At 39.5% G+C, this 550,694-nt stretch overlaps 71 protein-coding genes, 6 long non-coding RNA genes, 4 other non-coding genes and 1 pseudogene across 166 annotated transcripts; 44 read left to right on the top strand and 38 right to left on the bottom strand.

The window, feature by feature from the left end:
• Window positions 1–5,050: 5,050 nt before the first annotated feature.
• Window positions 5,051–6,632, bottom strand: LOC135582304 (inositol-tetrakisphosphate 1-kinase 5-like). 2 transcript variants are annotated; one of them, XM_065116433.1, is made up of 2 exons: window positions 6,493–6,632; window positions 5,051–6,407 (listed from the first exon to the last, which is right to left on the bottom strand). In XM_065116433.1, the coding sequence occupies exon 2, from the start codon at window positions 6,351–6,353 to the stop codon at window positions 5,334–5,336; it is 1,020 nt and encodes a 339-aa protein (XP_064972505.1). In that variant the 5' UTR covers window positions 6,354–6,407; window positions 6,493–6,632; the 3' UTR covers window positions 5,051–5,333. The 2 variants fall into 2 exon arrangements, with proteins under 2 accessions (XP_064972505.1, XP_064972504.1); XM_065116432.1 differs by having other exon boundaries at window positions 6,481–6,620.
• Window positions 6,633–10,225: 3,593 nt separating this feature from the next.
• On the top strand, window positions 10,226–14,230 carry LOC103990431 (uncharacterized). Its single transcript, XM_009409563.3, has 4 exons — window positions 10,226–10,516; window positions 10,606–11,004; window positions 12,855–13,269; window positions 13,830–14,230. Exons 1-4 carry the CDS (start codon window positions 10,264–10,266, stop codon window positions 14,026–14,028), a joined length of 1,266 nt encoding a protein of 421 aa, XP_009407838.2. The 5' UTR covers window positions 10,226–10,263; the 3' UTR covers window positions 14,029–14,230.
• Window positions 14,231–14,629: 399 nt separating this feature from the next.
• On the bottom strand, window positions 14,630–21,412 carry LOC135616805 (protein AE7-like). The gene is made up of 6 exons (XM_065116431.1): window positions 21,258–21,412; window positions 20,137–20,327; window positions 17,907–18,012; window positions 17,713–17,812; window positions 14,956–15,001; window positions 14,630–14,863 (listed from the first exon to the last, which is right to left on the bottom strand). Exons 2-6 carry the CDS (start codon window positions 20,258–20,260, stop codon window positions 14,763–14,765), a joined length of 477 nt encoding a protein of 158 aa, XP_064972503.1. The 5' UTR covers window positions 20,261–20,327; window positions 21,258–21,412; the 3' UTR covers window positions 14,630–14,762.
• A 325-nt stretch (window positions 21,413–21,737) lies between these two features.
• LOC135616804 (26S proteasome non-ATPase regulatory subunit 13 homolog B-like) lies at window positions 21,738–33,072 on the bottom strand. Of its 2 annotated transcripts, XM_065116430.1 has the most exons (7): window positions 32,756–33,072; window positions 30,798–31,244; window positions 27,605–27,685; window positions 24,051–24,247; window positions 23,805–23,904; window positions 21,980–22,185; window positions 21,738–21,901 (listed from the first exon to the last, which is right to left on the bottom strand). In XM_065116430.1, the coding sequence occupies exons 1-6, from the start codon at window positions 33,065–33,067 to the stop codon at window positions 21,997–21,999; spliced, it is 1,326 nt and encodes a 441-aa protein (XP_064972502.1). In that variant the 5' UTR covers window positions 33,068–33,072; the 3' UTR covers window positions 21,738–21,901; window positions 21,980–21,996. The 2 variants fall into 2 exon arrangements, with proteins under 2 accessions (XP_064972502.1, XP_064972501.1); XM_065116429.1 differs by having other exon boundaries at window positions 21,738–22,185.
• Window positions 32,318–32,401, top strand: TRNAS-GCU (transfer RNA serine (anticodon GCU)). Its single transcript has one exon. It is a non-coding gene; the product is annotated as a tRNA-Ser (tRNA).
• A 5,196-nt stretch (window positions 33,073–38,268) lies between the features above and the next one.
• Window positions 38,269–42,102, bottom strand: LOC103990434 (peroxisomal membrane protein PMP22-like). Its single transcript, XM_065116428.1, has 7 exons — window positions 41,932–42,102; window positions 41,742–41,840; window positions 41,469–41,570; window positions 41,271–41,346; window positions 40,139–40,209; window positions 39,963–40,048; window positions 38,269–38,673 (listed from the first exon to the last, which is right to left on the bottom strand). The coding sequence occupies exons 1-7, from the start codon at window positions 42,001–42,003 to the stop codon at window positions 38,622–38,624; spliced, it is 558 nt and encodes a 185-aa protein (XP_064972500.1). The 5' UTR covers window positions 42,004–42,102; the 3' UTR covers window positions 38,269–38,621.
• A 5,669-nt stretch (window positions 42,103–47,771) lies between these two features.
• Window positions 47,772–51,772, top strand: LOC135616803 (large ribosomal subunit protein eL20-like). Its single transcript, XM_065116427.1, has 4 exons — window positions 47,772–47,931; window positions 48,297–48,412; window positions 48,527–48,590; window positions 51,186–51,772. Exons 1-4 carry the CDS (start codon window positions 47,917–47,919, stop codon window positions 51,525–51,527), a joined length of 537 nt encoding a protein of 178 aa, XP_064972499.1. The 5' UTR covers window positions 47,772–47,916; the 3' UTR covers window positions 51,528–51,772.
• Window positions 51,773–52,318: 546 nt separating this feature from the next.
• On the top strand, window positions 52,319–62,228 carry LOC135616802 (carboxyl-terminal-processing peptidase 2, chloroplastic-like). 2 transcript variants are annotated; one of them, XM_065116423.1, is made up of 14 exons: window positions 52,319–52,651; window positions 52,871–52,954; window positions 53,395–53,752; window positions 53,832–53,981; window positions 54,529–54,611; window positions 54,715–54,923; window positions 55,379–55,447; window positions 55,625–55,743; window positions 57,555–57,630; window positions 57,702–57,743; window positions 59,594–59,702; window positions 60,384–60,481; window positions 60,549–60,642; window positions 61,974–62,228. In XM_065116423.1, the coding sequence occupies exons 1-14, from the start codon at window positions 52,493–52,495 to the stop codon at window positions 62,097–62,099; spliced, it is 1,776 nt and encodes a 591-aa protein (XP_064972495.1). In that variant the 5' UTR covers window positions 52,319–52,492; the 3' UTR covers window positions 62,100–62,228. The 2 variants fall into 2 exon arrangements, with proteins under 2 accessions (XP_064972495.1, XP_064972498.1); XM_065116426.1 differs by lacking the exon at window positions 52,871–52,954 and having other exon boundaries at window positions 52,321–52,651.
• Window positions 62,229–66,149: 3,921 nt separating this feature from the next.
• Window positions 66,150–68,127, top strand: LOC103990437 (uncharacterized). The gene is made up of 2 exons (XM_009409569.3): window positions 66,150–66,670; window positions 67,708–68,127. Exons 1-2 carry the CDS (start codon window positions 66,250–66,252, stop codon window positions 67,956–67,958), a joined length of 672 nt encoding a protein of 223 aa, XP_009407844.2. The 5' UTR covers window positions 66,150–66,249; the 3' UTR covers window positions 67,959–68,127.
• Window positions 68,128–68,875: 748 nt separating this feature from the next.
• Window positions 68,876–79,365, bottom strand: LOC135616801 (tetraspanin-20-like). The gene is made up of 6 exons (XM_065116422.1): window positions 79,052–79,365; window positions 78,872–78,971; window positions 77,660–77,740; window positions 77,462–77,566; window positions 76,767–76,964; window positions 68,876–69,197 (listed from the first exon to the last, which is right to left on the bottom strand). Exons 1-6 carry the CDS (start codon window positions 79,216–79,218, stop codon window positions 69,135–69,137), a joined length of 714 nt encoding a protein of 237 aa, XP_064972494.1. The 5' UTR covers window positions 79,219–79,365; the 3' UTR covers window positions 68,876–69,134.
• A 3,395-nt stretch (window positions 79,366–82,760) lies between these two features.
• Window positions 82,761–85,542, bottom strand: LOC135616799 (scarecrow-like protein 6). The gene has a single exon (XM_065116421.1). It carries the CDS (start codon window positions 85,120–85,122, stop codon window positions 82,966–82,968), a length of 2,157 nt encoding a protein of 718 aa, XP_064972493.1. The 5' UTR covers window positions 85,123–85,542; the 3' UTR covers window positions 82,761–82,965.
• A 3,321-nt stretch (window positions 85,543–88,863) lies between these two features.
• LOC135616798 (L-lactate dehydrogenase A-like) lies at window positions 88,864–90,504 on the bottom strand. The gene is made up of 2 exons (XM_065116418.1): window positions 89,508–90,504; window positions 88,864–89,402 (listed from the first exon to the last, which is right to left on the bottom strand). Exons 1-2 carry the CDS (start codon window positions 90,111–90,113, stop codon window positions 88,956–88,958), a joined length of 1,053 nt encoding a protein of 350 aa, XP_064972490.1. The 5' UTR covers window positions 90,114–90,504; the 3' UTR covers window positions 88,864–88,955.
• Window positions 90,505–91,253: 749 nt separating this feature from the next.
• Window positions 91,254–92,668, top strand: LOC135616797 (L-lactate dehydrogenase A-like). The gene is made up of 2 exons (XM_065116417.1): window positions 91,254–91,983; window positions 92,062–92,668. The coding sequence occupies exons 1-2, from the start codon at window positions 91,378–91,380 to the stop codon at window positions 92,506–92,508; spliced, it is 1,053 nt and encodes a 350-aa protein (XP_064972489.1). The 5' UTR covers window positions 91,254–91,377; the 3' UTR covers window positions 92,509–92,668.
• An 845-nt stretch (window positions 92,669–93,513) lies between these two features.
• Window positions 93,514–98,104, bottom strand: LOC103991071 (uncharacterized). Of its 6 annotated transcripts, XR_010488498.1 has the most exons (7): window positions 97,304–98,104; window positions 97,074–97,155; window positions 96,613–96,761; window positions 96,444–96,485; window positions 94,601–94,705; window positions 94,110–94,171; window positions 93,514–93,838 (listed from the first exon to the last, which is right to left on the bottom strand). XR_010488498.1 is itself a non-coding variant. In XM_065116420.1 (6 exons), the coding sequence occupies exons 2-6, from the start codon at window positions 97,315–97,317 to the stop codon at window positions 94,693–94,695; spliced, it is 300 nt and encodes a 99-aa protein (XP_064972492.1). In that variant the 5' UTR covers window positions 97,318–97,421; window positions 97,566–98,102; the 3' UTR covers window positions 93,514–94,692. The 6 variants fall into 6 exon arrangements, 2 of the variants coding, with proteins under 2 accessions (XP_064972492.1, XP_064972491.1); XR_010488496.1 differs by having other exon boundaries at window positions 93,514–94,171; XR_010488497.1 differs by having other exon boundaries at window positions 94,110–94,705; window positions 97,304–98,102.
• A 1,979-nt stretch (window positions 98,105–100,083) lies between these two features.
• Window positions 100,084–102,342, top strand: LOC108953424 (uncharacterized). Of its 3 annotated transcripts, XR_010488494.1 has the most exons (4): window positions 100,084–100,591; window positions 100,737–100,865; window positions 100,952–102,089; window positions 102,184–102,276. It is a non-coding gene; the product is annotated as an uncharacterized LOC108953424 (long non-coding RNA). The 3 variants fall into 3 exon arrangements; XR_010488493.1 differs by having other exon boundaries at window positions 100,737–102,155; window positions 102,221–102,342; XR_010488492.1 differs by having other exon boundaries at window positions 100,737–102,089.
• On the bottom strand, window positions 101,787–103,459 carry LOC135616796 (NAC domain-containing protein 7-like). The gene is made up of 3 exons (XM_065116415.1): window positions 103,300–103,459; window positions 102,949–103,224; window positions 101,787–102,355 (listed from the first exon to the last, which is right to left on the bottom strand). Exons 1-3 carry the CDS (start codon window positions 103,457–103,459, stop codon window positions 101,787–101,789), a joined length of 1,005 nt encoding a protein of 334 aa, XP_064972487.1.
• A 3,832-nt stretch (window positions 103,460–107,291) lies between these two features.
• LOC135616794 (uncharacterized) lies at window positions 107,292–140,542 on the top strand. Of its 8 annotated transcripts, none has more exons than XM_065116409.1 (29): window positions 107,292–107,550; window positions 107,631–107,723; window positions 108,840–109,015; window positions 110,890–111,069; window positions 111,234–111,507; window positions 111,581–111,648; window positions 111,735–111,804; window positions 111,889–112,245; window positions 113,514–113,593; window positions 113,683–113,734; window positions 115,514–115,667; window positions 118,228–118,315; window positions 119,557–119,659; window positions 119,733–119,823; window positions 123,284–123,381; window positions 124,722–124,916; window positions 127,789–128,034; window positions 128,718–128,813; window positions 128,929–129,023; window positions 129,115–129,182; window positions 129,291–129,374; window positions 129,455–129,528; window positions 134,382–134,464; window positions 134,551–134,644; window positions 134,834–134,907; window positions 137,498–137,604; window positions 138,503–138,621; window positions 138,703–138,780; window positions 139,747–140,542. In XM_065116409.1, the coding sequence occupies exons 1-29, from the start codon at window positions 107,347–107,349 to the stop codon at window positions 139,984–139,986; spliced, it is 3,741 nt and encodes a 1,246-aa protein (XP_064972481.1). In that variant the 5' UTR covers window positions 107,292–107,346; the 3' UTR covers window positions 139,987–140,542. The 8 variants fall into 8 exon arrangements, with proteins under 8 accessions (XP_064972481.1, XP_064972479.1, XP_064972480.1 ...); XM_065116407.1 differs by having other exon boundaries at window positions 107,293–107,550; window positions 129,449–129,528; XM_065116408.1 differs by having other exon boundaries at window positions 107,294–107,550; window positions 129,449–129,528; window positions 134,554–134,644.
• A 4,244-nt stretch (window positions 140,543–144,786) lies between these two features.
• LOC135616793 (salt tolerance receptor-like cytoplasmic kinase 1) lies at window positions 144,787–146,712 on the top strand. Its single transcript, XM_065116406.1, has 2 exons — window positions 144,787–145,632; window positions 145,895–146,712. Exons 1-2 carry the CDS (start codon window positions 145,179–145,181, stop codon window positions 146,593–146,595), a joined length of 1,155 nt encoding a protein of 384 aa, XP_064972478.1. The 5' UTR covers window positions 144,787–145,178; the 3' UTR covers window positions 146,596–146,712.
• Window positions 146,713–148,111: 1,399 nt separating this feature from the next.
• On the bottom strand, window positions 148,112–148,802 carry LOC135616293 (uncharacterized). The gene is made up of 2 exons (XR_010488312.1): window positions 148,582–148,802; window positions 148,112–148,442 (listed from the first exon to the last, which is right to left on the bottom strand). It is a non-coding gene; the product is annotated as an uncharacterized LOC135616293 (long non-coding RNA).
• A 6,951-nt stretch (window positions 148,803–155,753) lies between these two features.
• Window positions 155,754–157,402, bottom strand: LOC135616792 (cytochrome P450 89A2-like). The gene has a single exon (XM_065116405.1). The coding sequence runs from the start codon at window positions 157,339–157,341 to the stop codon at window positions 155,806–155,808; it is 1,536 nt and encodes a 511-aa protein (XP_064972477.1). The 5' UTR covers window positions 157,342–157,402; the 3' UTR covers window positions 155,754–155,805.
• A 535-nt stretch (window positions 157,403–157,937) lies between these two features.
• Window positions 157,938–161,866, top strand: LOC103991072 (uncharacterized). Its single transcript, XM_065116404.1, is given in 9 exon segments — window positions 157,938–158,365; window positions 158,458–158,794; window positions 158,877–159,025; window positions 159,027–159,431; window positions 160,552–160,613; window positions 160,616–160,740; window positions 160,840–160,904; window positions 161,003–161,213; window positions 161,444–161,866. Coding segments are annotated over 9 exon segments (1,692 nt in total). The 5' UTR covers window positions 157,938–158,294; the 3' UTR covers window positions 161,711–161,866.
• A 289-nt stretch (window positions 161,867–162,155) lies between these two features.
• On the bottom strand, window positions 162,156–167,046 carry LOC135582265 (GTP-binding protein YPTM2-like). Of its 2 annotated transcripts, none has more exons than XM_065116401.1 (8): window positions 166,899–167,046; window positions 165,637–165,709; window positions 165,068–165,115; window positions 164,946–164,993; window positions 164,249–164,320; window positions 163,808–163,963; window positions 162,484–162,587; window positions 162,156–162,396 (listed from the first exon to the last, which is right to left on the bottom strand). In XM_065116401.1, exons 1-8 carry the CDS (start codon window positions 166,910–166,912, stop codon window positions 162,300–162,302), a joined length of 612 nt encoding a protein of 203 aa, XP_064972473.1. In that variant the 5' UTR covers window positions 166,913–167,046; the 3' UTR covers window positions 162,156–162,299. The 2 variants fall into 2 exon arrangements, with proteins under 2 accessions (XP_064972473.1, XP_064972474.1); XM_065116402.1 differs by lacking the exon at window positions 166,899–167,046 and adding an exon at window positions 164,058–164,178.
• Window positions 167,047–167,565: 519 nt separating this feature from the next.
• Window positions 167,566–169,436, bottom strand: LOC103990448 (hexose carrier protein HEX6-like). Its single transcript, XM_009409584.3, has 3 exons — window positions 169,213–169,436; window positions 168,812–169,140; window positions 167,566–168,741 (listed from the first exon to the last, which is right to left on the bottom strand). The coding sequence occupies exons 1-3, from the start codon at window positions 169,340–169,342 to the stop codon at window positions 167,641–167,643; spliced, it is 1,560 nt and encodes a 519-aa protein (XP_009407859.2). The 5' UTR covers window positions 169,343–169,436; the 3' UTR covers window positions 167,566–167,640.
• Window positions 169,437–170,301: 865 nt separating this feature from the next.
• LOC103990449 (armadillo repeat-containing protein LFR) lies at window positions 170,302–174,582 on the top strand. Its single transcript, XM_009409585.3, has 8 exons — window positions 170,302–170,559; window positions 171,679–171,848; window positions 172,239–172,381; window positions 172,484–172,728; window positions 173,352–173,457; window positions 173,542–173,680; window positions 173,975–174,102; window positions 174,181–174,582. Exons 1-8 carry the CDS (start codon window positions 170,343–170,345, stop codon window positions 174,434–174,436), a joined length of 1,404 nt encoding a protein of 467 aa, XP_009407860.2. The 5' UTR covers window positions 170,302–170,342; the 3' UTR covers window positions 174,437–174,582.
• Window positions 174,583–174,833: 251 nt separating this feature from the next.
• Window positions 174,834–176,354, top strand: LOC103990450 (uncharacterized). The gene is made up of 4 exons (XM_009409586.3): window positions 174,834–175,129; window positions 175,219–175,330; window positions 175,445–175,508; window positions 175,818–176,354. The coding sequence occupies exons 1-4, from the start codon at window positions 175,096–175,098 to the stop codon at window positions 176,139–176,141; spliced, it is 534 nt and encodes a 177-aa protein (XP_009407861.2). The 5' UTR covers window positions 174,834–175,095; the 3' UTR covers window positions 176,142–176,354.
• Window positions 176,355–177,402: 1,048 nt separating this feature from the next.
• LOC103990451 (protein IQ-DOMAIN 32) lies at window positions 177,403–183,033 on the bottom strand. The gene is made up of 6 exons (XM_009409587.3): window positions 182,800–183,033; window positions 181,131–181,463; window positions 180,859–181,050; window positions 180,037–180,108; window positions 178,236–179,943; window positions 177,403–177,839 (listed from the first exon to the last, which is right to left on the bottom strand). The coding sequence occupies exons 1-6, from the start codon at window positions 182,890–182,892 to the stop codon at window positions 177,820–177,822; spliced, it is 2,418 nt and encodes an 805-aa protein (XP_009407862.2). The 5' UTR covers window positions 182,893–183,033; the 3' UTR covers window positions 177,403–177,819.
• A 665-nt stretch (window positions 183,034–183,698) lies between these two features.
• LOC135616079 (uncharacterized) lies at window positions 183,699–187,640 on the bottom strand. 2 transcript variants are annotated; one of them, XR_010488267.1, is made up of 6 exons: window positions 187,177–187,640; window positions 186,929–187,056; window positions 185,196–185,533; window positions 185,037–185,093; window positions 184,850–184,934; window positions 183,712–184,748 (listed from the first exon to the last, which is right to left on the bottom strand). It is a non-coding gene; the product is annotated as an uncharacterized LOC135616079 (long non-coding RNA). The 2 variants fall into 2 exon arrangements; XR_010488266.1 differs by having other exon boundaries at window positions 183,699–184,748; window positions 185,196–187,056.
• Window positions 187,641–192,751: 5,111 nt separating this feature from the next.
• LOC103990452 (ubiquitin-conjugating enzyme E2 variant 1C) lies at window positions 192,752–196,550 on the top strand. The gene is made up of 4 exons (XM_009409588.3): window positions 192,752–192,917; window positions 195,703–195,842; window positions 195,922–196,047; window positions 196,130–196,550. Exons 1-4 carry the CDS (start codon window positions 192,881–192,883, stop codon window positions 196,268–196,270), a joined length of 444 nt encoding a protein of 147 aa, XP_009407863.1. The 5' UTR covers window positions 192,752–192,880; the 3' UTR covers window positions 196,271–196,550.
• A 2,440-nt stretch (window positions 196,551–198,990) lies between these two features.
• LOC135616165 (indole-3-acetic acid-induced protein ARG7-like) lies at window positions 198,991–199,834 on the top strand. The gene has a single exon (XM_065115350.1). It carries the CDS (start codon window positions 199,047–199,049, stop codon window positions 199,506–199,508), a length of 462 nt encoding a protein of 153 aa, XP_064971422.1. The 5' UTR covers window positions 198,991–199,046; the 3' UTR covers window positions 199,509–199,834.
• A 14,613-nt stretch (window positions 199,835–214,447) lies between these two features.
• On the bottom strand, window positions 214,448–215,670 carry LOC103990453 (protein SMALL AUXIN UP-REGULATED RNA 51-like). The gene has a single exon (XM_018828905.2). The coding sequence runs from the start codon at window positions 214,859–214,861 to the stop codon at window positions 214,550–214,552; it is 312 nt and encodes a 103-aa protein (XP_018684450.1). The 5' UTR covers window positions 214,862–215,670; the 3' UTR covers window positions 214,448–214,549.
• Window positions 215,671–221,244: 5,574 nt separating this feature from the next.
• LOC103990454 (kinesin-like protein KIN-UB) lies at window positions 221,245–237,761 on the top strand. Of its 3 annotated transcripts, none has more exons than XM_009409592.3 (19): window positions 221,245–221,900; window positions 223,713–223,813; window positions 223,961–224,083; window positions 226,201–226,386; window positions 226,525–226,746; window positions 226,829–226,994; window positions 228,260–228,409; window positions 228,845–228,933; window positions 229,113–229,316; window positions 230,362–230,493; window positions 231,694–231,825; window positions 231,923–232,054; window positions 232,472–232,610; window positions 232,745–232,837; window positions 234,882–235,007; window positions 235,138–235,263; window positions 236,337–236,480; window positions 236,923–237,051; window positions 237,127–237,761. In XM_009409592.3, exons 1-19 carry the CDS (start codon window positions 221,705–221,707, stop codon window positions 237,282–237,284), a joined length of 2,748 nt encoding a protein of 915 aa, XP_009407867.1. In that variant the 5' UTR covers window positions 221,245–221,704; the 3' UTR covers window positions 237,285–237,761. The 3 variants fall into 3 exon arrangements, with proteins under 3 accessions (XP_009407867.1, XP_009407866.1, XP_064972472.1); XM_009409591.3 differs by having other exon boundaries at window positions 237,124–237,761; XM_065116400.1 differs by having other exon boundaries at window positions 221,791–221,900; window positions 223,693–223,813; window positions 237,124–237,423.
• Window positions 237,762–238,983: 1,222 nt separating this feature from the next.
• On the top strand, window positions 238,984–244,431 carry LOC103990455 (AT-hook motif nuclear-localized protein 1). Of its 3 annotated transcripts, XM_009409593.3 has the most exons (6): window positions 238,984–239,130; window positions 239,235–239,638; window positions 240,602–240,669; window positions 242,083–242,214; window positions 243,457–243,618; window positions 243,986–244,431. In XM_009409593.3, exons 2-6 carry the CDS (start codon window positions 239,317–239,319, stop codon window positions 244,256–244,258), a joined length of 957 nt encoding a protein of 318 aa, XP_009407868.2. In that variant the 5' UTR covers window positions 238,984–239,130; window positions 239,235–239,316; the 3' UTR covers window positions 244,259–244,431. The 3 variants fall into 3 exon arrangements, with proteins under 3 accessions (XP_009407868.2, XP_064972469.1, XP_064972471.1); XM_065116397.1 differs by having other exon boundaries at window positions 238,995–239,638; XM_065116399.1 differs by having other exon boundaries at window positions 238,997–239,638; window positions 240,605–240,669.
• Window positions 244,432–244,886: 455 nt separating this feature from the next.
• Window positions 244,887–247,761, top strand: LOC103990456 (small ribosomal subunit protein uS10z/uS10x). The gene is made up of 4 exons (XM_009409595.3): window positions 244,887–245,033; window positions 245,132–245,268; window positions 245,347–245,460; window positions 247,504–247,761. The coding sequence occupies exons 2-4, from the start codon at window positions 245,151–245,153 to the stop codon at window positions 247,644–247,646; spliced, it is 375 nt and encodes a 124-aa protein (XP_009407870.2). The 5' UTR covers window positions 244,887–245,033; window positions 245,132–245,150; the 3' UTR covers window positions 247,647–247,761.
• Window positions 246,797–246,883, top strand: LOC135618093 (small nucleolar RNA SNORD36). The gene has a single exon (XR_010488917.1). It is a non-coding gene; the product is annotated as a small nucleolar RNA SNORD36 (small nucleolar RNA).
• A 670-nt stretch (window positions 247,762–248,431) lies between the features above and the next one.
• Window positions 248,432–249,588, bottom strand: LOC135616078 (large ribosomal subunit protein P1-like). 2 transcript variants are annotated; one of them, XM_065115250.1, is made up of 4 exons: window positions 249,217–249,588; window positions 248,955–249,051; window positions 248,765–248,862; window positions 248,432–248,646 (listed from the first exon to the last, which is right to left on the bottom strand). In XM_065115250.1, the coding sequence occupies exons 1-4, from the start codon at window positions 249,292–249,294 to the stop codon at window positions 248,593–248,595; spliced, it is 327 nt and encodes a 108-aa protein (XP_064971322.1). In that variant the 5' UTR covers window positions 249,295–249,588; the 3' UTR covers window positions 248,432–248,592. The 2 variants fall into 2 exon arrangements, with proteins under 2 accessions (XP_064971322.1, XP_064971321.1); XM_065115249.1 differs by having other exon boundaries at window positions 248,952–249,051; window positions 249,217–249,576.
• A 5,621-nt stretch (window positions 249,589–255,209) lies between these two features.
• LOC103990458 (polyadenylate-binding protein-interacting protein 11) lies at window positions 255,210–260,878 on the top strand. 2 transcript variants are annotated; one of them, XM_009409599.3, is made up of 10 exons: window positions 255,210–255,792; window positions 255,880–255,990; window positions 257,209–257,253; window positions 257,332–257,404; window positions 257,498–257,610; window positions 257,727–257,786; window positions 258,286–258,333; window positions 258,426–258,494; window positions 260,377–260,438; window positions 260,552–260,878. In XM_009409599.3, the coding sequence occupies exons 1-10, from the start codon at window positions 255,292–255,294 to the stop codon at window positions 260,607–260,609; spliced, it is 1,140 nt and encodes a 379-aa protein (XP_009407874.3). In that variant the 5' UTR covers window positions 255,210–255,291; the 3' UTR covers window positions 260,610–260,878. The 2 variants fall into 2 exon arrangements, with proteins under 2 accessions (XP_009407874.3, XP_064972462.1); XM_065116390.1 differs by lacking the exons at window positions 258,286–258,333; window positions 258,426–258,494; window positions 260,377–260,438; window positions 260,552–260,878 and adding an exon at window positions 258,133–258,185 and having other exon boundaries at window positions 255,213–255,792.
• Window positions 260,879–262,113: 1,235 nt separating this feature from the next.
• Window positions 262,114–266,470, top strand: LOC135582242 (mediator of RNA polymerase II transcription subunit 18-like). 9 transcript variants are annotated; one of them, XM_065116393.1, is made up of 8 exons: window positions 262,114–262,261; window positions 262,385–262,619; window positions 262,732–262,831; window positions 262,918–262,972; window positions 263,047–263,403; window positions 263,481–263,569; window positions 264,863–264,955; window positions 266,183–266,470. In XM_065116393.1, exons 2-7 carry the CDS (start codon window positions 262,584–262,586, stop codon window positions 264,910–264,912), a joined length of 687 nt encoding a protein of 228 aa, XP_064972465.1. In that variant the 5' UTR covers window positions 262,114–262,261; window positions 262,385–262,583; the 3' UTR covers window positions 264,913–264,955; window positions 266,183–266,470. The 9 variants fall into 9 exon arrangements, 6 of the variants coding, with proteins under 6 accessions (XP_064972465.1, XP_064972463.1, XP_064972466.1 ...); XM_065116391.1 differs by having other exon boundaries at window positions 264,846–264,955; XM_065116395.1 differs by having other exon boundaries at window positions 262,115–262,261; window positions 264,896–264,955.
• Window positions 266,471–271,575: 5,105 nt separating this feature from the next.
• LOC135616077 (inactive protein RESTRICTED TEV MOVEMENT 1-like) lies at window positions 271,576–272,547 on the bottom strand. Its single transcript, XM_065115248.1, has 3 exons — window positions 272,469–272,547; window positions 272,161–272,376; window positions 271,576–272,079 (listed from the first exon to the last, which is right to left on the bottom strand). The coding sequence occupies exons 1-3, from the start codon at window positions 272,469–272,471 to the stop codon at window positions 271,735–271,737; spliced, it is 564 nt and encodes a 187-aa protein (XP_064971320.1). The 5' UTR covers window positions 272,472–272,547; the 3' UTR covers window positions 271,576–271,734.
• A 2,808-nt stretch (window positions 272,548–275,355) lies between these two features.
• LOC103990461 (uncharacterized) lies at window positions 275,356–275,721 on the top strand. Its single transcript, XM_009409608.3, has one exon. The coding sequence runs from the start codon at window positions 275,356–275,358 to the stop codon at window positions 275,719–275,721; it is 366 nt and encodes a 121-aa protein (XP_009407883.2).
• A 1,175-nt stretch (window positions 275,722–276,896) lies between these two features.
• Window positions 276,897–281,899, bottom strand: LOC135616789 (zinc finger CCCH domain-containing protein 31-like). Its single transcript, XM_065116389.1, has 3 exons — window positions 281,650–281,899; window positions 279,517–279,577; window positions 276,897–277,798 (listed from the first exon to the last, which is right to left on the bottom strand). Exons 1-3 carry the CDS (start codon window positions 281,720–281,722, stop codon window positions 277,033–277,035), a joined length of 900 nt encoding a protein of 299 aa, XP_064972461.1. The 5' UTR covers window positions 281,723–281,899; the 3' UTR covers window positions 276,897–277,032.
• Window positions 281,900–284,962: 3,063 nt separating this feature from the next.
• Window positions 284,963–288,542, top strand: LOC135616788 (uncharacterized). Its single transcript, XR_010488488.1, has 3 exons — window positions 284,963–285,146; window positions 285,523–285,576; window positions 287,244–288,542. It is a non-coding gene; the product is annotated as an uncharacterized LOC135616788 (long non-coding RNA).
• Window positions 287,348–293,770, bottom strand: LOC135616787 (protein EMSY-LIKE 3-like). 4 transcript variants are annotated; one of them, XM_065116384.1, is made up of 10 exons: window positions 293,424–293,770; window positions 292,491–292,693; window positions 292,276–292,385; window positions 291,939–292,188; window positions 291,605–291,829; window positions 291,449–291,517; window positions 288,532–288,765; window positions 288,331–288,399; window positions 288,180–288,243; window positions 287,348–287,769 (listed from the first exon to the last, which is right to left on the bottom strand). In XM_065116384.1, the coding sequence occupies exons 1-10, from the start codon at window positions 293,449–293,451 to the stop codon at window positions 287,594–287,596; spliced, it is 1,428 nt and encodes a 475-aa protein (XP_064972456.1). In that variant the 5' UTR covers window positions 293,452–293,770; the 3' UTR covers window positions 287,348–287,593. The 4 variants fall into 4 exon arrangements, with proteins under 4 accessions (XP_064972456.1, XP_064972457.1, XP_064972458.1 ...); XM_065116385.1 differs by having other exon boundaries at window positions 287,348–287,766; XM_065116386.1 differs by having other exon boundaries at window positions 288,189–288,243.
• Window positions 293,771–294,237: 467 nt separating this feature from the next.
• Window positions 294,238–298,696, top strand: LOC103990465 (uncharacterized). Its single transcript, XM_009409613.3, has 8 exons — window positions 294,238–294,653; window positions 294,948–295,057; window positions 295,576–295,632; window positions 295,718–296,017; window positions 296,607–296,854; window positions 296,982–297,288; window positions 297,398–297,671; window positions 298,332–298,696. Exons 1-8 carry the CDS (start codon window positions 294,282–294,284, stop codon window positions 298,584–298,586), a joined length of 1,923 nt encoding a protein of 640 aa, XP_009407888.2. The 5' UTR covers window positions 294,238–294,281; the 3' UTR covers window positions 298,587–298,696.
• Window positions 298,697–299,110: 414 nt separating this feature from the next.
• On the top strand, window positions 299,111–301,895 carry LOC103990466 (G-type lectin S-receptor-like serine/threonine-protein kinase LECRK1). The gene has a single exon (XM_009409616.3). The coding sequence runs from the start codon at window positions 299,125–299,127 to the stop codon at window positions 301,585–301,587; it is 2,463 nt and encodes an 820-aa protein (XP_009407891.2). The 5' UTR covers window positions 299,111–299,124; the 3' UTR covers window positions 301,588–301,895.
• A 1,476-nt stretch (window positions 301,896–303,371) lies between these two features.
• On the bottom strand, window positions 303,372–304,994 carry LOC108953389 (uncharacterized). Its single transcript, XR_001979054.2, has 4 exons — window positions 304,602–304,994; window positions 304,316–304,466; window positions 303,994–304,073; window positions 303,372–303,829 (listed from the first exon to the last, which is right to left on the bottom strand). It is a non-coding gene; the product is annotated as an uncharacterized LOC108953389 (long non-coding RNA).
• A 2,641-nt stretch (window positions 304,995–307,635) lies between these two features.
• LOC103990467 (myb family transcription factor RLI1) lies at window positions 307,636–309,844 on the top strand. Its single transcript, XM_009409617.3, has 7 exons — window positions 307,636–308,379; window positions 308,488–308,677; window positions 308,772–308,848; window positions 308,928–308,967; window positions 309,052–309,106; window positions 309,194–309,263; window positions 309,356–309,844. The coding sequence occupies exons 1-7, from the start codon at window positions 307,780–307,782 to the stop codon at window positions 309,566–309,568; spliced, it is 1,245 nt and encodes a 414-aa protein (XP_009407892.2). The 5' UTR covers window positions 307,636–307,779; the 3' UTR covers window positions 309,569–309,844.
• A 386-nt stretch (window positions 309,845–310,230) lies between these two features.
• LOC108953450 (uncharacterized) lies at window positions 310,231–312,302 on the top strand. 12 transcript variants are annotated; one of them, XR_010488483.1, is made up of 5 exons: window positions 310,231–310,427; window positions 310,562–310,648; window positions 311,498–311,550; window positions 311,661–311,806; window positions 311,896–312,302. XR_010488483.1 is itself a non-coding variant. In XM_065116382.1 (4 exons), exons 1-4 carry the CDS (start codon window positions 310,383–310,385, stop codon window positions 312,025–312,027), a joined length of 375 nt encoding a protein of 124 aa, XP_064972454.1. In that variant the 5' UTR covers window positions 310,231–310,382; the 3' UTR covers window positions 312,028–312,302. The 12 variants fall into 12 exon arrangements, 3 of the variants coding, with proteins under 3 accessions (XP_064972454.1, XP_064972452.1, XP_064972453.1); XR_010488486.1 differs by having other exon boundaries at window positions 310,562–310,712; XR_010488482.1 differs by having other exon boundaries at window positions 310,231–310,434.
• A 329-nt stretch (window positions 312,303–312,631) lies between these two features.
• LOC135616782 (glucan endo-1,3-beta-glucosidase 8-like) lies at window positions 312,632–315,138 on the bottom strand. Its single transcript, XM_065116370.1, has 2 exons — window positions 314,070–315,138; window positions 312,632–313,991 (listed from the first exon to the last, which is right to left on the bottom strand). Exons 1-2 carry the CDS (start codon window positions 314,399–314,401, stop codon window positions 312,854–312,856), a joined length of 1,470 nt encoding a protein of 489 aa, XP_064972442.1. The 5' UTR covers window positions 314,402–315,138; the 3' UTR covers window positions 312,632–312,853.
• A 2,434-nt stretch (window positions 315,139–317,572) lies between these two features.
• On the top strand, window positions 317,573–322,146 carry LOC135616783 (transcription factor bHLH48-like). The gene is made up of 7 exons (XM_065116372.1): window positions 317,573–318,382; window positions 318,472–318,594; window positions 318,681–318,746; window positions 319,437–319,505; window positions 319,615–319,689; window positions 319,946–320,141; window positions 321,832–322,146. The coding sequence occupies exons 1-7, from the start codon at window positions 317,900–317,902 to the stop codon at window positions 321,867–321,869; spliced, it is 1,050 nt and encodes a 349-aa protein (XP_064972444.1). The 5' UTR covers window positions 317,573–317,899; the 3' UTR covers window positions 321,870–322,146.
• A 224-nt stretch (window positions 322,147–322,370) lies between these two features.
• LOC135582220 (zinc finger A20 and AN1 domain-containing stress-associated protein 8-like) lies at window positions 322,371–323,948 on the bottom strand. 4 transcript variants are annotated; one of them, XM_065116376.1, is made up of 2 exons: window positions 323,817–323,948; window positions 322,371–323,096 (listed from the first exon to the last, which is right to left on the bottom strand). In XM_065116376.1, exon 2 carries the CDS (start codon window positions 323,083–323,085, stop codon window positions 322,570–322,572), a length of 516 nt encoding a protein of 171 aa, XP_064972448.1. In that variant the 5' UTR covers window positions 323,086–323,096; window positions 323,817–323,948; the 3' UTR covers window positions 322,371–322,569. The 4 variants fall into 4 exon arrangements, with proteins under 4 accessions (XP_064972448.1, XP_064972449.1, XP_064972450.1 ...); XM_065116377.1 differs by having other exon boundaries at window positions 323,736–323,841; XM_065116378.1 differs by having other exon boundaries at window positions 323,800–323,823.
• A 687-nt stretch (window positions 323,949–324,635) lies between these two features.
• On the top strand, window positions 324,636–327,884 carry LOC135616784 (chaperone protein dnaJ 6-like). 2 transcript variants are annotated; one of them, XM_065116373.1, is made up of 8 exons: window positions 324,636–324,954; window positions 326,104–326,202; window positions 326,299–326,400; window positions 326,504–326,563; window positions 326,671–326,777; window positions 326,990–327,072; window positions 327,389–327,479; window positions 327,558–327,884. In XM_065116373.1, exons 1-8 carry the CDS (start codon window positions 324,817–324,819, stop codon window positions 327,763–327,765), a joined length of 888 nt encoding a protein of 295 aa, XP_064972445.1. In that variant the 5' UTR covers window positions 324,636–324,816; the 3' UTR covers window positions 327,766–327,884. The 2 variants fall into 2 exon arrangements, with proteins under 2 accessions (XP_064972445.1, XP_064972446.1); XM_065116374.1 differs by having other exon boundaries at window positions 324,640–324,954; window positions 327,567–327,884.
• Window positions 327,885–329,928: 2,044 nt separating this feature from the next.
• On the top strand, window positions 329,929–340,162 carry LOC135616785 (zinc transporter ZTP29-like). Its single transcript, XM_065116375.1, has 12 exons — window positions 329,929–330,088; window positions 331,337–331,395; window positions 331,497–331,589; window positions 331,720–331,794; window positions 331,897–331,978; window positions 334,980–335,041; window positions 336,862–336,918; window positions 337,831–337,871; window positions 338,034–338,101; window positions 339,196–339,252; window positions 339,345–339,462; window positions 339,967–340,162. The coding sequence occupies exons 1-12, from the start codon at window positions 330,025–330,027 to the stop codon at window positions 340,010–340,012; spliced, it is 822 nt and encodes a 273-aa protein (XP_064972447.1). The 5' UTR covers window positions 329,929–330,024; the 3' UTR covers window positions 340,013–340,162.
• Window positions 340,163–346,214: 6,052 nt separating this feature from the next.
• LOC135616781 (E3 ubiquitin-protein ligase UPL5-like) lies at window positions 346,215–353,507 on the top strand. Of its 2 annotated transcripts, none has more exons than XM_065116369.1 (3): window positions 346,215–348,049; window positions 350,702–351,168; window positions 353,011–353,507. In XM_065116369.1, exons 1-3 carry the CDS (start codon window positions 346,333–346,335, stop codon window positions 353,272–353,274), a joined length of 2,448 nt encoding a protein of 815 aa, XP_064972441.1. In that variant the 5' UTR covers window positions 346,215–346,332; the 3' UTR covers window positions 353,275–353,507. The 2 variants fall into 2 exon arrangements, with proteins under 2 accessions (XP_064972441.1, XP_064972440.1); XM_065116368.1 differs by having other exon boundaries at window positions 350,579–351,168.
• A 6,065-nt stretch (window positions 353,508–359,572) lies between these two features.
• Window positions 359,573–363,599, bottom strand: LOC135587049 (uncharacterized; annotated as a pseudogene).
• On the top strand, window positions 363,454–372,082 carry LOC103990475 (DNA topoisomerase 1 beta). 2 transcript variants are annotated; one of them, XM_009409626.3, is made up of 16 exons: window positions 363,454–363,668; window positions 364,405–365,753; window positions 365,955–366,149; window positions 366,862–366,942; window positions 367,501–367,560; window positions 367,687–367,781; window positions 367,871–368,027; window positions 368,128–368,253; window positions 369,757–369,837; window positions 369,914–370,004; window positions 370,092–370,246; window positions 370,697–370,765; window positions 370,850–370,939; window positions 371,025–371,128; window positions 371,209–371,377; window positions 371,577–372,082. In XM_009409626.3, the coding sequence occupies exons 2-16, from the start codon at window positions 364,440–364,442 to the stop codon at window positions 371,643–371,645; spliced, it is 2,856 nt and encodes a 951-aa protein (XP_009407901.2). In that variant the 5' UTR covers window positions 363,454–363,668; window positions 364,405–364,439; the 3' UTR covers window positions 371,646–372,082. The 2 variants fall into 2 exon arrangements, with proteins under 2 accessions (XP_009407901.2, XP_064972437.1); XM_065116365.1 differs by lacking the exons at window positions 363,454–363,668; window positions 364,405–365,753; window positions 365,955–366,149; ... (4 more) ...; window positions 368,128–368,253; window positions 369,757–369,837 and having other exon boundaries at window positions 369,914–370,011.
• A 537-nt stretch (window positions 372,083–372,619) lies between these two features.
• On the top strand, window positions 372,620–378,566 carry LOC135616779 (cell division protein FtsZ homolog 1, chloroplastic-like). Its single transcript, XM_065116367.1, has 6 exons — window positions 372,620–372,958; window positions 375,176–375,275; window positions 375,951–376,180; window positions 377,465–377,632; window positions 377,730–377,963; window positions 378,108–378,566. The coding sequence occupies exons 1-6, from the start codon at window positions 372,689–372,691 to the stop codon at window positions 378,357–378,359; spliced, it is 1,254 nt and encodes a 417-aa protein (XP_064972439.1). The 5' UTR covers window positions 372,620–372,688; the 3' UTR covers window positions 378,360–378,566.
• A 385-nt stretch (window positions 378,567–378,951) lies between these two features.
• Window positions 378,952–385,472, bottom strand: LOC103990477 (transcription initiation factor TFIID subunit 6). The gene is made up of 12 exons (XM_065116366.1): window positions 385,262–385,472; window positions 385,056–385,142; window positions 384,366–384,467; window positions 384,178–384,286; window positions 383,025–383,131; window positions 382,777–382,914; window positions 382,607–382,702; window positions 382,284–382,408; window positions 380,943–381,075; window positions 380,742–380,867; window positions 380,528–380,639; window positions 378,952–379,482 (listed from the first exon to the last, which is right to left on the bottom strand). Exons 1-12 carry the CDS (start codon window positions 385,385–385,387, stop codon window positions 379,178–379,180), a joined length of 1,566 nt encoding a protein of 521 aa, XP_064972438.1. The 5' UTR covers window positions 385,388–385,472; the 3' UTR covers window positions 378,952–379,177.
• A 181-nt stretch (window positions 385,473–385,653) lies between these two features.
• On the top strand, window positions 385,654–391,083 carry LOC103990478 (serine/threonine-protein phosphatase PP-X isozyme 2). The gene is made up of 8 exons (XM_009409633.3): window positions 385,654–385,888; window positions 387,023–387,175; window positions 388,718–388,780; window positions 388,858–388,943; window positions 389,047–389,122; window positions 389,215–389,480; window positions 390,437–390,515; window positions 390,594–391,083. The coding sequence occupies exons 1-8, from the start codon at window positions 385,748–385,750 to the stop codon at window positions 390,642–390,644; spliced, it is 915 nt and encodes a 304-aa protein (XP_009407908.1). The 5' UTR covers window positions 385,654–385,747; the 3' UTR covers window positions 390,645–391,083.
• Window positions 391,084–392,831: 1,748 nt separating this feature from the next.
• Window positions 392,832–399,941, top strand: LOC135616778 (65-kDa microtubule-associated protein 1-like). Of its 2 annotated transcripts, XM_065116363.1 has the most exons (9): window positions 392,832–394,181; window positions 394,258–394,461; window positions 395,522–395,776; window positions 395,858–396,073; window positions 396,987–397,142; window positions 397,266–397,577; window positions 398,204–398,291; window positions 399,187–399,335; window positions 399,438–399,941. In XM_065116363.1, exons 1-9 carry the CDS (start codon window positions 394,110–394,112, stop codon window positions 399,750–399,752), a joined length of 1,767 nt encoding a protein of 588 aa, XP_064972435.1. In that variant the 5' UTR covers window positions 392,832–394,109; the 3' UTR covers window positions 399,753–399,941. The 2 variants fall into 2 exon arrangements, with proteins under 2 accessions (XP_064972435.1, XP_064972436.1); XM_065116364.1 differs by lacking the exon at window positions 394,258–394,461 and having other exon boundaries at window positions 392,837–392,978.
• A 522-nt stretch (window positions 399,942–400,463) lies between these two features.
• Window positions 400,464–401,378, bottom strand: LOC103991076 (zinc finger protein ZAT2). Its single transcript, XM_009410440.2, has one exon. It carries the CDS (start codon window positions 401,376–401,378, stop codon window positions 400,464–400,466), a length of 915 nt encoding a protein of 304 aa, XP_009408715.2.
• Window positions 401,379–402,404: 1,026 nt separating this feature from the next.
• Window positions 402,405–413,344, bottom strand: LOC135582197 (phosphatidylinositol/phosphatidylcholine transfer protein SFH13-like). Of its 10 annotated transcripts, none has more exons than XM_065116348.1 (17): window positions 412,998–413,344; window positions 412,640–412,884; window positions 411,633–412,327; window positions 409,976–410,093; window positions 409,582–409,885; window positions 409,222–409,321; window positions 407,683–407,949; window positions 407,440–407,517; window positions 407,256–407,357; window positions 407,122–407,171; window positions 406,933–407,032; window positions 406,348–406,437; window positions 406,140–406,241; window positions 405,174–405,339; window positions 404,691–405,079; window positions 404,017–404,091; window positions 402,405–402,844 (listed from the first exon to the last, which is right to left on the bottom strand). In XM_065116348.1, the coding sequence occupies exons 4-17, from the start codon at window positions 409,980–409,982 to the stop codon at window positions 402,827–402,829; spliced, it is 1,848 nt and encodes a 615-aa protein (XP_064972420.1). In that variant the 5' UTR covers window positions 409,983–410,093; window positions 411,633–412,327; window positions 412,640–412,884; window positions 412,998–413,344; the 3' UTR covers window positions 402,405–402,826. The 10 variants fall into 10 exon arrangements, with proteins under 10 accessions (XP_064972420.1, XP_064972421.1, XP_064972419.1 ...); XM_065116349.1 differs by having other exon boundaries at window positions 411,633–412,205; XM_065116347.1 differs by lacking the exons at window positions 411,633–412,327; window positions 412,640–412,884; window positions 412,998–413,344 and adding an exon at window positions 410,747–410,964.
• A 200-nt stretch (window positions 413,345–413,544) lies between these two features.
• LOC135582193 (myb family transcription factor PHL7-like) lies at window positions 413,545–423,507 on the bottom strand. 6 transcript variants are annotated; one of them, XM_065116358.1, is made up of 8 exons: window positions 423,377–423,507; window positions 423,140–423,238; window positions 421,315–421,541; window positions 420,465–420,541; window positions 420,339–420,381; window positions 420,131–420,188; window positions 418,268–418,337; window positions 413,545–414,344 (listed from the first exon to the last, which is right to left on the bottom strand). In XM_065116358.1, the coding sequence occupies exons 3-8, from the start codon at window positions 421,529–421,531 to the stop codon at window positions 413,871–413,873; spliced, it is 939 nt and encodes a 312-aa protein (XP_064972430.1). In that variant the 5' UTR covers window positions 421,532–421,541; window positions 423,140–423,238; window positions 423,377–423,507; the 3' UTR covers window positions 413,545–413,870. The 6 variants fall into 6 exon arrangements, with proteins under 6 accessions (XP_064972430.1, XP_064972429.1, XP_064972431.1 ...); XM_065116357.1 differs by having other exon boundaries at window positions 421,315–421,427; window positions 423,140–423,215; window positions 423,301–423,406; XM_065116359.1 differs by having other exon boundaries at window positions 423,140–423,215; window positions 423,377–423,395.
• Window positions 423,508–425,356: 1,849 nt separating this feature from the next.
• Window positions 425,357–425,465, bottom strand: LOC135618100 (small nucleolar RNA Z152/R70/R12). Its single transcript, XR_010488922.1, has one exon. It is a non-coding gene; the product is annotated as a small nucleolar RNA Z152/R70/R12 (small nucleolar RNA).
• Window positions 425,466–425,703: 238 nt separating this feature from the next.
• Window positions 425,704–425,794, bottom strand: LOC135618099 (small nucleolar RNA R11/Z151). Its single transcript, XR_010488921.1, has one exon. It is a non-coding gene; the product is annotated as a small nucleolar RNA R11/Z151 (small nucleolar RNA).
• A 2,052-nt stretch (window positions 425,795–427,846) lies between these two features.
• LOC135582189 (flowering time control protein FPA-like) lies at window positions 427,847–443,461 on the top strand. Of its 8 annotated transcripts, none has more exons than XM_065116344.1 (5): window positions 427,847–428,000; window positions 428,319–428,633; window positions 436,549–437,810; window positions 438,158–439,488; window positions 443,324–443,461. In XM_065116344.1, exons 1-4 carry the CDS (start codon window positions 427,998–428,000, stop codon window positions 439,476–439,478), a joined length of 2,901 nt encoding a protein of 966 aa, XP_064972416.1. In that variant the 5' UTR covers window positions 427,847–427,997; the 3' UTR covers window positions 439,479–439,488; window positions 443,324–443,461. The 8 variants fall into 8 exon arrangements, with proteins under 8 accessions (XP_064972416.1, XP_064972415.1, XP_064972413.1 ...); XM_065116343.1 differs by having other exon boundaries at window positions 443,291–443,451; XM_065116341.1 differs by having other exon boundaries at window positions 427,847–428,069; window positions 443,291–443,451.
• Window positions 443,397–446,085, top strand: LOC135618033 (pentatricopeptide repeat-containing protein At2g35030, mitochondrial-like). The gene is made up of 2 exons (XM_065118933.1): window positions 443,397–443,531; window positions 443,926–446,085. Exons 1-2 carry the CDS (start codon window positions 443,397–443,399, stop codon window positions 445,951–445,953), a joined length of 2,163 nt encoding a protein of 720 aa, XP_064975005.1. The 3' UTR covers window positions 445,954–446,085.
• A 471-nt stretch (window positions 446,086–446,556) lies between these two features.
• Window positions 446,557–451,549, bottom strand: LOC135616777 (THO complex subunit 3). The gene is made up of 11 exons (XM_065116346.1): window positions 451,399–451,549; window positions 451,007–451,102; window positions 450,201–450,330; window positions 449,763–449,854; window positions 448,955–449,023; window positions 448,486–448,543; window positions 448,247–448,346; window positions 447,645–447,731; window positions 447,380–447,458; window positions 447,140–447,272; window positions 446,557–446,885 (listed from the first exon to the last, which is right to left on the bottom strand). Exons 1-11 carry the CDS (start codon window positions 451,462–451,464, stop codon window positions 446,851–446,853), a joined length of 945 nt encoding a protein of 314 aa, XP_064972418.1. The 5' UTR covers window positions 451,465–451,549; the 3' UTR covers window positions 446,557–446,850.
• A 2,163-nt stretch (window positions 451,550–453,712) lies between these two features.
• LOC103990487 (KH domain-containing protein At5g56140) lies at window positions 453,713–460,820 on the top strand. The gene is made up of 7 exons (XM_009409650.3): window positions 453,713–453,974; window positions 454,541–454,626; window positions 456,688–456,836; window positions 457,802–457,921; window positions 458,003–458,119; window positions 459,956–460,099; window positions 460,232–460,820. The coding sequence occupies exons 1-7, from the start codon at window positions 453,868–453,870 to the stop codon at window positions 460,379–460,381; spliced, it is 873 nt and encodes a 290-aa protein (XP_009407925.2). The 5' UTR covers window positions 453,713–453,867; the 3' UTR covers window positions 460,382–460,820.
• A 1,351-nt stretch (window positions 460,821–462,171) lies between these two features.
• LOC135616775 (glucan endo-1,3-beta-glucosidase 5-like) lies at window positions 462,172–465,889 on the top strand. Its single transcript, XM_065116336.1, has 2 exons — window positions 462,172–463,022; window positions 464,689–465,889. Exons 1-2 carry the CDS (start codon window positions 462,679–462,681, stop codon window positions 465,800–465,802), a joined length of 1,458 nt encoding a protein of 485 aa, XP_064972408.1. The 5' UTR covers window positions 462,172–462,678; the 3' UTR covers window positions 465,803–465,889.
• A 1,006-nt stretch (window positions 465,890–466,895) lies between these two features.
• On the top strand, window positions 466,896–470,058 carry LOC135618032 (subtilisin-like protease SBT5.3). Its single transcript, XM_065118932.1, has 10 exons — window positions 466,896–466,976; window positions 467,055–467,164; window positions 467,235–467,332; window positions 467,407–467,773; window positions 467,857–468,373; window positions 468,447–468,544; window positions 468,622–468,870; window positions 468,934–469,048; window positions 469,121–469,334; window positions 469,413–470,058. Exons 1-10 carry the CDS (start codon window positions 466,896–466,898, stop codon window positions 469,952–469,954), a joined length of 2,391 nt encoding a protein of 796 aa, XP_064975004.1. The 3' UTR covers window positions 469,955–470,058.
• A 333-nt stretch (window positions 470,059–470,391) lies between these two features.
• On the bottom strand, window positions 470,392–474,865 carry LOC135616774 (probable galacturonosyltransferase 4). The gene is made up of 9 exons (XM_065116335.1): window positions 474,521–474,865; window positions 474,353–474,387; window positions 474,228–474,272; window positions 474,008–474,122; window positions 473,614–473,819; window positions 472,468–472,736; window positions 471,962–472,319; window positions 471,287–471,868; window positions 470,392–470,963 (listed from the first exon to the last, which is right to left on the bottom strand). The coding sequence occupies exons 1-9, from the start codon at window positions 474,618–474,620 to the stop codon at window positions 470,688–470,690; spliced, it is 1,986 nt and encodes a 661-aa protein (XP_064972407.1). The 5' UTR covers window positions 474,621–474,865; the 3' UTR covers window positions 470,392–470,687.
• A 969-nt stretch (window positions 474,866–475,834) lies between these two features.
• LOC135616773 (protein transport protein SFT2-like) lies at window positions 475,835–481,407 on the bottom strand. Its single transcript, XM_065116334.1, has 4 exons — window positions 481,079–481,407; window positions 480,022–480,289; window positions 477,152–477,256; window positions 475,835–476,294 (listed from the first exon to the last, which is right to left on the bottom strand). Exons 1-4 carry the CDS (start codon window positions 481,276–481,278, stop codon window positions 476,184–476,186), a joined length of 684 nt encoding a protein of 227 aa, XP_064972406.1. The 5' UTR covers window positions 481,279–481,407; the 3' UTR covers window positions 475,835–476,183.
• A 1,366-nt stretch (window positions 481,408–482,773) lies between these two features.
• LOC135616772 (GBF-interacting protein 1-like) lies at window positions 482,774–498,936 on the bottom strand. Its single transcript, XM_065116333.1, has 10 exons — window positions 498,628–498,936; window positions 497,519–497,562; window positions 495,229–495,328; window positions 494,555–494,684; window positions 493,378–493,976; window positions 490,774–491,164; window positions 489,693–489,999; window positions 489,216–489,377; window positions 488,332–488,832; window positions 482,774–483,611 (listed from the first exon to the last, which is right to left on the bottom strand). The coding sequence occupies exons 1-10, from the start codon at window positions 498,788–498,790 to the stop codon at window positions 483,318–483,320; spliced, it is 2,691 nt and encodes an 896-aa protein (XP_064972405.1). The 5' UTR covers window positions 498,791–498,936; the 3' UTR covers window positions 482,774–483,317.
• Window positions 498,937–501,612: 2,676 nt separating this feature from the next.
• Window positions 501,613–506,564, top strand: LOC103990492 (uncharacterized). Its single transcript, XM_009409656.3, has 9 exons — window positions 501,613–501,785; window positions 502,723–502,908; window positions 503,158–503,287; window positions 503,370–503,450; window positions 503,767–503,954; window positions 504,930–505,025; window positions 505,098–505,191; window positions 505,851–505,964; window positions 506,215–506,564. Exons 1-9 carry the CDS (start codon window positions 501,666–501,668, stop codon window positions 506,316–506,318), a joined length of 1,113 nt encoding a protein of 370 aa, XP_009407931.2. The 5' UTR covers window positions 501,613–501,665; the 3' UTR covers window positions 506,319–506,564.
• A 4,544-nt stretch (window positions 506,565–511,108) lies between these two features.
• On the top strand, window positions 511,109–516,353 carry LOC135616771 (SEC14 cytosolic factor-like). 2 transcript variants are annotated; one of them, XM_065116330.1, is made up of 11 exons: window positions 511,109–511,293; window positions 511,412–511,440; window positions 512,863–512,946; window positions 513,042–513,095; window positions 513,498–513,575; window positions 513,678–513,731; window positions 514,506–514,565; window positions 514,649–514,744; window positions 515,386–515,487; window positions 515,593–515,673; window positions 515,756–516,353. In XM_065116330.1, exons 1-11 carry the CDS (start codon window positions 511,239–511,241, stop codon window positions 516,062–516,064), a joined length of 1,002 nt encoding a protein of 333 aa, XP_064972402.1. In that variant the 5' UTR covers window positions 511,109–511,238; the 3' UTR covers window positions 516,065–516,353. The 2 variants fall into 2 exon arrangements, with proteins under 2 accessions (XP_064972402.1, XP_064972403.1); XM_065116331.1 differs by lacking the exons at window positions 512,863–512,946; window positions 513,042–513,095.
• A 366-nt stretch (window positions 516,354–516,719) lies between these two features.
• LOC135616769 (early nodulin-like protein 6) lies at window positions 516,720–518,768 on the top strand. Its single transcript, XM_065116329.1, has 2 exons — window positions 516,720–516,950; window positions 517,084–518,768. The coding sequence occupies exons 1-2, from the start codon at window positions 516,761–516,763 to the stop codon at window positions 517,503–517,505; spliced, it is 612 nt and encodes a 203-aa protein (XP_064972401.1). The 5' UTR covers window positions 516,720–516,760; the 3' UTR covers window positions 517,506–518,768.
• LOC103990494 (uncharacterized) lies at window positions 517,780–523,423 on the top strand. 6 transcript variants are annotated; one of them, XR_010488478.1, is made up of 5 exons: window positions 517,781–517,993; window positions 518,699–518,766; window positions 518,853–520,222; window positions 520,365–521,171; window positions 521,828–523,423. XR_010488478.1 is itself a non-coding variant. In XM_018828897.2 (4 exons), the coding sequence occupies exons 1-4, from the start codon at window positions 517,894–517,896 to the stop codon at window positions 520,405–520,407; spliced, it is 1,581 nt and encodes a 526-aa protein (XP_018684442.2). In that variant the 5' UTR covers window positions 517,781–517,893; the 3' UTR covers window positions 520,408–522,157. The 6 variants fall into 6 exon arrangements, 2 of the variants coding, with proteins under 2 accessions (XP_009407935.2, XP_018684442.2); XR_010488475.1 differs by having other exon boundaries at window positions 520,365–520,522; window positions 520,597–522,157; XR_010488476.1 differs by having other exon boundaries at window positions 520,365–520,676; window positions 520,748–522,157.
• A 2,910-nt stretch (window positions 523,424–526,333) lies between these two features.
• LOC135616770 (uncharacterized) lies at window positions 526,334–527,801 on the bottom strand. Its single transcript, XR_010488479.1, has 2 exons — window positions 527,674–527,801; window positions 526,334–527,572 (listed from the first exon to the last, which is right to left on the bottom strand). It is a non-coding gene; the product is annotated as an uncharacterized LOC135616770 (long non-coding RNA).
• A 1,389-nt stretch (window positions 527,802–529,190) lies between these two features.
• LOC135616767 (phosphatidylinositol 4-kinase gamma 5-like) lies at window positions 529,191–532,644 on the top strand. 2 transcript variants are annotated; one of them, XM_065116328.1, is made up of 2 exons: window positions 529,191–529,384; window positions 530,404–532,644. In XM_065116328.1, exon 2 carries the CDS (start codon window positions 530,420–530,422, stop codon window positions 532,337–532,339), a length of 1,920 nt encoding a protein of 639 aa, XP_064972400.1. In that variant the 5' UTR covers window positions 529,191–529,384; window positions 530,404–530,419; the 3' UTR covers window positions 532,340–532,644. The 2 variants fall into 2 exon arrangements, with proteins under 2 accessions (XP_064972400.1, XP_064972399.1); XM_065116327.1 differs by having other exon boundaries at window positions 530,135–532,644.
• On the bottom strand, window positions 532,427–540,087 carry LOC103991080 (WPP domain-interacting tail-anchored protein 1). Of its 3 annotated transcripts, none has more exons than XM_018828895.2 (5): window positions 539,929–540,087; window positions 536,874–537,407; window positions 535,595–536,793; window positions 534,234–534,398; window positions 532,427–533,845 (listed from the first exon to the last, which is right to left on the bottom strand). In XM_018828895.2, exons 2-5 carry the CDS (start codon window positions 537,373–537,375, stop codon window positions 533,573–533,575), a joined length of 2,139 nt encoding a protein of 712 aa, XP_018684440.2. In that variant the 5' UTR covers window positions 537,376–537,407; window positions 539,929–540,087; the 3' UTR covers window positions 532,427–533,572. The 3 variants fall into 3 exon arrangements, with proteins under 3 accessions (XP_018684440.2, XP_018684441.2, XP_064972398.1); XM_018828896.2 differs by having other exon boundaries at window positions 536,874–537,393; XM_065116326.1 differs by lacking the exon at window positions 532,427–533,845 and having other exon boundaries at window positions 533,976–534,398; window positions 539,929–540,085.
• A 255-nt stretch (window positions 540,088–540,342) lies between these two features.
• Window positions 540,343–540,825, bottom strand: LOC135618031 (protein SOB FIVE-LIKE 4-like). The gene has a single exon (XM_065118931.1). It carries the CDS (start codon window positions 540,823–540,825, stop codon window positions 540,343–540,345), a length of 483 nt encoding a protein of 160 aa, XP_064975003.1.
• A 4,571-nt stretch (window positions 540,826–545,396) lies between these two features.
• Window positions 545,397–550,465, bottom strand: LOC103990499 (protein NSP-INTERACTING KINASE 1-like). 2 transcript variants are annotated; one of them, XM_065116324.1, is made up of 12 exons: window positions 550,254–550,465; window positions 549,740–550,085; window positions 549,503–549,657; window positions 549,306–549,377; window positions 549,068–549,211; window positions 548,897–548,968; window positions 548,751–548,810; window positions 548,262–548,359; window positions 547,098–547,247; window positions 546,638–546,979; window positions 546,059–546,438; window positions 545,397–545,948 (listed from the first exon to the last, which is right to left on the bottom strand). In XM_065116324.1, exons 3-12 carry the CDS (start codon window positions 549,622–549,624, stop codon window positions 545,631–545,633), a joined length of 1,758 nt encoding a protein of 585 aa, XP_064972396.1. In that variant the 5' UTR covers window positions 549,625–549,657; window positions 549,740–550,085; window positions 550,254–550,465; the 3' UTR covers window positions 545,397–545,630. The 2 variants fall into 2 exon arrangements, with proteins under 2 accessions (XP_064972396.1, XP_009407942.2); XM_009409667.3 differs by having other exon boundaries at window positions 549,503–549,635.
• Between the last annotated feature and the right edge of the window lie 229 nt (window positions 550,466–550,694).

Raw genomic sequence — 550,694 nt, 5'->3', positions numbered from 1 at the left:
CCATCTGAATTGATTCTTGATCTGTAGACTAAGAAAACCTTTTCTTTCAATGCCTTACATCATTATAATTACAATTATTCCACATTCAAAATTAATATGCCTCCTGTTATCCTCCCCGATATAATGATGTAATCATATTTCACATTCATCTTCTATCATCAAGATCCAAAATTTTGTTTTCCATTATAACTAATATACATGTTTCTTCTTGACTTTGGTATTTGCTGCTACCGAATGAATTGAATAACATTTTTTTTCCTCAATTACCTTGCTACCAATATAGACGTCTATAAATTGAATGCAACTAGTGTAATCTACAAGAAGCTTCAATGCATGTAAAACAAAGGATTTCCTTACTCAAAATATTTGGCATAGAGGAAATATTTTTATCATAATGAGAGGATATGAGAAAAATATTTTAAAAAAATGATAATTTGTGATTCGGCTAATTGGAATGGACAAACAAAAGTCATACCGTTTACTGAATGGAAAGTCGGCTGAGGTACTCCAATTTGTCAGCGACTGATTGGAGCGTGTTTTCAAGTCTGGTATTCTCGCACCTAACTCCTTTAACAGGGCATGATTTTAACTACCACAAACTTCAAATTACTTTGTGTCTGATTCGCCAAATTTTTCTTAAGAAGAAAGATAGAAGCCTGTCGCTGCAATTTCATCCAGCGGATGAAGTATATAAGAATGGCATCTTAGTAAGCTGCTCACAGAAAAAGATGGGTAGAATATATCGAACCATCATCAATGACTGAAGAAATAACTACTGTTCAAAAATGACCTACATATTTTTTTTTGATAGAAAACCATGTCACTGATAAGATAACTAAAACTCTTACTATAGCCATCATTCACCAAAACACATTTCATGTAAACGTTATTGTGAACTTTGTCAGATTTCACATCCTATATATCAAAACATTGAAGGTCAAAAGTCAGAAAGGAAAAAGATTCAAAGATTCAACAGCAACGACAGTACTATCTCATGACAGGAATAACATCATGCCACTGATCAAGTAAGACTAATACTGGTCAGAAAGTGCTGGGAATAATACTCAAATTCTAATATGTTTGAAATTTTTAGTAACTATTTGCTCCACAACATACCCTAGGCACATTATTTGAGCAAGCTGTTGTAATAAAGCCTCTCTTCCCATCACTCCTACCCCATTCTCAGTATGTTGCTACAAAACGCTTATGTTATGAAATTCCGATTATGAACAAAAAAAAAATGCAATATCTACATCTTACTTCATGGAAAGATAAATAGACGAGAAAAATGACTAACATTCATGAAGACCACACCACAATATAAATCATAGTATAAACGAGAAAAAAATAAATAACACATGAACTTCAATCTTTTACCCTAGTTCATGTCGTGCAGAGTGCAGACAATGTTAACATAGTATCTCAAAGCCATACTGTTACTAAGTGAAAAAAACAACAGGCACCAAATTCTGCATCATATTCCAAACTCAGGGAGATCCCTTTTACTTTAATTGGTTTCAAGTAATTTCATACAAAGAAGACGATAGAGTACAACTATTATCAAAAGAAGTTTTAACAAGAAATGAAAAGTTTAACTTGTGCCAGAAGCTTATAGAAATCAGCCCCAATATCTGGGTAGTCATGAACATAAGCAAGTTTGTCTAATCACATATTGATCCACCCTTGACTAGAACCTAGAGATGGTTAAGATCATGGTCCGCCTTACCGGTCTGTACCGGTTTATCGATCGACCATTAGTATGTTATGTACCAAACCATACCGATGTATCGACACATGATACGATAAGATATACTGACAAACTGGTATATACCACTCATACCAGTCCCCTATTGGATCAATATATACCGCCTGTATCATATGGTACTCCATGGTACGACGACCCTTGGTTAAGATAGTAATAGTTAAGATAAATTCCAATCAGATAAGAGAGTAACAGGTCTAAATCTTGGTGGCAGGTTTCTGCTGTTATAAAATGAAAAGCAAGCTGTTATAACAAAGAAACGCCAGAAACTTTCTCTGATAATGCTGTAACGAAAAGAGAGAGGAAAGTAGAATGGAAGAAAATAAACTAGATACAAAAGAAAAGGGGAGGAAGATGACTCAGATAAAAAAGATAACCACATAAAAGGAAACGATGACAGGACTATAGACTGAGCAAGTTTCTGCTTTTGAACCAGGAAAGTAGAGAATATTTGATTTAGTAACAAAGAAACAACAGTAGTCTGATGTAATGGTGCCAATTCAAGTGGGAAGGAAAAAGTACTGAAGAATAGAGAAGAACACGGCAATGACCTTTCATAATACCATGATAGACAATCAAAGATGACAAAAAAGCTAAGAGGTCTTTAGTCCATTCTGAATGGCAAGTTTCTGTTGTTAGACCAACAAGGAACAAGATTATGTGATGTAACAACAATTAAACACTATGACTTACATTCTATCATGTACCCTTAGCTATAATATTCGGATGTGTATCCTTAACTATATTCATATTTGTTGGTGAACACTTAATGGTAGTCATTTGTACTACAATGAATTTTGTTTTGATATATCACTTTGACTATATTTATATATTTCTTATGAAAATGCATTCAAATATATGTTGCTTTGAAGAAATTTATTCAAAGTCTTATATGTTTATAATTTACAAAATATGTGAGGCTTATGATTTGCAAAACATCTGAACCTATGTCATGATTTACGTATAAGCACTAAGAAAGATCTGTGTTCTTATGAATTTTGAAAGAAAATGCTTACTGAAAAGTGATTTATAAGTTTAACAAAAAGTTTTGATTTGTATATCGACTCGACAGCCAACTCGAGGTGCCCAATCCATCATATCTCTAGTTTGGTCAAACTCAGATTTCGTGAGAACCAGTTTGTTTTGATTATATTATACACACAAGCCCTAACTCCTCTACCAAATGGCAAGCAATAGAAAGCTCCATCCAGTTATTTCTCTTTTCTTCTCTATTATTGATTGTCTTAGGATGCCTACATTCTTGCAAAACACCATCATATCTGGAAATGTAAGGTATTTTAAGATAAAGATTAACATATTATTTTTTCCAATTTCTATTTTACCATGAGAAATTCTTCTCAATCAGATATTCTAAGAATTTAATAGGTTTGACTAAGAATTATTCTCTTCATTTTAGATCTAACTTAAATATTATTTTGTTAATTAAGTGCTCTATAGATGGTTAGATATATGTAATTAATGATTTAGGTAACCATTTGCATATTCAATTATATAAAACTCATGTTTGATTTAAGTTTTTTTAATGATTATTTTTATCCTTAATTATATTTTTTATCTTTTATAACGTGGGCACCTTGCTTTAATCGAATGAGTGGCTAGGCAAGTGCTTGGCGCCTTGAGCAATTTAAAACATTGGCACCTTTTAGCACCTAACATCTGTAGTGCTTGGTGCCTTTGACAACATTGATATGAGCACATGACCCAAAACTTACCAAGAAAATCACATTCCAAGACTCATTTATTAAAACCCCAAACCCATTAACTCAGGTTCTAGTTCATCAAAAATGATTTAACTGGGCCATGTTTCACTTCTTTCATATAGGTTTTGAATGAGAAAGACCATAAATATCCATCTTAACCTCTCATTGCCTCAAGTCAACTTCTCAACATTGAAAAAGATCAGAGATTGAAGAAAAGCCTGCCGAACTAAAAGTATATGATCCTTTTTTTTCTTGTGTGATCTTTAGTTTGTGATAATCAGTTTATTTTTAGAATGGCACACACCGATTGATTAGACACGTAGGAAATTGTGGGTGTTGTCAGCAGCCTAGTACATTGGATAAAAATTTACATATAACCTATCATCAACACATTTTTATTCCTGCAAATTTCCAATGTCTGGCTTTAAGAACCTTCAATTAAGTATTATAAATAATTGTTTCGCTTATCAGACAAGTTGGTACTTGGGACCTCCAATCAAGGTTTGCAATACCGAATGACACCGCCCGTACCGAGCGGTACGTACCGGTCCGTCAACAGACCGGTACACAGACCACCCGCTATTGAGCGGTAGCGTCGATTGAGGCGTTATCGTCGACAATGACCAAGGGAGAAGAAAGAAGAGGGAGAAGGGGAAGAAAGAAATAGAAAAAAAAGGGAGAACCTGGAGATCGCCGTTCTCCTCCTCGTTTGTCGACGACTTCTCGTCCGCACGAGGGAGAAGAGGCATCGACGTCGCGGGGCAGAGAGAGACAAAGAATTTATTTTTTCTTCTATTCTCAGGCAACGTCACCTGCAATTTTTTTTTTTTTAATCCGAGGCGACGTCGCCACGCATAGAGGTAAACCAAGCAATTTACCTATATATATATATATATATATATATATATATATATCGAGCGGTATACCGAAATATACCGCTCAATATATAATACCGTACTGTACCGAATAAGTCTCGAAATTTCGGTACGATACAAAATTTCAATCCTTGCCTCCAAGAGGAAGTTAAATGATTAAAATAGACTATGTAATGCACAAGGAAATATTAATCAAGAAAAAACAAAGAAAATATAACAATATCCTATTATTAATGGATAGGACCAACAAGTGAAAAAAATGAGTATAACAACAACAAGAACAAGTCACAATGTCTTAATCATTTAGGGCCAACTATATGAATCTTTTCTCAATAACAAGCATAATAAAGCAAGGTAACATCCCAGGTTAAATCACATATAAGAGTATGATGAATAAAAAGCTATAGATATGGAATAAGAGTCATGCTTTGGGCTAATATATAATGCATTTAGAAGTGAATCAGCAAACTTACACAAAGCATGACATTTTGGTCTAAATAACTGCCAAAACAGTCATAACCAAAATTCTCATGCAAGTGAACACTCTTTAGACTCATATTCACAGAGCCAAAAAAAAGGAACAGCAAATCACAAATTTCAGGTAGTATAGATGCCTAATTGATTGGAATCAGAACATAGTCATTTTGAATGAAATACCAATCTTATTCCACTTCTAACTAGAGAATGCAATCTTAAAAGGAGAATACCTAATTATTGCCACAAAAGTAAGGATGTACATTGTCAATGTAAGAACCAAATGAACCCATCCCAAAGTTAGAAATGCCTAAAAGAGTGAACTACTGAACTACTTATTCAGCCAGATACGATAATCAGGCAGTGACTTTCATATATGCTCTGATCATCTTAGTTGGCAGAGAAGTGGAAATTGTAACTTTCAAGTACCAGATGAAAACCGGTTTCCAGAAGAATGAAAGCACTTCAAACCTCATCCGACATTATCATATCTTCTGCCATCTAGCGATGATTTCCGACCAAAACCTTGCTCTCTTTGTCATTATCGCCAACAGCTAAGCCTCCAGGATCTTGCTCTTTGTTCTCATAAACGATGTTCCAGAAGAAGTCAGTTAAAATTTTCTCATAAGATGGCATTTTTGCATAGCCAGGAAAGTAGTTAATGTCAATCACAAGATAACGGTTTCCAATCTTCACATCCCTTATAACATCAAAATTGAAAAGGCGCAATCCCATGGCCTGCCTCAAACCCCTTGCTATCTCCGTGAGAAAGCTCATCGGGGGCATCTCTGGCTCATTCAGATGCATGTAATACTCGACCTCTGTTGGGTCCTGCGTCGTCATATTGGACACCTGCGAGAAGGTGACAGATCCCTCAGAGCACTCCAATTTCTCTTCAGAGACATCCGGAAGGGACTTCCTCTTCACGCACTGCACATAATCTCCCACCACATACACCTTGAAGATGACCCCCCCATGGTTCACAAACTCCTGCAGTACGAGGGGCGGTTTGAGCTTAAGGAGGGCATCGCGGTGGAAAACAAGCGACATCTTATGCGACTTGGCACTTCCATCGGCCACCAGGGGCTTGGCAATGACCGGGAAGTGGAGGGCTCCGACGACCCCAGAATTGGATAGGGCGCCGGAATCATAGATCACCACCTGGCTCGGGATCCCAATGGTCTCCCTCAACTGGGGAATCTCAAGTTCAGACACGACCTGGAGCATGGAGATACGGTTGTGGAGGCGCTCGATGGCAAGGGGTGGATCAACGATAGGGACGCTAGGGTTCCTGGCTTCAAAATCCTCGAGCTGGGCCTTCCAATCCTCACCATAAAGCTTGTGGATCACGCAATCGAAGGGACCCTGATCCGCGAGGCGCCGTGATGCATCGATAGCGACAAGATCGATACCACGCTCGCGTGCGAGACCGACAAGCGAGGGCTGGATGAAGCTCTGCTGCTTCTTTGGGGCGAGTGCGTACCCTACCACGAATCTCCGAGGAGTTATAATTTCCGCCATAACAAGCTCCGTATCTTAAGAAACACCTCGAATTCCTCCTCGATCTCCGATCGCCTACGAAACAAACCACATTTTAGAGCACAGATCGATCCTAATCTAGAGTTCCTCAACCTAAATTATCGATTACCAAGGGCAATACATGAAGAGAAGCGCAGAAAAAATAGGGTTCTTCCCTTTTCTCGTTCTCCGAACACCCGCCGGGTGGGCGCGGAGGGCGAGAGACAGAGAGAAGCAGGAGACGAAGAGAAGATGGGGAAGGCTGGGGAGTTTTATAGCTCGAGGTCTGCAGGGTGAGATCACTTGCGGTGAGTTCATGCTCGAACGACTGTGACCCTCTGGAGGTCAATATATCTCACTAGGAAGGTGAGCAGAACCGGAGGATGATGGCCTACGCTTCGGCGTGATCATTGGCTGATACGCGTGGCGGCCTGACGACCGTCGGTTGGCGCTTTAACGGACCCGAGTGAATCATGTTTGTTCGAGGAGCCCGTGATCGAGAATCTTGGGGTCGTGGAAAGAGAGCAGCTTCCCCGGCGGTTCTCCGGTGGCTCTCACTGTTTCTTCAGCGTCAGCGTGAAGTGAATCATGTTTGTTCGCGGAGCCCGTGATCGAGAATCTTGGGGTCGTGGAAAGAGAGCAGCTTCTCCGGCGGTTCTCCGGTGGCTCGCACTATTTCTTTAGCGTCAGGGTGAAGAATCGTTAAGGAGATTCGCTCCAACGCTATCGCGGGGATTCGCTCCAACGCTATCGCGATAGCTAACAAGACACATTTGAAACCATATTTATATTTTTAATATATAATTAAAATTTTGAGTGAATATATAGTTATTAAATACTTTCAATGTCTGCTAATAATAAAAAAAATTATATTTTAAATATATATTGACATAAGTATTATTTGATAACATCAATATTTAACTATTTTTAAAGATATTTAAATATTAAAAATATTCAAACATTCGAAAGTAATGTTTGAAAATGATATTTCATTATTTGTGGGATGCTAATGATATTTTTTTTTTAATTTAAAAGTACCTTATAATTATATCTAAAGCTTTAAAATTATCAAAATATAATTTTTATCAAATAATACTTATGTCAATACATATTTAAAATATAATTTTTATTCATAATTAAGAGTTTGAATTCTTTTGAAGCATCATACATGGATGGAATAAAATTAAAGAAAAAATTGATGATTTTCCTTTAAAAAATATATTTTTTGATTGTTAGGATTAAAAGCGGCACTAAAAGAGGGTGAATTAATGTAACAGAAAACTTTCGTGATTTCAAAGTAACGTAAATTACACAAATGAAAAACGTCAGTTTCGTAAAATCTTCGTACAATTAAAAAATGATCTCGGAATGTGTTTACTTGAAAGCACATGTGAGACATAGGCGTAATAAAAGTACAGTAAAGAGGAGAGCCAGTTTGCTATAAAAGTAAATTGCTCAAAGTAAGTACAAACCAAGTTTTAGAGTGGTTCAATCAATGTAACATACATCTACTTTCGGATTCCTCCTCCAACGAGGTCACCGGCATCTATTAAAGGCCTTCCTTCAATAGGTACAGATCAACCACTCTTACATAGCACTTTTTTCTTTTCACGGGTTTACGAGAGAACCCTTACAAATCTCACATCTCTCTCAAATGATCTCAAAACTTAGAAATGAAGGAGAACTCTAGCACTTGTTTACAACACTTTTTCACCCCTAACAACTCAAGATTATCTCAATACTTTTGTGTCCTTTCATGCAGAAAATGGTGGGATTTTTATAGGCCCCAATGGGTTCAAAAATGGAGCCAAAAAGTATATAATCCCATATTTTCAGGGTCTTGGCAGTACCATCATCTACAGTTTGACACCGGACGATACCACCGCCTAATAGAGCTCGGAGATCGAACTCTGGCGGTACCATCGCCTGACAAGGGTGGTACGATCGCTGGCAGCAATAACTGTCGGTGGTACCACCTGCCAGTCTAGGCGGTACCACCACCTAGATTTCTTGGGGCACTACTTTTCAAACGGTGCCACCGTCGGCCAAGAATTCAAGGGGTAAATTGGGTGCTTAATTCGACCCAATTCAACCCTATTAAGGGTCCAATTGGCCCCTAGTTAAGTTAGTGGGATTACCTCTCAATCCTAATTTAATTTTTGTTATAACTATGACAATTAAGACATGTTTACTGTACTTCTTGTTCCGGTGCGTCAATTGCTCTTCCGACGAGATTCCGGTGTACTTCCGGCGAATATCTGACGAACTCTCGGTAATACTCCGATGGACTCCTGATAAGTTTCTAGACTTTATGACGATTTTCTTGGCAAGTTCCGACGAGCTTCTTTGGCAAGCTCCTAGACTTCTTGGTTGATTCCGGTAGAACTTTCGACGAACGTCCGGACTTCCGACGAACTCTCGAACTCCCAATGAGATCTTTTATGTCTCCGGCATAACACATGCTTTATGTCTTACTACTATTATAGTTAATCATACGTACTTTTCTCAACATATAGATTAGATCAAATAATTTATAATTAATTTTATCATCAAAATTCGAGATTCATGTATTTTACATGTGACCTAAGATGTCCTTGAAAAGTAATCTTAAATTTATTTAGCTGAAATAGTTAAACCGAATTAATCAAAGAGAGAGAAGGAATTTTGGTACATGCTTACACTTTTTTTATATTACATTATTTTGAATTACAAATTAAGATTATATAACTTTCACTTTAAAATACTGTCACCATTATGCATGATTTGACTTTAGATAACTTTAAGACTTCCTTGATAACTATGTAAACTTATTAATATATGATAATAAATAAAAAAAATAACCCATGGGCGGTATAAAATCAAGATTATTGCTCACTTTCAATTGCCATGAAAATCCATACAATTCACTAAAAATCATAAAAAAAAAACATAAAAACACTATATATATATATATATATATATATATATATATATATATATATATATATATATAGCCACCTTAACATGAAAAATAATCTCAGGATAGTTGATGTTATCAAATAAAATGCTTTGAACATTTTCAAGCATTACTCATTAGCATCCAGCAAATATTCAAATGTTGATATTATTTTCGATTTTCTTTTCCTTGAACTTTATTCCATTCGAGATGATGCTTTAAAAGGAATTCAAACTCTTAATTAGGAGTTAAATATTTAAGTTGTGTTAGAGTTTGATTTGAATAATTATGTGTAAGCAAATTAAATATATCTATACCTAAAAGCCACCAATATGTGAATCCAACGCATCTTTTATGTAAGAGAAAATAACACCTCTCTTCTAATCCAAATTAACCCAAATCGATTCGTGTCAACCGTTTGGACTTATTCATCAACAAAAGCATGTAGAAATTGATCATACAGATTGGTGCTATTATGGAAAAGAAGGGTTACTTATAATTTTTAAAGTAAAATAAATAATCTTATTTATCCTAACTTGTCAATTATTTGAACGACAACTATAGACAAAATGATAATTTCAATATCATTTTCGTTTTTAACATGTTAAATATTAAAATTATATTGCTATCGATAAAATTATTAAAAATTAAAGAAATATTAAAATTATCTTTTTTATTATACTTTCGTACTGATTAATTATCACGTGTTATGTTTTCTGTGAATGCAATAGAAGATATTAAGATAATGAGATTATTTATTTTATTTTTAAAATTATAAAAATCATAATAAAAATCTTAAGTACTAATTAGCTCCAAAAAGAATTACTGGGTCAGGCACCGCTTCGGCATTTGGGTCGATCTGAACCGGCCCATCCTTAACCCGGTTCGATATGAACCGGTGCGGGTTTTCGCTCGACGAAAAATGAATACCATCTGACCGGTCCGAGTTTTCTCGTTCTTCGTTCTGTTCGAAACCTAATGCTGAACATGAGAGTTCAGCTCCTCCGTCGTGCCCATCTCCTGGCCCGCCACCTCCGCCCTCCTCCGCCTCTCACAAAACTCTCTCCCTCCGCCGCCGTCCCCTTCCTCGGTGCCGCCCTCCGCCCCTTCTCCTCGCCCTCGGACTCCCAAACCCCACCTCCTCCCTCTGAATCCAGTTCCGCGGCGCCACCGGCCTCTATTTCCGAAGCCCGCGAGGCCGATCCCCCCATCGAGGACGTCAGCAACAAAGGTGGAAACCTTATTGCACTTCCTGTCAAATTTTTATTTCTTTGCTCACGAAAAGTTGGATTTTTGTTCCTTTTTTTTATGCTTGATTAGAGCTGAAGCGCCGGCTGGAGAAGTACTACGAGGCGGATGACGAGGAGCCTCTTGGGTCGGTCTTGGAAGCAATTTTGGCGCGGCGTTTGTCCAAGAAGCACGAGGAGACCGATGACGAGCTGATGGAAGAGCTGCGGATGGCACCGCTGTCGAATGTGAAGGACCGGGAGTTCGAGTCGGACTTTGAGGAGTTGCACGATACGGATGAGGAGATAGAAAATCTTTACGATACGAGGCAATATGTGGAGAAGAAGCTGATGAGCGATGAGTTCTTCAATATGGATGACCGCAAGTGGGATGATATGATCAGGGAGGCCACCGAGAAGGGGTTCTTGAAGGACACCAAGGAGTGCGAGGAGATCCTGGAGGATATGCTCAACTATGACAAACTCCTACCAGGTAAAGAAGCATAAAAGAACTGTAAGTAAAACTGCAGCTTTAGTTGATAACGACTTGCTACCATTTTTTTCTCAACCTAATGCAACTTAAATAGTCAGTTCCCAGTCTTGATGTTTATATCGTGATCAGTGGTCAAGCAAAGAAGAAATTAAGTGTTGATAACTTGATACAAGAAGATGAAACTATTAGGGAAATTTAAATGTGATAACCACTTGCCAACATCTATGTATACTTAATGCAAGTTGTATAGTAGTCCGAACAATGGATTTTTATATATCATGATTAGTCGAACCAGGATATTAGAGCTCCCGGTCTTGGATAACTATTTCAGGCGTCGAAACTGTAAGGAATTGTGTGTGTTCCAGTGAACTACCTGGAATAAATACAATGGATTTAGTTTCAATTACATGTACAACCAACAAAGTAATACTTATAAATATTTACTTGTATTAGACAATTATAGTTTGTGGGGATAATATTTTAAATACTCGCATGCCAACAAGCTGCTCATCTTCTATTCTCAATGCCGTCACAAAATAGTGTCTGTAAACTATTTAAAGTTGGTTATTGGGCTTGAGACTGAGCTCAGAGTTGTATGCACAGTTCCTCTAAAATTAGATGCTATGTGCATGACAGTTAACTGGCACACGGTTCATCAATGCTACTTCACTCATAGTGATGACTAGATTCTTATATTTGACCTAGGTTCAAATTTGATCATCCAATCAATTAAGGCCTAGGCGTGACCCAAGCATCACCTTCTTGTTGGTAGTGCCCACCAAATCAAGATACTAACCAATCCTTAGTTTAGCTATGATACTTCATCAGCCCTATTTGAGCCTAGTATGATCAGTTTGAAGAACCAGGGCACCACATCAGTAACCAAATCAGTGTGGAAAGTCTTTGCACATTTGTGGACCACTCCTGCAACAATTTGATAGTTTGGAGATACTTTACTTGGTTACTTTGAATTAGATTAGATTCATTACTTGTGTAGAATTTTGGCATGCTTAATTAAAAATAGGTTTTACTTGTGTAATATACATGCATATTTTGCCATTATCTGAAGAAAACAGCTAAAACAATAGTTGGCTCTTTAAGCTTCCACCTAGTCTCGGATTTCTCTCTCAGACCCACCTCCTTTTTGTTTTTCCTGTGAGACCTGCTTCGTTTTTGTTTGCTTTCTCAGACCCACTAATTTTGTTCTCTGTTTATCTTATTTTCTTAAGTTAGTTTTGTTTACAACACAGGTTGATCCTAGACAAAGCATGAAAAGAAACAAAATTATGTTCATGCTACGTGTTAGGTTTAAACACCAAAATTATGTTTTTTTTTTTTTTTCTAAATGTCTTACATCAGAAGCACAGGCATTTTGCCCTTGTTGCATACGAGTAATGGCATGTTAATTGGCATTACTTGCCAAAGATGTTCTAATTCTGTTTCCTGCCTGCATCAGTTTCTTTTATTGTGTTTTGAAAATTTTTCTTTTGATAGATTAAACTTTATCAGAAGATCTCTTCAGCTGCTGCTTTAATTTTAGAACTGTTCAAGAGTCAATTTGGTGGTGAGCATAGTTTATGATATACATAAATAGTGTCAAGCATATGTTTTGTGCATGTGAGCTTCTTGATGGGAAGTGGATATAAACTGTGTGCTTCCCGCTCTCTGCCTGCTTCCCAAAGTTTACCTTTCTTTGTTATACATAATGGGAGAAGGGAGAGGTTTCCTTCTATGGGCCATGGCCACTACCGTTTAAAGATTTGATTTGTGTTGAATTTCTATACCAGTTTCAAGATCCGACTTTGTTACTCTCTGTTGAAAATTATTTTTTTATTATGTCATTTTCTTAGATGAGATAAAACAGAAGGTGGAGACAAAGTTCGATGAATTGGGAGCCATGTGTGAGAGAGGAGAGCTTGAACCTGAACAGGCCTATCAGTTGTTTAAAGAGTTCGAGGATGAGATGGTTCTGGAATATGCCAAAATAATGGAAGCAGAACAACCTCCTGAAGAAGATGCAATTGCTGAAGTAGACAAGAATGCAGAATTAGATGACCCGCCTGGTGAAGGACCTATTTTAAGATGGGAGTCCCGTGTCGTATTTGCTCCTGGTGGTGATGCATGGCACCCACAGAATAGAAAAGTTAAACTTTCAGTGACTGTGAAAGAGCTGGGTCTTTCAAGGCACGCTTTTAAGAGATTAAGGGAAGTAGTTGGCAAAAGGTATAATGCGGGTAAAGATGAGCTCACTATAATCAGTGAAAGGTATGCTGATTTCATGCTTAGTAAATCATACTGTGTACTTATATGTGCTTGTCATCTTGCTCTGTAGTTTCTCATGAATATTTTGACAGTTAGCCTTCTTTTCTATGCTGGTACTTATACCTCATGCGACTTAGCATTGTTGGAAGTCTGCCTCTTCTCTGTATCTTCCATTTCGATAGATCATCCTTATGCGACAAACTTGTAGGTGGCCCTGCAAGTATACATAAGCTGCAGTGCTGCATATTTATTTGCATGCTTAAACTATATGTGGAAGCATGATTTCAAGATGTTATTATCTCCCTGAGCAGGAGTGGCCTGAAGCATTTAACTGCATGAGTTTGACGAGTTTTTACATAATGATAACACCATTCGGGCATGGTTTTAGATGATTAAGCATTCACAATAGCCTTTTTTTTTTTCACATTAATGACTCTGCAATTCTCAGTTCTACAAGGTTACAAATCTCTTGATCTTTGTGGTTGCTTCTATTTAACATGCTTGTCCTAACTCCAAGTAAACAAACCAGAATACCATGTGAAAACTTTCCTTGTCACTTTCAGGTTTGAACATCGGGAGGAGAACAGAAAGGATTGTCTTAGGACACTCTATGCGTTGATAGAAGATGCAGCAAAAGCTGATAAGCTGGTAGAAGAGACTCTAAACGCCTATGTCAAGGACCAACTCAAAGCTAATCCGTACTTCATGGAGAGGTTAAAGGCTAAAACTGCAAAGTCACAAGTGTGTCACTCAGCTGCATGACAAAATAATCCTTCTAAATATTAACAAATAAGCAATTGTGTTTTGACCGGAACATCGTCCTGTGGATTATGACATTAACTGTTTGGAGTTTGATTCTTTCTGCTCTGTTTGAACAAATTCATCTTTTAATCGGATTCTGTTATATTTAAATACTGTTGGATCCCTGGAAAATAATTAATTTATGCCTTGTTACAGTTAGACAGTTAGATTGTCCTTTTTACTTTCTCTCTTTTAGATTGTTCAGAACAATTGTATATTCTCAGAATGGTTGTGAAAATATAAGCTCGCTTATTTTAGTGGTATTACAGGAAACAAGTTGAGCTGCCAGGTGATGTGTCATTGTGCAAAAATTTTAGAGGAAGTATGCAGATTTTTTATTTTGTTTGACTTTCTATTTTATCCTTTTGTTTGAATCTATCCTTTCTTGACATAAGAGTAATATCTGTTTCACGCCAAGGTGATGAGCGAGCAACAATCTGATTCCTGTTAGGACAAGCCCACATGAAGCAACTTAGTCCCTTCTATTGTACCTGAGGGGATTCTCAAAGACATTATTCATTAATCTATACCGCAGGCATGTCACAGATAAAACAATGGAGTGTACACACAAGGGATTCATGCATTCTTCCAATGGACGTGAAAATGTCACTTCTCAAGTTCATCAAATTTGAACTCCTTTGACAGGCAAACACCAATAACAACAAAGAAAACGTGTATCCCATGTTTCTGATGGATCACGCATACGTCGACTCTAAGCATGAGTCAACCAATTCCAATAAGTTGGGATTCTCCAGAGCTGCCGCAACTCGTTCTTTGTCGTTTAACTGCTTATTCACTAAGAATGAGAAATGAAATGATTACAAAAGCTGGTACCAGCAACGAAAATAAAGGTGAGGTCAGCAGTTTAAATAGGAAGAATGCATTTACCTTCAGCTTCAGTTGCATGTCTTCCTGGAGCCACCCTGATATCCACCTACAAGAAAAAGTAGATATTCAAAGAGCAGATCAAGATTTAAATGCATGATCAACATTAACAATTGTCTCCCACATTCCGAATAGTGGGTTAGAACATTCTACTGTTGCAAATCTAGTAAATAGTACCAAACAATTTGTCTTCGACTTTACCTATAATATTCTAATTGTAAATAGTACCAAGGCTTACTCGTACAGTTCCAGTAGACTAGGCTGTGATATCTAATCCCCGATTCTTCTGAGTTTAATTGGGGCTTGCAGTAATGATCCGTACTGAACTACTTGAACTGTAGACAGGAGTTTATGTTCTTAAAGCACCTATAAGAAATTGCCCATAGATTCAACTCTTCAAATACAATGTAGCAAGTAACTAAGGCAATACAACTCCCGCATTATATGCCTAAACTACGTCTAGTGGCATGAAGGGGGGTAAGGAAAACACAAGTCTTGAAGTTGTAATCTTGCCTTATATGTTTCTGATATTGGTCTCATATCATGTGCTGTTAGTAGATCCATACATGAATAAAGTAGTTGAACAATGGGCAATATTTGATATCAGCATATCCTGAATAAAGTATAGACCTATGCCAACCTCCAGAGATTGGTTGACAAATATCCATAGAAATTTGAACCAATTTGGATCTAATTTGTATGTGATATACCACCAGTACAGTATTGTCCGTATATATCATTGGTCTGGTACTTGTGCTCCTATTTAGCAACTGTCTTGAGATCAGGATAACAATAAGGGTAGGCAATTAGTTCAGCTTAGGAATAGAAGCAGAGCTATAATAAATAATAATGGACAGCATTTCTGGTATTAGTTCCCTTGTTGAGGCCCATTCCATTCAATCTGCCACAGAAGCATCCAACTACAGCAAAACATAACTCATTAACCTAGCCTCCATCATCATATACTGGTCCGTCATAGCATTCATCTTTATGAAACCAAGCCACTCATTAAAAAACCAGCACCTGGAGAACCCTGTGCCAAAGTGCATTCCCTTTTCAGAGAAGTTTACTAGCTTCACAGGGATAACTGTATTCTCAAACAATCGACCAACAGAATTCCACAATCACCAGCTTGGTAAGCCAACTGGCACTCTGGCAAACACTCAAAAAGACTTGGAACCAAGGGAAGCAGCTTTAATCAAGCTTCTCAATAATAATATGTTTTTCCTTTTGAACCAATATATGTATCCTTTTCGTTGTGTCACTTATTCATCTTCCATCTTTTTTTCCTCTTAGTTCCTCTTCCAACTTAATCAAATAACAACATCTTCCTAGATTCATGATGTTCATATTCCCTTTCCAAACACTGCCTTTGTAGGATGTATTCCCAAAGGTATAAACAAACGATTTTAAGGTACCCTAAAACTGAAACAAGGACTAATTGGCAAAAAGGTTCTTTATAGCTATTTGGTAAAATTAGCTAGATATTTGCTCATACAATATAAACAAAATCATATTTTCATCAGAAAAACTATCAATTCAACTGTTAATGGACATCAATAAATTTAGTATATGTAATATGTCAGACCAACTTGGGTCTTATAGATGTACCATACTAATCTATAGTATCATCATCGAGGAACCCAAACCACCTGTCATGGAATCACGACATTCATTTTGGTGGTAGGAACATGTATATGATATTCTTTTATAACCAATTACCACGCACAATTATTTTAGATGAATCTTAACTTGTTTGTGTACCTAGATTCCATAGCTGACCCTTTTCATGAATATATTTCAACCCAACATATTATTTTCTAGACTTCACCCACTTATATTATATAAATATTGACTTTATTAGTTAGGAATCGTTCATGGATAAGTTCTTTTAGTGTTTCGGATGCCAAACCTTCAAAAAAAGGGTACCAGACACGTATCAGCATAAAATGTTTTGGTACACTGGTATGGGTCAGGTACTCGGTACAGCATACATACCTTGGTCAAAAGCATGGGTTTTGATTTCAATCATGCCAGTCAGTACAGAAAGATATTTAGCAACTAACCATGGATTTTAATTTTCGACATGTGTCAATACAGACCCATATGTACCAGTCTGATGGCAGATTGATATGCAGATCGAGTAATTACGCTTGATCCTTTCTGAAACCAAGTTTACCACCTGGAAAACTTACCGTACTAAGTCACTGGGTAGTAAGCTTGCTAGCTCTGTACTGTCCTGAATAATTAGCTTATAACACGGTAGTAAGCTTGCCAGTTCTGAACTGTACCAAATGATTAACTTATACCGTGGATTGATACTAATACCTAAAGGATCTGGCAACCGACTAGTATCAGTACCAAACTAAGTTTTCTAATGCTTAATTAGAAGAATGAGGACAAAAATGGGCACTATAAACTTCTACGTTTTGGTGGAGTATACACCTCTTAAGATGACAAATTTGATTGGGTTCACTTTGGTTGAGCCACTGTATCTTTTGATGATCATCAGATCATGTTCGATTTAGATTTAGGCCCAACTGTAGCCCAATCCATACTGGTAGCAGGTTGAAATTACAAAGTTCCAAAGGAAGCCCAACAAGTTGCTCAATTAATCTATCAGGTCAAGAGGGTTTGATTTGAATCCAAAACAAGCTTATGTTGTAGCTTATAAGCAGCAATGGTCATGACTCTTTTAAAGTCCTACATCTAAAAGGCACATCATCCTTCTTACTAAAAGATCTGGTCTGAGAAACAAACCTTGTAACGAGAAGGAAGACTGCGCATAAGCTTTACACGAAGGCAAAGTCCAATAAGCGTAGCCATACTACAATGCTCAATTGTTGGAGTAAAAGTGACCCTGCATGAAAAGTAAATAATTCTCAGGAAACAACTCTCATAACCATATGATTGACCAAATGACCATATCGAAGTGCAATAAAATGTTGACTTGCCTAACATAACTCTGCTTATCATTGGCTTCAATCGAGTCCTCTGTTACCACTTTCAACTCTTCCAACGAATATGGATGTTCTGGGTCCTTTATATCTCTTATATAGTCTCAAAGTGTCAAGAAAACAAAGTATTTTATACATTAGAATACATGCACTGAAACAAAAGCAAAGATACAACAACAATCCATAATGTTCCAACTATTTGAACACTGTACAAAACAATATTCTAATAAAGTCTTCTTAGATATCCCTCTACCTTTCCTTACACCACCGGTACAAATCATCTCACTCCTTTTGGTAACAAGATTCATAGATCTCCTAAGCACATGTATTTTCTCCAATTTTATCCTCTATCGGATGTCGGAACTATACCTAATTGTTCACGATATTTCTTTGTTATCAATCCTAATAAATCCACATATCCATCTCAACATTTTCAACAACACAGACACTTATTAATCATCCAACACACAGATCATAAAGCACAATTGACCCAACAACTTCATATGAAAATTTTCTTTTAATCTAAAAGGAATTCGATGATTACAAAAAAAACTCTTGATACACCTCTCTACATTAATTATCCATCATCAATCTCTCTATTTTTTGACACCTAAAATAATAGTATGATGGTCTACCTTGCTCACTTACCCTTAGATTGCAAACCTTATCTGACAAATTTTTTACACAAAATATTACTGATAGTGCACCTATTCACTCATCTTATGTTGAGGGGTTTGAAATTTCATCGATTTGTACCCAAAATATTAAGGGTTTACCTAACAAATACCTGACTCGTTCACCTAAGATGAAGCATTTAAAATCTCATTACACAAATTTTCAGTATAAGATATTAGTCTAATGATGAAATACCTGAGTCACTTGGTAGTGTACTATACTCACTCACTTGCCAACCTTAGACAAATGGTTCAAAACGTCATGCTATAGATTTGAAGATACTGGTCAATTTAGCTAGTAAAGACTTTAACCGCTAATAACAAGATCTCTTGATCAAATCTCATCTTCACCACTTAACTTTAACAAAAAGAAAATCTTCATCTTATTAAATAATTAATTCAAGATATCCACTAAAGTTTTCTGTCCATCTAAACTTAAAATATTTAGTTTTTCTTTTTAATATTACTAAAATCAAAATCACATCTCATACATTCAGCCTTAGTTCTATTTAATATAGAAACCTTAGCTTCCAAGATTTGTCTCTGTTCCTCACATTTAGAATTAATTCTATTTGAACTCTTATTAATTAAAATAATGTTATCAGCAAATGAATTATAATATGGAGGTCTATTCTATATATGACTAATAAGTTCATCGATTACCAATCTAAAAGGATAAGGACTTAAAATTGATCCTTAATGCAATCTTAGTTTTGAGCTGATCCACAGCCGAAACCATAATGGTGAAAAAAGGTTAGAAAAATGATGGCAATTGAAATGTTCTTTCTAAATGTTTGACTAGAGAATAAAAAATAACATCCAGAAAAGACTTTTGTTCACTTACATTAGTAGGTAAAAGCTAGGTTGAAATTCAAACCACCTAAACCTACACAACCTCAATTGAAACCCAGTGTTTTCAATTTGAAACTGTATATAATTACCATTGGTTTGCATTACCCATTTCATGAAGTTTTAAGTTTCAGTTAATAACTTCAGCATCTGCTTATATACCTCAAGATGTATATTTTAGCATTCAACCATACAAATAATCAAGATGACCACATTGTCGTCAGATGCATATGTTACAAGTCATATCATGAGCCAATTTCATGAGTGGTCTGCCAACAGAGCAGCCTAGAAGTGTCAAATCCTATAATGTTGAGGACAACAAAAAAATAACATCACAACTGATATTTATATTTCAAAATCATGTCATGAGAGACAGAGAAACCCTACACTGCTAATCAAATTAAAGGCTTAAATTAACTAAGATTTTAGGAAAAGATGGACCAAAATTAAAAATCAATTATCTTATTATGCTTTCCTCATGACACTTGGATCAACTTCATTTTCATATGTACATCTTAACAAGCTTCATTCTGTAATCCATATATATGTTTTTTATGTCACTGTTGTCACAAAACCAAGCCAGTTAAAATTATTAGGAAGAAGAAAAGCTGAAGAACCTGGATGACTATTCGTTTAACCTAGAAAGGACATCAGAATGGATCAAAAGATGGTATATAGTCAAACATGTTTCAGGAAAAGGATACCAAAAATTTCTTGTTCATCAATCGGCTCCACTGCATACTCATCTATGACGGTTGGCACATTGCGAGCCCGGCGTTCTTTCTTTTTATAAACTATGGGATTAGCATTGAGCAATCCAACCACCATTTCTTGTATTCTAGCCAGGATAAGCAAAGAGTAAAAGTGATGAAGCTCTGTCTTTGCCTTGTGCTTCCTGTAGAAAGAAAGTTCACTCAACCATCATCATAAGTTAACAACAATCAGAATTGAATAAACTGACAATATATAAAAACATAAAAAAGAAACACCCTCCACTTCTAGATTATACAGATTCTATTATGATGAGAAACAGAGGCGAAGTGTGAACCCTAAAGCTGAAAAAAAGGTTTACAGCTAGCAAAAAAGTCTGCATTCACTTTGCATATAGACTTTAATTAACTCAATTCCTTGCTGAGCCAGCAATATATCCATATTATTTCCAGAAGATTTGTTTAGATCTTAAATGTTGCAAATGTACGTAAAGCATCACAAACTATTTGAATTCAAAAGAGTATTTGAAAGGAAGTAGCAGTTATATCTCATGGTTAAGGCCAAAAAGTAGTCATCTCTTATTTGAATGAGCAATAATTTTATTGTTTTGTGTTTTATTCTTTTTAAACAATATCATGCAATGCAAGACGAATTAGTCGTATGGGAAAGGAAGGTCGGACAAAGTTGATGAAATAGGATCAATCAAATGAGCCAGGCTCTTTCAACTCCAGAGTTTTCCGTTGCTAGAACCATCTTCCGCTCTCGTTCGCTCGGTGTTTATTGTTTTATCATGATCTCACACCGATTTCCCCTCGGAATAAGATTCGATCACTTCAAATTGGAAGTAAGAACAAGAATAAACAAAATATCACTAGATCTCTCCTTTTGGTTCTTTAGGTGCCACCAACATGTATAATCTGTGGACATTGAATTAGAAGACAAAATCTGAAGAAAAAACAGAGAGAAATAAAGAAACATATTTTGAGAGTGAACAAAATAGCCTCACAACACAAGTCACGAGGTGTCGAATGATCGGGAGGGGAGAGAACGGGAGATAAGAGGAGAAAACAGGACAGGGGAGGAGAGAAGAGAACAGGATGAGGAAGAAGAGTACCAGAGGGGCGATGAAGCAGAAGCTCCGCTTCTAGCCGACGGCGAAGGTAGAGGAACCGAAAAGGCTAGGGCTCGTCGCCTCGTCGCGGGTGAGGTACGTATGTACTTTTATATTTCATTTTGTTCTGGTTTTTTTTTTTGTTTTACCTTTTATACAAGACTTGTGGAATCGACTCAGTAAACTCGAGAAGAGTGGTACCGACTTTATCGAGGCCAATCGCGAATCGAACCGAGCCGATCAGAAGTCCGGTTCGGCAAGCGGGCCTATCTGGACCGCGGGAATGTTATATCCTACGGTCAAAATCGAGACTTTGGTTACCAATGTTCCCAAAAGCAATGCGACGAAGCCCTTCGGTCTTATGAAGAATCGAGAAGATGACCAAGAAAAAAATGTCTTACAAAGACACATTCCTTACAAACAGCGCTAGCTGTCCTTAATAAATCAATGACTGTTCGTGCATAAATGTTCAACAGAGCAATATAGAGATGTAAAAACGAATGGCATTTTCTGCATAAATGTTCAACAGGGAACATTGTTCCTGAATCACAAGTAAAATTTATCATCTGGCTACGAGATGTCACCCGCCTAGGAACTTGGAACTCAAGTCATATCTTGTTTGTGCCCTCTTTAAGTTCAGAGAAATCCTGAAAACTTAGCAGAATACAGATTCAGCTGCGTACAAAAGTCATCAACAAAACCATGGCACAAGGCTACAGAAACACCTTTTCTCTCTTGCGCATCAGGCACAAGCCACCAGATCAGGTGTCTCGGCTTCGACCGACAACAAGGCTTGCCGCACCTTTCCCACCCAGGTATCCAGCCGATCACGCAGAGAACTTATTTGAGGAATTCCCAAAACCCTCGGCTGCACCCAGGAAACATGGACTGTGCCCTCCACTTGATCAATTATGCCTTCGATGAGGTGAACCTATAGACCATTGTGCCCATGATCAATATAAGGCAGAAACAATAAGAAGGTTTGACACTGCAAAAATGGAAATATATTCTTAGATATGCATCCAAGATGACAAAAAACCCTGAAACCACAATGCCTAATGATAATCTTAGTTGGGAGATCTTTCGACTTATCATGCCCAAATCAACATCAAGGCACCATTAGCAAATCCATTTTAATTGCAGTGGTAAGGGTCTATGAGGTCAAACCCTGCGACTAGAGCTTCAGCCCTGACTCCTCCAGCCTTCTTTTCCATCAGAAATATGCAAAAACATTATCTGAATGTGGCACTACAAACAAAATACAACAAGAACAACAACCCATAAAGCCCAACAATTAAGTCAGGCTACATCAATCTTTTCCTACCATGAAGATCAAATTTCCCCAACTAAATAATAGTCACACTACAAACAAAATACCAAACAGAAATTTTGTATCAAGAAAAAAAATGCCATCAGCTACATAATTTCCAGAGAAATAGCTATAATTAATTCACAGCCTGAATGAAATCATCCTGCTGATGTAACTAAAACAAAGCAGCCACTTCATTCACAATCATCATGCACAACAGGAGTCAGCAGGAACAAGAAAAATACAAACAAGAACTGAACTAGTTAACCCCCATAAAAAAGCATATAGAAAGAGGAGAAACAGGAAATACCCTCCCTAGGAGAGACAGATGCAGAAGTGAAGAGAAAAATGAACTAATTCCTGCGCTTACAGTTTGATTGGTCTGATGATGGAAAAATCAAGTAATTTGTACTAGGTATCCTGGTAATAACCATCAGAAACAATCAAGAGATCATCATCTATGGGGCCTACTGTCCTGCCAGCACTTTGATTAATTGGTAAGTATGAAGCAGGAAAAAAGAAGGTTAGGCATAGGAGTACTTTATTTTAAAAGCTGAAGAAAAAAAAAATTTATGCTTGTAAGATTACAAGCATTCAACCAACAGTCCATGTTGAGTTGGTTGGGCAAGCAATTATTACTTACTTCATATGAGGCTAGTCATGGGCTCAATCCATTGTAATAACAAAAATTTCTAACACGATGGTTGGCAGTGCTAGACTCAGTTGCCTGACAGATTTAGTCAGTATCGTGGCTTGATTCCCAATATGATGTTCACTCGGGGTGGTGATATTGCCCCGAATGACAATTATGTAACAGGTATAACCAGCAAAATGCCCACCATCTTTTAGGTTCCAGCTTCTTGGTCCTCGTAATTGACGGTGGAATGGTTGGACCTTCTATGGCCTGAGCTCTAACGGAAAAAAAAATGAAAGATTCATGAAACAAAAAAGTTCCAACAATCATGCTAATCAACCAAACAAGTACCGCATGCCTACAAAATATGATCTTACCAAATGTTATGGGCTAAAACACCAGAAATGAGATAAATATAGAACAAATAAATAGACATCCATAATGGTGTATTCCCTAGCATGAAAAACCAAATTATAAAAAACTGAAGGGAACAGGTCAAACACTAAGGTTGACATTTTGTGCTTCTAGCTTTCTTCCAGATAGCAAAATCTACCTCCTAATTTGTGTAATAGTTTATACGAGAATGCAGAATTAGGTAAAAACTTACGGAGAGGCTTTTCATAAGAAGATATTCCACATCCTCAATCGAAAGTTTAGTTCGTTCAGCAATGACACTCAATGGAATGGTTCGATCTTCAGATGGCCGACTACAAGGAAACAAAGTGCAAAAGCAAACAACTGTATATCTGTGGAGTCACTTTGAAAAGTAATAACTTCATAATTAAATAAGCACAATTAGCAACAAACATGAGCCACCTTTAGAACAGGATTAATCTTTTCTAGCAGAAATTACCTTGAGATGATTTCCATCAAACATAAAATATTAATTTTTTCAAGTAGTTTCTTCTCATTCTCCACTAATGCCGGCTGTGCACATAAAGCGATATTATGTACACGACAAAGTTCTTGATAGCGAAGTAGGTTTCCACTGTTAAAAGCATGAAGGATATGGTAAAGCCACTCCACATTGGTCCCAGTCAGACTATTGATCTGCAAAACATCAAAAAATTATCAATTAACTAGAATCAGCACTCACTTTAAAAAAAATGAGATAGGTAAGCAACATCATGCATGTTAGCTTTATGCATTCACATAACCAAGAAAAAATTAGAGTAAAAGCAAAAAAAGAATTAAGAATTGCACCATGCAAAATAAATTAAGCTCTTTATAGAAGTTTCCTTTGTTTTGCATTTTCTCCATAAGATATCTCCATCACTTTTGAATTTTATATATTTGTTATTTCATGTACTCCTGAAATCTTGAAGTTTCGTATAGAGTACTGATGCAAATTAAGCGAGAGGGTGCACAGGCGTATTGATTTTTTAAGGGTTTACACAAAAAAAAGGTATATGAAACTACCACTTTGTTCCAATCTACAGGCAGCTCACTCATGAGATTCTTTTCATATTTGTCTCTGAAGTTTAAAAGTCCAAGCAAATCCAAGTGTTGAGATGTATAAGTCGACTTTACAAGATGGATATGTATATGACTCCAATTACAAGGATATTATAAAATTCAAAAACTAAGTGATGCAAGAAAAGCTGAAAAGTAACCCTCATAAATGCAGGTGTCCCTTGCATCATATTATTGCACTGTTTGCTTTATTTGTTTGTGGAAGTAACAATCTTCCATGAGGCAGCAAGTAGAGCGAGAACCAAGTGGTAGATACAAGGTCATTGCAGGAATAAAGATATCAGAGGCAAGTGAGGCTGGAAGAAAAAACATAAAGGAGAAAGACACCAAAGAAAAACTACATAAGGTATAAGGATAACACTGTTTTGATTTAGAAAAATTCCATCATAGATTCACTCTAAAAATCCAGAAATGATCATTAGTATGGATAACTAAAAGACTTGAGAAGAGTTTCTCTTCCAAAAAGACTAAGGAGATAAATCAAATGAATGTAAAGTCTCCTAGCAGCCACTGATTAAATAAGACAATAACTGCCTCTTCTAGTACTCGTTAAAAGATTTTCATCCAAAAAGAAACCAAGCCATAAGCTTCATTCCCAGTGCCATTTAGATTGTTTTGGAGACATGCAGCGTTTCTTTTCTGCTAACCAATGTTTGAGTCCAAATAGAACTCTCAAAATGCATTAGGAGAAAGTACCGAAGGTCCTGTTGATGCCACACAAACATGAACAGTAATTGAACTCTAAAACAACCAAAGACTCCTAATTAGAATCAAATCTGAAGCTAAGTTATTCACATAATTGACTACTAATTTAATGTGAATATGAATTGACTTAACCTGAATTAAAAATTAACCTAACCTACCAAGTATTGATTTGTATAAAACTGCACCAATCGCTTCTATTGTGCAACATTATACCGTCGTGATTGCATTGTGTAGCTAAGATCCTTCATGTTCAAGATCTGGTGTAAAATGCCAATTTAAGCTTTATTCAACTGTATCATCTGGCAAATCAGCTGCAAACTTGTTAACACTAGTTAAGTCACCACCAATGCTTGTATCCATCAATCTAAAAACTATAAAAGTAGAATCCCACTTAGAACCAATTAACCAACTACAATATTGACTCTGGGTCTAACATGAACATGAAATGATGTAGCCATGAAACTAAAGACAACAGGTGTTCCCTTTTAGGATAGAAATTGTGTCATTATTTTTACAACTCCAGGAAAAAAATCAATAACCCAATACTGCATTGGTTTAAGTTGCTCATTTTTCTTTTCCCTTTCTGTAACTCTAACTATAGGTAAAACTTGATCATGTTTCATGTATAATTATCACTAGTAAATAATACAGAGTGATCATATAATCAATTGTCTAAAATGAAAAATCTGATTCTATAATTAATTGTCTACAATGAAAAATCTTTCTATGCCAGTTTCTATCCATTTCCTCTTAACTCTTATATGCTTCTCCTGCTGCTCACACCAATGTTTCATACCATAGCCTTCTACCGTGTCAGCCCTCTAAATGTCTTTCTTAATCTTCTGTTTTCTGCCTCAGTGTTGGAAAATTATTAGTATATTACTACCAGACAAGACCATGTCAGTCTTGAAAAACATTATCAGAAATAGATTGCAAACCAGGAGTTCCAAGGCTCACAAAATCTGGACCGGAACCAGCTAGGGGTGATAAGATCAGGATTGGCTAGAGACCTCAACAGCCAAATAGCATTTGTTACTTTATTCTGCAATAAGCCTGAATAACTTATTTGAAAATATCTCAGGAAAAAAATTAATGATAAAGTTAAGCATGCATAGACACCTACAAAAACTCTCCAACCTCAAAATCATGATCAGACTAACATAGCATAGTTCAACATTAGATACGAAAATGAGAGTATGAGACATTTATTTCTTAACTCAAAACCAAATAGCATTTCCTCTTCTGTGCATATATCATTTGCTAGTTTAAAGTAGTCTTCAACTATTCCCAACCTTCTTAAGAATAATAATTATTTTGGTAGTACACTATAAGCGGTACCACTAACTAAGAACTGCTACAGAAGATTTCAGAGTTACCCTAGAAAAGAAAAAATCATTTGCAAATATACAAACACCAACTTGTTTGACAAAATCTATAACTACAATTAAAAGTTCTCTAGAAACCCCTTCTTGAACCCTGTCAAAAATGTCCTAGCAAACTTTCACTTCGCAGAAGGTAACTCAAGAGATATTTTATTATTTAATGCTGAACATCAGGCTTACAATATAATAAAAGCGAGGCTCCCTTCTTTTGTTTTCCACATTGTGATAGCAAATTGCTGAAGCATCGATACATGTATGATAAAAACCTAAGGAGCCTTTGGAATAAACAGGCACTCAGCTCTAACATATATTAGTAAAATCCTTAATTAGGAAATTCTGGCAGGTACTACAGAACGGTAAAAACAGTTGGGACAAGGCTATTGAGTTGCCATGTCTTATAAAATGTCACACGTAGTAATACACTAATACCTATATTACATTTAAAAATTTCCAACGTCCAATGCAATATTTGACTATAAATACTCATTTATGTACTGATTTAAAAAATAAAATATTAGATTATGAAAATGGTTTATTAGTTACTTAATATACACGGCACATAAAAACAAAATAAAATCTGACAGTTTACACAAGTTGACCATGCAAAACTCTGTATTATGCATGAAAATATCAACATGATGACAAGTAATTAATACACAAAGAGCAGAAGATTTCAATTTGAATAAGCAAAAATAAGGGAGACAAAACAATGAGAAAGTGCTATAATGTAAATTAACAATTATAAGTGTCCTCTATATCCCGACACATTTTTTTTAAAAAAAAGGTCATCTACCATCATCGGCCAAAAGGAAAAAAAAACTCTTAATTATTAGTAAAACTCTCTTACAATTGGATGAGCAAGCAATTCCCCGAAATTGAATACGTTATCACCGAGCAAGGCAGAAAGGGACAGATCAAATGCCAAATCCTGAACAAAGGAAACAGGTAATAACTAAGATGAGATCAAGCTTCAACTGAAGGAGTTCCAGAACTAAGATGTGCAAGAACTCGAACACTTTTAATCATTAGACCAAACAATATTAACAAATTATGGCAACATAAAAATGGAAAATCATTTTTTTGTTCCATTTCTATCAAAAAAACAATAAATATAATCCTTTATTCCACTAGAGAACAAATTACCCGGGACTGACTACACACCATCGAACTTTCATAACTGATTAAATATTTAACAAAAATCACTTTAGTCAGGCCAATTTGTGACATCAGGCAAATTTGTGTCAAAGAATCAGAGAATACTGGAGGCATAAGTTGCTTTCCAACTTTATACAACACACCTGGTTTTATTTAGTCTAGGAACTCTGAGTAAGAAAAACAAGCTTGCTAAAACTTCTTATAGCTGAAAGCTTGATGTTCGTGTTATCTCGGTCAAGAAAATCGCATCTTTCCGTAAATGCTTTCTGGTAATTTGCCATAAATAATGTGATTATATGAATAGAATAATTCTCTTATAATTTGGTGGGAAAAGAAGTCACAAAACATCTTGTTCTATTAGTAGTAGCACGGCACTTCTTTCTTGTCGTTTGATATGGCTATCAAATTTGCTGGTGAATCACATGAAACCCACCTTCTTCTCATCTTTAAGATGTTATTTTGTGTTTCTCAGTCTCTTTCAATTTTCTGACAAGTAACAACAAAAAAACAGAATGCCCATGCTTCTTCCACTAATGTTTGATTTCTTCTTACAAAGTTAATAAACTAATAAAGAGAGAACTTGATTATCATCAGTCTATGTTTTGTGAAAAACAACAAATTATATCATGTTTTTCCTTCCCACACCCATAAAAAGCTTCAGTTAATTATGTGGGTCTCTCTTCTATTCATCACATTTTAACCTGATGACAGAAGCAATCAGACTGCATTTTAATTCAGGAAAAAAGTCCATATGACCGATGACACTAAACAAATTATATTAAGAAATTCAAACAAGAAGGTGGATCCATTTCCACTAAACTCCATCAAGAAGACTGAGACATGTGATGAGCCAATTAAAAGTTATTATATGACAAATTTACAAATAATGAATCCAAAGGTACACCAAGTTGTTGTCTGAGATACCAATAACTAGGCAAACCATAGGGACCCACATAGTGTCAGGAGCTAGTACATATCTCCAATTCTACTTCAATAATTTCCAACTGCCAAAGAATGTAATTGCAAGTAACAATACAAATCATGTGTCCATTATGTAAACAAGTTTACTAAGTGAGAAAAATCCATCCAAATATATCTCCTTTTAATTTTCAAACTTCAAATGAGTTGCTGGAGCTGTGTGTTGATATAGCCAAAATTACTTAGGTCCATAAGAGAATCTCATGCCCAAACTTTAGATTGAGGAGACTCAGATTTAATATGCATAACACCCACAGGCATACAAGTCTTTTCCTTAATTTAGCAATATTCGGTCTTCTTCCTATCTGAGTCAAACTTATTATTAAAGCATATGCGACAAATTTCATCATATTAAATACCATGATATGCCAAGCATCTTGCCAAATAAGGACCAATCCAACCAGGTAAACAAATATGCTGTTCAACTATATTTTAATTATTTTGTGCAAGCCAAACGGCACACTCCCTGCCAGGTTCTGATTTTGGTATCAAATATTTTAAAATATTTAGCCTTACTTCAAACTAATTTTATCCTCTTCTAATTAATTTCTTTCTTTTGAAATTCCCATTATTCTCACATTTATATCAAACTTCCTAATATTTTCATTTGCCAATGATTGCTGTTTTGACTTCATCTTACCACAACATCTTTCCTTTGGTGACACATCACTACCTTTAGACTTTCCATGATTTTCTTACGTTACTCTTTGATAAAGATCAATTAAAGCCCAAAACTCAAAGTTGAGTCTACTTCGGTTTAGGTGGAGTCTGTACATGTTAGGTTTTAGTTCTCCTTTTTTGTATTGTTGGAATTGATTTTATGGATATTTTATAGATTTAAATTGTCACAGGGATTTTTATATGTTCTAGGTATTTTCAAAGTTATTTTACTATCATATCGGGAAATGATACTTTATCAGATTTGAGTATTTTTTGTTTAGCTTTAGAAAGGATTCTTCTATTGAAAAACGATCTACTTTCAGGTTTGGATATATTTTAGTTAGCTTCAGGAATGAGTTAATATGATTTAATAGGATAGGATTAGATAGAGATTCCCTACCTTTTACTTTCGCTTGAGACTTAAGTATTTTATATTATAAATATGGGTTAAATCCTGAACCTTGTAACATGAAATATAAGAAATTTTTGTTTATGAAAACATTTGAGTTCTCTAGGCCATATGACATTCAACAACAACAAATCGCAATGTCCCAATTATGTAGGGTCAGCTGCATGGATCTTCTTCCACCATTGAGTTTTACCCAAATCAATATCCTTTATTGAGTTAAGAACTTTTAAATCAATTATCTATAATTTCTAGCAAAGTCTTTTAAATCTCGCTACCCTTTCTTGCATCATTGATATTGATTGTCTCATCATCTAACTGCAGCATCAAATAGGTCTCTTCGAACTTGCCCATAACAGCTTAGACAGTTCTCCCATATCATTTTTTTCCTCCTTATTGAGCATAAGCCATATCTACATCACACCTAACATTTTATATCCTAGTTCAAGCAAGACAGCAAGAAAAATACCTACTCCATCTATTATCAAAACGTCTTATAATGAAATTGTGGCTTCACCTGACAACCACTAGCTTCCTTGATAAAAAGGGAAGTCTGATGCCAGAAAAATTCTCATTCACGCAAGGCTGGCATATCCATTTTCATCTTCCAGCCAACATGCCAATGACCAAATAAAAGCACATAAAAATAAGGTTATAATAAAAAATGCAAGTAAATTGCAAGCGACGTTAAAGAATGGGTAGACACTTAAGCATGATTACTTGATAAAATTTTACTGAGTACGTAGAAAAAGCTAACTACACAAGAACAAAAATCTTCAATTAAGTTTGGCAAAACAAAATTTTGGTTTTGACATCTCCACAAAGAGAAGAAGTGATATACCAACTTGAATGATTCCGAAAGTGTCTCTACTGTAGTGTAGGCCAAATGAAGGAGAGTGCTCTTATAGAACTCAGCAAACTCTTGACGAGATTTATGATACTGAGAGGACATCCAATAATACTTAGCATGAACCGATGGATCAATGTCAGTCATGCTATCTAGTGTACTCTTCCCCTGTTCCAGAAGCCTTTTGCACTCCTTTTGATTTCCTATTTCCAGATTAATTTCAGCTATTTGCATATTTACATAAACGATAGTTTCCTCATTCTGCAAGTCCCTTGTGGCATGCAACTTCTCAATTATTCCATCTAGATAGCTGATTGCAGCTTCTTTTTCTGAATACTGATGTGATACTACAACAGCAAAGTGTGCAAACTTCAGGAGATTGATTTTTGTCTCAAATTCTGCAATGAAGTTATGATATAGTTGTATAAGGGAATCACCCGCCTGAAATCATGCAAAGAAAACGTAAAGGTGAAAAAGATAGAGTATGCATTCAGACATCATACATAAAAATGATTAACAAGATAAAATAAAATAAAATAATAAGGTTACCATCAATGAACATGAGAAATCAGTTTCCAAGGCATCTAAAACTAACAGATATTGAGCATTTAGGTAATTTTTGGGTGAGATTTGGAAGAGAATGAGAGTGACAAAGTGAAGGAATGCAAGAGATAAGAAGAAAAGAGAAAGTAGAGTGCATTTAATCAGTCCAAAGAGGCCCCAATGATTCTCTTTGATTGGGATATAACCGTACAGGGGCAATAACAACTTTATATCGGGCGACAAGCCCAGTACAAGAAGGCTACCGGGCCGTAACACCCATACAGGGCTTCAACTGCCTATTTTTAAGAGGATTACATCCCAATCGATGGTCAAACGGATAAATAACTATAGAACCATACCGAATTAAGCAAACCTTGCTTCTAGCCATATCAAAAATTGCTACAATGATAAAATAAAAGAATCTTATAAGAGAGTGCACAGCACAATTCAAGAATGAGTGTTAACAATGTAGAAAAGAAAACAATAGCACTGAGAAACATGACCAACTATACATAAATCTGATGGGGGAAGACATCAAGGAAAGTTGGGGGAGTTCTTAATTCAATTGTAATAAGACTAGTGGCTGGAATTTAAGTTCTCCTTGAGTCCACAGATTGGTGAACCATCAGGAACATATTATTATAAATAACATAGGACCCCTGGCATTGGTCAAAACCATACCAAAAATCAAGAACTTCACGTTATCTGATGCTAAATGGCAGTCTGGTCCTCTTTCAGGTTCTATTAAATAGAACTACAATCAGAATGCTTTAGTGCACATCTCCTCAATATTTAGCCAAAAGTGAGAAACAAAGTCAAATTTGGGGTGGCCGTATCAGATGGAAGAATTAAATAAAATTGGTTATTTATTAACAACTGTAGCTGATAACACACGTTCCCAACACTGATCAACGGGAATCACACGGATACAGGGTTACATATTTGTTGAAATTTCTATTTTATTTAAATTGGGAGAGATGGCTGAGTGGACAAAAGCGGCGGATTGCTAATCCGTTGTACGAGTTATTCGTAGGGTTCGAATCCCTCTCTCTCCCCGCTCGCTCTGATTACTTGATACTTCAGATTTCGAAGGAATTCCGATTCTTTTCTTATATATAGGTAAAGTGACTTGCAATCGAACTTTGTTTTAGAAAATAATTCATCAATTAGAGGTGCAAAAATTAAATTATTTTTCTTTATAATGCTCGATCTTTGGCTTTCAGTCTGACTTATACCCACATAAGTAACATCATCCGACAAATCTAATTGATGCATACTGAAAGCCCCAAGTTTGCTTCAAATCCCACGGAGCGCAAATATAGGAAAGAAGATCAAACGCACTCGAACCGAATCCACTAGGCCCTAGAACAAACAACGACGCGCAAATAGGAGTCGGGGAAGTGGCGGACCTGGACGACGGCCAAGCGAACGAACTGCTCGAGCTTGAGCGTCAGCTGGTGCCATAGCTTCCGCTGGTACAGATCCGCAAAGGCGCTGTACCAATCGGCCAGCTCCGGCTGCGCATGCCTCTGCGCTTCCAGGTATTGGAGTGCCCCCGTCAACGATGGATCTGCCATCACCCTCGGATAGAAGAGATTGAAGACGATTCTCGGCGAAGCATCAAACCCCGTGTGTTCCCTTTCCCCTTCCCCTATTCCGGCGTGGACGTCGAGATACGGATCCACCACCGCTGTCCTATTTCTTGCAGCCGGTTGGATCATACGCAATCAGCACAGCCCGTCCGATCTGAAGGATCTGATGAATCAGGAAGCCACGGGCTTTGGTGAGTTAATAACCGTCCGATCTAAAGGATCTGATGAATCAGGAAGCCACGGGCTTTGGTGAGTTAATAACCGTCCGATCTAAAGGATCTGATGAATGAGGAATCCATGGGCTTTGGTGAGTTATTAACCGTCCGATCTAAAGGATCTGATGAATCAGGAAGCCACGGGCTTTGGTGAGTTAATAACCGTCCGATCTAAAGGATCTGATGAATCAGGAATCCACGGGCTTTGGTGAGTTAATAACCGTCCGATCTGAAGAATCTGATGAATCAGGAATCCACGGGCTTTGGTGAGTTAATAACCGTCCGATCTAAAGGATCTGATGAATCAGGAATCCATGGGCTTTGGTGAGTTAATAATCGTCCGATCTAAAGGATCTGATGAATAAGGAATCCATGGGCTTTGGTGAGTTAATAACCGTCCGATCTAAAGGATATGATGAATCAGGAAGCCACGGGCTATGGTGAGTTAATAACCGTCCGATCTAAAGGATCTGATGAATAAGGAATCCATGGGCTTTGGTGAGTTAATAACCGTCCGATCTAAAGGATCTGATGAATCAGGAATCCACGGGCTTCGGTGAGTTAATAACCGTTCGATCTAAAGAATCTGATGAATCAGGAATCCACGGGCTTTGGTGAGTTAATCAACGTACAACCACTTAAGGGTTTGGTTGGAAGCATCTTTTATTATTTATGACGTAAAATGATTAAAAATAAGTAAATAATCAAATAAAACGATTTGAAGATAAAGAAAAATAAAATATTAAAATAGTTTGTAATAATATTTTAAATATTTTTACAACCGTCTGAAAGATTTCATATTATATGCATGTGATTGATAGTTGGGAAATTATATTTAGTAACATAATAAATTTTATTAGAAATAACATCAACTATAATATTTTTTAACAAAAAATAATAATTATATGACTTTCTTAATATGAAAATAATATTTTATATTTTAAAATTAACACGAGAAAAGTCATACAGAACATCAACCTTGAGAAACTTATTTCTGATTCTATGAGAAGCTTATTCCGGAGACAAGAAACAGATACAGAGGATGTTCTTTGCCGTCTTCTTGTTCATGGATGTCGAAGACTACTAGTAACTGGTCAACCCTGACAGCAACAGTAAAGGTACGTTGGCTGGGGCCCCGCTTGACAATACCCTCGTCGTCCACAGTAGACTGTGCACTTCTCATCGGTGCAATACGGCATGGGGCCGCAGGACACGATCGGTTTCGCAGCCACCTCCATATCTACGTACACAGCAGAAAAAGAGTTAAACAGATCATATTATATATATATATATAGAGAGAGAGAGAGAGAGAGAGAGAAGACAAAGCTTCTTCACCTGCGGAGATGATAAGAACGAGAGCAACGAGGAGGAGAGCTGAAGGGATCGGCTTGGCGGATTTAGTTACAGCCATTACTGAGATCGCCTTTGCTGGTGGCTTCAACTCATCCCATCTTAGCTCGTCTTTTATAGACCGGTCGATAAAAGTAGGGTAAAGGGAGCGAATCTTTTTTCTAATTTATTATTGCCAGCATATAAAACGGGTTATTCGCTAAAAAAAATTAATAATAAAATTTTATCTATCCTCATACTTAGTTTTTATCAAAAGAAATTCTTTTTTTTTCATTCTAGACTAAAATATCCTCTATAAAATAAAAAAAAGACAATAGATATCTGTTTAATCTAAATCAAACTAATTTTATTAAACTAGATTGATTTAATAAAACTCTAAATATTTAATTTATTATTATTATGGTCTAGATTGTTCTTCTTTTTTTTTTTCAACTCACCCCGCTACTCCATTATACCAGTGCAACAACAATTTTGAAAAAGGTCGGTATCGATATGCTTGTTGACGATGGCTAGCAACATTGTGGTCTTTGTCATCATCATCGTCTCCTTCATCGTTGTCAACAATAAGTAGGAACAGCGCGTGCACTAGTCGTCTAAAGCGGTAGTAGATGAGCGTCGTCGAACAGGAGAGGAACGTGGGTCTCGTTGATGGTGTTGGTGGTGGCACTGTCGTTGATGACTTCTTGCCAATAGGCCATCATCAAAGAGGAGAGGAAGGGGAGTCACAGTCATCATTGCCAAGGGGGCAAAAAGTGGACATTGAATTTATGCCAATAATAAGTCGGTTTTCTTGTTGTTTGTCGTTATCATGACCATCGGTTGAGCATTGAGCCTTGACGATCAATGAGACAATCGAGTTGTAGCCTAGTTGTTGTCATCCAACCTTCCCCCTAGTCGTAGTGATTATGGCCATGAGCCTCTGAGCAATTGCTAGCATCGTTATTCTTCTTCTTATTTATGTACGTGATCATCGTCATCAATAAAACCATTTGTTGAGCCTTAGTGATCAGTTGGCCAACCAAGGCATAGTGTAGTTATCGCTAATATCCCGAGGTGGCCATTGTTAACCTCCTTTTTCTCATGGGTCGCCATCACTTTCAATGAAGCCTTGTAGAGCCTCGATGATTGACGGTTCATCGTTATATCCTCATTTAACTGTATAGTCTCATTGAATTACTATATGACTTAACACAATATTAATAAAGCATGTGTAGTGTTATTGAAGTCTCGACATTGTCCTTTGCAATATCATTGAAGTGTTGATTGCATCAGCTTATCATTCGGTACATCGTGAATCATTCATTCATTGCGACAACAACAAATATATAGCATTAAATGAATACATGTTTATAGTTTAGTAGTATTAATTTTTAATGTTATTTAAGTATATGCTATTTATGAGTGGGATAGTATTTTTGGCAAATGTGCCATAATATTATAAGACATTATAAACTTGTGATAGTTTTGAATCTAAAGTTATCATTTTGTAATTGATGTTATAATCCTTATTGTATTTTTATTTTTGATAATATTTGTAAAGTGAATTTTAGGATAATTACTTGTTGAGATATGTTTTGCTCGGATCACTACATATCAAATTTTATTAATTACACTAAAATCATCAAAAAAAATTTAAAAAATGGTATTAATCAACTTAGAATCATGTCATAGTAGTTTTTAATAAGTTTTGATCTGTTATATTCACTATAACTCAAGTTATATTTTAAAATAAAAAAATGATACTAAACATATTAAAATTATGTTATGATTATTATAGAGAAGTTTTAATAGGTTTTAACAAATTACTAAAATTATACTCGCAATATACTCGATCATAAATTTAATCATGCACATCCTTTATTTAAACAATTTAACAATCTAAAATAACATCCTAAAATAAATATTTAGAGCCTCGTTCTTACTATTTATAACCCCCTTGTTATTCATAACCATTTAAAAATTATTCGCCATCAAAGAGGGGCAAAGGAGATGAGAGGAGTGCTGGCTACCGATTATTTTAGGGTTATACTCGTTTTGGTGCAACACTTGTGTAACATTCTTTACCTTTTGATTCAAACCCAACTCGATCCGGATCCGACCTAAATCCATTAGACTCGAACCGCAATCTCGACCAAACCGAACCAACTCTTGGATCTCTCTTCAACCCAATTTTAAGGATATTTTTGATATTTTAAATATAAGAGACTCACTTTTATAAAAATGAAAGATTATGACATCATCTCATAAAATCCTATTATTAAGGATTTTTTTAATATAAATTGCCCTATAACATCCATAAGATACATGAACCAAAAGAGTCGATACATGAATTAGCTTTCTTTCTTTGGCAGATTTTTTCGTTTGTGATGCGTGTTTGTAAATATATGATCAGCATTTATTAATGTAACTATAGTTATTTGACATAGCCTTTTAAAGTAAACATTAATTTTTTTCTTATAGAGCCTTTCACCTTTTTTGAGTGTCATTGTCTCACTTAGTGTTTGATTATCTTTGGATTCATTTTCTAAACTGTTTTTTATTTTCATTTTAAAATTGATTGTTCCTTTGTTTTATTATGTTCAATTCTCATTTAATCTATAGCGTTGAGTTGGAGCAATAACACTAAAATATATTCTAATTAAATTATAAATATGTTTAAAATATGTTAAAATTGAAATAAAAAGTTTAGAAAAAAACCCAAAGGCATATTATATCCACCGGTCTTCTAAAATACAATCAGGATAGTTCTTTTAAGAGAAAGAATCAAAGGATATTTTGATATCAATAAAATAGAAGAATGTGAACTAAAAAGCAAAACAAAAGAGACAAAAAGGAAAACTTCTCTTAATTTTCTACTGTTTTTTTTCTATTTTTTCTAATACAAAAATTGATATGGCGGCAAAAGAGGCTTGTTTATAGCTAAACGTTCCCAATGAGAGATTGCCATGTGGCGGCACTATAAAGATAATATAGCATCTATAGTGACAAGGGTAAAAGGGTAAATTTAATTACAAATATTTGAGAAAATAAAAGAAGAAGCTTGACTACTCTCGTTTTGCTATTGGTAATCTCCATAAAAAATAATAAAAATATAATTTTATTATTGATAACTCATCAATTTATCGATCATATTTTTATTTTCACAATCTCTTATTTTTCTCGATTGTCCAAACTCACTCCCCACTCATGATTAAGAAATGATTTACGCACATACCATAAAGGGATATAGTTCTCAAATTCATCATCCAACCATTCCCTGATTAGAAGAACATTTATGTTAGTATCACATAAAGATATCTTAGGAATATAAAAAGGAACTTACTATTTAGAGCCTCATTCTTACTATTTATAACCCCCCTTATTATTCATTATCATTTAAATATTATTAAAATAGTATTTTACTATTTATAATCTTTCTAATTTTATTTTTACTATTTTCTTTATCTTTATGATGATGATATCTCCTGAACTATTATAGAATATATATAATCCTAATAATGTTAAATAATGATAATAAATATCAAAAACTATTTCTCACCTCATTCGTGCATTTCTTCAACAAAAAAAGAAAAATACATTCACCAATAGTGTCACTCAGTATCAACTATCAATAAACTCTCTAACAACACTCAAAATCAGCAGCAGCTAAGAGTCCCATCCATATTACAGAAAGATGCATGGTGCATACATAATGTTCGTCTCTGCACATCAATGCAGCTTCTTATGCCTCCTGGAAAAATTACTAAATGATTAAAAGAACAGAAATTCATCCAAAAGAACAACCCCTTTTTTTGTTTTTGAACTTCTCAATACTTAGATTACAAGGAGTAGCGTATACATATCTCAAACTCTAAAACACCTCATCTACACACTGAAGTAGAATATCTTGCTGTAAACTTGGATCATCCTCTTTATTGTTTTTCATTTGTTTAAAGAAAAAGGACCTCAGTGTAATCTATTTAAGCTTCGCATAGCACGAGGCGACACTGGTTGCAAATGCAAGACTGGGATATCAAACGAACACATTATTTGTCATAGCTGACATAACACTACAACACGGTGCAACAAGGAACCCTAACAGCTCCTTTGCAGTATAAAGCAAAATACTAATCTTCATATTAAGCCTCCTTAGCAGCACCGGATTGTGCTTTTAGATTCAGAAACACAGCCCTGCATATTTAGATTAGATACAAAGTAGCCATTAGCATACGATACCTAATCATAAATGATTAGAATTAAACTAACACCGGGTACATGCACGAGATACATGTATATGCATGAAATTGGATCCTTTTAGAAAGATCTTTGATATTGTGCTTTACAGGATGATTCATTGGTGTGACCTAGAAAATGCCTGTCATAGATGCCAACTTGCAAACCATTTTGCAACATGTATGACCTGTGGGTTGTGAGTTTCTCTTGATATTTCTTCATCATGATCTTATCAACTGGCTTTAAGTATCTAAAAAAGAAATATTGAAAATTCGACTTCTCTTTTGGCATGATAAGATTGGCCTTCACCCTCTAACCACATTAAAGGCAACGAAACTGGAGATCATCTATTGTTCCTATATCTGTGGCCTTAAGAACCTATCAATTTATTTGAAAAGGTTTCTAAGATTTTAAGTTGCAATTCAACTTCATCAATTGGGAAGTTGTGATTTTGTGTTGACGATGGTTCAATCTGATTCATCTTATCAAAACCCTGATTGGTGACAGATTGTCATCTGTCACCAATATAATCTAATGACAGGTTGTTTATGTTCCATATTGAGTTGGAACACATTGTTTAGTGTTATATCCCTTTAGCATTGAGGAGGTGGATGATACTCATAAACAGCTACGAGATTTCTCTCCTACTTAACATTTCTTTTCCCTGCCTCCCATTTCAATAACAATTAAGATATTTATTACTTAAGTTATTTTTGTATGCCTTCCTGGTTAGAATATCATAGTGATAATTTAGGTAATTTAAATTACTAATCAAGTAATCTCAAAGTAAGTATGATTTAGGTCATTTAGATTACTCATTGAGGCTTCACGAAAAAGTAGGTATCACTTAGATCATTTAAATTATTGGCTGTCTTTATTTTCAGGTTTATGAATATATAAACCGAGAAATTATAACTCCACCAAACAGTATATCAGCAGAAATACAGTTTTGGACAATAAGCACTAAAACAACATTTTCATGTGCAACAAAGTCTTTAGTCGATCCAACAAAACTATTGCATACAAGTTCATTTATCAATACATCCTGCCTATGCATTCCTACATGTGCATGAGAGAGTGAATCAAATGAAATAATCATGCACAAATTTTAAGTGAAATACTAATTTATAGCCAACTGGGCAAATAAAAGGACTAAACGGTCTCATGAAAGAGAAAGTACATTATCAAATAACAAAAATGTTATCATCCTGTAATAACCAGAAATCAAATAAATGAGAAGCACATACCAGCATGAGGCAATAAAGCTGTGGAATAGAACACGCAGCTGCAGAGGCATATATTGGTAGTTTATCCAACCAACTATAGGCCAAAACTGCACATCAAACACCAATGAGAGCTTGCAGACAGGCAAGAAAGTTCCGACAAGAAAGTTCCAAATGTATCAGAAAACAGATGATAGTACCCTCCATGAAGTCATTTGAACAGATGGGTAATCTTTCCTTATTTTCCTTCTCACCAAACTAAATGATCTACCTGCACATACACAAAAGCAGTAAGATAAGCAAATGCATCCTTTCAATACTCATAGTCATTGTTCTTATAAGCTTCCACAATAAAGGATCAAACTGTATAAAACTTTGAAGCGAGAAAGCATTAAGTAAGCAAAGATTATCTTCAAGATAAACCAATAGTTTGTACATAGTTTTATACGTCTGTCATGGAGAGATATCAGTCCCTCATCACATTTGCTTTAATTATGGGCCTGAGATTTGGAAGTTGTTAACCAACTCAAACGTATCAATCCATTGTCACATTTGCACTACCTATCTTTCATAACTCATACTGAGTGACTCAGCATAAAATCCTGATCTAGCGAAGCATTGAGACATGCAAGAGAACAGTTATACAAATAACCCAGAGTATAGTTTGTGCTTTCTAATCCGTTTTTACCCTAGTTCTCGTCCGGTTGATTTTCCATTGAAGTTGGAAATCTCCAGAGATGCTGGAGATCTACCACTTCAAACCCTGGAGATGACAACAAAATTGGAAACATCCAAGCTTCTGGAAAAAATTTGACTTGCAAGATCACTAAGATACAAGCTATCAGATGTAAACTAAAATGTTGGGAAGTCAGTGATCAAATAATTTGAGAATCTCAGATGCTCATCGAAACAATCTTATAGAGATGCATAGTTATTACTAGAAAATAAACAACCAATCCTACAACTTCATAAGACATCATATCCGAACAGAATCAAATAGAGCTTATTCATTAAAAGTCAAAAGTTCTTTATGCAGCAGCAGATACATTGATCACCCCATTTTTGTGGGAGCTTTGTGCATTGGAAATAACAAATGACAAGAGAGAAAATTAAAAAGGCAGAAAATATAGTAAAAGGTCGGTGAAGTACAGAATACAAATTGCATAATTCAGACATCTTAGGAGAGATGGTAGATGTGTTTGATGCACAATAAAAAAGACACCTAAAAGGTTATGCCTCAACATATAACAAGCACCTGTACATAACACAGGAGTGAAACAAAATTCAGCAATAAGAATATTATATCATAGGAAAATGCATAATAATTCAGACCTTCAAGAACCAAACCATAGTACATCATAAAGAGCATATTGTTCCAAGGTGAGGCAGTAAGTTGTTCCAACAGCACCTGAAAAGATTAGGCATTCTATAATTAAAGATCATCAACATCAATATTTCCAGGAAGCAGAGAAGTATGGACCAGTGCATATCATAATGTCAGATACGAACAAAAAATAGCGACATAATTACCTTTTTGGCAACAGTGTCCTTTCCTTTCTTTCCCTTGAAAAGCCTTTCCATAAACTTGTGCAGAAAATGACCAAATGGTCCGGCATACACAAAGCCATAAAGCTGCAGAATGTTCACAAGACAAATTCTGTGTTAAAGAAATGCACAATTGAGGACCGTGACATGAATTTTGTTAATTAACCGCGGTATCGATCGGGTAAAGAGGCCACAAACGCACGCACCAAAAACAGAGACAAAGGGTTTAATCGACCAAAAGAATTGAAGGTATCGTACCATGAGCAGAAACATCCTTCTCAACTGGAGCCTCTTGACCCCGGAGATCTTCTGTGCGATCGCATCACTGCATCCAGCCAACACCCCTGAAGTAATAGCCTACCGAGAAGCAGCAGAAGATCGAACCCAAAGAGCGAAAGACAGAGAGGGCAAAAGAACAGGGAGAGAGAAAAGTGGGAAATGATCCAACCTTTGTTCTCAGGGGATGGGCTTGGAGTTGCTGAAGGTAGCGCTGCCACGCTACAGTCACGATCTCTGACATGTCTGCAAACACCAGGAAGAAGAAGAACAGCGCACCTTTGGCCTCAAAGAGAGTCGGTCAACGACGACGGCTGATCGAGGAGCATTCTAATAACATCAAGCCACTGGCCGTCGAACATTAGAAGCAATCCATAATGACATTTATTATTATTATTCTTATTGTTATTATTTCCATTCAAAGAGGGCCCAGGCAATCACATGGTAGGCTCCACATTGCGTGAAACACGAGGCGTTTATTTTGGTTCGCTTTCGGTTCGGCGTATGGTTCGGAGCTTGTAATGAAAGAAATGGGTCGGACACTACTCGACGGCGTGGAATGAGTGCAGTAGAAAACAAAAGGCGTTGACTTTTCTGATTCCAGACAAAATGATGCGGCCGTACTTTGCTAATAATAGTGAGGTCAGCCTTCATGTTGGTGTCGAGTGCAGTTGGACGCACCACCCCGATCCAGCCCAAACATTAAATATGACACCTACCCACTCGATTTGCCTCCCCGGGACAGGGATGCGTTCATTTTGGGTCAACGTTTCCTCCAGTTGGAGCCACAATATCTTGTAATTCTAATATATTTAGAGAAGTTTTTTGAGGAAAAAAAACTGGAGTGTGAATTCTTATTTTTATTTTCTTCTCGTAAAATGTCTCTACTTCTTAAAAATACAACATTATCATCTCTTGTTTTTACTCCTCTCTCTCTCTCTCCTCTCTTTCTACAGTGGTTCTTTTGGTTCAATTTAACATATTAAGAATCGATCCAACGAATTAAACCAAAATAAATTTATAATAAAAGTTAAGTAGTATTAAAATATATTAAAATTAAAATTAGAAAAATATTTTTAGAATGCGTAAAATTTAGGATGAATTCTCGAAAAAACCCTCTAGATTTTAAAATTTTTCACAGTGTATCCCAATTTTAAAAAATTCACGCAGAGTATATGATAATATTATTTTACCCATACCTTCGTCGGATCTACCATCGCTTTCATCGTGCACTGTCATCGTACCTCTCCTCTCCTCTGCCAAGAACAAAGATCAAATGGGGGGTTGCGAGCCCTTAGTCATACCTTCGCTCCACATAATTGCCTCGTCGCCCATGATGCATTAGGATGCCTCAAGCATGAGCCCACCCACCCTCCTTCCTCTTATACTATCGATGACTAGGGAGGCTTACAAGTAACAACAATGGTAAAATTAGCCAGGGAGGTGCCTAAGATTGACATCACTTGTTCATCGCCCAACGGAGATTCCAGCAAGGCAAACACATGAAGATGACTAATGATGGAGGTAACCAAGGGTAAAATTAGAATTTATGAAAAAAATTATGCTTTATGAGAAATTTTTAAACCTATGAGGTATTTTTGGGGATTCACCCTAAAATTTATAATCCATGCCTTTTTTAAATAATAATTAAATTTATATAAATATTCAAATTAAATTTAAATTATACTATATTTAAAAATATAAAAATATTATCAAATATTATTTAAAATTAGAACATATGAAATTTAATGTTCATATATATTATTAATTATTTAAAATTATTAATTTTTTTATTAAATTTTAAATTTTATTTCATAAGTTTATTTTAAAAATAAAGATATTAGTTAAAAAAATGATTCGGTTTAAATTTATTTGATCCATTTTGAATTTTTTTTAATTAAATCCATAGCTAAAAAAAATAGGAAAGGCAAAATTTAAAAGTTGAAAAAAGAATATCTAGGAGGTAATAACTAACATACAAGAGCTTTTAAAATGAATTGGTCACATAGAAAAAGAATTACGTTTATGTCTTAATATGGAATATATTAACGATCAATTATCATTCGATATATAAGCATCAAGTATAAGCTATCATAGAAGGAAAATATCTATATCACCCTTCGCTTGTTTGCCCGTGTGGACAAAAGTTCAAGACGAGTCGTTTGGAGCTTTCTTCCCCTTGTCGCCCACGTGGACAAAACATAAAGAGAAAAATGTTAAGAGTAATTACATGATATGTATAAAAGTGAATCTCTTATGCTATGTTGAGGGGTTCTCTTTTCAAGAAAAATCTATACCCACTAAAAGACATCGGTGACTAACTTGAGTATCAAAGGAACTATATCAAGAAATTGCCCCAATATCAATCTAAGCACAAGTGGTGCCTCGGAATCTCAACACTTCCACCTTAGAACCACCTTGATCATGATCTTGAACACTCTTATGCCCTTATATTTGAACCACGTTAAGTCAACTCAAATGTTGATAATGATTTCTCATAATATTTTTGGTGCTAGAGGAGAGCTTGGTGTCATAGAAACGTCCACCCATCACTCCTCCCAACGAATGCTCTAGTAAGGAGGCATTACTTTCAACCAATAGTACTTTTACTCAGAGGGGGTAGGTGTCATCCTTTCCACAAGTGGATGCATCCACTACAATGCAAACATCGATGTAGTACTGGCATCTATTCAATGAATTAAGCCTCTCGTCTCCAGAGATAACCTCGAGCCACCTACTTGTCTCTATCGAGGTGTTCATATATCTTACCCAATAGGTGAAGATGCTAATGGGCATGATACAAGCTATCGCTTATGTTGGAAAATCTTAAGGCGACATCACATATATAGCGAAAGAATAGAAAAGAAAATCTTATATTTCCAAAAAAAAAGTTTCATTATCATGTAAAGATTGGTGTGCAAAAGTTGTAAAATTAAAAACTACACGAGATACGTGTTATCTAGGGAGATCATATATCTATAAGATCCTACAAATTTATACGAGAGGATAAAGGAGGTCAACTATCCTCCTTTATAGTGGTAATCCACACGATAAGGGCTAAGAATACTCAAATCGTTACACGATTTCCTCGTTGTGTGCACCACGTAATCAAAAAGGGGCCAGCCCTTCTTACTGTCCACATGCCCCCAAATAGAGGGTTGTTGGTTGAGAGAGAAGGGGAGAGGAGAATAGGAGGTGGCGGCCAAAAAGGTTTAGCTTATGGTCCTTTAGTTCTCTCCTATTTATAGAGGTCCCCTATCAACTTAACCTTAATGGATCATGCCCTATTGGATATTAGATCTCCATCCAACTACCCAAGCCTCTTAGATTAGTAGATCTCTATCCAATAATCTTTTATTGACTCTTATTGGATCTTATCCATAGAATCCAATAATTTAGGGGCTTATTGAATGTCTAATAAGATAGGGGCTCCGACGGATAACTCATATCCGAACCTTTACTCATTGCAACACCTACCATATGTGTGTGACTCTCTAGGACCAATATCGATTTAGCTATAAGTCATACCTGTCACAACTCTTTCTAACTTAATGCATTATTATCTCTATAATAATTCGCTTGACTCATCGACTATGGACGTATTATGCCACTACGTTGCAGCCTCATACGATACAAAAAAAATCAATCTATTGGGTCAGTCTATCCTTAGTTACCGTGTATCTGTAGTCTCTTATTAATCTAATATCTCAAAAACTATATATCGGGCATGGTGCTGTTAGATCTATATAATTTCTACTTGAGTCTCGCTCTAATTGGATCTTCCGAAGAACTCTTTATTTCTCAGTCCAAATGACTCTAGCTAGAGATTTGCCTGAGTAAGAACACATAAGATATTCTTCTCATGACACTGAGAATGAATGATCATCTATTGACACTAAATAGCCCTCGTAAAATTGGTTACTACTCCCGATGATAGATTATGTTAGATTTGAAACTTTCAAATCTATAAGTTTGATATCAAAGAGTCGAGTACTCATGCAGGATATCCTTGGTGTCTCAAGTCTAATAAGCAAATATACCACAAGGACGGTGAAATCGCTATCTGACAATGAGATATCATCAACCATATAATATTTCATGAGTGGATTAATTAGTAAACTTATTCTCTAACGTGTATCTACATGGTATCCCTAGTATTCTCACATGAGTAGCTATGAGACTAATCGTCTCTATCATATAAACGGGTATACAATATACCAGTCTATCCAGTCATCTTGATATCCCTCTCGAGTGATCTATGATCAGAATTATTTAAGATCTCATTATCATAATCTCAATACAATCTAATTTTCATTTCACAGATGAATAAACATCATAACATGTGTAATAGGTAATATAAAATAAAAAAATATCAAATAAATAATAATAATAAATATGTATCATATCAATCATTCACGTGCTTTAATATATATATATATATATATATATATATATATATATATATATATATATATATATATATATATATATATATATATATATATAACGATATATCATTTGATATATAGTATCGTGTGATACCGAAAAGATCAAAACTTCGATACTATATAATATTTCAATAAATCAATATGTTGCTTGGTTTTTACAACCTTCAGACTCGGACAAACAACCCAAGGACTGAGAAGTTTTGTTTATTGCTGGTTGTTACTGTTATAGTTAGTGAGAAACCTCTGTGAGGTTTTGATCGCAGGCTGCTCCAAGGGGGTTAACGATGTTGCTTACTCACTTACCGAGGAAGAGGAGGAAGAGCCTCCCAGAGTTAGACCCGTCGAATGGTACTGAGGTGCTTTCTTCTAGAGCAACCTTGAGGTCAGACAACCAGGAGTTGTCAAAGGAAGAGTTGCGGAGACAGCACCAGGCAGAGCTTGCTCGACAAAAGAATGAAGAGACTGCCAGGTGGCTGGCTGGTGGTGCGTCTGCAGCTGCAGAAGGACGAGGTCCAGTGAGAACTTCAAGTGAGCTGATTGCTTCCAAGAATGTAAATGATTTCTCACTCCAAGGAACTAGCAATACAAGTAGATCGGAAGAATGAGCCTATTCTATTACCAATATATGGAAGCATGGTTCGCTTCCAGTTTCGACTGTGAAGAGTGTGACCTCCCATCCGGACAATGTCACATCCAGGGAGTCTCAGAGAGCTGAAAGGGCTGCTTTGGTTGCCCAGGAGAAATTGCAGCTGTCAGGAAACCAAATGAAACCAATGAAGTTGCCAGAAGGGTGATGAATCAGACAACAAAGAGGAGAAGCGTAGGATGAAGGCAACAACTCTTGGGAAGTCCCGCCTTCCAGATAGAAGGGACCCAAAACGATTACCTGCAAAGAGACCAAAGTTTAAGCGACACCAATAGCTTTTGACATTGCCTTTCCACTTAGAAGGGAGGGAAAGGGAGTACCTGCTGAGAGACCAAAATTGAAGTCCACCAACTGTGCATATCTATCTGACCATGTTCTTGCTTTATCAGTGCTATTTTTGTTTGGACTCTTAACGATGGATTAGCGTAAGTAGTAGCACAAGATTTTCAACTTGAATCATGTAAATGTGAAGAGTGGACGGAGCGTTTGATGGAAGTTTCATGTGATATCCATACATGCTTGAACGTATTATCAACATTATCTTAAGTGTGTTTTTGCTAGAGCTGTATTAGATCTCAAAGTGTTATCCCTTTCTCATATTGAATGATGTCAATACTATACACACAATAGTAAATCAAATTAAGGCTTCCAATCTGAGCATCGCTTGTGTCTTCCAACCTTTGTTCCCAGGAACTCTATTTTATATTATTATTTTATTCTTTATTTTCAGAAGGTTTTGCCGACCTGGCATTACATATCTTACGTGTGCGAAGTCGTGTGTTACTTCCGGTGGCGAGCAGCGTGTTATTGATTCGAATTCGGGTGCGGTAGTTAGATCCGACCCGGCGACAAAACGAACAGAGTCAAGCGTATGACGAACCATATCCAACTGGTTGCACCCAATCGCATTCTGTTCCATTCTCGGGTCAAAGTGGAAGCATAAAGAGGCAGTGCGAGTGGTATGCCCCGCCGCTAGGGTTTCCGACTACATCAATCGCGTCTCTGATCTCTGAGGGAGTTCTTGGCGTCACTCGGCGGCGCGGCGTTGGAAGTCTCAGGATCCATGGGCAACTTCAGGGTAATCCCATCTGTTCGGTCCAAATCCGAAAAATCGGAGCTCTTCTCTTGTTGGTTGAATTCCTTTCTACCCACAATAACTAAATTTAAGTGTGCGCTTTTACCGATCAGATGAGGCTGAATCAAAGGCTTCTTAGGTGTTTTGTCATAGTTCAATTTAGATTGTTTCATTTTATTTGTTGCATCTCATCATTATATTGTTCGATTTCCACAAAAGAAAAGAAACTGGTTAAATCGATCTATGCTTCGCTACGGACTCCTACTATTGCCCTATGTTGATGTTCCTTGTGTGTAGCTTTCTCTTTCTGGCTTCTTTTTTGTGGTTAATGGTGTATTTGATTTGTTTATGATGCCGGGTGGTGGCAGTTTCATCAGTATCAGGTGGTGGGTCGAGCTCTCCCGACTGCCACGGATGAGCACCCGAAGATTTACCGTATGAAGTTGTGGGCTACTAATGAAGTCAGAGCTAAATCCAAGTTCTGGTAATTTATGTTGGATCCTACCTTTTGGTTTTATGATTTGATTGTTGAATATATCAAATAGCATGTTTGGTCATTGTTGTTAATACGTTTGATCTTCTATCATGACAAATTCAGGTACTTCTTGAGGAAGCTGAAGAAAGTGAAGAAAAGTAATGGCCAAGTTCTTGCAATTAACGAGGTTTGTTTTGTCTTCTTTGTTCCCTTTGCTCAGACATGTTCTGTTTCTCCTCTGGACACGATGTGTGTCACTAACATATGAAGCTATCTTTTTTCCTTGTTAAATTGATGAAATGATTGATGGACTCACAATCACATTGATGAAATGATTGATGGACCTTCTTGGTGTGGGTACTTATAGAAAAACCTCAGTACATTCATTGAATAAACACAAAGGTGAAGGGTTATAGTTACTTGTAGTGAATGGTAAAGATAAATGAATACATGTATTTGTCAGATATTATATAGATAAATTATTCTGCTAAATAAATAGTTGAGATATGAGGGGCTAAATTTCTTCGATAGCATTGCAGTTTATGATGCTTCAAAAGCAAGCATGTAAGATGGAACAGTGACTTCTTACATTAAAACCCTGTTACACAGTCCTTATCCATGCCTAATTTTATAAAAAGTTTTAGGTATTTGCTTTTAGTTTCAAATTTTCAATTGGAAAACTTGGTTGGGACTCTAGAATATTGTTGAAAACTTCTGTAACTTAGTGAAATAGGGAGGAGAACCCCCCAACCTCCTCATTCCTCTTATTTTTCAATATTTGACAATCTCTTGAGCACCATTAGTTTCCACATCTGACCCTCTTCTATGACATGATATCTGGGTGAATATACTACATCTGTGGACAGCCACTTCTTCTCACATGAACTACGATCTTCTTTGGCATTATATCTGGGTTGATATGCTGCATCTCTGGACAACCACCTCTTCTCACTTGAATTAGGATTCAATTTTCTTCCCTTCTAAGGCGAGTAAGGCTATGAACTGAATCGATCAAAGGACAGCTTGGTTTACAGATCGGCGATCTGTTTGGTTGTAGGTGATAGGCAAGAATATCTTGGGAAGAGTCGCCAACTACGTCATCAATGAGATACCCATTGATGCCAGCAATCAACATCCTGATTGCTTTGTTTTTGAAGTCATTGTTTAGTTTTTGTGTTGATTTGTTTCATAAATTGGATGTTTGTTTTAAATTATAATTCTATTTTTTTATTTTGATATTGTTACTTTTAGATCTTTCTAATACTGTTTCTTTCTAGTATTAAAAATTTTATTTTATTTTTGTGTTCTTGTTGGGGAGAGTGGGAGGATTTATGCTTCTTAATGTGGTCAATGGGTCCCCTCATTTTTCTCATTTAATATGTTCCTTTGAAGCTATATTATGATCTTTCATTCAAACTCTCCTTTTGTATATCAATACACGGAAAGATGCTTTTGTGTGTCTCCAGAGTTTAGGCACCTCTTTAGTCTACTCTAACCAATCAAGAGGGATGCTTTATGTTAGACTATTATGCTGATATCAGGAATAATCTGTACATCATGATATAATCTCAATGGGTTTCTTTATTATCACAGAGGCTACTGCCTTTTCTCATTTGACTAGTAAGCACAATAAGTCACACATATGAATGATTCTTGGACATGGATTTAAAATATTGTGAGTTTGGTCAGTGAATGTTTCATGTCTTTGGTTATGGTAGGCATTAAATTGTGGTATTATTAAATTCTGAACTTTTTTAACTGAGTATTTGTGGCAGACGCTGATGTGTGTTTAAAGTGCGAGTTGTATTAGTTTTTATACTGTCTTAAGAAATTTTGGTTCAATGCACATGTCCATGGTAAGGTTTGCAGATGGCGAGGCTGGCATCTTCTCTGTCGAGCTCCTTGTCATGTGATTTTATCATGGGTTTTTAAAAGATTGAAACTTCCTCATTTCGGTGGGCTGTCAAATGATCTGGGCAGTCCTTGTGGGTGTGACAGCTCAAAAACAGCCTAAGTTGGGCTGTCAAATGATGCACTGAGGAATGACGTGCCAATTTAAATGGACTCATAGATTGAAATGTTTATGAAGTACATATTGGCTCCATGAGATTACAACCGTGAACTTCTGCATGACTTAACATAAATTTTCCAACTAATTTAAACAAATATAGACATTCTAATTGCTGAAGGCATGACATTTAGAAATATCTAGGATAGTTATTCACTTGATAACATATCATTAAACAATTTTGAATTCCATAAAATGTTAGGTTTACAGAGATATTTGACTCCATGAGATAAGTATTAAGACGGGAGACTCATGTGGACAAGGATTTATGTCAAATGATTTTGAAACTCATCGAGATTGATGCAGGTTTGATTCTATCTACAGAAATGTATGTCAGAGGTAGTACAAACAAACGACATGAGTTAGATGTGTAACAAAACAATTGTTTTGTGACCGAGATGGTTATATTTTAATGATTATGCAGAAGTAACTCATTTTCCACAAATGCATTTCACTGTGTGATCAATTATAATCAGCAGCAAGTTACATTGTGTGTATAACACTTTTTGTTAAGGATCCAAAATTATTTCGTCTCCACCATAGAATAATCTGTTGTGTCTGTATATATTAAGCGTTGTCTAAAGAATATAAAGATACCTCTAGTAATCGGGCAACCGCCTGCACTCATCCAAGCCCTTGAGTGGCAATTTGGTCTGAAATCATACAACCAAAGCAGTGCTTTTTATGATATGATCTTATGCTGTGTTTTAGCAGATATTTGAGAGGAAGCCAACAAAGATCAAGAACTATGGTATCTGGCTGCGGTATCAGAGCAGAACAGGTTACCACAACATGTACAAGGAGTACAGGGACACTACACTGAATGGCTCTGTGGAGCAGATGTACAATGAGATGGCATCACGCCACCGAGTCAGGTGCCACTGCATCCAGATTATTAAGACGGCAACCATTCCTTCCAAGCTCTGTAAGCGTGAGAGCACCAAGCAATTCCATGATTCTAAGATCAAATTCCCTCTTGTCTTCAAGAAGGTCAGGCCCCCTACCAGAAAGTTGAAGACTACTTACAAGGCCTCCCGTCCTAACCTATTCAAGTAGGGGAGAATAAGAGAACACATTTTCCTAAAATTTTTGCTATTGTCATATTTCCCATTCTGTTATACTTTGTTCATGCATCGTTGGATCACTTTTTACTAGTTCATGATACTCTTCGATCTGCAGCAAGTCTGAGAATTTGCTTGTCTAGGGTACTTTTTCTTGTTTAGAAGCATATGTGATGATATCTTATGAATTGGATTCTTTAGCTCAGTTAAAAATTTAATGCTTTGTTGTTCTTATATTAATTAATTAGTGTTGATGATAGAGATAGTCCTTTCTCGAATTGGCTTTCGAACAAGGCTGAAGGAATAGCTTGCCTTGTGCTTATATCAATTTTTCTCTGAGAAGCTTTGTTTTCTAGGCAAAACAGGAAAGCAGCCCGTCGATGTTTTGCTGAAGCATTTAAGCAATTTTCTTATGTAGAAGCTTTCGATGCTTCGAGCGAACTCCTCTTGGATAGCGTTACAGAGTTGTAAAGAGGACTACGGATCGACTCATGCTCGAGGAATTTGTTCCACTTCTCCGGTAGCATGGCACTAGATAGAGTGTCGTTCCATCAGACTTTGACTTCTTGCTTGCATCAATACTCGATTCATCGATCATATATGAGCCCTCAGGCACTAACTAACTAAAAGAGATATACTTGATCATAAAATTCTTAAACAATAAATGAAGTGCTTAAATCAGGAGGCCTCGGTTACACGATACTTGTCGAATGAGCCATGTGCTATTGCCTGAATGCCAGTCCCACAAAACGTAGTATATATATACACATGGATGAAGAAGAGGAAGAGAAAAAACACCGATAGCTTTATCATAATTGGTGGCTTCTTTCTACGCCTCGAGCGAGCGGGCGAGCGGCGAAGGGCTCAATTGGGGCCGCGAGTGAACCGATATCCCCATCATCCGAAACAAGAGATCCATAAACCAAGTCTCTTTTATCTTTTTCAATTTTATTTTCAGCTATGGAGTCCAACGTCGCTTCCTCCTCTTCTTCTACCTTCGCCTCTCGTTCGCTTCTTCTTGCGGTCTGCGGCGCTCGGATGAATATCAGCAAGAAGAACGCTAACCCCCATCACCACCGTCATTCTTTCCCCGTCCGAAATCCTCCCGGTTGTCCCCTTGTAAGCAAGGCAACTACATGTTTTCTTTTGTTACTTCTTCCGCTGCTTCCTTTCGTTAGGTCTTTGGTTTCCGAGTCTCTCTAGTTTCAATATTACAGAGAAGAAAGATCTCGTTGCGGTCTATAATGGACCGGAGAAAATTTTTATTAAAAACTTAGAATCTCCGCCTTTACAAGCACACGGCGTTCCTTTCTAACCAGATTCGGCTGCTTAAACTAGGATTTATCAGGAGATTTGATGAGGAAATCCATCAAATCCTACCAAGATCAACGGATGTACAATGATCGTGCAATAGGGTCAGAGGTAAATAGATTTGCTGGAGGACAATAGCATACTAGATTAAGTTTTCAAGAGTCAAGACTATCGCAAACCTTCCATTTTCTTTGCAATTTCTTGAATATTTTATAAAATATTTCTAAAACTGTCCAATTAATATTATTGTCATGCATATGAATAAGCTTACACACGCGCACACACACAACAAAAGAGAAAAGAAAGAAAAGAACAATAAATTTCTCAGTAGAAAAAAGCAATCAAGATTATCATAGACTGTAAAGTTTTCTTTTCAATCTTGTTTCTTAACTTTCCATATATGAAAAACGAGCTGCTAAGTTTTCGATTTGCCACACTATGTGTAAATCAACTTTAAATAGGACTATTCTTTTCTACATATGCAACTTAATGTCTCTTCTATCCTACATTACTCTATGGTGTTGCATTTTTTTTATATGCCTCTTTATCAGGTTCTGTGGAAACTTAAAGCCCATAGTGTCAATGTTGGCAATTTTGCTGTCCCACTTCAGTGTGCAGCCTTTGGCTCTAAGAGAAGAACAAAATTCTATAAAACCATAAGAGGTGCTGGTGAAACTTTGTTATCTAGCTCCATTCTACAGACATCATGGGGACTCAAGAAAATACATGCTTGGTATGTACCATCACCATTCAGCTTTGGCAATCTCGTGGGAGTCCATGCCAAGATTCAAACGCTAATAAGTCGGAAAAAGGAATTCAAGCACAATATCTGCATTTTTTTCACTCGCGTGCTCATCACTGCAATGCTTGTCATATCATTGTCGGTAACTATCAATAAGTCACCCACATGTGAGTCAATTTATCCCAACTTAGTGATGCATCACAAGTGTGAATTTGTTGATAATCCTTGTACATGACTTTATTGCAGGGGCGCTTACTGAAGAAAATCTCCTTTTTCTTGAGGCATGGAGGACAGTGGATCGTGCATACGTAGATAAAAGCTTCAACGGGCAAAGTTGGTTTCGTTATCGGGAAAATGCACTTCGCAATGAACCAATGAATACACGGGAGGAAACATGTAGTGTTATGTTGGTTCTTTTTTTGAATCATTCTAAACTGTCCTCACATTTTTAGACTTTATCATATTTACTCTAGAAACACAATAGCTGTCATAAACTGCACAAATTAATGATGTGTGGAACATGTTTTCTTGAAAGTTAACAAAATACTAACTGTTCACTGTCTTAATCGACATTGCTAGTCATATTATGTATCTAGATATGCATGAAATGCTATTTTAACTGCAGTATCAAGTCAATTTGTTCAAAAAGGAAAACAGAGGTTCACTTCACAAGGAAATACAAAGATAGTTGATGAGCTTTAGAAAATGCCAGCTGAAGCTTAAGCTTTCAATAAGACACTGATAGGAAAAAATATCTAGCATGGAGATCACTCCAAATTTAATGCACGCTTCTATCTGGTGACTATGCTCTTATTTAAACCAAGCTATTGGTTGATTATGAAATTCGTACTAGTTCGAATGTATAACAACAGATTTGTTGCTTCATTGGTGTGAGTTGATTTGGTTTGGTTTTTTGTGAAAGCCATTTCATACTCTTTTTCAGATAGGGCAATAAAGAAAATGCTTTCAACACTGAATGATCCTTTTACCCGCTTTCTGGAACCTGAGAAGTTCAAGAGCTTGCGGGTATGACTTTTTGTGCAGAAGTATACAAGCTATCAAAATTGTTATTGATATTGAAGTTCAAACATGTTCTTGGTCTAATTCTGAGATGTAAATATGAAGGCAGTCTGGCACACAAGGTGCTCTTACTGGTGTAGGACTGTCAATCGGCTATCCTTTAGTGCTCAATGGATCGCCTACAGGGCTTGTCGTTGTCTCATCAGCTCCAGGAGGTCCTGCTGACAAAGCTGGCATTGTATCTGGGGATATCATCTTGGCAATTGATGATGAAAGTACAGAAGACATGGATATATATGATGCTGCTGAGCGACTACAGTAAGTATCTTAGTTACAGTTATGTTAAGCTTGACAAGATCTTGTGGAATATGTTGTCACATTTTCGCAATAACAGTTTGCAATTTTTATTCTGTTGAGCTTCAAGTAAACTGTGCTGAGTTATTCAAATTTTTCGTAGAAACACTTTTTAAACTTTAATTGACATGGTTGAGTGCATTTTGCTTATTGTCAATTTCATGGCCATAAGAAATTTGAATTGTCGATTTACATTGTGAAGAGTTTGCATAGGTCTTTTAATGTTTTATCTCGTTAAATCCTTGTTTATACCATCTCCTTGGATTTTGTCATGTAACCTGTAAATCTGTTATTAAGTGGATTTATATTTCACTGGCTTCTAAACCATGATATGTTCTCCAGTTCATTGATTAGTTGTTAGTACATAGTACTCCAATTGTCTTATTTGGTTGATTTTCTAATGTACAAATATTATGCAGGGGAACTGAAGGAAGCTCAGTAAAATTAGTCATTCACAGTGGACCTGAGATTAAGGACGTGGTCCTGAGGTAATATATGCACATATCATAATTGATTATTTCATATTTAGGTCTGATGAATCTTATGAGCTGTACTATTCTTAGATTTGTGGTCCTTAGTTAATGCATACATATTTGTTTTATTTGGGCGTTCCAGAAGTCCCTATGTTTGTCTAGTTTTTGCTTATATTTAAGAATTATGGCTAGGCGTGAAAAAGTTACATTCAACCCGGTCAAGACAAGGCTGTGTGAGATTACAAGGTCAGGAGCAGAGAAATCCAGGATTGGGTACATAAAACTGACATCCTTTAATCAAAATGCCTCGGGTTAGTATTTATATCCTCATAATTACATATCTGAATGAACTGGTCCAGTCATTCCTTATCCGCAATAAGTTCAACATAAATTGTGTGCTTGAAAAAATTAGTACACTCTCTGAGGATAAGTACTATGTCAACTGTCAATATATACCTAAATGTGGCATCAATTTGGAAAAAAGGAAATCTAATGGTTTGAACACCACCTTATGCTTTATAGTAATTCAGGAAATTTCATTTTTACTGGAACATCATCTTGAGTTTGTCTCTGTCATTTATCTATTGCATTGTCTATATGTTGATGTTTTATCTGAGCTGGCTCTGATGTTGTTGTTGTTGCAAGGTGTTGCTTACCCAAAGAGTCTATTAAAGATACATTGACAACATGGTCAGTTAATTAGGGCCCTAAAAAAAGCCCTCCTATATTTGGGGCAATAATAACTTACCATATTGCTACCGATGTACTTGATGCTGTCTCACAACTAGATGAGGGTTTCACCATGATGCACATTAAATCCTGGCTTGAACCACATGCCTAAGCGGTGATGTTTTGATATCATTTGTCATGACCCAAACAGTTCATATGGTGTGCCTGCAACATGGCCCAAACAATTTAAATCCAAATTACCTAATGATAATTTGCTCAAGTTGCTAGATAAGTCCATTCTTTTGCCTTCACACATGTTGATTCTCGAGAGATTGTAGACTGTTTAATGCTGACAATATAATATATCAGATAGTACCAAACAATATGCAGTTGTGGTTCCAGCATATGATGATTTTACCAAATTACCAGAGTCAACTTTGATCAGCACCTTTTAATACCTTATGTGCCATAACAAATTTTCCAACAAGTGGAGAAGTTTGGCATGTCAAAAGTTTCACTGTGTATCTCGCAACCAAACTTTAGACATCCTAAAGTCTCTTTTGCCTTTTAAATATTCAGACATGATGCTATTTTTTTTTTCGCTGTACACAACAATCTGTATCTTAGGTCTCTCTATATGTATTTTGTTGTTTACATTGCATTTATTCTCATCTAATCATCTTCTGAAATAAAATTTTAAAATGAGACAGTGAGCTTCATTGATAAAATTTATCCAATTTGAGATATAATTTGTTTTTAGAATCCCCTTCCTAATTCTACACTACAATCTGCTGAAGGGTGATTGTGGTCAAAGCAACAATTAGCAAGAGAAAGAGCCACTCCCTTATTCACCTTAGTTTATGTACAAGGAACCCTTCCTTATCAGTGATATAAATCAGGCTCATGGATTGGGAGTTTGACCTCCATCATATCATGAAGACTGAAATTTCTTGTGAAAGAAAAAGGCAGCACTCGATGAGCAGAATCGCCCCAAGGGGATTTAGAGAAAACATTAACAAAACCATGATAAACAGGAGGAATTATCTGCCGTTTCCATGTTGTGGAGATTAATAGGTTTAAATTATCATCAATGTGTCCCTCAGTTTATCATAATTTTGTTAAGTTATTTAAAACAATGAAAAGATTCTCAACTTGAAGATATGCATTTTTATGTTTCCCTTATGTTTATGGTGGTTTCCATCATGTCTTCTTCTCTGGATACTGCCAATGATATTAACAGATGAAATATCCTTTAAGCAGCTAAGCCTAAATGATGCATCTGTATTTGTCCATATGCTAAACAATTGTCTTCATTCTTTTAAAATATTATATTAATTAATTATTTACTATTTGACAGATCATGTGTATTATTCTTGTACAATCTTCAAAACTTGAATTATTATGTGATATATATATATATGTGTGTGAGTGTCTGTGAACATTTTGTGTGCAGGAGCAGTCAAGGATGCCATAGAAACTTTAAGAAGCAATGGTGTGAAAGCCTTTGTGTTGGATCTCCGAAACAATAGGTAATCCTTTGTAGGGAATATTGATATTCTTTGGATAACTTCTGGATTTTGATACACCATCTTTTGTACAGTGGTGGCCTTTTCCCAGAAGGAATCGAGATTGCAAAAATTTGGTAATCTTCTTCAGATAGCTTATTCCTTAAAATATTAGGCTTTATTTTAAAAAAATCGCCAAACCATTTATGAACACGTATAGTCTTGTATCTGCAGCAGATGTAGATTTTTTGTTATAATAGTTCATTTCAGCTACAGAAAATACTGCTTAGTTGTATATATGTAAGGCCTCTTTTTCTAACTTTTTATTGTCTTACAAATTTTAAAATACAATACAAACAAAGAGTCCCAGATTGGGTTCATATCCTCCTAGAACAATGCAAAATACACACATTACAGACGTACATTGCAACTAACAAACAAAAAAACTGCCATTCAAGGCCCAACTACCAACCAGAAACAATTAAAATCAATAAATTTAAAGAAATAAAGCGAACCAACATCCACCAGCTCCATCCAGAAAAATGCTGCAAAGGACCAAAACATATTCACAAACTACTATGTTCCAGAATCTCTTGTAAATTACAGCAGAATAGTAGAAGCAAAACTCCATACTTCTAAAGAAAGAGACACTCATAATCCAATACACTGTAGTCTTCCAGACACAGCATTGACAGAAAGCTCTAAGTAGATTTCAACGTCTCATGATAGTTGCCTCAGAATGCAACAAAGGAAAATTAACCTACTGAATCAAGAATCTTAGAGATGATGTAATCAGAGGAAAAATAAATTACTTTAACAACCTTTTATTTCTCTTCATGCAATTAGCATATTAGCATATGCATCAGCTTCCTTAAGGCATTTTTTAATGCCAGCAATCAAGTTTTTACTCACATAATAGTGGATAACCATCTATATTCCCGGTTTATTGGTAGATTAGCTCTAGTGAAACTGCAGGACTTGCAAAATCTCTTCCCTGATTTTACTGGTAACAAATAGGTGAAGAAGAAGTGGTTTTCAAATTGGTTGTGAACTTGACATAAATATAATTGGTCTCATTATTCTTCTCCATTGTCTTGTTTATAGTTTTCCTTTAGCAGCCTATTAAAGGGAAAAAAAAGCCTTGTCATGAACTCTATTTTTATGCCAAACAAGGCTTTAGAAGCTGCAATTGGTAACAGGAAGTCATCCATGGGATCAGAAGAGTTGGATTGGATGATACAGATTCGAGGACTGGGTTTCATTCCTTGGTTCAACTTTTTAAATCAATACATTGAAATTGAAAATTTTAAGTTTGAAGCTAACATTCATATTTTTTTATCACCACTTTCAAAATTTTGATGATGTGGTACTCTTGTAAAATTTTAATTTCATATATGCACTATTTTATGGTTTGATAATATGCTACCATTTAGTTATTGTATATGCTATTTTATAATATTGTGCTTGCTGATTGAAAATAATAGACACCAAAATCTTTGGTGCTGTTTAGGGTCGGCTATGTCTGATCTTAGATCCAGTCTGATTAGCAATGACTGATTTTCAAAACTATGATGTTAATCTACCTTATACCACCAAGTAGGACTCTATTTGTCTTATATGATTCCAAGCAATGAAGATAATAAATGAATGATTCTGAGTAGGAATGGATATTACAATTCTTTTGTTCCATTTTTTTGTCTCATGAATTATATTTATCTAGAATATTTTAGCACATTTTGTGCATACTGGTTGCATGTGGACTTCCTAAGGCAGAGATAGAAAGTTATAATTATCTGTCATGTTATGCTGCATACTGGAGTCTGGACTCTATCTCTTCCTCTTATTGTTCTCTATTTAATTACTATTATTATTGATAAAGTAGATGAAAGATTGTTAAGATATGCACCTTTTTTTATGTGTGGATACCAAGTGCATTTAACCATCAAATGTTGCTAGCTTATGTTTTTTGGTACTTGTTGCTCTTTAGGTTGGACAAAGGCGTTATTGTGTATATACGTGATAACCGTGGTGTTCGAGATATTTATGAGGCTGATGGAAGCAATACTGTTGCAGCATCTGAACCGCTAACTGTGCTGGTATGATCTGATCTCTCTACACATCTAAATTTTAAATGATCTCATGTGATTCTCTCCTGAGATCTTTATTAATAGTTGGATAGTATTATACTGCACAATGAGAGGAAGTGTTGCAAAATTGATAGTGGACCATATAAACTGAGAATTTATGTAGTTAATATAATTATTTTGATATATCACCCTTGTCAAAAACTGAAATGCAATGGATATATTTGTCCCAGTCGTAGAGTTGTCATTATAGTGTGGTCAGACAGATCAAGAGTCAAAATTTTCACTATGATTACACACATCATATTTCCTAGAGATAACTGTCTGGATGCTTCAGGATCATGTTCAAATCAAATAAGCTGTCACCTGTATCTTTGTGATCACTTCAATGTAGAACTAGGAAACCACTTATACACTTTGTCTCCACAGATGTTTTCGTTTTTGTTAGTGAAACCCCATAACATTAAATTATAGTATTCTGCAGCACTACAGTTTGATTTTGCAGGATGTTATATGCTCCTATGTTTCCCTATTTTCTACCTACGTGTATATATTTTTGCCAGTCAGAGTGTTCTTCTTTGATTATATGTTAAAGCGTTGGTCTTTTTTTTTCAGCTTTATTGGAAATGGAGGATTTGTTAAAATTTTCTTTTCTGTCGATAAGTGTGCTGTCTTCTTTACTGAATATGTTAGGTGAACAAAGGAACTGCAAGCGCAAGTGAAATATTAGCTGGAGCACTAAAGGACAATAGAAGGGCAGTATTATATGGGGAACCTACTTTTGGAAAAGGGTAATTACTTGAATGAGAGCAAGAATTAAAAGTGATTCTTTCCAACTTATTTTATGTGCTTGTGCAGAAAAATACAGTCAGTTTTTGAGCTTTCTGATGGCTCTGGATTAGCTGTTACAGTGGCTCGGTATGAAACCCCTGCTCACACTAATATTGACAAGGTTGGTAATCTGCTGTATGCCCATCCACTGCCCATCCACCTCTTATTTTTTTTGTTTTTGTTTTCTTTTCAAGTGGGAGGGATGAAATACTTGATTGCTTGTCAGCCTTAAATATCAAATGGGTGTTCACCGAGTGATATAACTTAGAATTGTCTAAATTAGATCTAATTTGAGTTTAATTATACCTTTTTGGCATTTGCATGGATATTTGCCATAATTTCTAAGCGTTGAGTTACATTGGAATTAGAAAACCAAATAGAGTAGGAAAGTCTCTATCAAGCAGCCTTGTCTGTTGACAAAATTTTCTAAAAGGATCCAAATTTGTTAAAAATAAGGGATCAGCTGAGAGAAATAAGAATTATGTGGTTTATTTTGTTTTTGTATCCCATGATAAAACATATTCTTCAATTCACTTGTAGGAGTGCTCGTCTGGAAGATTAGCATCCATACTGCCTTGTAACTTGCATGTATCCTGATATTTGTCTTTAATGTACACTAATCTGCATTATAAAGCTTGGACTACACCCCATTCTGATTCCCCTACCTTGATTTTCTTACCAATCCACTCATGATTGCTTTTGCTTAGCACACTCATGATCAAGATATTGCTTTAGTGTACACTAATCCGCACTATGTTCAAGGAATTAGAACCGGATGGCAACCAGTGCAGGTTTTGGGCTTCTTATCAGGAGCGAACCTAGCCTGAACCAAACCTCGAAAGGCCTCATGTCTAGCATAGTTCTTAAGTAATTAATTTTCTTCGGAAAAACAATTTCTTGATGTGTTGCTTGTGTAAGTTTGATTCAAATTGACCTGATCTAACTCATACAGACTTAACAATATTGTAATGTACTGTAAACCTAGTAAACCAAGTAAACTGTGTTCTGAAGAGTAAGCAATAGAATGACAGTATTGTGACATACTGTTTATTGAATATTAGTGTAATCTGATGGTAGGAGAGCAAAGTTGATATTAGTTAATGATGTTATGTTTTCACTGGCTTTATAGAGTTATTCTTCTTTACCCGTCCACTAAATTTATTTCTTTCATGGGCGTCAGTTAATGTTGTACCGGACACACCCAGAGATAACTTGGCTTTCCAATTATGTATTTGCACAAGTGATTTTCAAATTTATGTAACTTTTACTATTATTCTTTTTTTTTTTTTAACTTCATTTCAAAAACTCCTATTTCATATGTTTGAAGATGTATGATGATAAGTACTTATTAGCAAGAAAGAAAGAAAAAGAAAAACGGTTTTTATCATTACTAAAAATTATGGTTGTTATGACTTGTTGCCTTTATATACTAATAACAAAAAGCTTGTTCAGGTTGGCATCAAGCCAGACCACCCCCTTCCAACACCTTTTCCGACAGATGAAGAAGAATTTTGCAGCTGCCTCAAGGATCCTTCCTCTCCTTGCAATCTTAGTAGTTCCCAGCTATTTTCGAGATGACGGAACCGAGCTGCTTTTTGCCCATTTTTTTCCTTTTTTTTTCCATTCATCATATTCAGTAAGATTTGCTTGCTGCTGTTGTGAAGATAATGTGATATTCATGATAATCAATTTATGTTTTCTTTTTCACATTGTCTTGCAATTACTGGTGCAGACTTCACCATGCGAAACCTGTATATTTCTTTCCAGCATTTATTTCTTATATGATGTTCACCCACTTGTACACTCCACTATTCAAATCCGAATTCAGTTTGTGTCTATATAATACTTTTCACGTGAATATTCAGTTTTGTGTTTTTTTCCTTTACCTTATTAACTGACGAGGAGATCCTTTTCGTTGCTCTTAATTCCACTTCGTTTTTCTGTAGGGTTACCATGCATTACTGAGAACTTGAATCGTACTTTCTTTTTTTTCTTCCTTTTGTGTTTACCATATTCGTGAAATTTGCTGCTTTGATGGGTGGCTTTTTAGCGAATTTTTGTTTTAAGCTATATTATATTTATCAAGAAATCTGCCCCCAATATTTCACCTTACGCTCTTTTTAATTTTTTTCTTATCCCTTTTTGGCAAGAAATTCATGTGAGGGAAAATAGTGAGATCTTATTCAGATGAGGCCTATGTGTAGACATATCTTAGTGTAACAAGGGGAGATAACCCTGAACGATCTTCCTTGGACTTTTAACCATGTGGGCAAACGGGCAAGGGTGACTTAGGTATTTTTTCTTCCATGATATTTCATGTGGTGCTTATGTATTAGATGATGATTGATTACTAATATATTCTCTATCATTTGTTTCCTCCCCCCCTCTCAAGGCATGCATGCTTCGAGGCTCTTGTTAGGGGGGGGCTCGAAATATGATATTTAGTTCATCCGACATGAGAGCATTTGAGATCTCCTCTCACGGGTCAGATTTTCTCGACTAATGCCTCATGCGACAGTGGAGATTGAGCTTCTTGACTTCTACGCCGCTAGTGAAGGCAAAGGTTGGGCGTCTTGACCTCCACGCCTCGGGCGGAGGTGGGGGTTGGGCGTCCCAACCTCCACGGCTCATGTGACGACAAAGGTTGGGTTTCTCAACCTCTGTGCCTCCAATGGAGGTAGAGGTCGAGCATCCCGATCTTCACGTTTTCAGCGGAGGTGGGTATCCCGACCTTCGTGCCTCGAGTAGAGGCAAGGAGGTTGGGCCTCCCGACCTCTGCCTCTGTCCTTACATAAGGCGCAGGTATTGGAAAGCCCAACTCCTGTAAGAGGTGTTGAGGTCGGGATGCCTAACCTCTGATAGAAGATAAGATTTCCCCGACTATTTAAGAAAATCTCTATTCTGTTGAGGAAAATCATCTCTCCTAATCTGTATAAATAGGAGAGGGATATGCTAATGTATTTAAGCTAAAGTTTCTTATCTTCAATAAAGCTTCTTTATTTCTTCAATAAAGTTTCTTCAATAATTATTCTTATCTTCTATTCTTTTAATCAACCTCCACCTTTGCTTGAGGCACGAAGGTCGAGATGCTCGACCCCCACCTCTGCTCAAATTATGGACACTCGACCTCCACTGTCACACAAGGTGTAAAGGTCAGGATGCTTGACCCCGCCTTTGCTAAAGGTATCATGGTCGAGAATCCTGACCTCCACCATTGAACGATGCGTGGAGATCGAGATGCCTAACCCCCACCTCCACTAAAGGCGTAGAGATCAGGAAATCTGGCCTCCACCATCACATGAAGAATGGAGGTCGAGACGCCCAACCTCTACCTTCACTTGAGGCATGGAGGTCAGAACGCCTAACCCCCACTTGTGCCAAAGGTGCGATGGTCAAGAAGTTCAACCTATGTCATCACACGAGCCATAGAGGTCAAGATGCATGAACCCCACCTTTGTCCGAGGTGTGGAGGTCAAGACATTCGACCCTCCTTTTGCTCAAGACATGGAAATCGAGACGCCCAACCTCCGCCTCCACCTTTTGCCTGAGGAGTGGAGGTCAGGACACCTGACCCTTGCCTTAACTTAAGGTGTTATTCAGGAAAACCCGACCTGTAAGAGGTGATCTCAAATGCTCTCATGTTGCATAAACTAACATTGCTTTTTGGGCCCATCTAGCAAGAGCCCTAAAGCACGCTAGGGGTGGAGGGGACAAATAATAAGGAATATATTAGCTGTGAATCATCATCCGATATATAAACATCATGTGGAAGCTATTATGGAAGGAAAATGGTCCAAGTCACTCTTGTCCGTCTGCCTATGTCGACAAAAGTCCAAGACAGATTATTCGAGGTTATCTCCCTCTCGCTGCCCATGTGGACAAAACACCAGAAGGGAGACGTTGGAATGATTACAAGCTATCCCTTCCAAGATTGTGTATAAAAGATAATCCCCATGCTATGTCGAGGGCTCTTTTTTCGAGCAAAAATCCATACCCAAAAGGGACCTTGGGTTAACTTAGTGTCGGAGGGACCAGGTTGAAAAATCTCTACTCATATCGATCTTAATATAAGTGATGCATCGAGAGCTCAATAGTGCCACCTTGAGCCACCTCAGGATCACCTCCAAATGCCTCGAAGCTACTTTCGACACTCATGTGCCCTCATGTTTGAATGATGACGGATTGGCTCGGGCATTGACGATGATTTTTCTTGAATGAATATGATATTTAAACTTATAATCTTACACCAAGATTTTCCCAACTAAACTCAAAATATTATACGAGACAACGAGCAATGTTGGTAGTTAATTCTATTGGTGGCGAGATGCATTTGTCAATTTAAACGTAAACGTCCTAACACGGAGGTCAGAAGCAGAAACCAGATAAATTGATTGACGTCACGGATGACGGCACCACCATGGGGGCCATGAATGCAGCAGCCATTACCATATGACAACTCAACAGCTCATCTGATGGACCAACGTGGAGTGCGTATGATTCAGCGTTCCATGCGACCAGTAACCCTCTTCTACAACTTAAAACACTCTTGGATGATCCTGCGGCGTGTGGTTGTCAGATGTACCAATCTGTTGCCGGCTGCAACATTTTTGGTCATTATTTGGTGTTTGGACGCCCCAAACCTACGCTGTACAACAGCTACATTAAGGCGAATAAGATCAACAAGGCATTATGGCAATGAAAACAACATGGAGCCTACTGCGTACATCCACTTGAATCGAACAATGACTGCTAAACCACGACATGGATGATCAACGTAGAGCTGTAAATTTGTGGACCAACTGATTTGTGTTCCACTCACTCTTATAGCTCTTTCCATTTTTAACGCTCATCTTAGTTGTTCAAAATAGAAAATAGAATATATATATATATATATATATATATATATATATATATGAAAATCCTTCTTTTGTATTTTTATTAGAACCATGCATCTTCTTTTATAGATGAAAATCACATGTTAAGCAAATCCAAGAAAAAGTATCAAAAACTGAAGTTAATTTCAAATCAAATCAAATTATTCTCTAACATTTCCAAAGAATTATCTTGATTGATATACCGATGTTTTAGGACTATAAGATCCGTCATATTTTTCGTAAGGTTAATCGTTGTGCTTATTGGTTAGCTAATCAAGTTAAGTTTTGTAATTCTGATCAGATCTGGAGATCTAGTTTTCCTCCTAATGTATTGTCTCTTTTGATTTCTGATGAGCAGAGCTTGGATTGTTAATATAGTTTTTTTCTCTTGAAAAAAGAAAGGAAGAATGATGAAAAAAAAAAAAAAAAGGAATATAGATAAACAGATAGATTCTGCTCTCTCTCTCTCTCTCTCTCTTTCTATCTATCTATCTATCTATCTACGATTCATTCAGTGAGTGAAGTATTCTGTATCTCATGAAGCGCGCGAAGCTTCACGCGCTTGTCACCTACATTTATCACCATCATGGTATTGTTAAGGCATGCACAAAGACCAGTACAGCGTGCAGGCTCTCTCTCTCTCTCTCTCTCTCTCCCCTCCACGAGATTCTCTCTCCATCGTATTTATGTCTCTCAGCCCATCACTATCGCCTCCATGCCCACCATCTCCATGTAACCACTCCTCCAGCACAAATTAAGAACAGCGCATATAGGAATCCAATGAGAGAAAGCCCCCTAAGCGGAAGAGAGAGAGAATGCGTGTGATATAGGCAAAACACAAGCCTCTGCAAGCAATGGGTGGCGTCATCAGCCGGTGCTGTAATAACAGCCATGAGTCGAACGAGGAACTGAGAGGTCGAGTTGTTGTGCTAGAAGAAGAGATCAGAGAGATGAAGCGCGCAAGGGAGCGTGACGCTTGGGCTTACGAGCAGCGCTTGGCGGACTTCGCCTCCAAGGAGGAGGAGTGGAAGCGAGAGATCAGGAAGAAGCAGGAGGAGGAGGAGGAGGAGGAGAAGAAGATGCTGAGCAAGATGTCGAAAGAGGATAGGAGAAGACCATGCTTGGAGATCTGCGAGGATGACAAGGAGCGGCATTTCCTCGTGGAGTGCATGGAGGAGGAGCAAGCGCGACGGGAGGAAGCGGTCGCCAAGTGGAAGCAGCTCTATCTCACCATAAAGACCGAGCTCGATGACCTCATCCAAAGGACTCGTGAAGGTGAGTGTCTCTGCCAATTCATTCCCCTACGCCATTTGTCTGCAAGATTAAGTCCTCTGAGATAACTATCTATACTTTTCATGGTAACCTTGTCATAGAACACACTACACACACACACAGAGAGAGAGAAGAGAGATTAGAGAGAGAACACACGCATAAACCGAGCGAACTCTTGCATACCTTCGTTCATGCGTTTCGACAGTGGATCAATGTGCTTGGAGTGGTTGGAGGAGCACCACCAAGTTGATGTCAGTACTTCTGATGTATCCATTTATTTAGGGCCTTCGTCAGAGCTGAAAGAAGACAAAACAAACATCAATAGTTCCCATGCAGCCTTGTGGATCAAAACTTGCAAAACAATAATCATTTCCAAAACTTTTTTTCCTATTTTCTTTTGCAATCAGTGATATGTTTGCTGAGTCTTCCTCTGCTAAGCCATGTATGACCCAATTATGAGAGTCCAACGTCCATGTACATGAACGTACGACCAACCTCCCCCTGTTCTTCACAATAACTACTCATTAACTTCTTTGTTACCATTGACTCGATTGTATCACTGACTACTATCTGGGAACAGCAACAGGAGCTATAGTGAATTGAGAGAATCAAAAAACATGTATCTTGTTACCATATCCGACAACTAATTCCAGGAACTCGTAGTTCTTTCTACCTTATACCTATGACAAATAAAGCAGATAATATGTTGTAGTTCCATTGTTCGTCTCACGAACTCGATACGCTCCTCTGCGTTCAACATGAATGAACGTGTCAACTAATTAATTATTGCTGTTGTCTTATCTGCACTTCTTTGGACCACACAACAGTAGTTTAAGATGCCATGTGACACTTTCACCATGCTGCCCTTTTTGCTTTGTCCATACCTTTCTCTCTGCTTCGAACATAGAAGTTGAAGGATAACATTCATTAAGTGAAAGGGCAGCGGCGTTCTTTCTCATACCTATATTATGTAGAGATGTCAGTTCAAAAAACAATGGGTTATAGAGCATAACATTCATTAAGTTTTGGTTCCTTTGCAGGTGAGAGATTTGGATGGGGAACTGAAGAAAGCATGATGGAACAGCTACAGAAGGATTTAAGAGACAGGGAGGAAGCAATGGAAACACTAAGATCGCACATAGCAGTAATGGCAAAAGAGGCGTCCAAAAAGGATAGAGAAATCGATATTCTGAGGCAGAGCCTGAGAATACTCAGCTACAGGCAAAAAGGTGTCAGTAGAATGAACCTGCCGAGAGGCTTTTGCTCATTGGCAGGCGGCAGAGATCAGTGAATTAAGGATATGACACGAATGGTAAGATTTATATCAGAAAATCTGGAAAGAGTGAGTGGTAAGACTCCACCAAAATCCGTAACAGTAACATGTAATGTAAAATTAAACCTCTAATGTTGTCCTATGAATATTAAAATCTTCATTATTACAGGATGGTGCTTTTCAAGGCTTCCTAATTTTGTAATCTTTCTGAATTTATAATGTTTGGTTATAAGATTCAGTTCATGATACTTACATCAAAATTCCTTTACGTTTTACTCCTCCAGACATGTTGCTGATCCTTCCCAAACTTTGTCACCTGAAAGATTACCAATAATAACTGACATGCAAAACAATCAATCAGTCTCCTGAAAAATGCATGCTCTATAGTGTTTCCTATTGTTTCTTTATTTGGGTTCAGATGACAGAAAGTTTTATGACCAAAAGCAGAGCATACATTTACAAGCTTTTTGTCTATTAGGACTAGAAGGCTACATTGCACAGCATTGCTATGGGAAATGAGAAACCATTAACATTGTGTGCCACAGTTCCAGGCTAAGGGGGAAAAAATATATTGCTCTATGTATATAAGCAGAAGAAGGGGAAAAAATAAACCAATTTCATATTTGGGAGCATTTGCGTTAAAAGATGAGATCAAACAATGGAGATACACTCCCTTAAGTGTAGAACAATGCACAGAGACCCCAACCTTTCCGCTGAAAGAGAGATATATCTCTTGATCCCCCTCCAGAAGCAAATTTGCTAGCAGGCAAAAAGAGGCAGTTGTTAAGCTATATAATCTCGATGGATTACAGTTCCATTGAGCACAACAAGAGTCAGCCACGAATATAGTGCTGCTGCTGCTGCTGCAGAAGTTAAATCCTTGACACCTAACCTTTAACGGTTGCCAGAGAAGCAACAACAGGCAGAGACACCCATAAAAGTGCAAAGGTCCCCAGAAGCCTGATTGTTGTTCAGAAAAAAAGTTATGCAACAAGATATCAAAGCACTCTCAAAGCACTGTGAGAGACAGCGACAAGATATTAACAGCATGATACCCAGGGCAACATAGAGAATGGATATGTTACAAGGGACTCCACAATTTTACCTACTAACAGATGGTTGGTTGCACACACATGCCGAGTTTCAAATCAAACTGCTTACAGGATGAACCACTATCTTCCAATGTTGATGTTCTTATGGCACTGGGGGCTTCAGGTCCACAGCATTGGGTGGCAGTTCATTTTGGTTCAACCCATACTACAATAAAGCAAATATTAAGTTGTAAGAGAAAAAGGTATGAAGCACGGAGGATTCAATTATTGCATATGCGGATACAGTATATCTTCAAGATATACAAAGATACCAAACATACACACAAATACCCACTCGGTGACACATAAAGAGGGGAACTAAAAAATACACATTTTTCTTTTTGTTGGAATGGTATCATGTACAAGAACATATAATGTACACAATCTATATGCATTAGAATACAACCATCACCGAGAAACTACTTCAAACACAAATATTCGCAGTTGACTTGAAAGTAGATACTTACCTGATGCATGTATGGGAGTTTTTCTACACGAGCTGATATATCCTATGTATTACACTCCACTACAAATAATTCACGAACAAATTGAGATGACACCTGTATGTCCTCATGTAGTCAAAGATGTTTAGGTTCATATCATGGTCTGCAGTACCGGACCGTACCGCCCGGTACGGGCGGTACGTACCGGTCCGACAGGCTTCTGGCACGCGGACCATCTGTTACCGTTCCGACACTGCTACAGTGCTCGGCACGCCTAAATATACCGAGCGGTACACCTGGGTGTACCGCTCGGTATACCGTACCATACTGGTACCGAGCCCAGGTCGAAACTCCGGTACAGTACTGTCACGACCTTAGCTGGTTTTGCCTAAGGCGTGCGGCACCCTCGCGCGTCCGTCCGCAAAGGTCAGCCTCCCCGAAGCCTCCCATTGTCCCTTAGGACCAACAAAAGAGAGAACGGGTTAAAGAGAACGCCTCAATCGGGATCCACAAGCAAACATGTCCGAAAAACACTTCATAGACAATGCAAAATACAAACAGACTTTACAAGCTCTGAACAGTGGCACAACAAAGGGTAAAATGGTCCATTACAGATCGAAAAGCTCTCGAACGTGTCCACACGACACAACCTTTATTTACAAACCTAAAGAGGCCACCAACCCAACTAAAATGGGACTATTAAGCCTTTGGCCGCCCCTTTACATTCTGTACAAGGCATGAACATGCCAAAAGACAACGGACAGACATAAGCATTACATCCAACATCTTGTTTAGAAGTTTGTCCGTTACATTCTCCCCCACTTATCCCTTCGACGTCCTCGTCGAAGCCTTTGTGAACACTGCAACTCTTCGCCTTTGCTGAGTCTTCAATCTTCCGCTCCAGCTGCAATGCGCCTCCTGGCTCCCAGCTGCTCTCCGCTGCTGTTTCTGAGTAGTCGAACCTTTGATCCGCTATGCTGCTTCAACTCGCCAATGACTCTGACTCCGGTGTGGGGTTGGCTGAGTTGTATTGATCCTCGTTGATTCCTGCGGATCCACCAAATGAAGGAAAAGACCATCCTTAGTGCGCCAGTCTCTCAAAATTTCCACATGCTGCTTGAACTGGGTGGATGCTTGTTGGAGCTTTAACGAGCATCGCCTCGCAAACTTCTGAAGTTTTGGGTCCTTCCTCCACAAAATCTGCTCATTGACTCTTCTTTCACTTAGTTGTCACATCCAAGTAGGTTCGCATCACTTCCGCTTTCGATTGGCATTTCGTTGGGAAATGAGGCGGACAATCTACTCTCAGTAGCACTGATCACCGTTGGTGAGGATTTGACAACTATTATCTTCCATTCTCTTCGAAGGGTCTTTGAACTTGTGCAGAGCTCCTCTGCTGGATAGATAAGAGAATTGGGGTACTCGGTTTCGCCCATTCTCTTAAGAGTTGAGAAGGCAAAGGTTACTTGACTTCGCCCGCCTCCTCGAGGTTGTACTTCATGCATCGAGCTGGTTACTGGCCTTCGCCTGCTCTTTGCTCACACTTCTGAAGCACTTGAAGTGTTTGCACTCCTTGCGTTGAGTTAGCTACTGTGATTCACCTTCTCAATGCCATTGAACTTCTGGAATGCAGGAAGTTTTCACCCCAACTTGGAGTAATTCTCTGATAGATGAGGTCGCCTCTGGGATTGTACCGTCTTCTCCATCAACCCTGCCGCCTACTCCACTGAGTAGCAAAGGTACAGCACCGCGTACTGCCTGCTTCGTTCCTTGGTCGTGCACTCTTGCATGACCCGAAGTCCTTCACTTACGGCTATCTTGATGAGAAACTTGTTGACACCGGTCTTACGAAGTTTCTTGGCCTCTGCCCTTCAGCCTTGTCTCGGTACTTGGAGATTGCCTCTGCATGCTCCACCTCCTCGGCCCCTTTCACGACCAAGCGCTCTCCCTCCGTGAGAGCAAGGGATCAATGACTTGCACGGAAGTCCCGCCTCTGCGGTACCATGGCGCTGCCATGCCCATGGCCCTACTATCCGTCGCCTCGCCTCTGTATCCCTTTCCTTCACAATCAGTAGAGATGTCTCCGTGGCACTCCTCTGAGTCCACCTCCATTCTAACTGATGCTTGATTTTGGGTAGCTAAGTCCCTCTGGACTCGTCGTCGCTTCCTCGCCCCTTTCGACCTCCTGCTTCAACACCTCTGTGTTCTCCAAGCAGTCTGTTTGGTCGATGGAAAGACAGACTGCAACTCCCATGCATGGCCTCTGCCATCACATTGTAGGGTTTGCACCGATTCTGTTCTCCTTAGCTTCCTTGGTAGCAACGTTCGCTTACTCGACCTTGTCCTCTGACTTGTCGGGCTCCCTTAAGCGAATATGAGCTCTGGAGCAGTCCAACTCTCCAGCTGCTTCGATCATACCTCTGCATGATCAAGTCCCTCTCATGGGACTCACTGGTACTTGCATTTGAACTTTTCCCTTGGTGGAACCCAGCCCCCATATGCTGATGACCAAGGTTTTCATCCGATGCAAAATTCGGTGCACGCCCGGAAGACCCGCCTCTGCGGTACCATGGCCTTCACTCCTTGAATCCATAGCCCTTCTTGCCGTCGTGTTGTTCACCAAAGCGAAGCTCCCAGTAGCTCCCGATCATACCTCCATATGATCTCATCCCTCACGGGACTATGTCGTGTGTGTCGCATTGCCACAAACTGTTCCACCACGATCCGCTGCACCATGTCGCCTCCTGGTGACATCTCCATTGCATTCTGATCCTTGTGGAATAAACTCGAATTGTGAACCCTCCATGTGTGGCCTCTGCCAATACATCGCAGGGTCTCCTCCACCTTCGATTTTGTTCGCTCCTTTGGCAATCGACCTTCATCCACCCACTCTTGGGTCACACCTAGATAAAGCACCGCTCTAGGACAGTCCGTCGCCTAGTAACTCCCGAAGTCCACCGACTTCGCTGTAATTTGTGCACCATTGCCTGGATCCTGGGCCTCTGCCCCTACCAGCACAATCTCCGCTGCGCACCGCTTCCTTCATAGCAATTCGAATGGCAACACTGTGGCATATTCTTCAAGAGTACCCGCCTCTGTGTCCTCTTGCCCCGTGCTAAGGCCTTCTGAACTCAACTTCGCCTCCGCAAATTGAGTCGCCTTAGTTCCTCCATCGAATGCTCCTCCGAGATAAGGTGCATGTGCCCCGAAGCTCCCTTCGTCTTTGGCACCATGCAAGATGAGTCCGCTCTGTCAGAATGAAGGACCCAGGGAACAGCATGATTCTACTCCTGCCTCTGCAAGAGTTCATGTCCTTGACCTCTGTCTAGGGAAAGCGCTGTGCCTCTGCTCCATGTTCCAACTTCTATGCTGGCTCCCTTCATGCGGCTTGGGTACTTCGCCAAGTTACACCCAAGTTGCTCCGCTCCTCGTTTTTGCATTGAGTCGATGGTAGCCCTCGCGCCCACCATTCCACGGGTCAGCCCTCCCTTGAGTCCGATCTCCATATCGACTCCAAGTGTGCCTCCATTTGAGTTGCTTTGGGTCGCTCCCCCACTTGATCTCGCAATGCATCCACCAATGCATTCTCTCAAGCGAGATCATGCGACGACTCCTCGCCGCTTGCTCAGTCCATCGAGCTTCGTGGAGTTGTTGTTTGTGAGGTACTCCTCCTCAACATGTGAAGTCCGTCTCACATGATTCTCCCTCTGGAGAGCTGAGACTTATCCCTCCTGGATAACTGTCCCGTTGGAGCAACATCTCTCTTCGTTTCGGAGACCACCATCCCCTTGGACTACTCCGATCTGCTGAACAAACTGTGCATTGTTCTGCCTCTTGCAAACGCACTTGCTAGATTGCGCCTCCACGTCAATACAGCCACCGCTGCACCCCTCAAGGCCTAGCAACATGCTGAACTCGTTGCACACTTCAGCCTCCTCTGGACGTATCCTTCGCATGTCGAAGAGAAAGTTTCAATGCTTCATGGCGCCGAGTCTCGACCGCCTTGGGATGGCCACGAACAATCCATCGTCCGCATACAAGCCCATGCATGAGTACCGAATTCTTCGAGTTAGCAATTCCCCTCACCTCTGTGAGCTTTGCACAACTCTTTCGGTCGCTGAGCAACTCATTCCACTTTGCATGGTCTCGTCCTTTGCCAAGCGCCTCGCTTGCCTTGAGCACCATCAAGTAAAGTTGTCAACGTTGAGCCGTAGCTCAAACTCAGCCATCCCAACCTTTGTGCGCTCCAAATTCTTCCAAGCTTGCCTGTTCTCGTGGTGCCTCTTGCGCGAAGGGTTGGCCATTCCTCTGAATGCCAATCTCAGATGCCCGCTCCTCTGAGCGACTCTTTTCCCTACATCTCCATGCCCGTTTTCCCTCAGACGGTCGCGCGTGTGCTGACTGCCCTCAACGCAGCCCCGCTAGGTCCCCCACGTTTGCATGTCAAGTGTTTCTATGAGTGCTTGTCCCGCTCTGATACCATAATGTCACGACCTTAGCTGGTTTTGCCTAAGGCGTGCGGCACCCTCGCGCGTCCGTCCGCAAAGGTCAGCCTCCCCGAAGCCTCCCATTGTCCCTTAGGACCAACAAAAGAGAGAACGGGTTAAAGAGAACGCCTCAATCGGGATCCACAAGCAAACATGTCCGAAAAACACTTCATAGACAATGCAAAATACAAACAGACTTTACAAGCTCTGAACAGTGGCACAACAAAGGGTAAAATGGTCCATTATAGACCGAAAAGCTCTCGAACGTGTCCACACGACACAACCTTTATTTACAAGCCTAAAGAGGCCACCAACCCAACTAAAATGGGACTATTAAGCCTTCGGCCGCCCCTTTACATTCTGTACAAGGCATGAACATGCCAAAAGACAACGGACAGACATAAGCATTACATCCAACATCTTGTTTAGAAGTTTGTCCGTTACAGTACGGTATTGCGAACCTTGGTTCATATTATGTTTCTTGTACAACCAGCAGATGTTTTCATAATAGTAAGATAGGTGGTGAAGGTGAGATTCGATCTAATCAAGATCTTTATCAACTAAGCTGGCTGAAAGTCTAGATTATAATAATCTGAACATAGTATATGAGAACCTAATAACTGTCATGTCCAAGTTAATACAGGAAAACAGCAGCCAATGGTGAAAACAAGAAACTTGGATTTGATATTCTTTCCTGTAGGCTGACCCAGACCCCAAACCATGTAGACTGACTTCAAACTATGCACATCCCTGCTCATATCACATGTTAGACTAATTGGAAGCATCATAATCAACTAATTCAATGCATGTCTCATGACCATCTCTGAGTTACACTTAATTGATTTCTACCTCTCCTTTGTAATATTTTCTTTTACTACTTCATGTCACTGACATGTTTGATGTTTAGAAGCACGTATCGGACAATATGTCAATGGAAACTAGTACGAGGACTTGACAAAAAATTGTGGTTAAGTGCGCAAAACTCCCACCAATGCAGTGTGACCAGGTTTGAGGTATGCTGACCTTGGTCACCTAGGTTGCCAAAAAAGAAAAAAGAAAAAAAACAACCTTACCATGGTGCTAAGGCTCATCCTCTAGTACAAGGACTTGATAAAGAAAGCATTCTTGATTGTTCCCATAAAATTCCTTCCTTAATAACATAATTCAGATGAGGATATCAACTTCGACCAGTTATATTTGATAGGAAACAAAGATCTTGTACACTGTTTGATTGAAATATATTTGTTAGTTGATCAATCAATAGCAATAACAGCAAGGATGTTGTTTTGCAATAGGCATTTCCAAATATCTGTTGCTTCAAGAACTCTCTTTTTCATTACAATGTGTTTTCAAATTTCTGCTGCATAATGCACTCGCTTTTTGCAATCCACTTAAGTTTACAGCCCCGCATGTATGCCTCCGACTATACACTACATTTTATCTCCAACAATCGATGCACTACTATACGATTTCCATTACTCCTAATGTATATTATATTGCTACGGTTCAACCTCTCATTACACTGAGGATGATCATCTTAAAAGGTATATTCACTTAACTTACACAAAATTTTCAGAAAAATTTAATCCTCTTGTTTCTTTCCATCCATTTCTCATGTAAACTTGAAACAAAACATGTACAATCACAAAAAGAACATCATTCATAAATCTACTAGAAGATAGATCTCTCAATTCTCTAGTGTTAAATGTTTTACAGAGTTATTGGCCGCACCATCAGTTTCACTATTTCATATATGTTGGAATCCAAAAGTTCTAGAGGGTTCTCCATGACTATAGATCACTTGTCCATTTTATGTCGTCTAATCAATATAGCTGCTGCTTATAAATTTCTTTTGACCCCCTTAATGAATCATTTCTGCGTATGCCTCCAGTACAACCTACATTAGGAAAAGAAAAAAGAGACAGTATGATAACAAAATATTTAAGGTCATTGGCCCTCCTGCACAACTATTAGATATTCAGGAACAATAGGAAGTTAGCCATTAGGTATGCTACTGACCATTTGAAGCTGCAGATCTGAATAGGTATATACCATCATGCCAGACGCTAGTATGCAATGAACTTCTATACTTAAATGATCAGTGGACTTGGAAAGAACCATTAAGTTTAACCTATGACCATAAGATATAAGTGGATTTTTCTCTCCTTTTGTCAAGGGCAAACAAGCATCTTGACAAAATTTATATGCAAGGTGGAACACCTTGATTTTACTGCTTCATGCTTCTTTACCCATTACCAGGTATTATTGTCCTACATGTCCCCTCTACGTTCCTTGCTGAATCAGAAGGAGAATATTGCTTTCCAAATCATCTTTGTATCTGTGTCCATGCATCATATATCAGGTGATTCAAGGCCTTACAGTGCGTTGAACTTGATATGGTTTATACAATTGTAGAAAGCCAAGCAATAGTCAACAACTAAATTTATCTATGATCAATCACCATAGAGATTCTCAGGACTCTTAATAGTTATCCATTTAAATGCATTACATATAATATACCACATGATATTAGTGTGATCATCTATCTTCTTATTAACATATAATATAATATAGGAAACCCATGCCTATCTTATTCATATAGAAGATATGTATTAAATTTTGTCTGTCTTAGACTGGCTACATAATTTGTTTACCTCTCAGACACTCTATTGAAGCTACCACTGCATAGTCAGTTCACTAGAACCAAACATTGTTATGGATTACTAAACATCTACATTAAATCCTGACATGGTCGACATCAATCTGGTGAGGACTAATACATCAAAACAAAAATTGACAAAGTACCTTATGTCTCATTCTAGAACTCCAAGTGTCAGAGTGAATTCCTTTGTTGTCAATGGAGGTTGTACCATAAGAGGGGCCACCACCCTGTGGGTGAAGAAGTGGTCGCCTTATTACAACAAAATCTTCATCACTGTCATATGCATCGTTTCTGGGTTGAACCAAGGCTCGCAAAACAAGTGTCAACAAAAGACAAAGTGCCTATACATAAAACAAAGAAGAAAATGTATCAATTGTGAAAAAAATGATCTGATGGAACATAAATATGCTTCTAAAAAAATTGAAGTCGATATCTTAATCAAATGATGTCAAGGTTTCATAAGAAATATACTGACACACAAACCTTTCCTCACGCAAGGTCAAGGTTAAACTCAAAAGCCACAAATATAGTGGATAATAGATGCATCTTGAAGTTGCAAGTATTATTTTTATGTAAACCTAAAAATAAAAAAGCAGACTAGAAATAATATGTTTTTCAACAGATATCAGTCCTTGTTCAAGTTTGAAATGACTGCTAGACAACTAACTTAACCTAAAACATAATAAGTGTCAATGTAACATCAACAATCAATCACGCAAAATAATAAATTGGCCCAGTTATTAAGTATGATAATTCGTGACTTAAAAATCACGTACAAACTGCCCATCATTCAAAATGGGATCTAACAATTAGAAACATATACTAATAAGAAACTTGCCTGGATAGCAATCACACTCACAGCAACCCATTTGAAAATATCCATGTTATCTTCTACAAATTCACGAAGATTTTTTAGTTCTCCAGTGGAGTCATATGGAAGATCCTGTGAACCATGACACATAGGACAGTCTTATAATGGAATATTCTTACTATATTAAAATATGACTATGACTAGATACAAAAACTAGAAAGTTACCTCTTCCCAGTGCTTGTTTAGCAAAATATCACCCATCAAAGCTGCTTCTAGTACAATGAGCATGGTGGATAAAACCGCATACTGTTGTTCATCTATGTTAAGGAAGTCATGCAAAATCATTCACATAAATGTACATATACTATTGTGCTCAATCATGAAACTTATAATGCAAAGAGAAAAAGTGACAGCCAGTGCCAGAACTGTGACTTCAGTTACACTTGTCTCCAAGAATGGCCACGACCGAGGTGCATCGTGAAATGAAAGCCAATCCTTTGTATATAGTTTTTCTAGTTACTTCTTATTAGTTCATACAATCAAAGTTATGAAATGAACAAGCAAGATTTACTTCAAACAGTATCTCAATGCAACTAACAGCAGTGGAATTATAAAATCAGGTGTTTGGTAGATTTCAGAAGTCAGAACAAAAGCTAACTAACAGCAGCAAGTGAAGGATGTCAAGTAACTAACTACACAAGGATGGAGTATGGCAAAATGCATTAGCTGCTCAATGCAACTAAGTCTGCTGGACTAAATTGTTTCAAAGGCATTTGCACAGGCAGGATTTTATTTTGTTGAATTTGAAGGTAGATTGTATTCAAATCCATGCTGTATTTTCCCCAAAAAGACATCAATATAGAATGAGCAAAGTTCAGTGTAAATATTGAAGGAGAAAATAAACTGCATGAAGTTGAGGAAATATTAAACCAGGAATTAAAAGCAGTCATGATGAAACTTATGAAGCATGGACACAGATACAATACGACTAAGACACACAACTAAACTGACAAGTTTATACGTTTTCCAATACAAATGAGATCAAGAAGAAAAGGTGACAATTACAAGTCTACACTGTCACCTTTCTCAGTGGTTCACTAATAATGTTGGTCTCATTGGGTATCCAATAAAATTCTGCAACGGTTTCAATTATTTAGCGTATCACCAGCTGATAGTTCATTTATTTTCCGAGAAATGAGAATAGAATAAAAAAAGGTCCACTAAGAAACAACTTTCACGGCATATAAAAAAGGGCTTCACAAATCATTACTTTGCAATTTACCTTAACAAGGAGCTCCATATATAAAAATGTTCGGCAATCAAGTAACCAAACCAAAAACTGTGGCTTACTGAATTCAAGTTATGTCCGATTGAAAATGCCACTGCAGAAGGAAATTGAGGAGAACTAAACATGAATACCCACCAATTGCAGGATACGAAACAGAGGCAACAGCCGTTGACTGCCTCAGCAGCGACATATCCGGTAAACGAAATCAGACACAGGGAGATCCCGACGCCCATCGACGCACACACGAACCTTTTGTGTTTGCCAACAAAAACAAACAATCAATAGAAGACGCTCAGTGAGTGTTCCAGAGAAGAGGGCATTCAGTTTACCAGGGGGCGGGAACGTCTCGGAGATCGAGGACAAGATGCCGGTGACGATGCCAACAATTGAGCACCCATATGGAGTAGATCAACACGGAGACGCCGACGAAGGTCTGTAGGAAGTTCAAGAACTTGAGGGCGAACGCCAGGCAGCTCCGGCAAAAGCTGGGACGCATCTCTCTCCCTATTGGTTATCTTCTTCTCAAGGGTAAGATCGCGAACCCTAAAATTCTCGGACGAGCGAGCTGGGAACCCCCACTTGGGTTTCTTGGAGGATGAGAAAGGTGAGAGGGAAGGCTTTGCTTGGCATATGATTGGAGAGAAGCGACGAGGAGGAGAGAGAAGCGACCGCCTTGTCTACCCTTTTGTTTCAATCCAAGCGAAGCGCGGGTCCCGGTGGTCCCCACACCGATCGTCCAACCGGGACATTTCCCGGTTAGGAAAGGAAATGAAAAGCGTAGAATAAGAAGGTGCCAAAATCCAGTCGTCGGGTCCGCTGCCAGCTGTCCTTTACGTGTTGTTTTTGTTACGATAATTGGACGAATTCCTTAAAAAAAAAACTTTTAAAATTTGCACAATTAAAAAAAAATCTTATAGAAATATTTTTTTTAAAAAAAAATCATTCTGTCACGTTGGCCACTGTCCTCCGACGAATCACCGGTCACTCCCTTTTATTCCGAATAGTCATTCATCGCTCGTAACATAAGCGTGATTTATGTGCAAAGACGATCAACATTCGTGTCGTCGATCACGAGCAAACAAGAAGAAGGGGCAACTCACACGTCCTTGGCATCAGTTTGTGTGCCTTCGTCATTGCTTACAGGCCCCTTGTCATCAATTGTGGGCAAGGAAGAGGAGGGGCATTCCATGTGTCATTATTGTCACCTGCAAGCCTCTCTCACTGTCGAATGTGAGTGAGGAAAGGGAGGAGGTAACTCATGCGCCTTCATTGTCGCTTGCAAGCCTCTTTTATCATCGATCGCTACCGAGGAAGGAGAGGGGGTGGCTCGCATACCCTCAACATTGATCATTAGGGAGAGGGGTGTGGTGATTCGCCCGATAGGCCTCTCTGGTGCCATCAACCACATGCAATAAAGGAGAGGAGGGTGGCCCGTGTATTTCATTGTTAGTGGTTGGGGGGGGGGGGGGAGGAAGAGGGGCACACCTTCGTCATCATCCACGGGCAAGGAAGGAGGAGGCATAACTCATGGAGGCAAGGGTGGTGCAAGGAGACATGGGTAGGGGTTTAGGATGATAATAACAAAGTTAAGATGGTTTGCAAAAATTTATTAAAGATAGAAGTTTTTTTTCGAGAATTCGCCCATAATAATATTTAGGATGTCAATACTAAACAATCTCAATGGGATGATTTTAAAAAATATATAAATATATATTTCAATTTTTTTATTTTTTTCTCAAATAATATTTCTACTTTAAAAAATCTAAAATACTCTTTAAAAAATTCTATTATTTTTTATTGCTTACCACTTTTAAACTATTATAGTGTTTTCGTTTAGCTCATTTACAATATTTTTCAATCTCATTTATAGTATTTTTATTGATGTACTAAAAACATTATAAACATAATTGAAAAACACTATAAGGGATATCATATTTTTCCTCTTTGATTGTCATTGCTCATTGGCTATTACAATGTAGATTTGGTTGAAGTTAAGAATATACTTAAATCATTTATAGTATTTTCGAGTAGATTTTATAATGTTTATATTATGATGATCGAAACATTGTAATAAGTTATTTTTTTTATTTTCATCTGGATATTACTGTTCCTAAACTATTATAATTTTTTATTTAAATCATAGTATTGGTCTATTAAATGGTTTATAATATGTTTTGATTTTATTTGTTTATTTATAATATTTTTAAGTACGCTTTATCACGTTTTTATTGTGATGACCAAAAACACTATAATAGTTCAAAATAATGTAACATATCAAAAAACTATAACAAATGAAAAAAAATTTAGGGATAATTTGATTTTTAATTAAAGATACTATTTGAAAAAAAAAATAAAAGAGTAATACCAATTGAAAATTTCTATAAAACATGAACATTTTCTAGAGAAATTATCCATCTTATTTCACTTTGGATATGAAAAAAAAAACACACACATCCAAAGGAAAATAAAATGATAATTTCAATAGGATGAAGATTTCTTTACAAACAACAGCAGCTCGGTTCAAATTATCATTTTATTTTGGAGTTGTATTCACAAAGTTCTTTTTGATGAGTCCTTTGTAAATGGATGAAGAGATCAAATCAGTTGATGATCCACTATTAACAGGCAAACATAGATTTAGGATTTCCTCTAGTCATCCTAACATTCCATACAACCATACAACAATTATGCAGCTGCATGCAAGTTTAGAAAGAACACATAATAAAGCAAAGTCCATTTTTTAGGCATGTTGATAATGATAGAAAGCATTACTGAAATCACAACAAAATTTGGTAACTCAGATCACATGGCAGATAAAAAATTTGCTTACTTCTTAATAGAATTTTCATCTCACTTGGTAAGATGAAGGTACTTCCATTGACAACCTAACAAGAAAACCTGAGTGTAATTGGTGAAAGAAAACATCCAACAGGAGCTAACGAATTATAAGATGTAGTCAAAATGTTTTCACTCCAGTAGGACAAGAAAAGCACCCCTTTACATACGAGTCATAGACGGACATAACAAATATTAATGTGATGCAGATGCAATTTATATATAGCCAAGAAAATTTCTTAGATAAAGATTAAAACTGTATACTGAGAAACCTTATTGTAAGTTTTTGTATCTAAAACCAGTTAAACATCACATACAACTTTAAGAATAATTTGTGACACTTAACAACCACATGAAGAAAAGAATTTGGCCCAGAAATTGACAGTGCCAACCTACACATTAAATTTTTTTCTGTAGTATTGATTTTGATAATACATTCTCAAAAGACTTGTGAAACTAGATATGCAGATGGAAGAGACCACAGACAACATCACATCATGTGAATATTCATTCGGAAATGCTCTGCAAAGGAATGAGAGATTAAAGTAACTAACGGGCGTTTGGAGAGTAAAGGAATTCATCTGCTACATTGATTTAGACACTGGTGTTAACTGTGTGCATTTCCAACTCTGGTTTCTCAAAGTGTGGTTGCACTCGAAGTATCACACACATAATTGACCATCACAGGCACATAGGGACATGACGTGTTCCTTCTTTAAGCTGGACAGAAAACTTACCACGGCTAGGTATTTGTAGTCTGATGTTACTCTGAAGAAACTAGCAAAATAAGCATGACACTTCTTGCAAAACCTACGAGCACTATGTTTGGCAAATACAAGTTCGTTCTTGTGCTATATACTGAAGCACCAACTATACTAGTTGCAGAAACATGTTCAGTAGCTGAGGTGCTATATATCCCAAAATCATGTGTGATCAACTGATTTGTAGTTCAGACAAATAAATGACTTGACATCGGCTTCACTCCATAACCTATCTATGTGAGATGAGTTAGAATGTATATGCACTTCGATGCATGGTAATTCCGAGGAATCTACACTATGCAAGTTGATCAAAGTTTGTGTTGCTGAAGTCAAAAACTAGTTTTGCATCATGATGACACATGGAGAGAACATTCGATCTATTGTACCACCAAGATACTGTAACATTACTATCCATGTCCACAATCATAAGATTAAGTAGAACTGTTAAACTGTAAAAGACATTCCAGTTTGTTAAATGCCTTCGTCAAATGGATACAATGCAAGGCACTGGCAAATAATGTCATATTTGACGATAGAGTAAGTTGCTGACCAGAACTAACATAGTTTTTGAATCAAAGCTAAATAGAGTTCAAGTTAGATGCATAAGAAAATTCCAAGATGACATGCCTGTGAGAAAAAGAGCTCCTTCAGCAATTCCATGCCGATACTGATATTAGTTCCCCATGCTGCCAACAGAGGGAAAGTGAAGATTGGCGCTTCTCCACATGGAAACCCCTAACCAGCACCCTCTTCAGAAGACACTCTGCTTGCATCTCTGTGAAGTTGCTGAATTGCATAGGCACAAATCCAGCAGACACAAATAGAGTTCTCCAAGGCAGCACTTTCTCTGACAAACAATGGTGGCCTAGAACAGCACTTTCGACCCTTGGTCGCACTAGGAACTGTTCGAACTTGTTAGCTGCATCCTGATTGGCACCTGCTGCATCAATTGAGTCGAGGAGCACTGTGCATGACTGGAATGCATGGAGGATGTGATGAGCAAAGGGCAGGTCACCGCGATCACATCCATGATCAACCGAGACCAAGATCTTCGGGGAGAGCTGCTTCACGAAATCTATGAGAGTTGGGATGGGTGGGCGAATTGCGCAACCTACGGGGAGGTTTATGGCAATGGCCTCATCAACAGCAGAACACCTTCCGATGAGAACTGATGGGTCGAAGGGGTCGAGACTAAGGAAATTGAATTCGAAGGGGATGTTGAGGCTGCCCGCAAAACGGCACAGGTTCTGGTGGATCAGATGGAGCTCCAAGGGGTGGTGGGTGCAGGGCGAGGTAAAAGCCGATATTTTCAGGCTTGGAGTGGCAGCCATTGTTGAGGACCACTGCTGGGCAAGCTCCTGCATGAAGACTGACCACTGCATGCCGACCCCAATGTCAAAGTCGATGATGTGGATGCATCTCGCGCCATCAAGCGCCTCCAAGAGGGGTTGGATGCAGGTGAAGATGGCGAATTGGACGATGGGGGAGACGTCGGAGAAAGTCTTGTAGGTTCCAAGCTTGAGCACAACGTCCAACGGCGTCAAGATTCGGTTCGGAAGAGGTGGAGGTGGGTGGGGGGAATGCCCGGCGAGGAGGTGGAGAGCCTCCTTGAAGTAGAAGGCGGACCGCAGGAGTGGCTTCCCTACGGGAAAGGGGAGCTGGTGATTGAGCCGCGCCAATATCCCTCGGGCACTGACGGTGTTCCCGACCTCGATCAACTCGGCCGCCTTGAAGAGCTGGTCGCTCAGTGCCTTCTGCTCCTGTGCCACGGCTGCCGCAGCTGCGGGTGCCTCATCTCCGCTTGCTAATTTGGGTTTTGCCGGTCCTGGTTGAAGCTGGCATGCAGATGCGTTGAACTGGTGAGAGAATCCCGGCTGCTGGGGCGGGTTGGGGCGGCGGAGTTCAGGGGCACGGGAGATGGGGAAGGGGTGGACGGCAGGGCGTCTACGGGGAGACGGGTCAAGATGCCGCGGTGGCTGACCCCCATGGTGGCCGGCGAACTGATGCAAAGGGAGGAAGAAGGAAGATTGATGCGGGAATCGGGCCTGCTGTTGCTGAGCTAAGAGGAGGCTCGGGCAGAGGAATGGCTTCCCCTCCGTGGATTCTTGGAAAAGGACTCTGGGCTGTGTGGGAGATAGACGCACGGGAAGGGTAGTCGCTGCGGGAGGAGGGAGGCAGGAATTGGGATTCACACTTCCACACCCAAAGGTGGCACCAGTGGCAGAGAGAACAGAGGAAGTCGGCGGAAGAGGATTAATGACTTCCGCCGACACCGAAGCACCTTCTAACACGAGAGCTGGATCGAAATGCGATCGGGTGCCACCATGGCCAACAGAAGAGGTGTTGTCGGCTTCGCTGGTGATCCACCGGAGAAAGGTCTGGTCTTGGCCGATAGAGGCGGCCTGTTCCAAAAGCAAGGCCTCCCAGACGCCACCGAGGGAGCACTCCTCATCAGCGGGGACGGGCAGGAGTTTCTCCTCCCTCCGGGCCTCTTCCGCCGCCGGTGGAGTGGCGGAGTCCGAGCCGTCGGAGGAGGCCGGCCCTCCGCCGCCACCGCCGCGGGTGGGGTACAGGGTGGAGGCGGAGCTTGGCGGGCTGGGGCTCCGCAGGCTTTCCAGAACCGACCGCGGCTCCAACACCAACCTTTCCTGGTCGTCTGCCCTCTCCTTCCACCTAGTATTACTATTGCTATTATCAGCAGCAGTAGCAGAAGAAGAAACACACCAAAAGAGGCCTTCTTCGCCTTCTAAGACCTGCAGAGGAGCCCCCTTCTCTTGGAGAGAAAGGGGCATCCCTCCTCCCATCGAACAATCAGCAACACAGCCGCCACTTCCACAGACTCCAACAAAAATCCCGCTACGATCTCCACCAACAAGCACCCGTACCCACCTGAACTTTGTCTGCAACCTGCTGCTACTCTCCTCTGATGACGGGTGCTGAAACTAGTGCAGCATTTTTAATCCCGACTGAGCAGAAGCTCTCCAAGATCTCTCTTTTCTTACCTCGTCTTCCCCTCCAAGATCAATTCTCCTCTCCTCTCCTCATCGGTACATGGAACGAGATGCGACGGGGTGGCGACGGAAGAGAGAACAAAGAGTGAGGTGGAACCGCGGAAAAATGATCCGCTATACCTCCCTCTCTCTCTGCGAAGAAGAATGCGTGCAACCTCGGAATCAAGGGAAAGGTCGTCGAATGCTTCTTCTCGCCCTCTATCTTGCCGTCATCCATAAAAATTAAAAGTATAAAAAATAATCTTGTCTAATTTATCTCAATCTTTTAATATATCGAAACTGAGATTTAAACCTTATCAAATCATATAATAATCTTTAAAGGTTTAGGAGGACATATTTGCCCTTTTGGTAGATTCTTTTCAACGCTTACGGATGAAAGCTAATTATCGATTATTATTTGAGTTAAGATCTATTTTAACCCAAATAATAATTTTAATTATGGATCTTAAGTTTATATAGACTCTTTAAGTTTTTATAATTTACTTGTATGTAAAATAATCTTTATATTTTTAAAAAATATAGTTTATAAGTTCCTCTCATCAAATTTAAGTTAACCCACGTTATAGTTTGATTACGTGTTATGCTAGTTCATAATAAATTATTAATATAATAATATATATCATTTAGAGTTAACATCTATTTTAACTCATGTAGTTTTGGTTATGGACCTTTTAAGTCTTTATGGTTTACTCATGTATAAAATAATCTTTATATTTTAAAAAATATAGTATATAAGTGCCTCCCATCATGTCTGAATTAACAGACGTTAGAATATATTTATGTGGCATGTTGATTCATAATAAACTATTAATATAATGATACGTATAACTTAAGTTAAAAAAAAAAACTAATATTTCCATCAATAGCAAGAGAAGGCATCATCGTGTAAGTGACCACCAGTAATAATATCGAGTCGTTATTACCTAATAGGGCATTGTACGTATGTAGCCTCTCTCGCACTGACGATAAGCTTAGGAGCTTCCAGTCCTGCCTCAGGTGGATGTGAGTTGATCAATCCGATGCCAGGTACATAGTGGTCTCCTAATCCCTCTTCCTCCTCTCGGGTGTCCTCATCCATATTGCTCCTCATTTCGTCCTCCTCTGCGCCCCCACCTGCCGCACCTACAACGTGACAGTTCAACTCTCCATCACCTCCACCTCTGACCTCTCCTACCTCTACTTCCCCACCTTCGTTCATCGCTATGACCTCCGCTACTTCCTCTTTATCAACAAGTTGATTAGGGAGAGTAAGCGGGTGCGGGAAGGCTACATGGACCAGCTCAATCACTCCTTCTGCATACTCTCCGTCATCGTGATGTTGTGCTTCACGAGGGAGATAGCTTACAAGGTATTGTGACATTCGTTGGGATCGAAGTGGGTGTCGTTCGCGGTTGCAAGTAACATCATGGTAGGTGATATGGTGGCATGCATTGTAGAGTTGGTGAGTGACATTCGAAAGCTCTTGAGCTTATCGTCTATGCGGGAGAGGCTCCATGCATACGATGCCCTGCTAAGTAATAGCGACTCGGTGCTGCCACTAGTAGTCGCTTCCACGATGATGACTCCTCTTGCCATTGATGGATGTCACCATTTAAAAAAAAAAATGATATATATCATTATATTAATAATTTATTATAAATCAACATATCACGTAAACAAATTCTAATGTCTGTTAACTCATACTTGACGAGATGAGCTTATATATTATATTTTAAAAAATATATAGGTTATTTTAGACACAAGTAAATCATAAGGGCTTAAGATGTTAATGATCAAAATCATAGTGGCTAAAATAAATCTTAATTCTAAATTATATGTATTATTATATTAATAATTTATTATGAGTCAACATATCATATTCTAACTTCTCTTAATTCAGACTTGACATAAGAAGCTAATATGTTATATTTTAAAAAATATAAAGATTATTTTAAACATGAATAAACCATAACAACTTAAAAGATACATGATCAAAATCATCACGCAACTTAACCGTTATTATTTCGAATAGATTATCTAATAAAAAAGTATTAATGCAGAAAATGAGTAAATTATCTTTGTACAAAGTTGCATCGATTGGACGGTCCTGATCTTTGATCTAGTTGGTGGGACCGGCTTATTTATTTATTTTGTTTGGCCATGCGCGCGAAGAGGATTTGCCCCAAATTGGGACCGGACAACACCGCACGCTCGCCAATCACGGAGGATCAATTCCCGGGGCCCGCCAACGTATGCCAGTTATGTTCGAGTAAGCAGAGGGAAACGGTTCATCAGAGCCGTCGGATGACGATCGAAGCGTCCCATCGACGGCGCAGGAGACAGGGGAACGCTGCCAGGCTGGTGCCTGTTCTTTCGATGGGCCCCTTACGGCGACGGGTCGCTCCGGGGACGGCTTTATCTGATCATTGTTATCTGACCAGAGTACCCCTCGGATCCAGCGATTGTTACTGCCTCTGCCCTCCTCTCTTCTTCCTCATGAATGTTTATTTTCGTTACTATGATTACAGAACTTAAACGTCAACAGCGTCAATGATTTAATAGTGTGAGTGGTTTGGTATCTACCATTTATTATCCGCCTATCAATCTGTGCAGTGAGTGTTGATGTTGGGATAAACAGTGACCGATACATCAGTGTTTCGTGATTGACATGTTAGTATTATATGATTTATATTGCAAGCCATCACAATAAACAGTTTGCACACTCCAAGCCTCCTAATTGCTCTCTCTCTCTCTCTCTCTCTCTCTCATAAGAAAAGGTCAAGGAAGGGGGACAACGGTGGTGGCCAAGAACTGTGGAGGGTGTTCCCTTGTCCATGCCAAAAAGAAAGGACCGAGTACTGTGTTTGCATGAGAATTGAGGAATCACTGGAGACATGAACAGGGCCAGTGCTTACTTTCTAGAGGAAACCATGATGTGATGGGTGGACAACACGTAAAGATATGCTTAGTTTAGATCAGACCCCATGCGATGGCTCACAAGCCTCTCCTACCTCCTTCCTCTTTTCCACTTGGAATCGGAAAGCAACACGCATCACCTTGCGTTTACAACGAAAACCTCTCCTCGAAGTGGAGTTCAAATGAACCCTCCCTCGTCTCCTCTCCTCGACACCTTTTTACATGGTACGATTCTTGCAGGCCAGGAAAACGGGGACGGAGACATGTTCTTTCCTCTCCTCCATGGACTTCCTTCGCTTCAAGCAATATCCCAAGTGACGCGTTCACCGGGATTAACACATTTAAGTTTGTGTTAGTTCATTCTATCATTACGAGACAACTTTAGCTCTTATTTTGACGTAAAATGCATTCAAAGAATGTACAAGTTGTAGTATGTCCGAGTTACTGTAATGTACATCAAAATGCTTGCCAAAGAAGGTGTTCCTTGCAATGTAGAACTGCTGTTGACTCCCAAAATAGTAGCTTCTTAATGATCCATCTGGTTCTCAATCATATACAGCGACCTGTATTTGTGGCATTTTCTAACAAGATTATGTGGTTCGATGAGATATATTAGCCAATTTACTTATCCTTCCGAGATAACAGGGAATTGGTTGACTTGCAAATGGTGAAAGGAGATACAATCTATGTGAATTGATTATCGATGAAGATAAGATGTCATCGATCGATAGTTACAGGTCGAGTTTCTGTTGAAGCTCCCACAGAGTGTTGGCGGATCGTCGAAGGCGGGCAGCCTCCTCGTCACTGAGATGGATATTGGCGACGCTGAGAACGCCGCTACGGCCGAGCTGGGCGGGGAGGCTGAGGAAGACCTCGCGGTCATCGGGGATGCCGTAGAATCCCTTGGCGAGCAGAGAGACGGGATGGATGCGGTGTTGATCGCGAAGCAGAGATCGGGCGAGGTTGGCCGCCGAGTAGCCAATGGCCCAGGATGTATAGCCCTTGAGGCGGATCACCTCGTACGCGCTCTCCACCACCGCCTTCCTTATCTTCTCCAGTACTCCTTGCTCTATGACTGCCTTGTCGTTGGTGAGTTGGCTCAGTATGGGCACTCCGCCCACGCTCATGCTTGACCACAGCGCCACCGAACTGTCACCGTGCTCCCCCACCATGTACGCCTGTCCATTTGCATCGATTACTTTCAGACATGTATGATCCAGCCGTTCGTGCGGTGGTAGCTAATGCTGATGGATGGATGGAATGATGATGAGTTCTACGCCTACCTGGACATCTTGAGCGTTGACTTCCAGGTGATCGGCGAGCAGGAACCGGAAACGCGAGGAGTCCAGGTTGGTCCCCGACCCGATCACCCTGTTGGGCGGAAACCCCGACAGCTTCCAGGCGATATACGTCAACACGTCCACCGGATTCGACACCACCAGCAGCAGCGTCCCCGGCGAGAACCTCGCCAGCGGCGGCACGATCTCCTTGAACAGCGCCAGATTGCGCTGCAGCAGGTTTAGTCGCGTCTCGCCCGGGATCTGCCGAGCGCCGGCCGTGATGATGCAGACATCCGAGTTCGCCGTCACCGCGTAGTCCGGAGACGCCAGGATCCGGGTGCGCGGGAGAAAGGCCGCGGCGTGCTGCAGATCCAGCATCTCCCCCTGCAGCTTGTCGGGCTTGGCGTCCACCAGCGCCAGCTCGTCCGTCAGGTCCTGCGTCAGGATCGTCTGGGCGATGGCCATGCCCACGTTCCCGGCACCGATCACGGATATCTTGGTGCGACGCTGAGTGGGAGACGGCGGCGCCGCCTGCTGGATGGGGCGGAACAGGGTCCTGTGTATGTCATCAGCGAAGCCGAGCTCCGAGAGTGATGACACCTTCTTCATCTTCTCAGGCCGAAGCTATGAACAGGATGGTAGCAGAATATAGCTAGGGATTGGTTATCAGTGTGGGTTTTCTTTATCTATGATCTGTCGCAGCTCCTCTTAGACGCACTTTATAGAGAGAGAATTGAATCACGCTCCTGGCGTTATTATAACTCGATGTGCAGATTGGCCAGGCTTATAGAAAGTGTCTTTCCACCATCTCCATCTGACGAACAGTGGCCCATATTCTTTAAGATAGCCTGTTTTCCGAGTTCACTGGTTTTGCAATGGCGGCACCTACGGTTTATGATCCGGGAAATTAGAAAGGAGGAAGACGACCCGAGATCTAAGCGGATGCTTCTCAAATGGACACAAGCTGTGCATATATGCTACTTTCCCCAAGTCCCACACACGCAGCAGTACCTATGAGACGCCCTACCAGCGCTGAAACCCAGCGAGGTTTTCACGTGGTCGCTCGTGATACGCTCTGTTTCATGCTTTCTGCGAACGCCGAGGAGAGACGATGACGCGTTGAAAGGGGAGAGAAATGACGTGGCCCTCAACTCAAAGTCTTGAGGCGGTCGTCCGACGCACCACCGACAGGCGTGAGAGCCGCCTTCGTCCAACTTGGTTGGCGGGTCAGTAACGCCAACTAAACGGAGCGCAATTGTGTGCCACACGAATCGAAGCGTGAAACGAAACCGCTAAAACTGGATTCCATTGGCTCCGTTGTTTGTTGCCGGTTGGTTACATGCCAATATGGTTTTTAGTTGATACATCGATTAGCTTATTGTTATGGCCTCGGCATACGTACATATATATGTACTACGTTAGCCCGGTCAACGTTCAAGGCCACGGGTCAATTTGTCGTAAACCGTCGGCGCTGCGCGTGATGGAATGCCCTCCATATGCTGACCGAAGGCTGTGCGTACGTGTTACGAGCATGTGCTAAACCTTCTACCAGACAAAAGTTCTCTGCGTTTCTCGGACGCAGAAGTGGAATGGAAGGTTCCACTGGTGTAGTCTCTTCAACATCTAGATGGTGTTGCTTGGGATCCAAGACACACTGCGTCTGCGGTAGCCACTAATGAACATTCAACGGTGACTAAGAATGGTGACTCTCTCTCTCTCTCGCTCTATAAAAGCAGCACGAAGGAGGCGAGAGATATCACAAACACAAGTTCCTGAGTGGTCGACTGCTTTCATTCACAACCATATAGTCTCCTGCTATTTGCGTAAGGATCAATTTCTCTCTCCGTGGTGGTTCTGCGTCTATCGATCTGAGATGAAGAAGGCGTCGTCCCTCTCCGAGCTCGGCTTCGCCAACGACGTCCACCATGCCTTATTCCGGCCGATCCAGGAAGCAGCACCACCCTCCCCGACGAAGCGCCACACCAAGATCTCCGTGGTGGGCGCAGGAAACGTGGGCATGGCCATCGCGCAGACCATCCTGACGCAACACCTCGCCGACGAGCTCGCGCTCGTCGACGCCAAGCCCGACATGCTCCGCGGGGAGATGCTGGACCTGCAGCACGCCGCGGCCTTCCTCCCCCACACCAAGATCCTCGCCTCGACCGACTACTCCGTCACCGCCGGCTCCGACATCTGCATCATCACCGCGGGAGCTCGCCAGCTCCCTGGGGAGACGCGGCTCAGCCTCCTCCAGAGAAACCTGGCGCTGTTCAAGCAGATCGTGCCGCCGATGGCAAAGCACTCGCCGGGAGCGCTGCTGCTGGTGGTGTCGAACCCGGTGGACGTGTTGACCTACATTGCTTGGAAGCTCTCAGGATTCCCGCCCAACCGGGTCATCGGATCCGGGACGAACCTCGATTCCTCCCGCTTCAAGTTCCTTCTGGCTGAGCATCTGGAAGTTAACGCTCAAGATGTACAGGTATACGATCGATTTGCATTCACTGCTGCTATCCCTACATGTCTCGTACTCATCTCGTGCGTGTAAATGATTTCCCAGGCGTACATGGTAGGGGAGCACGGTGACAGCTCCGTGGCACTGTGGTCCAGCATCAGCGTAGGGGGAGTGCCCATACTGAGCCAGCTCACGAAAGACAAAGCTGCAATGGAGCAAGGAGTGCTAGAGAGGATCAGGAAGGCCGTGGTGGAGAGCGCGTACGAGGTGATCCGCCTCAAAGGCTACACATCTTGGGCCATCGGTTACTCGGTGGCCAGCCTCGCCCGATCCCTTCTTCGCGATCAGCACCGCATCCATCCCGTCTCTCTGCTCGCCAAGGGATTCTACGGCATTCCGGAAGACCACGAGGTCTTCCTCAGCCTTCCTGCCCAGCTCGGTCGCAGCGGCGTCCTCAGCGTCGCCAATATCCAGCTCAGCGAGGAGGAGGCTGCCCGTCTCAGGCGTTCCGCCGACACCCTTTGGGAGCTGCAACGCCAACTCGAGATTTGAGTCTCGATTAAGATCTACGCTGGACGTCACCACCTAATTAATTAACATGTTAAACAATAACGGCGTTTGCCGACGCACTTTGTTTTGGTTCGTGGAACAGAAATCATTACTATGTATTTGCTTTTGAGAGAAATGAATATAACCCCTCTTTTTAGATTTACATGGCGGTATCAGAATAGGATACGTAAGCCATTGATCCACGTTTTGCCCTCGTTATGTCATTCATGGGGTTCACGTCACAAGCCCCATCTTCTTCTAGTGTTGGTTTGGTGAAGGTTAAGAGTCCATTTGGATCTTTTATAATATTTTCATTGTAATGATCAAAATAATATAATAAATTAATTTGTATTTCTATTTGGGTGATGTTATTCTTAAATTAGTATAAATACCTATTTGAATCATAATATTATATCTCAAATGATTGTCAGTGAATTTTAGTTTCGTTTGATTTATATACAGTATTTTTAAGTAAGCATCACGGCATCTTTATTGTGATGATCAAAATATTATAACAGGTAAAAATAATAATATAAAGAAAATTTTTGAGAAACAGTTTAGCTATTTTTTTAAATCAGGAGAAAAAAAAAGGGTATCGTTTTAAAAAATATCTAAAATATGAATATTTTCTAAAAAATCATCCTATTATTTATGTTCTCGCCAACAGAGGCCGACCTTTCCGAGTCCGTCCATTGGCTCCTTTAGGCTCGGTGGAGGAATCGGTTAAGGTATCGATGAAACTTGGGAGAGCTTATGGACAGTTTTCTACCGTTGCGAAACCAGTGAATGAGGAAGCAGTTTACGATCGAAATCGATGTTGACAGCCGTCGGAGTTGTCAAACGTTGTGTCCAAAGTCAATCCTGACGACTAAGAGAACTAGTGTTCTTCCACAAAGAAATTTGTCCTTCGCGTGCTTCCCGGAAAATACAGTCCAACGTTATTTTCAATAACACTGCTGTCCGGATAGCCATAGAGAGCAACGTGATAATTTAAGCACATTTTTCAACTAGTCACAAAGACTCTTCTTATTTCAAAGATACTGTTTTCTTGATGTCAGAAAATTCCAAGTATTTCACAAGAAATTAAATGATTAAGATCAAAAATACTTCGTGTCGTTTACAGGTTACCTTCAAAGTTTCATATATAGAAGAAAAGATAAGGCCGCAATCTAGAAAAAGAAGTTCAAGATCACATTCCAAAATCATCTTTCTTTACCTTCTGTGTTGTGACTTCATCCAGTTTGGTTTTGCATTCTGTGTTACAACTTCTTGATGATATACCCTATAAGAGCACCATCGACACCACCACGTTGCGTTTTTTCCTCAGCAGATCCTGCAATTGCCATTAGAGTGAGCCACAATATCATGATAATAACCAGGAATCTTTTGCAACATGTTCACAATCAAACTGGAGCTCCTGGCAAAACTAAATATCAGGCCTCTTTCATCGATATCATGGTCTGAGATATAAACCAATACATCAGTATTAGTGGATCAACCGAAGGGTATAAGAATCATCAAAATTGTTTGCATTGTAGTTTCATAATATAGGGAAAGAATCAAAATGAAATTCTAATTTGTTGTAAGCTATACAGAAGTGTCACCATGGTTCCTGTGCTGGCATTTTCGGAGTCTTTTGCGATGTATTCCTGGTTTCTTACAGCACCTTTTATATTGAAACAGAAACAAACGATAGACGAACAAGATATGATTTAGTGTTCAGATTAGAGAGATATCAAAATGAAGAACTAGATGCACGAGAATTGTACATTTCAAACTACAGCAGTCTTTTTCACCATATGCAATAAAAAAAATATATATATATCATATTCTGTACCTCAGGATGAAAAGACTGACGGAACTGGGTATTTCCATACTTTAATGAAAGTATATGATTTTACTCATTCATGAAGGCATTCGGCATTTTAATGAGTTCAGAATAAAAATTGGATACGAAAGGTACATAGACAATAAATAGAATTGAAACATCTAAGTTGCAATCACCAGCATAATCTACTAGATTTTCATTACAAACTATTTACCAGTTTATAAGCACTATGAATGGCAAAAATGCTAGCCTTTAGTTGTATCATACATTTGTATGTGATTTGAAATGTGCACCAGTTCCTGCCGAAGCTTTCTGGTTTTGTTGAATGGCAGTATGTTTCTCTTCAGTCAACTTTGAAATCATAGCCAATGCCTGTATATTGGAAAAGGTAATCAAATTACTAATATCATGAATAACCAGCAGTGTGTATAAGGCTCATTCTTGAGGCCTCATAATAAGAATTAAATGTCAGGCAACAATGTTAGGTATAATGTAGCAATCAGATAAAGAGTCAAGTAAATTTTAGCAAAACTAACGTGTCTAGTATTGGGAAAACAAGCCCTTCCTGAAGCCCAAGCTTACTGATCCCATTGTGGCTACGGTCCAATTCACAAATCAAGGTTCATACAAATAGATGGACAAAGTTCACCTAAACATATCAGAGCCCCTAAATTCAGCTTATTCCTTTTTTGCTCCATAATGCGTACATAATTCAAGAGGAGGAAGAAAATGTAATAAGCTAGGTCTTACAGTGGCAAGCAGCCACAAGTAACCATCATTGCCAAATATAGACAAATCACCCCACAAATTCAGTAATGATTTCATCCCTTAAGTCCATTTTCTGTAAATAGAACATTAACAAACAGGTTGAAAATATTCACCCAGTTCCTTAACCACAATTGTCCACTATGTGCTAATAAAGCTGTCGAAAAATGACATGGCAACATTTGCCTGGAGTTGAGTTTCACCGCTTAAGATCATTTGGTGTAAAAAGACTGTTAACAAAAAAGCTGACCACATTCATCTAGTTCCTAAACCACAATTGGTCAATAAGTGCTAATAAAGCTTTGTCATCTGCCCATAGTTCAGTTTCAGGGAGACTTTGAAAGCTTCAACGATGTTGGCATGCCAACCAGAGCTGCATAAATACGGAGTCCAACTACCATGCCAAAGCAATACTGACATGGATTCCCTGCCACATCAAGGAAAGTGTCAATGCACCCTTTGTGTTTTTTTTTTTTTCCCTTAGGGTGTGTGTTTGGTTTGCACCAAACAGTCATGGAAATCTGTTTTCTTTCGGAAGACTTTTATGAGGTTTGTTTATAGAAATGACAAAATTGTATAAGGTTAGCGAACCCCAAATAGTTGAGACTTAGGCTTTGATGTTGTTGTTGCCGTTATACAAATCTGGGAAATTGCTTTCAAGATTTTCAACAAAAATTTGGGCATATTTCTTTTCAGAAAAAGAATTTTCCAGTTTCATCTTCATTTTCATCTTTGTTTCTGACTTCATATCTTCGTGGAAAAATTGAAGAAACATGTTCCTTTATTCCTGAAACTATCTTTTATTCTTTTCTAATAATCAATTTGTTGTGTTGTCAAGCTAATAGTGTGGGTGCAGATGGTGATGGTCATGGTGGCAGTAGCAACGTAGTGTAAGCAGCATTGGTTATACTATTTCTGTGGTGGTGGTGATGAGATGGTGGTTACAAAAAAGTTATACTAGTGATGATGGTGGGATCTTAATTTCATTAGTTAATCAATAAAGTTTCAATGAACCAAAATGGTGCAATAAAAACACCATATATTACATATCTAAGTATTTCATTGTGACAGCTGACGGGGGTAATGATCTTCATTGGCAATATTACTTGCAGATATGATTAGATGATTAACCAAGTTAAGGATGATAAGATGGATGGTTGTCACAAACTTGTTCAGAATTAGTTCTTCCAGTGCTAATAATCTCCACATCTAAGTTTAAGAAAGCATTACTGATTTCCACATAAGGGGAGCAAAATATTAAACCAAAGAGGCTTTCAAGACAAAATTAACTTATAGGAATTTTGTGAAATTGTTAGACCAAGAACAGATAAAGGGAAGAAGTAACCTCTGAAGACTTCTCCTTTGACGGCTCGCTAGATCTTGATACCTGAAAGTTTGTTGAAGTCAATTGAACTAATCGAAGCAAGATAACTCCAGGTATACATAACATAAAAATAAGGACAAGGAAATGTGAATGACATATTAAGGGCCTCAATTAGTTGACAGCCACTTACAGAATCTTGTGTTTGTAAACTATGAAGCCCGTTTCCAATGTGGATGATCCTTCTTCTGGTTCCTCAGGAACAGGTGAGGGAGGACCAGCAGGAACATAAGTGACCCGCAACTTGAACTCATCAACAACCTTACCAGGTTCTTTATTGAACTGATGGTTAGTAGAACAAGTTATAATCACACATCCAAAATTGAACAGAAGAAATACTAAGGCATCCCAATGAACATAGCACAGGTTGGGACCATTTCGGAGGTTATGACTTAGGTCGTTGCACCATGCTCTGTTATGACACTCTGAAGTAGGAACTTGTCATTGCATTGCATGTCTGATGGAGCCTCCATTTGTGCTTGCATGGTGACAAAAGCATCAAACACAGGAAATAAAGACAAGCAGCAAGACCGAGTACTCTGAACTGGCCAATTATCTACATCTCCAACTAGATCGAGGGAAAACAGGGTTTACCAGTGACATCACATGTGGACCTAGGCAATACAATCCTGGTATTGGAGCGGACACAATATTTCTTCGAGTTCGTAGTTTTAACCTATATAATAACATCAGCAAATATACATATGTATGTCAACATAGATAATTTATTCCGATTACCACTAAACAAGAAGAAATGGCAGCTGAAAACAAAGAAAAGAATGAGAAAGCGACAATTATTTGATAAGAAAAACGAAAACAATTACCTTGAAAGCAACATATTGATCTGTCTTGTTGGTCAGCTGCATGGAACATGAGCTCTGCTTCTTCAACTCAACTTCTCGACGCATGACCAGCCGGCAAATCCCGTTAGCAAAATGACAACTTTATGTGTGTGTGTGCGCGCGCGCGCGCGCGCGAAAGGAAAAATATAGGACAAAACCGCGAAAGGAAAAGATAAACAAGCATTGATCAATCGGCGGAAAAATATTGGACAAGTACAATATCAGAGAAGTAAAGGTTGCTTACAAGGGACTTTGAGCTCCGTCGGCTGGATGCCGAGAAATCCTCCGTCACTCATGTCTGCTTGTGCCTTCAGATCGAGGCCGTCAAGAACTAATTCTGAGAAGATGAGACGAAAAACCAATGGATTCAGGATTTCTTTCCCCTTTCTCTGTTCTTTCCTTCGCCTCTTGGGATTGGGGCAGTGGATGAAGGCTAGGAAATGAGGAACGCCAAAGGAGTGGCAGAGATGTCTCGTCTCGCACGGGTGGGGGTAGGTGAAGGGCGAGGGCGCAGTTGGATGGGACACTGGCGGTCGTGCTCTCTCCTCTGCCCCTCCTCTCCGTCGATTAGTTATGTGATGATGCCATCGGTGTCGTGTGTACCGCACCTCCATGGCGCAGGGTACGGATGCTACAGGATCCCAAACTTGGAGAGGCCTAGAGCCCAGGGCCCGGGAACCAGGCCCGAAAAGTTTACATCGGAGGCCGCCGACATCTTTCATCTGGGTCAAGCTCTCTGTGACCATAACAACAAACGAAACACCCGGAAAGATCGTCCGTGTCCCTCGAAGAGGAATCAACTAGGGCAGAGAAGTTCCAATGAGAAATCAAGAAGAAGAAGGAGAAGGAGAAAAGTGTAGATAGGGTTCTAAGACCAGAATAGTAGTGAGTGCATCCGGAAGCGAGCTTGGCGTTCGTAGGCGGAGAGTTCGACGTCGAGTTCGCCCTCCGTCTTCCTCCCTTCCTCGAGGAGCTCCCCCCCCCACCCCGACCGGACCGTCTCCTAAGCCACCGATCGACGAGGACAACGGCATGGGCATAATTCTTATTCAAACACAATAATATTTCAGGGAATTTATTATCCAAGGAAATGCTATCTGCAACAGAGTGTTCTCTATAAAAAGCAAAAACAAAACAGAAACACGCACGAACGTGAAGAAAATAAGAGATGATGAGACGCAACATTTCTAATTTCTCGATCAATAATCGTTAATACATACAAAATCTTTTTGACGAAAAATAGTTTAGATTTATTGTTGTTGGGTGAGAGTATATGAAGGATGAAGAAAACCTTAACAATTAGGCTTTTATATATAGTTTTTGTGTTAACATAAAAATTTATTTATGCAAATTAAAAGAAATATTATTATTTTGTGAGATGATTGATATATTTTTGAAGTAAACAAAAATTATTATTCTTTCAAAGAAATACCTAAACATGCAAAGCAACTCAAGCAATAAGCTCAAAATTTTTGAGTGAATGTTTAGATTTCTCGAGACAAATCAATTTATTATCGTCTCTTTTTTTCTTTTTCTTTTTTTTATAATCAACTCTTATTATTATTATTTTATTATTTTTATAAAGGAGAAGACTCCTAATTAGAATAAGACTCTTAGTCGAAGTCTAACACGAGCTTCGAGCTTAGATTTGAGTAGATCATATTTAAGTTGAATTGAAGTATGATAACTCGAAATGAATTGAAGTAGGACTCGAACTAAGTTTGATCTTAACTATGACCTATATTTGAATAAAAATTTATTGAGACAGTATTTATTCATGCATTTCCCTCAAAGGAACATAACATTGTTTTTGGAACCATCGAGGTGACAAATGTTTTGTTCTCTCTTTTCCCAGAGGAAAAGAAGAATGCATTGGCTACGGGGAAGTCAATGTAGGGGGGGATAAGAGTCAAAAAGAACAAAGCTCAGAGCGAAATAAGTCCAAAAAAAAGCTTTGGATACATATAGGACATGAGGTGTCGGACCTTAAAAGCAACATCATGAGCTTTGCTTCCCATGCTGTCTGGCTCAGGGAGGGTAGACATCAATCACTGGAGCCAGAAGCATTGTCTCCTTAGTGGCCTCTGTTTCCAGTAGTTGTCATGTGTGGGGATGAACCAGTTATCATGGATCCTCTCTTCATCTCCATCATCCATCAGTGACATGTTTGTACCACGTAAAAGTACGTACCCATTTCCCTTTGTAGCGTATAATTATTGGGTTTTGCTTCCACAAGTATATCCCGGGTATACATGAACATGAGGATGCAGACAGATATCTATACGTATAGAGCCACAGCGATGGTACATGGACACTGTACATACTCATCGCATGAACCACCATAGATCATCTATTCTAATGGGTAGGTTATAGTGTTATATATATTCTCGATCTACTTTTAAATCTGAAGAACTCTCCTTTGTTTTTGTCACCTATCCTTTTGGCCGTGAGTAGTGCAACTAAATAAGTAGAGAAAAGGTCGGCGTGGATGATTAATGCAGTGTTTGGATTCTGTAATTACATAGATATATAGAGGATAGATGGAAGGAAGTGATGATTAGATAAGATTAGATAGAGAGGGTGTCAGGAGGGCTTAAGGTGGGTCTCAGGCCACTGGCGTGGAAGGAAAGGAGGGACGGGGATAGGTGGTGGTAGCATGATGAGTGGTCACATGAGAGCTTTCACGCAGGCATCATGTTATCTTCGTCTACAAACAACACTTACTAACATCACCTTAATAATTCTTCCACGTCCCGATGCCTTTACATTGCATGCATCTCATGTCCACTTAGTTCCCAACAGCCCACCTTTTTTGACCTTGGATCTCACACCTCTCTCTCTCTCTCTCTCTCTCTCTCTCTCAGTGTGATATATAGACAAATAGTTTGCTTTAAGGAAGAAGGGGATATAGCTTTGCTTGCCTGCATGGATTCCTGGTGGGTTCTTCTAGTCCACAAAATTGAAGGCCGAGTGGGTGGGAGGCATTTTTGTACTGCTGCTTCCTTTCTCTCTGTTGATCAAATCCAGTGTTCTGCTCCTTCTTCTCTTGTTGTAGCTCTCACGAGGAACGCAGCTTCACTTGGTTGTCGGACGTTCTCTGCATAGGTGACCTGAAAGGGTAAGCAAACATAGGAAGATGATCTGACGTGCTATATACTCTTATGGTTTCTTAGGGTTTCCAGCGGCTGATGCTTCTTCGGACTCGACTTTGATGTTACCAGCATTCTTTTTAGTGACAAAGGAAGCTGCCAAATTGTCGAGCTGAGATAAGTAAGATGTTCATCTGACGATATCCTTTACTTGTATTTTCCTGTGAGCATCAAATATTGCATTATGGTCAATCTTCTTCATAGCCGATTGCTTATTAACTCCCAGCTGTATCTTTCTTTGGCCAACGATTAATTCGTCCCCGTAGGGTTTGGATGATGCATGCTAGAATTCCGTAGGAACTGATCTGCTTCAAAGACCATCGAATGCTTTAGTTGTATGCTTGTGTCTAGCTTTGCCTTGATCCATACCCTGCACATCAGTAGATGCAGAACAGGTATGACATCCTACCATCATTACTACAACTTTAGTGTTACAGACAAAGCCTAGTTTTCCTGGAGTTCTTATGGATTCAGTACATAGAGCATCATCCACAGCTAGCCTTGAAGTCATGCTATCTATATAAACTGGACTATTCACTGGATGAACAAAAGCTTCATGGTACGTACCTGACAACATGGTTAGTATTGCTAATTCGTCCTTTTACCGTCACAAATTTATCTGTTTTATGTTCTAAATTATGATGATGATAGTTGTTCTGTAAGTGTTGGTGTTATGGTCTGTAACACTCTTTATCTGCAAAAAAGCTGTGTTGCTCTTATCGTCATCGATACGTACATAAACTGGAAAAAGGCAAACAAAACTATTCTGACTAGAATTCCTTTACGTGTAGCTTTTCATGTTTGTGTTTGTATTCGATGCAATGACATGCAGAACTGAAGCACGAAGCTTCCTCGTTCCATGAAACGATTAATGGATTGCTCTTTCAATAGCTTTAAAACCGGTTCATGTTCTTTCTCTTCACGTCTGACATTTGGTTTTAAGGTAACGGATGCTGTACGCAGAAGCTCCTAAGTTATATCGAAAGATGGCACTAAACATAAGAAAAATAGATGGAATGGATAGTGTGCGATTGATTTCATATTGGTTGTACATATTCTACAAAATGACTTTGATCGTTTGAGCCTCAGCAGGCGGCTTCCTGCGGTGCAAATGTCATGCATCGTAGTTAATTTTCTGATGAAGCAAATAACATCATGGCACACATTCATATTAGTAGTCTTTGCTTCATTCATAAGTAGGAATATCTAGAACAACAGCCGCATCGCAATCGTCTAGTACCTTATGTACACAACGATAATCATCACTCGCACATATATGATTCATATCGTGCTGGCTACATAGGAGAATTCATGTTTCATTTCCACGGATACATTTGGCAGCTCGATGTGGATGTCGACGGGAACTCCATGGCAACTTCTTGTTCATCGGCAACTTGAAGAAGGTCGTCTTCATCCGAGTAGATAGGTTTCTTTGAGCCATCATGGCTGAGCTGAGCTGCAACGAACTTGTCGAGAATCCTCCAATCCGTCACTTGGTCTGATGCTTGGCTTACGTTTTCATCGTTGTTGTCCGTCGTGGTTGCCTGAAGTTGGTGTCGAGGTTGCACTGCTTCATTCTCCGAGAAGATGAGTCGCTGTAGGGAGTCTCCGTGGTTCAGGTAGCTAAAAATCATGGGGGGCTCTACTGGTGGGAGCTCGTGATCAAGAGCTTCGTGCGGCGAGCGGTAATGCAGTTTTATCTCTCTCTTGTAGGAATAGAGTTGGTGGTGATGATGATACTCCATGGCAGGCTGCGGCATGGTCCTCTTTGGGGAGTCGATGTCTTGCATGAAGGAACCTTGCTCATCGTACCATGGCAACTCATCACTTGCCTTTCTTGCGGTTGGCACTCGTTTCTTGAACACCCTGCACACAACCCAACCCTCTTCCTGTAACATGAAGTTACAGGACACATATGATCATGATAAGATTGTAGAAACCATGTCATGCAGAATAATCATCACTTGCAAGAAGAGATCAATTTTGCAAGAATCTATCCAGAGATGGCACTTCAAGACTAAAAATATAAAGGAATTGCCGGGAATATGAACTTGGTTATTGTTTCAATCTGCAGTAAACGCTTTAGACTAAACGTAGCAGATGAAAGAGTCGAGTAAATCACAACATGAAGCTGCTTTTAATTCAGGCTAAACTAAGTCAAAAATGAAACCAACCAAAGCCACTTAGAATTTCTTGTATAATTAATTATATTGTATGTTGCAAGTGGTTTATCTAATTATAATCATTCTGGTATAAGATGTAAATGTTTTGTATAAGAAGAACAAAGTTCAGATCAGGACATGTATATATATGTGGCTATCGATTTTAAAGGAGTTTAGCTAAGACGGCAATGGTGGCGTTTTAGTTTGCAGACTTTAAAGAAGAATATTAGAGTAGATATGAATGCATGCTCTGCATGAGCCATCGTTGTTCTATCAGTCTTTGACATGAGAAGGTGAAGTTTAAATGAGAATAAACTTGCCTGTGGAGGTCCATTTTCACTTGTTTCAAGACGGTATTCATGCATGATCCAATCTGACTTTTGGCCATTTGGTGCTCGACCCTTGTAATAGACCAAAGTCTTCCTCATTCCGACCAATCTATGCTTGGAGTAAATCGGCTTGTCTCTTCCAGTGGCTTTCCAGAATCCAGCTGTGGTTGCTCGGTTAGTTCGAGTTCCGGTTGGATACTTCTTGTCCTTGTGGCTAAAGAAGTACCACTCGTTCTGCTCTTCTGCTCCTATCCTACAGATCTCTATGTGATGGTGTAAACATGATCAGTTCAAGTCTGAAAGGAGCAGAAGTACTTGAGGTTTTGTGTGAGATGTACCCTGAAGATCCCAAGGTTCGATTTTATACAAATCCACATCTTTTATTACGTCTAAGTCGATTTTTCTTGCAGCCACTTTCTTCCTCAGGTAGTAATCTACCAGTTCTTCATCGGTGGGGTGGAACCGAAAGCCCGGTGGAACGTGCGAGATGGTGTTCATACTCTTGTCGTGATGTTGCGCCAGGTCCTGCAAACCATGTCATGATAATAAGCATAGTTATCTTTGCTGTGATGGAGTATCACTGCACCAAAGATTTCTCTGCAGAAGTGTAATTATATGTCAGTTCTTTTCTCTGCACACTGGAATACATGCATGGCATAAAACCATCATATATCAGCACTACTCTTAAGGGAGATTATATGCGACTCTCGAGCTTTAGTAATGTCAAACATTTCTTCCATCATCATATGTGAATGACAGTTGTTGAACCCTATTACAGTTAGAAAACACCTTATTTCAGTTATAAAAGATGAGATTTCTTTTTATGCTAAGCATTGCCACAGTAAATCTTATTAGTTTTCCTATGGTATCAAATGAACTTGCAATTCTGAATGAAAGTATTTGAAAAGCATCAAAGCCTGAAGATAAGTTGCATGTTTAGTGAGATAAAATATGTTTTGACCTTCATTTTGTTCAACTATTTTCTTCATTTTGTTTTCCCAACACATCTGTTGTCTTCTACACGCTAGACATTCGTCACAACTTAGGTTTGAGGTCCATCGAAGACTCAAAGGAAGATAAAAAAGGCTCCTGACATATATTTGATCCGGTGGATATCCTCAAGGAATGTCTCGTAAAAATGTGGCCTACAAAAGAACGATGGTTCACTAGTGAGATTTCTCTTTGTTTCTGAACAAAGCAATATAGCAATGATTTCTATCACGCATGAAGGTCCTCAAGAGTAGCTCAAGAGAACTATGGAGTTGTCACGCTATATATGGACAAAGCTCATACGTAGTTCACTAATCCACCCATGAAATATCTCCTTCCATTTAAGTGTTTGTCGCAACATCTTGCGAGAAAAGAAGTGAAGCGGATCTCGTAACGATCATGTTCGCGCTTCTCTATGCCATGGATCTCTCATTCCGTTGATCGAGGACTGTAGATCGCATGAACAAGGTGCATTTCTAAGAAATGCTTTCATGCGGATGCTTAGGGCGTGCGGTGAGCGATGATTAACTTGACATGCAGATCTCCACCGAAGTGGACAAAAGAACGAGAAGAGGAAGAAAACCATGGAGATCTTTAGTTGCTTCTTAACTCGCTGACCTAATTTCCTTACAGGAGAAACGCAGATATCCATGATCGACGAAATTTAACATTCTCAGTATGGAAAGCTCACCTGTAGGTATTACCTGGAGAAAGACGGCGATGAAGGCACTGAGATCTAAGCAGGTAAGATCTGGATCTTTCGTTCTCCCGCACTTTTCTCTCAGAGGGGAGCACGAAGACGGATCAAACCTGTCTTGGAACTTGAACCACTCAACAACGTCAAATTTCTTCGGATTGGCCAGTACGTGAAGTGAAATGATCCGAGCCCAACAAGAAGACGCAGCAGAGATAGAGAAGAGAGGAAGAAAAGAGGCAGCTGGAGAACAGTGGTGGAGAAATAAATGGGAGATGGCAACTTTTCAAGTGTTGGTCATGGATAACATGTCTCTCAGGCTTTCTTCTGCCACCCAAAAAATTGTAGGGAGAAAGATCAAAAGCCTCCTCTGCAACCACCTCGCGTGCCGACGAGCGAGAAGGTGATGGAGAGGAGACGGGCGAGAGCGAGAGAGAGAGAGAGAGAGTTGCAGAGAACGGAAACGGGGGACAGCGGGTATAATAAGTAAAGCTTCGGTGAGGCTCATCCGCTTTCACCCACCTTCCCACTATGCAAATGCTAAAGAAATCAAAGATATATCCATATATATACATATATATATATATATATATATATATATATCATATTTTGGTATGTATGTATATATCTATTACATGTAAATATAATAATAATGGTCCAACAGCGTTCTATGGGTGTCACGGAAACCTATGAATGAGTTGTGTGGATCAAAAGATGACCTACTTGATGAGCTCATCAGAAATAACGCATCTCTCTCCCCTCTTCTCTGACTCGAAAAACATAAACAGTTTCTTCTGCTTTTGTTTCTGCGTTACATGATAAATAGAGTTGTTGTTGTCTGTGAGGGTTAGGAACAGTCTCCAGCCACAAACAAAGTGGGAGCTTAGAATGACAAGCTCGACAGAGGTAATGATATTGGTTTATCAGGTTATGCAAGCAAATAGGAGTCGGATTTGCAAAGTACTACACACACCTCCGATTAAAGAGGAGGACATTGCCGGAGACGTAATTGAACAGCCACCTCCACTGCCCACTCCAGCGTGTGTGGGACCGCCCGCACCTTCTATCCATCCATCCATCCATCCATCACCTTTTCCTTTTAGATTTCTTTTGGCGTCGTCCCCACCGCCCCTTTCCACCTTCTAACATCATGCTTCTACCCTAGCTCAGCTTTCAGCCATTGCAGAAACCCACAAAGCCATGACCACTTAAGTACATCTCCATTTGTCTGTCCTCCGCCATGGCCTTGTCCAAGTTTTGCCTAATTAGCAAGTAGCTTCAGCGAGTAACCTGTTCTCTCATGACTGGCATACGAAGATGGAGGGGTGAGTGGGGGACGGGCCCCACGAAGGAGCGACAATGATGTGGATAGGCGAGCCCGTGGGTCCCGGCGTGGACTGGCCCCCATCATTAGGCACGCCATATACATCTATATATATACTTGTCCTGTTCGGAAACACATGCACGGCAGGTTGGGTCGGCTTTTCCACGGTTAACACGTGCACAGCCCGTCTCTCTTTCTCTCTCCCTCTCTGACCTCCTCAAATTCTATTACCGAGAGTCAAGTCTTGTGCATATTTATCGCATCATCCGAGTTAGCACCGTATTATTTGGTAACTCAAGATTTTTTGACCACCCAAATTTCGGGCCCACCCAACATGGAGCCCGCGTCGAGCCAGCACAGAGCGCACCATGGTAATTCTAAGGCGGACCCCAGTCATGATTGTTTGGCGCACGACATTGAGGCCCATGAACCCGGTCCATAACTAATACTTTCTAATCGGAGCAAAAAGACCGCCCATTAAGCCGCTGGGGTCGAACCCGGTCCGGGCCATCCGATACAAATGGCACGTCACAATTCTTATTCATTAAAACCGATCCAATTTTATAAATTATAAATATAGCTAAAATTACTTAAATATTTTTTTTATTGAATATAAATATGTATGATAATTTTGAGATTAGGATGACGTGAGAAAGAAAGTGAGTTCACACTGTGTAATTGCTTCTCTATTTGGGCCACCCTCTGTGGTCGTCTATTTCAAATCTTCCTTCACTTTCTCATCATCCTTTACATCTTTACACCTTTTCCCTTTCATCACCAACATGATAAACTATAAATATATATTTGATCATAATAACTATTTCTTTTATATTATTGAACACTTTGTTTGGATTTAATTCATATTTTGGATATCATCATATATTATTTAATCTAGCTAAAAATTTATGTTTAAAATGATGGTTGATTTTTTAAAATTATTTACTGTATTATTGCTGTTATTAATTTTTTTATGCCTAATATTTTTTTATTATATTATTTAAATTTTTTAATAATTTATATTATATATATATATTAAAAAGTATTTTTAGATAAATATAATCAGTCGTTCGGACGGTCGAAGCAATAATATGATTACAGAATAATATGATACCCGATTACACCATCAAAATAATCATCACAATAGGGTTTATTTTTATTACACCATATAACTTAATTCAAATCATGCGTGTCAAGAGACTCGATTCCCAGCCTTTCATTGTTGCACGTTTCCCAAAATTACATGTATACCCTCAACAGACTCGAAGATTAAGGGCCCGATGTGTGGATCGTTCCACCAAAGAACTCGGGCTTGGAATTGGGCCCGGCGATGTCGTCGTCTTCATCCGGCATCCGCCTCGCTCGTTTAAAAACCCAGAAATGAAGTCCGGGTTGGAAACGGGTCCCGCTATGGCGCCGTCCTCATCCGGCGTCCGCTGCTGGCGGACGGCGTTCCTCACCCTCCGAGACGAAACCCTAGCCTCGCCCCCTCCCCCCGCCCTGCTCGCTCTCCTCCGCGATCTCATCCTCTCCCACCCCTCCGACGCCATGGTCGCCGCCGCAACCGATCTGCCCCCTCACGAGGTGACGCTGGAATCCCGTTCTCGAACCCTTCTTTTTGATCTTTGGGTTGTTCCCGAGGGAGCGAGATTTGATGGTTTCAGGTGACTTCGGATTTGGTTCTGCTCGCTGAGCTGTCGTCGGCGGCTTCGGTGTGCAAAGATGTGGATGATGTGTTGCTGTGGACTTGCCATTTGGTATTCTTTGTGCTTTCTTGCGTTCTCGATGCATCCAGTTGATCTTGATGCATCAAGTTGTTCCTTCAATGATCTAGCTATTCGAAACAGTGATCCAAGTCACTGGGGCTTGGGATAAAAGCACAACTTGCTGATTTTTCTTTGATTATATCTTCAGGATTCTAGTGTTCAGTATATCAAATTAGATGCTCTGATGCATACGGGTTGAGAATTTTAGACCATCGGTAGGATTTTTTTTTTGGATTCAGAAGGATGATGCACCCGATGAATTTTGTTTGTTCTTCCATAAACTTTTATTTTGGCTAAGTAGAGCTTGGCGCTTTGGTCAACAAGCATCCTCACACTGAGGAAACAAGTACTCTACCCCTCCCTAGTCAAAGAAACCAAAGGCAGCCACAATTTAAAATCTCTTTAGAAAGATAGACCAAGATTCTAACAAGAATAAAAAACAATAGGAGCAAAATAATTGTTTATTATCTTTGTAGATACATTCTTCTATGACCAAAATTTGGTGGATTGAAAATCCTCTGACGACAGAGATTAAGTTCCTGGAAGTGCCATCAATGACAGTAAGTAATGAATCTGAGCAGTTTCTTAAGATGTTCTTCTTCTCTGACTTATGTATAGAAAATTCTATGACCTCAGAAATTAAGTTTATATCATGGACTGTCCTGTGGCCATCATGTGTCATGCTTTATACCATGATCTTTGAACTGATGGTTTCGTACTAGAATGCATGAAGGTGAAATCTCTGGAATGATTAGTCCCTTTTGATCCATGAATTTTATTCAAAATTGCGTTATGTAAATGTGCTATCGATTTTAGGCTGATATCCTTTTTAACAAGGAAAAGATGATATCTTTGTCTGTTACTAGTCGTAGGCTTTTCTTGTCTTGTAATGTTATCATCAAGTGTGTTTGAGATTCTATATATTTTTCCTTTTTTTGTGTTTGAAATTCTATATTTTCTGTTCTTTTGTGATATTTGGTTTTCTAGTGGTATGACATTAATAATTATTGGTATGACATTGTGTCTTAGTATTTAATCAGAGATTGTTTTATTATACATGCTGCCATTACCATTTACCGCCCCTGATGCTGTTCATATCCAGTGCAGATACATGCTGTTAGTTGCAAAGTCTTCCTTGGCATTAGTTCTTCTTCTTGGACGGTTATACTGAACATTCTTAAAAGGGTTGTGGAGCACTTGCTTGGTAATACTGATAATAGTAGTGTTTGTATGGACAACACTTCTAGAATGAAAGCACTAGCCGAGGTTTTAGATATTCTCAGGTTAGTGAACTATAACAATTTTGTTAATAGTTCTTAGCCTTCTTTCTCAGTGCTTGTTCACTTGCTTGGTGTTTGTTCATTGATAATGAATCAACACGATCTTCATATGTTGTTTTCATCTGAAGCAAAAAGATAAATAAGAGAATTCTTGAAGTTGTACTACTATGCATTTATCTTTAGATTTCATCATAACAACCTGATGTCTAAGTCCATTTTTTTGTGTAATATGTGAAATTGGCAGTGATGAAAAGATTGCCTCGTCGAGGAGACCTCCTGTTTGCACGATCTAAGGTCATGTAGGCATTACCCAACATAATCCCAGTAGTTGCTCTTTGAAATTCTGTAGTTACTTATATATCATTTTGTTTCAACCACATTCATTATAGGATTATTTGAGCATCATAGCCAGGCCTGTTAAAAAAAAATAATTTGAAATAATAAATGCATGTACGAGCTTGGTTAATCGAACCTAGATGATATTTGAGCATAGCTAAATTTCAGATTGGTTGTCAGTCCAAAGGTAGTGTTTGGTCTGATCATGATTAAGCCAGCCTCAATCTTGGCACATTCATTTTAATGCTGGCATCATTGGCATCGATCATGCAGACAAGTTCTTGCTTGGTTCATGTGATGATCATGCATGTTATGTTTATTTGGGCTCATTACAAAGCATCTCTGTATTAAAAAGCCACGTACAGTCTGTCTGGGATCGTTGAGCTAAACTTGTAGCCCTAGTAACTGATTCACTCATTTATGTTCATGGATCTAAACACCTTAGTGTACTGACTGTATCGGGCCTGTAGATAATGTATCATATAATATTGAGTTATCTGATGCTTCAACTTATGCTTTATTTGTTTAGTGATATTACTGAGGACAATATAACAAGGTTCGTTGTTCTATGGTATACCGCTCAGTGCGGGCGGTATGTATCAGTCCGATAGGGGACCGGTATTGGCGGTACATCAGTATGCCCATGTACCATGTGTTGGTATGCTTGGTACAGCTACATATGTACAGTACCGATAGCTGGTCGGTACATTGGTACGGACTGGTAAGACGAACCATGCAATATATTCTGGTAGCTTGGTACCAACATACTTTATCAGTATCGGTACAGTGAATATGCAACAACCACCATTCTTAGTTTCGGCTATTTGGGGATGACTACGTGGATCCTTTTTCCTGCTATTATTGAGCTTTATTTAGGTTGATTTCCAACAAAGTATTTTTAGATATCCTCTAGCTTTTTTCCCACCAATAATTCTAATCAACTTGCATCATCTAATGTGGGCATCTATATCCTCTAGAATTTAAATGATATGGGTTCAATATCTCAGTTTTGATTTCTTGAGTTCTTGATGTCTTAACCAGGGCACATTGGATATCAAGAAACTGCAGGTGATGTCTTGAGCAGGGCACATTTAGTACTCACAAGTCTGTCACATGGATCCTTGGTGCCTTATTCCTTTCTTTGGACCATTAATTCAGTAAACTTGTGTGTGATTAATTTTTTTATATCAAGTTTGTCATGATCCCAAGTTTTCACAATTTGTGTGAGCGTCATTTAGCTAGCAGTTGCTGCTTTGTCAACAGAGTTCACCAAGGGGAAACCTTAGGATGGCTGATAAGCATTTGGGTCGATCAGACCACTTAATGTTAATTCAGTAATGCAGTTGGGCTGATTATTGGCTTCTGCACATGGGAGAAAATTAGTTGGTTTAAGCCAGTGCCAAAATCAATAAATCCAACAAGTGCTTTGGCTGGTTATTTTGTTTGGCTAAGTCAGCATAAAACATGCTGTCCAGCATGCGATCCAGCTGAGCTGCTACCTAGTTGTTGGTTCATCACCTAATCCTGCTTCTGTTTTTTAGGTATCTTGAGACAAATAAGTGTCTGGTGACTTTGGCCTTTTCTGATCAAGCTCACTATAGGAAACCGGTCAGAGAACACAGATTTGTTTTTTACTTCTGTACAAGTTTTCTGTCCAAATTTACCACGATAAGAAAGTCAGGTGCTACCTTGGCATCATTATATCAGAGGATGTCATTGAGGTATTTGTTTAGAAATGTCATGATTATACTATTACTAAATAAACCATTTTTTGGGTGCTTAGAAGTTATCATCTTTTGGTTTCTGCATTTGAAAAATCAAATACCTTTCACATTTTTGGATGCTGTAAGTTATATGACAAATAATTCTTTACCAAAATTTTCAGGCTTGCTGTCAAAGCATATAGAAGAAACAATTCATTATCTGAGATTATGGAGTTAGTCAGGCTTCTTGTTTGTCTTGTTTCATGCTTGCATGCTGAGTTATTTAGCTTACATCATCCACATGGAACCCACAGTCCTTTCAATGATTCTTTAAGTAGCAGTCCTCTATGCAACATTGTATGGGACATACAAACTCATGCACTTTCCATGATGTGTGATGCTTTAACTGGAATTGGAACTTCTATCCCGGCCAACTTATGGCAATCAACAATTGAGGTGAGCTTGTTTTCTTTGTGTTAACTAGTCTCTGTATCTATAGTTGCTGTGGCATATTTTATCTTATCACCAGGTATTGAGGAAAGTAATGGACTACTTGGTGTCGAAGAACTTGCTGCTTGAAAACTCTGTCATGTCAAGGTACTTTTTTCCTTTGTTTCTCTTGAGCATTTTTCCCATAATTGGACAAGCAGAAGTCTTGAATATAACCTCTTATCTTTTTGCAGGCTTTTGTTGAATCTTCTTAATTGTCTGCATTTGGTTCTTTTGGAGCCAAAAGGTTCTCTTTCAGGGCATGTATGTCTGTAGCTTCTGCTATGCCTTTATTTTGAATGAATTTTGTTAGTTAACCTTTGATAACTTTCTTTGTGAAAATCTAAGGTGCCAGGTTTGGTAGCAACATTACAATTATTTCTTGTGTATGGTCTCCCCAGTAGATCTTCATTACGACCTATGATCAGTGATTTGAAGGAAAAAGCATTTATTTCTTATGGCATAAAATCTGGGTTGGGGGAATCCATAAAAAGTGTTCCCGGCCCTTATAAACCGCCACACTTGCGCAAGAAGGATGGTCCTACTAATGACACACTGGATGCTCAGTGTTCTTCAGACCATGTGCCTTCAAAATATGGTTTCACATCATCAGATTCGGATCATAGTGATAGTGATGGCTCTTCTAAGCATATAGACCGTTTCAGAAGCTCAAAAGTTAGGTTGGCTGCACTTACTTGCATACAGGTACTTTCTTGTTTACATTAAATCCCTCAGGTTAACTTTTCTGCAAGTTCAGGTTTGTTGCACTCTTATCAACTAAAGAAAAGCTGTATTGTTGTAGGGTGCTTTGAGTCCCATGTCAGGACTTAAAGCTGCTGTTTTGCTCAAAAAGTAAGATGCTTAAGCTGAATTATTTTTCATAAGATCGAGATATTTGATGTCAGCTGTAGCTTGTAAAAACTAAGGTTTGCAATACCGAATGATACCACTTGTATTGGGCAGTATGTACTGGTCCGTCAGTAGACCAGTACGCGGACCGCTCGCTACTGAGCGGTACCGTCGATTGAGGCCGTTATCATCAATGGTGACCGAGGGAGAAGAAAGAGGGAGAAGGTGCAAGAAGAGGCAAAAGGGGAAGAAAGAAATAGGGAAAAAAAGGAGAACCTGAGATTGGCGCCACTCTCCTCGTCTGCGGCGACTTCTCATCCGCACGTGGGGAGAAGAGTATCGGCGTCGTGGGGTGAAGAGAGGCGACGCCTTAGCGATTTTTTTTTTTCTGTGACGTCGCCCGAGAAGAGATGCGACGTCGTAAATTTTTTTTTTTCTACGACGTCGCCTCGGCGATGTCGCCCTGCGTGGGGAGAAGAGAGGTATACCGAGCAGTTTACCTCTTATATATATATATATATATATATATATATATATATATATATATATTTATATGTATATATTTATATATATACTGAGCGGTATATCAAAATATACCACTCGGCATCTGTACCATACCGAGCAAATCTCGAAATTTTGATACGGTACGAAATTTCAATCCTTGGTAAAAACATTATTCTTCTAATAATGCCTTGGCTGTTAGACTGTTAGTAAGTTGATAGTAGTTGAGATCATCCAAATAAGCAGTGAGTGACAAGTAGATGCTCCACTTTCATATGCTCTTTAAAATTAATTTGAAGTAGTTGGAGAACTTTATGAAACAAAAATTTGAAAACGTTTTCTAGTGGGCCATAGAATAGAAGGTGGTTATTGATTATTTGATTTGAGATGTAGTCATCCTTTCTTTTAATGCAGACCTATTTAAAAATCTGTATAGATGCATGATGAGTTAAAACATAAAGCTATTAGATTTTTAGGTTGGAGGTCTTGCTTTTACTATGTTGATAGTTGATACTAGGTCCTGTAATTTTTGGTTCCATTCAGTTGTCAAAATTCTGAAATCTATTGCTATTTCAAAATAGTGTGCTGAGATCATTTTGTACTTGTTTTATTTCTATTCTAAGGATCTTTGCCATGCTGATCCAAAGTCACTTACTTCTCTCTGGATGCTACTTTTACCTGAGAATGATGTGCTACAATCAAGGTTCGGCTCAATTGACCTTTTGATGCTGTGAGCTTTTTTTTCTTTATCTTGTCTTTTTACCATCACTTTGTGCAATTGTTGTTCTGCAGAAAATTCGAGGCAAATCTGATGACATGTTTGCTCTTTGATCCCATAATAAAGGTAAGCTTTTTGCAAGTCTGTTGTGTGTTTTTTGTCTTCATATGGACTTCCTTTTGATGCCTTTTACCTGTGAAATATACTTAAGCTTTTTCAAAAGCCAGTTTTCTAGAAGCTCATCTTTATTGTTGAAGAACAAACTGCAAAACCAGATTAAGTGGCATACCCGTGTCTAACACGTGTCGGACACATATTCGTCATCGACACGTTCGGACACGTGTTGGACGTCTGTCCAGCCTTGTCTTTTTTTATAATTGTGTTGGATACGACTTAGAATGTCGAAGTCGGGATTCCGCACCACGACTGCGAAGGTGTCGTGAAACTGGGATTCCTCATTGCGAGTGGACTGCAAAGGCTCGGAATCCTTTTTCTCATGAATTGAGGAAGGATTTTCTTACCTATCGTTGGCGTTAAATACCTTAAGACTTGATTGAACCCTTCTTCCTCACCGGCGAAGCCTTTGCTTCGCCCCACCTGTGGAAGAGGCAGGTTCTGCCCTACCTGTCGCCTGCATCCGATCTAGCGAAGCCTGCTCCCCACTTGTGTCCTAGCATCATCCTTTGCCACCGCCCCTTGGCGATTGACCTGCATCCCTGCAAAGCCTCTGACAGAGTCGCGCTGCCAAGCCCTTCGCCCCTAGTGCCCCACCTGTGACTCAATGGCCGTCGTGCATTGTTGTGCTGTCGAGCCATCTAACTTGAGCCCCCTCTCTATCGTCACGTGCTGTCGCACTCTTGAGCCCTCCGCCCTGAGCTCGCCTCTCTGTCGTCATGTGTTGTCGTGATGGTTGAGCCCTTCACCCTGAGCCCCGCTCTATTGTTGCACGTTGTCGCGCTTTCATGCCCTTCGCCCCGAGCACCCCTCTATGGCCATCACATTGTCATTGTGTTGTTGGAGCCATCGCCCCGAACGACCCACCTGCGACCCAGTAGTCGTCGCACGCTCTCGGGCCCTTGGCGACCTCGTCGGCATCCAGCGAAGCTTCTTTCTCAGCGGTGTTCAGTGAAGGTAAATTAATTTTCCTATTTTGTTTTTTATTTTTTAATTTGGGTGGTGTCCAACGAAGGTAAATTAATTTACCTATTTTATTTTTTTAGTTTTTGAATTAGGGTTTTTAAAATATGGGGTTTTAATCTGAGTTTTTTACTGCTGATTATTCTAGTAGGTAAATTTATTCTTTTAGTAGTTAAATTGTTAACATATTATTCTAGTAGTTGATTGTAGGGACAAAGCGCATCTTGGAGTGTGTTCTTCATGACAAAAGATCCATTTGGTTTAAGACCAACCTGCAAGTTAGATGTTCATTAGTAACACAGAGATCGCAGCATCATGACTACAACATTAATAAGCTCCAACAATTGTTATGGAAATTGGACTTATTTTATTAATAAGCTACATTAGTAAGTGTCTGGATAGACTATAAAAGGTTATGGAATATTATATATATATATGTATATATATTAAATATAATTTTTGTCCTCGATGTGTTCGTGTCATGTCCATGTCTGTGCTTCATAGGATGACTCCATTATGGAGTTGATTACTTTTTCCTGCGGACTTTTCTAACACGTCAAATTCCCTGCTTTGCCACTGCATATATGATGTTTTCTTTCTTACCGAGTATCATACATGCACATTTGTCAAGGCAGATTATATCTTCTCTTGGTTTTGCGTTACTGTTTGTAATCTGTGGATTCTGTCATCCTCTTCTTTCAAGTGGTTGCGTTTTGTTTTCCTATTACCTATTTGTATGTTCAATCGATTCTTCCCTTTTATCTACAGGTACGGATCGAATCAACTTCTGTTTTGGCTAGTATGTTGGACGGACATTCTCTAACATTATCACAAGTAGCTGAATACAAAGAATCTTCAAAATGTGGATCATTTACTACATTGTCTAGCTCACTGGGACAAAAGCTAATGCAATTGCATACAGGTGCATAATATTAGTCCTTATTTTCAAACTTTTAGATTGATTGGTGGAATGCTTGGACCATGTTTGTATTCTTTTATAATCTTAATTAGTTTTCTATTACTACTTCCTTGTTTGGTCACTGGTGTATTTTTTTGGCTACATGTTTGATTAGAAATTTGTAACATAAATCCTTCCGAGTCTTCTCAGAGGCTTGTAGTTTGCTTTTGTTGAATACTTGAATTAACTTCATGTTTTTGTTGTTGAATACCTGAGTGTGGGGGATCCTAGCAAGTTGCGACAATGCCAATCATATTTTTTAATGTGGCTTATTGTTTAATTTACTTCGATCAAGTAACTCAAACTTCCTAGATATCTTCTGTTTTGCTCTTTGTGTCAATCATGTTCTGTAGATTTATCTACACCACAAAGCGTACCATGCTTTATGTTTCTTCTATTCTTCTTGTTTCCCAATGAGTCTCATTTTCTTAATTTGAGATGAGTTGGATAGTCTCTCACTAATACTTTGCCTTGTAAAACGATTTTTGAATTGTTGTTTTCATCCAAGGATTGCCTTTACAGTAACAACCTTTTGTTCGTTATGTACTAGCATGTTACAGTGTGGGCCACATACTAAGTCTCACATGCTCATCACATTGCAAAATTGGCAATGACACCTTTGAGACAGCACAATCTCCTAGGCTAGTACCTTATGGTGCTCTACCTCTGAATAAATATTCCATGGTTTGACAATCCTTTTCATTTCCTTCTTGTTGGTTAGTATTTTCTCATTTATGATATATAATTCTTGCATACTGGTTTATGACATGCAACTTTAGCTATACAAAGAGAAAAATTGAGGGAATATAGTCAAGAAATTTTCAAGAATTAGAGTTTCAGGTTTCTTAGATTGTTTAACAAGAAGAAACCATTACTGAAGATACATGAACTTAAAGACAGATTGTTAAACTGGAGAGGGTCATCAGGAAAAATATTAGATGGTTGTAACTTGTAAGATCAGATATTCTCATGGATCGGAATCTTGGGCGGTAAGGAATCATGGACCCAAACTATTGTCGTTAAGACAAGGATGTTATTATGGGTGTATGGGGTCAATAGCAAAGTTGCTAGATTCAATCAGAAATAAAATGGGAGTAAATGGCTTATAAGGTGGTATGGATGTACCCAAGAGTGTTTGAACCTAGCCAGTTGATTGGATTACTACAGAGCCAAAACCAACACAGGCTTTTGATGACTTTTTTTAATGAGCCAATCTGTCCCAACCCTGAAATGAGTTCCTGTAACTCAAGGCTAGCCAGCGGTCTGGTAAGGTTGGCCTGAGTTAGTTGGGTGATACATGAGGGGCTTGTCAACATCTCCAATCTCTTATCACCCAACTAAAACTAAACTTTAAACCATTAAAAGAGTCACCAAATCATAACAAGGGCAAACAAATCCACTAAAATAAATTCAAATGTAAAAGCAAGCACAAGAGATTTTAAATAGAAAAAAGATGCATAAGACATATTTTCAGTCAGAATAGGAATATAGAAGATTGTCAAAACTCAAACATTTAAAATTTTGGTCTCAGATGGTGATAGTGCCAGTAGGAGGGAAAGCATCATGAGCAAGGTCGGTGAGGTGGCCACTTGCACCAATGATGGAGAAGTGACCAACTTTGCTGGAGGTGGCACAGGCAATGGAGGACAATGCTTCCTGCACCATGAGAGAGAGTGGTTTGATGGATATGAAGTTGTGATGGTAATAAAGGATTTGAGAGATATGAGATAATGAAGGAGAGGAATGAAGGAACAACTGGTGTCAAACATTGTGGAAAAAGAAAGAAGATGAGTTACAACTTAGGTGTTAGGGGCAGCAGCTGGGTAACCAATAGGGGGCATTATGACAAGGGATTTCTCGTTTGTTACTTTGTAGAGAGGTTGAGTTGGGCTACCATTACCTAAACCCTCAGCCCAATCCTGACCCAATTTCTAGTTTGGACTGACACTTTTTAGCCCATTCCCAATGGTCCAAACTGAATCTTGCCAAACCCTGTGCTATATGTCAGTTTGGGCTTAGGTTAGCCTGCCCATCTTGTATACCTATATCCTTTAAATGCACCAAGTACACTGAAGATGTTTGTTGGAAAGAAAAAAAAGACAAGTAGCTGAGCTTATATTAACATAATAAGTTGAGTCAATTAGGAGTCCCTGGTGTGAACTACTTTCCAAGTAGGCAGGCGCCTCTTGTTCAAACTCGGTGATAGGAAAAATCCTGTAGCTTACCCAGACAGTTGGGTGATAGGTCCCTTATTATTGTCGTTCTCGTCTTCATATTATTATGCCAGTTATTCTTTCATGTGGCATCTTGGAAGAAATTTGTGTTCTATTAACCCATGAATGTGGAAATAAATTACTGTATTCATTTACAAACTTCTTTTTTCTGAAGATCCACTTGACAGTGGCAGTGATTCTACATACCATATCAAATGCAGATTTTGTCCATTAACTTATTCCTTTTTCAGCTATACGTCCTTGTTTAATTGCAGTGTCCTATGCATGATAAGTTGATCTTTGTGTTGCAGGTTTATTGTATCTTCTGCAACATGAAACTCATAATGGACTTATTTCATCACTGCTCAAAGTCATCTTGGTTTTGATATCTGCCTCCCCGTATGATTTCGATTCTCTCCTTAATGCTTATTCCTATATGTTTTTTCATCATATTCTGAAATCTAGAATTGTTAGTGCATATTACTTGATGCCCAACAGTTTTGAACCTTTCTTTCCACTATTGATAGTGTGGAGTCTTTCAAAATTTGCAGAAGGCTTTTAGTTTTCATTGTGGATTTAAGTACTGGTCCAATACTAATTTCGTTAACATATCATATCATATCATATCATATCGATATGACGTCAGTATACCGTTTGGTGTGTCGACTAATTCTGTTGGGTTGGGTATTAATAAAAAAAAGTGGTGTGTGGTTAGAGCACTATAAAACTATATGCACCATTACCAATACTCGGTTGGACAAATATTTTAAATTGTGGCGTTTTAATTTTGTTTCAGTTGTTTGAAAGTTTTGAGACTTGTTTCTTTTTTTTCCTTCAAAGGGTAAGTGGCGAAAGCAAATAATATACTGAATGAAGTTTCGAACCCTCAACCCTTGGTAAGTTAGTCTGGTACACTACCATTAGACTAATATTTAAGGTGTAAAAAATATTTTGGATGAGGTTTCAAACTCTCAATTTTTGGTAAGTGAGTTTGGTATACCATTATCAAACCAATGTTTAAAGTGTAAAAATATATTGGATGAGGTTTTGAACCCTCAACCTTTGGTAAGTCTGTACACCACCACCAGACCAACATTTAAGGTGTAAAAATATATTGGATGAGATTTCAAACCCTCAACCTTTGGTAAGTGGGTTTGGTACACCACTATCAGACCAATATTTTAGGAAATATGTCATATAAGGTTTCAAACCCTCAACCTTTGGCGAGTTTGGTACACCACTACTAGACCAATGTTTAAGATGCTATATATCAGATGAGGTCTCGAACCATCAACCTTTGGTAAGTGGATTTGGTACACCATAACTAGACCAATATTTAAGGTGTAAAATATGTGAGATGAGATTTCAAACCCTTTGGTAATTGCATCTGGTACACCAAACAATGTTTAAGGTATAAAAATATATCGGATAAGGTTTCAAACCCTCAATCTTTGGTAAGTGGGTTTGATAAATCACTACCAGGCCAATGTTTAAAATGTAAAAACCATTAATAGATGTCATATCAGACTTGCTTCTTTTTTATTGCGTATAAACCATTAAGGCATTAACAGTAGTCAATTTATCTTTTCTTTTGTCATATTATTTTGCATTATGTTTGTTTATAATTTACTATTTAACAGATATGGTCGCATGCCTGGGGATTTGCTACCAACTGCAATTACATCCTTGCATTCAAAAACGAAGGAAATCCTTGCCTCAAAAAATGAAAATATTGGTCTTCTGGTATGTTTTAATTTGCTTTTCCTCTGAAAATGATGATGTTTGACAACATTAAAATTTACAACTATTTTTACAGGTTAACACTCTTAGTTGCTTAGGTGCATCATTTTCCAGATCCCCACCTTTATTGCTCGTCTTAAAATTGCTTGAGGAAGATATTTTACATGGTTAGTTTATTTTTATAATTACAAGCTTTCCAGTTCAAATATTCAGTTTTAGTACCACAATTTTAGACAAATGAAGTTTATATCCAGTTTGGTTTTCTTATAAATGTTTCAGTCTTTCTTCCTATATTTGTTTCCTTTATTTCTTTCCTACATTGCTTTGGCACACTAGTTTTGCCTTTTAGGACTGAACATATTAGCCAGTCGGGTCTTAATGCTTGATATTGTATTTCATCAATTCTAAATAGTTGCTTGTTGTTTTTTTTTCTGTGCAAAGAAGTTTAGTGTGTCATGACATATTTCAATTTTTTTTAAATTTGAAGAAATTACCATTACATCAAATGATGTACATGACGCTCATACGTGGATTTAAAACTGAGACATGTCACTTGTGTAACAATGCACTAACCAATCCGAATGTCTCCATAGAGACTTTTGATCTGTAATTGTTCTTGTTTGGTAGACAAGATTTCACTTTTCCACCAACTTTGCACTATGCATGATGTAGTTTATCTTCTCATTCTACACAACATTTCTCCTCTTGCTTCTGATATATTGTTTTGTTGTATCATCTGTACTTAGTGCTAGTTGTTCTGTTGAAGAGGTAGGCAATAGCAGGAAAAGTATTCTGGGGAAATTGTTATAGCATTAATTTTCTGAGGAATTCAATTTGTGTTCATCAGAATTTGTTATGCAGCCAAAGATGACATTTACATCGAATGAGGCAAGGATATTTTGATAACTTTGTAAAGTTGTTGACTAAATGTCATAACTTACAGTTGTTACTATCCTAAGATGAATTGGAAGTTATTCTCATGAATATGTACTTGTATTTTTGTTCAAGCAGATACTTTCATGGATTGGGATGATATTTATGTCATGGATTTAAGTCTCAATTGTACTGGGAGGTATGGTTTGGTATTTACCAGTTCAATGGTTGACCAATATGCTGATCAGGCAATTTTACTTGGTCTGGTCCAAATTTGAGCTTATTTCTTGATAAGCTTACCATATCAGACCTGTCAGGTGATAAGCTAATTGATACTGAACTTTACTTACCATAAGCCTACCTCCCAGGACTGATTTGGGGATATTTTCTTCTTTTTTTTTTAATAAATCTAGACAGCTGTAATCCTTCTCTCTCTCCCCCTTTCCTTTTCCAACTCCAAGATGAGCAGCAAGAACAAGGCGGACCAATCCCAACGTGCCACTACCTCCATTGAGCCTCTCCTCTATTACCCCTACGTTCATAAGGAGGTCACCTTCGTTCTTGTCTATCAAATACTCTAAGTGTATGCCTCCATCCTCTCCTTCCCTCATGTTTCTTTTATCTGTTCTCTCTCTTTGCTTGTAGCTGTTTGACCCAAGGATTTTAATTTCGAATGATATCGCTTGTACCGAGCGGTCCGTTTCGGTTCGCCAGCAAACCGGTATGCGGACTGCCTGCTACCGGGCGGTACCGTTGATTGGGGATGTTTCCGCCCCGTTACCGCTCGAAATCGATCGGTAACGGTCGATTTCGATCGTCGCCGCCTGCTACCGGGCAGTATTAACCGAGGGAGAAGGAAGAAGAGGGAGAAGAAAAGGGAGAACCTGGAGATCCGACGTCGCTCTCCCTCGACGATCCTGATCTGTCGCCGCCCTCCCTCGTCGAACGCGTATATGACATGTTGCCTCCTCGTCTGAGGCGACGAGGCCTCGGCGTCGTCGACGACTTCTCCTCATCCGTGCGGGGAGAAGAAGCCTCAGTAACATCGCCGAGGCTTCGCGGGGAGAAGAAACGAGGCGACATCCTTTTATTTTTTTATTTTTTAACTTTTTTATTATATATAAAAATACCGAGCGGTACACCATAGCATACTGCTCGGTACACTCATACCGTACCATGCCGAGCTAAGCTCGAAACACCGGTATAGTACGAAATTACGAACGCATGTTTGACCAGTACCAACCTATACCAACACATGATATAACAGTGCATACCATTACCATACTGGTATGGCCAACCTGATTGACATTTTGATCCATGATTCACATATTCATCTTTTGCTTGCATCAATGCCATCTATAGAACAATTGCGGACATCAACTCATAAAGATGGAACAGGGTCTCTGTCAATGTGATGGTGTAATTCTTTAAGGCATTCAAGAGGGTTGTTATTTTAGATAATGTTATTGTTATCCAAGAATGTAAAGATGTGTAAATGACTTGACCATTCTATAGCATATCATAACCAATTAAAAAAGAGAAGTTAATAAACTCAAGATAGCTTGACAAATGGATGAAAAAGCAAACAACAAATATATGTGCTTTTCCAATAACAAAAAGCTATTAAGAAAACAAGGCATGAGGAATTGTGACATGGTACGGGAAGAAATGATTACCACAAAGATTGCTGTTTACCTATAATGAGATTGCTGATATCTCTGATTGAGACTGTGTGTACAAAACAGGATTGGAGTGGGAGGTAAAAGAACAACCTGCCATTAACCTTTAATTTAAATACATGTTTGATTTTCATGAAATAGGATAAAATTGGAAAAAACAATTTCCTTCAGTATTTTCATATATTAGACAAAAGTCTCCTATTATGCATGCAGACTTGGAACCAGTGATCTTTCATGTTTTGTGTTTCTGTTCAATTTAGATGATTAATTTGATCCCATGGATTTTGCAAAAATCAAGGGAAAGCATCGATCTCTTGTCACAGGTGTAAAAGGAATGTGAACCAAACCATTCTTTAGGAACATAATTTCTCTTTGTATAATGGAATTGTGCAAAGGCCTTTCTATATTGTCTATCTGAATCCTTCTTGATGACCCAGCCATGACAATTGTAGTTCCCCAAAAATCTCTTTATTGCTTAGTTTTTCTTCTTGCAAAAGCATGAAGAAAATAGGCAACAGCACTAATATGATCTAGTAATTTTTCCTTGGAAAAGCCTTCCCTTTCTCTCATCTCCAAATTTTGGTTTTGCTCCTGTGTTTGAATTAAGTGTGAGACTTTTTATTTTCAGAAAATTATCAAAATAAGGGATTTCAGCATCAGGCTCAAGTCATAAGGCTAGTGTTTGAGACACATTGATATAAAATGTATTCGCTGCACATGAGTAACATTGAGTTGCTTTAAAACTGACCCTCTTGGTTTGAAATAAAGTAGTAGTATTTTAATCATAAATGTTTTTCTGAATCTATTGCTGTATGTCCAATTATTTTCAAACTTTGTAGTTGGTTCATGAGGGAATTGAAGTTAACTTTTGGTTAGATTATGCAAGTCAATCATTTGCTGAATTGTTGTATGCTTATAGTATGTTTGTAATAATCAATAAGCTTGCCTTAGAAACTTTGGGTAGTTGTTGTTTTGTTTTCAGACTCCAACGTAAGGTTTAGTGATGCAAATCTATTTATGATTATTAGATGTTCTAAACAAGTGACAATGTAAACTGAAACTTTGATCTGTTCAGGTTTTTCTCATGACCAACTAGAGCCATCCATATTCTCTACTTTATTTCACTTATCGGAGAAGAGGAGACATCCAAGTGTTGTTTTTGAGGCCCTTCAGGTATAATATCTTAGTGCTTATTTTTTCTAGTTGTTAGTTGTATGTAAATTGTAAAGGTTCTTAAATTGCATTTTGATTGAATTTGCCAGTACTGAATTAATTTTCTCCTAGATGAATGTAATACAAATTACAAAATGCTGATGAAGACTTAGTATATTCTTCATGGCTTTTAGCATTTTGGGCCATCTTAGGAGGCTCACCTTGGTAGCAGTAGCTTCCTTTGATGGATCAAAGAGTTGATAAAGGCTTAAAGGGTATCCAATAATGATGACAATGAAAAAAAGCCCCAGTTCTTGAAATTTCCAAACAATGGAAACTTATAATGTGAATCATCTACAAAATAAAACTAAAGATTTTCTGGATAAGTGGTTAGAAAGCAAGCACTAGTATGATGATGGTGGTGTCAATATAAAGATGCAAATTATAATGCACCCTATACAATTCAGAGTTTATGATCTTCCCTATAGTTCTGGGCAAGCAAGCAACCAAGTTCATGAAAGTCACTTCTTATGATGTTCTTTCATATATCATGCATTGGAGATTACTGATTGCAAGCCTTTAATTCCCACCAGATTAGCCAATTTTTTTCTACTACCAAATCTTTGGACAAATTGAGTAGAAGATTTTCAGAAATAGAGCAACTGTTGAAATAACAGTTATTCTTCCTGTATGCAAGTCCATTATGCTCAAGTCCATTATGCTTAATTGCCATTGTGCTGTTTAGGCTACTAAGGGGTCACAGCCTCGTATCATCTAGGCAAACCTTGTCCACTGTCAACCTGGGGGCTGAGTATTCTTTTACAAAGCAAAGTGTTAACAGGACGATGGAGTGGAATGCTGATTTAAATGAACAGAATGCATTGCAATGAGAGAGAGAGAGAGAGAGAGAGAGAGAGAGAGAGTTTAGAACTGTTATGAACTTAAGCAGACAGGCTATTAACATATTGTTTTCACTAGACAAATTACTCGGTCTTTTGTCTTGCTTTATTGTAGCCGAGCAAAGACACAATTCCTAGATCTAGAGGAAGCTATTATTTTTTTCTGCTTGTTTTACTTAACCATGATTTATTTAATTAGTAGATTCTGATCACTCTTCTCTTAGTTGCTTTGGTAGCTCTGTAGATCTGTTTCGTTGTTTGAATGCTTTAGCCTGTTCCTCAGCTTGCTACTAAAATATACTGAGATAGGGGTTTTTTATTTAAAAAATTTCTCATGGATAGAGGTGTAATCGTAAATTGTGCATTCCTGATTAGCTGATTGGTATCTAATAAATTCTTCTTCATGTTTTATATACTATTCAATACAGGCATGCACTCTTGATTTTTGACATTATCTTTTAGGTCTTGAGAGCAGTGGCACACAACTATCCAAGTATGGTAACTAGATTTTGGAGACAAGTATCTGATAGTGTTCATGAACTTTTGCACGCAAGGAATCATGAATCTAGCTGTGAAGCAGTAGCTGGTTTTTGCAAGGAAGAATTTAGCAAAGCTGTTGGAGTAACCACAGAAAAATGCATTATGGCTGCTATTAAGGTAACTTTCTTTTATCATTTGATAATAACAGTTGAAAATCTTTATATGTAGACAATCCTTATAATTTACCATTTATTTGAATACTCATCACCCTTGTATCTACAATGCAGCTTATACATACGTATCTACTAAGATAAATGGTCCTACATGTCATAATGGAATTATGAAAGCATATGTCTATTTTTGAATTCCAACAGTTCCTGTTCATCTTTCAGTATAATGTCAAAAAATGAGTTCCAACTAATTTTTTTATTGTTGGCCATTTTAATAAGCTATAATGAGGAAATTCACAGCTTTAGCTAGTGGTAAGTTGTCCCTAATGGAATGGGATGCTGCTTGTTGATTTCAAATTTTAATGATTATGTTCAATAATCTTTCTATTTCTTTGGCCATTCGTTCCTCTCCTTATTCAACAATGGGTGGCTGGCAATGCCAGCGGTAACCAGTCGGGTTGGCAGCGTCAGGTGGCTTTAGGTAAGGATTGATCAAAAGGATTGATTGTCTTCGAGAGAGATCGGAAGATGACAATGACAACAACAACAAAGCCATAAGTCCCAACTATTTGAGGTCGGTTACATGAATGTTTTGCTACCATTGAAATCTTCGAGAGAGAAGGTTAGTAACAACAACCTTCTTCTAATCTCTCTCGGAGATCATAATAAGATTATTAAAATTTAAAAACCCTAAACATAAACTTAACAGAATAATATTTTCAAATTGAGGGGTAAGCTCAGTTTATGTGGGTTACTAGGCAGCCTGTGAACCAGACTGGACTAGGCAAAAAGCCCTGGTCCACGTGTCGGTTCAGCTGTAGACTGGTAAATACCATCCTGTACATACATACTGCCATACATACATACTGCCTGGTGTTTACCTGTTTAGGCGGTATTTCAAATCATTGCAGAAACGAATATTCTGTGCTACAATTTAATAAAATATGATCTTTGTTAGGATTGACCCAGCCAGATTCTGTTTCTAACTATTTTGGTAATACCAACCCACTTATATAAGAAACCATCTTCTTTCCACAAAATGTAAGGTCTTGCAATTTCTTTCCAAAAATCAAGGTTCACACCAATATCTCAAATCTCGTGCATGAACTTGTTCTATCTGATTCAGATAGGTGTGCTGTCCAAATAATTTGAGATGACGCAAAAAAAGCAAAGAACCCAAAACCTCAATACTGCTCTCAATAGTACCATGTTGCAAACAGAATGGTACGCCTCACCCTTTCCAGCTGGCCATTGGCACCATTCATAAACAGAGTCTTGAAATGCCATTCTTTTGGCAGGCTAGTGTATGGATTTGAGCTTAGCAATATGGATTTTCTCCATGATTCAGCTCTAAGAAGGGCACAGCTGTTCCTTAATTTGAGATCATGTACCATTCTCGTCCGTTGTCTTCCTTTTTCCATTGTGTCTCATCTAGTTTTAATTGATTGATTCTTTATTAGTTGAACATTTGGCTACTGAGCTCGCTGAATGATTCATTGCCGATAAACTCTTCTGTTCCATTTTCTGGTTTGCAAAAGACTAGACTCAATGGAAAAATTCCAAATTTGAAATGAGTTGGCATTTTAGTTTTCATCTCTTGGAATGGAAGGTGTATCTCAGTTGATGCCTCCATGTGTTTTCCTTCAAGGAGCCAAGGTTCAAATTAAAATTCAGTTTTGATTTCCAAGATTTATGTGGAATGTCTTTGAAAGTCTATGTTATGATGCTTCTTTGAAGAGAAATAAAAAAAGTTTCAGTTTCTGGTTGAGTATTACATTGAAGACCCAGACCTGTAGCAGACTGCAGTGTAGATGGATTTCCGAAAACTTACTACAGCCTGTCACTGTTTAAATCTATGGGCCTTAATAATGACAGGTGTTTTGTAGGGTTTTTGAAGATCTATTAAATTATTTTTTTTGCAAAAAGTTCAAATTATGAAAAGTCGATGCCTGAATTTAGGGTTAATTCACAAAATGATTGCTATTCATGGCACAGTGGGGTGTCAAAACTGTCCTGACACAACATACTGCCATGTATTTTGGCCTGCCCATGTGTCAGTACAGCATATGTGGCTTGGCATGGCAAGATAGTTCCTATTCAAGGTACATTGTTTTAAAGTATCATGCACTTCACTATATACAAACATTCCCCTTCTCACCATCATCCATTAACACTACCATGCCAGATCTTTAAAGAGAAATTAAAGAACATTTTTTTAATATTCTATTAGGCTCATTAAGACTCTAGTAATGCTGTTGCAGTTGGTCACCACTGAATCTTATAATTCCTTGGATTTAAAGGTTCAATATTTTCTAATGTTAGCTTTCACAGAAATCTTATAAAAACAAATTTAGAAAAAGATTGTGGACTTGACTCTTTGTAAATGTTGTCATTCTCTATAAATGACAAGGTTTTATATACCAATTGGAGCAGAATGTTCTGCTGGTATATACCCATTCATTCAAGGATTGATATCGGACCATATAGGTCATTACCGGTTGGTGTTCAGTTTGCTATCATATTTTCTTCTGGTGATAAGTTGCTATACCACTTGGTATATCAGCACAGTTGCAGTCCAAATGGTTCCTAGAGAAGGTATCAACTGAGGTCTAAATCCTTGCCATATGGAAAATAAGGAATCTTCATTGTTTCCCATTAGTATTCACAACCATACATACATGATGGTTTGCTTGTATGTTTACTCGCAAAATGCGATGGTTGAGCCCTGGCCCAATAAATTTATTTTACAAGTACAAGTTAGTTGTTTCAAGCATAGTTTGAAATCTCGTGATTTTCTAATGTAACAATTTAGGCATTGCTGCATTCAATCTTTCACTATCTTAACCACATGAGTTGATTATTTAAAGCTTGTGAATTAGGTTCTCGATGAGTGCCTTCGTGCAGTCTCTGGATTTAAAGGAGCCGATGACCTCCAAGATTTTAGATTACTTGATATCCAGCGTATTTCTGATTGTACCAGAATTAAGAAGATATCATCTGCTCCTTCATATGAACTTGATGGTCCAGTGGCCTTAAATGGAGATTGTGTCTCATGTGGGCTTGAGCAGTGGAATGAGGTTATCGTAAAGCATCTACCTGAGTCACTATCACATGCCTCTCCAATTGTAAGTTATAGTATTGCAAGGTCTAGTCTTTCAATTTGCACCACAATAGTTCACGGTCTGAACCTAATGTATCTTATGAGTCTGAATTTGCATATGCATGTTTCCTTATTTTATTGTTGTTTATCTTTATTAAGCTTAGATGATCAGCAGAAGAATATCTGAATGAGTTATAGATATGATCTCTTCCTGACTCATTATTGCTATTACTTTGTATTCTTTATACCTGCTAGTTTGGGCCTTCTATACAAATAGTGGATGAATATTAGATAACGACTTTAGCCTGGTTTGTGGAATTCTTCAACGTCTTGCCGTCTTGTTCTTCTTATATATTTTTTCTCAGCAAGAGGGTTCATCATCATATTTCTTATTGCTTTTGTATTCAAAATCACACAAAGGACTTTGAAATCTCAAAGCAATATCTATTTCATGGATTTATGTTTATCTGGCATTCAAAATTCAAATGTGAGACGGCGATCAATATATTTCAGAAGTATTAAACATAGGGGTTGAGTTCACTTGATTTCACGTGTTTGGAGGACAATCATCTAGGGTTTATGGTGCATAATGATGTAGAAATTTCATGTAAAAATGAGTTATTCATTTTTTTTCTACACGGATTGTAAACAAAATTTCTTGTAGTTCTTTTGGTAGATACTGATCAACTCATGCCTATGCTAATTCAGGTGAGGGCAGCATCAGTTACATGCTTTGCTGGGATGACATCAGGTGTTTTCTCCTCTTTGACTGAGGACAAACAAGAATTTGTTATTTCTTCAGCTGTATGTTGTGACAAATACTAACATAGATCATTGACGGTTTCTATTATTAAACAAAAAATTTAGGATTTTTTTTGGTAAGTAGTATATGGAAGTATTTACCATGTGCATTCCATAGGTTACTGCAGCATTCGGTGATGGAGTTCCTTCTGTCAGATCAGCTGCATGTCGAGCCATTGGTGTCATAACATGTTTCTCAGAAATTGTTTCTCGGTAATTCTATCTTGGATGTTCTTGCATCTCAAATTGCAGTGATTTAGAATCTGGAGTTACATTTCACTTTCATCGGAGTGCCATTTTTCAGATCAACAGTGATTGACAAATTTATACGTGCAGTTGATTATAATTCACATGGTCCCATAGCCTCGGTACCTACTTTTATGTTTTTAATATTGCTACCGTTACTAGAATTACAATTTTGTTTTCTTATCTTTAAAATGGCTAGTTTTATTACAATTATGTTTTTCTTCATCCAGGTACGGATTACCGCTTCATGGGCTCTAGCAAATATATGTGATGCCCTTCGCCACAGAGCAACTGAACTGGACCTGGATAGATCTGAAGGTTAGATTTGTTGCCATTTGTCTTATTTTACAGGCTTTTTACCTATATTTCATTTTAAGTTCAAAAATTCTCAGATGCAGGTGAAATAAGGCTTTCTGACTCTATCTCTCTTTTAGTTGAAAGTGCACTACGATTAACTAAGGATGGTGATAAGGTGAGGTGGTTACAACTTACAACTTACAACCAAATATGTTGCATCATATTTGTATCAACCATATTTACTTCTTACATTCTCTTTTCTGTTGGTATGATGTAAAAGATGTGTTGAACCTGTTGATGCTCTAATATATAGCAAATGCCTATTTGTTTACATATATGGATACACTGAATTGTGACAGTTATTTGGTTTGTGTTCCTGAAAAGGTCGACAATATTTTGTGAAAATACTAGCAAAATGGATTCTAAATTATAGTTATCAAGATTGAACTATTACTTGAACTGGCCATGCCTTGGGTCATTTGGATAATTGCCCAGACTGATAGGTCTGATGTTTCAATAAAATTTTAAAATATAAATGTGTACAATAATAAATTAATTTTATATGATAAAAATATAAAATATACAAAAGGAATATGTTTTCGTGTTCTTCTTGTTACTTTCTTTTTCATTGTCTTTTTCTTATCCTTCCTTTCTTTTTCTTCTTTCTCTTCTCCATCTTTGCTTCTCTGCTGATAACATCCCTCGATTCTCTTCCATGAGAGCCATGAGCAGCAACCTGAAGCAGGGTATAGGTGATGAGCAGTTCTTCCTTCTCCTCTCCTCTCTTTCTCCCCTACAGTTTTTCTTCCCTAGGCTGTTACATCTTTTCTGATTGTCCTATTTCTCCTTATTTTCTTCTGCTTCTTTTAGACTGGAATCAAGAGGGGCATTAGAACGTACTCAAATGTGGGTGTGGTGGCCAAGGAGTGGCGTCAGGAAGAAGCGCTTGATTGTGGCATAGGTTTGGGGGAATAGGATGTGGCAATTAAAGGAACTGGGGCCAAGGAAGACACAAGAAAATAACTCGACAATTTTAATAAACTCGTCATGTAGTACCACCCGAGGTGGCACGGTATGGGTGGCAAGAACTGGTATGACCAGTGACCGAGATGCAGATCGCCCGAGTCACTATCGGCATGCCCCAGTGTACCGTGTTGGTACACTAGTGCAGACTGATACGTACTGACCTGACAAATCTCCGAAACGGGTCTGGTACCCGAAATGGCGAACCCTGGTTTAATGAAAACCATCCTATTCACCTTGTTTTTTTCTCTAGGAGGAACCATATTTTCTCAAAAAGGTTGTACATCATATGACTTTGTTATCTAGAATGTAAACCATCTAAGTCAATGTACTGGTGTAGGTGCCAAAGTTCAAAATTTTTGGTCTAGTACAAGAACAGGAACTCATCAACTGATAGAAGCTAATTATTATGGTATTAATATGATCAGTACATACTTAAAAGTTCTAAAATTGTGGTTTATGTTTGGTATATAGGTGGCACAGTTCTTTGCCACCATTCTGTTATCTGGTTGGACTGGTATGACGCCATCAGTATACCATAATGTTTATTTCTGTGGTAGATAGAGACATACTAGATGCTTCTCTTGGTTCGTGGAGATGATCAGTTGGTTCATGTTGATCTCGAATCATGCTACATGCTGATTTCTTAATTTGCTATTATTAGGTAAGATATATTTATTTTACCAAGTAATTAACTGATCATCGAATTGGGTTGCTAGTAATGGAAGCAGAAAACTCAGAGAGATTCATTATTATTATTATTATTATTATTATTATTATTATTTTTGGTTTAGTTCTTTTATTGTCATAGCTTTTTGTCTATGATCCCAAGTTCTGAATCATGTTGCTGAGATGGAAAAGATTCATGAGTTGTAATCAGGAACCTGGATTTAGGTTTCATGGGAGTTAGAGATCATTACAACTTTAATATATGGAAAATTATGCATTAAAATAAGAAACATGTGCTCTTTTATCCAGTCCCCTTCATCATCTGATGCAACATGATGCTACGGAGTCCTAATGGTGACCTCTCTCTTGGTTGAAGCACTCGATTAATACATCACTGGTTTTAAGTCAAAATAGACTGTTCAGTTCATTTGTGATTATTCCAGCATAGTTAGGCGACAGATGAAGTCAAATATCGAATTCTACTGTATCCATTTTGGTTGAGATCCTGGTGTCTTGGTATAACGATGCCACAAGATGTTGCGACTGATATTAGCAAAACATTAAGCACTTGAACCCTTCTCTAAGAATACTACAATTTTCTGAGTAAAGATTTTAATTTCTAATATCTTAAGAATTTTAAAAATACTGTTGATTCTTTTAGGGACGAGAGAAATCACAGGCAAGGTATGAGCCAGAATTTATGAAGCTCAACAGACATTAAGATTTAAGATTGTGTAATTATTTCTTTATGGCTGTTGTGGTTGTTTGACCATGTGACAACATCTATTGTCTTCTTCTTGATATGTAGTAGTCAAGGTCTGCCATTTCGGGTACTGATGCTATATCGGTCACTGGGTGGACCAGTTAAAAAGATTGGTCCATACAAGTCTACTGAGTGTCAGTATACTGGTATGCACCAGATTTTGGTACATACATAAGACGTTCCCAAATAATCTATTTTAACCTAATATATCCCCTTTTCTGGTTATATATTATCAAATTAGATAGTTTGTTTTTGAAAAATAAGATATGGATTAATGAAAATGTCTCATCTAGAGAGGCAACACAAATTGAGACATTCTGATACAAAATTGAGTCTTGCTCTTGCTTTGTTAGCATAGTTGACTCGATATTACAAAAATCTTTGTGTTGAGCTCACAAGGGACCTTCCTAGCGAATCAAAATAGGTTTATAAACAATATATATGTTTATAAAATACTAAATGAAATGTAAACCAAAGACAAATACCTACTCGAACCCGGGCCAATACATCTAGGATCAATATGGGTCCAATATTGAGTGTCGTCTAGGATCCTCGATATGATGGACAGAATGTCGTCTGTAGGACCCATTGATGTAATAATGTGGTCATAGTCGTTGCTGCATCATCATTGATGACTCTGTGATAGGAGGCTCTTATGAGAAGCACGTTGATGCCGCATCATCATTGATGGCTTTATGGTAGGAGGCTCATATAACAAATAGGATCGCAACAGGTATGATAGGATTTGTCATCATATCATTGTTGCATATCTTACCTAGAGAAGAATGACCAACTTCCACCATGTATATGTTGGTTATTCCATCATAATGGTGGGAAGGCTGTGAATATGTTGAATTCCCATCAGTGTCACTATTGGGTAGGCTTTATGGCATCTGAGACGGATCATCCATTCCTTTCCCTTCCCCTGCCCCTTATCCTTGCAGCCATAAATGAGCTGCACGGATCCTCGTGCTTTGTGATCCGAAACCTATGTGCCCTGAGCAGTGATTTAAATAGGTGCCCGGGTGCTCAGGTGAGGCGAGGCAAGGCGAGGCCCGAGCGCCTTATGGGTGAACCAGGCGACGTGCTTCAATGAGGTGCCACCTAGGTGCTCACTTGAACCTAGGCGCCGAGCGCCTGATTCAAATGAAGCAATCGAACTAGACTTTAAGTTTGGTTCGGTTCAATAGTGCCTAGTTTCTTATCCGCAAAAGCCACCCCTGCACACCTATGCGACCTCGAGCCATCAACCCTAGCGCTGCTTTTGCGTCTGGTGCCAATGCTTTCTGCTACTGCCTCCGTTACAGATGTGGTGGATTGAAGCTTCCTCTAGTGCTGATGGACGGGTTTGACGGCCTAGCCTTCGTCCGTAGCTTCCTTTTGCCGCTGCTACTTCCATGTGCAGTTCCTTCCACCATCGAGGGAGAGGACCGTAGCTTCCTCCACTATCGATGGACACCTTTGAAGCTTCCTCTGCCCACAACATCGTCGTCTGCAGCTTCCATCACTACCGTTGTTACTGTCTGTAGCTTCCACTGCTGTTGCTGCTGTCGTCCGTAGCTTCCTCTGTTGTCACAGTTGTCATCTGCAACTTCTTCCTCCACTACTGCTGTCGTCCGCAGCTTCTTCCGTCACCGCTGCCTTCTCCTTCCTCACTTTCTACTGTCAATGACACTTTTCTTCCCTTTTGCTACTGTTAAAAGTTCTTTTCTCTCCCTTTAACTACTGTAAATAGTAAATAATATACTGTTAATAGTAGATTGTTAACTATTGTACAAAACAAATATATCCCTTTGCTCTTAACAGTAAAATAAGCCTGCAATGGAATATATTAGGATGGTACTTTAGATATTTTTATTTTAATATTATATTTTTATTTATATAATCATATTTATCAATTATATTATTTTTTTTTATATTTTAATATTTCAAAACGCCTCACTTCGCTCGGGCAAGCGCTTAGCGCTTTTTAAGTCACTAGCTATGAGTAAATACTACTCGACCATCGTACCCTGACTCTTGAGTAGTGGTACCACGATGTTGTTGCCAACATTGGACGATGGTTGTTGACGATGTTGCATCTCCATAGAATTCGTGAAACGTGGACAACAAGGGAGATAGTGTCTCATCACCAGACTGAACCTGTTTCTCATCAATGTGTCCATGGGATCCCAAGACCATCAAGCTCATCCCTTTCCCTTCTTGCAAGAGTAGAATGTTCCCATGATCACTAGCTCCTCCTGTAAGCCTTGTTCCTCTTCTTATATTGCCATCAATATAATTAGGAGATACATTTTCTTTTGCAAATCTATCAAAATAAACCTCTGGGAACACTATTACAGGCTTTTCTTGGTCATTAAAAATTATATGTAATTCTTTGTTCTTCTTTTTATACTTTTCCGTTAATTGCTTTAACAAATCTCTAAATCAGCATCGTGGTTCCTTTCAGAAAATTTCAAAATGAAGATAGGTGTGCCATTTTGCTCATGTCTAGGAGATTCACTCAGTATTTCTTATTGTCAATATTTGAATTTCACTCCAACAGTTCCTAAAATTTTAACTTATTTTTATAGATTAAGTCAAATGCTGTGAGGGCTCTTGGAAACCTTTCAAGATTTATCAGATTAACTAATCATTCTGCAGAAAGTTTGCCAAGGTACTAATGGTATTCTATTAGTTAACTAGTGCATTTGTCTTTCTTATATTAGTGTAGAAAAGAAATGACTGGTTATTTTTCATCAGCAGTGGTTCAAAGTCAGCTTTTCATGGAAATGCCCACTGGCTTGAGAGAATGGTGCAAGCATTTGTTTCTTGTGTGACTACTGGTAATGTAAAGGTATGTCAAGCATTTGCTTCGCTACATTTTGCTCTAGGATAAGTGATGACTAATATCTTGTTGACCAAGCACCTTGAGAAAACAAATTCAATGGCAAAACCTCATTCTTTACAAATAATTGTATGGAGGTAGGTTGATTTAAAATCTTCCGATGGTCTTTGTTAACTTATTAACTCTTTGGTGTTTCAGGTTCAATGGAATGTTTGTCATGCCTTAAGCAACTTATTCATGAATGAAACAATAAAGCTACATGATATGTCTTGGTAAGGTTATCTCAATTTGTCCAATGATGTTGTGTATTACATGTTTTCTTTCAATGTTTTATTGCTTTACATTAAAACATCTTCAGATTTCAACCTCATTATACTTAGTACTTTATTAATTTGTATGGCCATGCGACATAGAATTTCTTATGGTGTTGAAGTGATGGTGAATCGTTAAAAGAATATGCAAATGCTACTTAATTTTCTCTGCATGTAATATCTGTCCTATCTCCACGTATTATGTTTTGAGACCAAAGTGACTTCAAAGTAAAGATGAAAAAAAAGAGTCATCTATTGGCTTGTTTGTTGCACTAATCTTTGAGCTTACTATATTTAATGAAGATCAAGTTTACCTGATATTTAATTATATTAGTTATTGTTTTGGGGATGAAGTGGTGCTAAAATTGATTTTTTTCTAGTGTCTATTTTGATATTTCTAACATGGTTTGCTTTACCGGTGTACCGACTATCGGTATGGTATGTACTAATGTTCAGACATACAGTATAGTGGGGGTGTATCGACGGACTAGTATGTACCACTCATATTGATCCCTTGTTGGACCGGTACGTACTACCTGTACTGAGCGGTACACCGTGATACGGTGAACTTTGAATTTTCTGGTTTCTCTTCCTTAACAGTTTATCATTGCAATAGTTTTTTTACAATATTTTTCTTGTTTTCGAAGCACCAGTGTGTTCGTTTTTTTTACTTCTCTAATAATTTCTTGATTGATGTATTTCTATTATTTCAAATCATAAATGCTGTATTTGGATCCTATATCTTTTAAAAGATTTTTTTATATTTATAGATAATATTCCTAGCTTCACCTATTAATAACCATTAGATATATTATTAATAACCAAGTTTTTTTGTATTACGGGTTAATAAATTACATTATATGATTAAACATTCCAAAATAAAATTTGTGATTTATCTACAACTCCTATGCAAATGTGGTTATGCGCAATACATTTGCATTTGCATTTGAAAGTCTACACATTTTGATCTCCTTCCCCAAACCCTACATTGAGAATACATACATACATATGTATGTATGTATGTATGTATGTACCTACTTGATCACCTTGACACCCAAGTTTTGAGGTCTTACATGATGGTCGAAATTGAAGTTCAGATCCTGAAGTATACATGAGAGCCCCTATTTATAGAGTGGTGAAGAAATATCCCCAAAGTAAGGATTATTCTAAAAAATATTCTCATCCTTAATCCAAAAAATATTCTGAAAATATTCGCATGTAGAGAACTCAATTGGCTCGAAATATTGGCTGTATCAATATGAAAAACAATTTCGTACAGATGTTTTGGGTTAGCAGTTACATGTAATAAATATTTTGAATTTAGAAGTTCGCTGAGTTGATCTTTTTATGAATTTACTACTTTAACCTTCTACAATAATGTTTAAATATCTTTGTATTATGGAATTGCTTTTATGGTATATTGACATAGCTTCGGGAACCTACTATATTAATTTGTTATTCCTTGTATAGTGTTGGGTGATCAGTTTTCTCTCGTGATACATATTTTATATGCTTTTTTTTGCATATGATTTAGCTAATAAAATAGTATATGCCTATAAAATTTTTTATTTTGCATTTTCACAAATCATGGGCTTTTGTTCTTTAATTTTCTAGGTTACAGGACTGCAGTAAGCCTAATTGATGTTACTTCAGTGCATCTTGTTTGACTAAAATTTCAGATTCGCTTTACTATTGACTACTGGAATGACTTCTAGGGTTTGAATTCTCTATCAATTTCACTTGTAGGAGGTACAACAACAATTATAGTAGTGTTTTTTCCATATAGCTGCATGGTGAGCTTATTTGTGGAAGAAATGCAATGACAATTTAATGATGAATTACATGCAAAAGTTTCTGAAATTGAAAAGGAAAAAATAAGCAATTGCATTTTGTTAGACTGAAACAATATAAGAATTGAATATTCCATGAAGCAGCCATGGTATGCAAATTTTCGATGTACATACTGACAAGTTGGAGCCACATATACTTTACATTTTATGTACTTTCCTCAAAATTTACATCATAAAGTTCAAACTAAATTCACAAAAAATTATGATCAGTGCAGTGTTCAAGGTCTGAAATCCAAATTTCTTCAATTTACTGACACTTCAAGCATAGAGTTCAATACTATTTTGCCTGACATATGTGGGACAAAGAGAAGTCACCAAGAAGAATGGCTCCTTTGTTTTATGGGAGGAACCCACTGAGAGCCCTTCTCTCTACTTAACCATCAAATAACACTTATCAGTGATCTTTGTTCCATAATGACCAGTTACATTTTTATGGCACTGGACTCTTGGACTTTATTGGTTTACTTGAAAGTTTTGATTTTTCAGTACTCAATGACCGTGAACTCATCATTTTCAATTGCATTGAATTGTAGCAATAGTTTCTCATGTTGTCATTTAAATTTCCATTATATACTTTAATGTGTATATTTCATTGCAGGGTAGATGTTTTTATTTTTCAGTTTGTTGTCTTTCTTCCTCGAATACCTTGGATGCGGTTGTCAGTTTGTTCTGATTATAGGCACTCTTAATTTCTGCTGCAGGGCACCTACTGTTTACAGTATTCTTCTATTGCTTCTTCGTGATTCTACCAACTTTAAGATTAGGATACATGCTGCAGTTGCTTTAGCTGTTCCAACATCGAGGCTTGGTTAGTAATAACTATCCTCTGATTTGCCGAATATAATTTGGATCCACTAGGTCATTGAGATTAAACTAGATAAAACACAGAACAATTAATGCATGGGAATGACTTGTTCTACAAAAAGAACTATAAAAGATAAAATTGACTGAATGCTTGAGGGCTGGAAGCCTGGAACTCATAAAAAAAAAATTATAAACTTGCTTTCCTTAGTACTGAATGTTTCTAAATGATCTCTTCTTCTTGATTTCAAGCATTTTTGTAACTGGTACTTTTTTTCTGTTTACATTATATTGCTAGTGAATTTGTGATGCTATCAGTACAAGGTAGGATTTATGAATTCTCCTTTCAATTTTATTTAATTTATGTTCATCTACCCTCCCAAGGTTTGGAAACTCAGCTGCATGCTGATTAGTGTCCCTCAATGCAGTTTCTTTCTAATTCACTTCATCTTACTTTCAATTTGTTTCTTATCAATCTCATTTATCAACTTGAATCAGTTCCATTTTTGTTATTGTTATGCCAAGGGTTGTGTCACAATAAAATGCTTTATGAATAAACCAGTCATATGGTTGGAAGACTCCAAATGTGCAATGGTTGGTATAAAAGGGGTATCCTGTGATGAAGCTATTGCCAATGTAAGGTTTGGGTAGAGTGACTGTACTAGAGATATTCCTACTAGCAGGGATGTCATTTCATGATTCAAACCCTTGACTCAGATCATGAAGGAGTAATTTTGTGCTGGTGCCATGGATATCCCTCGTGAAGGGATGCTATAATTTTAATCATCTTTAAAAGCCTTCCCATTCAGCTTTCCTTTATCGAGTAGCTCTTGAGCTATTTTAATAAGAAACTCTACCACAAGAATTTTACTATACTAGTGCACGTTGATTGTTTTACCATGCAGACTATGGGAGCTCATTTTCTGATGTTGTTCAAAGTCTAGAACATGTACGTGAATCATTAGTTTCAGATCAATCTTCAACACCATCTAGTTTCAAATACAAAGACAATCTTGCAAAGCAGGTTAGTTTAATAATATCCAAATGAAGACCAAAGCATCCCTTCACAAGCAGACATTATGGCTTAACAACCTTCTTTTTCCAGATGACTTTGACAATGTTGCATGTGCTTGGCTTTGTTTCACCCAATGATGACCAAGCTCTGAAAGATTTCCTTGTTAAGGTCAGTACAATTTGTTCTTAGTATTGTTGTTGATCTTCTCTTACTTCATATATATTGGAAGTTTATTTGAAAATGCACCTTAAATCTGTTAGAAGAAGGTTTGCTGTTAGTGTTTTTCTTAGATGGCATAAATTTCTAACTCTGTTCAAAGAGTGTAATAGTAACTATTTTATCTTGTCATACATGCTACATATGACAGCTGTTCATTTTCATTTCCCTTTGGTAATGATTGTCTTAGACAACAGAAGAAAAATCATTTCCAAATGAGCTACAGAAAGAATAGAAGATTGAATCATATGATCCTTCTTAATCTGAAAATTGAGTATCACTTCGTTCCTGCTACTGTCAGACATGAATTCCTTTGATTGACTTTTAGGTTTTAGTTTCTAAGGAAAAAGACCTATGCTATCTTAAAAGTTATATATATATATATGTAGACAGATACATACATGTATATATACATATATACAGACATATATATATACACATGTACCCACACATATATATATATATACACATGCACACACACACAAATATATATATATGGTGCAATGAAGAAAATGTTGAAGCCCTTAAGATAGTAGCAAGAAAATGTCTACTCTCTATATAGCTTGATCCAAGCAGTGTCAACTTGATATGCAATTCAACAATATTTCAAAGTGAGTACTTGGACCATTTATAAAATGTGCAGTAGTGCCTCATTGTGGCTGGATATAGATAGTCCACATACTATTGATAGCCATGTATCGTGAGAAATCAAAGTTAGCAAACTGATGGAAAGATCTTTACCAGGAATCAGGTGTCCAGAACTGTGAAACCGATTGCCTTGTTTTCTACCTGTTCGGATATATCTTACTTGTTGCTATATCTATTTGTAGTTTATGCTTTTATCGCATTCGGAAAATTAGATTGCCTCGTTTTCTTTGTGATTGTTATATTAATACCATATTATTGTGAATGATGCAGAAAGCACATGTTCTGGAAGAGTGGTTCAAATTGCTAACTTCAACTTTAGCAGAGGCCAGTGATCAGCCTTCAGCAACGGAGTGCATGTCTAATCAGAATCAGGAAGATGTTTTGACTTTATTTGTACCTGATAAAACAATGTTATCAAGGGCATTGAAGTCTGTGCTTGGTGTCTACGAATGCGGCAATCATCTAAACATTGCTCAGAGATTCAAGAAATTAGCAAGCATCTTATTATAATCTTAGTCATTCACTTAATACGTGTAATTGATATTATTGTATGCACCATGAAGTTGGTTTGTTTCACCGGAGCAGTACGTCTAAAGAGTCAAAAAGATAAGTTGAGACTCCCATATCCCAGCGACGCGCTCTTTTACTAGGTTGGGTCATATGCAGCATTTCTATTGCGCAGGCCCTGCTGTCGCTTGTGCGTTTGAAATCGGAGGACAAGGCCAATCAAGATCCGTCCCATCGTGCTGCATTCAAGGCCTTCGGAATACTTTATTTGTAGACCCTCGCAGAACAGTGATGAAAATCCTTTTGATGAAGAAGATTCTGTCTCATTCTTATTGGCTGACCAACTTCAACTTTTCAGCTTGTTTACAAAAGTGATCGATGTTCTTGGTGTGTCCCTTTTACAACTTAGACATGCGAAGATTACAGATACCTGTGGACGTCTGGATGCCTTCGAGTGGAATGGAATTTGTATCCGTGCCTATCTTCGATATAATGCTGTGTATATTTCTGCATTTTGGTTTTATTCATGTTTTGTATAATATATGGAGTGTTTGTGGTAGGTTTGATAGTTTCATTTTGGTTAGCTTTTGTGATTGTTTTAGGTTTATAAATGCAAGTTGTATGCAATTATCGTATAGAGACAAAAACTGTCAAAAACGTAAGAGCTATTTGAGTGGCGTATGCTTGGATGGGCTTTTGGGATAGTATCTAGTGTTAGTTTGTTGTATTGTTTCGTAGCAATGACATGTGTGCACTTGTAAAGATTTTTGGTCGTAGCGGATCATCTTGGACCTTTTATCTTATGATCTTTCGCAGCTTTTGAAATTTATGTTTTTAATTTGTGTTGTCTATTAAATGTTTATTTAATCGATTGCTTGTGAATTATTAGTAACATTCTCTTTAGCTTGTCTTTTTTTTTAAGGTCCTTATGGGATCCATGAGAAGCTTCAGAAAGATTGGTCTTTTGCGGATGGACACATAAAGATATCACATAATTTAGGTAAAATTAATTAAGCTCGTGATAGATGGTGTCAGAGCGGGATAAATATACTTAGAAACACTTGACATATAAACATGGGGGACCTTGTGGGACTGCGTTAAGGATAGTTAGCACGTGTGATCATTTAAGGGTAATGGACGTAGAGGCGTAGGAAAAGAAGTTACTTAGAGGAGTGGGCATATGAGATTGACATTCAAAGTAATGATCAATCCTTTGCATGAGAGACACCACGAGGATAAGCTAGTTGGGAAGAACATTTAACACATGAAGGTTGGGATGACGGATAAATGTTGAGCTACAACTCGATGTTGACAATCAAATTTGATGGTGCTCAAGGCAAGCAGTGCGTTTAGTAAAGGATGAGAGTTGAGCTATAACTCGATGTTGACAATCAAATTTGATGGTGCTCAAGGCAAGCAGTGCGTTTAGTAAAGGATGAGAGCGTGCAAGATGGAGTGGGTTGCTTTGCATCCGAAAGAGTTATGCAAAGCTCATAAAGGTGAGAGGCATTACTAACTCGAAGAATTTGGTACTCATGCAAGGGTTTGTATGCAGATGATGGATTGTTTGTGGTTATCCCAACACAATCGAAACTTGACGTCATAGAGCATTGAAACTTTCTCTTCGATATGGGAAGGATACGTTTGTATGAGGCTTAAGTATATAATAAATTTAGCATGTTGTTAGGCCTTAAGGGGCATAACAGGAGCTGCATTTGCGAAGAGTTATAATCTAGAAAGTGTGTTCGCGAGAGTGGAATAATACACAGTTCGTTCAGTAACGTGAAATAGTCCAAGGGGATGGTGGTCTTCAAAACTTACAAAAGAATGCATGAGATAATGTGTTGGTAAACACATTGTGAGATCAAGTAGGGGAGTGACTCAACGTAGCATTAAACGAAAAAACACTTAGAGTCGATGTGAAGATCAAACTCAATGAATGGTTGACCCATGGAATTATAGGCGTAAAGGTCACCATCAACTCAATGCAAATCGAGGAGCGAAGTAACTTAGGTGAAACTTGGTAAAGTACCAAAGCCACATAAATGGAGTTGACATTGAAGACAAAACATGGAGAAAAGGTTTAAAGTTTTCCTTGGATAGAGGTCAAAAACATAAACTCTTGTTTTTTTTCTTTGAATAAAGGTCAAAGACATAAACTCTTCAAAAATAAAAGTAGGATCATGTTGTTCCATAAGTCCTTCATTTTGATAGAGTGAACTCAGCTTGTATGTTGTCAAAATTATTGTTCCATAAGTCCTTCGTTTTGGTAGAGTGGACTCAACTTGTATGTTGTCAAAATTAAAGCAAGCTGAGGCACATGCGTCAAAATTAAAGCGAGCTGAGGCACATGCATATTATATCAATGAAGCATTTGAGACTCCGGGCCCTCATATGCCTCGTACCATAATTCGTGCTAACATGAACCATTCTTGAGACCTCAAGACATCCGTGGATCTTGTGGTCTTACTTACAAGAGATGGTGTGATCACAACATGCCAATGACATTAGAGATCAGATGTGTATTATCAGTAGCACATAACAACATTCCAATGACATTAGAGATAGGTGTGTGTTATGTATTTCAGGAAGGAAGACACTAAAAACATTAAAGATAGGTGTGTATTATCATTAGCACATAACAACATCCCAATGACATGCTAGTTGCTAAACAAAGAACAACATAATTGGTGCTAGCAATAGCACAAACACACTGATATAACTTTGTCCCAGAAAACATATGAATTTATACAATGCTACAAAAATGACATTAAATGATAAATGTAGCATAATTACTGTCAAACCATACTCACAAGGCGAGCATTATCAAGACACTCTGCTGCAGTCTGATATTCCTTCATTTTATCTTCCTTGGCCTGTTAAAACGAAAAAAAAAAAAGCAACTTGAAAGACAAAAAATGTAGAACCAGGAAGCTTCTACGGCAAATAAATGCACATAGATATGAAATGATGGGTAAAATTGGCAGTCAGTCAGAAGGTTATGATACAAAGATATAACAACCTAATCACAAATAAAGATTAATAAGCAAAATTATAATATGATAATTACCCTTAATGACAAAATAGGCAACCATTCAGCTATTTACCCTTAATGGCTAGTTTAAATACTGAATCTAAGTTTATATGTGCAAATTATAGGCCGACTTCACATGAAAATATATGGACGAAAAAAGTTATACATCCCCATATTCATAAAGGATAACCATACACATGATAAAAAGAGAATCCATAATGACATGTAATATCAGATGCATTGGCATAATTCTATCATAATAGCTTCGTCATATCTTGATCAACTGCCAAAGGAGTGAGTCATGAAAGATGTGAAGACAAACAGTTACTAGAAGAGATAACAGAAACAACTAACAAAGGGTTTTTGGCTTAGCAATGTGAGAGTACAGCAGACCCCTTCGTCTCGGATCCAAATCGACTCATGGCTTGCAGATGGATTGGGTCCGATGCATGAGAAGTCTGATCAGACTATGATTCAGCCAATTGGCTAACTTACGATACATGGCAAATCCAATTCAATCAGACCTGGGTTTCTTTGGTGCCTGTATCGAAAGCTTAATTAACACACTACTTCAGTTTAATCAAACTATTTTGCATCGACTTGTACAGCACAAGCTTACCTACCTTCCTACATGTAAACCTTGTGGCCCTCAAATCCAGTGATTTGATTACACATGCACCGGGCATAAGCAAAAGATTAGTGACAGGCAATAGGTAAACGACGGTTCGATTATTTGTTTCCAGAACCAAGTGTGTCATGGTGAGTGCCCATAGCAGCCTCCATGGTCCCAATAAAACCATGTTAGAGTCTCTAAGCATGCCTTTGTTTTTCTAGGTTTTGAAGCAAAAAGAATTTGAATCACTATCATCATGAAGGCTGATCGAACTCTTTTTCTATGTAGCACCTCAACATTCTTGTTTGGCAGCTTTATCTGGATAACAAGCTGTCATGTAAAAGAATTCAGTGCTGAATACAGCACAACTTTAAGGCTCACATGACTGATGTTCTCTGTGGCTCTGAATTATCATACTTCATGCAACAATTAGTAAGGATGATCACAGAATAAAAAATGGGTTAAATATCCACAAATTATGTTTCATTAGCAACATCCAGACTAACCGAACTCCCAAGATATTTTATTGGCATCTTCGTCTGGATATGAATCTGTCATGTAAAGAGTTGCATACCAGCTAGGATACATAAAATGAAAACTATAACTTCAGCTTGGAAACTGCCCATCGGAAAGAGCAAAGATGTCATCAACTTGGTACTTATTGATTTATGGTTGGGTGAGCAGTACCTATGGAATATACATAGGGTCATATGCTTGGGCCAGAAAGAAAAACAAAGTTGTCATATATGGTTTGTGTTCTCGTAGTTGTGATCCTTTTCATATCTCAAATATCATATTGAATCCACATACCACACGCGTAAAGGTGGGGTCCTCAAGTTGGATGATTGTTCTGTTAATTCTAAGCTAATACAAGAAATACATACGCATCAGAGGTTGGAATGTCAACTTCATTAAGACTGCAACTGCTAGCTCAGGACAATCTAAAGGAGACTGCTTCTTCCTGTTCTCTCTGTCCTACTTACTAGTATATTGAGGTGATGTTAGGAAACATGACATCGACTGAACAACTGCTTCTATTTGACCCTCACTCCACAATAAAAAGCCATACAAAGCAGTCATTTAAAATGCCGATGGTTTCAGTTGTCATGTCTTTTATCAACTTGCCGTCCACAATTGAAACTGGACTCCTTCCTAATCCTTGAAGGCTATTTCTTTTTTACTTGGCTTCCATAGGCACGTTGCAGATTATGCACTGAACCCCTCGAGAGAATTGCAGAATTCCTCTCTCTCTCTTTCTTTCTTTCTGATCAAAACAGTAGGTGGAGAGAGCACCATCCATACATACCCATGCATATGCGCAATCCCCACTGATTCCCTTCCTGCACCGTCTCCTCCTCCCTCCCCCTCTCTCTGTCGTGAGAGCATGTCCATCAATTCTCGGACGCTATACCACCACTATTTCTAAGTCAACTCCTCTTCTGTAATCGTGACCACGTCCAGGACCCTTTGAGCGCTAAGTCTCCCCCTCCCTCCCTGCTACGAACCGACTGTCCCCGCCGCGGCCGGAACAACGAATTAGAGAGAGACATGGGTCTCGCTTTAATTCTCGGCCTTGCGGCGGCCACCGCAGCTCTTATACTTTGCGGCTCCCTCGCCTTCATCGCCTACCTTAAGTTCTTCCGCGCCGGGGTCCTGTCCTCCAGCCCCACCAGCGACGTCGAGCTTGGGGCAGACGAGGGCCAAGCAGCCGACGTCTCCAAACTGGCGATCTCTCCCCAGAAAGAGGCGGACGTTCGTCGGCACAGGTGGCAGGAGGTCGAGGCCCTCCTCGGCGACCGCGCGGCCGCCGCTGTGATCGGAGAGGGAGGCTTCAGCACCGTCTACCTAGCCCGCCTCCCCGACTCCACCCTCGCAGCCCTCAAGGTCTACGCCGGGGGCGGCGGTGAGCTCCCGCGCCGCGCCTTCCGCCAGGAGCTCGACGTCCTCCTCCGGCTCCGCCACCCGCGCATCGTCCGCCTCCTCGCCTACTCTGACGACCGCGGTAAGCTCAGCTCCTCAAATCAAACGATTCATTGCCACTTTTATTGCCCCCTTCCCCATTCAAGAAATCATTTGTCATATTTTCTTCCGATAGTGTCTCCGGCCAAAGTCACATGAGGAGATTATTTGACGTGTGTGCGATTGGTTTATATTAAGCGGAATTAAATTAAAAGATATAATAGATGACTCCTATAAAGTAATATTTCTTTTTTGTTTTGTTTTTGTCTTATGGAGTAAGTAGAGGGTTTTGTAATGGACTGCAGAGGAAGACGACGACGAAGAAGGGGTTCTGATGTTGGAGTACGTACCGAACGGGACGCTCCACGAGAAGCTCCATGGTGGTGGCTCCACCCTGCCATGGGCCGCGCGCACGCGTGTCGCGTACGAGGTCGCCGGTGCCGTCGAGTATCTCCACGACGGAGGAGGCTCCAGCCTCCCGATCGTCCACGGCGACCTGACGACGGCAAACGTGCTCCTCCATGTCGATCTCGGCCCCAAGCTCTGCGACTTCGGGTCGGCCCGGGTCGGATTCTCGGCGGCGGTCCGGCCGGCGGCGCCAGTGGTGGGGTCACCGGGTTACACCGACCCGCACTACCTCCGGACCGGGATCGCCTCCAAGAAAACGGACGTGTACAGCTTCGGGGTCCTCCTCCTGGAACTCCTAACGGGACGCCCAGCCGTCGGATCGGAGGCCGGAATGACGCTGGCGGCGGCGATGGCGCCGCGGCTGCGGGGCGCGGGGAGTGGGGTGGCGGAGGTGGTGGATCCCAGGTTGGGTGGCGAGTACGACGAGGCGGAGGCGGCAGCTATGGCGGCGATCGCCGCATCCTGCGTCGGGGAGCAACCAACCTCGAGGCCGTCGATGACGGAGATACGGAGCATCATGCGGGAGGAGGTGGGATCGTCGGTGACGTCGACCTTCGATGAGGGATCCGATGGGCAAAATAAAGAAACAGAAGAGTAGTCAAGGTTTAGGCCGCAAGGAAATTAACTTTGTAACTGTCGACTGAAACAAGGCACCGGAGCAGGTTGATGAGAACTAAACATTAATAGTAGTAGTAATAAGATGGTTTGGTCCTAATCCTCCTCCATTGGGGGGAATACATGCGCCACATATATAAAGGCAGAATCAACGAGCTCGTTACCTAATGGAACGAAAAAACAGAAGCATGATAAACATACATCGTCATTTCATCTGAAACAGAACGATATCCAAATTTCCTGCGTCCCATTGTTCTTCATGCTCTTTCTTAACCGACTAACCTTTTTTCTTTTGAGAGTGAAACAAGATTACACGGAAGATGGCGGATCGAAGATTCACAAGGTGTCAAAGAGTGAAACAAGAAATACTAAAGCCCCGCATAGATAGCAGATAATAAAGAATGCAAATTTTTTCCTTAAATCCCACCAGATTATTGCAACTAAAATTATATAAATAAACCACATCCTCCTAAAATAATCATGCTAGATGTACGTGGATAATTGCTTTTGCACATAAACTAGCTAAGTTGGGGCGAACTTCAGTACTATATTCGTCTTGGGGAAATAATTTTGATTGGACACTTCTGTCTTCTTCTATGCTAGTTTTTTATGATACTAATGAATAATTTTTATTTTTATTTTAATTATTAATTATAAATCAAGTGTCCAAAACATAATATCTGATAGGAAAAAGATATAATTGATGTTCAAATCAGTTGGTGGCCTTGTAGAAGTCAATGTGGGTGGGCTCAGGTGCTTCCATGATGATTGAGGTTCAAGAAGCCTTCGATGAAAATGAGTGGAAAAGAGGCCTAGGTTATTGACTAGATGTTAGTGCCAAGATAGACACATCAAGGTTCGAAAACATTGCTTGCTACCCCTTATGAGTGAATGTATTATGGGTTAGGAGTAGAGCCTCTTAGCTCGAATACTCATTGAGTGAATTAACAAACTGACGTTCCTATAACATGACCATTCTTTTGGTGCTAAAATATTAGGGGTACATGCTATTGACGTTCAGGTTAGTTCGATATGGTTTGATTGGTATTATTGAGGTAACACTGGAGGTCTCATGATATTCGGTGATGACTTGTACGAAAATTCAAGTTAAGAATGGATTTCCTGACCCGTTCGACATCAAAATTAACTTCGATGTGAGGTGAAGTGAGATAAAAATGATAAAATGATAGACTCATCTCAATTCTTGGGTAAGAGATAAGCCTTTATACCGGGTAAAAAGAGAAAAAAAAATATTCTAAAAAATATTTTCTTAGCTAATAGAAAGCCTCTAAACATTTCTCTCGAACTCTTTATCCATTTAGACAATAGAAAGAAAATGTTTGTTTTGGACTTTATGTCCACACAGACAAATCAAGGGGCAGGTCTTGTCTTTCCCGTGCCAGCTTGGTCATCATAGGGATACCACAGAGATCATGTATCGAATGATAATTGATCGTATATCATTAACTAATGTAAAAACAATTAAGACAAAGCGAAGATAAAAGAAAAACTATGACAATAAAAAAGCAAGATTAATCATAGTTAAGCATTTCATATATCTTCTCTTCAGGATTGGGATTGTAAGCACTCGCCGTCAACTGGAATCCAACCCTGCATCATCAAGAACAGATGGTCCAAGAGAGGACCTCCACCGAGGTACGGCTGACATCAAACACAACCCCATACCACAATCATTCTGCCGTACAAAGATCTTAAAATCAACAACAAATCAGAACCCCAGTGATCTTCCCCGTCAGAACAAGAACAATAACTGGTCTAGAAATGGAGTAAGGCAAGATCACAACAGCAGACCAAAGCAAGCGCGGGCATCTGCGTCTCCCGTTTCCAAGAAAAAAGAAAGAAAGAAGAAATCGAGCAAAAAGAAATCAAGATCGCGGAAGAACCGAAGTAACACTACTATCGAGGGGAAAAGGAATGGGAAAGAGAACAAGAAAAAGATTCTTTCTACCTTGAGATGCCGCGAAGGAAGCCCACCAAAGACGGAGAATGGAGCGGGGATCCAGATACAACCAACCCGACTACCCTAGCAACTTTATGCCGTGGCCGATCAGCACGGCTTGGTCTGATTCGTAGTGCGCATAGTTTCTTTTTCTCTCCCGCGGGTTTGCTGTTTCGTCACTAAGTTCGTATACATAGGCTAAGGTCGGGAGATGATTTCTAGGCTCGATCTCTCCGAAGTTCTAAGTCAGTTTTGAGTAGAGTTACAGGGAGTTGAGGTGTTTAAAGTCCGACTCATGACACCGGTCAGGAGATTATCTTTTATACTTAGGAACGAAGGTCGATCGTACATGATCTATTAACGACTTAATGTCTTTTGCTCACTAGGTCGGTTGTTGTGCTGAGATTAGTGCTTCAATTGTCGATTGATCGGGAGCTTCTATTCGGGAGCTGAACTGGTTGAGCGACATAACTCGAGGACTGGGTTGGCTGAGCAACACTACTCGGGTGCAGGACTGGCTGAGCAACACTGCTTAGGTGCAGGACTGGCCAAGCAATACTACTCGGGCATTGGGCACTTGACTGATCGAGACATGACTCGAATATTAGACTAGTCACGAGGCGTGACTCGTGCATCAAACCGACCCCGAGGCATGGTTCCGGCATTAGACTAGCTAAGACATGACTCGGATATTGGATTGGTCGTGAGGCATGGCTCGGGCATCAAACTAGCCATGAGGCATGGTTCAGGCATTGGACTCGCTGAGATGCAACTCAGACATTAGACTGGCCGCGAGACGTGGCTCGGGCATAGGATTGGCCGAGATGCGACACTGATATTGTTTGGCCGAGGTGCACAACTCAAGCATTGTTTGGTCGAGGTGCACGATTCGGACATTATTAGGGCAAGGTGCATAACTTGGGTATTGTTTGACTGGGGTATATGATTCGGATATTATTTGGCCAAGGTGCACCACTCGAGCACTGTTTGGCCAAGGTGCACAACTACAACATTGTTTGGATAAGGTGCACAACTCGGACACTGTTTGGCTGAGGTGCACGACTCGGACATTGTTTGGCCGAGGTGCATGATTCGGACATTATTTGAATGAGGTGCGCTACTCGGACACTATTTGATCGAGGTGCACAACTTGAACACTATTTAGCCGAGATTCATAACTTGGGCACTGTTTAGCCGAGGTGCATGACTCGAGCACTATATGGCAAAGGAGCAGGGCTCAGACACTGTTTCGTCGAGGTTCATGACTCGTGCACTGTTTGGCCGAGATGCACAACTCAAACACTGTTTGGCCGAGGTGTATGGCTCTAGCACTATTGGCTGAAGTGCACCAGTCGGGCATTATTTGGCTGAGGTGCACAACTCGGACATTGTTTGGCCAAGGTGCACCACTTGGACACTGTTTGGTCGAAGTGCACAACTTTGGCACTGTTTGGCTAAGGTGCACCATTCGGGCACTATTCGCCGAGGTGCACCTCCGGGGCACTATTTGGCCAAGGTGCACGACTCGGGCACTGTTTGGTCAAGGTGCACAACTCATGCACTATTTGGCCGAGGTGCACCATTTGGGCACTGTTTGGTCGAGGTGCACCGTTCAGGTAATGTTTAGCCGAGGTGCATAATTTGGGCATTGTTTGGCCGAAGTGCATCATTCAGGTACTGTTTGGTCGACGTGCACGACTTAAACAATGTTTGGCCAAGGTGAATGACTTGGGCACTGTTTGGTCGAGATACACAATTTGAACACTATTTAGTCGATGTGCATAACTCGGGCACTATTTCACTGAGGTGCACCATTGGGGCATTGTTTGGCCGATGTGCATGACTCGAGCATTGTTTGGCTGAGGTGGATGACTCGGACACTGTTTTACCGAGGTGCATAATGCTAGTCATAAGTGCCCAGCAAGCCAATCACGTGAGTGATGGCACGTGTGACTTGATACAGAATCTTTTTGCTTATTATATTTTTGCGTATATCACTTTATAACTATTGCATAAATGCATATATATTGTGATGTCCTTGGATTTGTGCAATGGGAATCGGATCGTGATGAGATCACGATAATGAGATCGATTCACCTTTAAACACATATCCTAAATAATCCCGGTCATAGGTTACTCGAGAGGGACATCGTGATAACCGGATAGACTGGTGTGCTGTATACCCGTCCATATGATGGATGCAGCTGGTCTCATAGCTGCTCGTGTAGGGACACTAGGGATACAGTACAGGTGCTCATTGGAGAATGAGTTCACTGATTGATCCGCTTACGGAATGCTGGATGGTTGATGATGCCTTATTGTCAGACAACGATTCCGTAGTCCTAGTGGTGTATCTGGTTCTTAGACTTGAGACACCAAGGATGTCCTGTATGAGTGCTCCACTCTTTGATACCAGACTTATAGGTTTGGCTGTTCCCAGATCTAGTACAGCTGGTCATTGGGAGTGGTAGTCGACCTTACGAGGGCTATTGAGTGTCGATAGAGGATCATCCACTCTCGGTATCATGAGAGGAATATCCCATGTGTTCTTGCTCAGACAAATCCCTGGCCAGGGTCATTCGGGTTGAGAGAGAAAGAGTTCTCCGGGAGAATCCGATTAGAGCGAGACTCGAGTAGAAACCGTATGGGTCTGACAGCACCATGCTCGATATACGGTCTCTGGGATATTAGATGGATGAGGGACTATAGGTACATGGTAACTGAGGACAGACAGGTCCAATGGATTGGATTCCCTTGTATCGTCTGGGGACTACGGCGTAGTGGCCTAGTACTTCCGTAGTCGATGAGTCGAGTGAATTATTACAGAGATAATAATTCACTGAGTTAGAAGGAGTTCTGACAGGTATGACTCACGGCCAGCTCGATATTGGGCCTAGAGGGTCACACACATATGGTAGGCATTGCGATGAGTAGAGGTTCGGATATGAGATATCCGACGGAGCCCTTGTCTTATTGGATGCAGATCCAATACCCACTAGGGAAAGGACCCATTAGGGTTTTGACACGGGATCTCTATAAATAGGAGGGATTCACAGCCTCATAGGCTAGAGTCTTTGCTTGCCCTTCCTATTCTCCTCTCCCTCTCCACCTCAGAGTAGGCCTGGAGTTTTGAGGAGCGTCGTCGCAACCCTGCTGTGTGGATCACCGCTAGAGAGGAGGACGCTTGACCTCCTTCACCCTCTCCTAAGGATCTGCAAGGAAACAGGGATATACGATCTCCCTAGGTAACACAATCTCTATACGCAGTTTTGTGTTTTTTCGGATTTTGCGCACCAATCTTCGCACGACGATGAACATCTGTTTGGGAATCGGGGATTTTTGTTTTCTTGTTCTTCCGCTGCGCATATGATGTCGCCCCCCTATGATTTCCCAACACATAACTCGAGCACTATTTGGCCGAGGTACATGACTCGGGCATTGCTTGGCCGAGGTACATGACCCGGGCATTGTTTGGTCGAGGTGCACGACTTGAGTACTGTTTGGCCAAGGTGCACAACTCAGACACTGGTTGGCCGAGATTCATAACTCAAGCACATGACTGGCCGAGATTCATAACTTAGGCACATACTCTGCTGTAACAGGCCCTTTTTTTTTATCTACACACCTTGGGCTCATCTACTTCCGGCCTTACCATGGTAGGTCTTCTTCTTTCCCCGATCTACTCACATGAGTAGCTCCTAGCGGGGCCTCTTATATGACTCCTCGCGCTTTCTCGCTATTGGAAAATCTTGGGGCAACATCATATGCGTAGCGGAAGGACAAAAAGTAAAATCTCCGATTCCCAAAAAGATGTTCGTCGTCATGCGAAGATTGGTGCGTAAAAATCCATAAAACAAACTGCGTATAGAATAGATTATGTTACCTAGGAAGATTGTATATCCTTGAATCCTGGTAGATCTCTAGGAGATGGTGAAAGAGGTCAAGCGTTCTCCTCTCTAGCGGTAATCCACATAGCAGGGCTGCGACAACGCTCCTCAAAACTTCAAGCCTACTCTGAGGTGGAGAGGGGTAGGAGAATAAGAGAGGCAAGCAAAGACTCTAGCCTATGAACCACTGAATCCCTCCTATTTATAGAGGTCCACTGTCAAACCCTAATAGTTCCTCCCATATTGGGTATTGGATTTGCATCCAACTACTCAAGCCTCTTAGATTAGTGGATCTCTATCCAATAATCTCTTATGGGCTCCTATTGGATCTCATCTATATGATCTTATTGGATATCCAATAATTCATGGGCTTATTGGATATCCAATAAGTTAGGGGCTCTGGCGGATATCTCATATTCAAACCTCTACTTATCGCAACGCCTACCATATGTGTGTGACCCTCTAGGCCCAATATCGAGCTGGTCATGAGTCATACCTATCAGAACTCCTTCTGGCTCAGTGAATTATTATCTCTATAATAATTCACTCGACTCATCGACTACGGTCGTACTAGGCCACTATGCCGCAGTCCTAGACGATATAGGGGAATCCAATCCATTGGACCTGTCTGTCCTCAGTTACTATGTACTTATAGTCCATCATCCATCTAATATCCCAGAGACCGTATACCGGGTATGGTGCTGTTAGACCCATACGGTTTCTACTCAAGTCTCGTTCTAATCAGATTCTCCCAGAGAACTCTTTTTCTCTCAATCCAAATGACCCTGACCAGGGATTTATCTAAGCAAGAACACATACAATATTCCTCTTATGACACCGAGAGTGGATGATCCTCTATTGACACTCAATAGTCCTCGTAAGGTTGACTGTCACTCCCAATAACCGGTTGTACTAGATCTAGGACATCCAAACCTATAAGTCCGGTATTAAAGAATGGAGTATTCATACAGGACATCATTGGTGTCTCAGTCTAAGGACCAGATACACCACTAGGACTATGAAATCACTGTCTAACAATAAGGTATCATCAACCATCTAGCATTCTGATCAATCAGTGAACTCATTCTCCAATGAGCACCTATACTGTATCCCTAATGTCCCCACATGAACAGCTATGAGACCAGTTGCATCCATCATATAGACAGGTATACAACACACCAGTTTGTCCAGTCATCTCAATGTCCCTCTCGAGTAATCTATGACTGAGATTATTTAGGATCTATGTTTAAAGGTGAATCGGTCTCATTATCGTGATCTCATCACAATCTGATTCCCATTGCACAGATTTAAGGACATCACAATATATGCATGTATATATGCAATAGTCAATATAAAGTGATAAATGTCAAAATATAATAAGCAAAAAGATTCTGTGTCAAGTCACACGTGTCATCACTCACGTGATTGGCTTGCTAGGCACCTATGACTAGCACTCGCCACTAGTGCCTCAATAATAATATACTGGTTGGCCCGCTAGAGCATCTCGGGAACAATCGTTGGTGGCCTCTCGACCAGCGACCAAAAAGACCTTGAATAATTCACTCAATTTTATCTTCATAATAATTTACTCGACTCATCAATTGCGGACGTACTAGGTCACTACGTCGTAATCCACAAACGATACAGGGCAATCCAATCCTTTGGACATATATGTCCTCAGTTACCATATATCTATAGTCGCTCATCTATCTAATATCCAGAGATCATATATCGGGCATGATACTGTCAGGCTCATATAGTTTCTACTCGAGTCTCGCTCTAATCAGATTCTCCCAGAGAACTCTTTCTCTCTCAATCTGAATGACCTTGGCCAGGGATTTGTTTGAGCAAGAACACATGTGATATTCTTCTCATAAGGACAAGAGCGAATGATCCTCTATTGATACTCAATAGCCCTCATAAGGTTGGCTACCACTCCCGATGACTAGCTGTGCTAGATCTGGAACCTCCATACCTACAAGTCCGGTGTCAAAGAGTGGAGTGCTCATATAGGACATTCTTGATATCTGAAGTCTAAAGATCAGATACACCACTAGGACTACGGAATCGCTATTTGACAATAAGGCATCTTCAACCATCTAGCATTCTATGAGCGGGTCAATCAGTGAACTCATTCTCCAATTAGCACATACACTATATCCCTAGTGTCCCTACACGAGCAGCTATGAGACCAACCATCTCTATCATATGTACGGATATACAATAAACTAGTATATCTGGTTATCTCGATATCTCTCTCAAGTAACCTATGATCGAAATTATTTAGGGTCTATGTTTAAAGGTGAATCGATTATCATGATCTTATCACGATTTGATTTCCATTGCATAGATTCATGGACATCACAATATATTCATGCAACAAGCAATATGAAGTGATAAAATACCAATATATAATAAGTAAAAAAGAGTGCATAGCATGTCACACATGATATCACTCGCGTGATTGGCTTGTAGAGCACATATGACTAGTAGCTCCCCGATTGAGGGGTGGGTATTTAGAGCTAGAGGTGGTTGGTCGACCAGGATGGCATTGTGAGGTATAGGGATGAGCGTAGGTTGGATCACGGGCGATGACCGTGGGGAGAGACCTGTTTGCTGAACTAACTAAGGTAAGAGGGGTGCGATGGTCTGCATCATCCCAACTAATGCTTGCACTCGATGGGCGAGGTTGAGGAACGTCTCGACGGAGACAACTAGCTGCCCTACGCCAGCCCCAGGAGGCAAGAGCCCATGGTCGTTGAACAAATGTCAATAGCACCCCCGAAGTATGAGCCGAGGCGCTTCCATCCATATGTGGGAGAGTGGAGAGTTGCCCTTCGAGGTTGAAGGTGGAGATGGTGGCAAGTGCCTTCTCGCCAGAGCATTCGCTGGGGTTATTTAGTGGTGGACGCTTTTGCGACATTGGACCCTCCTTCTAGCACAAAAAATATTGAGCAATTTTATGCCGCGGTCGATGGATTAACACGGCTTGATTGGATCCCAAATGCACAGAGTCGCCCACGTGGATGCTAAACTAGGGTGATCAGCATTAGGTCGAGTCTAGGCTTCAGCTCCATTCAGACTTCGGATATCTGCCATCGTTCGATGGGCCCTACCATTGTGCCAATTTACTTCATTACCATTAATTTATCTAGAATATTTTGAATTAATAATTATAATATAATAAATTTATAGGTCAACGCCCCGATCATAATAAATGATATCGAAAGCCACAAAGTTGGCAGTTCAATGAGTATTTGGTAATTTGTGTGGTTCATGAGATGAGATCGACGGTGAATGAAGCATGCATTTCTATACCCTTTTCTATTATTCGAAGTCTATCATCTCAAATCTTCCTTCTTCTAGGGATGATACGAGCTCTAAGAGGATTCTTCATGACGACAGTGAACTCCAGCTTCTCGGTCATGTCAACCTCCTCGCCCTCCACTCGCTTCCACTCGAACTCCCTCACCAGGTTGGCCACAAAGTACTCGAGGTGGAGCATGGCCAGCCCCAGCCCCGGGCATATGCGCCTCCCCACCCCGAAAGGCATCATCTTGATCTCCCTGCTCCCCGTGATGTCCACCGCCGCTCCCCCGCCGCCGCTCAGGAACCTCTCCGGCTTGAACTCCATCGGCTCCTCCCACACCTTCCCGTCCCAATTCATCTCCGCCACGCAGAAGTTGACCGCCGTTCCCTTGGGCATCAGGTACCCGCACAGGTCCACGTCCTCCGTCACCGCGTGGCTCAGGACGAAGTGGCCCGGCGGGTGCCGCCGCAGCCCTTCCAGTATCACCGCCTTCAGGTATGGCATACTCTGCAGGTTCTCCTCCTTGATCTCCTCCTCGTCCCTCCCGTCGGTTACCCCGTCGATCTCGTCCCGCAGCTTCTCTTGTATGTCTTGGTGCTTCACCAGGTTCGCCATGATCCACTGCAACGCGGTCGACGTCGTGTCCGTGCCCGCGTTCAGGAACTCCGAGCAGAGGGCCGTCATCTCGTCGTCCGAGAGCTTCCTGCCCCCTTCCTCCGGGAGCTCGATCTCGAGTAGGGAATCCACGTAGGAGTACACGAACCTTTCTTTTTCGTTTGGCGGCTGCTGCTGCTTGTACTCCTTTCGGGCTTCGATCAGGGGAAGATATAGCTGTCCCTGTCTTTCCCTCATCTCCAAGACCGTCTTCAATCGATTGCGGAAGATGTGCCTGGTGATGCTTGGAACAAAGGCCAGCACGCTGAGTTTTCTGCTGTAGAGGAGGAGGCTCCGCTGCGCCTCCTCGACATTCTTGATGGCCTTCTCGTCTAATTTCTCGCCGAAGCACATTAGGACGAGCAAGCAGAACATAGCGAACTGGAAGCTCTCCATGGCGACGACCACGCCGTGGTGGGCATCGGCCTGGGATCGGAGGTGTTGGAAGAGAACACCGAGGACCCACGAGCGGCCGCCAGCGTAGAGCTTGATGCGGGAGTGATGGAGGATCTCCGAGGAGAGGTTGCGGCGGAGGAGGCGCCAGATGGGGCCATAGGCGGCGGTGGAGATGTTGTGCTGGCTCGCGCTGAGGAAGCGGACGGCCGGCAGCGGGGCGGGTCGGTCGGAGAAGGCAGCGCCGTGCTCGACGAGCGCCTTGTGGGCGATGGTGCGGTCCAAGATGAAGATGGTGGTGCGGGAGCCGATGTGAAGCGTGACGACGGGGCCGTACCGAGCGTGGAGCTCCCGCAGGATGTCCTCGATCTCTCGGAGGGACCGGCGGAGCCACAGGAGGTTGCCGAGGATCGGCACGGACGGCGGGCCGGGAGGGAGCCTCCTAATCTTGACTTCACGATCGAGGAGGAGGAGGAGCAGCGTGGCCAAGGTGACGGAGAGGAAGATGAGTAGCCACAATTCCATGGTCGGACGGATCGGTGATTGTCTTGATCTCTCTGTACATATAGTACATATATCGCAATGGAAACTTGGACATGAAGTCTCATATCTATAGCCAAACTAGTGGTGACGCACAGGCTTACATCCGCTTGCCTTTTGATCGAGTAAGGCACCACCACTTGGCATAACAGTGGCCATGGTGTTGACTGTCAATGTGGCTTCATCAGGTCATCGCGATGGCAAAGTCATCAAGGAATTAATTAGAGCACCGCATGGTGTTTCTGGTGGGGGAGGTTCAGTCCTCCTAGGTAATCTAGTCCAAATTTCGTTTCTTACTATACATAGGTTTTCATTGATGACATTGAATCGATCTAGTTTTAAGATTTCTTCATCAGATTAGAATAACTATATTATGTGGACGTATTAGTCTGGTGATTAAACTGTTAGGATTGGAGAAGCACTAAGGGGGGGGGGGGGGGGGTGAAGACTTAGTAAAAATAGCTCGAGTAAAGAAAGGAGATGAAAACTGAAAGTTTGCTGCTAAGTAAATAAATGTTTCAGATGTTAGGATCAAGAGCACTAAGGGGGGGTGGGGGGGATGAATTAGTGCAGCGGATAAAAACGTCAAATTCGTCAAATCTCTAGTACGATAAAAATCGTTTCGGACGTAAAATCGTTTTCGAAAACTTAACTTAAAGCAGAGCCGTTTGACTGGTGGCATGTCCAGGATGGATCGAGGGCTAAGCAGCTGCTGGTTGATTCCTGATGGCGGAGGGCTAAGCAATGGCCACGACCCGAGAGTCGTTCGACGAAATTACCGACCGAACCCCCAAAGCAGTCGTCATTCCCTCTTCTCGAAATAGACGATGTTGTCACAATATAAACCTGGAGGATCATAGGAGCCCGAATGATTAGAGTTGAGAGATGCCTGCACCACCACCACCACTTCCTCGTCGAACCCAACAGAATAGAGATAGATGGAGAGAGTAGATGATCCGGGTCGCACGAGGACGCGGGGGAGAAGAGGCAAAGGAAGGAAGAATGGAAGGTGAGCCACGTCTGATCGGTTCCCCCATTCGTCTGTTCTTTGCCCCAACACATTAACAGGAGCTCCGTTCCATGCAATGCAAATGCAACCAGAGAACGGAAGGCGAGGCACGTTTGCCTCTCCGTTCGTCGCTGCTTCCATACCTTCTCTGGCGCTTCCCGTGTACATGCAGCCAATCGATTGCAGCCACGTGGAAGGCAAAGCAAGGAGCGAGGAGGAGGACGAGGCCCCTCTTTCGGCTCTCTCACACCCTCCCACACGCACAGGGAGAAAGCAGGAGAGAGGGAGAGAGCCATGGCCACACCATTGCCGCGTAGCCGTTCCACTTCTCGCAGAAGCACCGGCCGCCTCCGCTTCTCCTTTCACCCCTGCTCCTCCCGCTTAGCCCTCCTTGCTCTCTCCTCCTCCCTCCTCCTCTGCTTCCACATGGTGTTCGTCTTCTTCTTCTCTCTTTTCCTCTCTATAAGAAACCGTATGTCTGATTCGAATAATAACAGCATTGCCACTGTAGGCGACGGAAGGCATCGCGTCTCGGACCAAGACCGTCGCGGGCCACAACCTGGACCCCACGCCATGGCACCTTTTTCCCCCCGCGTCAAGCAGCAACTGCGCCCCCTCGCCGTCTTCCGCGGCACCCCACCATGCCGAAGCCGCGGGGGCCTTGCCCGTCCTTCTTCCGGTGGATCCACCGCGACCTGCAGCCGTGGCGGCGGTCCCGCATCTCGCCTGCGATGGTGGCCGAGGTGGGCAGACACGCCGCGATGCGCGTGGTGATCTTGGAGGGGAAGCGCCTTTTCGTGGACCTTTACTACGCCTGCGTGCAGAGCAGGACCATGTTCACCATCTGGGGCCTGTTGCATCTCCTGCGGAGGTACCCCGGTATGGTCTCCGACGTCGACCTCATGTTTGATTCCATGGACCGGCCCTCCGTTAATCGCTCCGAGTACTGTCACGGCAACGGTGGCGCCGATGGCCGTCATTTGCCGCCACCGCCGCCGCTCTTCCGCTACTGCACCACCAGAGATCATCTTGACATCCCCTTCCCGGACTGGTCCTTCTGGGGCTGGTGAGACACTCGCATTCTCCATTTCCCAATTTCATCTCGTTTATTATGCTGCTAGATTACATGATTCCGTTGTGATCTCTGATATCGTCTATCTATCAGCTGTGGTGTATATTAAAATCTTTGAATGAATCTAACAAATTAATTTATAGGTAGATTCACACATGAAAATGTTTTCCTGCTTCCTTTTACTTTTTATTTTCTTCAAATCTGTTGTTCCTTCTAACAAATTAATTGATAGTTAGATTTCTCAGCTTTTCTTTATGGTTTGAACAACAGAGTGAGTTTGGATCTTCAGATTCAATTGCAAAAGGACTTTTGACTGTGAAGTGATATGACTATTGAAGTTAGATTTTGCTGCAGCCTAAATTATCTAAGAACAGAGTTCATTAGGTCATTCATTATACAACTCTAGAGATGATAATTTTAATCTGTATATAAAATAAAGTTGCTTCTTTTTTTACAAAAATTGTGCAAATAGCCAAATAATCCCTTTGATAACAGATAAATAGTTCAAAACTCACTGAATTGAATGGTTAAAGATATATATCTTTAACAATATGTGGCTATAGATATAAATGGACCTTTCTTACTATCCAATCATAAGTTTTTGACTGAATTGAAATAACATGCGCCAATGAAAGAACATGTCGAAAGAATCATTGGAAGCAGATTTCGATCTTTCTTTTCAGTCACTTGATATATCCAAAGGTTCCTGTTTGGGTAAGAGACATTTGCAAGCTTCCATGGAAGAAAAAACTGAAGATATTTTTGTTCTTCTTTTGAGAAATCGGATAATGTTGTCGTTGGCCCATGTAGTTCTTAAAGGGCTTATATGAAGTATCCCAAAAGAATAGCCTCGAATCAGAAAGCAAAAGAGAGTTACTTCTGCATGCAACTAGAGATTCTAGCCAAAATCTCTGAATAGAGAGAGAGTGTCATTCTCGGAAATCACCATCTTATTCTCACCACTTCATCCATGCTTTAGCCATCTGGAATTGGCTCTCACCGCTTCTTCCGATATGTAAGTGTGTGATTGTCGTCATCCACCTGATGTCTTTTGTGGATCATGGTTAGACATTATTTGATGCTCCTCAGAGTTACAAATCCAATGTGTATGCAGGCCTGAAATAAACATTAAACCCTGGGATGAAGAGTTTCAAAACATCAAGCTCGGTTCTCAAACTTGAAGTGGAGGAAAAGGGCAAGAACTGCATACTGGAAAGGCAACCCTGATGTTCAATCACCCATAAGAGAGGCATTGTTCAGTTGCAATGACTCTAAGACGTGGGGAGCACAAATAATATGCCAAGTATGGGACTAAGACTTGCTGTTAACAGTTACAATGTTCATGAAGGATTACAGCAGTAGTGGCCTTACGGCATGAATGCAATTTTGGCCTGAAATGCAGGACTGGGTAGAAGAATCAAGATCTGGTTTTAAAAAATCTAGCCTCTCAAACCAGTGCAGACACCGGTGAGCAATTACTGTATTCTTTTAGTATGCGGTCACATTTTAACTCCTAATACAGCAGAATTCGATGGTAATGCTTCTTTCTTGATGTCTTGTTGCAGCTATAAGATATATGCTGAGGGTTATGCATGGTTGGTGATCTTGAAGTACATCATGGCATGTGGATCCCCGGCATTGACCATCAAACCGCAGTACGAGGACTTCTTCAGTCGTGGTCTTGTTCCGAAAGAAAATTACTGGCCCATCAGTCCCACTGACTTGTGCCAATCTATAAAGTTTGCAGTTGAATGGGGAAATCAGAATCCATCTAAGGTGGTGTTAATATCTTCTCCTCTAGTTTTCAGCATCTTGCTCATTTATTGATGGCTCTACGCACAACATCATCATGCTTCAGGACATGATGGCTTTACGCAGAACAAGCCACAGGAATAAGTTGCTGATGGCTTACTACAGTATCATGCTTTAGAACAAGGATTTTGCTGTTCTTTTCTTTTGATTTTCTGCAAATTTTCTGACATGTTGATTGGATCGACCATGAACAGGCAGAAGCCATAGGGAAGAGGGGGCAGGCATTTATGCAGGAGCTGGACATGGATCACGTATACGATTACATGTACCACCTCATTGTGGAGTACTCTAAATTGCAGGATTTCAAGCCAGCTCCTCCGTCGTTGGCTCAAGAGGTCTGCGTGGAGTCCATTCTTTGTGTTGCAGACAAGCAGCAAGATCTTCGCCTTCTTCCTCTTTGCCATGCACTCTTTTTCCACCCAGCTAGCAACTGGTGTGTTTGCGAGACTGTAAAATTGTAAATAGAACTTGTAATTGTGTCTTTATTTTTCATCTCACTCTGTTTTGTAGCTTTTGAATCCCTGTTACTCTTCTTTTAGATAGAGACAACAGCAATCAATCTATAGTCCATTGAGAATATCCAGTGGTTGATATAGGCCTTGTCGCAAGTATGAGCGTCTTCGAATGTTATTTAATGTAATGAAATTAGAAAAAAATAGAAATTGCCCTAACAGTGCTGAGAGATGGCTTCAGCAATTTCTTTTGCAAGGATGCTCTAAGCATTCTTGACCGATGGTTTAAGCTCAAAAGTAAGTTGTTAACGAGTCAATTATTCTATCAATCCAATAATAACTCTCATGTAATATTTTTTTTTATCTCTTTAACATGTTGGTGATACATATCTCAACCACATAGCAGGTATTTCATAGCAGCACTCGAATGACACACACACATGGAGGATTTGTAAAGCAAACGGAACCCAAAGGCTTTCATTTCATATTGATCACCATTTATACAGACGCATTGGGAGGGAGAAGAAAGAATGATAAAAGAATTGGGTAATACAGTTAGCAGTAATGGTAGCGATGCAAGATGACATAGGAGGCCAGCCTACGAAGAGCAGCATGTAGTCTTCTGGTTGACAGGTTGTCCACGGATTTGCACAGTAGGAGGCCTCGCGCCGTTCATGCCAGGCTGACTTGCCATCCTGCATCCATGCATGCACAACACATTCATCAACAACTTGGATGTGCACACTACGCTTAGAGAGATCTTACTACGACAAGCCACCCACTTGTTCTTGATAGCAGCAGTCATAGCCATGAACGCCTGCTCCACATTAGTCGCATTTTTAGCGCTAGTCTCCAAGAATGGGACACCAATTTCATCAGCAAATGCCTAGTGCAATACATACAAGCATGGTAAGCAGCACAGGAAATGTGATCAAACACCTAGCTACTGAATTATGCATCTGTGGTAATAAAACGTTCTCTTAATCCAAGATTGAGGCCTAAGAATTTATCGATTCAACCTTTAAGCAGTTAAAAATCGAGTTTTGAAATATAAGATATGGGAAGATAAGATTCAGGTGAGGCTATGTCTTTAACCTGATGTGGCCCAGAAATATCAAGTGGAAAGAGTTTGGGGCCTACCAAACCTGAACAGACTATCCGCTAACCAGCATGCGGCCACCCTTACAGGATTTCAGCTTTTGAGTATATGGGCAAACCCAGATGGTTACTGATGTTACAAGTTCAGCCGTCTAGAATGAATCAGACATACAAGCTATTATTTTCCTAATATGTGCCTATTTTCATTTCACATTTTCTTCTTTTTTTTCTTTTTGGATTTATTTTTCTCACAAATAACTCACTTGCTGATCCAACATGGCCAATCAAGCCAATCTTAGTAACACATTCTCACATATATTGATTCTGATCTTAAGAGCCTTAACATTAAGCTGACACTGGGTGAAATATCACTCAATGTTTCATGGCACAGAATGTGAGAGACTGCAGCAAAAAGACTAATGAAAATGGATGTCTAAACAAATAAAGTAAGATCAACATATGCATCAGATTTGAGACACGGTAGAGTTATATTATTGAAAACAAAACCATTAAAATGGTCTCTCAGATCGTCAACAAAAACCAGAGGAGTTCCTGGTGAAAGTATAGTTGAAGGTTCTACGAGAGTAACAATATTATTTCAGTTCATAAAATCAGACATGGAAGATTTAAGAATTGTCATGATAAGAGAGACAGATGCTAACAGAAATGACTGGCAGTAGAGAATTTTTAATGTAACAGATTTGGACGGAAATGTACATTGTTCTCATCAAAAATCAACTAGAGAAAAGTAAAAGAGCCAGAGCAGACTTTAGATGGTAATGAGTTTCATTTTCACCTAACAAACCATCCATTGAACAAAGATAATGCATGAATCACAATGAAATTTCAACAAAGAAACCATGGTCATCCTGGTTCACTAGTCCATACTATGCTAAAGCCTGTTTTATGTATAGTTTTCTAATTCACTAAACTATATGAAAAATTCACATATATGGTGCTTTTAATATGTTCCAAGAATGATGAACATATAAGAAGCAAGAGAATCACCTTGGCTGTCTCATATGACACAACTTTGTTTGCAGTAAGATCACACTTGTTTCCAACTAGAAGCTTGTTGACATTTTCACTTGCATAACGATCAATTTCATTCAACCACTGCTTGACATTGTTGAAGCTCTCCTGGTCTGTCACATCATAAACAACCTACAAGATAACGAAGATCAGCGATTGTTATACAAAAAAAATTCCTTTTCTTTCTGATTGTGATTAATATCAATCTTCCTGTGATTTCAAGGACCTTTGAGTGGTTGATAGGAGGCTGTGGATCACGTCTCCTGTGCATCAATTGGTAAGGAGTATGAAACACCACAGGAAAATAACTGTGTTGATAGGTACTTCCAATTGGAAGTGCCTCCACCCTAAACATAGACTCTTGTTTCCTCAGCATATACGAGACAAGTTACACGGATGTATGGCAATACAACTTACAATAATTCCATGAGCTCCTCGATAATAGCTGCTAGTAATTGTTCTGAAGCGTTCTTGACCAGCAGTGTCCCACTATAACAAAAAAATTAGATGGTTTTTGATAGATAAAAATAGAACTTCCAATAGTATTCATGAAATAATTTATAGGGACCAACATTTATACACATAAAAAGCTATCAAAACCAATTTGCACTAATAGAACATAAAGTACTAACTACATGACTCTTGCAGTCAAAGTAGAGTTTCAGCCCTGTGCCATAACAGGAAGCTATCTTTTGATGCAATGACAAGTCCTCATTTGCTGCTTTCACAGGATATTGTGTTACTGTTAATGGAACTTACTCCTTTATGATATTTAGGAATTACAAATGGCATTTAGTTTCAAGTGATCATAACTAAAAGTTCATTAACCTGTGGTTTATTTTCTTTTCCTAATTTATGTTCTATTTTTTATCATCCTCAATGAACAAATTTAGGTTCCTACAGTAGGCTAACATGTTTGTAGGACCAACATAATCCTCTATTTAACTTAAAAAGACAAACATTAATAAGTCATTGTAAAAAGTTTTTTTTCCATAATACTAATCACACATTAAAAATACGGACTGCCAATCTTCTCCAACAGCAACTATTAGTAGCAAAAAATAAGAATACTTCATGTAACCAGCATTGATACACTGAGTTCGAGAAAACTCACAATCTGAAGTTTAACGGTCTTCCCATCCAGCTCCACAGTGCGTATTTTCTACAAATACCAAGAGCAGATGAGACTAAATTCTTCATGCTAACAAAGTCATGTCTAAAGATAAGCACACTCACAAAATCTACTCCAATGGTGCTGATGTAACTGTCCAGATATGAATCATCCTGATCAACAAAAGGAAACGTTACAAGATATTAACTCAAAACAGAAATCTCAGGTTATTGTTGGTGTAAATAAACTAATTAAGAAAAAGATTAGAATCAAGAAAGAAACATAATGGAATATAAACTGTCGTGCAATCAACACAAAGTTTCCTTTGCCGTCAGCCGTAAACCACCAAGTAAAAGATCAAAAATCAAATATTTTTTAATTTAAGAAGATATGTCATTAGCCGCAAACCCCTAGGAAGATGCTGTTGAAACTACAAAACCTTCCCACAGAAAGATCAATTCCATCTATAGAATGTCTAGCATTCATGTTGATATGTAAAGCCAGAGAAAGTAGGCAAGCAAAACCTTGTACATTTTGCAACATAATGCAAACAAGAGCAAGGCTCCCTAAGATTCTCTGCTATCTTATGCACAAATGTTATCCTTAATGAATAAGGACAATCACCACATTTTTCACTTCTTATAACAAATTCCAGATAAATATAGAATTATATAAACACAAGTCAAGCACTCACCGCAAATCTTAAAAGGAGACATGATTTGCCAACACCAGAGTCACCAATAAGCAGAAGTTTGAACAAGTAGTCACTGCAAGAAGAAGAAGGCACAAAGTTAAGCTCTTCAGGTAATAATTGCTTCTCACTACAAGGGACTTCTTTTTCTCCAGCTTGTAAGGCCATAGGAACACTTACTAAAGCAGCTCTAGGCATTCTGAAACACCATTTCATTTCCTTGAAGAGGACTGATTTAAGTTTTCATTTTTATTCAAAATAATTACAAAATCAATATGTTATATCAAGCGAGATGATGTACAACTCATGAAGAACAAACCGTTTAACCACGACTTTGTAATTTGCCTAGCGTGTGTTTATCTAACTAGTTTGCTATCTCAGCTGAAAACCTGCACAGGCCATTGAAAAGATCCCCAAGCCAACTCGTACAAAATATGAACGAATATGAGAATCCTTTCTTTCTAAATTTACAAGAAACTCTAAGATACCGATGGGACACAATATTTGACAACAGGAACCAAGATTAAAGTTTCTGAATGCTCTCAAAAAGATAATGCATGATCATAAGGATCCATTTGTACTTTTTGCATCCAATTTTGAAAAGAAAATAACAAGGAGGATGAAAGAGGAAACATGTTTGTGCAAAAGAACCCGACACAAGCTGAAGGGCAGAAAGAAGGATCAGCTGTGGATGGACCACATTTATGAATGTTTCAAACCAAGACAACCTGTAATTTCATCATTCCTTTCCAACGTAGTGAGGTACTAAAGTTGGACAGCAATAACTGCCGTAAAGCTGCCCTGAAAGAGAACGTCCCCTCAACATCTACTCGGTAGAACCACTCGTACCTCTATTTTCCTGCATCTTAATGTTCAAAATATCACCTTTTTAATTAAAGTTGATCGTTTTGTAAAAGAAGTTTGATTCATTCACATTCGCAAGCAAATCAATGCAAAAGAAAGAAAAAGACTAATCAGCTCCGCTCCATTACGCTGCACAATCAGAATCTTCGTTCAGATCATCAGATCTGGAGCAGGGCTCACGTTCCTTCTTGATCCAAAACAAAGAAAAGCATCAAGATCCCAAGCGAACAACATACCCGCGCCGCGCCCAATGTGCAAAGAATGAAATGGGCCTAAAGCGGCAGATCCCCCCATCAAACAGCCGACACGAGATCAAATCGAGAGGGAAGAAGCGTCGAGAAATCCATGCAAGTCTAACAGATACCGAAGAAAGGCAAAAACAGACGGGGAGATTGACTCACTACTCGGGATTCATGGCTGGTTGAAGGAAGAACGAGGTTAATCGCGCGAACACTGATCCCTTCCCTTCTCTTCCTTCCTCCCCTCCCCTCCCCTCCCGGGTTACGGAAGGCGACGAGAGATACGGGAACGATCGGGAGGAGACCACGCCCTCTGTCGTCCCATTAATAATAGCAATAATGGTACCATTAATAATAATACCACTCTAATTATATTACTACCATTAATAATAATATTAATGAAAGAAATAAAACGATCAATTTGTTAATTAATTAATTAATAATAATAATTACTACCATTAATAATAATATTACTACCATTAATAATATTATTAATTCTCGAAAGACGTATAGTAATTGAGCGAATTCACGAAAAAAAATCATTTTTCGTTTTTCTCGCAAAGCGTGTCTCATTTTTAGAATTTTCAAACCATTTTTTAATACCTGAAATACCCTTTTTTTCTATTATTTTCTCATAGACCGATTCAAAAGGTAAACTTTTATACTATGTTATAGTATTTTTAATGCTACCAAAAAATAGTATAATATATTTATATTTTATATAAATTTTATAAAAATATTGCATTTATAATATTTTTGTAATAGTATTTTTAGAAAAATACTATTATGTATAAAAATACTGTAACACAGTAAAAAAAATTATCGGTATAGTGTTTTTTTATTGCTGAAAATATTATGACTGGTTACGTCTTTACCTCTGACTAAGCTCATTACCTCTATCTATTTATATCATTATATCATTCGGAACAGTGTCCTTCGTCTCCTCCTCTTCTTCTCCTTCTTCTTCCCCTACCACCTTCTTCCAAAACCAGTGCTCCCTCCATATCTGATCCATTTTCTCCATAGGCAGGGTCTTCGTCTCCGGAACGAATAATATGACGAACACGGTCATGATCAAAGTCCACCCTCCAAAGAAGAAGAATACGCCAGACCTGAGATGGCAAAGCATGGGCAGCAAGGTCTGGCCGACGACGGAGGCCAACAGGAGCACCACCGCCACCACGATACTTTGCCCTACCGATCTGATCTCCAGCGGAAACATCTCGGTCGGCACTAGCCACGCCAATGGCCCCCAAGACAACCCAAAACCCGCAACATATACACACACCAAGACCAAGACCATGTACGCGGAGCCTTTGCCGACTCCTCCGTGATCTCCGAGCTGCTTTGCCAGTATCCCTCCCACCGTCACGTGCGTCGCCAACATCTGAACTCCTCCCACGATGAACAGAGTGCGCCGGCCCACTCTGTCGACCACCGTCATGGCTATGAGGATGAATCCCACGTCGATGACCCCTGTGATGACAGCCGACAGTAGAGAGGAGCTCTCTTCGAGACCCATGGATCGAAAGATGAGCGGAGAGTAGAAGGTTATGGCGGCGATCCCTGTCATATGCTTGAAGAACGGAATCAAGATGGCCATCACAAGCTGAGGTCGGTACTTGCGCCGCATGATGATGCGAAGAGGGTGCTGTGCTGCTTTGGAGATTTCCCCTGCGGCGATTAGGTGGTCTAGCTCGGCTTGCACATCATCCGTGCCTCGTATCTTCCGGAGCGTCGCCGTCGCCTTGTGGACGGAATCGGTGTGTTGAATCAGACTGGTTGGCGTTTCAGGAAGGAAGAGCGTGCCGAGTGCCAAGATTGTGGCCGGAAGTACAGCCAACCCAATGGAGATTCTCCATCCCCAACCAGAATGGATCTTCTGAGTTCCATAGTTGATCAGGTTGGCAGAAAGTGTTCCCAATCCGACGAAGAAGAAAAACCCGTTGTTTATTGCACCTCGGTGTTCTGGTGGAGCCATTTCCGATAGGTATAGTGGGACAGACTGCAAGCGATGGTAAACAAAGGAGCAGCAGTCGTAGAAGAGAATACATAGCGATAGATGGGTCGTATACCTGATTGGTGAAACCGACGCCGATGCCGAGCAGGACGCGGCCTAAGATGAGCATGTACACGTTGATGGCCAGGGCGCCAAGAACAGCTCCCGCCATGAAGAAGGCGCCACCGAGCAGCATGGACGTCCGGCGACCGAAAGCCTGCGTCACCCACGACGCGCACAGGGAAGCGAAGAGGCCAGCGGCGTACAAGGAGGACGTGAAGGTGCTCAGGAGCTGGCTGTCGAACTTGCAGTAGTTGCTGGTGGCGTGAGAGTTCTTCTCATGCATCTCGGCGTACACGTCCGGGAAGAACTTCTTCAGGAACGGCTCCATGGAAGTCACCCCACCTGGGAAAACCTCACACTCAAGACGTGAAACATACGACGATCGATCACCGAGAGCCAGCGCGAGAGCAGAACCTGAGATGCCAAGGTCGTAGCCGAAGAGGATTCCGCCGGTGGCCGCGACAGTGCACGAGAGGATGACAAAGGCCGTGATTCTTCCCTTGTAGTAAGCTTGGCGCTTGCCGACGACCTTAGACGCCGCCATGGGTAGATGTCAGAGAGCTCGGACGCTAGCTAGGAGACGATGTTCTGACTGGAAAAGACCGAAATCTCATATCAATTAATTTAGTCGATAAAGATCGTAATATTTTGAGACTCGATTCGTCTTTATCATTTATCGTTTATAAACAAAAGAAAAAAAGTACGATCGTGATATAAAACAATATAATAAAAATATATTCCCCGATATTGCGACGAGAACTTCTTTGATGCAGTCTGAGGACCGCATCGACTGTGTCGGGGAATGGAGAAAAGAAGAGTAGTAAATTAACTAACGTCAAAGCATCATTTTGTATATATATATATATATATATATATATATATATATACATGGAGAATTATATATATGTACAGAGAAAAAAAAAGATTTACTTAATTGTACGAGAAAATCTTTCTGTTCTGTTCAGAAAAATACTTTCTTCTGTTGAGGGAAATCCTTTGTTCTATCGAGAAAAATCCTTCGTTCTAATCTATATAAATAGGAGAGAGACATGTTAACGTGTACTTATTTTTTTTTGTTAATTTCGCATCTATCTGATCACCTTTTTATGGACCATATAATGCGGGAGACCAATAAAAATATTTCGTAGCATTAGGAGAGGAATATGTACTATTCCATCCCCTCCACTCTTTCGGTTCGATGCTCGTCGCATTAATATCAGTGCTTCCACTTACAGATTCCCAAATCAAAGAATAAGATCGTCGATCAACTCAAGTGAGGGCCGTCTGATCGACTTGGAACTTTCAAAAGCAGGAGGAAGGAAAAGGACCACGAGAAATAGAAGCAATTAACGGATCGGATCGGGTCAAGAAATTTAGACCTGCTAATGTGTCGGATCAGCTTCGGACAGCACAGGCCAGATCCGATTTCGGCCGATATGGGCCTTGGAAAGCCCACGAGGGTAGCATTAACTTCGCCCTCGTTAGCCCACAAACCGCCCAAGCTCTTCTTAGGCGAACAGCGCAGGGAGGGACGGCGAGTTGAGATGCAGAAGAGGGAAGCCGGCAAGTCGCCCGGCTCCTCCACCACGCCCGCCAAGCGCGGACGCCCGTTCGGAAGCACGGCGGCCGCTGCTGCCGCCGCCGCTGCTGCTGCTGCTGCCGCCGCTGCCGCCAGCTCCGCTTCCTTCGCTGCCGCAGGCGATGCCAATTCTCCGGCGTCACTCCTTGGTCCTTCTCTCCACGTCCCGAACTCCTTCGCCGGTTAGCCTGCAGATTCCCCTTCCTCTTCATCTCCCTGCTCTCGCCCTCCCTCTCGACTCAGAAAGTTGGCTCAAAGATGTTCCTTTTTCTGATTTTTTGCCGAATGTATCGTTCTTTGAATCTCTGATGGTATTAAGTCTACATATTTGATAACGGAGAATGATTTCCCTTTCCTCTCCCCCGCTTTATATAGAACTTTGAATCACTTTTATGGTATTGAGTAGCATATTTTTGCTTAAAGAAGCTTCTTTTTCTTTTCGCTTTCGTTGAAAATATCGTTTTTTGGATTGTTGATAGTATTAACTCTACAAATCGTGAGCTACAAGATTGTGTTCCAGCAGAACTTTTAATCGACCAAAAAATTCTCGTTGGTTTAGGTAACTATGGCACGCCTATTCTTCCACGTGAGTCCTCTGGGGACGAGCTACTGGATAGGGCCTTTTGAAAACCTATTCAACATAGGAAGTTAAATTAATGTGATAAACTGGACAGGAGGAAGTTGAATCAACCATGTTTAGTTGGTTCTAACAGAAAACAATAAACTTGTGATAGATTGTGGTAGCCACCGGCTGACATGTATTCTGCATAATTTACTTAAATCATTAGTTTCATTTAGCAATGTTATATTTAGTTCATCACATAAAGTGAGCCCAAACCAGAGGTCAATCATGCGCTTTTTGGATCAGAATCTTGGGCACTAGAAACAATGTATCAGGATAGTGATTTACGAGAGGTGGAGCAAGGCATAAAAAGAACTTTATTAGAAATGATAAACAGAGATTTGATGGTTTTTAATCTGACAGATTGCCCTGAACAGAGCATGATGGTGGGAGGTAGCCAATCTCAAAATGTTTCTGGGGCCTTTTGGACCTATGAGTCTAAGAGAAAAAGGGAGTAACAAGATTCATCATGAGAATGATGTGCATCTAAGAGCTATAAACAACCAATGAGTCAACTGGAACCTTCTTTCCCTTTTTCTTTTATGATGTTTCAGTGTGATGTCCATTGAGTAAGCATGAAATGGTGTTTGCATAGATAGGGAGCTTATTTGATGTTAACTTGATAGTAAAGGTGTTATGTTTCCTTTACGTGGTTATTGTACTGAATATATTTTTACAGATCATAACAATAAAAGAATTGTCTTGGCGTTGCAAAGTGGCTTGAAGAGTGAGCTGACATGGGCATTGAACACACTTACCCTGCTTTCTTTTAAAGAAAAGGATGATCTACGAAGAGACTCAACAGCGCTCGCTAAGATACCTGGACTGCTGGATGCTCTCCTTCAAGTTGTAGGTGCTCGTATTTTTTTGTTTGTTGTATTTATTTTGTTTAATATTTTAAGACATTTAATTTCTGTGGAGGTAAGTTTGTTGCATGCCATGTATTTGGAGATCTGATAGAATAGCAGCTGTCCTTCCTAGATTGGTGCTATGTGGTTCTAATTTCTAACTATTTTCTTTGTTGTTTTAATCACCAAAAGTGATGCCATCTTTAAGCTGCTTGCGGCCTTTAATTTTTATCATGGTTAAGAACTCATTTAAGCATATGGATGAGAACACTTGTTTTTCTACAAATCGTGAAGATCATTTGTATTTTAAGTTTTTTTCATTTTGGTTTGAAACCTTATGTTTTTAGTGTTATACTCACATTAAGGTTTTCATGTCATCCATGCATGTAAGGTTGATGATTGGCGTGACATTGCTTTTCCTCGAGACTATACAAAGCTTGCACGAGTGAGAACATTGGGTGTAAATTCAGTGGTTACAGGTTTTGGAAACGAGTTTGAAGCGACAAGCAGTCTTGATACCACTTCCCATCCTGGGTGTGTTAGAATGACATTCGCATAGCCAACTTCTCATTTCAGGCACCCTTATATATCTCTTTACTATGATGTTTGGATTGAATTTGATAGTTTCTATTGCAGTCATAAAAGTTCATCTAATATGGAGGCATCTAGTGGGAAAAAACATCGGTCAATGGACTGGTGGTTTGAAGATGATGGCTTGTTTAACCTGGATGAAGAAGGTCGGGCAGCAAAGCAACAGTGTGCCGTTGCTGCTTCTAACATCATTAGGAACTTCTCTTTCATGCCTGATAATGAAACAATCATGGCACAGCACAGGCATTGCTTGGAGACTATGTTCCAATGCATAGAGGATCAGAACACAGGTACATAACTTTTATGATAAACTTTAAGTTTTAGTCGCTTTTGGTAAATTCTTTTGGTAACCAATGTTCATTTGTTATTCCAAAGGGAATATAGTTGCTTTAGTCTTGTATGGTTTCTGATTTGTCAATTTTGCTATTGATACCTACCTTGACTTTTCGCATGTTTTGAGACTAATATTTTGTTGTGGTTGGATCCAGACAGTTGAAAGTGTTGTCTTTATCATTTTGTGATTCTCTTAGTTAATTCAAGAGTATCTGAAAGACAGTAGGCTTTTGCCACTGTGGACTGTCAAGCGTACACAACCTTACCAGACAGCAGAGAAGATTCTTTTCAATAGCTTGAACCCATTATCCATAAGCAAGTAGCAGTTGTTAATTTACATAAAAGGATTGACATAAAGTAGTATGGGAAATAGCAAAGCCTGCTGATTACTGGTTGAGGAATGAATGATGCAGATGATGCAACTGCTGTTGTCAAGTGGAAAACCGAGACTAATCACATGGCTCACATATAGTTAGGCACGACCATGTGGTTCTTATCGATAATCTGCACAAATATTTATCAGTTACTTATTTTGAAAATGCCAGGCTTTAAAGTTATTCTGTTTAATTTGTTTGTACAGAAGATGAGGAGCTTGTGACCAATGCACTGGAGACGGTTGTCAATTTAGCTCTGCTTTTGGACCTTCGTATATTTAGCTCGTCTAAGCCATCATTTATCGCAATGACGTGAGTCTTCGAACGGAAAAATCCCTCTTATAGCTATCTATTTCCTTATGTCTGCAAATCCTAATACTGTCCCCATGAAAGCAGTGAGAAACGTGCAGTTCAAGCCATCATGGGGATGCTTGGATCTTCGGTCAAGGCTTGGCATTGTGCAGCTGCTGAATTGCTTGGACGCCTCATAATAAATCCTGATAACGAGCCGTTTCTTCTTCCTTCAGCTCCAGAGGTCAGTTACCCATTACTGATTTGGTTATGGATAACCTACCATGGTCTTGATTCCCAGTATTCCACATCGCATAATACATCAGTTTTCAACAGTGGTTGGGATTTAGTGAACTCCTCTCGTTGGTCCACATCACGTTGGACTCTTGAAGGTGTATATTTGTTTTAGCAGAGGTGTATATTTGTTTCTCAAGTGCATGCCAAACTGCTATAGTTTTATGCTTCGGCCATTTCACCCGAAAGCAGTATGGTTAGTAGCTAGCTACATTGTGAGGTGGATCTTGTTTTTGCTGTTCAGATGTACAAGAGACTAGTCGATCTTCTTAGCCTGCCAACCGTCGATGCGCAAGCAGCTGCCGTCGGGGCACTCTACAATCTTGCAGAGGTGAATGCAGATTGCAAAGTGAGGCTCGCAAGCGAGAGATGGTGAGCAGCCTGAAGCCTTCAATCGTGCCCCTCCCTCTGCTGTAGTTCTTCTAATGCGTGTGTCATGATCAAATTCAGGGCCATCGACAGACTCTTCAAAGTGGTGAAGACTCCGCATCCTGTGCCTGACGTTTGTAGAAAAGCTGCGATGATACTGGAAAGCTTAGTGTCCGAGCCGCAAAACCGGCATGTGCTTCTGGCACACGAGAGCAGCTTTGCGGAGATCCTTATGTCAGATGGGAGGCACTCCGATACCTTTGCACGAATACTGTACGAGCTTACATCAAGACCCAACAGCAAAGTTAGTACGACTCGTGGTGTCTGGGGGATGTGAGAACATTATGTATGATTTACGTCTTTGCTACCTAGAGGTTTCGTAGCTACATAGTAGTAGGAGAATTATAGTGGGTTAGTGTGGGCCACATGTTTCTCCTTCTTCATGAGCAGAATTTGCAAGTAAATATGGGTAATTTTTTTGAATTTTTTTTTAATTTTTTTTTCAAGAGATGTGTGTTTTATTTTTATTTTTATTTTTAAAATAATTTTCTTTTCTCATCAGTACCAATGATGTGTTTTCTATTAGTGATGGAGATACCATAGGGTATATGGATCCAAGTTGATGGATGGGTTTGTATCCATAGGATCTGTACAGGAATTTATTAGTCACTCAAAATGGGGATCAAATTACAGTGGGTAGGTGTGAGCCAATTTATTTGCGAGGAAATAGCCTTCTCCAGCCTCTTGAGGATGGTGGATGGATTGGCATCGTGTAATGGCTTGCTGGCGAGGTGAGGAATCAAAGAGGACAAGCACAAAACATGACCCCTTAGGGGGAAAGGCACACATTCCAAGCTTCCACTCCTCCTCCTCATCGAATTCTCCTCCTCTTCCTCCTCTGCAGCCATAAATAAAGCAGCTCCCTACCACCTCCATCATCCCCACCCCCGCCCTCACCTGCCCTGCGATAAACGAGTGCTTTTGTCGTGTTTCAGAATGGGCATTCCCATCAGCGTTCTTGGGAAGCTCGGCAAGTGCCCTCCTCGCTCCATGAAAGCATCTGTCCCTTGTAATTTGTCTTCCCACATTGATTACTTGACGATTCATTATCTCCTACAGGCCTGCCAGGGGTGGATTCCTTATCTACGGATCAGGTGTATACCAAATACTTCGGCGACCAAAAGATCAAGACCTACAAGGACTTTCACAATGCTTTCCTTTCGCTTTGCAAGTAAACATTCTCTGTGCCTGTTTTCTTCTTCTTCTTCTTCTTTTTCTTTTATTTTTGTTCCGTATCGAAATCATTTGTATGATCTCATATTTCTTTTTTTTTGTGGTGGTGCAGCGATTTTAATGCAATCATGCCTGGTAAACATTATAAGATCAAAGCAAACCAGAAGGAAATAGAGGTGAGCTTGCCTGCCTACCGACTCCTCGTCCCCAATAATTTCCAGAGTCTTTGATTTGTATGGATGGCTACCGAGACTTGCTGATTGCCAGCTAAAACACAAGGATGTCAAGATTGTTAGTATATAAAATCAAGGAGATGCGAGTACGGAAGCTCCGATGTGGTCCTCGTGGATATGCCCCCCTCGTTGGCAAATGTGAGAGAGAGAGAGAGAAGAGAGAGAGAGAGAGAGAGAGAGAGAGATTGTGGAGCTATGGAAACTTCTTCCTGGGGTTTTCTTTCTCTCTCCCTGATGTTGTTTTGTGTGCAGGATTTCTTCAAGAACAAGTGGTTGACAACTAAGGAGACAGAGGAGTCGGGGCAGCAGAAGACGAGGAAGGATTTGCTTGTGGAGTTCATGAAGGAGAACGTGGAGGAGTACAAGGCAAGCTCCTCCTCTGCGATGATATGGGTTGGAACAACCGTCCCTGCGGCCGCCGTCCTGCTTAAGAAGTCAGGGGAGAAGGTGCCGCAGGTGAAGAAGTTCCGGATCGACCTCGTCCCCAACTTCGTCTTCGTGCCCACCTGCACACTGCTCTCGCTCATCGCCGTCAGAATGATCAACGTCACCAAGGCCACCCGGACTACCTCTTAGAACCACCCACCGTCCTCCCTTACCGATCTCACCTTGCTCTTATCCCTGCATCACATGAGCATATATACAAGTAGAAATCTATTGGAAATAAGATAAATGGAAATAAAAGAAGAAATGTCAAACCTGTCTGCATTGGTGGGCCTATGAGCATGTATACAAACAGAAATCTATTGGAAATAAGATAAATGGAAATAAAAGAAGAACTGTCAAACCTGTCTGCATTGTCGGTCTCTGTCCCTGTGAATCAAACCTCATATATTAACAAGCTAAACACAACAAAATACACATTGCAAAGATCTCCAGAGACTCGGTTTTCATATCCTAATATGACTGACAATATTGCACGAAAAGTGATGGGTCGAGCATTTTAATTCATCAATGAATATCCAGCAGGCTCACTAAACTTGGACGCTCTGGTTATATGCAATTGCTGATCTAGAAGAACTCGGTTGACAGATCGAATAAAGCTCGTGAAAAGCTGAGCCACTTCATTTCATGCACAACTAAGATTTACTAATGAAAAAGTTCTAGAGAAATATGCTCTGCTATTCAAAATTTTCATACATATGGAGATGTAGCAATGAAGTATTGGATGAGCTAATTTTTCAGACATTTTATTGACCGTAAGATAGTTTCACTAAGTTCCTAATTAGAATACCCAAAAGCATTCATCTATCCTTCACACCAGCACACAACATTGTATTCTCTTCTCGGGAAGAACACACAGCAAAGTATAGTAACCACATTAAAATTCCTCCAAGGCAAAAAAACACATTCACAATCTCATTTGCCAACGATTTCTACTTAAGATTGCTCAACAAACAGAAGACCCACACAACGGTGAGAGAAGGCTTCTAACTTAACCATATCTTGAAAGAATCAGTCTTCCTGTGTGTATGTGTGTGACCTGAGTTAATACTGTTAGATTCTGAAAGCTTCCACTATGACATCAATTTTAATCGACCCTCCAGATAACATAACAACTGACAAGACCATTAGCTTAGCAAATATTAAGTCAAAAAAGGTCGATGTGCCACTTGAAAAACCAGGCTTACACCTTACCTGTGTGAGTGGAAGGTGGAATGTGCCCTAGGAACATAGTTTTGCGACTTCAAATTGAACTTTCATGAACATGCAACTTAACTAAATATAGGGTGTGCATAATTTTCCAATGTGAGCATCTGGAATGCAGGAAACACTACATCTTTATGCAACCTTAGCAGTCAAATCCGCAATGCAAGGCATGCACAACAAAGTAGAATGAGACTGTAAAGAGCATGATGTTGTCTATAAATGGGAATCAATCCAACCCTATGTTTATGACACGCCCGTAAGATATAAGTGACAGTCATAGTTTTACCAGAAGTAAATTACAAACTTGCAAAACACATGCAAACAAATACACAAAGCATAGCATGTCAAAAATCAAACTCTCACCAGCATCCAACCTTGTATAACTCACAGAAACTCTAGGGCAATGGATAACCTGATGGTAGGAGCTTCCAAGAATCAATGAGGTATATTTTCATTTGTCATCATGAGCTCCTCCTCCTAGCCCAATGCTTACAGAGTACATCAAGACAATAACTGACTGAATAAACTAACACAGGCACAAACATGACACTGGCATTACTACAAACTTGTACGGTTCAGATTGTTTGTTGCTCCTGAGGCTTCATCATCTTTGCCATCTTCTCTCTGAAAAGTTGATGGAACAACTCAAACATGTCAGTGAAAGATATCGATAGATGAGGTGAATAAAAGAAAAAAAATATTTTAATTTTTTGGTCATCTAAAAACAAAGTCAAGAAAATTTTACTCTAGAAATGCCACATGAATTGGATGATTACCCAATCATTCTATAGAATATAGATGTATCCATGTATGATAGTCACATGCAATGGCACACATGCCTAGCTAGAGAGGAAGATAGTTTTTATCCAACTAGAAAAGCATTCTTAATATGAGATTGTGTTACTTTACACCTAAAAAGCAGACATCGCCTGTGACATGAGAAAATCACATCCTAACACAGTGCAGACAACAGTGCAATAGAGTCTGCGGTACCCGAGTGTTCACAAGACCAGTGATTACCAGCAGAGTTATGAGGAGAATGAACTCCATTGCTGTTTCCAGTCTTCTGGGCTTGTGATGCTGATCTTTGCATGCGAGGGGATGAACTCTGCTTTCCATTTTCGATAGGTAAAGAATGTCTCTTCTTAGGCTGGTTATCATGCACATCAGGGCTGGACTTTGGGGGTGTACTAACATGGGCTTTAGCTCTGGCAGATGCAGTGGCTTGCATATAACCTGGAAGAGAATTGCTGCTACTGAGCCTGGGTTCCTGATCGACATGCTCAGTTTTTGCCATCCCAACTGAGTTACGTCTCTTTGGAACTTTCGAATCCTTTGTTGAGTTCTCGGAGCTACTTCTTCCACCTGAATCATTGTTTGGATTACACGGCAATCTTTTACCTACCAAATTAGACCTTTGCCTATGAGTAGGCAGGTTATTATCCTTCTTACTCTTTTTGGCATTTACAGAGACATCACTAGATGGAGTTCCATGTAGATCAGGCATTGTCACATGACCCCTAGGAGTTCCTTCAGGCGACCTAGCTTGCTCTGTCATACCTTCCAAATGAGACTGCACATCTGAAGTAGTAGACTCGGCTGGATGTTGATCAACCTGCACCAAGCCAGTAGAAGCATTCATGTTGGCCATAGTCTGGTCACCTCCATGAGGTCTTTGTGGCACCGTTATATCTGAAGTCAAGCGAGAGTCATTCTCATTGCCACAAAAATCAGAAATATCAATAGGATTCTCAGCATCAGCGCTGAATGAATTATTATGTTTCTCCAGGGCTCCAGTTTCAACAACTTCCCCACTTTCCATTTCAGATCTGTCCAGTGAGGCAAGCATGGAGGAGACAGATATTTCAGTGCCAAACTCTGAAATCTCAGCTTCCACCCTTGAATCCTGCCACATTGACTTCTCTGCTGAAATCGCTTCGTTGTTGTTTGTAAAAGAATCCACTCGAATATTGTTGCTCTCTGTTTCTGATTTTGACACAGCAGTTTGATAAACAGGACTAACAGACCGACCAACAGTTGACACTGAACTCAGCTCTTCAAACTTTGACTGAGCTGCAGCAAATGCTGGATTGCGTGGTTTTCTTGGACCAATTACAGATTTCTTTCCTTCATTCTCCAGTGTTTCAGACGATGCACTTTCATTGGTATGATTGGAGTTGACTTTACATTCAAGCTTATCAGGTACAGAATCAACTAAGATTTCTGAACTCATCTTTGGTTGCAATTGTTTATGGTCTGATATAGAATCCAAACTTTCCTCATTAGCCATCTCAGTTTCTGTACAATCTTGAACTGTGATGTTCAAGACCTCATTTTTGAGCTCTTTGTTTTCAAAATCACTCTCCCCTAAAGATTTGGAGGACTTATCTGGAACAATTCCTGGATTTTGAAAGCCAAAGCTACCAATACTTTCTGTAGTTAAACTATTTTTGCCATCAGCTGTCATGACTAATTCCGTTGGAGCCAACTTAGAATCAGATAATGCTGAGGAATCTGAATGTGTGATCTCTGTTGCCGAGTCATCATCTGCCATTTTAGCATTCCCATCTAGAGCACAACTATCTTGGTTGAGATTTTCCTCATGTTGCTGGCTTAGCCCTGGTAACGTTACAGCCATCCATCTCTCCAACCACTTCCATGCTGAATCAGACTTCAACGGTTCACATTTTATATATATAGTTTTTGACCTCGGTGTAGTCTCCAGAAGCTTGGAAGAATCATAAGATGCAAGTTCGCATAATAGCAAATTAGATTAATAGATAAATCCAATACGTCAAAAATTGAGGGTGAGTAGCCATACCTGACGAGCAAGTTTATTGGAGAGTAATTTCTCGATTGATGTTTTTGATTTCTCAAAATAGTCTCCCTTTCCCTAACAAAAAAAAATGTAAAAACATTTAAGAAAATAAAATTAAATTTTAACAAGCATCAACCACATTAATCAGTAGGATCAAATACAATTCATCATGGGATAGACATGCTTGGTAGAGAGACCCATACTGAGGCACAAACATAACACTAGCATGCATTTTCTTACAAGTAGAATCCAGATCTTTCAACATAAGTATTATCGTCAAAATCAACACAGTTCAAAAACAAAATCCTAGCCCACCATTGGAGTTATATAACGCAATAAAACTAGTGACAATTTGGGAAAGGATATATGATAGTTATTATCTTATCAGATAGCATAAACACTACCAAGATAATGAGGATTAGGCACTTCTTTAACACAAAGTCATGTGCATAAATGCATTGGTTTGAAGCAATTGGAATAAAAGAACTCTGAATATCACAATTCACAGTCAGACAAGAATTTAGCTTCCCACTATCGTTTGTTGACTAAGAAGTTTACTGACAAAGAGAAAGCTGTGGAGCTAAGACCCATCTATAAGAATTGCATAGTTTCAGACACTTATCCAAGGCCAAAACAAAATCAACATGTTCAAAGTTCTAGAAGCACGTTAATATTGTTTCTTAGAAGCACGTTAATATTGTTTCTTACATAGTGATGATCAAGTTAGTAACATGTACTTGAAAGTGCTGGTATTATGGTGCCCTTGCAATAAGACACCATCAGATGAAACACCAAAAAAAATTTGAGGATCTCTGATTTATCTACCTGGAAGTTCTTATCTTCTGGAGAAGATTTTTCAACTAATTGACGAGCATGATGAGCCCTTACAAGTGCTTGCATTCTTATGATGGCTTGAATACACCGGAAAGTTTCAATGGCCTGCCTTCTCACCAGATGTCCACGTACAGCAGCTTGTAACTTGACAACGCTCTTAAGTTTAAGGAGCTTTTTCCTGGCCTAAAGATATTTCTAAAGGTGAGAAAGTAAATACAAGCAATATAACATGATTAACAGTCAGAATCAGGTAAAGAATATACCAAATATCCCCTTATAGCAGACTGAACAATTACAGCATCAGATTCATTGATGGCAGGACCAACTGTATCTGTACTTCTGTTAGAACTCGATGGAGGAGCTTCGGTACTTACTATCTCCGATGGTAATGGAGAGGTTTCAATTGGCCTTTGTTGTATTTGGACTTTCTCCGGATAAGCATATTTCGGTGAATGGAAATTAGTAATCGTGACTTCTTGACTTTGCTTGCTAGAGCAAATGGATACAGGTTCTGAGATCACAGTGTTGCTTAGCACTCGATGCTTAGACGATCTCTTATAGAAACTCCACCTGTGCTTATCCGATGAAGCTTTGGCCTGAAAAATATAGAAAATATTCACTAACATCTGTACAGCAATGACACTTAATAAGTATTAGGACGACAAAAAAATAATATGTGAACATCGATGTTTTTAGTTGCCAAAGAAACAACAGGTATATATGTCAAAATGCTTTGTCAACTGTACCATTAAATATAAAAACTTAGTTTATTGAACTATGTTTAATTGCATGTGCACGTGTTTTGTTTTTTCAATTTCTTTTGCGTGCAGGTCATATGCCGTCAATAAAGTTATTAAAGATCCAACTGGTATATGTGCCAAAATGCTTTGTCAACTTGTACCATTAGCTACAGAAAACTTATGTTATTGAATTTTTAGTTTTTGGTTTTCTTTTGTCCACATGCAGATGCGTTATTTAGTATCAATAGTTGATAAAGCTTGTTTAACTAAAAACTAAATGCTCATATTAGATATCTAGAAAAACAAAATTCATGGCATATTGTGAAAGCCTCATGTGCATGTACTGTTTTGTTCTTTGGTTTTCTTTTGGTGCACACACAGAAGTGTTATTAGCAGCACTAGTCATTCAAGTGAAAACTGAAAGTTCCTACAAGATATCTACTAACAATTTGGGCTAGCAGCCACCCCCAAGACTTACATTAGTGCAACATTACTCTCTGTGTGGGCCCAGCAATTCCAAATAGAATTTATGATATTCCTTTTCCTCTTCTATCCACAAGCTGAAAGTGCATGATCAGGTGTGGTCAAGGCAATATTTGTACTAGTGATAGCAGAACAATCTCTCCATTTCAACAGTTGGAATGATTTAACTCAGTTCAGGCGCACAGTAAACGGAATGCAAGATTGCAGTCAGGCAGATCCTTCTGAGATCAATTCGAAATGATTTCCATCTCCGATATGCTTCCAAGCAATCCCTACGACCTACCTCAATCTTACAGATCCGTATGACGGAGAACATCCACCATGATCCGTCAATCCCCACCACGATCCTCATGCTAATATGCACAGGTGATCATGCAGATGAACCAAGCTTACTAAAGTGCAGCTTAATTATGGAGTTAACTGGGTCAAAGCCACTGATTTAACCATCTGGGAAAGAATCTGATAATTTGGTCAACATCACTTTAGCTAAACAGATTCTTTCCTTCATCTGGGTCACGAAAATGGAACTCGAGAGATCCAGGGCACGGATCGGAAGCGAGGCGAAGTTTGATCCAAGTAAGCTCACATACTAACTACTTTCGACAAAGATCCACAGAGGTCCCTCCAATGCCAGCTCGAACAACAACCAATTAAATCGGATCGGAATGCCAAAAGGTCCGAAACTAACAAAGACGCTAAACGAAATTACCTCTTCCGGTCCGAGATCGTCGTCGTCGTCGTCGATGGCATCCCCGCCGCCGCAGCCGATGATCTTGAAGCATGAGCTCGAGGGTTTCCCCATTGCTCCTTCTCTTCTTCCTCTTCTTCTTCGCGGATCCCTCCGGCTTTGGGTTCAGTAATGGACTGGGTTTCGTCCTTTCCAGAGCTACCGAGAGCAAGAGCAACTGAGAGAAGCCACTCTCTTTCGTGTCCGTCGATCGGGTTTTAACAGAGCGGCTCGGAATTTAAAACTGGCTCATCAAATCCGATTAAATCCCGCCCCTTGGCGTCCGCCCCTCATCTCTTCATTTCGAGTCGCCGTTCGGCTTACCCATCTCCTAGTCGTGGCCCGTATACCGGCTCTGGGGCCCAAACTGTGCGTGGCGAATGAGGAGGGTAGGGAAGGAGTGTGGTCCGTCAGAAGCCCTGATTTAAAGCTAGCCGACCGGTAAGCTTACCTCGAGATCGGGTGAGAACCGAGTCGGGCGACGGCTTCAGTTAAGAAAGCTCGTAAATTACAAACGGGACCCCGTCGTAACGGGGTTTTCGAAACGGTCCGTTTTGGTCATCATCGATGATGAGGCAATAACTACCGTTGGCGGAACACCCGTTCCGTCATGATGATAAGGATGTGGCAATTGTCCGTGATTTGTCACAACAACAGCTGATATTAGACACGTGCAATGCACGAGATCAATGAATGGAACAATTTCCACGTTACCACATCCTTCCCTATCCTATAGTTGATTGATTACTGATCACCTTGATGCAATGTCATGTTGAACTCATTTTATCGAAATTGGATGCATCTGCGTTCCCAGCTGCACATATGGTCAACCAAGGCCATCATTTCTTCAGCAAAAGAAAAAAGAAGTAGGATCGTCGATTCCTGTTCTTTGTGGGTCACCAACTATTATATGGTAATGTTGTTCTATCAAGCATGATGGTGATAGCATACCGTGTACCACATGCGAGGGGGGAGGGGAGTGAACAGACGCACATGGAACCTGAGCCGGCCATTTGCTCGAGTGAGCGTGCCACTGCCGCAGGCACGTGCGCGGCGAGCGCGCGTGGGGCCGGCGGTGGTTGGTGGACCCGGTGGTCCGTCGAAAGAATCTGACCGTCCGATGGCGAAGGGAGAGCGCAAGATTACTGTTGATTAGGTGGCCGGTGAGTTTTCAGGCTCGACGAAGGGCACGAGAGCAGCTGGGCTGTCGCCGATTCCAGCGGATGATGATGATGACTAATATTAGAAATATGGTGAGACGTTAATGATGGATAGTCCTGTGTTGTTTGTCATATCGGGTGGGGTGGGGGGCAGTGACAGCCTATGCTCCACGTTGCTTGTGATAGAAAAAGAAAAAGTTCCCATGAAGCTTCCCAAGTCACATGATTACTGATGGGGCCCATCTGCGTGAGCCAACACAGGCCAGTGGCTCGACCACAGCCTCACCATCGTAGTCTTACGTGTGCTTATGCTTACTTCTTATTTGCAGACTGCTGAATTCTGTGCATGGTGGGGGAGGAGATCGGCGATTGCTTCCCGGGTGGAAGAGCAAGGCTGCAGTCACGACTTAATACTGATGACCTTCCAACTACTCGGAGCAAAAGATGTGAACTAGCGGTGACTTTACGTGCCTATATCTTTAGCTTTGGCAAAAGGTCCAGATGGGGAACAAGCTAACTTGTTCTTTGCCTTTCTTTTTTCCCCCTTCTTCTCTATCAAGCTCTTGCTTGTCTGTTTTTGTATGCACAAGGATGAAGCTTTCCACTGTACTAGTAGTTCCCTTTGGATAGAATGCGGCTCGCCAGCGTCATGGTGTGCCAGCCAAGGCATCAAACCTGTCTTCCATCAACACCACGCTAAACCAGGCTCGATCATTCTACTTCACTGTCAACCAATATCGCCTTTCATTTTCACAATTTGATTAGCATCACCTGCAACAAATTTAAAGACAATGATCACGCGATTTCTTTTTGAGCAAACAAAACTATGAAAGAAACCCACTTCCAAGATCTTCTCGGATTGTCGCAGATACCTCTGAGCTATGATGCTCCTATGATTGCATGAACTGATCTTACAAGAGTAAATCAAATATATGGAGAAGCATAAACATGTTCCTCCTGTCATCAGAGATCCATCTCAAGGTTAGGCAGCATTATCCTGATAGGACAGTAATGATGCATATTCTCAATTCAGGGTTAATCATTTAACCGGAGATATACCTAAGAAACGTAGGCATTGATCTACTCTTCAATCTTGGAATTTGATCCAAACTCAACCTGAAGTTTAAAGATTAATGAACAGATTTTACCAACTAATTATGCATATCAACCACCTCAAAATCATAGTCTCATAATTTCTTTGGGAGGTCAAATCCTTACCAATGTGGATTTGAAACCATAGCTCCAGAAGATTTCCTTTTTGTATGGCAAGCAGCTCTGCTTTTCATTGTGGATGCCAACCCCCACGACATCACAGCTTTATATTTCTTATACATTTGGGAGGTTAAATCTTACCATGTGGATTTCAAACCAAAGCTCCATCAAGTCCTGTGCTGCAGGCATCCCTACTTTATATAAATGATGCCTTCATCTCAGCCATCCTTTTGGCTGTCTCCATCTTCTTCAGATGAATTCAATGGTTCAATCTGGTCAACATGTTGACCCTCTAAACCTTTCTTCTCTTCCTTTAACCTGTCAAATATGGCTAACACGTACAGCTGAAAATTTTGAGAATAAGGTGTAATAAGCATTTCTTGCTAATTAACAAGAATAAAAAAGATAATATAAAGTTCAACTCACACCATACACAGTCCCTCAAGATTACCTAAGAATGAGCAGGATGCAAATTCAATTGATCTTGGGAGCCAATAAATGCAAATTCAATTCTTGATGGGTGCACCTTTTTTTTTTGGATGGGTGCTTATTCACAAAGGCATTAAACTCATTTTTTTTCGTTCAAAGAAAGCTCCTTATAGAGCTCAAATCCATTCAAATTAGGCATGCTCATTGAATTCCAATGAATTCATCTATGCTAGAGAATTAACACCATAAGATTCCAAATGTACAAGTCCAACACTGGGTTTCATATCTCGATGCATAACAATGAGGGTTCAGTCAAGACGTTGATTGATACTCCTAGATCAAGCTGTTTATGAAACACGTTCAAGGAGTTAGGCACAACTTCATACGTCTCACCGGTTCACTAAATACATACTTGGGCTTTGACTTCTGTGTCCAGCAATAATAATCTCAAGCTGTTCTGGAAGAAAAAGAAAAAAACCTACCTGAAGCCCACTTTTTAATGGTCTAACAGTTGATTAGGGAACTTTATATAATCCTACCATATTCTTAAAGATACACTAAACAAGGCTCAGTTGAAATAAACTAATTTTTGAGGGACTTATACTTGAGACCTGACATTAGGAAATAAAGCTATGAATAAATAACTAGAACACCACAAGTCTTTCTTTATCAGAAAACAGATCTAGAAACCTCGATGGTTCGCAGTAAAAACCACAGGACATTTACAAATTATTATTGCCAATGCATAGCATGTAGGGACAAATTTGTTCTCTAATACCTTTGTACATCTTGTCTATTCTCTAGATTCAAGCCAAACATTTCATGAATTAACAGCTCGAACCAGTTGGCCATACATCACCTCTGAATACATTCTTCTTTCTCATCTAAAGTCTACCAGCAAATTGGTTTAAACATGCATTCCTCTTCTCCTATTTCAAATCAAATCTCTTCTTGATGAGGCTTCATTGCATGGGACTAGGGATTCCAAAATGCAAATCCCTTTTTGGGCCATGACCTCAGGGATCATTATAATTTACTAATGCTGCTTCTTAAACAATGATTTCGTAGGTTTCAGTTTAGCTGAAACCTAAAATATCACATCCAATCACTACCTGAATCAAATCAATGCTCTTAAAATCATTTTGAAGCCAAGCATGAATGAACGAGAATGTAATCGTAGGTCATGTGTTTTCTGAGCCTAAGAATTTTGAAAAACAGTGGATATAGCCAGGCAAGAATATGATTATGAGACCAAGTGACTTGATTAACTATGAAAGAGAAGATAATGAAGTAAAATGGAAGTGCTCAACCTGTGCCCTTGCTATAATGACTCATAAGACTGCTCTCAGATCAATAGAGTCAAACACTAAAATTTATGGGAGGCTGAATCCCAATTAGATTATTATCTGATATTGCTCAACATTGTAGTTTTCCTGCACTGCAAAAGTGAGAATCAGCCCCAAAGTTACCTTGAGCAACCAAGAATGTGCCCTAAGCCAATCAATTAGAAGTACTCCCATATGTGGATGAGATTAAGAGAGATGCATCGGTGAAATACCTGAACTGATTTGCTATGCCAGATGCTTGGACAAACTTCACAGGGTTCACATATTGTCCTCGATGTGCCATCGTCAACGAACAACAAAAGGAATTGATAGCGTGGATTGTTGTTAGCTAGCAAACCTAGGATAGATTAGAAAAACCCACCATAAAAGGTACCGAATTAATCGAGATGATGAATGTTGAATGACCCGGAGGTCGCTGTAGACTTCAACGTCACTAATGGTGGTGAGGGACGTGACGTAGCGGTCGGCGCCGAGGGAGGCCTAAGGGAGGATGGTATGCTGTAGGCGGTGAGAAGCATCTCGGACACCTCTGCCTCGCCATATCTTCACCACCGCTGGTTCGCCATGCGCAGGACGGTGAGATTGGGGTTCTTTCGTCCCCCGGAAGGGAGGCCGAGGCCGAGGATGATTTGGTGACGGCCATTACCGGTGGTGGCGGCGGACGAGAAGGGCGCGACCGACTCTGTGTATCGTGGGAGCGCTGAGGAAATTTACTGTACAATGGGGAGGGTGGTGACGATTTTTGGATCGTTGGATGGATTGCGATGTCACAACGAACGGTTCTGATTACTGTTGCTCACCGCGTTCTAACTGCAGAACTCGACTACGGACGGTTCATTTGAATTTTTGAAATAGCACATTTGCCCCCACCAAATCTTCATATAACATAAATATCCTTCTAAATATTATCGATAAATTTCAAGAATATATTAAAATTTTATATACTTAAAAGTCACCTTATCACTTTGACAAATTATTTGTTTTTATTTTTTTAATTTAAATTAAAAATAGATTAAAATTATTGATTTAAATGATAAATCAAATATTTAAATGAAGTTTTAATATTTTAGCTTAATAACTAAAAACACTATTAATAGTGGTAATGTTGGTGATACCGAGCATAACTTAATTCAGGTCGCATGCCCAAAAAATTTGAGATGTTATAGAAGACAAAGCTTAAATCCTTGCTTGAAATTTGAGAGAATTTTAGATGCATCAACTTTCATGAGGATCGAGGTTGCGGTTGACTAGTTTTCCTTACATGCTCATGCTCAAGTTTATGACCAAATAACTATGAGAATAATTTTAGTAAATAATAATTAACCTTGATTATTTTTCCATATATAGTTTTTTATAACAAATTAACCAGGAGAATATTCGGGATGTTTTCCATCTTATCATTTTTTAGGTATAGATGAAATATTCTCCTGATTGTAATTTTGGACTAGTGTCCACGTGAATTAGACTAAGTCTTGTGTCTAATTTTGATGGGGGTGAATATTCCTTATCAATTGTCAACCCTTGAATGCATACTTTATGAGCTCGTTCAATGGGATTCGAAAGTACACCCCCATGCGTTGGTTCAATACATTAGTAATCAACACATCGGGTAACCTCGAACACTTAATTCAAGATTGGAATAGAGGCAATGCCACTCAAACTAGTTTGGTAATACTATTGAGGGACTCACATCAAGTGGAGTAGGTCAGCCATTAGGTGGTGGGAGATCATCCTCGCTCGACCTATATTAGAGATGCAAAAGAGAAAAACTTCAGCCTACCTATCATAAGATTGTCAAAGTGCCCATGTTGGGTGATCAAAGTCTATCGTTGCTAATTCATGTGGCTCATGAGTGAAAAACCATTGATGGGATATTTGAAAGTTGAAGGAGTGGCTAAGTTATAAGTCTTGCTTCTATGATGGGACTCGCTTTGCACCTTGAGCCCCACCAATGCTTTTTTACCATGTAATCACCTTCCAGCCTTTCGAACCTTCGAAGCACCTTTCCCTTCACCTCAAACCTTAGGTCGAGAAAACTGTTGGGAAATCTTGGGGGGCGACATCACATTTCCAATGGAAGAATAGAAATCAAAATCCTCAATTCCCAAAGATATATTCGTCATCGTGCGAAGATTAGTGCGTAAAAATCCACAAAACTTAAAACTGCATATAGAATAGATTGTGTTACCTAGGAAGATCATATATCCCTGAATCCTTGTAGATCTCTAGGAGAGGGTGAAGAAGGTCAAGCGCTCTCCTCTTAGCGGTGATCCACACAGTAGGGCTACGACGACGCTCCTCAAAACTCCAAGCTTGCTCTGAGGTGGAGAGGGGGCGGAGAACATGAAAGACAAGCAAAGGCTCTAGCCTATAAACTACTGAATCCCTCCTATTTATAGAGATCTCCTATCAACTTAACTCTAATGAATCATCTCCTATTGGGTATTGAATCTTCATCCATCTACCCAAGTCTCTTAGATTAATGGATCTTTATCCAATAATCTCTCATGTGCTCTTATTGGATCTCGTCCATCAGATCCAATAATTTAGGGACTTATTAGATATCCAATAAGATAGGGGCTCCGGCGGATATCTCATATCCGAACCTTTACTCATCGCAACGCTTACCATATATATGTGACCCTCTAGGTCTAATATCGAGTTGTCCATGAGTCATACCTATCAAAACTCCTTCTGGCTTGGTGAATTATTATCTCCATAATAATTCACTAGACTCATCGACTGCGGACATACTAGGCTACTACACCGTAGTCCCCAAATGATACATGGAAATCTAATCCATTGGACATGTCTGTCCTCAATTACTATGTACCTATAGTTCCTCATCCATCTAATATCTCAGAGACCATATACTGAGCATGGTGCTGTCAGACCCATACGATTTCTACTCGAGTCTTGCTCTAATCGGATTCTCCCGGAGAACTCTTTCTCTCTCAATCGAAATGACCCTAGCTATAGATTTGTTTGAACAAGAATACATGGGACATTCCTCTCATGATACCGAGAGTGGATGATCATCTATCAATACTCAATAGCACTCGTAAGATTGACTACCACTCCCAAAGACTGACTATACTATATTTGGGACATTCAAACCTATAAATCTGATATCCGAAAGTGGAGTACTCATACAGGATATCATTGGTGTCTCAAGTCTAAGGATCAGATACACCATTGGGACCACGAAATCGTTGTCTGACAATAAGACATCATCAAGCATCCAGCATTCCGTAAGCGGATCAATCAATGAACTCATTCCTCGATGAACACATATATTGTATCCCTAGTGTCCCCACACGAGCAGCTATGAGATCAACTATATCCATCACAGTCTGTCCGGTTATCGCGATGTCCCTCTCGAGTAACCTATGACCGAGATTATTTAGGATCTGTGTTTAAAGGTGCATTGGTCTCATTATCATGATCTCATCACGATCCGATTCTAATTACACAGATCCAAAGATATCACAATATATATATATATATATATATATATATATATATATATATATATATATATATATATATATATATATATATATATATATAGTGATAAAATATCAAAATATAATAATCAAAAAGATTGTGTGTCAAGTTATACGTGTGATTACTCACATGATTAGCTTGTATGACACATGTGACTAGTAAAAATATCCTCCTTTCTCTTATCTAAATCTCAATCCATTAGCTGACTAATGGTTGAGAAAACTAAAGTCTTATCCTCAGAGAGTCCATGGTCAAGACATGAAGTAATGCATCGATTTTCCCTCTATCTACTCATCATGATATGTCTTCAATGGTGGAGGATTTCGTATTCTCAAATGTCACCCAACTCATTATTTTATTTAGTGTCTTCATCAGAGAATGCTATCATGTTGATGTTATCTTAACTTATGATTAATTTTAGTCCTACTTCCGAGTGTGCAATAGGGCCAATGACTAATGCAAAAGGGGTAGTTCTTTTTCATCAGGACTAGTCAGGAGTATGGTGGTTTTAATCTTGATTGATCGACACATGCTATCAATAACTCCCTCTTTTCCTACCCTTTGAGGAGAATAGTCAAATACTTCAGTTAGTGGAGGTACTATCCTCTTCTTTGGGCATAAAAAGGATGGACAAAAACTAGTTGATCAATACTGGTCTAAGTTCGGGCTCTTGGGCATGATACAAACTCATTTCCTTTTTTAAGTTATGACTTTTCGATCTATAATTTATAGTTTTGGTCTTTTGCAGGGATAAATCTTTTTGCAATGATGAAGAGGGGTTTTAGGGTAGCCTACCCATTTAAGAGTGATTATCATATTAGCGGTTTTAGAGTAGCCTATCCATTTAAGAGTGATTTTGCTACAACCATTACCTTACATTCGATCATCACTATCATATTAGTAGTTTTAGGGTAACCTACCCATTTAAGAGTGATTATGCCACCACGGGTTACTAGTGTTGGGAAGGTCAAGACACTAGTTTATCTATGACCTATACAAAAGTAGGATGGTGCCCTTCACTATGTTGAGGATATCCCCTTGGTAGGTGAGTCCCTTGAATTGAAATGGGATAACTTGTAGGTGATGACATGGAAGTATAAGTGATGACTAAATCAATATGACTCAGTTAAAACTCATGTGTATAAAAAATCTAATATGATTAAAAAAGAGGCTTAGTTGCCTTGGTCAACCTGCATAACAATTGAGATAGATTGAGTAAGGTTCTCGATCTTTTCGACGGTCTAATTAGTCACGAAATATAAATATTTTTAAGTAAACAATCACTTACCTCAATTATTATTATCAGTTGGATCTTTTTAGTAAATTTATCCTGAAAAAATATTCTAAGGTATACACAGAATATTTTTATAAAATATTTATTTAGCATTTGTCTCGTATCCTCCTTGCGTTAGTTGTCATGCATCAAGCCCTTATTGAGATGAATATTTTTTTTATAATTAAGGTATAATTTAAATCTGAATCAACATTTATTATTAAACTTATCATAAGTTTTGATATTTTTATAAAATATTTTTTTTTATTTTTTAAATAATTATGAATCAAAATAAGGATTATTTTGATATATATTATAACAAAGTATAATGTGTCATCATTTTATCACAAATACTTAAATTCAGACATATCTATTTTGAGAAACCTTATAATATTTTTATATTATCATAAAAGATAATAATAATTAAAGATGAATATTATCCAACTATAATACTTTTTTATTATACCAAAACGTTGTAACATAACCAAATCTTAATTATTTTAAGTCATCATCAAACTTGATTATCAATCCTATTATATATTTTAATATTCTATAAAATAATTTATATAAGTGTTTAAGTAGTTTCCTATGAAAATTAAGAAGGTTTTGATTTTTTTCATAATAAGTGAAATTAAAAAGTATTTTCTCACATAATCTTAAACAAAAATTAGGTAAATTTCGAGAATAAATTCCTAAGTTTAGAAATTTCTCGTATAATATTGAGAAAGTTTAAAATAATATTTTTTTAAATAATCATTCTATCTTTATCGGTCATCATCTTTCATCTCGTGAATCACTCCTTTTCGTCCAATCGATCATCCCCTCTTGATCGTCTATATCGTCGTGCACATATTGCCTAATTCATATCTCTTTTCCTCCCTTAGTCATTTTTTTTTTAGCATTTGATATAAATAAAAATATTTGAGGGGGTACGCTAAAATAATGCCATCTAACATAATTTAATGGGTATATATGTATAGAAATAATATACTTTTACGATGTTGCTATACGCACAGAATCCACAAGGAACGCCCCATTCCATTCGTGGCCATATATCTTCTTCGCCTGCCGTCACCCGTGGTCGCGGGGAGACGACGAAGCTCGAGGGGAATCATCCAGCGTAGAAGTTCTCATCAATGACGCTCGGTGGCTCCGGTGGATCCAGCGTAGTCGGTGAGAATCCTTTTCTCGTCATGTTTTCCTGTCTTTTCTTCTAACATGGATGATTAGGGTTTCTTATCGATCCATGCGCGAGTGCTTCGTGGCTCCTTTCTCATGAGGGGGTTTCTTCAATCAGATCACAAGAGTTTGTCTTAGATGAAAGAAACGTCATGATCGTTCCTTCTGTTGATGGTGTTGAAAAGATCCCAAATTGACACTTTGTATGTCAGTCAGAGGGAACGAGGAACCGGTGGATGTACCTCATTTCAATCTTCTAGGGCATAACCCATCTATCATGTGTTTCTTTTGATAGACTTTCCGGGATTTTGGCCCTGCGACGTGGATATGCAATAGCCTGCAACTTCTCTGATGATCTGTGGATACTCGTTCCACCGAGAGACGTTCTTGTCTTTCTTTACCTAAATTTTATAGATTTGTAAAAGCAACTATAAGATCGCTAAGAATTGTTAAAGAAGAACAAATAATTTATTGTATCGTATGGTCTTGGTCACCGTTAGAGAGGATCATAACTTTTGTATGTGCAACTATAGATGTCAGAGTTCCTTCATGATTCTTATCAAACATTTTTCCTTGGTGGCCTTAATATCATTGCCTTCTCTAGAGGAATATAAAAAGTAGTTTTGGATCGTCCCTTAGCTAATGGAAAGTAGTTTGATTTTTTGTTGTTACCGAGAGGTATTGAGGATTAATTATAATACTTTCTATCAGGCTATACTTTGACAACATCTATTGAATATCATGACCACAAGTTGAAAGCACTAGGAAAAATAGGATTAGTGGTAATAACATTACCACAAATGGATTTAGCTTAGATATGAGATCAATAACAGTGATGGAAGGTCTCAAACCTGTCATATTCTTCTTCCATGTTTGTATCCGTCTTTTCTTACCATAGGGTGGTTATGAATTCCAGAGAGGATTGTTAAGGTAAAAGTTCCAAACTTATTTCCCATGATCCATTCGTTTGGGCTTGTGTAATTTGATGTAAGACCAACTGTCTCTGTGAGCTATCTGATTCTCTTTTTCATAGAATGAAATAAGAAACTGAACAAATCTACTTTTTCATGTTATACCTAAGGTTTTTGTACCATCGTAAAATAGTTGTCATCATTAATGTGTTAGGAAGGGTAATTATTTGTTTTGACTAAAACTTTGGAGAATGTAGTCATTTTTTTTCTAAAAGCATTTTTTTTAATGGATATGTCATGTGTCATCCCAAGAAAAGAGAGATCTATGTTAAATTACCAATTACTTTGTTTATTGCATAAAATTAATTGTCATTTGTAGATGCTGCAAGTTATCTTACTACATGATAAAATTGCCTAGAATGTTCATGTTTTGACTTTAGAAGTTTCGAAGATTAGTTAATAAGCTTATGCTTCCCATAGTTATTGTGCAGATTACCTCTCTAGCATATGATACACACTAGTTAAATTTCAGAATAATGTTACAGATAGTAAACCTTTTTCTATGATTGGTATTCATCTGTGACCAAACTTGTGAAAGTTTAAAACAAGTCTATAATAAGGTTTTTATGTTAAATCGATGTTTTTCAGTAGTTGTTATTCAATTTTATCGAAAGCTAGTGGAATTGAGAAGGTGCTAATCAGTTTCATCAGTGTTGGTTTAATCTCATGGAAGATTCAAAATTCAAATATTTTATGTTTACTAGAAGTTCTCATGGAAGATCCTAATGCTGTAGAGACCTCTTAGAGTTTCATGTCTTATTTATAGTTTTGCAAGATACAACAATACTTTATCATAATCATGACCATTTATAGCAATTCAAATCCGTATAGTGATGTACTATATCACTTTTTCTTTTAGTATCAATTCCTTGAAGACCAGGCCTGATGACAAAAGGTACTGGAGTTGAACATAGTTTTAAATGTGTTATTGGGGCATTAGCATCAAGGAGTAATGATTGAATTGTTCAACCTGAAATACTACCTCACGAACTATGATGTACGTTTAGGCTCTTAAATTTTGATGCTTTATTCACCCGTTATGAAATCTTAAGTTCTCACCTTATCTCTACTTCCCTCTATCCCTCTTTTTTCTTCTTGTTTCCTTTATTCTTTTCTACTTTGTCTCTCCTCTTTTTCACCTTACTCTCCCATCTGGACAGCTCCAGTGTGACATATTGATCTCTTACCATGCCAGCTACCAAGGTCATCAAGCGGAGCAAATTTCAACACTCACCAGACTCTTCAACTTGCTGTGTGGTTCATTGGCATTGATAGAATTTTTCAGTCCTTTCACCTTGGTTTCTTATTTTGTCTCTCTTATGTTCTTCCTGTTACGTCATTTAGGATCTGTCTCAGCTGTATGACCATTAGGTGGGTTCGGGCGAAGACGAACATCAGTTAAGCCTCGTTGGGCCAGAGTGATGACTGAAGAGTTTGACCAAATCTACCCAACATATTGTCAATGTGGTTGGTATAGCAGAATTATGTATAGGAAGAAAACTAGGATCAGATTGGTTTTATTGATTATTGAATCCTTGCACATTCAGAATGAATTTCTAATAGTTTAGCTTGGAAGTTTTGTTTTCTCTTCTTACATAATTTATTTTGTTATTTATGTCAATCTATCATTCTCTCAGTTATTCTTTTTTGGTGCTTGCGTCATTCCTTGTAAATTCAACAGTGTTAGGATGTGTGATTGGAGATTCATGGCAGTGTTAATAACTTTACAATATTGCATTTCATCATAAACTTTTTTTTTTCATTTTGAGTCAATATGTTAGCTCTATCTTCATTCACTTTGATTGCAGTTCCTCGGAACTTCAGGTTGCTTGAAGAGCTTGAACGAGGAGAAAAGGGCATAGGAGATGGGACCGTAAGCTATGGCATGGATGACGGAGATGACATTTACATGCGCTCCTGGACTGGAACAATAATTGGTCCTCATAATGTGAGAGACTCCAGTTTCAACATTAATAGCTTGATCCATTTGAACTAGTTTCATCACTTGTGCTGCTATTCTCTTACAGACCGTCCATGAGGGTCGGATCTATCAGTTGAAGCTGTTCTGCGACAAGGACTATCCCGATAAACCACCTAGCGTTCGGTTCCATTCACGCGTTAACATGACTTGTGTCAATCCTGACACAGGATTGGTAATTCTATATGGTTCAAAGATACATGTGCCTTGTGGAACTACTTTTGTTTGGAAACTGATGTTTGACCCGATAAATGCAGGTAGATCCAAGGAAATTTCCGGTTCTGGGCAACTGGCAACGTGATTACACGATGGAGTACATCTTGACACAGCTTAAGAAAGAAATGGCGGTATCACAGAACCGGAAATTGGTCCAGCCTCCGGAAGGCTCCTTCTTTTAGGTCAGTGGATCGCAAATCGGGACGAAAGGTACCTTTCGAGTGTATGGATTTTAGGTCAACGGATCTCGTCATTGCAAATTGGTATCGAAGGTAGCTGTCCAGTGTATGGAATTGATCGATGAACAGTGGTTTGTTCATTCCATGATGGATATTTGAACTCTGCGTGGTTATATATTATCGGTGTGGGGTGCGTGCTTTATTGGATATTGTTCAAGAATATTGTCAAAGTAAAACAGTATCTGAATTATATTAGATGGAGATTCTGATTTGAGTTGGGTCACTGACTTCGTCTTTGCAATTAATTGCACGTGGGTTGTTGGATGGGTGATGTGTGAACCACAAAAGGCAGGTGTGCGTTCGCCGTAGAACTCGTGATCCTCATTGGTTATGACTGGTTGCACCCACCCACCGCCAAAAGAGTACACCATGATGGGAGAAGATGAGAGAGGGTGCTTCCACGGTTCATTTCGAAGCACATCTGGCTTTCTATTTGAACCCACTCATTCCGTGTCCTATATCGACTGCATCAAGATCGCTTCATAATTGAATAGTTAGGACCCTCCATTTAGGTCGTGATGATGGTTCAATTTAAATTAAAATTATAATTGAATCAGCTAGGAATCAGAATCGAATCTCGTCAACTGCTTGGATTCGGAATCGAGATCTTACGGTTTCAATTTTAGGAGCCAACAATTCAAACTAATTAAATACCAAAAAAATAAAAATATATTTCATAGTATAATGGTTAATATCGTAGACTTAAAAGTCTATTTACCCGAGTTTTAATTTTAGCAAAGTAATTTAATTTTTTTTATTGAATTTTAGTAAATTATTTTAATTTTTTTTATGGATGAAAATCAGTGGACCGAATCAAAACCAAAACTAAACCTTCGAAATCGATTTGATTCTGATTTCAAATTTGATGGAAGAAGAACTTAGAGTTGCCAAATAAAAAAATGACGATTATGAAACCAGAAGCAATGGTCACCCCCTACGTCCATGTTGAAACTACACTTGGCTTTCCTGCACGACAGAATCTAATGCCAATTACGTTCACCTAGAGAGAGAGAGAGAGAGAGAGAGAGAGAGAGAGAGAGAGCACCAAATCATGGCCGCCGCACCTGTGGAGTGAGTTCACTCTTCGAGAGAGAGACAGAGAGAGAGAGAGCACCAAATCATGGCCGCCGCACCTGTGGAGTGAGTTCACTCTACACCTACCACATGTAATTAGAAGGATGCCTGCAAGCCCGGGATTCTGCCTGTTCCCTAGTAGACGTAGACATGACAATAATTCAGGGCAAGCACATGGCTCTCGGGTCTGGTATCCCATCCATTCCTATCACTTCTCCCTCATGCCAACTGTTTCACATTTCTACCTAGTTGAGTTATCGATCAGTCCTAAAGCCAAGCCATAACTCTCTCTCTCTCTCTCTCTCTCTCTCTCTCTCTCTCTCGGAGTATCCTTGCACACGAAGCAAAGTTGGTGGGTCCTGTGCAGTACCGCCATCTTGCCTCGCCCATCTCCTTCCTTGTCCAGCGATGGGTATGGGAAGGAACAGGAAAACAAGGCATTATGAGCAGCTTCCACCGATCAAGTCGTAGTCCACATGCCAACTGCTGCGGCTCCAAGAATGCACGATCGACGCCTTTGTTTTCTGGGAATCGAGACAAAATAGCAAGACATCAAGATAGCGAGCCGATCGGTCTCCCGTGCAGCACATGCACGGTGGGGGATGGCGAGACGTCGTAGCAGAAGACGAAGAGCATGTTTTCCAGCAGCCAAAAAGAGGTCTCCGTGCACTCACTGCCGACAGCCCACCGTCAGTGCCATCCTTCCACCGGTGCAAATGCTCCTACACCTACATGCATGCATGCGTGCATCCCTTTCGGCGTGTAAATTCCTCGCCTATCTCATATGCTCGTCCTGACGCCAAAAGCAAGATCAGCTGGACGACTCGACGTGCAACGTCCACTCGGGCCCTGATGATTCCAAGATTTCATGCCTTGCTCCTCTCAAGTGTTCTCTGTTTTATGCTTGGAAGAGTCAACCGATGCCGAATTCCTCCACTCCAAACACACGACACATCTATCGACGTCTTCATACGTATAGGATTAGATCATCGGGTCTACGCATGTGAATGCTTTTGCTCCGGTCGACATTTAGCAGATTAATTCTTAATGGACCTATACGACGATGGTTGACGATGATGAAGATTCTGTAGCTGTATGAATGGAGCAAATCTTCTCCACCACATCGACTGAATGACCATATGTCGCATTAAAGCGTCGTTTGACATCAGAAAGCAAACGGGACGTGACTGATACTACGTCGAGCAGATTGATCTGATAGCTACCAGCTTTTCCACTGCACAGTGCAGATATGTAAATTGGAGAGCGACGTTATCCAAAACCATATTGTGTACCTTATTACTTGTTTTAGATATCAAACATTGGATGCTCGATCTCCCACGCTCCCATGTTTTGTTCGATAACAGCAAGCTCTTTACTCGAGTCTCGAGGTAAGGTTGACTGTTGTTCGATCAGAGAGAAGATGACGACTAAGAAGTCCTCTCTCTTTGTGACGTCTCTTCTTCACCTTCGGCCGATCCCATCACACTTGTCGGGTCAGCAGCGCTTCGGACACCCGACAAAGGAGACTGTACACTTCTTGTCGTTATAATACGATGAGATAATGAAAGGGGAATGATTTACTCCGAGCAGACAGTCTCTTATAAAGGCCTCTGCATCGTCTTCGGGAGAGGAGGAAGGAAGAGGGATGGATGCAGGAGGAGGAGGTAGTGAGAAGTGCAGCAAGATCCGGCACATAGTTCGGCTGCGGCAGACGCTGCGGCAATGGAGGCGGAGGGCGGCGGCGCCGTCGGACGTGCCGGCGGGGCACGTGGCGGTGTGCGTGGGGAGCAGCTCGAGGCGGTTCGTGGTGCGGGCGTCGCATCTCAACCACCCCGCTTTCCGGGATCTGCTCCGCCAGGCCGAGGAGGAGTACGGCTTCGCCTCCCGCCCCGGCCCACTCTCCCTCCCCTGCGACGAGTCCCTCTTCGAGGACCTCCTCCACCTCATCTCCTCCTCTTCTTCTTCTTCTTCTTCTTCGAGGTTCCCAGACTATAATCTCGATGACTCGGAGAAGCTCTCCCGCGCTTCTTCCTGTTGCTGCGCCGTCGGCCAGTGGCTCCACGCCGCTGACTCACTGCCGCTTCTACACCGCCACCGTCTCTCCTAGAAGCCCATCTGCTGAACCTCAATGCAAATTGCCGGAGGTCGATCCAAAAGTTGGCTTTCTAATGTTATTACTACTGAGAAAACAAAACGAAGCGATCACATGCTCTTCACTCTTTGCGTGCTGCATACTTAATATCGAAGGACGGTTGAAGCGATCACGTCAAGGGTCAAAGGGAGGGCAATGGTCTCTTGCTCAGAACTGTAGAGCCCACCTGAGGCCCGCCGACCCTCGGAATGGTGATGGAGGACACAATAGTACGTTCCACTGCAGGCATCAGCTCCATCCAAAAAAATAGATGTTTCCTTATTGTACTGTGAAGCCTTAACGATTAACCAAGGCATATATAACTTGCTCATCTCTCTCTCTCTCTCTCTCTCTCTCTCTCTCTCTCTCTCTCGGAGTCCACTGCACGAATCAACAAGACATTAAGGAGAATTAAACGCACGTCACTTTAAAAATAAATAAATAAATAAATGATAAATATTCGAAGGTAGGATAAAGACTTTAATAGTTTATCATTTACAGTTGTTTTTTTTAGGTTTATGTTAATCCAACATCCCTTTCCATTTGCACACAAATCTCTCATATCTTAGACAATTGCGTAAACGAAGTCTGTGGTATCCACCATAATGTCCTTCTGTCGAACACCTTGTTGGTACACCGACTCGAACAGTGAAAAGCATGTCGTGCCCATGTTCGAGGATCCAATCAAGCATTTAATATCCGGATGCCGTGGGACTTTGGAGCTTCTTTAATTGGCTGCTCGATCGGTCGCTCGTCTGGCTCATCGATCGGCCTTGCTAACTAAGTCTTTGACGTAGAAGGCGTGGATTGGTGCTCAGGAAAATTAGAACCCAGGAAGGTTAAAGGCTTATATATGCACTGAGCCATGGCAGGGAAGAGGAAGGAGTGCATGCGCTTAGCTACCTGAACTCTTCATCCACCGTGACACAGCTCGTGAGAGATGATGATCGACAAAGATCGGGGGACCCCTATTTGATCCTGGTAATGGTGATCGCAGGAAAGGCGCTGGTAATGGTGATCGCAGGAAAGGCGCTTGCGAGTAGCATGTCATGTGCATGGCCGGTGATGAGGATAATAATTATGATAAGACTCGCGTGACGTCAGTTGTCCCAAATAACGTCTCAAGCACATGGTCAACATAGACCAGAACGCCGACCGAGGCACATTAATACCCTGCTCAAGCTCGATCCCTCACGCCACGCCAACATCGATGTCAGACGCTACCAGAAGTACGATTCTACCCCCTATGAGCAGGCACATCAAACAACGGTAACCTTCCCTATAAATACCCTCGCGTTCATCAGGATAGGGGGGGAGAAAAGAACTTAGCTAAAGAATTCCCCTGCCACTATCTGCTAACTTGATCATCGGAGGGGTCGGGTCGAGCTTCCCGACCCGACCTATGTGCAAGTGTGAAGACGGTGGCCTCCCACTAAACGCCCAAGCAAGGAGCCCCCTCTTGGAGGAAACGACGATCCTGCCCCGATGGGACCATCGCAGCCGGCCACCTCAGCAAACTCGAGGGTCGTTTCGGGAAGATCCCCTATCATCCGGACTCGAACCGAGCCGCGTCGGCCCCGAGGCCACGACTTAAAGTTGTTTACACCAGCATTTTGGCACTAGAAGGAGGGCCCAGAATGTTGGGTGATCACCCGAGTGGCTCAAATGAGCCCGCGGCTGAGAGGTCGCACCCGATTGGAGCCTCGGGGGAACATCCCCCGCACAGAGATCATCGTGACGAACACCCCGCCATTACTTCAGAGTGATATTGGCGGATATTCAACGACCCGGGCTTGTCGCCGCCCGACGGCGCCCTCGTCGACCCGTCGCCCGTGTCGTCCGAGGCCTTTCACGACCTCACCCATCAAGTTCGAACTATGACCGCTATGGTGCAATCCATTATTCCGCTTGTTTCTCGTCCGCTGCACCCGCCAGCCGTCCAGCCACTACGGCAACAGGAGCCACCTATTCAGGCTCGCACACCACTTCGAGAGCTCTTTGCTTCACTTCGGGTCCCATCGGCCCCACTCAGGAATCAAGTGACGGCAAACCCGAGAGGCCACTAGGAACCCGAGGCACTATCTTCGAATTCTACGGACTCCCTTCGAGCCTAGTTGTGTTTCGTCAGCCAGCGACTGGATGAGGTGCAACAGGAGGTTCGCAGGTCGAAGGGAGAATCGGGGGAGGATGCTCACTAGGGATCTCCGTTCATGCCCGAGATACAGGATCAGACAGTCCCCCCGAACTTCCGACTCCCCTCCCAGGACGCGTACGACGGCTCCACCAACCCAGCGGACCATGTAGCTGCTTTCCGTGCCCATATGACACTGTATGGGACTTCTGATGCTCTAATGTGCAGGGCGTTTCCCACCACTCTGAGAGGACCGACCCGCACATGGTACAGCGGCCTGAAGACTGGGACGATCGACTCCTTTGACCAGCTCGCCAGGGACTTTGAGCTTAACTTCCTAGCCTACGCCCGGCCAAAGCCATCCGTTGCACTGCTCCTCTGACTCGACCAAAGGGAGGACGAGCCCCTCTCACGTTTTGTGGAACACTTTGCCACGCAAATCCAGGGTTTGCCGGATGCTCATCCCTCTCTGTTAGTGCATACGTTTATGATAGGCTTGTGACCCTCCATATTTTCCTGGTCCCTCGCGGAGCGACCCCCCACCACGGTGCTAGAGATGCTATAGCGGGCTAACTAGTACATCGCGGTGGAGGCCTGAGTGACTGTGAGGAGAAGGGACGACTTTTGGCAACGGGCTCCATAGAAGAGGTCAAGCACCCGTGGTGGCTATTCGATGTAGTCCTCGTAAAAAGAAATCTAGGCCATGCCTTAGTCTCTTACGAGCGAACGAATCCACGCCTGCACGGCCTGCCCGTCTGAGCCATACCCCTCGGCCGTAGCTCGCCTGCGCTGTGCTCCTGGGTCGCATGTTTCCCGAGACCACGCCTGCGCAGCCTGCCCGCCTGAGCCATACTCCTCGGCCCCAGCCCGCCTGCACCGTGCTCCTCGGCCGCATGTTGCCCGAGACCACGCCTGCGCGGCCTGCCCGCCTGAGCCATACTCCTCGGCCGCAGCCCGCCTGCGCCATGCTCCTCGGCCGCATGTTGCCCAAGACTACGCCTGCGCGACCTGCCCGCTTGAGCCATACCCCTCGGCCGCAGCCCGCCTGCGCCGTGCTCCTCGATCGCATGTTGCCCGAGACCACGCCTGCGCGGCCTGCCCACCTGAGCCATACCCCTCGGCCGCAGCCTAGCCTGCGCTGTGCTCCTCGGCCGCATTATTGCTAGTCATAAGTGCCGAGCAAGCCAATCACGTGAGTGATGGCACGTGTGACTTGATACAGAATCTTTTTGCTTATTATATTTTTGGCGTATATCACTTTATAACTATTGCATAAATGCATATGTATTGTGATGTCCTTGGATTTGTGCAATGGGAATCGGATCGTGATGAGATCACGATAATGAGATCGATTCACCTTTAAACACATATCCTAAATAATCCCGGTCATAGGTTACTCGAGAGGGACATCGTGATAACCGGATAGACTGGTGTGCTGTATACCCGTCCATATGATGGATGCAGCTGGTCTCATAGCTGCTCGTGTAGGGACACTAGGGATACAGTACAGGTGCTCATTGGAGAATGAGTTCACTGATTGATCCGCTTACGGAATGCTGGATGGTTGATGATGCCTTATTGTCAGACAACGATTCCGTAGTCCTAGTGGTGTATCTGGTTCTTAGACTTGAGACACCAAGGATGTCCTGTATGAGTGCTCCACTCTTTGATACCAGACTTATAGGTTTGGCTGTTCCCAGATCTAGTACAGCTGGTCATTGGGAGTGGTAGTCGACCTTACGAGGGCTATTGAGTGTCGATAGAGGATCATCCACTCTCGGTATCATGAGAGGAATATCCCATGTGTTCTTGCTCAGACAAATCCCTGGCCAGGGTCATTCGGGTTGAGAGAGAAAGAGTTCTCCGGGAGAATCCGATTAGAGCGAGACTCAAGTAGAAACCGTATGGGTCTGACAGCACCATGCTCGATATACGGTCTCTGGGATATTAGATGGATGAGGGACTATAGGTACATGGTAACTGAGGACAGACAGGTCCAATGGATTGGATTCCCCTGTATCGTCTGGGGACTACGGCGTAGTGGCCTAGTACTTCCGTAGTCGATGAGTCGAGTGAATTATTACAGAGATAATAATTCACTTAGTTAGAAGGAGTTCTGACAGGTATGACTCACGGCCAGCTCGATATTGGGCTTAGAGGGTCACACACATATGGTAGGCATTGCGATGAGTAGAGGTTCGGATATGAGATATCCGACGGAGCCCTTGTCTTATTGGATGCAGATCCAATACCCACTAGGGAAAGGACCCATTAGGGTTTTGACACGGGATCTCTATAAATAGGAGGGATTCACAGCCTCATAGGCTAGAGTCTTTGCTTGCCCTTCCTATTCTCCTCTCCCTCTCCACCTCAGAGTAGGCCTGGAGTTTTGAGGAGCGTCGTCGCAACCCTGCTGTGTGGATCACCGCTAGAGAGGAGGACGCTTGACCTCCTTCACCCTCTCCTGAGGATCTGCAAGGAAACAGGGATATACGATCTCCCTAGGTAACACAATCTCTATACGCAGTTTTGTGTTTTGCGGATTTTGCGCACCAATCTTCGCACGACGACGAACATCTTTTTGGGAATCGGGGATTTTTGTTTTCTTGTTCTTCCGCTGCGCATATGATGTCGCCCCCCATGATTTCCCAACAGTGGTATCAGAGCCAGGTTGTTCGTGCGAATGATTGGTTTTTGAACTGCATGTGTTGTGTTTAGGAAGAATATTGACGTCAAAATCGTTGACGCAAAAGCAAGGAAGGGCAGCAACAGTTGCTGCCCTCGATCTGCATGCCTGCAGCCAGCCGCAGCCGCAGCCAGGCAGCACAGCGCCGGCGCATGCGCAAGCGCTGTGCCTGCAGTAGCCGGCCGGCGATCTGCTTGCAGCAGGCTTGCGGCCGGCGGGGCTGGGAGCCCGCTCGGTAGAAGCGCCTGCGGCCACTGAGCCCGCGGGCAGAGGCGCCGCGGGGCAGCAGCGCGGGCTGAGGCACCGCAGGGCAGCGGCGCCTGTGGCCGCTGCTCCCACGGGCAAAAACCCCGCAGGGGCGGCCGCCAGCGAGACAGCACCACCTGCGGGCGCTGACTCGCGGGCAGAACCGCCCGCGAAGGCGGCGGCGCCCGCGGGGGCGCCCACCTGCAGCGGCAGCGACCCCAGCGGGCGTGCCACCTGCAGGCGAGGGCAGTGCCCTCGCCCTCGCCGCCAGCAGGGTGGCGGCGGCGCAGCAGCGAAAAGGGGAAAGGGTATTAGAGTTTTCTGCGCAAAAGATAGTTTTGCCCCTCGGAATTTGAGAAATTCCAGTTTCTGTCTTTTGTCCAAATTACGAAAATACCCTTAGGAATTGAGAAATTCCCTATATATCCCCGATTTCAGAAAATATTAATTAATTAAAAGGTTTAGTTGATTATTATTTTTATTATCTAGTAGTCCTACATAATGACGATTATTTATACATGTGATGTATGATGAGTGGACGGATGATCATGGACCATGTGATGTGTGTACTTGTGATTATTATTATTGAGGTCTGCGAACCTCCATTATATTTCTCGTTTATTGTCGGGCCTGCGTGCCTATGATTAAGTTGTAATCACATGAGGAGGCGCAGCGGGAGCGTGGATGCGATAGCGGGACCCACGAGACGGACGATCGTGATGCATGGAGATGCATCAAGATGTCGACGAAACCGACGAGGACGAGATGGACGATCATAGGGCATGGAGATGCACCGTTGCACACATAGATCTTGATGTGAGTGATTAGGCCTACTGGCTCGGGCCTAATCATATTAGGTTGTGGTCCATGATCATCTGGTGTGATTGCTTATACACATACTAGATATGTATATATATTTGCATGCGATGTAGATATATATTAAATATGTATATGTGTGACATGTCATATTAGGAGACCAAATTATAGAAACATCTCTCGATAATATTAAGTCGGTAAACGTGAGGCAATTAGATTGACCCACGTGGCCTTCCATCGTTATGAGTAGGAACCGAATCCCGGTGTAGGTTGAGTTGGTCGAGTCCCTCGAGACTCACCTATATCGCGATTCGCTATCTTGCTTACGACATAGAGATGTCACCGGTGACCTGAGGGCATGATATGCTTGGTCGAGTCCCTCGAGGGTATATCATCAAATCAGACTCATCTTGTAACGAAGGTGTTGACTTAACCGAGCATCATGGTTGGTCGAGTCCCTCGAGGCCATGGTGATTCGGAGGCCGAACAGGACGGGAATCACAAGGAGTTGTGATCGGCAAGAGTTGTCTACCTTTTAGGCTTAGTGTGATTGGTCGAGTCCCTCGAGGTTACACTGAGACGCTGATTGGATCCTGATCCCCACTAGAAGTCTGCCGGAGACTTCCGTTTCACGTGCTGAGGGTGTCGCGTGACTCGTTAGTAAAATAGTGGGAGCATATTAAGATAGAAGTCCATATCTTGATAGTTTATTTCTTGCAAAATCTGCATGTTATTCATTTTTTGCTACATCTTTATTTTCAGAAAATGTCGCTTTCAAATCCCTTACGTGGCATACTTGATGTCAACCGCCTCACTGGTCCAAATTATACGGATTGGCTCCGTAACTTGAGAATTGTTCTCACAGCGGAGAAAATCGTGTACGTCCTTGATACAGTGATGCCTACGCCCGAAGAAGGGGCAAGCGAGGATGAGATCGCTCGCTACGTGAAGTACATTGATGACTCCACTCTTGCTCAGTGCTATATGTTGGGCTCTATGACTCCAGAGTTACAGAGACAACATGAAAAGATGGATGCCAGATCCATTCTCCTACATGTCCGCAAATTGTTTGAGGAACAGGGAAGGACTCAACGATATGAGATATCCAAGAGCCTTTTCCGCGCTAGGATGACTGAGGGGACACCGGTTCAGAACCATGTCCTAAAGATAATTGAGTGGATAGAGAAACTCACAGGTCTAGGAATGGTCCTAGAGGATAACTTGTGTGTGGACATTGTGCTTCAGTCCCTACCAGATTCCTTTTCACAGTTCATAATGAATTTTAATATGAACAAGCTTGAGGTGACTCTCCCAGAGCTCCTCAATATGTTGAGGGAGGCAGAGAGTACTATTAAGAAAGAGAAGCCAGTTCTCTACACTGGTGAGACCAGAAAGAAAAGGAAAGCAGAAAGGTCCCTTAAGAAGGGAAAGGGCAAGGGCAAACAAGGTAAAGCAAAGGTTGCTAAGAAAGACCCAACAAAGGACAAAGGCCAGTGCTTCCACTGTGGTAAAGATGGGCACTGGAAGAGAAACTGCAAAGAGTACCTTGCAGAAAGGGCGAAACAAAAGCTTGATGAAGCTTCAGGTACATTCATGATCAGTCTCCATTTGTCAGACTCTTATGATAACACATGGGTATTAGATACCGGTAGTGCTTATCATATATGTAATTCGTTGCAGGTTCTGGCAAGGCCTAGGAGACTAGAGAGAGGCGAGATGGACCTCAAGATGGGTAATGGAGCAAAAGTTGCTGTTTTAGCTGTTGGCGAGGTCGCCCTACATCTGCCTAGTGGAGCTTTTATTGCATTAGATGCATGTTATTTTGTTCCTTCTATTATCAAAAACATTATCTCCATTTCATGTTTAACAGTTAGTGGATATAAATTTGTTTTTGAGAACAATGGTTGTTCGATATTATTAGATGATAAGATCATCACGAAAGGAATATTGCATAATGGTTTATTTATGTTAGACACCACTCCACATATCATGAATATAAATATGTCCAAAAGGAAACGAGATGAGTTGAACAGTGCATACCTGTGGCATTGTAGGCTAGGTCACATCCATGAAAGAAGGATTCAAAAGTTGCTAAATGATGGATATCTAGATCCATTCGACTATGTGTCATATGCAACTTGTGAGCCTTGCATTCGTGGAAAACTGACCAACTCTCCATTTAGTGGAACTGGAGAGAAAGCCACTGAGTTGTTGGAACTCATACATAGTGATGTATGTGGACCCATGTCAACTCATGCCATTGGAGGTTACTCCTACTTCATTATATTTACTGATGATTTCTCAAGGTATGGATATGTGTACTTAATGAAGTACAAGTCCGAGGCCTTTGAGAAATTCAGAGAGTATAAGAATGAGGTGGAAAACCAGACTGGAAAGAGTATCAAAACTCTTCGATCAGATCGAGGAGGTGAGTACTTAAGTACAGAGTTTACTCACTTCCTCAAGGACCATGGGATATTATCCCAATGGACACCTCCTTATACACCTCAGCTCAATGGTGTCTCTGAAAGGAGAAATCGTACATTATTAGATATGGTACGGTCCATGATGAGTTTCGCTGACCTACCCATCTCATTCTGGGGATATGCCCTAGAAACCGCAGCTTACCTTCTGAACAGAGTTCCAACTAAGTCGGTGGTGTCTACACCATATGAGATATGGAAAGGGAAGAAGCCTGATCTTAAAGTAGTTAAGATTTGGGGCTGCTCTGCCCATGTTAAAAGACACAACCCCGATAAGTTAGAATCAAGGACAGGGCGATGTAAATTTGTGGGATACCCCAAGGAAACTTGTGGGTATTACTTCTATCATCTCGAGGACCAAAAGGTCTTTGTAGCTAAGAGAGCAGTGTTCCTTGAGAAGGAACACATTCTTGACGGAGACAGTGGGAGAATGATAGAATTGAGCGAGGTTGGAGAACCAAGCTCAAGCACCACTCTACAGCCCGAGTCTGTTCAGGTATCTAATACACAAGTTTCAACTTTACGCAGGTCTGATAGAGTATCCCATCCTCCTGAGAGATATGTGGGACATATTAGAGCAGAGGATGTAGAGGATATTGATCCTCAGACCTACGAGGAGGCTATTATGAGTATAGACTCCGGGAAGTGGAAAGAAGCCATGAATTCTGAGATGGATTCTATGTACTCCAATAAGGTTTGGAACCTAGTTGATGCACCCGAAGGTATTGTACCCATCGGTTGCAAGTGGATCTTTAAGAAAAAGATCGGAGTAAATGGAAAGGTAGAGACCTATAAAGCAAGGCTAGTGGCTAAGGGGTATCGTCAAAGGCAAGGTGTTGACTACGACGAAACTTTCTCACCCGTAGCAATGCTAAAATCCATCAGAATTCTATTGGCTATTGCAGCACACTATGATTATGAGATCTGGCAGATGGATGTGAAAACCGCATTCCTCAACGGGAACCTGGAGGAGGAGGTGTATATGATGCAACCTGAGGGATTCGTGTCCAAGAACTGCCCAGATAAGGTGTGTAGGTTGCTTAGATCCATTTATAGACTAAAGCAAGCTTCCCGAAGTTGGAACATAAGATTTGATGAGGCAATCAGATCTTATGACTTCGTTAAGAACGAAGATGAGCCTTGTGTATACAGAAAGGTAAGTGGGAGCGCTATTAGCTTTTTGGTGTTATATGTGGATGACATCCTCATCATTGGGAATGACATAGGAATGCTATCCACAATAAAGGCTTGGTTATCTAGACACTTCTCCATGAAGGACTTAGGAGAAGCATCTTATATCTTGGGGATTAGAATCTATAGAGATAGATCCAAAAGGATGCTTGGCTTGTCCCAGTCCAGGTACATAGAAACTATTGTCAAAAGGTTTGGCATGGAAAATTCCAAAAGAGGTCTCATACCGATGAGACATGGGATATCGCTTTCTACGAGTATGTCCCCAAAGACTCCAGAAGAAAGGGCGAACATGGATATGATACCTTATGCCTCAGCAATAGGGTCTATCATGTATGCCATGCTATGTACTAGGCCTGATATAGCGCATGCTCTGAGTGTCACGAGCAGGTATCAGGCGGATCCAGGCTTGGAGCACTGGAAAGCAGTAAAGTGTATCCTTAAGTACTTGAGAAGGACTAAGGATCTTTTACTAGTATATGGAGGTAATAGCCTTAAGGTTGAAGGCTACACTGACTCAAGTTTTCAGTCTGATGTCGATGATAGCAAGTCGAATTCAGGGTATGTGTACACCTTGAATGGAGGAGCAGTGTGCTGGAAGAGTTCCAAGCAAGATACCACTGCTGACTCGACCACAGAGGCGGAGTACATTGCTGCATCAGATGCAGCAAAGGAGGGAGTCTGGTTGAAGAAGTTCATCACAGATTTGGGAGTCGTGCCGGATAGTGAGGAGCCGATTTCCCTATATTGCGACAACAACGGGGCAATTGCTCAAGCGAAGGAACCTAGGTCTCATCAGAAATCTAAGCATGTTCTGAGGAGGTTCCACCTTATCAGAGAGATCGTGACCCGAGGAGATGTAGCAGTGGAAAGAGTTCCATCCGAAGATAACATTGCAGATCCACTAACAAAGCCATTGTCTCATATTGTCTTTGAGCGTCACAGGGGTCTGATGGGGATCAGACACATAGGTGATTGGCTTTAGGTCAAGTGGGAGATTGCTAGTCATAAGTGCCGAGCAAGCCAATCACGTGAGTGATGGCACGTGTGACTTGATACAGAATCTTTTTGCTTATTATATTTTTGGCGTATATCACTTTATAACTATTGCATAAATGCATATGTATTGTGATGTCCTTGGATTTGTGCAATGGGAATCGGATCGTGATGAGATCACGATAATGAGATCGATTCACCTTTAAACACATATCCTAAATAATCCCGGTCATAGGTTACTCGAGAGGGACATCGTGATAACCGGATAGACTGGTGTGCTGTATACCCGTCCATATGATGGATACAGCTGGTCTCATAGCTGCTCGTGTAGGGACACTAGGGATACAGTACAGGTGCTCATTGGAGAATGAGTTCACTGATTGATCCGCTTACGGAATGCTGGATGGTTGATGATGCCTTATTGTCAGACAACGATTCCGTAGTCCTAGTGGTGTATCTGGTTCTTAGACTTGAGACACCAAGGATGTCCTATATGAGTGCTCCACTCTTTGATACCAGACTTATAGGTTTGGCTGTTCCCAGATCTAGTACAGCTGGTCATTGGGAGTGGTAGTCGACCTTACGAGGGCTATTGAGTGTCGATAGAGGATCATCCACTCTCGGTATCATGAGAGGAATATCCCATGTGTTCTTGCTCAGACAAATCCCTGGCCAGGGTCATTCGGGTTGAGAGAGAAAGAGTTCTCCGGGAGAATCCGATTAGAGCGAGACTCAAGTAGAAACCGTATGGGTCTGACAGCACCATGCTCGATATATGGTCTCTGGGATATTAGATGGATGAGGGACTATAGGTACATGGTAACTGAGGACAGACAGGTCCAATGGATTGGATTCCCCTGTATCGTCTGGGGACTACGGCGTAGTGGCCTAGTACTTCCGTAGTCGATGAGTCGAGTGAATTATTACAGAGATAATAATTCACTTAGTTAGAAGGAGTTCTGACAGGTATGACTCACGGCCAGCTCGATATTGGGCCTAGAGGGTCACACACATATGGTAGGCATTGCGATGAGTAGAGGTTCGGATATGAGATATCCGACGGAGCCCTTGTCTTATTGGATGCAGATCCAATACCCACTAGGGAAAGGACCCATTAGGGTTTTGACACGGGATCTCTATAAATAGGAGGGATTCACAGCCTCATAGGCTAGAGTCTTTGCTTGCCTTTCCTATTCTCCTCTCCCTCTCCACCTCAGAGTAGGCCTGGAGTTTTGAGGAGCGTCGTCGCAACCCTGCTGTGTGGATCACCGCTAGAGAGGAGGACGCTTGACCTCCTTCACCCTCTCCTGAGGATCTGCAAGGAAACAGGGATATACGATCTCCCTAGGTAACCCAATCTCTATACGCAGTTTTGTGTTTTGCGGATTTTGCGCACCAATCTTCGCACGACGACGAACATCTTTTTGGGAATCGGGGATTTTTGTTTTCTTGTTCTTCCGCTGCGCATATGATGTCGCCCCCCATGATTTCCCAACAATTATCACGGACAAACTTCTAAACAGGATGTTTGATGTAATGCTTATGTACGTCCGTGTCTTGTGGTATGTTCATGTCTTGTACAGCATGTAGAGGGACGGCCGAAGGCTTAATAGTCCCATTTTAGTTGGGCTGGTGGCCTCTTTAGGCTTGTAAATAAAGGTTGTGTCATGTGTACACGTGCGAGAAATTTTTGGTCTATAATGGACCATTTTACCCTTTTATTGTGCAACTGTTCAGAGCTTGTAAAGTCTGTTTGTAGTTTGCATTGTCTATGAAGTGTTTTTCGGAGATGTTTGCTTGTGGATCTCGATTGAGGCGTTTTCTCTAACTCGTTCTCTCTTTTGTGGGTCCTAAGGAACATGGGAGGCTTCGGGGAGGCTGACCTTTGTGGACGGACACGCAAGGGTGCCGCACGACTTAGGCAAAACCAGCTAAGTACGTGACAGCATGTTGCCCGAGACCACGACTGCGCGGCCTGCCCGCCTGAGCCATACCCCTCGGCTGCATGTTGCCTGAGACCACGTCTGCGCGGTCTGCCCGCTTGAGCCATACTCCTCGGTCGCATGTTGCCCGAGACCACGCCTGCATGGCCTGCCCGCTTGAGCCATACCCCTCGGTCGCAGCCCGCCTGCGCCGTGCTCCGTGGCCGCATGTTGCCCGAGACCACGTCTGCGCGGCTTGCCCGCCTGAGCCATACTCCACGGCCATAGCCCGCCTACGCCGTGCTCCTCGGCCGCATGTTGCCCGAGACCACGCCTGCACGGTCTGCCCGCTTGAGCCATACTCCTCGACCGCAGCCCGCCTGCGCCGTGCTCCTCGGCCGCATGTTGCCCGAGACCACGCCTACGTGGCCTGCCCGCCTGAGCCATACCCCTCGGCCACAGCCCGCCTGCACCGTGCTCCTCGGTCGCATGTTGCCCGAGACCACGCTTGGGCGGCCTACCCGCCTGAGCCATACTCCTCAATCGCAGCCCGCCTGCGTCGTGCTCCTCGGCTCCATGCTGCCCGAGACCACTACCTCTACGCGGCCTACCCGCCTGAGTAGTGCTCCTCGGCCGCATGTCGCCCGAGACCGCTACCTCTGCGCGGCCTGCCCGCCTGAGTCGCACTCCTCGGCGTCGTGCTGCCCGAGACCATTGCCTCTGCGTAGCCTGCCCGCCTGAGCCGTGCTCCTCGGCCGCATGTCGCCCGATACCGCTACCTCTGCGCGACCTGCCAGCCTGAGTCGCGCTCCTCGACGCCGTGCTGCCCGAGACCATTGCCTCTGCGCGGCCTGCCCGCCTGAGTCTTGCTCCTCGGCCGCATGTCGCCCGAGACCGCTACCTCTGTGCGGCCTGCCCGCCTGAGTCATGCTCCTCGGCTCTGTGCTGCCCGAGACCACTGCCTCTACGCGGCTTGCCCGCCTGAGCCGTGCTCCTCGGTCGCATGTCGCCCGAGACTGCTACCTCTGCACGGCTTGCCCGCCTGAGTCGCGCTCCTCGGCTCCGTGCTGCCCGAGACCACTACCTCTGCGCGGCCTGTCCGCTTGAGCCGTGCTCTGCGGCCGCATGTCGCCCGAGACCGCTACCTCTGCCCGCCTGAGTCGCGCTCCTCGGCTCCGTGCTGCCCGAGACCACTGCCTTTACGCGGCCTGCTCAACTGAATTATGCTCCTCGGCTGCACACTACCCAGGGTCACTGCTGCGCACACGACCCTCCTTGAATATTGAACTCCACGATCCCCGCACCCCCGGCAACGGACCGGCTAACGCCCGACAGGGACAGTTTCTCAAAGACAAAGTCATGCATCAGACTCCCAATACGACAACCGATGCATAGCTTCTTTCCGGGAGGGAATATGATGAGGATAATAATTACGATAAGACTCGCGTGATGTCAGTTGTCCCAAATAAACGCCTCACAACACCTGGTCAATGTAGACCGAAACGCCGACCGAGGCACATTAATACCCTGCTCAAGCTCAAACCCTCACGCCACGCCAACATCGGTGTCAAACGCTACCAGAAGTACGATTCTACCCCTTGCGGGCAGGCACATCAAACAACGGTAACCTTCCTTATAAATACCCTCGCGTTCATCAGGATAGGGGGGAGAAGGAAAGAACTTAGCTAAAGAATTCTCCTGCCACTCTGCTAACTTGATCGTCAGAGGGGTCGGGTCGAGCTTCCCGACCCGACTTGTATGCAGGTGTGAAGACGGTGGCCTCCCACTAAACGCCCAGGTGATGAGCCCCCTCCTGGAGGAAATGGTGATCCTGCCCTGATCGGACCATCGCAGCCGGCCACCTCAGTGGACTCGAGGGTCATTCCAGAAAGATCCCGTATCATCCGGACTCGAACCGAGCCGTATCGTCCCAAAACCACGGTTTAAAGTTATTTACACCAACAGACGGGACAACGTTATAGTGGCATGGCAGGCGAGCAGTGAGCATCTCTCATGGCGTCACGTAGTAAGGAGTTCTGCAGCATCGATCGATGTGCTGTAGTAAGTACATGGACCCTCCTCTCTCGTCTCGTTCCCTTCCCACCGCTACGTTGCCCTTGTGATTACGAGCTCATCGTAATGCTTTGCGTGATTACATGCTCACATGTCCGGTGTATCCTTGTGTGAATGATTGGCTGCACGTCTCCCCCTCAATACCAGATATAGAGTTTGTCTCATAGACGCTGGAGAGCATGGTTGATCAGCACGAGGGAAGTGACTGTTTGGGTACAAAAGCTCATTCATGGTGTGATGGAGGCTTCGACATGGGCTGCTGAGCATCGTTCATCTCCTCGAGCAGAAGAAAAGTGCATATGTGATTTTATGGTATGATGATTTATCACAAAAAGAACACCATGAACAATGGCCAAGTTTGGATTGGATGTAGACTAGACACACTAGAGAGAGAGAGAGAGAGAGAGAGATGATCGTAAAGGTCAGCAGAAGCAGAGTCGCCTCCTCTGCTGCTCTTGGTCTTGACTTCCACTTCACCTGAGGGCAGAGGTGAGGGAGCGGAAGACCACCTCGTCGCATGGGATAGTGAGGCCCATATGGTGCTCGAAGCCGAACTCTTCCTCGGCCTGGCGGAGGAGGGCCTGGAACTCGGGGTGGTCTAGGTAGGAGATGGGCACGATGAAGCGGCTCCGGTTCTTGCCGACGTAGACGACGAAGTGGCCCTTGGGCACGTCCACCGGCAGCCCTTCCTCCTCCTCCTTCTCCCTCCCCGAGCCCGAACACCGCCTCAGTATCTGCCTCAGCACCGCGGTCTGAGGCGGCTTGTTCTGCTTCTTAATCACCATGTTTGTTATGCTGCGCTCGCTCACGCCACGACGAGAGGCCGAGAGATCGAGAGCATGAGAAAGAGAGGAAGGTTGGCGGGGTTATGAATGCTAGCAAGCGAGGCAAAGTGGGAGAGGTGAGAGGGACGGACAGGGGCATGTGGTGAGGTGGGATGAGCAGGGAAAAGGACACAGAGGACGGGATAGGGGCGGGGTGGTGTCGGGTGGTGCGGCCGTGCAAAAGGACATGCAAGGCGGACACGCCCCGTGGCTAATCGATCACTGCCAACTTAATCTCCAATGATTCCTCAGGAAGAACCATCTCCTTGCTCCCGTTCCCTCGGCTCTTCTCCATAGCACAGGCAAAGAAAGATCCACGCGAGGAACACTGTGTCGATCAGCGTTCCTAATGATTCTTACTTCAGCTTCAGCTATATATCAGAACTAATCCTATGCATTAGACTTCGATACAGAACATCTAAACATCAGGAAAGCTTATTGCCGAGCTCTTCGAGAACCCCCCGATGCCGTCAGAGAGACAGTCACCACTGTCCTTTCCAGTTTCATGCAATGAGAGGAAGGCGTAGTGCGCCGTACTCGAGGGTACGATCCCTTGCTGAGGTTCGTGTCATCATGGCTATGGATGTGGCAGAAACCATGTGGTGCCTCCCCGCCCACTGCCTGCTTCAATCCATCTCACCTTTCAATGCCATTTTAGCGGTCAGCTTCATCTACCTTCGTCCACCGTGCTTCGTCGCAGACGAGGAACGCTGCCACCCGTACTTTGTACTCTTTTAGCGCTCGCAGACCCCTTTCCCCGCTCTTCACAACACTTTCAATCTCAGAGGCTCACACAAAAAGCTACATAAAGAAATCTTTTGGGCGATTTTTCTAGAAAAAAAAATATATTTTTTGATAGTTTCGGTCGGTACTCATCAAATTTTTTATCTTGCTTTTCTATCAATTTTAAATTGTATTTTTTATTTACCTCATTTATAGTATTTTTAATAACATTTATAATATTTATTAAGGTACTAAAAACATTATAAACGTTATTGAAAATATTATAAGTGGTTTTATATTATATATTTTTTATTATCTTACTTGTATATTATTATAATATTATATTTTTAAACTTATTATTGGTTTGATGATGTATGAGTTCATTTGGATCATTTATACAGGTATTTTTATTGTGATGATCAAAATAATATAATATTTTTTTTATTTATTTTAGTGATATTATTCTTAAACTATTATAAATATATATTTAAATTATGATATATCAAATAATTTCTATTATGTTTTGATTATATTACACCCATTTACAATGTTTCAAATAGGTTTTACAAACACTATAATATACCAGTGAGGAACAAAGATGAAGATGGAGTTCTTGAGCAAAAGAAAAGGACCAGTGAGGAACAAAGATGAAGCTGCTGAATCCCAATGGAGTGCAGTTGCCAGTAGATGCAATAAATTGGAAATGCATCAGGTAATTGTGATGGCAGACTACACAGCTCTGTATTGCACATGAATGCCATGTTACTCTTGGCCCTCACTTTCCTGCATGGGTACAAGTGTTGGCCCCATACAGATCATAGCAAACCAGCTGCTTCCTCTTCTGGAACTCTCAACACTGAAACCTCTCAAAGGTCCAATCCAAGATGAGATAGGAGGCTAAAGTTTCTTTGGAGTATGATACCCAATAAAGATCAGAGAAGACTGCTGCATGATCATGTGAAGTAAGACTGGGATCTGAATACATTCATCATGGTTAACAAAAGGATGAGAAGCAAATTGAGTTGTCTGCATCACAAAAAAGGCTCAATAAAATGGTCTATCAGATCTTGGAAGAGACATCACTGCACCACTGTGCCATAGATGAGATGGCACTCTCAATACACATGATTTATCCTTCTTGGAATGAATGAATAAATAGATAAATGCTATAATTCCTCACCACATGAGCATTCTACATTCTATTTAATGTAATTGTCAGATAAAAAATGACTGGGTCAGAACTGGCACATGAGCTTCTCTGTGTTTGCTGCTGGGCTTCTTCTGCTGATAAAGGTGAACATGCTGCAACTGATGAACTGGGCCTTGGACGAGTCCCTGTCCTTGTGGAGGTAGTGCCCAAGCAGCATCCATGGCTATGTCAACTTGTCAAGCAATGCCTCAACAAAAACAAAAGATTTTTATTCTCATCCTCCTGAATTCTGCCAGTAACAAGTGTTGCAGGATGGCTTACCCTCTGCTTCAAAGTTGCAAGATCTCATTATGTTGATGAACACAAACATAAAATTCTCGATCACCATCACTGAATAAACAGCTTTAAGTTACTGATCTTGAATGTGCTCCTCCACAGAGATTGTCTTCCTCCCTCAGTTGCCAACTCTGTCATGCAGTAACACCTCTTCTTTAATTTCCCAAATATGCAGTTTACAGTTTTGTTTCTTATACAATAATAATAATTACAACAACAACAACAATAGATTTCTGTATCTATGGTGTTGGACAAATCTCTTGCTCTTTAATGCTTTCACCTCCCCTCTGTCGGTCCTCACACTCACATGGGAGTCACCAAAATATGACAAGAAATGGTCAGGATTTTGTTGGACTTCTGGAAGATGCTTGAAACCTCATTTGGATTGCAGAGTAAGTCGACTCCTCTAAGTTACTCCGGTCACATGCCGAAGAACAGTAAACTCACGGCCAAGTTAGTGTCACCTGAACTGAAATTGACATCCGAAAAATTCCGATTTAACGTGGCGTAAAATGCATCCCGGACTGGTCTCCTGAAGAAATATGTCTCGAGTTGCTGTGTTCTTGTTCCCTGTTGTGATCCCGGCTGATATCTATTGAGCATCTCCAGAGGAACTAGCATCGAAAAGGAAGGTAACAAGAGAGGAAAGCGTGATGGGTCGCCATCAGGCTGTAGGCAGCGAGTTGCCATCAATGGTTCGGAGACAACTATTACTTTGGGAAAAGTTGTATCTGAGCTGCAAGTCGTCTTTGTTGGAAGATGATGGAGTGTGAAGATCCGTGATGGCTTGTGAGACGCTCTGTCTCTCTATCGCTCTCTTCCTTCAGCCTCATGCGAACCCTTTGAGTCCTCTTCTTCACCGCCTCTCGCGTTTGGTCGCGGAAGGCTGCTGCTGCTTGCATGAGGGAGGGGAGGGGAGGGGAGGGGATGCCGGTGGTGATTGATGGGGACAGTGGGGCTGTTCTTCCTTTCTCCCTTTTCCTAGTTCCCCTGGACATTATGAGATCGTTGATTGATCGGGCATCACGAGTTGGCACAGAGAAGATGGAAGAAAAGGTCGCTGAGACGCACAGCCATGCAGTTATCGCCGGCATGTCAGCGGAGGTGGGGGCTCGTTGCCGACAGGCCATGTAACGACTGCTGGCGGCCCGGCATCTTTGAGACCTTCGTCGCCCACCCCAAAAGGTGGCGGAGGAAAAGGGTAATCGTACCAGCGATGATGCTTTCATACGCACGTCACCCCTCGCCCTCTCCAGTCCGCCTCTCCTCCCCACCCCGAATCAGAGCGCATGGTGGGAACCGCTGATTGCTGTCCAATTCCGAGAAGGTGTCTTTCCCGGGTGCCTCTTAACTGGGTTGTGAAGTTTTTGGCACCAAAACCACCGCTGCGACCAAACATATGCGACTCACGTGACCAACATATTATATATTATATATATTAACAAGCATAATTTATAATTAACTTATAGGAAGTTCGTACAATTTTCATTCAAGCTTGGAAATCGATGGATATAGGCACGTGCATTGCACGTTGGCCACCATAAGAAGAAACAAAACCGAATTAACTGACCAAAAATAGCGTGTTATTAAGACAGCGGGGATACGAATTAGATGGTGAGGAAGCACGTCAGAAAACAAAGGTGGGAGCAATGGATGCACAGTTGTGGGTTGACCAGCAGCAGAACATGCGCTATAAAGCTTAGATGGCTTTTTCCTTGCGAAAGCCTTCTCTCGCGATGTGACCATCATCCCCATGACAACGCCCCTTCACCTTATCATCCCATGTCTTCTTCCACCTCTCTCTCTCTCTCTCTCTCTCTCTCTCGCCACCCTGCACTCGCTGTAAACACAGGGAAATTAGATTGTGTTATGCTATATATTATGTTTAATTATTTTATGTAAAGATTGAAGAGAGGATGAAGATTAGTCATACATTGATAAAATTTAAAAATAATTTTATTAAAAAATTTTGATATCTTAATCAATTTGATGTGATTCGAATATATATGCGTACAATTTAAGTTGTCTCTGAAAATATCAAACTCATAACGTGTTACTTATACGAAGATTGAGATAATTTTTCTAATTTGATTCCTCTGACACTCAATTTAGCAACTTGAAATGTACAAGTATAAATGAGCTTTCTGTACTTGATTTTACGAGCGTAGGATATTTTATAGAATATTATACGAGAAGATAGTCTCTAATTATTTTTAACAATTTTTTCATAATCTCTTATCCATGTGAGCGACAAGAAAGGATTGTCCATAATTATTTGTCTTAAACCTTTGTTCACATGAGTAGACAAGTGGAAGGTTTTCATCATCTTTTCTTTTTATCTTAGATACGACCGATGATTACGTGTTGAATAATAATTGATTGATTATGTATTCTTTATTAATTTGAAACTTATAAATTTATATTTTTATTGAATACATAAATATATAAAGTTATTGGATGAATTTTTCATAAAAGACTATTTTTTTGAGCTTTTTTCAATAGATATTTAATTAATTTAATTTCTCAAAATGCCCCTATTTGTTCTAAAATTATTCTTTGCAAAACAACTGGAATTGTACCAATTCGTAGGGTGAATTGATCAAAATATTTAGTTGTAGTATATTTGAGAAGACAGTATTCTGATAGAAATATTAAATTGATATAAAAATCTTTTAATTCTAAATCAGTAAGGATATATATTTAAAATTATATTTTTGTATATGGATAAATTTTTTATTAGGTTTTGAGTCTATTTATCCCAATTATAACATTTTTTATGTAAGCCTATTCAAAGACATATAACTGATAAATAAATCTTATATACGAGAAATTAGGCTGATTTATCCTATAAATCGATACCGTTTTAATAATCTCGGGAAAAAAAAAACAAAAGCCTTTCAAACGAAGGGAAAAAATAAATAAATTTTTAATGTGACTAAAGAAATCTTCTCAGATTCACTGTGAGGTTGATTGGCTATGCAGGAATCGAAAGTTGCAAAGGCGGGATGAACAGGAAAATTATGTGCTTCTGTCTGAGGCATGAACACGAACAAGCATCTTCTCATGTCACCTTTGTCTCATAATAAACCATCGAGCTCACTGTCAACAAATAGAATGGTTACAGTATTCTCAAAGATTCATTTATCCTTATGCCGAGGGCGAGAATATTAATTATTATTTCGCTGCCTGATAGCTTACTTCAATCGTAGCAATGAGGAGATAAAATGTTACTCCGAAAATAATTCTCCCTGACTTAAGTGCATCGAGTGTTGCGTAAATCAATCTAATGAGGATAATAATAGCGATAAGACTCGGATTGACGTAAACCACTCCACGCCTCGCGCCTCTGTTAACCTAACAGCACCTGGTCAACACGGATCGAAACGTTGACCGAGACACATTAACATCCTGCTCAGGCTCGCTCCTTCACGCCACGCCAACGTTGATATAAGACGTTACCAGGAGTATGACCCTACTCCCTGCAAGCGGGCACATCAGGCAACGGTAACCTTCACTATAAAAACCCTCGCGCTCTGAGGAAATAAAAAAAAAAGAGGAGGAGGACAACCAAAAAACTCCTTATGACTATTCACTAACTTGATCGTCGGAGGGGTTGGACCGAGCTCTCCTGACCCGACCTGTGTACAGGTGCGAAGACGGAGGCCTCCCATTAAACGCTCGGACGAGGAGCCCCCTCTCGGAGAAAACGATGACCCCTTCGCGATCGGATCACCGTAGTCTCAAGGGTCGTCCCAGGAAGATCCCCATCATTCGGACCCGAACCAAGCCGCATCGGCCCCGAGGCCGGGCTTAAAGTTGTTTGTACTAACACAATCAATCATAGCAATGCCCGAAAATGCAGCTTCTTTCGTCCATGCATCTTAACCATATGTGATGTTTCTACGTGAACCGACAGCGTTTCATTCACGAGTTATTCTGATTTTAAAAATTAAATTAATATTTAATTAATATAAAAAATAAATTTATGAGAGAAAAAAAATCATATATCTCGTTTAAAATTAAAAAATAAATAAAAATTACTGTTGATTTTACCTCAAAAGTATCAAAAAATAGATTTGTAGATTTAAAACAGAAGACGAGCGCAAGCGAGACCTAAAAAGCCGCGATCAATCAGGAACGAGACAGCAGCTGCTTCCTTTGCGAGCACCGGCCCCGTGTCTCTCTCCCCTTCTTTTCCCACCTTCGCCGTAGATACCACTACTACTTCTGCTACTGTCTCTCTCTCGCCTTCGTGGGGCCCTCGGCGTTCCCCCAATTCGTCGCCAGGGCAGCGGAGGAGGACGACACCACGAAAAGCAACGCATCGTTCCTCTTTTTCTTCCTTCTCGATTTGATTTGAACTTCTGTCCCTTCGCTCTCCCTTCTCTCTCTCTCTCGTTGTCTTGCTCGTTTCCCCCTCCTATTCTCCACCGGCTTCCCGTGACGACTCCTCTCTTCCATTCCATTTCGTCTCCAATCTCCTCCGAGCGTCGGGATCGAGGAAGGAGCATCGCATTATATCGTGGGAGAAGAGGCGAGGGCTTCGTCGGCTTCGTCTTCGCTGCTTCATCCTTTTCTTCGTTCGAGGGAGGGGGATGGCTTCCGGGAGCTTCAGGAACGGAGGCCCCAAGCTTACCTCCAAGCTCGACCGCCAGCCGTCCTCCGCCGCCTACTCCACGCCCAAGCCCTCCTCCAAGTCCAGGCCCTCCGCCGCCCCCGCCTCTCGCCGTGGTGGCTCCGTGGCTCCTGCCGCTGCCCACTCCGCTAGCAAGGCCGGCGGCGATGCCGGAGGTTTGTGTTTTACTCCTCCCGAACACCGAGATCTGCTTAGATCGCATGCATCCCGCGCTTGATCTGTGATTTTGTTGGATCTCTCGGAGCGGAAAATGAGTCTCGGAAACCCGTGCCTCCTTTTCCCTGTCAAGTGCATGATTTCATTTTGAGTCGCATTGTTTTTACCCTAAAATAGCAATTTTACCCTAAAATAGCACAGTGTCGTTCTTTGGGGTTTGGTGTTTGACATTTAAAAGCTTCACATTCTAAGGTATTTCGTCTGCTGCTCGCTGGGCGGGTTTCCTGAATTTTCTTTTGGCGGCCGCCTAAGCAATGAGTGGAAGGCGGCACTAGATTTTGATCGTTACGGTATTAACATATTGATGAGTGCAGTCTCGATATTTTTCAATTGTGTATTGAGATATGCAATGGGATCTGTTTAGATTACTTAAGCTGACAAATGGGTTGTAGTGCCGGAATGCCTCCACCGGGGAGGAAATGCTGTTGGGACTACTGACCCCAAGATCTTATGATTGCGTCTGATGTACGGTTGAATGGATAAAGGTGGCAATCATGGGTGGTGAGCTTTCATGCTTATGTGATTCAGTAAAATTGCTTGCTCCTTGAGGCACTGCAGATTGGACAAATTGGACAGGGGAAATGGGCGCTAAGCTTTTTATGATTTAAAAAAAAATGTTGATATAGCTTACCATTCAACATGTATAATTCAGAACTATATGGTTCTGGACAATCTTGGAAGCTTTTTACCAGGTGCAAGAAAACAGATAGATCCTGGCAGCCAGTAATCGATGGGAAAATGATCTATCACTATCTGTCTTTCTCCTTGTAGAATGCATAACAAGTTAGTCCAACTCTCCTCCTTTGATGTCAAGTTCGAGGAAGTTTCTGGAGTTACATCAGATCAAAGCTAATTGTGTGAAGATGCATTGAGGAGGTGTCAGGGTGTCGCTAGTGGGATTGTGCACGGTGAATTTGAAAGAGATGAAGGAAAGGAATGATCACTTTTGGCTGTTTTCTGGATCACATTGTTGGAAAGAAGCTTGATGTTTCCTGGAAACTATGTATAGACAATCAGCAAGTGGTAACTGAAACTAAAAACAGTCTTGGATTTGGGTTGAAGAAGGTAAAAATATTGTAAACGACTTCTAAAAGTCCTCAATAGACTGAGTCTGGAGCCATGTCTCATTTATTTTCATTTTCTTTCTTTATTTCTTGATCTTCTTCTCTTGTTGTGTTCTTTTGTGGTCCTTTTCTCTACATATATCTCCATTATCCTAAAATGGACTGATATGGTGCTCTTCTTTTCTGTTCTTTCTATAAAACAGTCTTTGCCCACTGCAACATGTCCTACTTTCTGTGCAGTATGGTGCAATTGGCACTATCATCGGAACTTGTCAAATCTTGCTCATTTGGGTTTTAGATTACTTACATAGACTCAGATATCTGGCTTGAGCAATGTCATCTGCAGGCTAAGTCCTAATTGGCATTCTTCTTATGTGATTTGTCCGAGGGGAAAGAAGGAATATCTGATGGAAGAATAAATAACTTGAGAGACGGTGAATAAATTTATATTGATTAAGGTTTATGATCAATCTTTGCCTTCATTAAGTACTAAAAGTTAAATTAACATGTTATACTTTTGTTGATAAAACATCTATTATATTTCCAACTAGAAGAATGACCCAAATGAGAAGATTTCGTTACTATCGTGACTGTGATATTGTTAAGTCTACATAATTATCCCTCAGTCATTTCTGGATTACCTTCAAGTTGCTAAAGGTATTCACAGTTTTTCATGTCCTTAACCAGTTCCTGGAAGGGTTCGAGTGGCTGTAAGACTCCGGCCTCGAAATGCAGAGGAGATGATAGCAGATGCTGATTTTGCTGACTGTGTCGAGTTGCAGCCTGAGGTTCTTGATAAATTCATTTTGTTTTATGTTGGAAATCTATCATATCTAAGCATGCTTATGATTTCATGTTACTGTGACTGCTTTTGTGTGGAATTTTGGAGCTTATTAATAGTGTCGCCAATTATTCTTTTTTATGCTGGGCTACAGCTTAAAAGGTTAAAGCTCCGCAAGAACAATTGGGAGTCAGAAACCTATGAGTTTGATGAGGTGCTGACAGAATTTGCCTCACAAAAACGTGTGTATGAAGTTGTTGCAAAACCGGTTGTGGAGGTATTACACATGCCTAATACCTGATATTTACCATTTTGTTTCATGTTTACTACATCAGATCTATCTTAAACTTGGATACGATTTTTTGTGATGAATCATTAATGATAAGTTCGTATCCTTGTTTAACCCTATCTATGGACTATTTTGTCGAAGTTTGCTGTCTATCTTTTAGATGCTGCATCAAGTTCTTCCTCATGCACTAAACCTTTCCACATTGTGGCACAATCCCTTTCTGGTAATGTGCAGGTCGGTTGACACAGATCATCGTCAGGGATGTGCCCATCAGCATGGGTATTGCGCTAGTCCTCATGATGACACAATGCGTGCCTTCATGCTAGTGTCATTACCTTGTTGGCATTGTTTGTACTATGTATATGACAGCACAGTTGCCATGGCCTGCACATGCAATTCTTGCTAGTCGCAATGATAAATTGTGATGTCATTGGAACCATCATTCTTGTTAGTATAATTCTTTTAGGACTTGGTGTTGCATATGATTAGAAGTGATCAAATTTGTTGATATACTCATTATGTCACCCTTTCTTACGTAACCTAGCTTTGAAGGTGAGTATTGCATTGATTTTACCTTCATGGATGGTCATTTTATGAAAACAACTGTATTTTGCTATCTTTCAATGCATCCTTTATTTTTGAAGTTTCTGATTGGACCTAGTTTATCCATTTATCTGTACATCGCACTACTAAAAAGCCAAGAGGAATGGATTCATCTCCTACACAGAGGAGAAAAGTCTTGAATTCCGATTCCCCATTTTTTAATGATGTTTTGCTGATATCACTTCCCAGTAAACATGCACAAAGTAAAATTTCAGACTTCAATGAGATAAAATTTTTCCAAAGTAACAATCTCCAAGTAAAAGCCCCTAACTACATAGACACCTTATCTCCAGGTTGGCATCGTGAAAAGCTTCTAAAAAGCCATGATTTTGTTTCTAAAAGACATTTGTCATTCGTTAACTTCAGTATTCTGGCACCACACTCTGTGTTGCATAATTTTTTGGCAGTAGTTTGGAATCTTGTCTGGTTTGCAGTTTACACGAAGCACATGCTTTTATACTCATGGCATGTCTTTAATTATGATGCTCAAGTTCTTAAGTGAATTCATAGCATGAAGTTTTATTTTGCTTTGCACTGATTTGGGTTGGACATATAGAAGAGTTGAGATCACGTTCTAGTTTTATTTTGACTATTTCAATATGGTTCCTTGTACCACACACCTTTTCCTTTGATGTCAAGATATGGTTCTATGGAAAGTTTGGTTGGTTGCTTCTGCAAAATACTTTGTTCTGACACCTTGTATGTCATTCTTACCCTATGTTGAATTATATTTAACATCATAATTATCCTGTTTAGTGCGTATATTATTTATCAACTTTCGAAGATGATAAACATAAATGTTTAAAGTTTCCAGTTTGTGATTTGCTGAACTGCTTTACTGATAATGTAATTCTAATATATACTATTGCCTGTTTCGTCTGCTCAGGCTCATGAGCGGAGACTCAGAATTTCATCTTACTTCCTTTGTTCAACATCAAACGCTGTTACACATTAGATACTTGTTGTTGCTTGAAGCTAAAACAAACCTTGACCCTAGATTTTACAGGTTTAGTTTTCATAAAAATGATTTTGGTCCCATTTTTTAAGAGTATTGGATTCATCCACTTTGATGCTTAATGGAGTCAATTTTTAGTCTCAGTTTGTAAAAGAGTATTCTTGTGATCACCCCATCTACCCATGATTGGAAGCTATGAACTTGTCCTTGAAAATTTTCATTAACAAATGAGCACGTTCAAGAATCTATAAGTGGAATTGTTCACGAGCTTACTAAACCTAAATGTGTAAGGTTTGCCTTGCTCTAGCTTCACTCATTTAACAAATGAACTTGCGTCAGAATCAAACATGGTGTATTAACTTTGGCAAACAAGCTTGAGAGAGCTTTTAACTGAGAGAGCCTTTAATGAGCCAAACAACAAGCTGTTTTGCATTAAAATATATGTTAGGCTGCAACTTTACCATTATAAATATACTTCTTGTCATTACTTTTCAATTGTATTCTGATACTTCAGCTTGTGATGAGAAGCCTTATTTTTCTTCTGTAGAGTGTTCTGGAGGGGTATAATGGTACAGTTATGGCCTATGGACAGACAGGTACCGGGAAGACTTTTACTCTTGGAAGGCTTGGGGAGGAAGACACTGCTGCACGAGGCATTATGGTCCGTGCAATGGAAGACATTCTTGGAGATATGTCTCCGGAGACTGATTCTGTCTCCGTGTCATATTTACAGGTTCCTTTGCTGTTGGAATTTTGTTTGTTAAATGAAATCATAAAGCTTCATGTGTAGCCTGCTCAGATCTTGAAATCCATTCATGAGAATAACCTTTTCCGCAGAGAACTGATAATCTATCTTTATTGTTTAATATAGCTATATATGGAAAGCATACAGGACCTTCTTGTTCCTGCAAATGACAACATAGCCATTGTAGAAGATCCAAAGACTGGGGATGTTTCACTACCAGGGGTGACCACTGTAGAACTCAGAGATCAGAAAAGCTTTATGGAGCTTTTAAGATTAGGAGAAGCTCACAGGTTTGCTGCTAATACAAAGTTGAACACAGAATCATCTCGGAGCCATGCTATTCTAATCGTGAGCAAACAGTTTTTCTAAATGATAGCTTCTGTCTGTGGTAACTCAAAGTTCAAGTATAACTATTGCTGCATCATACCAGGTTAATGTCAAGAGGTCAGTTAAGGGAAGGCATGATGCCGATCAAAGTTTTCATGGAGAGAATGGTACTTCTTCCACCATGGTGACATCTTTTAGACCACCCATAGTTAGAAAAAGCAAGCTTGTTGTCGTGGATCTTGCTGGTTCGGAGAGGATTGACAAGTCAGGTATATATGATACATATAAAATCTGAAAATTTCTTGTGTTTCTTGGCATGTATCATAAAGTTTTAAGTTTTGCCAGCAACACCTGTGTCAAGCATCCACCACAAGGGCAAGTGCTAGTATGCAAGCAATCTCAACACTCGGCATGGTCAGGCATGGTGATGGCACCAAAAAGAAGCTGAAAGGCAGGAAAACAAGAAAAGAAAATATTAAGTGGGATTTTAAACATGAGTTTCAAATGTTAATCATGTTAGGTTCACTATACTATAAGGAACAAAGAAAAAAAACTAAATTTGTTTGTGGTGACATGCTTCTTAAGTAAATAAAGGGAAGTGAGGGAGGAAAAAGAATGAGAAAAAGAGACTTACTTTCAGTAGCCATTGATCTTCCAGTTGTTGGTAGTCAGGAGAATTTGCTGGTTGGAGAAGAGACCCTTGTGGCCTTCAGTTATGTGGGAGAAAGAGAAGGTAACTGAGGAGAAAGATAGGATGACTCCTTGATTAAATTATAAGTGATGATATAACTCTTTCTTTTATAACATAAATTTTGTTGCTGAAAAGAAACGAATTAGGTGGAATGGGTATAGTATGCCAAGATAAAAGTGAACATGTAAGACAAAATTGTCTTAACAATTCAGCTGTCTCATTAGGATGCTATAGAACAAATTTGAAGTATTTGGATATTTTCCAAACTATTAATACAGAATAATGTGACATGATAAACAATTGATTAAACCTGACACATGTTGCAAAGCAATTCACCATTTTTGTTCCACTAAACTGCTGGTAGTTAATATTTTACATGCTCCTTAAAGTTTCTTTGTGATCTTAAACACTTTTAGGACATATATATTATTCCATGTATGATGATATGTTTTACTTGTTAACGTTTTTGTTAAAAAATTGCATTTATGCCCCATAGGTGCTCTCCCCAAAGGCTAAACAATTACTATCCTGCATTAGTTCTCCTGAGCTTTTTTCAATCATGATGGGCACTGTGTCCATTCATATTCTGGTTGTTACTTGTACTGGATATAATTTCTACATAAATCTTACATAATTGGCCTGCTTTTATAATCTCTAACTAAAACTAACTGAAATGCTTAACATTTCTGACCTAAAGAAAATATGCTATTCCATTGGTCATAGATATTCTAAATTATGTTTGATGTGCTTAACGTTTCTGACCTAAAGAAAATATGCTCTTCCATTTGGTCATAGATATTCTGAATTATGTTTGATGCTTTGTGATGCCATCTTTGTTCACAGGAAGCGAGGGACATACACTGGAAGAAGCAAAGTCAATTAATCTTTCACTAAGTGCTTTAGGCAAATGCATTAATGCACTTGCTGAAAATAGTCCTCACGTTCCAGTTCGTGATTCCAAGTTGACTAGGCTGCTTCGAGATTCATTTGGAGGTTAGATCTAGCAGCCTGCTTGCTAGTTTATCAGAAATGTTGCCTTTTTCCATGTCTTATTCGATCACAATTTTTGTTGCATATTTTCCTTTTTTGTGCAAATGATACCAATGGTTGATTGTGAAAAATCATGAGCCACATATTGAAAATTTGTTTTTCCATTTATCGCTTATTCTGATCACATGCATCACTGGAATGTTGATTCAATGGTCTATCCTTTATGCTCAGTGAGTTTCCCTCAAATTTACATTTGTTCATCGAGAGTATGAATTTAGTTGAGACCTGATTATAGAAGGCTGAAAATGTTGAACTTTTATCAAATTCGTATCTTGATCTGTAAAAGTTTTTGTATGACAATCAACTGAAATTTGTATATTGATATTGAGGTTACTTGGTCCTGGTCCTTGTTTTTTGTAACATGTATATGTTTCACAGGCAGTGCAAGGACTTCGTTAGTGGTGACGATTGGACCTTCTCCTCGACACAGAGGAGAGACTTCAAGCACCATAATGTTTGGACAAAGAGTAGGTTTCTCATTTCACGTCGATGTTGCTTTGCCTTAAATTATTTGTAAGCCTTTATGCAATCAATGTTCCACCTAGAAACCAAAGCAACATATCTTACAGACAGTGCACTAGTGAATGCTGTATAAGTTATTATCTATTCCTTAAGAAGCTGTTTTTATTGGATATTTCCATTGTAGGCAATGAAGGTGGAGAACATGGTGAAACTAAAGGAGGAATTTGATTATAAAAGCCTGTGCAGGAGGCTTGATATTGAACTTGATAAGTTAATTGCAGAAAATGAAAGGCAAAGAAAAGATTTTGAAGATGAGATTGAGAGGATAAGAACAGAAGCAGACAGCCGTATTGCTGAAGCCGAAAGAAGCTATACTAATGCTCTTGAGGTATATTTTCAGATTTATCTTTTCAGTCCATTGATTGGCAAGTCCTTTACATCAGTCACTTAAAAGTATTTTGATGTTTGATCTAAGAAATTCTGGTTGCTTTTTAATTGATATTTTCCTGTTGTATACTAGAATCTTAATATTATTTTCTTTTATCCTGCAGTCCAGGGAATAATAAAAATGAAAAAAATTAGTAGTTAAATAGTAGTTTCTGGATGCTCGTGGATTCTAAGTATGAATTTGGACCTAACTCTTAGGCCAATCAAAATTTCATCAGTACTTGAAGCTTTTTAGTTTCACTTTATTCTATTAAGCAGAAGTTATGCCTCATTTCTCAGCCTGTGACAGTCACAAGTTTGCTATTGGACTTGCTGTGTAGTTTGTTGTTTCTGATTTAATCATCAATTACTAGAATATGACTGCTTTGTTGGTCTTTTCTCAAGTAGCTGTTTTGTTGTTCTGATCTTTTGTGCAGGATATGCTACATAGTCCGTCTTCTTTTTAATAAAATGTTCTCATACTGACTACTGATTTACATCCTTAAATTCATGATTTCCTTACTTTTTAGTTTTTACTATAACTGTGAGGGTCTCATCATCCATGTTGAAGGGCTTCAAATGTGGTTGTCCCCAGATGAATTCCTTTTGATAAAATGTTTTCATGCTTACTTCTGATAGCCTTGAATTCATTGTTTGTCCCCTATACCTGTTGGATATCATGACCTACTGGTTCAGAATATTTATGTTACTTTTTTAAACCCATAACATCTTATCCTCACTTTCTCGAGCCCCATGTTTCATCAGAAACATTTACTCACCCACCTTCTGACACCTATCCAAAACTTTCCTCACTCTGTTTCTTGCATGGTGCATGTACTTACATATTTCCTCCATCAGGTACCTCAACTTTCTTTTGCCCTTCTGCATATTTTCCCTTACTGATGCCTCAACTTTTATTTTTAATCTCATTCTTGAACGTGGTTTGGCCTTAACTATGTTATTGGCTTGTGATAAATTCTCCCTTGTGTTTTTTTCTTCTTATATAGAATGAGAGACTGAAGTGCCAACAAGATTATATGGACTCAATAAAGAAGCTTGAGGAGAAGTGGATGTCTGATGTGGAGAAAGCCAGAGCAGAGCACCAGGATGCGTGTCTAGAAAAGGAATGTAACAAGGAGGTATATACTATATACTATATAGTATATACTATATACTAATTTCCATTCAACAATTTCAGATACTGTCCTCTTGCTTATGGGCCTATTTACATGATCTCAGATTACTTGTGAATGCATCTATGAGATCTTTTTTTTCGTAATAAAAGCCTGGGTGGTTTAATAAGTTTAAGAAGGAAGCCAACTCTTTATTGGACAAATTGTTTGGTGTTCAAGATTAAAAAAGTGACAGGTTTGATATATCATAGGCATGCTTTAGAATAGAGCTGCATCTAGTTACCACATTAACTTATTGTATATGCTTATTTATTGGTCAAAATTACCTATTTTTCTGGACTAACAGATTATGGGCACACCAAGAAGCAATAGTCATTGGTGCTTTATTTTGATGGCTGCTTTTGATTCTTGTTTCAGTTTTCTTTTATAATGCTGAATACTGTATATATTCGTTACCATCCATAACCAGTCCTTTTCCATCTTCTTCTCCCTTTTTGACTCCTATGATTTGAATTAACTTGCAACTATTTTCTGGTGCTTTTAACAGTTTTTTTGGACACTACTCATTCTGTCTCATCTTTTTCTAGTTTGTATTGTTTGAACGAACTTAAAAACAGATATTTCTGGTTATCTCTTTCCTTTAATAGTAATTAATCTCAATTGTCGTAACTTTGTATGGAATTTTCAGATATACTACTCTAGTTTAACACTCCAATTGGCACATGTGGTCTTGTAGTTGTCATGTAAAACATGCCTTTTGGCCTTAGTGATAATTGACAAGAATAAACTATTGGTGCTTATCAAGGTACATCAACAAGTGGCAATGAATTTCTGGCACAGAAAGAGGTGATTACCATGCCAATATGACTATAGTGCATGCTGAATGTACCTCACTGTGCCAGTACTTAGCCTGCAACAGCATCCACTGGCCCTTATCCACAAGACATCGCTGGTATGTCACAATATAACATGACACAGTGCACAGCAACATGTTGATATCCAATGTGGGTGTGGCACACAATCTTGATCCTTGATATTTGAAGATCATATAACATACACTTGAAAGTTTAAACATTCTGCAAATGTTTGAATTTAGTTTTGTAATTCAATCATGTGGTTTTTAATTTGGTGAGACACAACATTTGCCTTTTCTTTTTTCATGAATTATTCATAAATGTCTAATGATAATTAATTTTTGGTGCATAGGCTCCAACATCTAGCTCAGATGAAATTGCCGAAGTCAGACAGTTACTTGAGAGTGAAAAGCTTATGCGACAATCTTCTGAAGATGAGGTTAGCAACCTTAAAAGTGAAGTATCACATTGGAAAAATTTGGAGGTACGGTACCTCTTAATATGATTTGCCAGACCTATCAGTTTCTAGAATCAACCTGAACAGCAGATTTTCTGTATAATTTGCACTTTATTTGTCTTAGGCTGCTGGCAATGCTGAAATTATGAAGCTTCGCAAGATGCTGGACAGCGAAGCCAATCAGAAACAGAAGCTTGAAGAAGAAATAGCAATACTAAAAAGTCAATTGTTGCAGCTAAGTCTTCAAGCTGATGAGGTATGTAGTTGTACTATTGCTTGTGCGCGATCATTCAATTTGGGAAACAACATCTAATTCAATTGTCCTTTGATGATTACACTACTATATATTTTTTTGTGTTCTGATGCATCATGAGATTTATCACTTTATCACCTTTTTTGGTGTTCTGAAACAATTGGGTCCTTTTGTTACTGAAACACATTTGTTCACTGGATGCCAACATGTTGACCATCTTTTTTTCTGTTCACTGAAACAGCATGTTAAAAATCATAGGTACATGCATATTCAATTGTTTTGGGCTTTTCATGCTTGCACGCCTTGAAATTTTATTTGACCTATGATAAATATTTTTGTCTTTTTTGGTGCTTCTGGTTATATATCCAGCTAGTATTAAGCCATGTTCTCATTGATAGTTACTTCATTTCCTTAAATCAGACGAGGAGGAGTCTTGACAGAGGTGGGTCTGGGAAAGTCTTAACTGGATTTGATTCCCTTGTATCACAAGCTAGACATTCACAGCTTAGAGACTCAGCAAATGGACCTAAGGCCTCAATAGCTAAACTTTTTGAACAAGGTAAAAATTAAAAATTTGCTGATATTCCTTCAGAATTGTTAACAAATTGTGCTAGATGACCATGTTCTGTTGGCTAATGAATTTTATTATGGGTTTGTTTTGTTGATATTCTGGATTGGTTTTCCACACGGCAGTGGGTTTGCAAAAAATATTGTCATTGCTTGAATCAGAAGATCCTGATGTTCGAGTTCATGCAGTGAAAGTTGTAGCAAACCTGGCAGCTGAAGGTGAACTTTAATTTAGATGTCTCTTAATATTTATTCTGTAGTTATGTTAATTCTCCTCTTTCACTTTCTTTTTCCTGCACCACCTTTAAATTGCTTTCTTATAATATAACTTGTATACACTTGGACTTTACATAATCAAAACTCATTTTTCCAAAACAAAAAAAATCCTATTTGGTAGAAATAAGTCTTGTTGGATATGCTGCTATTACTATTTCATTTCAGTTTATATAAGTTAGGTTTTATACTGAAGAATATCAAGTATTGTAGGAATATGTTCTCGTTAAATTATTAGTGTGGTGGGCCTAATACGTCTCTAAGATGATAGTTTGTAACATCACAGTTGTTGTATACATCTGAAACTAGAGTTTGAAAGTTTCTACTCAAATGTCAGAAAACACAAAACATAACAATGTGGAACTGAAATCAAATATTAAGGTTAATAACTAGTTAGCTAGGATCAAGGATTTTAATCTTTGTCCAGTTTTGGTTTTCCTTATCCTATTTGACTGGTATAGTTCCTGTGTATTGATTGGTATACTGATATGTACAGACTCATATAAATGAAAAAAAGAAGAAGAATGGTATCGTAATAATATCGAGCTATATGTTTTGAGGCTGGTACTTGGTCAGACTGGAATATAGCGGTCCATATTGACAGTATGATTGAGATTGGATACCTTGGTTAGGGTACTGTTTTGTGTTGAAATATTAAAGTTGTATGGTGTATAGAGTATATGAGTGTCTCCTGAACTTAGTTCAGTCCCGACAGCAAGCGTTGTACAAGTCCAATGCTGGCTGCCACATGCCTTGCTGATTGGATACTTGCATGATCGTTGCTTGTACATACTTGTATCTTACATGGTGAATGCAAAGCTTAGTTCATGATCATGTAATTGATATGCCCAAGATGTGGCAAGGCATTGGGATGGCAAATAACTTGAATGTTTTAGCCTTAGCATCAAGATGTGGTTGTGCTTGGTCATGGAGCCAGTGATCCTTGATACCATTTTATTGCATAAGCATGCTATTGAACCAGGTTAGTAAAATAAGACATGATATTGTATGCATTTTGTGTATCACTATGCCATGGAGATGGAGGACACATGGAGTAGCATAGGATCAAAGACCAAAATAAAGATTGCTTCATGGTCCTAAGATGCAGGTCAGCAGGGCAGATTGGAATCAGTAAAAAAATAAACAATTTTAAAAATGAAAGAAGAAGAAATAAAAAAGGTCATATAACTTCCCTTAAGAAGCTCTCTTTTGCTTACTCTTGGGCCCTTCCCATTTCGCTTGCTTCCTATTTTGCACGGTTGAAAACTTGGAGCCTTCGAAGCTTACTCTTTGATAGACTTAATACCTAGTCCCATCCATTTCCAGGCTTTATCATTCTTTTTATGTTTCTTTTGCCTCCATTATTTCTTTACTCTTAGATAGATGTCTTCTTTGTCGCTGCCTGAGGAATATTTTGGAACTTATATATCCTTCTTATCTTGCCACCACTGTCAATATCAAGTCTCAATTTATACCACTAGAGATTCAGGTGATTGTCCAACTTGGTTTCTTTTGGAAAACCAGCCAAATTGAAATGACTGGTAGAAGTTGAATTGTGCTTGGTCATGGACTAAAGAAATTTTGCATACCATGTGAATTGAATAAGAAAACCTATGTGCAGACATAGAGACAAGAAATTTGGTATCACACGCGCACTGTGTATTGCCACGCTATTAAATACTCACATGCCATTAAGTATCAGAGGAAACCAAGATTTATAACTAGACAATCCTGATCTGGATTTGCTGGATTGGGTCAGGATTGTCTACTTACATAATTGTACTGCTCAAAAGATGAATGAAATGCATCTTCTTTTTCAATGACTTAAATGCTTTAGTATTGTTTGTTTGTTTCTCTAAGTAATTAGTATCTCTAGCTTTTTCTGGGACTAAAAATTTTATTAGCTATGGGGACCTTTTTTTATGACCTTGAAAAATTGTTATTCTTACATTTTTTCTATTGTAAATAATGTTAAATTACATCTGACCAGAAGCAAACCAGGAAAAGATTGTAGAAGCTGGTGGTCTTACATCACTGCTAATGCTTCTAAGAAGTTCGGAGGATGAAACTATACGTAGAGTAGCAGCTGGTGCAATCGCCAACCTTGCAATGAATGGTAAGTATATGATGATTCCTATGCTGACCATGTTTTCTGTATATACTTAAATCTTGAATTTAGATCTATTCAATCATTTTTGTATTCTCTAACGTACTTTCTCGATTCAATATTGCTTTTGTCTTTGCAGAAACCAACCAGGAGCTTATAATGGCTCAAGGTGGCATTACCTTGTTATCTATTACTGCTGCTGATGCTGAGGACCCTCAAACACTAAGAATGGTTGCTGGTGCCATTGCTAATCTATGTGGAAATGGTAACTCCTTTAACTATCTTGGTTCAAGCTGCTAATGCTACTTATATAAATGTTATCGACCACATAATAGTTGGAATCAAAGATTTGTTGTTACTGTAACTGCATAATAGTAGGAAAAGACATGACTCTTGGTCTTTCTTTTGGCATATGTTCAGTCAAGAATTCCATTGAGATGTTTTGTTATATGTTTGCCATTTCAAATTCCTGGGGTAGCTCTTCCACATCATGAGTAACCCACTAATTGAAGGGGACTGATGCAGCTATGCTATAGTATTTATTGTGAGCATTGTGATCAATAAGGTATAGCAAATACATGCGTAAATCTATCTTCAATGAGAAGCTTATAATATCATTTATAAGGGTATTTGTGATATTTACAACTTTATAAGGGTATATATGAAATATTGCATATTTTCCAAAGGTTTATATATAATTCCCCAAACTTATTAATGCCGTTTTGAAATCTTCTTCACATGGAAATTCTGTTGTTGCCATTTGGAATACTATCTTATTCACTTGTCTCTGGGTTCCTTCTGAAAGTATCTGTATTCTTAAGTTTTCCAAATTCTAAATAACAAGAAATATGCATAACTAGGTCAAAAGGTCAATCTCATATTAAGTGCCAATATTATTGCATAAGAATGACCAATATCCTAGGAATATGGTAAAATTTTCACTTCTGGTTGAAGTTTTCTCTTACATTTATATGATTTTTTTTCCTGATGTAGCTCTAACTTGTTATATGGTACTCATGTTCAACAACATGAATTCATCTGCAACTGAATATTAAAAGAATGTCACCAATTTAGCATACATGAGTCTTTGTGACATAAGTTTTGCTTGTACAGATATGATTGATTTTCACTGACTACTTATTCATTTATGGAGTATTTACATCACCACAATGTAACTTGCACTCAATCTGTCCTGTAAAATGAACTACATATAGGATCTTATCCCTGCTAGGCACTGATCTTTAACCAACATGTTATCATGGGCCGCAGAGCGATGCAATATCTTATGTACTGTTTCTGCAAAGCATGTTTAGCATTGACTTTTACTGTTTTCTGCAGATAAGTTGCAGATGAGGCTTAGTGGAGAAGGTGGGATTAAAGCCTTGCTAGGTATGGTTAGGTGTGGACACCCTGATGTTCTTGCACAAGTTGCACGTGGCATTGCAAACTTTGCGAAGTGCGAGTCTCGAGCTTCTACTCAAGGTAAAGATATCTTGCTGTCATTGTTGTTTAAATGATGTTCGTTGTTTAATTTTAAAGGTTACTTTTAGGTATTGTATGCTCATGTTAATATGTAGTGTTCAAATCGGTAATAGATCTCCAACAATGTAATTCTATTCAACAAATTTTATTCATTAGTCCAATGATCAAAAGCCATTATTATATGAATTGGTTGTGGCAAATATCAACTTCCATTTCTCGCTTTTTAAAGACATGAATCAACTAGTCTCATCATATGAGAAGGCAAACTTAGGATTTAAGATATGGTCATGCGTATATATACCACTTTTGATATGGTTGCTGATTCACATTAAAACTTTTAAACGAATGCCTTCTGCTTAGTTAAGCTTGGACTGCAGTGTTACTGGTTGTTCGGTGTAGAACAATTACTCGCATATCTGTGATAATTCGTTCCTTGCTGCAGGAAATAAGGCAGGTGTATCCCTCTTAATTGAAGATGGAGCTCTTCCTTGGATTGTAAAAAATGCCAACCATGAAGCTTCACCAATAAGACGCCACATTGAGCTTGCATTATGCCACTTGGCGCAACATGGTAATTTTGCTTTATGGTACTGAAATCTCAGCATCTCTTTTTTCTCTTGATAATGTTAACTATTCTTTGCAGAAGTCAATGCAAAGGATATGATCAGGGAAGGAGCCTTGTGGGAACTAGTTCGCATCTCACGTGATTGTTCACGAGAGGATATCCGGATGCTGGCCCACAGAACTCTGATTTCAAGTCCTACTTTCCAAGCAGAACTAAGGCGATTACGCATTGAATTTTAAGATGTAAAAGATGGCCTGCCTCATGGATGGTGTGATGGGCTCTGTGCAGCTGGTCGATCGTGAGCTTCATATTTCACTAAGAGTCATGGAAACAAAGTAACAAAAAGTGTCGCCTAGCTTCAGCTTACTCCATCAGTAGAGTGGGGATCAGATCAAACCAGTGGTTCACGAAGCTTTCATCGTTGGACGAGAGAATTCAAGATTTCTTGCCATTGATCATTGTTTGTTCATCATTGTGATAGTAAAACCCGATCTGCCTACACTGTACATGTGTTTGTTGGGCAAGGTAAATAGGGTGTGAAGAATAACTGAGGTGGTTTTGAGTAAGTGAAAGATTGAACCTCAGTGGCCACTGAAAGTATCGATCCGCCAAGCACCTGTATTGATTGGATAAATTAACTGGTTCTTGGGATTTTGACAACAGTTTGCCTCCATTTTTATTTTACTATATGAATTCCAATATTGAAACATATACAAGTCCACTGTAGACAAATGAAAAGCTGGTGACATGTTGGGACATGTATAGGATTGGTTCCACATTTTGCTGTCCTTGAGCTTCAACTCTCTCGTGCCGAATGCTAATTAAGTAGATTTTCCGAGGGGTACTTACGTGTGTATCGTTTAAGTTTGAATTATTTTTTTATATTTTAAATCTTATTATTTGTACATAATGAATAGTTTAGATTTATTTAGATAAAGAGTATCAAGTCACCTAGATTCTGTATGTATTATTTCTTTTGACTTGAGAGAGCTCACGAGATATCTCAGATTCCGACTTGGCTACAAAAGGAACTCCAGTGGAGATAGCTTATGAGATGAAGGTTTGCTTCTGGCTGCTGTCAACTCTCCCTTCTTCACTTTTGTCTCTGCTACAGAATAAAAATGGGTTGGGGTTGGCAAAGCAGGAACCAAATGCTTATAGGAAGAACTAAGAGTTGATCTTGCCATATACCAAATGTATTTTAGTCTCTATATTTTTAAAAATTATATTGATATATTTATAATTATGAAAGTAAACATTTAAATATATTTATTTTAATATCATCAATTTTATCAATAAAAATATAAAAATAAAAGATCAAAAAAAAATTTAGTGTCTGTTATAGACAAGAAAATCTCTGTCCTCATGTCTGGTTGTTCACAACCTTCAATTATATTGTTGTCCACGACTATCGACATTATTTATTATTAGGATGTTAAAATTAAAATTTTTTATTTTTATTTTCATATCTTTATTCGTAAAATCGATAATAATAGGATAAATAAACTTATATATTTTATTTTTATAATTAAATAATATTAATATAATTTTTAAACTAACTACTAAGGATAATATATAATTAGTACGATCGCACGCACCCTACTTTTTATACAGTATCGTAGCAGATGTAAATCTCTCTCTCTCACAGTTCAGAGGTCTCGAGTGGCAGTACTGTGATTATTATCCACTCCAATGGCATTTAAGTCCCAATGATCATAATAAAGCGTAAAAGGACAAAAGAAGTAAGTGAGAGTCGAGCACAGGTGGAGTCTACCACAGGTCGCCTCTCTTCTAAATAACAATAAATCTGACGTCAAAAATAAAATAAATAATAATAATTCTATATATATACATATATACGTATCTTTTGCATTCCCTAAGAGGTTATTTCGATATTTGTAGTATATATATTTTTCTCTCTTCTTACATTACTAATAATATTATAACAACAACAATAATAATAATTAAAATTCCTCTTTCTCTTTGCCTTTACATGCACTGTTCTCTCTTCATCTTCATGTTTCCTTCTGGTTTTGTGAGATCTGTAGTATTCCACTCGATGAGATAGAAGACGAGAGAAGTTAGGCAAGAGAAAAATATTTTGAGATTTTTTGTTATTTTTTATGATTTTTGTTGTTGCTGTTGTTGTTGTTGATGCGGAGCTCTTTGTGGTGTACTCTGATGGCCAGAGCTGGGGAGAACCCTAGCGATCGGAATCCGGCGGTGTCAAGCGCTTGATTTTGGAGTTTCTTGGGAGTAGTTCGTCTCGGTATGGAGGGCAGCGAACAAGGAGGGGCCCCTTCTCCTTCGGTGGCTGTGGCGGCTGCGGTGGTCGGGGAGGAGAAGCCCGCCAGCGAGATCAGTGGGATGGCCGCGGAGCCGATCAAGAAGAAGACGGGGAGACCGAGGAAGTACGGGCCGGACGGGAGCCTGCTTCGGCCGCTGAACCCGATGCCGATCTCGGCGTCAGTGCCGGCAGGCGTCAAGTACACGTCGGCGGCCGCGGTGGGGGCGACGTTGAAGCGGGGTAGAGGGCGGCCAGTGGGTTCGATGGCGAAGACGCCACAGTTGGGATTCGATTTGGAGCATTTAGGTAATCCTTTTTATCGCCAGTCTCCGTCTTATATCTTCACCAACTCTTGACCTAAAATTAAGGCGTCAGTTTTGCGTTATTTTTTCTTTTCTTTTAATTTTCTTTTTCATGTCTTATATATTTCTTTAATCCAAAAAATTATTGATGCTAAAATGACTATTCAGATTTACTGAATATTTCTTCTCTTCTTAATTGACTATTTTTTCTAATCCAAAAATTATTTTTCATGGACGTTTGGTTTTACTGATGATGAGGGGGTCTGTGGATCCCAAAACGGTCCTTTTCTTGGCGTCGTCTCTGTTGCTTTTCATCTGAGTCCATTTTTGGTGGTAGCTGTCGGCTTGGAGTTGCAGAAACGAGTCACTGGGATCTGCCAGGGGGACCAGAGACCGATGATCTCTATCTGCAGATCCGATGAGGTAGGGGTGTGTCGGATCTGGTGGAGAAAGCAATGTTTGTGGGGTTGGCTTGGGGAACCGCGGACGTGGATGCTTGCTCTGGTGCCAGTCCTGAGAAGGTGGAGAACAAGAGCTGATGTGGTATAGGATCATTCTCCGGCTGAAGACATATGGGGAACAGTCATTGGATAAGAACTTTCTGTCTTGGTTCGGATTGTTCAAAGGGATGGACGACATGGTGTTCGCTGCTGCTTTTGACAAACAACATAACCTCTCAGTGTCCATCCTCAGGGAAACATGATGTCTTAGGCATTAATTCTTGTGGTCAAACTCAGTAACTGCTAGATCTGTGTACCTGGATCTCTCATCTCTTCTTCTCGAGTCATACCTGATGAATCAAAAGACTAGTTAGCTATGGAGTTCCATGACTAGTTAGCTATGGAGTTCCATGACTAGTAGCTGAAATGTATTTACCATATACAGTGTTGCATTTTGCTTGATTTGCTTCAAGAATACCCAGTACTTCAAAGACTTTTATTCTCTTTTCTGAATTGTATTGATGCAGTAGAGATGGGAGCCTGCTCTGCCGGAGCAAATTTCACACCTCATGTCATCACCGTTGCTTCTGGCGAGGTATTACTTCCTCGAACGTAAAATTAATTTCAACAGCTGTAACCCTTTATTGTAAAAAATCTGTCATATGCTGTATGCCATGCTAATTTTAGGCTGTCTACCATATGCCTGAAGTTCTTATCAAATACTTCTTTTCCTTTTTTAAATATGCCAATACAAGTATGCCGATTTGGAGTTCCAGTGGCAATGGCTAGACTCAAATTGTAAACAGGTTCGACGAGAAACAAAAGGAGCATGCCAATAATATCTTAGAGCAAGCTCTTCTTAGTCTGTTATCATTGTGCTAAAATCTTTCTCCAAGTGCAATCGTTCAAGATAGTTCAAATTTCAGCTGAAATCCAGGTCTTCTTTTCAGTGTAAATCAACTAGAAGCAGTGAAAAAAAGGCCTTTTTGTCACATTTTTTTAATTTCAGTTTACACTTTTGTCATCATCTTCCTTTCTTGCTAAACTTCTGCTGAACTTCCACTTGAGAACTCTGTGAATAATATGTTTCATTGGATTCATCTTTCACCAAAACTTGGATGCCTCCAGAAAACTATTCATTTTACAAAGTACTATTATGTAATGTGTATCTTCCAAAAACACAAGACATTAGACTTCAGGGAATCATTTGTTCGGAACTTCGGATAATACTAATGTCGCAGTTACTGCAACATAATATGATAAGAAAATAATGGTTGTTTGGATTTAAATACCGATAGAACAACAAAATTTAAATTTTGCATAAGATAAATGCAATATGCTGCAACATTTAAGTCTCTCATCCTTCTTTTGTAGTTTTGACCTCTGTTTTCACTTGGTTTGTTTTTATCTGGAGGTTGGTGACTTTTGTAGTTTTGACCTCTCTAATGGCATGTAACTGACAAAAGTAATGTATTCGATAAATGATGGCCTGATCAGACAAAATGCAGAATAATATTGGTTTGGCATAATTGGTGAAAATGGATCGGATAATATCTGGGAAATGTATCTATAAGTGGATAAAATCCTGATGTAGTTAATAATCAGATCAAAATTTTCTGTCTGTATGTGATATAAGGAAGTCTCATACATATTTTAATATCCAATTATCTTTTCTATTATGTATATAGAAACTTCTGATCTTCTATTAGAACAATACTATTTCTGGAGAGGGCATAAAACTACTTGTTAGTTGCTTTGTCTGGTTTATTTTCCATTCAAGTTCTACTTACCTGGACTCTGAATATCAAAAAACAAATTGAAAAAACAAAATCAGGTTCTAATCTGATTTTTTTTGTGAAATTAATCAGGAAAAGAAGTCAGGAGTCTCCTTTCAATGGAGTTTGATAAAGTTGCAAAGCCTCCTCTTATATGTTTCTTTTTTTATCTTGTCAAGATACCAAAACCTCTATTGAACATATTTCTAATTTACGTCTGTTATTGTTTGCAGGATGTTACCATGAAGATCATATCATTTTCACAGCAAGGGCCTCGAGCAATTTGTATTTTATCTGCTAATGGTATTATCTCAAATGTCGCACTTCGTCAACCATATTCAAGTGGTGGTACATTAACTTATGAGGTTTGTATATATCTTCATATAAAATATAGGATTCAAGTGTGGCAGTTTATGTCTTGGTAGAGAATGAAGTATGCGATTCAAGTGTGCCAGCTTTTTATAAACAGATCATCTAGTGTTGAATCGTATTATGAAAATAAAAAGTTTAGAATATTAAGAAGCACATATTCATGCAAAAATCTCGAGCAGCAAACATTGAAGATAAAATAACGTTATATTATTGCCTGCAAGTAAGTTATTGCTAATAAACATATCTTGATCCATTGGTTTGTTTGTGCCTTTGAGATGAAATTACTCCTTATGTGAAGTTTGTCACTTCTTCTTGACTCCTATTTTTGGGGAAATTTTGGACCTTTGCCCTGGCATTGCATGACCTCAGACAAAGTAGAACTTTCTAAATTTTTTAGCGGTCCATCTTTTATTTGACTTTGCCACATTTTGGAATTAGGCACTATGTTTTCTTTTGGCTGTAAAACTGTGCCGGAACATTGAGCCTTCTGTATGTTTAGACCATTTTTTTTCTCCAAAATATCACTTCTGCTCATTTGCCTTGTGGAATTTTTCTAATTTTTAGTGTTATTATCATGCTTCTCTTATCGTATGTGCTAGAGCTTTTTTCCCAAAAAAAGATGTAATTGTTTATGATAAGAATGATCGTGCATCTTTGAAAGTGATGCTTGACACTGTTTGCATTTACTATGAAATATTTATTTTTTATATTTTGGTTCAGTAATACTTTAGATTCCTTGTTTTCATATTCTTATTCATTTCTCACTCTATGTAAATGTTTTTAGTGCTCATTTGCTCTTTCTGCTGAACTTTTTTATGTACAGAGGTGCTGAATATATTGTCACTCTAACACTTCTTTGAGCTCTCTTATTCTTTCTTTTTTATACTAAAGACAGTTTTACTTGTATGTTAATATATAAAATTTCTGAAGATTAATTTGATCCTTTCTTGGTGCTTTTAAAATTAAATTAATATTTAAAATTTCTATAAAGTTGTAGACTACTGTTATGCCTTTCCGAAATGTCAGAGTTTACCCTTCAGAGTGGGTTCTTTTAAATTGCCAAACTAAATAAATGAGCTAATCTTGATGGCGTTTACTACTACTACTAACACTTTTAGCAGTAAAGTGTGTCTAAATACTTTCTGTTATTGCTCATCAGCTATAGGTAGAGACTTGCAACCTTTTTGGTGAGTGCGGGTGCTGTTGTTTATAATGTCTAACCTGCTGTTTATCAGGGCCGTTTCGAACTGCTCTCCTTATCTGGATCTTTCATGCCAACCGAAAATGGAGGAACGAGAAGCCGATCGGGTGGTCTAAGTGTTTCTTTGGCAAGTCCAGATGGTCGAGTCGTCGGCGGAGGAGTTGCTGGTTTGCTGGTGGCTGCAAGTCCAGTGCAGGTAATAGCGCTCAAGTCTGCACATTCTCATGATCTAAAATTGTGACATTTGCCTGCCTGAATAATTCTTTTCGCTGGAAACCTTTTTTTGCTTTCAATCAAGTTTCTTTGAGCTTAAACCAAGTAAGTACACTTCTAAGCATCTACCTTTGGTTTCCCACTGATGTTTTAATCGAGTGAGGTGGATGAAATATACTGCCTTTTCGGCATCTGATTTTTCACTGCGTCCCGTTTTAAGTTTCTTAAGTACTGATGTTTGATCTTTATATGTGCAAAATACCGGGAATATTTTGCTCAGGTGAACTAACGGTTGCAAAACCTATGCATATTCAAACATCATTCTTAGCTTCCCTGCTCTTCTGCGGTAGGTTGTAGTGGGAAGTTTCTTGCCAAGTTACCAGATGGAGCAGAAAATTAAGAAGCCCAGACTGGAAGCTGGATCAGCATCGACACCACCGTCCGCCGCTCCCAGTTCCAGCGCAGACGCGGAGGAAGCTTTCGGAAGCGGGCAAGGGCAGCAGGATCGGGCGGCAACCGGGAAACTGGATCCTTCAACTACATCCCCTCTCGGGGAGGAAAGCTGGGCTGCTTCCTTACGGTCAGTGCCTGCAGACATAAACATGAGTTTGCCTGGAGGATGAAGTCGCACCAAGTTCTCATTTGTATCACTGCTAATCATGCATTTGCTTTCATCAAAAATAGACTTTAAATGGTTTGATATTAGGTTTCATAACTCGAGTTGGATTGATGTTCGACGTTGTAACACGAGGTTTTAAACCGATGACAATCAATTCCAGTCCAGTCGTTCTCGCTACTTTTCCTGTAAAATTTTTTGTAGCATGCGACGATCCTGATCATTCTTCGATTATTATTGCTGATAAGGAACGTGACGTGTTTGTTCTTGCGAGTGTGCCGACCATGACACAGTTGATTCTTCCAAGTGGAAGCTCCAAGCCCAGCTCTGCTCCGACGAGTTAGTTCTTGCATGCTAACTGCAGGATGTGAGAGTGAGAGAGAGAGAGAGAGAGAGGGGGAGGAGGAGGAGCTGCGAAGCAACCGGAGGCGGGCGTCGACAGGTGCGCGGGGGGAAGGTGAACGCCGCACCCCCTTCTTCGTTCTCCTCCTCTGCAAGAAAAGTTAAGTGGACCTTCGCGAGGTGACCCGTCGACCTCGCCGCCTTCTTTCCCTCGTCTCTTGTCGTCTCCGTCGTCGTGTCCTGTCTCACCGCAGTCGCTGCAGCCCTCTTGGCAATTGCACGGAACTCTGAGGGGGTATATGTGAAATTTAGAATAAGTCATGGATGCACGTGTAAAATTATCCTCCTCGTCCAATATAACTTCGACCCCCAGCGAACCCTATCCTGCCGAGTGTTATTATTGTTCTGCTACGCCGTAGGCGGCGGCCAAGAGAAGCAAGGTAAGGATAACCGTTCTTCTTCTGGCTTCGTGGATCGTCTATCCTTTGGAAGTTCCATCTCCGCTCCGAGGTGTTAGGTCTTGCCTTGTGCGTGCTAGATTTGGGTCTTTTTTGTTCATGGCGGCGGCGTACGGAGCAATGAAACCGACCAAGTTGGGGCTTGAAGAGCCCCAGGAGCAGCTCCACCGTATCCGGATCACCCTATCCTCCAAGAACGTCAAGAATCTCGAGAAGGGTGCGTGCCTCACTTCGATTCGGTTCCTTCGTTTTTTCCTCCATCTCTTCCCTTTCTGATCGGTTTTTTGTTGTATAGTTTGTGCGGATCTGGTGAGGGGAGCGAAGGACAAGCGGCTGACCGTGAAGGGGCCCGTGAGAATGCCCACCAAGGTCCTCCACATCACCACCAGGAAATCTCCTTGTGGCGAAGGTATTAAAATCTTCCCTGTTCTTATCATGTCCTTTTCTTTGCTCATCATGCCAATCTTTGAAGTTTTGCGTCCCTCGCACTAGTTTGATAGCCTCAAGAATTGATGCCCATGATAAATTTAATGTTGCCATTTAAAAGCTTCAATTGCATTGGATGTTGATGCTGTTGGTGTATGTTAGGGTTAAAGTTACAATTGTGTTGTTTGATTGTCTTGCAGTGATAGTCAAAACGTCTATATGGTCTCATTTTGGATATAAGTGGTGATATTTATGGTTGGGGGTTTGAATAAACGACAATTGAATCACCACACCAACAGATAAATGTTACATTTTGGTAATGCTAAAAATAATACGCTAGTTCACAATATATCTGCCAGTTCATTGCTCTCTGGTATAATAACTGCTGCATTGTCATACAAGTCGCATGTTTCATAGTAACTTAGTATATGTTCATGTCCTTTCATAACATCCCCTTGAATATTGTATTTCTTTCCAGCAAATTACTTATTGAGCACAGATGATAGTTCTGATCAATGATGCTGTATATGATAAGTGAAACCAAAGTTATAGCTACCTGCAACACGAAGCTTAGTGGTTTCTTCAGTTGACTTGGCATACATTCATATTAAGAATCGGAAGAATGAGCTTCTGCCACTAAGTACTGGACATTGAGCTTTTTGAAGCTGATTCTTAGTCAAATGGCAGCGTTTGGTGAAGTCCATGTATACATATGTATGTAGATATATGTCCATGTATACGCATGTATGTAGATATACACGTACAAATTCGCATTTATATATATTCTACAAGCAACTGCCAACTATACATGCTTTGTTTTCTTAAAGAAAATCATGAGCTCCATAAACTGTAGTCGACAAGCTACAAAAGCATTGGACAGTGTATCCGACTAGGCAATTTGGAAGATAAAAAAATGATTCACTCTGTCTTTAAGTCACTTTATACATGTTTAAGGGGTTATGATTTATTGTTTAGATTTTGGCAAGAAAATGTATAGCTAAGTGTTTCTGTAAAGATTGGTTACAAAAGCTTTTGTCAGCACTTGCTGCAGTCGGTTGTGTGAACCAAAATCCTATTAATAATTAGGAACACATTCCCGGTGTAGTAAAAGCTCGATCATCATTTCAAATATTGGAAATTTGCAAAGTTTCAGACTTAACAAAAGGAGAGTATTTTGTGTTTGTTAAACACCATTTTTGAATGCCTTTGCAAGTGTTTCTTGCATTCATTGCTTGTATCAAAATGTAAAGCGATGGTTCTGGGAATTAATTGGCTTTAAATGCTTAGTTGTATGTGGTTGCTGGCAGATTATTTCTACAGTGCAAATGATGGGAGGATAATTTAGTTGATGCTGAGATATTCTTTCTGAAGTTTCAACACATCGAGTTTTTTAATACTGATGCACAGTCTATTTGCCTATGGTCTTACCATTAAGTTCTTCAATACTAATGACAAGTTAGGATTTTGTCATTTCTTTCAACTTCATTTGGTCTTGGCATGGAGTACTTTTTTGAAAGAAAGGCTCCTTGGAGAAGTTGAGCAGAATTTATTACCCTCATGATATGTAGACTGTGATAAGCATACTCTATGTACTTCATGTTTACAAATGAAAACGGGTTGTAGACTCGATTTACGTCCTTCCGACCAGGTCTGGTGCTACTTTAGTTCGTTTAATCACTATTTTTTTTTTTTTCAAAATAAGCTTCTGATCACATGATCAAACAGCAGAGCTTTGTATTCCTTCTGATAACATGATTTGTGTTTAACCGCTTTTAGTTGTTTTGGAGTCTTCAATTTCCCGCTTCACCATAAGGATGGCCAGCTGGTGTGCTTGCTCTTCAGGCTCCTTTACGATTGTAGAGTTTTTGTGTTGTAGGCATGCATATAAAAAGGTCAAGTTCGAGGTGGTCAACCACGTTCATGACAAATTGAACCAAGAAATGCTTTTCATTCTATTTATGATGTGGTCAGCTATTTTTGTGAAACTTGATGATCACCTCTTTTTTGTTTTCTTTGTTGTTTGCAGGAACCAACACATGGGATCGATTTGAGCTCCGTGTACACAAGAGGGTGATCGATCTTGTCAGCTCTTCCGAGGTTGTGAAGCAGATTACCTCGATCACCATCGAACCTGGGGTGGAGGTCGAAGTGACAATTGCAGAATCGTAAGCTTGTCTTCGTTGAGTAATCCAATAGTTTATTTTTGTGACATTATATTCCAAGGGAGATATAAAATCCAACTGTCGTAATAAAATTTTGATCTGTTGCCGCAGTTCTAAGTTAAGACCATTTCGTTCGATCTCGAATTTTCATATAGCCCTCTTATCCTCTCAGGTAGACAGCTGCAATTTTCATATCGCATTGTGACTTGACATTTCTAATTATGGTGGCCATTACTTTTTATCATAATAGAAAATTTGTCTTAGCAATATGCCATGTAAAAATTCGAGTTAATTATAGATTCATATTTATATTTAATTTAATTTAATTTTTCATATTATCGATTCTGTTGACTGTTGATGAAAATATCACACATATTATTATATTAAAAAAATAATTTTAAAATAAAATTAGAAAGATAATTTTGATATGAAAACAAATTTTTTAGGAAACTGAAGTGATATAATGTTATTTCATTTTTTTCTCTGTGTCATTGAAATTTTTATTAAAATAGAAAGTGAGAGATATAATTTTATCTCATCCTTCGAAGACGAGAGATGAAGTCAAAGAAGGAAAACGTTTTCATAAAAATTTCACAAGTAAAAATTAATATTAATGAGAATAATATTATGAAATTATTTTTTTATTTTAAATATTTTATTTTGATAAGTATAAAGATTTTAATATATTTTTTAAAAATATATGGATAGAATAGCCCCGTGTGTGTTAAGCTGAAAACCACCGATTCCCACATTACGTTTACAATGGCTCAAAAAATTAAAATATGCCATCAATATCAAAATGAGCTTAATAACTCAATTCACTCATGTGAAAAGTAACCACAAGTATGGAGAAGAATCTGAAATCTCATGACTCATAATGGATGGCCAGACTTAGCGATGGCAGTAAGCAAACTTATATCAAAAACCTAACAAAGATAACGATTTAGCGATCTCTAATCAAACAAACTGAATCCCATGTCGTCATCACTCTCTTCCTTGGGCTCCTCCTGCAGCAACAACGTCGGCGGGAAACACGTCAAACCCTTCGGCCGTACCAATCCATTCCAAATGATTGGAATCTCGTGCAACGACAACCTATAGATAATCCAAGAGCAAGATTCTCACCTTTTTCTCCTCCGCGGCTGGATCAGCAGCAGGGGCAGCGCCACCACCCGCACCGGCGGCCGGGCCGGCGGAGACCGCCACAGCAACACCACCTCCCCCTGCAAGAACATCCAAACATTCTGCAAAGTAAGTCTCGGAATCGATTTTTTTTCTCTAAGCCAAAGAAAAAGAACGCAAGAAATCGAACCACCGGAGCCGACGCTCAAGATGAGATCATCGACGCTCCTCTTCTCGAGGAGCTTGGCGAAGAGGGGCGCCCAGTAGGATTCGATCGTCAAGTTGGCGGCCTGTACCACGGTTAAGATCTTTCCGACTGATCGTTTCGGGAAGGTGGCAAAAGACAGGAATAAAAAAGATCACACAGAAACAGAGACCAAGTCATTAAAGTCATGACGACCGCTGCGGACGAAAGAAGAACCGTAAATAAAGAGGGAGGGAAAGAAGGGAAGAACCGTGATGGGGATGCCATCATCGTGGAGGATGAGAGCGGCGTAGGTGCAGGCGAGCTCTCCGATTGAAGAAGCGGCCATCGGGAGAGGAAGAGCTCTGTCGCTGAACGACAACCAAAAAGATAAACAACGGGAGAAAGAACTCGGGGAAACGAAGGGATCGACAGCGAGGAGATGTAGATAGAGAGATTACTAAGAGGGAAAGGTCAGCGGCGGTGTGTGACAGGGGAAGAGAGTTATACTAAGAGGGAAGAACTAGGGTTTTCATGGGCACGCCACTTGGAAGTCGACGTGCGGTTCGCCGCTATGCCTCCCAACACACGCTTCAGCAATTGTAGCGGTCCTATTGGACGGCAGCCTGATAGAAGCCAGCAGCATAATAGATAAAATTTCGAGTTTCTCTGTATCTCAATTGAATTTTTAATTTATATATGTCTATATTTTTTGGGAGAATAAACTCATTTTCAGAATTTACTAATAGCATCATTTTCATAATTCCCTAATAATTTTTTTTTCATAATATATTAAATATTTTTTATTAATATTTTTATTTTTTATGAACTAGTTCGTGCATCAATCCAAACGAGGGAATAATATTTTGTATTATTATTGTTCTTGCATATTGATTCTCAGTTATAATGTATTACGAGAATATATTATTGATGTTTGAGTCTACTCGTTATGGTTCAGACCTATATTCTCGTTAGGATTATGTAAGGTGCCTACGAGGTGGATATCGAGCTTCTGAAATGTCATGCACATAAAGACCAAGGTCGAGAGAGATTTTTCAACTCGATTATTTTGATACATAAATTAGTAACATGAGGTAGATGAGTATAATCTCCAATGGTAAAGTGTTAACAAAGGGCTTTTATACCCGATAATAAAGTGACATAGTATTCTATGAAATATTATTCAAAGGGATAGCTTTTAAACTACCTTTAACAATATCAATTTGGCCTCTTGACTAAGTAAGCAACAAGGATGGAGACAATCGATAATTGTTTGCTTTAGACCCACATAAGCAATAAGCAAGGCCTTATGCTCCTTTGATCGTTTCTTTGGGAGGGAGTAGGGGTGCTAAACCGATTTACTTTGGGCACGCCAACAAAAGGGGGTTGGGAGCTTATCCTCCTCGCCTCGAGTAGCAAGGCAATCGACGCATTCTAATTAGCTCACCTCAGGCGGAGAGAGGGTCGACGCTTAACTAGCCTACTTTGAGTAAAGAGGGAATCGACGCTTGACCTCTCCACCTTGAGCAAAGGAGGAGGTTGTCACCCAACCTACCAACCTCAGGCGGAGAGGGGGTTGGTGCTCGACCTGCCCACCTTGGTCGGAGTGGGAGGTCAGCACATGACCAACCCACCTCGAATAGAGCGGGGGTTGACACTGGACCCTCTCTGCCTTGAGCAAAGGGGGCTGTTGATGCCCAACCTACTAGCCTCGAGCAAAGAGAGGGATGGTGTCCGACCACTCTACCTTGAACAAAAGGGGAGGTCGGTGCTAGACCTACCCACCTAAGATGGAAAGGGAGTTGGCGCCCAACCTCTCCACCTTGATTGAAGAGGGAGGTCGGCTCTCGACCCCTCTACCTTGGTTAGTGGGGGTTAGTTCTTGACCTCTTCGCCTTGAGTAAAAGAGAAGGTCGGTGCTTGACCTACTCACCTAAAGCAGAGAGGAGATCAGCACCCGACCCCTCCACCTCGAGCAAAGGAAGAGGTAGGCACCCAACCTACTCACCTTGGGCAGAGAGGGGGTTGGCACCCGACCCCTCCACCTTGGTTAGCAAGGGAGGTCAAGCATCGACTAGCCCATCTCGGGCGGAGAGGGGGTTGACACCCGACCTCTCCACCTTAGGCTAGCCTCGAGGTGGTCGGATTTTCTTGATCTAAATGTCTTGGGCAAGTCACATTTTATGTGGGTCGGTTTTCTTGACCAGATTTGACTTATGCCTTTGAGAGCTCTCTTCGGGTGAGATAGGTTTTTTAACTCACGTGCCTCTAACATATTTTGCCTTATATCTCCTACAATGATAATTTTCTTTTTACGTGAATCAGGTTTTGCCGACTCATGTACCTCAAGCATATTTTATTTTTTACCCCCCATCCTGGTGGGTTTCTCATTATGTGAGTTCGATTTTGTCAATACACATACCTTAGGCACATTTGTTTGTGACTCTTGCCATGATGAATTTTTTCTTACACAGATCAAGTTTTGTCGACTCACACACCTCGAGCTGAAGAGGAAAAGATGAGACCCAACACTTATCATCAAAGAAGATGATCGGAGAGTCGAACTAACAAGGCAGTTGGAAGAGGTCGAGCGATGCTTTGCTAATCAAGCTAAATAGTTAAAAATGGTTTGGCGTAGCAGTAGCTACAACATGGAGGATAAGCTACTGCGACTTACTTGAGATTTGGACTCAATAAGGACCTACAACTCTGAGCTCGTGGGGTAAGTTGTCATAACCAACGAGTGGGCCACGAGTGTGATTGAATAGTTGGCCGCCTTAAAAGAGTAAATTTATAATCTAGACAGCAAGCTAGGGGCTTCGAGGGAGACGTTGAAGATTGAGAGGACTATTATATTGAGGTATCGGGAGGAGATAGTTATCGACTATAAGGCCTCCATCGGGTTCAAGAAAAGGTCTAGAGAGGTTGAGAGTTACCTTGTATCAGTACGGATGCTATGCCGCCTTAGCTTGTTTCAATGCAAGATATCCCGAGTGGATATTGAGGAAGATCCATTCATCAAATACCTCAAAGATCAAAATATTCTGACAGCTAACCAGGTCCCATTTAATGACAACCCCAACTTGTCATCTCGCCCTAATGCTTAGTCCATTGTCATGTTATGTTATGCTAGCCTTCTCTGATTCCTCGGGTCTATCTATCTGACTAATTTTTGTATCTTAACTTTGTTATATCGTCGAACTTGTCCCCAACCATTTATTTACTTTGGTAGGTAGATGTCTCTTTTTAGATGTAGAGGCTCAACCGAGTTGGTGTCGTATTTTAAAGTAAGAAAACTTTTTTTCCCTTGACTTGTAACACCTACTCCTCGAAAATATTCTCTTTTTGGTTTTTACAATCGGTGTCAAAGACATGGCAGAATAAAGATTGATGTTCGGGACATAGTCATCTCGACTAAACCTTGAGGGATGCCTCAAATGTATAACTTTTTTAAGTATACAATGTGTCATATCCTTGATTGTAACTCCCTCTGTTATTACGAGATGATAGGTTTTATCTCGAATGACCTCGTTGACCTGATAGGGCCCTTCCCAATCTAGGGTTAGCTTATCTCGGGTTCCAATTAGGTCGTTAATGTTAGCTTTTCAAAGCATCAAGTCTCCAAATCCAACTCTCCAAAGGCGAACACCTTATCGGAAAGCTTGGCTTGCTTTCTTGTATTTTAATGCCATTAGGTGTACTTCTATTTTGACCTTGTTGATTAGGTCAGAGTTCGACGAAGTTATTCTTTAAAAGTTTTCTTATCAAAATTCTCAACCCAATATATTAGAAAGATTACCTCAGGTGGCATGACAACCTTAGTGCCGAAGGTTAAGCTAAATGATAACTCTCCCGACTTAGTTTTAGGTGTCATTCGAGGAGCCCACAAGATACACGATAGTTTGTCTACACAAGTGCCTTTTGATCCAATGGTCCACTTCTTTGATCATTTGAAAATGACTCGGTTAGTGACATCAACAAAACCATTAGTTTGATGATGAGCTATCAAATTAAACTTTAGTTCAACTCCATATGATTGACAAAAATCCTTAATATAGCTCATACCTTCTTCGAGTTTGTATTTATTCCTCTTCGATGCATGATTAATCTAGGAACTTTCGTAAGTAAACTCTAAAGACGCATTTGATTGAGTTGAGATGCATGTTGAACTTTTTCAGAACTTGAAAAGTCTCGAACAAATCTGCCAAATGTGTGTTAGTCGTCTTACTCTTCACTATCATGTCATCCATATAAACTTCAACATTTCTCCCAATATGATATTTGAATATTTTATTCATTATCCTTTGATATGTTGCTCTCACGTTTTTTAACTCGAAGGAGATAACATCAACCAATTTGTGAATTTGAGGAAGGGGATAGTTGTTTTTTGGGTATGCTTTATTGTGATTGATATAGTTAACACGTATCTTCTAGTTTTCATTATATTTTTTAACGAGTAATGAACCATGCTCTTAACAATTTATCTACCTTCTCACTAATTGCTCATCGACAGTTAAGAACAAACTTACGGGGGTGGAGACAACTTATAGCTATTTGTTTTAAATCCATGTCCACATGAGTAAATCGGTGAAAGATAACTTTTGTCTCATTCTTCCAATCTATATGCCATGTGTTGGACGGGTGTGAGATGGTGATTGATCGATAATATCATTCATATCATAATGTTTTTTTGTAACGATCATATCATTGAAAATACTATGACTAAGTTTTTTTTAAAGTTAAATCTTACATGTGATATATTTATAAACATGTAGTTCATTGTCGTTGAAAGATATTAAAAATTGATTACAAAATTCTTCATTATAATATTTTTTTAGTATTGCTAAAACAACTATACCATAGTGTAATATATATATATATATATATATATATATATATATATATATATATATATATATATATATATATATATATATATATATATATATATATATTGAGTTTTTCGAAGTTGAATCTTGGAATTTTTTACAATCATATAATTCATAATTATTGCTGAAGGATATTAAAAATTAGCAAAAAATTTCTCAATAATATTTTTTTATAATGTTATAGTGCTTATCTAATATTCCTGAAAACATTCTAACACGATATAAAAACATTGTAACTGGGCTTCTTCATCACATATATGTCCATTAAAAAAAAAAAGGAGAAATAAAGAGCAAGGGATTGGCCGTGAAGTCGAGAATGTTGCATGTATCGGGTTCAAAAAGTCGTCATAGCAAAATTTAATATATATATATATATTTATATATATCACGATAAGAACAATTCAAGAATAATAGATGCTGATTCTTTAAATACATTATTTTAAGAAAAAAAATGCAAAGATAAAAATATTTTTTATTCGATAAATATTTCCTACACGTTTAAACCTCTTTAAATATTTTCCTCAATTCTACTCTTGGATTTCTCGCTGGCAGTGCGGTGTGAATCGACGTCAAGTCTGCACTAATAAAGATGACCAAAATATTTGCCGAGTTAAATATAGAGACTTCATTTATTATGTGCATTAAACAAATATCTTAAGATGATTTTTATGCCGATATTTTAAATAATTTAAAAGCAAATATTTATGGGTGATTTTTCTGAATTTTATTTTTCTCAGATAGTCTCGTATTTTTCGTAAGCCAATCATTGCCCTTCCTTCCTCGCCATCACCTCTGCCGCATAGCGGCGCTGCCTGCCCTTCCTCGCTCATCGCCCGTCGCCCTCCGCCGCACTACGAGGCACCACTGTCTGTCCTTCACCTCCTCTTCCCTCTTCGACCCGCTCTTCCCTGTCGCCTTTTTCCTCCCCTCCTCCTCTCCATCTGCTTTTCCTCGCCGCCTCTTCCCCTCCTTTCCCCCTCATCCTCCTCCCTTCTCCCCCTTCGATCGCCTCCTTCCTTCCCTTCCTCCTCAGAGGTGATGGGGCTTCACAGCGGGAGCAGGGGTAGAGGTGACGGACGAGCGACGCCCCACAAAGGCGGTGAGGCCTCGCGGCGGGAGCAAGGAGTCGAGACGCCGATGATGGGTCACGGGCGGGCGGCATCGCCTAGCGGTGGGACAGAGGCAGCGACGAGAAAGGGTAGTGGAAGGAAAGATATTTACGTTAGTTATATATAAAAAAAATAAAGGTACTCTTTGGAAATATCATATTGAAAAAACAAAAAAGGAACATTTTCATTAAATCGCCAAAGCTCTTTTTCCACAAAAGATCAAGATTAAAAAAAACAAAAAACAAAATGAAATGGACTGCCCGATGACGTCCGTAGTCGTTATAATAGCGAGTTGAGGGAAGGAGGCCGACGACCGAGAGGGGAACGACGAATTTGCCTGTGCATCCCATGATGGCCGTTACCGAAACCGCCAACGGTGTCGATCTGGCGGCGTGCTCGCCGCCATCCGCCGGCGATCTCGTCCGCGCCGAAGAACCTGCCTCCCACAAGACCAGGGATCTCGCGGACGACGACCACGCCGCCGCCATCGACGGTCTCCCCACCCTCCGTCCCCACCACGACGCTTCCGCCGCCTCGGGCTTTCTCGTGAAGGATCAGAAGTTCCACCGCGCCTCCGATCGGGGGTCGGCTGAGCTGGAGCAACTGCCCGATGGAGTCGCTGGCGGCGGCGCGGAGGGGTCCAAGCGGGAGCTGAGGGATCTGGAGGATCTTCTGTCGAAGCTGAACCCGATGGCGGAGGAATTCGTTCCACCTTCCATCGCTGGCAATATACAGGCCGCATCCGACGGAGCCGGCGGCGTCGCCTTTGGTGGTGGCCTATACGCGAACGGATTTGGAGCGAGCCAGGGTTTCGAAGCTGGCGGCGCTAACGGGGACGATGGAAGCCGGGTAAGGGTTTTTGCTGTGTTCTTGGTCTATCGTTTCTTTTCCTTCTTTTATGGTGTGATCCCATAAAAGAGTCTGGTTCTTGGTCAGATGAAGAACGGATTCGGTCAGGCGAAGCGCCGGATGAATAATCGTACGAGTTTGGCACAGCGAGAAGAGGTGATTAGAAGAACTGTATACGTTGCAGATATAGATCATCAGGTAATGAGACTTTTTAAGGCATTTCTGGCTACTTTCACGACCCTGTAATCGTCATAAGTATCTGCTTCCCGATAAAACGTTTACATGTCCTCCTATTATTCTTTTTCCTGCTACGTGCCTTCGTTTTGGTCCTTTATTGATTGCAGATTGCATCTAGCTTCTCTTTAAGCACACACAACTGATGAATTGGATTGAAATGGGGTTATGTAGGTTGATAATTTGATTCATGTACTTGTATTGCAGATACAGGTTATCAGGTATTTGAGTCTCTTGAATCACATAAAAAATACTGGATTGGGTCAATGGGATTGATATATGTTGATTTGTATGTATCTGTCAATAGCGAACATTCTGGTAGAGAGGTGCATATGTGGAGCATGTTCATGTTGAGCTATGTAAGCAAGGTCGTATAGTAGTTATAAGTGTCCTATAGTCCGATATGATCTTGCTTTTTCTTTTTTGTTCAGACTGTACTCTATCATGTGTCCAGGCATTTGCCTGATATCCAGATGTTGGTCTGTAGAGTTTTGATCAGCCAACTAGTATATTTTGATTGAAAATTTCTTAAAGATTAATATAAGATATTAAGTTCTTCTGCCGTAGAAAAGTAATTATATTCAATTTAGTGAACATATTATCCTTGCCTTTCGATAATACTTCAATAGAAGTATTTTAGGGGGCATGCCATGGATCGACATCTGGTTCATTAGGCAATGTGCGTGGGCAACTTAGCTGATGAGATTGGATGCTTTGCTATGACAAAGCCAAAACTGTAATTTATATCCTTGATTATCATTCTTGTACTTTTATCTTCATTGGTACTTCTCTGCATATTGTTCATCTTATATGTCTCTTCAGATCTCTTAATGCATTACATAATAAGCAATTTCTACTGGTGAACATCTTTGCTCAATGTGATAAAGCAAAAGGAAATAAAATCCTTGGGGACCATCCTTGGGTTTGACCATATGTGGTGTATTTTGTTGTTTCTGTTCATATTTAGATGTTTCCGCAGAATGTTACTCAGACACATGTTTTAGAATGAACTTAACCTAGTGTTGTTTCTAAATGTAATGCTTGCATGGCTAAGGAGCTTATTAGCTGACTCTTGTTTTCGATACATGTTGTTTTTCAATCTACCATAGACAATTTTTCTTCCTGTTGCATTTTACCTTTCATTTTCCGGTTGAAACCTTTATGTACAACTATAATATGTAGGTTACTGAAGAAGATCTTGCAGCACTTTTCATCAACTGTGGACAGGTGAATTACCTTAATGTCTTTCAGGCCTCTTCAACGATACATACTCTTCCAAAATGTATAATTCTTTGAATTTTACAGGTTGTTGACTGTCGCATGTGTGGGGACCCAAAGACTGTTCTTCGTTTTGCTTTCATAGAGTTCACTGATGAGGGTAAGCTTCAGTGCAGTGTACTTACATGCTATTTAGTGTCTCAATTTTGAGATATGAAATCACCAATAATTGTCTGGGCTTATGCAAATTCAGAGGGTGCAAGAGCTGCTTTAAATCTGTCAGGGACCATGCTTGGGTTTTACCCAGTTAAAGTGCTTCCTTCAAAAACTGCAATTGCACCTGTCAATCCTACATTTTTGCCAAGGGTATGAGGAAATTGATTGTTGGATTCCTTTGTTTCGATGATATCCCTTTGATAAATTGCATTTGTCTCATGTCTTTATTCTTAATGTCTAACTATTTAAGTACTCCTGTCTTTCAGTCCGATGATGAACGCGAGATGTGTTCAAGGACTATCTACTGCACAAATATTGACAAGAAGGTCGGTGATAATTCTCACATTATCTATTCCATCTTCCATGGCAGCTTAATACAACTATTTTCCAGCTTCACCCATTAATGCAATCAGGAATTCAGCCTTGACAGAACCAATGTCAAGTTCAAAGATAGTACTTAATAGGATTATTGAAGTTTCCCACAGCTTTTTGGGTCAATCTATTTTAAATTGGTGTAAATTATACTTGGGAAAACCTCCTCTATTCCATATAAAGTGCCTTATTCTTACCTGGCTTAAAACCAAAAGCAGGTTATTTCATTATGGTTCAATTAACTGATTTTATTCGCATTTGCATCCTGCCTAAACATGTCTTATTTTTTCCTCCCTGTAGCATGTCTGTTGAGGCAAACATTCCTCAAATTATTGTTCTTGGCACTTCCAAAATTTGCAGTTCATGAGTCAAGTTTCACTCTCTAATATTCACCTCCAGCTAAGTAGATCTTGTCTCAGTATGTTTTTTTATAATGGTATTCCTTTGGTACAGGTATCTCAAGCTGATGTTAGACTCTTCTTTGAGTCTATATGTGGAGAGGTTGGTGTCCTCTCTTCTGTTCTATGTTGGTAATTTTCATCTTGACATGACTTATAGTGCAAATATCATGATATGGCTCTCTTCTGTTATAGGTTTACCGATTAAGACTTCTTGGAGACTATCATCATTCCACTCGAATTGCTTTTGTTGAGTTTGTAATGGTTGGTATCTTTGACTTGATATTTTCATACCGAACCATTTAATTCAATGTTCTTACTTTTTTCTGAGAAAAGGGACAAGTTTATAAATATGAATGTTTGAAAAATGAATATGATTTTAGATTGAATGAAAGTTAGAAATAATGAGAAAATGCAAATGATTTCCTTTAAAAGTGGGCATGTTCTTTTGAAAAGCTACCATAATTATGTTACTGCATCATGATATGCACATGCTTTGTAGTAGCTTGGTTGGTATACTTTTTGATGGACACAAATCTATATTTTTACCATGTGCTAATGGTACTATAAAATAACTAGTCAGTGAAGTTATATATATATATATATATATATATATATATATATATATATATATATATATATATATCTGTGTTTGCGTGCGTGCGTGTGTCATATGGTATAAAAAAAAACAAGATAGCCATGACAATTGTGATACATGGTGATTTGCTATTGTATTTACACAAGCACTAGTGGCATGTATGAGAGACAGATATGCAACAGGAGTATATCAAGCAAACACTGTATTATATGTGGTATATCTACAGGTGTTAGATACATCCATATAAATGATAATATTTTAATATATATGGTCATCCATGGACCATGGTTACACTTGTTCACTTGCAGATGGGAGGACAGTGGAAGACTATTAGCCACTGGTTTAACTAATAATAGCTATGGGGATAAGTTCATGATTAATCCAATATGATTATCATTTTTGAGTTTTACATCAATCTTCCATTTATAACTCTTGATTATTGGCTCAAATGGGCTGGGTGTTTTCAGTGAATGGTCACTTGATGTTCTAGGAATGCTTGTTGGTTTTCGACAGTTGCTCATATTCTCCTTGTGTTTGGGTAGCTTAGTTTATGGACAATCCACTGATCCTGTTGTTATAGCAACTTGCATAGAATTTAAAATAAAAAAGCAGGTCTTCCTGTGAACATATACCATTATTTGCTCTGCCTTAAGGTACAAACTGTCATAATTTTACCAAGCCAGACTACTAGTGGTTCTGATATATACCAAGAGATTTAAGCCAGGGCAAGTTGTAGAGTAACCAAGAATGCCTATTGACCACTCTTTAACTTCATATGTGCATCCAATTCCTTGCCTGGGCTTTCTGCTTGATATTAGATAGCTACCCAACGCTGTTAATTGTTTGCTAAAATTTGCTAGACATAACTTTTGGCTTGTTGGTCAGTGACAATCATTGTTGTTTTGCCAGTCTTTTCCATTCATATATTTCTTTGGTTAATTGCATCAGTGTGTAGGCATCAAAGCCTTGACAGCATTCTTTTACATTACAGGATAGATAATTAAATTATAAACATTGAGTCAAGATTAACTTATATATTGCAATGCACTCTAAAGTGCATTGATTTTCATTATGCTGTTTGATTATTGTTGCTGTTGCTACTAAGTTCCTGTCATTCACAAAGTATTCAAATTTGGAATTCATTTACTTTGTAGATACAGTGATTTGACCACCTATATACCTTAGGTGGTCTCTTTTATATGTAATCTCTTTGTCATGGTCGCCATGCTCTTTCGTTCCTTCCTAGTGTTTGAATATGCTAGAGTCTCCTCTAAGTGATAACCAATTTCATCGATTTTAGTAGATTTGTCTGAGCTAGTTTGGTAGGATCATTGTCCTGTTGATCAACCCCTGGAATATTTATTAGTAACAAAACTATCAAATGGCTGACTGCAAATATTTCGCTTTTTGTCTCTCAGTGACGTTTGTTGTTTTCTTGTTTGCCGTAAAGATGTTTTTTCTTATTTTTAATCACCAGCATCTTGTTCATTTTGGCTGGAATTTAAGAGTCACAACACTATAGTTGTTACCTGAAATTTATTTTTGCAGGCTGAGAGTGCAACTGCTGCTCTGAACTGTAGCGGGGTTGTCTTGGGATCTTTACCAATAAGGTGCAAAGTTTTTTCCCAATTTACTCTTGGGTTTTTGAATCCTCACATAGCTTTTCATAGTGTCATTTGAAACTATTGTCTTGAATTAGTTGGTAAGTGTCCTGATTTTTCAGGGTGAGCCCCTCCAAGACCCCTGTGCGCCCACGTTCAAATCGCCGACCAATGCACTGAACCATATGGTTTCAAGTTGTGTGCATGACAGCCATATTATACCGGACACATATATGTACAAAAATATTTAAGATATATTCTGGTTTCAGAGTTAATTTAGGTAGCATTTCCCTTGTTCTTTCTTCTCTTTTCTCCAAGGGAGAGGCGAGGAGACATTTATCTGGCACATAGTGACACTGAAAGTGTTTGATTACTTGTGTATTTTGCCTACTCCAAGAAAGCTGAGAGAAAGCTCCAAAGATTTATTTGGTCAGAATGGTTGAAGTGAATTTGTTAGTTATCATCCTAATTATGTGAGTGGTTGTCTGTAACCAATCGGAGATTGAAAGATCTGCTTTGGAACTAGTTTGGTGCAAAAGTTCAAATACATGTAAGAAAGCATTGCATGTTGGTGATGTTGCTGGGTCCGGATCATCTCAACTGAGACGTAAGATCTCATCGGGTTGGGTGTATAAGTTTTGGATTAGAATCGTTTGGCATTTGAGATTCAAATTTGAACATGAGGCAAATCCGGAACCTGAATAAAACTTGTTTCTTTTCAGTCTGGTTGTGTTTTTGTTGTATAATTTCATTGGTGACTTTTTTTTCCCTTAGAGATGAAGTTTGTCTGATCTAGTCGACTCAGACTCAGCCTGTTGGTAGTACTCTTCGAAGTTGGACAATAATGCATTACGGGGTACCCATTCCCAACTAGCTTTCTGCTCTTAAATATTGAATTGGATGATCTTATTGGCACAGAGGCTGCTGTTGGTTCTAATTCTTTGCACATTGTTTACATTTTCTGCAATGTTGTGTTAGGTTAGTAATGTCTTTATTGTTGTCGATATGAAACTGTTAACTAGATCAAGTATCCTGTAGCTTTTAGCATCATGTCGGGAACTTTGCCTGAACTACAGAGAGAGAGAGAGAGAGAGAGAGAGAGAGAGAGTTTCTTTACCCATCATTTGTTCTTGCTCATGCTCAGAGTTCTCAGATTTTATTAGTGCCCCTCCTAAGAATGGTTTGAGTAATTTTTTTGCGCTTCATTTTCACAAAGTTTAGATAGATCCTTTTTGCTAGCAATATCTAATAGATATTATCGGACATCAAGAATATCTAATAGATTAATCTGGAAGATTATCCGCCAACAACAATTTTCCTGTTTTTTATTCATGTAAAATTATATTTGAACTTTGAAGTGACTCGACGGATGAAATGTCGACCACAAAGGATCAAATCAGTTTTTTGCTAGCAGTTCATATTTTTGCTATGGTGAGGACTTGAAGCTGCTTCCTTTGGTTTTATTGGATGAATAATTTCTCCCATCTTAAAGAAAAGAGATAAAAAGGTATAATTAAATGAAATAGCAAATACTTTTTCTTTCTAAAAGTCTCACGAAGTTAGCTTATTAAATATGTAAAAGATCACAAAAAGAAGAAGAAGAGGACAAAGACATGGAAGAAGTCGTCAACATAATTCCAACCTCCCTGCAGGCGAAAGCTACCCATAGAAGATGAGGGCATTTGAGTCATCGTATCACACTGGACCACATTAGTTATCGTGTACCGCGTGATTGAAGCGACCTCTTTTTATTCCCGAGCACACAAGCAATTTGCTGTTTCGAGTTGGTCGTCCTCGAGACGGAAGCATCGGAAGAACGCCGCTGCTCGAAGGTGACAACATAAAAGCCCTTATCCCTTCTTTTTCTTTCTTTCCCTCTCAATGGAAGGAACTACGGACTACGATTCCCACTTTGCGCGCTTGCTTATGGGGATCGTGATCATGTGCTAAATTAGGGTTTTGGATATCCTGGCGATGTCAATATATACCAAATCAAGCCGAGCGCCGTGTGTTTGACGAATTGCCTAAACCAATAATCCTCCTTTTGGATTTGTTTTCTGTGGCACTCTCTGGTTCTCCCTTTGGATCTGTTTTCTGCGGCACTCACAAGTTCTCAGGAGCGAAGGAAACGGCGTGGAAACAGGTAGATTGCGGATGGAGTGCGTTGTGCAAGGAATAATCGAGACGCAGGTATGTTTTACTTGAAATGCATGGCTGATTCGTGGTCCGTTTATGAAGATTTACACGTCTGTGTTCTATATTCCTCTTCTCGGAAGCTTATGACAAATCTGTTCGTTTTCAGCATGTCGATGCCCTCGAGATTCTTCTTCAGGGCCTTTGTGGAGTTCCAAAGGAACGCATTAGAGTTCATGAGCTGTGTCTAAAAAGTGGACCGAGCCTTGGTGAGTAAATCGTGGCACTGAACTCTGTCTGCATCGTCATGATTGACCACTCAAAAGAACCTGCCTTTCTGCCTCATTTGTTGCAGCCGTGCCCTCTGAGATCCGCCTCTTGTGTGATTTAGCTCAGCCCACTCCGTCTTGGTATGCCTCTGCCCTAAACTTTTTGCCACCGCACACTGTCTTCTTATGATGACTCAAATTTGGCCTCGATGTAGGACCGTGCGCCATGTTGGGGGCGCCATGAGAGGTGCTGGCGCCGAGCAAATCTCAGTTTTAGTTCGAACCATGGTGGAAAGCAAAGTGAGCAACAACGCGCTGCGCTTCTTCTATTCGCTTGGCTACAAGCTGGACCACGAGCTCCTCAAGATAGGCTTCGCCTTCCGTTTCCAGCGAGGTGCGCCGATCACCGTCACCGTGACCTCTGCCAACAAAATGCCGAAGCTTCACGCGACAGACGAGGCTGTGCCCGTCACTCCTGGAATCCAAATGGTTGAAATTACAGCGCCTACTGCTGGGGACAATTACAATGAAGTGGGTGCTGCTGTTTCTTCCTTCTGCGAATATTTGGCTCCGTAAGTAAATCTGCTACGCGGCTGTCTGTCTCTGTCTGTCTGGAGATGCTTATTAACTGAGATGTGTTGCACTACAGGCTTTTGCATCTCTCAAAACCCGGCGTTTCGACCGGTATCGTTCCTACCGCTGCAGCCGCTGCAGCTTCGCTGCTGTCCAACACCGGTGGTAAGATCAGCTAGTGACGATTCCCTTCGTGTTTACTTATGGACGGTAAACTGAATCATCTATGATTTTGATATTTATGTTGGACTAATATGTCAAGAAAAATGTCCCGTTTGCTAAGATTTATGTTTCAAAAATTATTTTTAGATGATATTTGTGCATAATAATAATAGTCATACATACGGTCAAGATGCAATGCACGAATCAACAAGAAGCCGGGGTCATTTGGCTCCGTATCGTACGGTGGTCGCGCTCGCATCATGGGACTTGATCCTCCTCCTCCGCCTCCTCCATCAGACGCCTTCGAGAGAAGCTATTTAAATCCCGTTTCGAAGTCTCCAAGAAAACTCGCAGCCGACGAGCCGATTCCTCTCTTTTTACGCCCTAAAACCTCTCTCTCTCTCTCTCTCTCTCTCTCTCTTTTGCCTTCGTGATCTCTCCGTCCATTCTTCGCCTTCTCTCTTTTCTCCCTCGCACCCACGCCGACATCACCGAGAAGGGAGAAGAGGACAAGGGATGGAGGCGATGCAAAGCCCTAATGCTGGATCGCGCCCGGTGAAGCCTCCGCCTCGGTTCGCCTTCCTTTCTTATCCTCTCTTTGAGACGCCATTAACTTGTTGTCTTTCTGCTAGCTCGTCTGATGGAATCTTTCTTGTGATGGCGTATCGTTTCTTGAACTGGGTTGACCGATAGAATCGAGTTCCTGGGACGATGCGCACCGTTTCTTCAACTAGATTTGGTCCTCGTCAACAAGGGCGACATCTTCTGGGCACGGGGAAACTGGACCTTTCGCTATTTTCTGATTGATGTTCTGTTTTTGGCCTTTATGCGCTTTCTTGCTTTGCGGTGATCATGATCCCGGTGGTGTACCTTGAGGAGAGCGTACTTGTTTGGTATGACGGAATCGGACGCATCTTTTCTTGAATTAGATCGACCGATGGAACCGAGTTCTTGGGACGATGGACCATTTCTTGAACCAGAAGGGGCGAGAGCTTTTAGGAACGGGGAATCCGGACATTTTGCTTTCTCAACTGGCATGGAACGGCGTGGATCTTTCCCCCACACGTTCTTTGGCTGTATGCGCTTTCTTGCTTTGCGATGCTCATGAATGCTTCAGGTCTGTAGGCGTTTACCGAACGGGCAGGTCGCCGTCACTGCTTTTAGCAGATTATTTCTGTCCCTTTCTTCGTTTCTTTTTTAATCTTGGTTTGTTTACAGCTGCTAACTTTGTGGATTGAGGTTAATTGCATTCTTATTTTTCTCTTTCATATGCGAGAAGGGGCTAACACGCCTCAGCTCCTCTATTTGTTTGCAATGTCATGTTTCCAGATGACCCTTCTTTGTGAAGCTGATGCAGCTCTGTATCCACTCGATGAACATGATACAGAGGTATGTAATCATTCTTCTCATGTTAAGTGATCTTGTTTGAGTCAGTGCAGGTTTTACTCGGAAGTGTATATTCTTGGCACAATAGTGATGCATCTTCTTTAATTCTTTTCCTTTTTCTATTTTAGTTGTTGGTAATACTAGTGAATGAAAAAAAAATTGCAGCAGTAGCATATTGACAACGTTTCTTATCGTAGCTCTATGATTTCCTGATGCTTCGCTTGTTAAGGATTATGTGGAGCGTTCTGGCATATTAAGCACATAAATGAAGTCTCTGAATCAGAGAACTGGTAGGACAATGTTTTCTGTTTTTACTTCATACAAGTAGCTGAAACTACAGCTTTATCGCCGGGAAAGCAAACAAGTTCTCAGAGAAAGAACTTTAGTTCCCATTCATTGTAGGTGCTCACCACATGAACGCAGGTGTTGGTGATGGTGAAATCTGGAGTCAAGTTGATCATGAGAGAAAATTGACTTTTATCGTTACCAAATTAGAATAAGCTTTGCTTAAGTGATTCCTTGCTGGGATACCAATCTGATGAGAGTTACAAGGTTGGTGATCGGTATAGTTCCACTTTCAGGGACATTGTCTGCCCGTTGTTAACGGTGAATGATAAATAACTTATCTGGTTCTATTTTTGATTTCGTTCTTAAAGAATAAGAGTTAAACACTTATTATACTGCTTGATCATATAGGAGGCATGAAATAGGAATACTGAAACGTTATCTCTTGTTTCATGGAATCATATGATTGATTGGCGGCAACAATTGTGGATGACCAGAACTCCTGAAAAGATTTAATTTCTGTGTAGAAAGAAATTAAGTTGCTACTTTTATGCCATTAATCAGTAGCAGATCCTTCAGGGCTACAAACGCATACCAGTGTGTAGTAGTAGGTCAGAGCATTACCGTCTACATTATTCTTTTTGATGCTTGGAATTTTGGTGCCCTCTGAATCGTGCTTAATTTCTATGTGCAAAATTGATTTTCGGACTTCGGTTAAAACTTTGGTTTTATCCCAAGTAAATAGAAGACGTAGAATTCAGAACGGGTTTATTGCAACAGCATCTATATGTATGTATGTATTCCATGAATTGATTTGCTTTGAGGTGATTGATCAAATTTACCTGTCAGTAGATATCTTTTATTGTTTGAACCAGAATCAGTATGCTTTTGATATAGCACGATATGGATGATCATATTCCCTTTTTTTTTATATTTGGTTTTCAGGTGCTGTAGAAGAGAAGAGGCAAATGAGTTTCGAGTTTGCATGACACTGTAATCGAGAAAAGAAATAAAACTCCAAGGATCCTCAAAGAAGATGAGAGAGAGAGAGAATGTGCTCTGCAGGCTTACCGCAGTTCGTTTTACGATTTCGCCTCACAATCTTGAATCATAAAATTGACAAAAGGCAATATGACATGAACATAACTTGGTCCATAGAGGAACCGAAGCAAATATGCCATCAGCTGCGCCTCTCATGTCAATAAAAGGTAATGTCCTTTTTGATGAGGTTTACACTATTGGATAACAAAACATTCTGCAAAAAAAGGATCCATAAACGATGATCCATAATGTACGCAGGAGTCCAGGAATTCCTCCTGAAGAAACAACAATTAGACTCCCAAGTACTCGCGAGAAACAACAATCTGCAAGGAATTCTTGAATCTGAGACAATAATAATAATAATAATAATAATAATAATAATAATAATAATAATAATAATAATAATAATAAAAGCTGATTAAAATTAGTTGCATGAACTTACAGTCCTCTGGACAGTTATCTTCACCCAGTCACAACATCAACAATCCTAATAGCCCCGCAGCTCACCAAAACATATAAATGTTTATGGCTTCTATATTTCTACGTGAACTACATTATCAGCACTGGTCATCTGCAACAAGTTTGTTATTTAAATCTCGCACAAAACCTGGTCTCTTGGCCTTTTGTCGCTGGCTACATCCAAGTGAAACATATAGGTTACGGTCAGAATATCCAATTCCATTTGTTTAAAAATTTTATATCAATAGATGGTGACCTAAAATGCTTCCAGAAAGGGTTGTCTGACTTCAAAACAATATATACGGAAGAAAAAATATAACCAAAAAAAAAGAAAAAGAATTACCCGAGTATCACGTCTCCCTGTCAGTACTTTATTATGCATATATAAAGAATATTCAGATTGTGTATAATTGTCCATCACTGCTTGAGGTTTAAGGATAAAGAAGAAAAGTAATTTGATGATGTACTTAAACAAGACCTCTTTCTTTGGTAGAGGATGAGAATTGTTTTACTAAATATCCTTAAGCAATCCACATAAGAAATACATTACTTATTCAAACAAGAAGTAGGTTGTGAGTAATTACATTTCAGATGTGAGATAAATCACATCACTAAAGTTTTGGAGGTGATTCGGTCGACCTAAATAAATATTGATATTGCATTTTGGCATCCAGGTAACACTCGTAGGGTAGCGCACTGGTTGAATGAGATGTCAATCATCTTCTACTCTAAAACCTCTTTGGCTAGTTACACCTGAAGAGCAACTCACTAGTCGAAATGAGATATATATGTGGTCTTCTATTCTAATAGGTGTTTTACTTTTACCTAAACTCTTTAACTAAATTTGATTCTAATTTTTAGATTAAGGAAGGTTCAGTCACTATTGATTCAATCTATCAAAAGTTTAACTAAGATAGAATGTCATATAAAAAATCGATCAGAATAACTCTCTCAATCTATTTTTTTTAAAAAAATCATTTAATTTCTTTTTTTTATCCGAGATAGCCCCCCTTAAGTGATCGAATAAAGAAAAGAAAAGTTGCACAAACATATCCCACCGAAGTTTGAGGTTTTTGTTTATATTTACCCCTCTATGTAGAAGAAAAACAGAAATAAATATTTTTTAGCTTGTTAGATTCCCTTGGAAGCAACAGGAACCCTGAACTTGTATGCGTAGATATGCTTGGTAAATAAATTATGTTATATTGCTCTGATCTAAAATTGCATAAAAGGTAAATAAATTTAAATATGCTACATTTATAAATAAATAAATAAATAAATAAAGATCAATCTGATCAGACTGGGTTTCAGCTGTGCATAATAATTTGTCCTCTAGTTCTCCTCCAAGAACAATGTTTGGGTAAAATAACTGTACAAAACTTGGATGCTGTCACCTTACGGTTGGAGGTAAATTATTTCAGCGCCAACATAGAAATAATACAAAACTGCAAAATGCATGCACACATACAGAAAAAGAATACCTAGATAATTAATAAAACATGCTACCCTCCCATAGACTTGCTTGCTCTGTGCTTAGAGATCAAAGAGGCTCTTTGTATAGTGGCAAGTAGCATTCATGAATTTCTTTATAATTTAAGAAATCTTAATCTATTTTTAATACGAATTTAAAAAATAACTATTAAGTATTCTAAATAAGATGATATCATATTTGTTAATATATTAAATAAAAATAATTTATATTAAATAAATATAAAAATAAAAATAGATTTTCTTTGATGGAGGCTCACCTCCTCCTATATAAGGGGAGGGATTTCTCTCCTTCATTCATCACTTAGCCGAGCTCAGCAGCAGCGAGAGAAACGAAGAGTTACACCATGCTGACGAGAGATAAGTTTCCCTACCTTTCTTGAAAATAAAAAAATTTAATTTTTATTTGATTCTTTAAATGTTAAAAGTTTTGTAGTACAAAAAATATTTATCAATTTTTTAAATATCAAAATTTTTATTATTATATTAAAGTCAATCAATTAAAATTTTTATAATATTCTTTGACCTCTGATTAAGATTTTTATTTTTTATTTAAACATGTTAAAAATTTATATGTTTTATCTGATATTTCTTAGCTTTATAGTTTATCTTTAATCTTATCTGGATTAAAATTTTTATTAGATTAAATTATATTATCTAATTTTTTTTTATATTCTTTGATCTGAAATTTAAAATATGTTATTCTGAATTATTTAAAATTTATTTGACTAGAATATATTGAAATTATACATATATTGAAAACATAATTTCTATTTGAATTTAGAAGGTTATTTTCTTATATTAAAGCTTATCTCCTAGTCTATCTTTTAATATATTATGATTTCTATTCAAATTTAGAATGTTATTTTTTTATATTAAAGTTTATCTATCTTTTAATGTGTTATTATGTTTTTATTTATATTGTTAATGAATATATATTATGGTATGAAATTAAATATTAATTGGATTAAAATTGCCAACCTAGCCCAACCATCATAAACGATCATATGCAATGCATATAACCAGTCCATGAGCCAGGATTGGACCAGTTTTGTGTGATGTATGCCCAAATGCATATAACCAGTAAATGAGTTAGCCCAATGTAGCCCAATATTATTGTTACATTTAAGCTCAAATATTGATTAAACTAAATTAGACTTGATTAGTCTAGATCGATTTTTAATTATTCCGAATTGATTGACTTATTAAAGTTAGTTTTAAAATGATTATAATTTTGGCTGAAAATGTGATGCTGGAGAACCTCCCACACTACTTTCGGCTGCATTTTTGACATGTCTTTATATATATGATTGTTGGAGAACACTAGTATTTCAAAATATAGGTGTCACAATAGTGTTCCAAATGTATTCTATCCAACCAAATCATCAACATATATGGTCATATAACCACTCAGGAAAGCTATTGCAGCCTATGCGGTACCAGAATCAAATATCTAAACAAACATGCCAATTAAACAAATGCCGTACATTAGGATGCTAATCTAAGAATTTCACTTATCAATCACACAATGCTTATGGGACTTGTTTCTCATTAATATGACTTCCAAAATATTTATATAGAAACCAAACTCCTTAGCATAGTTCAAATTAACATATTACCTTGTGTCTACAAGCAGATATGAATGGAGAACAGAGGTAATAAATAACTAAACAATGGACAGCACAAGGTTAACAACAATATTTGTCTGAAGAGAAATGAAAATTTTAGGAAGGAACAAGCAACTGTTGTAGTTTGAATTTCAAATGCAATAGGAAAACAATATAAATACCTGCTCATATCCACACGATCTAGTTGTTGTTCTCCACAATCTGTCTATGAGAAGCCCAAAGTCACTTGTTTGCAGTTATAATTTTGAAGCAAGAAACACTAAAGGAGATGACCCCCGACTTACTTGAGACAATCGAGTGCTTCTGCGTAAAGCACACGACTGATTTAGGCCCTCTACAGGGATTGAATTATCTCCTCCTGTCTTTTCCTCCTTCGAGGGTGTTTTGGTGTCATTATCTTCAGCATGAGGCTCCGTCGCATCTGTGGTTGCTGATCCAGTCCTATTTTCTAATCATTCTATTCTCCATTCTTGACAACGAGAGAACCACTTTGATCGGAATCGATATCCATCTGGATCATAGACAAAAGTGATTTGATCATTTGTTCGATTCTCCAAGGAGATGTCATCTGTTTGATTCTCCAAAAGCAGATGCAAGGGTGCGCCTCCTGTTCGCTTCTCCGAGGCTGTTTCAACCGTTTGCTTCACCAAGGGGGCGTTGTCTTTTCACTTCTCCGAGGGCATGTCTTCAGCCTTATCTGATTTCTCAGCAAGATTGTGTGTGGCAAAAGCCTGAACAGGTCCAGAGTTCTTGGTCGAGAAAACAATCAGCAAAGAACCTCGCTGTATTTCCTGTCAGAAAAAACTCTGATATACCAAGAGCTCTTTTGCATCCCTATTGGCAGTCTAAAGAAAGATTGATATCTTGATCCAAGAAGCATGCTCCTGTCAGAAACTCTCTCTCTGTTTTGCATCCCAATTTGCAGTCTAAAGAAAGAATGATATCTTGACCCAACAAGTGTGGATCGAACAAGAATAGCAGAAAGACCCTGACGCTCCCTGTCTTCTTTATGATCCACATCGAGGAAATAACAAAGCGACAATCCGAAATGATCACAAGATTCCAATCGTTCCCCTCTTCCAAGAACCTATCCACTATAAACATAAACAGAAAGTACGAAGCAACAATTTGTCGCTAATAGATCAAAAGAATCGTGCGTTTCTAGGATCAAATGACCCAACACCAACGAGAAATTGCGATAAGAACAAACTGATCATTCGAACGAACGTGAAGACAACGGGTTAAAAGCCGGAACATAAGATCCTCGTAATCACGAGACGCCACACCTTACGACGCCGTCGGCGAGATCTGCGGCCGCCTCAGATCAAGAGAACCGACGAAGCAGCTCCGATGGCGTTTAGGTGTTCGCTGCGCCTCCAAAACCCTTTTGGCATCTGAGATAGAAGCGAAGAGAGAATAGGCGGGAGGGATCGAGAGAGGGGGGATATGAATTCGAATCAGGCGCGAGCCAAATTTGTCGAGTATGATCACCGCCGCATCAGCTTACCGCAAGCGAAGGAAGACTAATTGGAGTTCTGTTTTATGTTTTTTCGTTTAAAGAATCCTCCTATTTAAAAGAGTAATTCGCAAAACAAATAACTTATCGATTTCATGGATGACATTATGCGACTATATAACACAATTGAGGAAAATAAACATTGTTATTATTTTTGGTGTTTCAATAATTCATAAGAGACCTTTAATGCCTCTTTAGATATATAATAACGAAAATATTCTTTTCTTATTAACTGTAAATTAATATATTTCCAACTAAAAGAAAAGGTTATGTGATGGGAATCACAATGTCATCGCTGAATAACATATATTTGAGTAAGGGTAAGCTCGTCGGCGAATGACGTATGGCGAGGCGCGAACTGTGTGTTAAGGCACGCAGGCACAAGGATCTACTGAAGCGGAGAACAGGCGTGGTGGCGCGGCGTGGCGCTGAGGCGGATCAGGCTTGAAATGGTGCTTCAGGCTGATGCTTTTGACGTAGATGCCTAGGGCGGAGAGGTGGCTGCCGGTGGAGCGACCGTGAAACCCACCGAAGTCAAGGCCGGAGTGGAAGTTGAAGCAAAAGGGAGTGCCTTCTTCCCGCCCGAACGGGCCGTAGTTCGTCCGGTTGGTGCCAAACTTCAGCGACCTCATCACCACCGCACCTCGCTGCTCCACCGGTCCGTAGTGGCCGCCGATGGAGGTCAGGTACTCCCAGGGTTCGAAGCTGATCTGTAAACCACACAACGGGTACAGAAACAAGGAAGGAGAGAAATGAGCGCGGGGGGGGGGGGGGGGGAGGAGATCACTGACGCAGTCGAAGTAGTCGCCATCGCCACCGTGCCTGTGTGCGAGTGCTGCGGTGCCATTGATGTCGTATATGATTTGGATGGAGTTGATGGAGTTGCCATGGGTGACGAGGATCTGCTTTACGTTCCCGTAGCTCGATTCATCCCACTCCACGCTTCGGCTCACCACGTCCCCGCGCGGTCCGACCTTCACGACGATCTCCTCGTTCACAATATTGCTCTGTTTTCTCCCCCCCACCCCACAAACAATAAAACTCTCAAACATCAAAAGAAAAATAGGAATCTTTTCTTCTGTCATTGTGGATTACGTACCATTGTGATCTCTATCGAAGCAAGACACAACCTTTGATTCAGTATCTGCCTGCTGCTGGGGATGAACAAAAACAAAAACAAAATCCTCCTCCATAAATAGAGGTAGGAGTCGCACTGTTTCTGTATTCTTCCCTTTGGAGATTTGCACTGAGAGTCCTTTACGTGGGAAGGTTGCCATGCAATGCATACGACCTACGGAGTTCCTTGTGCCTTCCCCTGATCTTGAGGTTTCCTCTCCCTTTGAATCGACCCAACGATTCTATGGTTCTCCGAGGAAGCAATTAAATATTTCAGCATCTCTCTCTCTCTCTCTCTCTCTCTCTCTCTCTCTCTCTCTGTCCAATTCTATGCCAATCACGAGCATCAACAATATAGATGTGAGGACCCAACATGGAACCCCTAAACAAAATCTAGGATGAATGATGGAGACATTTGTATTAAGTAATTGAATCCATTTCTCATAGGAACTATGCCAGACTTGTCAGTCACCTTCTTCTCAAACTAAATAATCATATCTTCGATAGTTGGCTCAGCTTTTAATTTTTCTCCAACCTGCATCTCGGATTCAGGAAGGTGAGAAGTCTACCTCTTGTGCCCCATCGTATAATATTATTATTATGCAGATAGATGCATTATAAGATGGAACATTATGTTAATCTTTAGCGGTTGGCATATTATTGTCTCTACTATGATATAATAAGGTCTGCACCCATTTGGGGTGATCTAAAGACGGGGGACAGTATCGAGTAATCCCGATACGTGACAGCATGACATAGTAACTGATACACTTAAATACGATCTATTTGGCTGCTAACCACAAAGGACAGCTTAACTTGCAATTGTTTGCGATCATGGATTCTCAAGTGGTCGAACCAAGTCATCTAACTCAGGTTTTGATTTTGATTTGTTCGATTAAATTGAAATCCATGGAGGCATATATTAGGATGGACGTCGATGATGGTCGAATCAACCTAATCCGACTTAGATCCGTGTTAAAAAAAACGTTTTCGGGGAGCAATTGCAGAATCTTCGGGCGTTAGATTCGATATCGACATGCAAGAAAACCGAGGTTGAGTAGGATTCTCGATATGGTCCTTTCGACGCTAGAGTTAATGCGTGTTTGTTACTTACTGAGATCCGATTGATATTTTAAAATAGATCTAACTAGAGAAAATATTTTATAAAGTAGAAGAATATTCTTTTAAGTATTTTATATTCGATAAATACTGACATGACATGACAATGACATGATTGATGACTAGGGGCCTTGATCTTGATCTCCATGGGTTGATTGCATTGTCCAGTATGGAGCCCTATCAGTGTCTCATTTTGAATTTCTCTAACCCATCTAAATGTTACAGTGTATATATAACCATTATGTTAATCACAACTTGTGCATGTAACCTATGGAGTTAGGAAGGGCCATTGACATAGCTCAAGTCAAGAGGATTAAGTGTAACCAATAAGGGCGTATAGTACCAATTTTAGCTTTGATTAATGGCCTGTTGATGAATTTGTGCATAGAATTCTATTGTTCTTAACATCAATCTGATATCACACCATAAACCAGCTGAACACATTGTTAGGAGGGTGGAAAAGTTGATGGTTGGTTGCTTGCACCAAAGAAAAGTGCAGACTCATATAATGCAAGAACTTAGATGATCTTAAAGCCATCTCTGTGAAGTCTCATCACAGCCTTCAAAGACTTTTCTAATGGTCAGTATAGAAAGGACATGCTGTAGCAGTTGGAGCATCAGTAGCTACTCCATTAAATTAATGTTCATATCTTAAGTTTAGATCTCTTGGGAGGAATTTGGTAACATTTCTTGAGAAGAAGAAATAGCAGGTTGCAAGTATGCAGCTTCAAAGCAGAAAAAGAGATGAAAGCACTGTGAATCCTTGCAATCAAAACAAGTTACTGCTGTTCTTTTCTTCTGTAAACCCAAGAAGAACCATGTTTGACCAGTAAGAAAACAAGAATCTGCTACCTCAAAACACAAACTAAGCTCTTAAACAGCCCTTCCCTCCCTTTCATGAAAGAAAAGCATTTGATCTTGGCACATAAACTAAGACTAGAATGTCTAATTGATCCAACATCTGTACATATTTAGTTCTTGTTAGTTGTTGGTTGGCCAACACTTTGTGAGCATCACATGAAGGCACCCAAAGGCAGCTTGGTTTTACTTGAATAAAGTAGAGATTGATGATTGATCATGAAACATTTCATTTTTGTTGCTTAGTTTATATGTTGAACTCCTCGTTACTCGGATCAGACAAGGGTGAGGGGGATAAGAACAACATTAAAGAGTGCTGAGAGATGCTAAGGCACATGATTCATGGTATTAAAGTCATGACCACTAATCTGTCAGAAATAATGAACCATGATCCATCATCACAACAGGAACTGCTCACCATCTCCTTTTCTGCATAGAGAGAGAGAGAGAGAGAGAGAGAGAGAGAGAGTTTATGATGAGAAAGGGATTTGGTTAGACTTTGTGACATGCTGCTCTATAGATACTTTTATCAGCTCATAAAGGTAATGGATAGTAAAGATTCACCAATAGCACATCCTAATTAGGCGAAGAGAAGTACAACCTTATGCACACGCATGAAGAAAAAAGTGGATAGAAGCTAAGCACAGATTTTTTTATGTGGGGGAAGTCTCTTTCTCCCATTCTTTTGACGCTGATACTTCTTCTTCTTCTTTTTCTTCTTCTTCTTCTTCTTCTATTATTATTATTTTGCCTCCAAGACATGTCCCTTATCTTCTCATTTCCCCCTCATAGTGCTCATTAGCTCTTTCTCTCTCTCTCCCTCCCTCTCTGGATATAAGTTAGATCTACCTATCTATATCTCTGTCAGCTATATTCTTCTATCCGTAGGCAACATGAGCCAAGCAGTTAAAGATCGGCCAGCTTCGTTGACATCGAGCAAGGATTCGCATGTGATATCGAAACTGAAACGCAAGATCAGAATCGTGCACATAGTCACGCCGGAGATCATAAAGACCGACGTCGACAACTTCCGGGAGCTGGTGCAACGACTCACGGGGAAGGCCGCCACGGGAACAGGCAGCAAGAAGCAGGCTACACCGGTGGCCGCGATCGGTGCACAGGAGGATGTCAAGGAAGAACTCGTGGAGGAGGAAGACGGCGGCGAGTGGTGGAAGGAGGGCGTCTCCGGAGGACCCTTGGGAGACACGGGTTTGATCTTCCAGGACTTGATCGATTTCCCGTTGCTTTCACATGAATGACCGATGTATGAGGAGGGGTTCATGTTTTGCTTGCTTACGAGGAAGACTGCCGAGTCCTTGTCGTCTTTCTTTCTTCATCTATCTTCTTATTTTTGGTTTGATTTTTTGAGTTCTCGGAGGATGGATCGGAATTGCAGCTGGGTTTGAGTCAACGTGGATCTCTTAGCTTGATAATGGACGTGGGAATTTTTCTTGTTTCCTAGACTTTATAGCCACCTTGTAAATAAACGATACCAAAGGTCATAAAATATGTAGCATTTGCTAGCATATTTTTTCTGTCTGTGTGTAGCTCTACAGAGAATTGCAGGGAAATCTTTGGCTTAGGGAACTCTAAATATGAATCTTACATAGAAGCTCGAATAAAATACTACACTGGAGAAGGTTTTGCCCCCTTTTTTTTTTTGTTGGACTATGTGAACAATGCTCTTTCGAATACTTGGATCACCTTTTACTTGCGTATGGCTGCAACACTGTTGTGAATTGTGGTAAAAGAAATGGAACGAGAAACATTTTTTAAGCGTCCTGTAGGTTGAATGTAAAAAGATACAATGATACAGACATTCCGATATGCTAACCACAAAATACGGGCGAGAGACTGGCATATATATATATATATATAGGTGATAAATATGAACCATCATTGACTTTTTGCACCGCCTTATCTTATATTTATATATAAATATATATATATATATATATATATATATATATATATATATATATATATATATTTGTACTAACCAAGGGATCATTCTGAATTAAACGAGAGAATTGATGATAATATATATATTGGTCTGACTTGAGGAAGTGGCTTCCTAATCTTCCTAAGCCATGGTGGATGATACACGGGCAGTACTTGAATTAGATGGCTTCTGCACACGCTACTACTGTTGCCGCTTCACAAAACAAGATGTTGGCCGCGTGGGGTGGTCACGTCACAGAAGCAATGGGATCGATTCATCTAAATATGGTCACAGGGATCACCACATGCTGCAAGAACTTCGTACAATAGATTCTCTTTTAGATCAAATGCTTCCTCCACCGGCAGCGACTTCACATGTACGATACATCGGAATTGATCCGCGAGTATCCAGAAAACTAGCATTATTTAACTCGAGTCATCCAAATCTGCCAGCAACAAGCACCACTTTTCAACACATTAATCAAAGGGGCGGTAAGAAAAGAAAGTGCCATTAACTGCATAAATACAACTCAAAATATGAGAAATGTCTCTAAATTTATGAGAGACTCCATAAGATGGATGATAAGATAAAAAGAAGGCTTGATGGCAAGGAAAGAAGGTACATTTATTCATGCAGCAGACTTGCGAAGCTCGCTTGCCCCATGAGCGAAGTGGCAACGATCACCAAAAGTGCATGCTCCTTTGGCAAAGTTCTCACACAACTTGGTTTTATAGTTGCTTCCAGGGCCAGCAGATGCTGCAGGAGCTGGATTCCTGGCTGCTATTCCAGTGCTGGCACTAATATTAACAATTAGTTCTCTAACCATTGCACTAGCCTGCTTGATCTGGTCAAAAGATCCTTCCAGTTCAATGTTCCTCAGATTCGAGTCTGACTCATGATCTCGGATGGACAGCTTTGCACCAGTCATTCGGCAAATCTGCTTGGTGTTAACCCCACCTTTACCAATTATAGCGCCTGCAAGGGATGCATCCACACTAATCTTTGCGGTGGCAGAGGCTCCAAAGCTAGCAGCAGCTGCATCCACACCTGCAGGGGGAGGCAGCTCAAATCGGCCTCCCAGTCGTCCCCCCATTGACGGTGCCATTGGACCATCCAAAGAAGATAAGATGGGCTTGCCGAGCTCCCGCTCGCCATGAGCAAAATGACATTTCTCTCCAAATTTGCAGCCTTCAGCTGTGTTGTACTTGTTGCATATACGGGTCTTCACGGGAGGTACAGGAGCACCATCATGAATGGCAGGATGAGCCACTGGATTCCTCGATGGAGGTCCAAGTGCTGGATTCCCTAAGTTGGTCATCTGTGCAACAGCCTGAAGGCCACCAGGAACATAGTGGAGAAAATGGCAACCCTCTCCAAATGGGCAACCAGCAGTGCTGCAGGGTAGCAACTCGTACATCAGGGTTGCATATAAAAATAACTGAAAGCCATAAACAATGAAAATAAATAAAAAAATACACGTTTTAATAGGACAAGATTTTTACACAAAATCAACATCCAACATGACAAAAAAAAGGAATGGGACCGTCCAATGGACAGAGGCTCCAACCAATATGTAGTTAGGGTTTCGATCATTGCAAGCAATCTTACCTCCGCAAGTACAAAGGTTGTTTCCTTGGTAACCACAAAAAAAATGTCTCCAAATTTATGAAACGTAGCCAATGGTAATATTTAAAATAATTAAGTTACAGATTGAAGTTCGATGATAAGACACTTGAGGTCATTTCCCATTTTACACATCAAATTTACTGCAACAAGCACCCCCTAAAACAGTAGCCTCAAAGCTAAGATGAAATAACTACACAGATAAAAAAACATCAGGCATCGTATACTGAAATAATACTGTCAACAACATGACTATTTAAAGAAAGCTCTTCAGCATGTGAATAATACACAAAAACCAAGGAAAACATACCATTTTAGTCTAAAAAAAATGCAAAATTATATGATTTTGAAGGATGCTATGTGGAACAAATTAGAGTCATGTATGACCACCAAAAAAGCACTATCTATAGAGTACAAGCATGTGACAGAGGACAACAAACAAGACATTACCAAGTATACCAAGAAACACCCACTACCACCAGTTTACGTGGTTTAAAGTTTTCTTCACATAATACCATGCCAAGTGTCAATTCCATAAAGTAGCCAAAGAAATGCTCCTCGTGAAAAATTTCATCAAAGGCCACCCAGTCAACCATATGCCAACTTATTGCACATAAGTAGTCAAACAAATTCACAGTTTGACAAATGTGAATAACAAGTTCATTTTCATCCTTTTACTATATCTGCTTATTAGATAAAAACTACTTGTTCAAATATGATAATATTAAAGTGTGCTATTCACAACTGGGATTTAGGTTGTCAAATGAGTCAAGATGGTTCCATAAATGATGCCATCTTTAATGGAAACACGATGTCATGCATATAAAAATGTTCCATGTCATTTCCCTTGAACAACTGGAAGGAGTGGTCTGGCATTACAGTGCAATCTGGCCTTCTTAGAAGATTTGTAAATGATGTCACACTATTGTCATCTACATGCTCGATAAACATCAAAAACATATTTCTTAACAATTTGTGTACTTAATGGTCCATCTAAACTTACTTTTTATACTGCAAATAAGAAAAACAAGAAGATCCCTACAACATCAATGACAAACAATGTGCACAAATATTATCTTTTGACAAGATAATACTGTTTTGAAAAAACTCAGGATTAATCCAATAAAAACATCAATTACAAACAAAACTCAACTTGCTAAGACAATTAGCAAACAATTGCATATAAGTAACCAAGTAACTGGAAGTAACCAGCTGTATCAACAATCAATCATATTTATCTTGCTTTATGGTTGCTATGATGTTGAGGATTTTGATAACCAAAGGGCTCTTGTGAACTCCAATTTACGCTGTTCAGTGTTGTTAACTTGATTAGAGCACATAAACCTGTATCACAATCTTAAATGACTGATAGATTAGCAACAAAAACACTGGTCCATAAAGTATAAAAATTTTAATTCAATTTTCATATACAGTTGCAGAAACAAAAGTTGCTATAGGATGTTGATTTTAGATGAGTTAGGATTAGAACCTGAAAAACTTGGTGCATGGCTTCGATTTGCTTCCTATACCAGATTGGAAAGAGTCCGTTTCTGTATAACATTAATTACGTGTTCTCAGTTAAGTTCTGCTCATTTACTATTAATAGTTCAAGTACACATTAAACAACCTACTACCTTTGATAAAATTTTAGCAATAAAATTTTCATTTACAATAGAAAGTCAGATCAACGCTATAATCTCAATTAATAAGTAGATATCTCAAACTTGTTTATATTATGAGAAACTGGAGATCCATGATGACTATTACCAGAGATTTATCATCTGTAGAAAATCATAACAAGACATATTCATTCATTAAGCAATAATTTGACGCAACCTGTTGTGTTGAGACTAACTGCAATTTAATTGAGGTATAGCAGCACAGTGGAATTATCTTTAAATAATGATGCAACAAGATGGTAGTGAATTAAAAACTTAAAACATTCATGAGCTTTATAATCATTGGAATTTCTGCATGACATCCAAGCTCTTAGACCCAGCACCTTCTTTTAGGTTGATCAAAATATAAAGGAAGCTACAAAAGATCAGTGGTTTATTTAAATAGGTGCCCGGGCACTCGCCTAGGCACTCGAGTGAGGCGAGGCGAGGCCCGAGCACCTCAAGTGTCAACCAGGCAACATGCTTCAGTGAAGTGCCGCCTGAGCACTTGCCTAAACCTAGGTGTCTGACACCTTGGGCGAACGCTCGGTTCAAATGAAGCAACCTAGCCAAACTTTTGAAGTTTGGTTCGGTTGAACAGTACGATTGAACCAACTAGCAACTTTCTTTTACAACACCCATAAAACCCACCCTCCGCACCCCCGCGCGACCCAAAGCAATCAACCCTAGTGCAGCTTCTGCCTCCACCACCAATGCTTCCTCTGCCCCTGCCTCCGCCGTTGACGCACAGGACCAAGGTTTCCTCTGTCACTGACGAACGAGTCCGACAACCTAGCCTTCATGCGCAATTCTCTTCCGTCATCGTTGCTTCCGTGTGCAACTCCTTCCACCGTCGAGGGAGAGGATCGCAACTTCCTACGCCACCGATAGACACCTTTGAAGCTTCCTCCGCCCACAACGTCGTCAATCGCAGCTTCCACGATTGTCGCTGCTGTCGTCCGCAACTTCCTTCGCCACTGTTGCTATCATCCATCGCTTCCTCCGCCGATGCTGCTACCGTCCGCAACTTCTTCCACTGCACTGTCGTCTAAAAGTTCCTCCATCACCGCAACCCTCTCCTTCCCCACTTTCCACTATTGGTGACTCTTTTCTCTCTCTCTAACTATTGTTAATAATATTTTAATTTATATAATCATATTTATAAATTATATTAATTTTTATATTTTAATATTTTAAAGTGTCTCGCTTAGCTTGGGCTCGACCATTTTGAGACTTTGGTGCCTTTTGGCACCTAGCGCTTTCCAAATCACTGCAAAAGATACCTAACTAAAGCTATTTAAGCTAGTTAAAATCTTTGTGTCATACTGTCATTTAGAGGCTGAAACAAAAAATAAGGACATCTACTTTTGAGACAGAAGAAACTTTGATAATAAAACTGGCAGTTAGTGTGTAGGACACTTGGGAAGGTAACTGCGTCGTGATTAAGGATATATTGGCTCACAAATAAAATTAAGCAACATGTAGCTTTTCGAAACTAAAAGAGCCCTCTGCTACAACACCAGAACAACAACATCAATAACTTTCTCTCAATGAAATTATCCAATAAAATGCATCTGAAGTCTTAATCAGACACTAAACAAATCAAACAGAACCATACACCTTAAAACCACCGAAGCCCTTCTGAATCAGTGAAGAACATAACTATCAAGTAATATAATAATTTTATGACAGCGAAAAAAAGGTGAAAACTACACTTCCTGAAAAAAATTATAACCTTAAATACCATTTAGCTCAAAATAAACACGAGAATAAATAAACAATAATCTTTGCATGAACAAGAGAAATCTCAAAAAATCAAAGGCGACAGTGAACCCACGCTTTCCCTATCCGAAATCTAGAGGCTACACTAAAGTATGGCATAGTGCATATAAGAACCTCGGCAATCCGAAAAAGGCAAAGGAGAAGAGAAACGGAGAATAGCAGGTAATAGATTTTAATCCAACCTCTGAGCCGCTTCGAGCCAGCGCCGCCCCCATTAGCCACCTCCGGCCTCCCTCTCTTGCGAGCGGCTTCCATTGCGACCACCAGACGATCCGGATCACCGAGCGGGTGGTGACTATCAGACGAAGGACAGATCGAGAGAGGAAGATAAGAGTGGAGAAATCTATATCGATCGAAACCCTAGCTAGGGTTTGAAGACCGCAAAAGAGAGGAGCGGGGACGGCCGAGCCTCGAAAAGACACGAAACGGAGTAGCAAACACCTATTTATAGCAAATGGAGAAACGGAGGACTCGAACCGTCGGATGTTAAACGAATTCAATTTCTGATGGCAGTGGGTTTGAAATCCGCGCCGCAAATGGCGAGGCCTACCCGACATGACATCACGTGAGACCACTTGCTCGTGGTCGGTGATACGTCTTTGATGGGCTCTGTCACGTGAGCCTGATAGGCTTCCGGCCCATTAGACTCTAACATACTAATGGGCCATCTTTATGTAGGTTTACAATATATTACATATAAACATATACACATGCATTGGAACTTCGTATCAGCTATATTCGAACCCAATTTATGTTATTCATTTTATCTCAGGCTTTTACGATGGAGTAATAATCCCATAAGAACGATGAATTTATACTTTTTTGTTATTTTTGTGTGAATTGATGAATAATTATATTTAAATTTGACATGTGTTTAATATTATGTACTCCGGAGCTAATGAAGTTTACATATGATTGCAATGAAAATGAGGCAATTGTTGCAAAGAGAGGAATCAAAATCATTGATAGATGGGTAGTAAAGAAATAAGGATGAGAGAGAAAGAGGAAAAAAAGAGGATTGGAGACGGAGGCATCTATGAAAGAGGGAGAAGTTAGCGTGAGGAAAGACAGAAACGGTTGTAGAGGAAGAAGGGGAAAATAGGTAGATTGATAGTGAGGGAGATACGGTGAAAAGTGAAGATTAAAATGAGAGGCGTAAGCTGAGTTGGTGATTAGAAGGTAACCAAAAGGTAGAGAGTGAGAGGTGATTATTACTCCATATGATTGCAATGAAGATTAAAAGGAGAACCTCGTTAATTAATGATATATTTGATCTTTGCATAGTATCAAAAGTGAAGATAATAGTTCCTATCCACACGTTTACCTATGTGTATAAGAGACTAAGGTAAGAGGCATAAGCTAGAACGTGTCTGAGGCATATAAGTTGAGAAAACTTGACCTATGTAAGAAGAAACTCATCACAATAAGAAGTACAAGGTAGAATATGTCTAAGATACGTGAGTTGAGGAAACCTGACTTAATGTAAGAGAAAATCCATGACAATAGGATGTATAGGATAAAATGTATATAATGTGCATGAGTTGAAAAAACTTAACCCACGTAAGAAAAAATCTATCATGGTCGATGGCACAAAATAAAATATATCCAAGGTGCATGAGTCGAAGAAACCTGACCCGTGTAAAAGGAAATCTACTACGACGAGAGGCATAAAGAAAAATATATTCGAGACATATGAATTAAGAAAACCGTCACTACGAGAAACATGAGATTGAATGTGTTAGGGCTCGTGAATTGAAAAAAAATCTAACCCACAATAAAAAAATCCACGAAGTACAAGGTAAAATGTATCTAAAGTGCATGAGTTGAAAAAAAGACATATATATGAGTAAATCCATTATGACAGGAGACACAAGAAATAATGCCCAAAGTATGAAGGTCAAGTGGTGACCACTCCATTACTTGAGGTGGGTAGACCATTGCCTAATGTAACTCATCATCTTGGTGGCCCATACAAAAAAAAATAAAGAAGAAGAAGGGATCAGGAGATGTAGGCACCATTAGCAGAAACAATGCCTCTCCACCTGAGCTGGGTCCCTCAATGATAAGAGAGTCTTTGTAATCTACTTCTATCTCTCGCTTATGATCCTCACCATAACCCACGTCACCATTGAGGTAGGGACATCAGGAAATCTAACTCTCTTTTTTGGCTTAAGGTAGGGAGCTCAAGCACCCGACCCTCCCTTTTCGTCGCTACTAAGCCATGAAGGTCAAGAAACTCGATCACATACATACTATGCCTAAGACAACGAGGTCGAGCACCCGACCCTCCCTTTTCGTCGCCATTGAGCCGTGGAGGTCAGAAACCAACCCCCTGCTTTCTTTACCACCAAGCCACAAGGATTGGAAGATTGACACCCATCATTGCTAACCTCCATGCCCAAAGGAGGGTCAGGCTCACGTTGACAAGAATTGATATGTTGTTGAGGAGGGCCTGTCGAGGAGTAGCAACCCTTCGCTGAGATGCGGAGGTCAAGCACCCTAATCCCCCTTAGTACCAAGGTATATAGGTTGAGTGTCCCGACTCCCTCACTCTCGAAGAGTGCCCATTGGTGAGGAATAATCTCTTGTTGAGAGATGGAGGTCAATTCAAGGCACGAGTTAGACACCCCAGACCTGTCAGTATCCATCTAATAGGCATTGTCGAAGAACCAATCGAAGAGGCATAAGCTTACTGTGTTGTTTAAACTAGACGTTATACTTGGCCAAAGAGTCTAAGGCATGCTAGTGTCCACGTTGGAATGAAAAGATAAATGATATAGAGAACATCATTAATCAATCATTATCAAATACATGGCCTTCGTATGATGTCCAGACCGTACTGAGAAGACAAAGGCCACCCTCTGTTCATGTGGACAAAGGGTCCAAGGCAAGCGATTGTAGGTTGTCCCTCTTTGTCAACCGCGCGGATAAAAGGTTAATGGGAGGTTGTTAGATGCAATCAAAGGCTTTCACGCTCACTCGGGTTACTAACTTGTTGAAGGGATTAAATAGAGAAACCTCTTCCGACCTTAGTCTTCCCGGGTAGTATATTAAGAACTCGACATTTTCACATTGAAGATATTTCAAACAATCCTACGTGTTGATCGGACTGATCAATACGTTAACGATTTCTTTTGATAACAATAACAAAGGAGAAAGAAAGGGAAAAGGTCATATCTAAAATAATAAGGATATATTCCTTCTATTATCATAATTAAGATTACTGTAGTAAGTAATTCATAAAAGTAATAATAAATTTATTTATTTTTACTATTGACAATTCCTCTCTAAGTTATCGATTTTATTTTGTTCATAATTTCTTATTTTATTCTCATTGGTCGACGTTGTTCTGTAATAATAATCTGCAACGTGACAGCTATGCCGGTTAACTTTGCGGGACCGAGTCGTCCCTGACGTCGGCAACGCACCGTTCCCTCTGCGTCGTTATCTGTACTGTCCCTCGTCTCCGTCGTCCTAACGTCCGCTTCCACGCCACCGTCGCTTTCCACCCACCCTACACGCCCAACACAACCGAAGAAGGATATCCTCCCCCTTCTCTCTCTCTCTCTCTCTCTCTCTCTCTGGGGATCCAATGGAACCCCCGCTCGGTGAATCTTTCGGAAGGGGTTTGTTGTTGCTCAATCGAATCGGAGAACCCAATCGAGAATGAACTCATCAGGTGCGCCCCTCTTTCTCTTCCGCTCCGCGATCGTTTTTACGGGGCCTTTTATCTTTTGTGCAGCGATGGTTCGCCTAATCAGTCCACCTCTCTCCGATCGCCGCTGTTGATAGTTTTTCGCATCGCGAAACAATTTCTCTCATCGAATTACATTCTAGATCTTGGTTATAAAACAGAACAATTCTTCTTCTCTTCTGCTGGGATTAGATTTCTGGTAGAGACCCACTAGTTGATCGTGAGAACATGTGGATTAGGGTTTTACTTTGGCCTCGTCAATTTGGGATGGGATAGGCTCATGGGATTGCGTATTCGTGCTGGACCTTCGCTTTTCCAGTCAATCTAGGCTTTGAACTAACTTGTAATTTGATCCGAGCAGGTTTCCACAGTAGAGTGTTGCATCAGATGATCTGATCCTCCTGAATAGCTGAAGGTAAATTTGAAGCTTCCTTTGCGTTATGTTCTTCCCAAAGAGAAGTAGCTTTGCAATGTTATTGCTGGTAGTGATTGGTAAGGGGCCAATTAAAAGCATCTTCTAGGATTGGGGATTGGATGCTTAGTTTTCTGCTTACTTGACTCCACCTTTTTCTATTGTTTTACTTGGTTAGAAACACATTTGTTTATGTTGTTGTCATCCGATAAACTCACTATTAAAAGATTTGAATACTTAGAATTCATGTTCCTTTTCAAGATTTTATTGGCATTGAAACACAATGATGTTGGCTTCATCTTTTTGAATAGTTTCTTTGTCTTTGTTCTACTTCTTTCCATCTATTACCAATCATTCACATTAGAAAAACAAATTGATCTGTTAAATCGATATTCCACTTCTTGTTTCTTGTAAAAGAAATTGTGGTAAATTCATTTGATCGTATCGTGAGACGGACAAGAAGATTGATGGAGGCCTAACATAAAAGTGTCACGTAAAATCATTATGTGTGTGTATATGTGAACCTCATCAACATAGAAAGGTTAGATACCGGGGTGGGTTGCTCTTATGTACATATCCCATATACCTCTAGAGAAGTATTGTGCCACATTTTCCTCGTTTTATTATGCAATGGAGAAACATAGGTTTAATCATATAGTGCAATCTGACCTTTGTTGGTAGAGACTCATTTTTAGGAAAGAAGTTTACCCACTAGTAGTGGAGTGGAGCGCTTACTACGATAGCAGAGTGGGTAAGTATTTCTTCGTCATTCATTAGAAGTCTGTTTTAATTTATGGGGTTTTTTTTTTATTGTGTCAGTAATGTCGCCCTTCGATCTCACTGCATGTTTGTCTAAAGATATTTAAGGCAAAAGTCATGCGAGGTGACCTTTGGTTGGTTTAGGCATTTAACTCATTCCTTTTATCTTCGATTACTGCTTGCGCTTTAGTTTCTCCCTTACTAGAATAATTAACTGCTAAGAGAATTTTGTTGCAAAAGCATTTCATCTTTAAACTTGAGTCTCTTTATCATTGTGGTGTTTATCCAGCTCTTGAGAGAGAGAGAGAGAGAGTTTTCTATGTGTCAATTCTTTGTTCAGGAAGTTTCTTGGCCTTGCTTGTTTTAGCTGCTCATAATTCCTTTTCCTTTGTACTGTAACAGAGTGTTGTTTGTTTTCTTTAACTTCATATATCTATATTTATGTGCACCTTTTCTTGCTAAAATCTGTTCATGCTAAACCCGACGACGTCTAGACTCTAAAACTATCATTGCTGATTCAACCGATCCAATTCGATTATGAAGGGGGCTGTTCTTTAACCAAACTCCAACTTTTAAAACCTAGGAATGCATTTTGAGGTGGAAGGTGTTGACCGTATCCATTGTAGCCGCCCATGTTTTTAAGTTCAGAGTTTGATTGTAGTCTGGTACTTGATGCTGTGCTTACTGTATGTTTATTTTGATTGGTTTTTACACTTCATGGATGTTCTTGGATCTTAAGACGAGTAACATATTATAATGCTTTGTGTACTGAGTGCTACAAAATCTACGTTTGATCAGTCACCTGTGGGTTCAAAATGGATGTCATGTAATCCCTGATACATATAATTTAGAAGAAATAGGAAGCGAGTACAAAACACTCCCGTAGTTTAATCATTTGTTGAATTTTGCAGGTTCTAATGCTACTTAAAGATTCTTCCGACGGCCACAGCAACTACTGCAGGAAACAAAGTTTGTTTTGTGAGTGACGAAGAAGATTTACGGAGAGCTTCACTACTGCTGCTAAAAGGGAGTTTGTTATATAATCTGATAAAGAGTTACACTTAGAAAGAACACACACATTCATTCGACCCTTACGAGGATGTTAATAACCGGCAACCGTTCTAAAAGCATTTACAAGGAGAGGCACATTCCTACATTCCTCAGCATGCTTTCCTTGAGACGAGCTTACAGTTAAGTTGCCAGCGATCAATATCTTGCGAAAGAGACTGCAATTTTCCACACACCAAATGGCATATGGAATCTATGTGTCATCATCGTCACCATGTCCAACCAAACGGTCGCCATCAGAACCTTCTCTACCTCCACCGGCAGTCACGTCATCACCACGGTACTTATCTGCTTGCTGGTTCCCACCGTACTGCCGCCGGTTTCCCCATCCCATGGATTGCTGGTGCGGGAATTGGTGCTCGCCCTCTTCTGCCAACAAAAAGAGAGGGCATGTTAGCCTCCGTCGCCCAGTTGTAAGGATCTAAAAGAATCCAGAGTATATAACTTGACTTCTTAATTGAGCTTATCAAAAGTTGCCAATTAGCAAACAAACAGAAACCAAAGGACGCCCGGTTCTACAAGGAAAGGAAAGAAAGACACCATGGTGGAATTCTCTTGATTTGGTAATTGCTGCGGCGGAGGCAAAAAGACAGACAACGGTAAGCAGTGATTACCAACCAGCCTATTATATTGAGCGGATAACAGATTCAACTGGTTCTGCTTTGTCACATGCAAAGCTTTGATGACACATGGGGAATATTATAGATGGAGAAGAGACTTTTTAGAATCGGAGGATCTCATGCACAACATGAATAGAGAATCGAGCTACATGTATTTACCACTCTCACCATCAGATGCATCAGCAAGCATTGCAATAGCATCAATCAGTGATTGTTCATGCTCCTGCAAAGATGGGGCACCTCAATGTTATTTCAGACAAACACATTGATGCTGAATGAATAAAGGAGCGAGGTGGCATGTTTTCCCTACTTTCAACAACTTCTTGGCCTTCTCGATCTCGAGCGGGTCAGGATGGCTCGCACCGAAAACCTTCTCCACCTGATTGAAGCAGGAAAGAGATGAGAGAAAAATATGCTGTCAAATGACACGGCAGTTGACAATGTTCCATGAATATCCTGTCAGATGATAGAACAGTTGACAATATGTTTCATGAATTCGTAAAATACATACTTCCTTTATAAGTGTCTCGGTGTGAAGGATCTCGATGTCACCGGCACGCTTCTTGCCGATGCCATTTTGGGAAGGAGGAAACTGTTTCTTAGCCTGATTCTTCATGGTTCCTCTTCCCCTTCCTGCTCCTGGAATGCCACCACCACGGCCTGTTGACCTTTTAACCCCACCCTGGCCAGGCCGATGACTGATACCCGGGTCCCCACCCTCCCATCGTATATCATCTGGGGAAATCTACAATTAGGACGTGATTCAGGTTAGCCATCAGATAAAAATAAAAGTTGATCCATTGGTTTCTGAGGACAGCGTTGCCGATGTGAATGAATCAGTAGGGTTTACTTTTACATGAGAACCATAAATAAACGTCACATGAATCATATGAAAGTCCACTAATCTCCCTCCCGGAAGAAAATCCAGAACAGCTGAACTTAAATACTGAATTTTAGAGATCAGAAAATTCCATTGAGAAACAGTAAATGGCAACAGAGATTCTGATAATCATATGCTAAACTTACCTAACCACAAAAACTGAATAAACGAATAATTTGATACTAGGCATAAAGCCCAAAATATTACATGGGACAGATGGTAGTTGAAAGTACTTTCAGGCATAAGCTGCAAGGAACAAACTTGCCATGAGCATAAGAAACTTTTCAGTGTAATAATACATGGTTATCACATGTCTATCAGATTATATGATAACAGTCAGTTCACACAAAATGCTTTCATGTGGCCTGTACCTGTAAACTATCTTGTAGATAAAAACACAAGCCACATTTAGTTTTTTATTTTTAAAACTTCGATTTAAAAATCTATATTCCCAAAAGTTACTGTAAGATGGTAACCAACATATTCAAAGGTTCTCATACTATACAAATTTGAGGAGAGAAATAAATGAGGCACTTAGCATGTAAGTTAAAGTGCTCCGTTAGCATAAATCAAGACTTCCAAGTTTCTACACCGCAAAGTCCACTCGTGTGTGAAGTACTGTGAAGTATTTTAACTTGAACTCCATCAAGAAACGGTAATGGAAGTTGCACAAAGGTGCATAGACCTATATTGGCTTGCTTTTTGGCATCCTCCTCTACATGGCACTATGTCCAGCAGAAAGCCATTTAGTTAAACTGTGCAAACATTTATAACTTGCACTATGGTATGTCCTCCATACCATTAGGTCTGCAAAGATATGCCATCTGAAATCGTTTTCCTGTGTCAGTTACCATATCAAGCTTTAAATATCAGGTAGTCTTGGCTATAATGTGTGTTTGAAGTATTTTAAGAACTTTTGAATTCTGTTAATATGGAAGTGCACAACCAACAATGACCATATGATGGGGGAGCAGGGGTACAAGGATAAGAAATGTGCAAGATATGTTACACCAGGAAACAACTAAACACCTACTCAAAGCTTGTATTTCTTTGAGGATGCATGCTATATCGAGTTAACCTAGGAAAATGAACTTCAAGCAACATCAATATTCTGAAAGATCCTTTTATTCTTTTTCTCACAATTCTCGGAACAGCTCTAACTTTAGGTATTAGACAATCTCCAAAATGAAGGCTACCACTAGTTAGTCTATAACACTAGTAACAAAGTACTTTTTGATCTCATGCTCCTGGAAAGCTGTAATGCAGTTTCTTTAAATGGAAAGAATATCTAGATCGCTTCCATAAATAAATCAGTAATACATCCACATTCTGCATTACGAGAATCAAATTTGTGCACGTTTTATTCAACCAAAGTGCAATAGAGCAAATACAAGAGTGGAATGTAAGTTCCACATTCTTTTCTGAAACCCTGATAACCAGCTACCAATGAGCAGTTAATAGTTCACTCACTAGTAATTAAGTATCAAATAACCATGAGCATCAAAAATGAGAAACAACAAAAAAATGCTTTGAGGGTGTAAGCAATTCAAAGGGAAAGTCACCATACATAACATAAAAGTCCAAATATGATTTCCAATCAGCAATAATTAACTAAACTTTATGAATCAATATTTAACTATAGCAAATTGATGTTCCCTTTCATTGATAAAGTATTGAAAATGGAAATGAAGGAGAATGGAACATGTCATATGCAACCTAACAAGTTTATCACTGGGAGAGACCAAAGTTTTAAGTGCATTGTCAAACAAATAGGTACAGCTATAAGATGGACTTTGTAAGAGACCTATGGAAACAATAAAAGACAAGGATCCTCATAAATTCTAGTGGAACCTTAAAGATAATTCCATCAGGGCAAAAAGCCAGAACAAAAAGAAGAAACAAAAAACACCTTATTGTAGGCCTTTTCTGTCCTAGCTCAGGCATGGTACTAGCAAACTTAATCATAGCCCTCTCCTAATAGTAAAAATTAAGTGTCTTTCTTACCTTCTTTATTTGTTAAAGAAGCAATTCAGTATTTTACATTATGCCATATGTTAAACCCTTCTCTTTCATCAACTTTTCTGCAGGGTTATGAAGTTCAGTCTGACACTATTTTAGTAGATTGAGACTTCCCAATTAAGGAGCTGGAATCAGTTGATACTTGTTTCTAAATCCAAATTTTATTGGTCACAAAACACCAAAGCCTCCAGAGTCGATGGTTCCTCTCCTAGAGAAATATATAGTGCATATGTAAAAGGGTAGTACCCCTTTGTGTGACCCATGTCTACTGGGAAGACAGCACTAAGGCAGACTGGGAGGTGATTCAATCTTTATTCAATACAACATAATGACTTCAAGCCATCACATGGAACCACATCTTTGGAGCACTCACTGTGATTTAATAATTCCACAAGTTTCTACCAATAAAAATAAGCTAAAATAATGTCCATGCAAGGTCAAAAATAAATACACTATACATTGTTGGCAATAGTCACTGGGCATAACATAGGCAATGTAACTTTGACATAGTAAAAAACAATTAACTTACATCCTTCAAATTGACCCATTCCCATGTCTCATCTTTCGTGTCAATATCATAAACCAGAGCATGAAGACCCTACCAAGTGTTGATGATAAAAAAATTAAAAACAAGCAATGCTACAAAAACAACTAGGAAGAAAGCTGGAGCACTTAACAAACTCACTTCAACTGGATTATAATCAGTAATAACAGCTTCATAAAAGTTATTATCTTCAGGCCACCTAGTCATGACCTTTCGCCCAATTAGCGGATCATATGGTGTCTTTTTGGCTGGATCAATCATAGGAGCACCTGAAGAATTCCTACTTGCCACTTGGCTTCTTCCACTAGGACCTGCAGAAGGATACTGCATAGACTTCATTGAAGATACACCAGGCAACGTCTGAGCCTGCAATTTCGATATAACTTCAATAGAAAACTATTGGGTACATGTCTAAGTAACATACAATTCTAAGAAACAAGTAACTATATGCATTGTCGTAAGCCCAATAACTTACTGATTTAGGTTTTTTTCCCTTGGCTGCTGTTGCAGTTCCCCTTTTTGCAGCTGATGATGATGGCTGCATGGGAGCCACAACAGGCTGTGATTGCAGACCAGGAGATGGTGCATCCAAGGACAACGAAGGTACAGGCTGAGATGTTCTTTGCCTCTTTCGAGAGGCTGAGATGGTGGGACTTGGTACAGGTACATCTGGTTGAACATTATTAAACATCCCAGATTGGAGCCCTCCTGCTTGCCTCCATTCCCTAAATAAAAGTAACGATGAAGGGGGAAAAAAAACAGACAACAATAGATCATTGGCCGTGATCCCATAAATCTATTTATTAGCAAACCTTATTCTTCGAATAATGTCATCGGCATTAACCCTGCTTAATAGTTCTCTATGTTCCTCATCCGACACTCTGAGCTCCTTTCTGAGTTCGGTTATTAAACTTTCTTTCTCCTGAAGAAATATGCTCATCAGAAACCAATTAGTAAGCAAAATTTACATGTGAAAAAAGAATAGACTAATACAAAACAGCTATGGTCATTTTATGTGGATAATTACCCAAGTAATGGCATCGGACTGAGCCTTAAATGCTCGAAGAACAGAACTGTATGCCTCTTGCTCAAGTCGATGTATTTGGGTTTCCATATCATTCTGCATTCTAGCATACGGAATGGCGCCAATAGTTGCTCTTCCATTACCAGTCACTTGTCCTCCTCTTATACCCCTATTCTGATGCGGCGGAGGAAGATCATCATCAGTTCCTGCAACCATTTAGTGACAATAGAATGAATAGCGCCATATTACAAGCACATAAAAAGGTAAAAAAGATTGCCAATGATGCTAAGAAAGAATGCTCCATGATAGATCTCTTTATCCAGCCCACGGGAACTCATCTCACTGTGGTCCAGGGTAAAAAAGGGATGTCTCACATCTGAATACAGCTTAGGGAAAACAAAAAATTGTTACCTGTCGCATTGCCACAATCACCGAATGACTCAAAATCAAACTGAAGTAAAATTTCTAACAAATGACAAGTACATTAAGGTCCTCACCAACAGGAAATTTTTCACAAAATAGAAACCTCCATCCCGTAGAAAAGTTGAGATGATGACAACTTTGCTACATATTCCCGAGAATTGACTGACTAATAGAAAGGGAAATCTACTCATTAGACTTGTGTTCCAATTGCGGTAACATAGTGTGGCTCAGAAGTACTATAAATGCCTACGATCAGTATTTACCGGAGCAGACAAACAAAGGTAGAGAAGTTTGATTGGAACTTCAAGACGCTAGACCTGAGTAGCAGCAAATCAAGCTCAAAATCCTAGTTTCCCGACCTCTGGTTTTTCACTATAGCAAACAACTCTGATCCAACGAAATGAATAAAAACGCATTGTACTAGGAACATCGACGATGGCTTACGAAAAAATATAACCCTAAATCACAAATAAAAGCATGATAAGATTGGAATAATGCTAAAGAAACGCTTACCACTGCTATCGGAAGGATCAAACTCCATGTCGGAAGCCCTTTGGGTACCGAATCCCGGCGGTGGTAGACCCCAAGGACTGCCAATCACGTCAAAATCAAAGAGGAGGAGCTTTCTCTTAACTAAGAACCAATTCGGAGTGACCAAAGGGAGTGATCTGGCAGCTCCAGCATCTATTTCGGTCAGCTCGAGCGGAGAAAACGACCCCTCGAGTAGAGCATGATAACACGATTCGATCAGAAATCGGAATCGGGCGACGGGAATTTGGGGGAGTTTCGGGGGGATCGGAGATGAGGAGGCGATGGGAAGCAAAAGAAGGGGAGGGGAGCGAGGGTTCGAGGGGAAGCAAAAGGTGTGAAAGGTTGGATTCCAACGCGTTTTATAGTGCAACCTTTTTAACAGTTAATTCCTATTGTAAGTTCCGCTCGATGGATGGCATCGGACGGGTTCGGGTCTGGATAACACTTGGGCTACGCCCAATCAATTCGGATTCGGGCTCGGCCCAGACCCGAATCTAGTTACTCCACAGCGAGTCAATTAATTCGTTTTGGGCTCCGATCTATTTAATCACGTATGAATCCATTGAGAATAAGCTGGAAACACTTGTGGTATTACATTATATTCCTCAAAATATTGTACTTATAGACTGCTTTATCAATTTATACGGAAAAAGATATTTTAAGTATGAGGTAAAAGAGGAGAATTATTTTAAAATTCTAAGAAATGCTTTCTGAAAAATAAAGAACGATTTTTTTTCGATAATTCATATATATATATATATAAAATAGAGTCCATTTTGAACCACCACCCGAAGAAACGGGAAGATATCCTTACTGCATCGTCATCAAAACGTGGGCGCGATGCTGAGCCATTTCGCCTCTCTCCCTCTCCAATGCCTACCGAGGACTCCCTCGCCCTCTTCCTCTTCTATTTGCTCTCCCCTCTTCGTCTCGATCTCTCGGTCCACTCACCTTTGGTGGCGTCCGAATCGGTTATCGGATGCACGGAGATGCGTTCTCCTGCATCGGGGGAGACCCGATCGCCAGATCGGAGATGGGGCAGGTGGGCGAAGGTACTCCATCGTTTGTCTGATGGAGTCCAAGACGGAGGCGCGGGTTCCAGGGGCCGATGGTAGCAAGAGGGGGCGGCTGAAGCTCGAGGCGCTAAATTGGGATCACTCCTTCGTGCGGGAGCTGCCTGGCGATCCAAGAACTGATACGATCCCCCGTCAGGTACTTGTTTCGGGATTTATTTTGCCGGTTGGATCAAGATTAGATCGTATTCGTCCATCCTCGTTCTGTTCCCCTTTGGATTCTTTGGTCACACGCGTGTCAGATAGTTCTTCGTATTATCATTTTCATTCTTGCCCTTGTTATTGTTCTCATCATCATTACTTCTGAGTGTAAGTTTATGTCGATATTTTTGCAAGAATAAGATATTATAGGCTGGTCTCGACAATCATAATGCGTTGATGAAGAGAGTTGAGGCCTTAGGAAGCGGCTAATCTGTTTCCAAATGGTTTCCAGGTGCTTCATGCTTGTTACAGTAGAGTATCTCCATCTGCTGAAGTCGAAAACCCTGAACTTGTAGCTTGGTCAGAATCAGTTGCTGAGTTGCTTGATCTGGATCAGAAAGAGTAGACATCTTTACTAACTGAACTTACAGTTGTTCACCAGCTTAAGTTCTATTATATGCATAATTTTCATACAAACGCACCAGCATTTTTCACCAAATTTCATCAACTGTCATTCATATGCAGACTTGTCTTAAAAGCAAAAGTAAAAAATGAGACAAGTTTCTTTTTCTTGTTTGATTCGCAATTTGGCAACTCAACAATTTATAGAATGTACAATTTTCCCAGGAATATAATCTATCCATCTGTTCTGTTTTTCTCCCACATGGATCACTAAATCTGAAATCCCTGGCAGACGAAGAGTCTATTGCAAGACACACACAAGAATTTTTTTGGTATATTTAGGATTTTGTTCTCCTTTTCCAGTTTGTGCAAAACACATGGGATTTTGGGAACCTTGTATGTTTATATTTTTTGGGGGGCTATTTTACATGGATTTCTGTTGACTTGTTCTTTTTTTGGGGTAATATGCTATTTGCATTGAGCCTTATTTTGACTTGTATAGTGATATCTGGTTGCAGGTTCATGCGGCCTGATTTCCCTATAATATTTGCTGGAGCACTACCTTTGAAAGAAGGGTTAGTTATGAACAATAAACTTTGATTCTGCACCATCCCCTTCACTTCATATGTGACAAGGGCCTGAAAGAATTGTCTATTATAGGTTGCCTTATGCTCAGTGCTATGGTGGTCACCAGTTTGGTAGGTGGGCTGGTCAGCTAGGGGATGGACGTGCAATAACTCTTGGTGAGATTCTGAATTCTCAAGATGAAAGATGGGAGTTGCAGCTCAAGGGTGCTGGAAAGACTCCTTATAGCCGATTTGCAGATGGTCTGGCAGTTCTTCGTAGTAGCATCCGTGAGTTCCTTTGCAGTGAGGCAATGAATGGACTTGGAATTCCTACTACCCGTGCACTTTGCCTTGTCACCACCGGCAAATTTGTTACCAGAGACATGTTTTATGAGTATGTCACTGTGGAGCATATTTGTAGCTACTTTTTCTCCGCTTGTATATATAACAAAGCACTGCATCACACACATTTTCACAAATTTGCTGCATCGTGGTTGGTATTCTTTAGAATTAGATAGGAAACTTCCTAGACTATTGACAGAGACATGTTTTACGAGTATGTCACTACTGCACATATTTGTAGCTATTTTTTTCTCGGATTGTATATATAACAAAGTGCTGCATCACACATTTTTTCACAGATTTGTTGCATCATATTTGGTATTTTTTAGAGTTTGATAGGAAGCTCCATAGATTATAGACAGTTGCACTTTGTGGTGGCACACACATATATAATTTCAGACATTTCCTAAGAAATGTTAATGTTTTTCCTTTCATCATAGTTTTCTATAACAAGGTATGGAATGCAGCATTTTGTTAATGAGAGATCATGAAGTGCTTATCTTAATGCCTGGATAGATAGTTAAAACATTGGATTCTGTTAAATTGATGAATTAGCATCCTCTGATGGGTAAACTATCATGAAGAACCTTTTGCTTTTGATGATATCATCCTTCACTTATTTATGCCCATGTTCCTTGCAGTGGCAATCCTAGGGATGAACCTGGTGCAATTGTTTGCCGTGTTGCTCAATCCTTCCTGCGTCTTGGTTCATATCAAATTCATGCCTCTAGGGGAAAAGAAGACCTTGATATAGTTCGTACTTTGGCAGATTACACAATCCGCCATCATTTTCCCCAAATCGGGACAATGAAAAAAAGTGATAAGTTGTCTCTCGAGGTTGGTGTAGAGGGTTCTTCAGTAGTGGATCTGACATCTAACAAATATGCAGGTAATGTGATCCACACACTGTAGTTTTTAAGGTTATCTGCATTAGTGGTATATCATATAGAAACAAGGTCAACATATCTGTAAATCCCTAATTATTTGGCTGCCTTTTGTTGCACTCATCATATCAGCTTGGTCAGTCGAGGTTGCTGAGCGCACTGCTTCCTTGATTGCTAGTTGGCAGGGGGTTGGCTTCACTCATGGTGTTCTGAACACAGACAACATGAGTGTCTTGGGTTTGACTATCGACTATGGGCCTTTTGGTTTTTTGGATGCATTTGATCCAAGATATACTCCAAATACTACAGATCTTCCCTGGAGAAGGTACTGTTTTGCTAACCAGCCTGATATTGGCTTGTGGAATATTGGACAATTTACTGCAACTTTATCAGCTGCACAGTTGATCAACAACGAAGAGGCCAACTATGCAATGGAAAGGTTTTCTCTGGTTCTGGATGATAATATGTTTTGAAAAATTGTTCTTGATTATGTGTCGAAAAACATAGTCGATTATTGACATTTGTCTTGGATGTTTGTGTTTCTGCAGATACGCTAATAAGTTTATGGATGAATACCAATCCATAATGACGAGAAAGCTAGGTCTATCCAAGTACAGCCAACAACTCATAAGTGACCTTCTCAACAACATGGCTACCGACAAAGTTGATTACACAAATTTCTTTCGGTTGCTTTCAAGTCTAAAAGCAGACACTACTATTCCCAACAACGAGCTCCTTGTTCCTCTTAAAGCTGTTTTGCCGGACATCAACCAGGAGAGAAAGGAGGCATGGACCAGTTGGGTGAAAACCTATCTCGAGGAGGTATGATTTTTCGTGATACTTTTTACTTTAGTATCGTTTTATAATATCCAGGTAGTGGACGTCCGTTTTGGTTCTGATCACATATGGTGTAGTAGGGATTTAGCATGTAATCCACCTAAGTTAGGGATGTGATCAATAGTTAAGTCTAGATGGAGAGGCCTAATTGGAGGATTCAATGAGCTATCACGGTGACCTAAGTAGCATTAGAGGAAGTTTTGAGATACAGCTTGACAAATGTTGAGATCGAATGGCATGCGAGAGGAATTAAAGGTCACATGGATAGAGTTCATGCAGAAAGAGTACATGCAAATAGCAAATTTTGTGATTAAGGCATTTGTTTATCTCTTATTTGCAAGATTTGCAACTGCAATGGACAGAAAATAAGTGCATAAGTGGCTCCGAAGTAAATCAGATAATTTTTTGACGATGATCACATTTGATCATAGAAGCAAATAGCATTCAAGGTTCAGTTGTAGGTAGACTAATTGTTAGGTTATGTATGAGAAGAAACAATGTTTTTGTGCTCCCTCTAGTGGCTATGGTGCCCAAAGTCTGGCCGACAGATTGCTGCGAGCTTAATGTCTACATTTCTTTAAGAAGAGGGGCTGGTTTGCTTATTTCACTCTTTCCTAACAGACTCTTTTCTTGTTTCTTCTGAAGCTGGTTTCTAATGGCATCCTGGACGAAGGACGAAAGGCTGCAATGGACTCTGTTAACCCCAAGTATGTCTTGCGAAACTATCTGTGCCAAAGTGCCATTGATGCGGCCGAGCAAGGAGACTACAGCGAAGTCCGCAGGCTGCTGAAACTAGTGGAGGATCCATACAACGAACAACCGAGGATGGAGAAATATGCAGGGTTACCACCAGAGTGGTCTTCCAGGCCAGGTGTGTGCATGTTGTCATGCTCTTCTTGACGACGTGTATATAAGTGAACTGATATGGTCTTGAGACCTCAGTATAAATCGAATTGCTATGTAATCAATCTCTGATTGAAATGGCTGAACAATTTTCCTTCGATGATTGAGATAGATGCATCACTTTTCGGTTTATAAATCAATGTTTTCTTGCTTTATAATTGTATTGGCAGATTCGATATGCCCAAAAAACTGAATTGAACTGTGAAACTAATTAGTTTTCTAAGGAATCATAGTTATGGAACCGACTATGAGACCAACCGGATCCTATCAAAATATCAGGCATATAAAAAAGACCAAATTGAAATGATTAATCCAATCAGTTCTTTTAAGAATCATAGAAACTCAGTAGCTAAACAGGTCTAATTTTCAACACAAGCAAAATCAAGATGAATTATGGTGGAAGTTATTTGAGTAATATTAACCCCAATGATCACGCAGACTGACTTGGGAGTCAACGAAGACAAAGACCTGTGCGACGTTCCCCTTTTAACAAGGTAATGGTGTCTCCGAACGTTTCCCAGCAGGTCGACGAATCATGAGACACCATATTCATCATCTCGCACACAAACCCTCTGCCGATCTCATTATGACTCCTCCGTTCATCCTCGTCTTCCTCTTGTTAACCCAAGTAATCACAGCTACCGCTGCTGGCCAGAGATACGCCAATATCACACGAGGCACCACCCTCACCGCTCAAGGCTCGCCCAGTTCATGGCTCTCCCCCTCCGGCGACTTCGCCTTAGGCTTCTACCCCCTCGACAGCGACACCTCCCTCTTCCTCCTCGCCGTCTGGTATGACTCGACCTCCCCTAAGGCCGTCGTCTGGTCCGCCAACCGCGACGCTCCCGTCGCTGCGGGTTCCACCCTGCAGCTCACTAGCGACGGCCGCCTCTCCCTCAAGGACCAGGACGGCAAGCAGGTTTGGAACGCCGGAGCCGCCAACGCCTCCTTCGCTGCCCTCCTCGACACAGGCAACCTCGTCCTCGCCGCTTCTTCCTCCAACTTCCTATGGCAGAGCTTCGACTTCCCCACTGACACGCTCCTGCCGGGCCAAGTCCTGACCCAGGGCTCCAGCCTGCGTTCCCAACTCACCGATTCGGACACCTCCGATGGCCGCTTCCAGCTGGTGGCGCAGACGGACGGCAACCTCGTGCTCTATCCGCTGGCCCTTCCCACCGGAAACCAGTACGTCGCCTACTGGTCCACCGGCACGACCGGCTCTGGCAATCAGCTCGTCTATAACGAGACCGGCAGTCTGTACTATGCCGTCTCCAATGGTACCATCGTCGGCATAAGCCCTACCTCTACCTATTCCACGGGCAATTTCTACCAGCGCGCGAGGCTGGATCCCGACGGCGTATTCCGCCAGTACATCTACCCGAAGAATGGCACGGCTGGCGGGTCCTTGAGGAAGACGTGGAACGCGGTGGCCAAAGTGCCGCTAGACATTTGCCGAGATCTTGTGGTGGAAAACGTCGGCAGCGGCGTCTGCGGCTTCAACAGCTACTGCTCGTCGGATGGGGATCAGACACGCATCAACTGCATGTGCCCACCGCAGTACTCCTTTATCGATCCGGACAAGAAGTACAAAGGCTGCAAGCAGGACTTCCTACAGATCTGCGAGGGGTACAACCCCGGTGAATTCGAATTGATCCCCGTGGACAACGTCGACTGGCCGTACTACGACTATGAGTACTACACGAATGTGGACCAAGATCGATGCGCACAGTACTGCTTGGAGGACTGCTTCTGCGTGGTCGCCATCTTCTGGAGCAACGACGGGGGATGCTGGAAGAAGAGGCAGCCGCTGGCGCACGGAAGGATGGGTAGTTATGTTGATAGAAGGGCGCTGATCAAAGTGTCCAAAAGCAACGCTTCCCTGACTCTGCCGCCGGGCCCAGTGACTACTATAACAAAGAAGCAACGGACGCCGATGAACCGAGTCGGATCAGCGCTACTGTGGTGTTCTGGCTCTCTGAATTTGATCTTAGTTGCGTTGATGTCTGTCACCGTCTTAGGTCACCGCAGAAAGAGGGGTCAGATGCTTCAGCGACAGACCAGCATGTCCGTGGTAAATCTCCGAGTTTTTTCTTACCAAGAGCTCGAAGAAGCCACTAATGGATTTAAAGAGGAGCTGGGAAGAGGCGCATTTGGCGTGGTCTACAAGGGGGTGTTGGCATCAAACATCAGGACCGATATTGCGGTGAAGAGGCTGGATAGGCTGCTTCACCTGGACAACGATAAAGAATTCACCAACGAGGTGAGATCTATCGGGCAGACTCATCACAAGAATCTGGTCAAATTGATCGGATATTGCGACGAAGGGTCCCACAGGCTTCTGGTGTATGAGTACATGAGCAACGGGGCACTGACGGGTTTCCTGTTTGGCGATGTGAAGCTGCAGTGGGAGCAGCGAGTCCAAATCATCTTAGGCATAGCCAGAGGGCTGCTGTACTTGCATGAAGAATGCAGCACCCCTATCGTCCATTGTGATATCAAACCTCAGAACGTACTCCTTGATGATAAATTTGTGGCTAGGATTTCAGACTTTGGGCTGGCAAAGCTTCTAAAATCCGACCAGACTCGCACCATCACCGGCATAAGGGGAACCAGAGGGTACGTTGCCCCAGAGTGGTTCAAGAGCATGGCAATCACAAAGAAGGTCGACGTGTACAGCTTTGGTGTGATGATGCTAGAGATCATATGCTGCAGGAAGAACTTGGAAACAGATATTGGGGAAGTGGAAGAGGAGGAACCGGTGCTGGTGTACTGGGCTTATGATTGCTACAAAGAGGGGAGGCTGGACCTCCTGCTGAAGAATGATGAAGAGGCGATGAGTGATTCAAGGAGGGTGGGGAGGTTTGTTACAGCAGCTATTTGGTGTATCCAGGAGGATCCATCGCTAAGGCCCTCGATGCACATGGTAACCCAGATGCTAGAAGGAGCAGTTCCAGTTCCTATGCCACCTGATATTTCATCCTCCGCAAGCTCGCGGTAATTTCAATAGGTGGTCATGTAGAATCTGTGGTCGCTGTTATGCACTGTGTCGTTTCTAAGACCCTCTTGAGTTTGTACCATGGCGTCCACTTCCCTTCTGCATTCTCGAAGACCTCAGAGCCATGCTAAGATCTTGCGAGTGCAAGAATCAATAAGAGTGCAAATCGCTGCACCAAATTCCAATGCCATGAGAAAAATTTATGTATTTGTTACTAGTGCAACTGTAGTGTTCATGTAGTACGGATGCAGCTAATGTTTTTTATAATGCAATCTTAATATGAATTTTGTGACATGGAGCGTTTTACTGCATTTGTCAATGGGAATACATCGAATTTAATAGTCTTGAACTTATCAAAGATGACCACATTTTTATTTTCTTTTCTTGCCTCGATCTCTCCCTCTGTCCGTTTCTCTCCCCTCGCAATGTGTACTTGTCCTTGCAGCAGCACTGTAGTATTCAACAGCATGGCTCATTCATTTCAGCCACAATTAAACAACCGTCCCATATATTTCTACCCTCCTGAAAAATCCCTAAAACCACCTTACCCATCAAGGATTTCAACATAACTTCATTTCGCGAGCCAAGTCGCTACGAGTCATGTCGAGGAAACGTAGCAAAGAGCTTGATGCGGAAAAGCTGTTTGTTGAAATGCCCGTAAGAAAAACTAGGGCTGATGAAAAAGCTGTTTCATATGCTGTTCAGCTGACATGTTTTTTATAGAGTTCAATCAGCGAGTTTCACTTTTTTCAAATATTTAGAAGTATATGTTTTAGATATTTAAGAATATGTAATTTTTTTATACATTTGTGCCCATCATTTTGATGCGGATTGAACTTTTCTCCATTTTCCAGTCCAATGTTCCAACATCTGAACATAGATGGATATCCGGTTCTAGTTTCCTATATGATCCACTTATATGAAAGACAGATTCATGGATCGTGTATCATCCACTTTCATGCGTCATGGACATATACATACTGAAACTCTCGAAAGAAAATGTCAAAACTGTCTTCCTGTTTGACATCATCTAGGAGAAAGCTGTGACCTACGACAGGTTTGGTACAGAAAATGGTTGTGTGCCGTGGGCATCAGACGTGGTGACTTAAGAGGTTGGGTCAGTGGGATCAAACATCTAAAGTAAAATATTGGGTTGATTCTTCGGTAACTTCTGCAACATTGGGATCAAACATCTTGACCAAGCAGAAGATTGGGTTAGTACTCTACTGGTTCAAACTCGACTACACCAATGGCAAGTGGGATGACCTTAGGGGGGCAGCTCGACACAATCAGGACTGGCCGAGTCTCCTCTAGGTTTTAGTTTTCATGTGAGACGGTTAAGATTGACTAGACTCCTTGTAATATGACAGAATCATCCTACTTAAATCTTTCATATATAAACGCAGACAATATTTTCATGACTCTAATATTATTCACCTACATCATCAAAAAGAAATATTCTGTTGACGCTATATACCACCGCATGTGCGTGAAACACGATAGGGTCCTCCGACCCAAACATTTAAAAGATCCAGATGATGCCTATTAAACAGAAATATGGTTACTTGCAAGTAGGATAGATTGCCAAAGGAACGTATATAATAAAATGTTCAAATTTTCTAAATTCACACGCAAACAAATAATCTGTGAGTGGATATGCAAGTAGGTTGCAAGTGACTAAAGAGATCATCAAGCATAAGATATCAAAAATACATGACAATCATGTAACAAAAATAAGGAAAACACATAATAGGCATAAGATGATGCAAATATAAAATAGATATCCGTAACACAAAAATATAGAATACTCTATGGCACACCATAATAAAGAACACAGTACAAATACAAATAATATGGGCATCAAGAGGCAAATAGACCGAGGGCCATATAGGAGGGAAGGAAGCCTACAGGAGCTGGTACATAGATCTCAAATTAAGCCTGGAGCCATGTAGGACCCAAGAATAACTGGGATCTCAATGGACCTGCAACACAATGATGCTTGGCCCAAAAGATCCCGCAATATAAGGCCGTAATTAAATGGAAATGCCTTTTCCGTAAGTATCTGTCCTATCCTCTCGAAACAAAAGCACACCAAACTTGCGGCATATTGGATATTTACCTAACACCTTACAAATTAACATATTGACCATCCTAGCATTCTAAGCATGTAATCTTTTCCCTGTTAATCCTGCGTCCAATTCGACAAATTGCACCTATGATGTTTCATCATGCGTGTAAATGATACCTGAAAATTTTGCGTGTATATCATTTACCGTATAAGAAACGGACTGATTTAATGGATGAGTATAATGCATTAAAACTCTTATAATAGGTGTTAATGGTACCTCATGCTGAGTTAATGGGGTGTAAAATGAATGTTAAAGCAATGAGATGTGCAGAGCGATGTACCAGACATCCGGCCGCATACCACATTTCGCCCCCGCTCATAATTCGCTCTCGACGAAACACAATGAAGAGAGTGCCTTCATCTGTCAAACAGAAAAAAACACTTAAATATAGTCGAATATAAGACATGTCATGCACTATTAAATAGCTTAAGTTTATCCAATAGTTTATCAATATAGTAAAATATAATTAATTAAATCAAAAAAATTATCAATGCCTGCCTATAAAGTCGTCATGAAAACTATGACCTAGCTTGCCGTATGATGTAGTCTCATGCACCATTAAGCGTTACAACACAATCGATGGACACGATGAGGAGGAATACCTTGGTCAATGAATAGTTTGCAGCTTGTGTCGGTTTCCTGATCATGACGAGCCCCAGGTGTGACGATCATCGGATGATCAGGTAGTCCCTCCCTTCATGAACGACCAAAATCTCCTAATAGAAATAACGGCGGCTTTGCGATCTCACGCCTCTAGGGAATCAAACAAGAAAAACCAGCGAATAGATCAACCTAAGAAGCCCAAAACCTGCACCGCGTCAATCTGAATAGGGAAACTGGAAGAAGAAATAAAGAAAGAAACAGAACAAGGGAGAAGAAGACTTTTACCACCGAATCAGGAGGAATTGTCGGAGATTGTCCAACGCTCCAACCCGCCACCGAAAAGCGACAGCGCAGGTCTCGTCGTGCCCGTGGGATTGCTTGGATCGGGACGAGGGATTGGGATTTGAAAGTCGACGGTTCCGATTTAGGAGTTAGGAAAAGAAGAGGAGAGGAAGAAAGGGAAACAAAAACAAGAGAATGGTAAAGAAGATCACCATCGAACCAGGTGCAATCGCCATCAGACCTGCATTCGACACCGATGAACGACGCAAGCCTCCCCGTGCCTATCGGAGCAGAGAACGCCATCGCCGCCATGGGCAGACTGCTTGAATCCGGAGGAGAGCTTCTTAATTAAAAGAAGATTTGGAAGTCGCGGCTATGGTAGGGTTCCGATTTGGGGGCTGCACAACGAAGAGGAGAGGAAGAAGCCGCGGGTAACGGTAGAGCTCTCTAGAGCTCGGCCCGCTTTATAGTCGGTCGGTTACGGTTTAGGCGGTTCTTTCGAACTTCCAATATTTGAACTGCCCGCGTTGCCATATCTTTCGTTTGAATTATCGGATTTGCCACTACGAGTCTTCGAAGAGGTTGACTTGACCACTGTTAGTGTGGGCTTTGAAAGCTCGCCCAATAAAAACTGAGCTCATCAGCCCATTTATTTATGGGTTTGCACGACATGTGTATGTCAAAATGTTCAATGCAGTCTGATGTGTGTGTGCGTCTTAAACAACAAATTAAATGTTGGCTAAGACTTGTGAGCATAGCCACTCCTTATCGTCCTCTTTTCCTGATAGCTTTCACGAATTTTAAGGCATTAATTATAATTTATTATCATCGATAAGCTTTCAAAACTCTCTCTCTCTCTCTCTCTCTCTCTCTCTCTGCGTATAAGTTCCAGGCAACAGTCACTTGGTACAGCTAAGAGCTGTGTGAGCACGGGACAAGAATCTTCTGCCGAAGGCGGCTGGTCCCATCGGCTACAACGACCACAGAACTAAGTGAGAGTGATTCCACAAGTCAAAAGGCAAAAGAGAGAGGAGAAGTCAAAGACATTTTCTACTTCTGACGAAATCAGAGTCAGCAGTGGACCTCAAAGAACAGGGGAGCAAAGGGGAATCATTCGTCGTCCCCCACATATGGATGGTCCTCTAACAACGCACCTCAAGTATCCAACCCCATCTTTGGCTAAGCAAAACCATAAGAGAATGTCATGGGTGGCTTTGAAGGTTCGCAGCCCCATTACCACCAGCAAAAACGTGGACAAACAGTTCCACTGGAATTATTCTTCCACGGGACATGGAAGGCTAAGATAAAAAGAAGGTTTTTCCTGTCGATCGATCATAATGGCATCAAAGCCTTCCCTCACAAATAAAAAACTGTGATTTCTATATACTAATTGAATCAAATTTCCCCAATCAAGAAAAAAAAGAAAGAGAGAGAGAGAGAGAGAATCAAAGCATCTCATGGTGGGGGAAGGGTCATGCATGTCAATGGCATAATCTTATCTTGGAGGATTGGGATGCTTACAAAAATGGGTATCTTAGATAAGATGATGTTTTGCCAATGACTGTGTATAGATCAAGTGAATGACTTCAAATGAACATATAATTCTCATATCTTAAGAATGGGTCTCTAAAATTAGGTGAATCATCTCATTAAACAACAATATCCTTTTTAACGATTTCTTCTTCTGAATAGATTAGGAGCTGAAGCCTCGTTTTAAATAAGCTAATGCCTACAAATCAACAAAGCAAGACTCGGTGCCCCTTCCAAACAAAACTAAGAACTAATGTCCTTTCAGAATCCAGAGGGCCACTGTTACTTTGGGTGATACAGAAAAGTGGGATGGCTTCATGACATGGAGCTTCAGTTGATAGATACACAAACACAAGCCTCAAACACATCCAAAACCCTCCTTTTGCTGCCATGGGTGCATTCTGACTCCCCTCCTGTCTGCACTGTCCAACTTAAGAAGAGATCAGAAAGCTCTGGCATCTGCATAACCTTTTAGACAAGGAAGGCCTACAAGATGACTCTTGTTTCAGATACCAAACCTCAGCAACTCGCACTTGTGTGGTTTGGAAGTCCATTATCTGATGTTTCCAGTTGAAAGAGCCACAAATGGAAGATCGTTCAGATCACTGAAGATGAACTTGGCCTTTCTGAGTTGTACTGCATTCAATATATACGTACATGTTTATTAGCTGGCTAGAAATATACAACAGCGACGTGCAGTTCTATAGTGCATGGATCCCCACGTAGGAACGAGAACCGCGCCGTGGTTGGTCCATCATGCTTATCCACAAGCATGAATCAACATGAGAGGCATCAGATCCCACAGCTTCGAAGGGAGGTTACCACTGAAAACCTAATCTGAATCTGATCCGAAATGTATGAAGAAAAGAAATACTGATATTGTTTATTATTGACTTTTCTTAAAAATAACTTTAAATTTGAAAAAGAAACGCATGGATAATGTTTATGAGTTTAGAGAGAGAAATTTAATGTTTCGTTATTTTGTATGGATGCATATGAGAATTTTTTCCTTTCTCCTTTCTCCTTCCTCCTTCCTCCTCAGTCTCATGCCTTTGTCGTTTATCACAAAGAGAAGGCACGAGTGTCATTTGGATGCATGAAAGGTGCACTTGCAGCACCTCTTCATAGGTTGATAACTCCAAAGGGATTTGTTCTCATGCTTTGGGACAATTGTGATCCTTTTTCTTCCTCTTCTTCTTCTTTTATCCCTCGCTCTTTTGGTTCACTAGGAGGAGAGGCTTACTCCGTTAAGATCAACTCTCCTTTTCCAGACCATGTTAATGGCGACTCATCGAGAATACTTGTGGTTCCTTTGTTACTTGGTCTTTTCTTTGGTGAAGAGCTTATTGATCTGGTTGGTGCTTTAGTGATCATCTGAGGAATAAGCTGGCGCAAGCTTATGCGTGTTATTCTCATCTTGTTCTTGAAGCCTTGTGGAATATGAGGGACATTAACCCTGCAAATAGGGACCTTTGAATCTTTAGAATAACGTCGGCGGCTTGCCTTCTTTTTCTCTATTTTGTAGGCTTTTTTGATGCCTCTTTAGATTCTGGTGATATATCAAGGCAGTCTTGACGTTGCTCGGCATTTGATTGTTCTTGTAGTTTCTCCACCCAGATCTGTTGATCTACAGAGATTTCACATTGCTTCAATGGATCTTCAGACGAATGATCTCCATGAATTCAGTCATGGATCGTTCAGAAACGCTACGTTCGAGGCTTCCAACCCTTCTTACCAGAGGAACACTTCCTTGGGCTGTTTTCCTGCGCCAAGGAATCCTTGGTCTTCTGTATCATTGGTTTCCTCCTCCACCTCCGCCTCCTTCGAGGAGGAAATGGATTCGTCAAGCCATGGTCTCATGCCTCCTACTTTGCCCAGTTGTGTTTCAAGCTGTGTTGGATCATCGCCTGCCGTCTTCTTTGCTTCTGAGCAATCGATGAGCTTCCCTCAGCTTTACTTGTACCGATCTGAGACCCTTCCATCTTTCTCTAAATCAACAAAGAACAGGCCTGCAGCAGCATCGTTCTTCTTCGATAGAGACGACGACTCCGTGAAGCAATACAGACTTCCTTCCCAGCCGAGGGATGCTTTGGACTCGGACTTGAAGCTTCCAATGCTGCAGAACACAAGGGCAAGTTCCAGAGATGGTTTCCAGGCCAGCCGGATTCAACCTTATCCGGGAAGAGCAGATTGGAGTGCCTCATTGCAAACGAAGCATTTAAGTCCACCTCAAGTTGTTCATGATCCTTCTGTAAGTACCGAGTTCTTCTCGCCATCTTCTTCGTGCTTGTTGTTCGGCATCGATTTCTATAGTGAGCATCTCTTGGTTGCTTGTTTGGCTGTTTGTTCTTCCACTAAGGTCGGATGGGGTATACCGAGCTGTTCAATGGACAAGCCAAACCTTCGTCTTCAAACAGAGAAGCAACTGCCCATCACCTCTGCAAGTGTCTCGTCTGCCACAGCCATCTCAAACAAAACACGAATCAGGTGGACACAGGATCTCCATGAGCGGTTTGTCGAGTGCGTGAATCGCCTTGGAGGAGCTGAGAGTGAGTACTGAATTTGATCCGATTGCCTATTTCCAGAAATCCCAAATCGAAAAGGTAACACATTCTTGTTGATGCTTGTCGAATTTGCATGCAGAAGCAACTCCAAAGGGGATTCTGAAGCTGATGAACTCAGATGGGCTAACCATATACCACGTCAAAAGCCATTTGCAGGTATCATAGACTGCAACTAGGAATACTTTAATGCATCCATTATTTCGATCCAAGAAGCTGAAGATGATATGTCTTGCAGAAATATCGGATCGCCAAGCACATACCAGAATCTACTGAAGGTAAACAAAGCTTCAGCCATCTTCCGTGAACAATTGCTTTACACTCCAATCTCATTTCATTTGCATTGGCCAATGATGTTACAGGCAAGTTCGAACGAAGGGCTGCTGCCGTCAGTGTCACAGAACTCGATCCTAAAATGTAACTTCTGCCGACACTTTGTAAAGATTATGTATTAAAACGGTGAATTCTCATCTTCACTGATCAGAGGATACCATTCTGTTGCAGTGGCATGCAGATATCAGAAGCATTGCGGCTTCAGCTGGACGTGCAAATGCGCCTCCATGAGCAGCTAGAGGTGCAGTCTCATGAGCCTCTTCTTCTACTAATTCGATCGTAGCCCTCCTGATGAATCAAAAATAAGTAATCGTGTCTCCCTTTCTTGATCAGATTCAGAAGAATTTACAGCTGAGAATAGAGGCACAAAGCAGAAAGCTCCAGCAGATGTTCGAAGAGCAGGTGAGAACAACCAAAGGTCCTGCCGAGCTTGAAAACCTGGGTGATCTGTTTTCGGGGAGTCCTGCAGCGAGTCTTGAAGATGCTCAGTTGTGGTGTGCCCCGGATGGGCCACAGAGCGCAGACTTCCCATTGCAGAAATGCTAGCTTTAAGATACAGCATAGAATTGCTGTGTAAGTGTGCATAAACCTACCAGCTTGACTGCTGATTAATGCTGGTCAACAAGTAATTCTTAGTTAATGGATGCCTGTTGTAATATCCTCATTTACGTAAATCATCTTAATTTTCAAATTATATTAATCGAAAATATCTTTTTCATTAATAGTGGCTTGACATAAGTATGATAGAGCTTGTTGTGCAACTATTTAGAGCTTGTAAAGTCTGTTTGTAATTTGTATTGTTTGTGAAATATTTTTCAGAGATGTTTGCTTGTGGATCTCGACTGAAAAGTTCTCTAACCCGTTCTCTCTTTTTTTGGTCATAAGGGATAAAGGGGAGGCTGATCTTTGCTGACAGACACGCAAGGGTGCTGTACGATTTAAGCAAAACTAACTAAGTCACGAAGAAAAATTTTACTTCAAAATATTCCCTTAATAAACATATTATAACAAATTATCTAAGACACGATAATTAATATTAATTATTTTTTACTAAATTTATTTTATCCTCATCAAAATTGACAAAGAGATCAGATCGAAAACCCTAATCAAGCTTAGTATTCATACAAGTTGATTTAGGTGGGTCCAGTATCGATGGAGTGTTCGTTTCGAGAGTGTCGAGCAACAACGCAAGCATAGATATCTCCGGAGCGGCACGACCGGTCTCTGGAAGTCTCTGGAATCTTCTCCTATAATAAATTGCTCCTCTCCTCCACCTCGCTTCCGTTGGCCGCGCCACCGTCTTGGTTGGTGGTCGATCTCAGCCGCCGAGGAATTCGACACGCCCACCGACGAGGACAGGATGGACGTCCCAAATGGCGACCCCGCCCTCCAGATCGGCGATTGGGTCAGATGTATATCTGGTTTCCTTTCTTTTTCTCTTTCGGTTCTTTTTGTCTTTGGGCGTATCTGCGGTTGGTCTGGTGGCTTTTAGTGGTTTCTGGGTGGAAAGGGTCCGATCTCTGAGGTGCTGGCGTGCAGTGTATCTCGCTGGGACGCTGCTCGACGGGACTAAGTTCGACTCCGCCCGTGATCGGGATACCCCGTTCAGGTTCAATCTCGGCCTAGGTGAGGGGGCTTTTGTTTCCAAATTCTTGCTGTCTTGATCGATGAAACTGCTTCTCCTCCCTCTGTAAGTTGGATGATTATTATTTCTTGTGTCTAATCTGTATTTTATCGTTAGCCTTCTTTGAATGCTTGTTTCATTTTTTTTCCCTTGAATGAGATGTTGTTTCTAGACATTATTGTATAAGTAAAATTGGAACTTCATAAGCATGATTAGAAATAAATGTGGCTAGGCTGAATAACAAAATTACAATCATTATTCCTTATTCCTGTCAGTCCATAATGATCTGAAGCAAATTGGTTGATGGCTCAGAGGTTGGGAAGGCAACTTGAATTTGTAGGTATTAGAGATTGGTTACTAGTGTGAGTAAATGAAGAGTTGGGAGCAGCAACCATATTGATGCTGCTGCAAAGAAATCAGTTTCTTAAATAGATGACAAAGGAAACAGTTCCTTTGGTTGACTAAATTTATCTGTGCGTGTACAAAGATGACAACTGGTTGCAAAAGTTTTAATTTAATCAACAAAATCCTAATTTCCTGCAACATGACAACAGAATGTCACAGCTACCTCTTTTTAAAGTTAAGCAGAGTTCTTTGGAATGTCGAGACGAGAGAATAACATGATTAAAATACCACTGAATCAGTTGGAATATAATGCTTTAGATTAATTTGTCGAGGAAAAAACTGTATGCCGGTTTGCTCTTGAGCACATTCACTCATGTTGAAGTTAAGAGTGGTCTTCTTCTATCTCATCAGTCACTTTTCAATGTAAATGCTTTTAACTAATTAATTTCCTTTTAGCACTTGTGAAGTTTATGATTTCACTCCATTGGTATTTGTTAATGTTTCAGGCGAGTTTGAACAAAGGTCTGCTGTCAGATGACACAGAACAAGATCCTAAAATGTAATTTCTGCATATAACTTGTACAGAAATATATTAGAACGATGAATACTCACCATTACGACATTCATTTGGTTTTTATCTGCAAAAAGACCATTCATTTTGCTGCACAGTGGCATGCAGATAACAGGAGCATTGCGGCTTCAGCTAGATGTCCAAAGGCGCCTTCATGGGCAGCTAGAGGTGCATGCTTCCATAATGTTGCAGGCAACTCCGAACAAAGGGATGCTGTCGATGTCACAGAACATGATCTTACAATGTAATTTTGCCAATATCTTGTGGAGAAATATATGAGAACAATTCATTTGGATTTTTCAATCTGCGAAATGACAATTCATTTGGCTGCAGTCCACTAATTAGAGGCGACCATACTGCTGCAGTGGCATGCAGATAACAGAAGCATTACGGCTTCAGCTAGATGACCAAAGGTGCCTTCAGGAGCAGCCAGAGATGCACTTCATGAGACTCCTCTTACAGTAATTTGATTGAAGTCCTCCTGCTGAATCAAAAATATCAGAAATGTTTCTCTTTTATTTTTCTCTTACTAAGACCCAAAGAAATTTACAGCAGAGGATAAAGTAGAATGCTCCAGCAGATGTTTGAAGAGAAAGTGAAAACAAACAAAAGTGCTGTTGAGCCTGAAAACCTGGCTATTTTGTTTTCAAATAGTCCAGAGAGTCTTAAAGATGCTCAGTTCTTGTGTGCCCCAGATGGGTCACAGAACACATTTCCAATTGAAGATTGGTTAGCTTTAAGATGTAGCATATAATTCCTGTATAAGTGTGCATAAATTTACCAGCTTTCTTGCTGTTTCATGCTGATCAACATGATTAGTATCTCTTTGCAGGTTTTAAGGATGCCTTTTGTAATATCCTCAATTACTCAAAGAGAACTTTCAGTAAGTTGATGGTAGATCTCCACTCTGGATTTAGAAGGGATTGTAGAATTCGATGTAAGCACCATTTTTAATTAGTGGATTAAGTATAGTGGAATATTTGTTTCAGAAAGAGCACAAGGAATGATACATATATTTCATATGAATGCTCTAAGGTTCTTCAGCTGGTTTTCATGTTATGCTTGACCACAGATCAATAATCGTGCATTGTCCTTTTATCTGCAGACTCTTGTTCTGTTCTTGTAATGAATCTTGCTCGAGCAATTGCAGAAGTCATCCGGTGGTTGATTTGTTCTGTTCTGGTTTCTCAAATCATCTATGTAGAATAATTCAGCAATAGTATGTGAAATATGCTGCTGTTGGAGAAGCGTTTCCCACATAAAACAAGCTGATTGAACAAGCCAAATTATCCTAAGCCACTCGTGCCTCTCTCAACAGCAAGAACAGCAACGTCGCCATCCCTCCCATCACAGCCACCACCAAGTCTATCGTCTTCCCCTGTGCTGCTGCAAGTGAACCGGAAGCAATCATCACCGGAAATCGGCACTTGTCGTCGCTCGGGTCCCGATCGATGACCACGGCGAGGTCAGAGAAGACACAGGCACCGGCCTCCTGGTTCTTCACCTGGTAGTACATGTTGAAAGCATAGGACGCGTTCCCATGGAGGTCCAAGTGGTTGCAGGATGAGCCATACCCCATGGAAGTGCAATCCGAGAAAGAGCAGGCGTAGTTGACGCTGTCATTCAAGTCGGTGAGGTCGGTGGCAGCCGGGTCGAGAATGCACCATCTTCTTGGCAGGTAATCGACCGCCTTGACGCTCACCAGATTGGTGTCTCCTCCATGCCCCGACAAATCCAATCCGTACTTGGGCTTCCCGTCGAACTCGAAGATGCCCCAGTGCCTCTCGAAGGGCCCGGGAGCGATGCTCTTGTCGTCCTCGTCCATGAGGCTAAACAGGTAAACCTCCATGCTCCCGTTTCTCGCAGGCGTCCCCTTTCCGCCCGTGACATGGCGGAGTAGCCCTTGGTTGAACTCTTTGGCCATCTTCACGTTGGCGTTCTTGTCGCCGTCAGTTGGCCAGCCAATCTCGCCGATGATGATGGGCATATCGGGATACCCTGCTTTCCTCAAGGACCAGACCAGGGTATCGAAACTGGCGTCGAGCACGTTGGTGTAGACTGCTTCGCCGTCACTGACGCGCGTTTTGGCCACCCCGAAGAAGGCGAAGTCCACCGGGAAGTACTTGTCGCCGTAGGCGGAGAGGAAGGGGTGGATGTTGACGACGAAAGGAGCGTTGTTTTCGGAGAGGACGGCGAGGATTTTGAGGACGGTTTCTCGTGTCTCCGGTTGGAAGTGTCCTGCCGAAGGGACGGGGTGCAGACCCGGAGAAGTGTAGATGTCGGCATTGAAGGGGACGGTGGCCTTCACATGGCTTCCCAGCCCTGAGTCGTCGAGAGCTTTCTGAATCTTCTTCAATGCTCGTAACGTGGGTCGGCTGTAATTGCCTCCATATGCCCGCAACAACGGCTCATTACCCACCGCAACATATCTGCAAGCCATTAGTCCTCCATATCGATTCCAATGAACAAAGGAGAAACAGAGAGAGACGAAGAAGAGTCCCACATACTTGATGTTGACGCCACCAGTGTACCTCCAAGAGGTGACGTTCTCGTCCACCCAGTCGGCGGCTCGCTGTTGATCAATGCTCACCTCCTCCAGCATGTAGTTGGGTATGCCGACCATAACCTCGATGTCGGTCCCCGTCAGAGCTTCGAGCATGTCGGAGTCCGCGTCGAACATCTTCACCTTGTCGAACCCGTTCTCCACCAGCATCTTCACCACCTTCTTGGGCGGCAGCCGATGCGTCGCCATCTTCCCCCAGTTTACGCCCACTGCCCCACCCCCGGTGGCCATGGCAACCACCAACAGGGCGACGCAAAGAAGACAAGTCTGGCTCATTCTCGCTGCTTCCTCCTCCCTCCCGATTCTAATATATTACGGGATCAAAGGGAGAGACGAAGCATGAGGGAATCTAGCTTTCCAAGTAGATTCTACGTGGATGTCGTCCATGCGGGCCTTTGTTGAGTTCAACGCAGCTTCATCTGCCTACCACCAGTTTCCCACTGCCAAGTACACTGCGGTGATGCTACGAGTGGAATCCACACACAAGCACCATTATAGGCAATTGTAATCCAAAGCAGGACAACCCACGCAGATGAAGTGACAGCACTACAGGGAAGATCATGAGCAGCTTGAGCTGCAAGGAAACATCGAGAAAGTGTGGGACATCCTGGAACGCAGAGGTCGAGAGTATGCACACAACCTCTACTCCGAGAAAGCAGAACTACAGGGTTTTGTCATGCTGTGACGCAATGTGATCAAGCCAAAAAAAGGCAAACGATTGCTTTTATCTAAATTACTGAAAAGAGTTCATCAGCATGATGAAGAATCAAACAAGGATGTAGCACTCGATCACCCACTCCCAGCTCATGACTGGGACACCACCATTAAGATTGCAAAGACTCGAGGGAAGCAGGATTAGCTGTGGTGATGGTGTGGTTGCAGATAAAGGTGTGAAGTGGAACGACGTGGAAAGGTCTCCACATCTCGTCACAGTCCACCGAGTAGGAGATGTCATCAACTGGCCTTCCACGGTAGACCTGACGGTGACTACTACGAGAAGGTTTGGCCATCGGAGACTGCTGAATTCACTCTAAGCAGAAGCGTTTGTGGAAGTTCTTTTACAAGAAGAAACATTCAGACAAATTTACTGCCCTTTTGCTGCTTTTTAGCTCTCGAGAAAGAGAAAGTCAAGGTCAATCATCGCATGGTAAGGTCATGATTGGTTTCTTACGGCATCAATTAGGCCATGCTAGAGAGAGCACTTTGATCAACCATGTCTGTGAGAATGAGAACGTATGGAGAGGACTCTCCGTCAAGACGAAGCGCTCTCTTATCCTAAGTGGTCTATATCGACCGTGGGGCACGTTTCAAGGGATGGCTCGATGGGTGACGGTGTTTCCTGTTCTGCGCAAGCCTGGACCAATAAAATGGCTCCTCGGAGCGGGCCCCGCCAAGTCGGCTATTTAACGGATGAGGAAGCAGGCGTGGTCGGTGTTGATTGGTCTCCGACATCCCCTGCGTATACGGCCTCGGACCCGTTTGCGGGTAAACCATATCGCAGCCCATACAAGAGAGCGGTGGACTTGGGACCGTTGTCTGGTCGATCAGCGCCATCCATTGAAACCGGGCCCCACTATAAATATTATATATATATAAAACTCATACTTTTAAAAAAATTATAAAATATTATATTTAAATAACTATTTTACCTTCGACCATCGTTAGACCCATCATCACCTACATCCTACACCCCCCCGCACTGTCTCGTATCAATCTTATTGTGTTTACCCATGACCCTCGCATGAGGAAGGAGGAAGCGTGAGTAATTGTTGCTTCCGTAGAATTACATCATCTCCTCCTTGTATCATCTCTCCTTTACTTTGTCAGATCGAATTGCTCTGTATCCCTTGAGCAAGGAAGGACGAGGTGTGAGGGTCGTCACCATCTTTGTAACTCTACTCTTGTGCACCTCATTCGCAACCATCGCGTAAGAAAAGAGGAGACATAAAGGGTCACTATAGTATTGCAGACCTCATGCGAGCTTGTTCCTATCGGGGAGGAGGTGACGCGAGGGTCATTGTTATCTTCACAAATCTTGTTGAACCCTATCAAACATATTATCACTCTCGTACTCATTTCTTCCTCATATGAGAATTACGAGCGACAACTCCGAGAGGAGGTGATAACAATGCAAGACTGAACCAACAATGGGTTTATTGAAGACGAGAGTAAATTGATTTTTTTCTAAGAGGATGTGCTCTCTTCAAAAATTTTAAACGTAAGGGCTTTTTTTTCCTTCAAAAAAATCATATATAACGATTTTACTAAAAAATACTCTCATTTTAGGTATTTTCGAAACAGTTACCCTCATTTTTATTTTTTGCAAACCATACCTTAATTCAAAAAAAATCTAAAATTGCCCCTCCTCCTAGAACCCCTCTTTGGCTCCTCCGCCACCGCCGCCTTGTCCCACTCTCCCCTCTTTCCCCGCCGCCCACCCTCTCCTCCTCCTCCTTGCCCCTCCTTCCCAGCCCTCCCTTCCCCCTTTCCTCCTCCTCCTCGCCCCTTCTTCCCCTCCGCCCGCTCTCTTCCTCCTCTTCCCTTCTTTCCCACCGCCCGCCCTCTCCTCTTCTCCCGTCCTTCCCCCTTCCCTTCTCTCCCCTCTCCTCCCCTCATGGACGACGAGCGGTGGACGACGAACGACGGCGATGCGTGGATGGCGGGTGGCAACGGACAACGGCGGACGGCGGCGACGGCGGAAGAGCGGTATTTTTGGATTTTTTATAAATTAAGGTATCTGATTTGAAAAAAATGGAGATAATTGTTTGGAAGATATCAAAAATGATAGTTTTTTTAATGAAAATCATATATATATATATATATATATATAGGGGATTGTGGTGGTGGTGGTGGTGGTGGAATCGTTTACTCCTTGAAAACGATAAGAAGTCATGAGTGAAAAGTATAACTGGAGGGGGAAATATGAGGGTAGAAAAGGGCTGGCAGACGACTGCGAAACCTGTGGCTTGTCATTTCTCCGGATCAATGCACGGAGAGCGACGTGTCGATGCATCCATTGAAGAAAAGCTGTCAGCTACATTTTCCCCTGCGACGTCCCCTAGTCTGTACATATGCATGAACGACGCCCACCTCGGCGTACAGGAGCGCAGGCCTGCCAACCGCGAAGACCAAGCGAAAAATAATATTAAATGATACGGTCTCCTAATCGCTACGTACGCATCTTTCTTTCTGCGCCGTCCTCGTGCCCTGTGCTCGTCCCTCGCCCGCAGAGCCGATCCTGTGTTCTGCACTCAACCCTCCGGTCTGATCACCCACAGACTTCTCCATCCAAACCGTACCTAATGTCAATATGGCATCCCCCGACCGAGAAAAGCGTTCGTTTGTTCTCACCGGGTGTGACCGGACTCCTTATACTCTTCCATTTTTTAGCATTGTCGTATGCGTTTCTTTCAGAGCGCGCGGCCGTTGAATCCGCCACAGACGGCAATCTATATGTATATATATATATATATATATATATATATATTAATAGAAATAAATATCGAGAGGAGAGAGCAGAAGCAAGTTCTGCTTAACGCTGCGTACGTCCACTTGACGCTTTCGCTCTCGTTTCCTGTTTCGGCTTCGAGCCCACCTCCGGTGGTTTTGCCCATCCGACGTGCCCCCGTTTGAATTCGAGCGCCCGAGCTCCCGAGAGTGGTTGTAAAGTCTCGATCCAGAGGATCGAGTGCAGGAACCGCGAGCGATTGGCTCGATTTGGGGAATTCAGGTGGCATTCTGCGGCGGTTTCTCCGTGTGCTTTGGAGGAAATCGATGGGATCGGCTGGGAGCTATGGCGTGGGAACCGGGAATTCCGGCGCCTACATGACGGAAATCGCGGAGCCCATCCGGTTCGAGGAGGAGATTCGAAGTCTGATCCAAGCCAGGTTCGATGCCCCACCGGTGTCCGGCGGCTCCTTCACCGCGCTCCTCGGCCTATCGGCTAACCAGGCCGTGGGCCTCCTTCATGAGCCCGGCGCCGGCGAGGTTTCCGCCTCCGCCGCGGCCTCCTCCCCCACTTGCCTCGGGCATCCGCTCGGCTGGTCTCCCACCTTCCCCTCCAACGCCGGCCTTGTGGAGCGGGCCGCAAGCTTCCCCGTCTTCGCCGCCGCGGACTCCCCGGCGTCGAGCTCTGGCGGAGGGCCCTCGCCGCCGCTCAAGGCGGAGCCCTCGGACTCCGATTCCTCGCCTCCCCTCCCGGTCCCCATCGATAAGCCGCGGCGGCCGGCAAAGAGGAAGGACTGCGAGAAGCAAAAGGTGAGCAGCGGACTCCCCAGGTTTCCGGGTAAGGTAACCACCTCGTTTGGCTGAGGGGCGATGACACGTTTCCCTCTTTTGTTGCTCAGGCAAAGGGCCCCGCGAAGAAGCTGAAGACCGCGGAGGAGCACGCTGAGGATGACCAGCTCCCTTACGTTCACGTCCGCGCTCGCCGAGGACAAGCCACCGATAGCCACAGCTTAGCGGAGAGGGTACCGCTTACTTAGTTCCCAAACAATCCATTACATCACTTAGTTTTAGCTCATTTCCTTACTTATCAACCTTTAATTTCTCGTAGGCGCGAAGGGAAAAGATCAATGCGCGGATGAAGCTTCTCCAGGAACTGGTTCCCGGATGCAGCAAGGTCAGTACTCAATCATTCGCTGGATCCCTTAATTAAAGTATTAAAGCTTCTTTTTGTGCATTTATTTTCGTAGATTACTGTTATACACGCCGCATAACAAAAGTTAAAAAGATGGTTTTTTGGGGGGGGGGGGGGGAGGGGGTGTAAGAGCCGATTGGTGTCCGTTTTACCGTTCCATTGTACCATGGAGAGAAGGTGTTTGTGGAAATTCCTAAGCAAAGATGAGATGCGATCGTGAAGATATTCTGGTCATCGGGTAATCGAGCCTACGGTGGTGACCCTATTTTGGAGGCGCCTTCGAAGGAAAAGTTGACAGTTTTGGCCAGGTTCGGACACAAGCACTCGAGTCTAAACTGACGAGCCTATCTTATAGGCGCCTTCGAAGGAAAAAGTTGGCTGATTTGGGCTCTCGAGTGGACTTTTGTTGTCTTTTCATTGACATACGTAACTGGTACAGTCACACGCTTGGGACTTCATCGTAGAAACAGTCCAATCCCATCGATTACTTTAATGCATTACGGGGATTGTTGTTGCTTTATGATTGACCCACTTTTAATCTGAACTGCATCCATATTTTGGATGAAACAAACAATTTGCCTCTTGATCTATCAAAAGACCTTTCGTTTTCATGTGGAGACAGGAAAAAGGATTTCGAAAGTGGATTGTCTAATCTGTCTGTCTGTGATGCAGATTACAGGAACAGCCTTGGTGCTTGACGAAATCATCAACCACGTACAGTCGCTCCAAAGGCAAGTTGAGGTACAGCATTCACTCCACCAAAAGCTCCTGTTTCCTTCTGTTATCTTTAAGAGAAGATGAAACAATGATCCAACGATGATACCATCCACTCCTCCACTGTGGTTCTCAGTTCCTGTCGATGAGACTGGCGGCGGTCACCCCGAGGATCGACTTCGGCGGTCTCGACAGCTTTTTAATGGCGGAGGTAACGCCTCGATCTCGTGAGATAAAGGCTAAAAATATGATTTTGCAGTAGTTGTTTGTAAGAAAAGCATCGAGGCATATGGGAACGATAACCATTGAGAACGACTCCGTTCCAATCCAAATCCTTCCGTCGCCATCATCGTTAATGTCCGATCTCCGTATTGCCTCGCTAGACGCGGGGGCAGCATGTACCACCGTGGTACTTTAGGAGATGCGAAACGGATTACCATGACGTGAAATGTGGTCGTTGATGGCAGTGTGGACCGCTGGCGGCATCCAATGGAAGGGGCGAAGTGGCTTTGGATCCTGTGTCGTGGTCGCCGGACCCGGCTCCGGGTACCGGACAACGAACGGATCTCCGGCCAAGCCAGCAATCATCTACGGCGTGGGTCTACCCGTATGGTCTCATCAACCATGGGACTTCGCTCTTTGGTTATGGCGCTGCCAATTCCGGTAACTCCTTCATGACTCTCCTGTTATTCATCCTTGTATGCTTTACATGTACGGGACACGCACGTTTTACTCAGACTCTTCTGAGATTAATGAGATTTTTTTGGGAGGACAAAGATAAGATCCGTCGTCCTCTCGACCCCGACTGCTTCTGTCCCATTCCGGTGACAATGTCGGGCCCAAAAGCTATAAATGATTGCTTCAGGCAACGACGCTTGCCTCTGTGTTTGATTGGCCTGCCCCGACCACCCGTAATTTACATCTGGTCCCGATGGTCCCCCTGCCAGCATGTAGATTTTCTCCGTCACTTTGCACAGCCGTCCGTCTTAATTTGGTGCCTTAACTTCATTGTCAGTGCAGTGAGTGTTTTCTTTCCCTGTTGCTACCTCATAACTCACAGCCAGTACTGTGCAGGCCTATTATTGGGTACTCATTTTGTTGGTGCAATCTCGTGTCAAACTTTGCCAGTTATATGCTTTGCTTTACTTCGGCATCAAGGGCAGAGACACATAGCGACTTAGGAGTTAAAGACTTTTCCTTTTCCTGGGGTCTTGGATATGCACACTGTTAGATCGTCACAACCCAGCTGGTACCAACTTTAGCTCGGTGCGTAACAACTCATATCTTGTTGTGAGCCTTGGAACCAAAGTCATTAATTGACACTCTTGATATAGTTCTGACGGGCATTTGGACCACTGCTCTGCACAAACTTTTAACTTCCTTTTGCTATAATTTGACACCTTGTCTGGATCTTATCTTGGATGTGGTGAACTTTTACTATTTACTTTGAATCCTGATTCAACAATAGGCACTTTTTATGATCTCGTCAAAGAAGGCTGCTTGACTAATAGTTTGGCCTTCGATCGTAAGTCTTTGAAGAAATGCCTTTTGCAAATCTCTCCATCTGGTAGGGCAGTGGTGCTTCACCTCATGTAGAAACAGAGAAATGCGTCGCCTAATGAAGTCATGAATTTAGAGAAAGCTTATACTATGTTCTCAGTCCTTTACATATGTGCCTAGTTGAGAAAGGAATTGCAGTACGATGCTAGCACAAGCTAGTTATCATTCACAACTTTGAACAAAGCCCTCCTAGGCAATAATCTTAAATACCAGGTTATGCACTGCCCCATATAATCAAACTCAGGTATGGGCATGGATTATGCAGTAAATATTCACTATTTCATTCAAATAGATCAGCGAAAATTGATCAAGTAGGTTGTTGTTTCATAGGCAAAAGCTTTTGTAATTATTTTTAATTATTTTCTGGCACTTGGTCATTGTTGGTGGCATTCACCAAATAATGTCGTGCAATTTTATAAAGAAAAGCAGCTGTCATTAGTCTGTACTTCTGAAGAAGCCTTTTTTGTTATTATGTGCATCCATTTGAGATGATAAAATGGAGGAGTTAAGAGTTGGTATATCTTATTTTATGAATGATGCTTATTTCTGATACACCTGTTGTTAAAAGACTTCTTTTGCATGCATGTCTTAGTAAGTGCTATCATTTTTTGGTTTGATGGATGTTTTTATACACTCACAAAGAGACATGTTTGATCCATCGATTTTAGAAACACATATATCCATGAACATGTGTCTTGTTATTTTAGACATTTGTGTGTCTCTCGACATCGACCGACCTATGTTGTATTTAAATTGCTGACTTATGCATTGCCGTCCCTTCTTTTCTTCCTAGTGCCACTGAACTCGAACCAATCGAAGACGGATCTCTGAACAGCAGCAGCAGCAGTGGCGCTTTCCTGCTGGCAAAACACGTATGTACAGAGCAGAGTAAATGTATTGTTAGGACGAGTCGATTGGAAGTGGAAGGAGAGCTTCGTTTGCACTCTTCCTGTGACCAGCTCCAAGCTCTCTGATAATGAATTGATTGCAGAGTATGTATGATACTCTTAATTCCTCGTACCCTGTCCTATATAAATTTTCCTGTTCCTATTCAAACAACAATTTTGATTTATGCTCCTAATCTCGTAATGAATCATAATTTGCTTTATCCCAGAGTTACATATCTAGGAAGTGTAGTGCATTAGAGCAATGACTAAGGATTCATACATTCTTTAACGACAAATGCAATTGTATTTATTCTCAGAAAAAAGAATTTAGTCTTTTGTTATAAAATTCTATAAGACACCATGAATCTTAACATCCTTCCATTCTGCAATTGATTTTTCCCACGATCGATATACCAAATTACCATAGCATCAGACACCATATTCATCCATCAAACCAGCATAAACTAAAGCTTAATTCACCATATCTTTTTCCAATCAACAAGATAAAAGAGTTCTCGAGGCTACAAGATTGCCCTATGCATCATTCCACCAGCAAATTTATAGCAACAAAAGGGCATCAGCAAGCAGGCAAGTGAAAGAAGAGCATCACAATAACAGTTAAAAGTAACCTTCACTCCATAGCCTTAGATCTTATCAAGTTTTTCAGCCTTAACAATAGGGTTTGCTTTGGCAATCGCAGCCTGCGCTGCCTTTCGGTAATCGAATTGGCAGTCATGCTTATCCGAGTAGCGGTGTGCGGCACAGAAAAAGTTCCCACACCGACAACTAAAGCCGGTCAGACCAACCCGTTTCCTGCAAGTGCTGCACCTGTTTGGACCCTCCTTCGCCTTTGCTTCTCCAGCCTCGCTCGAGCCAAGCACATCAGGTGGCTGTGCCGAAATCGCCTTCGACTCCACAGAGCCAACAGCTACATCGGCATTGCCAGATACAACAGGTTCCTTTCCGCTACCGCTGCCACTGCCATTCACGAGGCTGTCGATCGAGGATGCTGCCAGCTTTGCCTGCTCCTGCTTCAGAATCATGTCCTTGTGGCACTTGGAGCACATGTTCATGGTCGCAGCACTTCCGAAGAAGCCGCAGTTGTTGATGCAAAGGATCGGTCCTTCAGGGGCTCGGCATCCAGTCTCATCGTGCTCCATTGCTAACTCCCCTGCACCACGTTAACCTCGGGTAAGAACCAGAGAGATTTTACATGCAATTCCCATAACTCCTATCCTCGATCAAACCCTTGAATCCCACAAAAGCAAGTGAATCAAAGAAGCTTAGACCGGTGAAAAAAGTAGCAACTTTGCTCCTAAGCTCACGCCTTTCTTTCTTGTTTGAGATACCAAAAGAGCAATATCTAGCAGAGTAGGAAAAAGATCACATAAGGAAAACATGGAAAGAAGTCCAAAGCATCCTCGATCAACTATCCATCTCATTGGAAGACACCCGAACCAGAGAGGACGGATGAAGCCCGTTCCCATTTGAAATAACCAAATATCAAACCCTAACCCGCTCTAGCTTGAAAAAGATAGCACAACAAATCTCAAATGCTATCGATTCGGCAGAACAAACCAACCAAATATATGCATAGAAAAGAAAGGGAAGAAAACAACAATCATTTCGGCATAAAAATCAAACCCTCATCAAAGGAAAATAAAAAGGCACTTTTTTGCGATCGGCCTCCCTCGCGATTCGCCTGCGGCGATCTCCGCAGATTAAAACTAATCAAATAACCCCCTATTCCCAATCAAGAAAAAAACACAAAAGAGAATGCATAAAAGGAAAAGAGGCGAGTAAGTAAAACTTGTGTTTTCGGTTCGTAGAATGCGACGGAAAGATCACCAGAAAAGGTACGGCTGAAGACGAACCAAATCGAAACCCTAACCTTAAGCGGCTGGAAATCGCCTCGGAATCGAAGAGTCGAACCCAAGCCGAAAGTAGAGAAAAGAGGGGGAAGGAAGAATAAGAATCGAAAAGAGAGACAGAATCTCATGCTCATTTGTATTGGCCGGCTACGTTTCGTATATAAGACGGCTCTACGCGTTCGGTCTCCATTGGGCCACGCGGTGCTTCGTTGGAGCGTTGTCGTATCACGTACGACGCTGCGTTGTCGACCAGCGATTCGTTCCGCGCGAAAATGGACGGTGGCAAGCCGTCCTCGTACGTGATTCGCTGTGCGCATGCTCGGATGCAGGGATCGCAGTACGCCGCATCGCCCTACCGCAGCGTGTCTGGATCATCAGTCTATACCAGTCCACCATCCAGGAAAATGAACGCTTCCCCCTGGTGAAAAAGCCGCGGGCCCCATCTGCGCCTCACAATGGGCTGGGCTTGTGGGCCCTGTTCCACCCATACAGCAGGTGGCATACAGGACCGGGGGCTAACTCACACGTGCAAAATGGTCGACTCCAAATTACAAGTCAATTGATACGTTACAAAATTGGTAAACCGCGTGGTCTTCGAAAGGTAAACGCTTTGACCCGAAGATTTGACTGACGATCTCATCATATTAATATAATCCGAATCAGGAAGGTTGACTATAAACGTTGAAATGGGCCCTCTCAAAACCAAATAATGAGATTAAATATTTTACTTAAAAGGAAAAATAATGAGATTAAATATTTCATGGTCCGGATTCGAACCCGGGTGAGGGTAAGAAACCGAACACCCCAACCAAATCATCCGTGTGCTCGTGTTGGTTCAATTCGATTGACTTCGAATGGTCACAGTAGGTCGGGTTCGATATATCCACCTCACCGTGACCGAACTCCGGCCGAGCACCTGATCGTGGAAAGGGCGGGAAGTATTGGGGCTTTCGCTGCCCTAATAAATATCGAGCACCTCCTATTCTTCTCTCCTCTGTCGCCCGATTACTTCCTTCGTGAATGGGGAGAAAAAAGAGATCTAGGGTTTCAGGCCAAGGCAGCGAGGGGAATGCGGAAGGAGAAGGAGGAAGAGGAGGAGAAGAAGAAACCTCAGGCGCCGGTGAATCCTCCACTCCTAGAGACATGAGCTTGTACGAGGTACCCAGTTACTTGCCATTCCGTCTCTTTCCCGCTTGAAATTTTGTCGGCTTGGGGGGGTTCTTCTGCTGTTAGCTTCGATCGTGGAAGAGCGTTCGAAATCGCAAATTTTCCTTTGCTTATTGGTTATATATTTTGTACTCATCTTCCATAGCACGTGCTTCTCTTGCTGTGGGGGTCGGATGTGCAGCGTTCGTGCTCTTTCTTTGCTATTTTTATCTTATATCAGGGCCCCGGACACTTCTTAGAAGCGTGTGATTTTCGACAAACACACGCTTTCTGATACAATCACGCATGGCATATGAATTTATGTGTGGATTAGTATGTACAATTGGGGACTTGAAAGAAAAATGTAACCTGGATTCAGAGTAGTTGGAACATGAATTCTGATGAAGGCGCCCATTATCTTTGTGATAATGGGGTGCAGAGAGTCCATTATCTTTTATTTAGCCGAAACATGTGTTTTTTTTACTTAGATCTTCACTGCTCTTTATTGACTTAAATTCACAACAGGACTCTTTGTGATGCAATCATGCATGGCATCGATTAAGGGCAATGCTAAATTAGAAAGAAAGCGAAATTTTCTTTTACCTTGTATTTTTCTTGTGATTCTTAGGAGTGTGAGGTGTTGCTCTTCTGGATAACTGCAATCGTGTTTTAATCATAGTTGCTTCTATCTTGGACGGGTTATTCTTGGCTTATGAGTATGGTCTCCGCTGAGTTCACATCGAGACGGATTCTATGGTTCTGGTGGATATCATAAGTAAACAATCTCCTGTCCCATGACGAATGTTGAATGCTGTTAGAGACACTTTACATCTAATGTCTGTTATGGATGATTGTAAAATCTTGCATGTATTTCGTGAAGCAAATTGGCCGACCACTCATGCTAGAGCCAACAAACTCTCTAGTCTTTGGAGGAATTTTTATCCTCCGGACTTGGATCTTTTTATTCGCATCGAGGCGAACAGGATTGTTTCCTATCAATTTCATCAATAAAGTTTTTTTTTAATTTTTTATTTTTAAAAAGTTGCTTGGTAGAATATATTCATCATGCATTTTGCTTTGTGTTAGTTATAATTGTTCAGGAGAAAAGCACACTTTACATAAAAATCTAGGGTCCAGTACCCTGACTTGGTCCTCTTGCAGATTTTAGGTGTGGAGAGGACAGTCTCTCAGCAGGAAATTAAGAAGGCCTACTACAAACTGGCCTTGCGTCTTCATCCAGATAAAAATCCTGGTGATGAGGTATAGAATTATGTGTGGATTAGTAGTACCACGGTACTATCCTATCTCGGGGATGTTGTTCAGCGGTTTCAAGTTTGTACTCGTCATATTTTCCAGGAAGCAAAAGAGAAATTCCAACAGTTGCAAAAAGTTATATCTATTCTTGGGGATGAGGAGAAAAGGGCTGTTTATGATGAAACTGGTTATGCTGGTGATGATGTAAGTGCTCTGTTTTTAGATGTTCTCTCTTCTTTATAGTTTTGGATTAAGAGAGAGATGGGCAAGCTTCTTCCTATACTGTTGGAGTATTTGCTATTGACAGGCTCTGGTTGGGGAAGCTGCTGAAAATCTACAGGAGTTTTTCAGAACGATGTACAAAAGAGTATGCCCCTCCCTCTGTCTTAGAAGAACTTGCTAAGTTAATTGAACCATGGGATGTCATTTTATTTTCCTTGATACTGTGAATTAGTGTAACTCTGCTGGGTCTAGGTTACAGAGGCTGACATTGAAGAATTTGAAGCTAATTACAGAGGTTCAGATTCTGAAAAAAAGGATTTGAAGGATCTATATGAAAAATTCAAGGGCAATATGAATAGGTAAACGAGAGAAGCTTCTTTAATTTCACCTCCAATAACCAGATTTCACTGTTCTGTTGATGTTTCCAGCTTTATTTGGCTTAGTACTGGGATGCTAGCAGGATTTAGGGCATAGTGTTCCTCAACTAGGCTCCATGATTTATCAGAGTATGGTATAATAGCAATAGCACAACGAACTTCAAACTCTTTGACAAGTTATCTTTTTGATTCAGGCTTTTCTGTTCGATGCTTTGTTCTGACCCAAAGCTGGATTCACACCGCTACAAGGATATAATTGATGAGGCAATAGCTGAAGGTGAGTTTTATTTTGTTATCAATCGCAAATTACTAATGTTAGTGTACCTTGTGAAAAGAGTAAGAACATGATTCAAGAGTACTTAACAGGTCCTTACTGTTCCTAAAGTCAAAATAAATTTTCCAAATAGTTTAAATAGTAATTATAATATTATTATTGACATCCTTCTCATGGAAGTGTGTTGATTTTTAAGTGAAGGTTTTCCTATGTGGGTTATGACAAGTACAAATCATAAACTAAGATTTGAAAATTTAGGTACAATTTTTCCATCGAGAGGCTGGTTATGTTTGACTTGAAGGTCCTTCATATTTTGTAGGGGAACTAAAGACAAGCAGAACTTATCAGAAATGGGCCAAGAAAGTTTCCGAAAGTGAACCGCCAACCAATCCGGTGGTCAGAAGGCAGAAGTGAGTAAATTTCACAGAACATGTCCTGCCATTCATGTAACTTACTTACTTCAAGATTTTAACTATAATTTGGAAAAGAAAATGCAGGACAAAGAAACAAGAAGGAGCAGACATAGTTGCAATCATCTCTCAGCGAAGGAGCCAGAGGAAACAGCAATTCGACTCCATTCTCTCCTCCATTGTTGCTAAATGCGATGCAAGAACTGAACCGGAACCCACAGAAGAAGAGTTTCAGAAGGCACGACAAAGGCTTGAAAGTAAGCAGACCAAAAACCGGAAGCGTTAGTGTGTGGACAAAGTGTGTTTGTTGAAGTTTACTTGATTCAATGTTATCATCCACATCGTGAGCAGATAAAACTTTTGGATCAAGTCCTATAAATGGGAAGGGAAGAACCTTTTATTTCATATTCCTGTTGTTGCTTTTGTCTTACAACACCTTTTCTACATTGTGTTTGGCATGAATTTTGGTCGGCATGAAGGCTTAATTGGTTGTCTCAGTATTGGTGTTGGTTCCATCTTCTAGTGCAAAAGCCTCATTCATGAAGAAGGCCTAGTGGTCATTTCGAGCTTGTGTTGTTAGTCAGCAACTTAGTGAGAATCTAATTTTTTAGGATTAATTATATATTATCTTATGTAATATATTTATAAAAATAAAATATTTAATTTCGTTTTTTTTCATGTCACTCTTTCGTAAAAATATCTCATCGAAATGAGGTAGGATTAGCATGTGTTCAACAACAAAATTTAATCTTTATGAGTATAAGGATATTAATATAATTTTTAAAGATATAAAAGTTTAAAATACTAAAGATAGTGAATTATAAGAATAATTTATAATTAGTTTTATTTTTTATAATGATACGTCAGAAGAACAAAAGTATGTTATCCCCCAGTTTGATGATCTAAAATGTTGATGCCCCTGTCAACAAGAAAGCACACCAAGAGGACTCTTACTACTCCCCTTTTGATGCACATACCAATTGACTCATTATGTCAAAAAGAAAGATATAATTTGAATACTAACTAGAGGACATACCTATTTGCAACAACACCTAACAAATTGCGAATGCAACAAAAGGTCACAATCCCTCATGCATCATCACTTGCAGTCCACCTCCCCTTGAAACAATGACATCCACAACAGTGCCATGACACAAACCTCGTTCCACAAAACAATTGATTCTCCTACTCACATAAAGAAGTCTTTGATCACCTGCACAAGTAAAACAACACCACCAACTGCTCCCCCATGCATGATGTGCATCCATGCCCACACAACACTCCAAGCACCTATCTGCTAATTAATCCCATGTATTGTTTAGTGTGTCAACCATCTTCATCCTCCACAAGCCATGCCAAGATTGCTTGCTTTTGCCACACATCACATCGACGGGAAAAGCACCTCTTGCTTGTCTCTCTCCAAGCAATGAGAGACGAGAAGAGCAACCGAGTCTATTCCAAACGTGACCCACTTGCATGGGTGATGACAACATGCTCTCTCCTACTCCACTTTGCATACCCCCTCTTATCTTCATTGCACATATACATTTTTTTTACTAAATTTGATGTTTCCAATGTTAATTATACTGCATGTATATAGTCCTATATATATATATATAACATAATATCATTTAAAAATGGAAAAAGTATTGGATTCCCAATTAAACTCAAACAAAAACAGGATTGTCTTGGATCACTTCTACCTTGAAAACCAAAGTTGTCAAGGGTATCATCTGTAGCAAAACATGTACCATAATAAGGTTACATGACGAGTGTATATATGCAAATATGCCACTATAAAATTACATGTTGTATGAAAGGTTACTTCTATAAATGTATTACTTCACATATAAATCATTATAATTTAGGTCATCTTAGCAAGTACCATAATAAGAAAATATAAAAAAAATTATAAAATGATTATGATTATTAGTATGAGAAAAAGATAATTTATTAAAAGATATGAAAATACATTTAAATATCTTTAACTAAATATATATGCCTTTTATATATCTCTAAAAGGTCCATATATTGATCATAAATATTTTTTTTAAAAATATAAATTACTGTAAATCTCTAATAAAAGCTACAACATACTTTTCGGAGCATAAAAAATAAGCCACTCGAGAAGATCTAAAATAAAGAGTAAATTAAAGAAACTCCTCAATCGTAAGTTCTATTCGATCCTAAATAGTTGAGACTCTATCATTTTATTATTATTATTATTATATTTGATCGAAACAGCTCTACTTAGAAAACCTACGTAAGAGTGTTTCCGTAAATCTAGTATTTTACAAGGGTATATATAAGAAAAAATGCCACTACAATATTAGAGATCTACGTATAAAAAAACCTGCAAAATGGACACTTTCGTAAATTCATTATTTACAAGGGCTTATATGAAAATATGGCCTCGATGCTATATATACCGCACCATCACAAAGGCTCTCTGAATAGTTTGCCTCTCTCAATCCTCTCCCGCTTCTTCTTCGAGAAGCCTCTCTTTCATCCGAACAGAGGGACGCCTTGAAGGGGTTCGTTCTCGATGGACGCGCAAGTGCTCGTCGCCCTCGCGCTCTCGCTGGTAGGCGGATTGAGCACCTCGATTGGTACGTGCGCTAATTGGTTCTTGATTTCGTCGTCTATTGATGTCTTCCTTCTCCTCTTTTGCCAGCCCTTAATTTGTGAGAAAGATTGTCTGTGTCTGACCCATTACAATGAAATGTTAATACAGGAAGTAGAATAGTATATAAGATAAGAATATGCCCAATAGTTAGTTTTCTTTTCCTGATGTAACATCAAAAAAATTTAGTGCATATGCTCACAGACTTCAGATTTAGTGTCATGTGGATAGATCACTTGATGACATTGTATTATCGTTCATAAAGGCTACGAAGATTTGTGTTACGCTGCACATGACAACTGATCACTTGTTTCACTTCTTATATATTACTGAAGTGCTAAAAATACTTCATAATCACTTGGTCTCTCACTGCAAACAAATTTAGCAAAATAATCACTGGACTAGATACTTCAAATGTACCTGGACCTTGAATTAACTATTTCTATCTGAACTAGTTGGTTTTTTGTCTGAAATTTCTGAGACAAGGGACAAATTAGTCTGAAAATTTTGATATTGATGGCTAACTATAGCTGTTAGGGAGACACTGAGCCAGCTGGCCAAAATTCTGAACTTCTTGGATCAATACCGGTCTGTTTTTGTTGAGACTGATTGTTCTCAGCTGAATCTTCAAGCCAGGTCAACGGAAATTATAGGTCATATGGGTGCAGGGAGTTGAATATATGTGGTTTTATAAATAATTATCATTCATGAAATTCATAAGCTTGATCTCAGTGTCCTAGTTTTGTTTCGGATGCATTTGTACCAGTGGAGACATATATGTCTTTTAAATAATGGTAAGTTTTTGGGGTATATGGCCAATATGATCAAATTTGTTCAATGGCAGTTTGAAAAATGAAAACATGGTACTTTATGCCTTTGGTTCTAGCTGTTCTAAAGGTACAAGTATTATGCATTGCAACTCAAAGTTGCATAAACACCTTCAGGAGGTATTATTGTATATCAAAGGTCAGAATCTGTTAAGGATGTATTATTCAAGGGGTTAAAAGTTAAAACACCTTCTGTCAAGAATTAATTTTCAACACACTTGTATTCTCATAAAATCATGAACGACAATGGCAATATAAGTTTTTCTTTTTTCATCATGAGGTTACTTTTAAAATCTTATAAATTCTACAGGTCTTATTATATCATGTGTTCATCTCTCTCTCTCTCTCTCTCTCTCTCTGTCTTTTCAAGATGATTTTGCTCATGAAAATGTTGGATATCTGAACAGGTGGGCTTTTGGTGATTCTTAGTAATGCTCCCAATCTTAAGATGATCGGGAGCTTACAGGTGATATTATGTTTATATTTTTCTATCCTTCTATTTGCAATTTAATTATTGTTTTTACCTTCATAAGAAACTATCAAATATGATGTTGATTTTCATATCAGGGTTTTGCTGCCGGACTTATGATGAGCATGTCTTTTTTCGATTTGGCACATAATGCTATGAATTCCCTTGGTTTCTTTAGAGGCAACATCTGGGTGAGATTGTCCTCTACAACTTTTTAGATTGCTTGACACAACAAGATGAGATTAGGAATTAGATAATGTTGCTTGTGAATATATTTGGCTTTAGATAAATGTTTATCTGTGGCCTTGGCTACTTCTGCAGTTCTTTGTAGGTGTTTTGTTCTTTGCTTCTGTCGTCAATTTCATCCCAGAACCAAGTGTTCCAGGAACTTGTAAGGTTTGAATGACTCGTTTTTTCCCTTAACATATGTACTTCTACATCATGTGCATCAGTCATTTTATTTGTATTATTAACACTTATTTGATACGAGAGATTTAGGAAGATGGTGATGGATCAGTTAAGGACATGATCAGGAAGCACCACCGCCAAGTCTTATTTAGTGGAATAGTTACTGCAGTTGGTGAGTGTGCCTTTTACTTTGTTTAGTATACTTATTTTTGTGATGCATATCACACATTCGATATGATGAAGAAAATATAACTTTTTACTTATCAAAATGATCTATGGTGCTTCTTCCATGTTATTTCACAAATATCTAGACATGATAGATGCCATTATGAAACTAATAAGTATACATTCCAACTCCTGAATCATCTTTAAACACAAGTGTTGGTGTTCAAAGTGTTGAATCCTGAATTTTGATGATAAATCAATTGATGAGTCTATAAACTAATATACGTTTGAGATAAGTGATGCAGGAGAAACTTCGATCATGGAAAGACATATTAATTAAAGCAGGAGAATCATACGTTGGGACGGAGTTCATCATGTCAGAGATCGGGCATCGGGCCGGAAGGATCGGACATTGCGCCAAGATTGGACGTTGCGGGAGGTCAATATGCCGAAGGAAAGGACGATGTGCCAAAAGTTCGGACGAAGTACTAGATGAACTAATAACATGCCGGACAATGTAGGCTTCATGATTGTAACGTTGTGTCTTGATCGAAATAGTTTAAGTGTCTAATTGAGTTGGTTTTGGATGTAACCATGCCAACTTGATTAGGAGCCCATTGGGCCTGAATCATGATTGAATTAGGCCAATTGGAATGCCAATTCAGTGACATGAGGTTAGGCTAGGTGGTGGCACCATCAAGCCAAGCGGTGGTATCGCCAGTGAGCTGGAAAGTATGAATTGTACTTTTTTAAAAATTCCGATGATGGTACCGCCAGGGTCAGCGGTGGTACCGCCTAGTGTCAGGCAGTGGCACTGCCCAAACTGGCAGTGGTATTGCCAAAACACAGTCTCCCAGGTTATGTCAAGAGGTGGTATCGCCCAGGCAAGCGGTGGTATTGCCAGTGCTCAGGCTGTCAGGTGGTGGTATCGCCTAGTGCAGGCGGTGGTACCGCTAGAACCCTGAAAACCCGAGGATTTGAATTTTTGGCTCCATTTCTGAAGCCATTTGGGGCATATAAATACCCCTCTCATGCTTGCTTGACAAAGCATGAAAAGCTTGTGATTTTAAAGTGTTATAAACTCTTGAAAAGTGTTGAGTCTATTCCTCCTTGAGTTTAGAAGGTATTCTAAGGGAGGTGAGAGGTCTTTTGTAAAAGAGGGGTGTAAGGGTTCTCTCCTAAACCTATGAAAAGGAGAAAGAGTTATAACAAGGGTAGTTGATCTTCGCCCATTGAAAGAAGATCGGTGGTGAAAGCTGATGGTCTCAAAGGAAGAGGAATCGGGAGTGGACGTAGGTCGGGACGACCTAACCATTATAAATCAGTTTACATTTCTTCTTTTGCCTTGATTTACTATTGCATACTGATTTATTTACTAAGCAATCATTACTCGCACTTTTTGTTAATCACATTTCGATACATATTCATTGATCGAACTTTCAAATTGAAATTTTTTGAAAGCACTAATTCACCCCTCCCCCCCCCCCTCTTAGTGCCTTTACGATCCTAACATAAAGAAGACCTCAGGATGTAACTAGCGTCACTATTTTTATTGCAATTAATAACTCTTGTAAAATTCTTGTTTGATAATTAAAATATCACCAAAGTGAAATGTTTAAAGTGTTGGAATATGAATTTTCTGATAGCCAGTGTTTATTGTGTAGAAGTGGAGTAGGACAAAGCATTTTACTTTAGTTCCTTGATAGAAGAGCCCCATGATGCTTGTAAACATTCCTTTGTTGTGCTTGGTACAACCTCAGAAAGTATTGATGAAGAAACTTTATTATAGTCTCTTTTCTTGATTATTAGACATTGTCATAGCTGTAATCTTCTGGAGTTTAATCTTCACATGGTTTATCTATAGGAAAAGTTTGCTATATTATGCATACTAAGAAACTTCTCTTTTTTTCATTAGTATCAATTCAATCTCTAGCTATGAAGTAATATGAATCAAGTATAGAATGATATAGCAAGGAGCTTTGCATCTGCTTATTATATGCATTTATCACAAAAGAAACTGGTTGTGTCACATTGTTATCTTTCTAATAGAACAAACTTGTTATTGGCATATGATGGTAGTGATGAGAAAATAGGCTAGCATGCAAGTATGCATGTAGTTTTTAAGTAACTGTTATTCCATCTATTGTTGATTATGCCACAATAAATCCATTGCATAGCCTATTTAGATGATGTAAGAATATTAAAGTGTTATCCTGAATAATTTTTTGTATTTTTAAAGTACCTTGAGGCTTGAGTAAAGTGATAGGAAACATCTATATACTGAGAATTCACATTTTAGGTTCTGCAAGATGTGTTGTAGCAGACCACCAGAATAGGCCTCAAAACACAGACATATGGGCCAAGAATAAAGGTAGAAAACTGGACAATCATAGGCATTAATTGCTAAAATTTGTGTGGTTCAGCCAATAAAAATAAGTGGCACAAGATGCAACGATGATAGTATACTTATCAGACCCTTATAAGTCAATCTTAGTCTTGCCCACTTTCGATGTGGGACTAATCAGGGTGTTGCAATGATGATGTCTTTCAAAACCTCGAAATACAAGATGGTACATAATACACTCCTTAGCACTAAATGTTACATATGTATGACTTGTGTAATTGTATGTTAAAGTTGGCCTAAGTCCACCTGGAGGCTTCTTGGGGTCAGGTGAAAAGGGAGGCCCTATGGCAGCCAGAACTTTGAACGAGTAAACACAAGAGGCCATAACAGAATGTGAAAAAGAAATTCTTTAAACAGGGTATCAATATGGTAAGTGAACATGTACATTCTTTATTTAACCATGAGATTCTTTATATACTAATATTTAGTGAATTTGTTTAAAAATATAACACACCTGGATCACTTGATTGATATAAATGCTTCACTTAATGCTTGCAAGGAAAATATTAGATTGTATGAAATTTTTTTTGGGTTATGCACCTTTTGTCTCATATATTCAATAATTCATTGGCTTCATCTAAAAGCAATTAGTTCTTATCATCAGTTGCAGGAATTACTGTGCATAACTTTCCTGAAGGAATGGCCGTTTTTATTGGAACAACCAAGGTATATGTTATTCCTGTACAAATTATAGGCATTACATCATGATTGCACATCTTCCAATTAAGCTTGAGGCTTCTGAGATAACATAGCTTATTAAAACCATAACATGCATGGTTTCAACCACACACCCATTGAATTATTAGATTGTCTACCATAGAATTTGTGCATAAATTGGTTGAACAGATTGATGATTTGTTCATCATTACTCATATTACATGATTTAATTGGAGGATGTTGCGTACTGTGTTCCTATGCAGCCATTTCAAATGAATATTCAAGTTATTGATTTTCTTTTAAATTTCCACTAAGTCGATTATGCTACATTTTAAGTTTAAATTTCAGAATAGGCACCATCTTTCTGTGGAAGTTCTTTTTTGCATCTCATTTTTCTCTTGTTTATAGTCACAAGTTCATGTATAAGTATGGAACATTTTATAAGAAGCAAAGCTTCTAATCTGGAAAAATACGGAAAACTAGGAAAAGTTTGGAATGAGTTCCGACTATATACTTGTTGTAAAAGTTATGTAGAAAATGCAGAAGATTAAGGGTTTTGATATATTTGTAATTTTGTATACACTTTCTTGCATAATAGAACATGGGGGAAATAGATGGTTGAAGATACACAAAAAGTCATACACAACATTTGTAATTTATTATATTTCTCAAAATGATATTGTATCATTCAAAAAATAAATGAATAATCATTGAACAAATATCTATTAAGTTTATGGAGAATCATTTGCACAAATAAAAACCTATACATAATTCAATATTTTCTTAGAAATCACTTTTGCTATTTTGGTTACCGGAGCTCCTTATCTTTTGACTCTCTATTGATTTTAATGAGTTCATTCACTGAAACTGAAAACAGTGTATCTTCACAATAAATGTAAGCTGTTTCTTCTGAGCATGGTAACCGTATTCTCTAAATTTTTGGAAAACTTTAAATTATTCAAGAGTTTTTATTTGGCATTGATTCTCCAAGTAATTCTCCATGAACAAACTAATGGTGAGAATTACTAATTACTTGATTAAATGTTATGATTCATTCTCAAATCATTTAGGATAATCTTAAGTGACAATTATTTAACTCAAAGCTAAGACATGAAATGTATCAGAGGATATTCTCTATTATAGAAATATGTACTCTGACATGTTTCTATCTGAATAAATTCTAAACTTTTTCTGAATTCTCTGAAAAGTTTTTGAACTATAAACTGTTTCATCTTGGAAACTATTTCTGAATATCAAACTCATGAGTCATGACTATGATTCTAAGATCTTCTTGCTTCATATTTTGGAACTTAACTCTTACCTTTTCCTTTAAACAATGATGTAAATCTCATTATATCTTTCTCTTCCTATATTCATGTGTTCTTTCTAAAACGCAGACATAATTCTTGATACTGTTTGGAAACTGCGTCCTGTTATATGTTAATTGTTATCACTTGTAATTATCTTTCAGTGCTTGTTTGTCGCATATGTTAAATGTTCTTTGAATCCCTTAACCTTCTATCTGCAATATACATCCTGAGTTTATGTTAATTTTGATCTAGCATGACTGCTCTGTTATGCTGTGTCTCAGTATCTAAGCCTCTGGTTGTTAACAATGCCTTTTTGCATTGCATATCCCTTTTTAGGACATTCGATATGACTTCACTCAGTGCTATCAGAATGTAATTCTAGTTCAATTTTGTATATATTGTTTTTTTTTCACTTTTATATTTTTCATCCTTAACTTCCTTATTTTTTTTGTTCTTTCTTTTTTCTCTCATTTAGTATAGTTTATAGTTGACTATTTATCTTGGATGCAAATATTGTAGGGACTTCGAATTGGCATTACATTCGCACTGGCTATTGCTCTTCACAATATTCCTGAGGTATATTTGACTGAATGTTTATTTTAAAATTATATGTTTGTTAATATATTTCTATAAACCAGGAAGCTTAATCCTTGTCTCTGTGTTAGTTCTAACGCTATAAAATTTAATATAATTTGATCTCTTATGTTAAAATTGCTTGTTGGGGTTTGGTAGAACATATAATAAAACTAACTTTGTCTTTTAAACCAGTGCCTGCTGACTTGTGTCTTTTTACGGTTCAACCTGGTAACAACCTAGACCCGTTTTGTCCAAATTTGTCTAAGTGAGACACCTGACCATGATCCAAGTTTCTTTAGAAAATTTGGACCCAAAAGCAATTTATCGAAATGCCTAAACCCAAAGTGGATCTAGATGTTAAACTAGATATTTTTCTGGGTTCAGATTTATGCCTAGACCTTGTCTTTTTGTTGTAAGTTGAATGGATTGCTCGAAAAGCTGCCACTCCTATAGTTCTCCAATTATAACATAAGCATTGACAAAAATTTTGATACCTATCCTTTCTTTGTAAAATGAGCATGTTACTCTCTTCATTGCTATCCTGTACCAGGGCCATACTTGCATTTGGGTTCGTAATTCTTATAATAAGTGCTAATTATTTTATCAGCCATACTGTTTAATTCAAACTTACTGGAATTCCGAATTTTGTGTATGCAGTTTAATTTGTTTAAATCTTTTTTTTTGTAAAATGATGATGCATCAACTTCATTAGATTGGTGATAGGTGATCTTCATCTATTTCATTAGATTGCTCGACAATTTTGTGCCTTCATGTGGTTGAGCCAATCATCAATTCTGTTTTTCAATTAATTATCTTTGACAAATAGACATAGTATGTCTGGAGTTATTTTTTTGTCTTGAAATCTGGATTGAAGTTTCGATTTCATCTCAAATGAAATTATTCATTTTACAGGGTGTTGCTGTTGCTCTTCCTGTCTATTATGCCACGGAAAGGTATGCTTCGGCTTATAATGATTTTACTCCTTCAACATTTCTTATATGCTGGATGTCTTGACAAAAGTCAAGCCAAATAAAAGAACAGATGCTATTAGCATTTACTTTTGGAAATGGAGTCTAATTCATAGTTTAAGTTGGTATTATATCTGCGTGTTCCAGCAAATGGCAGGCTTTCAAATTGGCAGCACTTTCAGGTTTTGCTGAACCTCTAGGTGTGATAATCATAGGTATGCAAGTTTTACCCGGCATTCTCCTGTTAGATCAACCAAGATTTTATGACTAGTTATTTGGAAAATTCCCTCTAGCATTTTGAGGTTGTCTGCAATTGTATCTAGTTTTTCCCAAACCAACCAAGTGAGTTTCAAAAAATTTGGTAGTTATAGATATCAACTAACTTATCAACTCTAATACCGAAGCACATCACTGAAAATTCACATAATTAGAAAGGAAATTTTTTTTGCTTTAACCTCCTCCATTGTGTCCAGCAGTGGAACCTGACTCTATCAGGTGTTATTCCAGCATTCTTTTAGTGCCTAAACTTTAGGAGCCACCTGCTTGCAATGGGCATACACATACCTGCTTATTGTTGACAACATATGTCATTCCTTAAGTATGTTAAAGCAACATTAGATTTTTCAAGGGTGAGGAGCATTTTTGGTGGTGATTTCTTTCTTTTGTTTTGCTTGGATTCTAAATGAGCTGACATTTCTCAATCTCTAACAAGGTCTCCAGAACATTAGCCTATGAGAACTTAGTGATTTATAATCATTATTATTTAAGACTAAGGGTGTCTTCGAGGAACTAGAATTTCACTTTTGATCTAAAACAATGGATTGATTGAGTGCTTGTACTGTCCCATAAACTCCCCACTATCTGGGGTCAGCTAACGTGCAGATTAAACAAATCTGGAAAGGTTTATAGGTGGAGTTTTCATCATGTACTATGTTAGATATGCATAATTTGAGAGTGTTTATATATCTGATGTAAACTAAGTGAACGCTATTAAGTTCATTATGAGACACCTATCCCATGTAATTATATTGTTCTTGTTAACTATTAAATAGTTCAAATCTTTAGATGAGAACTTCTCCATATAAATTTCACATGACAGTTTTTGGATAATAAAAGCTTACAAGTTAAATACATTTCTTAATGGTCACAACAAATCTCAATAACTAAGACGCAAGATATCTTCAAATTGTTGATTGTCAAAATTTTAGTTCTACAAATTTAGTTGAGGCACTTATTTCCACCTTTTTAATAAAATATTCGGTTTAATGCCTTGTTGATATGGCTTTGTTGTTTTTGTTGTTTAATGCAGCTTATCTTTTCCCAAGAAATCTAAATCCTGAAATTCTTGAAGGGTTGCTTGGATCAGGTTCCTCACCTATTTATATCACCAAAGGTTTTCAATACAAAATTAATCAATATTCAAAATTCTAATTTTTGTATGTTTACTTCGGTAATTAGTGGCTGGCGTGATGGCTTTTCTCACATTGCATGAAATGCTACCTATAGCATTTGACTATGCAGGTCATAAACAAGCTGTTCAAGCACTTTTTCTTGGCATGGCTTTTATGTCTGTGAGGTTAGTCATTATTATAAAATTATTTATGACTTTACTTTGTATTAGAAGATTGTGTTCCCTAACTCACCATTTGGTGGTTAATGCATAAGCAATCTTGTGCGTCTTTGAGCACTTCTATTCAGGCCTTAGAATAGTGTCTGTATTTATCATTCACTTTCTCAGAAGACTTAGTAAAGACCAAAGAATATTTGCAAATGTCAATTCTTCATGCCTTCCAACTTACAACCATTTGGATTTTCTTTTTTCGTTCATTCCACATTCCTAATATCCCTTGACTTCTGTGTAACTATGAGCAATATTTTTGTAATATTGAGATCTCTTACAACCTTTGAGTCGATTAGATTGAACCATAACTGGTATCTGGCTATCTGCAATTTTAATTATTTCTGATTCGTGAAAGATCACTGAACTTGATCACACTAGTGCTATATTATACAAATATTATTTATCCTTGCTCTCGTTTTTTTAAACTCATATATTGAAATTCCTTTTTTTTTTTGCCAGTTTGTATTTCTTAGACATCAGCCTCCCAAAGGAGATGAGATTGTAGCTGTGGTCGTGGTCTACTCTGTGTTGTAATCATAAAAAATTCCTTGTATATTGCAAATCTCTAGACAGGTTCTTCATTTATCGATACCAAATTTATTTATTGTGTACAATTGTATTTTTTATGTATAATGTTTCTTTTACTATCATTCTCCTGAAATCGCTCCTATGCTCCAAATGAGGAAAAAGGATCTCATTCTTGGCCGCCTCACCATCATCTTTTTGGTCTGCTGCAGTTTTTTGTGCTACTTCTTGTAAGAAATCATATGATACTGCATCATGTGAGCTGCCATTATACAAGTAGCAGGAGCAGCTTGATTAAATCCTTAAGACACCAATTCAATCTGTGCAAGAGGCAGTTGGTCAATGACCTCTTCTTGATTATCAAGGCACATACCATGTTTAAGAAACTATTGAAATTTACCGTTTTAACTGGTTGATTAACACTGGATTACATACAAGACAAATACACTGAGAAGGAACCGGTTATATTCTCGGCTGCTCTCCGTGTGAAAGTGTCATTGGCATATCATTAGTTCAACCCGCAAAATTAGCCTTTACTTCGGATGAAGAGGAGACTGCATAGAAATATTCTTTAGTGTTTCCCATTGCATATACTACTATCGATTTTTCCATTGTGCACAGAACATTGCTTACCTAATTATCTGATTAATGTTTAGTGCCTTCTTTCCTGTTGATGTTTTTCATATCTTAGATGGTCATTAGAAGAGACAATGAATAAACACTCTGAATATTCAGCTTTAGTTATTCTGCTGTTGTTATAATCCTACAGTGGTCCAGCCACCATGTAACTTGTCCTTGAACTAGATGTAGATGTATCAGCACTTAGTTTTAACAACATCTTTAATGCTTGAGTCGCATCAATTTCTGTTGGATGTTAATTTATGTCATAGTTAGGTTTCATCTTTATCACTACAAAGCAATATGCTTCTAGGACATTTTAATGGGTATATATTTTTTGTTTGTTTTTTCAAAGTTGTAGTCAAGTCATATCTTTGTAAGTTTGTATATACCCAGGAACCATAGAAACAACAAAATGAAGAGATTCTGACCTAAAAAAAGAAATCCCAGTATGAAGATGACTATCATTTGTTAAGCTAACGGGTGGTGGAATGGTTGATGGGTCTCTGTGCATACGAAATGTTAATGGTAATTTCCTTTTGCCAAAATGATTAAAGAGTTGAGAGATGATTTGACTACCTGCTGAGATGTGCAAAGCTGGTACATGGATCTAGTAGAAATTAACTATAAGAATCATGATATATATATATATATATATATATATATATATCCCATACAGTTCTTGTGGCTGTGTGGCTCATGCACTTTGCCAGATCAATGTTAGGTTGATCAGCACTGAGCAATTTATTCAAGTGTGACAAACGACCATGACTCAAAGAAAAAAAAAAAGCCATGCTAAGAAGAAAGACTTGCTTTTTCAATCAAGTGTTGAAGTTTTCGTATAATATCTAAATGTGTGCTGCAACTTATTCCTTGTATCTTTCACACTCACATGCCAGTGCTTCTTCTTCTCCACTCTATTTGATATATATATCTCTCTCTCTCTATTTTTCTGTGCGTGTTTAAGTTGCTTAGTGGAATGAAACTCATCACTGATGATCTGATACAAGATTCTAAAGTTCCAAAAATTTGAGGGTTAACTATAGGATCAACTTTGACTTCCCACCACCTATAATACTGCTCATTTCTGTGATCTCCTCTGCATGAACATGTTGAAAGCTTCCTTTGGTTCTTTTTCCTCAGGAAAAATCGAGGTGGAATTGTGTTAATATCATGTTTAATGTGGTGTGTGTAACATGTCTAATATCATGCAGGACATATATAACATAAACCTCTCTTTTGGGATTATGAAAGGCAATAGGACACGGAACAATGGGTGGATTTGTGTTCCATAATGCAATATCTTAAGGATGATCAGAAGAAAGATTCAAACCATGCAGAGTTTACTACCAGACCTTATCCATTGTAAAAACAAATAGAAAAAAGAAAAGAAAAACTTCACCTGCTTGTGCTTTCATTCTGATCAATGGTGACTATTTTTTATATTACTAGTGCCAACTTATAATCCACTTTCTTCTGTCAGCAACTTTGCCTTTTGGCATGTGCTTTCCATAATATATCTCACCAGCCTATGGGATGACGTATGGCAGCCAATTGAATAAAAGATAGGTTAGGGACCTAAGAAACAAGATGGCAATCTCTTTTAATTATCTATTTCTGATTCAAGCATAGAGAAAGAAAGGAGATCAATAATACTGTTCAATATTTTGTGTTGAAGGCAGGATATCTATAGTAACAGATTTCATTTGCCTTCTTTCTTCCTCTTTCTCTTTTGTTTTTTATTAATAATGGAGGGCCAATTTCTACCAAGAAATTGGGTGCCAGTGCATTAGAAAATTTTAATTTAACTTAAAAGATAGTTAAGTTAGTGGAGACTGCTCAACTTGGGAAGGATTCAGTTCAGAAATTAGCAGACAAGATCTCTAGGTTTTTTGTCCCCATAGAAAGTATATTATTTTATTATTTTACTGCCATTTTGTGGCTTTCTTGATCATTGTAAAGATGTACATAGTAAATAGCAGTTGATAAGTTCACAATTAAGTACTCTGAAAAAAGAAATGGAGATATACAGCAAGCTTCTGCATATATTATCACTGGCATGGGTTCATAATTAACCTAGACTGCATTTACATGTACCAGATATACAAGGATGGATGCAAGGTTTTGATAGTCCTTGATCCTTACTCATGTTAAAATGCTGATCCAACAAATAATAGCTTGGGTTCAGGTTGCTCAGCTATCTGATAGCAATAGAAATGATGTATATGAATAACACATATTTACGAGATTGTTAACCACACAAAATTATTTTATAACCAGTATATCTTCCAATAACTCGGAAAAATTGGATTTACTATTTAAATAGGGGGTCCTGTAAATTTTTCTTGCTAACTTAGATCTTCTTTATTCTGTTATTTTGATTTTCTATTTTAAATATGTGGATCTATTTACTTCTCTGCCTTCGGAGACTGTCTTGCTCTGTTATATTGCTTCAGCTAATGCAGTTTGCAGAATACAACTGCAAAGCTCTACTTTATTGGCATGCGAAATGTGAAAATAGAGCTGCGTCGATGGTGCTTCTTTTCAGTGTGCCAATTATATTCAAGGTTATGGTGGTTGCTTTCACAACTTGGCTTGGTTGGCTCATCCCTGCTGAAGCACACATTTTTTCAAGGAGTTGGATCAAAGTTGATGGATGACTTTGAAAGTGGATGGATGAATTTGAGATTTCAGTTTCAGTGCTTGTCTGTCCATGTTCTCTAGGACTGGCACCTACCAAGACCGGCAGCTGTTGTGGTTGGTACTGGAGAAGTTGCTTCTCAGAGGGATCCTTATAGAAGGCGATAATGCTCTATGGAAAGCGGACAAAGGTAAGAAAAAACTAGTGATTGTTCAGCATAGGTGCCTAGTTGCAGTGAATATCTATATGTAATCAGATGAACTTATGCTTCTAATTTATTTTGGATCATGCAGATGGTATCTCAACGGAGTATGTCTGTCTAATTCACAGGTGAAAAGCTGTTGTCTTTGTTAAAACTGGAGCTGCATCAGTTGGAAGCACACATTTTTCAAGGAGTTGGATCAAAGTTGATGGATGAATTTGAAAGTGGATGGATGAATTTGAGATTTCAGTTTCAGTGCTTGTCAGTCCATGTTCTCTAGGACTGGCACCTACCAAGACCGGCAGCTGTTGTGGTTGGTACTGGAGAAGTTGCTTCTCAGAGGGATCCATATAGAAGGCGATAATGCTCTATGGAAAGCGGACAAAGGTAAGAAAAAACTAGTGATTGTTCAGCATAGGTGCCTAGTTGCAGTGAATATCTATATGTAATCAGATGAACTTATGCTTCTAATTTATTTTGGATCATGCAGATGGTATCTCAACGGAGTATGTCTGTCTAATTCACAGGTGAAAAGCTGTTGTCTTTGTTAAAACTGGAGCTGCATCAGTTGGAAGCACACATTTTTTCAAGGAGTTGGATCAAAGTTGATGGATGAATTTGAAAGTGGATGGATGAATTTGAGATTTCAGTTTCAGTGCTTGTCTGTCCGTGTTCTCTAGGACTGGCACCTACCAAGACCAGCAGCTGTTGTGGTTGGTACTGGAGAAGTTGCTTCTCAGAGGGATCCTTATAGAAGGCGATAATGCTCTATGGAAAGCAGACAAAGGTAAGAAAAAACTAGTGATTGTTCAGCATAGGTGCCTAGTTGCAGTGAATATCTGTATGTAATCAGATGAACTTACACTTCTAATTTATTTTAGATCATGCAGATGGTATCTCAACGGAGTATGTCTGTCTAATTCACAGGTGAAAGCTGTTGTCTTTGTTAAAACTGGAGCTGCATCAGTTGGAAGGTCCACAAATCATTCAGATGAAGCTCTTCTAAGAGATATCGTCAAGACCTGGCTGCTGCTGCTACGGAGGTTAGCACACAAGAACCATCAAAAGATGCACTTTATAATTTATTTATCTTTTAGTGGAGGTCACCCTCTGGCGAAGGCTGTGATGTAGAAGACTCAGAAAAGCTACATCAGCTGTATGGGTATTGCAATGATGCCAAAGACTTCGAGGTGCATACTGATGCTGGAACGGAACTTCTTGGAAACAAGAGTCCCTGTTCCAAAGAATCCCTGAAATCCAAATGCTTTCAGATATGGAGCATATGACCAGGGCTTGTGTGCTAATTGCGGTCGATGGTGTAATCTATAGAGCTTTTGCTGTCTCGGATTCCTCGAAGCCCGAAGCAAGGATCCCATCATGCAGCATGGTGATATGTTTTGATTGGGCTACTGCCACTGCCATGGCAAGGGATGCTGAAATCAAACAAGGACTTGCTGATACAGATCCAGAGGGAGAAAAGTTGAAGGAACTAAAGACTTGCAGGTACGCTTGACCTATTAATCTTTTTTGGCTCTTCCCCCTTAAATCTGATTCTATCTTTACGAGCATTCCCATGTTGATCTTTAGTAGTCCATGTTCACGACCAAATATTTTCATGAAGGATGTGCCATTAGTTTAGCATCAAAAAGTCTCTTAAGAGTTGTGTGACTACGCAACCAATTGAGCCAATTCCATAAGCTTGCTACATAATATGTTTACGATCAACTTGTTGAGAGATGTCATGTGATAATAGGTTGATCAAACAAATAGCTTTATAAGTTTGGAATTTTTGTGTAGGAACTTTTTTCTTCTCCTCTTAGCGGATCTCTTCACCCTTCTATAGGATTAATCTTGTTGGAATCTCCGGGCATCCTCAACTGGAGCTCATCTCATCTCATCTCATCTCATCTCAGGTAATCCTCGTTTCCTGCTGTGATCACTTGATGGTATCGCACTGACCATGATTTGGAGGGATAGAAAACATAAATAAGGATCATATCTCTTCTATCGGTTTAACTTTTAGATGCAATAATATAGATTAAAAATCAGGTCATGAGTTTGAAATAAATAATTGTGGGAACTCGATGGCCTTTTATGCAATTGACACACACAAAATCTTCTTCTGCCAGTTCTTAGAGGTAATGAGGGCAATAAATAGTCTTTTTATCCATATCCAGTGAAAGAAATTAAGTTTTTAATATACAAGAATAATAAAAATATAAACATAAAAAATTCTCTTATGTTAGTCCATACCCTCTCATATGATTTTTTTTTAAGTTTTTCATCCCAAACCTCTACATTTGCTTTAGAAGAAATCTCATAGTATACCATTTAACATCAATTCTTAATTTCGGAAAAAAAAATCATATTTGGAAGATTGCAATTTGATTTTCCGAATAAATCGGGAATCCAAAAATAATTATGAATCAATCAATCTCATTAGTTTTGGAGAATTTCTCTCTTGTAGTTGAATTTTGTCGTCTTCTCTATTAATTAGTTTACAATGAATTTGATTTCAATCAAGACATCCATAAACACTTACCGATCGGAATACTTTGTCGATTCCAGTAACTTTTAATTGGCTTTTGGAAGCAACGAGGCGAGCCGCCGAGTTAAGCTGCAAGACCAAGTTTAATCTGCAACTTTCAACCCTAATTTCAGCCGACACGTGTACTCGGACGGGTCTCTTTCCCCGTCTATATATTGGTAGCCCACCCCTTCAAACCAATTGCTGCTGTTGCCCGACCGAAAGCCCTTTTACCCCTCACGCCGTGTGCAGAGGAAGAACCGCGCTCCAAACCCTCCCCGCCTTCCCCTTCCTTTTCCTTGATATACGGAGATGGAATCCTCGGGTTCCTCTCCGACAGCGGCGGCGTTCCCGAGGTTTCTGTCCTCTCAACACCACCACGAGCGCAAGAACGACGACTATGCCGATCAAGACCACTCCTTCCCCCTCCTGAAGATGGTCAAGCCCTGGCCTCCCCTTTCCTTCTACCCCTTGTCTTTCTCACCCGCCACCGTCGATGATGCGGACGAGGATCTCCAATTCTTCGTCCGCTTGCTAACGGGGGAAAGCCTCGTGATCCACGCCCGTCCCACCGACACCGTAGATTCCGTCATCGAACGGATCGAGAAGGTCACCGGGATCCCCTGCTACCAGCAGCGGTTAATCTATCGCGGCCGCCAGCTCCAGGGTGATTCCACCCTCTTGGATTCGGCCGTGAAGAAGGACACCACCCTCCAGCTGACCTGCGGCCTCAGAAGCACCGATCAGCCGACGTCTTGGAGGGTCGTCAGCGACCTCATCTCCTCCATCTGCTTCCTCAACACTGCGGCCCCCGGCACTCATTCCAGTGTTCGGCAGTGGAACACTGTGGACCTGCTCGTGAAGCGGTTCCTCGCCAACACCCTCTTAGACTCCGATGCCGATAAAAAGAAGGTCTCAGCTCGTCTCCATGTCTTTATTTTGGCGGGCGCCCCTTCCGAACTCGTGAAGTTGTATCTTTCGCCAGTACTTGAAAACCGTATAATCGCCGCTGTTGCCATTCGGATCTTTCTCACCCCAGATCCTGACTTCCTTCCCGCACAGATGCACTTGCATTGCGCTCCTATAGTGCTCACCTTCTGCAAGATGCTCGCGGCATCAGTGGGCAGGAAAGATCGGCTTTATATTGGGTGTCGCAGCACATTGGCCCGGCTTCTCAAGTCGGGGCCTCCCTACTATGTTCATTGGACGTCCGTTCACTTGCTTACGGATTTGCAAGTTTTCATCGCCGAGCTTGTTGGGTTAGCGGATGTGGCGCTCTCATCACACACCATGCATATCTCCTACGTTGTTATCACTGATCTCTCCAATTTCTTGTTTGCAGTGCACCATGTGACCCAGGATCTGAAGGGCACAGATGGGTTCATATCTAAGAACTACTTTCACCCTGGGTACCCGATGTACGAAAATATCATTGGTGTGTTGCATGACCTATTCTTCAAGCTCCTGAACAAGGTCGGCCAGTGTCTTATGAGGGCAGAGGATATAATGGACCTGAGGGGGCTGGCACGATGCGAGGTACAACTTAAAACCTGGTCGCAACTGCTAGAGGTTCTGGCAGTGGTTAAAGTCTTCTCCGACTTGTTTGAGGGTGCTGGCCAGTTTCTTCATTCACTTCTTCTCAAGCAACGGAGGATGTTGAATGTTCTTCTCAGACGTGCTAAGAGGGATCATAAGCTTCGCTGGTTTCTCAAGTATAAAGATGTGACTGATTTCGCTGCGAGGAGGAATTTAGTTCTGATGATGCTTCCTGTAGCAAAGGAGGAAGACGAGCTGCATGAGATGCTCATTGACAGGTCGCAGTTGCTGCCTGAGTCCTTCGAATATATTGGCCAGGTTGATGCTGCTGAATTGCATGGAGGGCTTTTTATGGAGTTTAAAGATGAGGAGGCCACAGGTCCTGGTGTTCTCAGAGAGTGGTTTTGTTTGTTATGCAAAGCTATTTTTAATCCTGATAGTCCACTTTTCCTGCCGTGCCCACACGATCACCGGCGATTTTTTCCAAATCCTGGTGAGTTCATCTCTATATTATTTATTTACCTTTGTTGTAGTTCTAGTTTTGTAATCAACAAACTCATGATTGTTGCATTTTACAAATGATGAATGTGCCTTTTCTTAGTTCTTCCTCCCAAGTGATTTCTTGTGATATATAGATGAATATGCAGTGTCTGAGTTATCATCATTTGTATCAAAAATCAAATATTTTAGAATAGGTTCAAGATCTGGTTGTTGCATGACAACTCCTCATCCCTTAAGCCTACTTTATCTCAAGGTGCAGATCTGGAACCATATTGCAGAATCATATCCTTGTCCTTCATTATCTTCCTTTTCTTTACATGTCGAGAGAGGTTGTCAATGTCCTTATACTCATCCTGGAATTGAAAAAAAAAAGTATGCCATCTAATCCTTCATGATTTGATCTTGTTGGCGATAAAGAATGGTTGAATCTATGTGAAATTAGTCTTTATATCTTTTAGTAGGAATCTCTTGTTCAATATTGAAATTTCTTGTATAATATTATTTTTTGTTGTCCTTTTCTTTTATCACATTGTGATGTTTTTAACTGGGATTGCCTAAGGCGTACGACACCCAAGTGATATTCATCCGCAAGAGTCAGACTAGACCTTAACCTCATTTAGTCCACAAAGAGCTTGCACAAAGAAGAAAAAAATTGAAAGATAAATGTGCGAGTAATATGTCATCGTCACACATGAAAAAGGCAAGATAATCGAGATTTCAAGCAACACAAAGCAACCAACTTTTATTAGGCACAAAAGGCTCTTGAAAACGGGTTGAATGGTTGCACACAATGGGGTTCCGAAGATAGTTGCAGGCCCAATGTTCACATAGTACTTTTGTTGAACAAACAGCGGGCACACCGAAGACGTTGTACTAACCCTCAGACATATAACCAAGGCCCCAACCAGCGGGGTGCTACAATGAGTTCTAAGGTATTGAGACAATTGACGTTTTGCACTAGAAGGTCGTTAGCTAGAAATCAATTGGTAACACATGAGAACGAAGTTGTTTTGACCATTTTCCCCTTTGCGCGACGTCATACAACCAGAAATGTTTTCGAGTTTTAATAGATAGAAACAAAAAACAAATGTGATATTAAGATTAAGGCAATTTTCTTCACGCTTCTCTGCTCGTTGATCTTCTTTCTTTCAGTGTAGTGAGGTCTTTGATGTCTATCACATATTTGAGAGTCTAAATAAGTGAAGTTTGCTCTGTTGAATTTAGTGATCATGATGTGATATTAAGATTAAGATGATTTTCTTCATGCTGTGTACTCAGGTTTTTGATGTCTATCATATCTTTGAGAGTATAATTTAAATCTTTAATTCGAGTTGTCACATATCTACCGGTGTCTTAGTTGTCGTACAGGTCTCTGCTATCTGTGTTCCATTGTCAAATTAAAAAATTAGCAATCCAGTGATTGCTAGCGAGCCTCTCTCAAGAATCTAATTAGTGATAGATACTCTTCGGATACTATTCCTACAAGTGTGGGACTGAATACCCTTATTAGAGATATAAGCATTGAAAACAATCACCAACTCTAACCATTGAGAGCATAGTTGGGTGACCCTCTTTCAGAATCAACTTCTCCTAGGTAAAGATACCTCATTTTCTTCCAAAAATTACAATTTCCTAGGTATAAATTAAATACCTTATTCCCAGAAATCTTCCAAGCATCAAAATCTCCTAGGTATTCCTAGAAATATGGGCAAAAAATTCAAGTTCCCTAGGTATTGTTATTAAAATTTCCATTCTTGAAAGTATAAGCAAAAAATTTAAGAATGACAAGTGATAAAATACATTGAAATGTTAAGGTAGACACAGCTAAACCTTTTCACATTTTTTAATATATCAAGGTTTAAACTGTACCAATCTTTAAGTTAGCAAGTATTCATTTTGTTCTTGATGTTTGATTTCATTGTTATACACTGGATGCTTCTTAATAGCCATATAAAGTTACGCAAGTAATTTATTTTTGTTTATTTCATGTTTATGTCATATTTCATTTCAGCACTTCAATACAAGGAATTTTAATCAGAGGTCCTCAAACCCACATCTAATAGAACTCGTCTAATAATGTGATTACTTCATGTTTATTACTTCATGAGTAATTTCTGATGAAAGCTCACGTCCATCAGAAGTTGTGAATCCACATCTAACAAAACTTGTCTCATTGGGTGAATTTGCTGTAGCATACATAAACAAATATGCCGTGTCTTATGTCTCCCTAAGGGTGTGTCCTCGTCCAACAAGTAGGAATGTGATTCCACAATAATGGCAGTGGTAGTAGTGGAGGAGACAACTGTGGTCCTATTGAAAGAACAAGCTGATGAGAGAAACTAATGTGGATTATATTCATTTCTGTTAATATATTGTAGAAAACTTATAATATTGTTTCTTTTATGAGTGACATACTAGAGTTATCATCTCATTTATATTTGTTAATTGTTCTTCAGTCACTGTATTTTTTTCTTCATTTTTAATTTTTGCTTTCTTATTATTTATTGTGAATACCACACAGCATCCGCCGTGGATCCCTTGCACCTAGAATACTTCAACTTTGTGGGGCGAGTGATTGCATTAGCTTTCATGCATAAAGTCCAAGTCGGTGTTGTGTTTGATCGTGTATTTTTCTTGCAACTAGCTGGAAGATCTATTACTTTGGAAGATGTGTGCGATGCAGATCCAGTTTTATACAGGGGTTGCAAACAGATACTTGAGATGGATGAAGCCTTTCTTGATTCAGATGCTTTAGGACTAACATTTACTAGAGACATTGAAATGCTGGGGTCAAAGACAACAGTTGAGCTTTGTCCTGGGGGGAAGAATATTACTGTAGATAGCAGGAATAGAGAAGAATATGTCAACCTCATGATTAAGCATTGCTTTGTCACATCAATTTCTGAACAGATTGCTCGCTTCGCTCAGGGTTTTAGTGATTTTCTCTCTAATTCAGAGGACCTGCAGTTTTTCTTCAACAGTCTGGACCTGGAAGATTTTGATCGAATGCTAGGTGGAAGTAATAATGTCATCAGTGTGAGAGAATGGAAAGAACATACTGACTATGATGGCTACAAGTCAAGAGATCGTCAAATCTGTTGGTTTTGGAAGGTAAAATGCTTATTATTTTGACTCTCAACTAATGTTTCTTTAGATTTGCTGTCTAATTTTGTCAAGTGTCCATCTAGTTATCCTAATTTTTGAATATTGCATCACATCCTTATTGATAACCTTTCCTGGTGAATTTGGTCATTTTTAATTTGCTAACTACATCTGCCTTGAAAATTATCTCAATTCTTTTCCCTTCTTCACAAGACATAGTTCATTCCTTTTTGTTGTGATATGACCATTATTTCCTCTCTTATCTACTTCTGGCTGCTAATGCCATTGAATTATTTTGCCCCTAGTTGGGGTTTTGTGGTTATCAGTCGAACATGGTTGAATTCTTTTGCCACATGCTTTGGCAGCCATTTGGTGCCTCCAGTTTGCAATAGTTTTGAAGTTTCTTAGAACTTATTTACGCCTTAGCCTTGCTTCATGAAACTTTATCAACATTCTTGCTGTTGGATATTTTGTGAAGCTTGACTTGTAGAAGTTTATTTACATGCACTTTTTCACAGTATCATGTAGCAAATAGCTGCTTGCTTAGTGTATTTTTAGAGATAATGTAAAAAGATTATCAGAACTTATTGCCTCAACACTGAGGACAAGCTTTCATTTATTTCCGTATGTGCCACTAGCATGTTCTCCTCTAGCCTATATACATACCTCTGCGGAAACATACTTTTCTAGTGACCCTTTCAAAACTTTTTTGCTTTATGATTTGGATGTTGGCCAATTAAGAAACAATGTAAATGGTCATTGCTGAGACAGGAATTGAGATGGAGGTATGGGGTCATTAGAATTGATAAAATTAGGGATACTTTTGGTCAGGGATTTAAATATTTGTTGGCCAGTACTTATCAAATCAACATTTATGAGTTTTGACTGAGTGCTGGTATCACATGTCATTGATCTTGTTTTTTTTTTTTTGTATTAATTGACACTAGGGTATATAGGTCGGTATATTGCCTAGTGTACCAGTACCATACCGGTCCAGCAGGTTATGAAACCGGCATCATGCCTTGGTTTCGGTGAAAGATGAAACTAGAACAAAACTTTTAAGGTGGTAGGACATGTTTGAAAGATTGTGTTGATAAAATGAAGCTGGGTCAAGTTGGATTAGTCATGCTAGAAGAGATAAGACGAAAAACTAAGAAAATCTTATCTGAAATGCCGAAAAGATACCTCGCACATTGCTAATGTCTGGTTGTATTGCCCTCAACACAGGTCGGTGGCAGAAAAGAAATATATATTTGAGCCCAAATTTGTGGTATCTTGATCCTTCTAAACCTTTTCTTGAAGTGTAGTATGCAAGCTAAAAAGGGTGAAATGTCGTAGTTTAGTTAATTGTGATTTATTTATTTTTACCAGTTTGAGTTTCCTTGCAAAAAAAAAAAAAAGTGTGAAATCTCTTTTGTTAATCATTAGATGTACTGACTAACATTGCTTAAACAGTAACTTTTTGATGGTTGACTAACTCCACATGATTAAGTGCAAAAGAGGTTATGCTTTTAGGTGTATATATCCTATTACCGTTAGGGGTGTTTCGGTAGTTTCCAAGAGATTGATCATAGTTTAGATTGGTCAACCCCAAAAATTGGAAGGCTTATGTGATGACTTAGTCAAAACATGTCTCAAGATTTGTAGAGTCTTGCACACCTGGTCACTTCTTAGACTTGAATCTACAATGATTTTGAGCCATATTGCAGCAGTGATCCGTTGAAATCTTGAAAGATATCATACATCTAGGATGGTGGGTAACATTCATTTGTTAGCGTTACACATCACGGAGTTATAGATGTAGATTATTGCAAAGGAAAAACTACTGAAACTTGATTTAACTTGTAGCAGATTGTTGAGGGCATGCCCGAGGAGCAAAGAAGACTACTACTTTTTTTCTGGACATCCATCAGGTACTTACCTGTAGATGGATTCCGTGGCTTGTCTTCCAGATTGTACATATATAGGTGTTCAGATTCCAAGGAGCGTCTACCAACATCGCACACATGCTTCTTCTCCCTTAACCTGCCAGCTTACAGAACAAAATCCATCATGCGAGATCGGCTTCACTTGATAACTCGGGAACATGTTAGCTGCAGTTTTGGCACCTCATAACAGTTCGGCGATGAGAGGGATCTGGGTTCTCTGTGCAGATGTCTTTTTTGTCCAAAATAATGGTCGGGATAGGCCATTATGACCTGCAATCTCTCTCTCTCTCTCTCTCTCCTATATATATATATATATATATATATATATATATATATATCTTTTTGTGGATCGAATTGTAAATAGATAGGTTGTTAACTACAACATGAAGTGACACATGCAAAAAGGAACTAATTTTTCTATAGTTGTGCATAGCAGTCTTTTTTAACTTCAATTGACAGAACTATCTCTTCAACTAGAACTCTGTTGGGATCGTTTTATTCTGAGTTTTTGAATAATATTTATTAAATTTATTTAGTTTAATTAGAATCAGATAGAGATTTATTTAATATTAAGAGTTAAAATCTTTTCGGTAATCAATGAAATATTATTCAATCTATTGACAAATCTTAGGAGGTCGATCCTTTGGAAATGATTATTCTCTTTTTTTTTATAATAAAATCTTAGAGTCTTATCATTTGGTATCAGAGCAACGATCCTCGACGTTCTTGTTGTAATTATCATCGTCTATAAAAAAAAAAAGGGCGACTCACCTCCTCGTCGTCGCTCTTGCTCCCCGACCAACAACTCTACCTCCGTGCTACTCTATCCCGCTCGAGCGAGAAAGGGCCATAGTCGCTATTCTCGGCCAGCAGACCACCCCCTTGCAATGCCTAGCCTTGACAACCCTTTGTTGCTCCTCGCCCTCAGCGACCTTGCTCCCAGCCGCACCGCCACCATTGCCTCTCAACCCCGGTAGCAACCTTCCCTTTTCGCAGTAGTAGAAACAAAGCTTTTGGCTAGCGACCACCATCGTTGTTGTTTCTCGGCCAACACCCCCCCCCCTCATTGCGCTGCAGTCGCCCTCCAATTGCGCACCCTTTCTGAAACAGGAAAGGGCCATCGCAACTACATCCTTCTCGAGCGAGACTTCGCCCCTGCTTCCCATACTTCTGGCCAGCGACCACCGTAACCGCTTCTCTCCGGCCAGTGATCACCGTCGTCATTGCTTCCCGACTAGCACCACCCTTGTTGCGCCACAGTCGCCCTCCAACTGCGCACCCTATCCCGCTCAAGCGAGAAAGGGCCGTCGCTGCTATTCCAGGCCAGTGGACCACCCTCTTGCAGTGCCTAGCCTCGACGACCTTGCTCCCAGCCGCATCGCCACTACTGCCTCTCAACCCCGGTAGCAACCTTCCCTTCTTGCAACGGCAGAAACAAAGCATTGTTCCTAGTCGCACCACCACCGTTTCCTCTACGTCCGACTAGCGACCATCGCCGTTGTTGCTCTCCAGCCAGCACCCCCCTCGTTGCGCCGCAGCAGCCCTCTAGCCGCGCACCCTATCCCGCAGAGCGAGAAAGGGTCGCTGTCGCTATTCCCGACCAGTGGACCACCCCCTTGCAGCGCCTAGCCTCGACGACCCTTTATTGCTCCTCGCCCTCGGCGACCTTGCTCCTAGCCGCACTACCACTACTGCCTCTCAACCCCGACAGTAACCTTCCCTTCTTGCAACGGTAGAAACAGAGCATTGTTCCCAGTCGCACCACCACCGTTTCCTCTACATCCGGCTAGCGACCACCGTTGCCGCTGCTCTTTGGCCAGCACACCCCCTGCCACCGTAGCAGGAAAGGAAGAAAAGAGGTGAAGCGGGGCAATCGCAATCGCAGCCCACTAGATCCACCATCCTTTGCATCTTTTGTCGCTCAACCATTCCTCCCTCGTTCTGCCACAGGCGCCACAACCACCGGTCACCGTAGTATTGATGCCCTTGACTCTGACACCAAAAACAAGAATTGAAGATTACATATCTACAGTCGTATGCAATTGCTATCGACAACTTACTAAAAGCCTAATTAGAAGCCTTGGTAACTAGAATTGAGAATCGACTATAAAAAACCCTTAATGATTTTAAAAAGAGTCTATTGGAGAGCGTTAGCAAATTTTAACAAGATGATAGTTCAAGTCTTACATTGAATCGATCCGGAAACATAAGGAAAATGACCCAAAAACAGGACACAAGCTACCAACACATGAAGGTGGAATTTCCAAGATGGAAGATAGAGATTCGACAAGTTGGATTTCCAAGGCAAAAAATTTTTTCGCTTTCATAAGACCCCAGAAGAATCCAAGGTAGAAATAGCCTCAATCCAGCTAGACGAAGATGCAATCCAGTGATATGATTGGTATGGAACTTGCCACGGAGTTTCTTCATGAAAGTAGTTCAAGAGAGGGCTTCTTGTTCGTTTTGGCCCATCTGAATACGAGAATGTTGATGGACAGCTCGCCAAAATTCATCAGACTTCTACAGTGTTCGAATATCATAGTAGGTTTAAAAGATTATCAAATCAAGCCAAAGATTGGTCTAAACGACAACTAGTGGACACATTTATCGAAGGACTTAATCCAGATATTCGGTGTGAAGTCAAAGATTGTCAACCCTGCACTATGATCGCTGCGATATCATTTGCATATTTACACGAGGAAAAAATCAGTAGAAAAAATCATCGAAACATAAGTGATAACAAACAGATGATCAGCAAGCCACCCACCCCATCTATTCCCAACCGGAACCCTAACACTCGAAGACTAACTCGAAAAGAACTCAAGGAAAGATTAGCGAAGGGTTTGTGCTGGCACTGTGATAAAAAGTGGAGTAGGGAGCACCGATGTAAACAAGGGCAACTTCTTATAATTGAACTAACTAAAGAGGAACCAGAAGCTAATAATGTAGACTCTAATCATGAAAATATGGACTCTGATGACGATGTTAGACCTATCATACATACAGTGCATGCATTAGCCGGCTACTCTAACCCGCAAACTATGAAAGTTGGAGGAACTTTAGAACAACATGTTACAGTTTTGATTGATACTAGTAGCACTAACAATTTTATGGATAGTAAGGTTGCCGATCGATTGGCCTACCACATTAAAGACCGTAACAAATTTGAAATAAAAGTCATCGATGGATGGATTTTAACTTGTGATAGTAAGTGCTCAAAGATTAAACTGACTTTGTAGGGCCAATAGTTGCTTATGGACTTCTTTTTGCTACCCTTAGAAGACTTCGACGTGGTGCTCGAAATTGAATGGCTATTAACCTTGGGTAATGTTTCATGAAATTTTTCTAAACTAATCATTAAGTTTTTTATTAATGAAAAACATGTGATCCTAAAGGGAAGACGTGAAAATAAGGTCACAACTGCCACTAACTATCAGATAGAGAGAGTATTTCAGAAGACTACGACACCAAAAGTCGACCTATTGTTTACACTGTCAAAAAGTGGAGATCGTACTTACTCGATCAACGGGTTGTGATGTGCCGTAGATACCCTGTGACTGAAGTGCTAAAAGATAAACTCTCCGAGTTTGATGTTGTTTAGCCTTGAGGATAAGGTTGATTTGAAGAGGAAGGAATTATTAGGACAATTTTATTTTTCGAGCTTTTAAATAATGTTTATTGAATCTGTTTAGTTCAATTAGAATCAGATAAAGGTTTATTTAATATTTTTTTATTATTAAGAGTTCAAGTCCTGATATACTAAGTGATATAACCATTTTTTTCGACAAACAATAAAATATTATTCAATCTTTTGACAAACTCTAGGAGGCTGATCTTCTGGAAGTGATCATTCTCTTTTCTTCTTTTTCTTTCGAAATAAAATCTTAGGATCTTATCAATCTTCCATCAAATTTTTTACTATTTAGAGCGGCTGTTGCAACGATTGATGATTGATATGAAACCATCATCTTTGTGAATTATGTGCTTGTCAACCATCGGCAGTGCCAAGTGTGATGTTAGTTCATATCTTGCTTGAGAATCAATGAACTACGCTCCTATTTGATTGCGATGCATACTGTTAGTTCATCTAAAAAGCAGCGAAGATTATTTGTCCATGTGGGGCAACATTTCTTTGTATAATGTTAGCCACGAAAACATTCTACATGTGTGATCTCAAGATTTCCCGTGGCTAACACAATATGAAAAGTAAGCAATACTAACTAATTCATCTTGCCCCAAATTTACCAAACAAGTGTTTCGTTAAGATTGCATATATAATATAGTCTGTGCAAATTAATGCGGTAGAAAAAAAAATCATAAGATAATGACAATAAAATATCAGGGATTTGGTTCAGAGTAACAACTGTAAGGACTTGAACATGACTATGTAACAAAAACGAGAAAGATGATGACAGGAGAAATGCTCTCAACATACCTGGACAAACTAGGCCATGTCGAACGAGAGTAGAACCACTGGTTTGCAATCTGGTATTCATCTTTCCTCGAAATATTTCACCTACATAATGTAAAAGTTTGTAAGGTCCAACTGAAGTACGATGCTAATAACTTTTAAGAGTTAAAAACTAAGCTGTGTAGGTCACCACACATGCTTTGGATTGCCACCACCGAAGAAATTACACAACACCCTAAAGAAACTGTATGTTTAATATGATCACATACAATCAGTATACTCAGGACTAATTACATATCTCTCTTTCTACTTAAATCTCTTTAATATTCTGGTTTCTAGGTTTAAAAAATTTATATTGAAATCTGTATTGTTATAAAAATAAAACATCTAGGTTCATTTATCTAAATATCGTTGGTTTTACCGATAGAAATACGAAGACAATAAAAAAAAAATAATTTCAATATTTCAGTTGATGATGATGGACAACATCGATAGTGACGGATGATGACACGTCGCTCTCGTCCACACCAGCCACCTATGACCCCCAGCGGCACCGTCATCTGTCACCACTAACGTTGTTCGTCATCACCAGCTAAAACATTGAAATTATTTTTTTGTTTATTGTTTTTATGTTTCCGTCGATAAAACTGACGATGTTTGAGTAAATGGATCTAGATGTCTTACTTTCATAACTATAAAGATTTCAATACAAAATTTTTAAGTCTAAAGACCAGAATACTAAAACGGTCTAACTACAGGGGTACTATGTAATTAACCTATATAATCACGTATTAAGTATGGCTCCTTTTCGAGTCTGTAAGTGTTAATTCAACCGCTACTGAACCGCATACATATCTGTGAGTACAAGCAAGAACATATTAATTTTTTTTTAGGTACTTACCATCTGAAGGTAAATAATCAGGTATAAATCAAGCAGAATCAAATTACCCAAAAACCTAAAAATTAGAGGAAGTTGAAAGAAAAATAGCAATGATCATGACTTTAACAATTACTTAGTTGAGTCTCACATGAAGACTGAGAAACAACCCATTTCATACCCTAGTCCTTTTTATGGTGTCTGTGGAAATGATTGAATGGGTATGATCTATATGCAAGCCACATATCATAAAGAACTCATCTTAACGTTTACATAAAACATGATGTTTCAAGGCTGGACAGGCAACAGAAGGTTCATAGATCGAGTAGAGCAAAACAAGATTCCTGCTTAAGTATATGAACAAAATGATATCTTAAAAAATATATAAGCTGCAGAAAAAGATTTGAACATAATGAGCAAGAGTGCAGCAGCATGACTTGAAGCAGCAACAAGAATAAGACTACCACCCTCCTACTGCACACCTAAAATTATTTCGTACCATGTCAGACCAAAACCCAGCTAACTATGGTGCAACACTAAAGGCATATGATGAGAAATGGTTTGAGAAACAAGTGTGCTGATGTTGATACAAATTTAATCAGGCAATCCATTTGTGAGCAATAGAATGACAAAGGATTTAAGCATAATACCAACTTTTGAACATTTTGATATAACTGCCAGAAAGAATCAGAATCCTTTATTAAAAAAATATAATACCCAAAATATAACGTTTTTTTTCTTCTTTTGTTTTATGTATGCTATCCGAGGAAGATTCAAACTTGAAACTTCTAGTTACTTCAGTGAACTTGCTTTTCGAAGAAATCATTAGCGCGAAGGGTATTCTATTCTAGAAGAGGTCAAAAGAGATAAGTCAGATATGGACCAGCAGTTTGCAATATATTTACAATTAAATGCCTGCTTAACAATGCACATAAATATCAATGTCCTTTGGCAGGAAACTAGGATGTTCTAACTTCTAGAACACATTATTTTGCAATATAAGAGAAGTTGATTACATGGGATTAAGGCATCATCAGAATAAAGAATGAACTTAAATTTTAAACTCGACTTGCACAATGCTAAAATCATAATTGTTATGTCAAATATTATAGAAATGCTGGAATTTAAGGGTGCAAATGATATTATTTCACCATGATCAATGCAGAACATATGCAACATAAGAAGCAGTACTTCAGAAAAATTTATACCTAATTTCTGCTATTATATCCATCTCATCAGACAGTCAAGTTACTTTTCACTTATTAAACACTAATCATCATCTGCATCAAGCAAGCCCTCAATATTAAAAAGAGTTGTAAAAACTCCATGAAATGACCAAAACAAAACAATGCAACTTGCCACTGTGGCCTCAAATCAGACAAAAAAGCAAAGGGTTATAGTTCTGGATACAGATGATGTATTATAAAATCGATATGAAAGAAGATAAAGGCATAGATAATCTAACCAGTTACTGGATGGTATCATGACTTCCTGAATAGATGGTTTGCCAACATATCAGATATCCCTGAGAAAGGAATGCTCTCACACCCGAACAGTTCTTCAAGCTTAGAGTCACATAAAACAGACGTGTTTGAAGAATCCTAAAAGAAGTTAAAGCAGAGAATTCAAATTGAAAAGAGAAAGATTTATTTCTAATCAATCACAGGGATTTTCTTCAAAGAAACACGAGATAACTTGCTACCAAGAAAGCAATATCAGAATTTTCTGATACTGGTGACATTCAAATAAAATGTAAAACCATAAAAGCCTTAGGAGTTAAACAAAAGTACCACAATTTACACTGGAAGAGGAAAAAAGATATCAGCACCGTAATACAAGCCAAGAAGAAATATATTATAGATCTCTGAAGAAGCATTCAAATGCATGAATACATGATATCTTGTGCATCTTTGATGTAAAAGAACTAGTGCTGTGATAATGAACGTAGATAGAACTTACCTACAGCTGGTTAGCGTTTATGTAATCCCACACACGACTCAAAGCCTCAGATTGGAGCATTTCTCTTTCCTCACTTCCAAAACAATTGACCAGTGCTCCAGAAATAACAAGAGGACATTCATCAGCATCAGGTTTGGTAATGTCAGTTGCTGCAACATCTACAACCTTTAGCTTTTTAGATTCAGGACCTGTATCTTCTGCAAGAAGTAGATTCAAGTCCATTTAGGTTGTCATTACATATATGTACACTTAAATAGATGAGATGATTCACATACTTGGATAACCAAGTGATTGTATATGCTTAGATAATAGCTTGTTCATCTTAAACATTTCAGTACTGTCAGTCTCAAACACCCACCTTAGTTCATCGTTGCAGATGATCTTACTCTTGTTATTAGGATATTGAAGATTGTTTTACGGATGTAAGCCCATAGCTGTTTCACAATCTGATTGTAATATGTGATTAGTAGTGCATGCATAATTCAATAGAAATCACTCCAGAAAGGTGTCATGCACATTAACAAATGAGTTGACTGATAGAGGAACCTGAGTTCTTGACATTGCTGCCTCACCAACAATGAGCTGGAGTTCAGGTGAAACACCACAAACTGTATTTAGACCCCCGGGACCACCTCATTTTTAGGCTTAGGTGGTGCACTGCACAAAGAAGAAATGTTGATAAACCAGCACAAATACCACAAAATCCATACTTATGAGCATATGTAAAAGCAGTGAAGATGCATATTCTTGGTATAGAAAGTCAACAAACACATTAATTTTTTACTGATAAAACATTGTGATGATTCATATCCATTCTTTCATGAAAAATCAAACAAACCCAACAAAATAAAATGAAGAACAAAGTCAGTGTTCAATCAATTTCTCAGCATAAACAGAAAACAGTAGTTCCCAATGTGTCTTAGACCTAGAGTATAAAAATCAAGAAGGGTCAGATTTTCTTCTCAAGATAATCAGATATCTCAACATAAATTAATAATCATGACCTTTCTTATTACCAGTTATGAAACTGTCCTTAAGATTTTCACCATGTTATGATGGTAGTCAAGTAGCATTTATTCCTAGAGACAACATTATAGATGTCCAGCATTGTCTATGTTAGCAATACTTTCTTTTTCTGTTCCTTTAGGTGCATCATCTCATAGCTAACCTCTTTCCCATCAATTCACCACGCCATCTGACAAGCCTTTCTATTTTCATTATCAGAGTGGCTGCAAGTGTATAGCCAGAAGGCTCCAGTAAAGGACTCAATAGATCTTAGTTTGCCTTGCCATTATATAGGCACAAAACACAAAATATCAGCTTTCCCAGCACTTAAAATTCTTTGAAATAAATATTAAAATTCTCTATTTCATGCAAGTTTACTGTAATCGTCAGACTCATTTTGCATGACCCACATGGCCTTTCATCTCCACCTCTTGTGTGCTAGTGCAAGCCATGCAGGAAGATACAACTAGGGAAAAATGACAAAAAAAATCAGAAAATGATATAAACTTCAAATCGAAAGGCCTTATTAAAGATAACTTGTGAGAATCACCAAGGAAACAGTAAAAACTGGATACTGAAAAGTTATCCTTTTCAAGGTAGCCTCATCTTGTGCCTAACCCAAACCAAAGTTATAAAATCATCCTTAATATTGATAAAAAAGAGGATACATGCACAGCAGCCACCTTCTAGAAGATGTTAAACTGATCCTGTCACAATCCAACCCAATGGGATACTTGTTAAGTTTGAATCATTGATTCATTGATCCAAAATGCTTCAACATAAGTCACCAAAGAACATCTAACCTTATTCACGGGTAGCTCTTTTCAAGTAGATCTTTTATACTCAAGCTACTCAACATGTCCAATACTCGGTCAGCTCTATATCATTTATTATGATTCATCCTAATTAATAGCTGACTCATTAATTTATTGAGTCTAAACTACTAACAAAAAATACTTAAGCCTAAGTTAATAGTGGTAGGCCAATCTAACTGACTGATCAAGTGTGTTATATGCACACTAACTTTAATAAGTTCATTAACCAGAAATAATTAGTTAGTTTTTGAGCAAAAAAATGATCTATGATCATGAATTAGAGCCAATCTGAAGAATTATAGTACGCCAGCTCAAATTGGTTAAATAAAAAAAGGCCAATGGCATAAAAAATTGAGCATAAAAGTTAAACAACCAGAAACCCTCGTCTAAAAGGAGGGGAGCGCATACGAAGTCAAAAAAAGGGCACCTTTCCTTCTGTGCAGCCGCGGACACAGTCAGAGGCCGGACGGCAGTAGGGACCCCCTGCGCCACCTGGTGGAGCTGCTGCTGGAGGTGGTACGCCGCCACCACGGCGGCAGAAGGCAGAGGTGGAGGTGGATGGTGGAAGACGATGCCAGGGCTGTGCTGGTTGGGGAAGGTAGCCGGAGTGGCGACGGCCGCGGACGAAATGGGCTTGGGAGGAGTGATCTGCTGTTGGAGGGGGAGGTGGTGGAGAAAGATGTAAGGGGTATGAGGGGCGGCGGGATGCTGCTGATGGAAGGCGTAGTTCTATCTGGTCGCGAGTGAAGGCAGCGGCCTTGTGGAAGAGGTCGAGCCCTGGTTTGGCCTCGAACCGCCGGACGACGCCAGCGACGGAGGCGGTGGCCGGGTCTGACTGCCGGAGAAGGGGATCGACGCAGCTGGCGATCTCGTGATCGGAAACCGGGGCGATGGCACGCGGGTCTCACACCATCCAACGGCGATCCGAGGTAGCAAGAACTCAAATCGCTCTCCCCGCCCTCTCTCTCGCTCTCGTTGATGGTAAGAAAAATGGAATGACTAAACTACCCTCGAGGCCGTTTTAAATGAGGCAGAATACATGACACGTGATATGCACGTGAATCACCTTTCCGTTTTAGCCACACCACGTTGTCCAAGACCACATCCTGCGCGTTGACCAGTAAGTAAGACTGGCTCCAGTCCTAAATCGGGTCACAAATCGAGTAATCTGATTGAACCCGAATGGACCCAATCTGTTCAGTCTCAGTCGAATACAACCACGACCTGATCGAACCGGCCCACGTTACAAGTACTATATATAACAATTCCGTGAAAGCGAAGGGTGTTTCCTGCGAGGCTTGATCACTCGTCAGAAGAAGAAACGGAACCCTTTCGGATTTGGGGAGGAAGCCACCAGGGGAGAGAGGGTGAGCTGAAGGAGCGGGGGCCAACCAGAGCTTTACTTCCCGAGGAACCCTAGTTGACCCCGGGGGAGAATCCGACATAGCTAATCCCGAGCTCGCTTCTTGATCCTTCACCCGTAGTTTTTCCAGGCTCTGCCTGGAAGAAGTCAGGTTGCTTCACCAAAAAGTTACAATTGGCATGTTATTTATTGGTTTGTGTTCGATCAGTTAAGTAAAAGTGAGACCCTGCTGAATGATCTAACTATCTGTTTGCTGCGGATTTGTTTCTCGATGGGACCAATCTCCATGTTTCTGAAATATATTTGCCTCTGATTAATTGTTTACTAGGTCAACAATAGGCATGATGTTTAGAAGTGGAATTAGTGCTTGTACATGTTACAGATGGTCCCGGAGTGTGCATGCTTAGTTGTTGAAGATGCATGTTTGCTCCAACAATCATCTGTTTGATCAGGATTCATTTTAGGGCTTCGTAAGGGATGGAGAATGGCTGTTTATGGATGATGTCTCTGTGATTTTTGAGAGGTGGATCTAATTGTCCTGCATGTGATTGATATGAGGCGTGAAACTTTTCCTAGCAAATGCTTTCAAGATGTCTTGTTTTGATTAACTCTCCTATATCAGGACACAAAAATCTGTACCTTCTTTAGTCAGATAGGCATTTATCTAATTAAAGATGTGCATCAAGAAGTCTGCCTATTAGTGTTGAAAAACGTAAAACATGTAAATAGAGTAGCAAAGAATAAACTGATTCGCTATTACTGCTTTAGCCTTAATTTTACTTATGCTGCAAATGTCTTGCAAAAATCTTGTCCCTTCAGCATTGTAAATGTGTCTTTCTTTTTTCCTATCTTCTTGCTTGAGCATTTATCATTTTTGTGTATATCAGGGGGAACCTGGTTTGGATAAACTATAATATAAATAATGTCTGTTCATGGCTGCATCAATCAAGTTATAGATGACAATGGAGAAGATGATGAAGGACCAATTATTTTTAAGAGGCCAAACTCTTCATCAAAACAAAGTCAGTTGAGCTGTAGTTCAAAGAAGACAGCTCCCCAAAAGCATGATGGTTTTAATATTACTTCTAATCAAAATGCTGGTAATGGTGAGAACTCTCATGTGCAAAATGCTAAAGTGTTCTCTACTGTAAAACCATTGAGTGAGAAGCCTAATGTGGCAATCTCAAGTTCGCTGTCTTGGGCATCTGTTCAAGATACATCCTATCATAAATCAACAACCAATGATGTGGGACCGGAGCATCAGGATGAGTCATCTCCTGAAGTTCAGGAATCGGATGATTCAAGTGATGATAAACCACTGAGCCATAGACTTAATTCAGTTTCTGTGGCAGTTCAGAAGAAAAAATCCACCGATTTGGAGAAGATTCATATGCATTCTTTAGATCATAAGTTTGTAAAGAAGAGTACAGATAAGATGGATTTGGACAAGCCAATCATAAAAAATGAGGATTCTGACTATTCTGATGATGATAAACCACTGAGCTACAAATTTTCTTCTTCAGCAGCAGTTAATAAAAGTGGCTTCTCACGTGTCATGAAGGCACCTCAATCTTCGAAGCCCACTTCACCTCCATCCATGAAGATGAATTCAAACATCAAGGGATTCTCTGATGATTCAGAAGATGAAAAACCACTTCTTTCTAGGTTTCAATCGAAGGCCACTGGTGGTTCTTCTATGAAAGATTCCAATTCAGATGAGAAGCCTTTCTCTTCTAAATTGAAGGTAAATGGTTCTAGCAAGAAGGAAGGAAATAGTGACAATACATTCCCCAAAGGTGGCCAAAAGCGGCCTTTGGGTAACATTAAACCTACTGAATCTTCAAATATTAAAAAAGTAAAAGTTTCAGAAACTCCTGCTTCTGTGAAAGTTAAACATGAAATTGCTGTAAAGAAAGAAATAAAGGCAGATGACAGTGATCAAATACCAATTGCACAAAGAATGAAGAAAACAGTGTCTTCTAACAGCACATCAGTTAGCAAGAGTGTGTTACATAAAACTCACTCATCATTCAAGACAGATGGCAAGAAAATGAAGACAAATGTCAAGGATTTCAAATATTCAAAGTCATTGAAGGTGCCTCCTGGTTCTGGCGGGGGCCAGAAATGGACTACCTTGGAGCACAATGGTGTTATTTTTCCTCCTCCATACAAGCCCCATGGTGTTAAAATGCTCTACAATGGACAGCCAGTTGATTTGACTCCTGAACAAGAGGAGGTTAGAGTTAAATAATATTTCAATTCCTCATCATAGAATTCTATATCTGTTCCCTTGTTTCTCTCTTTTGGTACATATTGCTGTTGCTTCTTGTACTTCTGAAAAGACCAGTATTTGTTGAATTCTTGTCAAACTGCAAGGACTTTTGATGATTTACATCTTCAAACCTCTTTTTCCTTTTCTGGATATCTTTGGTTGCAGGTTGCAACAATGTTTGCCGTGATGAAGGACACAGACTATGCCACCAAAAAACAATTTATTGAGAACTTTATGAATGATTGGCGACAAATACTTGGTAAAAATCATGTCATTAAGAAATTTGAGCTATGTGACTTCACTCCAATATATGAATGGCATCTAAGGGAGAAGGAAAAGAAGAAGCAGATGAGTGCCGAGGTAAATTATGCTGCAATCATCTATGTAGTTGCTGACTCGGTGATTTGATGAAATATATGTGAATGAGTAATGTTTCCTTCATTTTGATCCTGCCATTATCTAGTACAAAGAATAGAATAGTTGTTTGTTTTGTTTTAATACTCTTCATCTTGTACATAAATTGTGGAGGCTTGAGTGCTGCCATCGAATAGAAGTAGTAAGTTGATGTACTTCTGGCCCATTTTTCGTGTGGATGGTAGGCTTCTAGAAACTGCCAGATTCATAGTTTTATGTCAGTTTGTTTGTCATCCATCGCTTCTGGTTTAGGGATAACTCTCAGATTGAGAAAAGGCTTTTCTTTTAACCTTTTGCTTTTCATATGTAACAACATAACTGATTAGTGATTTATGTTGGTCTATTCTGTTTGTGCAACTATTATAGCAACATCTTGAACTTTTGTTGTGCATCCCTGATTAAAGATGAGGTAGGAGCTCCTAGGCAGTTCCTTGCCTTTCTAACTTTGTTTATGATTTGATCATTTTCTTACACATAAATTTTCTTTTTTTCATCGCTATAGTTTAAAACAGATATTTGATGAGTAAAAATACTTCATTAATTGATAATTCATTTTAGATGTAATGATCCATGGCATGTTTTCTTCTCCAAATTCAAATCTAGCACATTATATTAGTAAGCAGGAGTTGCTAACTATGTATCTATGCTGTCTATGTAGGAGAAGAAGGCCGTAAAAGAAGAAAAATTGAAGCAAGAGGAGAAATACATGTGGGCTATTGTTGATGGTGTGAAAGAGAAGGTTGATTATAAGTTCTGACTTTATTTCACATTTTTCAATAGTATTTTGTTTTTCTGATGAAGCTAGTAGATAACGTAATTTATGCTGTATATCTGCTACTGAATTGATAGGAAAAGTCCGAGACTTGAGTAAAGTTGTTGCACCTTTGTTCTTTATTGAGAGTTGTGCATAAATTTATGCACAATTTGATCAAATATAGATTTCAGTACAAGTTTGCTTTATTATGGGCATATTTCATGCGGCTTGAAACATACCATCTGCCACATATTAAGTAGATCCTTACCAGACACTTTGAATTTCAGAAGTCACTGTCACCTACAAGTTTTTTAAAAGTTTTTTTTTCTTTTAAGTTGGTTTTTTAAGCATCTGTTATTTTGGGAAGAATTTAATGCATACATGATGCAAGATATCTTTCTCTGTCAATGTTATCACCATGTGGGAAGCCTTTACCTCATGCTTAAGTAACGTACCTTAATATGGTGATGCATATTGTAAAATTTGTGGCCAACCTTTGTCTTTCACATCTTATGCTGGAACTAATGAGTAGGTCTGTTTTAGGTTGGAAATTTCAGAGTCGAACCACCAGGATTGTTTCGAGGCCGAGGAGAGCATCCAAAGGTTCTATTATTATTATAACTTTACTGGAATTTAACTGTTAGCTGTCTGTCAGGGTGAATTGGAATGCCAGAAGATCCTGTCATTTCTATTTTCTGCTGAATCTACTGTTGCTTATTGTAATTCCAGATGGGAAAGCTGAAAAAGAGGATTCGGCCTCGTGATATTACAATTAATATAGGAAAAGATGCACCAATTCCAGAATGTCCAATACCTGGTGAAAGGTAATGTCAGTTAAATTATTAATCTTGTGAAAAAAGACTGAAAATTTTAATTAGCATTCTAATATTAGCATTTGGCTTACCTTTTTTAGGTGGAAAGAAATAAAACATGATAACACTGTCACATGGTTAGCATTCTGGAATGATCCCATAAATCCAAAAGAGTTCAAGTATGTCTTTTTGGCAGCAAGCAGTTCATTAAAAGGGCAAAGTGACAGGGAGAAATATGAGAAAGCCAGGCTATTGAAGGTAAATTGCTCTTTTTGCTTTGGAAATGACAACATGCATCAGTTTTTACCAGTAGATTGCTCCACAGGCAACTAGTGAGATGCCATTCTTTCTTTTGTAGGATTATATACATAACATTCGAGCAAACTATACAAGGGACTTTGCCAGTAAAGATCCAACAAAACAGCAGATAGCAGTGGCAACTTACCTTATCGATAAGCTAGCACTTAGAGCTGGCAATGAAAAGGTACCAACTCATTGACAAAGTTCAACAGTTTCATCCTTGTTTATTCGGCCTTGTGGTTTGTACTGTTAGTGTCTAATCTTCCCAATTTTCTAACCTTCAAATGTCTGGTTGATTCTTGTGTTGCCATGCTCAAAACTGGACCACACACCATGTCAACTTTTTCCCCTTAAGATATGCATATTTATTTCAATGTTATTTCTTTTGGCAAATTATGGTGATAACCTAGATACATTAGCTATGTGAGCAAGGTTTTAGATTTTGATCGGACTGATATGTATCAGTCAATACTTATCAGTTCAACCAAGAATTGGTACCAGAACATACAGCTTAGTACTGATTGATATCTATTTTTATATTAATTTTCTGTTATATGGGAAAGTATAGTTTAGTTTACTACTTGATATAGTAGCACTGTTCATATCAGAGAAGGTGTTGAAACTGGTATTTGACTAAGAATTTAAACCTTGTACCTGAGTACTTATCTGACTGAAAATATAAACCTTGTATACTAAAGTAACTAGCTGGTATTTGATGTGTTGATGATGCTGTTAAATCATCTCTCACTTGCACAGAAATAATGGTTTGGACATGTAAACATGAGCTTCATATTTATGTTGAGGTGCTCCTGTTGATCCCTAATCTATTGAGAAATCACTTCGTGCATTTGATTCATTTTATTGTATGTTGCAGTTTGGCTTTTTAAACCATGCCATGTAAAAGAAACTTTCTTCTATAACTTTTCCTAGTATCATTTGTTGGTGTCAAACTAGCTTTATTAGCTTGTCATAAAAGGGGCAGCTTCTGCTAATGCAGGGCCTGAGAAGGGTTAATCTATGTAGTCTTACCCCTGTAATCGGAGTGACATTTTCTGCTATTCGAACCTTAGCCACTTGGGTTACGAAGGAGCAACCTAGCTTTATTAGCTTGTCATAAAAGAGGCAGCTTCTGCTAATGCAGGGTCTGAGAAGGGTTAATCTATATAGTCTTACCCCTGCAATCGGAGTGACATTCTCTGCTATTCAAACCTTAGCCACTTGGGTTATGAAGGAGCAACCTAACCATGATGACTTTATACAATGCATGAAGACTTGGACATAATGCTTTCATACAATTATGTGCACTGTCGAATTCTCTAAATCAGTTGTGCATTGTGAATTTCCTGGTCATCATAATATGCTTATGTTGAATGAGCTGCATCATAATTAGTCATTCACCTAATGCTGGAGCATCAATCTTCTAATTGAACTCACTGCCAATGTTTATCCATCAGATTTTAGAACGATTGAACTCATACTTAAAAGCAAATCTTGGTATTTGCTGTCATATTTAATATTACTTCTGTAGTTCATTTCTTTTCCATGTTACTGAATGATATTTTGTAAGCTCCTGAGTGGAAAGTTTTTATCTTATGCTTTCGAGGATGGTTGCTCTTTTCTGGGTGTACTTTATCTTGCAATATGGATGTTACTTGTTTATGCTTTTGCCATATAAATCTTTCTACAGGATGATGATGAGGCTGATACTGTTGGTTGCTGCACTCTAAAGGTGGAGAATGTTGAGTTGGTCCCTCCAAACATGTTAAAGGTAGATTCTGGTTATTAGTTCACTTCTATTGTTTCATTTAATTCCTTGTGTAATTTTAACATTATGATTTCTCCAGTTTGACTTCCTAGGTAAAGATTCTATCAGATACTTAAATACCGTGGAGGTTGAACTGCCTGTCTATAAAGCAATTGGAGAATTCCAAACTGGTGAGAGGTGACTACATAATTTATGTAGTTTGTTCAATTTCTGTCAACAGTATGTTTGGATATTAATCAGACATTGTAATTCATTAGCTAAAAAGAGTGATGGAGGTAGAAAGGGTAAGGGTGATGATCTCTTTGACTTGCTGGACACAAGCAAACTCAATGCACATTTGAAGGAACTCATGCCTGGTCTTACCGCCAAGGTTTTCCGTACATACAATGCTTCAATTACCTTGGATGATATAGTAAGTACGAAGACGACGGCAGATACCTGTGTTTTCTTCCCTCTGTTATTCTAAGAATCCAGAGTCTCGTTTCCTTTGAACTGCTTTCTAATAATGCAATCTTGGCATTTCATGAAATCCATATTGAACGGTGGTTGTACTTTTGACTTTAAAGTGCTCAAATGATGCTATAGGGAAGGAGTGCTTGATAAACATGAATTTAAACATGTTTTATTGAGTCTATATTTTTGCTGTATCTTTTACAAAAAAATTATTAAAATTTATACATGTCCTGTACAATCATTGTACAAATATGTCCTGTACATGTTTGATTAAAATTTAGATCAAAATATGCACTTACTTTGTTGATACTTCATTCTGGACTGCCACCAGTTTATCATAATCCTATTGCGTAGTGAAATAGGTAAGCATCATACTTTTGTCTATGTTGATTTTGTCGTGATATGGCAGTTGAATAAAGAAACCAAGGATGGCTCTGTTCCTGAAAAGATTGCTGTCTATCAGCACGCAAACAAAGAGGTACTGTGGCTTCTTGTTTGTCTATTCAGTGATTTATGAATTTATGAGTCATGATGATAATTGATGGTTTCTTTTACAATATAGGTTGCAATTATATGCAATCATCAGCGCAGTGTCTCGAAGTCCCATGAAAACCAAATGTCTAGGCTGAACGAGAAGATAAATGATTTAAAGGTCTGTTGGATTTCTAATTGTCATTATTGATTTTTCTGTAAATTTTCACTAAACATGCCTATTTTGTTAATACTGTTGCAAATAGGCCCAGCGGGATGAATTGAAGATGGATTTGAGTAGGGCCAGGAAAGGGAAGCCTCCACTCAAGGATAAAGAAGGGAAGACAAAGAAGAACTTGTCCCCTGAAGTGTAATGGACTTAACCAGATTGTTGAACTTGAAATTTCTTTGAAATGTCGTGTCTGTGATCTGATTCACCTCAACTTGCAGGATAGAAAAGAAGCTCTCTCAGGTTGATGCAAAAATAGAGAAACTTGAGTTGGATAAACAAATAAAAGAGGATCTGAAAACTGTTGCACTTGGAACATCAAAAATTAATTACCTTGATCCCAGAATATCAGTTGCATGGTGCAAGCGCCATGAAGTTCCCATCGAGAAGGTGCATCACCTGCTATCCTCTCTTTCTGAGAAAAGCTTGACATTTATGAAATATATTTTCCATGGCAAACTTTGCATTCAATAGATGGCTTAATTTATTATGCCTTACTCCACAGTTCAGTACGAATCTTTAATTTTCCACATACAAAGGCACAGTTTTTTTTTTTTACTTCTAAATCTTGGCCTGTTTTTCTTACCAGATATTCAACAAGTCATTACTTGCAAAATTCGCCTGGGCAATGGACGTCGAGCCCAACTTCAGATTTTAATGGATCATTGTTGGCATGCTTGATTCCTTATATTCCAAGAAAGAAAGAAAGAAAGAAACATTCGAGTCATTCACTTTTTATGAGGGAACTCCAAATTTGTTTCTAATGCTCCCAAGCTGCATTAGGGAGCCTCTGGCAACGCCACTACAGAAATTTATGGACACTTAGATCCAAATTAGTAGAGAACTGGATTTCTTGTTGCTTTATATACATCAAGACGTTCATGTTGGCCTCTCCTTGATCTGTTCTTCCCAGAACTAGCTTGGTGTGAGCTTTGTTCACTAAATTGGAGGTAGTGCTGGGGATAATGTTGGAATCTACTAGCCACTTGCAATTTAAAGCCACTACCATCTGCAAATCTGTTGTTGTATGTCCTGGATATATTGTTCGAACTCGTGATCTAAAGTCATCACTTGTGGATGTCTCGTTCTCTTAAACGTTGCAAATATTCCTTCAGCCATGCAAGCGAGTGAACATTTGCTTTACCCCTTAAACAAAGTATAATCATGAGCATTAGCTCCATCTTATATATCACTAGATGTAAGGATGGATGATGATATCAGCCACTTTACTCCATTCAATTTCATGTTTGCTCCCCTTTTTGAACCATCTGTAACATTTCCTCCTCCTCAATCTTGATTTTTTAAACATGGATTGTCATCTTCCTTATCTTAATTACAAATATAATAATAAAACTGCTATATTTTTCAATACAAAAAAGTAGAAACTTAATTACTAACCTATTTCTCATAACAAATCCTACTCTCCGTACACCACTCACACTCCTAAGACCACATGCAACTACTATTTACAAGCATTTATATTTATTAGCAACCAAAACACATGAAAACAATAAGAAATATAAATATTAAAAGAAGCTATTTTATACAAATGAGTTTAAAATACTTTATCCAATTAATAATAATAATTATTATTATTATTATTAAAAGGCTAACCTCTTTGTGTTGCAAAACCCTAAGCTTAGGATCTTTATTTCCCCTCGTTATTACTTTCCCATCTCGACGGACGGACCGACCTCCAAAATGGCTTCTTCCCTTCGATTCTCCTGCCCTTCTCACCTCCATTTGGCCTCCATTTCTTTCCTCCCTTCTCTACATTCGCCCTGCGGCCCGGCCCCGGCCCCGGCACCGGCGGCCGCGGCTAGGAGGGGGGCCCTCCGGCGGCGAGGGGTCGCCGCTGTCCGGTGTTCCTTCTCGCCGTTCGTCCCGGTGGAGTCGGCCAGGATTAAGGTGGTCGGGGTCGGAGGGGGCGGGAATAACGCCGTGAATCGCATGATTGGGAGCGGGTTGCAGGTTGGTGCTCGAGTTCTTGATGCTTGCGCTTGTTCTTGAATTCGAGTTTTCTTGTGGTTCTTTTTCTTCCCAGAATGCGGCTTTTATCGGATCGTGCTCATAGACCTGAACCTTTAAATTCGTTGCTTGATTCCGATGCTCAATGCACTGCTCTCGAGGGTTGGAGTTATCCAAGTTTGTCTGGATAGGGAATTAGTGTCGTTTGTAATGATAGTTTTAATGTTATTATGAACTAATGAAGATGTACGACACAATGCAGGAGGAAAGACTCGAATAAGAAACCAGATATGGTTCTTCCATTTTGGTATTTGAAAAATTCTGACTCTTGATTTTAGTTTCTTGAGTTTTGGATTAAATTCCAGTGTTCTTCTGGTGTTTGAAATTGAACGCATATCATTCTTTTCTTGCGGTGACCTTTATACCACACTAAATATTGGTACACAAGTGTTTTTTGGAAGAGTAAAATAGGACTTCTAGAAATAGAATACTAGAGTTGGACGGTGATGCATAAAATCATTGTACTGTAAATATCTGGAAAAGAAAATTAAAGCGATGCCACGTGTCCTTTATACTTTGTTTTGTATGTTTCTTGTAGAAAAGATTTGCCACCCATACTATAGACTTTGTTTTGCATATATCTTGTAGAAAAGATTTTTTATGGCCTGAATCTTGAATATCTCGTTCCATTTAGCATGTATGTTCAGCATACAACCTCAAGAATTTTCTTTTGCGTGTGATATTAGATGACAGTTGAAGTGTATGATTGTCGTGATTCAACCCATTTGGGATTGTTGGAGAGGAGCTTGTAGTTCTTGATGATGATGGGGCCTGGCCTCGTGATAAGAATCGGATTAGATGAGAAGACAAGATGATTTTCCCCCCCCTTTTTTCTGCATATATACCACAGAAAATAAACATTTATGGAAATATGTACATAGAAGCTTGAAGTTTGGACTTTGGATTACTGCCTCCAAGATAGTTTCTACTTGGGTGTGTCCCCAATTGACTTTCCACCCTTAAGTGTCAACTTTTAACCACTGACTAGCAAAGTGGAAATTGTAACCTAGACACTGTTTGCATAAAATTCATTAAAATTAGGCATAAAAATTTCCAATGTCCCTTGGTTTTTGTTGCTAAACAAGGACGGTTTGGACAACTTATTTTCATTAAGATGAGTTAAGAATCTAGCCCATGTCTGTGTATAGAGGAGCAGACATCCAAATACACATATTTTGGAGGGCATGGATGCAAATATGAAATGTAGAATGCTATATATGCTAATATAGATATTTAAGGTGTATATATGGCTAAGAACCCAAGAAGAAAAGGTCAGATATGATTCAGAAAGCATATCTATAGACAGATGGAGGCATACGAGCGTTCTAATGTCCTATCTAATACAGATGGTGATGATTCTTCTGCCCTTTGGGACACCATGGCTAATTTATGTGGTTGACATTATTAAAAATGGTCAGTATGCCTGATATATTTAAGTTTCCCTGTAGATTCATTGTATTTTTTAGTTAATACTATGTGTTTATTTAAACTTTAGTAATGAAACTTTTTTTGTACTTGTTTTATTTTGCTTCTACTTGGAGGGTTCCTTGTTTTTTGTCTTTTGTCTAAATGTCATTCGAATTCAAATGCATACATATATGAGAAATTAGATAGTGGTCAGGGGGTTGTGTGCTTCATCCTTTTATTTACTTAACAAAAAATATTTATTTTTTTAACCTTTGATTTAAGAACATCCACTTGATTTTTTGTTGTCTAAAACTAACAGAAGTACATAAGCATACAAAGATACAATATAGGAAACAGATGAATTTTCTAGGTGTGGTTGAGGGGTTTGAAAATTCTACTTTCTCATCATCTGAGCATACATGCCAACTTTAGCAAAATCAAAATTCCATTGTGATATCACAACCCATCTTGTGATAATGGTAGGTTGCTTAGAAATTTAATATGTTTCATTTCTCTTTCCACATATGTTCATGAACCTTGCTTTGGTGGTGATGTGGTGTCACGTCTTAGTTAAATTTCATCCCCTTCTACATATAATCTTAAAGGATTAGAAAATTATGTGCCTACTTCAACAGTTAACACATGGCCTTGAATCAAAAAGTTACTTGCCTCTTATCATACCTGATAATCTTGTGTGTTATCATTTTTCACTAGAGAAAGTACAGAATCTGATTCAGTCTTCTGCATTGATAGGGGGTGGAGTTCTACGCAATAAACACCGATTCTCAGGCACTGTTGCATTCACAAGCACAGAATCCGCTGCAAATTGGAGAAGTCTTGACTCGTGGATTAGGTCAGGCACTCAAACTATTCATTAATAATCTTTTGATGGGATATCATTAATATTCTGTAAGAACATAAAAATTATTGTATATCTGCACCTGTAAAATCTATCAAGAGATAGTATTACTTTGCATATGCTTTCTTTATCCTGTTTTGTAAATAACTCTGAGTAGAAAAAGCTTGCTAAAATGGAACATCTTTTAGTGGTCTAATTTAACTTATATTGACTATAGTCATGTGGTCAATTACTCATCAAAATCTGGTGTTTGAAGCAGAATATGATGCTTTGGAGAAGTTGGAACAGGACAAGAATGCCCCAAGGAAGCAGTAGACTATGAATAGAAAAGATACTGTACACCTGCACTGATATAAATTCTGCTTCCTGGATCCATCAAATCATTTTACTGTTAATTTTAAACCAGAATTAGTTGGATTGTTGATGGCATTGTCAGAGGGCTTTTAAACTGAAATGTTTTGGATGTTTAATATATGAATAATGACATATCAAATGTCGATTTGTGAGTAAAACATGACAGTTCTAATATAAATTAAAACTTGTAGGATGATTTTCTTCATTACTATTTTAATTTAGAGAGTGTTTTCTTCATTTCATGAACTAGCCACTAGTTAGTGAAAATAGTATAGATTCATTAGAGTAGCTAATCTTCTGCTTGGAAATATGCAGGTACTGGTGGAAATCCTCTTCTTGGAGAGCAAGCTGCTGAGGAATCTAAAGAAACTATTGCCAGTGCCCTTAAGGATTCAGATCTTGTCTTTATAACGGCAGGCATGGGTGGAGGAACTGGTTCTGGTGCTGCTCCTGTTGTTGCTCAGATATCAAGGGATGCAGGTTATCTGACTGTTGGTGTTGTCACCTACCCATTCAGTTTTGAAGGTCGCAAGCGTTCTGTACAGGCATGTTCATAAGTTCTCTTTAGTAATATCCACCTAGTATGCTTCTCATATGTGAAAATATATTGTATTATATAACTAATTGCTAATATTCCTGGTTAATGATTCTCTCATTCAGAGTATTTCTGTTTCTCATATCCATATATGTCTCATTTGAACATAAATTTTAGTCCTTCTGCATATCTCTGTTAGCTGTGCAAAATAAATCCTTGTAATAATATGCTTCCTTGCTGATGTGATTAAAAGAGAAAATGAGTAGATAATCTTAGATAGGTAGGCTGTTTTGAGAGAGAGGACTTTTACTAAGTTATTGATTCTCTGAGTTAGGGGTTTTCTGTTTCTCATATCTATATGTGTTTCAGTTGGACATAAATTTTAGTCCTTTCACCTAACTCTGTTAGCTGTACAAGATAAATCCTTCCATAATATGTCCTCTTGCTGTTGTGATTAAAAGAGAAATTTAATGTGTGAAGTCAAATAGACTGTTTGAAAAGTTATGGCTTTAAAGGTTTATGATTATTTCACCTAAATCTTTGTACACTTCTAGTTCATGTCAAGAGGTGTGATCGATTTGCTGAAAGGTCCAAATAACAAACAATTCTTTGAAAATATATATGAGCTGAGTATGTGACATAAGGAACGCATTGGTAAGTGGATCTGTAAGAATCCACTATTACACTTTCAGTGATTGACTGAACTCTTTCTTCTGCAACAAATGTTTTTGCTGTAAATGTTCACTGCTTGCACATATGGTAAGTGGATCCTTATGGTGCTAAACTTGGATTTTGAAGTTTTAGTCAAGGAGCATTTTCTCTTATCTGAGATGGATCTTTTGCTTTTTCAAACCCATATTTGCTTGTTTGAGGTCTTCTGTTCTGTCTCATCTTACCAAGTACGTCAGAAGACTGAATTTGAATATGCTTTATAAGAGCAGTGCTAAATGCACATAGGTGTGAGCAGAAAGTTGCACTTTCTCCTAATTAATCCTAAAAGCAACTAAGCAAGTGATTTTTCCTGCCCACTTCAAAATTTCATTAATAATTGTCATGACATTGCAAGGAGGAGGATTTCATCAGTTGTTAAGAATTTAGCATTTGCAACCTATATTTCTCGTCTTATACTCTATACGATATTCTGAGTTCTGATAATGGTAATTTTATTTTACCTTTGATTCCTTGTAAGACTATTAATTAGCAAACCATACTTCTTAATATCTTTTACTACAATCCTTGTTTGTTGAGGTGTTCCAACTTCCAAAGGCTTGCTTTGTGCTTTGACCATTGTCAGGCTTTGGAAGCAATAGAGAAGTTACAAAAGAGCGTTGACACCCTCATAGTGATTCCTAACGATAGATTGTTGGATATTGTGGACGAACATACACCTCTTCAGGATGCTTTTCTCCTTGCAGATGATGTTTTACGTCAAGGGGTGCAAGGGATATCCGACATCATAACAGTGAGTTAGATTTGACAGTGATATAGGGTTTAGGGAAAAGGCTGCAGTAGATGGTCCTATTTTGTGGTGCTGCGACTGATCTTCTCCAAATTTGCAGATCCCTGGACTTGTTAATGTTGACTTTGCTGATGTAAAAGCTGTCATGAAGAACTCTGGAACTGCCATGCTTGGTGTTGGTGTTTCCTCCAGCAAGAATCGTGCACAAGAAGCAGCTGAACAAGCTACCCTAGCACCTCTGATTGGATCATCGATCGAGTCTGCTATGGGAATCGTGTACAATATAACTGGCGGAAAGGATATCACATTGCAAGAAGTAAACAAAGTTTCTCAGGTACTTTGTGGAAATTTTACGCATGAAACTGAATTTTGCTGTGTTGGGACTCGTGCTTGTTTAAATCTTCTGTCATTTAGCTTCAAAAGGGAGGATGTTGTCCATCTTCTGATCAAAGCTCATTTTGGTCCTACCCATATGCAGGTTGTGACAAGCCTGGCAGACCCTTCTGCAAACATCATATTTGGAGCGGTTGTTGATGATCGTTACAGCGGAGAGATTCATGTAACAATAATCGCCACAGGTTTCTCGCAGTCATTTCAGAAAACTCTGTTGACAGATCCAAGGTCAGCCAAGGTTGCAGATAACAACGAAGCTAAAACTGGGGCACACCTAATGAAGAGCACAGCCAACTCACCACCGGTATCCTCTAGGTCTCGGAAGTTGTTTTTTTGAATGCTCGCATCGTAATTAGAGTTGATTTCGTTTTCACCCATGCTCATGTACACAATTTTACTTGTATCTCCGTTTTTCTTGCAAAAAGAGCAATCCTCTTCTGGAACTGCAAATCAAACAGTACTGTTGACTTCTCGTGGTTGTCATATGACGACTTGGGAGTTTTTAGAAATTTCAGTGAGTGATAACTCGGTTTTTAGAAATCAATTTCTTTCACTCTATCTGAATGTGGCAAAAAAAAAAAAAAGCTTGTGTGTAATGTGTGTGAGCACCCTCCGAAGTGGGAGAAAAGACCATTTCTATGAAACTATTTTATCATTCAAGTCGTTTGGACCCTAATCGGATCCTCTAATTCTTAGAATCGGTGTGGATTAATGTGTTTTTTAAAAGGAGTCGACGAAGAAATGGCTACTGTGTTCTTTTCTGCTTTCATTTTTCAACAGTGACGTCACAAAACGATTCTGTGATGGTCGTTTAGATTTGTTGATAGATTTTGTTTCAACTTCTCAGATGCTTTGCAGGTGAGAAACAATCTCGTTTTAGACCCATCCTGTGTGATGTGTTGCAGTCTCGCAGCTGACTGACATGCCCGTAATAAGCAACCCAACTTTCATCTTCTATTAAGGGTGGCAAAGCTATTTCCATGTCAATATGTTTACACCATTCAAAGATAAGAAGGTTCAGTTACACCACCATCCCTTAGCTTGTCGGGAGACTCTCCCGGTGTGCCTCACCACTGCAGGCTAGATAAAGAAAGACATCTCTACTGGCTGAATGAATGAGAATACACCTCTCCCGTTGTGACTCACCACTGCTGGCTAGATAAAGAAAGACATCTCTACTGGCTGAATGAATGAGAATACACCTTCACCAAACAACTGAAATAGAGATGCCAAAAGACGTCCCGCTTCCAGATCCTCTTTCCAAGCCTGGGCCAAGACAGCAGATCCCTTCGGCGCCACGCTGCCACCCTTTCCAGATGACCGTGTAGGGAATCCATCCGGTGCACCCTGCAGGTTGGCTGTCATGGCAATGGGTTGCATTGCACCTGTAGGTCCATCAGCTGCAACCTTCTTGAATGGTGGCTGCTGTGATGAGAGGTTGGTGCTTGACATGCGCTTGTCTAGTTACATAACGAAAACAAATAACTCTTAGGGAAAGTACAGTGGCATCTGCAAACTATTTGACGACGCGAATCACGCTCAACTATGAGAATGTCGCATGATATTTAATTTTTGGAGAGAAGATAAATTCAAGTAGAAACAAAAGCAGTAATAGAAGCAGGTATTGTTAGACTAGTTTGTTTGTGCCAGATCACCAAGTCATGCATCTCCTTTAATTCATGTCTTCAAGAAGACAACAAAAATGTATAGTGAGCTCATGGGAGGTTGAGTTCAGGCAGCAAAGTGATTAACATAATGGCACAATTAGCCTCGTCAGATGCATATACAATTATTGTGAAGCGGGAGGCCATCCACGATAGATATACTTTGTCTTGTCTCCGAGAGACAGAACAGGAAAATTAGTATCACCACCAGTGATTCAGAATCATCAATGGATTTTTTAAACAAACTGATCATGTCCATTGTAGTTTAGCCAAAAGGTCTGAGTTATCCTGGAATGTGACTACACCGCATAGATCTAAAGCTTCCTTAAAAATTAAGATTATTTCATTCTCTAGTTATTGCTTTATTTGGTTCTAGAGCCTCGTATAATTAATACTGCTATTACCAATACCAATGCTGCAATATTCCAAACCTTATTACACTATCAAAAATCCACCTTTCTCCTTAAGTACGTCGGATGTGGTTTCGAACCCTCATCCGACATACTTAAGTGGAAAATTCTCCTAGTAACCTCTTACCAAAGTTTGAGGGTTCGAAACCTCAACTGGTATATTTCCAAAGATGTCTCCTAGATTAGCTGGTAAAGACCATATCGCTCTTGCACATGTGACTATTGCTCTTGCAGACTCCTCACTGTATCAGTGCCACCAATGGTGCTGATAAAGTGCTATTGTGTATCAATAATAAACTCAACTTTTAAAACCATGTGGAACAAAAACAGCAGCACAAGATGATGATGGCATAAGATATTTAGAATAAAGATATATAGAATGAAAATCTGGTGGAAAAAAAACTGATTCAAGAATAAACAAGATTGCTTACTGGAATGGCTAGTTGCAACTCTCCCATTAATCCTCCAACCTGGATGTCTTGGAGGAGATAACAAACCTGGGAACAACTTGAGCCGGTCATACAAACATTTACCTGCAGCACGCTGAGATATGCATTCTAGTAAGTCTTTATTGCATCTGCATATAAAAATCATGTCTTCACAAATAACTTTGAGATGTAACTGAAGAAATGGACAAAAAAGTACCAGTAAGGCACCATATACTCGCCAAGCTTCTTTTCTTTTCATCTCATTCTTCTGCTTTTCCAGTTGCATCTCTGGATGTAGAAGTTGCAGGTATGGCTCAAGGTTAGGCAGAACTAGCAGACGTACCTAGCAAGGTTAAGATACATCTATCAGATTAGAAAGAGAGAACCACATAGCAAGAAAGACAGTTAAAGGAAGTACCACACTAGTTCCCAATGCAGCAAGCCCTTGAATGGCACCATAATGTTGTGTCAGTGCTTTAGATGGATCCAGAAAAGCATTGATCAGCGTTTTTGTCAACCGGGACTGCAGATTGTGATACACATGACCATATCTGTTGTATCCAGCAAATTTGTTACAGAAAGTTATCTAAAAGTCCTCTAAAAGTACAGAAACTATTAACCGGGACTTGAATTCATAGTTTACAAGATCATATATGTATGCTTGTCATCAATATCACAACTTTTAAGGAGGTAAAAGTTACCAGAACCCTATGAAATGCTTAGTATTCATTATAAGAATGTAACTAAAGTGCTCAGGTGAATGTCAAGTCATGACATAAATCCAGCAAGAATAAAAGCTTAAATTGTTCCGAGACTTGAAGTCTGTCATCAATATCAAAACTTTTATCTATCCTTAAAGACAACCATCAGAGAAGGATATACTGCAATGACTTGCTGGAGCATACAAAAGAATGCAAATTAATGGCTGTTTATATTTAAGTTTTTCAGTATGAAACAAAAAGATTTTCTGATGACATCGGATCTTAAACAAGTGAATTAACCACTGACAATCAGAAGCCATGTATTGGTTATTGTATAAAACCTACAAGTCAATTACTTCTGAGTGGGTTTGTCTACAGAAAATTATGTTGAACATAATATAGATGTCCAAATTTCACTTTGTTCTCTCAGTTACACTTGATTACTTATGCTTAGCAAACTAGTAATTTTACAGTCTGAGTTGGCAAAAGATGAAAAAAACTGCATCTTGAAAGGTGCAATTAAAAGTGCATTTTAAACTAGAAACACAAGTCCATCGTTGCAATGCTGGGAGAGATTTAAAAGCCACAAAAATCATCACAAGAAGCACAGCATGAGCCACAGGTCATTCCTAGTTCTAAAATTAAGCCCAACTGTCTCATCCCTGATCCATACATAGATATGTTTGTTCCTGATCTTGTATTCTTTTTTCCACATAACCATAGTGCCTAAAGTATATCAAAATAGTTAAGCTCTCCGGGTAGGATTAAAGCATGCAAGATGTTCGCAGATGATGTTCTGAGAAGAATAGGGGGTATACAGGATTAGCCAATCAAAGAGATGTTCATACAAGCACATACATAGGAATGTTTAAATTTTTTTTTGTTTTGTTTCGGCATTATTCAGTTGCATGTAATATCTAAATGTTTTCTGTGTGTTCAAAAGAGTTGCATGAGGAGCCCTGTTTATTTTCTGTAACTAGCAACACTTGTAGACCCTTTAAAGAATTGTTAACTGAATAGAAAAGAATGAAGTTCTACATTTCAGCAGAGCGTCTGACCTTTTGCATACTGATGCAGCTAGATTTGCTGAGAAGTCTCTCAGTTCCCAGTGATTATCTGTTATTTTACTCCCCAACCTTTTGGCAACAACACATGTTATAATCGATGGCATCAGCTGATGTAACTGTAGATGAGAATATTCTTTATTAGAAGGAATGTGCATGGCTGTACAACATTTCAGCAGTCCAGTGTATGTTTTGCAAGGAGAGGTTGACACTAAGCAGCAAACTCATGGTACTCAATTATGGGAACAGATCGGAGAATATAAATCAAAGTTCATGTCAATAAACACTCCATGTACAATTCAAATAAGATGACTTACATATGGCTCTATGTGAATGTGTGGATTTTGGAGAAGGCTCCGGACCACACGCATTAAAGCAAACAAGATAGGAAGATCATTTAAGCTTCGGGCAACCTGTGATAGAAACAATTATAAACTATGACCTAAGAGGATATATTCAACAGATAAATTGATTTAGCAAACTTCACCTCGTCTGCAATGAAGTATGAAAAGTATGGAACTAATGGATGAATTCCTGAATCCACTGCTAAACTCACTAATGCTTCTTTGCAAAGGATGGACTCAGGCCTAGTCACTGTAAGCTCAGTGATTTTGTCAAAGTAGAGCTGCAATGAGAAAGTAACTAGATAATATGATAGGCAATTCTTTCATAGAAGCTCAAATAACCTGTAACAGTAAAAGCCAAGAAAGTTCAGAAGCCTGCAAGGAAAAGTACCTGGAGTTCTCTAGATAGTACGTGCTTAACAGGAAGTTTAAGATCAACAAGAAGCCCGTCTTCCTTGCTGTTCTCAGACTTTTTGTTTTCTGACGGGGCTACAATTGCTAGAAATAATAGGCACAACAATTAATTTCAAATAAAGGTTGGAAATCCAATAAAACCAAGACCAAAATTAATACTACAAATAGTATCCAGAGTTTGTAGTGGTGATTTGGGGAGCAAGAGAGAAGATAAAGTAACTAGCAAATATCTCAATACAGATATATTAACAAACTAGTGCCCATTACATGAATGTGAAGTTTTGAAATTTATAGTTACCCTTACTCCATCAATGTTTAGAAATTTATATAAGGTATTAGATCTGTCATGTACATACTTTCTCAGGATGCATACTGGAAACTTCAAATCGATCCTGGAAAATAGCATATAAGCAGTATTTCTAATGTTTCAAGGGAATAAAATTTTGGTCTCTCTATGAAAATTACACAATTGAGTCTCGTATAAGTGACCATATAGACAATCAATATATATTCAACTTTTGTAACTACGAATACCTATGTGGTACATATATTTGTAATCAATTAACTGATGCTGCTAAATATTAACTGCATTTTCCTGTGCGCTTCAGGATCTTCATGTATCAGAACTCAAAGACATGATATCATGATGATAATCTTACATAAGACTTGAAATATTAACTGATGCTGCTAAATATCTATAGGCATGAACATATGATTCATCTACTTCCAGTTTAAGGATTGGGACTAATTCCAGTTAGCCTATTCAAGTAATGTAAAAACAAGTACCAAATTTCAGGTCAACTGAGCAATTTGCTTCAAAGAGGAATAGAAGATATCTTAAAATTTCAGAAATTCTGTCTAATGAACTACCAGACTGTCATCGTCACATGCTGTGACAAGTCTATGATCAACTAACTAATCAAAAGAAAAATTAGAACACATTCTAAATTATTTAGATGTTGGAGTTATGAGATAGATCCACAATACTTCTTTCTGATCTAAATTTCATCCAGCTATCAAACCATAAACCATAGTTTTTCATCTTTTCTGAGGAAGAATTTGCAGAAAACTAGCTACTCCAACAAGAAAGAATCTCAGTTAGGTCATGAACATAGTGAAAAAAAAAAAACCTTCAACGGGAGCATTTTCTGGAATCGCAGGTTGGACCCCTTCAATAGCAAGCCAGTGAGCCACAACAGCAGTATCAAGTGGTGCTTTGGGTAAGGGTGCATCAATGACCTGTATATGCCCAACCCCCATAAAAGTAACAGAGTGTACATGGAGCATTTATGAGTTACAACAAAAAAGATACTCGTACCTCCTTGAAATCTACATCTCTGTCATCAATATAGAAAAGATCCTTGTGCCCTACAGCCCTTTTGAACCGCAAAGGATCCCCAGATGCAAATCCATAAATAGGCTGAGAGATAAACAAGCACATCAAAGATAACTATTGTTTAACTCCATCCAATTAAAACTAAGAAAGAAAGCACACTATCTGTTTGACAAGTTTCAAACATATCTGTTGTGCTTCCCAACCCAATTCAGGATCCTCAAAGCACAAATACCTTTGCTTTCTACATAATATTAAAGGAACTTATATGCTGTTAAGAAAACCACGAAACCATTGTAAAGAATTACTTTATTCTAATAGAAAGCAGAAAAGAAACCACCGTATTTCTCAAAGTAAAAGTTTAAACAATGGACGTTTTCATGGTCCTAAATGTTGGTCAACCGCAGTAGATTAACAAGTTGGAATTCATGAGCTATGAAGAAGAAGAAAATTGGTGTTTATTCCCTGAACAAATTCGTTAAATCCCAGAAACTAAAATTTCTACCTTTACAATCAACAGATCTAGTGGCCTTGCATTAAGAAATGGAACCAATGTAACCACGAATCTCACAAACCCATCAAGTTAAAACCCAGTAAATCTTCTTGTTTTCCAAAAAAACAGTAGAAAAAGAACCAAAATTTAGAACTTAGATGTCCCACGCAAATGGAACCTACCTCGACGTTCCTCAGACTAAGCGCGCTGTTCACATCCTCCGCCGTCAAGACTGTCCTCTTTGAGTGGCGCATGCACTTGATCGCCTCCTGCGCATCATCTCACCATGTTAGAGCTCACATAAAAGAAAAATAACAGAATCAAGCTCAAGGGACCGGAACTTGGAAACCCAAAACCCTAAAGAGAAGGACGATGTTTTATGCACAACCTGCATGATCTCACGGAGGCGGTATTCGACGTCGGGGGCGAGGGCGAGGGCAACATCGGAGGAGAGGTTGGCGATGCCGATGCTTTGCGCAATCACCGCGATCGTCTCCTTCGGAACTATACTCATTGCCTCCTCTCTTATCTGCCTCTTCTCGGCGTCTCCTTCGACGCAAGCGAGGTGTTCGACCCCGAGAAAGGACTCGGGTTGCGCTCTAAATCGGATCCGGTTCTTCTTTTGTTTATAGCGGATCGGGTTTTGCATGCGGTAAGATTACCGCTATGATTAGGGCTGGTGAGGTCACCGCGCATCGTTGGTATGTGGTCACCGACCGGTACTTATGTGACTGCGGATGTGAGACGCAGTTCTCTTTTCAGCGAGAGGCCGTAGGCGTAGGGGAGGAGAGAGAGGGAATCGAGGAGGTGGAGGATACGAGGGAGGAGGGGGAGTGAAGAAATCGGCTGGCGGAGGAGCCGAGGGACGGGGGAGATGTCGGATTTGGACCGTCAGATCGAGCAGCTGAAGCGGTGTGAGCCGCTGAAGGAGTCGGAGGTCAAGGCACTATGCCTCAAGGCCATGGAGATCCTCGTCGAGGAGAGCAACGTTCAAAGAGTCGATGCCCCCGTCACGGTACGGAGGCCCCTTGATGGATCCCTTCTTCTCCGCTTTCCCACCTTTTCCCTCTCCAATATCGTTACCTCGAAACGTCTGCTCTGTTTTAGTTCGTCTTCCGCTGATCTGTAGTGAGGTCTTATTCTCCTTCAATCTAAATACCATGTGGAGATGTTCGGACTGATAAACGACTCTAGGTTTTGTTGCCAAAGCGTGAACTTTTCCCTTTGAAGTTTGCAGTTTTAGGGTTTCTCTTTCGCTTCGCGCATTTTCTTAGCCATAATTCATTATAACTGGATTTCGCTGGCATCTCGTTGACATGATTGCCATCGTAATTTCAAGTTGTGAGATTGATCCTGTGTAGTTAATTGTATGCGAATCCTACAGCCGTCTTAATTGCTATCTTTGCCAAGTTTACTTGATGGTGATGTCGGCGCTTCTGTCTGGCCACAAGTATCGTTGGTTATAAAGGAACTTGCGAATGGTTGCATTTTGGTTAATTTGCTGAATCCTTGTAATGGATGTTGGATTAGGAGAGTTCACATTCCTGTGTGAAAACTTAATGCAAATTATGAACTTGGATTTGAACCTAGGAACTTGTAGATTGTGAGAGATCCAGTAGAGGATTTGTTCAAGGCTTGCATAAGACGTATCCCATTCTGCCTCAACTTATGCATGTAAAGAAAGCCTAAATATGGGTTCTCTGTTGCCAATTGAAACCATGGCATTTGGAGGAAGCAACAGTTTTTTGGTCACATAAATTAATGGATATCTACTAAATTTTGATGTAAGCTCTAAACTTGTCATGTCTACTCTATATTTAACTTTAGAGGCAAGGATTATCTTTCAAATTTCACTTCCCCTTATTAAAAGAAACTATATGCGTTTTGGTCTTGTTTAGAACAAGTTGTTTAGTTTCAAATTATTTAGTCCCCAATCAAAGCTAAAGTTTAGCAACAAAAGATTGTTGGTAACTATCATGAGGCCACTTATATTGGTTTGTCCAGTAATAAGTTCTTCCAAGAAATTTTCTCCGTCATTTCCTTGTACTCTATGCTTGCTATATAGTGTAGTTTTTTTGACGTTCTTCAAGGGAAAGTTTGGATCCTTTGTGTTCACTTTGTTTAACAGCTTCTGACTTGTCTATCTCAGATATGTGGTGACATTCATGGCCAGTTCTATGACATGAAAGAGCTATTCAAGGTTGGAGGTGACTGCCCGAAGACAAATTACTTGTTTTTGGGTGATTTTGTTGACCGTGGATTTTATTCAGTTGAAACTTTCTTGCTTCTGCTAGCGTTGAAGGTACATCCTACCTCTTTTCTTTGGCATTTACATACCTCTGGTTTGCTAACATATCACATCTTTATACCTCTCTTATTTTTGCACTGTTATCAGAATTTATTGTACATCCATACAAATCCATGCCTCATTTGTGTAATTTCTTTCTTGTTGCTGTACCGTTGTCACAGCGGAGACATTGACTGATCAAATCATATGATAAAAGTTTATCTTGTTTGATTAACATTAATTCCTCACTGTGCATTTTGTACATGGTTCTTTCTTGATGGAGTTAACACTTAAATAAACTTCTGAATTCCAGTAAAGCAAAACCATTCAAACAAGCTAAGCAAGACCTAATAAGAAAGGAAGTCCTATGTTCTCCCATGTTGCTTGAACATTTGACATTTGTCATGAGATAATTCAGAAAAAAAAAAAGCTATAAGAATGATGCACAACTTATGAAGCCATTTCTAGATGAATAAGGTGTAATACTCACAGACACAAAGAGCTTTTTATAAGCATGAAACATCAATCTGTTGACTACAATCTTCAGCTTCACATTGCACCAGTATCTCTTCAATCTTGTCATCCTTTATCTTTCCATACCTAACTAATTCTATTTAACTTCCACAGCTAGTCACTACTGCAAAGAACAAATAATTAAAGCAGATATCAAGAAAAACCATTCAACCTTCTTTGGTGCACATGTAAAATGTGTTACAAGTTTATAATTACACATCCATCATATGACATAGAATGTTGGTTGTATGTTTTCCCGATTGGAAAATGCATCAAACCATTAGATTATGTTTTAGGACCTCCTAATCTCTTTTCTTTTGAAGTGTTTTCGTTGTGGAACTCTTATGAATTAGTTTAGAAACAGGTTCCTTTATCTGAGACTTTCCATGTCTGTTTAAAGTAGGAAAACTAAGAACAGAAAACATGTGCATCGAGCTGATGATATAATTGATTATGTTCTTGTACCTTAAACATTGGTCTGGAAGTGGTGTACCAGATTTTGTGTACCAGATCCACTTATTCAAAGGTAGAGGATCAAAACCTCATCCGATATAATTTTTTGAAGGTGCCGGCTAGCTTTTCTGTAAAGACTAGGCTTTGACAGTTCACTGTAAAGTCCTGACTCGAATTTCACATTCGTCATTTACCCTTTGTGAAAAAAAAATGCCTATCTTGCAGTGTGACCAGCATCATGCTGAGGATATGGGTGTCTGTTTTGTCAATCTTTCCGATTTAACACGTTTTTACCTAGTTGCTGGCTAAAAAGCAAAAATTTCACAATGTTCTGTTCCATGGAGTGCCAAACATCTTTTTATCCCCATGCTAATTGGTCTATAACATTCTTGCACCTTCAACATTGATTTCATTGTTCTAAGTGCATTTGATAACACTCACCCACTTCTATTTTATAACTTGGTTCTAAATGTATTCATCTAGATCTTAATCATTTTGTTGTATTTATGTTTTTCTTTTTTTGTTGCATCTTGCATGACGCAAATTGTTTTGTCTTTTTTTTTTCCTTCAATAATCATTGAATTTGTATAGGTGAGATATCCAGACCGTATAACTCTGATACGAGGAAACCACGAAAGCCGGCAGATTACACAGGTCCAAGATCTTAAAGATCAAAAGTTGTTTTGATGAATTGTTGTTTTCTGCTTTACAAGGCATTGGTGTTCCACCAGGTATATGGATTCTATGATGAATGCCTCCGTAAATATGGTTCTGTAAACGTATGGAGATATTGCACAGATATCTTCGACTACTTGAGGTAATTCCTTCATGTTTTTATAATGAGGTTAGTTGATAATTATTGGCCATCCAGCATAAATCCTGATTTCTTGGTTATTTTTTTCACTCGTGCCATTTTGCAGTCTATCAGCACTGATTGAAAACAAAATATTTAGTGTTCATGGGGGTCTATCTCCTGCCATAACAACTTTAGATCAGGTTATTTTTATTTTTTGCTCGTTAATGTTGTCTTCATTCTTTTTCCAATTGAACCTCTTGAATTTTAATTTGGGAAATGATCTGTTTAACAGATCAGAACAATTGATCGGAAGCAGGAAGTGCCTCATGATGGGGCCATGTGTGATCTTCTATGGTCAGATCCAGAAGATGTTGATGGCTGGGGGTTAAGTCCTAGGGGTGCAGGCTACTTGTTTGGAGGAAATGTTGTTACATCTTTCAACCATTCAAACAACATAGATTATATATGTCGGGCACATCAACTGGTAATGGAAGGTTACAAATGGATGTTCAATAATCAGATTGTCACAGTCTGGTCTGCTCCTAATTACTGTTACAGGTATTTTGTTTATATTTTACAGAAATTTTATATATATAGGAAAATAATGAGCTCGTGTTCGCGGAATCTTCTGTACAGTGCACTAGTTCAGCCAATTTAAAAAAGTCTTTCTTAAAGTTCGAAAACTTTTATGCTGGGTATGAAGTGGCATTATTATAAAATAACTTGGTTAATCTTATCGTCCTCTATTTGCTCAAATTTGGTTATTTGCAGCTTCCATTTTTCAGATATGATAGTGCACTTATGTCTCTTCCCTTTGTTTTCTCAGTGTTATTATCTTTCCCACAATCATTTCAATCTTAAACTGTAAAAATGATGGTCTCCTTAAGATGAAAAAAGCTGCACGAATTTTTGTTGGATAAAATATTATGTGTCTCCATCAAATAAAAGTTGGAGTCTTGTCCCTTAGATCATCTAAGGATGTCACCGTAGCAGATATATGTAGCTTGAAGATTTAAAGCATTGATGCTGAAGGTCTACGAATAAAGATCTAGGGATTTGTAAGCCAATCACGGGCTCCAATTTGAGAAATTTTGAGGCTCTTGAGAACTTTTTGCCATGAAAATCTCAAGAACCAGCTCTGATCTTGTACTTCCTGTTTACTTGCTGACTCGACAGTTTGCTTGCTCTTGTATCCAACTTGTTTAACCTTGTAAAAGACTATTGCTGTAAACTATCATCCTTATCGTATATTTGTTTCCTTTAGCTACATCTGTCCTGAGTGAACCTGTGGTACAGCTTCAAAATTCTTCCCAGATTGCTTTCCAAAGTAAAACAAGAGAACCAACGATCAGCCACTGCTTATATGTGTCTTTAAAATAACGTGCTTCATTAATTTGACTGTTAGGGATGTAGAGTCTAGAGAAACATATGATTTGCACTAGTGATGATACAAAAATATATCCGTGCCTTACTGTTAATCATGTCCATAGCTGACCTTATGAATGACTTACCAGATGCGGAAACGTGGCTGCTATTTTGGTGTTGGATGAGAACCTTGACCAGCAGTTCACCGTCTTTGAAGCTGCACCACATGTTTGTGCCTAAAACATTTTCTTTCATATAAGTTATACTTGATTCATAATTGTCACTGAGACCTATAATCTGATGCAGGAATCAAGAGGGGTTCCATCAAAAAAGCCAGCCCCCGATTACTTCCTCTGAGACGAAGAGGAGGAGGCTCATCCTCTCAAAGTTTACTCAAAAGCTCATTAGATTTTCTCAATTCTGAACTGAGCTTATTCGTCTGAGTCTGCACAGTCTGCAACCACAGCAGAACACCAATTAGCAAGACACGTATCAGTATTCTAGAGGTGCTTTCATTCTGTAGGTTTGGCTGGTCTGTGTTGTTTCACATATTTCAAGTATGTGAACCTTGGTGTGTATCATCATAAGAACCATCACATTAGTTATAGAACATTGTGAAGGGAAAAAAGAATGGAGATATCTTAGAAGAAAAGCTTCAGTGAGGATGCAGTACCAGTAGGAGATGTAGTAACAAGATTCCATTGTTGTCAATGCGGAAAGTGTTTTGGTTTGCATCCATGGATATTGGCTTATCTGTACTTGATTTCAGAAATGGAATGGGTGAGGATTTCAAACATATTGACATAGTTAATGTAGCAGCTTTATTGTTTAAACGATTACCATTTTGAATTATGTTTTCGGAAATAGCTGTTATTAAGTTCTTATAGCAGAAAATTTTAGCCCTCTTTTTTCTTAAGATTGTAAGCAGTGTTTTTTTTTTTTTCTTCTTTCTTAAGATTATAAGCATATGATTAATTATATATTACCTCCTATATTTGGATCCTATTAGTGTCGTGATCTTCGTACTTAAATAATTTACACTAAAATTTATAGTTTTAGAAGTAAAATAAATATTTATATTTGTTCTAACATCATTAGTTATATTGATGAAAAATATAACATGTGGTATTATGTGTTAGGTCTACATGAAAAATGATGGGTAAAAAGATAATTTTAATATTTTTTTTATTTTTAGTATGTATGATATTGAATTATTTTTTAATCGATAAAATTATTAAAAAAATATTAAAATTATTATTATTGATTATTTTTATATATTTTTTAATATAACTTATGACAAATAAGATTATTTATTAATTTTAAAAAATATATAAATCTTAATATAATTTTTTTAAATATAAAAATCATAATGCTAATAGGATAATATGTAATTAGTCCTACTACCATCTTAGTAGATGATTATAACATATTTGATCCTTCCTAATTATCTGATTGACATATATAATCTTACCCTTAAATTAGGTAAGCTAATTGCCAAAAAGCATCAGGATTCACCAACATTAAGTTAAAATTTATTCTGAGATTAGATGGATAAAATCCAAGAGATTATAAAAGACAGGATAAATGAGACATAAAAACTTTTCTGTAAGCTTCTATCAATATAAATCTTGCTTAACAATCTTTATATAACTCGTTATATAAAAAATATCTGATTTACAAAAGATCAATCTTGCAGTATCTTATGGATTATAAAACATTTTTTTGATTAAAATATGATATCTTTTGATAACCCCTACAAAAGAAAGAAAGAAAGAAACCATGGCCTCCTCGGTCCTAATCAAACAAGAGTGCCACGTGTACCATGTTTATTAGAATGAAATCCAACCTACGGGACTGGGGCCCTCTGATCTGGTCGGACCCCACTCCTCCACCTCCTTAACTCCGATCGTGACCTGTGCCCCACCACCACGTGCCTCTCGGGCCCCACTCGGCAGCTCCCCCGGTCAAAGGCGAACCCGAGTACGCATCAAAGGCCGCGACAAGATCCGATCACGAATCTTCATGCACGTGGATCACTCTGAAAGTGCACATCACGGGCCGTCGATTCGCCGGTCGCGGTACTGTCTCCTGCCTTTATATGTGCTCCAAGTAAGGTTTCAATAAAGAGAGAGGGAGAGAGAGGACCAAAAGGATCAACGCCCACCATGATTGGATCCATCGGTGACATTAATGTCATGTACCTACCTATTCATCATATGGAAGAACTATGCACATCATGCTCATCACCTATGTGTACATATGTATGTGCGTTGCCAAGGAAAAGGATGCCTAAAGATAAAAGAGGGATATAAAAAAGGGAACACGTACTATAATGTTATTTAAGTGATGGGTGCAAAGACATACTGCTCCAATAAGATCATACATGTCCTAATTTATTTTGTTTGGCTGATCAAATTTGTTCTTATCATTTACAATTTTTCTTTTCTAATCTTATTGATTTTATCTAATTATATGTATTTTGTAATTTGGGGCCCCACTTTTGTCATTTATGATACCTCTTCGGAACGGCAATTACCCCACTGTCGCTTTGTCCCAATCGAGCAAAGAGAACACACAGTCCCCACTAAGAGGAGCAGCAGCTTCGGAAGAGTGTAGAGAAGCGAGGCAGCGATCAGATCTCCTCCCACGATCTGCCCCCTCCGACCGATAGCTCTGCGATCGATACCCCTCGTGAGCTCTCGCCTCCCTCTTCCGGCTCCGTGTTCCCCTCTTTTCCAGCTGGAGCCCGCCGCTTTCTCGTGATTTCGTGAAGGAACGCGGCCCCTTCTGGGCTTTAAGCTGCCCCATCCGCCTGAATTCGCTGCGGGTCGGGTTCTTGGGTGCTTCTTGGCTAGATTTGGTGCCACCGTCTGGCGAGGTTGTAGAATTGGTGGGTGGAGTAGGTAAAATGCAGGGCTTTACGATGAATTGCTCGGCAATGGTCGTTCCTGGTGCCGATTCCGCCGATTGGAGTTAGTTTGGGCGTAAAAGGCTGCTTCTTGGAGTCGATCTGCTAGTTTTCTTTAATCTTCTTGTCGTGGTTTCATTGGCACTGCTGGTTTTGTGCTGGAAGGGGTTTAGTGTCCTTGATTTGATACTCTTTTGTTGGATCTGTTGCTCGTCTTCTACTTCGGCACTTCACTCTTACCTTATAGTCTCTCGTTACTACGATGCCAAAATTTTTTAGGATTTTGACTTGACAGCACGTTGATTCTTTACTTCAACCAGTCACTGTCTTTAGATAACGAGATACAGTCGGTAGGATATCGTCTATTTGATATGGTTGGGGGAGTTGGCCATCATTGCATTTTTTGGTTTTAATGTTTTTGCTCTCAATTCTTAATAGACTTAGCTGGTTGCTTCAATGTGGTGTATTTTTAGTTCGATCTGCACACAATTTTGGATTTTAGGCTGGAGTAAGTCACTGTTGAGGTTCTTTAGCTCCAGCGACTTTGGTATAGTTGGGCCTTGATGTCTTTCCCTGACAGCAGTTTCATTCAATTAAAATTCCCAGTTGGCCCACATGATTATTGTCAGCAAGAACTGGATTTGCTTATCCCCTGCTATACCATAACTCATCTTTCTATTTGTAACAGTCTGCAGCATAAGGTCGTTCCAGAGGTCCAAAATCTTTCTTCTTGACAAGCAGCATCCTTGTTGCATGTTTCATCAGTCCACTGGAATAATATTTCTTTGTCCTACAAGGTATACAGAGCTGACCCACTACCATCTTGACTCTTCTTAGTCCAATACAATGGACAAAGTATGTATCTAGAATCTAGATTGAGTCTTTTGAAGCACAGGTTCAAAATCGAGCTGTAAATGGCTATCACAGATACCCAGAATCCATTATTGGGTGAAACCACATGTGGGTCTTTGCTGCAGCAGTTGCAGGTAGTTTATTTTCTTGGACATACTTATTTGCATGGATCAATACAAAGCTGACCACTTGACTGACCTCGTGCTTCAGCTATTATGGGATGAGGTTGGTGAGTGTGATGAAGAACGTGATAGAATGCTGCTTCAGCTAGAACAGGAGTGCTTGGAGGTTTACAAGAGGAAAGTTGAGCAGGCGTCAAAGACAAGAGCGCTTCTTCTCCAGTCCTTGGCTGATTCAAAAGCTGAACTCATCAGACTTCTTTCTGCTCTAGGGGAAAAATCTTTCATTGGCATTGTGAGTTGCATTTGTGTCACTCAGATTGCTACGGCCATTGATTTACTTAGAACTAGAAAAGTGACCATTTTTTGACTTGCATCATTTTTGCAATGAACTCTTCAAACATCATTTTATCTTTGTTTCTTGATCTATAGTAAATTAGACAACCAATTACACACAGAGTCAATCTTGCATTCTGTTCGGAGGTATATGCAAGGAGTAAATGACAACTAATTGCACTGGGAACCAGTATCTATACTGGACACAGTTTGTTGGTTGTATCCATGCCTAGTGAGAAATTCTATGCTAAATTGTATATCAACTTGAGCATTGGGAGACACTAAATGTATGATGTTGTATCCTACATGGATGGGTTTCAAGTCTGTACATAAATTTTGAAGAAAAAATGAAAAATCTATGGACATGACATTACTTCTGTTTAATTATTAAACATAATTATTGTCTCAAACTCCAAAAACCTTATGATATAGAATATGAACACTGGGAGCAGGAGTAAGTTTCAAGTGAGTAGAAGAGGGAGTTTCTAATACCTAAAGAGTCCTTGTTTTAGACAAGTTAGCAATCACTTAGCGTACTAAGCTGGAATAGACTGGTTTTGCACATGTTTCGATAACAGAATAAGGTTTTTTTCTTTTAGTAGTCTTTGTCCCATCTGCATTTTTCTTCTTTACTCTCTTTCCATAACACTAAATATCAACAAAATTTTATCTATGTTGTCTCAATCTGATGAAGGCTGTGGCATACCTTGAAAACACATAGGTATGCTTGGAGAGCTGAAATATCCTTTTCCTAAGGTTTCTTCAGAGCCTGTTGCTGCATAAGTAGCAGAAAAATGCAATAAGTTGCCCTCCCTAGGCAATACTTTGTGCTGACAAGTAGTTACATAGTTACTTCATAAAGATAATCTGCCTTTATCAGTTCAAAGATATAGGGTATTTATCAGATCAAAGTAGTTATTTATTTAACAAGTGCAGGGTAAACTGCCCTTATGAGGTTACTACATCTTGATCACAAAGCACTTTTTCTCTACTGATGATTCATGTTTGGTCTTTATCAGCCTGATAAGTCCTATGGCACAATCAAGGAGCAACTAGCAGCTATAGCACCACTTCTGGAGCAAATGTGCAAGCAGAAAGAGGATAGGATAAGAGAATTTTCTGATGTGCAACTACAAATTGAGAAAATCCGTGGAGAAATTGCTGGAAATTTGAAGATTGGTGAGCAAATTGGGACAACAGTTGATGAGGAGGATTTGTCACTGAAAAAGCTGGATGAGTACCAGTTCCAACTGCAAGAACTTCAGAAAGAGAAGGTTCCTCATTATGGTGTCATTATTCGGTTTATCTTAAAATCATTATTCCTGTGCTAACATCTGCATAACTAACTTTTGCAGAGCGATAGGCTGCATAAGGTCCTTGACTTTGTCAGCACAGTGCATGACCTCTGTGCAGTTCTGGGGTTAGATTTCTTTGGTACTATAATAGAAGTTCATCCTAGTTTAAATGACTCTGTTGGTGTACAATCAAAGAGCATCAGCGATGATACCTTATCCAAGCTTTCTAGCATGGTCACAGCACTTGAAGAAGACAAGAAAACGAGGCTACGAAAGGTACATTCAACAGTGCAGCATGATAATTTTGGCTCTTCAATCTAGGCTACAAAAGCACTATACACTTCATTGGTTCTAAATCTGAAGCTTTGATGTATGCAAAGCATTCCTTTTCAACTTTCAGAAAACAGGAGATTGAGGCATTGTCATGCTTGCACTCCAACCTAACAACTGATGCTGCAGCAAGAACAGGCAATAGTTCCTGACTATTTGGCTCCAACTATGGATCTATTGCTCTTCTGGGTGCAATATTACTAACCAAATTAAGGGCCATCATAGTTCCTTTTTATTCTTTGACATCTATAAATTCCATGTTCTTATTGATCTAACCAAGAGTTATGCTAGTTATCAGTAACCTGATGAGGGCTCTTCTCCAGGCTAGGATTAGCTGTATAAAGGATGTGATGATATTCATGTATAACAGAGCAAGCATAAAATATTTGTTTCATTTTTTAGCAATATAACTTTAGATAAAGAGTTCTTTCAAGCGTGACCCTAAAATTCTAACTATTAGAGTAGGGTTGTCCATATTCTATCCTTTTTAAGTCTTTAGCATTTTCCTTGTCAAATTTATCCTGCCAGAATTCAGCTCAGCCTTTATTTTTGAAGTCTCGTGTTCTTTTTGGAATTGAGCTTTTGTCATAAAAGATGTGATTGTTCTGAGAGGATCTAGTGACTGGTGTATGTTCAAACTTCAAACTACATATGATTCTACCTACAAATTAAATATATTGTATGATTGTGTGAAGATAATGAGATAACAATGAAAGGGGTCGGTTGATAATAATTTTCTTTTCTTGTAGTACCATGTATATTGTGTTTCTGATATTTTGCTTCATATTTTATCATCCAGAAAGTTTAGCTAACTAATTGCATGTGCTTGATTTGATTTTTGCTCTTGATGGATTTTCAGCTTCAAGAGTTAGCTGCTCAGCTTACTGATCTTTGGAATCTGATGGACACACCAATGGAGGAACAAAGTTTGTTTAGTCATGTAACATGTAATATATCTGCTACAGTGGATGAGGTTACCATTCCTGGAGCTCTCGCCCTTGACCTGATTGAACAGGTTAGTTAAGGATTGTGAAGTTGACAGTGCCTAGCTTTTCTGAATTACAGTACTGAGGAGACGGTAAAGTCTTTTTTTAACTTAAATGTGCTGTTATGTATATTTTACTCTCTCTTTGTCAAGGCGGAAGTGGAAGTTGAAAGGCTAGATCAGCTAAAGGCAAGCAAGATGAAGGAAATAGCTTTTAAGAAACAAACTGAACTTGAAGACATTTATGCTCGTGCTCACATAGACATAGACTCTGCAGCTTCAAGAGATAAGATATTGGCTCTAATTGACTCTGGAAATGTTGAACCTTCAGAATTACTAGCAGAAATGGATCATCAGATACTGAAAGCTAAAGAGGAAGGGATGAGCCGAAAAGAAATATTGGAAAAGGTTGAAAAATGGATGTCAGCATGCGAAGAAGAAAGCTGGCTTGAAGACTACAGTCGGGTACAGATGATACTTATTTCTTGTCATTGTATACTGATTCTTATACTGAACTCTCTCGTGCATTATTGTACAGCTTGGTACTTCAATCTCCAATTTCCAACAATAGTGTTGTGTGTATATTTTAGGTTTACTGACTTGTGATCAAAATCCTTCATTGATGGGAGGTACCTCCCAGAGGAATTCTTTCTCTAGCCCATGTGTCCATGTCGATGCACACATGTACTTGTATATTGGCATTATTTTATGCTAGTCATTTTTTCAGTCCTTACCCGTAGTTGCCTGTGGGTATATGTTCCAGTATATTTAGCTTTTTATTGTAGGATGCCATGACTACCTAGTGCTGCCTTCCTAAGAAGTTTCTTGAGTGCATTTTGCTTGAAATGTTATTTTGACTCAGTACTTTATCTTTGCTTAAATATTAACAGAATCTAGTATGTGTCCTGCTTGTCCATTCAGTCTCTTATATATCACTGAACTTGGAGAAATTTTTGGGACAGGAGAATCTCCACCATAGAGCAGTTTTCTTGTCATGGTCAAAGCAGTTAACCTGATCCATGTTTAAGTAACCTGATCCATGTTTAAGTACTAAGCATTTCTGACCTCTGTAACATGGTATCCTTTTTCAGGATGATAATAGATATAACTCAAGTAGAGGTGCACATTTAAATCTCAAGCGCGCAGAAAAAGCTCGGATATTGGTTAACAAGATTCCAGGTCTGTTTGCAAAACCTTGTTTAGATCTACTAATTATATATCTTACCATGATCTACTTTCTGAAGTAAAAGATTATGCCATTATTGGCGATAACTGCTTATAATTCACTTGGAGAGGATATATGGGTGGTTACTTTTCCCTTTAAATATTCTTTTGCAGGTGTTTTTACCTGTTAAACGTGTACTTAATATGGAACATTGCATTAATTGGTCTATTTGATTCCAAACTTTTGTTGTCACAAGGGATTATAGTAATTAGATCCTAGTTTCTGCGCATGCATCAGTGATAGTTTTGAGTTTGCGGACTCATGTTTGAACATTCTGATAACTTGCCTCAAAAGAATGGCAATGTGATAGCCACTTTTTGCAATTGTTGGACTGGAGCCATTGGGACAAGAAAACATTACAGTTACCATTGTAGATGAAGACCGAACCTTCAGTGAAAAGTGATTATCCCACCATCAAAAGCAAAACATGTTAAATTCTTTTACTTCTTTCCTGCATTCCAACTGAGCCAAAATATTTTTTTTTTTCCTTTTTGATATGGCGGTACTAGAAAACAGGGTAATTGTCTTCATTACTGAGGAAGGCTGACTTCTCATAATCTACGAGTTATCTTTATCACGTAGTCGTACAGAATCATTCTGGTGCATTTTATGTCCAATAACATCAGGATCAAATTAAAGCGGAGGTTATTTTACTTGCACCTTCTTGCTAGCCAAACGATTCTGGTCAGTACAAGTTTATACAAAATGTGAGTGCCAAGTCATGGGTCTTTTCTAGTAGATTAATTCTGTCAGCTTAGGGACATTTGTATGATTAATAATTGATCTACAGCTATGTTTGTTTTGGCCATTTCGAAGACTTTCCATGACTAACAGTATTTGATGGTTCAGCTCTTGTTGATATGCTAATTGCCAAGACTCGAGCATGGGAGGAGGATCGTGGCATGTCATTCATGTACGACGGTGTTCCACTTCTTGCTATGCTAGACGAATATACCTTGCTAAGGCAGGAAAGAGAGGAGGAAAAACGAAGGCAGAGGGTACTCTTTGGCTTCTTTAATATTCATGATCGTGCTATCCTGGTTTACAATGAGTCGTATTGTGAGGTTTTTATTTCATTGTTTTGTACTTGAGACTTGCAGGATCAGAAGCGCATTCATGAGCAACTTGCCACTGAAAAAGAAGCTTTGTTTGGTTCAAGGCCAAGTCCAGCCAGGCCACTTGGTCCAAAGAAGGTGATGGGCCCTCATGCAAATGGCGGCGCATCTAATGGAACCCCTAGTCGGCGGCTATCCCTTAACGCCAACCAAGGCAGCATGAACGGCGTCAGATCCATGAGCAGGGATGGAAAAAGAGACAGTAACAGGCCAGCAGCTCCAGTGAACTATGTTGCCATAGCAAAAGAGGATGCAGCCTCCCAAATGTGTGTCACTGAGCAAGCTCCTGCTTCACCATGAGTTGTTGCCATGAATATGTTTGCGCCTTTTCTTCTTAACCTGATGCAGTCTTTTGTTAGGTTGTGATGAGTTGTGGAGAGTGACTGTGTTCAGGGTTGAGGAGTGACTGTAATCAGGGTTTTGATACTCTTCTTTAATTGGCCTGTTGACTTTTGAGAACATAATATTCTATTATTGTAAGATTCCATAGCTTAGCTGTAAGAATATAGGTTTCTTCATTCACCCTAATCTAAGCATGCCTCATCTTCTGCTTCTGCTTGTGTGAAGATGCAGACTGCTTAATCAGCAAAATTCATGTTTGGCCTCTCTGTTGGTGATGCCCCTCTCCTATTTTTGATCAGATAAATGTGGAAGCATGAGTTATTTGCCATTTAACATTTCTTGTATCATCAAGAAGCCTTCAATCACAGTCAGAGCATTCTTATGAAATGTCTAGGGTTTGAAGGATGATAGGATCCACAGAAATCAAACTATATTGCAATCCAGGCATAGTTTTGGTGCACAAGCCAAAGCATGGATCTTAATTTATAGCCATAATTCCTTTTGGAACAAGATAGATAATTGGGAAAAAAGCATGAATAAAAGAAGTATGTATCATAAGGCGGTGTATAATGTTTTCTATAAGATGATGAAATCATGCATGCAAAAACACGAAGTATGCATCATAAGGTGGTGTATAATGTTTTCTATAAGATGATGAAGGTATGGGTTTTATGGCTGTGGCTCTTTGTTGAGATCGATGGTATATGGTGGATGGCTTGCTTGGCTAGCCGTGTTTCCCATGGCTGCAAGCTTCTGTTGGTAATGCGCTCGCTTGTGCCCACCCAATGCCTGCCCCGATAGAAACACCTTGCCGCATAGCTCACATCGGTGCTCCCTATCCGAAGCTTTCATACGCACATCATGTGGTGGATCGATCATGGCGGCGTCATCCGCTCGCTTGGGTTCCCCCACCGATGTCCCGAACACCTGCGAGCTTTTCTTCCTGCCTTTGTTGTGGCTCACCATGTGGCCGCCCAGTGCGTGGCGGGAAGCGAACGCCTTGTTGCATGTGCCGCGAACGTATTGCCTTGTCGCGTCCTCCGCCTTCGTCTTCTTCTTCATCTCTGATGCTGTACATGTCGAAGAAGAAGAAGGTGGTGGTGGTGGTGGTCGGGGCGCCACGTCGTTCCTCCTCTCGTCTTGCTTTTGTCTGGCACGGAACTCCTCGCTCAAGCGCTGGAGATGCTTGGCGGCTCGGTGTTCTTCGTCGTCGAAGTCGTCGGGGTCGAGATCTGGTTTGCCTCGTCTTCCTCTGTTTCCTCTGCCCGGCCATGCTGAACCGATCAAAGGCGAAGCTGAGGCGTTCTCATCTCGGGTCGGTGGGTTTACGCCCTTCCAATTCCTCTCATGGACTCTCATGTGACCGTACAACGACTTCATGTTCCGGAAGGACTTCCTGCAGAGCCTACAACGAGGATCATCTTCATGCTCTGCTGTTGCTTCTCGAATGTCATCATCGTGAGGCGCCATCACGGTTTGATCGCTCTCGATTCCAGGAGGCTCCGAGAAGGCTGACGTCGGTCGGCCGCGTGTTGTTGATCCATGACGTGCTGCACCGGTTGTCGGAATAACTGCGGCTGCCATGGGAACCTAGCGCAGAAAGAACAAGAACGACGCCGCCGACCAACGAAACCAGACGCCTTAAGCTGCAGATATCAACTCCTACGCCTCTTCCGAACGTCAGTTCATCCTTGAGAACAAGCAGCACCAGTGAAATAAATGCAAGATGAAGGAAAGAAAGAAGAGAGAGAAAGAGAGAGAGATTGCACCGAGATTTCGACGGTACCGCTTTGAGGTCACAGACGAAATCGGTGTAACGCGACTGTGCTCACCTAAGAAGAAGCTGCCGCTGCTGCTGTGGCTTCGTCTTCTTCTTTATAGAGCATGCCTCCTGTGATTGCAGATCGTTCGTCCAGCTTGTGACACCAATGTGTATGTTTTCACGAGTTTGTACTGCCTCCGTGGATGGAGGAGTTTCTTTGGTATTGGAGTTCTATTTTGGATCGTTGATTAGATCTTATAAAGATTCGTACAGTGATTAGTACGGCATTAATTCCCCGGCAATTCGCTCACATTCTTTATCTTCTCAATTCAAAGATTTAATGTGCTCACATTCTTATCTTCTCAACTCAAAGATTTATGTTCATAATCTCAAGTCAAAGATTTATGTTCATGAGATCTAACATTCTTATCTTCTCAACTCAAAGATTTATGTTCATAAGATCTAACATAGATATGATGTCCTAAACTAATATACATACTTAATTAGACCCAAACAGTTGGAATATTATGAATTGTTGTTATTCAATTTATTAGACTTTTGAACAATCATACGTTTTATTTTGTTACCATTAATATATTTATTGCATAAGTTTCCTATTTCTATTTTTTATTTTTTTAGCTCGACATTTATGAATGGATGAATGAATCTAAATATAAATCCATTTTACAGAATAAAATATTCATGATCGAGTGTACATGTGGGTAAGCATACATCAATACAATGGCGTAATGCACACAAAATACACAAGATAAGAACTATCAGAAAATGTACATGACATTGGAGATTAAGATCATCTCATGTTACACCATCACAAGGAAGCACACATGTAGCGAATTAAGAGACAATTAAAATGAGAATTCTTTGTATTAGACACAAACAACAATAGAAGTCGACAATAATTATGAAGCTATTGCGTACGACAAAATTGGTATTTCACTGCATTGTCAAACTCTACATACAAACATCCTTCATCATCTGTTTTATTTCCCTTCCATCTGCACCTCACCTCTAATTCATGACTATGAAGGTATTCAGTATCAATTCATGAGTGATCTGTATTCAGAGCTAGCAAGACCGCCCTGTTCCCTTCCACCCCCAAACAAACAAAGCAACAAGTAGAACGAGGTATGCTTGATGTTAGCTTGCATCCATGACCGCTGCGAAAGCCCCAGCATCTCAAGCTTCTGAAATTTTTGCCTATGCTGCGTAGCATCAGGTACGCCCAGCTCAACGTAATCGCATCCAGAGTTCAACAAAATATCCTCTTCTGGATCAAGAAAAGCAAGATCATCAAATTTTATAATGAAGAGGGTTCAACAAAAGAGATTTGCTTCCATTTCACATATTGGACTATTTCCTGATAGCTTAACCGTTTGGATTTGTGATTACTCGATCAAATCTTTAAGATGATAGTGGAGTAAGTCATGAGCTCAAATCTTATACCTATCCCCTCTTTTCCAATATTTAATATAAAAAAAATTCATACAGTACATATTCTTTATTTGGGTCTGCAACATGTAATTGAATTTAGTTCTCACATCAAGCGTAAGTCAGCTTGCTCACGAGGAGAATATTAGAGCATATAATGGGTCCTTTTCTATCAATTTAAGCTTTTGAAATTTGTTATCACCTAATTAGATAAGATGATGTATCACAAGTGTAATATGGAACGAAATGCATATTATTACGCATACAAACAGGCCTAACCAACTAGGAGAGGTGTTCCAACTTCCACAAAGTAAACTTGGGAGAAGATCATAGGTAGCAGAGAATAAAAATACAACTTCCACCTTTTCCCTTCTCGAAAGGGAATAAAGGGAACTAGTTGGAGAAAGAGAGTTTAAAAAAACGAAATCCTGTCTAGTCTTCTTATATTGAAGAGAAGATCTGGAGCTAGAGAAGAAAAGGTGGTGGAGAAAGCATTTATCTTGAAAAAGTAGAAATGAAACTAGTTCTTTAGGTGTCTTGTATGAGACATATGAAACTTAATTTCTTGGCTTTCCTACATAAGATCCATGAATCTCCCCTATAATCTAATTCCACAAAAAGTCACTGACAACTTATAGAAAGACAAAAGCATGCTTGTAAAAGATCAGGTTGTTCTTTACTCTTAAAACACCCTAAATTCAGCATGAATTATGGTTTACTATGAACATTTAGGTAATCATTGAAGAGAACTGATGACTTTTATGAAAAAAGATGGATGATATAGTACATACTGAACAGTTCAAAGAAAATACATTGGTTAATAAAATGTACAACTAAAACAAATCCCACTCAATTCAGACACTGATGAAATTATTTAATTATGTGTTTAATCTATAAAAATTTTAACTTTGTCTTTTTCTATAGTTGACTTGACAATTCTTGTAGGAACCTAAAAGGTTTGAGTGAAATAAAATGCATGTAAATGAAAACAACAAATCCATAAAGATTTACCCGAAGTTTTAAGTCCTGCATTGCATCTAATGACTCAGAAATGTCCAGTTGCTTCATAACTGTGGCGTGCAAGACCTGAACAGAGAGTTTAAAATAAATAAATTTGACAGATGGACCAACAAATGCCCCGCACGAGCAAAACTACACTATGGATCTTAGGATATGATATGGTAAAACTAATAAAATTAGATCAATTAAGCAACATATCACACTGTCTTGGTTAAATAATGTTCTGCAACACAGCAGATTTCCAAGAATACCATAATGGGAGATCTGGTAGATAAAGATGAATAAGGCTATGTACCAACATGCTATTTTGATAATAAAATCACTCCTATGATTCAGGTTATGAGTACAAGGACATTTGATAATTTTTTATTTTAACAAAATGAGAGACTCCATGAGGATGGAAAAAAGACAGGATTAGATAGGGTAATTTTATATGAATAAGCAATATTCAAAATAAAACACCTTCAGCACATGAAATAATTTGATCATATTTAATATGAGATGTGCCATTACTCTCTATTATAAAAATGCTGACAACAAAAATACAGAAATTCTAAAATATTCATCAAGAGAGACCTTCCTGTGACAAGCTGATCGAGCACACATTAAAGATGAAGGGGCTAAAACATACTACAGAGGCAGATAAAGGGGAAATGAAAACATACCCTTTTAGTCTTTTCAAGGTCAAACTCAATATGTTTTATTCGATCCCAAGATTCGAGCAGGACACGCTCTTTCTCAAAAGGAATCTCAGCATGCTTGTTTGTTAGCTCATCAAACATCATTTCTAACCTCTGAAGGCGTTCCAAACAGGGACTCAAACGATCTTCAATATTTTCCATAGATAGGCTGCACTGGGCAGCAGTATTTTGAGCATCTGAGGGATGAATGTTGCTCAGCCCTCCCTCTCTAAAACCAATAACATGAATGTATGACAGAATTTTGATTAAGAAAGCTATCAATACTCTTGCAAGCCACTGAAAAAATCTTTCTCCTGAATCCTCCCTGGTGATAGTGCGACTCCCAATGCTCAGACTATCTGAGAACAACAGATCTAAATCAAGAATCCTGAGGACCATGGGAGGGGATGAAAACCTTGTTTCTAAATCAAAGGATGTTTGCATTTAGAGCAAGCCAGCAAGCAATACCTTGTGGATTTGGTGTTGCGATGTCATATGAACTCCGTCCTTGATTTTCAAAATCCAAGATTCCTTTATTAGATTGTACTCCTCTTCTACCACAATCTATAGCTTTGTCAACCACAACAATATGGTCATCACAACTATGGTAAGCTGTTGAATCTCTTGCTCTGACCTGCATTAACCATCAAGAAAAAAATTGCAGTGCACTTGTGATCTAGCTCAAGGGGAATGAATTTTAATCTTTACCAAATAACTAAGATTAATTTTCCTATCTATCTGAATCTGTGATTGACATCCGTGCCTCACAAGAACACTTGATCAGAATGTAAACTAACACAGCACGCCAGATGACTCTCATTAGCAGCACTTTCTAGAACTATAACAGAGAAATATGCAGTTAAAAGTCATAAAAGTATAAGAAAAAGGAAAGAAATTTTGACCATGAATAAACTCTTTAGCAGTTCGGATACACAGAAACTGACAGAACCTTAAATAAATTATCATTATTGTTGCAATAGCAGATAACTGATTCACTCAAAAAACAGTTCTAAAACATAAACAATCCGTCCTTTGCTGCTTTTTCCCTTTTGCCATAATAGGTTAAAAGGGCCAGCATACCCTTTTCTGGAATGACTGATCAGGAAAATCCTTCAATACCTAATCAACTGGATTATATTATTATTATTATGAAAATGTCCAGCATCATGACCAACTTTCGTAGCAAAATATGAAAACAAAGATGAAACTTGTAGGACTTATAATGCATGGATTAAAGCATGTAGGAAACTATGGTGCCCAAATATTAAAGTATTTTTGTTGCCCTTAACGAGATCTCTTATTTCAAACTTCCTCCAGTTCATTTTATAAATGAGTATCACTTAAATTTTGTTGAAGCTTGAAATTTTGGATCCCAACCAATAAGCATTCCCAATAAAATTAAACACACAATTTCAGTACAGGAGAGTAACTCACTTCTTCACAGACTGGAGCTAAACGACTATGCTCAACAGTCCTAGAAGCAAGATCATCAACATCTGATCCAGATTCAAGTGTCCATGTACCACTACTTCTTCCCTGTCATTAATACAGACAAAAAATATAATACAGGAAGAGCATGACACAATGTATCTAAAAACATAGAGGATTTGAAGGCTTAAAGGCCACACAAATAACAACTTGCCTTCAAAAGATATGGCCCTGCGAATGCTTCATCCCCATCCGACATACGTCTAGTATGCCTAAGTGATGCTGCTTCAGCATTTTGCACAAGCTAAAATTTGAAAGATTCTGATAAGAACATTTCCCCAGTTTTTCTTGTTTAATAAAATTTAAATGGAAAACAGTAATCATTTTCAGCTATCAAGGTATTAACACCAAAATGAAAAACCATCACATGAAAGTGAGTATATCTATTGATATTGTTTATTATTCCAAAATCAGCATGATAAAAAACATGTTCCATTTCAAGCATACGTGAAATGTTCAAGTTGAATGATCCGACACAAATTAGATGAGCTAAGTGCAAAAGCCAATTTGGCCAATTGTGTTCATTCAACAAAATAGAGAGCACCACTGCACAAGTAACAGTGAATATAACATGAAAGAAAACTATGGTTCAACAAGTTCATCATTGTGATACGGACTGCTTATAAATGCAGAGGAAGCTATTCTTTTAATTGATTAATGATTAATCTGAACTTAGTGGTGAAACAATGTAACCAAATGGGAAAGTAAATATCTACTTCTTTCAATAAACAAATTATACCTTCATGATGTTAGGATTATTCCAAGGTCCTTTATTGGACTTCAAACACCCTCCTTCAGCAGCGCATGTACATGAGCCACCCAAGAAATCTGGAAGTTGACTAAACATGACAAACATATGAAGTTTACTAGGCTATCAGAAAGCCAAACCATCAATTTCAATATCATGATAGAGGAGATATGATCTAACCTTGAATCAATGACTTCAAGTAATGTACCTTGGAACTTGGTTCCCAATACCTGCATGATACGATATTTATCCACATATACTACAGCACTTTAAAAAGCAGTAAAATAAACCATTTCAATTATAAACGAACTTACGTGTATCTTTGATGTTGTTTTTGGGTCAAGAAAACCCTTTACAGTGTTCCAGAGTAGCCTAAAACCATGACCGGCATTGACAATGAACATCTGATGTAGAGTCTGCATTTTTTACAAGTGTAGAACTTTATCTTAATACAGATAAATAAAAATAATGGATTGTCATATAAAGAAAGCCAAGTACCTCAGGGTAGTAATCTCCATCAATTTTCTGCATTTTGAGCAAGAGGTCTCTTGCTGTCTTGCTGAAATTCTTCAAGCCCTGCATCATATAGAACTAAAACTGACTCAGCGAGATCAAAACAAACAATTTTATTTTTCCTGCAACCTGAACAATTCAGTATATGCACTAAACAGTAAAATATCTTCATCTCATTCCTGTTTATATGCACATGAATAAGTACAATCTGGAAAAGAACTATCGTACCACACCATGCACATCCAAAATAGTGGTTGTTGAGTCAATATGCCTCTTTGCTGCAACTGAACATGCAGGAAACTTTTCATGAAAAGCTTTCTCAAACTCCTGGACATGATATTTTATGTACCGTTCTACAGTAGTGATATGCATAAGCTTATTTGGCTCCACTTGCCCAAGCCTCTCAATGTAAACAGGTCTTCCCTCTTTATCAACTCCATGGTAGCCTTGAGGATAATGTCGCAAAACTTCCTCCAGCTCCTCAAACATAAAATCCTTGCATCCAATAGTCACAAGTTGCTATGTGTTAGCATTCACTGATAAATTTGCATCTAGCTCAACATAGCATCTGACCTACAAGTGATGATCCTTAACATAACTGAAAAAGGTAATGGAATTCTAGAAAAGATAACTAAAGAAATTAATAATACCTAAAACTGACTGCATTAAAGTTAAAGACAAAGGAATGTGTCATATACAATGGTGAAATTTTATCCAGACACATGGGATTGATAAGCAGAAATGAAAAATATTGTAGTTCTCAAAAATAGTTGCATCTGCATTATTGCTAACATATTGCTTTTCACTGTCTGAAAATGCTCATCATCGTAGATCTAGCTTCTCACTTGTGCTCCTTGAAATACAATTTAGATGTAGGCTTTCCAGCATGATGATTTTTGCTGCCTAAGGAATAATTTTCAAGATCTGAAGAGTTCTCCTAACTAAACCCTTTAGAAATTCCACTTACATGTTCTTGTAGGCATAGCAGCTATATGGTATGAATAGTAGAAGATCAATTTTTATGGTAAAGTCAATATATCTGTAACTCTTCAAGAGAACATTCATGTGTGTGTGTGTGTGTGTGTTATATGGTACCAATAGTAGAAGATCAATTTTTATGGTAAAGTCAATATAGCTGTAACTCTTCAAGAGAACATTCATGTGTGTGTGTGTATACACACACACATAAAATGCATGTCCGATTAGCATATGTCAAGGCCCATCCCGAAAAATATATATTATTCATTTAAATAAAAATTGCAATGTGAAGTATAAAGGTAATAAGCAGTTTCTAGTATATTCAGAAGATATAGAGCCTGGAATAATCCAATTCAAACTGGAACTGCTCCCTTATAACTTTATACAGAAATAGGGAAATAGAACTAAGGTGGTAACGTTAATATAAAATTTCTGAATATCATAATGTATTTGACTATCAGCTATAAACAAATATGCTTGCATCTACTTCCATGTCAAAAATATATCAACTCGATTTTGCTTTAAGTTCAGTGGATTTGTGACATTAAAATATCTCAGAGCCATTGCAAGGCAAGACACAAGTGGCAAACGCACACAAAAAAAGAAAATTAAAGAAAAATTCCTAAGGATGACAAAAGAAGAAGAAAGAGGAAAAATAAGAGAAACTTTAATAGTATCTTCGGCAGACTTTTCTGTTCCGTTCAAAGAAGTCAGCACCTAACAATTTTCTAGCCTCATCAACCTTTTATTGCCTATATGATTCTGAACAAGCTTATCAAGGTAACCTACCTCCAAAATTGTATCTGTCCCAAATTCCTTTCTCCAATGAAGCATATCAACCCACATCTGAACTGCTTTCTCACGGTCAAATTTTCTAGCTTTCAAAAACCTGCAAACAGAATTCCAACAACGAGCAATAAGGAAACTTTGGAATGGCAAGTTGCCTAGAAAAAGAAAATCATAAGTAAATGACAGATTACAACAAGTGCACATGCTCTTCAAATTGAAGCTTATAAGGCATTAATGAATTGAATGAAGATGTTTATCGTCACACTTCAGGCAGCTAATCATACAAGCCTCAAACAAGGTTTCAATAAACATACCTTTATTACAACAAAAAATCAAACTGCTTTATAGCGAAAAATTAACCTGAGCAGTATATGATAGTCATCGTGTTTCTCTGGCAGCAACTCCCTAGAAATTAGCTCCTTGCGAAATGTGTAGACAGCACGTTCCTCTTCCACATCCCTGACATCCTCAATCGAAACAGAAGAAGTCCTGTGAACATCCTTCCTCTTCCCTCGTTTCTTGAGAGAGTGGGTGAACCGTGAAGAAGCACTTAACGCCTTTTTCTTTAAAGCTCCTATGGTCAATCTTCTTCTTTCATCCTCAGAGTTCTCCACATCTGATCTCCTTTCTTTTCTGTCTTCCAAAATATGCAGACCTTCCATGCCTTCAACACAACAAAATAAAGTAAGGTGCGGCTCTAGTATCACTTCATATTCTCGGAAACCGAGAAAGACATGAATTGAAGCAACCATACCGGTCATTTCCTGGCTGCAGAGGACAGGATTCCGGTTGTCTTCAACCTTACAAAGAGATGGTTGCAGCTTATGCTATGTGAACAAAATCCTTGGATTACTGGGGACCTAAGCCTCTACCTAGTTTTGATGAAGGAAACAACAAATGTAGATACCAGCACTTAAGCAAACATCATTAACAATGTATCTTCAGTTTCTTCAACATATTAAATGACTTAGCTATAAACATCTAAAAAGACAATGAAGAAGAAGAAGGTATTGATATTATTATGATTCCTCAGAACTTACTCATGGAACAAATGAAACCATTAGACTGCGCACTGATTCAATATGCAGCTTAAAAATTAAACTGAAGGGGAAAACAAGAAAAGATGAACCGCGTGGTGAGGTACTCAGTACCTATTCACCTCGCAAGAAAATCAACAAATTAAAACGCCACTAAATTTAAAAGATTCCCTTTTTTTTTTTTTTGGAGAAAAGCCAAAGAGAGAAACGACAGTACAACGACCTGCATTTGTGCCAATAGAGTAAAACCCAGGAAAGAAAATAAGGAAGGCGTCCTCAAGATCAAATCCTACGAACCCATCGTCCAAAAGAGCTATCAAGAAGCCGCTTGAGGACTCCCTCTAGACGCAAATCACACACCCCAAACCTGTGAAGCAGAGAACTACGTTCGTGCGACGTGGAGAGAGCTACCACCGATTTAACGATCTCCGAATCACAAATAACAAGATATATATATATAGATAGAGAGAGAGAGAGAGAGAGAGCACCAAGGCGGAGGTCGACGAGGATTCCTGTACCGACAACAACGAGATGATGATTCCCGAGCAAGATGGAATAGAGAAGAAATTCCACCCTCCTTGATCTAAATGGAATATGTTCTTCTCGTCCTCCTCTCTCGACAGCGATTGGAAACGGAAGAGAACGGCACCCGAAAATACACTAAATGTCAAATAAATAGATGAAATGCTTGCGAAGGTTCCCGCACTGCTCTCCCTCTCTCATACTCTTGTTATAAATTATATTTGATGGGACAACAAAATGACAGTCATGCCCTTGTAGCTGATATTGTTACTTAACCGTCATTTGATGGAAATAACCGTAAGAATTTATTATATTTTTTAAATGGAAATTAACAGAGGAAAAATAAGGGTAAACAAATAACGGAGTAAATGGGAAGCATGCAAAACGGCGCTTTCGGCCGGGTCGCGAGGTGGGCGGCCGCCGAGGGGACAAGAAAAGATCGGCGATCCAGGGGAGACAACGGACGAGGACTACGGCGCGGCTTTTTCTTCGTCGTTGCTTTTTCTTTTCTGAAGACTATCTTTTTTCTTGTCTCGCTTTGGGGAATTTTTAGGCGCAGTGTTATGTCTGATGGGACTCCGAATAATAGGAAAGAAATGGAGAAATAAATGGCTATTTTATTGGATGCGTCAAAAAGCGTGCCGCTTTACAGGCTGTTGCGTACCCCCACAGGAAAAGATGATGATGATGATGATGATATTAGATGAATGTGAGGTATTTTTATTATTTTTCTTTTTCCTTGCGTGGGACATGTATTAGCTTTCTTTTCTTTTCTTTTTTTATAGAGGACAGGTTGGTGCTCGAATATCGTATAAACTAAAATTAAATTATAGGTGGTGAGAAGTAACACACCTCGACTCGCATCAGGGCATCGGGCGAGCCACGCTTATCTTCTTCTTATTTTCTTTCTCTTTGTTGGCGAGACCAAGAACGCAGGCTGTGGCGCTCGTTCTGGGGATGTGTTTTCTGTGGCACGCCTCTCTGCCACTGGTGGAGAGAGGACCGGCTGTCGCGCTCGAGTCAGGGGTCTCGGAAGGAAGACCTGGTGGTGGCGCTGTGATCCCGAGGGGGACCCACCATGGAGGGGAAGAAGAACACAGCCGTCGGTGGACTTCCCCTGTGACGCTGTTCGATGTTGGAACAGCCGGTGGCCTCGTCTTCCTCCCGTGGCGGTCAGCCGAGCGATCTTTGACCGACGCTGCTCTTCGGCTTCGGCTGCTACTAGCAAACACTTTGGTCCCACCGTACCTCCAGGGCCCACATTGTTAAGTTCGCAGTCATGTGCCACCCACTTGTAGCTGTCTCCGGCAAGGAGCTGTTGGGTAGGAGTGGGTTCACCGTAGCCGGGGTCGGCGGAGTGTAGCCCAACCACCCACGGCTATTTGCTGCTTCATCTAAAAACCGTCCACCGAATTGAAGCCCGCGCTGTCATATTCCATTAAAGCTTCAGAACTAAGATACATCTCTAAAGAAACTCGCAGAATATAATCATGGACACATTTCATCATTTGATATCCAAATCCATTTCGTTTACCAACTCGATATCACTGCAAAACACATACAAGTATTGGTCAAATGCCTCGTTGGTTGCCTTGAAGGACAAAGCACATCATGCATAGTGGTGCCTACAACTCTGTTCTTCAAGATGTTTGGGTCATGCATGGACCACCTCACCATCAAAAACTAAAAGCGAGAATGATTAAAAATGTGAATCATCAAGGGTATAGCATGATTAAAAAGATGAACCGTCAAGGGTGTAAAGACAGATTCAATATGATAACGTGGTCGATAAAGAAGAACATGGCCTTTCAGATCAAGCATGAAGTGCATAAGCAAAGCTAACATGGGGATGGGTCTACCTTAAGCGATGCCCGTGGTCAAATCTTGCAGGTAGAGAGCATGATAGTGGACCATCTCAGAGGGGATAGCCTGTGTACTTCGGAGTAGACAGCAAGCAAATCAGGAAGCAGCAAAGAAGGTCCTGCCAAATTGTCAAAGGGATCCTCCTGCTCGAGAGTCACATGCATTGCTTCCGGCTTCCACCACAGCAGCCATAATTTATATTGCAGGACTTCTTGAGATGCAGAGAATGAAGCCTGGGTACCTGACAGAAGAAGCAAGTTCCACCCTTAAATTGGGGAGACGCTAAAATGAATCTTTTGAGACAGGATCAGGAAGTTCATCCTCAAACGAGAGACTCTGCCATGCAGCACCCACCATAGGAGAGTCTGACAGCAATCTGTCCTAATACGCCGCAGCATCAGGTAAGACCGGGAAACCTCCTGCCTGCATTTAAACACATCTTCGGTGGCTAAGGAACAAGCATAAGGTATTCACAGCCAAATGTTAGGGAAGCAAAACTCCAAAAAGATTGGCATAACAATCTGGCACAACAGCGCTTTACGAGAGAGAAGCAGAATCCCTAGAATGGGGACATGAAAATTTGACACAGCAGGGTTTCACGAGAGAACTGGTCACATACTGGATCAGCTCCACTTTGTGCGATCAGCAGATGCAAGCAAGAAATACGACAAGGCTGTTCTGCCAAGATGCTTCTGATGAGAAATAGGCCTCTGTTTCTTTTATGCATCAAATATTTCTGTCAAGTCATATAGTTCTGCAGCAGGGCAAGAACCTTTCCTATTGTACACTTCCAATTGAGTTGAAACCACTACTATCTAGAGAAAATGGCCAACAGGCGACCATGATTGGCTGATGGTTATGATGTGGGAATTGATGATCGCAGTTAAAAGCACAATTGAAGTGGATGGGTCAAAGTTCCTACTGCATTTAACTTTAATACGAGAACTAGACATGGCAGCACAACAGATTAAACAAATGAAGAAGCCAAAATCAAGAATCAATCACTTCTTTGGCTGACATGGGATGCTAAATCCCCGGGTCAATTCCTAAGCTGCTGTGATTAACCATAGAGTAGAGCACCTCCTGTCTGAGCTGTGAATTTGTGCGGGCATCTCATGAATTGCTGAGACTATATGAGCTGAAAAATCACATAATAATTATTCACCCTCCAGCATGGCTTTTCTCTCGTCAAGCTATCCTTGATGAACAGCAACTTGCATGAATCCTTCATAATTCGCTTCCTGAATCATTCCCAAATTGTTCATTGAAGATTGAAGCGCTTGATGCATCAAATTGCCCTCTGCCAGCTAGGAACACTGAGCATGGCTGCTGGAAATCTGAGCCTGAACTTGACTCCAGGATATGCTGAGCAGGAATTAAGTCTGTAGTTTCATGCCCTGGGAACCGCTGCCTCTTCACCCTCTCATGCTTTGGACTCTCTAAAGGGGAGGAAACACGGCAAGTGGAGTCAGGAGTCAGGGGCTTGCTAGCAGCTTTGTCTTGAACTGGGGAAACTGAAGTTGGCGCAGGAGCCGGAGGGTCAGTCTTGTCATCAGAGTTTAAGCAATTATCATTACTGTAGGCATAAATGCCTACTCCAGGTGGTTCAGCCGGCTCCCCACTGAGCCGCTGATGCTCCTCAATAATCTTCTTAAGATACTTGCTTTGGGCTTCTATTCTTAGCTGCAGTTGCCTTTGTACCTGTCAAAATTTTCAAAATCCAGGTCAGAAAAGCTCCCTGTCACAACTCATGGCCTTCTACCTAGCAGATTGTATCAGAGTTGTAGGTTAGATAAAAATGTGGGATTATTGTAAAAGTTTCATCAGAAGAATCAGTATAATATTCAATTCATACAAGTTGTTCTGAAGTTTAACGGCCAAAACAAATAAAACCATCAGCCAAATCCCAACCATAACAAACCTGGTTTCTTGCATTTGTATCTGAACAAGTTTTTTCTTTTTTTCTCGCATAGAATAGCAACAGTGGCATCAGAACAAAAGCAAATCATAATGGTAAAACCAACCAGCAAGAAGCTCAATTTCCAGAAAGGAAGGGAGCAACAACGATTACAAAAACAAATCACAGTTATACCAAAGGGGCAAACAAAATGTACTGTCCGTTGGCAATGACATGATTCTCATAAACAAGAATCAATTAGGGATAATGGATTAGTAGAAGCAGTGTCAATTTGGGCATAATGAATTATTAAGGATTGAAAATCTGGTATCATCAACTGCGTATGATGATCTGCATGGGAATTAATATGTAGGTGAACCTTGAGCAATTAATTATATTGTAATGTAGGTGAACCTTGAGAAATTAATTATATTGTAGGTCATAGAATCATGATAAACTGTCTTGTATGCCTGACAGTTAACTTTGAAATATCAAAAATGAATTTATCAAAATATTACATCTGATCTTCATAAAATTCAGGACTATCACAGACAGGAGTCAGTAAGATGAGAGAAAGAAAGATTCAAGCATTTTTCAAAACAAATAAATCAATGGAAAGAAAGATCATTATAGTTGCCATGTAAGGCTATATATGCATCGGAAAGTAATCAGGCATAGAAGATGCAACTCCTAGTAATTCAAGTACTCAAAATATTTTATTTCATTTATATTATTGATTCAATTTGTTAAAACAGATGCCACCATAGAAATATCAAATATATTATTGAAGTTGATTGTACCCTTGCTGATCAATACTCTGATGTCAGCCCAGTAAAAGTGTAATAGCCTAATTTATAATTAGGTGATAATTTCATTTCTTAAGTGAACCTAGGGTTAGGGTTAAACCACTCTCCCTTTATTTATAGCTGGCATCCTCTCTTCTTGTGGGATAGATTATGAACATCGAGGAAGAAGGAGAGGAGACGCTAGGGCATTAACCTACAAAAATCCAAGTCCGATTCCTTAACTTCCCTACATCCTCCTCAGTTTTCTTTTTTCATACTAATATCCTTTTCATGTTTGATTGATGTTCTCTTGCTATGGCAAAACTACATGAATCTATGTCAAAGCAAAAACAATAATATGTTCATTTTCTATCGTAAAACTGCATATATTTGATTCTCCTAACCTTGTAGTGCAAGAACTAAGTCTCATTTGTGAGTTATAAATCATAATTGTATATCATGTATATGCATGCCTAGAAACAAAATTATTTTGGAGTTGATTTCATAGGATTTTAATGGATTTCTAGATCCTTTAAATAAATAAAAAAATCTTTCATGTTCTCTAAGAGTTTGGCAAGTAACATTTGGAATTACATTATCTAGCTATCTATATTTTACTATTAATCATTTAACTATTAAAACAGGAAAGAGCTAATTGGTATGTCTTTACATCAGTGCTGACTTGGACTTGTGTTTATACAACATTGATCTTTCTTGGGTCAAAACACAAATAAAGAAAAAAAATTTGTCTCTGTAACAACACAAAAAAAATTACATATTTGTTTGAATGTAATGACATCGAGAGCAAGGACAGTAGGACTATTCGAGGTGACGTTAGATTTGATAATTGTCATTATTATCATAAATGTATTAATTTAAAAAATATATACGTCTCTATGAAAGGATTTTAGTTCAGGCACTGACTGATCTTCTCAAGAACCGATTTAGGTCAATTAAGGGCGTGACAATCAAAGCAACGATTTTAAGGACCTGAATGATTATAGGATCCGATACCTTTACTAGGATTCTAGACTTGTCTTGCAAAATAAAATATAAGGTTAGAGTGATATAATGGAAGCATAATTAGTGAAATTTAGAGGCCCAAATTTTTTTAAATAGGAGGAATTGTAATACCCTAATTTTAATAAGGGAAAATTTGATAATTTATTTTACAAGTGAACCTAAGGTTAGGGTTAAACCCTCTCTCCCTTTATTTATAGTTGTCATCCCCTTCTCTCATGGGAGAGATCACAGTCATCGAGGAAGGAGGAGATGAGATGCTAAGGCATTGACCTACATATGTTCAAGGTAGGGATCCAAGTTCTAAACTTTCCTATATCCTCCTTTTATTGTCCATGTTAATATCCTTTTTTATGTTTGATTGATGTTCTCTTGCTATGGCAAAATTACATGAATCTAATTGACATAGATTACTTTCTCATAAATTCATGCAGTTTTGTTAGAGCAAGTGAACATCAATTAAACAAAAAAAGGATATTAACATAGAAAAAAAAAGATGTAGGAAAGTTCAAGACTCAAATCCATACTTTAGACATTTGTAGGTCGACACCCTACATCTCCACTCCTCATTCCCCGATGGTCATGCTCTCTCCCATGAGGGGCTGACAACTATAAATAAAGGGAGAGGAGGCTTAACCAAAACCCTATGTTCACTTATAAAATAAATTTATTAATTTACTCTTAATTAAAATTAGGATATTACAATTCTTGCCTCTTTAAAAAAAAAATGGTCTTGCAAATTTCTCTAATTATGCTTCCACTGTATCACTTAAACTTTAGATTTTTTTTTTCTTTTAACAAAACAAATCTAAAACCTTAGGAAAGGCAATTGATCTCATGATCATTCAGTTCCCTCAAAATCATTATGCTAATACCATCTTTGTCATGCCCCGAACTGACCTAAATCAATTCCTGCAAACTGCAAAGGTTAACCCATGCCTAAATTAAAATCCTTTCACAAAGCCATATAATTTCTTTTAAATTAATATATTTATTACAATAATGATAATTATCAAATCCATTTCTTCTCGAATAATCCTCCGGCTCTCACTCTCGGTACCACACTATCTTCAAACAAATATGTAATTTTTTATGTGTTGTTACAGGGACAGAACTCGTTCCTTTATTTGTATTTTGACCCAATAAAAATTAATGTCCTAGAAGCAAAAGACCAAGTGAGCAATGATGTAAAACAAAGTAATTAACTCTTTCATGTTTTTATAGTTAGATGATTAGTAATAAAATATAGATAGCCAGGTCATGTAATTTCAAACGTCACTAGCTAAAGTCTTTGAAAACATGAAATAGTTTTTTTATTTAAAGAGTCTAGGAATCCATTAAAATCCTATGAAATCACTAGCAAAATAATTTTGTGTCAAGGCATACATATATATGATATACAATTTATGAAATACAATTAATTCTTGCACTACAAGATTAGGAGAATCAAATATATGTAATTCTACCATAGTGTTTTTGCTTTGGCATAAATTCATGCAGTTTTTAATAGCAAGAGAATGTCAATCAAATATGAAAAGGATATTAACATGGAAAAACAAGGAGGATGTAGGAAAGTTAAGGACTCAGTTCCTTACCTTGGACTTATGTAGGTCAATGCACTAAAGACTCCTCTCCTCCTTCCTCGATGGCCACTTCATTTAATGTGTAGTTTGTTAAATAAAACCTCCACTTCTTTCCACAAATCAACATGTTTCTTTGTGGTATCTGTTCAAGTGTATTTAGTTAAAAATATACAAGTTTTCTTCAACATAGTAGCCTTTCCAAAGCCATATATTGCATCAACTTCGAAATATTACTACCGAATCTGCTGATGTATATAACACAATTTTTTTTCAGTACAAACAAGTAACAACCGCTTTTGCACAATCAACATATTTAAGTTACAAAAATACACAATTCACCTCTAATTGTTCATGAAGCCGCTTTTGCACCTCCATTTGTAACCTGAGTGCTTCAGTCATTTGCATTCCACTGAGACATCAAAAGCTAAGTAGGTTTAGTGGTTTACCATGATGACAAACTAATGAAACTTTTTATCAAGGAAATGAAAACTTAAATGAGAGCTAGAAAGAAATCAGCATAAAAAAAAAGAAGAATGATCGTTTGTTTTCAAATGTATGCTATGCAACAAAAAGCCCAAGAACTTTATCTACTATAACAAATTAAAAGGGCAGCCTAGTGTACAAGGCTCCCACTAATGCGGAGTTCAAAGATAGTCAATTTAAGCAGTCTTGCTCTTGCAATCAGAGAGATTGTTTCTATGGCTCAAATTCCAATAAACTAGGTTGTTAAGGAGCAATATTCCTTGACGCCAAGACTCATCTTCTAAAATATAAAGAAGACAAATTTATATTGATTTCAGAAATTGGAAAAAACACCAAGACTCACTTTTGTCATGACCCAGCCGAATGGGATAACTGATCTATCATCTTTGTTGAACCTGAATTATTGGCTCAAAATACTTATGCCCAAGTTAATACTAGTATATCTTTTTTAAGTCATTTTCAGTTTTAGTCCACTTTTATACGGGACTAAATCGAGAGGTCACAATGCTTCCACGTAAAGACTTGAGGCCCTTGTCAAGCACCAACATAGCTCGCACCAATATATAATTCATCAAATCTTATCATGGTGCACGTGAAGCCTAGCCCAATGATGGCTCCAACATATCCACTCCCCATACCCAAAACTAGGTCGGCTCCGACATAATTTATTATGATCCGACCTAATGAGATAACCAACCTATTAACTTTGTTGAGCCTAAACCACTGGCACAAAATGCTTAGGCCCAAGTAAATAATAATATACCTATCAGAGTTACTGTTATAAGTCGATCTAAAGTTTTAGCCCACTTCCGATGTGGAGGTGGGGTGTCACAACTTCGATACTAGAGTGAACCTAATACATAACTTTTATGTAGCTGTGTTATAAAAAATGAATACCACACCGTTTCTACTAAAGCTACTTTAAATGCAAGTACAACAAAGTTTCACTTAAGCTTCTAACTAAGTTGCCACAAGAACTACAATGACAACATCAAGCCATACAGATGCTACTACTTGAAGTTGGCAACAAATATCGGTTGTTGAGCTCTATTGAAGACAATATCACTAGGTCCCCATAAGTACTATCCAAATTCCAAAAAGAAGATTCAAGTGGCCACTTGTTACTCTAAAATCTCTATAAATATTACTTTACTCTTGCAGCTTTCCTGTGTCCTTAACTGATACAAATAACCAGAGGAGCTAATTAACAATGACAAATCTTGAGAAAATTATAATCTTTATAAAAGCGTATGAATAGAAATATAACAGAGAAAGTACATGAACTATGTGAAATACTTGCTTAATAGAAATCCATAGTCCTGTATACTTCTTTGGTAATTCATGAACAGTTCATTTTTATTAATTATAGTGGTTCAGGCAAAGTTAAATTTTCAGAGCATTTTCTCTGCCATTGAAGAGACATGCTTCCTGGACAACGAGTTATATTTTCACTCTTGGCTGTGTCCCTTTAGACAACCAGAATCCCAAAACTAAATCTTATCCTTACAATAATCATAAACAAGTCTATCTGCCACCAAGATGTACTGCTCTTGCCATGGTTCTTTAGTTAAAAACATGAGAACAGTTAATGCATGCACAACATGCTTTCTTTGTAACCAAAAGCAAACTTATGGAATAATCTCCAGTTATCTGCAACAATTACTAGTGTCTAAGCAACAATTGTGTTTTGCTTAACTGGGTCATAAAAGACAGACTTACGAGGAGTTTTCAGGTCTCATAGTATGGTCACCAGAATCCTTGTTTTCAGACTTAGCACCTACATGGAAAAGAAAACTGTAAAATCAAAACCAAGCCCATGCATCAGTTTCATAATTGTCTGCACAAGGAGAATATGGTTTCCACTTTCAGCAATCAATAAATAACCAAACTCAATAAAATTTCTCTAATAAGTTTTCAGAATACCTACCATCAGCTGATGAATCAGGGATATAATTTGCAAGCCTGTATTTCTGGGTGCACCATCAGAACTGAAATTAGTCAATGCAACAATATGAAAAAAGAAACTCTAAGAAGAGAAAACGTCTAGAAGTACCTGTAAGTGGCTCTTTATATGGTATATAGTTAGTCCTGATACACCCATGATTCTAAGAACTCCTTTCGGAGTTGCTCCTGTCATAGGCAAGCAAATTTAGATACTGTTGAATAGAATTACCTAAGCAGATAAAACAACATGCTATGTCATTTAGCATAACTGAGAAACTTTTTTGCTTAGCCGTTCACTGATTCTTCAACAAATGTACCAAGCATAACTTTGTTTACAAGAAAACACATTATTAGTTATACCAAGATCTATTAAGTTTTGATTTTCTCTCAAATGTTTGCAAAAAGAACCAAGAAGCTTAACAAGTTCAAAGAGGATGGTGAAACTATAACTTAAAACAAATTACTGGAATCCTGCTACAGACCACAATCATATATAAAAGGTACCCTCACCAATATATTATGGGCACTAACGGGTTTTACATTGGAAAGAAAAATGTAACAACGGTTGGCCCATCCACTAGAAATTAATTACTCCAACTAGAGAATTATTCATTCAGAAACTAAATTTTCGTAACAAAAGCATTATGATTTTCAAGCTGCCTATAGATGAAACTAAACACATCAAAACACCTCAGTTATGATAAAGAAACTTATACTACATGATATCACAGGATCAATAACCTGAATCCTTATTATCATTAGGTCATCTCCATTACATTATTCCATGCACAACAAAAAGAGTATATAAAAGGAACTTGCAATTTGTTTGTCTTTTAAAGAAGATGAATATGAAAGGCATTGCACTGTTAGCAGCCTATGTAGGAAAAAAAATGCATGGGAGAAACATCTTCTGTGTCATCCCATAATTTCAAGAGGAAGCCAGATAACCATGCACTTACTATCTGGTCCACCAAGCTGTGTCACAGCATCTACAAAACGGTCATGAAGCTCATTGGTCCACCGTAGACGTTGTCTTGATGCCAAATTAGGATTCCCAGGATCGTTCCTTCCACTATTCGAGAACACAACATTGTCACTCAGTTCTAAGTGTTGGTCATGAGCAAGTGAATTCTTGCCGTTTGGACTTATACTTGAGACTGCTTTGGATTGATACATTTCTCATCATCTATGAAAACAATTACAAAGTAACAGCAACAGTTATATAGCACTTACTAGGTGATTTGCAAAACTCTGAGAGTAGAAATATCAAACTTAGACTTTACATATATGTGATAATAAATCAGATTAAGGCATTATAGTAGTGTTAAATGCCATTCGTTAGACAACAAAACCAGGAAATTAGACTAAAAGAGATAAGGTGGAAGCCCTGCAAAGCAAAATGTTAATCATTGTGTATTCACAAAAGATCTTGGAGCATCCATAACATGAATTATTATTCCTCAAAATCCAGCTGATCTTCCTACGATAATTTCCATATCAACTTAGATTAATTGTGATATAATAAACATGATCCTTGAGTATAAGAGACTGGTCATACACCAATATCTTTAGCTCCTATCTTAATGAGATACTTTAAAAGACTACTCTATATGGAGTCTTTCAATTTAAGCTTAACTGTGAAATGCCCCCACAAAACAGAGATCAAAGACAGAAAAACACTGATAAAGCTGGAAAACAAATAAAACATTATCACGTTTATATAAAACCATCTCAAAGTTGCTCAAGAACTATTAGAAATAACAATTTTCACAGCATGATTGCAAATAGGATTACCTGTGGTATGTGGATCCTTGTTCCAAACAGGATATGCAACCACGAAAATGAAATGAAAAAAACAGTCTTTCAATGCGACTTACTGAACTATATTTCAGCTATACCCAGAATTTGCAAGTTCTCGGTAACACGAAACAAATAGGCTCTGGCACGATAACTTATCAGTTTATGATTTTTCAGAAATAAAAACCTATAACCGAATGTTATTGATATTAATTTATTAAATATACTCTAATAACTTATAGTTCTGGTAGATTCAGTCATTGACTTGGTGATTCTTCCCATTTCTAAATCAACTACAGATGTCAGTGGGCCAAGATTATTGCTCTATAGTACCTCGCATAACAAACATAGGTTGAAAACATAAGATTTAAGTCACATATTATTGTTAGAGTGGTAGTGATTACATAGTAATATCCTCGACAACGAAAACGTCTATGTTTGTTCAGTATCTAAAAATTCTGGTGCTTTTCATTAACAGTTGTTGTTTTATAGTTTACAAAGAAACCAAAAAGATCAACATCAAATTGAAGTAGAAACAATTACCTTACACTCCACAGGAATATATTAAAAGATAGCTGGTAAGGGTTAAAGTACCCAATCAACCTAATCAAATAGCAGCAAAAATCCTCTGGGGGTCCACTAACAGTTTAGCGATGGGGAAAAAAAGATCAACTCACGGAACCTCGATTACCTTCCCTCTCAAATAAACTATTTTGAGCTCGAACGGTCTCCAAACCCTCTGAAAACTACCACAGTTTAAAGAACCAACAATCTCCATCCATGCGTCAAAACTCATGCTTCCAGAAAGTCCCAAGTTCCATAAACTAAACAATAGCCCTAGTGACCAGAAAAATGAACCCTAGAGATGGCTCAATTAATCTCATTCCCCGTCAACTCTCCTACCGTGCAGGATCAACACAAGCCGATCGAGAGCCACGAACCAATTAATGCACCCAAATCTACAAAGAAGAGAGATGTATTTACTACCTAGATTGACAAGTCGCTAAATCGCCCCCAATTCCCGACTCCAACAGGATTGAAGACACGATCGCCAGCGAACCCACTGCAATCGGGAGCGTGAACTGACTGAAAAATAGCAGAAACGAGAAAATTGAGATAAACATGGAACAATCAATAGCCATAGAGACCGAATCTTTTTGGCGGAGATCGAGAAATCATGAGGGAGGACTTGTCGTAAATCGAGATTTCGTTGCACTCGCTTACCCCCGCTCAGAGATTGGTCGGGCTTCCGCCGGCCCGAGTCGAGGGCTCGCGATCGCTCCCTAAAACGACCTTTATAGTTGCCCGCGGGCAGACCCCGAGGGCTGCCCAACCGGGATGCGGCCGATCCGTCTCGAGACTCTCTTGTATCGGAGATCCTTAAATAGCATACGTGGCATCTTCTTGGCCACAGGATCCACCCTGCATCCACTCGATTGTTCGTGGTGTTTTAGGAATCTTTCCTCTCTTCCTTATTTCGTATTAAGAACATATCGTTCGAGATAAATTGATTATTTTTTTATGCCTTAAGACACCAAAATAATAAGAAAAAATTGTATTAATTGATGATTGTGAGACTCCAATTCTTAATTTCTTCCCAACCTTCTCTTGAATGGAGATAGATGTGTGGCCAAACAACACGTGTGATCTATCTTCCCATACATTCGATGCAGATGTGTGATCAAACAAACAACAATAAAATATTAGGAATGAAGAACATGGCTGGTGAGAGATTAGAGTGAGAGAGAGAGAGTCCACCTCTCTGAATTGACCACTGTGTTTGATTCAAGGATAAGAAAAGAAAAATATACTGTTGGATGTAACACAATGAAACAATCTAACACTTTTATGTTCCTGTAGCCTCAGATAAGGCTGTGCATAAGAGATGAAGCAGGAAGCCAGCAGAATATAGGATGACACATTAGAGGAAGGTTAAACTGCATCATTATTATTATACTTGATAAAAAATTCTTTGCTAGTTTAATTCCCATAAGATAGAACTCTAAATTAGCTCCACATAATCCAAAAAAAATCAATAATTAATAGAATGAAGCTAAAAAGATCATCCTTCCTAAAACCACATTCATGATATACATTATAATTATCCAAACTGACAAAAGGACTTGTCTCATGGTTCTGATAGACCAGCAAACTTACATTCTCACCTTAATTTAAGGTTTGATGTCAAGACAAATAGATATGCAAAGATATATTCAATGTCAAAAACCTTTCTCAATTTGGATATCTTTTTGAAAACTTTGTTATATACAACCCAAATAACTTGGAAAACTTTTTTCAAGGATAACAGTGCCTGATCTCTCAGTGTTTGTGAGGTGAGTTCTACTTCTAATCTTATTTTCTATATAGCTACAGGAACATCATCCATTAATAATGTAATATATTGCACCATAAACATGCAAAGATATATTATATGAAAGAATCATTATATGTCATTCACTCAGTTCATTGATAAATACACACAATGTCAACTGGACAAACATCTTTTTTACATCCATTTTGATGAGAGAGAATAGGAATTAATAAAGTCAAGAGCTTATACAAAGTACCTTTCAAACAAGTCACAGTATAAAAGGATTTAAAACATCAACAGTGAATCACAGATACGTTGGATGTTTCCATTGATTACTCTTAATAACTGGATGGATCATCTAAAACACCACAGCACACAATGATGGCTAATTTTGTTGAACAACAAATAATAGTTGTGCCCAGAACACTTTGTCCCTGATTCAACAAGTTTCCAGCTGATTGTCCCCACTTCAATAAAGTTCATCTGTGATCCTTAATCTTCATCTGTGGATGATGATACATCACGGCATCAAATCTAAATGAATAGCTCGAAGGTTGACTTCTAATGTGTCAAAACACAGACAACCAAGAGAACCAAACCATAGAGAAGTGGCAGGAAAGAAAATAAGTAAACTACAATAAAATAGAGTCCACACAAGAACATTTAAACTAATGTTTTTATTCCATAAAATATAAAATAAAATAAAATAAAAAAGTAGAGATATTATATTAAAGCAGATTATTAATCAGAGATGAAGTACTCGATACACAACAATAGTTGTGATTTAGAGTGTCTTCGATCGACAAGAAACAATAACTGATGGGACAACGTTCTGAACAGAAAAAAACAATTTTTGCAGCAAAGCAGAGGGGTGAAGGAGAGGGAAGGGATTGGGAGCTCAGTGGAAGGAGAAGTCGTTTAGTTGGTGAGAATGGCTCACGGCGATGACAACATATATCACCGCCACTGCCCACACCCGGTTCTTATACTCATCATAGCATCCTTCATCCATCCGACCCTCAGCTGCTGCAAAAATCCAAACTAAAAAAAAAATCAATGTAACGGGTCATCGAACGGACCGATTCGCAAGAATAGATCGATCGGTGCCTCAAAATTTCACCTTTGCAGAAAATACAAAGACGACGGCTCGCTCAAACCGAAGGAGAGTTAAAAAAAACACCTTTTTTCCCATTAAAAACAAAAGAAAACAAAATTCCGGGAGAAAAAAGGCACGGAGTGGGGGCTTCAGTGTGTGTAACAACAAAGATCAGATCATAGACTATGTCTCACTGAAATCCGCTAAGATCCATAAGATCACTCATCATCAGCCAGACAAGAAAGAAAAAATTGTTAGGCCAATATAGAGAACCAAAAACTTCCAAGGATCAAACAGAGCAAGCAATGAACAAGACCCGTCCCCGAACGGTTTGGTGAGGAAGACGGAGGCATTCCTCATATAGTCCGGGGGCGGCGAAGTTTAGGGTTAGGGTATGCGACTTGTGACTAGGGAGCGGCGACTCGAAGCCGCCCGGACCAAAGATTGAGATCCTGGCCGTCCGATTCATCCAGATAACAGTCCAACTAATACTGGAGGCGGCTCGCGTACTTCTAAGGCCCATTACCAGCCCACTAAGTTGTGCTCATCCGCACGAATCTTGATGCTATTCATTCGGCCGCTAATTAATTAAAGATTACGCCTGTAATTAATTTATTTTTAATATTTCGATTTTTTTTTAATTATATTATGAACTTTATACTTATGAAAATAAAAATATTATAATTTTTATATAAGATTAAAATGATGATTTCATATGATTAAAATTTAAGAGACAGAGATTTTCTTGAATTAATAGGGTTAAATATTTTACTTTTTGTATGTATAGGAACGTAATCTTTAAAAATAATAAAATAAAATATTAAAATGAGAGCCCAAATATCGTAAGAATACCCATCCATAACTCCTCTCGAGAAACACTCTAGTGAGTAAGCGTTGCTATCAACACTCAATGCCTCTAGGTAAGAAGGACATCTGCCTTCCTTTCCTGGGTGGACGCTTCTACCTTGACATAAACATTAATATATTACTAGCATCTGTTCAACAATCATGGTATCTCCCTTCCAAGATTAAGTGCAAGATATCTACTCATCCTATCCAATACCTTTTTAGGCCTTACCCATTAAGTACAAATACTTATCGACATAATATAAGCGATTGTCCCTCTCCAACCCCAACTGGGGTAGTAGGTAGCTCTAGTAAGAGATAATTTTTAATTAGTCCGAGAACTACTTATCGTAGCATATCTTATGCCAAATATAGTAGAAGATTTTTATGGGATGAATATTGGCGATGAATATGAGTTGGCATCGGAGGGTTTTCTGTATACTACTAAATCTATGAAATATGACTTTATTTTTATTATTAGTGATGGATCTCAATAATTAGATTTTTTATTTACCTATTTGTTTAATGTCGATTTATGTTAATATGAATTTTGATTTGAATAATGTTGGTGTCTCTGATCTCATAATGGATAATGCTTTGGATTTATCTTTAATCGATAACTATTTTGGAAAATATCTAATAATGAGACATCTCACCTTCCTAATGATAACATTAGATAGAAATTGCAATGTCAATGGCAACTATCAACTAAATAAGTTAGATGCATCATATTTATCCGAATATTTTATAAAATATTTTATTTATTTACGATCGAATATGAAAAACTCATATGAGAGAGGGGCTTACTAATTTGGGTGTCGATCGAAAATTTTCTCCCAACTTCGATCTTTACATATGTGGAACTTCATAAGCTTGACATTTTCACATCGAAAATACTTCGAACAATATTACATATATGAGTCCAGATTATGTTGATGGTTGACGATTTTGATGTCGTCTTTAGTTTGTTTAATATGTCCTTAATAATAATAAGATTAAAACTATAGATTAAATCAATCGTCAATTTTATTAGGTTAAATAGATATGGACGAGATATCTATTCCGTAACGATATGATATCTATTATCATCGAGTAATAACAACGGGATATATATTTCGTAATAGAAATAATAATAGATATTATATTATTATAAATCGTAATCATGAAGATGAATGTTGAGTATATTAAGGAACTGACAACAAAAAAATGAGTTTACATAAAATCAGTTTTCTTTGGAAAGAAAAAGGAAACGTTAAGCATAGAAACATTTTAGGATAAGTGTTTTGCTCGGCCACGAGAAACACTTTTAGGAAGCGACGGCGAAGCAAAACGTTTTAATCAATCGGACGGCTGGGATCCATTTAGTGTCTCGTAATAGCCGTTTCATTTCGCTTTTGTCGCTGTCTTTATTACATACACACAAACATATTATTTTCGTTTGAGTCTCTTTCAGTATCCCAAATCCCTCGATCGGCCTCCTATCGAATTAAGCAGCAAAAGAAGGGAAAAGCATAGCGGCCGCCACCGCATCCTTTCTATCTCCCAAAACCCTAATCTCCGATCGCCGCTACCGGAACCCTAACACCGGAGCAATGGTTCGCTCTCCGCCTTCCTCTCAATCTGGCCGCACGTGTTAGGTTTTGGAATTCTCGAGTTTTGGGAAGGTTTCCGTCGTTTCTTATACCCTCGACTCCGTTCGTTCTGGTCAGTCTATGTTTGATGGAGGATTTCAACTATCGGATTCCTCTCGGATTTTGACGGGTTTTTTTTTTTTTGCTATAGAGTCTTGCTTCGATTTGGATCTGCCGTTTCACGGCCATTTAATCGGATTCCTTTCCTAATAGGTTAGGTTCTTCTGTTTAGTAGCGGGTTGCTGATTGTGATTGATCGTTTTTTGTTTTTGTGCTCTTTAGATGGGAAGAGGAGGAAGGGACAGACTGAACAACGAGCACACGTCGAGGCTTGAGGAGAAGGAACGTCGAACTGGGTGGGGCGTCGCCCCGCCCTCCAGACACCTGTGGGTCGGGAACTTGAGCTCTCACGTGACGCAGAACACTCTATACGAGCATTTCTTGAGGTTTGGGGATATTGAGAACATAGCTTATATGCCTGGCAGGAGCTATGCGTTTGTGAACTATAAGAAAGAGGAAGATGCTGTTATCGCATTGAGAGGGCTTCAGGGTTCCATTGTCGCCGGAAATTCTCTTAGAGTCGAGTTTGCAAAGGGGGTTAGTCATGAAAATCCCTGTCCGTTCCCAAATTTGCATTGCTTTAAGGTTTTGGGATCCACATGTACTTTGGAGCCATGTATTGCTTTATGCTCGACCTTTATCGCATAGGATCTAACAAAGAAAAGTTCCACTAAATATGCAAATCTATCAAATAATTCAAGCGTAATTTAAAATGTCTAGTGACTTTTTAGTATAGGTTCAAATAATAAGAGTTATTACATTTCATATAATCAATCATAATCGGCTTTCAGCATTCTTAATGATCGGTTGCAGTATAATTGCCATTCAATAGAACTACGTGACCTGAGCTCTTTTCTGTTTGGCATCATTTTTCATGATTCTCCGCTTCGATGTCTCCATTGAACTTGCATGTCCAATTTGCTACCGTTGTGATGTCTTCGGTTCTCTGAGATACATTGATTATTGTCAGAACTTTGAAATGCACATGTATGCTAAGATTGCATGCGCTTCAAGTGGCAAGCATGTGGTGATGAAAAATAAATGAAAATATTATAATTTGAGGAAAGTAAGAAATACAAAATGCATTTAAAAAGGTCAGCCACCTCAGTGCATGGCTCACTTTGTCTTTTTTTTCCCTTTCTCCTTCCCTCTTAAATTGCATGTGTCAAATCTTCCAAGTTTAACATCTCATGATCCTTAAAACTCATTACCATAGGCTGGTTTAATTCTTCAAAGTTTGATTTTAATTCTAATGGGATGTGGAAACTTTAATCAGCAGGTCATTATCAACTAGTGTGATCAAAAGCAAGCACAATAAAGAGAATTGACGATATGGAACAAACAAAATTATAAAGAAGCTGCTACTAATGTTTGATACACATTGTTGCAATCTGCTGCTCCATGTTTACTAGCATTCCACATCATATAATGGTGATATTTGGCATAGATTAACTTGATTTAGTTTTAAGAATTTCCTCAACAAATGCTTTTGTGTTATAAAGGCATTAAGATAAAATCTTCTTGTCGACTGAAACAGTCATCTATTTTAATGTAGCATTAAGACATCAAGCCGATAAATTATTGGTGTTGCTATAGAAAATTTACTTATGAAATAACGTACCACACTTATCAATTTGTATATGAAGCATGGTCCCTTAGGAACATGATTATAAATAGGTAGGTAGTTTCTGAATGAAATTAGTCAACATAGCTCCCTGTCCGTAGCAAACTATGTTATATTCAATGAATTTCACTAGTTCAGGAGTGCGGTTTGTTTCTATAAATATGTGGAGTTTAAGAGAGAGATCGTAACGCATCTATGAATGGTAGCTCAAAATTCTAACTACAAGAAATGTTTTCTAGTCTCGAATAATTACTGAAATTGCACATATTTTACATTTCTGGTGCCCTTCCATATATTTATCTAATCTTCCATCTTCAACTTTATTTATTTGCGAGGAAAATTGTTTGTCACCTCTGAAAAAAATAATGAAAGAACTTTAGATTCTCACCAAACTAGCTGAGTCTGTTTAATTCAATCTAATAGAAAAAGCAAGGATAATGAGTCTCTGCCTGAATTTTTATCTATTATGATTTCAAAAAGTCTCCTATATGTTTTATCAAGTGCTTTTTTTTAATCTAAGGACTCAGATTATTACATGCTTTTTTAGTAGATGAAACTAAGAACTAAGAGGTATAAGTAGACATTTCAATTAAATAATAAGAAAATTATGTATATTTACAGTGTCCCATTAAATCGGTTGGAACATCTTCCAGAATCAAACACATCTATCCTGCTACTGTTAACAACTTTGTTTTTTCCCCAAGAGAGAATTTATTGTCCATCTGGCACCTATGCAAACAGTTTTAAAATGAAGCCCTATTGTTCACATTTAAAACTCATTTCAGGTTGCACTTATGTTATTCATATGAGTAAACAGATGTTCCCATTTTCAAGCAAATGATTTGCCATAATTTGAGAATGCTACAATATTGTATAATGAAGTAGCCACCACCATCTTACTCATATTGTCCTTTCTATGTAATGTATGTTGACCTTTTCCTTATCACCTCACCCTGTACTCTCTTCATTATGGAAGACTGAGTTTAATCACCTGGCAAGTTCCATCAATCTTGGGTGCAAGGATTTTTGGAAGATGATTTGAACTCTAGAGTTTTGTAGGATGGTGGTTGGATAATGTTTAGTTGCTTCCATCACATTCTGATGCTAACATCATACAATAACTAAAGTGTCTCTAAACTTACTTGGATCATTGTGGAAAAATAAATCCATAACATGAAATATTGAAGATTCTTTCATGAGTCAGAGCTCTCTGCTGAATCATTATCTAACCATTTATATTAAATTTGTGGCATTGCCATGTGAGCTTGATCAGTCAAATTATTCACATCCATACAGGGGAAGGTACATCATTGGGTAATTGGTTTTTATGGCAGCTCTTCCATGATGCGTTAAAAATATGAGTGGTCCTTAGCACAATAATGTTGTGGGCCTTGTGGCTATATCCATATCACCATTAATGGAAAAAACAGTAGTGTTTAAGATTCTCTAGAATGATTCAAGATAATGGAGGTTGAAGCAATATTATAACATGTGTTCCACATTTAATGTGTTTGAAGAAGCATATAGTCATGATTAGAGGATTTCATTTTTCCTTTTCCTTGATAAGAACTTGATGTTCAGCAAGACCACGTGACTTTCTTGCTGCGTGTTTGATCTTTTAGTAAGAATGAGACCAGCCCTAGCAAATGATAGGAAAGCTCGTCCATTTTGTCAACATATATTTTTTTATCTCCATGCTTTATGGATCCTGCTACTGAATGGTTAATAAACATCACCTACAAAAAATTGTGCAGTTGGATGAAATTGTTAATATGTATGTTTATATATATATATGTATGTATATATATATATATATATGTATATATATATATATTTATATATATATTTATATGTATATATACATATACATATTTTCATTTGTGAATAATTAGGTGCAGCCTTGATAAAGAATAAAACTCTAAATGGTTGAATATGTTTAAACGAGATTTATAGATGCTGTAGGTAAATGAGGTGAGTTAATTAATAGTAGCAGCACAAGTAAAGATGAAGGAAAGCTTAGAAGGTTATATGAAAATATTATATTAAGTTATGAATACTCTTTTAACTGCAACACTGCCTTGTATGATGCCCAATGGCAGAAAAAAGATTTATGTAGTCAATCTCAGATAGTTTGGACATTATAGACTTGTTGTTGTTATGAATTTTCTGCAGTTTGATAATTGCTTGAAACTAGTTCAATTTTTTGTTTCCTGTTCCAATTCTTCTGGAATATCCTTTCAGTTAGGTGATAGAAGGTGCATGATCTTAATTCTGAGAAGATTGGTTACTGCTTTAACAATTAACATATTACTATTGGACACAACAACCAGATCCTCTGTATAATCGGTTCCTCAGAGGCTGTTGATTTAGCCTACTCATGTGGTCTGGAAGGGAGCTATCCTTTTCAACCAGCCCTACTGTATCACCTGCATGTTGTTCTTGTCGTGCTAACTGGACAAGTACTTGTCATTGTTCCAATATGATGTGTATACTAATTCACCATCTTGAAACTTGTTATTTGTACACTACAACCTGCTTCTTGCTTGTGTCCAATGTGGTTTATCTACCAGCTCATATAATAATATGTACAGAAATTCTTCCTTTTGTTACTTGTTTCCCAGCTACAGAATTTTCTTCAATGTCTTGTAGAGGTTGAAAGGGGCCTTACTTCTTTTTACATTTAGCAATATCCTAGGCTTCGCAGAAATAAGTTATAGTCATTTTTAAAATTTATAAAGTATGCACATGACTAATGTACTACTAACTTTTCTAGTAGTACTTATAATAAACATTTGCATAACCTGGTCGAAGCACAGGATTCTCTGGTTTGCACCAAAAGCATGTTTGGTCGTGAGACTGTATTTTATTTATAATATCAATTATGAGACATAGTATAGGACTTGTAAAGGCAAAAAAGGTGAAATAGAATATAAGCTGTACATGCCAGTTATGGTGGATTACAAAATGGCATTCTAAGTTCTGAATGATCTTCACATGATGTTATTATAAAATGCTGCAATTTATCTCCTATACCATTCGAGAAGTTTAGTACCATTAACTTGTAGCTTTAAAATACCTACAGGTGAATGTAATATCCCTGCAGCCTAAACTTCACTAAGAATAATGTGAAGTGGTTGCAAGATACTGTGAACATTATTGAACTGATTGAATGACAACGTAAAATGTCAGCAATAACAACTATCGAAAGCTCACATCATTTTGTTTGCTGGAATTTGAGTCCACAGAATTCTTGTCACCCTAATGTGAAGTATGGATTATTGTTTTTCTACTAATTCTAATAAGCTAAATCTGAAGAAACTACATGTATGTTTTTACTAAATTGTTTCCAGGTGTTTCAAAAAGGGCCACAATGTGACATCTACACATCATGAAAGCTTCTTAGGTGCCATAAAAATCCATTTTGTTATTTGTTGTAAACACTTCCTAGGTCTTTCTTTCTCTCTCTTCAGACCATCATTTGAACTAACTTACTCACCTAATCAGTTTTGGATGATCTGTTTAATCCTGTGTAAAGGTATATTAACCACAAGACTTCAGCAGAAAAAAATACTGGTTAAATATAAAAGCCATCAAATTACAATTTTTTTCTTATGAACTCTTCTTGGGTTTTCCTTTTATTTCCCTCATGCTATAACTTCAATCAACTCACCTTACATAAACAGTTCTTGTGTTTTTATGGATGGTCCATTTAATCCTTACATATACTGCAAGACTTCACCAAGAACAATCCACATGAAGTCTGCAAGAAGTTTTGGATTGGTAGTTGTTAATGTCTTGTGACTTATAAAGCCTGTCATCTTATTATGTTCAAGAATTGATACTTCTACTCTTTCTGCTACAGTTTAAACAAGATGTGAAACTCATTTTTTGGAAATACACCATGTTGGGTGGCAGTTTCCTTTGTTAATCTTGAAGTTTAAAAGCCAAATATTTTTGCATAACAATTAGCCAACATATATTCTGTATGTGAGTAAACCATGCATCACATTGATTTCTGTGATCAGCAAAAGGTGCTGTAAGAAGTGGCATGTTTCTTTAAACAAGTTGTTATTGAAATTAAAGTAATGAAAGTCCTGATTGCTCAATACATTAGTCATGTGTTACAGCTAAATTCTAGCCAAAGGGAAATGCCATCTTAAACACAATTAAATTGTTACATAACTAATATGGAATCCATATTCAGAACTTCATGTTAGATTCACATGCGAGAATGGTGGACACGTAGATCAGTGACATTTATCATTTATGGTTGGATAGATGAAGTGTATGGACTTTGAAGTTACAAGTTTAATCATAACAGGTTGCAAATTCTACTAAAAAATGCATGATCTGTGTGTCAAAGATGAGGTGGCTCAGCAGAGATTTCTTTAAGGATGAGAACCATATGCATGTGTTAGCCCTTGACAGGCACCTTGGGATCTGCCAAAGCTCATTTAGACCCAGACCGACCCTCCACTCAACCAACTTTGATGGTGAGTGACTTGAGATAATATGAGGCTGTTAATGTGTTGAGAGATCCTGAATAGTGGTGGTGCTTGTTTTTCTGGAGAGGTGTAAGGAATTGATGAATATGATTAACAAGGAAGTTTGTTTGCCCTTGACAGGCACCTTGGGATCTGCCAAAGCTCATTTAGACCCAGACCGACCCTCCACTGAACCAACTTTGATAGCGAGTGACTTGAGATAATATGAGGCTGTTAATGTGTTGAGAGATCCTGAATAGTGGTGGTACTTGTTTTTCTGGAGAGGTGTAAGGAATTGATGAAGATGATTAACAAGTTTGTTTGTTTGAAAACAATTGAGAAAAGGCTGTAAGCTAGATGGCCCGAATCATAGAACTAACTGATATTTGGTATAAATTTTGACAGTTGAGGTTATTCACATTCACAATTGACTTACATTATTTATCTAATTTTCCCATTGTTTTCTTTGCTTTTATTTTAGTATGGGTAGCTGATGATCATCTTTATTGGACAATAGATTAATAGATATGTGGATTATCTTCTATCAAATAATTTTGGGACCCTTGTCCAGAAGATGTATAATTTAATTGAAATAGAATACCAAAAATTGATTTGATGTGAATCTCATCATACAGAAAAGTAAATTTGTTGTTTGAGCTTAACTGACCTGCCCAAATACGTTCATCTATTGTTTCTTTTGTTATTTATGTTCCTTAAGGTTACATGAATAACTCTAAACTCTACCATGGTTGATGTTGTTGTATAGTTATTGCATAACTTGTTAACAATGAAAAGTTTCACTTGTGAAATAGTTACTTCTTGATTTGCAGTGATCAATTCCAAATGTAGATTTAGCTTCAGTATAAGGGTGGTACACCATATTATTCTTTTCATGATTAAAAACTTGTCGCAAACAATTTACTCAATCATATTTCGCAATGGGTCTTTGACTAATAGGTTTTCTTTATAAAACGGGTCCATATTGAAGATTTTCTGTCTTAAGTCATCTGTCATCAATAAGGGAAGGGAAGAAAACAAAAAAAACAAAAGAGAAGATAACATGTTCACACCTCAAGATATTGATAATGAGTTCTAGGTTTAGTTTAAAAAGTTCGTTATCACTTGTTGACATCTGATGTATCTTTTTCTTTCTTTCACTTTCAAGAATTTAGTAAGGTTAGGCTGTCTACATTTCTTCTTAATGCTTGTGCCATCATTTGGCACGATGAATGATAAAGATACATATTATTGTAAGTGATATTGCCAAAAGTGTGTTAACGCATTTTGCTTTTAGACTAAACCTTTAAGATCCTCTGGTCCTCTGCTAAGTTAACTCATGATGTTCCAACTACGTAAATTAGTTTCTTTACTTAAGAAAATGAGATAGAATATCTAGACATGCTGTTTGTAGAAGAATTAGGGTATTGACAAGCATAAATTAAGCTAGCCAGTATTTTGAATGATGGTAGATTGACAGCTACATGAGTTAAAATCTTGTTGTAAGATCTGTAGGATGAGATTCTGCTTTCACAGTGCAGCATCTGATCTACTGATGGTAAAAGAGATGGAGAGAGAGGATTTGTAAGATCACTACTTCCTGAAAAATAGAGTTGTGGTTGGCTGTTTGTGAATTATGGCATTCATTTTTTAGTAGAATTGATTCCACGATTCTGTGCTTTATGAGGTTTCCTGAATCTGAGAATTATTTGATTTATGTGATTTATTTGGGGTATACTTTGACAGTTTGAAGTCTAATTGTCCATAACTATTGAAGCTAGCCAGTTGGCTTTTGCAAAAGCTTCTTCATATGCTTTATTTGGTAATCTGGTGTGGTATGCATTCACAAGTTCTGGATTTTTTGACCATTCACATTGCTGCAAATCAGGAATATATATTGTCTCTGGTCTTGTTTGAGAACCCTTCTTTGATCATCTTGATCAATTGAGGAATTCAATCTCAAGCAGTTCACTTTGTCAAAGTCTTAAGTTGAGTGTCAGTCTTTTTTTTTTCTTTTCTATATTTCTAGGGTTCTAAATATACAACAACAAGTCACAGTATCCCAAATATTTGGGGCCAACTATATGGATCTTTTGCTACCATTGAGCTTCATACAAAGCTAGGGTTCTAAATATCTGTTATATAAACTTTTGCTTAAAACTGTCAGGTGTTAACTTTTGTATATATGCAACAATATTGATATACTCAAAGTCCGGGTAACTACTTTGTATATCTGGTAATTTTTTGTTAGGTGCATAATATTACTGTCAATATCCAACACTGCGAGTCTACAAAGCTTAACTTATATATTTTTAGTATTCATTTATCTCAGAAAATTCAATTACAGGACAGGGCTTCAGTATCATCACAGGATGATGGATATTCACAACTCGAGGAAAGATATTCTATTGAACGGGGAGAACCACTGTTCCGAAGAGATGTAAGAGCACATCGCCAGAGTCCCGAAAAATCACATGAGAAGAATAAGGGAAGTAGAAGTACAGAGCCTAGTGAAGTGCTGTGGATAGGGTTCCCAGTGTATCTCAATGTTGAAGAAGAAGCTTTAAGTAGGGCTTTTTCACCATTCGGTGAAATTGAGAATATCGCTACATTTCCTGGTCGCAGTTATGCCTTTGTTCGGTACCGAAGTATAGTTGCAGCTTGCAGGGCTAAAGAAGCTCTTCAAGGAAAGCTATTTAACAATCCCCGTGTGCACATATGTTTTGCCAGAAGTGAGTTCTCAACAGAGTCTGGAAGAAACTCTAGCAGTGCTCCCATTCTGCCACATCTGAAACCGAATTACCAACCTGGTCTGAGTGGTCAAAGTCCTGAACCTTCTTCCCACTGGGGTAGAGGCTTTGATAGCCATATAGGAGAGTTTCCAATAGCGTCTCCTCAAGATGCAAGTTTTATACGACCTGGAGATGCAAGTTTCACTGGTTTTGAAGGAAACAGTTCTATACGACCTGGTGCAGGTCCAGGGTCCATTTTTACTGGTGATATTGAACATAACAGATTGCAAGAATTGGGTTCAGAAAGGAGGATGTCAGAAGAACTTTATGAGCGTTACAGAAATAGTCCTGCAGCAGAAAGACATGGCCGATGGCATGATGTTCCTTTTGAGAGACTGCAAAGAACTCCACCACTTGATGATTCATGGGGTGTAGAGGATCACACTTTTCCATTAACTAAGAAGCCAAAAATAGACACATTTTCTGACAAAGAACTTCCTGAATATCCATTCTCTGACATGGAACAAGGAAAACGTGATTTTGGCCTGCCGAAGTTCTCCCCAAATTTGCCATATGGTACTGCCTATAATAAAAGTTTTGAGTCTGTTCCTTTTGATCACAAAGGGGCACCTCAACATTTGAGGACTATAAATGGTCCACTTGCAGATAGTGATGAATCATGGAGAATGCTTGATAGTTCAAGTGCAGGCCCTGGTCCTTTACCTTTAAATGCAGCCAAGCTACAAAGACCAAGCCCTGAGCTTCATCAGCCTCCACGGATTCTAGAATGGAAGTGGGAGGGAACAATAGCGAAGGGAGGCACAACAGTTTGTCGGGCTCGTTGCTTTCCTGTGGGGAAGGTCCTTGATTTTATGTTGTAAGTTGCACGCCATATTGCTTTGGTATTTTTGAGATTTAGTTGGTTTTATAACTTAAGCAAAGCAATAATAGTTAAGTTTGAAGCAATTCTGTTAAACAACCTATTTCTTTACACTTTATATTTGCTGATCAGATTTCATATTTGTACTCAGTTTTTCACAACCTATTTCTTTGCTTGATTATGTGCTTCTCTACTATACAGTTTATTATGTTCCATTCCTCATTACATCGTTGCTTTATATTAAAGAACTCTTCTGTTTGCTAAACCTAGTTAAGGTTAATGACCACCACTATTTTGTTTTTAATTTTACACGTTACCTTTATCTCATTAATTATTATTTGCAGACCAGAGTTCTTAAACTGCACTGCAAGAACAGGCCTTGATATGCTTGCAAAACATTATTATCAAGCAGCTGGTACTTGGGTGGTGTTTTTTGTTCCAGAAACTGATGCAGATATAGTCTTCTACAATGAGTTCATGCATTATCTGGGGGAGAAGCAGCGCGCAGCTGTTGCAAAACTGGGTGAAAAAGTTACTTTGTTTTTAGTGCCACCATCGGATTTTTCTGAACAAGTTCTGAAAGTACCCGGAAAGGTGAGCATCTCTGGTGTAATTTTAAAGTTTCAACAGCCTGGCTCCAACTTTGGTTCTCTTCACCATCCTCTGGAAGCTGGAGAACCAAAATTGCCACCCCTTGTGCATCAGCCAAATGATGTTGTTAGACGTCATGAAGACACATCATTTGCAAAGCCTAAATCCCCTGATTTAAGGGCATTCTCTCAGGGAAAGAACTATTTTAGCCCATCATCAGGACTACTACCCCCACCTCCCCCTACTTTCCCACCACCACAGAAACGAGGTGACAATTTTCCTTATTCAGGATCTATGCATTCCATGGAAAAGCTACCTGACTATCACATAGAGAGCAGACAGGATCAACCTCAGCCCCCAAGTCCTGCAATATCATCAAAGTGGTCTAATCAAATGCACATTCCAACTTCTGATCATGGGGATTTTCCTCCCACAATGCCAAGTGCTGTGTCACATTTATCTAGTAATTCTGATGCAGAATCATACCTACTGGGAAATCATAAAGTTACACAAGGATCTGCTTCAAGCAATTATGCACCTGAAAGTTCAGGTCTTCCCACCCTTAATAGCAAGTACCCCACACAAGAGGGAACTAAACCCCAAGTTTCTTCAAACTTGCCACTTTCTCTACAACCAGAGCAACTTGCACAACTAGCAGTTCTTCTGGGGCAACAAAAACAAGCAGGCAAAGAACCAGCTTTATCAGCAGATGGTCAGACCAAACTGGCAAACTTGTTGCAGATTTCTAGTTCGCATGCCCAGTCTCCTGTGATGAGTGTCCAGGCCACGGATCCACATGCTCAGACCTCTACAACACATGCCTATTCTTCTTTACCTCCTAACTTGCTAGGTGCCCAACTCAACCAAGTGCCACAATACCAGCAGCATCCATCAAATGTTCCGGCAGTGCAACCAGTAGTAAACCCTGGACAACAAAATAATCAGCAAGCACCAAATAACTCTCGGGAAGACGCAGAAGCGGATCCCCAGAAGCGTTTGCAGGCAACTTTGCAGCTGGCAGCAGCTCTACTTCAACAGATCCAGCAACAATCAAAAACTGCCGATCAACATTAGACTGGAGAAGGTACACACTTTCTGCATTATCTTTTCTCGTAATTGTAGTTATTGCTGAATGAATAACTCAACTGAAGCTAAGATGCATGCATTTCCTAATCAATAATTTATGAGAACCTGGGATGTACACCTGAATGTGTTAGTTTGTTTTCATGCTATTACTGTTTCTCTCATAATTGAAATACAATTTTCATCCTTACAATATTACAGAGTCTTAATTAGTATAGGAAAGAATATTCAAATAGAAATTGAATCAGGAAAAGGGAAAAAAAAGAGAGAGAACTTTCATGCTGACCTTATTAGCAAGCTAATGATTCCTTACAATCTTAGATGCTTTTAATTTTTATTTTGACTTGGTCTGCATTTTTGTGTGTGGAAAGATTTCTCTTTTGTCCATTGTATCTTTGAATTTGATATATCCTCTCAGCTTATTCAGCCATTATACATTGTTTCTTGTGTTCATATATTATCCCTCAAATTATTGAACATTTCTATGCTTTGGAATTACTTTTCTTTTGACTGTAAATTGTTTTGTTTGAGCTTCATATAATGAATAGAGCACCTTTTATTAGATTGGATGTAATAATAAGTACTTGGAGTTCTTATTCAATGGTATAAATTATTGAAGGGAAGTTTCCTTTTCCCTGGTTTCATGAAGAAATCCAATTTTGATCTTTATCAACATTTTCCAAATATGAATGAACATACTGAACTTCACTCAGGATCAGTATCAGATTATTGGTATATATACCTCCATCTGGTATTGGTGTCATCATAACAAAGTTCTGATCCTCCACTATATGAAACTTTATGGCGAGTGGCACATAATGTCAGATGTTCAGTAATGGTCTCAATTTTATGATAAAGCTTAAACCTGGAAAGATAAGAGATGGAGAGGTAAGAATGACTGTTTCATGGATGGAAATGCATCTATTGGTATGAACTTGATCAGTCTTCCCAGATGCATTGGTCGTAACTCAAATAGTTCTCTACAAACTACAATGCATTTACATGAAAGTTGAGATAGAATTATAGAAAATACAAATATTTTCCTTGATAATCAGATGCAACAGGAAACATTAACAAAATGTAGATAACCTCTATCACTTCCAAAGTGTCCCAACAAATGTACTAATGAAAGCAGAAGATGACAAGATCACAAACTATTAATCATGGAGCACATATACTAACGGTTAAACAAATAACTGATTACCTATTCAAATTCACTTGTTGACCACATCATGCTTCAGCATTAACTAGAACAAAACATTGAAGTAACTAAATCTCTTCCAAAAATCTGAGAAGCAGCAACTAAGTACAGTAACGTACTGTGCATCTATGAGAATTTATTATAAGCTCCATCTCCAACTCTGCCAGTTGGTTCACCTCAGCTTTAGAAATGCACAACAAAACAATATTATTTGATATATGTACAACATTAATAGTTTTAGAACTACTGCAACCAGATTCTTTGGTATCCCTTGCATACGATCCATCCATTTTTATTGTTTTTTGGCATATTAATCCTCCATTTTATATTCTGCACATAAATCTTTGAACCTTGTTATTTTATGAAACTCCATATCCTCTTCAATCATGAACATTAGTTAATCTGTCAACTGTCTTCTCATCCTAAACTATAAAAAAAAATCTTTTATCCCTTGGGTACAACGTTCCTCAGCTTGTGACTTGACCAAAGGGGGTTTTTTTTCGAAATGAAAACTTCTCCAAGAGAAGGACAAGGGTAGTGAGGATAGAGATAACTACTTTCAATGCCAAATGGATAAATAATTCTTAAACAGTAAAAGTGTCCTATTGATGACCTAACATTGTTAGTGGAATATACTTGTAATATTCCATTAGACAATCCTTATATTGGACATACACTGTTAATAAGCCTTTCATGGGATAGGCTCTATTTTTCCCTCTTCCATTCTCCAGCCAAAAGGCCATGTTATCCATTATCCCTTTTGTATATATCATACATGTATATTTTAGTTCTGGTCAAATGCAAGTAAGAGTTCTGGATTATTAAGTAAAAATGATGGAGCACTCCTTTGTGAAAAAAAAAATATATCAACGAATTTTCTTATCATATTTGATCAATTCTTCTGTTTTGAAGAATAACATGTACTGAGCTCTTCAGAAAGAGCAAGGAGCAATCCCTCTCACATGCTGACACCTTTAACTCATATTTATTTGATGCATTGAGAGAATATATTGGATGGTCCAATATAAGCAACTATTCAACATAAATCAAGATTCTTTATATTGGCCAGACCAGTCTGTTTATCTACTAACTGGTATTCACTAGTCCAACCTGGTATCAGTATCAAAATGTGGATCTCGATACCAGTACATATATTTTTATTGCTTTTTAATTTAGTTCAACCACATTCTGAGATATGGATCTGTATGCGATCCAGTATATGGTAATGTACCGATTTCATAGGTTACTGAAACGGGTATCAAATTGGCATTAATTTCCTTGGCGTAAATTTGTAAATGGAACATTATTAAGAACCCAACATCTGACATGCATTCCATAGACAATAGTTAATAAAGACGGCACTGCATCAGTTAGAAACTCACTGGCCCATCGGTAAAGCTTGGAAACACAACTGGATTGTTGCATTCAACTCAAGATAAAACTACTTTTGGGGACATGAAGAAACATCACATTTGGCGCTTTATTCTAAATAGAGTGGTGGTATCACACATGGTAATGGAAATAGGTTCTGTTCATGGACATGGAGTATCACCCAAAAGAGAATTATCCATCAATACTGATCTTGTTTCCCTAGTTGGCAAGCCAAAACTATGGCAGGAGTCTCGTTCACTGGGTTTGTGTGTTTTTTATAATACCAAATGAGATCCTTTTGAAATCAACAAATCAATTAAATACTCATCAAACATGGCAGTTGTCTTTCACATCCTTGCATCATATATTATACATCAAAAAATGTATAATTGCATAGCGTGCTAAGATACATCACTCTACTTTACAGAAAACATGCACCTCTAGTTATGTAATATTTTTGCCTGATATATAACCATATTGCCCCAAGGAGGCTCCTATTCCATCGAAATCCCATGGCAAGTGGTCTGCATGTCATAATCTTAGCTTTATCTGTTACTATCATATTTCTATGAGCTGTTCCAGTCTAGTATTTGGATTTCTCATTTGGAGCTCTTGGATGGTTGATTTGAGTAAGATTGAAGATGACTAAATTATTTAATTTAATAAACATATCAGGCCAGCTTAGGTCCATGATTAGCATCGAAGTAACAATCTATTCTGGTTTGAGTTACAAGTATAGCTCAGGCTATTTAGGAACAAATAAGAGTATTACAATGTCAACATATTTTGAATGCTTGCATTTGTTTTCAGCAACCAAATGATAGTGGTGGCTAATGAGCGGCAACATGGATTACAAAAAGATAGGAGGCAGATGGGAGGATAAGTGCAATAAAGAAAAGAAAATTCAAGACTTCGGAAGGAAAGAAAGGACTTGCACATGAATTTTTAAGTGCAATTTGTTGTCTTTATCGTACCCCTTTCTTTTACTTGTCCGGACAAGTATAAAATTGCCACTTGATGAGATTTAGAGGGTGAAGTTGGTACTCTGCATTTTCTGCAATCCTGCTTTTAGACGTGCAGTACAATGAACAAACTTGTTTCAGACCCTACCATTTTCTAGACATTCTTAGATGCACTTGGGAGGTCAACACCAAATAATTTACTTTTCATGATTTTTATGTGAGAAGCTTGTTAAATGAGTTCCTAATCTCACCAGCAGTATATCTTGCAGAAGCTCTTGCAAACTTCGTTGTTAATTTCGCAGATCATGCATGCTGACATCTTCAAGAATGATGGCCCGGCATTGTCTACCACCACCCGCTTGTAATATTTGGGCGATGGCGGCGGCAGCAGCAGCTGCTGAGACATGCACTTCAGAGACAGTTAAACTAGATAACGTCAGTGGAACTTTTTTGGTCCATGCTGTTGTTGAACTTAAAGCTACACTTCGATCTTTCATTATGGTTTATCAGGTATCAATCCATGTTCTCCCTAATCCTCTCTTTCACTTGTTATCAGAGAAGTGCCTGTGAGTGGCAAAGCCATCATTTTGATGCAGCTATGTTGTGTAGATACATTGTCTGCTGAATGAAACCCTAGTGTTTCCCATTCTGTATCTGCTTCTCGTGTATCGGAACTGAACGGCATGCTAACCAAATGTGGTGTCCAGATGCGGGCCGGTTCGGGGCCCAATTATGCTCCGGCCGGAGACGGCTCATGGGCCGACCTGACTTAGGTTTCTTTCCTAGTCGTCTTCGTTGCAGGAAAGCATGGACCGCTTTGATCCGATTTGGCTGTCCGAACCGGCTCATGGTCGGACTTGATATGGGTTTATTTCCTATCGTCTGTAATTGTTGCGTGTCGCAGGAAAGCATGAACCGCTACGCTCTGGGTCGTCGCTTTCTTCTACGCCATCTTTCTTTGCTTCGTTCCGTCGCAGCTCGTCCTTCATCTCCTTCGACCCCGACTCCGACCGATGATCCTGCAACTTCATATCCTTCGCCCCCGACTCCGACCGATGCTCCTGCAGGATCACAGACACGCTCGGTCTCCGATCTCGACTCTTGGCAGATGGCGTCCGACCTCCGTTCCTGCAACCAAATGCTCTTAGACGTGGGTCGAACCCGAGGCGTCGATGAAGCCCGCGCTCTCTTCGACCGAATGCCCCGCCGAGACCTGGTCACCCACACCACCATGATCACCCTCTTCCTCAAGGACGGCCGCCTCCCGCAGGCCGAGGCGCTATTCCGGCTGCTGCCGCATCGGAACGTCGTCGTGGAATCGGCGATGATCGATGGGTACGCCAAAGCTGGGAGAGTCGACGAGGCGCTGCGGGTGTTCGACGCGATGGCGGCCCCGAATGTGGTGTCCTGGACGAGCTTGCTTTCTGGGTACTGTCTGGTTGGGCGGATAGAGGAAGCAAGACGGATCTTTGATCGGATGCCGGTGAGAAATGTGGTGTCTTGGACAGCGATGGTGTTGGGCTATGCTCGGAATGGGTCGCTGACGGATGCTCGCGAGCTCTTCGACCAGATGCCGGAGAAAAATGTCGTCTCTTGGACCGCCATGATCAAGGGTTGCGTAGAACATGGTCGGATCACCGATGCCCGGGAGTTGTTCGACAGGATGCCGAATCGCAATCTGTACGCTTGGAACATAATGATCTCGGGTTATTTGGGCGACCATCGAGCGAGCGAAGCGATTCGTTTATTTCAGTCGATGCCTCACAGGAACGCGGTTTCTTGGACTATCATGGTGACCGGGCTTGCTCGAAATGGATTAACAGAGGAAGCACGGCAGTACTTCGAACAGATGCCAGCGCGGGATATTGCAGCGTGGAACGCGATGATCACTGCTTACGCTGACGAAGGTCTCATGAGCGACGCGAGGGCACTCTTCGATTCGATGCCCAAGAAAGACGTGGTGACATGGAACGCCATGATCGATGGGTATGCAAAGAAAGGCTGTCGAGATGAGGCCTGGAGGCTTTTCCTTCGCATGCTTCGCTTGCCAATGAAGCTAAACGAGGCTACTTTAACCAGCATCCTCGTCAACTGCGACAGCCATATCGAAGTTCGCGAGATTCATGGACTGGCCAGTAGGCTTGGTTTTGGCTCGGAGACTTCGTTGATGAATGCTCTGGTGAGCAGGTACTCCAGAACTGGTGACCTGACTTCAGCTCGGCATGCTTTCGATGGACTGGAAGCGAAGGATGTCATCTCATGGTCCTCGATGATTCTAGCTTACTCGAACCATGGATGTGGTCATCATGCACTGCCGGTGTTCGCCCAAATGTTGAGACATGGAGCCAGGCCTGATGGGATCATTTTTCTTGGGGTGTTATCAGCTTGCGGCCATGCCGGCCTCGTGGAGAAGGGTAAGAAGATGTTTAGCTCGATGAACAGCGTGCTTGGATCGGAACCGACGGCGGAGCACTTCTCGTGCCTGGTGGACCTGCTCGGCCGAGCTGGGCGCATCCAGGAAGCGATGGCTACGGTGACCGAGATGCCGGCGAGCGAGAGGGATGAGGCTGTGTTGGGAGCATTGTTAGGTGGATGCAAGCTACATGACAAGATAGAGGTGGCAAGCCATGTCGGTGAGGAGCTCATTGAGTTAGACCCATTGGGTTCCGGCGGTTATGCCCTCTTGGCCAATGTGTACGCACGGCACGGGAGGTGGCACGAAGTGGCACGCGTGAGGAAGAAGATGAAGGAGAGGAAGGTGAAGAAGGTGCCCGGTGTTAGCCAGATTGAAGTTGGCAAGAAGAATCATGTGTTCTTTGCGGGTGATCGGTCGCACCCCGAGGCGAGGGAAATTTACGAGATGCTGAGAGAGGAGCTTCTTCCACAAATGGAGGACATGGGCTGCTCGCAGGTGACTTCTGTGCTAACATGACTTCTATGTCTGACCTCCCCCACGAATCAAGAACACCATGGACCATAAGCTTCTTGAGCAGATTGGTTGCACACCTCAATGAGTTCATGCCATGTTTCACAGAAGATGAATCATCGGGCAAAGAGATCCTTCTCCCAAACCCTAAAAGACCAGCCACCGGGTAACAACAGACTCTAAGATGACGATGGCTTGCATATGTCACAGTCATCTCTTTCTTCTCTGGAAGAGAATTGGAGCATCGAGATGCTTCCTCCTCTTGGACCATCATGATGTCTGGAGTTATTCGAGAACTCTACATCCGAGCGATTCCAAATCCCATAAAACATGATGAAGCATATGGGAGAAGCTTCAGATTGACAAGGACTTATGAAACATATTGTTGTGTGTTCGAAGGCATCTCTTATATTCATTGGTTTGCACTCCTATTGGTCTTTTTCTTCCTCCACTTCAACAATTATGCAAGAATACATTATTCCTCTGGCACGGGCATGCTAAGATCACCATCTTCTGTAGAAAGGTATGTACCAACTCTGTTTTCAGTTTCAGTAATTCTACTTCATCTTAGAAAAGTAAGATCTCAATGGCATATGAAGGCATGCAACACACACACCTACACATCAGTTGTGATATAAATATTTAGCACAAGGGTAATGCATGTAGAGACAATCAATGTATAGATAGACAAACAGAGGGTGAAATCTATGACCTTCAGATTAAAACAAAATTGCTGGTGGCATAGCCTATAGACTTCAAAAACAAATAAAAGTGGAATTACATGAAAGCAGATTGTGGATTGTAGCCAATCCTAACAAGTCAATGGCCTCAGCAGCTTAACTTCGGGACTTTTCGGTGACAATGAGTTGAATCATTTCACTCGTGGCAACCTTCTTTGGAGAATTAGCTGCTCTCAAAACCAAAAATTCGGAAAACACCTGCAAGATCAATTTCTCAGTTATGTGCATGTCATTCAAGCATCCTTCTGCACTTTGGTGAAAAAGTGGCCCCATGATGGACCCAAGCACGTACGATCAGGACTAATGACCTACATTGCAGTCTCAAATAGAGAGTAACTTGATCATCCATTAAGATTATCAATAATAGTGGGAATGGAAATGATACCATATAATTTTACGGGAAACAAAGAATCTAACCGGAAGATAGATAGAAAGGCCTTATAGAACAGTACCATCGTCAGCCTGATATTTGTTCTTGTCATCTCCTGCATATGCCAGCAGGTTGTATTTTGGGTTCCACTCCACACTGTTCATCGGAGCCTTACATGGGATTTGATGAACTGATCGGCCACTTTGGACATTTGACTAATAAATATTGTGGAAAGAAACTAGTCAACTTATAGCTGCCAAAAATTCTATTATGATTTAATATTGTACAAGGTGAAAATATGAGGTTCTTGGAAATTACATACAATATCAACAAACAGATCTTCACTTGCTGAGGCAATGTATTCTCCTGTATAATTAAAGCTGATGGTTCTGACAGGCCATCTGGAATATAGTCAAAGATGAAAGTTACTTTAAAACATATCGCACATTGCAAAACAACAAATATGATCTCCTGATTCAAGCATTTTGCTTATATGTATACATGTATTACCATTAAACATAATAACAAGGTGGCCCTGTTCCAGTCAGCTAATATATGTATGGTAGGATTACAAGGTAGATGCTTACTCAAGTTTTGTGAATGTCCTGATGCACAAAATATCTGAGACATTCCAAAGGCTGACGAGTGAATCTGCACTCCCTACAGCGAAGTATCTGCAATGTAGGAGCTCAAAAGTATTACCTTCAAGTTCAGAAAGGTAGAAATAAGATAAACTAATGGTTTCCAGGATATAACTATATTTTGTGTGCCTGCCTTGGTCTTTTCCTCATTGTCTTGTGCTTCGCAACAAAAGAAAATTTCAGTATGGCAATCAAAGTTTGAATTTTGATTTTCAAAGATTTTATGAAAAGAATTTCTGCTAGTTTACTAATGAACTTCACATCATGAAATAAACACTGGGAAGGAAATGACTATCTTTGCCAAAAGAATCTGTAATTCTCATGGAGCACGATAATTTTCCAGAAGGTGTTGACAACTAGTAACCTTCTCAAAAAAGCTGAATTTTCTTAATGAATTAGGTCATTTATGATTGGAAGAAAATGAAGGTACATTAAGACTCCTTTTTGAATTACTTTATGCCCTATTAACACTGAAATGAACTTATTGCACAAATTGGAAAAAAAAAAAGAAGAAAATTCATTCGAATAATTAAAGTCATTAATATTACCTTCCAAGTGGATCAATTGCAATGCAATAGCAACCTGCAGTATGAGCCATCAGGGTGTGAAGCACCTTAAGGGATGGGTATGCCAGTACTTCAACAGTACCTACACAAACAAATATCAAATCAGTTTTTTCACGTCAGTCATACATGCAGGCTTTTCTTAAAGAACATGAAAACTGTTTATCTAATATTATATTTGTCTAAGCAGCAAACACAAAAAGGTTGATTGAGGTGATTCTAACCATTCCCAGTAGTAAGAAAAAATAGCTCTCCAGTTGTGTTCCAAGCTATCTCATTTACCTAATGTGCAGATCACATGACATTAAAGCAACATATTGTCATTAACTCTAAATAAAATTTTGGAAAAAACAACAAAAAATAAAGCCACTCCTTTTAGAAGCCACGTTGGTAGGATTCTAAGCCATCAAAAAAGAAACTATAGCAGCAACATTTTTAAGAACCAAAACATAAAAAAGAACAAAGCACTAAAAGAAGCAAGGTTCCTATGAACTAATCACACCTTAAAATACCACCTACTGAAATACATCTATCAATGTACTAATAGTCCCAAAAAGCACAATAAACTAACACAACGACATTACTATCCAGCATTGTGAAAAAAAAATAGACAGCACATGCAAGGCGAATAAGCAAAAGTTCACTTATGGAGTGAAATCCTTAAAATAAGCAATGTCTTCTAATAAATATGACCTCATAATTAAATTTGCGTCTGTGTATTGGCTTATATTTCCGGACGTCCAGTATTGTTAGCTCATCCTCCTGCAACAAAAGATATTACAGCAATTGTGACAAGTTAGCTTTTCTCATACTTCAGCCAAAAGAGAAGGCAGCCAGGAAAAAGAAGAACATAAGTGTGGGATTGATCTTTAGTCTTGCTAAAGATTCTGTAATCCATATTAGATTAGACTTAAATTTAATTTTCAGAAGCATATCATATAGACCAACATAACCTTTCAATTGGACCTTGAAAGAAGTAAGGCTCTGATGATCTAGATATACGTAACTAAAACAATGGAATCAGTTTGATAGTGAAAGAAGTTAATGAAATAAGAATGTATAGATAACCCTCAAAGACCAAAAGAAAGAAGCTCTTGTGCATAAATGCCATCTGGTGTCAAACAATGAGAAGTAACACTAAAGACATAACAAGAACAAGATACTGATATGTAAATGTTTCTATGTGAATAAAGCATTACAAACACAAAGGGCTGAATCGGCTGATAGAGCTAAGTCATAGAAAATTGAATGTAAAAGAAGGGCAACATAGACTATATAATAATGCACATATTAACCATATTTACAATTACTTCTCCAGCTAGAAGAGAAAATAAGGGGGAAGGTCACAGTGTGACATTTTGGTTAGTCAGCATGTAGACAAGCGATTATAGCAAGCTTAGATGCCCTTTTTTTTTTCTTTTCTTTTCTTTAGTACTAATTCTCAAATAAAAACCTAGATGACTTCCAAAGACCTTGCAGAAATCAGGTTTTCTCTACATACCTTATTTCCAACAGCTATGTGAGTCCCATCAGGTTTGTAAGTGATATTGATGTTTTCTCCACTAAGCTCAACATTTTGAGTGCATTTTCCACCTGGGGAAGACATTCAAATATGGAATTTGATGGTAAAATAGTAGAATTATGGAATTTGATGGTAGGGAAAAAAAATCCCACATTAAAAAACACTAAAAGTTGGTTTCAGCATGTAATAGTATTCTAATACAACTCATAAAGTCTTAACAACTAAAAACTTTGACCAACAAATTTTCAGGGATTATCATCTATAGATAGATCAACGTTTAACTTGGAGAAATAGGCACGATAAACCAAAAGCAACAATGAGATTGTGTGAGCTTATGCTTTTCCCCTTTTCTTCTATTTTTTACACATTGTTAATTAAGCAACCTGTTAAAGTGAAAGCTGTCAGAGAGGAACTTACTTCGGGCATCCCAAAAACGAACAGTCTTGTCCCCTGCTGCTGTTGCAACCACATCAGGATGCTTAGGATCCCAGCATAGCTGATCTACACTGTCTGTATGCCCTTTTAATTCAATATCTTTGACCTTGCCCTGCAATGGAACATGTAAATGCCACAAGAGAAACTGTATCTATGGAACATGTAAACACCCTGCAATGGTGTTTTGTCTTCTAAACTGCTTTGAACCACGAGGAAGAAATGTGCATCATTAAAGTGTTTATGATATCCTACTTATACTTTTCATCGCTTAAAGCGGCAGACACAGAAGCCTAGGCAGTGATCTTGGCACCTAGGACCTAGGGTAACTGTTTTTGTAGAAATTTCTTTAAAAGCCAAATGAACCATGAAACATATCCTTACAGAAGCCTGTGACCTTGTGATCCATTAAGGCAAACACAAATGAAGCATGGATTTGAAGCAAAGGCAGAAGCCTTCAACTGCTATGTATGAAATCAAAGGGCTACGGTCATGAAAAAGTAAGAGTAGAAACATCAATATCAAGTGGTGGTAGTCAGTAATGCTAGCTGTTTATATGGCCAAATGCAGATAGCAAGTCAGATCATCAATTTCATGAAGCCTAAAAAATCATTTCCTGAGCAACTTTTTCATAGCTCAACTTCCTTTTAACCAGATAAACATGTCAAAGACAGGGAAAAAAATGTAACAACAAAAAAAATAAAATTTCTCAATGAAATGTCCTTTCTTCTTCCCCCTCGTCAAAAGAGAAAAAGGAAAGCGAAACCAACACAAGGAGCGAGCGGGATTACGTGGCCATGGGGATCGATGTTCCAAATACGAGCAGTGTGATCAACAGAACCGGAAGCAAGCTTCGTCCCCAGACAATTCCACGCCACCGAATGAACCTGGCATCAGATTAACAAGCCATAAGGTAAGCTTCCAATGACCACAAAAAAGAAAACATCGTTAGGTTTTCCATGCATCCCAAACAAGAAAAGCGTAAAATTTCCTACATGGAATCAGCAAAAACCCCCAAACAAAGTTCTAGGGTTTACGCGCCACTCAATATGATCTAAAGAAAGAAGAAAAAGAAGAAGGCATCTAGGGTTTCCGCGCGTCCCAAACAAGACAAGCATAGTATTTTACACAGCACTCAATCTGAATAAAAGGAAAAGAAAGATCAAATCTTCTACGGAGGCACCTTCTTTTTGTGGCCTTGGTACTCTCTGGAGCACAGATTTTTGAAGCTGATGGCTCTCTCTTCCATTGCCGCCTCTCGTCCGAGCTCTCACTACGAAGCTGATCCGATGGCGTTCGTTGCAAGGCGGCAGAGCTCATATAAATAGGGCATGGAAAAAAAAAGTTTTTTTTTCGGATGAAAAAAAAGTTTTTTTTCGGATGAAAAAAAAATGAATTCACCGAAAAAAAAAAGCAACTTATTTTGATAAATTTTAAAATACTACATAGCACCCTTTATTATATAAAAATAATAATTTATTCTTATCTTCGTTGAACCCATCATTATTGTTTCCTTGCACCTCCCCTACGCTACCTCCACCACCCCCTCCCATCTATCATGCCTAATCTATCGTCACCTTTGTGAACCCCGTCGATTTCTATCGGAGTTGTTTTACTCTCGAGTGGGGAATGACGGGACATGACGATGATGACCCTCGTCGCCCTTGCTTAAGAAAGAAAGGGGCCCTCTTCGTCGTCACGTAAGGAAGGAGCGAGCATGACGATGGTTCTTGTCGACTTTTTTCATCTTCGCCCATGACCCTCGCATGCAGAGGAGGGACCAACGAGCCAACGAGGTTATTATCGTTGACAGAGACGACGAGTTTGACGAGGCAAAAGGGAGAGAATACAAAGGTAATCAGAGATGAGGTGGGTTCGATGAGAGCTAAAATATTTGAAGATTGAGCCGTAATAAATTCTCAAAGATAAGATTTTTTCTAAAAATTCAATAAAAGAAATTTCCCTAAAAAATACTCTTTTGTTTTTGTGCATTTCTCAATCGATACCCCTATTTTGTTTTTCTCCAAATAATACTTCTAATTAAAAAAATTTCTTGGTATGTTATAGTGTTTTTTACCTGTTACAATATTTTGGCCACCACAACAAAAATATTATAAAGTATGTTTAAAAATTATAAATAATCTAAATAGACTTTTAAACTTAACCAAACTAACTATAAACCCAAAATATAGTGTGTAATTATCTATAAGCAGTGATAATCAAAGAGGCATGATGTAATATTATTTATCATATTTTTTATCAGGGACAATCTCAATACTATTCAATCGTGTGTTCGATCAAGTAATAACCAAACTCAAGAAAATAGCAACCATCTCATCTTAATCTAAGTCCTAATAGAACTACTATAGCTAACTTATTTTGGTGACAACCTTCTTCATCATGTTTTAATAGTCCAAAACTTCGTGAGAGAATGACAAGAACAAAGATCAACAATGATCGTAAGCTACTAAGAGCACCGATGTATTGTCCAAAAGTAATCTACATTTTCACATGATCATAACTTTTCTTTCACGTTTATATTTCTATTGTTTCAAGTCTGTAGTTATAACTTTAACTTTATAAATAATGAAAGTTATTTTCTTTGGACTTTATGCTTGGGTTTTCTATAATAATTCTCTTTGAACTCGAACTCCATATAAATCATTTTTCAGTCATATTTATAGTGTTTTCATTTCATTACATCAATAAAATACTATAAATGCTATTAAAAAAATATATAAATAAGCCAAATAAAAATATTATAATAGCTGAAAGTAAATAAAAAATGAGAGGAAAAATTTGACGAGAAAACTACTAAGAGAGTATCTTTTGGAAATTACCTAATATATGAATATTTTCTTGAAAAATCACAAAATATTTTTTTTTGAAACTTGTTATTGATAATCTCATTTTTACTATTTGTGCTATTGGTAACCTCTATAAAAATAATAAAATATATATTTTATTATTCATAATTCTTTAATTACTAATCATATCTTTATTCTCGTAACTTTTTTATTTCATCCATAATACCCCGATCGAGTCAATATCGTTTCTCGTCACTCCATTATCCGATATTGCTAGTCACTCATAATTATAAAAAAAATATGAGGATATTTATTTTTGTTCGCGTCACCGCTGAACACTAGTAATTAAGAGAAAAAGAAAAGAAAAAAAAAGAAAAACAAGCATGACGGGAACATTTATGCTCATATGCATACGAGTATCTTAGAAATATTAATAATAAATCATTATTCTCTTTTTTGAGCGCCGCCCATCTACGATTGATAGATCATCGCGAAAGATGATCGGACGATCAGCTCAAAGTGGCATAAGAAGGATATGAATCCTCCTCAATCGAACCCAATGCACATCACATTTGAACCCTTATCTCGTGTTTATTAACCGTATAATTGTTCGTATTTATGGGGTGTAACTGTCGCCGGTCGCTTCTTATTCCCATATAAATACCGCTCTCCCTTTCTTTAGATCTTTCTTTCTTTCTCCGTCACCTCTCTCTCTCTCTCTCCGCCTCCCCGCAACACAACCATAAAAGTAAGGCAGCTCCTTAATTAGGGTCTCGCAATCTCGCCGTAATCCGCCGCCCGATCGCTGCACACAGCGGGAATCCGGCTCCGATCTTGCCGGGACCATGGCTTCCGGAAGATACATGGCCTATTCCCCGTCCCCTTCCGCCCCGCACTCCCCTCACATCTCTGGCATGCGCTCTGCCGGCAGCGCCCTCGCCGAGCAGGAGAAGTAGAGTTCCCGCTCTTCCTGAAACCCTCCTTGTCCAGAATCAAAGAAAAGATTTGATCTTTCTGCTTTTTCTGCTTCGCGATCGATTTTTCTGTTCTCTTTCTTTTAATTTCTCTGAAAATCTTTTAGTAGAACCGGTGATCTCACTCTCATCTGCGTTCGTGCTGGATCTCTGGGAGATTCCATTGAAGTCTGGATATTTCTGTGATCCAGGCAAGCTGATTCCTGATTTAAAAGGAAATATCTTTCTTGTTCCGATTTTGATCGGTGGGTTTTCCCATTCTATGGTCTGATAGCATTTTGTAGCAAGAGCTCCTTCTTTTGGTATGTTCTTGAATGACTGAGCTTTTGAACATTCCATCGACGCGAGGCCTGATTTTTAGAATTTGTAGTGCTGGTTGTGCTTGTTTGATTCTTTTTTTGTCGAAGATCGGTTACTTCTGGTTGTGAATATTAAGCCAGGAAACGTGTATATTTGTACCTCCGTTGGTTGTTGGGGATTTCATGTGTTTTAATTATTTGACAAACATCCTGCATAAAGTTCTCAAACAAGCATCACTTGCCAGGTACCTAGCGGAGTTGCTAGCAGAGCGTCAGAAGCTCAGTCCATTTGTGCCAGTGCTGCCTCACAGCTATCGCTTGCTTAACCAGGGTGGGTTTCTGGTTTCCTGAATAACGTTATATCTTTCTGAACCTGCTTTGCAATGAACCAAAATGCATTATATTTGTTAATTCTGATATGCATGGGATGTGTACTCTTTACTATTGCTTCCTGATGTACTGTTTTTGCTTCTTAACATAGTTTTGTATGCTATTTTCAGTCTTCCTGTATTAGATTTGGTTACACACTTTTCCCCCTTCCAATATTCATACAAAAATAGCATGCGCCTATGTGCAAATGTCATCAAAAGCCTTCAGAACATTTTGCATCAGAATATAAAATATAAATTGTTGAAGATATGTTTAGTTTCTTAGTGATCGTTACTGATATTGCTGACATTGCACTTGCCTTTTCAGAGAAACGAAGATAGAATGAATGGATGATCAAACTTTTGGTGTGTCTCTGAATGAATATTGACATGGTCAATTTTGGATGTTTGGAATATTTGCGAATAAATTTGTACTCATGATCAAAGACAGAATCAGTTGATGTCCTTGCGCTTTAACATAGAAATGATCCTGGTGAGAATTTAAAAAGGAAATTGAATTATGATGTTTTAGTGATTTCAAATTTATGCCTTCCAGCATTATATCAGATGAACCACTAGGATATGATCTACCCTAGGATATACAATAATATAAGGTTAATTTGCATATCTTTTGTAAGTTGATTTAGGCAGGTGCAAGAAAGGAGCTGCTTGAATAGTTTGACAAACTGGAAATCGAGGTGCGATTAGAAGTGCATTTGATAATCCTGGAGGAATCTAATGAGAATTTGTGCAAACTACCTAAGTCAGAGTTATATTATGTCAAAATATTCCTTTATCTACAACCAGACTAGCCTGGTTGTTGAGCTTTAACAAGTATTGTTGTTCCAGTGGAGCATTCTGTGCCATTCGGTGGCAGGCACAGTATGTGCCATCAGAATCATCTGTCATTTGTTGAGCATGTTGGGGCCAAAAAAGCAGAGAGAGAGAGAGGGTAAAATTCACTTTCTTTGGCTTCAAATAAGGGCTAGAAACCAGAAGCTAGAACCAGTTCCATTGTGACAGCTGATAGGAAGAGCAGAGAGAGAGAGAGAGAGGGAACTCAAGCGAGGAAGAATATTTGGCCTTGAGGATTTCGTGGTGAGTTGCTAGGTAATCTATTCACTCCCTTTTTGGCTGCATTCAAGATGCCCTTGATAGGATATTTCTATATTTGCCCTCCCTGACCCTGCGGTGCCTGTAGCGTCATGCGTTGAGCTGTAACTACCTGTTAACAACAATAGAAAGAGACTTATTTTGATAAGTCAGTCCTCCACTCCTCCTACTGTCTTAAACCAAATTTGGACTTGATGCTTTTTCATCGGAAATTGATTTATTGAACTTTTTAATTTGTGTGGAACTGAATTTCTGCGTGAAAATACTGCAAACATGTCAAATGAAGATTTTTTCCTTGTGTAGCGAGTTACCGAGTTTCATACATGCATGACCCTGCATGTGCACACACAAAATGAGTTACTGCTCAATAATTTTTTAGCACACAAAAAGAGTACCACTTGCTGATCTAGTGTTGAAAAGGTTTGTTGCCATGAAAATAGGTCAGTGACCTGAAATATTCCATGCACAATGTAGTTGAGATATGTAGACTTTTGGCTGACAGTGAGAGCCTTAAAGTTTTCTTGTGCCCAATATGACAACCAGGCAAGATTGATGACTATCAGATAGCCGCACAATGTAGTTGAGATATGTATTAGCTCTTCTTTTTTGTTCTGTACTTCATAGTAAGTTGGATAGATAGATTTTCATTTTGGAAGTAACGAAAGCTCTGCCAATTGCCAGTACTCTATATTCTTTGCATACAATGTTCTTTTGATTGCTTTCTTATTGGACCACAATAAGCTAGTTCTGGTTTTTCCTGGTTTTATTTGTATATTACAAAATTTGATATTTGGACTAATATGGTTGTGGTACCAATCATTTAACCTGTGCCTGTTCATTTACTTCTGACTAATTTAGTTAACAAAAGCTAACTGGTAATTCTTGTCCTTGAAATTGGAATTGTGGAGCAGAAATTTTGCGTATAACCACACTGTTGGAGAATGCATCTCTTTTAGATCAAACTGGGCTTGAACATGGTAGCCCACTAATTACTGGAGGAGTATTTTCGAATGGAGGTGCTGCTGATATGAATGGCTGGGCATCAACATTTCAATCTGAAGTACGATTACTAACCATTAACATGACTTCTTTTATATCTAGTATATTGCTGCTCACCAAAAGTGTACATATTTTGATGCAACGGACGGCTAACATGAATTAGTTGTCCTGAATGAGTGCATCCTTTGTGTGCTGTTTACATTTGATGTCATTTAAAACGTTCCAGTTGTATTCTTGCACTATTCGACATAGTTGTCTACATCCCATTTGAGTCTAAAATTGTCCTGGATTTTAGCTTACTGACTAGTATTATTGATTGCTTGAAAGCATTAGCATCTTAAAAAGAAGGCTGAACCCCCAGTTCAATTTATTTTATTTGTCCTAATTGCATAGGGATGTTAGGTAATTCAGATATAGATACCAGCAAAGAAATATTTCCTTCTTTTTCCGGTGATCTGTTGTTGCATTAGCTTACCCAATCAATTCCTTGCCATAATCCTGCATTTGTTAGATAATGCAGGTATTCTAGTATCTGCTGCTTATCTTTTAATAGTAGACCTTTGTTTTCAGCTTCAATTTGTTGCACCCGCAACATTGTATGTAAGAGATGCATATTTATTTATTAGCTTGCATGTGAACTTGAGATTTCTTCCTGTTGTCTACAGAATGCCCGGTTGTTTCTTTCTCATAGCATCAGAATATTCTCTGCTAATTACGTCATGAAGCTAGAATGTGTTTACATGCGCTCAAAATGGTACCAGCTTCAATTTGTTGCATCTGTAACATTGTGAAATAGGCATTTTTGTTTACTAGTTTGCATGTGAGCTTGAGATTTCTTCCCCTTGTCTGTAGAATGCCCTGTTGTTGCTTTCTCAGAGCACTGGAATATTCTCTGCTAATGTTCTTATTACTTCTACTTCATGAAGCTGATATGCATTATATGTGCCCATATTATGATGTTGTTCAATACTATCTATTGTCAATTAGTGGATTTCATTTGTTGTGGTATTTGCCTGTATCCTGCAGAGATTGGGAATATTACAGCCTTCATCAGGGAACGGATGGGTTGTTCCCCCAGGCAGCTCCTCGGGTCTTCTCGTGAAGAAAACAATTAGAGTGGATATACCAGTGGACCACTACCCTAATGTTCGTCACAACCAATTTTCTCTCCTTAATTGTATTTTGGAAGGCATTTGTTGTGGGATTTACTTTTTAATGATTGAACAGTACAACTTTGTTGGTCGGCTCCTTGGTCCTAGAGGAAACTCTCTCAAACGAATTGAAGCAACTACTGGTTGTCGTGTCCTAATTAGGGGGAGGGGCAGCATTAAAGATCCTACTCGTGTAAGAATCACTTTTCAGCTGTTACTTTATGTTTTACATGCATGCATGGCATTGTGATTATGAACCTACAGAACTACAATATCAGAGGCTGCAAGCCATTGCCATGTTGCAACTGTAGGCAAGTTAGTTGCAACACTTTCTACATACAGCTAGATGTTTTTACATTTACCTGAAAATTCATGATAACCCCAAGTAATATTAAAGTGGATGAACCATATTTCATCAATCTTTCTTCAGTTAAAGGGATATTGATGTGCTTTAGGATTTTTCCATTTCAGATTTAAGCACCATATATTACCAAATGAGATTTAAGTTCAACAATCTTTCTTCACTGGTACCAGTGCATGTCACAAGCATATTATATATACAACCATGGAATATACTCAGTATTCCATAGATGTGGCACATGGTACCTTAACTTTTCAGGTTTTTCTGGGACAAGAAAAACTTGGATGATTCTTTTGATAATTTTGGCATCATATAAGATAGAAGCATTTGTAAAAAGCCTCACATGTTATCCTTCTATCTCTCTCTCTATTTGAACATTTCCCATGAGAGTTGCTCTTGGTTCGCTCATGTACAATATTAATTTCCTGAGTCAGAGCTTGGATATTATTATTTTACAAGTCTCTTCTGCTTGAAAATAAAGGTTTAGTTGATCATGGGAACTTGCTACCACATTTATGGGGTAGATGGAATACAAGACCATGTGTGGATTGTCCTTGTTAGAATTTTGTGCTTGGTAGAATCGCCTCAAAAGTTTATTAAGATGTGATGGAAGTTCTTCACGTGCGTCTGTATCAGTTTAGTCTGCATGGTCAGAGGTGCACAAATCTAGTAATTTTTTGTAATTTCCTAGTCCCTTTTATGATTTTGGATCTTCCTTGACTTTTTGTGCAGGATTAGATGCAACATTTATCATTATGTATTTGTAGGTGTAATGATTGCTTTGACAAGACATCTCCTTATGACCTTCTGTTGCTTAGTTATACATGCAGTACATCCAATATTAGCATTTTGTAGCCTGTTCAATCTTTGGTTTCTTTAAAGGAGCCTGTTGTAGCAGCAAATGATGTTTAGGGTGCAAAATCAGGAGAGTGCTTCATGGGAGATCATGTTTCTGATGGATGATAGTTTCTTGTCCTAACTATAAGACTAGAAGAATCTACCAAGAACCTGAAAGGATGATTGGACCTCTCTGTTTAGGAGGTTCTTTGTGTGTGATCTAGGCTTTTGTCTTTAGTAATACTGATAAGGAACTGCAAGGGTCATATTTCTTGTACATGCTGTTACTTTTCACAAGATTATCATCCTGATAATTTTTTCCCCTCCTATATATTTACTGTTGCATAATCCCATGGCTCATTTATCCAAGTTGGTTTGCATCTAAAATGAGAATCCCAAGAAGCCTAGGGTAAATATCTTAGAAATGAAGCAAAACCTTGATTTTTGTATTTCTATCTACTACTCATAAAACAAATATCGATGATGTAGAATTAACAACCATAATGGTTGTACTTTTCAACCTTTTGGCTTCTTTCCTGTGCTGGGTCAGACCTGATTAGAAACCTTGTTTAAGCTGTGGCTCAGCAGGCTGCATCAAGGGAGATAACAAGGCACAGCACATACTCACATGTACAATTCTTGATACTTAATTTGTTCTCTTGATGTTTCTTTTAATATTTAACCTGTGTTATTTCTTTTTCTTTGAGATCTGTTTCTTAGTATGTTACATGACCGGGCTTTTGTGATATTTATGAAAACTGAAATTACATGAATGTTTGCATCCAATGTCATAATAGTCACTGAAGCTACATTTTCTATTGTATTTCATAGGAGGAGATGATGAGGGGAAAGCCAGGATATGAACATCTGAATGAGCCCCTTCACATTCTTGTAGAAGCAGACTTGCCAGTTGAAATTGTTGATGCTCGCATAATGCAAGCCCGTGAGATACTCGAAGATATGCTTAAGCCTGTGGTATTGTTCTACTCTCGAGCATGGAGTTTAATGCTGTTAATGTTCTGCAAATAATGATAGTGTTTCATTTTCCTGCTCTGCCAGATACAATTACTGGTAGCTATGTAAGATTGTTCCCCATTTCTTATGCAGGATGAGTCCGTGGATTTCTTTAAGAAGCAGCAGCTACGAGAGCTTGCAATGCTCAATGGCACCCTCCGTGACGATGGCTCTCACACATCAGGGTCCGTTTCCCCTTTCCATAACAGCCTTGGCATGAAGAGAGCCAAGACCAGGGGGTGAACTGAGATTGTCATTCAGCTGTGCCTGCAATTGACGACCATCTTTCTCCAGACATTACGGCCAATTCTCCTTGAAAGATTGATCAAACGTTATGTCCCAGTTGGTGTCAGCTTAATGCGACTAACACGTGCCTCTGACTATGGTTGTCTGAATGTGTCTTTCTGCAGCAGGGGGAAACGGTTCTGGTATTTGCTTATATATGTGCCCTACTCAGGAATATAAATGTACTTTAAGCTTGATTTCAGTTTTGTGTGATTAGATTACAGTCAGTTTTGATAACAGTGTGGGGGTGTGTAGAAAAATCAGTCAGGTCTGTGTATAAATAGTGAGTTGATATTCCCCATTAGAAGATCTTTGTAGGAGTGTGGTGGGCTATATGAATTCTTAAAAGTGTTATGCTCCTGTATTTTGCTTGTCAATGCTAGTGCATTTGTATTAACCTTGTGTTTATGTTAATCCTGCTATAGAACCATAACCTCTCCATGTCATTGTTGCTATTTTGACATTCCTGATTATTATAATATTGCATATTTTGGAAGCTAAACTGTGTTAAATACTGATCATGGATTGTTAGTGTCATTTTGAATGGAGATTGATCATGATCATCCATTGGACTTGAGAATCAATCAGCAGAGCAGGCTTGGTTACTTGTGAACTGTTGCAAATGACACCTTGTTTAGAGAGATAACCTGCCTTCTCCAAAACTCCTCAAATAATTAAAATAAATATAAAAAATGTATCACCTTGTTTAGAGAGATTATTTTGGTGATTTGACCTTAACCTTTAAAGGTACAATTTTATTGTTATGCTAATATCTGTCTTCAATTAAAACAAGGGTGAATTTTTTAAAAAAAATAAGTGTTTTTTATTTTATTTGGCAATGCGTCTCCTTTTTGTTTTAATTTTTGTGTATTTTTTTCCTAGAAGATGAGATTATCCTTTAATCTTGTTGTGGTTATGTTTGTCTCATCGTCATCGTATTATTTTGCTCTACCTTTATAATATTCTCATAGGCCTCTCTCTCTTAACTTTAATTGTATGGGCGTCACGAATGACGACGAGGGGTTAATTTTGCATTGTCGATTTCGACCTCGTCGTGCACCTATGCTCTATGGTGCCTAGACGGGTTCGTGCAAACGATGCTTGGTGCGAATGACACTCGGCACGATGGGCCGTGCGAGAGAGAAGAGAAGGGAAGCTTTACCATGGTTATCTCTTTCTCTTTTGCTTGGAGGTCGACGAACATGATGCATGGAAAGAGTATGACAATCGACATGATGAAAGATGACGAAGTCTTGTCCCGGTACGAAGGTGACAGAGGTTTGTTGTACAAGCATAGTTTCGTCTTTTAGAAAATAAAAAATGTTACACGAGAATAAAATAAGACATATGTTGGTTGTACAAGCATAATTTCAATGATAATAAAATAAAAAGGGGGTGTTCTGTAAAAAAAAAATTAAGATTTTTCTGAGAATTTACCCTTAAAATAAAATTCAATGATAAAAAAAAATGAATGAGATTGACCCTGGAATGCAGTGGAAGCCTACTGCTTCGGAGCTCTTTTAACAGTAAAGGCAACAGAAGAAGAATACTCCGCAGCAGATGAAAGGAAACAAAACAGGGCACATCCAACGGAATCTTCAGTACATGCAAATGCTTTCTCTTTGTCGGCAGATTGCCACCTTTCGCTTCCTCCACTTGACATGCGATATATGCAGCCTTATGCAGTAAAGTGAGTTCCTGTGTTCACATCTTTTCTCTTCTTTTCCTCTCCTTTCATGGGCAATTAGACCTCAGCCAATCGCTTGCAGTTTGCAGCTCTTGATCCACCTCATCGGTGTTGTCTGCGACTCCAAACCCAAATCATCTTTACTCTCTCCCCTGCAGAAGAATGATCCGTTAACGAGGTGGCCCTTGTCTTCTTCACAAAAGGCCAGCATTGATTGGCTGTAATGGATTGCCTGATCACCTTGTCCAACTCGATTCAAGACCATCAGATGACCTCCAAGATCTTAATGATCCACCACTTGTCAAAGGGATTGTTGGATTGTAAGATTCCTCTGCTGAATTCCTTTTGTATAACGTACCATTCACTTCATTGTTTCCTTCGGCTTTCCTTTCTCTCTCAGTTTTAATTTCGGCTTTGGTCCTCTGTCTCTTTCTCTTTCCCACCACCAACCTCACTGGAGCCCAGAACCGTCGCTCATTCTCTCCGTCTCCACAAAACCTTGCTCCAGATCCACTCCAATGCCGCTTGCGCCCTTGATATCGCTATAAAGATCAAATCTTTGGTGGAAATGGCAGCTTCCAATTTGGCAAAGGCTCTGTTTTGGGGGTTTTTCCTTGAAAGATGCCTCCTTTTTGTGGATTCCGCCATTGGCGTCAACTGGGGGACACTGTCCTCCCACAAGCTCCCCCCGTCCGTGGTGGTGGATCTCATGAGGGAGAACAAGATTGGAAAGGTGAAGCTGTTCGACGCGGACCCGGAGGTCCTCTGGGCCCTGAGGGGGAGCGGCATCGAGGTGATGGTGGGGATCCCCAATGACTTGTTGGCGGCTTTGGCGTCTTCCATCGCTGCTTCTGATCAATGGGTCGGTCAGAATGTGTCGAGGTACATGGTTAAAGGCGGCGTTGATATAAGGTACGTTGTTGTTGATCGTAGAACAACTGTTTGAGCAATTGCTTCTGTTGCATTCTGATTCTGGGCGCTAAAGGTGAAGTTTTTGAGGATTGAGGAAGTGGGAATCGTAGTTTTAACAAAGTCCAGAACTGTTCTTCAATTATTCAACATACACTTGTCTGCTAAGATTCATATAAAACGCTTAATCTACTATGCTTACAATATTTGATAAAGCATAGGGAAAGAAATAATTGAATTACCAGATGAAATGGCCTTTACCTTTCGCTGGTAAAGATGCAAAGGGACACACAAGAATTTAGCATGGGATATGTGTATGATCAAATAAAGGGGTGCTAGATGCAAATGTGCATATATAACAGTGATCCTTTTGCCTTAGGTACATAGGTCATTTTCCATGTTGATCGGAATTAATCAGGCATTGTTTTTTTCATAGGTAAAATAGATTTTGACTTTTATTGATAACCTTGCTACAAGTTAGAAATGTAAAATTGAAGGATGGATGCAAGACTGACATATGTATCTGATATGTTAAGGAATGTATAAATAAAGGTTGGATGCATGATAGACATGTATGCAGTAATTCATGTTCCTTTTGAATATGGGTTACATGCCACATTCGTGGTGTAGCAGCATCACCGACAAAAAGGATTTATGATCGTTAAGTGGACCTTGCGATAAGTATTGATACATATATGATCATGGGTAAAGATGCAAGGTGAAGATGCATTCATATCTAGCAGTCCTTTTGGCCTCAGGAATGTGGGTTATATACCACATTGATTGGAGTTGACAACAGGTAAAGTGACTATGTCTAAGGAGAACATGGCTAGAAGTTGATCATGAAATATGACTAAAAGGGAGAATGCTAGATGATCGAATGTATATATGCCCTGCCTCAAAGACATGGTTTACATGCTACAATGATTGAAATTAATTGGACACTCTGTCATTGGAAAAAGGAAATTAAGGATAAGGAAAAACAAAGTAGATATTCTTGTATTTATCTAAATAAGCAGTTGCTCAGTGGCATAAAACTCGGGGTCAACATTGAACACTGGTAATAAGCATCTAGATAGAATGAGTCTCACCTCAAGAATGAAGCCCATAAAAGAACACAAAATCAAGAGTTATGCTCAAACTTGAGTAAGCCTCCTGAGAGAATGTGAGTCTCAAATCAAGAACTAGGCCCAAAGGAAAGAATGAGTCAAGAAACTCGGTGCATAAATAATCTTGAATGCTAAACTCAAGGGCATGATTGTGAGGGTTTCAAGAAGTCAGCAGATGTATATTGCTTGAACTTCATTATAGAAGGATTAGGATATCCATGATCAAGAAGAATAGGCATTTGTTGATTGTGTAGATGGGCTCCTTAATAAGAAACCTAGATGGTATGTTATTGGGTACACTGGAATTTTGTGACATTCAAATTGTAGTTAGTGGGCTTGTGCTAAGTTTAAACATTTAATATAATTAAAAGTTTTCGCTAGCATGAATTGACACATATGCATATGGACATCCATTGTAGGCTAAGAAAATTTATTGGCTCCGTATTACATTTTTGTAATTGGATTAGCTAATCCTTAAAATGGGTAAGATTATCCAGATGTTTGTTCCTTACATTCATTTGTAATATGTCATATTGGAACTCAAATCACTCTCTTGTCAGATATGTTGCAGTTGGAAATGAGCCCTTCCTCACAAACTATCAAGGACGATATCAGTCACTAGTTGTCCCAGCGATGCTCAACCTTCAGCAATCGTTAGCCAGAGCAAATCTTGCAGGCTATATAAAGCTAGTAGTCCCTTGTAATGCTGATGCTTATCAGTCAGCTTCAGTTCCTTCTCAAGGAGCGTTTCGGCCTGAGCTGACACAGATAATGACCCAGCTTGTGTCTTTTCTTAACTCAAATGGCTCTCCCTTTGTGGTCAACATTTATCCCTTTCTAAGTCTCTACCAGAGTGCGGATTTCCCACAAGACTATGCCTTTTTCGAGGGCTCTTCTCACCCTGTTGTCGACGGCCAGAATGTCTATTACAATGCCTTTGATGGCAATTTCGATACCTTGGTGGCTGCTCTCAGCAAAATTGGATATGGGCAAATGCCCGTAGCCGTCGGAGAGGTGGGCTGGCCTACAGAGGGAGCACCAAGCGCAAATCTAAGTGCTGCAAGGGCTTTTAACCAAGGCCTCATCAGTCATGTTTTGAGCAACAAGGGAACGCCTTCGAGGCCTGGGATTCCTCCAGTCGATATATATCTCTTCAGTCTTCTCGATGAAGAACAAAAGAACATCCTACCTGGAAACTTCGAACGGCACTGGGGAATCTACTCTTTTGATGGCCAAGCCAAGTACCCCTTGAATCTTGGATTAGGTAATGGTTGGTTGAAGAATGCGAGGAATGTTCCATACCTTCCATCAAGGTGGTGCATTGCTAATCCATCTCAGGATCTCACCGGTGTCACGAACCACATGAAGCTCGCTTGCAGTTTTGCTGATTGCACAACTCTGTACTATGGAGGATCATGCAACACGATCGGCGAGAAGGGGAACATCTCTTATGCCTTCAACAGCTACTATCAGCTACAGAAGCAAGATTCAAAGAGCTGTGATTTTGATGGGCTTGGGATCGTTACATTTCTCGATCCCTCGGTAGGTGACTGCCGCTTTCTTGTTGGAATTAGCGACAGTAGCGGTTGTTGTCTCGGATGTGGCATCCTTTGTGCATTGTGGTTCGTATCACTTTGGGTTATAATTTATCTGAGAGTTGTTGATTCCTTGTAATGTAGGAAGCAGCTTGGAAGTTTTTGTGGTGCTTATCGAACATGAATATGTTATACTAGAAGATTGCATGCATGTCGACTTTGAATATTCATGTAGTGCCTTCATTACTCACACAAAGATAGGGTGAAGAGTCTTCATCTCCTTGACATGTAGATCAAGGTGATATATCTCAATGTGCCAGCTTAAACCACTAAGAAACAGCGATTAATGCCTCTTATTTCTTCATTTTATTGCTGTCTCTGACTAATCCATCCTCTGTTCTGGAACAGAACATTGCAAGTTCATCATCAAGGAGATGTCAATGGTGTTTATGCAGCAAGTTGTGCCCACATCAGGCATGGCCAGAAATTATAAGTCATAAGATTAATCGACAGATCGTTGGCGACTAAGTCATCTACCCAAGAGATGAACTCAAAGTAACAGCTTTATCTCTGCAGTCGAGTTGGTGCATCTGTGATCTCTCTCTCTCTCTGTCTCTCTCTCTCTCTCTCTACAGAGTGCAAAACATGAACTGCAGCATCCCTGCTCACAGAGTGAGAGGCAAAAATAATCGGCACTGAGCAAAATTGCCTGGGAAGACAAAGACATGTTCTTCATGAGGTCTTGACTTCATATTTCCTTTCAATCCTGATAATATGTTCAGAAATTTCACCAAAGGAATTAATACAAAATGCAGTGATAATTCAGCCAAAATTCCAAATCTCTCACGGTACAGATAAATAGCCAGTTAATATGATTGCTTTGAGGATTCTCTCTCTCTCTCTCTCTCTCTCTCTCTCACATACACACACACACACACTCTCTCTCTCTCTCTCCAGTTTCAGTTTCGGTGCACATAAATGGCGAGAGGCAATTAATATGTTTCCTCTGAGGATTCAATCTAATTCTATTATCCTGGAAAGAGTCCATAACAGATCAACCTTCATCCCTATTCCTCCGTCGAAGGATCTCCTCATCGGTAGCCTCTCCAAACGAACTGTTTCTGCTCTATCTACGTGCATCCACTCCCACTCTCCAAGTGTCTTATATATATAGACGCTGCATCGGCGCTGCTAGTAACGAGGAAACAGGGGAGGAACATAAATCGCGAGAGATGACGAAGCTTCATCTTTTTCTTCTCGCCATCGCATTCCTTTCCTCGCTGCAGAATGCGGCAGTCCTCGCAACCAAGAAGGTGAGCGACGACGTCCCGTAACCATATATAACCACGCAGATAGATCTGCTGACGTTTGTCCGTGGGATGTGATGCCAGGCTTATATTGTGTACCTCGGCGGGCACTCTCATGGCGCCAATCCCACCTCTGCAGACTTCGAGAGTGCAACTCAATCTCATTATCAGCTGTTGGGATCCACTTTTGGAAGGTATTACCGTTACTCTGATCCAAAAACAACAGTTCTGGTGCTGATCTAAAGTTCATATCTTTCATCACAGCGAGGAACTGGCTCGCTCTGCAATCTTCTACTCCTACACGAAACATATCAATGGCTTTGCTGCAATGTTGGAAGAGGAAGAAGCGACGCTGATCTCCGGTTAGAGTTCTTGTCTTGCATTGAGCTCTTCCTTCTGACGGTTTGTGATCTTGGATTCTCTTGTCTCCGTGCAGAGCATCCCGATGTCATATCGGTGTTCGAGAACACCATGAAGTCGTTGCACACGACCAGATCATGGGATGTCATGGGCGGATTCTTGAACAGGCAGGGGAAGGCGCACCCTGAATCTATTTGGGCCAAAGCCAACTATGGCGACGACGTCATTATAGCCAATTTCGACACAGGTTCTTCGTCCATACCTTCAATGCCTTCGTTTGTTCCTTCTTTTCTGTTTGGATTATCTTTGACGAAGCTGCGTTTTCATTCGAAAGGTGTGTGGCCTGAATCCGGCAGCTTTGATGACAAAGGATATGGGCCGGTTCCGAAGAGATGGAGAGGGATCTGCCAGAACAGCACCAAGCACAGCTTTCACTGCAACAGGTCTTCTTCTTCTTCTTCCTGGTTCTCGGTGTTCTATTGCAGAGAGTATACGCGATGCTAAAGCTTCCTTTTGGGTGATCCAGGAAGCTGATTGGTGCCCGGTTCTATGACTTGTCCCATCAGGCCAACAGTGCATCGCCGCCGGTAGAGTACTCTCCCCGCGATAGCGAGGGCCACGGCACCCACACGCTCTCCACGGCCGCAGGGGGGATCGTCCGCGGCGCAAACATCTACGGCGAAGCCAACGGCACTGCCAGAGGTGGCTCGCCCCATGCGAGGGTCGCCGCCTACAAGGTGTGCTGGGGGCTCTGCGCCGATGCCAACATTCTTGCTGCCTTCGATGACGCCATACACGACGGCGTCGACGTCATCTCGTTGTCGGTAGGTGGTCTTCCGTATGAGTACCTCTTCGACTCCATCGCCTTGGGGTCGTTCCATGCGGTGCAGCGAGGAATCACCGTCGTGTGCTCCGCCGGCAACGACGGACCGACCCCTGGCACGGTCTCCAATATTGCGCCATGGATATTCACCGTAGGAGCAAGCACGATCGACAGGGAGTTCTATTCCCTCGTCACTCTCGGCAGCAACAAGAAGATAAAGGTTTGCTTCTTTCGTCTTCGATCGATTACCGCTCCATACACGACTCGACCAGTTGGAACGCGTCGTCTTTCAGGGAGTGAGTCTCTCGTCGAAATCTCTTCCAGCCCATAAGCCCTATCCATTGATCGATGGCTCTAATGCGAAGCGCCCGAATTCATCCGCCGAAGAAGCGTAAGAACAGAGTTGCTCCCCTGTAGTCCTGCTCGCATTCCATACATAGCATGAACAATTGTTTGTGGGAATTGCAGTGGCTGGTGCTACCCCGGAACACTCGACCCCGAGAAAGTTCGAGGAAAGATCGTAGTTTGCACGCGCGATACGTCATTTGCACGAGTGGAGAAGGGCGTCGACGTCTTGAAGGCCGGCGGGGCGGGGATGATCCTCGCTAACAGCGATGAGGAAGGGAACAGCCTCCTTGCGGATCCCCACTTCCTCCCTGCTTCAATGATTACATACAAAGATGCTCTGAGACTGAGTTCCTATCTGAAATCTACCAAGTATGATCTTGTCAGGAATTCGACGAGTCATTTCTGGCCACTGAACTCGATCTTTTTTGATAGGTCACCTACCGCTACCATTTCACCTGTAACTACAGTTCTGGGAGTGAAACCAGCGCCGGCCATGGCTTCTTTCTCATCTCGAGGCCCCAATCTTATCAATCCCGAGATTCTCAAGGTCGTATCTGTTGCCTTTCTTTGTTCGTTTCCTCTCAATTGCATAGCTTACGATTCCTTCTTGCTATTGCAGCCTGATATCACTGCGCCAGGGGTGGACATTCTCGCAGCCTTCACCGAGGAAGTCGGACCTACCATGCTGGATTTAGACAAGCGACGTGTCCGATTCAATGTCATGTCCGGCACGTCGATGTCCTGCCCTCACATCTCCGGCGTCGCAGGCCTGCTGAAGAAGCTCCATCCTCGTTGGAGTCCTGCTGTTATCAGATCGGCCATCATGACAACCGGTTAGAGATCGTCAACAACGGAACGTATTGCTCTTCTATCTTGCGTGATCTTAATCCAAGTTCTGGATTCTATGGCAGCGAGAACTCGAGACAACACGAGAACGCCAATGAAGGACGATAACCGCGAGAAGGCCATACCGTTCGACTACGGCGCCGGGCATGTGCGGCCGAACCGCGCCATGGATCCCGGGCTGGTGTACGACATCACCTTCACCGACTACGTGCATTTCCTGTGCAGCCGCGGGTACAACGCTTCCAACATGGCGCAATTCATCGGCAAGCGCTTCGCCTGCCCGTCGAAGACCATGAGGGCGGAGGACTTGAACTACCCATCGATCACCGTCCCGAACCTCCAGAAGTCCTTCACCGTCTCTCGCACCGTGAGGAACGTCGGCACGCCCGGCACGTACAATGTGAGGATCAAGGCTCCCTTCGGCATCCACGTCTCGGTGAAGCCGCAGACGCTCGAGTTTGCCAAGGTTGGGGAGGAGAAGACGTTCCAAGTCACGCTGCGGTCGCGTAGCGAGAGTGTCGGTGTAGGGTATGTCTTTGGTGGCCTGACATGGACCGACGGTAAGCACTACGTGAGAAGTCCTCTGGTGGTGAATGCGTTCTCATGAGGTTAACATCACTGGGTCGAGATGATCCCATTTTTTAGGATTTAGCCCCTCTTTTTTTAGTCTTTTGTTTAGATATAGAAGTATAGTTGCTAATTTATTTGGTTGGTGATTCTAATAAAAAATCTTTGTTCATTTTGGGTTTTTGATGAAACTGTTCCAATGGTACTTTGTAGATTATACATATGCAATCAACACGAGAAAAAGGCATTGGCATTACATCAAACACCTTCATTGAATAGACAAGTATTGTTGAGAGATCATTAAGGCTGCTTTACAAGTGCGCAAGAAAAGAGAAACACCCACTGCAATGGATTCAAGAAGTTTAATTGTTGACTCAGCAAGAAACTTTACTGAAATATCTATCGTGCAGACATTTGAGCTTTTTCCAAAAGCAGACTGCTTTTTAGATTCAACTGAGATAAGCAAACCAAGAAAACTAGGGGGAAAGAAACATGTTATATAAGGATGAGAGTTAAATCTCAGGGTAGTAGAAACAATATGGCTTACAGTAATTTCAATGAAAGTTTATATGGTGTCTGATATTAGAGATGAAACATGTACAATACAACTGCACTTGTGCAGATGGTAAAAACTATGGGAATAAGAAAAACTAACGACGAATAAGAGCACTTATTAATGAGAGCAAAATTGAGCTGAACATTTTTACTCTATGCTGAGAACTCAGAAGATGCAAGAGAGGGTTGGAAGGATGCTTAAGCGCCACATCCACTCGTCAAGGATTGATGTTGCAGTCCCGTATAAAAATGTGATCGTAGTTTACATACTTGGACCAATAGCCACGATACTTAGGCATGCCGATATCCAACCAAGGCTTCATGTTTCCGTTGTAGTGGATGACTGCAGCCGATTCGATGTCCTTCAGGTCCACCTGTGCGTTGTACCCAAGGCCCAAAATATGCCACCGGTGATCAATGGGAATTGTATGGTTGTAGAATGTTATTAAGCCAGGAGGAAGACTTCCCAATCTCCATAACTGTCGATCAATATTCTGTGAGAACAGAGATAACAAACAGATTAGAAATATGCTGCTCCACAGTCGCAACAAGTATAATTTTGGTGCATTTGAAAGTTATTTTAGGCTCTAAACAAAATAAAACATCTCATCCAAAATTTTAGAAAAAAAGAAAAATATAACTATTACGCTTATCACACTGTGCTATAGTCATGATATGTGCCACATGCCATTATAAGGTTGTTTCATACCAATGCAGCATCCTAAGCTCATCATCAAGGCCTATAATGTTGCCCGGTCCCTTCTAAAGATGATTCAAGTATACTAATTCAGCAACTTGTATAGGCATCATGTCTTACCAGGTTCTGCCAGTAGTGATAGACTTGTGTGATTTTCTGCTTCCTCCACTCATCCAAATCAAACACATTCATTCCGTATGCCCAACCGCAAGCACGGGGATTGAAGTTCTTGGCAATAAGAGGATTTGAGAAATTGAGATATTTGTCAAATCGGTGAAAGCTTTCCCCACATGTCTCGATCGCACCATTGACTTTTCCCTTCATGTCAACCTTCCAAAGGCCAGTCAGGTCCTTCTGTACAACAATATCATCATCTAAAAACACCACCTTGCTGAGCCTTGGAAAGACCTCGGGTAGGTAAAATCGCAGGTGATTTAGAATGGATAGGTACTTTGGGTTTCTGTACTTCAAGTTTGCATCAGAATTTGCAGTACCATGATGAGTCCTGAAGTAATAGTCAATCATGGACTGGGACCTAAGCTGTTTCAATACTGGACTGTAGTTGTCATTTAGCCACGTAAATTCTTCAATGGTCTGAATTTGAATGGCGGCTTTTCCAGGTGGGTTAGCTAGAAACCACATCCTCATAGCTGCATAGTTCAGTCTATCAGTTACAATGTGGAAAACGTGGTCTGCAGGGTTCTGCAAGTAAGATATATTCTCTTTAACTAACCAAAGCAAATTGAGATTAATTGTTAAAATGAAAGACAGAACAGATGATAGCCGAGCACTCACATTGGCGTTAGATATAGTTGAGTTGACCACCACTGCTGTAGCCAATATATTATCCGAAAACAAAGCATAGTGATAGAGATCAGGGTCTTCAAACTTTTCTCGATATGGGAACTGTTGCTGGCTGGAGTTCAGGGAAAAGTACTCGTTGGAAAGCCGTAGAGGAAGACAGTGTAGACCTTTGGAAATGGTTTTAGCAGCAAGTTGAGTTAGAAACAATTCCTGCTTCTTATGAATTCGTAACTGTTCCTCGCTAGAGTGAACCATAGCACGGAGCTTCTTTACAACAGCAGCACAATCGTCTTGAATCTGCTTGCCTTTATTCAAAATTAGCTCCATTGCCTTCAGTTTCTCATATGTGCTAAATTAGCCAAAATTGGGAAAAAAAAGGTCATCAATATCAGAGAAGCAAGCATAAGCCCCATATATGTGCATACAAACACATAACCACTGTATGCATGTATAAGGCTTGCATATTATATTTCCCATAAAAATTGGAAAAAACTTACTTTTTTGGCAGATCTGAATCCTTGGTTGCATCTCCAAGTACACGCTGAGTGTCCTTTATACGTAAGCGTAACTCCCTTACAAGGTGAGGATTGGCTCGAATGGGCCCAATGCCAAGATAGACCTTTGCACGAATCAACTGGTCCTTGAGCTGCCTGACCCTAGCATCAGGAATTGTCATGTTGCTGCTCTTCTTTCTCAGGATTGTCTGGCGTTTTTCTGGATTGTTCCTAGGAGATGTCTGTCTATGTTGCTTTTCAGATTCATTTTCCTGTAAACACATTATACACGTAAACAAAGCAACGCACATTGCAGGCACCATAATTAGAAATAAAAGACAGATTGCAGAAGGGACTGGAAACAGATATCACAAAGCATAAATGAAATGATTGCGTTCTGAGAACACTCATGTCATTATTTTCCCTTTATCACCCCTAGTTAACATCAATCACATCTTTTGGACTAGTCCGATGGACCATCAAGATCTGATCAAACTAATCCGACTTCCTAAATTTAGAATTGAAATGAGGAAGCTTCCTGTGTAATAAGTTCAAAAGCCAAAATCCCAGTTCGTTACAAGTAGGTTCACACAATCGTGGTAGTTTGACAGTCCAAAACGTTTGCTCAAATGATTAAGTCAAGGTACTTGTAACTTTTCAGGACTAGTAAATGCTGGGAGAAGTTGGATTGCCAAATATATTGTACTAACTTTTCCACCTATGGTCAGGTATATTTCTGATGTCACCAATAAAATATAAGATCCTATTCCATCAAGCTACATCAGCAGCAGCTTATAGTTGACTTTAATTTCCTCTAGATAATAGAACAATGAATAGCTCTGGAAACTCCACCATAATTTTCTTCCTAGCAGATAAGAACTGCCCGATAAGCACAACCAAATCACACATTCAATTAAAATAGGAAGAAAAAAGCAAAAAATATGAGATGGCATAATAGTGCTAACAAGTCATCAGCACCAAAGAATGTGCTCTGGAATCGTAAATTCCCTAAGTTCCCGCTTGTTCAGAAGCAACAATAATTAATCAGATGTGATACTACAAAAGAAAAGAGAAAGAGAGAGAAAATAATGCAAAATCCAAAGACATTTGTATTGTAAGAATTGACTGCAAAACAAATTAGTACGCTACCTCTTTTGCTGGAATAGAATTAGGAATAGTTTGTTGAGATCCCATTTCTTTGTGCTCTTCCACTGACTCGGGCTTCTCCAACCCGTTTCCTATCACCCCATTGGTCACTTCCTTGATCACAGCCTCCCTCTCCGGCTGACTCCTCTCATCCACCGCTGCCGACAGAACTCTGCTCTTGTGCTCCTCAGATTTCCCCAATGGCAATTCTGTAAATAGTCGGGAAATCAACAGTCACCATCGACCTACCATTCTTTAGAGTAGTAATGAACCACATCATCTTGACCACCTAAAGAGCTCTCCATGTAACCATTATAATTAAGATCCACAAAGTGTAAGATTCTTCCAATTGAAGGGCAAACAATCCTAATACTTACACATCAAAGGGAAACCCTACCTGCGGTGGTTGATGATGCAAATCCATCCACCGGATCAGTCGGAATCTGATTGGAATTGCTTGAATTATCAGAATATATAACTCCGACTGGCTCTTTTACGGAATTCGTCGACTCCTGCGAGCAGATACAGGAGGTAGAAAGATCAAACCTTTCACCAAAATTTGAGAATTAGACGCGTGCACGAAGGCAGAAGGGTCGAGAGAGAATTCCGAATGCCACCTGCGAAAGCGCATGCGGTTCCCCAACCTGGTTCGTCCCAAAGCTCTGGAAAAAGACATGTCTCTCTTTAGATTAAACAAAAGAAAGAAATGCACAAAAATGTCTCCGCGGCGTAGGAGATTTACCAGACCGGAAGCTTCATCAAGGGCCTCGTCATTTGCTGTAAAAGGGAAACAAAACAATGAGAACACCGTAGAAAAGACGAGACTTTCTCGTAAATCACTCATCAGAACCCCATCTTCCCCCTAAAAAGACTCCATCTTTGCCCCTCTCCCTCACTTTCGGGCACTCACAGCTGGGCTTGGAGGCGGCGGAGAGCCGATCCGTGTAAAGAACGATGGGCGCGAGAACCGTGAGGCAGAGTAAGGCCAAAACGAGATTCCTCCTCACCATCTTCGACCACCGCTCATCATCCGAGAAACGACGCTCCCCACCCTGTTTCCTCTGCCGCCCCCGCAACGCAAGTGCGAGATGAAGAACCGCAATTAATAACCCAATAGAGACGTGCCGGCATCGGAGAAGGCCATGAAACCAGCCGTTGCTCGACGGAGAACCACTTCCAGCCTCTCCTTGAGGCCGAGACAGTCACGGAGTGATATGCGAGCACTGCAAGCTTCCTCTGGCACTCGGATTTCTATTCGAGAGGTATATACGCAGGGAATGGAGATAGATTTACCCCCATATTTGCTATGCGTTGTCCAACTCTACGCTAAACTATGAGCGGAGAAATGCATAGTTCAAAACAAAAGGGAGTGACTTTATCACTCGTGGGATCAAAGATCCTAGCCGTCCAAGTTAGGTTTCAGGACACGTTAGAAAGGATGCGATGGAGACCGCCGGATGTCTCACACTTGTATGTAATCATCTAATTTTAGGTTATATCATGTTAATACCATAAAAACCATCAAATTTGAGTTCAGTGAAAATATATTCATCTCAATTTTGTAATGCATTTTACTTTGGGAAACAAGATATTTTCTTTTGGTAAATATTCATCTCATCTACCAATTGGGTCAGTATCCACCGTTTTGTATTTGATACGATGAGAATACAGGAGAAATGTACCATTTGGTATGTATGTTTCAATGTATCAGATAATATGTCGATTGTCGGTTCCGACCGACAGGTATCGAAGTGAAATATAAAACATGAAGATATAATTAATTGTGATCTAATTGAAGCCACAAACATTGAGGCCCACTGCAGATTGACAATTAAATTTCTCCTAATTTTGTACCGTGTTTTGTATTATGTGCTTCAAGTCTATTTGTTCGCATTCGGCTCGCCTCTCCTCTCTAACAGTGGTGTCGATTGGACCGGTTCGACTACATTAGAAAAAGATTGAACTGAACCCCACCCAATCGGTTGATCAGATCAGATATGATATTATTAGGGAAAGGAAGGCTCCAATAGGAACTGCGGGCCGTTCTGCTCTCTCATTCTCTCATTTCTTTTCACAGTCTTAATTAATTTCTCTCAGTTCAATTACCCCAATGCGACTTCGATAAGTACAGCACAAAGACTAAGAATGAAGTAACCTGGCAGGCGACGTAGGACTCTCCTGCGATATCCATTCTGTTTATGCCATTATAGACTCTACCTGGAAGGAAGATTCAAGAAGAGATCATCAGATATCTCATACATAATACATTAAGATTCACATGGGCAATAAGGTGGACTCATAACATCAATGGTTTTCCACTCTAATAACAATTCAGAAATAAATTTATCAAAGACCGAAGAGCAAGCTGCCATGGAATCGATGGAAGCAAAATTACTAGAGATAGAAACCATGAGGAAGTATTAGCAAGTTTTGTTGCATATTACAAGCTCACTAGTTAAAATGAAGTCCCAAAAGATTTAGATTGCTGCAACAGACAGTGATCCAAGAGCTCTCAGATGATAAGAACCCTGTTGTTTAAAAAATATGAGTAACTTTTTTTTTGGCTATTGGAATTATCTGCCGAAACACCTGAATACTGAGGATGTTAAAGTTGAAGAAAGAAACTTCAATCCAGCAGATCCTCCAGGGAAGTACGAAATGGCATAGTATGCTAGTGCCAGAACCTGCAGAGATGAAACCAAAAAAGTCAGGATTAATATTACAGAACTCCAGATATACTCCATTATCTAAGTAACTTGATATCATGCAGTTTTTGCTCATGCATGACATTCTGGCTTCAGCTAAAACCTAGTTTAATTACAATGGATGGAAGGAGGGAGTTGATTAGAGCCAATCTTAAGGATGATTTAATCCATAATGTCTTGATAAAGTTGTTTTTACCAACGAATAACGAAAAAGAAAACCAACCATTAATGGCTAATGCTGACCAGCACATATCTTTTCCAAGGGATTTCCGACACTCTTATTCAACATATTTATTTATTGTCTGAACCAAACTGAACATTAGTTCATTTCTTTACACAGTCCAACCTAAGTTTCCTTTCTCATAGAAACTTGCAGCCATTCCACCATGTTTGTCTCTAGTGGAGATGCCAAAAGAGCCGAGTGCCAGAGATCAGTTGTCCCACTGCATTTTGTTCATTTGGTAACTCAATCACTTGGACAAATTCTAGCAACTTGATTTAATTTCCCCCCAAAGTTCACTTAAAATACTGGGATCTGAGTTTCTTCTTTTATCTCTTTACACATTTCTTATTTTAATACTAGAATACCACTATTTGCATCCCTGTGGCGCGGCAACAGTCACATGACAGCATGGCACCTGCACTTACAGTGCCAACTTCTAATCGGCATTGTCATGCTCATCTTCATGGCAAGTAAATCCTTGACATACTCACAAGGGAATACTAGCACATTGTGGAGGGAAAAAAAAAGTGAACAAGCATATTGAATTTCACAACTATGCATGTGATAATCTGTCATAGGACACAAGACAACTTAGGACCTTGAAGATCATTACCTGAATGACGGAGAAAAGAACAGAGAGGACGTAACTATGAAGTACCATGGACACATAAATCGTGCCAACCATACTGCCAACAAATCCCAATGTGAAGGGAAGTCTCTGCAACAGACATCAACATCCATGTTATGATACTAGGATTGTAACAATAGTTATGTCAAACCAAACTATAACGTAGGAACCAGTACTAAAATGCTACTGATAATGTACTTGTTGTCCTAGTGAACAACTGAAAAACATAGGATGTTAAAACATGACTAGAATCACCATAGCTGGAATAAGGGGAGGTGGGTAAGTGAAATTACTTCCCACAAACACAATAAACAAAAACACTACTATATGAGTTATCACAGCTCAAAAACTTTATGAAAAGCAAATTAACCAGTGTTTATGTTTTGAAGAAATTTATTTTGGTAATCTTGACATCGTGGCAAGTTTAAATGCTACAAGGATCGGCCAGAAAGAATTGGCTATGTTAATCAATTGCAATCCTTTAGCCCAGAATTCAATTCTTGTGACACTTCCAATCTTTTTATAGCATATATTTCAGATACAAAACATTTTAAAGACCTATCAGTTATGTTATCACCATAAAGATTACAATTCTTCAAGTCTGAACCTTACGTTCATATTCTTTGCATAATCTTCTCAAACTGAAAACCTGCGTCCTAATCCTAGTATCAACTCCTAAGCTTAATCAGCACAAGATTTATGAAAGAACAAATTTTCCAAACACATGCGACATCCACTCAACATTAATATAATCTAATTCTGAAGAAGCCTAGAGTAGCACAAGACGAGGCTTAAAATCTTGGTCCTATACAAGTTTCGACACTTTGTTGGACCAAAACAGAACCGAGATACCTGTCGATATACAAAGCTGTACTGCTTAGTATCATTATATAATAAATAAAAAGCTAGATATCAATGATACCAGCGATACGATTCAGTACTGATCCTTGGCCAGTCGTACATACCGATCAGATTGATATTTGAAATATTGATCCACTTGTGATCACAAGAAAATAATCAAACAAAGCAGAAAAAAGATATAACATCACACATCTCTGACCAGCTTTAACAGTAGACCATTTCTACTTGATATTAGTGCTTTTTTTTATCTATCATCCAAAATTTCTCGAACAAGTGAGAAAATCTTAAAGCTAATCAATCAACATTAGGGAATTTTTATTTCTATTATTTAATATGAGAAAAAATACTCTTTGAGAAAATATAAGAAATATTTATATTTGTACTCACAACCAAAAAGCTTTCACTCACACATGAACAATTCAAGAAATATGTAACATGTTCAGGTCACAAAGTGTTAAACACTAAATGATAACAAATATTACACATAATCAACAGTATATATAATTTGCATGTCGGTGTATTGCCAATAATTAATTTCCTCTAAAAATCCATCATCTCTTCTAAGATTTAATTTTGTTTCAGGCAAAATGAAAACATACATATAAGACCAACAGTTCAGGGATAAAAAAATTCAAGACAAATCGAAAAGAATAGTACATTATAAAATTTAGCGATGAGAAAATATAAATAAGACCAATAATTACTTAAAATATAAATAAGTAGTTAATAGTTGAAAAACTTCAATTTTCAGATCGATCAAGTATAGAAGTGCATAGCAAGGAAAACATAACTAACCAATGGTAATATATGATTAGGTAGCATCCTACCCAGACCTAAAATCAGTGTAAGACAAACTGAAGAACTTGTGAAGCAGGATTTGACTTCTAGCAATTGTGAAAGACAGATTCATTGTTGTCTCATCTTCCTTTTCCCCTCTATCTTTTTGAATAAAGTCCCCGATTAATCCGATCTGGTCCCTGGTGTTTCTCAAAGATAAGAGCTGAAGGGTAAATCATGACAATCAGGAGAAAAGAGTAGACAAGGAGGAGAAAAGGGGGTCAAGCCACTTGCATGATATTTAAATGATAAAAGAGTGTTGATCATGGCAAAGCGAGTAGGAGAAAATAGAGATTGACAATTGTAGACAGAGAACAACCATCAGGACTGGTGTCATGCATGACCATCCCATCGTTGATTGTGAGTTTGAGGATGATAATAGTTTCACCCGTACTGATGAGAATTACACAATAGTAAACTCCATGTCAACCATCTTAAAATCAAGTTCCGTATCTCAACTGTCAAGGTGAACGAAAAAGATCTATGACAAAACAAAGGCCAAGTTCACACAAAACCAGCAAGAGACAAATCAGCTCCACATTGAAATCAGAAGTAGAGTTGTATGCGATAGTCACATACTGAGCCACAATAACAACAACAACCTCACTACATTGCAACTATAAACAGATATTTGCTGTTAGAAAAAGGACAAGAACAACCATTCATAGGAAATCTAATATTCATGAATTTGAAAAATAACAAATGTCATATAAGCAAATCACTAGCCATGATGCAAAAGTTCTCATATCACAGATCAGATTTTGAGAAAGGTCACCTGAGAATAGCACCACTCATTTTGCCAATCTAACATCTCTTATCATTTTTCCACACTCATTGATCCCTAGAACTTTCACTAGCCATTCTGAGTTTCAATTAGTATTTTTTCTTAATAATAATAGCAACGGTTCAATCTATTTTCAAGACAAGCACCCGAAAAAAGTTTCAATGTAACTTCACTTAATTGTTGCTTCACTACTAACAGTTTATACTACTTTTATGACGATAAAAGGAATCTTAGTAAATGATTCCTCCCACCAAGAATAGCAACTTAACAAACAGTCAAGTCAGGATTAGCTTTGTTTTTTATAACAGTTGATATTGGAGAAACAAGAGAAAGAGGCATGCAGAATTGGCATCCTTTGTGACAATAACTGTACCTCCCTTGAAGACATGTGAGCAAGCTGATTCCTAGGACCTTTGAGAGCAAAGAATGAACCAACAATAAGTGCACACCCCAGGGTGAAACAAATGGCAAACTTCTGTGGCATCAGCACCATGACCGGAAGGAACATGGTGAATGCAATGAACACAAGGAAGACACCACTGGCAAGGAGCAGTCCAAAGTACATGAGTGATTTCCCGGATGGGACACTGCTTGTAGCAGTCTGGAAGCTCCCAGGTAGCTCTCTAACACCTTTAGAAACCCTGTGAAGTATCAAACCATAAGATAGAATGTCCCGTGGACTCACTGAAATAAATTAAATTAACTTGTTTTGCAACAACATTAACAGCTTCAATCCTCATTAAAGGACAAAAATAATGCCGTATTTATCTTCTGGTTACAACTTCACAAATTTCCGTAGGGCGATAATTATGTCATTTATTCAAATATTTTACTAACATATTACTGACAACCACCTTTTTCATGTTAATTGTCCCTCCAAACACCGCAAGAATGTATTCCAGCAACCAGAAATGCGTTAATTGAATAATTACGAAGTCTTTAAATCCCTAACTTTGCCATATATACATCTGAGAATTATCACTCAGATACACCATAAATCAAAACTCAGAACCAGAACATATTTTAGAATATGATAAAGAACAAACCAATTTCCTCTGTATAATTAACATTCTGAAGCTCTTTACAGTCGATCCTGGATGACCTGATAAGGTTAAACGCATCGAGAATATAGACATGTTCTCAAATTCAGCCGTTTCCTCGTTGAGGTACATAGTACTTACCTAAGCCCTAAAATCCATCCTCCCTTAAGAGAAAAACCAACAAGAAATCAGCAGAAAAGAGCTAACCCTAAATCTCGTACGATCTGAGCTAACCAATCTAATTTGTGACACTCAAGTATCAAATCTCAGCTAGCGAAGCAAAGATCCAAACCTCAACTCCACAGAAAATCCCAACCTTCTTTAAAGAAAACCAAGCAACAAAAACGACAAGGATCGGAGAGGGAAAAGGGGACGGGAGAGCGGGCTCACACGCTGAAGGTTCCGGCGACCTTATCGTTGGCGGTCCTAACGGCGGCCTCGAGATCGAAGCCCGCGAGGGAGGATGAGCCGCCTTCCTCGACGGCCTTGGAGGCGGCGTAGGAGTTCCAGTCGGCGAGGAGGGAGGTGGTGGGCGGCGCGTCGCGCTCGCTGGGGCCGCCGGAGAACCACGCCTGCGCCGTCCGCTGCATCGTCCGGGGAACGTGGAGAGAAATGGGATCCGAGAGGGAGGGGAGGAGAGGAGGGAGATCGCCGACTGCGTGCGCACGCGGGTCGGGTTGTTAATGTATTATACGCTACTTTCCTTCCGCCATTAATACCGTTCGGCAAACGAGAGGGAGTACTTTTATCCATCTAAATGAAACAAAAACAAAAAAAGACCATTTTAATTAATAATTTGGTCTATCACAATATATTTATCTTATTATAGTGTTGTTTTAATTACCATAACAAAAATAGCCTATTTGAAAATATTATACATGATTTGAATAGACTTTTAATCTCAAATCAGATTAATTATGAACCTAAAAATATGATATTGTAATAATCTATGAGCAATGATACATAAATAGATATAATATAATATCAATTATACTATTTTTTAATACATCAATAGCATTATAAGTTTTATTGAAAAACACAGTAATATTTTTTTATAAAAAAAAAAGGGGTAAAAAATGAGTGAAAAATTTTAACAGAAAAACTTTTGAGAGGTATTTTAGGTTATTTTTAAAATTAAAGATATTATTTGAGAAAAAACAAAAAAGGAGGTACCTTTTGAAAATACCAAAAATATGAATATTATATAGAAATCATCCTTTTCTCAAATCCTAAACATATTTTTTTCTAAAATTGAAATTTGGTATTTCTTAGTAAAGAGATTTTTATTTTGGCAATTGGATGGATCTTTATACATTAGACCAACATATTGTTTAAATTATTTATTTCGAGCATGAATATTTATATTATATTATTTTTATACAAAGGATAAATTATGCTACTAATTTATTTTTTATACAAATTATACGTTTTAAATTTTTTATTTATAAATTATGTATAAGATAAAACTATTAATAGAGGTAAAAGAAGCCTATCAAGGAAGCAACTGATACACTTTTATTAATACATAAATTATGCTACTAATGACATCAAATATATTAATATTGTCTCTGTTTATATAATTATCAAAGAATATATATATATATATATAATTATAATTATCAAAGAATCTGCTAATATTAATTATTATTATCCGTTTGCTTCGAATCGATGACTAAATATGATCTCATCAATACATACCAAAATTTTCTTGTCTTCTTGTAATTTTAGGGATTTGTTTTTGGTGTCAAAAGAGGTACAATCTTTTGAAATGCATGCCATTTCACTTCAACGTGAAAGCATCCTTCAATCTTTATTCCAAGCAATCTGAAACCAATTAATCACTGCATAAATGTAAATCTGCAAACTCCATTTACCGAGTGGTGAAGGGCCGATACAGTGTTCAGATTGGGACGAAAGCTTCCTTTCTCCCTCTCCCATTTGCCATGGATTGTCCCCTCGGGGGGAAAGATCATCGACAGAACACAAACATGCTCTGTTAATTGACCTGCAGAGAAGCTTGTTCCATGTGTTCTTGTCAAACCATGAACAACAACAATGAAGTATTGTCACAGAAGCTATCACAGGTACAACAAATATTAACTGTTCTACATTTTTCTTTTTACTATCAAAATTTACATTACTGGCAAGGCAGTGGGGAAACCAAAAAAAATTGAAAATCCAGTAGCTTAACTTTTTATCTTCTAATGTCTTTATGACCTCATCATAAGTAATGGTGGAAAGGAAAGCCACAATTTTCACCACCCAATGTACCATTAATGGATAGAGAAAGAAACGAGCAAACAAGAAAGAATGCGCAGCAAACAAAAACCTGAGCAGACCGCGCAGCTAACATAAAAATGGTCAGTATCAGTCACAGGTATAAGCTGAACTATCAAATCCTAGCGACTCCAAGCCCAGAACCCTTTTTCATGCAGGATGGCGATCCTTTAGATATATATATATATATATATATATATATATATATATATATATATATATATATATATATATATATACTCTTTTGGATCGCACCACCCTATGCTGCATCTTGAAATATCTTCTAACTGTTATCCAAAGTAGCCTCAGTCACCTGCTTTGGCTACTGTAACTTAGATTGGACATCATCTTCTCAATAATTATTCGTCCAATTAATCTGGGCATGTTGTGGCTGTTGATAAACACCAGCAGGGGGGCCGACCATTTCGACAGCTCCAGCTACAGTCTGGGACTGCTGGAGTAATGGATGAACAGAAGAAGCTGGAACAGTTGGTGGAGGGTGGTAGACTCCACTGAAGGCACCATGGCCTGCTTGCGTTGGTGCATAAGTCATGTGTTGTCCCTGAGGAATGCTGTAGTAAGAGCTCGCCTGAAGGGTGGAAATATCCCGTCCAGGTGCTGGAATCCAGACAGACAAACTTTCGCTCTGTTTCAAACACACCAGGATTTAAATATAACCAAGACAAATTGATGCATATAGATTGGACATAGGCAGGTCATTAATTATGCAAAGGAACACCATACATATATGTAATATTAACTATACAACATGCATATTATTACATGAAAAATAAGAAAGCAATATTAGAAAAGTCCCAAGTACACAAGGACAATTGAAATTTTTGCTTAGTTTCTCAAAGGAGCAAATAAGTTGGCATAAAAGACTCAAAAATGGATACTGCAGAGAGTCTTATTTACTAGTGCTGCAAGTTCCCACAGCAAAAGATATCAATTACTGCAAGCTATCAGTATATGCACCCAACATAACAGTAACAACGAAGTGCATTTTGACAAAAAAAAAAAAATGGAAGTGCATTTGCTCCCGACCAATAGAGCACAAGCCCCCATGCCTCTATCTAAATCCCACGTTTGTTACCTGATGAGCTATATAGTAACTTGTTAACTATCCTCATCTTGCAGATTCCAAGAAAATCAACATAATTCTGTTAATTATGGAACACCAAAGTTGAATAGTTACAACCAGAAATTTTGTAACTACATGGCCCATGAAGCTAAACAACATAATCTCATCACTTGTTTAAGGCAAGATATATAATGCACCAAGAGCCCCAGTATCAACCACCAACAAATAGGAAAAAAACACCATACAATTTTCCTTGGTTGAACAAAAGAGCAGGTCTAGTTTCAAAACAAGCATATTTATCAACTTGTTAACATGATTGTGGTGAAACAACCTTAGTTGATCACAGTCATATAAGAAGCACAGATACAAGGATATTGAGTACAACGCATAACTTGATAAAATCATTGTTTTACTTGACCAAATCATTTTGCTAATCATGATATTTACTCCCTAGAGAGATAGTAGCAGTACACAATATATTTCTGACAAAGATATGTCTCAAAATTCACTCAACTGTTGGAAATATAATTTAGGTATATATCCTTGAAGGAAATGATAGTGGCTATGGCTTAGAACACAATCAGGCAACTTTTGCAGGAATGAGAGTTAAGAGAAAAAGACAAGCCAGAGAAGATCAAAAGGGAGGTATATAGAATGTCTGATACGGAAAATACACTGGACCTTCATTAGTCAGAAACTAACGAATCAAGATCAACGTATTCAAAACTGCATTCAAGATCCAGAATGGGATTGTCCATTAGAAGAAAAATCAAGATCAAACTGGGTTAGCCAAACTCAAGTGAGGTTGGTTAATAAATTAATAGTGAGTTTTGGCATTATTAAGATTGTTGCTTGGCAACATGGGTGACTAGGATTCAAATTTCAATATTCCTTTTTACAAAAACAAAGGAACAAATCTTTGGCTTGCAAAGATACAACAATGACAACAAATATGTAAAGTCCCAACTATTTTGGGTCAGTTACTTGAATATATATATATATATATATATATATATATATATATATATATATATATATATATATATAATGTATTTAATTCTTTATCTGTAATTTGTAATTTCTATTTTCATCATTTTATGTCTCATATCACTAGTAGTAATCATTTCACTTTTTTTAACTACTTGCGACTCTTACACACATGATTAAATAATTCTCCATTATTTTATTTTCTATTGAGACGACACCTCACGAATGAAAACACTTCTTGTCCTATCATCTAACTCAACATTCTCATTTCAACAATTCAAACTTTGTGTATACATAGTTTTGTAATTGTCTAGCACTCTAGCATTCGAAGTATTGTTAGTCTAACAACTATGTTATAAAATAAATACGACCACGAAACAAAAGTAAAGTTAAAAATTGAGATGTCTCTCAGGCTCTAAAATTAAAATCTAACTATTTAAAATTTTGAATTTTAACCTTCTATTTATTGCTCAACAGTTCAACCATCTAACATTTTTAACATATTTCACGAATCTTATGCTATTACTAGAAAAAGACATTTTTGAATGGTTAATTGATATACAATAAAGTGTAGGTTTTCATGTTTTATATGGCCTAACCAACCAAGTAGTGCAGCTCTTTTTTACTTTCTTTATCAATGTTTACTTTTGTTTAAACAAACATAATTTTCCATATCCACAAACTTCTAATATTAAAAAAATTATAGTTTTGCTCAAGGTTCGCCATACTACAGCATACTACCTGATATGGATAGTACGTATAGGTATGACAAGGGATCGGTATGGATAGTTCACACTAATATGTTGGTATGCCCCACTGTACCATGTGTTGGTACGTTAGTATAATTTAGTACGTATCGTACCGACAGTCGATCTGTCATAGACTTAACTGGTTTTGCCTAAGTTGTGACGTGTCATTGCGTGTCCGTCCGCAGGTCCCTTAAGGACCTGCAAAGAGAAGACGAGTTAGAGGAAACGTTTAACTCGGGATCCCACAAGCAGTCATTTCAGCGAACACTTGATAAGCAATGCAAATTATAAATATAGACTTTGCAAGTTCTGAACGATCATACGACAAAAGATCCAATGTAGTCTGTCATAGTCAAAGTCCCCATAAGTGCCCACATAACATTATTGCAGAACAAGGCAACGAAGCAGCTCTAGGCGCTACCCCAAAGACCCATCCAACCATGTGCCACTCGAGTAGCTCCTAAGTGTTGTGCTGGCTGACACTCCTCACTACTGTGCGGAGCTAGAAAACCACCAAAATGACTACCTGGATTGTCTGTTTTTGAGCAATTTTACCTTTGCATAACGATTGCACACAACCTACGTTTACAAGACTAAAACGATCACAAAAGTCAACAAAATGGGACTGTCAAGCCTATTGCAAGCCCTCTACACATTGTGCAAAGCATGAATAAAACCGAAAGACACAGATATACACAAACATTACATCGAACACCCTATGTATAGATTTGTCCATGACATATCGGTACACCAATAAGAATCGGTACGACAAACCATGGTTTTGCTAACTGCTAGAGTGCAACACTTCTATAAACTATCTTTTATTGAACTTCAATTTGTTTCTTTTCTAAAGGAGAGAAAAAGAAGAATGGGAGTCCCAACTGAGGCCTTGCATGTAACAAGAGGTAAACATATTGAAAATCAAAGCTTATATTAAACAGGAATATAAGTCCTCGCATCAAAGGATTCATCATTCCTCACTATAAGTACCGATCCCTACTTGCCATAACAATTCTAACCTATGCAGTCATTTCCAGAAAATTTTCTGTTCCTTCTTTTTCCCTCTTCTGCTTTCTCTTTAGTTCAACCTCTCTTTTACCCTTTTCTTCCCATTAGTGCCTGGATTGGTTATACCTAATTTTTCTAAGTCATTCTCAGTTGACTCCAGCTGATCTGGATTGGTGGCTGGTCTCCTGAAAATTGGACCGAAATTGAGAAGGATATACTGAAATCTTAGTGGCGTTGCGAGTCCTCACATCATTCTCAACTGCTTCCAATTTAAATGCATCTTAACTTTGAAGGGGGTCATATGCCCCTGCTCCATGGCAAGCTAAAAATGATTGTAAGCACTTGTTAGTAATTAAACAAAAGCCTTTACACCAAGTTAATCGGGAAAAGCACATTGCTCCTTTGGAAACTTATGTTCCAACTAAAACTAAAACTACCAGAAAACCAAACTGCCTGTGCAGAGACAGTACATACTTGGTATAAGTTATCTACTTCCATAAGGATGCAGGATACAATCCCAGTCTTCCATAATTTGTTGACATGTTGTATGCTCATATTACACTTGCTTCTCATGTTTTCAAAAACAGATACTCAAAAATATTCTTTCTATATGCTATGGTCAATATTTTTACTTCAAGTCAAGAGACTGGACATGGAAAATGTTTGTATTCAGACAATTAAGTGGAGAACTATTCATATAAAATTAAACGTATCTTCTTGAAGGTTTTTATCTTCTAAAATCTGCTGCATAAAAATTGATTGAGCTAAGCTCATAGCAAGTCCCATAAGGAGTGAGATTATCAGTAGACCATTGTAAATAAACTCCAACAAAAACATAATTTAGCTTTAACGGAGTAAATAAAAGAACTAGCATAAAATGAGAAGATATGGGAAAGTAAAATTATCTGTGATACACACAAATTGTATAGTAATGGATGTGAGCGATGGTTTGAGTCTCTGAGATAATAAACAAGTCACCAACCACACCTAGAACAGCATTTACCAAGTAGTTGTCTACAAGTCAAGCTCCACATGGTTTCAGGCTGACAGTATCCTACTATCTTATGTGCTAACCTTAGAAAAGGTCTTATTCTTCCAGTTAACAGACTGCTTCAGTAAGCTTAACTACAAGGGTAATTCATCTGATAAGGTCTTGTTCCTTTGAGCAGTCTCTGAAGCTAAGGATACAACATGTAATTCCACATCTTGACCCCAAGAAACAGCAAAAAAGGAACACTCTAGCCTACCACAATCTTAGATAAAAACAAAAAGTAGAAAACAACAGCTGCATGAGCAATTCAAATGCAGTAGCAAAAATTAATCACCACATACGAGTTTAGGAGATATAACAGTAACATTAAAACTTTAAGTTCCATGAATCACATTTTCTAATTATGATTTGTGGTACTCTCTCTAATCTTAAATTAAAGTTTACTCATCGACAGTAACAGCAGAACTATGAACTTTTTGCATGAACAAAATAACTAGGCATAAACCAAATATCACATATAAAATCTAGCCAAGTATAGAGAACATACCTGCTGCCCTGGAATACAAAGATTGTTTTCCTTAAACTGGGAAGATCCGAGATCATCATTGGCAGTTGAGTTTCCACTAGTAGCAGCATCAGGAGTATAGCCAGCTGGAGTTGAGTTATACATTCCATAACCAGCTGGCATTCCAACAATTGTTGAGTTACCAATGTTAGCACCAGGCTTGTATTGGGGAAGAGAGTACTTGACAGGGGTGGCAGGATTTGCAGATCCAGGAGTCGGAAACATGCTGCCAGTAGGAGGCTGCTGAGGGAATGCAGGACTGCTCAAGAAATGGTGAAGGGTGGGGGGAGGAACATAAAATGGTGAGAAATATTGATTGTATGGAATGTAGTTGGGAGGGTAGTGAGATATATGTAAACCAGCAGGTTGCCGGAAGACGGGAACTGGCTGCTGTGGAATAGCAACAGAACCCTGCATGGTGCCTGCAGCTTGAGTTGCAAGAGGAGTTGAGCCAGCCGTAGATAGCATGGCGGCGTTGGTACTCTGGAGGAGGAAAGAAAACATCAGCATTGGAATCCTAATCAGAATACAAATATGTGATGTGAATCTGAACAAGAAGATTTTAGTAGAATATTAAAGCCAAAATAGGTTATCAAGACAAGGAAAAAAGTTGGTTTGGACTCAAGAATCACGGAATACAATTACAAAAGTTCTAGAACCATAGAACATCTAAAATAAGCCAAACAAGTCTCATATGTTTACTGTTACATACTGGCAAGAGGATAAAAGGGAGAGCTATGGTTTTCCAAAAGCAATCACCAATAGGAGCAACATGATTGCGATTAGTATGACACAACTCAAAAGGCTACCTACTTGTATCTTGAATTAGAAAAAGGTCAATCATAACAGAAAGCTTGAAAGAAAACCTCATTAGAAGCCTGGCCAGTCTGAGAGGGTAGGACTGCAATGTTCCTGTTGTACATAGAGGCACCGGGTGCAAGAAATGGAGATATACGACCATCAGAATCAGCAGTAGGTCGATAGAATGGTGTATAGTAGCTTGTCGATGGGTCATACGTTTGCTGGACCTGTATATCAGAGAATCAACATCTCAACCAGAAACATTCAAGAAAATAAAGCAGATCAACCAAATACAACATGAAAGAGAAAAATCTGAAACACAAGAAATAGAAGTATCAAACAGATCCTAGGAACACAGTTTACATACCAAATCCAACCCATGCTAAAGTTAAATATTGTCTATTACCAATCCTTGTTCAGACTATATATTGATCACAATCGAAATATGATTCATTGTTATATAAAGTCACGTCATCACTCAATCAAACAACAAATTTCACAGTTCATGTAACACAATATAAAGATCATGGGAGTTATCATACCAGAAAGCTTGGGAAACGCGAAGTATCTTGAGCCTGATGTTCTGAACTTTCAAACTGTCCAAGTTGGTTTCCTAACACTTGAGGCACCAATCCTAGTGAAGGATATGATGGTGCAGATTGAACAACTGAGTTCTGAAGGCCTTCTGGAACCAAAGCAGCTTCTTTTTGAGATTGGTCATATTCTGCAGCAGCAGATATGCTGGAGGGAATGCCAGCTTCATTGCTTGAATAATTATCTGACACCTGTTCAGGTGATTGCGGATGATTTATAAAGTCATCTTGAGCAGCTGAGGATGTAGTGTGTGTGCTGCACAAAAAAGAAAAATGTTAGAAGAGGCACAATCAGACATCAAAATCAATATAAGCCAAGCATAAGTACTAATATTAAACAGAATTACAGTGAAGAAGAATACAAAAACAATATCCTATAATCCAATATAGAGTTTCTAGAGAAAGGTGAAGTAAAAAACAGTTCATAAATTATCCCTTAATACCTTCATTAAAAGTTAAAACAAATACAGTATGCTTGCAGCTTGTAAAGGCAACTGAAGCATTTTTTATGTATAGGAGAAGGCAAAGGCACTCTGCGTTGCATGCCATGTAGTTCAACAAAGCCAATTTCCTTTTGGGATACCACTAGACTAACAAACAAACTAATATTCTTGTGGTAAGTTTCCAATATGAAGCTACCAATAACAGTGCCATGGCACTAACAGATCTCTTCATTATCGTACAGCAAAGAAAGGAGAATTCAACAGAAAATGCAATTGAACTTCAAAAGCTTTCTGATTGACCAAAACAATATAAAACAAAATATGAGTGCTAAATGGATCATTTTTAAGGTACAAAAGTTCATCACCAGACACTAATGTGCCCATGCATGGTATGGTCACATTTATTAAGGTTTATAGCTATCCAATTTTCCCACAGTTATTTCATCTCATCAAACACAACAGTTGCTTATGCAAACGTGCATCATGATCTAAAATAAACAAAAAGAACCACATATGTAGAACAGCACATATGTATATAAAACTGCAGCGAAAAAAAAAAGAAAAGAAGCAGAACTAATGTTTCTAACCTTAGAGATGGCTGCTCAGTAGTTTCTTCAGTCTCCTGAGATGAGTCAGAAACTGGTGTATCAATCCTGTCTTTTGCAGGGCCATTTGCAAAACCCATATTCAACTCAAAATTAGGATCAAAACTTCCAAAACTTAACCCATGTCTTTCAGACTCTGAAACTTGAAGATGGTTTGGAATAATGACGTGTTTTCTGTCTGATAGCTTCAGTTCCTCTAGCTTCTTTTCTAACATCAGAGTAGTTACCTCTGAGGCCACAGAACATGGTGCTGGTAGTGATGCAGCAACAGCTTCAGCCGCCAATGGTACATCAGGCGTCTCAGTCATTTCAGATGCTTGAGAAGCAATTACAGGTGTTGATTTTGGTTTCCACTCTTTATTAGGAACAGGCGCTGAATAAAAAGAAGAATGCTACTTAGGCAATTTTAAGTTCACCAACTTGACTAAGAGTAGCAAATAAATGCAAACTCAAGGAATTGTACACACACACAGTTTCAGCATCAGAATGGTATGTAAAGAGTTATACTGCATGTTACATGTGAAAACTGCCATTATGAGATCAACTAGATATTGATACTTGCCAAACCTTTCAGAAACTATTATCAGAATTGAACTGGAAATAAGTTTGACATATAAACATTGGAATGCCCATATATAATAGTGCAGCACTAGCACTTGTCATGATGTTTGGCCGAGAGCATCCTGACCCAGCACTTTTCTAAAATTCCATGTGAGCTATGCTAGTGCCTTTCCAGCACATACTATGAAAATCAAAGACCTTGCTTAAAAGTATAAAATACTCCAAAACAGTCAGATGTAAATATTTGTCATTTAATGCATCAAAACCACAATCCATATAAATTTGCAAACCAACCTCAAAATCAACAAATTTAGTTTTCTTGTTTATTGGTGTTAGGTTCTTTCAAAATGTCAATTGTTTTTAACAAAGATAATCTACCACCAGCCCAACACGTCTTATCAAAACTATGGATATATTTTAGAAACATGAAACATGCAAGAATGAACAATGGACTCAAGATGCTAATTTGGCCAAGACTGCATTCAGATCTAGTTTCTTTCAGACTTAAGAGTTCTTTATAAAATTAGAACATTTTAGTCAGCATCATAAAAATTCCAACATACATAGGCTGCCATTTTGACATAGCATTGCAGAATGATTTGGGGCCTAGTTCCTTACCACTGCATCCTACTAAAAATGAACAGAAATCCTCTACTGCTTCTAATTCCCTAGATAGAATTGAATTTCCCAAGGCATTAAATTTTTAGTTATCACTAAAAGCAAATCATCTCATGTAGAGACAAACTACAGCAGATCTAATTTAGTTAAAGAGACATGTTTTATTTTACCCCCCTAAAAATTAGGCATGGTTGGTAAATATATTCAGGCTTCATTTTTTTTCTTTTTACATGAGATGTTGTCTTTATCTCTTGAGATGTCAAACCTGACATGCTAGCAGGTATAGACTCTCTCTTAGGAGTTCCCTTCAGATATAGACTACTAACAGCCAATTCTCATAAACATTCAATTTAGGTCAGGATGGACTAACTTATCATGTGTTTTTAGCTTGTATGTTTAGTTCAAATAAAGATCTGAATTACAAAATGTGTGAACAGTGACTGAAAACTATGGCCATCACAACTGACTTCACTTCATCCTAGTATTAACTTGGTTTAATCCTTAGATAGTCAAAACCTGAATATGAACCTTTATATTACAAACTAATGTTTAATATTCCAACGTTTCGTGGCCAACATAACCAAATTATCTTGTTCTGACCAGCTAAATCTGACTTAACTTGATAGGTTAGAACTTCGAAATCAAGAAGCAGGTGTTTTTTTTTCCTCCTTTTTATAGTTTGGGGCCTTGTTGTTGTAGATAATTTGATATTAAGATCCACATTTAACAATTATTTGTTCCAGAAAACCAAATAGATCGACACAAGCTGTGCCGGCAGGATGCAAGAATGGTGCTGATCTGACAAGTTGTGCCAACAATAGGCACGGCTTAGCATGCTGGCAGCACAGAAGAATAAAAAAAAACGGAAGTACTATAAAAGGGAGAAACAAGCCATCTCTCTATCATCATCAACAACAAACAGAGCCATACATTGCCAACTATTTGGGGCCAGCAACATGGAATTTTTCCTGTCATTGAGACCCTTTGAGGGCAACATCACTAGTCAGAGTTATTATATGCTTTCTCATTGTTTCTAATGATGTCTTCTTAGCTCTTCCTCTGCTCCTACTCCATCATATTGTCAATGCTTAAACTAAAAAGTTTATATACATTTGTACTCATCTAAGTTTGCTCATCCACGGTGACTTAACCAATGAAGGGAGTTGCTATAGGCTGGGAACAGGAATGAAGGCTGGCCGGCAGGATCCGGCAGTCGTTAAGGAACACAGTATCATTAGCATAAGAACTCACCTTTTATATGCTAAGCTACTTCTCAAACTTCCATGGTGTACAGTAAATAAAGGGTTGGGAAAACAAAAGCAAAACAACACTTTTCATTATAATGAACCAAACACTCGTATCCAAACGTATGTAAAAAGGTGACATAACAAAGGTGACAAGGTCTACCTTTCTGCAACCCACTTAATTGTTGAGAACGATTGCTGTAAGTAGAGGATGGTCTACTGCCTGTAGCAGTGGAAAAAGAAGAAGGTGCAACTTGAGATTTTTCTGATAGTTCATTTGATCCTGATTCATGTGGTTTCATGGGTACCTTCCCGTGCATATAAGGACTGCTCATAGAAGAACATTTTCCACTCATGTATGATAAATTGGATCCAGATATATGTTGAGATCCAGCATGGCTAGTGGCTGTTTCAACAACTGAGTGTTGAATTCCTGTTATCCGTTTGATGTTTTCTAGCTCAGCAGGGTTGTGTGCATCAAGAGATGGTGCTAACAAAGGATCTGAGGTCGGAACATAGACCTCGGAAACAGGTGCTGCTGCTTTGTTTGATGAAATTTTGTCTGAATCTGGTATAGAATGTCCACCTGTGGGAGCACTCTTTGCATCAGTAGGAGATAACCTGGAAGTCCCAGTCTTAGTAGTCACAACACCAAAACTTTCTTCTTGTGGAGCAATGCCACTGACACCAGATACATAGGACCTCTGAGATGATATCGGATGATCTATGTTGCTGGGGCCATCGGTTGGACCAGATATGGAGCTGAAAATTAGCAATTATTGAAAAATGTAGCTTCATCAATATGCTACATCAAGTAAAATAAGTTGTAAAACATCACATTTGCTTTAATGGAGAAAACAGACCGTACCAGAGAACATTGAAGAATATATGTCCAAACCACTTCTACATTTAAAAAGAAGAAAAATAACATAACAAGCAAACAGGTTTTCTAAATCTAAGCATGCCCATTGCCCAGTTGGGGGAAAAGTTAACTGGAATACTGTAATACATCCACATAACTCAGTAGATGAAAATGTAAACAGAATAGACATCTCCAAATCATGGTCCATTTTATTACTATCATCATCCACCCCAGAGTTTTTACGTAGTGAAGAAGAGTGTCTTGTTTAACTTATATGTGTTGAGCATTTCTCAATTGGTAGCAGCCTCCAAGGGCATCAGTGTCCGAACATCAGCACAATTGATTGGGCATATAGCCAGTGCAAAAAAAGACAACATATATTATCATCAACATAAGCATCAGAAAAATCATGCATGATTCTAACTTGACAAAATCAGTGTATTTCAATCAGAGCCAATAAAAAGATAAAAATAGATACCTTAATATGGAATTTGCAGATTTGACCTCGGTATCAGGAGTGTTTGAAGAAGAGGATGGAATGCCTTTATCTGAACCTTGATTTACTCCATTAACCTTTCCTGAAGTAAGATTTCTTCCAGCAGCAGCATCTAGCAGGCAATGAGAATTAGTTGGTCTATATCCAAAATTTGATAGGTAGCAGTGAAACATGGAAAGAGTAACCAAAATGCAGACCACACAACACACGTTAGAAGTGGAACAATACATGTGCTACAATAGAATTTCCAAGAAAAATTAGAAAGTTCCTCATAATGCAAAACCTGATTCAAAAATGAGAAACAGACCATGCAACTCACACATAATAAAATTTTAATAAAGTGAAAAAAAAAAAATTGTGCATACGGATAGATGGCATAAAATCAGATTTGGCAACAGATATTAAATAAATAAGAAGTTGAAATTAATTTAACCATGACATGTCTAATAAAAGAGGAAAGAGCATGAAGTTACATGTTGAACCAAACTGGTTAGCTAATTAGCTTCGTAACTAACAATGAGCTAGTGGCGTCTTCATATTGAAACAGCAGCTTGACGAAATAAACAAATTAGTACCAATGAAATAAACATGAAACTGAACAGATCAGGTTAATCGCTACGTAAACTTCATAAATTATATTCCAAAAGAATACATACCACTAAGTACAGGTCGTGAGGAGTAGTTCCCTCGACCTCCCCTACCTCCTCGTCCCTGTAGCCCCGCCCTCCACCTAGGATCAGCAGGCTCTCTTACATTCTGTAGAGAATAGCAGAACACTTAACTTGTGAAGTAACTTATCAAAGACACTCATATGCCGAAAATCCTCATTTTAATTTCACATAAAAATAATAATAACAGTGACTTGTATAGTTGTAAAACCACCACAGGAGTGAATATTGGCACTTAGACAAATTTATCCCAAACATAAAAAAGGAACTCCAAGTAAAACATGATCTCAATCTGGTTTGTCATAGAAGGATATCAAAGATTCAATCAAAAAACCAAGTTACTGCCAAAATTCAAGTAAATCTTGCCTCAGGGTACTGTATGTTAATTCATTGCTGTAAGTCAACCCTTGAAGAAGCATTTATCAAAAGACATGACACTTTCAAAAATGATACTTTCAAAAACTTAAAACTTCTGCGAGCAAATTTAACATATTTCAACATATAAGATAATAAACTGAACACTTGAAAACAACTCATACAAATAATGGAGGTCACTGTACTACTTGGATGGAATAGAAATTGTCTTCAACATTTGGCATAAAAACCTTAACAAAGTTGGAATCCAACATCTAATTTGTCCTTTTTCAATCTTTCTATATCATGATCTATATACTGTTTCCTAACTGCTCTCAGTTGTTTTCCTTTTCTTTCTTTAAGAAAAAAAAAAGAAAATACAAATGCCAATATCAAACCTGCTTAGTCCTGGAGTAAAAATCCATATGGAACAGAAAACAAGCTTCTAAACCTAGCAAATAGATCAGATGTTTAAATTAAGTACATCTAGGTATAAATATCTATTATAGAATTATCTACCCATCTTTTTTCGAGTTAAAATCAATTCTATCTGATATGAGGGCAAATGATTGTTTACTCAATCTTACAGTATGAAGTTTTGACTTTGGTTTCAATTAGAGTGACCATTCATACTAAAATTAGAATACTAAAGAAAATTTGTAAAAAATCAAATATTAGCAAGGCAGTTTGTAAAGATATTCTCCAAGACAGTTTGTAAAGATATTCTCCAAGGTTACCAAAAATGGGTCTTATGAATGTTTGCAAAATAATTAAAGGTACTTTATGTTGGCATCAGAAGTTTCCCTTCTGAAGATGCAACAGAACCAAAATGTGTAGCCTTCGATGTCCATTATAAAGGTTACTTGTAAAGATGGAGTTACACAATCCCAAGTCCAAATATAACAAAACAAGAAACATAAGATTGATTTGAAAATAACCTGAATATCAAATATATTCCCACATCCTTAGGTTGATCTTGAAAACAATGACAGAATTTTGAACCATCAAGCTTCCATTTCTAGAGGTAAATTGTGGGAAGATGTGGAAACAGAAAAGATTTCAATGAGTTTTGGGATGTGATAGAGGCAATCATGCAGCCTTCGTCCAATTGTTTATATGAAAGATAAGGCTTCAGGCAGGTTTGGAGCAGTTCTCAACTAGTCAAAACCATTGAGTTACAACCAAAACTCAATCAAGATCGACAAGATTTTGTATGAAATCAATGAAACTCTTATACTTCAAATTCTGGGACTGGTTTCAGCTTCAAACTGATCCAAAATGGTTCAGTTTTGTCCATTTTGCCCAAAACATGAATTATCCCAGTCCATGACCCTTGCAAGATAATACAAGTAAAGAACTTAATAGTTGGACATCCCTAATTAATTGCTTCGGCTGCATTTTAGTTTCTTGTGGTATTGGCTCTTTTAAGAATCATTCAGTTTGAAATGGATACCTACTGGGAATAGCAAGTTTCTTACTGTATACGACTCCTACAGGACTTGAACAGCAGTTATGGATTCACTTCAATCCAAATCCTGCTCGAAACTCTAACAGAACAGGAAGAAAAGGACTGATTCATTATAACAGCATGCAAAGCTAGAATTAAAAAGTGAGATAACCTTTTATGACTTAAGACTTGGATGTGACCCTCAATATAGACTTGAATTAGCCTTTCAAGATTCAGACTGCATGATGAAATAGCATATGTAGTGATCAATCGAGAGACCAAACTAAAAGGCAATCACTTGTCTGCAACTTTGATAAATCTTAATCGCTTCACTGAAAATTAAAAAGAAATAATGCTGTTCTGAATCACATATGCATCATGTTAAGTGATCTGATAAACTTTCCTCACTCAACAGAAGTAAAAAAAGATGCTGACAGCACTAAAACAAAAACTGCAAAGGAAATAAAGCAGATTTACCTCCTTTCTCCTGTCACGCTTCCTTTTAACCTCGTGAAAGGGGTCTGTAAAACAAAAACCAAAAGAATAGTTATGATCTAGTGCACAATTAGACCAATAGTCCATGAACAAGTCCCTTCTTACATTCAAGTATATGTGCGCCCGCAAAGGAAAACTTTGAGAATAAATAACCAAATTGATGCATGCATACTGTAATTACAAGAGAGACAAAGGAAGGGCCAAAGACATGGAAAGCCTTTCACCCAAACATCTATATATTTGGATTATATAGATTAAGCTAAGCAGAAAAAACGTCACGACATCACATTCTAGGATCTGTTAATTACTTCATATTTTAAAAACGCCAAATGTCAATTACAACCAGACCTTCAAAAAATCCGGAAGCATTTAGTGCATCACACGTAGAAAATCCGTTTGTGGAGATGGTGTCACTCCCTTGTCAAGGTACAAGCACAGCCAAGTTCTCACAAACCACGCTAGTACCACCGAAAACTGAATTATTACCAAGTTGCTCTGTAAAAATAACTAAGAAAAGGCACTGAAGCTCCGAAATTTTAGTTATTCCAACGTCATGAATGACAAATCCTACTGAAACACACCCTACGCAAGAGGGAAGGAACATATAGCAACTTTTCAGGTGAATTGACCAATCTAATCCGCGATTCAAGTTAAAAGCAAGTCCAAAATTTTAGGCAGAAAAGGGGAAGCAAATCTAAAAGAACGCGGGGATCCAAGTGACGAAAAAACTCAATTTACTTTTAACAGCATAAAGATCGACGACTTAGCTCCCACACCCACGGTCCATCGACATAACCCCAAACATCGAATCACACAAGTCAAATTCACAGGTCGAAAGCCCCAAATCTCCCACCCCATAATATCCGATTAGAAGCGTCGAGAATGCAAAACGACAAAGCGATCCGTCGTCGACAAAGCACAAAGCCCAGCGCGCCGTGGCTCAATTTGCTCGACAACAAACTTCGTGGCTCTCCCGAGCAATCGACGCCCATAGAGAATCGAAGCTGAGCTGGGGGGGCGGCAGAGGCCAAGCACGGAAGAGAGAAGGGGGTGGGAGGCACCGGGAGGGGAAGGAGGTCGGGAGAGGAGACCTTGGAGCAGGAGCTTCTGGGCGGTCTCGTTGGGATCCATGCCGCACTCCTTGAGCATTGCGTAGATCTCCTCGTCGCTGTGGTTGCCGGCGATCTCCTTGATGTTCTGGATCGTCGGCCGCACGCCGGCCGGGATCGAAACCCTAGAACCGTCGCCGCTCATCTTCGAGTCCGGAGAGCAACCGGCAGGAGGAGACGGAGAAGGAGGAGGCGGAGGGCGGCGAGGTGGGGGTTTAGAGAGAGAGAGAGAGAGAGACAGAGAGAGAGGGCCGGCGAGCGCAAATCAAAGAGGCCTAAAGGAGGACGCCTCACTCTTTTTCATTTTTTATTTTTATTTTTTTGTACTGTGAAAACCGTGTCTTTTATGAGACAAAATAGCAGCTTTCTATTTTTGAGGGGGTTTTTTCGAATTACATCTATTATATTATCATTATTTCTGTTGTCACACAACATTTGTTGACAGTGCCGCTTAAATGTATTGAAACGGTTAATAGAACGATATTAAAGAAATATAATCTTTATTTATGAAATCATATTAATACAACATTAAGACTATTTTTTTCTAAATCAAGTAATTATAAGCCATCGATTTACAGATGTGCCACTCTGGGACAGATAAGACCCTCTCCTCCTTCTGGGTTAAGGAAACAGCCATGTCTTGTGGGTTAAGGAACCGATGTCTGTTTGCATTGCGATTATAATGGATTAAGCTATTTCTATTTTTATTATGTCTTAGTATTTATTAAATGTAAATTCTGGCTTTTTGGAATTTGATTTTTGTTTAGTTAAAATTTTCTGAGAAATAATTTTTAATGTATTATTTTAAAATTCGATAGATAAATAAATAAATACTTGATATGAAGACTCAGCATGAAACTATTATCCGTGAATGGAAAAAGTCACGTGTGAACATTGACTCGCTTTGCCATTTATGAAGAGCGAAGAAGAAGAAGAAGAATAAGAACAATAAATGGTGCATAAATAAACCTATAAGGTTGGGAATATTATCTATCTACCCTCCAAAGCTAACACAACTATATCCTTGGAAATGTTGCTCTAATGTTGGCAGACGCTTTGATCACTTTTCTAAATTAAATATCATGACGGTGCATATACGAAGGTAATGTTTTTTTATATTTAATTACCATGAGTTCGGAATCAGCATATATACATTGTGATCAAATCATATAATATATATATATATAATATTTTTATTATTAATCTATATGTATAATTATATTTAGAACTATAATTTTTTAATTATTCGATTTGGATATTGATTTTGAACCAATCGATAACGTTATTCTATATATGATCCAAGTTGATTTCACTTATCATTAATCTTGTCCAACTTATATTGTATTGAATCTTGTAAGACTACAGTATTTTTGATAATGGTCCTATGATAACTAAGTTAGATTCGGATTATTCAACTTATGTCTTTAAGAAATATATTTTTATAATATATTTAAATAGTCATTTTATAATGAGCCAATAATATTGTTATTCTTAGCGTCGATGTTGATTATAAGAAAGATGATATGTTCCTCTTGGAATTATCTACAATCATGACGTATCAAATTCAAGATGTGATATTACGGTGTAATCCATGTGATATTAAGGTATCATGTGGTGTCACTCGCATGATCTCGATGTGTCAGCCATATGATATTAAAAGGTGTAGCATGTGATATTAAGGTGTATGAACATTGAAACTCTAATTAATATAATGAGAGATCAAATAATGAGAAAAATATTTGATGAATGATAAATAAGATATATGATAATCATAATTACTAATATTTAAATTGAATTAGTCGACAAATGCCAATCGACTATATATATATATATATATATATATATATGAACGATGTCGGCTATCATTCCCCGATGATCTATACGGTAGGCTTACTAGATATCCAATAAAATATGGGTTCCAGCGGATATCTCATATTCGAACATATACTCTGTCGCAAAACCTACCATATGTGTGTGACCCTCTAGGCTCAATATCGAGCTGGCCATGAGTCATACATATCATAACTCCTTCTGACCAATTGACTTATCATATCCTTTTGGATAAAGCATATAGGATAATCCTATCACGACATTAAGAGTCAATGATCCTATATCGAGACTCGATTGCTCTTGTAAAATTGACTACCACTCTATCGGTTGTATTAAATTTGAAACATTCAAACCTTTAATTATAGTATCAAATAGCTGAATACTCATACATGACATTATTGATGTCTTAAGTGTAAGGACTAGACGGACCACAGAATCGTTGTCTAACAATAAGGTATTATTAATCATCCAACATTTCATAAGTGAATCAATTACTAAACTTATTTTCAAATGAGCACTTCCACTATATCTCTAATATCCTCACATGATATAAGAATAACTGCCTCCATCATATGGATGGATATATAGGTGATAGTGGACAATTGGGTGGATTAGCGGATCAAGGTTTATATATCTTATTTCCTATCAAATGTATAAGTTTTTAATAATCAACGATTATGTAAAATATGTAAATTCAGATGATTTTTTCAAATATTGTTTGAGGATACTTATTAAATCCCCCTTTTATTTTGCTTATAACATTAATATGAATTAAATGAAAAATAATCAGAAATAATAATAATAAATAATAATATTAATAATAAATAATAATAATAATAATAATAATAATAATATTAATAATAAAGTCTACTTTCCATTTAAACATATTCAACAAAACATGAGCTTATTTGCTGTATATGTTCATTAAATTAACATTTTTTATTCCTAAAAATATATAGAAAAATATACACGAATGCCAACTTGCCAATATAACTAAAATTAATCTTCGGGCCCTCACAGAGCGGGTCGGGCACTATTCGGACCTGCTTTGATTTCACCCGAATCCGACATCCACGTTTGCCTCCAAAACCATCCGTCCAAAGCGGCAAAACCCTAATAAAACCACCTGCCATCGTCTCTCTCTCTCTTTCTCTCTCTGTCTCGTTGTAGTGGTGGTAGCAGCGGGAGATATGTCGTCGTCGACTAAAGTATCGGCGCTTGATATGCCCGACGTGCCGATGGGGCAGCTGCCGGAGCACCTCCACCTCCAGCGAACCCGCGTCGTCTGCAAGGCCGACGCCCCGATCCATGTAAGGCTTACCTTAATCCGCTGTTGGTTACTTGCGCATCGCCGTGACGAACAAGCACGAGTTTTTTCCTGCTTTGTGTGCCTTTTTCACGGATCGTAAAAGAAAGATGATCAGTGTTTCCTGTTCATGACTCCGTGCGTCAGTGTTAAAATAATTATGCACATGGCTGCGGCATTGACACACATCACAAAGAGAATAAGAGGATCGAATTGTTATCGGCCTTATGTAGATTTTTGCCCTGTTTGTGTAATGTTCCTTTCGACGATCGTTTGAAATGTACAAAGGGTCACATTTAGCGTGATTTCAATAGAAAGATGGCTTCTTGCGGCTCCGTTTCTACTAGACGCGATCTTTCATTAGTCTTCTTCTTATATATTTGGACTTTCTGAATATATGTCCATGATTCTAGGAAAAAAAATCATAAACAAAATCAGATAAGAGATCAATGCTCCTGCTTCACAGTTTGGCAGCTTCATCATGACAATCTGCATGACAATCTGCATCTGATTACTGATTCTACTTTGGTTTACGTTTCTGATTCTGGTCTTCTATGATTCTGTATTTCTCTAAAACTTGCCTCTTCATTTCTTGGCTTATGTTTATACTTGCAGAAGTGTGATGTTCTTGTCCTAATCCTTCTCCATTTGCAGCTCGCCATTTCTTCAATGGCTTGTAATCTGGAGTGATTTTTTTGGGCTTTAATACTCAACGCTTTAGAATAATAAAGAATTTTATAACTAACGATGTGGAAAATAATTTCATACTTTTTTATACCTGTTTCTATTGTTGAAAGAAGATTGTTGCAGTAATACTCATTACACAGGTTCACATGTTCGGGATTTTCTTGTTCATTTAGTGGTTGGTTTCACTTAATATCTCACTGTATGATTGTATCACTGATGTGCTTCATGCATGACATCTCTATTTGCATCTGAAGACAGAAGGCATTCAGTACTCTGGTGCTTATGCATCGATTGGAGTTGACAATAGTCTGGGACCAAACAAGTTCTGCAAGAACTTTAAGACTGAAGTTGTCAGGCTTACTGAGGATGAGATTGAATTTGATATGGTTGGCATTGATGCTTCACTGGCAAATGCATTCAGGAGGATCCTCATCGCTGAGGTACAGTGACGAGCAAACTCTCATTTGTTGTTATGAATGGCATCAACAGATCATCAAAATTATCTGAAGAACTTTTTCTGCTTTCTTATTCCTTCTTTCTGTCCGCCTTAGCTATCCAAATATTAATTTTACATGCTTGTACTTTTATTTTATGCTGCTTTTCAGTTCCTGTGTTTTGATGTTTGCTTAATTTGCACTAGAATTTCGTTTAGCCTTCGGTACAATGATTGTCATCAAAATTCTTTCCAGGTCCCTAGTATGGCTATCGAGAAGGTTCTCATGGTCAATAACACATCAGTGATAGCAGATGAGGTGCTGGCCCACAGGCTGGGCCTTGTTCCACTTAATGCTGACCCGAGACTATTTGAATATCTCTCAGGTTTGTGAAAATAAATGTATGTTTTGATTTGGCCATCCATTTGTATGTTTCCTTAATCCATTTGAATGTATTTTCTTTATAGAAAATGACACTCCAAATGAACGGAATACTATTGTCTATAAGATGCATGTATCATGTAAAAAGGGCGGTTCACGAGTTACAGGTATTATTCTGACGTCTTAATCAACATATGGTTCAATCATTCTTTTATTTGTTCTTGCATTATGGTTGGACTTGTGCTTGCACCTTATTCTAGTTTTTTATACAATCTTATAGACCCGGGTCTTGTGTTCTCTTTTTGGAAACCAAATTCTTTCCATGTTGAAAATCTCAAATGTGCTATTAGCTTTTACCTTTTTCCCTCCCCGACCTTACATTTTCTACAATGCTATTGGGCATTTACAATATTCAAAATTTGAGTAATTAGTGCTTCATTATTTGGATTGTAATTGTGATCTGTCTTGGTTACTCAAATGCAGTGAAGTCAGATCAATTGAAGTGGCTGCCAAATGGCAGTGAACTTCAAATGACCACTTATGACAGTTCTGCAAAAGCAAAAAGCTATACATCATTCAGCTGTAGTCAAGATTCCATGGCAGAATTCTCTAAAAAACCTCTTGGAGTAAGGTTTGATGATATCATTCTTGCCAAGCTTGGGCCAGGACAGGTACTATTTCTATTTCTCGGATGTGGCCACCTGTTCTTGTGTACAAAACGTTTTTGCTTTTTATTTATACAAATTACTGGTATTGTACAAGAAATAATATGGGAAGTGAGATGCATTCTGATAGTTGCGCTAGCATTAGATAAGATGATTTTGGTTCAATTTTCTCTTTGGTGACTGTGTCTTGAGGAAAATGCTGATAACCTTTTCATTCTGCTTATACTGTATTTATAGCCTCTTGAAATTTGGTATGACCAGTTTTGGGATGTTCGGGCTTGTTGGGTGTTCTAAAGGAATTTTTGGCACACATGAGTAAATTAAATGTAAATAAGTTTATGATGGCTGCACTAAAATCTACTGTGTAATTCTCTCTTTAGGCCTACAGAGCTCATGTTTCTGATTTTTTATTCTTTTTGGATATTCAGTTGAATCCATGTAATTATCATTCTCTCCAATCTTCTGTCTTTTCAGCCTTAAGATTCTTTTGCATAGTTGCAGTTTATTCTCTTAATGCCACTAAGCATGATTTTGACTACTTGATGTGTTCCTTTTGGTTTTCACTATGTGGTACTCGGGGCATATATGAACTAGCATTTTGCTTGTGGTCCATAGCGGTCTCCATAATAGTGTGGACATTTAAATATCATGCTTTGTGCAAAGAAATTGAATAATGATGACTCTGTTTTGCCACACACCTTAGAGACCAAATTTGAAGTTTTGCTGTGCTAGTAGTTGATGCTGTCAAGCAATGTTTTGGCTAGTAGTTTGTATAGTTTGATTTTTATACCTAGAATGCTGAAGCTTAAGGTTCCTTTTGGTGTAGTTTCCCATTAGAGTTACTGTCTGATATTCAGAATCTTATGCTTATCATTTACCACTACCACAAATCTTATAACTACGAGCGAGTTGAATTGTCTTGTTTTAAATAAAACTTAAATATGCAAATATTGACCTTTTCTATTGACACCTGGCTTCTAGGTAATTGAGCTTGAAGCACATGCTGTAAAAGGCATGGGCAAAGTACATGCAAAATGGTCTCCTGTGGCTACAGCATGGTACCGGATGCTCCCTGAGGTGAATAATGAACCTTTGTTATTTTTAACTTGCATCAATAAGAAGTATATACTTATTAATATTCTCTATTAGGTTGTAATATTGAAAGAAGTAAAAGGTGATGATGCTGAAAAGCTTGTAAAGAAATGTCCAGTTGGTGTCTTTGACATTGAAGACCTTGGGAATGGTCAGTAAAATTTTCCTCTTTCTCATGTCTGATATCGAAGTGTCTAGCTGCTGGCACGATTGGTGTTTTAGTTGCTAAGGTATTAGTGTTGGTATTGATTTCTTTTAATTGTTCTCCTGTTATGTGATGCCAATACTTCAACAAGACCTTTTAACACTTACATTTAGCAAAGCAAGACCCCATGACAAACACAACGAATCATGTTTCCATTGGCGAGGAAAAAGTGAAAAAGGAGATAAAACAATCCAGAACATTCACTAGGGCCTCACCATTTATTTGTCTCTTTCTTTTAAAAAGTTTAACGTCAGATGTTGTAGATAATCTTTAAACCTGTTGTCGTTAAATTGTAGCTGCTTGCATCACAAATATACTCACATATTAAGATGTGTACTAACAAGGGTTTTAATTTGGTAGTCAACTGTCCATTGTGATATCGTATATTTTTATGGCTCAGACTAGCATGCTGTACGTGTTTGGTGTTGATAACATTGTCCAGGCTCATTAGCCACCTCAGGAATGTGATATTCCTTGTTTTGTGACTTGTCTCTGAGCAAGCTCGCAAATTTCTTGTGTTGAGCATCCATTCCATCAAGATGCTGTGATTAATTGCGTTCTCTATGTTTTGTGTTCATCGGTCGAATGTTTTTGTTCCTGAACAGGTGAGAAGAAGGCAGTGGTAGCGAACTCACGTGCCTGTACATTATGCAGAGAATGCGTTCGTGGGGTAAATGAAGAAATTGTGGAACTGAGACGTGTCAAAGACCACTTCATCTGTAAGTACCATGGCTGCTCTCAGAGTTGCAGCTATGAACTGATATTATGCTTTTGCTATGCGAGTTATTCGACCTCTGAAAACATGAGATAACTAAATTAAGAAGCACAACCCAGAGTCAAGGCTTTGTTTTTTTTTTCCGCGTTACAACTGAAGGTCTTCAAATTTTCCTACAAAATGTTTGTTGCTTCGTTTGCTTTTTTTTTTTCTGAACGAATCTGTTGGTTATCATCCATCTTAACTCTGTGCAGTTACCATTGAATCAACTGGAGCTTTCTCGCCAGAAGAGCTATTCATGAAAGCTGTGAAAATTTTGGAAGAGAAATGTGATCGTGTGATTTCAGAGCTCTCTTAGTACACATTCTTATTTCCTGCAGGACCAGCATACTTAGTACGAGATTCTTGCAGCCAAAGAGATGCATGTGACAGCAATCTTTTGCTGAGTGATGCCAACGGGTTTCTTTTGGTGTCAATTTGTCTTAGATTCAAAGAGAAATAAAACAAAGGAATTTTGATAACATTTTGAGTGAATATATCGTCACCACCTTTGTGACCAATCATAAGATGAGATCTAAATGTAGCTGCTATTTTCAATATATATTTATATGTATCTTGTCTTTTTGCGGTTTCTATATAGCTACACGAGTGCAGTGTTTTATGAGTCTTCATACAATTCTATGTGTGTAGCTTTAGGGTGTCCAAGTTACTATGTTTTTCATGATGAAATTACTATTGCTAATTTTCTCTTTATTATTTATAATTTTTTAAATATATTTTTACAAAAAAAATTAATATTTCGAAATTATTTTATTGCAAATATACGTAAATATTTTTTTTTCTTTTACTCTTTTTTGTTTTTCTTCTTGACGATATGAAAAGGACGACGAGATTTTTATTAAAGTAAATATGAAAAGGGCGACAATATTTTCTCTTAAATAAATAGATTTTTATTAGAGAAGAAATAAATGAATAAGATCAATAATATTAAAGTTGAAAATAATAAAATAATATTTTTATTATTTTTTAAAAGATAATGAGATTGTCAATAATAAATTTGAGGCTTTGAATAATAAGCTTCTCATCAAAATTATACCTGAATGTATATTTTTTTATCTTTATAAGTATTTGATATAATCAATATCCAAATAATTAGTCCCATCGAAGGATCTCTATAAATTTTAAGGTGTTTGTGGATATAATTTTTAAGATAATAGATGAATACAATATGGTATTAGAAAATCTTATTTGCACATGGCTCAACTCTAAAAAATATTAAAAATACTATTTAAGTTCGATTTAATTAACGAGAAGAGCATTTAAATATTTAGAGGGGTATATATACATATATGTATGTTAATACTAAAGTTTGTAGGGAGAAATATGTTATTTTTTAGGTAAACCCCGAAAAAGATTAATTTAATCGTACATCCTACAAGAAAACATTGCTCTGTACATTTAGAGACACTGCTGTTATCAGCCCTCTCTTCTTCTATCCATCCCCTTGTAATGAATTCACACACCTATGAAGGCTCAGGCCCTCTTCTCTTCCTCTCCCACTTTGATTTATGTTTACTTTCTCTTTTCTTTTTTGTGTGGTCCGGCAGGCACAGAAACATGTCTTGGTTGAACTGGTGAACACAAGCATAGCCATGTCTTGGGAGTTCTCCTGCAGCAAGAATGGGTCCCTGGAGGGAGTTGACATTGTTAATTTGACTTGCCATAAACCTCATCAAAGCACCATGGAAGGTGGTGGAGAAGAGAGAGAGAGAGAGAGAATAAAAGGCATTACAAGGCATCCACCAACATGCTCATCAATGTCAGCAAAAATGGAAACAAAGTGGAAGAGCCACCAGAGAACAACCAGTATCAGAGAAAGGCACACTCTGCATTGGTGTCACAACTCACCAGTAGAAAAATATGCCATGAGAGCTCAGTGAATAAAGTGGCATGCAGAAGAAGAATGCAAAATGTCCTATTCACTGATTCAAACATTAAGAAAACAAAAAAGCTATCTGTAAAGCAACCCCTGCATCTGATACTACTGCACCATATTTCTCCTCTGTAATCTCTGCATTCTTAGTGTGTTACTTGCAGCAAATGAGGGAACGAATAAGCTCCTCTGAGCCATGTCATGTCAGGAGATGATTAAGTTGATCTAGTGATGGATATCAGTGGATAACTAAAGCTTGCACCTTTCTCACTGGATCAGTATCACAGATAGCCCAGTTGTCAGCATGTAATCCTCCTGAGGCAACCTACCATGGAGCATTAGCTGAAGTTATATTGCTCTCAACTTTATCAAAAGGCATGATCATAAACAAGTAACATGATTTGATGTGGACATTTTGTCTTCTTCTGCAAGTTGGAATATGACATGGAACATACACATACATGGCTCACACTTCCTGAGATATGAGTGACTGAACCAAGGTGTAGGAGTAAGGAAATGTGACTGAGGTGGTTGACTTGTGATCATGGAGGTGAAGAGTCAATGGATTACCTTTCATATCTCTCCTGTTCCTCTGCCCTACTACAGTCAACAGAGTCATTTCTTGGCCACTTGGAAGCTCCCTTTAATATCTTTTCTTTTGAATCATAATGACAGAACTGCATGTACTTCTCTTGGAGTCAATAATTTTCTTACTTATTTAAATTTGAGTTTAGAAACATGTTACTGTTAGCCATTGTAGTTTCTTAGTGTTAGCTACAGTAGGTTAATTAAGTATATTTTTATTATATACTCCTTTTAATTCAAATAAATTAATATTGATTGTTGTTAGAGGTTGTTAATCTGAGTTAATTAATTATTACTATTTATAATGGTAATTATGCTATTTTTACATTTACAAGGATATACATGTAAAAATAAATAAAAAAGGAGAAGTTCTAAATTATCCAATATATTACTTTATGTATTTTATTCTTTATATAGGTCTATTAAAGAGTAATTTGACCCTTTTTTTCCTTTAGAATATGAGAATGCAAATCTCTTAATTTAATTCCATATGAAATGAATCTAATTTTTATTTTATGTGACTTGGCATGCTTATTGACAATTGGATGCAGAGTCTTACAGATTAACAAACCAATTTAACTCTCAACAGGCAAAATCAACATCAATCCCATGCAGCACATCATATCCAACAAGAATAGCAGCATCACACATGAAACATGGTGCTCCAATATAAAACACTTGTTGCTATCTTGTCTACATATGGCCACTTAAATATTAATGGATTCCAAATCACTGAACACTTGAAATCCCCAACTACTGTTTCAAGAAATTTAATTACTGTTGCAGTGATGCTGAAACAACTGCTTCCATGATGGGATCTTAGTTGGTTCCAAATCATACAAATATGTTCTTCATGACAAGCAAGCTAATGAATAATGGAAGATTATCTTATCCATTTTTATGCTTTGATATTTATTTAAAAGACTTTTAATGTAATTTATTTTTTTATTCTCTTAAATAAAAAAGGAGTCCTGATTGATGCATTCAATCTTGTTCTTCCAAGAGAAAGAAAGAGAGAGAGAGAGAGAGAGAGAGAAATCTTGATGTTAATTACCTTTTTTGTAAAGTGTAAAGGTTATAACATAATCACCCTCTTGAGTGGTTTCATGTGGTTTCTTATCAGCTGAATGGAACCCTAGAAATTATAATGTATGGATGATGCAACAAGTCACCAATTACTTGAAATAAAAAGCTTCAAAGGACATCACACCATTGTTGCTCCTCCATTATAAACAGAGGGAAATGCTTCACACACACAAACAATATGGCACAAAGTGTTGTTAGATGATCCATTCATTTTTTATGCTTTCCAAGGGAACATGCCAATGCCACCTCAACATCATCCCTTTGGGTCTCCTAACACTCAACAAGAGAGGTGGTGGTGTTTACAAAATGTTTTTGACTGCTTTTTTTGTCTCTCAAGTGCATCTCCTACACACAAAAGCAGGGGACAGTCTGACCTCACATTGTCTGTGGCTCAGAAGTGCATCTATTGGTTTGCACCACTTGCACATGTTCATCTAATTTCATTGGAAACACACCTTCATTAATTTTAGTATAGCATGTACCTTATACCTCTTGGCTTATAATTATGTATATTGTTTAGGTCATTTTCAGCCCTAATATTTTCATCATCATAAGGACTTTTTATGGCTATTGATGTCATTTGAAGTTTACATTAATAGTCAAAATATGGAGATTAATGGTAGGGGCATATAGTTCAAGTTTTTATTATTATTATTTTGTGTTAGTATGTTTAGTTAAGGTGTAATAGGAAGCCTCAAGTGAGTATTTATTTATTTTTTTTATAAAATAAACCTTATATTTGATTTAATAAAGAGAAAAAATTCTCCTAAATTTAACTCATTCCAACTTGGTTTAAGTTCATATAAATAACAATTTCTCTAAAGATAAGACGGTATATATTAATTCTATCTCATATTAATAAAAACTTTATGTATTAGATTATCTCTCCTAAATTATTTTTTTTCTCAATTATATTATACTAAGGTCACCATAAAAACTTCAAATTCTTGAGAATAAACATGAAATTAAATTAAATTCCGCTTTCATTTTGACTTATTAGAAGCAATGAATAGTACTAGTAGTCTTTTCTTCAATTTATTTAAATCAAAAACAGCACTAACATGAAAAATTGCTCGTTTTATCCCTTAATTTTCTTTTCATATTTATCCTGATAAATTTTAATTTAGCATTTATACATATATCATTGCCAAATCTAAAATCTTAGTTATAAGCCATGGTGGTCATAAACTATCCAAAAACTATATATATATATATATATCTATATATGTATATATATGTATGTATATACATACATATATATATACATACATACATACATACATACATACATATATATATATATACATACATGTATATATATATATATTTGTAAATAATATTTCATTTAGGGACTAATCTGCAAAAAGACAACCTGTAAATATCTATCATGTGATTATAAGCGACTCGATGTGGTTTTGGATTTATAACGGTAACTAATTCGGAAGACTGCACATTAAATAATATAACATACACACAAATAATTGATTAATCTATAAATCCCAATTAAAATTATTTTCCTTTTTTGTCGATTTATAAAGAAACTGAAAAAGATGAGCGTTCGAAGGTGAGTGGGAGCGAAGGCGAATTGGAGCCCCGCCCGTGTTCTGTGCTCTCTCCCTACTTCCCCTCGACTTCGAATCCCTCGTCCTGTCGCCCGGATCCATCCCTGGCATAATGGGGATCGCCTCCCAGGACGCCGTCAAGCAGCTCTCCGCGCTCATCGGCCAAGGTCCTCTTCCTTCTTCCCGATCTACTCCATTCGCTTCTTTTATCTGATTTTGGGCGATTTCTGGATGTCTTGTTTCACCGTGATCCTTACTTCGGTTTTTGGGTTTGTAATTTTGCAGTGGACGAGCCGTCGAAGATCACATTTCAGGTTTGGCCCCCGGGACACGGTAGATCTGTGTGGATCCTTTCTTAATTGCTTCGAATTGGACGATCTGCGTGGATTCTATGAGTTAATGAGTGCATAACTGAAAACTTTTAGTTGTAGTGGCTGCTAAAGTCATCGGATCCTCAAATTTTATTGAGTAGCAGAAGTACAAAAGTGGAATTGAGCTTGTCATGCTGCTTCGTCGGGTGTTTCGTGTATGCACAGGAGTTGTAGCGACTGACGGTACTTGATTTGAGAGCCCTTTCGGACTGTAATTGTTAGCATAGGATGTGTTACGGTTTTATTGGTTAGATACTTCAGAAAGAAGGTTCCTTGCCCTCAAAATCAAAAGGAATGAGTTCATTTTCTGATGATTATTGAGATGAGAGATTGAATCAATCTAGTGTCCGAAAGGAGGTTGCTCTTGGAGTCGGTAGGATGTCCATCAATTTTGTCATTCGCCTTAATCGGGTTTAGATTCATCATTCATGAGCTTAGTCCTAGGATAAATGTGAGCTCAATCGCTCATGATCTTTTATGATGGTCGCCTTTGTTGTTTGGTTTTACATCAAATGGATATGGGTCGCAATTAAACTCATGAGGTCTTAGTTTCCAGTAGATGACGGCAAAAGAATTTCTGTATGAAATGGCAGTCTCTGTACACTTGCAAAATTTGTCCTAGCACGGATTTCTAGTACTTCACTAAGCTTCCTAGTGCAGCAGAGGAAATTTGAATAAATTCTAAACAGGAAATTCCATAGTGTTTGAATCTTCCATGGTAACTTATTGGTACTAACAAGGCATTTTCTTATATTAAAGACCTGATAATGCATTGGATGTCAAAGATCATTTTCTCTGCTGTGTCAACTACCCTTTCCTTGTGATTCCATAATCATGCTAGAAATGACATTATATCCTCTTAGCTTAATCTATGAACATTCTTCTTTTAGTATCCTTCAACTTTGATTGCATCACCCATTTCAATGTCCATGTTAAGAAAGTGCAGGTCGTTGGACTGCTACAAACAAATCTAAGAGCCACTGTTGCAGTTATTTAGCTGAGCTCCATCTAGACCGTGACTAGAAACTTTACAATGGAACACAGATAAATTACATTCTATTGTATATCTTTTAGAAAATGAAGCGGAATATTGTGATTATCCTTTTCTTTTACTCTTCACTTTCTCCTTTGATCCATTAAGTTTTGTCGCTTTTCTTTGTGGTTGTGCTCATTTGAAGCTTAATAAGATAAAAGTGTCTTTGTTGAGATATCCGGATTGGTTTGTGCATTGTTGCATAAGTGATTGGTCTTAGGTTCGAGTTTGTGTGTGAGCGTCGTATGCGATTTGATATAATGAACTTTTTCTTTCATTTTTTAAAAAATAAGATGTCCCATGGCTCTTTACACTTGCCATTTAATTTGCAGAATATCCATCAGGGCTATCCAACTGAAACTTTGGTGCGCTTTCTTAAAGCTAGAGAGTGGAATATCTCTAAAGCACAAAACATGGTATTCTGTACATCGGTTACTTGTATTCGATTCTCTTGTTTAGTGCATTCGAACGTTGTTTATCCTAAACTTCAAGTTGTCCATGTCTGTTGCAGCTGGTGGACTGTTTAAATTGGAGGAAACAAAATCATATTGATGATATTTTGGCTGTGAGTTCCAAATGAATATACTAATCTTTTCTGGAATTCCACCTAAGATTATACCTCAGCATATCCTCCATGACATAACAAACCAGTGATCAATAGAATCATAATATAAGACTTAAATATTCTAAACATATAATTCTGTAGTGAGAACACATCTGCTGCGTTGTTCAAATCCAGTGAAAAGAACCACTTATTAGTTTCGGCACGAACTGGGTTTTTTCATAAGCGAGTCCATGTCATTGGTACAAACGAATTTATTATGGTCATTAAAGGACATTTAATGGAGAAGAAGAGGCTTCCAAAAGGAATGAATAACATCATTAGCATGCTAGCCTTAAAGTGCCAATCTTACTAAATCTAAAAATATTGTCTACTGTTTTCTAATGGTTTATTGTCTCCATGCAGAAACCTATAATTCCAGCTGATTTATATAGAGGGATTCGTGATTCACAACTTATAGGAATGCCAGGATACACAAAGGATGTAAGTCTTCTCTTTGTACACAGAGGATGTCCTACACCTTACTGTGAGTGGTGTATTATAGCTTATTATCTTCTTATAACTTCAAATCTTTACCTTGGACAGGGTCACCCTGTTTTTGCAATAGGCGTTGGCCTTAGCACATATGATAAAGCATCAGTAAGTTTTGTAAGATTCCATATAATAGATCATTGATGTCTAGGTTAATAGCTGCTTAATTGATCTCTTAATCAAATTTTGTTCTTCATTAGTCTTCAAAATTTTGATGTTTCCGTGCCGTTCGTGTCGATATAAGACTTCAGGTGCTACCACTGCATTGCTTGGTCACAGTGGTGACCAATTGGGAGAGGCTGGAGGAGATAATAAGGGACAACTGATCTTAATCTAAGAGATCATTTCTAGATTTGCCATATGTGTAATATCATAAATGAGACAGGCTCCTTTATGTTTCTGAGAAGTTATAGGGAGTTTTGCCAGTGATATTGCATGTATATATATAAGGTATTTATGCACACCTTTTTGGCTATCTAAGTAGGTCAAATGGGAGACTGAATGAGGCTCATCAGATTTATTGACATTATTACTTTCATGTGCAAGATAATACTATTATTGCCGAGACATGCTGATGAACAAATTTTTAAAGAACATGCATGGAATGGAAACAGTTCCTGCATTTATTTATCTTAATTACTTTACCTTTTGGATTAACCAATATGTTCTGTAGAAGAAACTCTCTTAGTGCACACTTGCTACATAAGTTTGTCAGTGCAAATTACAATAGGCAGTGAGTATAATTTGCTTTCTGGCTGGCCAGAAGATGGCAGTCTTTGCTAAAGATATGTGCTTCAAAATTACATTGTTTTTCTCCAGATACTTATTGCAGCTAAATCTTTCTCTGTTCGTTTTAATAATCTGGGTATCACTTGAACATAGGTGAACTACTATGTGCAGTCACATATTCAATTGAATGAATACCGGGATCGTGTAATTTTGGTGAGCTGTAATTTACAGAGTTTACTAGCTTTACACAATTTAAAATATGATGTCATTTACTTATTACCTTATTTCCCCTGTAGCCTGCGGCAACTAAGAAGTATGGGCGGCATGTTGGCACATGTGTTAAGGTTTTAGATATGTCTGGCCTGAAGCTTTCAGCATTAAGTCAAATAAAGGTACTTCTTCATATATTTTCTTTATGTTTTCAAAATTTTGGCATCGGTGTTGGATTTATTAACTCACATGATTTTGAATCTAAATCATCATTTGCAACTCAGTAGTCCCATATTATGTGTATTATCTATGAGCTGATAAGGTTGGATTTGTATTATGATGGCTCAAAATAACCTCATAGCCTATTATTTTGCATCTAGAGAATCCTGTTCGGCGGTCCAAAATACTTAAGACAGTTACCATTGACATGATAAATAATGGATTGATCTTAGTTGCTTTTCGAGATTGGACTATCAGTTGTCCTGAAAACTTCCACCTTTTGGATGTTCTGACACTGCATAGCCAAGAATTTTCCTAAGAGGTTTTGATACGGATTTAATTGAAGGAATACCTTTTAGGCATTGCCAGGAGCACTATCTCAGCACATGTTTCGAACTGCTTAGATTTCTGTTGTCTTGGGCAGGACATATGCCAAATAGTGATGTTTCATTAGTCTGTAGAAATTTAGAAATGCACTTGCTATGTTTTATTTGAATTGTAGATTATTTCTTATATTTTTTCTTCTTTTGAGACATTTATAAAACAGGTGGCTTGATTAACTCACCACGACTGTCATCACACTTTGTTTGATTTTTGAGTGCAGTTATTGACCATCATATCTACCATCGATGACCTAAACTACCCAGAGAAGACGGAAACTTACTATATCGTTAATGTTCCATATGTATTTTCGGCTTGTTGGAAGGTACACATCAATGAATGATCTTCCTTTTACAATTGTCTCTGCTTAGTTGATGTCTTTCTTGCAATAAGCATTGAACTTTATGCATTTCTGGATTTCTCTTCACAGGTTGTGAAACCTCTCTTGCAAGAGAGGACAAGAAGGAAAGTGCAGGTACTGCAAGGTTGTGGAAGAGATGAGTTGTTGAAAGTAAGTAACTGCTTAGCTTTTCTTTTATTGATCAGATTTTATGTTACTGACACTGACAAGTCTGGTCGATTCGTCACTGTAGATAATGGATTATGCCTCTCTTCCCCATTTCTGTAAGAGAGAAGGTTCTGGTTCATCTCGGCACTCGTCTTCTGGATCTGATGACTGCTTCTCCTTCGACCATCCCTTCCACCAGCAGCTCTACAGCTACATCAAACAGCGAGCACCGAGCCGAGAATTCATCGCACCATTGAAGCAAGGATCTTTTCACGTAGACGTGCCTGAGCCAAATCCCGAGGGAATCAAGATTGCTAAGACCATCGAGTCAGAGATGCACAAGTTGGAAGACTGCAATGGACTCGGCCGCTCTTTGAGTGGTCTCAAGATTTAACAGTGCATCAATCTCTCCTCTCCTGATCTGCTCACGCTCCTAGTGCATCGCAACAAAAGATCATTCGGTAAAACAGCTGCTGTTTTTTTTTTTTTTTTTTTTTTTTTCAAATTGATCTTTCTTACCCAACTTACTTGGGATACACTGGCAAGTCCTTGCAATCTCTCGATGCAAGTTTAATAGGAAGTTGAATAGTGGATTTACTAAAGCATATATAAGGAAGAGAAAAAGCTGGACACTCTATGCAATCTTATATTCTCGTAGAATATGAATATTTTTTCGTTTGTCAGGTTCTTAAAGCTTTGAGTTGCATCTTGCAATTTCTTCTTGTGAATGCAATAGGGTTTGGTGTGCTCAGGTCCTCCTCTTAATTTAGGCCCATAACCCCTCAAACTAAAGACACTGTTCCATTGTCATACCCACGTTCTAGCTCGCTGACTTGGTCAACGCCATGAACCTTGTGAAGGGCCCCAGCCCTCTTACCTGTCCCCCAATACCGCACGGCCACGTCGCCGTGCAACTGCCCTCACCCTCACGTACCTTTCCACTTCCCCCCATCCAACTAACAAACTGCCCATGATTTCCCCACACCACTCCTCTATATAAACACACGCATCGCACTTCACTCCACACCACTCCCGAGCCAACCAAGAAAAAGCAGCAGCACACCTTCCTCCTCCTCTTTCTGTCTCCTCCATGGCTAATCTTTCCTGCATCGGCTTCCTATCCTTCTTCATCTTCGTCCCTCTTCTGATGGTCGCCGTGGAGTCGGGTCTGGAGTTCCATGTGGGTGGATCCAGGGGTTGGATCGTCCCCGCCGGAGATGAGGCCGAGTCCTATAACCGGTGGGCCATGAAGAACCGCTTCCACGTCGGAGACTCCGTGTGTAAGCATTAACTACCAGAAGCCATGGATAAACCAAGCTTCCTCTCGATGCTGTGTCTCTCATACCAGCCGGTTACGTGATCTCCTTTTCTTTCACTAAACAACCAACTCATCTCTCTCACGGAACCATGTAGATTTCAAGTACACGAACGATTCGGTGCTGGTTGTGGACCGGGAAGCCTACGGCGAATGCAACACCACCGACCCTCTTCTCGCGTTCGACGACGGCAACACCACCTTCCGCTTCGACCGCTACGGCTTCTTCTTCTTCATCAGCGGCACGCCGGGGCACTGCGAGGCCGGCCAGCGGCTCATCGTGCGTGTGATGGTGCACCCGGAGTTCGCCGCGGCCAGCCCGGGGCCCGCCCCGGGGCTGCAACCGGGTGGAGGATCCGGTTCAAGCTCGGGTTCGGGTTCGGGTTCGGGTTCGGATTTCGGCTCGAGCTCAGGCTCCGACACCGGGCCTACACGTTCCGACGCTGCTCACGCTCATGCCGGTGTCTGGGCGATCATGCCCGGCTTGGGAGTTCTGATGAGTGCGGTGTTGTCCGTTTGACGTCTTCTCTTTCGTTTGTGCGCAGGTTTTGAACTCTTCCTCTTTGGATTCATGGTATGGAAAATAGTTGGCCTTCTATTTATGTTCCTTGGATGTGACTTACTTAGGTCATGTAATCGAAGCATTGAGGATAATGCCAATTACACATTCCACCAACAGTAATTAAGGCACAGTGTTTGATCAGCTCCCAACAATTTTAAATGCTAACATGAAATCAAATTATATATATATATATATATATATATATATATATATATATATATAATATGACGAGTGAAAAATCATTGTGGCAGCCGTTAGTAAACGTTTATAACGGCCGTTCGGTAGTGGGAAATTAAAAGAAAAGAAATAGAAGCTCGGTTTGCTCTCCAATCCCGTTCCCGTGCCCATGGGGCTCTTGGCCGAGACGCCTCTCTTCGTCGACACCAACCTCGGCACTCGCTTCGCCTTATCCGTCCCTGATAACATCACGGCCGGCGATCTGAAACGTAAGGAATCCGATCGAAGATTGCGCTGTTTCCAATATTTTGTCTCCTTTCTGTGGTGGATTTGTGTGCGCTCTCGCATGCCTTCCAATTGTTTGATCAAATGCGTCAACTGATTTGTCAAGGTATATGTGTCTGTAATTGGAACTATTCGCTGAAAGATGCTAGGGGACTTCCGGAGTACCTTGCTATGCTTGCGGTAGTAGTGTGTCCACTTAGAGATGCTCATTTGATTAACCTGGGGATGTTTGATTGTGTTTGCAACCAGAACCATTAGGTTACTTAATTCCCTAGAGAGAGAAAGATCTTGGTAATGCTACACGGCATGCTTGGATGGAGAGGAGATGAGAGCAGAGAATTGAAGAAAGGAGATGGGGATGATTACGTATCTTGGGAGAGAAGTGCCGACTTCCTTCCAAACTCCAACTTCTTTCCTTCAGAATTGGACAGATAGGAAGGGAAAAGAAGAACTATAAGCTTGGTTTGGGTGAGGGGGTTTGGGGGTAGATGTCAAAGTATATTTTCTCTACCAAATGAAGCCTCTCTCCAAAGCAATAGAGAAGATTGAATTCAATAGTCCTTTATGAAAGATGTGCATGTGAATCTATTGTTGTTTCCTTAGTATCTTTGTACATATCTATGATAGCTGGTTTCTTGTGTGCTTATTGTTCATAGAAAATCTTGATCATGCCATGTGTAAGCAAGCAGGTAAACTCAAGTGTGAGCACAACTCTTGTTTCCCAGCCCTCGGAAAAATTGTTGTCCATTCTCTCATGGTTAGTAGCTTGGTAGTTCTTTTAGCCACTTAAATTTTTACCAAGTCTCCTTTTTTTCCCATCCTAACTTTCTTCCCTGTTTGTAGGTAAAACAAAAATCTTTTCTCTATCATATCCCAGACTCCATGCCAATAAAGGAAGCCTGTCAAGGATTTCGCAGCACTTGGTTTCTTCGAATGGATGCTACTAGGTTGACAGACATATCCATGCACCAAGCATCAATACCTTCCTCGATGAACCACTTCAGAAGACGAGATTCTCCTTATCTGGAAGAAACTGTCACGCCAAATTCCTACAAGTTACCAGCTTCAAGCAACTCAAATTGTTGCACACCTGGGGGCCGATTCGGATGCACTGAAGTTGACATGGATCACATATTAGAAGGGTCCATTTCCAACATGATTGATTGTAGCAATGCTTCAAAGGCAGTGGATTTTACCATATCTACAGTTACAGCTACAAATATGATAAATCAGGCAGGTAATATTGTGAGAGATTGCTCGACATGGGACGAAAGAGAAGTCGATGTGCCTTCCTTGCCACTTATAAGCCAGAAGAGTCTGTCGAAGAGGAGGAAATTGGAACATGGCATTCAAGGGAATGTTGTTGGAAAAGAAGCTGTAATCAGCAATAAAACCAGAAAATCTGGAGTTAGTTCTAGTTTGGATTCTGGGAAAGAGGTTCGAAAAGATAATACTGCTCCAAATGCAACTCAAAAGGACAAAGCTTGGGTATCAGAAGGGCCATCAGAAAAAGAGCAACACAAGAATTCTTTATCAATGGAAGAAACTCCCAGCATGAATTTGTCAGAGAAAATATCTGTTACCGGTCTTATTTCAAGATACTTCTCTAACCAAGATGAGGCGAGCACGTGCAGTAATCTGCACAAAAATGTGATGGACACTCAGAGTGTAACCGTGCAACCCACCAGTATGCTGAATACCCAAGAATTTCATCTAAATGAAGCAACTGGTTTTGCAATGAAAGATGTGCAAAGTTCGGCAGACGATAAAAGCTCAAATGAAGGTGAATCAGACTGTAATACGGCTTGTTCCTTCAATATCAACAAAGAAACAAAGCAAGTTTGTCTCATGAGCAATAATGTCAGAAAAATTGCCAAGAGCAAACCAACTACTTCTGAAGGCAGGGTACGACCAAGTGCTATCATTTCGAGTGCAAAGAAGGATCCTCGTGTAGCTGAAAGCAGATGCTACGAGGCAGGCAACACTACATCATGCGGAAACAAATCTCTGATATCGAGCAGTCAAGTCAATAGGAAATTGGTTCATGCTAGGCCTCGTCGCACATCGACTTTTTCTTCTCTTTCATCACCAATCAGCAAGCGTAAGAGAATTTTTAGCAGCAATGACAACAAAAATGAAGTCGGGAAGCGACTCGTCCAAGCAGCAAACAAGATTTATTCCTCTGTTAGTGCTGAAAAGTTGCCACAATCCAGGTACATCTCTAGATGTGGAAACATGTCTGCACCTAATTCAATTGTAATACCTAAAAGATTTTCTTTTGAGATAAATGATTCTGATGATTGACAAATAAACCATGTTAGCTACTGACCACAATTTTCTGGTTTTACTTGGAAGTGCTTCACAATGTGCATCCTATATTTGTTCATCCATTGGATAAAAGGAAATGTTCATGCTTGCATTCAAACTTCAAGTGTCATTCATCATTCACAGTGCAAGTGGCCATCCTGAGAAAATACTTCTTCAAGAGCTTACCAATTTCAAGATGTCAAGAGGTTAGGTTCTTTTGCAGAAAATACAGTAATGAGAAGCTACAAAACATCATCTGCTGTTAACCCTCCCGCAATAGATACATCTGTTACAGCAGGAAGGAGGCCCTGAAGATGACAGTATGACGCCACGTGTTTCGCGCGTTGTCGAACCGCTGAGGTTGAGTCTTGCTTCGTTCCTTTGACTTCTCTATTGTTGATCCACCTGAACCGTCTGATCTCGATCCGAAGGATAAGCTGGTCGAAGAGAAGGCCACGTGAGCTCGTCTGACTAACGGAGTCGAGGTATTCACTTTGACCGGTCGATGACCACACGTGTCATGGATCTGCTCAAAGATGGGGCTTCGAGCAACATGAAGCGTCGAGTGGGGCCCACATTTTAATCAACGGCTTCTGATGGGAGTTGTAAGATCCTATTTTAATCAACGTCGAATGGGGCCCACACGTGTCATGGATTTCTCACCACTCTCACGTGCTTCGCACGCGCACCTCGGATTCTACCATCGTCAGCCTGGGCTTGGATACCTCTAGTTAAGGGGCAGATGCTTCACCTTCCCCTCGTCTCTCCATTCCGCTACCGTCGCCCTCGGCCCCGCAGCGGCTCACCCACCGGAGCCCACCGATCGTCTCGTCTCGCGGTCTTTCCAGCGCTCGGGTGTGGTTTCTTCTTGAACCCTCGTGGTTGATCCCGTTTTCTTGTTCCCTTTTCCTGTAAGTTATTGATCCGGATGCGTGTTTAGCTCTAGGGTTCTTGATGATGGGGGATCTGTGAGGGGATATTTCCGGTTTGAAGATGAGATTCTTGGTATTGCGATTGACTTTGCCGCATATGAAATTTCCGTCTAAGGTTTTGTTCCTGGTCATCTTTAGTTCTTGATCTGACATGCGATGAGAGACGGGAAATTCCCCGTTTAATGATAATTGCAGCTGATATTGCCATATATGAAATTTCTGCCTAGGGTTTTGTTCTTGGTCATCTTTAATTTTTGATCTGTCATTTGTGCGTTAAGCCGAAACTTCATGGAAAACTGAATTGGTCATTTACTGCCCCTGTTTCTTTCTATTTCATGTATATATATACACGCCATCGTGATGGTTTTTTCTTGGTGGAAGATTCGTGATAGAATATTTGTCTCTTTTTTCTTCTTGGAAACCCGATGAAGACCTTTCGTCACCTCAACCGACAATGTTCCCTTGATCAACAAAGAATTGCTCTTCTCAAAAAGCTTTTAGAGTCGAGGACGTCTAGAAATCATAAGTTGCTCCACCAACAATTATCAACCCTTCCTTTTTTGTCTTCTTGTTCTTTAGAATCGTCCCGTGGTCCACTAGTCCAAGAAGACGCCTCATCCTTTAACTGCCATCGCAAGAAGTTCCGAATCATGACGCGCGCGTCATGAAGCAATGGACAGCCCGATGGTACGCTAGAGATGCGGAGAGGAGGAGTAGATCTTAGGGGAAGAGGGAAAGAAAACCCGCTTGCTCTTGTTTCTTTTGTGTTGTTATTTTTTTGTTCTCTTCTCCTTGCGGAAGCTTTCCAAGATTAGGGGATTGCTTCTGGTTTTGATCGGATAACCCGAGCCGGGAATCTGCCTTTGTAGCTTACACACTTCATGAGCAATACATCCTGACTTTCTACTATTGTTGTTTATTGTATTTTGATCATCTGATTAATTTATGACTGAAGTTGATTGCATGCATGTCTGCATTTTGTGATTCAAATATTTGAAGCTTGGTTTGCTGAGATCCATGAGGTTTTGACATCAGTTAGTCATCTACTGGGTTTCACCGACTTTTATAAGAATAAAAAATCATTGTGCTAGTTTTAGTGTGATTACAAGTTCTTTTGTATCTCTTTGTAAGTGTTCTTTGATTTATTTCTGCATTTCGTAGAACCTTTGTGTTTTTTTTTTTTTTTTTTAATATGGCTCCGATATATACCTACAGAATCATTTATTACTGCATGTATTGATTGTATTGGGGACTGGTAGCTTGGTCTGTGTGTGTGTGTGCGTGTGTGTGTGTGACACTAATTCAAGGACCATATCATGAGGACTTAGCTAGGACTTGTGTATAGCTAGGGTGGTTCGCATGTTCTAGTTATTGGAAGGGTTGCCTCGATTCGGAAAATAGCTTAGTCTATATGTGTGTGTGTGTGTGTGACACTAATTCAAGGACCATATCATGAGGACTTAGCTAGGACTTGTGTATGGCTAGGGTGGTTCGCATGTTTAGTTATTGGAAGGGTTGCCTCGATTCGGAAAAAGTGATGTGAATAGCATATTTATAGCATTTGTTGTCTTGACTACATTATGTACTTTGAAATAACATGCGCATGTTGTACTATGAGTCATGTGAGGCACATGGTCGCTTCGTGCTATTGGTCCTTCCTACCAACCCCCGACCAAGTGATCGAGTGAGATCACCAAGTTGCATGGGCAATCTAGTAGGGATGCATATCCAAACCGGGGATGTAGGGACATCTTTATGAGTAATAGTTAAAAAATTACTAAATGTGCATTATGATTAATGCACATTATGATTAATGCACACTGAAGAGACAGGTAAGTGTGAGTAGTGTCCATGTCACGAGCAGATGTAGTTAGTGGTCGTCGTAAAACAGATGGTGGAAGAGGAGATAGGCAGATCTAGTCAGTTCACGATGCATCTATGTTTTCATCTATTTTTCCATGATGTGAGTAATGGCAATAAAGGAGTCTTCGATTCTACATATTTTTCTATTTAGTCGCATACTCTTTTCAGGCACTGAGTTGAAAACGTAGGGTTGAAACAGGCAACTGCTTCTTCCTTTTGCAGCACCTGGATGAGGTTTTCTCCATCAAGAAGTAGGAATTTGTTCCTCTTAACTTTGTTTCTCGTTAAATTAAAATTCATTTATGTTGTGTATGGCTTCTTGGATTTTGTTTTTAATTTATATGTCAATAAAAAATAATATATATATAAACAGAAGAGAGAAGGAAACAGAAACTTATTTACTAGACCCATGGTACCATATAACATCAAAATGCCAAAAAAATTATATTGGTACCCTTTCTTTATAAAAGATTGGTCCTCTAAATAAATGACGGCAACGATGTAAAAAAAAAAAAATGGTACTCTTTGATGAAAAGTAACGATGACAAAATAGATTGTCATACAAAATCTATGATTATTTGTAGCACTTAGTGACGACAACTTCTAGCCTCCACATTATCAATTTTATAGTTGGCGTTTAAAAGAAAAATCACAGTTTGGAAGACTTTTTGCTTAAAAGATATTGTGAGTAGACTGCAATTTTAAGTAGAGATTTGAAGACTCCCGACGTTGCTATGCGGTCAACTACGTCAGTTCAAAATTTGCTACTTCCTCAACTACGTCAGTTCAGCATTAACTACGGTTGTAAAAAGAATCGACCAACTAAAGCACAGAGTCGTGGTGTCGCATCACATCGCAAAGATGAGTTTTTTTTTTATGAGCTTTTTTATTTTTTATAAGAGGTAATAAAAAGTTTCAAAAGGTACCTACAAACTAACCCATTAATAATAGCAAAACCAGAAAGAAAAAAGGAAAAAAAAGAAAAAAGGAATCAAATGCCGAGTCATATAAACGAACTTTCACGTAGTAGAAGTGGCAATTGCCACCGAACAGAGATGTGTTCTGCGACAGATTTATAAGCAATAAAATGATTCAAATATTTTTTATAATGAAACAATTCATGCCGGAACCCAAAGTTCAAAAAACCAGTGTAAAAAGAAAAGAGCCTCACGAATGACACTACCCAAATACTAAAGAAAATAAATGATCCAGAGGTTTAAAATCCTAAAACACCTTTAAGGAGAAAATTTTCACCCCTGAGAAAGCAAGTTACCAGAAATGTCGTTGGTGCCTTAATCAATTATTAGCAGCCAGATTGTGGTCGAGAAAGCAAGTTACCTGAATCGAACACCCTTTCAGGAGAGACATTAGCATTAAAAAACCACCACTTATTCATTCGGCAAAATGTCCCTCTTTAATAATGAAAAATGTAATGTTTAGAAATATCATAGAATCTAAACACACACACACACACACTATGAAATTTGAAATAAACATAGAAAAACCTAATTGTGCCAAAGGTCACATGGTGGCAATTTTTTTTTTTTTTTTTTTTGCAATGTTAGCATAGACATCAATTCACTGTTACTAAGAAAACAAGTTAGAAGTCAAGATGGAACAGGGCTTTCCAATTATTGGTCTGTGTTTCAGAACATAAACAGAAGGATCGTGCTTTTACAGTGCACAAGCATATATAACGAAAGAGAGAGAGAGAGAGAGAGAGAGAGAGAGGGAGACATGAACAGGTATATAATAGCAACATTCTATAAAGCTTTGGATTTATGGTTCTTTTCAGAACATAAACAAAGGATAGCGGGAACAAATTATGAACAATATTATATCAATGATATATAGTAATATCCACCCACATGTTGCTTCATAAAGATGCAACTCCATATAACTTTTAGCAGATTAACCAAGCCAACCAGCTTTGACAGCTCCCAACTGATTAACTCCTGATTTCATTCAGATTATCCCAATTGGTGCTGGCTCATCTACTGCAGATTTCCTGCTGGTTTCTAACCATTTGGAGTCAATCAGCTTTTTTTCTCAATAATTTTCAATATCCTCAAAAAAGACCAACTGGGTCATCCAATTCAACCAATCTAGAAACTATATCCTCCAGCCAATCCAAAATCTGAATCTGTGACCCTTTTAACCAAAAGATGCTTCAAATGTCCACACTAGGAACGTGGAAGATATCCTCAAGAAAGCTCCTTTTCTTTTCCCAAAATGTCAATGATAAGAGTCCACACCCATGGAGTTGTGAGCATGGCTGCCTTCTGCTCACCACTCTACCCATCCACTTTCACCTTAAGCTCCACTACAACAAATGCGAGCAATCTAAACCTAGTTAATAGTTTCAAAATACTACGTTTTAGTAATGTTTAGGAAAGTACTTTTCTTCTTCCGAGAGCGAAACAAACTTAATCCATTTAGTTCGGACAGGCACAAGTGATCACACATGAAATTAGCCTAATGATGACCAAACAGCTTAAATCCATGCATTGCACAAAGCACAGCTAATCGTATCACCGTTATCCCTCAGTTTGAAGTTTCAGAACTTGTATCATTCTGGGTTAAAATATGCATTCATATACTACCAATGCCTCTCCCTCCCTCTAATACAGTTTTTCATGACACCACTTCACAGAATCTCATACAAAGACTTTTAAGAACTACTCACCACATAGTGTCGTCAATAACAGATAAATCTATATTCTCTGTAGGCATATTGATAAGAGAAACGAAGGAAACATGCATTCCATATCCAATCAAGTAATAGCTCAATGTCAAGTCATAACACTCATAAGCAAACAGCACATTTAGCTATCGTAGATAAAGATTATAAAGAATAAAAACTTTTGGTCAAACACAAGTGAGCTTAGATCCCCAGCATAAAATCTGTAGATGCTTTAATATTCTACAATTATGTAACGCTTTCAAGACCGGAAAAAAACTCCCTCTAATACAGTTTTTCATGACACCACTTCACTGAATCTGCAAACCTATTGTCACAACTCGGTAACAGTAAGAACTACTCACCACACAGTGACGTCAATGACAGGTAAATCTATATTTTCTGTCGGCATATTGATAAGATAAATGAAGGAAACATGAATTCCATATCCAATCATGTAATAGCTCAAATATTAAGTCATAACACTCGTAAGCAAACAGCACATTTAGCTATCGTAGATAAAGATTATAAAGAATAAAAGCTTTTGGTCAAACAAAAGTGATCTTAGATCCCCAGCATAAAATCTGTAGATGCTTTAATGTTCTACAATTATGTAACGCTTTCAAGACCGGAAAAAAAACTCCCTCTAATACAGTTTTTCATGACACCACTTCACTGAATCTGCAAACCTATTGTCTCAACTCGGTAACAGAATCTCATACAAAGACTTTAAGAACTACTCACCACACAGTGACGTCAATGACAGGTAAATCTATATTTTCTGTAGGCATATTGATAAGAGAAATGAAGGAAACATGCATTCCATATCCAATCATGTAATAGCTCAATGTCAAGTCTGACAAGAGAAAGATGAACATGGAACAGAAAGGATAACTCTGACAAGAGAAATCTTGTAGGCAGCAACATAAGAAATCCTTATACAGAATCTTTTGTTCTTTTAATCGAACAGAACTAAACCCTGCGAGCCCTAATTTAGAAGATTCTTTTACCCCAAAATAAAACGAATCAAGAAAGAATACCTCTCTCGCGCAGGCAAAGAGATCAACGGGACTAACCCTGCTGGTTCACACGGAATAAGACTTGTGCGATGGGCTTCGATGAGAATCACACAGCGGATTGCGAGAAAGAGGCAAGAAGAAGAAAAGAAATCAAGAAGAAAGAATAGCCCCAGGAAGGGAGGGGCGTTAGATCGTCATGCCGACTCTTCTAAGCCATTCGCCTCTTGATCCTCGTCCAACGTCCGATTAACTTACGTCATATAACATCGAAATCTTAGACATGGAGGAGGGAGGGAGATACATAATTAAAAGAAAGAATTAAAGGGGAAAAAAAAGAAGAAATCGAATACACGCTTGTGGAATGGGTTTCCATGAGCGTAACACAGCACATTGCGAGAAAAGAGGCAGGAAGAAGAAGAAAGGAAAACAAGAAGAAAAAACTTTACATCCAGGAGATAAGGAGCCCTCGATCTGCCTGTCAACTTTACTACGCGATTCCCCTCCTAATCCTCGTCCAATGTCCCATGACGTCGCACCAGATCGCATTGCAATAATAAGGCAAGAAGAAGAAAGGAAACCAATCAGAGAAAGCTTCCAGGAAAGGAAGAATACCTCCGGGAGAGGAGTCGCCCTCGATCTGCACTTCAACTTCACGAACCGATTCCCCCCCACCCAATCCTCCTCCAATGTCGGATCAACTCACACTAGGTCGCAGCGAAATCTTCGACATAGAAGCGGGAGAGACGGAGATCCACCGAAACCCTAGGAGGGAGAGAGCAGCGAAATCTTGGACATAGTGAGGGGAGAAAGAGATCATCCGAAACCCTAGAGAGAGAGAGAGAGAGAGAGAGAGAGAGATCCACCGAGAGACGGATCGCAGCGAAATCTCGGACGGGGAGGGGAGGAGATCATGCGAAACCCTAGAGAGACAAGACGAAGAACCGGTCGATGAGTTCCTCTTCCTGCAAATTAATAAGAACCAAAGGAGCAAAGTGAAATTTTATAGTCTCTATTATATATATATATATATATATAGAATGAATTTGTTGGCGATAAGAAGTTATGATTGGATTAATGTTTATGTGTGAACTATAAGATTACATGGTTCAATTAATTTAGGATAAATTATATTAAAGATTTAGTGGGCTTCTGATCAAAATTATCGGATCCATTTATATTAGGAAATTTTAAAACATAATTTTGATGAGAGAAAATTTATCTTTTGACTCTTTATTCTCTTCTATATAATTTAGGAATTCAAAATAATAATCTAATAAAATAATAAAAAAATATATAATTTATTTTTTCGGATAAAATCTAATTTATTTTTAATAGATCCATGATAGAAAGCTTTAATTGTTCAAAGATACATTAGGATGTTCGAAGTATCATATTTATTCACAGCATATAAAGATATCTAAGATTTATTCTTAATTCATGATAATTTTTTATTTATATTTGTTACATTAACTTTTCATAATATAATTAATTTTATTTTACAATCAAAATATATATATTAACATATTTTAATCATTTTTGGCACCTGAGGTTGGTGGGTGTCTCCATGTGAGCTGTTTTGAAGAAGCCAAAGAGGAATTATGCTGTGCAGAAGCTTCACAGAGGCATCTCCGTCGAACCTCTCAATTCAAAACAGCTCACCGTATTTGTCTTTCGCATCGCTCACTGCATGCAAAGGACCAATCCACGCCACCGGACACAGAATTGGGGCCGTCACATCTGATCCGCACACTGACACTTACGAAGGTTGACGCACCAAAACCAAGCATATCTCATCCATCATAACAAAACAATTATAGAGATCACTGTTTGGATGCTCGTCCTTTTCCTACACTCTGCCCCTATTTTTGTATTTTTAAATGCCCCAAAAAAAAATGATGTGATCATTTATAATTAAATTCAATATACTTTAATGGTTAAATATTAAAAAAAGGAGTCACGTCCTCACGACGATGGCGTTCGTGTAATTATCCTGTTGCAGAGGTCCATGGAGAAATCGCCGTCGGCAGAGGTCCCAATCGTTATCCCCCACGTCATCGTGATCTCCGATCCGACGGACGAGATCGTCCCCCTTCACCCATCCGACGGTACCGGTTGATCTTCCAGACTCTTCCGTTGGATAGGACCGAGTTCTTTCTCCGGGACTGTTGGGTCCCACGAACGCCCAGTCCAATCGCGAGGCGGGTAGTCGAGTTGAGTTGGCAGCGAAACCGGTCGGGAAAAGTGCTGGTTCACCAACGGCTGAGATGGTTTCAGAAGACCGAGACGAACGGTTAGATTCATCTCGTGGCCCACTTAACCACGGTTACTTTTGAACCCCAGGCAAGGCTTAATATATTATAAAGAGGGCCAGAGGGGGGACTGGCGGCGGCGTGGTTGGAGGTCTGGGAGGAGTACCGTAGAGGTCTTGGCGTCGCTAGCGCCGGGGTCACAGCGGTCGACCGTTCCTTTGATATCATCGAGCCGTCGGTGCCCGGTCCTCGCCCTGCCGCTGGGGTCGGACCAGACGGCCGGCGTCGCTCCCTCCAGATCTTCGCCGCCGTCGTAATCGCCTCGGTAGGGCTTGATCCCAGTCTACTTGATTTCGTTTCGGTGGATTCGTTCGATAGTTTTAGTTCTGTTCATATGTTCGCATCTCAAGCTTTTCCCCTTTTCCTTCGGTTTGACTTGGACTCGTATGGTTCCCTTGTCCTCAAAGCAAATAACGTTTGATCTAGTTGCTAATTGTAGTTTTCATGCATACATGTTTGATCTTTGTATGCAAATCCATCTCTTTGGACTTGATTTATTGGACGAACGGCACGTTGTTGTGCTCTTCCAAATTTAAAGGAACAAAAAATTATTGTTCTTTGTGATTTATGTAATTTTTAGTAATCGATGATTTATTCACTATAGAGATACATTTATTTTCATGTTAATTGCGCGAATCGAATTCTAGGAGTTAGTTCTTATCTAATACTACAAGCAAATGCAAAGTTCAATGCTCGAGGGGATTTAGCACACTAAGAATCATAGAGTAAGAGAAACTTGTAGGTTCAGATTCGATTTGCATGCTTGGATGCAGGTGATATTAGCTTTTGTGATCTCAAGGTGATTTATTGCATCAACAATAGTTAGTTCTTTTTTGTGTTCTTGTATGCAATTATTTCTGTGCATTATCCTGCAAGTGATTCACTCCTGTGTTTATCTTTCCCGTTCCCTGTTTATCTTGCTTAGAGAAAAAAAGGGTACTGAATTCACCAGTGAATTGGTAGTCAATAAGTTCGAATTCTTAGCTAAAGTTCTGACAATCGGACTCCCTTGCAGCATTGGGTTCTTCACTTTCTAAATGGCTTTTGAAGCATAGAGGAATTGCTAGGCCTCCATGACTCCTACCAACTCTTCTTGATGCAAAGCTTGTGGTTTTCCTCCATTTCATGATTGTTAATGTGCATCTTCCCCTCTCCGTAACCGCGTCAGCCTCTGTGTTTGGCGTGCGCACGAAGAAGAGGAAGAAGACATCTCAGTTTGGCTTTCCTGGCCTCATTAACCTTTGACGATACCCTGGTGATTTCCATGTCTTTTAATTTGGACAGCCCTGTTCAGACCCAGATGGCAGTTTCAGTCTTAAAACATACCACAAGTGGTGATTTATGTGGTAACAGAATTGGCGAAGGAAAACCGGTGGGGCGGCGTCGGGTGTTTATCCAGACCGAGACGGGCTGTGTGTTGGGTCTCGAGTTGGACCGCCAGGACAATGCCCACACCGTGAAGAGGAAGCTGCAGATTGCACTCAATGTTCCCACTGAGGAGAGCTTACTCACTTTTGGTGATCTTGTGTTAAAGAATGACCTCAGTGCCATCCGGGGCGATTCCCCGTTGCTTCTCTCGAGGAACTCGATGCACAGGAGTTCCTCGACCCCGTGCCTGTCCCCGAGCATAAAAGATCATCAACAGAGGGATTCCAGTGGGCCGATTGAGATATTGGGTTGCTCAAGCCGCTGTGACCGGATGAAACAGCTCGTCAGGGATGCCGTGAAGGCCATTAAGAGTGGTGTCGATCCCATTCCTGTTCACAATGGGCTCGGAGGTGCCTACTATTTCAGGAATAGCAATGGTGACAATGTTGCAATCGTCAAGCCAACGGACGAGGAACCATTTGCGCCTAACAATCCAAAAGGTTTCATTGGTAAAGCCCTTGGCCAGCCAGGTCTGAAAAGATCTGTACGTGTTGGTGAGACGGGCTTCAGGGAGGTTGCCGCATACCTTTTGGACTATGGAAACTTTGCAAATGTTCCTCCGACAGCTCTTGTAAAGATAACCCACTCGGTGTTCCATGTCAACGATGGAATGAATAATAACAGTGGAGCCAGGCACTGCAGCAGAAAGCAGCAGGTGATCAGCAAGATTGCTTCTTTCCAGCAGTTCATTCCTCATGATTTTGATGCCAGTGACCATGGCACATCGAGCTTCCCTGTTGCTGCGATACACAGAATTGGGATACTTGATATAAGAATTTTCAACACAGATAGGCATGCTGGAAACTTGTTGGTGAGGAAGCTTGAAAATGGGATTGGTAGGTTTGGGGGAAGGATGGAACTGATCCCTATAGATCATGGCCTCTGCCTGCCGGAGAGCTTGGAGGATCCCTATTTTGAGTGGATCCACTGGCCACAGGCATCAGTACCATTTTCCAAGGATGAGCTAGAATATATTGCCACTCTTGATCCGATGAAAGATTCTGACATGCTTCGGATGGAATTGCCAATGATCCGAGAAGCCTGCCTCAGAGTCTTGGTCTTGTGCACAATTTTCCTCAAGGAAGCAGCAGCTTTTGGGCTTTGCCTAGCGGAGATCGGTGAGATGATGAGCAGAGAGTTCAGGGGAATGGAAGAAGAACCTAGTGAGCTGGAGGGCATATGCATCGAGGCAATGAGGTTAGCAGCAGAAAGAGAGGGGTTTTGTCCAAAACCTGTGCTAGAGGAGGAAGAAGATTTCCAGTTTCAGATGGAATGCAATGAGGATGATCAGCATGTGATGTATAATTCATTGCATTCGTTCGACTTTGGACTGAATGGAGGATGCCCCAGAAGCCTTCTGTCAAGGTTGGAGGAGAGCATGGAGGAAGAAGAGGAAAATGATGAGGAGAACAAAGAGAGCAGTGTCACCGGCTTCCCCCATGTTTGTGAGAAACTTCTGTATGTTTCCGAGCTTTCGGCATCACTGAAAGGTGTCAGCATCACTGGAAAGACTCGGAGGAACCAGGTTGGAACACAGAACAGGAATACTTATAGTACTGGTAAGGCATACAATAGGGATGGTGGAGGCATTCAATCTGTGAATAGTAGGAGTGCTGATGAAACACTTCCTTCAAGCGTGAGTTTTGTGAGGCTGGCAGACATGGATGAAGAGGAATGGGCGGTTTTTCTTGAGAATTTCCAGGAGTTGTTGCCCAATGCATTCCAGCATCGGAAGTGTTTGACCACAGGTCAAAGGCAGATGCAGAGACTGGGCACTTCTTGCCAGTTTTGAGTAGGAGATGAAATGGAGACAGGATAGAGTGGATCGGTAGTTTGATTCCAGTTTGTTGTTTGCGCTGCCCTTTCATGTAGGTGTGAAGCATGAAGCAGGATTAGAATAACACCATGCAGATCGGCTAGGGAGGAGGAAGTGATCTTGTATATCTTGGGTTGTAGTTGCTTGAAATAAAACATTAGGGAAGTTGTGTACATTTGTTAGACAGGAATCATGGGTAGGTCGGAGTTGCTTGGAATAAAATTTTAGAAAATTCATGTATATTCTTTGGACAAAAGATGTTAGTTCTTCATTATCTTTCACTTTCTCTGCATGTCGATACTGGCTTTGGATCAGGTGACTGTGAAGTGGTTGTCATTTAGTTTGAATTATTGTCTGTTTAACCAATCTTCCAATCGGCGGATTAATGTGAAGCCTATATTTTCTTTTCTTTACATGGATTTTTTTTTATTTAATGAGAGCTCAACCATTCTATGTCTCTTTATCCTTTGTGAAACTTGTGGTGGCTGCAGGTAATGAACTTTGTGGAGGTGATTGAGATTATTTATTGGATCATATCTTATGATAACGAGAATATGTTTGGAGATTTTGATGCAAAGATCTTTCCAGGAAGTCATTATTTTCATGCTAAATTCACTCCACAAGATACTAATGGCTTTAAACTTTGATTGAAGCTATCTGTTTGTGATTCTTAGTAGGATAGGTCATGTAACCTAAAACCCTGATGTGGCTACAATTCTCTGATCAAAGCGGCTAGCTGTTCAACCTTGCAGGATTCGGGTTACGACAGTGGGGACTACAACACCCTACTTAAATGTATTCAGCTGTCCACTTAATTTGCAAGTTCTTGCACAAAGCCTAGCATGTCTCAACTGTGACGTTTTCACCACCATTGGGCAAAGATTTATGCCAGTGGAGGCAGGTGGAAACGTGATCTGAAAAATCTAACAGAGAGCGACAAAATCTCTGCTCTCTGCCAGTCTCCCTTATCCAAAATTATGGGCAACTCTGGTTCTGAAACAGAGAGCCAGAGATCAGTGCAGAACACAGATGAAGATGATGATGGGAAATGGGAAAACCAGGGGCCCAGTGGGTTCGTACAGCCCACTGGAAATCCGAAGGGCAATCAATGAAACAGCCGAAGTTTTGACGATCCAGACACTTAACCGCACAATTATTCTGATGGTGAGAAGTATGTCTGCAGGCTGCAAGTCACTCTCCTGAGATAATCTACTGTGTAGTTGATGCTAATCTCTCTCTCTCTCTCTCTCTCTCTCTCTCAAAAATCAGAATATAAATAATCAAAAGCAAACAGTGAAATTGAAAAAAAATTCTTGTCGATATACGTAGAATGCAAAGACTGCAATAAACAAGACAAGGATAGCCGAGACAAAAAATACTTACCGTCTCCATCTTGGGACCTGCACCTGAGGATTCCTCCGTTGAAGCAGTCATCTCCATGCTCCTGTCGCTGGCAAGCACATCTGCAGCTAACTTCTCTACCTAATTACATGTAAATTTCCGTTCAGCATTTATTAAAGAGGCTTCAGTCCCAACAAAAACACACTGAAATCATGTGATCGGAATAGTTATGGCATTTTCAAGAACATGTAGCCCCACAACAGACACACTGTTCTGCAAAATTAACATGCATCTTCATACATAATGTGTTCATCTCTAATTTATACAGACATTGGATACATGCTGGCAAACTACATCATGAAAATATACAAGTCTAACAAAAACGCATATTCCACACACAATCATCAACAAAACCCTAGTTTTCTTAATAGTTGACAAAAAGAAAATCAGTGGCCAGAGTGTTTCTCAGTCACTACTAGAATGAAAAGATCAATGTTTACACAGATTTTGGAGAACCAACAACCCCCACCTGAAAATCTGTAGCTGAAGACTCTGTCAATGCATCCATAGATGATTTTGGAAACCCAAGTTCAGTTCCATTCTGAGGTCCCTTGTAACTCTTAGGAATGTGGGCATCGCCTTTTCTTTTACACTTCTCAAGCAGAACTTTGTTCTTTTTCGTTAAGGCAGATATCTGCAAGCAGAAGATGTACATGATTTTAGAAGAGCAAAGCTTTTTGCTAGAAGTTCTCCAAGAGAAACCTAAAAAATAATACATATTCTAGGTGAATCAACTGCAAATTGTTGTGCTAAAAAACAATTTCACAGCATGTCCAAGGTAAGAACATAATTGAACATAAGCGCCACGATCACTCTGTCATATACATTTTTTCAAACAGTGAAATTTGTTTGGATGCAATGAAAAAAATTTGGGGTTGCAGATGGCATAGCATTGAATTTTCAGCACATGCTATTTGGTAATTTTGATGGCTTATTCTAACGGCTTGTTTTTTGCCCATAGGATCTCGATTATTGTTTCCTCAACATTCTTAATCATGGCACCTGTTGTTTTTCTTTTGCCACCACCTCGTATCATTCTAGAGACTTCAACAAATTTCTCATTCTTGGACTTTCTCAAGAAAGGTGTCATACCTATTACCTTCGTCGCAAATCCTTACCTCTCTTTGGACCATATTCTAAAGTTGACCACCTGTATCTTTCCTCGAGTGGAACCAATCATGGAGATCTTTGTCCAACAGACATTACCTTCTCCATCTAGGACTTAAGATGATGTCTCAGCTTCAAATAAGATGCATGTTAAAATGTTGTCAAATCCGACATAATAGTAGTAGTACCAAGCATGTCAGAAAACGATGATACATCACTACGAAACATATTGAAGGATACAAGGAGCACAGATATTAAGAAGCAGTCCAAAGATCAGGTTGAGCTTAGATCAAAGTTCTAAAATAATCTGTCCACTGGACTGATCTTTTGTTTATGAATAGCGTTAAAACAGGGTAAAAGACAAAAGATTAAAATAAAAGAAGGATGCGAATTGGGAGTTTGGGACAAGAAAGGGCCATTCTGTTAAAGGTCATCTCAAGAATTAGAATGAATAAGATTTCATAGCGGCGTCACAATGTGGAAAAGTAGACATAACTGTGAGTCTTCAATAGTTTGAAGCACTTAGTTCAAATATGTATACTTATTGCTAAATATCATCAACCATTCCAAATGAAATAATAACCTGTAGAAATAATCAAATCAAGCATGTCCTTAACCTCAGATGCAAATGGTAACCATATCAGAAACATTAGTTAAACTTATTTGCTTGATGATTTAATGTTGAACAGAACAGCGAACAACAAAAGAAGAAAAGACACATACCTGTAACTGAAGACGTTCTCTTTCCAGGGCTAGTTTCATGACCAGATCACTAATAATTTTTGTCCTAATACCAATGTCTTTAGCGGTGGCTATTTTTGCACCCTCGGTTTGGTGCAATGATGTCTCTAAATATTCCAACCTTCCTCTTAGGCAACCCAGCTCTTCATTTAGTTCTAAATTGGTTTCAGTTAATAGAGTGCACTTAGATTCAGCATTCTCAGCCCTGCTTTCGGCTTTTGAAACCTTTGCTTTAAGATCCTCGATCATACTTTGCATATCAGTAATTGCAGCATATAACACATTCTGCTGCTCTTCAAGTGCTTCAGCAGATGCCTTTGCATGCTCCAACTGAGTGTTTGATTCCTTGTATCTCCTCTCTAAAAGGCTTCTCTTTTCAGATTCACTATTTCGAAGAAAAACAATCTCTTCATTTAAAGCAATATTAGATTTTCTCGATTCAGTATACTTGGCTTCTGCACTTTCAGCCTTGCTTTCAGCTCTCAAAACATTAGCTTTGAGACCCTCCATTACATTTTCCATCTGATAGAGATCAGACTGCAGTGTACTCTGTTGTTGCTGACTGGTTTCTGCAGAAGTCTTTGCCAGCTGCAACTGGACGTTAGACTCCCTAAGCTGCTCCTCAAGTGCCATCACCTTTTCCCTCAGAGACAAAATTTCTGCACTGGTCAGTATGCCTTTTTCTTCAGCTTCCATAACACTTGCTTTTAGACCTTTTTCCTTTGATGAAAGCATATCATTCAATTCTGCATGACTAGATGTCAGCCTCTCTCTGGCAGCTTCTTCAGTAGGTAATCGCATCATATTTTCCTCAAGATTAAATCTCATTTCATGTTCCCGATGCAGCGAACTGTTCAGATTAAGCTGAACAAGCTGAAGTTTTCCAGCCAGTTCTCTTGCAATACCCTGAAGTAGCTCTGCAGAGTTCTCAGCCTCAAATGCTCTCTCCAAACATATCTCCATCAACTCTTCCATGCAGTATAGCTCTCTTTCTGTGTAATGCAGTTTTATCTTAAGATCCTCTTCATTTGATCTATATTCTGAAAGTTTCTTTTCAAGATCCAATTCTCTGGCCAATGATTTTTCCAACATTTGTAAGACATGCCTTTGTTGATCAACAGTCTGCGGTTTCTTGATGGATGTCAAATGATCATTCTCAAGTTCCTCATTCTCATCAGACCCTAAGTAAATGAATACACATCATGTAAGTATGCACAAACAGAAACAAAAAAGCAATGTAATAAACTGATGGACAACTTACTGGTCTCATTATGAAACAAAGCTAGAGTTCTTTCAAACTTGGATGACTGTTCCCGAATGTCAGCAACTGAGTCTTGTAGCTTCTTCACTGATTCTTCAGCATCATGTAACTTTTCTTCTACTGTAGCAGTACAGTCTTCGACGTGCTCACCCTGACAAAAATTTTGGCGGGCCTCCATGATTTCAATTTGTAGCAAGGACATGAAGCTTTGTAGTTCATTGACCTCCATGTCTAAAATTCCAGATAGGATATCAGACTCAAAGGCCTTCATAACAGACTCATCTGAGATGTCCTCATATCCCATGTTCACACTTTCAATGTCATGCGCTCTGTCGGCCACTTGCATCAAGAGCATCTCCAAGTTCAGTAGCTTCTCAGAAGAATATGCCACATCAAGTTCTACTCTTGTTAGAGCCTCAGCTCCATTTCCACCATTTATTCTATCTTCACTTAATGATTCATCCTCTTGTAAACAGTTGCCATCATGATCATCAACAGCCATATTCTGATTATCCTTTCTCTACAGAAAATAACCTGTAGATCTAATTAGCCTTTAATGAATACAGAAAAGAAAAAGGAAACAGATCATGAACCTCAACAAGCATCCAACCAATGTAGAAGGATTATCATTTTATAATAGTTATTTTAATGACATCAACTTATCTCCATCACATGAAACTACATCATAATGGAAGAGTATTTCCACAAAAAAAAAAAAAAAAAACAAAGTAAGCTCCATTTACTTGCAGAAATAAATTAAACATGGTTGTAATGATATACTATTCTATACTTGGTGTCAATTAATAATAAATTCGATTATAGATTTCAACCAATAATATGAAGACCAAAAGATAAATACAAAGCAAGTTTCATTCTTAGAATTGTTGTGGTAATTCACAGTATTCATGTCTAACCAGATAGGTTAAAATTAAACAACAAACAAAGTCAGTAAGTATACTGATTTAGAAATCTAGAAGGATGCTGCAGCACTTGGATTTAGCAGGGCTGAGTGAGATGAGACAATTCAGAAAGGTTGCCACACGAGGGGATGAAAATAGGTTATCTAATATACTGAGTCTGGACCGTTTATGTATTGTCACATTTACTAAATTTGATTAAACATATGGTCATGCAATACTGGCTCCTCTCATTTCCCAAATCAAAATCAAGGTCATACATGCCTTAGGGACTGAAACTGGATCCGGACAATAACTGGAAAATCATACAAGGCAGAACTACAAAAGGAAGCAATGCTGGCTCCTCTCATTTCCCAAATCAAAATTAAGACGATACATGTCTTAGGGACAGAAACTGGCTCAGGACAACAACTAGAGAATCATATAAAGCAGAACTACAAAAGGAATAAAGAAGAAAACCATAATTTTTGGAGCTTAAAATTAATAGGGGCAGTCTGATGCTTAGAGCAGCACATCTGTAAAATTCTCTCTAGGTTATTTAACCAGGCACAAACATGTTAACGGAGTCAGGTTTGAAGTATTCATTGACCTTTGGGCTGCAATACAATCCACTATAGCTATTGACATGCAATATTATGTCATGGCCTTTGACAAGCTTAAAACAATCAGATGATCCTAAAACAACTGCTCAGGAGTGATTTACGGACTCAGATCTTTTTCTATACTGCACGACGAAACTCAATCAACTTCTGTCAATATCGGTGTTCAAAAATGTGAGGCAAATGAACCCAAGGTAAGTTTTATAAAATCAATTGACGTACATTAATCACACAATCTCTAAGAATTATCTTAATAACTTGAATTTATGGAAGTATTATAATGGTGATTGGAAGGTTCATTGATTCTAAAATACGCTTCAACACTGAAAAATATTCTATATAGACTTAAGTTGAACAATAATATAAGGACCACGATCATACAGTAGTGTCAAGAACCTGAGACTGATGAATGAAGATCAGCAACTGACATGACTGCCAAAAATAACGGAAAAGTTTCGTTGACATGAAATTATTCTATACACCTGCCTTAATCCCATTTACCATGATGTGGAACAATTTGGGAAATAAATGCAAATGTTTCTTTCATGAAGATTTCTTAAGTGAGTCAAAATAACGGTCAACATTTTGAAAAAATATTCTAAATCGAAAGTCACATAAACAAATAGATGTTTTGGAGTCTTACAAGCATTGTCATAAACAACTCAGTTTAGAACTTGGGACAAATTTTATAAGGTAACAAATCACAATTGACTGGTACTCATACACAGAAAAAGACAATTTATACTGATCTAATGAGGCCTTCCTTCATCCAAGGAAGGGATTAAAAGCATTCAGGGCCTTTTTGTGATACAGATGATAAGTTTTGGATCACTGAATCATAAACTTCTGGCAAAACTGGACTCCAAAATGGTAGATTATCCTGTTACTGCTTGTCAATACTAACAGAATTGTTTAGAAAGAAATAGTCTCAACTAACATATTACTTGAAGCATGAAATTGTAGGTTTATCATTCCACAATTTAGGAGACAATGTAGATCGAACGTCCTGAGGAAACACAAATTCTGAGAAAAACAGTTGGCAGGGTCTTACTTTATTACTAGATGTTGGATCTAGTTTATGAAAAAAAGAAAAAGAACAAATGGAAAAGAAAAATAAAGTTGGCTTTGATGCCTAACTTTTATGCACTTCTTTCAACAGATAAATCACATGTCCGAACAACGACCCCTACAGTGATCATCCTGCCCTCGGATTTAGCACCTAGGTCATACTGCATTTGAGATTTCTTCCGAATCCACACCGCCAGTTTTATCTCCGACATCAGAAGACTTTTCTTGTGAACCATGAAGAGAAGCGTTAAATCAAATATTTACGCCCTCAAGAACAGTTGATATCTGTCAATCATCTTAAATCTTGGGACCGAAACGGCTCGAGATACTTCGGCAACACGAAGCATCAATGCATCTATTCGCAAGGTTAAGGCAATTTATCACAGAACGAACAAGCAAAGTTGAACCCTCAGACGAGCTTCGGATCTAAAGCAAACCATAAGAACAGCTGGAAACGTTAAGAGGACTTACGACAACAATTCCGGTAGGGAGAAGAAAACGGATCGATCCGAGCCCCGATGTTTTCTATCGATCGAAAGGACCTGAATGTTAGAGTTTCGGGTGGGAATGCCGAGGCGGAGGGACGACGAGACAGACGCGGTGGTTCGACGCTCCTTGGTCACCGCTGCCTCCAACGGAAGCGAGAGAGAGAGAGAGAAGGGTAAAGGCGTACGAATTGGGCCGGGTTTGCGGTTACAAAGCGGACTAATAGGTTGGGTCAAGTTGGGCCACGGGCCCAATCCTGGTCAGATTTGAGCCGGGAAATTTCGCAGATGTCCTATAAAACAGGTGCACGAATCATAAAGCAACATCGATGGTTCCTAAAACAACACATGGATAGATATCATTTCCTACGGTGAGCATAAGGTCTGCAAACAACATTTGTCATTTGAATCTGTTCTTCCTCGCTTCCGAGTTGCTGCGAGGATCGCACGCCTGTTTGCTTCTCGCCTCCTCCACCTCGTAGAATTCCTCGTGGGAGTAGGAAGAAGAACACTGGGCATGACCCTCCTTCCCATTTCCGTCCACGTTGTCACCGACGTCGTTGCACTTGGAACCATCCACGCCGCTGCCGATGAATCCGGTGGAAGCATCAGAGGCCATGGAGTCATCGTCACTGTCCTCGCTATCGTAACCTTTGTGCTCATCATCATCATCATCATCATCCCCGCCAGTGAACTCCACCTCGCTATCATCATCGTCGTCGTCGTCGTCGCCGCCATCATGATGCGTAGGCGAAGAAAGATACTTGGTCCACCCAGAATCGCAGCTGCTAAGTTCTTCTGCGTCATCTCCGGTGAGTTGGGAAGTATTCATGACTACGACTACAGAAGAGGAAGAGAAGACACCAACAGTGGATGGCTCCATCTTCTTATATAGGCAGGGAAAGAGAAAGCTCACTCAAAACCAGCTTCATCGAATACCTGAAGACCGAACTCATCTTTGAATCATCCGACAGTTTTATCAGTAGAAGAACAGCTTTACAGAAAGAGACAAATCAGCCATCACACAGCACAGCAGAAGCAGAAGAGATGAATGCACAGAAGCATGTAAAGTTACATCTGTCGTCAGCTCTTTCTGCCTCGCTTATCATACTCTCAGACAGGCAGCCAATGCTCACCAGCATTGCTTCTCACGCTTGCCTTTGTTTAATGCATCCCATATGGAATTCAGGGATTGCATTAGGTTTGTGAAGGTGTGATCGTCAAAAAGGTCTCTTGCATCAGACCTCACATCTGCTTGTCTTCCTAGCTTTTGTGGAAAAACAAAGACAATGTGGCGAACAATGCAGAGAGAGAGAGGGATTATGGATGCGACGTCAGCATGAGCAGTCTGCTATTGTTCATGTTGATTGAGTTAGGTATGCCAAAACCCTAATAGTTTATGGGTTCTACTACTTGTTGTCGACACAACTGAGCTAGTGAACATACTTGGATAGACTCGGAAGCAGAAGAACACATGTCAAAGTTACTGTAGGTGTGACATGCCCCCTGAAACTGGGGTACCCTCCCAATGGGTTGTCTGAGAAAGGTGGACCATTGGCCGAAAGCTCACTCTCTGGCTACTTGATACTAATTACCCTATCATGCTCAAGTTAGGCAGCTCACTGTCAGTATTATTTCTTTTCTGCTAAATGTTTTGGAGCATGTGACTCTTGATCATTGCAGTCTCTGTGTGTGTGTGTGTATGTGAGAGAGAGAGAGAAGAGAGAGAGAACATGGGATGGTTCATTAGTTTACCTACACATGAACACAAGAATGTTGGTTTTTTCCTCTTTCTTTCCTTCTGACTGCACTGCAAAGAAAAGCTTTTGATGAGTAGGAATGGCAGGTCAGTGCTACACATTGCATCACTTCCACATGGAATCTTTTTCACTATTCATCTCATCCAAAACTTGTGAGATCACAGTATCTGACTTGTCTCTGACATGAGCTACAGTTGAAGCTGTCCTCTTCTTCCTCCTGCAGAATGACATCTCTTCGTCTCTCGTAAGACATGTTAATCATGCCCTTTTTGGTTGGAAACATACATCAGAACGGATGGGCACTACTGGATCTTCACACTAAAAGGAAATCCTAATGAAGACGATGTCCTAATTCTATATGATCCAAATAATTCTCCAGTGGGTCTACTGCATCCAAGTCAAGGATAGAAACAAGACACATTCTTCGTTGTGGTGTGGATGGAGGAGGAGGCTTAAACTAGTGGGGGCACTGGCAAAGAGGGAAGAAAAAGGAGATCCAAAGGAAGCTAATGGAGGTGATCATCATGCTCCCCACTGATCAATAGATGTGGATATAATTGAAGCTGCCGGGATGCTTCCTGTTCCAAGCCCACCGCAGACAAAACTATGGGCAGTCGTCCCCGTCGCTGCTGCAACACAGTGGAAGCATGGGGCCATGGCGTTAACGCCCACGAGCCGTCACTTCCAACGACCCATAAGGCCACGGCCATAACCAGCAGTGCATGCATGCACGCATTTCATCTGACACTATAATGATCTCGGAGAAAGAAGGCAACCCTGGTGGTTCTGCACATCAGCTTCTGCATCTGCTCGATAACCCTACTGTTCTTGAACAAGGTTTACGTACGGATAGAACAATCAAAAAAGTAAGGTTTACGTACGGATAGAACAATCAAAAGTAATCTTATATGTGAAGTGACAAGCACACAAGATTCTGGTTGTATCTTATGGAGATTGATGTTCTTGGCCAAGATCACCTCAGTAAAAACACTTTTTCTTTGGAAAGACTCAATATCTGATACCAACATAAAAGAGAAAACTTGATTCGGTTTCTGTAGGTTGAGCATAAATCTGTAGCCTTTTCTTACAGATTAGACAACAATTAGGATTGGTGGTAAAGTATGTGTCTTAGCCACAAGCAATTCTGAAGATGGTAATTCCAATCTCATCACCCATCACATTTCTTGAAGTTTCATCTTTATCATCACCTTCATCCAAATTCCTTAAAGGAGTAGTCATATCTATTGATATATGTATGTTGGAGAGTTGATGCGAGACATGTAATCTAAACCAGTAATGATCTGCAAGGAAGAGACTTCATGCAAAAGCTTAAAGCTTCCTGGAAGCCAATTTAGATCAGAGAATAAAGCTTCATGGCATTCCTTGCCAAAGTACTTTTGTCAGAGAACAGACAAAGAGACTCTCTCTGAGTTATCACACCTTAAGAGTCTAACTCAAGTTTACATCTGCCGCGAAGGGAAAGGAAAAGATAGAAAGAGGGAACAAAAGGAGCAGGAGATTGCAGTGTCATGGTTCTTGGCAGAGAGAGTTCGGCTTCGCTATGAAGGAAGGTGTGCTCTCTCCAGCCATGATGACCACGAATCTTGGCTCCATGTCCAGAGGAGCAACCAAGACCTTCTCAGGCAGGCTCGACGCCGCCGCCGAATCCCGGTCGCCGGCGGACTTCCGGTGGGAGCACGCAAGCACCACAAGAGCTACTGCTATAAGGATCATCATGGCTCCTAACCCTCCAAAGAGATAAGGAAGTGGAGTGCGCCATATGTTGGATCCGGTCGAACTCGATGAGCTTCCAGGCCTCATTTCTCCTTCTCCTCTTCTTCTTCTTCTTCACCTCCTTTCTTCCTTTGCCGTGTTCTTAAGCTTCGTTGCGTTGGGCATTTATAACCGAGAACATAGTGGCGGTAGATGCAATCCAAAGCAAGGAAGCATCCTTTCTGACCTGGTCCGGTGGGTCACTCAGGCTATGATTTGGTGGAAGTTTCCACTTGGTTTTGTTTAGATTCTATGCGACATAGGAAAAGACTTAGAATCGATTTTCCATGTTTCTGTTCTTGTAATCATCTTAATACGACAAGAGATCTACAAAGTAATTGCTTTCTGAATCTTTTTCTTTCATTTTTCGGGTGGCTGATGACAAAGGGATTGTGTATTATGGACAGGAAAGAGAAACTTTCTCCGCCATCATCTTTTGCTCGAGTGTCAAAGAGATTATGACTTTCCCCCTCCATTATCATGCATCTCAATCAGCTCCTCGGTGGAATCCACTGCCTGCAGTCGATGCTTCCGCGTACAACCTTTTCCACATGATCACTTCCAAGAACACAGTGTAACCCATGAAGACTGCCTCCAGAAGAATGCATGCCTCCTGTTCCTTGGACAAACAAGGACAAAAGCAATTTTTGTATGTTCGTGCACCCAAGCCAAATGATACCACAGGCAACCTGAGAACATCCTCTTGTTGCCGCATCCTGGAAACATCGTCACCAACCCCACTTAACATCTTTGAGCCACCACATCCAACAACCAAAGTCAAAGATTTGAAGCCGATGCTGAACATAAAGAAGGAAAATTGGAGTAGGAGACTTGAATTGATGTTATGATGCATGCTCTGTAAAGCATCAACAGATGCACACACACAGAGAGAGAGAGAGAGAGAGAGAGAGAGAGAGAGAGAGAGAGAGAGAGAGAGAACCACAGTTGATGTTAAGATTTGCATGGTGGAAGCCATGATGTCAAATGCTGTGCACCCCAAAAACCAAGAAAGTATAAGGAACAATGCACACCAACAGCCAATGTGGAGCTCCATTTCTACCGTCTTCTTCATGCCAGCACATGGAAATCACCGAGCCCACCGAACGCCTCCAGTGCGCCGCGCGCCTCCCAGCAATCGAAGAAAGGTGGAGTATCTTTCTACTTTAGAAAGCTAGTGGGCAGAGACACCGATGGAGAACTGTGGGAGAACCTGTTTTCATTGTTTCCTTTGCACTGACTACATAATTAGAATGAGAATAAATCGATCTGCCAAACAAAACAAATCAAACCGGCAGTGCAGAGAGATGGAACATATTCACCCCAAGTTTGAGGATATGTTCCCAAGGCTTTTTAAATGAAATGGCTAAGGCATCTCATCATGAAGCTATGAGAGAGATGGGTTGATGATTGGATGGGCCACTCGTTCCTATGATGCATCAGATGCTCAGTGCTAAGCAAATAATTAGGAATGGTGAGTTGTGCCATATGTTCATCCATGTCCCTTTGTTCTGTTCTTCCTGTCACTCAAAATATTAATGTGGCATTTGTGATGGCAAGAGATGTTGCATTGGCAACAGTATTTTGCTGTCTTGTGGCAACATTGTTTTAGTTATTTATCCTTCCAATTGGCATAGCATTCCTTTCTCCTGACATCATGTTCTCTTTCTTTTTTCATTGGCATATTTCTGTTCATCATCAACATCTCCCTTATGATACAAAATAGCCACAGAAAGAGAAAGGGAGATGATAGATAGAGAAGACAGTGTTCCCTTGTAGATTTGTGTTGGTTTAATTGCACTTTGAAGTAAAGTACTCTGTTCATAATACTCTATCAAAGAAACTATACAGAATTGATGTTTCAGACTTTGTATCAGCCTAAAAAGAAAGTTACAGTAAGGAAGAGAAGTGTCAGATTGATCACTCAAGAGAACTGCAATTTACAATCTTATGACTGAATTATATCATCTGTTGAATATGAACCTGTCACAGCACATGGTAAGAGCTCCATCTATTTCCCTACAATAGCAGACAACTCCCTAAATCATTCTTAACACTCAAAAACATTTAATTCAACCAAACACTCTGATACTATCTGTACAAGCTCCTCATATAACATGCTAATTATGCTTGTTTCGATCATCATCATCATCATCAGTCACCTTGGTCCCGAAAGCTCTATTGCATCGATCAGCAATGAGGAGTCGTCCGTGATGTCGGAGTACTGTTCGGAGAAGATCTCAGGCACCTTTAGCTTGTGAGCTTCGATCCTCCGAGAGGCCTCCCATCTCTCTGCAAGGCCATCACCTTCGAGCATGCGAACCACCTCAGACATTTTGGGCCGGTGGCCTGGAAGGTACTGGGTGCACAAGATCACCACCTGGATGATCTCTTCCACCTCAACCCGATCATAGTTGTTCTTTAGGTCCCTGTCCACCAGCATGTCCAGGCTCTTCTCTTGGTGAATCTTTCTAACCTGGCACCGAAAAATTGGCATCAGCAAATGACAAAAATTATAAGCTTTGATGCCTTTGGAACGTGATTCTGGGGTAAAGGGACGTGTCAGTGGACATGTATCATCCTTACCCAGTCGAGAATGGCACCTTTCTGGTTTGCTGCCTTCCCGAATTCTACAGCTCTCAGACCAGTGATCAGTTCAAGGAGGAGGATTCCAAAACCAAATACATCTGTTTTCTCGGAAGACTGGCCTGTCGATAGATACTCTGGAGCTATATGTCCCACAGTTCCACGCACAGCTGTAGTGACATGTGAATCCCTGTGATCTAGGAGCTTTGCTAGTCCAAAGTCTCCGACGACAGCCTCACAGTAGTCGTCGAGCAGTATATTGGCAGCTTTTACATCCCTGTGGATGATCTTGGGGTCGCATTGCTCGTGCAGGTAGAGAAGCCCCCTTGCAGCTCCCAAAGCTATTCGTTTTCTGGTACTCCAATCTAATGTTGGTTTCGCTGCACGACAGACAGCAAGGAAGAAAAGAACAAGCTTCTGTTGTGTATCAAAGATAAAGCATGACATCCGCAAATCAACAATTACAGTAGTTGTTTTGGTCAAACATAACATATATCAATCAGCAAGTGGAGGCATATCTTTTGTACTTCCATGGATGAGTTCATGTCCTAAAAGTAGGAAGCTTAAACTAGGACTTACCTTTGAGTCGGGAGGCAACACTTCCATTTGACATGTATGGATAGATGAGAAGCCTCTCCGTAGCAGTCATGCAAAACCCCAGCAATCTAAGGAGGTTTCGGTGCACTGCCAAGCTTATCATTTCAACTTCAGTTTTGAATTGCATCTCACCGCCTGCAGCATTTCCATCCTTCAGCCTTTTGATGGCTACCAAGGTTCCATCTTGCAGCTGGCCCCTGTACACATTTCCAAAGCCACCATGTCCTAGTATGTTTTTGCTGCTGAAGTTATTTGTAGCAATCTGAAGCTCTCTGAACTGAAACCTCTTTAAATTGCCAAGGCTGACTTCTTCGTGGTGTTGGTCTGAAAACAGTATGATTGTTACTACAAGAGACTACTGACTTATTTTGGAGGAAAGCAAGAGATCAATGAGACTGTGCTCAAATTCTCTGATTTGAAGCTGGAGAAGGGATCAATTTACCATTGACATCGAAGAAGATATGTTGGTCGCGCATTTGCTTCCACCAGAGGAGAAGTCCAAAGCCAAGACTAACCAAACAGATGCTCCCAAAGGTAGATCCAAATACAAGAATCAGTTTGTGACTTTTGGACCACATCGGGGTTGGAGAATCTTGAGAGAAAAATAATTACGATCAGCAACAGAACAAGGAGGATTCATAAAGTCAAAATCAGTCAATGAATTCAAAAGAGGGTGGGGAGGGGAGTGGTTGAAATTCTCAAATGGTGAATGAAGCTTAGAAATAATCGATCAGCTTAGTGCATAAAAGATTAAAACGGCGCACATCTTGTCATTCTGACATGTTCTAACACCAAACAAATTGTTTTATAGTAACAACAGAGAGCCATTATGCATAACACTCATATGGAAAATTTAGGAATGAAAATATTAAAAAAAAATCATCTCACAGATCTTATCAAATTATTTTTTAGGCAATGAGATACCAGCTTCTGCGCACACAACAACAGTCCGGAACTGCGAATACAAAAATGTAGCTATATAGTTTATTTTTGATCTCATTGACATTATATTGGCATAGATGGGTGCTAGGAGATTAAAAAAATTAGCATCTAGCTACTGGACTACAAAGAACGCAAATGATCATTTAGTATCGGGAACCATCAAAAGAATTACACAGTTAGCAAGGCCGTGGTGGCAGTCCTCCGTCTCTTACTTCAACTCTACCTCAGTATAAAGATGCAGAATTTTGAAAGAATGATGAGGTTAACCAGTCTCCAAAGTCCTTTCCTGATAGATTAATGGCAAGGTCTAATTGATATGAAATTAGAACAAGGAAAACCTGTACGGAATTGGCAACCGGAACAGAAGACCGCTGTCCTATAATCTCTAGTGCACCAGCCATGTTAAATTCCCGTTGGGGTGACTTATTACCCCATAAGCTTAAGCTTTTAGATGAACGGGCAATTGTTATAACTTAATAAATGAGACAAACTCTTTTTTCCATCTGAAAATTATGATAACAGTCCATTGCAATAGATTGCACATATCACCATGGTCATATGGAATTTAGCGTTCAAATCCTGACCCATGCGGCCGCAGAAATAATTGGGAGTAATAAGACAAGTCAATTAACTTTAAACTATAAATTTGCAGATAAAATAATACTCTGAGAATTGTTAATGTTGAAGGACATTGGCATAGGCATCATTCCATAGCATTTTTGCTCCGAAGCTGATGGACAAAGTAAAGGATTTCCGACAATGCTGCAGAAACGTGAAAAGAGCTAGTTAAGCCAAGAAACTGCAAAAAAAATAGAGCACAAACTGCTGAATTTAATAACTCTTTAAGCCTAGCAGAGGTAAATTGACGATAATTTGCATCTGAATTCCATTATCTAAAACTTTAATGATTGTAAAAACAAAAGAATCTAAAAAGAAAATACTTCAGCCGCTGTTTGAATTGCCACTTTAAATAATTTATGCTTAATACTAATGCTTTTGATGTAGCACATTTAGGATCCGATGAACAACACCGACATTGATGATAAATCAGGTTGCGAAAATCCTAAACGGCAATGGAGAAAAGTTGGCAGTGCCTATGAAAGAAAAAGGGAGTTCTTAGTGCAGAGGTGCAGCTGAAAATTGAATGTCTCACTTGAACGTTCTTGCCGGAATCTTAGGTATAGTGCCACTCAGATTATTGTAAGACAAGTCCCTGAAGCATGAAAACCACAGCAGCCACATAAGTCACAAACAATGAACTAGAGAAAGAACCTGGAAAGATCATATGAACAAACTTACAGAAAAGCAAGTTGTGGAAGATCGGCCAAAGATTCAGGAAATGCTCCAGAAAGGCTGTTGTTATTAAGCCTCCTGTTCTCAGCTCAAACAGATAAAGAAATTACCGGTCAGTAAACAGTACTTCAAGGCCATAGAACCTGAAAATAGTCTTGTTTTCACACCCCTGCTCACATGTACTGAAGATTGTTCAGATTGCCCAGTGAGTCAGGGATTTCACCAGAAAAATAATTGTTGGACAGATCAATTGTTTGAAGCTTGGAGAGCTTCCCAATTTCTGGTGGTATGGGGCCAGACATGTTATTGTTCTGCAGGAACCTACAGAAACAATCCCAATCACTCAGGGTCACAAGCAAGAGGGAAAGGAGAAAAATGTTCTTGAATTAAAGCACCAATAATTTATATAACTCACAGAATTTTAAGGTTTGTCAAGTTCCCTATGCTTGGAGAAAGTGTACCAGATAGATTCTGGCTTGGAGTTGCTCTGCCACAAGTGTTGATAGACCAAAATTAGTTCTACAGTCTGAAAGAGAACACAATTCAAACAAGTACGCATGCTTTGCTTGCCACTGAGAGAGAGAATCAATGGACTTGTGGTGGGGGACTTACAGGCCAACGACCAAGTTCTCAGGTGAGCATGTCACCATAGTCCAGCTGCATGGATCAACAGAGTCCTGGTCCCAATTCTCAAGAACACTGTGAGGATCCATGAGAGAGGCCTTTATACCCATTAAAGCTTGCACTGAAACAGGATGACAACATAACTGATTCAGATGGGTCACTCCCACTGGAGGCAGGAAGAAGAGAAGAATCGGAACCAAGAGGGGTAGAATACACACGCAGTACCTTCAAAGTTGACACCTTTCGGGGAGAGCAGAGCTGTTCCAGCAGCCCAGAAAAAGAAGAAGGCCGACCAAAAGACCAAGGTGCTGCACTTCTTTGCTCTCATTGAACTGTACCAAAAGAGCACCCAGTGGCTCAGCTTAAGAGAGTGAGGGGACGAACTCACCGATGGCCTTCCTCTTCTGCTCACTTCTGAATGCTAGCTCAAGCTCAGGGCAATGGGCAGCCTTCTCTCAGACCTGTAAGGTCGAGAGCCATGACCTCGATAGAATGGAAAGAGGGGTGAAAGCTTGAAGGAAGAGGGGAGCATAACCATGCCTGCCACTTGGTTTTGACAGATAAAGGTGTCCTGTTCAATGGAAAAGCGGATCACAGCCGAGTCTTTCACCATCACAGGGAATATGCATGACATGTACAAAGACCAAAAGCTAGATTCTCCCTCACTACGTCTAGGTGCAAATAATATCTGTATCTAAAAAGCATATCACAATAGTAACATCATCAATCTAAATTATACCTGCTCCAGGATCTTAAACTATGATCAATCCAAATTGTACCTGCTCTTGAGCAAAATCTGACAACACATACATCACCACATCTTATGGTCTAATTTCATGGTTTGCAATAAGGAAATGGTTCAAGGAGTCAATATAGAGAGAGAAAAGTATGCATGTTAATGGAACAACGTCTCACTCTGGGAAAAGACAATGGAACTTGGTGGTGTGTCAGATGGATCACATGCTTGGGAAGTGCGTTCGGCACAATTTGATGATGAGAGGAGATAAATTCCACAGTAGCAGGCACAGAAATGGCATGGAGTAAGAAAGATGATGAACCATTGGCATCTGAAAACTATATAGGAAGCTTCTAAATCTCTGCTTAATCTGCACGAAAGGGAGCATGATAGTACAGGGGAGCTGAAACTTGTAAGACTGGGTTATGCCATCATCCTCATCCT

Source organism: Musa acuminata, chromosome BXJ2-7 (assembly GCF_036884655.1).
Source record: "Musa acuminata AAA Group cultivar baxijiao chromosome BXJ2-7, Cavendish_Baxijiao_AAA, whole genome shotgun sequence".
Classification (NCBI taxonomy): Eukaryota; Viridiplantae; Streptophyta; class Magnoliopsida; order Zingiberales; family Musaceae; genus Musa; species Musa acuminata.
Note: the sequence above shows the minus strand (reverse complement) of the source record. Positions and strands in the feature narration are given on the sequence as shown.

Coding starts and splice junctions, on each gene's coding strand:
- LOC135582304 (XM_065116433.1), bottom strand. CDS start 6,353: ATGGCGGAAATTATAACTCCTCGGAGATTCGTGGTAGGGTACGCACTC.
- LOC103990431 (XM_009409563.3), top strand. CDS start 10,264: ATGCTGAACATGAGAGTTCAGCTCCTCCGTCGTGCCCATCTCCTGGCC. Junction 10,517..10,605: donor CGAGGACGTCAGCAACAAAG/GTGGAAACCTTA, acceptor ATGCTTGATTAG/AGCTGAAGCGCCGGCTGGAG. Junction 11,005..12,854: donor CTATGACAAACTCCTACCAG/GTAAAGAAGCAT, acceptor TCATTTTCTTAG/ATGAGATAAAACAGAAGGTG.
- LOC135616805 (XM_065116431.1), bottom strand. CDS start 20,260: ATGGTGGTTGGATTGCTCAATGCTAATCCCATAGTTTATAAAAAGAAA. Junction 17,813..17,906: donor GATAAGCAGAGTTATGTTAG/GCAAGTCAACAT, acceptor CTTTTCATGCAG/GGTCACTTTTACTCCAACAA. Junction 15,002..17,712: donor GTCTTCCTTCTCGTTACAAG/GTTTGTTTCTCA, acceptor TTTTTCTTGTAG/GTGGATATCAGGGTGGCTCC.
- LOC135616804 (XM_065116429.1), bottom strand. CDS start 33,067: ATGATCCAACCGGCTGCAAGAAATAGGACAGCGGTGGTGGATCCGTAT. Junction 23,905..24,050: donor TTGATGGAAATCATCTCAAG/GTAATTTCTGCT, acceptor GTTTCCTTGTAG/TCGGCCATCTGAAGATCGAA. Junction 22,186..23,804: donor TTCTTATGAAAAGCCTCTCC/GTAAGTTTTTAC, acceptor AATGGTCTATAG/GTTCACCTCATCGAAGGCAT.
- LOC103990434 (XM_065116428.1), bottom strand. CDS start 42,003: ATGTCAGAGATCGTGACTGTAGCGTGGCAGCGCTACCTTCAGCAACTC. Junction 41,571..41,741: donor GAAGGATGTTTCTGCTCATG/GTACGATACCTT, acceptor AACATTCTGCAG/CTTTATGGCTTTGTGTATGC. Junction 38,674..39,962: donor AGCTTTATTGCCTCATGCTG/GTATGTGCTTCT, acceptor CTAAATATGCAG/GGCTGTGTTTCTGAATCTAA.
- LOC135616803 (XM_065116427.1), top strand. Junction 48,413..48,526: donor AGAGCTAAATCCAAGTTCTG/GTAATTTATGTT, acceptor TGACAAATTCAG/GTACTTCTTGAGGAAGCTGA. Junction 48,591..51,185: donor AAGTTCTTGCAATTAACGAG/GTTTGTTTTGTC, acceptor GTGTTTTAGCAG/ATATTTGAGAGGAAGCCAAC.
- LOC135616802 (XM_065116423.1), top strand. CDS start 52,493: ATGGAGTCCAACGTCGCTTCCTCCTCTTCTTCTACCTTCGCCTCTCGT. Junction 53,753..53,831: donor TATCAATAAGTCACCCACAT/GTGAGTCAATTT, acceptor ACTTTATTGCAG/GGGCGCTTACTGAAGAAAAT. Junction 59,703..60,383: donor CTGAACCGCTAACTGTGCTG/GTATGATCTGAT, acceptor TGAATATGTTAG/GTGAACAAAGGAACTGCAAG.
- LOC103990437 (XM_009409569.3), top strand. CDS start 66,250: ATGGGTGGCGTCATCAGCCGGTGCTGTAATAACAGCCATGAGTCGAAC. Junction 66,671..67,707: donor CATCCAAAGGACTCGTGAAG/GTGAGTGTCTCT, acceptor GTTCCTTTGCAG/GTGAGAGATTTGGATGGGGA.
- LOC135616801 (XM_065116422.1), bottom strand. CDS start 79,218: ATGCGTCCCAGCTTTTGCCGGAGCTGCCTGGCGTTCGCCCTCAAGTTC. Junction 77,567..77,659: donor TAAACAAGCACTGGGAAGAG/GTAACTTTCTAG, acceptor CATGGTTCACAG/GATCTTCCATATGACTCCAC. Junction 76,965..77,461: donor TGAGTGTGATTGCTATCCAG/GCAAGTTTCTTA, acceptor TTTTATGTATAG/GCACTTTGTCTTTTGTTGAC.
- LOC135616799 (XM_065116421.1), bottom strand. CDS start 85,122: ATGGGAGGAGGGATGCCCCTTTCTCTCCAAGAGAAGGGGGCTCCTCTG.
- LOC135616798 (XM_065116418.1), bottom strand. CDS start 90,113: ATGAAGAAGGTGTCATCACTCTCGGAGCTCGGCTTCGCTGATGACATA. Junction 89,403..89,507: donor TCAACGCTCAAGATGTCCAG/GTAGGCGTAGAA, acceptor GCAAATGGACAG/GCGTACATGGTGGGGGAGCA.
- LOC135616797 (XM_065116417.1), top strand. CDS start 91,378: ATGAAGAAGGCGTCGTCCCTCTCCGAGCTCGGCTTCGCCAACGACGTC. Junction 91,984..92,061: donor TTAACGCTCAAGATGTACAG/GTATACGATCGA, acceptor ATGATTTCCCAG/GCGTACATGGTAGGGGAGCA.
- LOC103991071 (XM_065116420.1), bottom strand. Junction 96,762..97,073: donor GTCCACATGTGATGTCACTG/GTAAACCCTGTT, acceptor ACTAACCATCAG/TTCAATAAAGAACCTGGTAA. Junction 96,486..96,612: donor GTTTACAAACACAAGATTCT/GTAAGTGGCTGT, acceptor ACAAACTTTCAG/GTATCAAGATCTAGCGAGCC.
- LOC135616796 (XM_065116415.1), bottom strand. CDS start 103,459: ATGAACACCATCTCGCACGTTCCACCGGGCTTTCGGTTCCACCCCACC. Junction 103,225..103,299: donor CGAACCTTGGGATCTTCAGG/GTACATCTCACA, acceptor ACCATCACATAG/AGATCTGTAGGATAGGAGCA. Junction 102,356..102,948: donor AAATGGACCTCCACAGGCAA/GTTTATTCTCAT, acceptor TGTTACAGGAAG/AGGGTTGGGTTGTGTGCAGG.
- LOC135616794 (XM_065116407.1), top strand. CDS start 107,347: ATGAAGTCCGGGTTGGAAACGGGTCCCGCTATGGCGCCGTCCTCATCC. Junction 111,649..111,734: donor GAAAACTCTGTCATGTCAAG/GTACTTTTTTCC, acceptor ATCTTTTTGCAG/GCTTTTGTTGAATCTTCTTA. Junction 129,529..134,381: donor TAACTAAGGATGGTGATAAG/GTGAGGTGGTTA, acceptor TTATTTTTATAG/ATTAAGTCAAATGCTGTGAG.
- LOC135616793 (XM_065116406.1), top strand. CDS start 145,179: ATGGGTCTCGCTTTAATTCTCGGCCTTGCGGCGGCCACCGCAGCTCTT. Junction 145,633..145,894: donor CGCCTACTCTGACGACCGCG/GTAAGCTCAGCT, acceptor AATGGACTGCAG/AGGAAGACGACGACGAAGAA.
- LOC135616792 (XM_065116405.1), bottom strand. CDS start 157,341: ATGGAATTGTGGCTACTCATCTTCCTCTCCGTCACCTTGGCCACGCTG.
- LOC135582265 (XM_065116401.1), bottom strand. Junction 164,321..164,945: donor AGACCGTTAAACTTCAGATT/GTGAGTTTTCTC, acceptor TTTTTGTTATAG/TGGGACACTGCTGGTCAAGA. Junction 163,964..164,248: donor GAGGAGCTCATGGAATTATT/GTAAGTTGTATT, acceptor GTTATCTTGTAG/GTTGTTTATGATGTGACAGA.
- LOC103990448 (XM_009409584.3), bottom strand. CDS start 169,342: ATGGCGGCGTCTAAGGTCGTCGGCAAGCGCCAAGCTTACTACAAGGGA. Junction 169,141..169,212: donor CTACGACCTTGGCATCTCAG/GTTCTGCTCTCG, acceptor AGGTTTTCCCAG/GTGGGGTGACTTCCATGGAG. Junction 168,742..168,811: donor GCGTCGGTTTCACCAATCAG/GTATACGACCCA, acceptor CATCGCTTGCAG/TCTGTCCCACTATACCTATC.
- LOC103990449 (XM_009409585.3), top strand. CDS start 170,343: ATGCAGAAGAGGGAAGCCGGCAAGTCGCCCGGCTCCTCCACCACGCCC. Junction 172,382..172,483: donor GATACCACTTCCCATCCTGG/GTGTGTTAGAAT, acceptor TTTCTATTGCAG/TCATAAAAGTTCATCTAATA. Junction 173,681..173,974: donor TTCTTCCTTCAGCTCCAGAG/GTCAGTTACCCA, acceptor TTTGCTGTTCAG/ATGTACAAGAGACTAGTCGA.
- LOC103990450 (XM_009409586.3), top strand. CDS start 175,096: ATGGGCATTCCCATCAGCGTTCTTGGGAAGCTCG. Junction 175,130..175,218: donor CAGCGTTCTTGGGAAGCTCG/GCAAGTGCCCTC, acceptor TATCTCCTACAG/GCCTGCCAGGGGTGGATTCC. Junction 175,331..175,444: donor GCTTTCCTTTCGCTTTGCAA/GTAAACATTCTC, acceptor GTGGTGGTGCAG/CGATTTTAATGCAATCATGC.
- LOC103990451 (XM_009409587.3), bottom strand. CDS start 182,892: ATGGGGAAACCCTCGAGCTCATGCTTCAAGATCATCGGCTGCGGCGGC. Junction 181,464..182,799: donor ACGATCTCGGACCGGAAGAG/GTAATTTCGTTT, acceptor TATATTTTTCAG/GCCAAAGCTTCATCGGATAA. Junction 179,944..180,036: donor CCAATAAACTTGCTCGTCAG/GTATGGCTACTC, acceptor GATTCTTCCAAG/CTTCTGGAGACTACACCGAG.
- LOC103990452 (XM_009409588.3), top strand. CDS start 192,881: ATGACGCTCGGTGGCTCCGGTGGATCCAGCGTAGTCG. Junction 195,843..195,921: donor CAATAATTGGTCCTCATAAT/GTGAGAGACTCC, acceptor ATTCTCTTACAG/ACCGTCCATGAGGGTCGGAT. Junction 196,048..196,129: donor TCAATCCTGACACAGGATTG/GTAATTCTATAT, acceptor CGATAAATGCAG/GTAGATCCAAGGAAATTTCC.
- LOC135616165 (XM_065115350.1), top strand. CDS start 199,047: ATGGATGCAGGAGGAGGAGGTAGTGAGAAGTGCAGCAAGATCCGGCAC.
- LOC103990453 (XM_018828905.2), bottom strand. CDS start 214,861: ATGGTGATTAAGAAGCAGAACAAGCCGCCTCAGACCGCGGTGCTGAGG.
- LOC103990454 (XM_009409591.3), top strand. CDS start 221,705: ATGGCTTCCGGGAGCTTCAGGAACGGAGGCCCCAAGCTTACCTCCAAG. Junction 228,934..229,112: donor CCATAATGTTTGGACAAAGA/GTAGGTTTCTCA, acceptor TTTCCATTGTAG/GCAATGAAGGTGGAGAACAT. Junction 229,317..230,361: donor GCTATACTAATGCTCTTGAG/GTATATTTTCAG, acceptor CTTCTTATATAG/AATGAGAGACTGAAGTGCCA.
- LOC103990455 (XM_009409593.3), top strand. CDS start 239,317: ATGGAGGGCAGCGAACAAGGAGGGGCCCCTTCTCCTTCGGTGGCTGTG. Junction 240,670..242,082: donor TCACCGTTGCTTCTGGCGAG/GTATTACTTCCT, acceptor TATTGTTTGCAG/GATGTTACCATGAAGATCAT. Junction 242,215..243,456: donor GTGGTACATTAACTTATGAG/GTTTGTATATAT, acceptor GCTGTTTATCAG/GGCCGTTTCGAACTGCTCTC.
- LOC103990456 (XM_009409595.3), top strand. CDS start 245,151: ATGGCGGCGGCGTACGGAGCAATGAAACCGACCAAGTTGGGGCTTGAA. Junction 245,269..245,346: donor CGTCAAGAATCTCGAGAAGG/GTGCGTGCCTCA, acceptor TTTGTTGTATAG/TTTGTGCGGATCTGGTGAGG. Junction 245,461..247,503: donor GAAATCTCCTTGTGGCGAAG/GTATTAAAATCT, acceptor TGTTGTTTGCAG/GAACCAACACATGGGATCGA.
- LOC135616078 (XM_065115249.1), bottom strand. CDS start 249,294: ATGGCCGCTTCTTCAATCGGAGAGCTCGCCTGCACCTACGCCGCTCTC. Junction 249,052..249,216: donor ATGATGGCATCCCCATCACG/GTTCTTCCCTTC, acceptor ACCGTGGTACAG/GCCGCCAACTTGACGATCGA. Junction 248,863..248,951: donor CTTGAGCGTCGGCTCCGGTG/GTTCGATTTCTT, acceptor ATGTTCTTGCAG/GGGGAGGTGGTGTTGCTGTG.
- LOC103990458 (XM_009409599.3), top strand. CDS start 255,292: ATGATGGCCGTTACCGAAACCGCCAACGGTGTCGATCTGGCGGCGTGC. Junction 255,793..255,879: donor ACGGGGACGATGGAAGCCGG/GTAAGGGTTTTT, acceptor GTTCTTGGTCAG/ATGAAGAACGGATTCGGTCA. Junction 257,787..258,285: donor GCACAAATATTGACAAGAAG/GTCGGTGATAAT, acceptor CCTTTGGTACAG/GTATCTCAAGCTGATGTTAG.
- LOC135582242 (XM_065116391.1), top strand. CDS start 262,584: ATGGAGTGCGTTGTGCAAGGAATAATCGAGACGCAG. Junction 262,620..262,731: donor AAGGAATAATCGAGACGCAG/GTATGTTTTACT, acceptor GTTCGTTTTCAG/CATGTCGATGCCCTCGAGAT. Junction 263,570..264,845: donor GCTGCTGTCCAACACCGGTG/GTAAGATCAGCT, acceptor ATATGCGAGAAG/GGGCTAACACGCCTCAGCTC.
- LOC135616077 (XM_065115248.1), bottom strand. Junction 272,080..272,160: donor ATGGCGACTACTTCGACTGC/GTCAGTGATCTC, acceptor TGTGGTTTACAG/ATCAGCTTCGAACCCTGGGA.
- LOC103990461 (XM_009409608.3), top strand. CDS start 275,356: ATGAGCCAAGCAGTTAAAGATCGGCCAGCTTCGTTGACATCGAGCAAG.
- LOC135616789 (XM_065116389.1), bottom strand. CDS start 281,722: ATGGAAGCCGCTCGCAAGAGAGGGAGGCCGGAGGTGGCTAATGGGGGC. Junction 279,578..281,649: donor TGGCTCGAAGCGGCTCAGAG/GTTGGATTAAAA, acceptor AATGTTATACAG/AAACGGACTCTTTCCAATCT. Junction 277,799..279,516: donor CCATGCACCAAGTTTTTCAG/GTTCTAATCCTA, acceptor GCTACCCTGCAG/CACTGCTGGTTGCCCATTTG.
- LOC135616787 (XM_065116384.1), bottom strand. CDS start 293,451: ATGGAGTTTGATCCTTCCGATAGCAGTG. Junction 292,694..293,423: donor TGATCCTTCCGATAGCAGTG/GTAAGCGTTTCT, acceptor AAATGGTTGCAG/GAACTGATGATGATCTTCCT. Junction 292,386..292,490: donor AGTCCGATGCCATTACTTGG/GTAATTATCCAC, acceptor ATATTTCTTCAG/GAGAAAGAAAGTTTAATAAC.
- LOC103990465 (XM_009409613.3), top strand. CDS start 294,282: ATGCTGAGCCATTTCGCCTCTCTCCCTCTCCAATGCCTACCGAGGACT. Junction 295,058..295,575: donor CTTGATCTGGATCAGAAAGA/GTAGACATCTTT, acceptor ATCTGGTTGCAG/GTTCATGCGGCCTGATTTCC. Junction 295,633..295,717: donor GCACTACCTTTGAAAGAAGG/GTTAGTTATGAA, acceptor TGTCTATTATAG/GTTGCCTTATGCTCAGTGCT.
- LOC103990466 (XM_009409616.3), top strand. CDS start 299,125: ATGAGACACCATATTCATCATCTCGCACACAAACCCTCTGCCGATCTC.
- LOC103990467 (XM_009409617.3), top strand. CDS start 307,780: ATGGATCTTCAGACGAATGATCTCCATGAATTCAGTCATGGATCGTTC. Junction 308,678..308,771: donor TCGCCTTGGAGGAGCTGAGA/GTGAGTACTGAA, acceptor ATTTGCATGCAG/AAGCAACTCCAAAGGGGATT. Junction 308,968..309,051: donor CATACCAGAATCTACTGAAG/GTAAACAAAGCT, acceptor ATGATGTTACAG/GCAAGTTCGAACGAAGGGCT.
- LOC108953450 (XM_065116380.1), top strand. CDS start 310,396: ATGGCGACCCCGCCCTCCAGATCGGCGATTGGGTCAGATGTATATCTG. Junction 310,649..311,670: donor CAGGTTCAATCTCGGCCTAG/GTGAGGGGGCTT, acceptor AGTGGCATGCAG/ATAACAGGAGCATTGCGGCT. Junction 311,807..311,927: donor ACAGAACATGATCTTACAAT/GTAATTTTGCCA, acceptor ATACTGCTGCAG/TGGCATGCAGATAACAGAAG.
- LOC135616782 (XM_065116370.1), bottom strand. CDS start 314,401: ATGAGCCAGACTTGTCTTCTTTGCGTCGCCCTGTTGGTGGTTGCCATG. Junction 313,992..314,069: donor ACTGGTGGCGTCAACATCAA/GTATGTGGGACT, acceptor AATGGCTTGCAG/ATATGTTGCGGTGGGTAATG.
- LOC135616783 (XM_065116372.1), top strand. CDS start 317,900: ATGGGATCGGCTGGGAGCTATGGCGTGGGAACCGGGAATTCCGGCGCC. Junction 318,595..318,680: donor GCCACAGCTTAGCGGAGAGG/GTACCGCTTACT, acceptor AATTTCTCGTAG/GCGCGAAGGGAAAAGATCAA. Junction 320,142..321,831: donor TTATGGCGCTGCCAATTCCG/GTAACTCCTTCA, acceptor TTTTCTTCCTAG/TGCCACTGAACTCGAACCAA.
- LOC135582220 (XM_065116376.1), bottom strand. CDS start 323,085: ATGGAGCACGATGAGACTGGATGCCGAGCCCCTGAAGGACCGATCCTT.
- LOC135616784 (XM_065116373.1), top strand. CDS start 324,817: ATGGGGAGAAAAAAGAGATCTAGGGTTTCAGGCCAAGGCAGCGAGGGG. Junction 326,401..326,503: donor CTGGTTATGCTGGTGATGAT/GTAAGTGCTCTG, acceptor TGCTATTGACAG/GCTCTGGTTGGGGAAGCTGC. Junction 326,778..326,989: donor TTCAAGGGCAATATGAATAG/GTAAACGAGAGA, acceptor TTTTTGATTCAG/GCTTTTCTGTTCGATGCTTT.
- LOC135616785 (XM_065116375.1), top strand. CDS start 330,025: ATGGACGCGCAAGTGCTCGTCGCCCTCGCGCTCTCGCTGGTAGGCGGA. Junction 331,795..331,896: donor GTGTTCCAGGAACTTGTAAG/GTTTGAATGACT, acceptor CGAGAGATTTAG/GAAGATGGTGATGGATCAGT. Junction 336,919..337,830: donor CTCTTCACAATATTCCTGAG/GTATATTTGACT, acceptor TTCATTTTACAG/GGTGTTGCTGTTGCTCTTCC.
- LOC135616781 (XM_065116368.1), top strand. CDS start 346,333: ATGGAATCCTCGGGTTCCTCTCCGACAGCGGCGGCGTTCCCGAGGTTT. Junction 348,050..350,578: donor GCGATTTTTTCCAAATCCTG/GTGAGTTCATCT, acceptor AATACCACACAG/CATCCGCCGTGGATCCCTTG. Junction 351,169..353,010: donor AAATCTGTTGGTTTTGGAAG/GTAAAATGCTTA, acceptor AACTTGTAGCAG/ATTGTTGAGGGCATGCCCGA.
- LOC103990475 (XM_009409626.3), top strand. CDS start 364,440: ATGTCTGTTCATGGCTGCATCAATCAAGTTATAGATGACAATGGAGAA. Junction 370,766..370,849: donor ATCAGCACGCAAACAAAGAG/GTACTGTGGCTT, acceptor TTTACAATATAG/GTTGCAATTATATGCAATCA. Junction 370,940..371,024: donor AGAAGATAAATGATTTAAAG/GTCTGTTGGATT, acceptor TGTTGCAAATAG/GCCCAGCGGGATGAATTGAA.
- LOC135616779 (XM_065116367.1), top strand. CDS start 372,689: ATGGCTTCTTCCCTTCGATTCTCCTGCCCTTCTCACCTCCATTTGGCC. Junction 375,276..375,950: donor AGTCTTGACTCGTGGATTAG/GTCAGGCACTCA, acceptor GGAAATATGCAG/GTACTGGTGGAAATCCTCTT. Junction 376,181..377,464: donor GTCGCAAGCGTTCTGTACAG/GCATGTTCATAA, acceptor GACCATTGTCAG/GCTTTGGAAGCAATAGAGAA.
- LOC103990477 (XM_065116366.1), bottom strand. CDS start 385,387: ATGAGTATAGTTCCGAAGGAGACGATCGCGGTGATTGCGCAAAGCATC. Junction 383,132..384,177: donor AGAAAATGCTCCCGTTGAAG/GTTTTTTTTTTT, acceptor TATTATTTCTAG/CAATTGTAGCCCCGTCAGAA. Junction 382,703..382,776: donor CATACTTCATTGCAGACGAG/GTGAAGTTTGCT, acceptor TTTCTATCACAG/GTTGCCCGAAGCTTAAATGA.
- LOC103990478 (XM_009409633.3), top strand. CDS start 385,748: ATGTCGGATTTGGACCGTCAGATCGAGCAGCTGAAGCGGTGTGAGCCG. Junction 388,944..389,046: donor GATATCTTCGACTACTTGAG/GTAATTCCTTCA, acceptor GCCATTTTGCAG/TCTATCAGCACTGATTGAAA. Junction 390,516..390,593: donor TCTTTGAAGCTGCACCACAT/GTTTGTGCCTAA, acceptor AATCTGATGCAG/GAATCAAGAGGGGTTCCATC.
- LOC135616778 (XM_065116363.1), top strand. CDS start 394,110: ATGGCTATCACAGATACCCAGAATCCATTATTGGGTGAAACCACATGT. Junction 394,182..394,257: donor CTTTGCTGCAGCAGTTGCAG/GTAGTTTATTTT, acceptor CTCGTGCTTCAG/CTATTATGGGATGAGGTTGG. Junction 398,292..399,186: donor ATTGGTTAACAAGATTCCAG/GTCTGTTTGCAA, acceptor TTGATGGTTCAG/CTCTTGTTGATATGCTAATT.
- LOC103991076 (XM_009410440.2), bottom strand. CDS start 401,378: ATGGCAGCCGCAGTTATTCCGACAACCGGTGCAGCACGTCATGGATCA.
- LOC135582197 (XM_065116348.1), bottom strand. Junction 407,950..409,221: donor GGACAGATACAATTTTGGAG/GTAGGTTACCTT, acceptor ATTGGATGCAAG/GATTTTATGTTTGAGGAGCT. Junction 405,080..405,173: donor CGCAACACCAAATCCACAAG/GTATTGCTTGCT, acceptor TTCTTGATTTAG/ATCTGTTGTTCTCAGATAGT.
- LOC135582193 (XM_018829362.2), bottom strand. CDS start 423,294: ATGGCTATTGATTGTTCCATGTTTATCTCAATTTTCTCGTTTCTGCTA. Junction 421,428..423,139: donor TTAGCGACTTGTCAATCTAG/GTAGTAAATACA, acceptor GTTCTCGAATAG/TGGAAGGAACGATCCTGGGA. Junction 418,338..420,130: donor ATGAGACCTGAAAACTCCTC/GTAAGTCTGTCT, acceptor TTGATGTCTCAG/TGGAATGCAAATGACTGAAG.
- LOC135582189 (XM_065116338.1), top strand. Junction 428,634..436,533: donor GAGTCGAGTTTGCAAAGGGG/GTTAGTCATGAA, acceptor CATTTATCTCAG/AAAATTCAATTACAGGACAG. Junction 437,811..438,157: donor AAGGTCCTTGATTTTATGTT/GTAAGTTGCACG, acceptor TATTATTTGCAG/ACCAGAGTTCTTAAACTGCA.
- LOC135618033 (XM_065118933.1), top strand. CDS start 443,397: ATGGCGGCGGCAGCAGCAGCTGCTGAGACATGCACTTCAGAGACAGTT. Junction 443,532..443,925: donor CTTTCATTATGGTTTATCAG/GTATCAATCCAT, acceptor TGCGTGTCGCAG/GAAAGCATGAACCGCTACGC.
- LOC135616777 (XM_065116346.1), bottom strand. CDS start 451,464: ATGGAAGAGAGAGCCATCAGCTTCAAAAATCTGTGCTCCAGAGAGTAC. Junction 451,103..451,398: donor ACCAAGGCCACAAAAAGAAG/GTGCCTCCGTAG, acceptor ATCTGATGCCAG/GTTCATTCGGTGGCGTGGAA. Junction 448,544..448,954: donor GACGCAAATTTAATTATGAG/GTCATATTTATT, acceptor TCTGCACATTAG/GTAAATGAGATAGCTTGGAA.
- LOC103990487 (XM_009409650.3), top strand. CDS start 453,868: ATGGCTTCCGGAAGATACATGGCCTATTCCCCGTCCCCTTCCGCCCCG. Junction 458,120..459,955: donor GCATTAAAGATCCTACTCGT/GTAAGAATCACT, acceptor TGTATTTCATAG/GAGGAGATGATGAGGGGAAA. Junction 460,100..460,231: donor AAGATATGCTTAAGCCTGTG/GTATTGTTCTAC, acceptor TTTCTTATGCAG/GATGAGTCCGTGGATTTCTT.
- LOC135616775 (XM_065116336.1), top strand. CDS start 462,679: ATGGCAGCTTCCAATTTGGCAAAGGCTCTGTTTTGGGGGTTTTTCCTT. Junction 463,023..464,688: donor AAAGGCGGCGTTGATATAAG/GTACGTTGTTGT, acceptor CTCTCTTGTCAG/ATATGTTGCAGTTGGAAATG.
- LOC135618032 (XM_065118932.1), top strand. CDS start 466,896: ATGACGAAGCTTCATCTTTTTCTTCTCGCCATCGCATTCCTTTCCTCG. Junction 466,977..467,054: donor CAGTCCTCGCAACCAAGAAG/GTGAGCGACGAC, acceptor ATGTGATGCCAG/GCTTATATTGTGTACCTCGG. Junction 467,333..467,406: donor AGAAGCGACGCTGATCTCCG/GTTAGAGTTCTT, acceptor GTCTCCGTGCAG/AGCATCCCGATGTCATATCG.
- LOC135616774 (XM_065116335.1), bottom strand. CDS start 474,620: ATGGTGAGGAGGAATCTCGTTTTGGCCTTACTCTGCCTCACGGTTCTC. Junction 474,273..474,352: donor TTGATGAAGCTTCCGGTCTG/GTAAATCTCCTA, acceptor GTCTTTTTCCAG/AGCTTTGGGACGAACCAGGT. Junction 474,123..474,227: donor AACCGCATGCGCTTTCGCAG/GTGGCATTCGGA, acceptor ATCTGCTCGCAG/GAGTCGACGAATTCCGTAAA.
- LOC135616773 (XM_065116334.1), bottom strand. CDS start 481,278: ATGCAGCGGACGGCGCAGGCGTGGTTCTCCGGCGGCCCCAGCGAGCGC. Junction 477,257..480,021: donor CTCACATGTCTTCAAGGGAG/GTACAGTTATTG, acceptor TGTCTGTTGCAG/AGACTTCCCTTCACATTGGG. Junction 476,295..477,151: donor TTCTTTTCTCCGTCATTCAG/GTAATGATCTTC, acceptor TCATCTCTGCAG/GTTCTGGCACTAGCATACTA.
- LOC135616772 (XM_065116333.1), bottom strand. CDS start 498,790: ATGAGCGGCGACGGTTCTAGGGTTTCGATCCCGGCCGGCGTGCGGCCG. Junction 493,977..494,554: donor TCTGCAAATTCCATATTAAG/GTATCTATTTTT, acceptor GCTAATTTTCAG/CTCCATATCTGGTCCAACCG. Junction 489,378..489,692: donor CGCGTTTCCCAAGCTTTCTG/GTATGATAACTC, acceptor TCTGATATACAG/GTCCAGCAAACGTATGACCC.
- LOC103990492 (XM_009409656.3), top strand. CDS start 501,666: ATGTCGTCGTCGACTAAAGTATCGGCGCTTGATATGCCCGACGTGCCG. Junction 503,451..503,766: donor GGGCGGTTCACGAGTTACAG/GTATTATTCTGA, acceptor ACTCAAATGCAG/TGAAGTCAGATCAATTGAAG. Junction 505,026..505,097: donor GGTACCGGATGCTCCCTGAG/GTGAATAATGAA, acceptor ATTCTCTATTAG/GTTGTAATATTGAAAGAAGT.
- LOC135616771 (XM_065116330.1), top strand. CDS start 511,239: ATGGGGATCGCCTCCCAGGACGCCGTCAAGCAGCTCTCCGCGCTCATC. Junction 511,294..511,411: donor CTCCGCGCTCATCGGCCAAG/GTCCTCTTCCTT, acceptor GTAATTTTGCAG/TGGACGAGCCGTCGAAGATC. Junction 515,488..515,592: donor TATTTTCGGCTTGTTGGAAG/GTACACATCAAT, acceptor TTCTCTTCACAG/GTTGTGAAACCTCTCTTGCA.
- LOC135616769 (XM_065116329.1), top strand. CDS start 516,761: ATGGCTAATCTTTCCTGCATCGGCTTCCTATCCTTCTTCATCTTCGTC. Junction 516,951..517,083: donor CCACGTCGGAGACTCCGTGT/GTAAGCATTAAC, acceptor GGAACCATGTAG/ATTTCAAGTACACGAACGAT.
- LOC103990494 (XM_009409660.3), top strand. CDS start 517,894: ATGGGGCTCTTGGCCGAGACGCCTCTCTTCGTCGACACCAACCTCGGC. Junction 517,994..518,698: donor CACGGCCGGCGATCTGAAAC/GTAAGGAATCCG, acceptor GTAAGCAAGCAG/GTAAACTCAAGTGTGAGCAC. Junction 518,767..518,852: donor TTGTTGTCCATTCTCTCATG/GTTAGTAGCTTG, acceptor CCCTGTTTGTAG/GTAAAACAAAAATCTTTTCT.
- LOC135616767 (XM_065116327.1), top strand. CDS start 530,384: ATGTCTTTTAATTTGGACAGCCCTGTTCAGACCCAGATGGCAGTTTCA.
- LOC103991080 (XM_018828895.2), bottom strand. CDS start 537,375: ATGGCTGTTGATGATCATGATGGCAACTGTTTACAAGAGGATGAATCA. Junction 536,794..536,873: donor TTTGTTTCATAATGAGACCA/GTAAGTTGTCCA, acceptor TCATTTACTTAG/GGTCTGATGAGAATGAGGAA. Junction 533,846..534,233: donor CTTCAGCTACAGATTTTCAG/GTGGGGGTTGTT, acceptor ACATGTAATTAG/GTAGAGAAGTTAGCTGCAGA.
- LOC135618031 (XM_065118931.1), bottom strand. CDS start 540,825: ATGGAGCCATCCACTGTTGGTGTCTTCTCTTCCTCTTCTGTAGTCGTA.
- LOC103990499 (XM_009409667.3), bottom strand. CDS start 549,842: ATGAGAGCAAAGAAGTGCAGCACCTTGGTCTTTTGGTCGGCCTTCTTC. Junction 549,636..549,739: donor GAAAGGTGTCAACTTTGAAG/GTACTGCGTGTG, acceptor ATCCTGTTTCAG/TGCAAGCTTTAATGGGTATA. Junction 549,378..549,502: donor GAGAACTTGGTCGTTGGCCT/GTAAGTCCCCCA, acceptor CACTTGTGGCAG/AGCAACTCCAAGCCAGAATC.